This window comes from Meriones unguiculatus, chromosome 14, assembly GCF_030254825.1.
Source record: "Meriones unguiculatus strain TT.TT164.6M chromosome 14, Bangor_MerUng_6.1, whole genome shotgun sequence".
Lineage (NCBI taxonomy): Eukaryota > Metazoa > Chordata > Mammalia > Rodentia > Muridae > Meriones > Meriones unguiculatus.
Genome location: NC_083361.1, coordinates 38141772 through 38689266, shown reverse-complemented (window position 1 = coordinate 38689266; position 547495 = coordinate 38141772). Strand labels below are relative to the sequence as shown.

The 547495-nt window shown below is 46.5% G+C and overlaps 3 protein-coding genes and 1 pseudogene across 11 annotated transcripts; 2 read left to right on the top strand and 2 right to left on the bottom strand.

Moving 5' to 3' along the window:
• Window positions 1–11812: 11812 nt before the first annotated feature.
• On the bottom strand, window positions 11813–12101 carry LOC110551562 (thymidylate kinase-like; the record flags this gene model as incomplete). Its single annotated transcript, XM_060366213.1, is given in 3 exon segments — window positions 11813–11880; window positions 11883–11900; window positions 11903–12101. Coding segments are annotated over 3 exon segments (285 nt in total), but the record flags the coding sequence as incomplete, so codon positions are not given.
• On the top strand, window positions 12102–12600 carry LOC110551560 (thymidylate kinase-like; annotated as a pseudogene).
• Window positions 12601–116995: 104395 nt separating this feature from the next.
• Dbx1 (developing brain homeobox 1) lies at window positions 116996–120905 on the top strand. Its single transcript, XM_021642227.1, has 4 exons — window positions 116996–117362; window positions 117657–117758; window positions 119650–119852; window positions 120570–120905. The coding sequence occupies exons 1-4, from the start codon at window positions 116996–116998 to the stop codon at window positions 120903–120905; spliced, it is 1008 nt and encodes a 335-aa protein (XP_021497902.1).
• A 23217-nt stretch (window positions 120906–144122) lies between these two features.
• On the bottom strand, window positions 144123–492565 carry Nav2 (neuron navigator 2). Of its 9 annotated transcripts, none has more exons than XM_060367205.1 (39): window positions 491611–492484; window positions 380611–380728; window positions 371869–371921; window positions 347132–347204; window positions 338251–338521; window positions 334094–334162; window positions 327097–327263; window positions 292948–294046; window positions 289454–289566; window positions 285589–285697; window positions 283376–283765; window positions 258683–258805; window positions 213946–214084; window positions 205942–206233; window positions 203859–204561; window positions 200507–200965; window positions 199701–199766; window positions 198343–198387; window positions 195560–195720; window positions 193899–194087; window positions 188699–188751; window positions 187346–187369; window positions 187162–187236; window positions 181825–181908; window positions 181341–181452; window positions 179886–180031; window positions 177017–177189; window positions 170938–171091; window positions 169795–169957; window positions 168821–168921; window positions 166248–166343; window positions 163946–164114; window positions 159387–159622; window positions 156928–157082; window positions 156689–156760; window positions 155788–155984; window positions 155370–155488; window positions 149603–149806; window positions 144123–147417 (listed from the first exon to the last, which is right to left on the bottom strand). In XM_060367205.1, the coding sequence occupies exons 1-39, from the start codon at window positions 491866–491868 to the stop codon at window positions 147292–147294; spliced, it is 7356 nt and encodes a 2451-aa protein (XP_060223188.1). In that variant the 5' UTR covers window positions 491869–492484; the 3' UTR covers window positions 144123–147291. The 9 variants fall into 9 exon arrangements, with proteins under 9 accessions (XP_060223188.1, XP_060223189.1, XP_060223190.1 ...); XM_060367206.1 differs by having other exon boundaries at window positions 285589–285694; XM_060367207.1 differs by lacking the exon at window positions 198343–198387.
• Window positions 492566–547495: the final 54930 nt, after the last annotated feature.

Genomic DNA, 547495 nt, shown 5'->3' with positions numbered 1-547495 from the left:
GTCCTGGTTCACTCTAAAAGACAGCCAGCATGGGCACAGCAGTGCTCCTTTCCCACCAGCATCAGTGGTGGCTTAAAGGGTAACTCAAGGACAAGACCCTGAGAGCCTCTACCTACCCAACACCAGGCAAGCTCAAACATCAAAGGGCCACCATCTCTCCTACCATGGGTACAGTGTGGCCACTACTGGGGTCTCCCACACTCAGCAGGCTGATGACAGCTCCAAAGGGAAATTGCTATGATTCCCTTTTTGCTCTGATCAGTGATTTGGACACATCTTTCCTGAGTTGAGAAAGTTGAGTCATTTATCCCAACACTATAGATAGTACCAAATAAAGGGGTGGAATTTAGAGCAGAAGGAGATTTTAGGTGCTGCTTATAATTGCAGCAATGGGGAAGACTGACCCAGGGCCTTACTGCTCTGCATGCCCTGCTTCCATGCATTGCCTCCAGCCACCCTCTGAGATGCAATTCAGAGACAAGTCGTACCCACAGTCCCCATGGCAGGCCTCCACCTCAGTTGGTGGAAGCTAAGGTGGTACCCAGTGATCAGAGTAGGAAGATGATGTTGTGGCAGGACTGTTGCCAAGGGACAGGTCACAGACATAGAGGTTTCATTTAAATATCATGATCCCAGAGGTTGGCCCCTGGTCACCAGCAGGATTCTAGCAGGCTAGTAGCCCAGGTGGGATTTTAAGAGTTGGCACTAGCAGTGAGGCTCCAGGCTCACAAAAATCAACAGCTTGCAATTGATTGTTCTTATATGCCTCCTTGAGTCTCCAGAACTCAGACCACAAAAAAGAAAACCGCTAAAACAAAATGGCTTTCAGAGCAGTAATTCCCTCTAACCATGGAATGTCTGTGGAGGTCAAGAATAATAAGGTCTGTCTGTTTGCAACCCAAAAACCCCTGTAGGTGGGTCTCCAGAGTATGGGATACATGCCTAGGGCATGCACCACATAGCTGCCCAACCTCTGAGACTTTCTCCATGCACCACCCTGTTCACCCAAGAGTGAAACTGGAAGCAGAGCAGAAAATGAGACCAAATCTCCTTTGGACTCTGTGTTATCTTGGTGTTTCAATCGGCCCTACATCTTTCTCCTACCTAAGAAATACCCTTGCTTTGGCAAAATTCTTGCTTGCGTTGGTTAATAGTGTTCATTTGACATGCTCTAGGAGACAGACCTGTAGTCACGTCCAGGAGGGAGTTTCCAGATTATGCCAAGTGAGGTAGGAATATCCACCTGTGTGTGTGTGGTACCATGTCATGGGAGCTGGGGCCTAGACTGAATACAAAGGAAAAGGTGACCTGAGAGCCAGTGCACCTCCCTATTTCCTGACTGTGGATGCAATGTGACAGTCACCTCACCTTCCTGCCACCATGCCCGTCCTGCCATAATGGACTGTCCCCTCAGAGTGTGAGCTCAGATTGACCCTTCCTTCTTGCTGCTGCTCTTTCCAGCTGTTTTGTCAGAGCATCAAGAAGAAGAACTGACTGACACACCACTAACTGAAGTTTCCTTAGTATCTATTAAGATGATAGTTTACGCTACATTTCCCCAGCTCCTTCTGGCCTGGGGACTCAGGTACATCACTAACCATGGTGTACCTCATTTGAGAGGCCTTTATGACTCCCTGAGCCAATGATCTGAGTGCACGAGGCTTCTTTGTGGTTACCTCACTGCACTGTGATCACGAGACAGAGCCTCAACCACCTCCTTGTAGGTTTGCCTTGCATTACTGCTCTTGCCGTAGGCTGTTGTAGCTTTTTGATGAAGGCCTTGAGTTAACAAGCTCATTTCACACCTACAACTAAGACATCCCTTCTTCCTCTTCCCATTGCAAATGAAGGCAATTTCATCCCTATCACTCTAAGATCCCTGGTGTCCAAAAGCCCAGATACCAATTAGCCTCCATTGGAGATTAATAAACAATACAATAATGACAGATAAAAAGACTAATTCCTTGGCCAGGAGAATTGCTTTAATTAATTTAATCCTGGCTGAAAGATCAGCTGTGCCCAGGCCTGCTCACCAGCAGGGCCATTTGTCCCAGGCTGTCCTGGCTCCGAAAGCCAGGGTGTGCTTAGGAGCCCACACTTAGGCTACAATGAGAAGCAGATTGTACTGTCAGGCTTCATTAAAGGTGATCATTAGCATTCAGCTCTGAAGGCCCAGCACCAGCTCTCAGCCCTTCACTGATTCTTTTCTGGGGCATTGTGAAGTTTGGTTCAGCTGTGAGACATAAAAATTCTCACTGGACTCCCCGGAGGCAGAGGATGGCTACTGTTTGACGCCTGTCCTTCTGCAGCTTAAAGGACAGATCTCCAGGGAAGTGACAGTCCCAAGACTCTTATTTGAAAAACCAGCCATGTGCAGCTGCCTATCTTAGGGGTATTTTAAAGGAACGGAATTTTCCAGGACTCAGCCACTGCAATCACACACAGGGCTGCCTCGCTGCTCTTTCCTGTTCTAACCGTGCATGGGTAAAGCTGGCAAAAAGTGACAAACAGGACCGCGGTGGGAGAACCAGAGGCCCAGAAGAGGGACAAGAACTTCCCACATGATTTAAAGTAACAGTTTCCGTGGGCTTCGGGAATGCTTTCCAACTTTTTTTTTTAAATCTGTTTCTCTGTCTCTTTCTCTTCATCTCTCTCAGTCTCTTTCTGGGGAAATTTTAACTATTTTCTGTATGTTGAATAAGTTTTGTTTTTAGGTCATCTTGTGCAAGGAGGTGTTAAAGAAAAATTACCCATGACGAGAGCAACAGCCCTGCTTCTTGGGTTTACACAAGTGCTATGTTAATTGTTTTCTTTCTTTCTTTCTTTCTTTCTTTCTTTCTTTCTTTCTTTCTTTCTTTCTTTCTTTCTTTCTTTCTTTCTTTTTCAGAGACAGGGTTTCTCTGTGTAGCCCTGGCTGTCCTGGACTTGCTTTGTAGACCAGGCTGGCCTCAAACTCACAGAGACCTGCTTGCCTCTGCCTCCCAGGTGCCAAGATTAAAGGCTTTTGCTGCCACACCAAGCCTGCTATGTCAATTGTTAATTGCAGAGCTAAGTGCAATCAGAATATTTGGTCCATCATCAGCTCTCTATATGTAAAAGCTTCCTTACTTGACCAAAAGATGATTCTCTGAGATTATCATGTTAAAAAGGAAGCTGTCCTGTTAAGGGTCACGCAGCCCTCACAAGCCAAAACGCAATTCTAAGAGATGGATCTGGCATTGTCCTACTGCTGATTGGAATGGGGCTTTTTGCAGAATAAAGAGCTGGAGACTTGTCTAGGGTAGGTGGAGGAAGTCAGGTTAAGTTAGAGGCTAGCTGAGAGTTTGCCCGGCAAAAGGCCAACAACCTTAAACTGTATAAATCTCTCTGTGTCTTAATTAAACCTCAAGCAAGATCCGAGAAAGCCCTGAAATAAATAGCCTTATGGGAGTGCCTTCATAAGCCTCTTGCAAAATGTGGCTATTTCCTGAGAACCCTGGGATGATCTTGGCCAGAATCCATCATCCTGGCCAGTATTTAATGTAGGCTTGCTTCAAATTTGGGTTAAAAATTGTGGAACTGGTTTTTCACAATTTTCAGGATTAACAAAGTGAAAGACCCTTTCTCAAACAATAAGGTAACAGACACATAGACACACACACACACACACACAACTAATATCCCAATGCTACTGTGCAATCCACTTCCTGCATCTCTCTCAAGTCCCCTGATAAAAATGTATGAGTGTCAAATATCTGAAGAGGTTTACAGCACCTGGGACAATCTTTCTCTGCCACTGGTGTAAGAGCAAAGGCACTTGTTTGTTACTGAATGAAAAGGAGGACATGACTACTTCTAGGTATGGCTAAAGAGGTTTGTTTTGTTTTTGTTGTAGATATGAGGGAGAGAGTTCAGCCAGAGACAACTGGAGGAGCCCAGACTGAACATGGCCGGCAGATTAGACCTGGCCATAAGAGGAGAGAGACAGGAAAATGACAGGAGGAAGAGGAAAGAGGGCAAATGAAATGAGAGAAAAGTGGAGAACCAAGAGAATACTTGGCCAAAATGGCTGAGATTATGTAGAAAGAGAAGCTGGGAGAAGGGAAGCTGGAGGGTGGGGGCTGGTTTAGGGTACGGGGTTGGGGTGGGAAGTGCCAAGAGGAGCCAGGACTCAGTTACAGGTACTTTTGAAATTGAGAGCCTCACAGCCATTGTCCACCTTGATATGTTAAGTAGACTGGTCAGTTACTCACTTGCCCAGGGGTTCTTTGAGAACTAACAGTCACTGGCTGGTAGATGGTGGCCAGTAATTATCATTTGCCTGTGTCCAGAGGTGGATGGGCAGCTACTTCTCTTTCAAAGCTACCAATGGCTCCCTAAGTTTGTTGAGCCTGAACAGCAGCATAAGGCTCCTAGGCACCCACTACCCATCTCCATGCTCTAAGATTCTATCTCCACAGATGAGTGCTGTGGAAAACACGGAAGCCAGCCTGGGGATAGAGCCATTTCACAATGAAGGAAACCCAATAGGAATTTATAGAGACTCAGAAGCAGACCCTCATTTAGCTGTGCCTAAGGCTGAGTCACTAAAGGATTTAAAACAGAAACTATCTTTTTTTTGGGGGGGGGGGGGGTCTAAATAAGCCAAATTGAAATGGGTTTACATGATGTTTGCAATGGAAACCATGCATGATATTAAAAGGCCTCCACCTTGTGTCACGTGACTGGGTAAGTACACCCTCTCCATGAGGGGAGCTTGGTTTAGCTAGAGTTTCAGGTTGCAGACTTGCCCACCAGCTTCCCTCTGCTTCAGGCAAGCAAGACCCACAGAGGCAGCTCTTGCCATGGGGAACCCACCCTAGGTTACAGGAGACAGAGAGCTTTGCCCTTATTCTGCCTGGGGTCTTCCTCGGGAGGCTCTTCTGCAGGCTGGCTTCTCCTTGGTGTTCTATGTGGGTTTAGCAAGTGTAAACTAGCTGAGAGCCACAGGTGCCCAATGGGATTGTTCTAGAATGCCTTCATGTTTCAGTATTTCTTTTCTTCTCCAACTCTATTCTGAACTCAGAGATGAAGGATGTATCTTTTTTAAAAAGATGTATTGTTTTTATGCGTATAAGGCTGCTTGTATGTACACACATCACCTGTGTGCAGTGCTCGAAGAGGCCTGAAGAGTGCACAGTCCCCCTGGAGCTAGAGCACCACTGTGAGCCACCACAGGTGCTGGAAGTCAGACAGGGATCCTCTGGAAGAGCAACCAGTGCTCTTAACCACTGAGCTATCTCTTCAGCTGCCTGAGGTTTTGTTTGCTTTTGTTTTTGTTTTGAGAGAGTCTCAGGTAGCTCCGGCTGTCCTGGAACCACTCAGTAACTCAGGCTGGCTTTGCATTCCTGATCTTCCTGCCTTTCCGTCTCAAGCACTTGTTTTCCTGATGTGTGCCACCACGCCCAGCTCAAAGACTACATCCTGGCTCCCCCACATTTTTCTAAAAAGTGCTCAATTAATAACAAATGAAAACGATGTCAGGTGAACTGATAGATCATTTTTCACTATCAAAAGAAACCAGAGATTATAATGAGAAACACACACATTCACACAAACATTTTCTCACACATACTTTCTCACATACTCACATTTACTTGCACATGTGCTCAAATATGTATACAGATACACTTTCTCACATACAATATGTGCTTGTATATTCACATGTACACAAGTATAAACACACAAGCATGCATACATATCCATACATACACACTTTTTCTCAGAAACATACATACTTTGTCACACATGTGCATGAACACACATTCATACACATATGTTCACAGTTGTGCATGCACCTACAGTGCACACACATACATGCGTGCTCCCACACACACACACCCTTTATAGAAGCAGCTCTCTCTGAATTGCTTTCTTTGCACTTGAGACTCACAGCCCTCGAAGTTGCCATGTGTATGAAACCAAAAAGCAGCCAGTTGAAAAGCATGGGAGGATTTTCTTGGGCAATCGCAAGCCTCCATTGGAGGATCAAAGGAAGAATGTTATGGACAGTGCTTTGAACACCTGGCCAGAGTGCCACACAAATGGTGGGATCATTACCTTACCACACTCAAAACACAACAGTCTCTTCCCGAAACAGTTCCGTTCCAATGCAGAGGCTGTGGAAAGGTAAGCCTCGAGCTTCCCAGCTCTCCTTGGGCTCAGAATTCCACTATTCTGTGGTAGTTTTGCTGTCTCACTGTCTGTGTTTTATCGCCAGGACCTCACAAGACCTGCATTTGTCAGTAAACACTGTGCAGTGGGACTCGTTTCCAAACAGACCCAGCAGAGCAGAGCACATGCTTTGCTGGGGACATTTGCATTCATCATTGTGATAATTCATTCACGGCTCAACACATGAGCAAACTCCTCAAAGAAGTCTTTGTGCTATGCTTAAGATGAAGGGCACTTCTGTCCCATCAAGGCAAATTCTACTGAAAATCAGTTTCTTTGAGAGGCACACACAGTGAGTTCCCAATGCCGCCAGGCCGTCACTCTATATGCTAACCTAAGTTTTATGCAAACTGGTGAATATAGATACATTTATATATTTATATATAATTTATATATATTATTTATATGTATAAATAAATATGTATAAGGTCTTTTTACATGTGATAACCTCAGTAGGACCCACTTGCCATGCAGGGGCAAGGAGCTCAGTATGCCTCACAGCCTGGTAAGGAGGGTGAAGCAGGATGTTATGCCCTGTTCAGATGCTCGTGTTTTATAGCTCTTTATCTTGAGAGACTTGAAAGCACAAATGTGCTGCACCTAAGAGGTGGCCACGAAAACAAGCCTGAGGACTCCAAAGGGAAGTAACAGTCACCCCATCCTCATCACGGCTTGAAAGAATTCCCACCGCATTTTGTAGTATGGAGTTGCTTCACAAAAGCCTGTGAAGTAGGAATTTCACCTTCAGTTCACAAACCATAGAGCTGGAACTTAGAGGGAATGGTTAAGGAACCTTTCCTTTCTAAAGATTTTGTTTTTAATTTTAATTGTGTGTGTGTATGTGTGACATATATGCAGGTTCTAGCAGAGTCTGGAAAAAGGGGTGAAGTCTCCCAGATCTGGAGTTTCAGGTGGTTGTGAGCCTCCTGACATGGGTGCTGGGAATTATTTTGGATGCTTTAAGAGCATCCTAGTTAGTTCAAGCTGTCACTTTGACACAGCCTAATGTCACTGAAGGGAGCCTCAGCTGAGGGATTGTCTAGGTCAGATTGGCCTTTGCTCATCTCTGTGGAAGATTATCTTGACTATTAATTGATGTAGGAGGCCCCTTCCCATATTTGGCAGCACCAGTCCCTAGGCAGGAGGTCCTGGGTTGGGCATGAAAGCTAGCTGAGCACACCTTGCAAGCAAGTGAGAAAGACAGTGTGTAACAGTGTGGTTTCTGCTCCACGTTCCTGCCCTGACTTCACTCAGTGCTGGACTGTGACCTGCATGTGTAAGCCAAATATACCCTTCCTCCCTGTGTTACTTTAGGTCAGAGCATTTTATCCCAGAGACAGAATGAAACTAGAACAAGGATTCCTAGTAGGTGGGGAGCAAGAAAATGCTTCCTTCCCAGGGAATGCATCTCTCTAAAAGGAGAGCTGGAGGAACAGGAGAGAGGTAGGCAGATCTCTGTGAGTTCAAGGCTAGCCTGGCTGACATAACAAGTTTTAGGATACCAGGGCTACAGTAGAGAACCCATGTCAAAGAAAACAAACAAAAACAAAGGAGTGCAAGATGTCCTAGAGAAGAGGAACTGCTGTAAAGAGGAAACCTTGTTTTTAATTTTAAAAAGTATTCTTCTGAGAATATTTTTCCAATATTATAATTTTTTATTTATTTAGCCAGTAATGCATAAAGATACAAAATTGAACATAATACAGGGTTCCATATTGTTACATTGTGCAGGCAATCAACTGGCCTGCCTTTGAGGTCTTGACAGTGTCAGTACCAGCTTCCCATGACATCCTCTGGACCAGGTACTTAGTGGCGGGTCTGCCCCACCCCACCCCGCTCTCTTGTTCTTTCCCTCTCTCTGCCACCTCCTCCTCCTCCTCCTCCTCTTCCTCCTCCTCTTCCTCCTCCTCCTCCTCTTCTTCTTCTTCTTCTTCTTCTCTCTCTCTCTCTCTCTCCCTCCATCCAATAAACTCTTTCATATTATACCTGTTGTATATGCGTGGCACCATTTTTAAATACTAACATTTGGTGCTGGTGGCTCGGTGGGCAATCCCACAGTCTTCACTCTGGGACCCCATTCGTTTTCATGCCCGCATATAACAACGATTCTTTCATCTGCTGCTGCCTTTCACCACCTGCCCCTGCCTGCCCACCTGCTGCTGCTGTGGCTGCGCAGATCCGCAGATCCGTTGGCTTCCGCTTCCCGCTTTCCCGCTTTCCCGCTTCCCCGCTTCCCCGCTTTCCCGCTTTCCCGCTTTCCCGCTTTCCCGCTTCCCCGCTTCCCGAGGCTGCTCAGATGGGTGCGCCGCTGCTCCCAGTACAGGCTGGAGCTGACTTCACAGCGAAGGCGCTGGATAATCTCCCCCCCCCCCCCGCCCCCGCCCCAACCCCCGCGGGAGCTTTACCATTCTTGTTTCGGAGAAACACCAAGATGCTGTTTTATCACCTCCGCCAGGTCAAAGCCAACAAACCATGCCGCCTGCCGCAGCTGCCCTTAAGGTCTGTGTATTAACTCCGACCCTCCACTGTACTCTTCACGCGGAGCCGCCGGCTCCTGGCCGCCCACCTGTCCCCACCTACAAGCTCTACCTCCTCTCCCCGCTTCCGTAGCAGGTCTGCAGGGGTCTAAAAGCAAGCCAGTGCTCCCTCATTTCTTTTTCTACTTTCAAAAACAAACAACAACAACAAACCCTTAAGATTAACCTGTAAACGTTGGGATGACTACATGGTATGAAACAAAAAATTTAAATATCTTTAACTATGATTAACTCCGCTTATTTTATCTCCTTTTAGACTAAAAAGAGCAACAAGTCTCACTTTAAGTGGATTTTTAAATTCAAAATTATATTTTTACAACATGCTATATATATGATTCAACTCTGGCTCAAAATAATTTTTTTCAAAATAATTTTTATATGATGCTAAAATTTCAAGGTTATAAAAGTCTACTCAAAATATACTAATTTAAAATGTGTGTCTAACTGCCTATATCTTTATCAGTTCCTGAATTAATGAATGAATGCTGTGTTTCCTGCCATGAGCTGCCTGTAATCTGGATGCACCACTAGGCTTTGTGGCTAATAATATTTGGTACAGTAAATTCAAGCATAATTTTAAAACCATTTCATACTGTTCTACTGTATTTTTTGTTCTAAAATTTATAACCCATGCAATATGACAGGATCAGCAGGATTGCCAGTCTATGAACTGTATCTATGATTGAAATCTTTGCTCTGATACTAGTTCAAAAATTTATTTACAGTCATACTAAAAAAAATAACAAAAACAAAAACAAAAAAACAGGGGGCTGGAGAGATGGCTCAGCGGTTAAGAGCACTGGTTGCTCTTCCAGAGGACCCGGGTTCAATTCCTAGCACCCACATGGCAGCTCACAACTGTCTGTAATTCCAGGATCCAACATCCTCACACAGACATCCATGCAGACAAAACACTAATGTGCATAAAATAAAAATAAATTGTTAAAAAAAAAAACAAATGAATTAAATATTATCTAGTCTCTTGTTTTATGTTTTCAAGGTTAAGCCTAGGATGGTTGACTATACAATCAAAGTTTGTTTGACTGAGCTATACTTAATAGATCGTGATCCTGAAGCCTGTCAGAAAATCTGCAAAATAGTACATTTAAATGCTTAGTACAAAAAACTTAATGTGACAGAGACCACAGCTTTTAGCAGTGACCCCAAGGCCTCCAAGAAGATTTGGGCACAACAGATGACTCCACCTGGACATTGCGATACTGGGCAGGACTGTCCCAACTGGCCTGCTGGCCCTGCCTGAACTGTAGACAAACACGACACCTGGAGAGCTGACTGCCCCGATTTGCCTCGACAGAACAAGGTTAGTCATTTTCCCAAATTCCTCTTCCATGTGAAGGCCTCTCAGATTTGCTGAGTCCACCACCTGAAGACTGATGCCTCTGTGTGGTCCTAGAACTTGTGCTGATAAGAGCCACTGTCACCACAGGAGCCTAAAGGGAAGGCCGTCTGGATAATGGGTAAGCCTCTGTCATATTAATCAAGACATAGGCTGCTTGGGTTATACTTCCTGTGGTAATTTATCCTTCTCAGGTTTCTGATGGGTTTGAAGACCAGTTTAATAGAAACTAAGGCTTCTGCTACCCTCTCAAAAATATACAGTTGTGTAAGGTCTGAGCTTTTGATAAAATGTTTGAGGGGCTAAGATGTTTTAAAGTTGATTGATGCGAGTTATGAAGGTTGGAAGGTCTGAGATGATTTAAGATATCCTAAATAAATAAAAATGCTTCATTTTTCCTCCTGTTGCTATGCTACTGTTGTAGTGACTGTCCAGAGCTTTGACATTTATCACTGGAGCTCTGATTTAGTAATCTAACTCTGATTAAAAAAAAAAAAAAACCACAAAACATTACACTACACCATCTACTATCACAGTTCCAAGCTCAAGATTTTAAATCTTCTTCAGTTTGTTTTTAAGTATAAACCTAAAAGTTGTTTCTCATTGTGCTAGACTTTTACACATCCAGTCTTCTGGACAGAGAAAATAAGCCTCCCCTCCGTAATGTGTAATCATACTACAAGTTAAGACCAAGTGAGTAAGCTGCAGAAAATCCCCCGAGTCCACCTCCCAGGTCAGTTAGGCTCCAAATAAGTACTGCACCTATTGTCTGTTTCAAACGGTGGGATTCCTCCCCCAGTCCCTGCTTGTGGGACTCCTCTTTCGTGGCTACCCGATCGCTACGCCCGTATATCCAACACTGGTGGATTGGTGAGTTCCCTTCCATGGTTGGCATAAACGCTCCACTTTGTCCAAGAGACTACGTGGTATCTCTCCAGTTCATTGGGGAATGGAGGAACCCTCCAACCATAGCCTTCAAGGTTACAATTGGCCCTTCTCGCCGGCCCTCACACAGATGCCTTCCCTTGGATGAAAAGTCTTTTTCTTTTTACCTATATGGTCTCTCAGCTTTTCCTTCCCTCTCACATCAGAAAATACTAGGACTAGGTGAGGCTGTGTCCTTCGGGAGTCTTCCCTGTGGCCCCTGGCACTGCTCGTGGTGACCTGCTTTGCCAGCTTGTGTCCCGGAACCTCTGATTCTCCTGTACTTTGTGGGGACACCCCAAAGTCTGGCAGAACTGATTTACTTTTCTCTCTTCACCCATGGGAATCACATCTTCCACTGTACCCCCCAGGCTCTCCTCTGGAGTGTCTCCTGGATAGTTTCAGATTCATGCACCTAGCGCCCGATTTAAGGGCCTTTGAGTTTATATGCTTTTGCAATCTAATTTGGCCTCAGTATTCATTAGATGACAGATCCAAAACAAAAAGTTTTTAATTAGTATCAGTGATCGGATAAATGGAGGTTCCCTCAGGTAAATGGAGTTTCCCTATGTTCAAGCTTCTCTTCTTTCATCCAAGCCTTCCATCTTTGTTCACTCTCCCAAAAAGTTTCAAATGTACACTTAAAAGTAATGTACACCTAAAAGAAATTTTCTGTCACCTACTTTGTGTTCTGCCCAGTAGCCTGCCAGACCCGGGTGTTTCCTACATCCACAACAATGCTAAAGCAGCTACCACAGGTGCTCCAGTCTGACCTCGCAGACTGTGTCAAGATGGTCCTGTGTCAAGTTGAACCCTGGTTCAACGTCGCCTTAATTAATGGCACTTGTTCCCAGTGGTTTGCAGAAAAAGCAGGTGCACCGAGTGGTCTCTAGTTCCGTTTTCTTTTCTAAGTAGGAACTCAGAAGTTTGCCGATTTCTGTTGATCTTTCGGGAAAACGCAGCAGCTCAGCTCTGTAGGCCGAAGCGCACAGTGCAGACACCAGCCTGAGGCCCTGCGTGGTCTTGCCAGTAGGGTCCACGCCCTCCAGCAGGATGAGCGCCCCCGACGCGACGCCATTGAGACCGCCAGCATGCCCAGCTCCAGCAAACCTGTCAGGTTTCTGGCAATATTAGAGGCAGCAGAAAGCAAGAGCGCGAGGGTGCTCTCGCCACAACTCCTCTGGGAACAAGTGCCATTAATTAAGGCGAAGTTGAACCAGGGTGTGACCCTTGTTTTGGACAGATACGCCCTTTCTGGGGTTGCCTTCACTAGCGCCAAGGAGAATTTTTCTCTCGACTGGTGCAAACAACCAGATGTAGGCCTTCCCAAACCTGACCTGATCCTGTTCCTCCAGTTAAAATTGCTGGCTGCTGCTGCATGGGGAGAGTTTGGTCTTGAGCGCTATGAGACTGGGACTTTCCAGGAGCAGGTGCTGCTGTTTCCAGCAGTTCATGGGTGATAAAGACCTGAACTGGAAGGTGGTTGATGCTTCCAAAAGCATTGAGGATGTCCACGAAGAAATCCAAGCCCTCTCTGAGGACGGCATCCGCAATGCTGCACAGAGGCCACTGGAGGAGCTATGGAAATAAGTCAGCGCTCCCTTGCAGATACTATTTTCAGGTCCTTTAGGAGACTGGTGGAGGGCTCACATGTCAACACTATGCAGCAGGGGCTATTTCTTGGCAGGAGAGAGTTACCGGCCTTTAGTCTTAACCTGAGATTTTGGGGGTGTGAACAAGTCACACTGTGTCTCCCTCTACCCACTCCTTGGCTATAAAGGTGTTAATGTGTTATGGTCCATAATGAACTTTATTGGTAACTCATCCCTAAAAACATCAATTAGTTGAGACTCATATTTTTTACAGAAACTAATAAAAAAATTTACCTGAAAATGTAAAATAATAAAAAAAAAAGATGGTCCTGCACTTCTCCCTCTTTCCCTCCCAGCTGCAGATGTCCTCAGATTCTGGACAGCATCGAAACAGCCTGCTCTTCCTGGGCCTGGCCAGCATTTCAGCCTTTTGACCTCCCTACACCACCCTAGTGTCAGCAGGAAGTAGCCAGAAGACAATCTTCTCCTGTTACCCACTTATTATAAACAAAAGGCTGGGATGGCGTCCTTCAGGCCCAGGAAAAACAGCTCCAGACTCTCCCAGCATTCCTCAGGCCCTATCTGCTGCAGGGCATGTCCAGCAAACTCCACCCTCTACCCTGAACAATCCAGGGCAGGAACTCCCCCCTCCCACCCTGTAATCTGGACATTTTGGTGCTCTTACTTTCTCTCCACCCCACCCCACCCCTTTAACACCTTGCATGGCGACCCAGAGCTGCTTCCAATGAACCTACATTTATGTGCTTTAACTTGCCTTACAGGAGAAGCAGTCCAGCGTCCTCCTCCTCCCTTGCCACCCCTCCTTAGCTCCTCATTTTTTTCTTAATTAAACAAAAAAGGAGGAATGTTATATTGTGTAGGCAATCAACTGGCCTGCCCTTAGGGTTCTGACAACATCCTGTGTCAGTGCCAGGTACTCAGTGGCTGATCTGCCTCTCCCTCTCTCTCTCTCTTACTCTTGTTCTCTTGCTTTCTCCCCTCTCTCTGTCAGGGTGTCCCTTCCCTCCACCATGTCTCTCTCTCTCTCACTTTCTCTCTCCATCTCCAATCAAAAAACTCTTTCATGCTGCATCTGTTGTATATGTGTGGCATCACTTTTAAATACTAACACATATGTTACTTTGACATGTGTATATGCAGCATTATGCTTACGCTTTAAACCAGAATAAGCAAGTCCACCCCAGCCCCGGAAACATTTAGCATTTCTCTGCAGTGGTGTTTCTAAACTTTGTGAGGTGTAAAAATAACATAAACATTGAAAGACTGTAAGCAAGCATAAATGATATATAAGTTACAGAGGACAAGCTGGTTTTCTCGTTCTCTCTGCCTTGCACCGCATTTCTGCCTAACCAGCAAGGATTGCTTTTGTGTGGAGTTCTGCTGCACTGCTCTAACAATGATGTTTTTCTTAAAACACCCTGGAACTGTGATTTTTTTCTAATTGAGATGTGGCTACTATAACTATGTTAACAACCTTCACCTTTTATTGGCACAAGGGCACCTTGCTGATTAGCAAAATGTATACCAGAAAGGGATTTTTTTAAAAAATTGGTAATATAATTGGGCTTTCAATGGTGAAATTGTATTTCATTATACAGAGATCATCTAAATTATGTGGGCAAGGGAATGTTTGTGCATGTGTTAGGGTTATGGGGTATGTGCCTCTCTCTATACACACACACACACACACATACAGATACCTGGAGACTAGAGGAGGGTACCATGTGTGTGCTCTATCACTCTCCACTTTATTCACTTGAGGCAGGGTCTCTCACTATTGAGCTGGTATCAGCAGACCCAGTGATCCTCTTGTTTCTATCCTCACAACCCTGGAGTTACAGGTGCATGCATGTCCCCACATCAACTACTTAAACCCTTATAAAGAAAGTCCATTTTCTTGCACAAATAAGGTTCAAGACCTCCATAAAAAAGAATTCCAGGATGGGGTGGCAGAATCAAAGTACCTTTTCCATAATTCTAAATAAGATGAGTCAGAACAGCAAAGAAGAAACTAGCTCAAAGAGAGAAAGAGTAAGAAATCCAGAATGCAATTGTGCTGGATATTTTTGTGTCAACTTGACACAAGCTAAAGTCATCCCAGAGTAGAGAACCTCAGTGAAGAAAGTTTCCATAAAATCAGGCTGCTGGCAAGACTTTAGGACATTTTCTTAATTACTGATTGATGGGGGAGGGCCCAGCCCAGTGTGGGTGGTGTCATCCCTGGGCTGGTGGTCCTAGGTTCTATAAGAAAGCAGGCTGAGCAAGCCATAATGAGCAAACCAGCAATCAACAACCTCCACAGTCTTTGCATCAGCTCCTACCTCCAAGTTCCTGCCCTGTTTGAGTTCTTGTCCTGACTTCCTTCAATGATGAACAGTGATGTGAAATAATAAGCCAAATACCACTTTCCTTCCCTACTTGCTTTTGTTCATGTTTGTTTCATCACAGCAATAAAAACCCTAACTAAGATAAATTGGTACCAGAAATGGGGTATTGCAGTGACAGAGCAGACCATGTTGTTTTTGGAAGATGATTGTTGAAGGATTTTGAAACTTTGGGCTGAGAATCAGTGAGCTGTTCTGTAGGAGCTTGGAATATAAGAAAGATGAGGGCAGTGCAGATGATGGAGGCCTGGGTTATACAGTTTCAGAGGGAATTGAAGGCTCTACCACGCCCTGTGTGTGAAGAATCTGTGGTGCTTGGTCAGCTGGAGCTCAAGAATCAGCTGTAATTAACAAGAGACCAGAACTACTAAAGTATAAATCTTTACTTTGCTGAGAAAATGGTTGTTGGTCAGCTAGGAATGAAGAGTGAATCATGATTAAGAAGAGACTAGCATCAGTGAGGTGAAGTCTTCTGAGAAGTGTTTCCTCAGAGTCAGTACACAGAAGTTGTGTTCCAGAAGTGGCCAAGGTTGTACCTCATGCTGGCAGTGTAATAGTCACCCTTGTGGTACTGATTTTGAAGTCGTGAAAGGGTCATGGAGAGCAGATGAGTCTTGGCACTGTGTGGCAGGGCTCAAGTCCGTGAAGAGAGTCTAGAAGAGACTACTAGTGAAAATGGAGCTCCTTCGTAGCAAGGAACCACAGAAGTTTGGGAGAACCAAGTACCATGGGATAACCACCAAAAACAGCAGTAGAGCTGGAGCCTCAGTAATAAGCTGTATATGCTTCAGTGAGATGAGCCAGAGACTTGACCCAAGCTTTTAGAGAAGCCCAGAAGACCATGAGTGAATCCCAGATATTGGACATTGAGTCATTTATACTGTTGGAGTTTAGTTTTGCTTTTCTTTGATTATGACTGTGCCCTGGTTCTTCCTTTTTTAAGTAAAAATGTATTAACTTATTTTTGATGAGAAACATTATATTTTAAAGGGACTTTGGATTTGAAAAGAGACTGGATATTTTAAAGAGACTGAATTTTTTTAAGTGTTTGAATTTATTTATTTATTTATTTATTTATTTGTTTATTTTTTATGTATGTGAGTGCTCTATCTGCATTTACACCTGCATGCCAGGAGAGCACATCAGACCCCAGTGTAGATGGTTATGAGCCACCATGTGGTTGCTGGGAATTGAACTCAGGACCTCTGGAAGAGCAGTGTTTTTAACCGCTGAGCCATCTCTCCAGCCCGTGCTTGAATTTTTAAGGGCTATGAGACTTTTTAATTAATTCATTATTTCTTTTTATTTAATTATTTATTTAATTTTATGTATATTCATATGAAGGTGTTACCCTTGAAATTGGTGTTACAGTTTTCAGCTGCCATATGGGTGCTGGGAATTGAACCCAGGTCCTTTGGAGGAACAGACAGTGCTTTTAACCACTTGAGCCATCTGTTCAGCCATGGCTATGGGACTTTTTAAATTTGTAAAATGTTTAACACTATTTTGATATTAATGTGTGACCTTGGAGATGAGCAAAATAGGAAAGGTTGTGGCTTAACAGTGATGTTTGTGTGTCAGGTTGACAAGGGGTCAGTTGTGCTGGATATTTTTATGTCAACTCGACAATAAGCTAAAGTCAGCTGAGGAGGGAACCTCAATGGAAAAAAAAAGCCTCCGTAAGATCCGGTGCAGGCAAGCGTGTAGGGCATTTTCTTAATTAGTGATGCAGGAGGGCCTAGCCAACTGTGATGATACCACCCTGGGCTATAAGGAAGCAGGCTGAGCAAGCAAGTTAGCATCAATTCCCGTCTCCAGGTTCCAGGTTCCAGCCCTGTTTGAATTCCTGTCCTGACTTCCTTCAGGGATGATCAGTGAAGTGGACATGTAAGTCAAATAAACCCTTTCTTCCCCAGCTTGCCTTTGGTCACAGTGTTTCGTCACAGCAACAGAAACACTAAGACAGCAATGAAGAATGGATGGGAAGCTGAAAAGTGACTCAAAGGTTCAGAGTCAAGAACTAAGTAGCAGGGGACCCTAGAACCCAGTGGCCTTGGGGAGAGCAACATGCACCAGCACAAGTCAGCCAGGAGCACAGGTCTTCTCAATGACTGACGACAGACACACACACACACGTCATCCAGGAGCCAGGTTTTCAAGTTTTCCCAGTAGCAGTTGACAAGCAGACAGACCCACAAGTCAGCCAGAAACACTGGCTATCTATCTTCCCAGTGACAACAGATAGATACACAAGTCAGCTAGGAGCACAGGCCTTCCCAGTGACAACAGACACACAGAGAGAGAGACCCACAAGTCAGCCAGGAGCACAGGTCTTCCTGATGATGACAGACAGGCAGGCCCATACTTGAAATCCAGTGTGGGAACTTTTCTTGAAGGTGACTCCTCCTTCACAGACATCTTTACAGGAGAGGTTCACATTAGGCCTCCCTGTCTCCTAGGGTGCTATGACCAGGAACCATCTTGAGAAGGGTCCTCTGTCAGGAACTATGCACTCTGGGGACCAGAAGATACAGAACCATTACAACTCAAGCTCCCTGGGAGACACCCAGCTGTAGTGAGCTGACAGGGTAGGGGATAGAGGTGAGAGGCAGTCACAAGCCTGCTGAGAAATTAAACAGAAGGGCGCACAGACACATGATTGGCAGCTCTGCCCTCTATGCAAGAAGTGACACCAATCCCAGGGGGGTTATCATAGTGTGTGGGACACATGGGGAGATGTGAGCAAGTATTTACTCACCCAGGCACAGAACTAATGAATCTACTTTTGTCAAATATTATGTGTTGATATGGATTATTATATATTGATAGAAATTTAAGATTGATTTGTTACTACCTGGCTCAGTTTCGGAGTCCTGAGCTTCCTGCTGCCACCTGGCCTGGTACTGGTAGCCCAGCTAAAGGAGCAGTAACACTTATTGCAGAGAAAAATCTTTTCCCACACCTCTGCCTTGACTGGAGATCTTCTGGCATGGACCCCATTCTGCACTCACTCAGGATACTGTGCACTCACTCAGGATACTCATAATGCTAAGAACTTCAGCAGAGAAGCACTCACTTCCAGCCGGTGGCGCCTGGGAGAACCATACACTAGGTGTAGAAAGACGAAACACCAACATAATAAAGGCTACACATTAAACACAAGCAACATCATACTTAATGGAGAAACTAAAACATGTCTTTCAAAATCAGGAACCTGGCAATATTATTTAATATTCAATATAGTATGTGAAATTTTATCCAGAACAGTTGAGCAAGAGAAACAAAGAGAGAACAGGGGATAATGATGCTAAACTGTCCTTGTTTGCGGGTGATATGTGTCTATGCCCAGGAAATTGAAATGACCCATCATAAAACTTCTAGAATCTGTAATTAAACTCAGCAAAAAAAAATAGCAGGATGTAAAATCAGCATGAAATGAGTAGCTTTCCTATGCATCAACAATGAAGTTACTGAGAAAGAAATCAGGAAACAGGTCCCATTCATGATAGCCACAGGAAAAACTACCTGGAATAGAGCTACAGGGGCAGTAATCATCTCTACAACAAAACCACAGAGAAAGAAAAACATACTATGAAAAGAATCCAATATTTATGGATAAGGGAGGATAACATGTTATAATGTCTATAGTACTGAAAGCAAATGACAAATTCAGTGCAATTTGCATGAAAATGCATTCCTCACAGAATTTTTTAAAAAAGGCAAAAAATTCATATGTGAACACAAAACGGCTGTGCTGGCTAGTTGTATGTTAACTTGACATAAGCTAAAGTCATCTGAGAGGAGGGAACCTCAGTGAAGAAAATGCCTCCATAAAGTCAGGCTGTCCGGAAGCCTGTAGGGCATTTCCTCAATTACAGATTGATAGGGGAATGCCCAGTCCACTGTGAGTGGTGCCATCCCAGGCTGGTAATCTTACTTGCTATAAGAAAGCAGGCTGAGAAAGCCATGAGGAGCAAGCCAGTAAGCTGCACCTTTCCATGACCTCTGCATCCAGGTTCCTGCCCTGTTTGAATTCCTGTCCTGACTTCCTTCAATGATGGACAGTAATGAAATTAAGCTGATGTAAACCCTTTCCTTTCCAAGTTGCTTTTGTTCTTGAAGTTTTGTCACAGCAATAGTAACTCTAAGATAATACCCTAGAGGGGCTGGAGAGATGGCTCAGTGGTTAAAAGCACTGTCTGCTCTTCCAGAGATCTTGAGTTCAATTTCCAGCAACCACATGGTTGCTCATGAGAGACCAAAAAGATTAAAAATTAGCAGCTATTATTAATTAAGGCTTGAACTAGGTGGGTGGAGAAGTCCAGCCATGCCCCGAGGGGAAGAACCTGCCTTACTGCATTCTTTCCCCACCCACTAGAGACAACAGTTGCTAGGAAACTGGTCTATCCCCCTAGGGAGGGACACCAGATCATTAATGGTTTGAGGACCTTCCTATAGCCAATTAATTAAAAATGCAGCATTTTGACCAATAGATGCTTGCCAGGCAAGAATCGCCCCTGCCTTGGGCATGCTGGGAGGGACTAGAATCTTTAAATCACCCAACTAACCTGAGCACAGGGCTCTCAGCTCTCACCACTTCAGTGGTGGGGAGTGTGAGCCTGAGCTGCAGCTTGTAATTTGTAATAAAAAGATCCTTATGCAATGGACTTGGCTCCTGGTGGTGGTCTTTTGCGGTATCGCGATTCAGGCACAATACTCACAACCATCTATAGTGGAATCTGATGCCCTTTTCTGTCATACAAGCATTCAGGCAAATAAAGTGCTCATATGTATAAATAAATAAATCTTAAAAAAAAAAGATAATACCATAGATAGCTAAAGTCATCCTGAGCAGACAGAATGTTGCTGAAAGCATCACTGTATCTGACTTAAACTGTTCTACAGAGCCATACTGGCATAAAAACTGATATATAGTCCAACAAAATAGAATAGATGACCCTGGAGAAAAGTCAGTGCAATTATAGTTCATAGATTCTCAATAAGAAAGAAAATAAACCTGGGAAAAAAGGTAGCTTCTTGAATAAATAGTTCTGGGAAACTAGGATATCTACATGGAGACAATTACAACTATATCTGTATCATACAGTCTGTTTACAAATACAGTTACAGGGGCTGGAAATGTGGCTCAACTCACAGCACAGGCTGCACAGGAGCCAGGTTCAGTTCCCAGCACCCATACGGCAATCTATAAGTCCAGGTTCAGGGCAGCTGATTCCTCTGGCCTCTTTCAGCACTGCACACACTTGGTACACACAGACATTCATCTAGGCCAAACACTCACACAAATAAATAAAATTTAATTAGTCAGAGTGGAGTGACTCTGTAGAGACCTTTAAAAGCAACAATAATAGCTTACAGTGAGTCAAAGACCTTAATATAAGCCCTGAAAACTGGAAAAAAGAAGAGGGAAACATTCTTCAGGTACAAGTACAGACAAGAGACTGTACTTGTAGAACTAGATTTCAAATAGAACTTCCATAGCTCAGGAAGAATGAGGATTGAATTGGCAAAAAGGATTGCAGCAAGCAAATCAAACATATCTGCACAGCAAAGGAAGCAATCAGTAGAAGGAAGATACACCCCACAGTGACCAGTCATCCATCTGCCAGATTAACATCCCATTCCCCAAAAAAGGACTTCAAAAAACTCAAGGAAAAAAAAATAAGTGACTCAACCAATAAATGGACAAATGCTATGACAAACAGTTCTCAAAACAAAACACAAAGAAAACACAGTCATATTTTTTTTGTATGATAAAAAAAAGTGTTCAACCCCTTTAGCTATCAGAAGAATTAATCTCAAAACTACATTGCAGCTGGGTGTGGTAGCCCACACCCATGTCTGGAGGCTGATGCAGCCAGAGTTGTACAGAGAGACCCTGTCTCAAAACCTGCACTGAGAGATCCCATCTCACACCAATTGGAATTGCTATGAAAAAAACAAAACAGAAATATTTTCAGATATGTGGCAGTTGAGGGAGGGGCAGACATCATCGTTGGTGAAGTGTAAGTTAGGGCAACCACTTGGATGACAGCAGGGGGTCCTCAAAATCATGCCACCTCAAGATCCAGCTCCTGGGCTCGTACTCAAAGCAAATAAAGCCAGAAGCCACAAGGAACACGTCTATCTCTACATTTACTGCAGCACTAACTTCAGCAGCTATGCTGTCCAGTCAGCTTTGGTTTATGTCAACAGATGAAAGGATGAGGAGAATGCAGCTTGCCTGTGCTTTGAAATATTAGAAATAAAGAAGAGGCCAACTTATTTGCTGAAATCGGATAGAATTAGAATTTTTCATGCAAAGTCAGCCAGATGCACAGTGACCATATGCTTCCATTTGTATATGGAAGCTTGAGTGATAATAAAGATGTACACACCTATGAATTCTCAAAGAATTAAACAAATAATAGAGATCTGAAAGGAGGAGAACAGCTATTGAAGGGTGAGGGGAATTGGGGAATAAGGGAAGATGAGAGACGGTAGCTAGAAAGGTTGAACATGAACACAGCATGAATGCACATGAATGGAAATATCACCAGGAAGTTAGTAAGATGCAAAAAATATTCATTAATAATTACAATTATGTGGGGCTGGAGGGATGAGTTACTGGTTAACAGAACAGGCTGCTTTTTCAGAGGTCCCAGTTTCAAATTCCAGCACCAACAAGGTAGTTCACAACTGTCTGTAACTTTAGTTCCAAAGGATCTGACACTCTCACACAGACACACATGCAGGCAAACATCAATGCACATAACATTTTTTAAAAATCAATATTTTATGAAAAAAAAATGATTACAATTACATAATTTGTTAGAAAGGTGTTTCCTTATATTTAGTGACAACATCTCACCGTGTATCCTGAAAGGCCTGAAACTTACTAGGCTGGCTTCAGACTCACAGAGATCCTCCCGCTTCTGCCTACAAGTACTGAAATTAAAGTTATGCTCTACCACATCTAGGGAAATAATTTTTAAAAATGTTTAGAGGCCCTGTGAAGGTCAGGAGACTGCAGTCTGATCCTGGGGCGTGGGGTGCTTGTCTGCTTAGTTGGGGAGATGGATTAGTTGCTGGCCGTCTAACACAGGGTTGTTAGAAAATAAAGGTGTGTCACGCTGAAGTCGCTTCTGGTTTTCCATTTAATATATATGTCACGGTCCCTCTGGGATAGGAGATTGTACTAGATAACTTAGTCTGGGTGGAGGCTGAATAATGTTCTGTCTGGCAGATATCCTCATTTATTTCACTATTCACCACTACAAACGAGTACTTCCAGTTTTATTGTAATTGTTATTTGATGTGTATGGATGTTTTGCTTATATTTATGTCTGTGTGCTGTGTGAATGACTGGTGTCCACAGAGGCCAGAAGAGGATATCAAATCCCCTGGAACTGAGTGACAGATGGCTGTGGGCTGCCATGTGTGTGCAGGGATTCAAACCCAGGTCCTCTGGAGGAGTAGACAGTGCTCTTAATCACTGAGCCACCTCTCCAGCCCCTGTATTTCTGTTTCTACTGTTATTAATATTTGCATGTGGCTATGTCCAAAAGGCATCTGTTTCTTCCATCATGGCTTCTAAGTCTGCTGCTTTTTTAGGAATATCTCTTACAAGATTTTAATTTTTAATTAAATTAATTATTTTTTAGGGAGGCATGTGCATGCTACCGTGTATGGCTGGAGGTCAGAGAGCAGCTTTTGAAAACTAGTTCTCTTCTTTTATCATGTGAGTCCTGGGGATCAAACTCAAATTCTTAGCCTAGGCAGCAAGTATCTTTACCTAGATCCTGGATTTCAATTTTTATTCTTATATTTTAACTTACAATTGTAAATAATAATGGTGTTTATTAATATTATTTGTGGGTTTTGGTTTGCTTTGTTTGTTGAGGCAGCAGCATCTCACGCAGTATACTGATGCTTCTATGCTGGAACTCATCATGTAGCCCAGGCCACCTTGAACTCACTGAAACCCTTCTGCCTCAGCTTCCTGAGTTCTCAGACTATGGGTGTATGCCACAATGCATGGATATGCTTTAAATTTAAAATAGTAAAATATTTAATCTAATGTTTTTAATGTGTGTATATGTACATATGTGCCATGTGTGCATGGGTTCCTGCAGAGGCCAGAAGAGGGTGTCAAACCCCAGAAAGCTGGAGTTACCTGCAGTTATTAAGCTGACTGATGTAGGTCCTGAGTTTAAACATTGCTACTTGGCAGTCTTCTTTATATATATATATATATATATATATATATATATATATATATATATTGGTTGTTGCTGGCTAATTGAAAAAAATTTAAAAACCAAATTATTTACATTTAAAAGTTTCTTATTCAAATTAAAAAGCATACATATTCCACTTCTCTGAGTGATAAAACTGTCATGTTGCCTTCTGAATTTTATAATCGGCGTAGATAGAACACAAAGGATTGCATGAGCGAATCCACGGGAATCTGCTGCCAGTCACCTAACAAGACACTCATCCACCTTCGTTATGTTACCTTTAGCTGAGCTTTCTTTAGCTTCTGTTGTTTCCTTGTCTGTGAAAGTGGCCGCAGGCCTTTGCCATCTACTCCACTCCACCATAGATACTCAATATACGAGGCCACGTACAGATTATAAAACGCTACAATATCTGCTGTTCTCCATGTGTTTTAATACACAGGACATCTATTTCTTTAGGAACAGTTAAATGTGATACCATCCTACAAAATGCCTTTCTATTCCCCACTCAGAAGACAGGAGCACGCTATTAGACAATGAGTCCCATGTGTTGGACTGGACGTGTGGCAGATGTGGAGAACGCCTGCCTAGCTCGTACAAGGCACTGGATTTTATCCCCAGCACCATTTAAAAAAGTGTTTTCAAAGCTCCAGCCAGCTAATTGAGAGCAACTATAGAGAACAAATGGTACTGGAGGATAATGCAGGGGCAAAGCTGTCTCCCCAAATCCCCAGGTTAAACAGACATAAGCAGCCACTACAACAGGCCTTTCCAGGGAGGAGTCTAAGAGGATCACCCCCCAGGGAAGGCTGGATAAGGGTGAAAGGTTAACAGGCCAATCCCAGGACAAGGTGTCAGCCCAAATTAGGTATTTAGAACATTTGCTGAAGGACTTAGTCTGCAGACTTCTTTACTTCCAACAGCAGAAGCATTTAGCCAACAAGAAAGACTATTGTGAGGAGGAATTCAAAAAATCTAGTTGGGTCCTGTCTTCTCAAGGGAACCAAGAAGGTTAAAATCTTCCCCTGCTTTTAAGCAATTGCAGACACAAAATGCTAGAACTCATTTTGTAGTTCTGTTCTAGGATTGTCCGCTGACTTTCATTTGAAGTTGCTCTTCCGTGGACCAGCATGACTGAGAAGTATCCAGATGGCAGCTGGTCCTCTGCCATCTCACAATCCTAATATTACTTTTAACTTTATAGGGAAACAAGCTCTATGGTTCTCTAGGTTTGGGGAAAATGTAGAAGAGGGAGACAATTTTAGAGTCTCAAGAGAGAGAAAACAATGTAACAGGACACTTAGAGTAGTTTTCTTCCTTCATGTTACAAAGCACTAGTGCACCAAATGTTAGAAATGCTTTAGTCAAAGATGGAACTCTGTTACAATCATATCTCAGAGCAGACTGAAGGGAAACAAAAACATTTTTCAGCTTTAAATCATGGTGTATGTATGCATACATTGAGAGACCAAAAGATTAAAAATCAGCAGTTATTGTTAAAGTTTAAGGCCCCAACTAAGGCTAGCGGGGTGGAGAAGTCCAGGAATGCCCTGAGGGGAAGGACCACCTTACTGCATTCTTTCCCCATCCACTAGAGATACAGTTGCTAGTAAACTGGCCCATCCCCTTAGGGAGGGACACTAGATCATTAATGGTTTGGGGACCTTCCTATAGCCAATCAATTCAAAATGCAGCATTTTGACCAATAGATGCTTGCCAGGCAGGAATTGCCCCTGCCTTAGGCATGCTGGGAGGGACCAGAATCTTTAAATCACCCAACTAACCTGAGCACAGGGCTCTCAGCTCTCACCGCTTCGGTGGTGGGGGGTGTGAGCCCAAGCTGCACCTTGTAATGATTTATAATAAAAAGAACCTCATGTATTTACAGTCTAGTTATTCCTGGTCTTTTGGGGTTCGAGAACTGGGCAGAACAACATGTGTACGAGTACACATGCAAGTGCAGTGCTCACAGAGGCCAGAAGAGAGCAGCAGGTCCAACGGAGGTGGAGTTCCTGGGGTTGTGAGTGGGCTGCCTCATGTGGGTGCTGGGAACTGAATTGGGTCCTTTGCAAGAGCAGCAAGTGGTCTTATCCACTAAGGCATCTCTCCTGACCACCAAAGCCATTTTTAAAGGTATCTTTATAGGATACTCTGAAAACTTCCTTGTTGATTTTTTTTCTAGTGTCCAAATTCTTGTATGAGATTTCTGAATCCTCTGTGATGGCATTACTGAGATATGAAGGGCTACCTTAGGAAACCTATCAAATATGAGTTTATTTACTTTCCAATGATGGCCTAAACTCACAGTCACATTATCCTTAGCTCATATACTATCGAATTAAAAATACTATCAATATAGAACCAGATAAAAGGTAAGCCGGAGGGGGAAGTGGCAATTGCTTTGCACAAAAACACCAGAAGTTTTCTGATAGCAAGATAGCTTAATGGTAAACGGAAGCCAGAAGTGTGAATAATGTTGTATATAAAATTCCATAGAAACAGGGACAGGACTGGACTCTCATCCCTAGCTCCATGAAATCCTTCTTGTCTCAGACTTCTTGGGATCAAGGGTTTAAAAGGTATCTAGGGTTAGGGATATTACTGAGAGGTAAACTCTTGCCTAGCAAGAGTTCAGTGACTTGCCTTGAGTTCAGTACTGTGCTGGTTGATTTTATGTCAACTTGACACAAGCTAAAGTCATCCAAAAGAATGGAATCTCAACTGAGAAAATGCCCCCATGAGATCCAGAACATTTTCCTAATTAGTGATTGATTGAGGGAAGGACTCATGTCATTCCTGAGTTGGTAGTCTTGGATCTATAGAAAAGCAGGTTGAAAAAGCCATGATGAGCAAGACAGTAAGCAGCCTCCTTCCATGGCCTCTGTATCAGTTCCTGCCTCTAGGTTCCAGCCCTGTTTGAGTTCCTGTCTTGACTTCTTTCAGGGATTGACTATGATATGAAAGCATAAGCCAAATAAACCCTTTCCTCCCCAACTTGCTCTTGGTCATGGTGTTTCATCATAGCCCTAACTAGGACAAGTACCCAGCACTGTAACACACAAATGCATGCATGTGTACATGCATGTGTGAGGACACACACACACACACACACACACACACACACTGGCATTTTTATACTGGAACCAAGCCATGCCCATTGCTCCCAGAGTCCTGCCTCTATGCTTCTCCATTCAGGCAATGCCCCACCCCCCATCTCCAGGCTTCCTCCTTACTGGATTGTAAGCTCCCACTGAACTTGAGCAGACACTCTTTGACTTTGTTTCTTTTCCTCTAGCTCATCAGGAGAATAGAAGTTGCATCAAGTTCATCCAAGTGAAATAAGTAAGGAGAAGAAAGGAGGAAACCATAGAAGAAGCCCTCACAAGCCTTGAGTCACTGTCTTATCAAAAGGTAAGAGTAAAATAATGTATAGGCAACAATTACATTCATTTATTGCAAAGACTGAGACATCAAAGAAATAATAAAAAACTACGCCTGTAGGGCCGGCACACACACAAGTGCACGTGTGGACTATGGCACGTATATGGAGGTCAGATGGGAACCTGTGAGATTCCGTTCTCTACTGTCAACCTGTGAGTCCCAGGAATCAAACTCGGATCATTAGGTTTGGTGATACTGCACAGCACCATCTCGCCAGCCTCATGCCATCAACGCCTTCCAATGTGCCGACAATCTCCTGTGTTTCAGAGGTGCTCACAGCTCTGCTAAAACCTGCATTTCAGATAGACATGAGAACGGCCTCCCGATGAGGACCTTAAGCTCATCTTCTTCCTGAAGCGCTCTTATGTTTATACCCAGGAAGAGAGATTACTTGTGTGTGTGTGTGTGTACAACATTGGGGTGGGAAATCAAATAATCCAGCTGTCAGTCATAAACCATAAGACACTGCCAGTTGAATAAAATCCCTGCATTGGTCAGTCCTGTGTTCCCATAATGAAATGCCCAAGGCAGGCCATTTATAAAGAAGATGGTTTCTGGGGCTGCAGAGTCCTGAACAGACCTCTGATGACAAGGTTTAGCTTCTGGTGAGAATGCAAGGACAGTTGCCACTCTAGAGGCAGAACACAGGTGGACAGACAGGAGGCCAGAGAGGAGGGGAAGACCAAGCTCAGGCTCTGATTTCATCCTTTTTTCAAATTAAAATTATTTCTTATTTTATTATTATTTGTTATTATTGTTTATTGTTTATATTTTTATTATATTATTTCTCTTTTATCTCTAGCTGTGCCCCCTTTTCACTGACAATAGAAAGCTGTTATTTTCTTATGACATTAATTAACATTTACTAATTGTACAAATTAATTGGCTTCAAAGGCTCAGGTTCTGCGGCAACCGACAGCACCAGAACTTCAGGATGCAGCCTTTCCTTTCCAGGGCATTGCCCTCAGTGACTTCTTAAAGAAAACCCCCTGGCTCTCACATTGCCAAACTCAGAACTAAGCCTCCAACACATGAACCCTTGAGGGACAATCCACAGTCATGTCATTACAGGAAATTTTAAAACACATGAATTTGGAAGTCAAGACTGAGCAAAAGTAAGCCTAGCATGGCGGTTCACACCTATACTTTTAGCACTTAGAAGGCTGAGCGGGAGGGTCACCCCAAGTCTGAGGTTAGCCTGAGCTATGCAGAGTGAGCCCTCACCTCAAATCTATACACACATGCATATTTGTATATATTGTATACTGTATTTATTTTAATGCTTTCTGTGGGGCACATGACAGCACATACATGGGAGGCTGAGAACAACTCTGAGAATTGGTTCTTTCCTTCTACCTTTAGATGAGTCCTGGGGATTGAACTCAAGTCTCAGGTTTGTGTGATTAGGCGGAAGCACCTTTATCTCTTACTGGCTGTGTGTGTGTGTGTGCGTGTGTGTTTTCTCAGTTCCTCAAAGTGCCCTGGTGAAGAACATGAAGTTTACATTTGTAGTCACATGTTGCAGTTCTTGCCAGGTTCAGTTTAATATACCACTGCTATTGTATGTGCCCAGTACAAATGTCACTACCCCAAAGCACAAGTGAGCTAGCATCTTAGTACACAAGAGTCAAGATACACAAAGCACAGGAGAGTGACTCCACTGGACTATAAGAAACAGGTAGGAGAGGCACTGATATTAGAGAACTTGACCTTAGCTTCCCAGGGGTGTTTATGACGCAGTTGATAGCACATGGTTGTCTACCTTCCGGTGTGTGCCTCACCAAAACTGGCAGGTGTCTTCCGGTCAGTTGTTAAAGGGACCACGCTACAGCAGCATCGTTCTTTGTAAGCAGCCATCGTCTGCTGCACTGCCGCACAGGCACTTGACGAACACTTATTAAGCAGTGACTGATGCAGACTCTCCTTTGTGTCCCTACTATTTGACATTTTAACTCTGATTAAAACGGTTGTACTGATCTGAGTAAGTTTCCTCAGAAGTGTGAGAACATCTCTGGAGGTTACTTCTTGTGAAGTGAAGTGGCAATGGTGTGGAACAGTGTGACATTGATGCTTGGGTATCAGTCCGACACCTGAGTTCTAGTCTCTGGCTTGGCCACATGCGCAGGGGTCACTGCCTTCTCTGCTTTGGGCTTCGTTTGTTTGTTTGTTTGTTTGTTTGTTTGTTTGTTTGTTTGTTTGAGACAGGGATTCTTTGTGTAGCCTTGGCATCCAGAACTCGATTTCTAGACCAGGCTGCCCTTGAACTCACAACGATCTGCCTGCCTCTGCCTCCCTGAGTGCTGGGATTAAAGGCATGCACACCATGCCCGGCTCTGCTTAGGGCTTTAATAATTAGAGTGGGGAATATATTAGCTCTTCCTGCTGGAGAATTTGGATATTTGAACAGGTTAATACATGTCTATCAGTGGGGACAGCCAATGTTCATGAGTGCTTACCTGATTTCTTTTCTGCTCATGAGACATTTGTGAATGAATTCCTTATTTTCAAGCCTAAAACTAGCTATGTGAAGATAAATTAAGCCTGCAATTAAAATTTCAAGATGTGTAGACAGACATGCAACAGAAAATAGAAAACACAGAACCCTACTAGCAGGTAGCTGAAATGAGGATGACTCTATTTTCAAGAAGGTAAGATTAACAGATGAGAAAACAACATCTTTCAGAATGCAGTTTCAGGGGAAACTGAAGTCAGGACAATAATAATAATAATAATAATAATAATGGTAATAAAATTTTAAAATGCTTGCAGGATATCCATGTCACTCCTATATTCAATACCTACTTCCAAGGCTGTGTGAAACAGAATTGAAAGCCTGATATATTTGTTTTTGGTTGAAATTGTTTGGATCTTACCTTCCAACATCTTCACCTTTTAAATTTATTTTTTGGCAGGTATGTGAATGGTTGGTATACATATGTATCTGTATGTGTGTTCTTATGTGTATGTGTGTTCTATGTGTACATGCATGTGAGGGCCAGAGGCTGACTTTCTTGATAGTTTTCCACCTTCTATATTGAGGCAGGGTCTTTCACAACCAAAGGGTACCAGTTAGGCTGGTCTCGATAGCCAGCTTGCTCAAGGCCTCCTCTGTCTCCGCCTCCTGTGTGCTCGCATCTGCTCGGATCTGCTCCTTTCCCTTGGATAGCAAGCTCTTTTACCCACTGAACCACTTCTCTAAGCCCTCTTCCACCTTCAAACTACTAAGCTTTGCTTTGCAGTTGCCTTCATAGCCATGAAGGCGGGGAGAGGGGCGCGACTAACCACACCAATCTCCGCTGTCCTTTCCACCAGAACACTGTTCACAGAAACCCAAGGCACAGTTTTGGGGGTGCTGATCCTCTAGTTAGCTCTGGTTTAATTGATTTTTCAGTGTCACAACACACTTTATGATACCCTTGGGCCAGATATGCTTAAGATTCTGATCTTTGTGCTCTGCCCACAGTTTGGCTGTGGGTCTCAGCATCTGCTCCAACCCCCTGCTGGGTAGAATGTTTCAGAGGACACCTATGGTAGGCTTCTATCCTGTACCCTCTCTTCATCTGCTTCCAGTGTCTATTCTATTTGCTTTTCTGAATGAGGATTAAGCATCCTCCCTAGGGTCCTCCTTGTTATTTAGCTTCTTTAGGTCTGTGGATTATACTATGGTTATGCTGGATTATATAGGTAATATCTGGTTATAAGTGAGTAAATACCATGCATGTCTTTCTGGTTCTGGGATACCTCACTCAGGATGATCTTTTCTAGTTCCATCCATTTGCCTACAAATTTCATGGTTTCCTTGTTTTTAATAGCTGAGCTATTAAGTAGTATTCCATTGTATAAATGTACCACAATTTCTTTATCCATTCTTCAGTTGAGGGAAATCTAGGTTGTTTCCAGATTCTGGCTATTACAAATAAAGCTGCTATAAACTTATGGAAGAGTTGGGGGATATAAGGACCTGGAGGGGACAGGAGCTCTACAAGTAGACCAACAGAAACAACAAATCTGGGTATAGGGGGCCCTACAGATGGCACCAACCAAGGACCATGCATGGAGAGGACCTAAATCCTCTGCTCAGATGTAGCTGATAGGCTGCTCAGTCTCCACATGGGTTCCCCAGTAAAGAGAGAAGGTGCTGTCTCTGACATGGACTCTGTTGCCTGCCCTTTGATCATTTCACCCTGGTAGGGCAGCCTTGCCAGGCCACAGAAGAAAAGGATGCAGGTAGTCCTGAAGAGACTTGATAGGCTGGGGTCAATTGGTAGGGAAGGAGGTCTCCCCCTATCTGAGGACTGTGGGACGGTCAGGGGGTGGGGAGAGGGAGAGAGGGTGGAACTGGGGAGAGACAGAGAGGGCTGCAATTGGGATGTAAAGTGAATAAGTTATAAAAAAAAATTAAAAATAAAAAACAAAAAATAATTAACTTGCAAGGAAAAAAAAGCTTTTGATCTTTAAAACAAAGCTGTAAATGATTCTATCAAGTGAGCAGAATGTATTGCATAAAGTCCGCAAAGGTGTCTCTAACAGCAGCTCAACACAGGACTTACTCATATGTCTGCAACAAAATTCTCACATAGTATAAAACTGAGAGGTTCTATGTTGCCCCATGTCAGTCTAAACCTGGTTCCATTGCTGAATGGGTTATGAGGAAAACAGGGGCTAAAGTGATAGCTCGTTCAGTAAAGTACAATGCACACAAGAGAACCTGAGTTTCACCCTAGCATTCAGTATGGAATCCCAGTTCTCGAGAGACCTAAACAGGCAGTTTCCTTGGATGAGCTAGTCAGCCAGCATCGCCTAATCAGAGAGCTCTAGGTACAAATGACACTGTCTGAGAAACAAAAACAAAAACAAAAAAATAAGCCAAAGAAAAGAAGGTAGGTGGTGCCCGAGGAACAGTTCTTACGAACACACACACACACACACCACAGGAGCATCCAACCAATCACATACAAAAATGAAAAATTGGTTTTCTGAGTGTTAGAGATTTCAAAATTACTGAGGCCAGTGGATCTGTTGTCTACGCTTTTGTTTTGAGTGTGTGTTCCTGTGTTTGTGTGTATGTGCACTTGTGTGCATGTGTGCATAGGTGTGTTTGTCTCCCCTTCTGTAAGCTCTTACAAATGCTTCACCGCTGATCTGGGTTCAGCCCTCCCGGTAGCAAAACCCCACCCACTGCACATTCTCCCTGGTAGAGAATGTCAGGGAGAGTCAATGTGGTGGGAAAACATTTGCCTAAGGATACAGGAGAAAAAGAAAAAAGAAAAGAACTGAGGGCTCAGGGCAAGTCTCAGACAGGGCTTGCCTGGCGGATGCTGCAAGGGCAGCAGGAGGAGGGAGTTAACGTGGATCAAACGCCTCTGGCTGCTCCCAGCAGTTTCTCAGGCCCTTCCTCTGTGAGCAGCGATGAAAGCCCCTCCTGAGAGGCTGCTCTCGAGTGGCTGTGTATGCCTAAACACCCAATGTCCAGATTTATTAACCTCATATCTCTCAGCAAGGCACTCGTGTCGGACCTACCACAGGCCTAACGCGCTTGGCCCCCGGTGGGAGGGGCAATGGCTAGGCTAAGGGTGCGAGGCAGCATGAATAGGACAGAATCAGGCTGGCCTAATAACCCGTTTACTAACACCTGTATTAGTCCTCCATGGCTAGGGGGGAACTGCTGTCTGACAAGCCATAATCCCCTAAGCTGCTCATTTGCATATCCTTCGTTAGCTGATGAAAATTTGAAGACTGCGAGTCTGCAGCTGGTGGGCCCATTCCTTCACACTGCCGCCTGGGTGGCTTTGGGGATGAAGTCGTGGGTGGATGTGTGGTTTACATGTATGGAAGGGATTAAGGGTTTTACAATTTGTATGCGCTGATGTTGCCACCCTCTCTCCTCTACAGCCCAGTAATTGGATGGGAGGAGAAATGGCAGGCCTGTTTACTCACGAGCAGGGTACTAGAGATTCAATTTTGCCTCCTTTGGCTCATTCGCCTTTGTAAGTTGGGCTTGCTTTGTCTCCTCAGGCCCTGAGCACTTCGAAGGAGCACCAGTCTCACCAAGGCGATCAAGGCACAAAGGGATGCTGGTCATTGGGGCCCCCCGGAGGAGAAAAATACTGGAGACTCAAGTACTACTTGAAGGCAGCCCCATCCTGTCTCGACCAATCCTGGAATGGAGAACAGGAGATAATGAAAGTTATAAACACTTCTGGGGACTTTTTTGATTTTTTATTAGGCCTTCAAGTTTGGGATTAACAATCCCGAGGCATCAAACGCACCGCAGACCCCTTATCCGGGAAATGAATGGTTGAGACATTTCAGAGGCAACACAAAGCAATTTTTGTATCTGCTGGGTTTGCATAATATTAATAGACTGAAAAAAAATAACCCTAAGACAAAATCCACTTCCTGTGCTGTTTGTACAGCTGGAGATGGAGCCCCTTGAGGCCTTGCTGACGTTGGGGTGTGCCATTGTCTAGCCCTCACTCACCCTTGTGTTCCCACTACTGTCTTTAGCAAATCAGAACCGACTAATTCCAAAGCCTTTGAAGTCAAGCATTGTCCCCAAAATGTGTGATGCACACGGCCAGGGTGGTGCATATTCATCAGGGTGCCCATTTGCAGAGGGAATTGAGGGCTTCCACCACAGAATGGAGGGAAGTGGGCCTGAGCCCACCAGGGCTGCCAAACATACAGCAGGACTCTGCAGACTGGAGCTCTTAGCCGTTCTTCTAGTCAGCTCCAGAAAGGCCTATTTTATATATACCATGACAACATAATACAATAGATACATTTAAAATAATGAAAATGAAACAAACAAACAAAAAAACCATAACAAGAATTTGGGGTGAACTGCCATCTGGAATGATCTGGAGGTCTTGAAGGTGCTTTTTCTATTAAGTCTTGTCTTTCTAAGATGCATCTGTTTTCTTAAGGTTTTTCTCCTGCAGATATTCTGGGGTCCGAGGGTCTGCTTTTAAATCTTGGCTTTGCTAGTTTTTAGTTGGTGTGTCTTGGGAACTTTAACAAAGTCCTGCTTCTATTTCCTCATCTGCAAATGGAGAGAAGAATGACATCTTCCTCAGAAGAGGCAGAGCCTGGTCAGCGTGCTAACTGTTACTGTCACTAACTCATATCCTGACTCACCTACCTTGAGGTTAATATGTGCTCAGAGCTGAGGAACAAAAACAGCCAGGTAAGAAAGTTTTAACCTATTTATGTAAGCATCTTCCTGGGTACTTAAAAAAAATCTGTGTGTGTGTGTGTGTGTGTGTGTGTGTGTGAGAGAGAGAGAGAGAGAGATTTGTTTGTGCAGCACACATATGCCGTGGCACAGGTGTAGAGATAAGAGGGCAACATTAGGGAGTCAGTTCTCACCTTCCTCTGTGTTTTGGGGTATACACATCTTCTCTATCACCACTCTGTTCCTCCATCATATACTCCAGGTTAGCTGGCCCACAAGCTTCTGGGCTGTTGTCCTGTATCTCCCTCCCATCTCACTATATGAGCGCTGGGATTACAATTTCCCACTAGCATATCTGGATACTTACGTGAATTTCAGGGACCTGAACTGGGATAATCAGGCTTTTCCAATGAGTACTTACAGATTCATTAAAAGTTTTAAAGACACTTGTAGAGATGAGGTTTTTTTCCCCCTGGTTACAGGTAAACTAACGTGGATATGAAATGGCCTCCTTTACCAGAAAGCTCACGCCTTACTTAAAAAAAAAAAAAAAAAATGACCCTCAGTTGTCTAGTGACTTCACGATTTACTCTATGCTTGACAAATTCTCTGAGCTGCCTCAGAGCTGTGCCCTCCCTCAATGGAAAATGGTGGTGTGTGGACATTAGGCAAGAAGAGGTCACTCAGTCAGTTCGGAGAGGCTGGCTAGACTTATAGCTCTCAGCTCTTTCCTCTAGGCTTCTGTATCTAGGTATCCCATATTTGAGTAAGCATTTTATATCTAAGGAGAAAAAAAAAAGGACCCCAGAAATTGCATAGGAAGACTTGACCAAATGAAGCCCAAGATAGTGGCCCATGGCATATGCTACACTTTGTCCAAACTCTTACTGAATGATGAAATCATTCTAGATGGTGGAGTCCTATTAAGCAAGGCAACACTAATGAACCATAGTCTTCTCAAGACTAGAGTTATAGACCACACCATAGAGACCACACCACTGGTCTCTATCACTGACTCAGTCATTAATGGGCTCAATGATACAACACGTTGATCAAACACTAGGATGCCAGCTATGTCATATGTTCAGAAAAGCTAGGGGATCCCTACTTAATTGAGTATAATCAAAGCTCCCATCAAGATGACCCTGACACACATAGGGTGCTGTTCACACTGGAGGAGGCTCAATATGAGCAATCAGAAAGGGGGATCAGGTAAGACAGACTCCATTTTCCAGCTTCCCAGCTTTCCCAGCTAGGTTATGGTCACATGATTAAGCTTTGCTCAGTGAGACACAACTATGCTTCTTGGCCTTTCTTTATCCTCTCTCTCTATATATTTCTTTTTGAACAAAGTCAGGATGGCTAGATCTTACCAAACTTGATGGTCTTAAGGATGACTGACAACTAGAAAGAACCTAAAACTAGGAGGGGGGGGTTGCCCCAAATCAGTACAATAATTACCACCCACAGATATTTTGTGTGTGTATTTGTGTGATTTAAGATAATCAGCTGTGTTTATTTTTATTTTATATCCTTATTTATTTTTATCATGTGAATGTTTTGCCTGCATGCATATATGCTTACCACATGTGTGCCCGGTCCCTGTAGAGAGCGGAAGATGGCATCAGACCACCTCCAAAGAAGTAACCGGTGACTGTGAGCCACTGTACAGGTGCTGAAAATCGAACCTGAGTCTTCTGCAAGAGGAGCCAGTGCTCTTAACCACTGAGCCGTCTTTTCAGCTCCTAATTAATGATGTTTAAACTAACTTTATTTTGAGGTGGTTTTTTTTTTCTTTTTTTTGCTCATATAGAGCCAACCATAAATAATATAATTACTGTTGAAGTACTTATTCTGTTGTGGAAATTATCTTTTCAAATCTCTCTCTCTCTCTCTTTCTTTCTCTCTCTCAAGGTTTCATGTAGCCCAGGCTGTCCTTGGCCTTGCTCTATAGCAAACACAACACTGAAATACTAATCCTCCTGCCTCAAGTGCTAGGATTATGGGCATGTGCCATGACACCTGGTTAGGGCATTTTTCCTTCTTCTTTCTTTGTTTCTTTCTTTGTTTCTTTGTTTCTTTGTTTCTTTGTTTCTTTGTTTCTTTCTTTCTTTCTTTCTTTCTTTCTTTCTTTCTTTCTTTCTTTCCTTCTTTCTTTTTTTTTGAACTTTTTATTGATTCTTTGTGAATTTCACATCATGTACCACAATCCCACTCATCTCCCTGTCCCTTCATATCCACTCTCTGCCTTTGCAACCTCCCCAACAAAAGAAAGCAAACAACAAAGTTAATTAAAAAATAAAACAGACAAACACACAACAACAACAACATCTTGCTGTAGAAGCTGCAGAGTGTCATGTTGTGTCACAGTAGCCCCTCATGCCCAAGCAGCTTTACTTGAGAGTTCACTGCAAAGAGCCATTGGTCTGGTTTGACGCCTCTGACTTCGGCTGCACCATCAACACTGGATCCTCATTAGGATTCTTCTCAGAAATGCTGTTGTTGACATGTGTCATGCAGATCCTGCAGCTTTGGATCTGCAGGACCAGCCCCTTTACCTGTGCCAGCAGTTCATATATTGGGTAGGTATTGGGGGCAGGCCAACTCAAAGCCCTGAATCTGGGCCTGGGTAGAAGCTGAGTTTGTTGGCCCACCAGCTCTCCTGTGCCCACCCCACCAGGGCCAGCTCTCCTGCTTTGCCCAGGTGAGGGGCAGGGGCAAGGTCTGGCCAGCTTTCCCACTCTCACACCCTTGAAGCTGGCTCTCCCTTGACCATGCCACCAGCGCCAGGTCTGCTGTGCTGCCCAGGAAGGTGGCAGGGACCCACTCTCCCAAGTGCTGCAGCTGGGGAGGGAGAGCTTTCCCAGACCATCTCATGGCTGCTGAGGGGCGGGACCAGCTCCGGGCAGCCCTTGGACATGAGCATGGCCCCAGGTGGCAGCCCAGAGCTAGCGATATCAGCATGGACTTTGGTGGTAACATGGGCTGCACTGACACAGACCCCTGCTGCTACAGGTCCACCGACCCAGACATGGCCCTCAGCAGCAGCACAGGTAGGGAAATCACCATCAAACAATCAATTCCGTAGATGTGCTCATGTTCTGTCTACTTCAAAGTCCTAGAAAAAGTTACAGTAGACATCAGATTATAGTTCTGTGGAAGTGCTTTGTACCTTGCAGAGGTTCATCTGACTAGAACTCAGGCCCTGCCCCACATGGTCACACCCATTCTAAGGAAGTTTGCTCCTGCTCATCCCAGCCTCTCCTTCCATGTGCTTTATTTTCTAGCTCCATCCAACTAAACTTGCCATACATCTTTAACTTTCCTAGTGACAGCAGAGAAAAACTTCAGCAGTAAATGGGGACAAAGCTTCATGTGCACTTAGGAAAAGTCCCAAATATCTTGGGAAAATTATATTTTATCTGTGAAGATTAATGAGGGTTTTCATTGTCCTCTACTGTGTTTACATGGGTCAAATTTTGTGTTCATACTTAGATATCATGAGACTTCAATGACCTTTTAGATCCAAGTCTGGGAAAAAAAAGCCACAGTTGTCCTTTCTCTGTAGTTTTTTTTAAGGAATTATTTTTACTTTTTCTGTATATATGTGTATATAGGTATCTGTGTATAGACATGTGTGCATCTATATATGTGTTTGAATGTATGTATAGCACATGCGTGCATGTGCTTGTGCCTGAGGATGCTAAAAGAAAGCACTACTTCCCAAGAGGTAGAGTTATAAGATTCTATAAGCCACTGGCTGTAGATGCTGGGAACCAAACTCAGGTCCTCTGCAAGAACAGGATACACCCTTAAACATCTCTGAGCCATCTCTCTAGCTCCACCTCTGTGCTCTTCCATGGTACCTCTTCTATCACAAGTCTGAAAGAGAAGGAGAAGAAAAAGGAGGAGGAGAAGGAGGAAGAGGAGCAGCCACCAAAAGAAGTAATAGTAGTAGTGGTGATAGTCATCTTTTGTGGATATTTTCCTTTTACCCTCCTTAGTCATTTTACACTTGTCATACAGCCCTCCACTACTGCAGTGAAGACATGACAGAAAGCAGCAGAACAGCTGTTTCTTTCTCTAGTCTTTCATCTTTTTCAGGAGAATCGTGAAAAATTTGCACTAATACCACTTATAAAATTACGATGTTAAGCCTGCCACTATGCCTAAGAGGTTAGTTAGGATGGAGAAATAGATCTGTATCCAACAAATGAGTGCTGTTCATCTCATCAAGATGGGGGACGGGGCTGGAGAGTCATCCACCTTGGTTTTTAAAACAGAATTTCTCTTAAAAATTCTGGCCTGGAAAATTGTGGCCTGGAAACTCTCCACTGAAGCTCAGGTGGCTGCCTCCTCAGCACTGGGATCATAAGCACACTTCCACACACTGTGTGTATGTGTGTGCATGTGTGCATGTAGGGGAGTGGCTTGGTGGTTAGGAGTGCTTGCTGCTCTTGCAGAGGACCTGAGTGTCCTGAGTCATAAGTTCCTGTAACTCCAGCTGCTGAGGATCTGACAACCTCTTTCGGCATCCATGGGCTACCTACATGTACATCACACACACACACACACACACACACACACACACACACACAGTCTTTAAAAAGAGAGAGGTGTGGCTGGGGAGATGATAAAGTAAGTGGGTGCAAGCATGAAGACCTTAGTTCAGTCCCTGGAACTCAGAAGCCAGTGTGGAAGTGTGCTTATGATCCCAGTGCTGGGGAGGCAGAGACAAAGACCTCCAGGGAGTCACTGGCCAGCCAGCTGAGCTTCCCTGGAAAGTTTCCAAGGCACTGAGAAATTCTGTCTTAAAAACCAAGGGAGGTGACTCACTGGGAACAACAGCATATCTGAATGTACTCTCTCACTGCCACACATGTGCACACACATATGAACACTCCCATCTGCACACGTACACACACAGATGTGAACACGTAAACGCATGCAAACATTCACAAATGCACACACATGCACACACAAAAGCATACTCGGTACACACAAGCAAACAAATGCACACATGCATGAACAGCCATGAACACATGCGTATACGCACACAGGAACATGCACATGGAGGTAGATGGGCCTCAGAACTCACTCTGGTACAGCTGGATTTGGCCTGGAGTGATATGGTAGCATGTGAGTGCCTGAATGCTTACAGGCTCTTAACCACGTAGAAGGAGAAAGACAATCACCTTGAACTTGAGTTGGCTAAGCCTGGAAAATGCACAGTTGAGGTCCCAGAGTCTCCAAACGGCCGCTGCTGCTAAGCTCTGAGGCCCCTGGTTGTCAAATGCTTTGCCTCATGATTCCTCTGGCTCCATCAGCACTGTTTACTGCAAAGCAGGGCCCTTATCTTTATTGATCACTTAATTTATCTTTTCTTGACTTTCCTGGCACCGTCTGGTGCCGTGTGTCCGTCTGTTGAGGTTGTCATGACTGGTTTGCTCCTGAGATAATAGGGGCAGCAGGTGGTGTGACTAAGTCAACCCTGCGCAGAATGGGGACCCAGTCCCTGTCCCTGTCTCAACCTGCCAGCGTGTCTACACCCCCCCAGCTGTTCCACATTAAAGCAGTCAACTGTGACTTTACAGTCCAAGTTTTACACAACTGTTTTACAAACCGGGAAGGAGGTCTTTTGTCACAAATCCTTTGTCAGCAGGAGAATGGGGGGGGGGGGAAGAAAGCCATTTGCAAGACTTGGTGCATTTTAATGAATATGCAGATAGATGGACACACTGCGAAGGGGGTTGGGGTTGAGGTGGCTGTCTGGCAAGAAGAGGGAGGAGGCTAGTTCCTTGCTCTGGGGACAATTTATGAAGAGGAAGATGACTCTGTCAACACTAGTTTCTGCTTCAAACAGACCCTCTACTCCATGAAAGCCTTCATTCCTTTTTTAAAGCAAAAATTGGGGCAGCTAGTTAAAGCCCCACGTCCTGGGGTCAGTACTCTGGGAGTGGATGCCATATAAGTGTGGGAAATAGCAAGAAAATTATGCCTTTAGAACTCAAAGGCCATGTGCTTTTATGACTTAACACTTGTAATCTTGCATGAGAAGGAAACACAGATGAATGTGGGCTTCCACGCTAAGTAACGCTGAGAGAACATTACAATATATCCAATTTGTATTTCCTTGATATGGCAGTTAGCTCTATTAACTAGAAGCAAAGCCAGAATCTTTAAACAATTATCTCTCTCTTTTCTCTTCCCTGCAACCCCCAGACCCTCTCTCCCCAACCCTCAACCTCTACTCTTGGGACCTACAGTACAAGACAAGAGGAAAGTGCTGAAGCTTAACCTTGCAGGGATAGTGTAACTGAGTGGGATGCAAAGCTCCATCGTGTGTGAAATTCTAATCTGGTGTATAAGCACTGTGAGCCTTAATTGGTAAACTGTAGTTTACAGCTGCATCTATAAGTCACGTGATGGCAGAGGAGCAAGGAAAGGCAGTCCACTTTCCCTTCTCCATAGTCACACAGGCCCATGGAACGAAAATTACTTTCTTTAGACATTTACAAAGTCCTCCCCAGCCTCTCCTTGCCTCACCTCCTCCCTGAAGTGGCTGTCTGATTCTTGGGGCCACTTTTTTCTCCTGGGGGAGGTGGGTGTTAAAAGCTTCAGCTGTCAATGGGGCTGTTTATTTCTCCTTCTGGACAGCTGGTGGAGTGGTCTCCCTCAGCCCTCACCTCTTCACTCACATAGTGAGCGAACCTGAGTCAGAAACCCCGTCCTACCCTCCAAAGCAGAGATAATAAAAACAGGAGCTGCTAATGAAAATGTTTATCCATGTTGATCCAGAGAAGTAATGCAGACATTGTCACTCAGCACCTAGAAACCTGTTACTTATCAATCAACTTAGATGGGAAGACTGATGAAAGGAAGCAATCTCATATTTTATATTTAAAAAAGAAATCTTACACAGCAGAGGAAAGGGCGTGACATCATGCATTTCTGTTGGAGAACAAACAAGCATTCTCATTAACACCTAAGATTCTACCTTAATAAACTCAAATAAAACTAACACCAAAGGAAAGAAAATACTAATGCTAAGAACAATAAAATTCAAGATAAAAGTAAATAAATAATGGCTGAAATTAAGAGCTCGTTCTTGGAGGGGGAGGCAGGTGGATCTCTGAGAGTTTGAGGCCAGCCTGGTTTACAGCGTGAGTTCCAGGACAGCCACAGCTAGACAGAGAAACCCTGTCTCAAACAAACAAACAAACAAACAAACAAACACAGAGCTGATTCTTTGACAAGGTCAATAAAAGTTGATCAAGCAGATTAGAAAAAAGAGGAGAGGGCACAAGTCATCAACACTGGCAACAAGACTGAGGCCATGAGTATAGACCTACAGAGGTCAAAAGGACAAAGTTATGTGTAACTTATGCCAATGAACTTGATAACAGGTAGAAGGACAAATGAAAGACACAAATGACTTAAACAGAAATACAATCTAAATTGGTCTTAATTTTGTAAAATATTTCAACTGATTATTAGAAAATTTCCCACAAAGAAATTCATCCCCAGACAAATTTATTGGTGAATTTCACCATGCATTTAGTGAAAAAATAATATCTATTCCACATTAAACTCTACCAGACAATAGCTGGTGAAACATCTAAGTCATTTTATGAGGCCTGCATTACCTCAAAAGCAACTACAGAAAGGCATTGTAGGAAAAGAACAGCCCAACATTCCTTAAGGATGTAAGCATCTTAAACAAGAACTTACCAGATTGAATTCATAAATATATAAAAGGTAAGATGACATGATCAAGTATAGTACCAGGGAGGTAAAGCTAGTTATCTGAAAATTAATCAACCTCCTCAATGAAAAACTTCATTTGATAAAATCCAGCATATATGGATGATAATATTTCAGGAGGCCAAGCGCAGGAGAGGGTTCCTCTTAACCTCATGAAGGGCATCTATGCAAAACCCATACCACCATCTTACTTTAGTAAAAAATTGAATGCTTTTCCTTAAAGTCAAGACAGGAAGAATTACTCCCTGTTATGCTTATCTTGCACTGTAGTGAAGATCATAGACAATGCAATAAAGCAAGAAAAAGACTTTGTTTCAAAAACTAAAAACAAAAAGAAAACAACATCCTAACAAAAAATCTTATTCCAAGTACAAGTGAGGGACAAAATAAGTTTATCTGCATTATTATGCACTATGTACAACATTGCAGCCATTTGGGAAAATAGCTTGGTAGTGTCATATAAAGTTAAAATATTCATATTAGTAAATAATCTTCCACTTTCCTGCATACAAACATACTTCCAGTCAACATGTATGGAGGTACAGGACAGAAGGAACACCTGCTATGTTCCACAGTGAGGACTAGCGTTGACAAAAACTGATGCTATGTTACAAAATTGCCGACAGACAGAATTTCTAATATTTCCAACAGAAAGCAATCATAAATGTTTGAGGTAATAAGAGTCGACTGTACTCTCCTACTCTACACATTAAATACAAGTACCAAGGTACCGCCCACACCCGCAACTGTGCACAGTTCTCCTGCATCAATTAAAAACTTTCAATTAAATAAAAAAACATCATCTAGGGAAAAAGACATCATTTGAATAACAAATTTCCCCATAGTGAGTTCACCCTATAAAAAATAGTGTTCAAATGTACAATATTTAATTTACTGGATGCTTAATAATTACTTATAATTATAAATTCTTTGAGACAAACATGATAGGAAATTAGTTTTAGAAATGTGTAAATGTTCCTGCAACTATACAACTGCAATATTAAATCATTGAATCATTAAATCATTAAATCATTAAATCATTTAATCATTTAATTTATCATTTAATCATTTAATGATTAAATATAATGAAGTTGTATTATCTTTAATCTTTAAAATGGTCTTATGGAAGACTAATATCAATTGTAAAAATGTTGAAGTATAATAAGATACCATTTTAGAAAATTAAAAATTGCTAATGGAGACAAAAGAGTGGCTATGTATGAAGACTGCCATAGCAGTGGGGATGCTTTCTTTTATATCTGTACTATCTAAATTGCATTTCTGCCTGTGTTCTTGGGTGCAGAGTGACTCTGAGGGAAGTTATCTTCTTACCTCCTAGAGTCTGATGTCAATTACAGACATGGTATCTGCTGACTGTGTGACCAGATACCCGTCTCCAGAAGACCATGATGGACTACAGATCTATTCATCTCTAATGGATAAAACATTTATGCTAAAGGATGGTCCACTAATAACAATCTGATGACAGATAATGTTTGTCAAGTTGCTCAAGAAATAAAAATTAAAACCACAGTAATATCCAGTTCATATCTATCAAGAGGCTAAAAATATGTGATGTGATAATACTGCATATTGGCAAGAAACACTTGGGGATTGTATACAATTCTAATTTTGTTAGTAGTTAAGAATGTTGAAAATCCTTGGTACTTCAACAGAGATAGTTCTAGAAGTACTATAGGCCTGATTTTGAAGGGGGGGGATGGAAGGAGAGAGACACACATACACACACAGACAGAGAGTTCCCCTTGTAATGTGTTTGTTCCTCTTGCAATTTGCTAGGCCCATTGTTTATCCTGAAAGCTCATCTCTTTGAAAGCTTTCAATTCCAGAATCTCCACTGGGTCTGAGCTATAAAGACAGTTCCCAGCAAAGCTTCACTGTCAACTTCTAACTCTCAGCTTCTGACACTGAACGGAAATGGTATGACTGGGATACTAACTTCTTTTCACTTTTAAAATCCTAAGATTATTTTTGTCAAGGGTTTATTAAGCAGCAAACAATACTGAGGCTGTTGATAGGATCAGTGCCCCGAGGGATCTCTTTACCTGAGACCTTTCACTCATCCTAGACACTTGCATTTATCCAAGCAAACAGCTACAGACACCTACACTCACAAGAGCACACACATATCAGTCTGTAGAGAAGATGAGCCAGGCAGTGTCTTCATCCTTGGAGGGGTGCCTGTCAGGTGCTGGAGAGACAGCTTGAGGCTGAGATCACTGGCTGCACCTCCACCCTGGGTTAGCCAATGTCTGCTGACCACCACACAGCCAGAAAATGAACCATGTTTCGATGCAAACTGCTTTTTTCATTATTTACTTACATTTTTGTGTATTTGCTTATTTGGTTTGTTGATGTTTTAAGTTTGTATGGTGAACTTATTTCCAACTTATTTAGCATCTCTGCTAACTGGGAGAAACTAACATCTATAAAGAATTTCCTTCTTAAGTTTTTTTTTAAGAAAAGGCCCAACTTCACAGATGGACTCATGTGTTTGTGTTGATCATAAGTAGGGAGTGTATGGTTTATCATAGCTTCCTTTTTTATTTAAGCCAAGCACACTCATTGTGTCTGAGCCACAGTTCTTTAACCCTTCCTCGGAATGACCTCTGACTTCTTATTTCATCTCCAGCACCCAAAACTTTCTTTAAACATGCTCAGAACTCCTGGGCGGGGAGTGCTCATAGGACTTCAAAGCAAGCTGACTGCTAACAGCAGGTTAGGAAGTAGCCTTATTTCACCCTCCTCACCCTTTGGTGCTAATTCATTGAGCCACCTAGAGTTCTTCGAGATTAGACATATTTCTCCTAATGGAATATAGTGCAGCTCTTTTTATCCCTTATCTCCTAATAGAATAAAAAATATAGAAATAAGAATCGGTTTTCTGGAAAAGGTATCTTTTTTTTAACAAGTAGAAACAACAGATTTTGTAAACAAGTGGAGCCAAGTAGCATCTCACAGCTTTTCCAAAGGAGGGGTGGGTACAGACAATTGAAATTGGTTTCTAAGAACAGAAACTGAAAATAAGCAGCAGAATATCCGAATAATAAACATAATAAGCAACTTTATTTTAAAATAAAGAAGCAACATTTTGAAATACTAATCAAAATATGAGATTCAGCTTGCCCCTGAATAGTCTCATCGGGTTGATGGAATGTCAGAATCCCCACACCAGCATCAGCAGGGACACAGGGAAGAGGCCTCCATGTGCAGAGCCGGACAGCACATTTGCAGAGCTGGGCTTTTTCAAACACCTTTGCTTTAAAGTTCTCCAGTTGATGTTATTTATTGTGGTCAGATATTCAAAATAGTGGGGCCTCACCTCAGAGACCACGGCGTAAATTAGAGGGAAGGCACAAGAGAACTGAGTTTGGTGGTCCTGTCGGAGGCTCTGACGGACGTTTGTCTGCCTCACAAAAGCCTCTGTACAATTGGGTTCAATTTGTCACATTGACAGTGTGCTCTAAAGAGGCCCAGACTGGAGGGGCATAGTTGGTGCAGCTTGTCCCTCCTCATTTCTGACCAGAGGACAGAATTCACCTAAGATCAGTTAGTAATACCAACCAAGTACTCTGCCCAAAGCAGGCTGTCATTATGAATCTTGTTTTTCTCTTTTCCCCTCCCTCTCTGACATGGTTATAGGTCAGAGTCCCTGGAGTGAGAGAAACAACTCCTAGACACTGTTAGAGCCAAGCACAGGAGACCTTCAAGGACATAATAATTTCATCAACAGCTAGAAAGTCTTTAAAAATACCAACTAACATCTGCACAGTATTTATGTGTTTCTAGGAGGCAGAGCCCAGCCTTATCAGGTTAGCCCACAGTGCCCAGCTCTGTTTCTGTGATAATCTGTCCTTCGATACTACTGAAAGTTGATTGGAGACTTTGACATGGTACCTTAAACTCACTGTTCACTGCAGGTCTCAAAACCCAATTTGTAATCACACGGCCCCAGCAAGCACGCAGAGCCCCTGGTAAAGTCTTCAAACACCTGGTTTCTGTGTGCTGCTAAAAAGACTGGGGAAAACAAAAATTATTGTGTAGGCAACTTGTGGGGAGCATGGGCTCCATATAATTGTCTTAAGAGTAATTGAATGTGGCCTTTAACAACTCACAAATTATCCTCTGACAACTTGAAATAATAGGCCTTTTTGTTAAGGGGAGAAAGCTTGTGGAGACCAAAGGTTAAACAGGTCTTTTCATCATGATAAATCACTGGTTAATGAGGTCACTATTGTTGGGTATTATGACCATCCCCTTTAATGCCATTACCTCCTGGTTGTAAAGCTGACAATGCTAATGATGGGTATTCTTTGAACTTTTCTACAATATTGACTGGCTTCTCAGAGCAGATGTCCCCTGGAAGAAACTGCAATAGGGATCACAATTCTTAAGTCATGGAAAGAACCTCGGGCAAGCTTCTGGGATACAGAGGGTCTAGGCGCTGCCAGAGGGACAGGGAAAGGTGAGAAACTCGAGAGTACAAACTGCGCTGTGTGCAATCGGTTTGCTGAATGATATACTGTACAAATGACACCTAACAGCTCACCGACTCAGTCATCAGAAGGCAAGTGTTAACTGGAAGGAAGATTTTGTGCATCGGCAGACTTCACAAGAGTCCAGATAGATTTATTTTATCTTTACCAGACCCTTCTAAATTCCACTGATTATTAAGTGAGGGTCCTGAGTGGAACTACTGAGTTTCCAGGTTCTACAGGTGTTGGGGGCAAGGAGGCATTGACTCTACACCGGGCTCTCCCACGCTGCCGTTGGCACCAGGAAAAATTAACCAATCGCTGCTTCTGATTCCCCACTTACTGCTGGAGGTATTTCCTCCACACACACAATCATTCCACATAGTAGGTCATCTCTGCTTGATGACAGAACATATGTAAAACCAGAGAATTTTCACAGTGAGAAGAAGGATTTTAGAGACTACTAGGTACAGAGAAAGCACCCAGAGGGAGGCATTTCAGCGGCATCTGAAAGCGGATACTGAGTGGCCTGTAATAATGAGTAGCTAACTAATGTCCATTGCAGCTATGAAAAAGTCAGTGTAGCCCTGTCATGTAATCCCTCAAGAGTTAGGAGGCACATCATGACTTAAAGTGGAAAACATTTGTATGGCTTTACCCCATTAGTATTTGAAACATGGAGGAGATGGGGGTGCTGTGATCAGGATGTAAAGTGAATAAATAAATGAATTAATGGAAAAATATTTTTTTAATATTTGAAACACTGAGCTTTACCTCTGAAGCTTAGAACCAGTCTAGACTCATTCACAAACAAACATGCTTCCCCTCGGAGTGAGTAATCACTCCAGATGACACAGCGTGGAGTAGAGGACAGGGCATTCGTGAGAGTGAGAGGGGAGGACAAGACAACCGCCTGTGGTTAGCATGGCCATGTCTAAGGACACCTCCTGTGGCAGGAGCTGTGCTTTAGCCAAACTTGCTGGTAAGAGGAATTCAATGCACGCTTATTGAATTAGTTTAATAAACAAGTAGAAACGTAAGGTTTTTTAATGAAAACTTCAGATATGCATGATAAATTGATGGCTTAACCATTTCAGATGCTCTTTTCAAACCAAAGCTGGCACACTTTAAATATTCAGTTTATTTGTTCGTTTGTTTGTTTGTTTTTATAAACACTGTAGGCCAATCAAGTGGGAGAATTGGCTCACTTTGTTGGTTTATTTGTCTCACTTTGCTTTTTTTTTTTTTTTGTCTGTTTTACAGATTGAAGAGATGATGACACAAGGCAGGTAGCAAACTGACTAAGAAGGAGATTCTGATTTCAGAAGAAAAAAACTCTCCAAAGCAAAAGTTATAAAGTGAATTTGCTGAGAGTGCATTGATGCTGTATACACTTTTCTAGCAACAAGGTTTCCATCCTTGGGAAAAGAATCAAAATCTTCCCTTTATAGAACAAAAGATGGAAATAGTTAATCTCTCAAGAGCCTTGTCTATGCACCAGAGATCCTAAAACAGGGGCCAGGGGCCAGAAGCTCTCTGATATCTGGAATTTCCTATCAAAGCCCTAATAATTAGCTAATTTTCACTTTTTTTTTTTTTTTTTTTTTTTTTTAGAACACAACCCTGGACCCACAGGGAGGATTAGGCAAGTCTTAATTAGTGAGGCTTAATTTACAAAGCAGAGCTCAGGCCCTTTCAACATTCAGCTGAAGTCTGAAATAAATCAGGAGCCTGTTGGCTGTCCTGAACGGATGGGTCTCCAGTCTTGCATCCTGAGAGTCAGGAGTCAGCTCAGGTTTCATAACCTTGTCATGACAGTGAAGGACAGAGAGGTTAGAGACTGAACTGTTCCCCATGTCCACAGCTTAGAGCAGAATATACATATATACATAATGTATATACTACAGTGTGCTAAACATATAGTATAGTATCTATATAATATATTATACATATTATGGTGTGTGTGTGTGTGTGTGTGTGTGTTTACACTACAGCTCCAGGAGCTGGCAACTCACATGGGCTGTTGCGATGCCACCAAAACTGGCAACTGAATTGGACCATCAGCAAGCACACCGAAGGAGAGAACCAGTCCTTCCACATGTATGGGAGGCTGGTGGCACACTGGAGGACTGATGCTTACCAGAGTCCACCTGAGTGTTCTACTCTCTTAGAGGACTGGTATTCTAGATTTCACTTGTTGCGTTTTGGAGGTGTGGCCAATGCGAGAGCTCTTTGCTCCTTCTCTTTGGCCCAGATTCAGGAGACAATTCCCCTTCCCCTTCCTTCCACATGGACCGTCTTCTCAAAGACAGCCTGCAGCACATCTGCCCCCAGTGCTTCTCCCCGAAGAAGAGGGCTAGTGTGTCAGGCTAGCTCCTGTCCTGTCCCTGTCACTGACTCGTGCATCTGACACAGGCACAGCTCAGAATGTGAGCCGTGTTTCTCGGCTGAGGCAGCAGAGTGTTCAGGCTGTGCTCATTTAGTTCATTTATGACGCCTCCAATAAAAGAAGTCAAATTTGGAGGAAAAAAGGCAGTGGCTCCTCTCACATAGGTTGATTAGCATAAAATTGCTCTTTTGTCTCATCTGGGAAGCAGACAAAGAATGAGGCAGTGACTACTGGGTGAGAGATGGTTCTCTCTCCCTTCCCCCTCTGAGCTTAGCAGAGCTTAGGGAAATGGGATCAACCCTGGTCCAGCTGTGACTCTAAAAGGCTCTTCTGATCCTCTGGCCTAGACCTCTTTCCTCCCTGGGTGAAAGTATAAAACATGCTTGGAGAGCTGGTGGGGACAGAAGGCTCTGCCCATTGTTCAGAACTGAAAGTGAAGACCCCAGAAACTTCAGTCATTTATTCTATTTCTATTTATTGAATGGCTGCTATGTCTTGCTACTTTCTATGCTAACTACTGATTTCCCCAGACGCTTTTTGGTGTTTGGAAAAGAGATGAGAAACAAGAAAGAACTTGAAAAAAACATTTATTTTCCCCACAATGCTTACACTTGTGAGATCCAGGTACTTACACGTGACTCCAAAGTGCACAATTCTGGAATGCCTTAGTAGCTAAATCTAGATGGAAGGTAGGGTCACACTAAAGTATGCTTTATAAAACAACAGCAGCACATTCTTAAGGTTCTAGAGCTCATAGTACATGCTAATAATGGAAGTTATCTTGGCATGGCTAAGTCTCACAGGAAGTTTTGATAAACAACTCCTCCTGCCCTCCAGGAGACAGACTCATTTCCCATCAGTCTGAAGTGAGACTATATGGACACCAGAACCACAGGGGGCAAACAGACTCTAAATCCCGATCCCAGTACGTGCTATTTCCTCTCATTTTGGAAACCTTCCATTCCCGAGCTGTAAAGGGCAGGTGATAAAATCACTTTCCTTGCAGGATTAAATGGCATTGAGCACAGCACACAGGAGATGCTCAAAAGGCAGCGACTTCATGCTCTGTGTCATGACAGACAGCTCAGGCCAAGTTCAGTCTGTAAAACATGCCTGCCAGCTAGGCGGAGTAATATGGCTAGCCACACAGTGCAAGGGGCTAGCCATCTGATGCCACACATAGTAGCCCACTCTCCGCACAATAATTAAGCCTTCTAAAAGACCTGATTATAGGAATAGCTTGGTGATACAATGCTGCTTAGCATGCCTGAGGTACTAAGTGTAATCCTCACTACTACCATCAAACCAACCAACCAACCAACCCAAAACAGAACAAAACAAAACAAAAAACCAAAAAGGCCCCAATCCTCACCACAGTATTTCAACTGTCAGTTTAGTAAGCCCCACCCTCTGGAACTGCATGCAGAAGCAGAAAAGGCACAAGGCTACTTATGAGATGTGACTGAATCTCACGGGCATATGTGAGCTATTGTGTCAAAATCGAGGGCTCATAATCAGCTCTGATATGACCCAGTGCCTTCGTCACCTTCCCTCCGGCCCCCTCTGGGACCACCAGCTGTGGCCCGGCACAGCTGCACAGCTCCCCCAGTTTGCAGCATATTGACACAGCCATTTTCATGGTAGGCCTGTTGTAAATTTGCTGCTACATGCTGTGGCTGCCCCAAATTGCACGGTGTACGTAAATTTTTGTGTGTGTGGCGGGGCTGGCACGGGGTTGAGGGTGGATAGGGGCCTGAATGGAGCCTAGATGGGGCAACCCGCAGGAGATCTAACCCTGATAAATTGTTTGCTTGTTAGCAGTGGGGCTCAAGAGTGAGCCTGGGGCCTTCAGGCTCAGCAGGACAGACGTAGAAGGTGGACCCACGCCAATTACCAGCCATTGTGGGCCCACCCTGTGATTGACACCAATGTCTCCCCTCACACCATGGGTTCTTTTACTATACTGGACCCAACACAAGCCCCACTGTGCGGAAGACCATGGTGTTCTCAATTTCCTTTGCTGCTGGCAAAAATTAACCTAGGCCTCCGGCCTGTGGAAGACCCTCAGGCTTTATTTTACTACGCATTTTCCCTCATTTTTTTTTTCCAAGGATGAGTAACAAAAATGGAGGTTGCTAAGGCCAGTTGGGCAACAAATGAAGTAAAGGGACAAACATTATCTCTGGATGACTGACTTCAAAGTTAATGATCTCTCCCACTGAATGGTGCCCTCCGCAGCTCAATGAGGTCTCTGCCACCAGATAAAGAAGCGCCTCTTTAATCCTCTCCCATCGCTTTGTCCTTTTGTGGCAAAATGATCATTTCATCAGTTTCTGGTACTCTCAGCTCCAAGAGTTGTTTAGCCTGAGTGATTCAGAGCCGAAGAGACAGAGAAGGGTATTTCTCTCCTTCATTTTTCCTCAAGTGACGGCTGAATAACTATGCAAAAAAATTAAGGCATAATGACCCCACAACAGTGACAAAACCTAATTAGTCACGGAGGCCACTGGCTAATGAGCCGCAAAACCTGGCTCTTGAGTGTGTAATAACTGTATTTTTCTCCGTTTCTTCCCCTTTAGTCACAGCCTTGTGTGGCATTTCTAACTAACTAAAATGGCACCAGATGCAACAGGGTGCAGACATTTTAACTTGAATTAGGAAACCATATGTTCTGATAAGTCACGGTCTCTTCTTTCCCACAGGCTGGGTCCTCCATCTGTGAGGTGGCGCTGGTGGGGAGGGGAGGGCCGCCACAGGACCATCACCCCATGAAGAAGACCGGGTGCTGGGGTTGGGACTGGGGCCCATTGAGACAATCCAGATGCTCCCAGTCCAGCTGTGCCTTGGAGCACAGGGAGGTGTGGAGCTGAGGGAAGAGAAGGTGGTTGAGGCAGTGGGACTTCAGTGTGGAGACTCTGAGCTGTCCCAATGTTGCGTGGCCTAAGCCAGTTCTGAGCCTCACAAAAATCTTGCACCTTATCACATCCATGTTTGTGATGAAGCCACCAGGGATCAGTGCAGTTAGGAATTTGCCCATGACCACAACTGGAAACGTGACTCTATAACACAAGCCTCCCTCAGGATCACTAACGTAGTATTTCCTGTGCTTGAGATCGTGATGGTTCATCTTACCTTATTCTCGCAATAGGAACGCTTAAAAGGCAGGGTGCTTTCTCATCACGCTGCTTGGCATGGTTCCTCTCTGCAGCCTGACTCAGGAGGGCGGTTTCTTTCCAAAGAGGCCAGGTAAGATATCACTAACACAAGTATTAATTGCATCATCGAATGCGCGCTCCTTGTTCCACTTAGACACAGTGCCCTGGGTTCTGACCTTTGATCTGTGTTATAGTTACTTCCAGCCTTCACCTACACTTGGCTTCATGCAAGGGATTATGAAACACAAGACACTATGATCTCCATTCTCTGAGAGGCAGTAAGGTTCATCTGTCTTTTGTCAGGGTCCTGCTGGACTTGAACAAGGCCCTTGTCGAGTAGTTGAATCATACAAAGGAATCCCCCAGCATCCCATGTGGACTAGAAAGGACAGATTAACTATGGAGTACTGATGCAGGACAGCTCCTTCCTCGAGCAATCTCAGCATGGCAGGCATTAAAAAGAAAGCTTCGTGTCTAGTACCTACTGTCCTCCTGTGGTGGGATAAAGACACAAAAGCACAATGCAGAGCTCAAAAGCAGAGCTCTTGCTTAGCATGAACCTCTGTGCACAATCCTCCATATCACAAACAATGACAAAAGGCTAGGGAGATGGCTCAGTTGCTAAAGAGTTTGCTGTGCAAGCATATAGACCTGGGATTGACCCCCCCAAAAAATGTTAACAACAACAAAAGAAAAACAAAATGCAAAACAAGCAAACACACAAACAAACAAACCAAAACCCACCAGGCATGGTTGTCTACATGTAATCCCAATGCTGGGGGGGACAAAACCAGGCAGATCCCGCGGCTCACTGGCCAGCCAGCCCAGGAGAATAGGTGAACTTCACACTAAAGAGAGACCCTCTCTTAAAAATCAAAGCAGATGGCACCTGAGGCAAGACCCAAAGCCTGGACTGTGACCTGCACATGCACACATATAAACATGTATGTGTATATACAAGTATACATGTGTAAAGCACACAGAAGTATAACAAAAAGCAAAGTGGTTATACCATAGGGAAGGTTAGTACGCTATAAATCATCTCCTTCACTGTCTGATAGCTGGAGCACAGGAGCTCCTGGTTTCTGGGACTGTGGGATATGATAACAGCTTGCATTTGTTTGCTTGTTTGTTTTTGTTTTGTCTTGTTTCTTTGTTTTTTGTTTTTGTTTTTTTTTTAAGACAGGTTTCTCTGTGTAACCCTGGCTGTCCTGGAACTCACTCTGTAGACCAGGCTTGCCTCGAACTCATGAAGGTCAGCCAGCTGCTGCCCCACAAGTGCTGGGATTAAAGGCGTGCACCACCACTGCCCTGCGGACAACAGCTTGTTCATCCAAAACAGAATCGGCTGCAGAATTAGGGAGGCCAGGTGGGAAGTGAAGACATGGACTCTTTTCTTTAAAAAATGACTGAGAATATCAGGATGTGGACACAGAACACGCACTCCTTTCTCAGGCCCTGTGTGGTTGTAGAGGCTTGCCCACGAGGCCAGTCCTGCCAAGAGAGTCTACACATCGTCCTTAAGTGGAGCTACACCAGTCAACAGCACCTCTGTTTCTTCTGACTTCTCACTCACAACTGTCCACCGCTGACTCTTCCTCCTCTGTGATTCGAACGTCAGAGAGGCCGCTCCAAACCTCAGAAGTACTGAGCTGTGCACACACAATGCCATTTCTTCTGGACGTTTCCCCAAACTTTCATCTATTCTAGTCCTGGCAAGCTTGGCTGCTCTGATCATCGGCCTTTTCCTGCCCTCAAGCCAAGTCATTATCCTTTTTATATACTGCACTTTGTGCCCTTGTGAACCTGTTGAAAAATAGTGAAAGAGAGTTGAAAAGTACCACTGGCTCCTAAAAATAGTGCCGACTAGGAGGCAGAAAGGGGGAACTCCGGTTTTATTCAGTGCTAAAGATAACACCACCAGAATGATAGACTCCTCCGAATTGTTTGTCTCCACTGGCCATTGTCCCCCGGGCACTGAATGAGCCTCTTAGCAGCTCTTGAGGCCTGTCACAGGTAGGCACCCAATGGCGATAATTCCCAGCCTATGCTTGACTGCCCCTTAACAGACCCTAGCCCTGCTCTGAAAGGCCTCAGACTCTGCTGAATAAAATCCTCGCCTCCATCAACTTAGTCTCCCACTGAATTTTCCGGGGATGTGAGCAGCTTCCCAGCATAGTCAGAGGATGCTTCTGAATCACGCCCCTGTTTTGAGTCAGAGCCCAGTAGCCAGGCCTCCTTCCCAAGCAGGAAGGGATAACAGGCCATCCGCCCCCAAGAGGAAGCCCTGTGCATTCCTCTGTTCTGTTGCCTGATTTTCTCATATGGTGTTGGGTGCAGAAGATTTCTTTTCTAAAAGAAGAAAAACTATCCTCTCCTTGTTGCCTACACCCCATGCCTTTGGGTTTCAGAAAAAGAAAAAGGGTCCTATGGTCATAGAGAGTCTGGGCACATATGTGTCCAAAAAGTTCTATAAGAACATAGGCTGAGTTGTCCCAAGATGGGCGTGTATCCTCCTGTACCACTCACCAGCTTGTAAGAAATCACTTGTCTTTCTAAGCTAGTTTTCTCATCTATAAAACAGAGCTTGAGAGTGAGAAAGGGGAGGGCTGGGTCTAAGGGGGAATATGCCAAACGCAGAACATATACATGTATAGAAGCTTTACAAATTATGAAAAATGGAATAAAATAGGGCCTTTCTTCCACAAATCTTAGCATAGTTTATATACTCAGAATATGTGTATAAACAGCATACTTATGATATATGAAAAATTGTCACTCTAATGCATGTGTAGATAGCATGGTGGTTAATGGATTGCATCACTCCATAAGTCCCAAGGCCTTTCTGTTTGTTATTCTGACTTACCACATTCCTAGGTGCCTCGAAGGTTGGTGTTTCTTTCTGCACTTGACTGTCCTGCCATTCAGCTCTTTCTATAGTGGCTTGCCAGTGAAGGGGAAACATACGTCAATACACTCTGATTCCTTACCATGCCTCAGGCTGGCACTGTTTATAATACTGTCTCAGCCAAATATTGACGTAAAAATGCCTGGGAGTTCAAAGGACTGCTTTTCTTTGTTTGTTCTGTTTATTTTTTTATTTTGGTTTTTCAAGACAGGCTTTCTCTGTGTAGCCCTGGTTGTCCTGGAACTCACTATGTAGACCAGGCTGGCCTCAAATAGATATCCACCTGCCTCTGTTTCCTAAGCACTGCAATTAAAGGTATGCACCATCACTACCAGGCTCAAAGTATTGTTTTAAAACTTTGGATCAGTTCCACCCATGAGAACACTTGGGAAAGAAAGCATATGGGTCATTAATTATTGTTTTGGGAAATTCAGTGACTTTGAGGAATTTCTGTAGATGAGAACAGTCAACAATGTTACAGGAGGGCTCATCAAATGACTGCCCAAGCTGTAAGTAGGAGCACTAATGTGACCCAGGCCACAATTCACAGCTTGAGACAAGAAATGGTTCAAACATCCCATGACCTCAAGAAAGGAGAGTGTTGTGATCCAAAAGGAAGAGAAGTCTCATTGGTACAGATACAGATGACACGGGTGGGTGGCCTTTTAACACGTGCAGAGAGTCACCGAAATACTACCCCAAGCAGCAGTCCTTACAGGTTAGAAAGGCGAACTGGTCCAAGACAGCACAATCGGAAACTCATCCCAAGAATAACCCTGTCCTGCTCACGCTGTCAGCTGCCACATTCTACCCCATGTGATGAAAGTATCTGACTAGCAAAAAAAAAAAGACAGCTATCTCCTTCCGACTGCCCCCTCTTCTTCCCAAGGAATAGGGTTTCAGTTGGGTGTACAGGGATTTCACTAAGGTAACCAGGTTGACAGTAAGAAGTCCAGTCCCCAGCCATCCTCATGGAAAGGATTCAGCCACATGACTAAGTTCTGTCCCATAGGATGGACACAGAAGGATCATGGGATGAACAGGTTTCTAGAGCCATCTTCTCCTTTCTCTCCTCCTCCCACAAGTGATGTTGGGAACTTCACAAGAATAAAGGACACATCCTCATGACAGCAAAGCAGAACATCAGGAGCCCAGGGCTCCAGAAGAACAGCCTTGCCGGCTCAGGGTGGCTGGTTGCTGATTAGTTCTTTGCATGAAGCACGGCTTCTATGTCATACTGATCTTTTCACAGTATTATTTGGCATCCTCTGATTAGGTAAATCTAAACCTGACTGACTCAGCAATGAAGACAACATTAATTCTGAAACAGGTAGCACCAAGCCCATTAGTGCTGCCAGCTTGACAGAGTATAGAATCATCTGGGAGATGAGCCTCTGGGCATGGTGGTCAGAGTTCTATTGATTGTATTCATCGATGTGGGAAGACCCCTCTTAATTTTGGGAGGGACCATTGTTTGGTCAGGGCCTCTGGGACCGTATCAAATGGAGAAAACCAGCCAAGCTCTAGAAAGAATTTCTGACTCTCTGCTTCTTGACTGTGGATTCAATGTATTGGGCTCCCCCATGCTCTGGCTGCTGGAACCTCTCCATGATGAGCTCTCATTGGAAGTGTGAACCAACACAAGCTCTTCCTCCCTTAAGTTGTTTTCTCAGAGTATTTTATCACAGGAGAAGAAAGACAGGTACTTCCTTCCACCTGAGCGCTAGAAGCTGTGCACAGGTTACATCTGATACTGAGATCCCACGATACTAGGCCCCGCAATGCTAGAAGCATTAGTAAATTCTTTCTGCAAAGAATATGAAAAGGCAGAGAATTCCTCAAGTCTGTAAACATTCAGTTGTTCAAGGAAGAGGGGTTAAATGAAGAACAAGAAGGCATGAGGCTCTGAGAATCAAACAACATGGAGCATCTCTGAGAGAAATGGTTGGCTGATCTCTTAGAAACAAAACAAAACAAAACAAAAAACAATCTGCTTGGAGAGAAACCATTACACAGAAAAGCACTCTCTTGAGTAGCAAAGAGCAGTTAATGAACATTAGAATACAACAAGGGCCACTAACAGGACTGAGTACTGAGGAAACCAGGGGTGCCTCTGAGTACCTGCTTTGAACATTCCAAGTTTTATTTTGGATTTTGGCTTTCAACACAAATCTGGCCCTTTCTTTCCAGGCTTTGAGTTTCATGTGCATATTGAGCCTTCTTAGGAATGAGGTCCAGTGAGGTCACCTCAGTCTGCCTGGACCTCATCTCCATCCACTTGTACATAAAGCAGAAGTCCTTCTACTCCAAGAGAACATGTCACATTTTTTCCTGGCTCTAAGACAGCTCTTTAAACTGTATCTTTAACCACCTCTTTTTTTTTTTTTTTTTTTATCTCTTTTGTGTTTTCTGGGCAGGGTCTCATGTAGCTCAGGCTGAACTCAAGTTTTCAGTGTAACTGTGGATGACTTTGAATTCCTGACCCTCCTACCTCTACCTCCCAAATGCTCAGACTCAAACTGGATCACAACTATTGGTTTATATATATATATATATATATATATATATATATATATATATATATACACACACATGTGTGTGTGTATGATTGATTAGATTGAAGAAGTATTTATCTACTCCAAATTTCTACAAACTTTAGACATCACTGTTTAACCTATCATGTACTTTGCCAGCATTTGGCTGAGGGCACTCAGGGACTTTGCTATTTCAGTAGTCTGTTTCTTTACATAAGCTGTACTTCTTTGCATTTTTGTCACACTGGGCTATTGAATTCTATTCCCTACGATCTTTTCTCTGGGTCCCTCATCTGCACTAAGAAAGGCAGATAGGTCTATGAAGCAGCCTCACAGAGCATCTGCTAGAACCAAATTCACTTCCAAACCCTGGTAAGCACACTGCAGGCGTCTTTAGAGTCCCAGAGCCTTTAACACGGAAGCACACACAGCTCACTCTGAAGGAAAGGTGTAACATTTGAATTTCTCATCTTTAACTATGACACAATCATTGCAGTCATATCTATAAATGGAGCACAGTTTCAATAATGCCACCAGGAATCTCTGGCTAGAATTGTCTTATGTATTAAATGTAAGTATCTTCATATTATATTTAGTTCATGAAATAAGCTGAACATGTTTTCATCTTTTTTGTACTTCAAATACTTCAAAACATATTTTTCTGATCTCTCTTTGTCTCTCTCTGTCTCTGTCTTTGTCTTTCTGTCTCTCTCTCTCCTGCTTCCTCTGTCCCTCTCACTATCTCTATTTTTCTCTTTTTAGACAGGGTCTTTCCCAGACTGACCTCAAATGTCCTATGAAGCTGAGAGACAAATCAGAATCATCTGCTGTGAAGCAGCCCCATGTCCCCACACATAGGATTAAAATGAAAAGATATTTCCATAATATTTCCGTGGGGTTTTTTGTTTGGTTGGTTTTTGTTTGTTTGTTTGTTTGTTTGTTTGTTTCAAGATAGGGTTTCTCTGTGTAGCCTTGGCTGTCCTAGAATCCCTTTGTAGACCAGGCTGGTCTCTAACTCTTAGAGATCTGCCAGCCTCTGCTTCCTGGAGTGATGGGATTAAAGGCCTGAGCCACCACACCTGGCTCTGTGTTCTTAATGAAACCAAAATTCCAATATTCTCACTACTTCTCCCCTTTTTCTGTTTTAAGCCATCAATTGTGCTGCATTTATTGGAAAATTATGAACAGAGACATTTTCAGTGAAAAAAGCTTTTTTTTTACACCACTTTCTCTCTTGTAAGGAAGCCCTAGCAGTGAGTGGAGAGTTTGGATAAAGAACTGAGTCCCTTGCAGACTTCCAGCTAACCTCTAGCACTGGGGTGGTTTGAAAGAGATGTCCCCGTTTTCTTAGACATCTGGATACTTGGTCCCCATTGGGGAGGCTTGGGAAGTATAGCCTCACTGGAGGCAGTATACAACTGAGGGCAGACCCTGAAACTCAAAGCCACACCTTAGTCCCAGTGCGTCCTCAGCTTCCTGTTTGCTTTCAGCTTCCTGGTCCACTCACCGTGCTTGCTGGGACGGTGATGAACCTGCCAGAACCATAAGCCCAAATAAATCCTTCCTTCTAAAAGCTGCCTTGGTTGCAGTGTTTTATTCCAGGAACAGAAAAGTAACTAATACAGTGCCAGCTCGGTGGCCAACTGAACGTTCCATTTTGAAGTCTCCTGGCCAAAGTTAATCTAGTCTGGCTGATGCCATTTAAAGGATCAATGGAACTATATTAGCAAGCTGTGTCCTGAACCGTGAGGCATAGGCAAGAAATGTCATTCCTATTACTTGAAGCCATGGACTTTGGGGACTATGGTGCTTTGCATGAGGAATGACCTCCACAGGCTCATGAATTTGAACACTTGGTGCCCAATTTGTGGTGCTGTTTGTGAAGGTTATGGAACCTTTAGGAGGCAGAGTCCCTCCCCTGACTGTTGCCATCCCTTCCCGGTAGCTATGGACTCCTTCCCTCTGGAACTATAAGACAGAATAAACCCTTTCTCCCCTAATTTACCTTTTTTTTTTCCTCAGAGTAATTTATCACGAACAGAAAAATAACTGACACAAGGACTTCCTCCCTTGACACCAACACATGACTAGAGTGAGTCAATAACGGGGGGCTTTCTGAAGATGGGGCTCAGGATATGTCTAGATGGGAAAGCAGGGAATAAACAAATGAGAAAAAAAGACACCTTTCAGTTACTCACAGCGAGTCATTTTGGTATCCAGAAGATGACTACCAAAGAAAATGTGTGGAAAAGACAAGAGAGAAGGGAGGAAAACTTTGTTAACTTCTCAGTGCACCTCAGCAAAAGCTGTCTAGGGGGAGAGACATCAACACTAAGAGGAACTCAGTCTCCCTTGTGGGTCCTGCTGTTATCAGCCTTTCCCCAGAGGCTGGCACAATGCCAGGCACATAGTAGACGCTCAACAGATATTGTAACTTTAAAACCTGCATGTAAATCTAACGGTGTCCTGGTCAGACTCGGCTTGTAAAGAATACACACTCTAGCTGGGTGTGGTGGTGCACATCTTTAACTCCAGCCCTCAGGAAGCAGAGGCGGGCAGACCTTTTTGAGTTTGAGGCCAGCCTGGTCTACAGAGTGCATTCTAGGACAGCCAGGACTACACAGAGAAACCTTTTCTTATAGTAAGAAACACACACACACAAACTTTGTCAAAGTAATGCAAGTAAGCGTAAGACTTGTATGAAGATAAAGGGGAATTTTCCACTCACCCACTCTGAAATGTGTGGCAGAGTTTGGTGAGAAAAAACAATCCGTCCCCTACTGCTCCCTGGAGCCTTGGGGATCTCCCGTTCTGTCTCCTTTCTCCACGTCTAATCTCTTTCTCTTTACAGATCACTTCCTCTGTCGTGTCTTTGCTTCTTTCCCCTTAAGATCCAGTTTAATGAGGATTTTATTATTTTTGAAACAGGTCTCTCTCTGTACCCCCTAGCTGTCCTGAAACTCTCTATGTAGATTAGGCTGGCCTTGAATTTGCAGAGATCTGCTTGCCTCCCAAGCACTGGGATTAAAGGTGAGCACTACCTGCCAACAGCTCTAATGATGCACAGCAGCCAACTGCTCCCTCTGCCTGAATCTCTAAGTCCCATCTAGACTTCTTCTAGCTAAGCCTGGACTAGTATCCACACTAGTGTGAGCAGTCGTGGCCAGGCTAGGGCCATGCAACTTTCCAGGCTTTTTCTCCTAGTTGATGCATGAGAGCTTCCTATGATGGGCTAGTGCAGGGGGAAAAGATGTCAATGCTGAGACGGGGTTAGATAGACTCAGCAGTAAAGGGATGTACTGTATCCCAGTGAAGATGTGATTTATAGCCTTTGATCTTGCGAAAAATGCCTTCAGGCTACTAGATTCATAGTATTCGTTACTTTTCTAGTTGTTGAAATCAAATGCCTGGCAAGAAACAAGGGTGGAAGGATTTATTTTGGCTTACAGCCCTACAGGCCAGAGCCCAAAACGACAGGGGAGGCAGCAGGAGCAGGAGTCACACTGTGTCCAGAGTCAGGAAGCACAGACATGAGTCTAGTGCTCAGGTCATTTTCTCTTTATTCAGCTCTCATCCCCATCCTACAGAATGGCAGTACTCACATTAAGGGTGTGCCTTCCCTTTCAGCTAACCCTCTACGGAAACACCTTCCTAAACATAAATGGAGATGGTTTAATGGTTAAGTCCAGTCAGCATGACAATGATAATGAACCTTCACAGTTACCATCGCCATAGAAGCCCCACAGAAAGATGCTCCAAACATCTGTTTCAGGTCACAATTTCAAATGCAGGGAAACCTCGAGGAAGACCTGTCTGTCAGTCATGACCCATGCTGTCTAGGACTCCCTGCAATTTTAAGAACTCTATTCTCTGCTGCCCACACTTGCTCTCAGACCAAACAAGTAGGGTTCACAGACAGCTGGGGGTCCGGATCGGAGTCCCTCTCCAGTTGAGATACTCTAGGCCTGTGCTTTCTAGAGCTCTGCTCATTTAGCAACCAGCTCAAGAGTCATACAAGCAGTCCTGGCAATGGGCACAGGGATGAGGTCTTCAAGTGTGTCAGTGAGGTTTCCACTTTCGGATTCAGCAGTTTTCTAATTAGTGTGTCTTTAGGAACCCCAGAAGCCACAGGTCTAAATTTTTGCAAAATTATTTTTAACAAAAACCATATATTGTTGCTGTTGTTGTTATAATTATAATTATTATTATTATATCAATTTCCAAAGTGTTTTCTACCCTGCTATCTTGTCTGCAGGAGCCTCATCAGTCTGGGTTGAAGTTCAGAGCTGAAACAATATGAACTCCAGCTCTTGCCTCCAAATACTCCTTTTTAAATTCTTTTTTTTTTTTTTTTTTCAGTCTTTCAAGGTCCAGGCTGTTAGTCAACTGAGAGCAAGCCTGGGGTGATTGACAGTATCTGTCTGAGGCAATGAACTCCACTCCAGCGATGCCTTTATGCTGCTGTGTTGAGTTGTTCAAGTGTGACCCTCCCATCTGTTCCCACTAATCTGAAAGTCATTGAGACCCAGGTCCCCATTCATCCACCACGCAGCACGTTCTCCTGTTAACACCCATATGCAAAGCTGTACCCTGTCAGCAACCGGAGGTTTTTTTTTTAAAGTCTCACTTACAACATCTGTATAAACATTTACACAACAGAAAATCCACTTGTTCACTGTTAACTTTTTTCCTTAATGTTTCAGTATGAGGTCGTGCTAAAGACACATTTTCAAGTTTACCCTTCAGATTAAATTTTAAATGTCAGTAGCTGGGCTCTGATGTTCCAAAGGGGGGAAGCAGAAAAAGAATATTGTTTATGCATCTTAAAAATTCTTAAGCGCTCATGAAAGTTCTGTTTTCAGGGATTCTAGTAAAATTTAAAATATTTCCATACTTTCTCTGCAAGAAAGCACGGGAGGGAGTGACTAACTTAATCAGGTCTCCTAAGTAGGAATCTTGGAGCTCTAGGAATCTGTAGTTTTGAAAAGCATTCCCTAGACTTTAAATTAGCAGTTCTAATCCTGAAAAGCAGTTGGCTTCTGCTGTCCCTGGTTCCTTTATACCTTACAAAAGTGTTTTCTACTGCAAGCTTCAGCTTTATTTTGTGTGACTTAGATGGTTTCACCAAATAAGTGATTAGCCAAAGGTAACAAAAATTTAACTTAAAATACTACAGGACAAGTGTGAGTGATGTTATATCTGGATGCTTCTCTGTGGCATTTGGGAACTGAGACTAAAGTCCCTTCTGTCTTTGACAATCTCTGGGCACCTGAAACTAGTTCTATGAATCCAGAAAAGTCATCTTCAGGTTTGAACACCCAACCACAGGCCTGGAACTCCCAAGAGTGCACACTGCCTAGCTATTGAGATGAGCATTCCCAGGTCCAGAAGATCTTAGGATGCTGTTTGTGAAACTTTCCAAGAATCTAAACCCAACCTCAACTTTCAACAGTATTTTTATTACTCTACCAACAAAACACCGACATTATCCCATGAAGCTGTATTTATGGTTTGGGGTGGTTATTTTCACCATATTCACCCCTCTTTTTTCCCTTTCTCCCCTTCAGTTTTTGTCTTTAAGTCTCTTGGCATGATCAAAGAGTGTAAGAAATTTCTGGTGGGTTGGAATATGCCAGTCATTTCACCTTATTGAGCTTAGGCTTTATATGTAAGATAGAAATAACACACACTGGGGAACGAAAGTGATTGCCAAAGCCAAGGCTAAACTGTGATGTGTGAGGAAAATGTCACTATTTAACTATGAGTGTTACTCATGGACAGCCTCCATGTCACTTTCGTAAACAAAATACCTATCCACACATTTTGGACATCTACAGAGAAAAGGTGAGGTAACAACACACATGATATAGAAAATATTTAAAACTGGGCATAATATCTTCACTCCAACAAGATATCAGATCTATGGACTGTCTTGTACATTCAGCTGATCATGCAAACACTGTCTACAACAGCTCTTTCCAAAACCGTCCTCACGTCTTTATGCAGCCACCGTAGTGAAGCTGTGTTCATGCAAACACTGTCTACAACAGCTCTTTCCAAAACCGTCCTCACGTCTTTATGCAGCCACCGTAGTGAAGCTGTGTTCATGCAAACACTGTCTACAACAGCTCTTTCCAAAACCGTCCTCACGTCTTTATGCAGCCACCGTAGTGAAGCTGCCGTTCGAAAGGTTTTAGAAAAAATATTTTGTGACTTTGAAAATGTTCATATTCCATTGTAAAGATGACAGACTTATATTTAACTATTATTGTATGGGCTTGGGGGATAGCTTAGCTCCTAGAAGCTTGTCTAGTGTGCTTGAAACCCTGGGTTCAATACGAAGCACCGCATAAAGGGTAGTGATTACCTGAAATCCCAAACATCTGATGGAAGCAGAAAGATGGGGTGTTCAAGTTGTTCTCAGCTACGTGGAGAGTGGAAGGCCAACCTGGGCTACATCCTCGATGAGATCCTTGTTTGGATTTTGAAATTCAACCTGCTTCTGGGTTGCCTAGTAACCTATGATGTCATCATGTGTCACCCACCAGGTGGCTACACCTGGAAGGCATGGTTACCTTGCCCCTTAAAGGGACAACCCGACATGTGGTCTCTCTCTTGGACCTTTCTCTCTTGGCCCCTCTTGCTCCCCTTCTCTTGGCCCTCTCCCCTTTCTCTATCAGGGTACCCCCCCTCTTTCTTTCCCCCCCTCTTTTCCCCCCATCATGTCCTGCTCTCCCTTCTCTCGTTCTCTTTACCTCCAGCTAATAAACCTCTTTCATATAAAAGATCTATTGTGATCATCATGATTTAATTCGTCCTCTTACAATACTGACTCTATTTAAATAAGTAAATATTACTGTAAAGTCATGATAAAATATATTGCTTAAATATATTTCTATCAAGGAAAAAGATTGACTTGCTGAAGTATTTATTCACAGTGGTTGAGAGCTGCATTTTCACTTGTCTCTATATTCTAAATTTAAAAATATTTAATAGGTAGAAAAGCACTCTGTTAACTAAATCCCACAAGGGTTGCTAGTGGAGTGAAGAGAAGCAGGTAGAGCATTTTAACTCGACAAGGCTCTGCTCCTACCATACCTTCTACCCAGAAGCTGAGGTGTGATATACTGTTCTTGCCAAGCTAACCCCCAACCTGATGCCCCTTAACTGCTCAAGGAATAGATAAAATTGATCTTATCAGAGATCTGAGCCTCCTCACATCAATCATAAATCAAGAGAATGCCCAGAATATGTGCCTCCGGGCCAATCTGATGGAGGTAATTCCTCAACGGAGGCTCCTTCTTCACAGCTGACTCTAGTTTGTGTGAAGCTGATGAATACTGAGCAGCACAATGTGCCTTGTCCAGAGGTTCCAAACCATGAAGGCACTGTGCCTGTCAAATAGTCCATACCTGGGCCAGGTTTGGATTCCTTAGAAGCCAGCTAAGAGTCCTGCACAGAGGGATCCTTGAAAAGGCATGTGCCATGATTCCAGGAAAGAGTTATCTATTTTCCCATCAGTTGAAGCACTCAGCCCCTGGAAATAATTCTTCTTCCAGGAGGAACTTGGAATAAAATAAAAAATAAAATTCCAGGAGCTTGGGGGGAAAAAGGCTAAAGACCTCTGGGTATGACCATGGAGGCAAGCAGAGTGTCATTCTACACAGGATTATGCAAGCACTGAAAAAGAACACACCCAAGCCATCAAGACATTGTACATAAAGCTCAGCTTCTGATGTCCCCAGATCTCGGGGCCAACCTTTCCATGGCAGTGGTCCTAGTGGTCCTCATGGGGATAGTACCCACACTGCAATTCTGCAGAGAGTTTTAGGTGGCCAGGGAGGTGGTACCCCTGGAATCTAATGGGCAAGGGACACAGTCCAACAGCTCAGGCTGCTTGCTTTTTTTGCCCCATCAGCTATAGCTCCAGAGCTCTGGTTCTGATGATAGTAATGCAAGCTGCTAAAGCAGTCTGCATCTCTCAAACCCTCTGGGGGCTCACTACCATTTTCAAAATAAAAATGAGGATTCTTCTGATGGTTTGGATGCAAGATCATGTGACACTCAGACTACAGCCTGCGTCTCCAGCTGCATCTCAAGTCACCCTTCACCGTCTCTGACCTGGACTGGCTGGCTTCTTCCAGGCTTGCCACACTCACCACACCCCTATGGCTCTGTTCATCACTCTCCTCTCGCTTCCAGGGGATGCACAGCCTGTGGGTGCTTAGATTTTGACTGGGCAACTCTTTTCACCTGCATGATTCCCGGCAGCACCAGAGAATGCTACCTGAAGCCATCGGATTCCAGGCCATTTTTGCAGCAGTTATGAAAAATCAATGAGGGATTTTTTTTCTCTTAAGAAACTTATTCTTTGTCTGTGAGTGATTGCCTGCATGCATGTACAGTACATGTGTGCGGTTCCTGTGGAGGGCAGAAGAGGGGCATCCGATCCCTTGGAGTCATACATAGTTGTTAAGGGATCAAGTGGGTGCTAGGACCCAAACCCAGGTCCTCTGCAAAAGCAACCAGTGCTTTTAATCACTGAGCCATCTCTTCAGCTCCTAGTCAAGAAGATCTTGACTCAGAGAGTACATTATCTCTTCCCGGCCATAACTATAAGCTGTGTGTAAGGTTTTGTTCTCCATCAAGGGCTGCTGACCAGCACCTTTCTCCACTGAGTCACTGAGATGCTCCACTCACCTTGTTTACCAAGACAAGGTCTCACATTAGGATGTGGGTTTCACTTCTTAGGCCAAGCTGGCTGGCCAGCAAGCCCCAGAAATCCCTCTGTCTCTTCTTCCTCAGTGCTGGAATTACAAGCAAGTGCCCTGTCTTCCTTTTCTTACTTTTCATGTGTGTGCTGGGGGTGAGGGTCAAACTCAGTTCTCACACTTGTACCATGAGCAGTTTTACCAACTGCGCCCCCCCCACTCCCTGGCCTGGAAGAGCACTTCTAAAACCCATTTGCACACACCACGGTTAGGGGAACAAGGGGCCAAGCATCTCACTGTTGCCATTAGCACAGTTGCCTCTCCACAATCCACTTGCTGGTCACAACACTGGAGACTGCACCCTAGGTTTCCTGTCCATTTTCCAGGGTTGCCTCTACAAACGTGTTGAACATCCAAAAAGGAAATGCCAAATGTCACCTTCAAAATAAGAGTAGGGGATTTGCCAAAGACAACTTGATTAAAAGAAAGCTATTTTTTTTTTTTTTTGGCAGCCAGTTAGTGTGAAGAATACAGCAGTGAACTGTAGGGAAAGGCAGGTTTTTCCTGTCTTTTGTTATTGGCATTGACTCTGAAGGTCCTTAGTCCTTCACGGAAGCTTAAGGGGCTTAGATCAAGGGCAGATTTTGAAATTGAATTTATTCAGATTAGGCAAAACCTTCAGTGAGAGGATTTACTCCCCACAAGCTGTTGCCAAATTGGGGCTGCCTTGGCCAGGCCCCCTTTCCCGGGCCACAGTCATCTTGTTCCCACACCTCTGCCCACACTGGAGCCAGTGTGCTGGGACCCTCAGCCTTCGTAGCTTCCTCAGCCTAGGGCTCATATCTTACATTCCCCAGGATTTTTTTGGCAAGTATTCTCCAGGCTGTGGAGGTCCTACAAAGTGTTCAGAAAGATGATACTGCGGAGAAGAGCCCAAGATGCCTAGCCCCAAAACGCTTGGTCAGCATTTGTCAAGTCACATGGGATAAGCCCAGCAAGGAAGATGCTCTGCCATGATAGCTGAGAAGATGGGGCCTCAGGAGAGTTCAGAGTTGTAAGAAGTTGCTTGTTTGGAGATTTCCCTTCAACACCTCCTATCTCTGACTTACTAGACATTAAACTGTCCCCTGAATTGGAAGGAAATTGCGGTGCTTCTGCGAGGGTCTGAGTGGTAGAGGGAAGACCTGCAGAGATGTCCCTCCAAGTCACAGTAGGATATTTCCCAGCAGCTATTTCAAATGGGCGCTGTGAGTCTGAAAGATCTCAAGTCCAAGCCTTGCTCTTATGCCACAAAAACACCTTTCTCTTAGATAGTCTGGAGATGGTGTGTGGCTGCAGAGAGCACTTCAGCAGTTGCTCTTGCAGAGGATGGGGGTTCTGTTCCCAGCACCTGTGTCAGGTGCGGAATAAAGAGAGAAAGATGGAGGGAAGAGGAGGAAGAAAAGAAAGAAAAGCAGTTTTGTCTGTGGAAGTGCAAGGAGGCTGAGAACCCAACATGCAGATGACAACTGAGCATCGGGCTGGCTGCTGCTTCATCTCAGACACAGGGCGGCAGCCACTGGGCAACTCTGCTCATTTAGTGTTGCTCTTTGCACTGGGCCAGCTGTCTTGATATAGAAAGAACTACTGGCAAAATTCAATTTAAGTCGAAGCACTCATTGTACCCCTGAACCGAGAAACTGTACACACTGACTTGAAATTGTGAGGAAGAAAATAATCTCCACACATTCAAATCTCCCAGCAAGGAGGGCTCAGGTTTTGTTTTGATTTGTTTGTTTGTTTCATTTTTTTGTTTAGTTTTGCTTTTTTCAAAGGCTTTGATCTTAATTTTTAATCTATTTCAACAGAAATTATTCAAAATGTATCTTTTCAAAGCACATGCAAGAACACTTAATCGTTTCTTGGTGGCTGAGTCATAACGATGCCCATTGGTTTTCCTTCTGTGACATTCTGAGCCCTTCAAGGCTTGATAGGTTGTCCTGTGAGCTGGCCCAGATTTAAGCCTTTATCGTTTCTATGCCTGCTCTGTATGGATTTTCTGTCTCTCTCACAATCAAGCTGTCAGCCATCAAGACTTGCTATTCCCAGTGTCTCAAGACCTTCTCTTCATTTGCTGCCCATCTGCTGTTACTTCTAATCTGGTCTACGAGGGCATGCAGAGACCTCGGTTTGGTATTTGTAAAACAGCTCCTGCCTGGGCACTGAGGAACCCTCTATAATGAAATTAGTGTGCAGACATACAGACATACATTCAACTCATCCAAAGCCCAATGAAAGCTTCTCCTACCCTTGCTTTTAGATTGACAAATAAGGGGGTAAATGATACAGCACAGGTCTGTCAAAACTGACACGATTAGACATGGAGCATTCAAGCACCCTCTGCTGTTTACACATAGTAGTCTCTCTTTGGGAATGGGACTGGATCTCAAAGCAACAAAGGGGGTTCTGGGCCCTTGAGGTTGTTTCTTTTATTCTTTCTAATTTTTAATGCCACCCTCCAGTTCAAAACAGATGTTTTCCACAGTCACGTTAACCATGAGGAATGGGCATCCCAGAGGAAGGGTCTTGGGGATTCAGGTGGCTTCTTTCCCCAGTGTCTGCTGCCCTCCCCTCTGTCAATACCCTAATTTCTTCACTCATTGTCTGTGCTTCTACAACTGAAATGTGGGCTCGGTTTGTGCCTCAGCTGGTAAGGTGTTTGCCGAGCATGCACGAAACTTGGGGCTCCAGTACCAGGAGATGGCAAGCATCTGTGATCCTAGCAATCAGGAAGTAGAAGAAGGAGGACCAAAAGTTCAAGATTATTCTGGGCTATGTAGCAAGCTCATGGCCAACCTGGGCTACAATAGGATTTTTCCATTTCTGTCACAATATTCCAACCCCAAATTGTAAATTCTTTAAAACCATAAATAAATAAATAAATAAGGATATAAGGAAATTAGATAGATCAGTACTCTCCAAGCTTATGGAATGCTTAGCATTAGGGTCCAAAATAGTGCTGTGGGGGAGCTGTACAAGTGGAGAAAGCCAAGTGATTTGCAAAATTATACCACAAGGAGGGATTTTCCAATGCAAGCACCTGTTTCAGGGTGATTATCAATTATTCACAGCCTAACTACGACCCCGAAAAAGCTGACTTTCCTCCCTCCCCCACCCCCTGATCATTCATCACACAGAGACCCATTCCTCTTTTGGGTCAAATGAAAGGCCTCATACTACAGCTAATGAGGGTTACAGCCATCACGGCCAGTGAGATTTGAACGGTGCTTTACCAATTTTCAAACTGGGGATCTCACAATTTGACATCCCTGCTTGCCAGGGCTGTTCCCTGGGAAAGTCTTCACCAAGGACTGTCCTCAAAGATCCTGCAAAATGCTAACTTCAGAACTGAGCTTACAACCTGCCCTGAGTTCCCCCTTCCACTCCACCTCATTCCCCTCCCTGCTGTCTTTCTTTCCAGCTGTCAATTTTTAAAGCATGTTTTAATTGACCTTGGTTGAGCCCATCTGAAGCTGTTTGCAAAGGCCGGGGATCCTATGCTGCTCCGAAACCTTTTGGTGCCCACAGTGACCATGGCTGATTCTGGGGACATTTCCTTCCAGCTTCCTACCTAAAACTTTTTCCAAGGCTATTGTGAGTGAGAGAGGACAGGACTCCCGGCAAAGTCATCCCTCCTCGTAATGCATACTATTTTTAAATGGCCTTTCTGTGTTGGAGGTCTCCATCTTAAACAAATGCAAGGCAAATTTCCCCCGTGGGTATCCGAGGAGAGCTTGGGAAGAAACCATCCTTACCAAGGCTGTAAGCCCAGACACACACACACACACACACACACACACACACACACACACACTTGCTTGTTACCATATTTAAAGGCACGGTCACAAAGAAATAGTTTTCAATAGGGGAGTCCTAGTCTGCATTTCCAAGGAATCACATTTTGGGGAGAATTACAGAATAATTACACATATGCTTAGATCGCAAGCATTCAGCGAAGCGAACAGTATTTTGAGGATTTAAGATGTTGGTGTAGTGCTCGTCTCTAAGAAACCAGGATAATTCGGACATTCAAATGCAAAGCCGCACCATTTGGAGAGTGTAATGCGGTCTGTTCTGGCCCCTGTTACAAATTCGGAAGGCTCCCAGGCTGCAGACCTTAGAGGCGCTTAATACTTAAATCTGTTTCCAATGTAAAGCGCAGAACAAAAGTTTTGGGCATTAATGAAACGGATCCTAACTCAGGGTGAGGGCACGTTTCATTAACAGGTCACTTTAAGAGAGTAAAAAATAACGACAAGAGAGCTTTGCTGTGTCCAACTCAGTAGTGTCTTTCGATGAAATATCGTTTAACCAATAACACATTCAACATCCATTTTAATACTATTTGGGGTTTTCAAATCCGGCTTGCATTCATTTCATGCTTATGATACTGTCTATAACCAATTAGTATAAACAAAAGCCTTTTCTTGGTGTAAACACTTTATGCTTGTTTTAGTTTGGTAGTCAGGAAATGAGATATAGTAATTGCGAGTTATTGTAACTATCTTTAAAACAGTGACTTTAAAATGTGAAATATGTTGTTCGCTTCTAATCTCCACATTGGTTATTTCCTATGAATGTATTTTTGTAAAGCTTTAAAAGAACACATCAACCATTTGTACATCAAAATTACAACTTCCACAAATTTAACCCCCAAATTCAAAGACTTCCAATTGAATATTCTCATTTAAAGTCTTTCTATTTAAAGTTTTTTTTTTTTTAATTTGGGAATTTATCCCCCAATGTAAATAAATGTTATTTGTGGTTTTTGTACTTTTTTTTTTTTACAACTGTTTTCTAAGATTCCATAGTGAGAATTACAAAAACTGCTGCAATTGTGTCAGCTACCTCCAGGAGCCTAAGTGGCAGATTTGCAGTCGGTGTTCATGGTGTTTACACATTTGATTGGTTTTGTGCCTTGGATGTGTTCATTTGAGATGAGAATGTTTCCCAACAGGACCTCCGCAGCTAGCAGTGGCTTGCAAAGTACGGAGGCAGCAGAGATGAAAGGAGAAACGTATCCACAGTGAGGGGGGGGAAGGAGCTCTGAGCTGGCCATCTCACAATGTGAAAGGTTAATCATGAGATTTAGAATGTGATCTGGCTCTCAAAGGCAGCTCACATGATTGCAGACATTGAAAAGGAAGATGAGAACAGGAGCAAACTTCCAAGAAGCAGGCTTCACATGAGCTGTAAATTTAATGTGGAAAAAGCAAGAGTAAGCCCCGGATTCAGAGTGAAGGGTCAGGCAGGCAGAAACCAGGAACAGGCACGTTCGAAGAAAGGGGAACTTTTCACTTTTGAATACGGATTCCAACGAAATACTCCCCCAATGGTCCTTTAGATTACATTCCTTTCGCTTGTGGGGGCCACAGATATTTACTGGAAGCTTAGTTGTCAGGAAATTGTGGGAATACACAGACCCTACAGAAAGAGTCCCCGCTCTCTGGGCACAAAGCAGAAGGAGAAGAGAGCCTTGCAGTAAAGGGGATGGCATTGAAACTATGCCTTGAAGAGGGAGCAGGAAGGGGCCACGTGTAGGTGGGAGGGGACCTGAGGTCCCCCTGCAGAAGCAGCAAGCCTGCAAGCTGCCCAAGTCTCATCTGTCATGCACAGAGACAGCAGAAGGCTCAGCTGCTTTGAGACGACTGAGTTTGGCGGAATTCTTCTCTAGTGAGTGGGAAACTTTTCAAGAGCGACTTGAAGTTCTCTAAAGCAGTGATGCGGTAGGTGTGTGAGACAGCGAACCCAGCAACAGCGTGGAGCTGCCTAGAGGAGGAAGAAGAGAAGGCACATCTCCACAGGCAGAATGTGTTGGAAACAGCTCATGTTCTTAGACCACAGCATGTAGATTTCATGTGTACACAGCTCAATGCCATATTGGTCACTTATCGCTGGTCAGAAAAATAGAAGTGGTGCCACTGAGGATCACATAGCACATCAAGGGACAGTGAAAAACCTGGAGTAGATGGTATTTCGCAGATCTCTGGCTTTTCTGAAGATGCAGGGTCTTAGGGAGGGTCGTGTTCTGCAGAATGAGCAGGTAATGAGCATTCCCAAGGAAGTGTGGCAAGCCCTCAGAGCATGAGTGCAGATGAATAGAAGCATGGAACACAACACAACTGATTCACAAGACCACTTCCCTGTGCCCACAAGTGATGCCCAGGGCAAAAACTGCTTCCTCATTAATGATGGGGAAGAGAATGGGCCTCACCCTGTAACCAAACATTTTGACAGTTCCATAGTATTCAGTCATGGTATTAAGAGTTTGGGAGAAATAGTTCTAAAACCAATAATGGACAATCTGCCATATTTCTTTAGCATTTTATATTTTCTAAAGTGTTTAAAAAATATGGTATTATTTTATTTCCCCCAAATGATTCCATTATTTTAGCTTCACAGAAATGGTACACAAAGATCCTGGTAATTTGTATAACTTGTTTCAAGTCTCACATCCCTTGGTGGAGGGACTAGAATCCAGAACCCTGGTTACTCACTCCTCTTCCAATATATCAGCTAGTCCCTTCTTCCCAGAATCAATAAATTTTTAACAAGAGTCTATACTGTAGAGAGAATGCTTCAAGCCTGAGGGAAACCTCCCATCTTCCTGAGAGCAGTGTGTATTTGTTGCTCTTTTTGTTTTGCTTTGTTTTAGGTGATGAAGATTGAGTCCAGGGTCATGCATATGCGACACCAGCAAGCACTAAACTCTTTATTTTTGCGGGGGGACACAGCCTCACTATGCCTCAACTCTCTGGGATGTCATATCTTCAATTAGAAAATCCTAGGGGCCCATGGTACAAGCAACATAAAATGACCTTCACAGACGGTGTGACCAAACGCCCCAGTATGCTCCAAGACTTCTACGTTTTGTTTTTTGCTCCTATATGCATTGCCCTCTCTTGTTCTCAAAAACATTCGGATTTGGATAATAAATTATATGTGTATTCTGACAATATGCCACAGGGAGAAAGATTTCCCATCTTTTGAAATTAAAAACAAAAAAAGGAAAAGATAACTGGGGGTGGGGGGACTCACTCTCTAGCCCAGGCTGGCTTTGAACTTATGGCAATCCTCCTGTCTCAATCTCCTGTTGAAATTACAAGCATGGATCACCATGCCCAGCTGGAAATAGCCATTTTTTAAAAAAGATTTATTTATTTATTTATTTATTTATTATGTATATGGTGCTCTGCCTGCATGTATGCCTGCACACCAGAAGAGGGAATCAGATCTCATTACAGATGTTGTGAGCCACTGTGTAGTTGCTGGAAATTGAACTCAGGACCTCTGGAACAGAAGCCAGTGCTCTTAACCTCTGAAACATCTCCCCAGCCCCCCAGAAGTAGCCATTCTTAAGTCTGAAAAATATATAAAGAGACAAAAGGAGGGTAAAATGAACAGGTGAAAAGAACAATCAAGATACAAAGAAAGCAAAACACAAGACTGAAGAACAAATTCAACACACATTCACGAAAAATCACTCTGAGAAAACGAGGAAGAGGCAGCTTCTCCTGTCTTAGCAATGACAGCCCTGAGAGGTCTTTTGCCAATGAAGTACTTCATGAGGCAATGCACAAGGCAGGGAGACCTGCTCTCATGACTTTGCTTCACACAATTCAGGTTGTAGCAAGTGCAAGAAAAACAAACAGAAAAGGCGTAGCTTTAAAAGAAGAGAAACTCTCCCATCAGCAGATCATTACACACAGGAAAATTCTTGAGGAACTCACTATTGTAAAAAAAGAAAATAAAAGAAAAGCAAATTTAAGAAAATTCTGAGCAGGGTTCAGGTCTAATATACAAAACTGTCATTAAAACTGTCATTATAAAAATAACAGAGACCACTCACAAACCTAAATTTATAAAAATATAATCCATAGAAAGGTAGAAAGAAAGGAAGGAAGAAAGAAAGAATGAATGAAAGAAAGAAAGAAAGAAAGAGGGAGAGAAGGTGGGGAAGGCCAGAGACGGATCAACAGCATGCTGCCAATCCTGATATCATGAGTTCTGTCCCAGAACCTACAGAAAGACTGAAGGAGAGGAACATCTCCGCAATGCTGTCCTCTGACCTTCACACTGGGCCCATGACAAATGCCCATACACATGCACATATGCATATCAACAATCACAAAAAATAAGAATTTTAAAAATTAAAATATGGGCTGGGTATAATGGCCCACACCTTTAATCCCAGAACTTGGAAGGCAGAGGCAGAAGGATCTGTATGAGTTCAAAGCCAGCCTTAGTCTATATAGGTCAGCCAAGGCTATAGAGAGAAACCTTGTCTTAAAAAAAAAAAAAGCATAAAATAACATTAAATACATGAAGATAAATTTAACAAAGTAGGCTCAGGATCAGTACAGTAATTTAAAAAAAAAAAAACAACACAGAAAATAAAGAACCAAATGTGCATGTGTCTATATTACTAAAATGTCTACTGACCAGTAATCTGCAGATCCACAGCATTCCAAATGACAAAAACCAAAGCAGCCTTAAAAAGTGGAACTGAGGAGCCAATGCTCAAATTCGTATGAATGCAAAATCAAAAGCAAATCAAACAAGCAAACAAACAGAACCACCAAAGTGGTTGTGAAAAAGAACAACCAATGTGGGAGTTTTGAAACCTGATTTTAAGAACTCACAATCAAACAACAGTAACCAAGACAAAGTGGTGACATTGTAACAAGGACAGGTGACCAGAGAGTACATGTGTAACAGGCACACAGTTGGCTTCAGTATGTGGGGCACTGGCTCCAGGGTTCCCCACAGTGGCTGAAGTCTACAGATGCTCAAGGGCCTTATACCAATGACATAGTATTGGCATGTGACCTACACACAGCCTCACGTCATCCCCAGCTTGCTTACAAAACTACTGTAGCCAACCCGGCAACAGCTACGCAAGCACTGCTAAAATGTACAGTTTAGGAAACATATCCAAGATATACTTTTTTTTTTTCAAATTTTTTAGTATTCAGTTGGTTAAGCCCACAGAATCTGAGAATATAAGGAGCTGATTGTGTGTGTGTGTTTGTGTGTGTGTGTGCTTGCCTTGTGCAAGCATTCTAACACTCCCAGCCCACAAACACATCTTCAACATATGAGAGCACTAACAACACAGAAAAACTGGATTTACTCTAAATTAAAAATCAAAACAAAGCAACAAAAAAGTTACTCATCAAGTGATATTGTGAGTGCTAGAGAGATGGCTCAGTAGTTATGAGCACTGGCTCCTGTTGCAGAAGACCCTGGTTCACTTTCCAGCACCCACAAGGTGGCTCGCCATTCCAGGGCATCTGAAGGCTCTTCTGGCCTCTGTGGTCACCAGTCACAAATGCACACAAAACACTCAGACATATAAAATAAATAAATCTGAAGGGGGGAACTAATTTAAGTGTGGTACAGTGTACAGCTTTAGTCCCAGCACTTGGAAGGCAGAGGCAGACAAATCTATGTGTCTGAGGCCAGCCTGGTCTATACAGTGGGTTCCAAGACAGCCAGGGCTACATAATGTGATGCTATCTCAACAACAATAACAACAAAAAGAAAACTCAGAAAGACATACCCCATACTAGGAGAAACTATTCAAGCATACTACACACGTGACAGAAAAATTCATGCCCAAAATAATTATAAATGATACTCCTCAATAATAATAAATAGATACATAGCCCTATCTTAAATTGGTCAAAAGATTTAATTAAACAGCATTTTGACTCCAATAAACAGTTATCAGCCAATAGGCACATTAAGGCTGGTGAGCTTCATCGATTACCAGTGGAATGCGATGCAAACCAAGCCCAGCTGGGAAGTCCTGGTGGCTGGTCAGTGGAAAATCTCATGCACTGGGAGGTACGCACACTTTGGATAAAGATTTGAGAATATCTTATCAACCTGGATATATGCTCTACATGTAACACGACAATTCTGCTCTTAGATGTTCACTCAAAGGAAATGAAATTACATGTCTAGGAAATATCTTGTATATGAATGCTCACAGCAGCCTCTTATATAACAGCCTCTAATCAGAAACAACCTAAATGATGTTGTGGCCAGTACCAGTTCCATGTTTGTTGCTATGACAAAACATCCCCCCCCCAAAAAAAAAAAAAAAAAAAAAAAAAAACAAACTTAGGGAAGGAAAAAGTTTATCTAGCTTACACTAGCACTGAAAACCCAGCACTGAAAAGTCAAGTCAGGAACTCAAGTAGCTAGTCACAGCACAGCCACAATTAACAGCAGAGAAACAAAGGCACCCATGTTGCCTGCTTACTGCTCATCCAGCTTTCTCTAGCCCTGTACAGTCCAAGACCCCGCCCAGGAACGGTGCTGCCCACGATGAGCTGAGTCTTCCCATGTCAACCAACAATAGAGACGACTTCCCACAAACACTCCCACAGGCCAGCCTAATCTAAATAAATCATTTCTCACTGAAACTCTTTTCTCAGATGTGTTAGTTACTTTCCGTTGCAGTGATCAAGTACTGCAACCAAAGGCAACTTCAGTAAGAGAGTTTATTTTGACGTACAGTTCCAGAAGGGTGGTCCAAAGTGGCAAGGTAGGTGTGGCAGCAGGTGGCTGCAGCGGAGAGCTGAGAGGTTGTATCTTCTGCCACAAACATGACCAGGAAGCAAAAAGAGCAAACTGGAAGTGGGTAGAGGAAATGAACTTTCAAAGCCAGCCCCCAGGCATGTACTTCTCCAGGAGGCTGCACCGCCTCCCAAACAGCACCCCCAACTGGATACCAATTATCCAAAGACCTGTGTGTGGGGGAGACATTTTCATCCAAACCACTGAACCTACTAATTCAAGGTTGTGGCAAACTGACTTTTAAAATGAACCATCACACATCTGAGAAGGAACAAGGAAAGTGTGATATGTTCCTGTCATGAAGCATCTTCTACAGTAAAGAAGCAGAGATACATATCAAAAGTATTAGGGTGAAGAGTGTTAAGATTTTCTTACAAGTGCCAGGAGATGGTCGTCCATGCCTTTAATCCCAAAGGCAGAGGCAGGAGGATCTTGGAGTTCCAATCCAGCCTCGTCTACGAAGGGGGTCTAGGACTGCCAGGACTACAAAGAGAAAGTGTGTTTCAATAAAACAAACAAACAAACAAAAGATTTTCTTACAAAATGCCTCTGCACTGCAAAACCCATACCAGTGGCTGCAGAGATGGTTCTGTGCTTGTCACTGCTGACCCTGATCTCCAGCCTCAGGTGCCTCTATTTTAAATTATATTAAAACATTCATATTGTGAAGTTTATCATGTTAATAATTTTCTGCAAAAAGCTGAACTACACTAAGCAAACATCCATTTTTGTGTGGCCATCACCCTTTCCATGCCTAGAACTTTTTCATCAGCCCAGACTGCTTTGTACCCACTAAAACTATAACACTCTCACTTTCCATTGCCCACCATTAGTACCTCCTAATGCACAGAATTTTCTCAATGAATTTTAATATTCTAGTTACTTTCATATAACTGGCTTCGTAAAATAGTTTTTTTTTCTATGTGTCTGAATAATTTCATTTAGAGTAGTATCTCTAATTGGATATTCTGGACTGTGTTAGAGTGTAACTTATTTTCTTTCTCTTTTTGGTATTCATCTTTAAGCTTTATTTTTATTTGTGTGTATGTGTGTATGTTTGTGCGGATGTGTTAGCTCACTACAGTGCATATGTATAGGTTAGAGGACAATTTGCAGGAGCTGGTTCTCTCCCTCAACTGTGGAGATCCTGAGGATCAAAGGCAGGTCGCCAGGCTGGCGACAGTGGCCGAGTGCACTTACCTGCTGAGCCATCTTACTGTAGCCCTCACTCTTTTCTAAGGATGGCTAACATAATCATTTTTTGTGGGAAACTGAGACACAGTCAAGCAAGTTGTAACCAAATACCTAAGCACTTTGCCCCAAATCCTACAGAGAGTTGGAAATAATTCAAGAACTTTCCCACACAACATAGCTCCTTCAACACTTAGGGTTTGGTAACTCATAGTCACAAGCTTTAAGGGAACCTGTGTTTGTTTCATTGCAAAGCAATGTGAGGGTCTAGAAAACTTCTATTACAAACACTGCCCATGTCCCTGTTGATCCTATTCTGATTCTAGACAGTAAAGAAAATCTGTATTTCAAGCACTGGTGTTGTACTGGTGATATTGCAACAACTGTCTGTGGAGAGGATTGTGACCTCTTTGTGACCTGCAGGGACTGGGCAAGGGGCTGTGAGGGTGGGTAGATGCCCAGCACCGGCAAAGGAAAGCCTATGCGAAGAGGCATGTGTGAGCTGACGTGAGACACACCATATTTCTGATGAGCTTTTCACGCCTTCCTTGCCTTCAAGTGAAAACTGGAGCCATGAAATTCCTTTTTTGTTAATGTTCAGATATGGTAATGCCAAGCATTCATGACCGTAAGCATGGAGAATTGACAGGATTACAGTCTGTTCAGGGAAATAACATGGTGATGAGAGAAGGGACCTCTGCCTGTGTCCAGACCCTGGTGGCAGCTTTTTCTAACAGGTGAACATTTTCTTCTCTTGTTGCTGAAAACGCATCCCTTTGTGTGCCATGCCAAGTAGATGTCTACAGCGCAAGGTCAAAGGAAGGCAAGGAAGACACAAATAATTGAGATATTTTTAAGAATGTGTAAGTCACTGAGCACTTTGTTAGTATCATTTCATACATTTTCTTCTCTCCCAGGAGTGGCCAAACTGAAATCCTATTCTTCCACTTAACGAACAGAAGAATGGCATGTTTCCGTGGCGTGAAGATTGGAGATGGTCATGTGACAATCTTCAAGAAAATCAGAGCTTCAAAATCTAAGTAACATGAACCCAGGCATTTCTTGTGAATATTTGAACAGAATGAATCTATAGCTAACATCTATTTGACCTGACAGTAGAAGGGGAGACCATGATAGGAAGAAAGGTCCTAGTGGGACCATGGTTACTGTGGGTCAGCTGTGAGGAGCTGAGACTTAGAATGGGAACGAAAACAGATTTCACTTTTGTTCTATTGACTGAATTTGCCTGCACGATTATCCTTTCTGTAATAAAACCAAATAAGGCAGTAGCACAAACCCCCAGACAGAGAAAAGAAGCTTCGGGGTCCCATTCCATCTGTATCATCCCATTTCTATATCTCTTTGGCCTTGACCTCCAAAGTAATTTATCTTCTCCTCTCCCTTTTATTTATCACAATTTATTTTTTGAATTAATATTAACAGCACTTTAGACACAGTGAAAAAACCAACAGTAGAACTTCCCTTATCCAAATATTACTGAGTGACATTCAGTTGTATGGCTTAAGTCTTCACTGCAATATATCACTATTCACGATGAGACTATTCATATTCATATGATACTATGATACATATTCTCCGATACTATGATATATCGCTTTTTTTCAATAATTTTACTATTTGTGTTTTTTTTTTTTTGAACTTTTGAAGTCCCTTCCAAAGGGAGTGAAGGACAAGGCTGCATGGCTTTTATTGCTGCACACTTAATGACAGAAGAATAGACTCAGTCAGTATGAAACAGGACCACATTCTTGTGAAGGACTTTTAAAGTCTTGCATTTTGTTTTCCTTAGGCATGGACCTCCAGCATCAGTTAAGTTTGGTGGATGCTTCGAGCAAGTCTTTTGCTTCATTTATTTTGGATGCTAAGTAAGGAGATCCACCTCTGTCTGGATGGTTCAAAATCATAATTCTCTTGTGTGCTGTTCTAATCTTGGCCTTGCCAGCAGATGGGCTTACACCTAAAATAAGACTAGCTTCCCGCCTGCTCATTTTCTCTCAAATCCTCCTTTATAGTAGGCTGAAAAGCTGGGAGGGAGATGAAATCTTCCTTGCTGTTGCTGTGAGAACTTGTTCTAGAGGTTTCCAGATCTGAAATGCATAGCAACCTGCAAATGCAGCAGCGGCCACACCTAGTCCTACAGCTGTCAACCTTCTTCCCTGAGAGTTTCCGGGGGCTGCCTAGGCATGCTCCACACTGGCTTTTCATACTGGGTGTTTAGGATCTGAACTCAGGTCTTCATGTTAGCACAGCAAGTACTTTCCCAAATGAGCCTTCCACCGAGCCCTCAGCGTGGTCGATGTCAGCGAACCGCCTTTGGGCGGGGGGAGGCAGGTATTCAGCGTAGCGCAGCCCCTCTCTGGGGGCCATGCCACCACCGGTCTATTTTAGTATTTTTTAACATCAGCTATTCCTGTCTGGCAGGTGTAAATTTTTTTTCTGCCATTTTTTCCTGACTGTGAGAAGCAAGGTTGCTTCTTCCAACATTCCTAAGTGCAGTACTACTGCTGGCAGACTCCGATGTAGTGAATACAAAACTAGGCTTTCAGTGAGGTAAAGTCCGTAGCCAGGGCACATCATCCAAGAAAGAAAAACTACAGCTAGAACTGATCTTCTTCCCTCTCCTAGGTCCCAAGAAATGCATGCCCTTGGCCATTCTTGCAGGAACTAAATCCAAAGTCGGAGCCAGAACTTATTCTTCTCTTAGTACCGCAGGCTGTACTGTCAAGTTCCTGAGCTCCATTTGGCCATTAAAGCCCAAAAGGTTTCCAGCTTGTCAGCTCCGAAAGCACAGAAGTCAGTGCTCAGAAATCAGTATCTGTTTTGAGATGGGGTCTCACTCTGAAGCTCAAGTGGGCTTGCAACTCCCAGTCTTCCTGCCGCAGTCTTCCAAATACTGAGATGGGCATGTGCCATCATGCCTCCAATGTGTGTGTGTGTGTGTGTGTGTGTGTGTGTGTGTGTGTGTGTGTGCAGACAGGTGATATAGCACTTTATTAGCTCTGGAATCAAGAGACAAGCCTCTGGGTGGGTCTGTGAAGGCATTCCAGAAGGGATTTACTGAGGGGAAAAAGCCCTTCCCCTGCAGCGCCGTCTGGCACAGCCCATATATGGAGGTCTGCAGAGAAAGCAGTGCTGTTTGCTTGCATTTGCTGCTCACGGATGAGTTTATTTCCCGAGCTGCTGCCGCTGCCACTGCCATTCTTCACTGCCGTCAGAGCCCCGCCCTTTTAGGGTCCGTGAGTTGAAGATCAGCAACTCTCCAAGAGTCTCGTAGACCTTCAGCCCCAGATTGAGACTGCCAAGGCTTTGTGGTCTGGGCAGCTGCTGGGTTCTCACCTCTCCTGTGCTTCAACAGCCATCATTAGAAAACCCAGCCCCATGGTGTAAGCCACTGTAATAGGCCCCATTTTGTAATACCTATGTCATTCATTTTATTGCTTCTGTTCCTCTAGAGACCCTGGCATACATAATCATATATGTATGTGTGTGCATGTGCACATTACATATATGTGCCCTGCTGATCCGTTTTCTTAGAAGAGAAAGCCCCTAGTGGAAGGGTTTGGAGGCAGTGTGCTAAGTGTGCACAGGAATAGGCCAAGGTCTACACTCCATGGTGGAGAGGCAGAGCCTCACAGGAAGCAAATCCCAGGGTTAACAGTAGAGAGGCCCCAGACACTTCCTCTGGGCTGGTCATCTGTGCTCTGAGTCTTCTCCATGCACATTACTGCCTCTTTGCTGAGTAGACTGGTGCTGTAGTGATCACCTCACAGCAAAGAGAGAGGAAGCTAAAGACACCTTGGAGTCCTCCCTAGAGTCCTCCCAAGCTGCTGTTGAAGGAAAGAGTATGCATCTGTCCTGGCAACCCCACAGGGCTTTTCAAGTTCTGCAAAGTCTGCTTGCATCAGCATGACAGCTCAAGGCTAAACTGGTCCCTCACTGGGAGAGGAACCTGACAGGGCTTCAAGTGATTACTTTCAGTCTCCCTTCCTTATGCCATCAGGAATCTGTATCTTTGATTAAAAAAGAGAAAGCTGAGATCTGGAAAGGTCCCCAGAATCACTACCGGCAGCCTCACCGGATGGTGAGAACCTGGATGGCTGCAGAGAAACCCGCACAAGGCAGCCCAGCGACAAAGCTCTGAGGTAAAGTCAGTCCGGAGTATTCAAGGACTCCCACGACCTGTGAGGTCAGGAGACAGTGAGGGTGGGGGGAGGGGGTTGAGCATTTGCCAGTAACACCAGCTTCTCTCCAGCCTCTGGTTCAGTATTAGAGCCGAGAGTGGTGTGAACCATAATCCCAGCACTAGAAAGGTGGGGACAGGAGGAATTCCAGAGTCCTCTGCTGCCTCACTGGACTACGTGAGAGCCCCACACATACAGGCTTTTCTCTCGAGTTCTTGGCTCCTCCCAAAGCCTTCTAAGACACTTCCCTAGAGCTCAGACTCTGTCCTATGGCTTAATGGGCTCTCTGTGGTCTGGCCTTTAGCCTTCCTCCCCAAGCAAAATTTCCACATTTTCCATGGTATGCCATACTCCAGGCATACTGGCCTTCTCTCTGGTAGCTAGAGAAGAAAATATTCTAGCTAAAAAGTCAAGCCAGGGAGACAAATCAAGTGAGTTACCAGATGGAAATTCAGACTGTTTAGTGTTCAGGGGAACAGCTAAATTGGAGGTATAAGTTTAGGAATATATCAGAAAGCCCTGAGGCTAGATGAGCTCACCAAAGAAGTGAGCTTGGAAAGAGGATGGGGTGGAGGCATGATGCTAATGCAACTCTTATGGGAACAGAGATGCCAGTGGGTGTGGCCGGATCTTCAGTACAGGCTTACATCCAAACTTCACATTGTACAAGGACCTGAGGAGAGCAGCCAGTGGCACAGGAGGAAACTCTGGCAATCTGGGGCATTTAGAGGCCTCTGAGAAGCTGGCCGAAAATATGTTATGTTATCACAACTTATCTTCTAGAGTTTTGATTCACTGTGAACACAGACACTAAAGTGTTTTTTGTTTTTTAAAAAAGCACTCTTAATTTTGCTATCAAATGACCCAAGAAACACTTCCTTGGAGCATGGCCCCACCTTAAGGATGATCTGTGAGTACCCTTTCTAAACTTACCTTCTAGATGCAGCTGAAGGGATGGCTCAGCAGTTAAGAGGACTGGCTGCTCTTCCAGAAGACCCAGGTTTGGTTCCCAGCACCTACCCAGAGGCTCACAATCATTGCTCCAATCCCAGGGGATTTGATGCCCTCTGCTGACCTCCAAGGACACCAGGCATTCAAGTGACACACAGACATATGAGCCGGTAAAACCCCAGATACACAAAATGAAAACTATTTTTTTAATAATCATAGACACATTAAAAGAAAGAAAGGAGAGAAGGAAGAAGGAAAAGAGGGAAGAAAGGGAGGAAGAAAGGAGGAGGGAGGGAGGTACGGAGGGAGAGAGGGACAGAGAAAAGGGGTGTAAACCTCTAGAGATACGCTTCCCAGAGACCCTCAGTCTGAGCTTTACAGGGCTAGGGAGGATTGAGAATGTGGCAACTTGTCACTTAAACTTACTTTTTCTTGAGACTTTGTCCAAGGCAGCCCACCCAGCTTATCTTTGAGCCAATAAAATTAGGTTTTTTTGTTTGTTTGTTTGTTTTGTTTTGCTTCCTTTGTAAAAACTGTTACTAGCATCTCCAGCTGGAGGTGATTTTGCTGACACACTGAGGATTTATTTCAGCTCGCTGAGTGAGCCTGGCAGGGTGCCTGAGATACAGGCTGAGGTAACAGGGGATGCTCCAGTCTGGACTAGCAGAGAGCCTCCTAGCATCCCACTCTAACACTGCTCAGCCCATCTTACCCTACCAAAGCACCCGCCATGTTTGAGCCAGAGAACCACACCAGCCTGTGCTGAAGTGAGCTGGTCCCAGGCTGCCAGAAGTGTAGTCTTTCGCTGCTCTCGACCCAACTTCCTCCATGGTTTTGTTTTTCCGATTTTGTATTCAGGAAGTCTTCGTAAATTCCCGTAAGTGTTAAAAGCCCTCCCTGGCCATTGACTCAAAACCCGGACACTTTCTACCTCTCTTCTGCGTTGGCCACCTGATGCTTCCTTGGGGTTAATTAGAAAATCCTCACCAAGAGGTCACAGGCCAATATCAGCTGTCAAAATCCCACATTCCCCTCTTTCCCTTCTTTCAAGTGCAAAGCGACCTGTGTCTGGAGATGAGCGAGATGAAAGCGTCCACACCAGCACCAGCGCTGGGGGCTTTGACGCGACCCTATTCACCGCCCGCTGCCATGAATACCGCAAGATCCTAAACGAAAGTTTTAATCTCCCCACCGCATTCAGGCAGAAGAGAAAAGGGCTTCCTTTTAACAGTTTTCCCCCTTAAACCCTTTGTGACACAATGCTCCTGGAAAAAAAAAAAAAAAAAAAAAAAAAAAAAACGGAGAGACTTCACTCCGGCCGGGCCAGGGCTTTACGCCAAAGAAAGCAGGGCACCCCAAACGCTTTGCGCAGACTAAGAAGGGCAGGCGGGTATGAGGGCAGGCGCCAGGGCAGCGAGGGTGGTGGGCTGCGGGACCGGCCCAGGGCTCTGCGGTGCCGAGCTCTGGCCTCTTGACCCAGGAGTCTAAAAGCACCGGCATGTCATGCTGGGGCCCTGGCTGCTTGTCAAAAGTAGGGGCCTCTGGAGGCTAGCTGTAAAGATGGACGATGAGGGACTATTTCCCAGCGTGGGTGTGGATCTGAGAAGAATCGACCCTGCAGGCTCAGAGGTCCAATTAGGCGTTTGTACACTCAGACAAAAAGGAAAATGAACAATTACGGCACAGACACTTCCCTCTCCAAGGCTACCTACCCTTTCGTGAGAATGTTCCACCACAGGGGAATGCTCCGGAGTCCAGGCTTCAAGTTCTGTTTACTCCAGCTAGACCTGTCACTCTGCACCTGTAATCCCAGCAGTCAGAAGGCTGAGGCAGGAGAATCACCTCCTATGACTCCAGACAGGGCTACATAACAGACCTAGTCCCCAAATCACCAAAAATAGGGCTAGGGGTGGAATGGGAGTGGAAATTGTTTCCTTTATCGTTTTTTATGGACGGTTGGAGTTAGAATGACAGATACTCTGGCCCTATCGATGGCAAAGTTGTCTTTGACTTATCATTTAAAGAACTGGTGTGTGCTTGTGTGTGTGTTTGTCTGTATTTGTGTGAGTGACAGGGTGTGTGTGAGTTTGTGGGTGTGGTGTGAGTATGTGTTGTTCTGACCAGTTGGCAAACCCCAAAAGACCAGAAATAACTAGACTCTGCTGTAAATACATGAGGTTCTTTTTTTTTTTTTTTACAAATTACAAGCTGCAGCTGTGGCTCACACCCCCTCCCCCCCCCCCCCCCCCCCCCGCCACTGCCAAAGCGGTGAGAGCCTTGTGCTCAGGTAAGTTGGGTGATATAAAGATTCTGGTCCCTTCAGCATGCCCAAGGCAGGGGCAATTCCTGCTTGCAAGTATCTATTGGTCAAAATGCTACATTTTTAATTGATTGGCTATAGGAAGGTCCCCAGACCATTAATGACCTGGTGTCCCTCCCTAGAGGGATGGGCCAGTTTCCTAGCAACTGTATCTCTAGTGGATGGGGAAAGAATGCAGTAAGGTGGGTCCTTCCCCTCAGGGCATTCCTGGACTTCTCCACCCACCTACTTCAGGCCTTACATAATAGCTGCTAGTTTTTAATCTTTTGGTCTCTCAGGGTGTATACAGTTGTGTGTGGGTATATGTAGTGTGGGGGAATGTATACATTAGTGTGCTGGTGTTTTCCTAACATCCTTAGATGATGAATGCAGTAACTTCAGAGTATGTGGTCCTCATGGTAGGAACAGGCTTGGAGAATTCTGCAAAGGCCTCAAAGAATTCTGCAAAGTACCTGAGGAAGTGGTACAGAGAAGCCAGCAGGCAGGGGATGTCTTGCTGACCCTCGTTTTGTTTCCACCTTAAAGAAAAGTAATAATCCAAGTAGCATTTAAATTTTTCACCTGGATGTGTATCCAGTGACGTGCATTTTGAGGTTTTTGTCTATTTACTTGTTTTAAAGTGCCATCCACGTACCCCAGGCTAGTCTTTAGCTTGCTGTTCTCTTTTCTGAGGCTTTCAGTACTGATATTAAATACCCCACCAACAGGCAAATAGCATGATGTTTTATAATACAAATAAATCAGAATATATAGGCATTAAGAATCCTCTTTTCAAAAAAAAAAGATTCCTCCTTTCATTTGCCACATGCTGAATAAAGGGGTGGTTTTGTTTTTTCTTAAAAATAAAAATGCTTCTATTAGCTGGGTATGGTGTACGGACCTGTGGACCTGTACTCCTAGCACTCCTAGAGGCTGAGGCAGGAGGACTGAAGCTTTTGATCTTAGTTTGGTCTACATAAGAAGATTCTTTCTTGAAGCTTCTTCTTCTCCTCCTGCTCCTTCTTCTGACTTTTATGACAGAAATTTTTAAGCAACTTCTTTCACCAAACATACACACACACACTAGCAAAAAGCAAATTAACATATGAATAAAAATAATCCTGATAAGATTGTCTGCATTGTCTTGTTTTGTTTTTTATTTGCTTTGTTTGTTTGTTTTGTTTGTCTACACAGAGACAGACTTTCTCTGGATAGCCCTGGTTGACCTAGAACAGAGATTCACCTACCTCATCCTCCTGAGTGCTGGGATTAAAGTCATGTATCACCAACAACAACCTGCATTGGCCTTCTAACTACAAACACATCATTAAAAACCTCAAAGCTCTGGCTGGTAAAGCTGACCCAGTGAGCTGAAGCACCTGATGACCTGAGTTTAGCCCCTGGGACACACATGGTGGAAGTTTTTATCTGATCTGCACGTGCCCACCCTCCCCCAGATAAATACATGAAAAAATTCTCCACACAACTTTATTAAAATAAGCTTATGTCCTACCACATCTAATGTCCTATAATGTTCTTTCTCACTTTTGGTGGAGGTCAACTGGGAGTGGGAGTGTATCTTTAAAAGTTTTTCCAGGGCTGGAGAGATGACTCAGCCATCATAGGCTAGGCTCACAAGCAGAAAGAAAAGTTTTTCCAGATTTTTTTTTAAATTTTATGTGAATGAGTCTCTGTACTATGTGTGTGCTCCTGGTGCCTATGGAGGTTAGAAGAGGGCATCGCACCCCCTGGAGCTGGAGTCGCAGGTACTTGTGTGGATGCTGGGAACAGAATTCACTTAGCTGTAAAACGAATGGGTTTCATTGTTGTGTTTTCACCTGTGTCCATAAGGTACTTCGAGCATATTCACCCCATCACTTTTTCTTGTATCTCTTCTTTCAGGAGAGTCCTCCTCCTATTTCCATGTCCTAATTTTAATCCAGACCTCAAAAGACAAAAAGATTGATTTTTAAAGAATAGTTTTTCTCCTTATGGAAAAAAAAAAAAAGAAAAGAAAAGACAGACGTCATAAAACACCCATCATAGCTTTTGGAATTATGAAGGAAAAAGTAATTGAGAGATTACAAAAGTATATTAACCTGTCCATGCAATAACAGGACCAAACCTGCACCTTTGTGAAGGAAAATTAGAACAATACATTTAAATACCTGCATATTAGCTTCAGTAACTGCCCTTTATGTAAATAAATTCAGTGTAGCCTTTTGAGGAAATCATTCTCCTTTAAGTATAGTGCTTTCCCTAGAATTTTTAGAGAAGGGAATTTTTAAGAAAATTAATACCATTACTATCAATTCCCATGAGGCCTCAGTGGAAAAGGCAGAAGGTCATGATACAAATGTTTGTCTTTTAACATTAAAGCCTCCTTCAAAACTCAGCATTTTGTTAAATTAATTTCTGAATCTCCTTCACAGCCAGCATAGCATTTCTCACCAAAACATTTTCTTTCTTTTGTTTAAAGCCAAAGGAAGGGAGACCTGGCTCATGACACATGACGCCCGCCATCCTGTCCAATTCCTTTGCCCAGTGGAAATGGTGACCACTCGTTCGAGGTGCCCATCCCCTCGGTGGGAACATTGGCCACAGGAGCCACTGCTTCCAGACAAACCAAACTAAGCACCAAGCTTGAAAAGTTAGTAAGCCTCAGGCTTCAACTGAACCCTGAAATCTGTGAATGTTGTGCAGAACAATTCACACTACTGTCCCTAAAGCCTTTTGAAGCAAATAAACACAAAAGACCTAGAGGGGAAAAGATTTATCCCTCAATTTAAGCACACTAACAGTAACAGTTATTCCAGGTTTTGCCCAACTGTTTCACATTTTCAGTGAGTTGAACAAAGGGGCAAACATAGGTTGAGGATTAAATAGTGAACAGTGGTTCAGAGGGAGCTGACCCTGCCTGACCTCTGTGTCTCCTACCCCAGCTCCTTACTCAGCAACTTAGAAACAATTCTATCTACCTGCTTCATTGAAAGAATCTGGTTTCTTTTCCTCCTACATTTATTCAGTTAGTGTGTGTGTGTGTGTGTGTGTGTGTTTGTGTATGTGCATGTGTGCATGTGAAAGTCATAGGATAACTTGTAGGAGTTGATCCTCTCCGTCCACTGTGCAGTTCCTAGGGATTGAACTCAGGTCGTTGGGCTTGTTGACTAGTGCCATCTCACAGAGCCTTAGGCTTAGTGGCCAGAGCCATCTCACAGGCCTAAGGACCTAGTTTTTCTGTCATCATTTCCCAGGCCAGATCCCTCACATTCTCCATAGCTCACAGAGGGATGGCTCATCTGCTTCTCTGGTCATTGTCACTTTCTCCAGATCCCTCACATTCTCCATAGCTCACAGAGGGATGGCTCATCTGCTTCTCTGGTCATTGTCACTTTCTCAGTGGCAATGGGAGAGAATCCTCCAGTTCCCAGTTTAAAGAACAAATATAAGCAAATTTAGGGTACAGTTGCAACCACTTGCCAAGTAACCACTTTCTGAAAAACAAGAGAAAAAAGTTACTGTGACACAGGAGAAAACAGTATTCAACAGACACTCAGTTCCACAGACTGAGTTCAAGTGAAGAACAAGAGGAAGTGCCTCAGTAAAGCACTAGAAAAGAGAGTCTGGAAATGAATAGTCAGGGATTCTTCATAACTTCAGTTACTGCAGCTCCTCAGACCAGGAAAATGTCCGTGTTCTTGCTTGTAGGGCTTCTATGAAATGTGGGAAAGAAACACTTCAGTTTTTTGGGAAGGAGGGAGAGAAGATTGTGGGTAGGAAAGGGGATATTAGTTCTTCTTAGACAGGCCCATTATGCAGGTGATCATCATGAGAACTCTACAGCAGACATCCACTCACCTATTTTGATAGGTGAGCAAAAAGGAAGAGGTCTGACACTCTGATGGAAACACATCTCTGTGAGTTTGAAGCCTGGCAGTCCACAAAGAGAGGTCCAGGTCAGCCAGAACTCCAGGATGAGATCCTGTTTGAAAAAAAATGAAAAGAAAGGAAGAAAGAAAAAAAGCCATGTCACCTTATCCCATATCCTCAAAAGTGTCAGGCACATTTCAGATAATCACAGGAAGTGGTGTACGTAAGGGAAGTAATAAAAAGGCCTGTCTTCCTGTCATCTGTTACTGTGTCATTTATTTCACAGCCTGATACATGCGGATTAAGCATCTTTGACTACCCACCCTCTCTAGGGTTATCTGGTGCTAGGCAAGTCCCCAGGCCGAGATTCCAGCTTGGGAATCTGTCTGAGTTACACACACTGGAGCAGCTATGCTCTAGTTACATGAAGACCTCCAGGTGCAGAACAGGACATCTGGCCAAGAGGGGGGAAAGGACATTTGCCTATCGGTGAGCCAACAAGGGAATCCCAGCTCACTGGGAAATTGGGGCATATGGGCAAGACTCTGGAGCGGCAGGAGGAATCTCCAGCCAGCTGATAGCAAGGTGGGATACAATGGAAAGCAGAGTTGGTTGTCTGCAGAGTGAAGCAAAAACATCCATCTCCTCCTGTTAAGAAGTTGAAAACTACAATATAGAGAGAGCGAGAACTTGGATTATTTACTGTCCTCACGGGAAAATGTAGAAAACACAAACAAACAAAAGAAAATATAAAAAGCATTCCTGGTCCTATCTCGCATTTCATCCACATTTATAACACATCTGTGTAAGGGCATCTTGAACAGAAGCAAAACTCACTTTTAACTTTTTTTTTTTTTTTTTTTTGAGACAGGATTTCTCTGTGCAGCCCTGGCTATCTTGAAATTCACTCTGTAGGCCAGGCTGGCCTTGAACTCAGAAATCTGCCTGTCTCTGCCTCCCTGAGTGCTGGAATTAAAGGTGTACACTGCCACCACCCAGCCCTCACTTTGAATTTTTAAGCTGCTAATTCCTTACTTATTACATACATATTTTGCAATTACTTAAAGAACTCTTTGCAAACATTTTTTTATTTAATCTTATTTTATGTGCATTAGTGTGTAGGTGTCAGAACCCTTGGAACTGGCGTTACAGTTGTGAGCTGCCATGTGAGTGCTGGGAACTGAACTCAGATCCTTTGGAAGAGCAGTGCTCTTAACCACTGAGCCATCTTCCAGCCCAGCAAATGTTCTTGCTAATGGTATATGTATAGCATAATTTATTATTATTGTTTTGGGGCTTTTGTTGTTGCTTTCTTTTAGATAGTCTCTTACTATATAGCTCTGGCTCTGCTGGAACTCACTGTGCAGTCCAGGCTGGACTCAAGCTCACAGAGATCCACCTGTCTCTGCCTCCTGAGTGCTGGGATTCAAAGCGAACACTACCACAGCTGGCATCATAATTTATTAAACCAAGTCCCTATAGTCAGATATCTATTACCTCTATATCTATATTTTATATATAGATATCTATACAGTTAGATAAATCACCTGTGATTTATTCGTGTGTATATATTTATATATGTGTGTACATGTATATTTATAAATGTAGCATATGTATACTTATAAGTGTCTCTATTTCATCACTGTTTTTAGGTTCCTTTTGTTTAGAAAGGCTCTCAGTATGTATATCTGGCTAACTAAGAGCTCAGTATGTAGACTAGGATAGCCTCAAACTCACAGAGATCTGCCACCTAGGTGCTGGGATTAAGGTGTGCACCACTATACCAGACAATTTTTAGGTTCTTTAAAAATTTTTTTTAATTTTTAAAATTTTTTAGACTCTTAATACACAATTCCATATTTCTTTGAAGAAATCTTAATCTTATTTTATCACTTTCAGAACAGAAACCTTGTGTTTGTTTATCTCTTTGGAGGTACTAGGATTGAACACAGGGCATCATATTTTCTGAGCAAACACTCTATCACTGAGCTACACTAATAGGACTAAGTCTGACTCTGGAATTTTTTCTGAAAAAAGAATAATAATAATGCATTTCTTTTTCCTTGATCCTAATTATTTTCAACAATGTCAAGTTTCCTCAAAATTTAATTTTATGGGTTGTGAATATATGTAGCATTTATATGAATTTTCCCAAATCACAGCACAAATCAACAACACAATCAACATGGCAGTAAGGATTCTGTAACTTTCACCACTGCCGTTCTTTCAAACTTTGCTTATATGCTGCTACATCTTTATAATGAGAATTTAAGCAGTACCCACCCATAAAAATGTTTTCAAATTATACATATGGGTGTGTATGCACTTATGTGTGCAGGTATCAGATCCCCTGGAATTGGAGTTTGCAGATGGTTGTGAGCTGTCTGACACAGGCACTGGAAACCTATCCTGGGTCCTCTGTAACAGTAGTATACACTTACACTGTAACACTGAGCAGCCCCCCAGCTTCCCATCAAAAGGATTGCTTGTTTGTTTAATTTAAAATCACTCTGAATTGGAGAGAAAACAGCAATTGTCTAAATCCAATGCAGTGATATCTGAAATCACTCTCTGGGAACTAAAAACATCTATCTGTCTATCTTATCTATCTTATCTATCTATCTATCTATCTATCTATCTATCTATCTATCTATCTATCTATCTATCACACATACAACACACACACACATGCACACACACACACACAAATGTTTAAAACCTATTATCTATCACCTCTCTCACCTAACTATCTATCAATACCTATCAATATCTATCTATCTATCTATCTATCTATCTATCTATCTATCTATCTATCTATCATCTATCACCTATTCATCAATCATCTATCTTTCAATCTTCTATTTCTTATCTCTATAATATCTATCTTCAACCTATTGTCATCTCTATTATCTATCTGCCATTATCATCTACGTGCCGTGACTGTAATCTATCACATCTATCTTCTAGCTACTAAGGAAGAAAGACTCTTAACTTATCTACAATGCATTGCTTTTGTGCAAGTATGGCTTAGCTGGGAAAAGGATACACCAGGAGGAAGACAAGCAAGTAGCGTTTTAGAAAGGACTTCCAGATTCCTCTAGAGAAAAGGCCTGATTTGAATGTCATTAACATAGCTGGCCTTCTAGGTCTTCTAAAATGGCCTTTCATTTCCATGTGAATATTGAAATTGTTCTGCATGGGGAGGGTGACAGACCTCTTTGCCTACATCTCAGCTAATTTATATGCTCTCTAGTGGAGGTCATACCGATATGAGGCCCTGTCTCTGTCAGCTTTGTGGGTCCCTTAACCTGAGAACCCTGAAGCCCATTGCGAGCTATTCATACTTGGCAGATTGATTTCTTCAGTCATTTTGTCATAGTAACTGACAATTCACTGCCATCCAAGTGTATCTGGCGCACAATGCCTACATAAATACCACTGGCAATTCTGCGCATATCCCTTTGTAAAAATGGTAGGTTCACTTACTTCTGCCACTTGACTTTCTATAGCTATGTAGCAGAAGATCATTTCCACCAGAGCCAGACAGCTGACAGACCCAGTGGGACTTATTTCCAAGAAGCACAAAGTTCAGAACCCCCACGAGTGCAGAATGAGATGAATCAAAACTTCAAACAGGTTCATAGGCAAGAAGAGACCAGAGGGTAAGGGGAGCATGCAAACACCCCCAGGACAGCCAGGTGCAGCCCAAGTCCTAATGCCAGGTGCAGCCCAAGTTCTAATGCCATCCCAGAGAGTTTAGAGCCTGGAAATAAAAGACTGACTTCTCTAAGGCATAATAGTTACACAAGGGCAAAAGTCACTGGCTCCTCGTGATCACATCAGACAGTCTGAAAGGTTCACATGGCTCTGCAGCAACTCAACAGCACGTGGGGATCTCCTTCCAGTGCCAAAACTTCTAGTGGGCATGGCTTTCCTGGTGGCCCTGCAGCTGTTGGTGCAGCCAGCCTTGTGTGAACAGTCAGCCACAGCTGGTGAGGTATGGCAGAGGGGCACAGATGTCAGCAGTGGGCACTGCTGGATTTCCTACCTTGTGTTACCAGGTCACCTAACTCCTTCAATGTTCTCAACTCAGCATCACCGAGTGTAAATGAGGCTATGCAGATACCCATGTTATGGAGCAGTCTTGGGGTTGAATGAGGCAACACACTCATTCTTTCCCGAATGCCTTCTTATATATGCCATGTAATGGGAGTGGGAGATGAAAGGGTCTGTGTATTTGTTCCGGATGTGTCCAGTGATAAAGGAAAGAGTTCCTTCTATGCAAGATTCCCCTCTGTAGGTGAGCCTGGGAAAGATAGAATGGCCTTTCTGAAAAAACAGTTCTCGATTGCTGAAGGAAACAGCCTTCCGCAGACTGGGGGCATTTCAGGGTGGAAACAGTGCAGGTGAGGGCCAGAGAGGGAGATGAAGATGGTGTGCTCAGTGTTGCTGGAGCATCCTGTGGAAGAACACACAGAAGATGCTGATCAGTAGTAGGACCCAGTTGCCCAGAGCTATGTGATGGCAGTCTCAGAAGCCGGTGATACTCAAGCCCTGCCGCGTTGAGTATCTTCTGTGGCATGTACCAGGGCCAGCCCTTCTGTCAGCTTCTCTCACTCAGGCAAGGACTGAGCCAGTAAAACCAAGAACTCTTTCTCTAGTCCATGACAACCAAGGCTGATGTCAACCATGAGCCAATTTTCACACAGTTCTTTGTGATGAGACACAGTGGAACTATGCAGTTTCTGTGCAGGCAAGAGGGAACAGATGGTAGAGAAACCCTTTGAAACTGTCACAGGGCTGGGTTCCAGAGGCACGGGTGTTCCTCTGGCTTCTTTGTCCTCAGCACCTCTCTGTCTCTCAGTGTGTGAGAACCACCTCTACAGAGCCCGTGTGTGGCAGCCAAGAAGCTTGACAGATGGCTTCTCCTTGACAAAGTCAAGCACTATCCTTCTGGTCTCACAGAGTGCATCACTAGTACAGGTGACCAGCAGAGAGAGCCTGATCTTTGAGAGCTCTAAGTGGTTCCTAGGAGCACCACTTACTTCTGAGACCTGTGCAGAAGAGTTGGGGTATAAGGGGTATAAGGAAGATGAATTAAAGGGATGCAGCTGTTTGTCGCTTAGTACTCACCCACTCTGTGGCCTTGGGGAAATCAAGTGGCTTCTACAAGCTTCAGTGCTATCATTTGAAAAGTGAGTATTGACACCTTCCCTGGTTCCATGAGAGTGTATGATCAGCTGTCTACTGCGGTGTAACAGTTGTTCCAGAACATGGCCTTGAGGCCACAATAGCATTTACATTGCCCTGGAATCTGCAGTCCAGGGCAGAATCTGTACTCCCATGATACCTTACCCCAGTAGCACTTGGTATCAGTTGGGGCTGTTGAAAGGCTTGGTGTGGAAGGCTGGGTGTGGTGGTGCATGCATCTAATCCCAGCACTCAGGAGGCAAAGGCAGGCAGATCTATGTGAGTCCAAGGCTAGCCTGGCCTACATAGTGAGTTCCAGGCCAGCCAGGACTATGTAGTGAGACCGTCTCAAAAACAAGTAAAAAAATAAGAAAGAAAGGCAAACAGAATAATTTTGAATAGCTTATCCCTTAAACCTGCGGTCTGGCTTCAGGTGCTGGCTTTTGAGTGAGTGTCTCTGTGGTGACAGGATAAAGACAAGTGATCGCCTTGTATAAGCAGAGCACCAAGCTAAAGCTTAGTGTTCTCTTCAGGGATGGTGCTGGGGAGGCAGAGTCTCGCTATGCAGCCCAAGCTCGCCTTGAGCTCACAATCCCCCTGCATGACCTTCCCAAGGGCTAGATGGCCAGTATTGTCACCATGCCTGGGCCTATGCTTTGTGACTATAGGAGCTATGTGTAAGAATGCTATAGCATGAAAAGAAAGACCAACCAAAAACAGAATGTATGAAAGCATTGCAGTTAAGCTCGTCGCTTTGTATGCTAATTTAAAAACAAACAAACAAACAAGAAAGAAGGATAGAGCATAAGGCTGGTGGCACACCAAGGGAGGCTATTGTGATAGAAACAGAGGCAGGCTCCTTAGTTACCTATGGAGCCCAAAAAGAAGAAAGAGAAGGAGGAGGAGAAGGGGGAAAGAAAATAAAGAGGCAAGGGGAGGGAGAAAAAAGAAGAGAAGAAAGGGGAAGAGGGGGAGGTCATAAAACACCATTTTTGCCATCCTCCCCTTGGGTAGAGCTGTCACAAACATTACAGAGACTCAAGGGGGAGGGGCCAGAGGCCTGCAGCACCCTTCCGCAGGGGAGCGTCAGGTGATGTAGGCAGCAGAACGTGGGGTGGGATGGACACACACTGTAGCGCTGTCTTTGGAAAATACTGTCTGCTAGTCTGCACACACAGGAAGTGGCCTTGACAAAGAGAAAGCATCATGAGGCCTGCTGCTGACAGGAGGCCTCCACTGTTAAGTGCTGCTTTAAGGGCTCAGCACGCACTATTCTTATTAAGCAACTTTACCAAGTATGTATCAGTATCTAGTAAAGGCAGGCACCATGCAGGGCCTCCTCAACCAGAGCACCCATGCAGTAACCACGAGAGGCAGACTCATGGTGCTAAGCTTGGGGCATTTAAGCTTAAGTCTTAAATCTTCCTCCGTTCCCTAATAATCACATGCTCCTTTTTGTCAGGCACTATGCTCAAAGAGGGAAAACATAGTAAGCAAAAACGATATTTTTTAAAAACTTCTTTCCTTCCCTCTCTCATGCTCCTTTCTGGTTTCCTGACCTCTATCCAACCCTCACTCATACAAAAACACATAAAATCAGAAATGAGAAGCTGGCAACATGACCCAATAAGCAAAAGCTCTTGCTTCTAAGCCTGACAATCTGAACCCAATGCCTGGAATCCACATCACGGGAGAAGAGAACCGCCAAACTGGCCTCTGACCTCCACATGTGTATATGGGTCCACAGTCATCCCCACACCCACACAAAATAGAGATATGAAACTAAATATTTTTAAAATTAGAAGCTAGGGTCTGCTCATGAGAGAGAACGTGCGGTAGTCATCAGAAAGGATTTTCAAAGGTTGATTTTACTTTGTGGGTTTTTCTGGCTACATGTATGGGCACTATGTGCATGCCTGGTGCCTGCGGAGGCCAGAGGGCACCTGGAACTAGAGTTAGAAATGTCTGTGAGGCTCTCTGCGGGTGCTCTGCAAGAACAGCCAGGATTCTTAACCGCCATGCAGAGCCTTCTCTCCATTCCAAGACATTTTTTGGTTTTTTGTTTTTGTTTGTTTGTTTTTTAATGATGCCTGGAAGAAGGACTGAGAAAAGGGTTTAGAAACAGGAGAGAGCAGGGTGATAATGCCACATGCCTTTAATCAAGCACCCAGGAGACAGAATCAGTAGTGTCTCTGAGTACAAGGCCAGCCTGGACTACATAGTAAGTTCAAGGACAGCCAGGGCTACACAGAGAAATCCTGTCTTGAAAAACAAACAAACCAAAAAAAGAAAAGAGAAAAAAAGGAAGGAAAGAATGTCAGTCAAAGGCACTAATCTGTGCAAGGCCCTGTGGTGAAGGAGTGCGGGTATCGTGAGTATACAGAGGGAAGAGGAGCATGAAGATGCGGCTAGAGGCACAGATGACACAAAACCACGCAGAGTCCAGCTAGAAGCTCACCCCAGCCAGAAGCTGCAGGGGGAGGCCCTGACTGGGCCTGCGAGCCTCCACGTGGACTGTATCAACCCAGCTGGATCTTGCTGAGTTAAGAGTGCCATCTTCCCTTCCAAAGCACAGGTCTGCTGAGTCACATATTTCGACACTCAGTAGACAGACTCTTGTTTAGGCCCCATGATAAATCTCTGTGCAAAGTTAAAAATATGCAGCCTAGACAGGTAGGCAGGTACACACAGCCCGCTTCTCTGTCAACTTCCTGTTAGCAAAGTCAGAACAGCAGGGCCAGGGCACTGACCTAAAAATAGGAGGTGTGTGGAGCTGCGTGGGACCTGAATGTGAAGAGAAAGCAGACCGGTCCACCTACCACCATGGATGACTTTCTAGAAAGCTGCTTCTCTGATCAATTTATTAGCAATCAACAAGCACAAAGTAATCAGCCGAGGACTGCTCTGTTTGTGCCCCAGTAGCTGGCCTTGTTCTCCAAGACCTGCTCTTTGGGTTTTTGGGAGAAAGCTAGTCTGCGCACACAGGACTGGATTCTTTGCTAGCAGCTGTTTAGGGTCCAGGTATGGTGGGAGCTAACACTTATCCACTCATTCTTTAGTCAAAGATGGGTGACTGGGTTCTCACACACCCAGGGGGAAAAAAATGGTTCTTTGGAAATAGGCATTGCAGCCAGCAGCCAGACCTTTCTGAACATTCCCAACCTCTCAACAGAGATAGGAAGCTAAGTGGGTGGGGCCTAGTTAGTGCTTGGATGGGAGAGACAGGTACTGTCCCAAAGGTCTATCTTTCTCTGCCCTTCACAATGGACATTCAGAGCTTATTTATTGAGTCCTCACAGCTCAGAAGAGTTAAACCCAAACCCTACACATTCTTTCTCATGATTATTCACATCAACGGCAAAACCCAACTCAATGGGCAAAACCAGAAATTACTCCCCAAACCACGTGATTCTGCCTCAGGAAACTTTGGTGATAGGCAGCCATTTGACTTTCAACAAGACAATGACTGTTTCCACCTCACTGATGAGCCACAACTGGCATTCCACACTTAGGAGGAATATAATTTCGACACATTTCACCTAACATTTCTCATCTGTGACGAAGCCTAATGTGATGATTCCCACTAAGGAGCCCTCAACACAGCCCGGGAGATGAGAGAAGGCACTCAGGATGCTTATCCTTGAATAGTCCTCAGAAAACAGCCCTTTCTAATTCTCATCCTGGAGGGAGTCAAGTAAATCAAACGTTTAATTGATATCCAGTGAGCACATGTTGTTGGTACTTCTTCATAGCAGGAAGTTTTCACAATGGAAGTTGGAATTCATCATCCAGCCAATTAGAAAACGGGATCTCCCATGCTGTTGTTTTTAATGTATTACCATCAAGAACCTGGTACAAAGAGAAGCATTCTGAGCCAATAGGACCTCATTTGAGGACCTCTATGTTTTCTTACAGCAACACATAATGAGCGAAGAAGAGACACGAGAATTATGGGCTACAGAGATGACTCAGTCATTGCTCTTCTTGCAAAACACCCAAGTTCAGTTCCTAGCACGCATGTCAGCAGGCTCACAATCACCTGTAACTTCAGCTCCAAGGGAAGTGCAACACCCTCTTCTGGTGACTGCGGGCAACTGCAGTCACACGACACATCTAGACACACCTACACACACCTGCAGGCACATAATTAAAATTAAAATAGGGCTGCGGATGGCTGTTCTTTCAGAGCACCCAGGGTCTACTCCCAGCACCAACATGGTGGCTCCTATATGAAACGCCATTCTCCAGGGATCTGGTGCCCGTGCCCTCTTCTGGTGGCCATAGGCTCCAGGTACACACGATGCTCAGACATACATTCAGGCAAGAATGTCCAAACACATCAGATAGATATACAGATGAATAGATGATAGATAGATAGATAGATAGATAGATAGATAGATAGATAGATAGACAGATAGACAGATATTTTAAATTAAAACAAAGAAATCTTTAAAAAAAAAAAGTAATGAGAATGAGTATGAGGTACCAAAGAACACTTATAGAACAATGAAAACTTCATTACTGGGCAAAAGTCAGAACTCATCAAAGCAAGTTTCCCCAGCAGCATTTATAAATGTATTTAAATTTTATTTTCTGTTACTGAATGTTTCTCAGAAAAAATAACATATGAAAAATCTGAATGGAATTTGAAGTCAAACAGATGAAACTGAAAAAAAACTGAGGAAACTGAGGCACAGACAGACAAGTGCTGCACATTGTCCCTCATATATGGATCCAGTGTGAAGTTCCTATAAAACCTGAGAACTAGGAAAGAGCCACAGAAAGTTCAGTGGGGTAGGAGGTCATTTGAAAGCATTATTGGGAATGTTGAGGGTAAAGCAGTTTAAGCAGGGAACAGTTGAGAGAGTTAACAAAATGAAGAAAATATGGAAATACTGTATGGAAATTAACATCTTGTAATCAAATTAAAATACATAATTTGTATTTTTAAAGAGTTTGAAGGGATATAGCCCATATAGCTAACAAAAGCTGCTCTCAGAAGCCATGGATTATTAAAGAACTACCCCAGTACCAGGAGTGAGATATCTCCTTATGAGTTTTCAGTCAGGGGAGCACCAGAGGCCTCAAAAATACAAACTTTGCCATTCCTTTTGTGTGCTCCCCAGAGAGGATTAGAGCCTGATGCTGATGACAGATACCTCAGTGCCTTAAGAGATGGGGTAATAGAATTGTAGGTCAATGAAAGCACAAACTGTGTCTTATGTCTGAGAAAGGCACTGGTGAGGGATGGGGTGACAGGGATGGGGAGGAGAGAGAGAATGGAAGAGGAGAGTAATCAGAATGTATTATATGTACATACAAAATGGTCAAAAGCAAAATTTTTTGAACTTAAAAATTATTTTAAATTAAAGAAATTATAAAGTCTGAACCTCATGAATTTTAGCCATCTTCCATCCATTCTGCCTTTACGATGCCATTGCTTAAAACAAGACTCAGATCTGTTAGCACACCATCAACAAAATTCCTTCCCTGGCGAGATGTCAACAAGGTCTACCTCCTCCCCACATGCTTACTAAGATCCTAATAATAAACCAAATTGCTCTCCCATGCTCTTCCGTCCATACCTGGCTGTTGAGAGGAAAGCCAGTGAATTCACTGGGCTTACTTACAGAACACAGATGAGGGGTTATTGGCAGGAGCATGGCCCCAAACCAGTCACGCTGAAAGTCTTTATACAGCATTGAAGACTGTTTCTCCACAGCAGCATAGCCTCTTCCCCAGAATCATACTCTACCCCAGCAGTTCTCAACCTGTGAGTCACACTCCCTTTGGGAGTTGCATATCAGATATCCTGCATATCATATATTTACACTATGACTCAGAACAGTAGCAAAATTACAGTTGTGAAGTAGCAACAGAAATAATTTTATGGTTGGAGGTCACCACAACATGAGGAACTATATTAAAGCGTTGCGGTATTAGCAAATTTGAGAACTCTCTACCTTAGACCTCAAGCTGAATGCACTTAGGACAGAATTACATATCAATGGCTGGACAATGCGGTTAAGTACCAGGTGGGAGTCCAGTGACTTCTCAGCCCCTCCTGCTAGGAGAGGATGTCAGGAGTTCATAGGCCTGACAGTGATGGAGCACTCAACGGTGGGCACAGATGATCTGAGGGAGATGTCAGAGGTGTAGCCCACAGGCACCCTGTTGCATAGCAGCATAATCAGGCTGTACTCAGCACATACATAAGGACTAAGGGTATGGAGCCCCCGTTACACTCAAATAGAACCAGACCGTGCTCTGCAAGTTCTTATCAACTAAGGGTTCTGAGTCAAGCCAGGGCACAAACTGTTAGTATTTTGGAACACAACTTGCTTCTGGGATTACCTAGCAATTTATAATGTCATCATGTGTCGCCAGGTTGCCACACCTGGAAGGCGTGGTTACCTTGCCCCTTAAAGGGACAATCCCAACTAGTGGTTGCTCTCTCACTCCTCTTACTCTCTCACTTCTCTCTCTTCCCTTCTCTCTCTCTCTCTCTCTCTCTCTCTCTCTCTGTCGCTCTCGGCACCCTCTTTCTCTTTCTCTCTCTCTCCCCATCATGTCCTGTCCCCCCTTCCCTCCATACCCATCTAATAAACCTCTTGCATAGAAGATCAGTTGACCAGTCTCATTTTTTAAATATTAGATCTAACACAAACAGTGTGAGTTTTATAAACTAAACTACTTCATTTCTTGGCAGACTGGCAACAGACCTGAAATTCTCTTCACAGACACTCAGAAAATCAAGTGCCTCAGAATGGAAGCCATGCATTTTTTAAATTACTGTATTGCTTGAACCAAAAGGGGTGCCTCACTAAGGGATATTCTGCCCCTTCCTGAACTATGGGAGCCAAGAACTCAGGCCATGAACAACCTGGAGGAAAAAGTGTTGTCCAAGAGTTACACTGGAATGGACCAGCCTTTCTGGATCCAGAAAACAGCTCCGAGAGCTGCAGAGGGGCTTCACTTCTCTCACAACTCACACATTCTTTCAAATGATTTTAAACCTTTTATTGTTCAAATCCCAGCAGAAGAAAATAAAGAGTAACCACTCTGTGGAGTTGCCACTATTATGCAAATAAGACTAATCAAGCCATGCTGCTGTGAGAATTAGTTTATATTTGAATCCAGTGAGGCCTGGATGCTCGCTAACTGAACCTCGGGCCAAAGCCCTCAGCTAGGTAGCACCTCGCATTATTCCTTTGACGAGATGTGAACTGACATACATGCCATGGCTCCCTTTCAATCCGATTACCCCGTTACCCCACATCAATGCTACCCCAGCCATCAGACTCTGGCGTCCTTCCTTTCACAGGCTGCAGGAACAAGGGACAACCTCTGCTTGGTAACAAGCACCCACGCTGCCACCTCGTACCCCCACTCTTAACCCACCGTCCCTGCTCAATGGGCCCTATTCGACAAGGTATTTTATTTTGTTTGTAGAAATCAAGGGCTCAGAAACAGTGCAAAATCAAGCCTGGCTGGGGCTGCCCATTCAAAGCTGCCTTTCAAACGGTGACCAAGGGCCTCTGGCAGCAACGCCCCTGAGGTAGCCAACCTTTAACAGGCAGTTTGCCCTCCGCTTCAACTCCGTCCCTAACGTCTTAGGAACTCTTTTCAAACATACAAAAAAACAAATAGCAAAACAGGTTTCCCCAAGCTCACGTGACCTGAAGCTCCATTAGAATGAAACTATGTTTTAAGCCTTATTTTTGTGCTAAACTCATGTTGACAACCACTGAATTCTTTCCTTTGCTCTACATGAAGGTGGGGGTGGGGCTTTCAAAACTGCGAGTCCTGGAAGCTGGGGAAACAATCCTCCAGGTGTCCGGGCTGTGAGCAAACATTTTCCGAAGGCCCTCCCCTGGGACTTAGATTAGCAGGCCGCATGCGAGCAGCAGCCCTTAATGCTTCATGCTGTTTACACCGCATAACTAGTACAAAGTATCTTGAACGGAGCCAGAAAAATAAAATATGGACCCAGGAACTGCGTGAGGGAGAGAATGGAAATGAGGGAGAAAACAGCGCTGGCTTTGTTTTTCAAAAACAACACCACGTCAGTTTAGATTCGGATTTACTGAGGTAAGGGTCGGGAGTCATATATGAGCTCCTTTTGGGCTGCCTTCGCCAAAAGGTCAGCTTTGGAGTAAAGTGGGGAAGCCCCTGAGCCTCCTCCTTTGGAGTAAAGTGGGGAAGCCCCTGAGCCTCCTCCTTGCTCTGTCTGCCACCAAGCTCAGTGAACAGATAAGACCTGGTTGTGACTCCACACAGGCCTGAATGCCTTCTCCAGGCACATCCCCTGAAAGATCCTGAATTTGAGAAACATTGAAGCTTCTTTAGCTAAAGAATATTATATGCTAGCCACTTTTTTTTTCTTTTTTCTTTTTTCTTTTTTTGACAGGGTCTTTCTATATAGCTCTGGCTATTCTGGAACTCTCTATAGAGACCAGGCTGGCCTAGAACTCTCAGAGATCCACATGCCTCTGTCTTCCAAGTGCTAGGATTAAAGGTGTGTGCCGCCATGCCCAACCTGATACTAGCCACTTTTAAAAAGTGAGCTGGGCCTGGAGAGATGGCTCAGAGGTTAAAAGCACTGGCTGCCCTTCCAAAGGTCCTGAGTTCAATTCCCAGCAACCACATGGTGGATTGCAACCATCAGATAACGAGATCTGGTGCCCTCTTCTGGCATGCAGGCACAAATGCAGGCAGAGCATAACACTATACATTAAAAAAGAAGAACAAATGAGCTAAAATAAAATAAGTACTAGGAAATAAAACACATAACATTCCTCCCCCAACACACACACAAGGGAAGTTACCGGTTTGGCTAGTATCCTTTACATTTGTTGAATTTTTTAAATTAATTTTTAACATCTTTGACAATTTCATACAGGTATACAATGTATTGTGCAATGTACTATGATCATATCAGTCTCATTACCCTCCTTTATCTCCCTCTCACTCCTCCTGGCTCCTTCTTCCCAATGATGCCCCCATAGCTGTCATGTTTGTCTGTATGTGTGTGCAGGTCTTATGCAAGTATCCACAGGTGCTGTGTGTACATGGTTCCAAAGGCCATGTCAACAGTCATTAATTACAAGCACTTGTTTGTTTGTTTGTTTGTTTGTTTGAGACAGGTTCTCTCTATATAGCCCTGAGTGTCCTGGAATTCATTCTGTAAACCAGGCTGGCCTTGAACTCAAAAAGATCCACCTGCCTCTCCCTCCCAAGTGCTGGGATTAAAGGTATTTACCACAATGCCTGGCTTAATTGTCAGCACTTTTGACTAGTGAGCAGAGTCACTGCTTTCCCATTACTGGAAAGCAGACAAAGGCTTCTCCAACCAAGACACCACCTTTTTTTTTTCTTTCTTTCTTTTTCTTTCTGTTATCACAGAGTAATACGCAGTTAAGTATTTGGGGCTGGGATGTAGGTCAGGTAGCACACTTGCCTAACACACAGGAAGCTTGAGGTCCTGTTTGCAGCACTGTCTGATGCAGGTGTGGTGCCTTACACCTGGAACTCAACACTCAGCAGTTGGAGGCAGAAGGATCAAAGCATCAAGGTCATCTTTGGCCACACAGCAAGTTCAGGGACAGCCTGGGATACAGGAGACCCTGCCTAACAAGTTTAATAAATAAATTAAGCTGACCATTTAGAAATAGAAAAGGCCTCCAGCCGACAGCAGATTACCTTAGAAGGGAATTCCTGTTTCTGCGATGCTGGCCTTGGCGCCTTTGAACACCTCTCTAAAATTCAGTGCTTTCTGTCTTTCAGGTATAGACTGGCTCCCAAGGAGTATTGTTTACTGAAATTTTACCCGAAGACAAGCATGACTCTTCTTTTCTTCATTACATCTGTTCACCACTTCCTCCCTGAGCATTGGCTCATTGCTCTATGTGCTGTGATGACAGCCTCTCCTGGCATTGGGATGAGCCACTCATCTCAATCCCTTCAGTCTGTGGTTGGGCATCCACTGTGGTTTATTCTCTGCACTCTGAACAGTAAGGCACTGATCACCACACTGCAATAAAAAAAAAAGTCTCAATCTATAGATACAAACACAGTATTTAGGAAAACATTTGACAACATGCCCCTTTTTTTGGCACATCCATGTTAACCTCCTGCTCCAGGCTCATGAGGAAAAGGGAACAGAGAGAATGAGAGATCTGGAGGCTGTGAAATGATGTCATTTGAACATAGCAAGGCTGGCACCCACACAAATGCACAGCAGCTGTGGTTATCTGAGCAAGATCAAGCCAGTTAAAAATTCTAGCATGGGGTGGGAGAGGCTCCAGAAGTCCCACACCAAACAGATAAGGTACGGCAGTTGCTGGCTACTGGGGCAGAGAGAATCCTTTGGAGGGTGCTGTTAGTAGATGACCTATGCCCCAGTTGATTGGTGCTACATCCACAGGCATATGAGCAGCATGACTAGACTCAGTGGTTTAAAAATAATAAATAAATAAATAAAAATTTAAAGGACATGAGGTCCGAAGGGACATGTGATGGGGATGGATATGATCAAGACACATTGTGTGAAGGTATGAAATTTTCAAATAATTACAAAGACAAATTCTTTCTCTCCACCTCTTCCCTTCACCTGTAAGGGCCACAGGGATTTTCCCCTCCAACTTCAGCCCTTCAGTCCTGTCCTCAAAGGCAACATCTGGGAGACTGAATTCACTAGCCTACAGGGTGCTGCCTTCATCCCCCTCCTAATGCAGTCACCTTCTGCTGGTGGCCAAACTTCCCCGCTACTTCAAGTTATGCTGGCTCCCTAAACTCCAAGACTGACCTCTTGTCTTCACCATCTTGTTCCTGGAAGCTTCCCGGGTCACCTGCCAGTTCTCAGAACCAGAACTGTCCCAGAAGTGGAGTGTGCTCTCTTCTAGCACAATGGTTCTTAGGTTAGCATCAGGACCATGCTGAGGGTATTTTGTAGGTCTTCGTGATGGCATCATGGGGAACAAATGCTCTCATGCTGTTCACTGAAGCCCAGAATGTTGGTAGTCATCCTACACTACACCATAGCAAATACCCAATACCTATTTCTGTCAGAAGAGCAGGTGCTGCCGTTCAACCCTCCTGAGATGATGGTGGAGACGAGGTTGGGTAAGACCTACGCACTACAACATGTGCCCTAGATTCTGCGCGTGCTCAGCGAATGGTTTCGTCACTATCAGGAGACCCAGCATTCTATCATCTGAAATTTTGACTGTAAAAGCTCACTCTACCTTGTCCCGTTAGCTTAGGAGTGTATCGACTCTTAATCCCTGCAGGACTTCAAGGCATAAGAATTTCCCTTCCAAAAAAAAAAAAAAAAAAAAAAAAAAAGAATTTCCCTTCCGGATTTACTTGGGAAGGAAGCGTGCTTCGCCAATGTCCTTTTGCCTTCTGCTTTGGGTGTCATCATGTGAAGAAGTGATGGCTGGAGTTACGGTGGTCACATGACAGCATGCTGCAGAGCAAATGTGCTGAGCAGGGTGAACTTAAAAAAAACATCACAGCAAAGCAATAGAGATAGTCCAATACACACATACATCTTTCACAAATATTACCTGCAAATGGAGATGGGGGTTTGATGCTAGGACTATAACTGATCTATATGGAAATTGGTCAAGAAGTCTCCAAAAGACAGTCACCTGCTAGAGCTAGAGGGCCAAAGGGCAACAAGAGGAGACAGTGGGCATAAACTAAGGAGAGGTCAAGAATCACAGACATGAACAGGAGTCCTGTGAGAATAGGCTGAAACTCATATCAGTCCCTGGTGTTTCTGACTTCATTGTGAGGAATCATTTGCAAAAAGAAAGTCTTTCTTCACAGACCTAGCCATACACCTCTGGCCCAGGAGCCAAAAAGGCTGAGGAGGATGGAGAGCCAGCAGGCCCATTGCAACCTCCTGTCAACCAAGGGAGTCCACTGACCAAGCATAAGACAACTAACTATCTTTGACCCTTCAAGTGTTTCAGCCTCCTTGTGGCCCACCCTACTCTGAATGATGCAGAAAGCTGACACAATATAAAGCCCCGTAATTCGATATTTTGAGTTTGTGTGTTCTTTTCACACGTAGTAATGACACCTGCCTCATGAGGCTGTTTTAAAGATTATTGAAAACACTACCTGAATAATATTTAGTAACAGAAATCCAACGCAGTCACCACTGCTGTTGCTGGTTTAAATGTCCTTCACTGAGTCCTGGAAGGGAAATTAAAAATGGAGACATTCAGTTCTGGGACACAAGATGACTCAATGGCAAAACACTGCTGAACTAGCCTGACAGCCTGAGTTTGGTCCGTGTAACCCACTGCAGAAGAAGAAAGGCTCCTGAAAGTCGTCCTTCATACATGTATACTGTCACGCAATAATAAATAACTAAGCTGACAAAAGACAACTAGCTTCTCTGGAGACAGACTCCTTCTATGTGTCCAGACAGTGAGCCACTTTCCAAGTAATATATTTTTCAGGCTCTTTTGGAAAATGATTATAGTTATTTAGTGTGGGGGGTGTAGGTGTGTGTGTGTGTGCGCGCGCGCGTGCTGGAGCTTCTGCTTGCTATGACACATGTGTGGAGATCAGAGGACAATTTGCAGGAGTCAACTCTCTTATTCTACAGTGTGGGTTTTGAGATAAAGTTCAAGCTGTCAGACTTAGCAGCATGTCACCAGCCCTTCACAGTCTTTTTGAGTAAGTTTTTATTTTTGGTTTTGGTTTTTCCAGACAGGGTTTCTCTGTGTAGCCTTGGCTGTCATTTGTAGACAAAGCTAGCCTCAGACTCACAGAGATCTGCCTGCATCTCTGTGCCTCTGGAATGCTGGGATTAAAGGCGTGTGCCACCACCACTTGAGGAAGTGTTATAAGGCACAGTTTAGATGACACAGTTGGTGAAACTAAAGACTGCAAAGACTGAGGACTACACAGCTGAGCTTAGTTATGGGCACAGTACCATACAGATAACAAAAATACAGATAGATGACATGCCTGTACATAAATAATCTGACAGAAAGTGAGTGGAGAGAAGGTAGTGTTTCAGCTCTGGTTTGAAGGAAGAGAAGGTTTAACAGAAGAAAGAAAACAGAGGGAGAAGCAAATGTGAAGACAGTTTGGGAAGAGAGCACCTGGCCAGTTAGAGAAGCACTTGGGCTGGGCAGTACAGACGTGAAGAGAAAGCATAGTGCATGGCCAGCATTCCTATGCCACTCGAGCAGGAAGCTGCCAGGGCAAGATAGACCATCAGAAGCTTCTGATGTGTGAGTCCATGAGTAAATCAGAGCAATGAAGCACAGACTAGACTGCAATCCAAAGACAAATGAAGAGGAAGAACACCAAGAGTCACAAAGGTATTACCAAGGCATCTAAAAGGCCTGGGGGAAAGAGAGAGGTGGGGGGAGCAGGGTGTGGCTCCAACCCCTTTCCCAGTGAGGAGGGTATGCTGATGCCACAGCCTCATAGGGTGGTACTGCAGCACTTTGCCTCCTCATTGAATGGTTTGGGGGAGCAAGCACCCAAGAAAAGGCTACCCAACTAAGAAGACCCCCAAGTGAATCAGCACAGACATCCATCTCAATAAATTACAATTTAGAATGGAGGAATGTGAAAAGAAAAAAGAAAGCAACATGACTCCCCTACACAGCTGTTTAATAACTGAAGGCAAGAATTCAAAGGACTTGAAATATCAGACAAAAAAGCCTAACTTTTTAAGAAGATTAATGATGTTAGAGAGAATTAAAATAAACCAACGGATGAAATGAAGGAATTGATTCTAGGTATGGACAATCCGGGCACTGTGGGGTCTGCATGTAGTCTCAGCACTTGTGTTGCTGAGGCAGAAGAGATGAAATCTTGAGGTCAGCTCTGGCTCATTAGACCCTGTGTTAAAAGGTCTGAATCAGAAATGCTACAGCTTGTGAGAGAAATTCAGGAAAAGAGTGGATTCTAGAAAAACCCTGAGACCTGGGTTAACTGAACAGAAACTGAAGTTAAAACCCAACATTATTGATGTATAGATTTGAGGAAGGACTGCCAGAGATTAAAGACAGGGTTGAAGAATTGTTTTATTCAGATAGAAAGAAGAAAATCTTCAAGGCATCATGACCACAGCCTTCTGGGGAAGGCTAGGGAGCCAAACCAACAAATCTGTGATGTAGAAGTTTAGTTACAGAGAAAAGCATGGAAAACCCACTCAGTGAAAGAACAATGAGGGATTCCTCAATTCTGGAGAAAGGAGTATAGTGGTTGGTTTTTACTGTCAACTTGACCTAGAGACACCCGGGGAAGGGCAACCCTCACTTATGAAACTGCCTCAATAAAATTGGCCTATGGCCGTGTTTGAGAGAAATTGTCTTGTTTGATGATCGATGTGGTAGGGCTCAGCCCACTATGGGTGGCATCATCCACAGGCAGTTGGACCTATGCTGTATACAAGGTAGCAGACAACAAACCTATAAACAGCATTTCTCCTTGGCCCATGGTCTCTAGCCCAGTTCCTGCCTTGACTCTCTTCTATGATTGACTGTGACCTATAAGCTGAAACCAACATCCCCTCCCCCCAAGTTGGTATTGGTCATAACAGTTTATCACAACAGTAAAGTAAACTAGAATTGCATCCAAGTACTGAGGTATTTAGAACTTAAAATAGACATGACCACAAAATAACTTCACTGTTGCAGGATATTTGATCAGACCTTGACTTCCGGAATTGTGTACTAGAAAAGGCTGTTTCTACTTGTGGAGTGGCTCAGCCCTAGCACACACTTTTAACCTAAGGGCTTTCTGTTTATTGTAAACAAGTAATTGTGGTGTGGCTCAGCCCTAGCACACACCTTTAACCCAAGAGCTTTCTGTAATCAAAAGCTAAATAAAGTCAACTCTAGGTCAAGAGGCACAGCAAGCAATCAGTTGACAAGATGTGAATATAAGTAAACACAGGAAGGGGGGACATTGAGTTGAAGGGTATTGAAGACAGTGTGGAGAAGGAGAAAGGGCTTTCTCTTCTGGGATGTGAGTTGAATGATGGCAGCTGGTGCTCTCTCTGCCTCTCTGAGCTAGCAAGCTTACAAACCAGCATCTGGCTCCTGAGTCTCCATTGGTAAAATCAAACGTTTAGGATTTTCTTTCATTATAACAGCACCCTTCCATAGTGTGTGTGTGTGTGTGTGAGAGAGAGAGAGAGAGAGAGAGAGAGAGCGTGAGAGAGGTGGGGGGATGTGAGTGCAGGTGCCAGGAGGCCAGCGGAGTCATACCCACCTGAAACTGGAATTACAGGGGACTGTGAGCTGCCTGACATAGTCTTCTGGAAGAGCAATTAACTGCTTTTAGCTGCTGAGCCGCCTCTTCAGCCCATGTCTTATCATTAAAGAGCCCAGAGTATAGAACACAAAGAATGCCAAAGGCTGCAGGAGGCATGCTGTGTTACAGACAAAGGCAAACCTGTCAGAATAACTGTGGACCTGTGAGCAGAAATGTTAAAAGCCAGGATAACCTACTATATCCAGGAAAGCTGCCCTTTAAAATCAAAGGCAAAACAAAAACCCTCCATGATAAGCACCAAGTAAGATGGTCCATGAAGCCTAAGGACAGCACAGCAAAAGAACCTTAATGGCTTCTGCACACAAAAGAAGTTAAGTACACACATAAGCATGGGTGCTGAAGAAAGAATTCAGCTCAAGGAGGAAGGGGAGATAGGAAGTGGGAAGACCAATCATTGCTAACTCAGCAAACCTCTGAGATGAATGGGAAACTAGCTCACGTCTAATAATGGCAAACATTCGTGTATTATCTGTTCAACTAAAAGACCCAGATTGCCAGGATGCATCCTAGGATGAGATACAATAAGAAAAAGAGTGTTTACTGACTACACTTCTGTACCGTGATCTCCTCCCATGGGTACCTGCTAGAAAAACAATAATTAGAAAGCTAATTTTCATTACAATAATGAAGGACCAGTGGCCTTGCCTTTTATCCTCCCATGGGAGTCTGGACCAGACAATACTCAAAAATCAGTTTCACATTAGAAATGAGTTGAGTGTTAACTTCCTCAGCTTCTCCAACTAACTGGTCCTGATTCTGCAAAGACTTCTCTGCCTCCCAATCTTCTTATTTGTGTGTGTGTGTGGGAGGAGGTTGGTCACTTTTTTATGTTGTTGCCATTTTGTTTTGTTTTTGAAAATATTTTTTATATAATATATTTGGATCATGTTTTCCCTCCCCCAACTTCTTCCAGATCCCTCCATCTTCCTACCTAGCCAACTTTTAGCTTTTTTCTCTTTCAAAACAAAACAACAGGGGGTGGGGAGAATCAATAAACACATACACACACAAAAAAAAAACAAAAATCAAAACAAAGAAACAAAAGACCAATAGGACGAAAAGAATCCAAAATCAAAGCCAATTGAAACGAAAGTCCACAAAACCCCTTGAGTTCATTTTGTGTTGGACAGCTACTCCTGGCCATGGGGCTTGCCCTAAGTGTGGTTGATATACCCTGTGACACTCGACTGGAGAAAATAGATTTTCCTTTTATCAGCAGGTTTTGGTTACAAATAGCTTCTTGGTTTGGAGTGGGACTCCGTGTCCATGTCAACCGGAGACCCAGTCTGTCTAAACCAGTGCAGGTCTTCTGTGTGCTGCCACCAGTCTTTGTGTGTTCATATGTGCACCAATTCTGTCATGTCCGTTTCCCTGGCTTCATCTATCACTTCTGGCTCTTACAATCTTTCCACCTCCTCTTCCACACAGATCCCTGGACCTTGAGGGAAGCCGTTTGATGAAGACATCCCATTTAGGACTGGGTGCTCCAAAGTCTCTCATTTTCTGCACACTGTCCATTTGTCTCTATGTTAGTTTCAATCTACTGCAAGAACAAGCTTCTCAGATGAAAGCTGAGTTGGGCACTAATCTGTGGGTATAGCAATATGTTTTTATATTTTATTACTTTGTTCCTTTTGCAGACTAACAGTAATAAGTTTTCCCCTAGGCCCATGACCTATCTTGTTTGTTGGTTGTTTTTATTTGTTTGTTTGTTTTTAAAATAATGATTCATTCTGTAGTCCAAGCTGGACCCCAACTCTCAATCCTCCAGGCCCCAGTGTCTCTCCAGTACTGCTATTATGGATGTATGCAATCATGCCCATGGCTTCCTTCTATATTTTCCTTGTTGAACATAAAAGAAAAGGAGGGAGATAAGGAAAAAAGAATTGGTTTCAAAGACTCTCAGTTCAGAGACAAACACATTTTCCCTTGAGGGCTCTTAAATGTTGGACAAAACTAATTTTAAAAAATATTTTTAAAATGGTCTGTATGTTTATGGGAGGGTATGCCACGCATCTACAGGTAACTGGGAAGGCCAGAAGAAGGCATCAGATTACCCTGGAGTTACTGGGAGCCAACTGATGTGGGTGCTAGGAATAGAACTCTGGTCGTCTGGAAGAACAGCAAGCTCTCCTAACTGCTGAACCACTTCTTAAGTCCCCAGGATTGTTTTAACATTAAGATGGCAATTGCCCAAGAGGCAGGCCAGCATAGGCCTCACAACATGGAATATGGACTTCTTATATACAGAATGAACAACTTTCTTTCAGGAAGGGAGGGGGTGCTTTCCAGGATCTGCTCCAACACCCCAGTTCTCCAGGACATTCTCTGCTGGGATACAAAAAGGGCAGCTGGTCTGCACCCCTGAGTCCCGGGAGATCACAGAAGGCTGCACACATATCTGTCTCTCTCCTGTCAGTGGATAAACCAGCCATTTTGGTAAGCAAAGGCACCTTTCTTACCAGCCAACTTCGCCTTCACCCAAGCCTGGCTTAACAGAGAGGGTCAGAGACAGAAAATCAATAGGTTGCACTTGAGGTGAGAAAGGGGGAGGGAAGGGGGATGGGCGCCTTGGAGAGGATGAAGCTGCAGAATAATTAAGGCAACCAAGGCTGTGACAAGGGAGGTGTTTAGAGAAGAGATCTACCTTTCTTCCACTCGTGTCCAGCCAATGCCTCCTGCTGGAAGCAGGGCCTGCGAGTAGCTGCAACAGGGTTAAGGGTCAGGATGGAACCTGAGGGACAGCCTGTGCAACCCTTCCTCAATGGCCAGTCTGCCTGCTCCCGGTAGTTCTGGCTTCCCTCTTCCTGTGTGTGTGTGTGTGTGTATGTGTGTGTTCATTCTGAGATCAATGACAGCTGGGGCAAAGGCAGGAGTGTTTTCCCTTGCAGGAAGCTCAAAGCTAAAAGGTCTTTGAAAGAGCTCTATGAAGCAAACCTTTCATTTCACTCACAGGTCTGCTGAGGCCCAGGACAGGAGAACTTTCCTTAAAGACACTCCGTAAGTGAATTGGATACAAATGTGAGTTAAAAGACTAGAACTGGGCTGGCGAAATGGCTCAGAGGGTAAAGGTGCTTGCTGCCAAGCCAGACAACCTGAGTTCAATTCCCAGGACCTGCCTGGTGGGAGGGAACTAACTCCTGCCAGTTATCCGGTCTCTCTCTCTCTCTCTGTGTGTGTGTGTGTGTGTGTGTGTGTGTGTCTCACACTCACCTTTTTTTTTAATTTAAAGACTAGAAATGTGTAAGCAAGACTAAAGGAGAAGGGAGTTCATCTTCAAGACTAGAGAACTCGGCTAGAAACTCTGAAAGGGATTTCTCAGATCAGGCGGTTGGGGGCTGGTGGAAAGGCACTGAAGTCTGGACTCACCGAGGTTTAATTCTGACCATCTCCAGTGGGCTCTGAGGCACTCCCTAGCACTCTGGGGCTTTATATCCTTGGAGGGGAGGGTGCCCAGGGGGAACTACCGAGCCAGTTCCACTGCACTGGGCTGCCCTACAGAGAGTCTTTTTCTTTGAATTTAAAAAAAAAAAATTAAAAAGAAAAAGAAAAGAAAACACAGAAAACTCACAAAAAAAAAAAAAACAAAAAACCCAACACACAGTTAACCACCTGTCAGGGCTGAGGGTACAATAAGAGCCTTGGAAAAAGAGCTTTTCATGCATGCGTAATATATTTGTTCAGCTATTCACTTAATGAAGCCGATCGCTGTGATGGGAGACAATGGTCAAGTTAATCTATTTAGTAAAATGTTTTGAGACTTTCAGGCTACGAGAAGGAGGGGAGCCTTTGGCAACATTTTCATTTAAATAACACTCCTCTCTTAGTCTGCACAAGGGGGTTCAGGCAATCTATGTGAATATAATTTCTTATAAACGTGTCTTTAATGGGTTTAATTCACCCTTGCCAGCTGTTTTGGGAGCTATTTTGTAAGAGCAAAACAAACGTTGCAGGCCTGGAAAGCTAGTTAAAATTAGTTTCGGTCAGCGAGGCCAAGCTATATTTTCTAGAAACCATCTGCTTGATTGGCACAATAGAAGGATTTTCGAGGAAAAAGAGGGGAGAGAGTGTGAAAGGGGAGGGGCCCCCGCTAGAACCGGCTGGGCCCGCCAGTAGCTCCTTGGGCCTATTCTAAAGGTGAGCCCCTTAGAGTTGTCTTAATAGAGGCCCGGGCTGCGCTAAAGCTTCCTGGCTGCGCCCGGAGCACTCTTTCACTGCTCGTCCAGTCAGCACTCTCTTTTCACCGCCGGGACACGGAGAAGCCTCGAGGGGGTGCGAATCCCTGTCGCCTCCCACGCAGAGAACCGCCGGCCTCACCTAGTGCACTTTCTCCATGCTCCAGAGCGAAAGACCAAAGCCTGTGCGGTCTGCAGCTTGCCAAAGGCAGCCTTAGGGTCCTGCGACCCTGGTGCTGGCACCCGCCGGCTTTCCCGAGAGCTGGGAGGCTCCTCTCTAGGTGGCCCGCGCTTCCTCCGTCAGGGCACTCCCAGGTCAACCGTGCAGAGCCAGGAGGCCACAAAGGCACCTGGCTAGCAGAAAGGGACCCTCGGGACGCGTCCTAAAGACCTTCTCTGGCAGCTTTGAGGTCGCAGGCCCGGAGCTGGGGCTGGATCAGCACCAGTCGATGCCTGCAGAGAAGGGCCTGACCCCAACCCCCGTCCCCGCCCTTGTCTTCTTCCGTTTCGTTATCTTCTTTCGTTTTGAGACAGTGTTCCACTAAGCAACCTCGGCTAGCCCGAAACTTACTGCGTAGACTAGGCTGGTCTCGAAATCAGAGCTCCTCTTTTTTTGGGGGGTGGGGGTAGGGGAAAGATTAAAGGTGTGAAGTTTCTTGCCTGGAAAGAGAAACAGGCAGAAGTTCAAGTCGGGTTAAAGAATGGGAGTGATTTCTCCGGAATAAACTCGAATATAACGACGTTACAGTGAGTGTCAGGGCTCACAAAAACCTTCGCGCTCAGGTCAAACGGCATTAGTCACAGGACTTAGGCGCAGCCGCCAGCGCGTGGCCCTCGGTGGCCACCAGTTTGAAATCACTTTCAAGTGAGATCCGTTGCTGCAGGTTTCGCTTCCTTGGGGCTTGCTTTTGCCGTTTCAGTGGCTGCCAGCCTGGCCCCACCCTCAGTTTTTCCAGAGGAATTCCTAAGGGGTCCGCGTGGCTCAGCAAAGGGGGGACCTACCTGATAGTGAGTCAGGGCGGCCGCGTAAACTCAAGGTTCGGTGGCTTTGGGTTGTGGAGAAGCAGAACTGCCTGAGGCTACGGAGGCGAGCTAACCTGCCAGCTCAGAAAACCTCAGGTCCGCGGAAGAGACCGTGGGAAGCGGGACCTGGGAAGGGCCAGCGGCTCCCTGCTCCTTTCTCCCCCGCTAGAAAACTAACGATTTCTTCAGGTAGAGCCTGAACTCCGATCGTCCAAAGAGGTGGAAGGGCCTAATGGGTAGGAACTCTGGCACCTGTAGTCACAAAGACCCTCCAAAGAATTTCCAAGCGGCCCTTGTGTAGGTGTGGGTGGGGGTGGTAAGGACAGGAGCTGGAAGCAGGAAGGGAGGAAGGAGGAGATTGGAGTGGGAAACAGCGAATGAAGAAAAAGGGAGAAGGAGAAGAAGTTTTAGCTTATTATGCTGACAATTTTTTAAAAAGAGGAATTTTCGACATTTCTCCACAGGTCTGCCCCTCACGCGAACACGGCCCCGCAGTGCCATGTCTGTGTTTAAATGGCCACTCATTTGAGCTGGTCCTTTCTAGACAGCTATCCCTCTAGACACAGGAGCGGTCCTGGGTTAGAAGCTGCAGCTTCACCATCTCCAAGCATGAATTCACCCCAGAGTCTGGCCCTAAACAACTTTTTAATTTGAATCAAGGGAGAGCTTTAGCGTGCTCCGTCTCTGGTTTAATGTGATATAAATCGCAGATGCACTTTCATGAATGGTTAAAGCAGCGACATGGCGATCATCAACACAAAACGCCCTGAACAAAACCATCCAGAGAAATAGGCTGGTTAATAAGATTTTTGAGAGAGCTTTGTGTTAAAAAGCAAAAAGGAAAACCAGCTGAAAGTGACAGTTAGTTCATGGCTAATAGGATCAGGGCGGCCTGGCAGGGCTGCACACTTCTCTTTGGGGAGGGTTCGGTCTCACTAAAGAAATGAATGGGACATTTAACACATCTGTCATCTCGCCGAGCCAGAAACTGGGCAGCAGAGGCTCAGGGCCACTTCAGCCCGGACCCAGGAAAGCCGGGGGAGGCGCTCCAGGGTTCTGGCTGTAGACCCTAAACTCGGGAGACCTCTTTCCCCACCTCAACTTAGTTCTTCATAGTTTCCCCCTTGCAGGGAATCCGGAAGCTGCACGAGGAAGCGTGCACAAGTTAAGTGGCTTGCAATACCTGGAGCTCTGTCCCGACTTTCGAGGGCCCTGGCCAAACAGGGGCCTGGGTGGCTTGGACGCCCGAAAGCTCGGAACACTCCCTGCCGGGACCAAGCTGCCGGAGGAAGAGCGCTTTGAAGGGTCTGAGCCCTTCCCAGGTGGAACCCCGTCCAGCTTGGACTCTGGACTCCCCCAGGACCATCCCTGCACTCCGGCCAGAGTCACGAAGAATTTCTTTGAGACACACTCTCTCATTTTCTTCTCTTTTTCTCTCTCTCCTTGAGGAGTTCAAAGTGCTCGGTATTCTCCGGAAACACACACACACACACACACACACACACACACACACACACACCCCTCATCCTCCCAAACCCGAAGGCCTGTCCTCCGTCCGTAGCACGGAAGTTTCTGTTTCGGAGCGTCCCCGGGTCCCTGAGAGAGGGACTTCTAACCCTTTCCTAGCATCTGCTCTACGCTTCCCATTGAGTGAGAAATAGCTGGAGACCAGAGCCCAGCGTGTTTTCATGCTCAAGGGCTTGAAATTTTCCACACGGCTCCTCACACACAAGGGAGAGTTATTTTACCGATAGCCCGGAGATGTACTTCTATGAATATTTATTGATTTATTTTCTAGGCTCAGCAGGGGGCCGCAAATAAATTTAGTGCGTTCTTTAAATAATTCCTTTTCTATGAGGCAAGATGTCATCTGAAACTTTTAAATAGGCATTTAATTAGCCCGGGTGTTGCTTCAGAACAAAACCCCCCAGCGAGGGCTTTGGGGGCTCACTGTCTAGCGAGAGGCCGTCGGTGCGCGGGGTTGGCGCGCCGGCCTTTGTTGCCGCGCCATTGTGCAGCCCCTGCTTATGAAGACTAATCCAATCATAAATTGCGTCTCTGCACCAATCAGGGGGCCCGGAGCCTCCCGCGAATGAAGCTCGAGTGGAGAACTTTGTTGAACTTCATTGTCAGAGCTGTCAGTTTTCGAGGCGCCGGAGCGGGCGGGCCACTATAAAACCATCTCCGGCGCTGGGACGCCTCAGAAGACTCGCGGACGCCCAGGGGGGACGGTTCCCGGGACCCTGAGCCGAGGAGGGCACCGCGGGTGGGGCGGGAGCCTGGCGTTCGCCCTCCGGCTGCGGGAAAAGGCGCACCGGCCCGGCTCTGGCCATGATGTTTCCCGGCCTCCTCGCGCCCCCCGCGGGCTATCCCAGCCTCCTGAGGCCCACGCCCACCTTAACACTGCCCCAGTCCCTTCAGTCCGCGTTTTCCGGCCACTCGAGTTTCCTGGTGGAAGATCTGATCCGCATCAGCCGGCCCACAGCCTACTTGCCCCGCAGCGTGCCCGCTGCCGGCCTGTCACCCCCGAGGCGGGACGCCCCCACGGCCCTCGCCGACTCGGGGACCTCGAACCTGGGCTCCCCGGGGGCCGGGGGCCGGCGGGGCAGCTCTCCGCAGACCGCCCTCTCCCCTGCCGGCGAGCCCGCCTTCCTGAAGTTCGGGGTGAATGCCATCCTCGCATCCACGCCCAGAAGAGGTGAGTGACGCCGCGCCCTGCGCGCAGGTAGCCGCACGGGTCTCCGCGAGCGCGCCCCTCCGCGCCGTTAGCGCGCGCTTCCACGCAGGCTCTCCCGCCAACCGCCGGCTCGGAGGGCGCAGCTGAGGCGCCGAGGGTCGAGGGCGAGGAAGCCGCGGGCCTCGCCGCACCCTCCAGGCGAACTTGAGCCCCAGGACCCCGGAGCCGAGTTCACCAGGCCGTGCGCCCGGGGGGGGGGGGGAGCGGGCACGCGCCCGGGTCTCCCCCTCACCTCCCGGCCCCCCTCTCTCCTAGAAACTTCGCCGGCTTTGCTGCAGAGCCCTCCTCCCAAGACGTTCGCCTTCCCCTACTTCGACGGCTCCTTCCAACCCTTCCTCAGGTCCTCCTACTTCCCAGGTACGTTCCCCGCGCCCGCTCCCCGCGGCCCCTGCCCGACGCCGTGTCCTCCGTCCGCCCCGCGGGGTTACGCTCTGGTTCAGAGGTTGCAGGGCTACAACATTCACGAATCCGTCGCGCCAATTTGATACCCCATTTAGCACGAGCAGTGACGGCCTGACACCGCGCACCAACTCCCTGCTCTACAAATTAGCAGGGGTTGTCACGGTCCGCGCCGGAGGCGGCCCCCGCCCCGCGTCCCTGCGCGCCGCCGCTCCCCGCAGAGCCCGAGCACCCGCCACCGCCCGCCACAAAGGTCTCGGCAGCGTGACCAATCGGCAGCCCCTCCGGGCAGCCACACGCAGGCCGGCCTCGCCCCTCCGCCGCCAGGAAGCACCCACCAGCCGCGGCTAATTCCCCCTGACGCTCATCGGGGCTGCGGGTTTGGGTTTTTGTTTTGGTTTGGTTTTCACAAGACCGCCTGGGGTGCCCTCTTGGGTGGGATGCCTAGGTCGCCCGGGGGTGGGACGCCTCGATGCTCGGCCACCCCAGCCTTCCCTCGCCAGCCTCGGTTCCCAGCCCCGCCTCTTGCCCGTGGGCTCCGGCTGGCAGAAGCCAGCGCTGGGTGGTGGTCCACAGGCCAAGGCCCTCGAGGGTTCTCATCGTGGGAAAGTGCGAGTGTTCAAACGTTGGCTAGAAAACATTCTGCTACTACTTAGACGCCGCGGAGGGCAGGGGAGCCCTTAGCGCGGAGCCTGGGCCCCGTGTGTGTGTGTCGGGGGGGGGGGGGGGACCGGGCCGGCACTCCCAACGTCAGCAAAGGAAACTAGCTGAGGACTTTTTTTTAAAGGAGGAGAAGAAACTCCCCAGCACCGCCATTCAGGCTTTTGCCCACAATGGAATTTGCTCCTTTCTCCCGAGTTTCAATGGTCTAACAAAAACAACCCGAGCTTTAGAAATAGCTTTTCGTGTCCATTTAATGTGAAAGACTGGGGGCAGAGAAGCCTCGGCCGCCGCGGCTCGGCCGTGGTCGCGGCCCGCAGTTGTGTTTAGCTTGAGTGTAAATCTCTTTTGTCCGGGTAATATACGGCTCTCGCGGCCTGTCCATAGCCTTTTGCGGTTAGTTCATTACTACACAATTACCATTCACGCCTCGTTAGCGTCTCTGTTTCTTTTTGTTTTTCTTTTTCTCTCCCTTAAAGCGAAACTCTCCCTCCCTTTACAGCGCCAATTCCCAGTGGAACGCGGTCAATGTGCTAATTAGACGCCACTTTCCTTGCATTCAGGCCTCTTTTTTTTTTTTTTACGTTGTTGGGGAGGCAGAAAATCATATTTAAAAGAGAAACATGAAATGAATGACTGGATATTTTTAAAAGCCAAAGAGTTTTTTGGGTTTTTTTTTTTTTTTGTTTTTGTTTTTTGTTTGTTTTTTCTGTCCTCGAAACCAGCAAAGTGCCTTGTTTTAAAAGGCACAAACGTCACTGAGGCGATTGCAAGTCCGCGGGTCTTCAACGGAAAGCGGCGGTTCTGATTGGTCTCCGCGGGACTGTTTATTTCCATTTTTTTTTTCGTAATTTACTTTATTCTGTTGCTATTTAAGCTGCTTGCTTCTCCAAGACCATCGACTGCAAGAGGGGGGAAAGCAACAGGCAAATTTTGGACGCTGTTTTCGGGGTTTTTCCTAATCCGGGTTTGCGCGGTTGACAGAGAAAGTTGTTTGTGCAGAAAGCGCTTTTCACTCGGGCAGGTTGTAGGTTCTCAGTCTGTTCTCTACCGGGAGGGGAAAAAGGAGTACTTTAAAGAGTGAAGGGTCTGGAGAGGAAGGGTGGGAGAAGGCCGGGGAACTCGGCCCGGTCTGCGCGGACGCTCGCGCCCGCAGCCGCCCTCCTCAGCGCCTCCTCCCACCCCGCAGCGTCCTCCAGCGTCGTGCCCATCCCCGGGACCTTCTCCTGGCCGCTGGCCGCTCGCGGCAAGCCTCGACGGGGCATGCTGCGCAGAGCCGTGTTCTCCGACGTGCAGCGAAAGGCCCTGGAGAAGACCTTCCAGAAACAGAAGTACATCAGCAAGCCTGACCGCAAGAAGCTGGCCGCCAAGCTGGGCTTGAAGGACTCGCAGGTGCGCGCAGCCGCCACCGCCCACCCCCGCGCTCCACCCAAGCTCCTGCCGAGCCTGGCAAGAGGTCTCGGAAGCCGCTTCACGGCTGGGGCAGCTAGGGAAACCCAGGCCTGGCGAGGTAGAGCAGGCATGGCTGTCACGTTATTTGAGGCTCCCAGAGCAGCCTGCTTCCTCACCCCCATTTCCATCTTTCCAGGCCCACCTCCTGCCCAGCTGAGTCAGGAGCCGAAGGAGAGGATGGGTGGATAGACGCATGGATAGATAAATGGATGGATCGCTGTGTGCGCGCGCGGGTGGCTGTTTTTGCAAGGGTGGACACGTGCGTGGCTGGATGTACGCGTGAATGCGGGTGGGTGGATGGTTACGTGAATGGGTACATGGATACAGGAACTGGGTATGGGAATGGATGGGTGGGAGGATGGGTATTGGGGTGGGTGGATCCATGCATGAATGAGATCAGGCCTGGGTGAGCAGGTGAAGAGATGAAACAGGAGTAAAGAGGAACGAAAAGGCTGGTGTGGAGTAACTCCGGGAGAAATCACCTTGAGGGCAGGAAAGACAGCGCCCCCCTCCCATTCCGATGAGGACGGGGAGGGCGAGGAGAAGGAAATGACCATGCCCTAGGAGCCCTTCTGGACTGTTGCGTTGGGTCCTGAGGGCTGTGCCCCCCCTCTACCTGTGCGGACACTGACTAGCTTCCGGGTTTCTTCCTCACAGGTGAAAATCTGGTTCCAGAATCGACGTATGAAGTGGCGGAACTCCAAAGAGCGCGAGCTCCTGTCTAGTGGCGGCTGCCGAGAGCAGACCCTTCCCACAAAACTAAACCCTCACCCAGACCTCAGCGATGTAGGCCAGAAGGGCCACGGGGACGAGGAGGAAGACAGCCCCGGTCCCTGCCTGGCATTCCATGAGCCCCCCGACCCCCGACACCTGCTGGAAGGGCCACTGCCTGCCTCCCCGTCGCACTCCAGCAGCCCGGGGAAACCCTCGGACTTCTCTGATTCCGATGAAGATGAGGAGGCCGAGGAGGACGAGGAAATCACTGTGTCCTAGGAGCGCCTCCAGCGGCTCCCCGGCTGTTGCAATTTGAAAGTTGGAGAGGGAGCGCCCACTCCATGGCCACCTTTGGGCAGGGGTCTGGAAACTGCCTGTCTCACCATAGTTCCGCACCTACTCAGGGGTGCCTCTCCCTTCCTGATGTCCCAAAGAGACATTCCCTTCCTTCATGCTGCCACCTCCAAACAGCCCTTCCCACAGGAGTGTGGGTCTTGATTTCAGTCTTTTCCACGAGGGCCACATTGCACCTATTTATTGCAAACTATTTTGGACATGGTGTGTGGAGGAGGGGGGGTTTGAGGGGTGCCTCTAGCCCCACCACCTGGGCTTACTGCGAGCCAGGTCCTGTCAAATATTCCTGGATGGCCACCTTCCTGGGTGAGTCCCGTCCTGTCTTCTCCCCATGAGAGGAAAGAGCACAAGAAATTCCAAAAGAGAATTCCTCCCTTGTGTAAGGAGGAAAGCATCATTGAGCTTCTCATTTCTTGATGCTCCTTTGTGGGAAGAAGTGATTTCTTTCTGTAGAGAAGAGTGTGTCTCTATTTCTGTTCTATTCTGAAACATTTAAACTTCTCTACGACCATGTGACCATGAGTAGAGTACCCTGCTCTGTGTCTTGTTATTTTGCAGAGCTGCCCTGGGGTGTGGACCTGTCTGCCTCTCTGACAGTTTTCACCCAGCTCTGCTCTGTGCAGTTTTCACGAGCTGTGCTCTACAGTGTATGTATATTTTGTGTGGATATTTTATACTGAGGTTATTGTGAATGACCATAATGAAGGGCTGTCTACATCTCATTTTTTTTCCTGCAATGGTCTTTAAAGTTTAAAAGGTAGCTGTGTGACTTCATAATTTATAAGGAAATGCTTATTTTGTATTTTTACCGTGTACAGACTTTTTACATATGTATATATGTATCAAATTAACAAATGCCAAATAAAAAGTAGAATGGATTTGAAGGCTAAAGGGCATCGTTAATTCACAAAATGTGACAGCTGAAAGAAACAGGGTTGGGCTAGTGGAAACCCAGAAGGCAAACTATTACATCATAGCCATACACGTTGATTAACAAGTAACAGCTCCAGTAAGAGGGTACCAAGAAGTTGGGCTTGCAACTATCCCCATTCTCCAGCCTGATGTGACTGAAAGACATCAGTGCAGTGTGGTCTGGTGGCTCAGGCCTGCAGCGGTCTGCACAGTCCTCCTGAAAGGAGCAAGTTTTTCCAGTCCGCTGGAAGGCATGAGAACTAGTCCTGATCCTTCTGCAAACGGTCTGATTCCATCCGGAATGTCAGTCACAGTCAGAGCCTATGAACCCAGAGAGGGGTCCAGGCTCCGGGGGCTGCAAGCTTTTGGAAAGGACAGCCTGATGACCCTTCCCAGGAGCAATGCTTCGGAGCCATCACCTACGAGAAAAGAGCTCTGAGTCAGACCTCAGTGGGGCTTTTGTGTCCTGTGAGAGTCTGGTCTCTGTCCCACGCACCTCAGACCTACAGTTTTTTGTGAACTCCAAACTCAAACCCAATAGTCAGAGAAGTTGCCAAAGCTGCAGTGAGGCAGTTTTTATGGTAATTGAAATATGATCCCTGTTAACACAAACCTCCATGCTCACTTCTTCAGCTCTTGTTCCCAACCTTCTGACTAGGTTGGTTTATACATGGTCCTGAGAACTTGGAGAAAAGAAAAAATGTGCTTTTTAAATAATGGTGACTCTAATTCATGAAACCTCCCAGGTCTCCTCAACCTGTGGTCTACACAGGTTCTATACAAGTTTGTCTGGGAAAGAGATTCCTCCACTGTGGCCCACACGTGCAGAGTCGAGAGCCTGGCCAGGAATAGCTGACTTCTTCCTCCATGCCCCAGCCAGCTGTTCTGACTTAGGCCAGCTGTGAGAATGGTTTAGTGTTGGTGGCTGGAGTTTAAGCACACAGCAATACCACAAGCAGGGGTGCTAGCAGCCTAGGTGCCCATCAGCACAGGCATTGGTAAATAGGATGGTACATAGAGCAGTGGAATATTACACACCCTTTAAAAGGAAGGGAGTCCTGTCACCTGCTTCACGTGGATAAACCTGCATTGTGTGAAGTATGGACTTCAGAGCAGGGAAAACAAAGGCATTACCATTCAACCAGTCTGTACGTTCCAGTTTCACAAACCAAAATGTTTTAAAGCTCTTTTGTGCAGCAATGAGTATAATTGACACTACTTGAATGTATACCTAGATGTGGCTGATAAGGGGCTGTGGAGCTGGCTGAGTCAGCAAAGCACCTGTCTTACAAATACAAGACACTCAGTTTGGATCCCCATAATCCACATCAAAGACCAGCACTGGGGTGCATGCCTGTAATCCCAACTTGGAATGATGGAGACACTCAGACCCCTGAAGCTCATCAGACAGCCAGCTGAAACACACCCATAAGCCTCAGCATTAGTGACAGACTGTCTCAAAATAAATAAATAAATAAATAAATAAATAATAAAGGGGCCAGGTGGTGGTGGCACATATCTTTAATCCCAGCAGTCAGGAAACACTGCAGGCCAATCCCTGAATTCAAGGCCAGCCTGGTAAGTAAAAGTGAAGAAAGATTAAAGAAAAACAAGAGATATCATGACCGCAGGCCTGCACACACATGAGCTCACATGTATACCACACATATGAAAAAGAGAGAGAGAAAGTAAAAGATAGGATTAACATGAAGCCTGCCATAGTAGTATACACCTGTAATCCCAGCGTAGGAGGCTGAGGCAGGAGGATGGCCAAAGGTTGGGATCAGCCTAAGCTGCATAGTGAGTACAAAGCTAGCCAGGGCTATATAATGAGAGCATGTCTTAAAAATAAAGATTGCTAAAATGGCAACTATTATATACTTTTTGCCATAGTGATTTTTAAAATTTCAGAACGTAATTTGGAAGGCAGGCATGGTGGCACATACCTGTGGTGCCAGTTACTCCAGAGGTGGAGGCAGGAGGCTCAGAGTTCAAGGATAGTGTTGACTACATACCAAGTTTAAGGCTAGCCTGGGCTGTGTGAGGTTCTGTCTCAAAAAAAAAAAAAAAAAAAAAAAAGAAGTGACTTGGAAATTACTCACATATTAATGAAATGAAAACTTTGCAATATAAAGCTTCTGAGATGACTAGGTGGGTAAAGCCAAGCCAAACAACCTTGGGACCCACTCAATAAAGGGAGTGCAAATTGTCCTCTATATGCACAACAGGGTACACACACACACACACACACACACACACACACACACACACGCACTCACACACACACACACATACACGATATGTGCAAAAATTTAAATTCATCAATGTATTAGTCAGGGTCTACCTTCCCCTCCTCCTTAGGCCTGGGAGTTACAAGGCTTTGAAGCAAATGGAAGGATTAGTTAAGTCAGTAGAAAAAAACAGGGGCTACACAGGGCTCAGTGGTTCAGAGCACTTGCTGCTCTTGGAGAAGACCCAGATTTGATTCCCAGCACCCACGCGGCAGCTCACAGTGATGTGTAACTCTAGTCTTGGGGGATCCTAACCCTCTTCTCCCTCTGAAGGCACGCACAGGGTGCATGTGCAGGCAGACCTTTATACAGTAAATCACTCATAAACAAAGCTCTAAAACAAAGAAGATACTAATGACAAAAGGTCTCACTTTGTAATTCTAGCTTGCCTGAAACTTCCTCCTGCTTTGCCTCCCGAGTGCTGTGATTGCTGTTGCTTTGAGATAGTGCCTCACTTGGTAGCCCAGGCTGGCTTCCGTCCTCCTTCCTCAGCCTCCCTGTTCTTGGTTTACACCCGTGAGTCACCACACTCATATTCAAGCCAACTGTTTTCATGACAAGCACACATCCCCTTAGCGGCTGTCAGAGGACATCACACAGAGCCGCTGGAAAACTGCTGTGTAAATGGGGCAGGGTCTTGGGGACTAGAATCGTAGCCCTCCCCCCATCTCATTATGAAAGCTACTGAACAATTGTGAAAGGTGGGAGGAAACCATCAGGCCGAGTTCCTGCCAGCTCTGCAAAACCTTGCTGCGGCTGTCTGCCACACACATGCCTCCCCAGGGTCTCAGCCAGCCTCCCAGCTCCACCCATTCCCTTCAGCAATCCTGCCTCCACCCACCGCCCTCCTTCGGCCTTTTTATCAGCGCCTAAGCACAATCAACCCTACCCAGCCCTGAAAACGTCTTCTTTTTGCCTCTAGCCATTAGCTATGTCTCGCCCTGGTCAGGGTTCTTGGTTTTAGCCTTGACTCTTGGCCTCCCTTTTCCCAGGTGTCTCTTCTCAGCCCTCAATGCCTCTTTTCCTGTGAGCTATCAGATAGTGGTCTCCTTTTCTCTCCAGCTTCAGGCAAACCTGGATGTTAATGAGCCCCCATCTGCCCACTCAGAGATCATTTTCTTCAGATACAGACCTATATGGCCAACAGTTTCAGAACATTCACCGCGGGGAGTCCCCCAGATTTGCTGTCTTTGTCCACCTGACTGGATTTTGGAGTTGCTTCTGAGCCTGTCTGTGTGGGCGCTTCCAGAGAGAACTGATCCATGTTGAATGTAGGCAGCACCGCCCCATGTCTGGGACCCTGGATGAGTCAAAAGTTAAGGAGGAAGAAGCCGAGCACCTTTCTGCTATTTGATCTTTGAAGGTGTGAGCTAGCAGCCCCCTACAGCCACGTTTCCTCCGCCATAGTGGCCTAGTGTCCCCAGTTAGGCATCAAAATACACTTTCTTCCATCAAGTTGCTTCCTCTCGGGCTGTGAAGGATGCGAAATGCAATGCACACCTTCTAGTTGCCTGAAGTACTCAAACAAAGCAAAGAGAACTCTCCCTAACCCTACAGATGCCTTCTTCTCTCTTGCTCAAAAGTGAGAAATGTGAGTGCCACTCCTGACTCCTACCACCTGCTAAGTGCCCCACTGTCACCCGCCAACCTCCCCTAAGACCTGTCTGCATTTTTATCTATTGATTTCCTGTGCCTCCCAGTCTCACACTTCACAGCCACAGAGGAAAAGCCACCATTATTATTTTTGTTTAAGGAAGGTACTTTGGATACAACACAGTTGTCAGTATTTTGTATACATCATTTATTTGGATCCACAATGTAGCTACCTTTAATCCCATTTTAGAGATGAGAAATTTGGATTTGTAGATCAGCCTGTTATTCCATAGCTCACCCATCTCCCTTCCACTGAATAATGAGAGCAGCAAGAAAGACTTTGTAGAAGAATCGCTGAAGCATTCTGTTCTGAGCAATACAAGAAAGAGTGCATGCTTCTGGGTGCAAGTGAGATGGTGAGTAGATGCTTTCCCTCAAAGGCAGCAAATGGAAACAAGTAGGTCCCACCTACAACGTTTCTCAACGACTCTGCTCTGGACATCGATGGTGTCTTATCCAATCTTTGCAGGACAGCTGTGAGGATCAGAGTGCACGCCCACACCACACTGTAGTGTTAATGTCTCACCGGGCAGGCGCTGGTCACAAATGATGCTGAGCCACTTTGCCTCAAACCTCTACTGCCTCCTGGCATAGCAGAACCAGGCCTGCACAAGACTGACTGCCCCAGTCACCCCGAAGGTGAGATGGCTGCACATTCTCTTTCTTCTAAGGGTAAAGAAACTAGAAAGCACAACCCCCACTCTACCAGCCTCGGTCTTCACAGGGATGCCTTTGACACGTGTCTGTTCTCTCTTTAAAAAGTGCCTTCAGGGATCCAGCAAGATAGATCAGGAGGTAAAAGTGCTTGCCACCAAACCTCCTGAGCAAAGTTCCACCCCAGGATCCACGTGGTGGAAGGAGAGAACAGGCTCCTGCGAGCTGTCCTCTGACTCCATGTGTGCTTTGTGGTGCCTCACCCCATGAATGATGAAAACAACAACATTAAAAACAACAAAAAGCATCTTTGGTCCAAATGTGGAAAGTCAGTATTAAATATGGAAGTGGATTTCCTGGCAGGGACTGCGCTGGTTTTCAACCTTACAGTCTCCAGAAAGAAAAGGGCTTCCCTGAGTTTAAGCTGATGGTTTCATTTTAAACAGAGTGAGGGAAAGCAACTCCTTTGCTTTCTTGTTGTAGGACTCCATTTCAGCTGTGATTAGAGGGGATAATGTACAGCTAACCCTCTTCCCGTGTGAACAGTCAAGACTGCTCTATACTTCACCTGCTTTCCTACCAACCCCACAGGCACATTCAGCAGCGCACTCGGCAGAGGGGACCCCAGGAAGACAGAGCTGGGCTCTGATTGCTCTGAGAAAACTTCCATTTTCTACTTCTCCAAGGACCGCACCACCCATTCTCAAGCCAGAGGGATCTGATGGTGTCAGTCATGCTGAGGTTTGTATGCCATAAATAAATAAAAGTTATCAAACAAATTCATCCATCTATTTATTTATCAAATAAATAAATAGATGGATGAATAAGTGAATATAAACAAATAAACTCAAACCATGGTTACAGGAAAAATGAGCAAGAAACAGTCATTGCATCATAGGCCTCAGCAAGTTGGGTAACAGATTCTCATTTATCCTCCTTCTTTTAGACAGGGTTCCTCTTCATAACCCAGACTAACCTAGAATTCCCTGTCTAGTCAAGGCTGGCTTCAAACTCAATCCTTTTGCCTCAGCCTTTCCAGCGCTGAGACTGCAGGTGTGAGCGACCAAACCCCGTTAACTTGTGTTTAGAAGAGCAGGTCTCCTGCAAATGGGTAAGCAGAGTTTCTGTATGATTTCCTTGATTCAGTAGAAGATTAACCCCGTAGCATTTGGTAATAAAAAAAAAGCTTTTTATTGATTCCTTGTGAATTTCTATCATGTACCCCAATCCCACCCTTTTCTTTGTATCTGCCATCCAGCCTTGCAACCTCCTCCACAAAAAGAAACACACACACTCACAATCTCACAGTGGAAGCTATAGTGTGTCACACTTGTGACACACAGTATATCTGTCCCTATATCATTACTTGTTCTTTGCAATTAGTCACTGCTCTGGTTTGAGGCCTCTGGCTTTGGTTACTCTGTCAGTTCTGGGTCCACATCATGACTTTTCTCGGATATCCTATTGTTGCCCTGTATCATAGAGATCTGTAGCTTTGGATCTGTAGGACCAGCCCCATCATGTGCTCCAGCAGTTCATAGATGGGGTAGAGCCAGTTCAAAGCCCTGAATCTGGGCCTGGGTGATAGCTGAGCTGGTCAGACCACCAGCTCTCCGGCACCCACCCATCAGGCAAGCTCTCCAGCACTGCCCCAGCTAGCTCACCCGATGCTACAGCCAGCAAGAGGCAGAGCCAGGGCTCTGTTCTCATGCCCTCAGGCCGGCTCCACCGCCCCGATGCCATTAGGGCCAGCTGGCTCTACTGTGCTGCCTCATTGAGGTGGGTTGGGGAAAGTGGGAGGGGCTCTTCCAATTTCTGCAGCCAGTGAGGGGCAGTGCCAGGTCTGTGGAGCCTGCAACACAGTCCCAGGCACACCCAGACCAGCTACTTCCTCATGGCCTTTAGTGGTAACATGGGCTACTGACACGGACACAGACCCTGGCTGCTGCAGGGCCACAGACCAGGACATGGTCCTTAGCTGCAGCACAGGCCAGGACTCCACCGTTGCCTCAGGTGGCAGGGCAGGCCACTCACATCAGTGTTTGCTCCTTGCCATCCTCTCATCCCTCATCCTAGCTCTCCTTACAGTGTCCTAACAGTGCTTCTCTTTCTCTCCCATCTCTATATCACACATTTGCTCATTGCAGTGGCTCCCAGAGCAGATGGACCACATGGCAGGTGAGCCTCAGGTGGGTGTCTTCCACCTGCTCCCTCCACATCACATTTGGTCTTGTTTTTTAATTTCATAACCTCATGGGATAATCAGAGTAGACCTCAGTATCCATGCTCCAGACAGGTTCGTGTAGGTGGATGTAGCGCGGCCTGTGAGCAGTAGGAGGAAAGTCAACCAAGGACCTCTCACACTAAGCCCACAAGCCTTCTCAGTTTTGGATGAGAGATCCAGCCATCTTCTAACCTTTGCACAGTGGAAGCAGGAAAGACGGAAGAGCACACTCCTTTGTGAATGCATGCAGATATCCACTTCTGAGCCAGGAGCCTAGATGCTGCCGAGGGCTCTGTACAGAGCTGCAGGGAGAGTGGTGGGAGCCAGCACAGGAGGAGGAGAGAGAGGATTCTTGAGGGACTCTTGGCTGTTCTTCACTGTCTAATAGTCTGGTGTCAACCTTGCTGACAGGGAGCCAACAGCTCAGTGTGCAGGAGACAGAACAGCCATGCATATAAACAAATGATATTGAACAAGTGATTAATTTAAAAGTGGGAGAAGGGTTAAAAGGGAAATGCAGAGGCAGCAGGAAACCTCTTTAGGAAAGGGACATTTTAGTCAGTAACCACCTGTATTGCATTTGGCCATTAATATTTACTATTGATTTATCTTTTAGTAAAACTGCAGTTAATCCTAAACCTCCAAGCTCTCATAGTTCCTGCCATTCAGATTCACCCATTATACTTGCTTTCTGTGATATCTTAGGTCCGGTTTATTCCTCCCTGTCGTTCCAAGACCTCTCCTCCAGCTTCTGCTCTCCTTCTTCTTTCCTCTTCTTTCCCCTACTCCTTCCTCTCCTCCTGCTTCCTTCCTCTCCTCCCACTCTGAATCAGGATGTCTCACCCTATCCTCTCCATTGCTCAACATTGTGGCTGGTTGTTTTAATTGACAGTTTGGAGAACAAATGGTGGCATGTTTACATAAACTTGAGACAGGTGATGTTTAGAGTAAGCATCACAATGCAATGTCTGGATTGAAACCAGATAGTGGGGGAGAGAAATCAGCTTTTGAATGAACAAGGGTAAGGTGTATACATTCCAAAAGAACATTATACCAACACACCTGCAGAAGGCAGAGTGCACATGTCCTGACCATACTGCTTAATGCAGAACATGCAAACAGTTGGGAGATGCCAGGAAGGCACCAGGAGACAGGATGAGTGACAGCCAGGCTCCAAGGAGTCCAAGTCACAGACATGAGAAGAGCTTACAGTTTGTTCTGTGTAACAGGAAAGAGTTCCACGGCTTTCATGGTGACTATTTGCAGAGAATGCTGGATATGAACGACAGTTGATGCTGGTTAGAAATGATGGGGCTTGGACAAGGGTGTGGGGAGAAGTTGAGGCATTAAAAACTGAATCATCAGGTATCAAAATAATTGCAGGAGACAAAGGAGGGGAAAGGCTTCAGCAAAAAGCAAACAGAATTGGACATGAGCTTTCTGGTGGAAGAGCCTAAGGATGTACAGGCTTACTTAAGTAGATCCTGGGTCTGGGTCTGAGTGAAACGCTGATGTTGGCTGACACCTGCCCACCTCTGTTCTGTGTGAAGTATAGACATTTCAACGTCTTGCATCCTCGCAACCCCACCTTCACACTCCCTTGTCTGCTCCTCTAGGGACAAGATTGGGGCAGGAATCTTTTTTGTGCATGCTTGCCTGTTACTAAATCTGCACACACCTACAGGATATATGCTAACTTCATGGTGGCTTCAAGCACCATGGAATGCCTCAGGTCTCTTCATCTTCCTCAGTACCCAGCTCTGGCCTCATGGTCCTCGATGACTGCCCTCTTCCGGCCATTGCACAGTGGGAGCAGGAAGAACATACTCCTTTGCAAGTGCATGCAGACATCCACTTCTGAGCCAGGAGCTGGGATGCTCGGGGCTCTGCGCAGAGCTGCAGGGAGGGTGGTGGGAGGCAGCACAGAAGAAGAGTGAGGACATTGGAGGGACTCTTGGCTGCTCTTCACTGTCTGGTAGTCTGCAGTGCCCTTGGGAACAGAGCTGAGCAGACATGAGAGTGCTACATGCTCCCTCACAGGGCTATGACTTGTTTTCTTATCTACTTTTCAAATTATTTGCATATTATTCACATGGTTTTTAAAGACAGAGAAAAAAGACAGTAGAAAAGATGCCAACAGAAGGGAGAGGAGGGCATATTTGTTACTTGTCCCATTGCTGTAACAAAATGCCTGTAAAAAAGGGGGAAGGAAGGAAGGAAGGAAGGAAGGAAGGAAGGAAGGAAGAAAAGAAGGAGGGAAGGGGTTATTTTGGTTCGTGGTTTGAAAGGTAGGCCATCATGGCAGGAAAGGCAAGGAGAAGGATGAGGAGGAAGGGGAGAGAAGGAAGGAGAGGGGAAGAGGGAGGGGGAGGGGAAGAAGAGGACAAGGAGGAGAGGAGATGGGGAGGGAGTGGCAGCTAGTAGCTTTGTCTGCAGTCCCACAGAGACCAGTTGTAGGGCTCAGCTGACACTCTCTCCCTCTTCCTCTCTCTGGATCCAGTTCATTAATGGTACCACCCACATTCATAGCCCTCCCTCTTCTGTTATAACTCTGGAAACCTCTCACAGACATGCCCAGATTAGCCATCACATGGGGCACCAGGAGAGTCTGTCATGACAAAAGCAGAGAAGAGGTCATCTTAGGGAGCACAGCAAGGTCAACTCTCTTACAGTTTCTCAAATGGCCATGAAGATGAGAAGAGGAACAATTGGGCTAGACAGGAGGCTGGGAGGGGAAGATGGATTCCTCTCCTCACCCAGACCTCACAAACCTGGTGACTAACATGTCCAGTTACCAAACATGATATGTATTTCATTAAAGTTTTTCATGACATCGGAGGAGCCTTCAGGGATGAAGAGCCAAAGCCTCTGGGAAAGCTGCTGTGACAGTGAGCTATGATGAAGTAAGTGTGACTGAACCAAAAGGTCCATAGCTGCTCATAGACCAGGGACCCGCCCAGGTCTGGCTGTTCTCATTCTTCCAAACTCTCCTCTGACACAGCACTTTTCCCCTAGGTGTGGGAAGATATGGGCCTTCAGGAGAAGGGAGTGTGTTAGCCTATAGGCAGTTCCACTGGCCTGCTCTCAGGGACCTAGCAACTGCTTATGTCATCACTGGCTGCTCACACCTTCTTCTGCCCCTAGGTTGCACATACCTCTCTCAGCATCCCACCCCCACCCTCATGGCTCTCTTGCTGCCTTTCCTCCTTCCCCAGTTCCTCACTCCTCTCCCCTCCCCCAGCAAACCTCCTTTCTACCATATCTGTTGCATACGCAGCTCACCAGGGACACACCCTCACTGCATTCTATTTCATAACAGAGAGCCTGCCCTCTCTGTGCTTTATGGGGGAGATCTGGCTCTGGGAGAGAGCAGGAGAGGGTCAGGGGGCCCTGCCCTGAGGCTTTCCCTCAGAGCAAAGTGCTCTGCATGTAGGGGGATCCACTTGATGGTGTCCTACTGAGTCACAACAAATTTACTGGGGACCCCAAAAAGGCACTTTCTGCTTATAAGATACGGTATAAATTAGAAAAGAAACACCCCAGAAACGAACCTGCATACACAGGAAAATTGAGCTGAATGCTTGGTAAAGAGATGTCAGAGGAATGCAAAAAAAGTGCTCCTGTCAGAAAAGAGCACTATGATGGTCCCTAAATCTGAAGCTCCTGTCTCAGACCCACACTGTATGTGAAAATCTACTCTAAATACAACAAAATGTGAAACGTTTTAAAGTTAGCATATATCCTGTAGGTGTGTGCAGATTTAGTAACAGGCAAGCATGCACAAAAAAGATTCCTGCCCCAATCTTGTCCCTAGAGGAGCAGACAAGGGAGTGTGAAGGTGGGGTTGCGAGGATGCAAGACGTTGAAATGTAGCTGTGTACGAGGAAATAAAGATGTCAATTAAATCTTAACAACAAAGTTTACTCTATTATCCTTTGCAATATATATTAATATATTTAATTATATTTAGTACTAAAAAATTAATAGAAGACAAAGAATAAAAAATAAACTAATTCTTTCCTTTTAAAAAAAAAACTTCTGAGACAGGGTTTCTTTGTGTAGCTTTGGCTGTCCTGGAACTTACTCTGTAGCCCAGGCTGGCCTCAAATTTCAGAGATCCACCTGCCTCTGCCTCCCAATGCTGAGATTAAAGGTGTGGGCTCCGCTACCAGGCTCTTCCTTTATTTTTTAAAGGGTAAAGTATTCTACAGAATTGGATAGAGGCCTTCACTGTGGTTTGAGGGTGCAGCTTAGTTGGTAGAATGCTGGCCTGGCATACACAAAACCCTGGGTGTAAACCAGGTGTGATGGTGCCTGCTTGCGAACACAGGGGAGGGTGAAACAGGACGAGCTGGAACTCAGGTTATCTTAGGAGACACAGCAGCTCTGAGGCCTGCCCAGGGTAAATGAAAGTTTGGTTTTAACTGAGGCTAGAGAGATGGCTCAGAGGTTAAGAGCACTGACAGCTCTTCCAGAAGATCTGGGTTCAATTCCCAGCACCCACACAGTGGCTCATAAATATCTATAACTCTAGTTCCAGGGGAATCCGATACCCTCTTCTGGCCCCTCCAGGCACTGTACACATGTGGCATACAGACAGACGATGTACAGGAGGCCAAGTACTCCTTCACATATAATAAAACTGAAAAAATCATCTTGTTGTGTATTCAAGTGACATGGTTTATAAATGTCCTTGGGCTGTGTGCACTGAGTCTGTGCATGTGTGAGTGTGTGCTTAGACACTGCAGGTGAGAAAGTGACTTCACACGCGTGTGCACATGCGCACACTGGGTTGGGCTGCAAAATGTATTTCTTACTATTGGTTATAATAAGACAAACCTGAAGTCCAGTACAGACAAGTTTTTTGAGCAACCTGGCTTTGAGAAGAGCTGGGTGATGAAACTGACTGGAAGGCAGGTGCCAACCATGTGCCTGGCTTGGTTTTGCCTTTGGTAGATCTGAAGGCAAAGCTGGTGTAAGTAGACTAACAATACAGACTGGAACTGAGAGGATAAAGATGAGTGAGTAGATGGTACAGCGGGCATCCAGCAGGCGTCAATAAGGACTGGTCAGGAACACAGCTGTGTATGTATGTGCATGCTATCCATATGGGTGGGAGTGTAGAAAAAGACCTGAGACACACTCTCATTTCCTGCACTGCCACACAGAGTGGTTGCCACACAGGCAAACAGAACAAGAATAAAGACAGGAACGGTGTTTGGTAGGTGGTAAAACCTCAGGGGACATAGATCTTGGAGGGACTTGGGACAGACATAGATGGGGCCAAAGAGAAAGAGTATTGGAGGGTGTTGTGAGAATTCTTTCTCTGAGGATACATAAACACCTTCTCATGAAGACCCAGTGACAAACCAGAAATAGTTCAACCAGACAAAGTTGAGAACCAACGAGTTCATTGGGCTTACTCACAGAACATGGGTATGGTAAGTTGGTATGGGTATGGGTATGGCATGGGTAAGGGAGTTACTGACAAAAGTACGGTGATCCAAAAGCAGCCATGCTGGAAGGTCTTCACCCAGCCTGATTGCTTCCCCACAGCTGAATGGATCAAGTTTCCCAATTAAATTTCCTGAGCAGATGCATTCCAGCACATCCAGAGACATGAGGCCACACACACTTAGGGCAGAAGTGCATATCCATGGCTAGGAGGAGAAGTTGGAATCTCAGGTGGAGGTGTACTGTACCCCACCTGTGAGGAAACGCCAGCAACCGACAAGCTGACCAGGGCGGAGTCTTACAAGCAGGCACAGCTGATCTGAGGAAGATGGTGGCTGCTCTGCTGGAGGACCGCCCCCTACAACAGGGGAGAGGGGCTGCTTTGCAGAGTTCCCTGCAGGGAAGTGCAGTGAGAATTTTGGAATTTTGGTTTCTTTAAAACAAACAAACAAACATGGCAATATTATAAGACTATGTTTTTGTTTTAGTGTGGGGACGTGGGGCTGCTTCACAGCAGTGACTATGATTCACCTCATGCTCTAGCAGAGGTGTGGTTTTGCCATCTGCAGATAGTTTCTGCAACTTTTGAAGTTCTTGGGACTTCTCAGAGAATATATAAATGCTAGGGCATGGAGGAGGGGTTGGTTGTTGGTTGTTGCTTGCTTGTTGGTTGCTGTTGATTGTCGTTTGTTAAGTAGTTCTATGCAAAGAAGAAATAAGTAGAAATTAGATTTCCTGATGATGAAGATCAAACTTGCCCCAAGGAGTTCAATGGCCCTAATCAACAGGATGCAGTCTAATGATAACGTTGCCCCCTTTCCTCTCTATCCTTTTTTTTTTTTTTTAATCTCCTATCTAGTATTAGGGGATGAAAGGGAAGAAGAAAAGGGGTGGAGAAAGATGGAACAAAAAACAACCCCATAAAATAGCAAAATGCCAGCTACAGGGGAGAGAGAAAGGTAGTTCGGTAAAGGGCAACAAATGGAGATGGGCACAGAGCATTCCCAAGTGCGGACTGGGCCACGAAGCTGGGACCGTCTCTCTCAAGGCAGGGTTACAGGTAGAGATAGTGGTAACACTTAGCCAGCACTTGCCAACACTTAACTTCCTGCACTATGCCTCATAGCAGCCTTCTTTAACTTACATTTACAGGCAGAGAAACTGAGGCGCAAAGGGTTGGGAAACCTGCTACACAATTAGTAAGTGACAAAGCAGAGCTTTCAAACCAAGCAGTCCTTCTCCAGAGGCCACGGCAGCTCTTAGCCATTGTTCAGCTGTGCCATCTCTGACAGGCAATTGCCTGTGGGAGAGAGCAAATGCTAAGGAAAAAACCCTCCCACAGCTCCTTCTTCCTTCTGCTGGCCTCACATGCCTGCTGTTCAGTGGGAGTCTCTCCCCTAAGTCATTTGTTGCGTATCTACTCTGTGCAAGCTATGTTCCTATCAACTAGGGCACTGCATGTTCGAACACCTGCACTCGAAAGGGGAAGCAGGACTGAGTTAGTCCAACCTGGTTTTGACTTTTGCAGAGGAGGTGGCTTGTAAAGGCACTTGGCAATATGAGCTTGATCCCTGAAACCGAAGTGTCTTACTTAGGTTTCTATTGCTGTGATAAAGACCATGAATAAAAGCAACTTGGGAGAAAGGGAGCTACTGGGCTTACAGGTCACAGTCTATCACAAAGGGAATCAGGACAGGAACCTGGAGGCAGGAGCTGATGCAGAGGCCTTGGAGGGGTGCTGCTTACGGGCTTGCTCCTCATAGTTTTATTTCACTTGCTTTCTTACATGATCCAGGACCACCTCTCAGAGGTGGCTTTGCCCGCACTTGTCTCGGCCCTCCTACATAAATCATCAGTTAAAAAAATGCCCTACAGACTTGCCTGCCAACCAGTTTTATCAAGACCTTTCTTAGTTGAGGCACCCTCTTCCAAAATGACTCTGGCTTGTGTCAAGTTGACAAAAACATCTGACCGGTGCACCGTACAAAGACAGGAGAGAATAACTCCACAAAATTATCCTCTGACCTCTACACTCCTTCCCATACACATGTCATGCCCACACACAATAATAACAATAATAAATTAAAAGTCAACCTTCTTAATTTTGGACCAATTTTTAAGTTAAAACATCACCCAAAAGGCAAGTGTGACATGAGTTAAGATGTTGGTCAGTGTCTTCGCTCTGCCACTTATTGCTGCATGCACCTTGGCTAAGAGAATCATTTTGCATTCATCACTCTTTCTATGATTAAGAGGTGAACATTAGCACCACACATTCAAGAGAGATGAAGAAAAAGTCAGACTGTTTAATTGGCCTCAAATGACCCTGCCGTGCTTCTGTTTATCTGTGTGTCCATCCTTGGTGTTAATAACTGTTACAAGCCCCTTACCACCCACCCGACTCACCAGGAATCCCGGTGTGTACCCCTTGAGCCACCTCTCTTCTGAAGTCTTGCAACATCTTGCTGGTGAAGAGGAGTCTGCTTGCTTTCCTTCCCAGCTGTCTGCTTGCCCTGTTTTGTGGCATCATGGTTACCCTCCTGCCTACTGTTTCCAGATGTCTGGAGGGCCACCACTCATTTCTTGGCTCATAACTGCTCTGGGATCCTGGACTTCTCTTGCCTATAGAATCCTGGGCACCAGTAAAAGAGGGAATGTGGCCAGGACACATTTAGTTCCTATACCTCTATTCTTTACCTCACAGGCCCTGGATGTCATAGTGATTTGTACTCTCTGAAGCCCTTTTCAAAAGCCATCAGAAGAGACAATATCCACTAACAACATATATGGCCCCCAGCCCTCAGGAAATGTAGCTGTACTGGGTGGGCAAACCTTGCTAGCAATGGCTTACCTGGTATTTAAACAAACATGTATTAGTTTCTTGTGACTTCACTTGGAGCATGTGGCCCTTGGTGACCATGTGGCCCTGTAGCTCCAGTCATCAAGATGACATCACATGGTGGTATCCAAAGCAGGGGGCAAGAAGTACCACAGCAAAGGAGCAAAGGGAGCTTCTTTTCCCATGGAATCTGGAAGGGAAACGCTTCCCAGAATCCTCAGCAGATACCCACTAGGTCTCACTGGCTCCATACTGTGCCTGAACTGATAGGAGGTGTCAGAGTCAGCTCAGGCTGACTGTGGTCTGTTCTCTGCCTGAACCAAATTGTGATTCTGACAGAAGAGCGAGGCGGCTTCTGAGTAGGCAACCATCAGGGATTCACCACCCCCTGCATTTAACTTCAGTCATCTTCCCAGGTCCGGCCTTGCTTTTCCAGCCAACCCTGCTATCATACCTGATGTCTTTACCCACATATTACCCAGAAAGACTCCTGTTTGGACCACTCCTCTCATTTCCGCAGAGCAGGAGCTTCCTTCTTTATGCCCTGCTTCCTGCTTCACAAGACCATCCCACATGCTCGTTTCCAACAGGAAGGCCGGAAGAGCCGCCTGCAGCCTGGTCATTTTACTGCGCCGCAGAGATTAACCTGGGCCACGCTGCAGGCGAAGGGAGGCACACAGGAAGGGCTACTGTCACTGTGGTGACACTCCTGTTGAGCCACACGTGTGGGTCTGGGCGAGAAAGAACTCAGGCTGTGTGGTAGTGTGCGGCCACCCAGTTATGACAGAGCTTCGTGTGTAGACAGCTGTGCAGCGCTGTGTATGCTCAACATACCCCAGCCCAATAGACAGGAACACATAAGCAGGGCATCAGTGCCGTAGGCAGGGCCCAGTGCAGGTGGCAGCATTAAAGAGCTGCCCCACTCTCCCTACCCCCTACCCTGGGACTTCTTTCAACATTTGCCAGAGAGAAGGGAGAAGGAAGCTAACTCTGGGACCCAGTGTCAGGCTGCTATGGAATCAGGTACCTGCCAAGCTTCTCCACTGCTATGGCAACACAGGCAGGCCCAGGACTCACACAGGGATACAGAATAAGGGCCAGTCAAGGAGGCAGTGGGAGGCCAGTCATGAAAGGGTTCTCAGCTCAGGTGGCCAATGTCTCACTCTAACCTTCCTGAGCCCAAGGCTGGGCACGAGTTTCTGAGGTGTCTTGTCTAGAAACCACACCTTCAGCAATGACTCCACCATAAAGCATGTGGCCAGATGTGCATTCTAGCCTGGAAGGTCTTGATGACATTTTTATTTTATTTTTGAAACTAGCCTCAGGTAGCCCATGCTACACTGACTCACTATTTGACCAACAATGACCTTGAACTTCTGATCCTCCTGCCACTACTTCCTAAGTCCTGGGATTAGAGGTATGTGCCACAATGCCCTGTTTTATGGGTGCTGGGGATCAATCCAAGCTTCATGTAAGTTACATAAGCCCACACCCCCAGCCTCTCATCAACCTTTAGATCCAAAAAGATTGTTATCACAGCTAACTTTTGCAAGTGTCTCACCCTGCACATACTATTTGGCCCATTTATCCTGGTCAGACCTCTAAGACAGTCCTATTACTGTCACCTTCATCTTAATGGTGTGTGGTGTGCAGCTTCTGAAATGGGAAGTGACTTACCCATACTCCCACAGGTTTGGCACCAAGCCGATTTAAGCCCAGTGGCTGGCTGGAGATCCCAGGTTTTGTAAGTCACAGCCAGAACACACTGCCTTGCCTGGCTATAGTCATTAGCCTTGACTATGGCCTCTGTGGTCAACAGAAAAGAAGCCCAAAATGGCTCCCATTAGCTCTATGCTTCACATGGGGTACTGCCACCAGCAAATTTCAAGGTGTCTCCATGGTGATGTCTTGCTCAGGTGGAGGATCTTGGAGTCAGGTGGACTCCAAGTAGGATATTCTTTGACTAGGAGTCCAGAGGGAAGCACTGATCCCGTGGCCAGTGTCAGCAACTCAGTGTGAGCAAGTGAGAACCCCCCCCCCCATCTGTATTTCTGTTCCACCTTCAAGAAGAAGCCAAGAAGACAGATCAGGTCCAAGGTCACCATCAGAAGGGGTGGACTCCCACACAAAATAAAGCTAGAGAGAGATGGTGGGAGCTGCAGGGGGCACTTACTGAAGGCGACCGCTTCTCCCGACATTACTGAAGAGCTAGCCTGGGCTCCTGGAGCAGCCCTGTCTCTCAAGGACTCAGCCTGTGAGCAGGGGAGCTGGATACCAGCAACTCTGCAGCCTGTACATCTAATTGTATCCGCTGGTCCTCAGACCCAGAGGATCTTGTCCTGCCTCAGGATTAGCTGCTATAAATTTCTTCCCTTTCTAAACACCAGTCTCTCCTCTTAAGTGTGGTAATGCCTTTAGGCTCAACTTCTCAATTGCTAAGGGCTCACTTGCTAGGGCTGAGTGCTGAGGTGGCAGCTGTTCAGGTACAGTTTAACAATCGTGTCAGACTCTGCGCTTTGGGACCAGAGCACCCCAGGACAGATCCTTTCTCTAGTCCTGACCGAGGGCACCTTGCCAAGTCTTTTCATTACTCGTCCCTGAGGCCTCACCTTACTGCAGCCACAGAGGGTGGTGTGTGGCTTAAGGTGCCCAGCACCCACTAGTTCCTCTTTATACACCACTACATTCCCTGAGGTGGGGATGGGAGCATCGAGGAAGGGGAGACCCACGGACAGAGCCAGGGGAGAGAAAAAAGAAGAACGGGTCACCAACAGACTCACAGAGAGGAGAGACAAAGAGAAGAAGGACAGAAAAACTCAGAAGGGGAGGAAAAGAGAAGAGGGGAGGGAAAGAGGAGAGCGGTTGCTGATAGGATTAACTTTGTTTGGGCTTTGCTGCCCTCTGCTGGTCACTGGGAGGTAGTAGACAGGGTGGCCCTAATTGGCAACATTTGTTGTTGGTTTTTTTGTTTTGTGACAGGGTCTCTAAGCATCCCAAAGCTGTGCCGGAACTCACACTCTTCTCCCGAATACAGGTGTCTCTCCCAGAACATTCTAATTAATCTCTGGGCTGAGGGCTAAAATTCTGCCCTGCTTCCTAGGCCAGTGGTGACTGTCCAGAAATGATGGAGCCAGGGATGTCAGAGGGGGAGACTCTAAAGAGCAAGCAGTGCTGGAGCCCGCATACAAGCTTGTTCTCTGCCCTCTGCCCTCACCCTGCTTGGTAAGCTAAGCTTCAGGGAAGCCAGGACCAGCCTGCCAATCACAGCACGGTTATACCTGCTGCTGCCTTGTCACGGGCTTTCCAGCTCCTGTCTGGACCCCAGAGGCTATGCAGTGCAGCCCATTTCTGCCACCTTCAGGTCACACTCCCTCATACACACCTGGCTGCATCCTTTCTTTTTGGTGCCCAATTTGGCCCTTGGAGGCCACGAAGCTCTGTCCTGGGACACCTACAGAGACTATGTAGGCCAAGGAATCAGAGTTGTGGGGACAAGCAAGATTCAGGGAGGGTGTCGGGGTCTTTGAGGCTGTGGCACAAATGTGGCTGGTTGTGTCGTAATTGAAGGCAGGGATAGGGGGAGTTGAGTGGCATGAAGTGGTATAGCTCACACTTAACTTTGAACTTAACCAGAGGACTGCCCTGGACCTTCCTTCTGGAAGGGCCCACATGACTGCCCCTGCCACTATTGGGCTGTGGCGCCCGCAAAGTTCCATCACAGCTATCAACAGACACGGAGGCCAAGCACAGCCCGCGTTCCCGTCAGGCTGTTCCCAGCCCCTTTGTGCAGCAGCCCCACTACCTCGTGACTCTTTTCCAGTCTGCTGGTCTGCTGAAGTCAGCAGTTCCTGTGAGGTGGCAGCTGAGGCTTTAAGCTCAGGGTAGAAGCCTGCCACTGCCCCTCCTGCTTCCTCTACTGTGCCACACAGATTCTAGCTTCCATCACTGTGAATTTTGCAGAGCCTTGAGCAACCAGTGTCCCAGGTGGGTCCTGCGGTGGAGGAGGGATGTGTATGTTCCTTTCCTACTCGTCTGTCCCCCAACGACTAACGGCTGATGGCTGAAAACTGCCCAGAGCTGAAGCGCAGTCTGGAAGGTCTTTCCCAAGCTGGTGAGCACACTGAGCCTCTAAAAAGAACAGGCCAACTTCAAGCTTCTCAGTGGGAACCAGCAGCTGCCATTAGGTTCAAGCTTCAAGCTGGTCAAGCTGTATCTTTTCCTCCTCAGGTCCTATAGTCGCTGACATTATTCACAATCCCACACAGGAAGGGCAGTATGTGCTGGGTCTGAGCTTATCTGGTCTAGTCTTCTAGTTCTTCACACTATTCGCACGTTTGTTGTTGTTTGTTATGTTTTGTTGTTGTTTTTTCAAGACAGGTTTTCTCTGTGTAGCCCTGGCTGTCCTGAAACTTACTCTGTAAACCGGGCTGGCCTCAAACTCAGAGATCTACCTGCTTCTGCCTCCCAAGTGCTTAAAAATTCATTTCTAATATACAGTTAAGTTATTGAACACTGTTAGGCTACTCTGCACCTATAAGGTGGAGGTAATAATATAATCTATAATTTACATGTTATAATATGTATTTTATAATTATATTTATAATCATAGAAAATAATTATATTTTATACAGAATAGAATATATTGTATGTAATTATAATACTGATAATATGTATGCAGAGACTTTAAACCATCTCCTCTTTAAAGTTATCCAGCCTCTCATGTGCTTTGTGTGTGCCAACCAACCCCATTTCCCGGGACACCCCAGGAAGCAGCTCCTAGGTGACAGCACTTGGCACCCCCTGTCACAGGCTGCAGACCCCCCTAATCGCTTCTTGTCCCTCCGCCTCCTGCTTTTTAGACAAGCACTGAAGTTGCCCATTGTAAATACCTGGATTCTCTGTCTTCCTGGTCAGGCCATCATGCATTTTCATGTGTGGGGAATTTCAGATCCTCAGTACTGGAGCTGGCTGTGCTGTGGAGGATCAACCTCACTGTGATCCACAGGACTCTTTAAACCTTTGACTCTGTGGTTGCTGCTAAAGGTGAGTGCTAAGGCACCACCTCCTGATGCCTCTGTCTGCTGGTGATGTCCCTGGAATATGAGGCTCAGAGATCAGGCAAGGTTTGGAGCTGAACTTCCATTCTCTCACCTTGTAGCCATAGCATCTTGACAAATTTTCTCTGATTTTTTTTTATTTAATTCCAGGTTTAAAGTGGGAGGGAAAAAACTGTCTCGGGTTATTTTGAAGATTTTGTGGAACTTTGGAGAAAGCCTGTGACATTTTTAAGTTCTCGAGGCACCATGCAGTCTTTCTTGTGGTAAGCAGGGAGGTATGTGGGAACCAGCTCTCGTCTACTTAGAGTGTGGTCCACGGAGTCAAGCTCTAGCACCACCCAGGATCCAGCTAGAACAGATACTCTCAAAAGGACAAGACAGTTAAATGCTGGGGAAGGCGTGGAGTAAGAGCTCCGACAATGTCAATGGAAATGTATATAGTACAGCTCTAAGAGAACACGACAGGCTTCTCAAAGCCTTCAAACCGGGGCAGGAGACATGGCTCAGCCGCTAAGAGCACTTGCTGCCTCACCCCAGCTCCCTCCCCACCTTTTTTTTTTTTTTTTCCAAACAAGGTTTCTCTACAGTGCTCTGGCTGTCCTGGAACTCTCTATCTAGCCCAGGCGGGCCTTAAACTCAGAGATCAAGGCCTGCCTCTGCTTCCCAAGTGCTGGTATTAAAGGCATACACAACCACATTCAGCTGGCACACGCTGCCCTTGCAGAGGATCTCAGTGTGGGTCTCAGCACACACATGGTGGCTCACACTGGCTGTTACTCCAGTTTTAGGGGACCCAACATCCTTTTCTGGACTCCAATAGCACTGTGTGTATATGGTACAGATTATACATGCAGACAAACTCACCTGTATATAAAATAAACAAAAAAACATGAAAGCCAGACTAACTATAGGGTATAGAAATCCCACTATTGGGTTTATGTCCAAAGGAAACACAATCGGTCTCTCAAAGATATGTGCAGTTCATGTCACCTGACATTCTCAGTAGCTATGCTATGGAGTCAACTAAGATGCTAGCTGGTAGGTGAGTGCATGAGGAAAGTTTGTTTAGCCCATTAAATGCTATTCAGCCACTGGGGGAAAAATGGTGGGGTGGGTGGTGTATACCGCAGACACAAGAGGCACGCAAATCTCAGTAAGTTCAGGGCCAACCTGGGACGTCCAGCAAGTTCCAGCCCAGCCTGGTCTTTACAGTCTAACACAGAGAAGAGCTGGAACTTGTTATTCCTGCCTGCACTGATAGGACTGGAAGTTTTGAGCCGATTTGGGTAGATATCGTGTGGTCTTACACGCAGAAGCTCAGCAGCTGATTTTAACAGCAAAGACAGGAGTGATTAACAGAGGCTGGAGGCCACTGAAGAAGGGAGCCAGGGGGAAGCTGGCTGACAGGTGCTGAGTGAGCACTAGCACGACACAGTTGGTGAAAATGTGGACTTGCAGAGTCTGAGGGGAAGAGAAGGACTGTGATTTGGTCTCTGCACCCATGCCTGCAACAGCACACTGTGCCTGCCAAGAATGTACAATGGAAAACAGACTTGCAGCTGGGGCTCTAAGTGTTTGCATAGCACGTAGGAAGCCCTCGGCTCCACCCAGGCTCAGGCATGGTAGTACATGCAGGAATACTAGAAGTTCAGTGTTATCCCTGAATTTGAGACTAGCATGGGACACATAAAACTGTATCTGAAAAGAAAAAATCAAAAGGCAAAAATCCAAACAAACTCATTAAATTTTGAACAACAGCAAAGAGAAAGAGAATTTGGAGGGCCACAGTGGATTTGGGAAAGCAGCATTCCAGAAGGAGCACTGACTCTGACAGATGGCAGACTCATGGCTGCGTCCTTAACAAACTCCAGTGGGTGGCAGTGGCTTCCAAGAGAAATGGGCAGAGGTGGCTCCTGATGGCTTCCCAGCACAGGTGTCTCTGAAACAGGTTTGGGGCTCCTCAGGTTCACAGCCTTCGGGGGAAGAAATATGTCTTTGTGGCATAAACTTAACACAAGGCAGGTCTCACAGGAACACAGAGAAGGTAAACGGCCGATCTGAATAAATAAGCATTAACTTTATTGAATCATGAATAATTTAAGTCTGGTACAATCATCAGCTTTATTCTCTATGACATGGGGCAGATCTCCAGCGGATTGTTCTCAAACCCAAAAACCTCATGACAAATGAAAATTAAATAGGGAGGGAGGGGAGGGAAGAGGGCGGTGGAAACATACCGTACACAAAATACTCAATTCCTAGTTTTCTCTTTAAAAATGGCTAGAAAAAAGTCATCAAAATGCAGCAGTTTCATTGATTATTTACAATTTCTATTTTACAATGAAAAAAAAATGTACATCTTATAGAACATGTTTCATAACTGCTCGGCCCAAAACAAGCAGGTCAAAACAGCAAACCTCCCACTCAATATCCACAAAGTTGGATTGTTTTGCTTTTCAAATAGATTTGCCAAGGTCAAATTTGGGCACACAGAATCTTAAAGTCGAGCATAAACAATAAAATTGAAAATGTCCCCAAGGTCAGAGAAAGATATGGGCAAGCCTTGCCTTTCTTACACTCCCACCCCACCCCCAATCTTAAATTAAAAGGACTTCCCAACTCATTGTGGAATTCTTGGTCTCCTGGGAAGCAAACATTGGTTCCCACTGGTACCTTAGCATCAGTGTTGCATAGGATTACTTTCATTTCAAAATTAGCCTATCTATAGAAAAAGGCAAAATGGAAGCATTTCAGACAGAGCCCTAAGTGAGTCCAAAGTCACTTTGTCCAAGGCTGAGCAACAGGAAAGTAAAATCATGACCCAGTAGGAAATGCGCCTTTTAGACAGCCGGCTTCCCAGAGCTTCAGGAAGGCAGCTGAGCTAGGAGGCACTAAATCGCCGCTGGCCAGACAGGCGGCAGTAGGTACACAGGTTTCTGTTGTGAGCCTGGATATGGTAGGCGAGAAGTCTAGGCATGGCGAGTGGGGAGAGGGTGTCATTAAAGACAACAGTTCCAAATAATGTTGGCAGGGTGTACTCCGAGGGTGACTGAGAAAACTATGCGCAAGGAGGGACTTGATTTAACTAGCTCCCAAGTTCACAGTATGATAGTGTACGGTCATTGCTGGGAGATAGACTGAGAAGGGTAGGCTACCCTTCAGGGGCACTGGAAGGCTCAGGGTTTGGCTCTGGTCACAGGCTAGACATATGGTTTATAAGTTTTATTACAAACAAAACAACAGAAGAAGACACACTCACAGCCACACCGGAAGTGAAGGCTGAGTGTGGGATTACAGCAGGGGGTGGAAATGTTTCTCTTTACCAGTTAACAGGACACTTTCTTGTTCCTTTCAATGAGGGAGGGGGAAAAAAAAACAAAACAAACAAACAAAAAACAGTGCCATTCCAAGCAAAGTGAGCAGTTCTGGGTCAAGCTTATAAGGTATGAAAAAAAAAAATTTACTGAGACAAACATCCAAGAATAGAACAGCAAAAAAGTGAAATAAAAAAACCTGATCGTTACTGACACCCCCACTGGGGCTGGGAAAGACTATAAAACACAAAGAGCTCAAATGTCCGGACCCGGTAAGGAGACCACCAGTGTGCTGGAGCCAAGGCACACTAGGTTTCCCCTGGAGTACAGATTTGCAAAGTCGCATGGACTTACGGGGTTACCGTCCAGGGAGGTCGTTCGCTGGAGACTAACAGGAGCCTAAAGAAATGGATCTCTCTCTCTCTCTCTCTCTCTCTCTCTACCCACAATCATACACCCACACAGATGAGTCTTTCGGATGAGAAGTCGGCAACTTGTGTTCTCTCTATGAAAAGATGACTTATAGCCCTGTTCACTTCGATGGGGAAGACGCACACACAACCCCAGGCAGGCACAACACTCATGTAAATGGACACGGTCAGTACAAAACCAGTAAGGCATTGCATGGGGTCAGCACCGGACAGGTCAGGCGAGGCTCGTCAGGACGGAGGCAGGGCCAGAGTTCTGGGAAGGGCAGCTGCGCCTCCCTGCTAAGCTGTGTCACCTTGGTTCTGGGGAAAGTGCCAGGGTTTGCTGAGAGGACAGCAGCAACTCTTCCTGCAACTGGAGTCTGGGATGCCTGAGGTGATGAAGTGGGGTTCTCAGCCCTCAGAGATGGAAAAGCAAGGTCCGTGGCTCACCCACAGGAAGAGAACTGGTGCTCCTCTATCTATCTGCAAGGATACAGGTGCCCACAGCCCCAGAAGGAGGTGTCGAGGGCACAGAACACTGAAATCCAAGCTGAGGAGGGGCAAACTCAACTCTACTTAGCTCTTGCTTTCACCAGAGGATTAATTCTGGTCAAGGTGTGTGGCGGGGAGGGAGGAGGTAGTAGAGGAGAAGGGAACTTTCACAATCAACCAGGTAGAAAGGCAGACACAGGCAAGGGTTGATAGTTCTCCAAAGAACTACTTGCACAGTACACAGTGTTTGCGGACAGAAACCTGACCATGTGGACAGACGAAGGAAACAGGCGCTCTTTTCTGTGTTGCTAGTCCCATCCGCTCGCTCACACTCTCACCTCTTCACTTGCTCTCACGGATAACTGGGGCTGATGGGCTGAAGGGGAAGGGGTGTATTGGAATAGACAAAATACTTCTCGGGGAAGGAGAGCACCATGTGGAAAACAGAGACATATGATGCATCAGTGTCCCTGGGTGGCGTTCCAAGCAAGCACCCTCGTTAGCACCAATTCTTCTGTGGAGGGTGGGGTGGCATGGCTCTGGGGTGCTGGTGGCCAGACCCAAGCTGGTGGGTCTGTGCTGAGGGAAGCCCTGTTGTGTCTATTTCCTAGTTGGGTTTAGTCTTTTCTTTCTGGGGGGTAGCTTGAGGAGGCGCGCTGTTGGATTTCAGGGCACTGAGTGGAATCTTATTTTTAAAACTTTCATTCAATCTCTTTATATCTCAACGGCGAGGATCCTTTCCCATGAAGTATCTTCAGTGTCTCACGGAGGTCACGGCAACAAGGCAAACCGAGAAGGAGAGTAGAACAGAGGCTAGGACAGCTGTCACTGTGTGGGGAGGAGGCCCTGGGCTGCGCATGCAAGGGCAGAGCGCTAGGGCTGGGGTCTCCTATCCCTGTCACTCTGCTCTGGCTTCAAGGCTGTGGCAGCCAGGGCTGGCTCAGGAAGTCATCTTCAGAATGAAATGGAGGATGCAGGTGGGATGGAGCGAGGAGACGCGGGGGGCCTCGGTCACAGAGTGGACTCCAGTGAAGAGTCCAGGATGTCGTCATGATGGCTGTTGCTGTTGGAGTCGCTGTCGTAGCTCTGGGGGCTGGAGTAGTTGGCTGCTTCCTGCAACCGCATCAACATGTTCATCTGTGGAGATAGCGGAGGGTTGGGAATGCCTGTCAGTTCACAGGGAAGCCCACCCTGGCCTCTTTGGAGCTCCTGCCACCTGCTTCAAACTCACTCTGGGGCCACAGCTCTCAAGAAAGGCTGTGGACAAGAGCACAGAGCACAGGGTTCAAATTCTGGCTCCCCTGCTTACCTGTTGTACGAGCTTGCGAGGTTACTCAGTTCCTTCCTGTGGCAGTTCCTTACTGGTCAAACAGAAGTATGACTAGTTCCTGCCCATCACGCGGAGGTGTGGGCTGAGCTATGTGAGCCACACATAACATAACATAGCGTAGGAAGGCCCTACTACTGCCATCCTACAGCTGCTGCCTGTGGAACCCGGGAGGCTTTAACATCCGAGCCTCAGGGGCTTCAGCAACTGCCACGGGTTTAGGAAAGGGAAGAGCAGTTTGCCAGCAGCAAAGCCTCAGAGCAAACAGCCTGCAGGGGTCTGCACCATGTCAAATACCAAAGCACCCAAGCCTCCCATTCCCTATGCATGGACCAGACACAGCGCTTATCTTGGTAAGGAAGGGACAGGGTATGCTGACCACTCAAGAGCAGAGCAAGCTTCAGGAGTCTGAGCTGTTCTCTGTCACCTTTACCTCAAGGGAAAGAAGAGCCTTTGGTCCTAACCTCCCGTGACCTGCATATTCTATACTGACCACATTTTTGAGAACACATGAGGACAACAAAAAATATCTTTGATTTTGCTTATAACTATAGATTGTACTTTGTATTTTATACAGCAAGTTAGGAGAAAGAGCTAAGGAAAAGGCTAGCATAGCAGAGCATGGAACCAGCTGCCTTCTGAATGCTTTGCAGAATCTCTCCAGGGAACCAGGCAGAGCTAGAACCAAGGGAGACGTGAGGCTGTGATACAGATGTAGTGGCCGATCCTCGGCCACAGGGGTGCACACTCACTTACTGAACACCGCCAGTGCCCATAGGGTATGGTTCTGAGACAAAATCAGGTCAGGCCAGCTCTTGGGAAGGACTCATGCTCTTGTGGGAGGGACCAGAAGAGAGCTACTACAATAGAAATGTGTAGCACTAGGCACAAAGAGAGGCTCAGGAGATACTCCAAGCATCTGACTAGGTACAGGGGTGCTTGTACCAGCAGGAACCCCTTTGGGAGACTGGGTTTGTTCTGAAAGGTCACCTTCCAAGTTTGATCCAAATGCTTCACCCTGAAGGAAACCCAGGTCCTACTTTCATATAAGACATGACACAATGAGCTTGCTGACCTCGGTAAGACCTCCATGACCTTGACCTTGAGAAATGTCAGTTCCAGCGCTCCCTTCAGACCATGGGCAGGATAGCAGCACTGAATTATTTTAATCAGCTCCTATTCACAGCCTCAATAGTATGGCTGTGCCCAGGTGCCCTGCTGGCCTTTATTTAGTACCCTGGCTCACCACAAGGGCTAGAACAAGTTCATTTGGCTGTCTTCCAGCCCTCTGTCCTTCTTGAGAACACTCTCTCCCATTAGGTAATGCAAGCAATACTCTTTGCTGTACTTTGGCTGTAGCTGCCATATACGCTGGGGCAGGTTTCAGGTAAGTAAGTTGAGAGTCATTTACCTGCGGGGACTGGGGCACATTTGCTTCCTCATTCTATGGCTTTTTGATGAGTGAGATATACCTTGGCAGCATGACTATGCGTGTGCCTTGTAGAGTAGTATAGAAGAGACTGAGGCTTTGTCATTGCCACCCAAATGTCTGTCTGTCTTCCTTTTGTTTTCGGAAGTTCTTCTGTATCCTAGCAAAACTTGGCTCTGGCTTATCATTTCGACAACCTGGGTTGAGGCTGTCAGTCCTCTGCCTGCGTCTCCTGCTCTTAAACGCTCTCGTTGTCTGGCTTTGGTGCCAAGCCCTTAGCACACCCTCCTCTTCCCTTGCTCTCCTGGACAATATATGATAATGGTGGTTTGTCCTCTCAAATCAGAGGATAAACAGCGGGGCAGAGAACCTTCAAAGGGGGAGAGTGTAAGGACATTCAAAGGGGAGAGAAAAACCATCCAAGTTTTAACCTTAGAACAGAAAAACCTTAAGAGAGGTTAAAGGTCTTAATAAAAAAGTAACACCATGGAAGAAAGCACTGGAGAAAACCGTCGCTATTAGTGGATGAGACGAGCCTTCCCAGTCACTGAGTGCTGTCAACTCACCAGCGGGTCTCCTTCAGCATCACTGGGGGGCACCTGCTTGCTTGTCGACCCCTCCCGAGGCAGGGAGTAGCTATCGAACCCCACGTCCTCAGGCCGGAGCTGCAGAAGCGGAGGCCACTCATGCTGCTGTGGGCTGGCGGCCCATGGGTAGGTGTCCATTACCCACTTGGCGGGGTCCTCCCAGGGGGCACGCCTTCCATAGAGCTGTAAACAGGCAGAAAGGGCACAGTCTGGAGGCTGGCTGAGACCTTCTTACTGCCAGGTATTGTAGCTTGACAGAAACCTTCCTAAATCAGGATTATGGCTTGAGTAGCCTTCTGACTAGGGAAGTCATCCAAGATAAACAGCCTGGGGTGGTAGGCTCTGCAGTCTCATGGACGTGGGCTCACTCAGTCTGCTGCAAGCTCACTGTGCACAGCATTGGCCTCCTGGCACTGCTGGTTCAATTTGTTAAACTGCCTTTGCGGAGGGAAGCAACCGCAAGATGGGAAGCTCTGCCAGTTTCCACGGCAAATATTCCCACCAGGGCCGTTTCACACTTCCACCATGAGGCTGCTGAACGTCGGCTGGAAAAAGCCAGTCCCTGTTAACTTGTACAAGCCACCTCTAGAATCCCCCTGGGCAAGCCATACTCGGGCAATTCTACCCAGACTGAGTAGCAACATGACGAGGCAGGGGTCACTAATGGGCCTGGTGAAATGAACTTGTCTGTGTGTGTGCGTGTGTCCACATGTGTGCATAAGGAGGCCCGAGGTCAACGCAGGGAATCTTGCTCACTGCTTACACACACTAGTCATTGAGGCAGATGCTTAGCTGAGCCAGAGTTTATAATTCAGTTAGTCTACCTGCTAGCATTCTCCGACGGTCCCATTTCTGCACTCTGAGCATGGACCTACAAGTGGGACACCACATCCATTGGGAATTCACATGACTTCTGGGGATCTCAACTATGGTCCTCTTCCTTGCTGCTTGTATGACAAGCATTTGAACAGCTGAGCCATCGTCCCTGGCCCTGAACCCTCATTTTTCAAGCTTGTCTGACTCTCGGGGCTTCTGTGGGCATGCTGGTCCCTTTTAAAGAACGAGGAGAAGACGCTGTGCACAGGCAACTGAGTGACCAGGCCTTGTTGGTTCGGGAGTTTTCAGACTTGTCCAGGATAGTACCCATTTATTCCCCGAAGCGCAGACTCTAGCGTCACTTATTTATGTAAGGCCAGCACATCCTGCTTCAAAGTTTCTTTTCTCAAGCCTTGAGGCCTTGACCCTGAAACCATTTTAAGGACTGTTCCTGGCAGCTTTGTGAAACATACATATTCTTTAAAGGATGGAAACCTAGGCTGGGTCACTTCTCACAGTGGTGATCTGACCGCCATGCTGCTACGTCTAGTGTGGCAGTTTCCTTTTCAGGCCGTGCCTCACAGCATTCTGGGTGCCAGGTGCCGAATTGGGAAAGGTATGCTGCTCTAACAGAAGCATCAGCCCCGAGGTTCACAGACGGGGGCAGGGAAGGAGAAGAGCCTTCACAGATCAAGTCTGCTACTCACTGTCCACGGGCATTCAAGCAGACATGACAGGGCATGTTCACAGACAGGGCAGGGCAGGGCTGTCTGGGCTGTAAAAAGGTACTTCCACAGTAACCTCGGGGTATGTGGATGGAAAATTTCAGACCCCGCCTCCCAGCGTGTGTGCCTCTTCTACCCTCTTAGAAGGCTGCAGCAGAAAGAGAAAGGGTACTGAGATCAGAACATAACTGGGCCCAGCTCTAGCCCGATAGACCCACACCTTTCCAAAGTCACAGGGAGGGGCCAGGCTACTTAACTGGTGCCCTCTCTTACCAGATGGGAAACCAGAACCTAATGGCAGTGTTGATATGAAAGGTTGAAAGGCAGAGCTGGATTCAAACCCAGGACTCAGGCTTCCTTCTCTGGGCCTTCTCTTACCTCACCCATGAGACCACTTTGAACCAGCCTTGACTCAGCCAGACGTGGAGCCTGGAAGCAGATCTCAGAAGTACACCAGCCCAGCCTAGGTTCACCATTCTCAATGGTGGCTCCCCTCTCCCCGTGTCACCTGAGTTAATCTAGGTCTTACACGCTGATTTCTACCCTGGATGCCACCTGCCCTTCCCCACCTAAGACCATCTCTCTGTATTAGTGGCTTCCTCCTTCACTTGAGCCCAGCACCTTCTGTGACATCATTTTGTCAGACGCCAGCTCCCTGTCTCCCCACACCCCAGTCTAGCCTCTAGCCTAGTTTGCTGCTACAGCTCCCTTCGTCTGGGGCAATGGTAACCTTAGTCCTTGAATTCAGTCCAGCAGCCATCTTAAGCGATTCAGTGTGAGCAGGAAGGAATTGGGAAAGCGACAGGTGTGAGCCTGACTGTGGGTCAGGATTGAAAAGGGCACAGAAGCATCTGGGGACAGTTACAGCTGAGGAAGATAATTCAGAGCAGAAGTCTTTCACTCCCAGGCCTTCTGAAGGAACAAGACCACTTCTCTAAGGAGAGCCTCAAGGCTTTGGAAGCACTAAGGCTGTTGGCTACGCAAGTCCTCAGCACTCCTGAGGCCCAGCAGCTTGTCCACACTTGCTCTTCATCCTTAGTCCCTACACTTCTCTGAACCTTCTCTGGGTTTCCAGAAACCAGACCACTAAAGTCATCCCATAGGTCACACTTTTCCATTTATGGATGGGGAAAGCCAAAGCTAGCATAGGAGACTGCCCAGGGTGTCAGGGGACCTTGGCAACTGATGAAAGGTCTCTGCGTGTCCTTCCACTGCCACTGTCCCCTCCATCACCAGTCCACCTCAACAGCAGGTCTTCAGAATTGCTCCACTCTGCAGACAGCAGACACTTTGGCAAGTGTTTCTGATGACAAAGGGGAATAGGACTGCGGACTGAGTCATAAGGTAAGTGTACATAGGTACAGCAAACGTTAGCTGTAAGGACAGAAGACGTTTTTACAAGCCTTCCTACATTCCCCAGGACATGGTCAAGGCCAGGTGGCCATGAGTCAGTCCGACACAAGCAAAGGAAGTGCTGTACAGCTTCGGGCTCAGCTGCAGGCCCTGGAGGGACAGCTGGGCAGGCAGACATTCACCTTCCCCGGGGCAGGGGAGGAAAGCTGCTGTCTACTAGGTCGGTAAGAATCCTGGGTGATGGAACAACAGAAGCCAAGACACCAGAAACTAAGTTTTAGGCTGCTGTGAGACTTCTGACCCCATGGGAAGCACAGGGCTCCTAGATGTGCATGGCAGCACTACTAGTCACATTTAGGAAGAACTTCTGGGCATTTATTTACACATACACATGCACACATACACCTACATACACAGAGAAGACATACACACTCCAGAAAAGACACTACAGCCTGATCATGCAGAACTGCACAGTATCCACTAGGGGGCGATGCCATCTCCCCCAGGCAAGGATTGCTAGAGTTGGATGGTAAAAGCTGGCATCAGCAGAATGACTCGCCTGTTTTTTTCCCAGTCTCGCCATGGGAAGTTCTCTTCCTGACTCATGATATATGACATCCCGTTTAGAACCTATTCTTGGGTCTCCACCTCTTCTCGGCTCAAAGCCTTGGCCAAGGAAGAGCACACATGCTCTGAACGGCAGTATGGTCCCCTCATGGGCACTGTGGAAAGTGAGGTGAGGAGTGGGGCCCCCATACAGTACCTTTCACACACTGAGCTTGACCTCAGAGTAAGTCAAAGGGCAGAAGAGAACTGAAATGAGGCTTTTCGTTTTGTTTTGTTTTTTAACTAACATGTGAAATCACATGCAGAACTTGGCCATAAAATCTAGCTGAACGGGGCATAGTGGTACACACTTTCAATCTCAGCACTCAGGAGGCAAAGGCAGGCAGATCTCTATGAGTTAAAGGCCAGGCTGGTCTACACAGAAAGACTCTGTATCAAACAACAACAACAAAACAAACAAGCAAAAACACAGTGCCAAGTGTGGTTGCACATGTCTGTGATCCTTACACGCAGGAGTTTGAGGCAGGAAGATTAGGAATTCAAGGCCAGCCCGAGCTACATAGTGAAGTTCAAGGGCAGCTTGGGCTATATGAGCCACTGTTCTTAGCACTTCCTGGCTACCGACAGCAGTCTCCTTGTAAGTTATAGGGGACCTTGGGACAGCCAGTCACAGAGTAGCTGGAGCTACTCTGTAGCTGTCGCATGGTTCTGCGCTCCAGCACTCACTCGGTCACCATGGTCTGCTGAGGGACCTGGGTTAAGGTCCAAGCTTTGGCTGGCCTTGGTCTCCTTTCCTGTACTCACAGGGCTGCAGGGGTGTCAGGGCCCCTGGTGTGTTGCCTGGCAGATGGCAAGCCCTCCTGGTCCTCAAACTTTCATCTAAACTCTGGCAGGGAGAATATAGGAGTTCCTTATGAATCAGCAGCCTTTAGAGCCACTTCCTGTACTTGTTTACAAGAAAGAACTAGGAGATTTGGGATGGGGTGGCCCTCCGTGATCCTAACTCAGCTGTCTCCCTTCATTGCTTCTACGCTGAAGAAGCCATGATGGTACATCTGCTTGGCCCCTGCCACAGGCAGGCTGTTCAGCAGCCACTCTGAAGCCACTCCCATCTGGGGCACAAGAGAAGGACAGGAAATGTTCTTTGTGCAATGGCTCCTGGCCCAGATGGAAGTGCAGGTGTCCTCCCCAGCTATGCCTGAAGCCTCCCTTTCAGTTCAGCTCCAACTGGGAGGGGCCTTGGTACCACCAGACACTGGGGACCAAGGGACCATCTCAAGAATGCTGTGTCTTTTGGACACCTTGGAGGTCTTCCTAGCCTTTAACAGCTGAGCCATCTCTCCAGCCCACCTTGGAGATCTTTACTCAGCAGCCTCTCACTTCTCCCAAGTGACCCTGGTTATTCATTCTCTTTCCTTTATCAGAAGATCAACTTGGGACAAAGAGAACACAAGTGGAAGAACTCGGCAGGGTTGTGGGTGGGCATAGGGGCAGCAGGAGTTCCTCAGGATAAAACCATCCTGCAATGAGGTAACACACCCCTAGTAACTCCTAAGCTGAGTGCCAGCAGTGGACGCTCCAGACACTACTGGACAGGAGGGATGTGCAGCCAGAAGAGGCCCAGGGCCACCTGCAAGGTATCCTGAGCTCAGGTGGTCATATATTATCCTGGACTCAAGGCTTAAGCATCTGGGATGGAGTTTAGAAGGTAAAGATTCAAATTACAGATCCTTTGAGCTCCTGTGTTCTGCAGTGCCTCAGAAGGAAGCCAGGGTCTTGCCTGTGCTAGGTTAAGTACTCTGTAGCCTTGAACTCATGACCCACCTCTCTTACCTCCCAAGTGTAGGATTTTAGAAGTATACTATTCTACCTAGTTGAAAGATTAGTTTTTATGATCTTTGGGCTCAGTTTTCTCCTCTTGAAAAGTAATAATGATAAAACTCTGCCCAGATCTTAGGTCTAATCCATGACTTGAAGCACACTGAGAGAGATGTGCAAATTGTGCAGTGGTACCCACGCATCTAGCTTTGTTTCTTTTACGTTCCTGTGCCGAAGGCTTGATTGCCATCATTTTATTTAATACTTAAAACTTTGTGGCAGAATAATGCTGTTATCTCCCCTATCAATACAAGAGAGACAGTGAAAAGCTTTGCCTGGGGTCACACCACAGCAGAGCCAAGGCTTATATGACCAGCTGCTGTTTCCATCCTGTGCCATAACTGAAGACCACATGGGGTAGCATGGGCACTCAAGTCTGAGGAAATCAAAAGGAGCGTGCTTCTCACCTGGAGTCCTTCTCTGACAGCTTCCAGGAGGTAGGGGATGATGGAGTAGTTCCACAGGTCAGTGAACCACACTCTGGAACCATCCACGTCTATGGGACATGACAGGAAGAGCCGGGGACCTGGGGACCACAGGGAGACACATCACACTTGAAGTGGGGCAGGGTGGTGACAGGAGACTTCCTAGTCTAACTTCCCTCACTGAAGGGTTACTGGATTCTCTAAGCAGTGGTGGGGCTGTTGGCTTGAGGTGTTTCTCTGCCCTTCTTTACCTGGAAGGACAGCATGACATCTCTGTTGAGTGCTGTCCTGGCCAGTACTCAGGACAAACATAATCCGTGAGGAAGCAGGGTTCTTGGGAGACCACTACCCACTCCATCCGCCCAGCAGCTTGCCCCAGCCTGCCTGGCCTCCCACCTACCGATAGTGACGTCCGAGGAGCTGTGGGCCTCGAGGAAGCGGTTGAGGTGATGCCAGACCTTGGGGATCCAGTTGATGATTTTCACCAGCTCTGTATTTCGTACCCGCCCACTGATCTCCGTTTCCATGAGCTTCCTCCTCAGGAAGCGGCCAAGGAAACCCTTCACAGGCTCCGTGTGGTTGGCACAAAGCACCCACCTGGGGGAGTCAAGGAATGCCTTTCAACCACAAGGATGCCCAGCGAGCATGGCAAGCCTCAAAACCAATGTGTGTGGGAACAAAAGGTGAGCACATTCATTGAGGCTGAGGCCACACTTAGCATATTGGAGTGAGGCCTGCATGGTGGCTACTGAAAGTATGTCTGGGGCCCAGGCTAAAGAGATGAAGTCTACCCCCCAACTGGAGGCACAGGAAGGATTAGGGGCATGGTGCAGGGTGCTGAGTGATGGCAAGGCAAGCAGTATCACCATGCATGGAACTGGACCATCCTTAAAGGGGAGCCAGCCATTAGGGACTCACAGCAAGTAGAACTGGCAGGTCCACAGACCCTGCTAAGTGGGGACAATTTAAAAGTAGTGGCTGTTATTGCTCATGCAGCATGAGACAGGCACATATGGCCACGGCTACCTCCCTGACAGTGACCAGTGACTGACAGTCACAGAGACCAGGGTTCAGGCCTCTGTTCTGGCTAGTGTATGGCTCAGAAGTCTCCAGGTTCCCTGAGCCTCTGTTTCTTCCTTGTAAATGAAATTACGTAAGGCCACTGTGAGAACTGAACGAGCTGAGCCAGGGAACACAAAGCTGAGCACACAGCAGACGCTCTGAGAGGGCTGACCACCAGCCTTCTGTCTTTCTTTCTCTGTGCTCTTCCACCTTCCTGGATGAGGGGTGGGATAACTTACCTGAAGTTATGATGAAGCTGCAGATTGGGAGTGGAAGAGGTAGCCTGGTTCATTGTGCCGATGATGTAAGGGCTGCAGGGAGCACAATGCGAGAAGCCCCGAGTTAGGGGTGAGCTGGAGAGACAGGCCCACGGACAGCTGGCTACCTCCTGCTCTGCTATGTACTGAGTACAACACTGTCATGCTGGCCTGGTTCACTGGCATGCACCCTGCCCCTGGGGTCTAGAACCCGCCTTTACCATTTATGGTATTTGCAGTTAAGCAGTCCATTGAAGATCTCTCCCAGAGAGCTCACGTGGTGCAGGTTGTCCAGGATGATGACAAGTGGCATATCCACAGCGTTATTCTCACTGTTGCACTGGTCGGCCAGGTTGGACAGATACTGGCGCAGTTCCTATGGAGGCCAGCAGAATGAGCTTGGTGTGGGAAAAACCACATGCTCCAGGCCTTCTCTGACCAAGGCCAAGGCAGGAAAAAAGTCCCTCTGAAGTCGCACTATGGACACAACCTGAGAACCTAACAGTCATAGGGCATCAATGTGGTAGCCCAGGGATATTGTGGGCATGGGACAGGTAAGGCCTGCCTCCTGGCACTTATAAAATACGTTCTCGAGGCCTCCTTTTTTCCCCTGTGCATGTGCACACAGGCATATATATGTGTTTGCATGAATGTACCTGTGCGTGCAGGCCAGAGGGCGAACTTGGGTGTTGTTTCTCAGGTAGCATCCACCCTGTGTTTTGAGACACAGTCTCTCTCTCAAGCAGGACAGGCTGGCTACTGAACCCTGGGCATCAGCCTGTCTCTCCCTCTCCAGTGCTGGGATTATAATCAGTCCATTATACCCAGCTTTTTTTTTTCTCTCTCGCTCTCTCTAAAAGCATGGGTTCTGGGAATCAAATTCAGATCTTCTTTGCAAGTGCTTTACCTACTGAGCCATCATTTCAGCCTATAGGTCCAGATTCTAATTAAAACTCAACCACTTCTTTAGGAAGTTATCACTTCTTGCTATCACGCTAATTTCCCAGTAGGCTTTTGAAGGCGGGAGTCTCATCTTTCGCCATCTCCAAAGCTCCCTCTGAGAGCTAGCTCTGCAGAAGCCGCTGGGGCAGAAGAGGTCCCAGCCAAGTGCAAGTGCAGCTGCTGGGAAGTGCTCGAAATACCGGAGGGCATGCAGGGGCAGGTGAGTCTGTGCCCAGGGACTGTTAATGACCTGCTGCAACTGAACCTTGAAGGCTGTCTTAGCTGGAGACTGGAGCAGCACAACGTGCTTAGGGCCCAGGCTACACAGCAGAAAAAGATGGAAAGGATGGTGCAACAGAGGAGATGACTTTCCAGAGCCTCCTGAGGGGGTCCAATGATATCGGCCTCACACTGATGTGAGTGGCTGACACACACGGGGACTTAGGCACTGTGGTAACTCAGTGATGGATGAACTGTGGTTAGCTCCTTTTTCCCCCAGTTGAGGCCCAGAGCCAGGCAACCAGCCTGAGACCACCCCAGGGTAAGCACCAGACTGGGTTAGCCTGGGGTGCCTTAGAGGCTGGCCCAGCTGCTCAGTGGGCAACAGTTTCTCCACCTCTGCATACCTCTCCAGGCTTCCCTTTTGAGTCAAAATGTAGCCGGCTCATGAAAATGCTCAAGGTTTTCCTCATTCCCTCAGCCGCTGCTCAACACGACATCTCTCCTGCTTCCTTCTCATTTGGAACTCCCACCCACCTTACTCATGTCTGCAGCACATGGCTTAGAGTCTACACGGACACTCTGCTTGGGAAATGGGACCATCACAACTTGCCCGCCACTCACCATGTGAGCCTCCTTCCCTCAGAAGCTGTAGATAGAGAGAGGAGGGCTTTTCTCATCCCATCCCTACGTCAAAACCACAGGGGAGCTGGTAAACAGGGCCTACAACCATGGGAACAGATAACTGGGGCATGAGATTGGATTCTCTTAGGTGCCCAAGGTGACCTGAAAGTCAGGGGAGTGCTTTCCGATTCACCTTTGATTCTCTATGTCACACTGAACAGAGCTAGAAATGACAGGCTTTCACTGCATGATGGAGGATGAATGAATGAACGAATGGATGAATGAATGAACAAGTGAATGACATTTCAAAAACTCTTCCCAGTTCCCCAGTCAGGACGAGGTCAGACTCCATCTACAAGTACCCCGTGTTCACTGTGTGGGGTGAAGAAGCTGGCCACACACCGGACTCTGAGACCTCAACCAGCCCCAGGACCAACACTTAGAACAGCCTGAGCTGTGTCGGGAATGGGACAAATGTCCTTCAAGTTTCTGTTGTCAGTCCTTCAATATGGAGACAAAGACAACTAGTCCTTGAAGAGCTCTGTGAGGACAGTCTGCTGCTCTGGGACAGGATAACCAACCTTGATTGCTGTTACTGGTTGTATTGTTGCCTCATAAAAGGTTTTATTTGGGGAAAAATAATAACACCCAGTGGGCACATGATATGTTCTTGGTGAACTAGATATGTCTGGAGGAGCTAGCGGTACGGGTCCTAAGTGGACAGGGTTGACCTGCCCCAGATGCAGCTCCCAGATGAGAGGATCTGACTCATAGTGTTCCTTCAGCAGCCCCATTCTGAGATCCTCCCCTGGCTTTCCAGAATGGAGGGCTTAGAGTGCTGCTATCACACCATAAAAAGAGCCCGTGTGCAGCAGGCTCAGGATCACCTCCTCACCTTGCTGGACTTGTGGTCCACGTTAAAGGTGGCAATGACGCCGTCTGTCAACTCCCGTCCTTCCCGAAGGACCACGTACTCCGAGAGCCGGTTGGCCAGGTAGGTTTTCCCAGTGCCGCTGGGACCCGAGAGGATGATGCGCCGATGCTCTACGAGCAGGGAGACGTAGCGCTGCAGGATGGGCTTGGGGATCAGGGACTCAAACACCAGAGAGTCCAGGCTGTTTTCCGTGAGCCCTGGTGGGGAGAGATGGGGGTTCATGACATCATCTCTCTTCTTGGCAGTCCTAAGGCTCCTGTCCATCCAAGCACACTGGAGGCTGAGAGCGCAACACCGCTGCTGTGGGAAGCTACCCGCTTGGTCACTGACAACTCCAGTTTTTGGGTCCCCCAACTCTGGACTCTATCTGGCTGGTAGCATTTACTGGCCTTGGAGTGTCTATCCCAGTCCATGCCTGAGTCTTGTCCACCCATGTCTGCCATGAACCTAGGTTGCCTCTTCCCACTTCTTTCTCCTTCCCGCCAGGCACCAAGCTCGCCATACTTAGGTGTACCAGGAAGACCAAGCAGGAAGCTCGGTGAAACTTTGATATTAGAATGAAAACACAGACTGGCAGGCCTAGCCTGAAATGCTGCATGCTGAGACCTTTGATCAGCAGCAGTGTCAAATGAAAGCTTCTCTCTTCTATCTGGGACAACCTCGTTAGTCAGTGGTTGGTTTACAAGAATGGTCTCAGGGTCAGGGAGACGGCTCAGTCAGTAAAGGGCCTGCCTTAAAGACATGGGCACGCAAGCTTCAGCCTCAGAACCTACATAAAAATAGTGGGGCACGGCAGCAAGCACTGTAATTGCAGAGGCAGAGAGGTGGAGAATGGATCCCTGGGGTTCACTGGCCAACCAACCTAGCCTACTTGGCAAATCCCAAGCCAATGAGAGACCCTGTCTTAAAAATCAAGGCAGACAGTAATTCCAGTCAAAAACTCCCTTCAAGGAAACAGCCTGTATAAGTGGAGAAGTAAACAAGGAGGCGCTCCTTTGTCATGCAGTAGCGCCTTCCTTCTGCTCAGGGTAAAGACACCCCTACAGCACTTATGAGTTTGTGCCTAGCCCTCCCCTAACTAAGGTAGCCCCTATAAGCCTGTCATGGTCCTCGCAAAGGACCATGATAAAGATCGCCTACATGCCTCTCCAGGCGTAGAGCAGAGGGGCTCTTGTCTAAATTTAATAACAACCTCAACAGTAAGAACCATAGGGGACAATCAGTAAAACACTTTGCATACATGTAGCCATTTTCACATCCTGCCATAAAATTTTCAGAGGACTCACTTCAGAATATGCAAATTCATGGGCCAGCAAAATGGCTGAGCATGTTACTTGCCACCAAGACTGAGATCCTTAGTCCAATCCCTGGGACTCACTAGGTTGGGGGGGGGAAGTGAAAGAGAATCAATTCCTAAGAATTGTCCTCTGATCTCCACAGGCACTCTGTGCCATGTGCAAACCCCCAGCACGCATCATGCACACGCACCACTAAAATAAAAGAGTATGCGAAGTCACACCTTCTCCTGGTACCACAGGTGTGAACTGCTATACCAAATGGGACCCTTTTGGCAAAACCCAATGAGGTTTTAGTGCTCATCAGTGTAACATAAAATCCAAGCTGGTCCTTGTAAATGCTAAAACTGGCAGCCACTGGCCAGGCTCTATGGAGTACCACTCTCTTCTTCGGATGGGCTATCTTGTCTCTCATTCCACACAGATCAGCTTTACCCCTGGTGTTTGGAGAGTTTGCTGTGAAAGGAGGTGGTGACAGTGTGTGCTCCCCAGGATGCCATATACTTTGAGTGCCAGCTGTAAATGGCTCTCTTCCTTGGGGGTTCCTGCCACACAGTTCTTGCTTCTGCATGCCTGGTGCCTCATGCTGCTCCTTCTATGGCAGGATTCTTCTTGTCAGAGTTCATGCATCCTTTCATCTTCCAGGGGGCTGTGGGATTGTGACCTCCCCACGATTATAGACTATATCCCTTCAAGCCATAATCAGGACAAACTCTATCTTCATTTTGTCTTTACCAGGCATTTTATTACTGCAACTAACTCAGAAAATTAGTACTGAGAAGAGGAGCCACTGGTGTGATACTACTCAGCGCTCAGGCGGAAGTGCTTGTAGCTTCAGGATAGGCAAAGTCAAGAAAGCTGCAAGCAGAGATTAATGAGTCACCTTGGTGGGAATTTGGAAAACCAGAATGTGCAGAGAAATGTGGATAGTGAAAGAATGGCTCACGATGTCCATGGGTCGGGGAGGCGTGACTCCATCAGGAACAGGGCAAGAAGTCATTTTTGCTACATTCTGGTAAAGATTCTGGCTGCCTTCTGCCTGTCCTGAAAAGTTGGATTTAATAGTGAAGGACTATAGGGCATGGTGGCGCACACCTTTAATCCGGGCACTCAGGAGGCAGGCAGAAGTAGGCTCATCTCTGTGAGTTCTAGGCCAACCTGGTCTAATAGTGAGTTCCAGGCTAGTCAGAGCTACCAAGGCTACGTAGGAGGGTGGGGAATGGATTGTGGTGGTCTGAATAAAAATGACCCCAGAGGCCCATAAGGAGTCACACTAATAGTAGGTGTGGCCTTGTTGGAAGTGTGTCACTGGGAGGTTTCAGAAGCTCCAGCCAGGCTCATTGTCACTCTCAATTCCTGCTGCCTGCCAATCCAGATGTTGAACTCTTAGCTCCTTCTCCAGTATCATGTCTGCCTACATGTCATCATGCTCCCCTCCATGATGATAACAGACTAAACCTCTGAACTGTAATGCAGCCCCAATTAAATGCTGTCCTTTATAAGAGTTGCTATAGTCATGGTGTCTCTTCACAGCAATAACAACCCTAAATTCCTAGGACATGGACTACTCTGCTTGGTAGCGGGAATTTCAAGGCAGGAAAGCATGCAGGTTATGGCGTGTTACTGCTCACCACTCATATCGGGTCTATAGTAAAAAAAGAACAGCTGGGGTAGGAGGATAAGAAAATGCAGATTGTTGGAGTAAAGGGCCTAGGTAGCTGAAGTCAAGGTACATAAAGAAGAGGATCCTGTAAGTGGTAAAGAGAAACCTGCTTCACAGCAACACCATAGGAAAGGAACTGTAGAGGGCTGCCCTGCTTACAAACAACTGCCTGGAAAACAGACTGCACATTCAGACACCAAGAAACCATTATAACTGTGACTCAAAGAGTAAGGGTCCATCCCCAGCCGGCAGCAAAACTTGACAGCATTGTCTACTGTGTACTGGTTTTGCAGGCATGCAAGATTTAAGACTGAGGGGGGTCATGGAGTTTTTATTTCTGGCTCTAGAGAGCTGCTGAGGCTAGGCAATGTATGGCAAGGTCAGAATTTCTGCAAGGAGAATTCCCAAGAAGCCACTGCATGAAGCTATAAAGGGGAAGCTGAAGCTGCAGCACAGACCCCAGGACGTTGGAGAGACAAGAATCATGAACTATCCACCAAGGAAATCTTCATGTGTGGAGTGGAGTGGATTCAAGAGATAGAGACTACATGCTAGGCAAGAAAGCTGAAGGGGTAGGAAAGCTTGGATACCCAAGCCCTATGGAGCCCAGATGATTCCATTACCAGTCCAAGATACTTGATATGAGGCTGTAGGATGAGCTCTTTAATCTGCCAAGTTTCGGTCCTTCTTTGGTATAAACACTCCTTGCTAATAACCCCATGCCTCTGTTCCAGAATGGGAATGCTAATCCTGTGCTGTTTGTATTTGAAGCGTAAAACTTGTTTTTACTTTTTTACAGTAACCCACAATTTGCCTTACATATCAGTGAAACTCAAAACTTCTTAGAACTATTAAAAACTATGGGATTTTTTGAAATTACACTGAAAGCATTTCACATTATGAGATGACCCTGAGTCCACAGCAACAAGGAGTGGAAGGCTATAACACGTGGGGCTTGACACTCGGAGGACAAGGCTTCGGAAGCTCCAGGAGCCGGGTGCACAGGCAGGAGTGGTATCATCACGATGCTTGTGGCAACTTTCCTGTAGCCTACAGCACATCAGTTTCTCCATCTGTAGAATGGGCTCGTGCCCAAGGCTGGCTGGCAAGATCCTTGATTGCTTTGGTAAAGTGCCATTTTAACAGGGTTATGAAGGAGTTATTAGTCTCCCATCAACCCAGTCATAAGGCTAATGGGACCTTTTGATGTCTAATTTCAGCAATAAACTGAAGCAATTTCTTTCCTGATGGTGCAATTTGCCTAAGTAGTGGGTAAGGAAGAAGATGGAAACACACACACACACACACACCCTCACGCACAGTACAAACAGAACTACTTTGGCCACCAAAAGCTCCAGCTTCTACAAGTAGCTACTCTTTTTCTTTTTTTCTTCTGTTTTTTCGTTTTTTAAGACAGAGTTTCTCTGTGTAGAAACTATCATAGAACTTGCTCTGTAGACCAGGCTGGCTTTGAACTCAAAGATCTGCCTGCCTCTGCCTCTGCCTCCCAAGTGTTGGGATTAAAGGTGTGCGCCACTACTGCTCAGCTGGAAGCCACTTACCTTTGACAGTCACCAAGATGGTGGTGTTCTCTCCGACCAGATAGCCACAAGGGAGGAGCTCAGGGGTCTCTGAGGTGTTGCTGCGCTTGATTTCACCGATGCTGTAGCCGAGAACACTGTCTGAATTCAGTCCCAGTTGACTCACCGGGTCCACATGAATGATGTATTCCTGGAGAAAATAAAACACAGACCCCACTAGAGAGCTGACTAAAACCTGCTGGGCACTTCTGTTTTCACTGGGTGATTCGTGGGTACCCTCTTTTTCTCAGATGTCACCTGAGCTGAAATCAGGACATCGCATACTCTGGGAATAACACCTTAAATCCCAGGCCTCTTAAGATAAAGAGAGATTTACTTACCAAGTGGGGAAAAACAACAAAACCATGATTTTATCCCCTGCAAGACAGGGTTTTTCTGTGTAGCCTTGGCTATCCCGGACCTGCTTTGGACTAGGCTGGTCTCAAACTCACAGAAATCTGCCTGCCTCTGCCTTCCCGAGTGCTGGGATTACAGGCATGCACCACTGCACACAGCTCAGATGGTATCTCTTAAGCAGTGAGCCAAAAAGAAAACCCTCTTTCCATAAGTCGCTTATATGTGTATATGTGCACATGTATGCACAGCGCTCTCTCTTTCTCTCTCTCTGTGTGTGTGTGTGTGTGTGTGTGTGTGTGTGTGTGTGTGTACAGGACAGAGGATAACCTCTGGGGTCATTATACAGGCACCCTCTACCTTATTTTTTGAAACAAGGTCTCTCGCTGGCTTGGCGATTATCCAGTAAACAAGGCTGGCCATCCCAGAGCCCTTGGGATTTATCTTTCCTTGCCTCCTCAGTGCTGGGATTAAAAGCATACATCACTGTACCCAGCTTTTCCACATGGGTTCTAGGGATCAGACTCAGGTCCTCATGTTTATAAGGCAAGCCCTTTCCTGAATAAGCTATCGCCTTGGCCTTAGTTGCTTTCATCAGGTATCATAGCAAGGAAAAAACAAAAAACTAACTCAACAAACAGAAGGTCAGGGATTAGGTTGTAGGCTGAACGGTAATACAGAAAAGCTGACACCAGTTTTAGTAAGAGGCCCCCAGTGGTCTCACCCCTCATTTACTGTGCCCTAAGAGCTCACTTTGCTGCCTTTTTCATGTAAGTACACCCCAAATTTCTGAGTGTTGGCCAAGGAGGCAGAACTAGTCTGTCCTTACCCTTTCTGCCTGCTTTCCATGATGGGAATGTTCTATTAGGTCAAAAGAACTAAACTGGGACCAGGTATGAGAGCATATGCCTCTAATTCCAGCACTTGGGAGGCAGAGGCAGGTGGACCTCTGTAAGCTCCAGGTCAGCCTGCTCTACAGAGTAAGTTACAGCCCAACCAGGGCTGCATATAAGATCCTATCACACAAAACAAAAAGAAAAAGTTCTGTTTTGAGGATGGAGAGATGGTTCAATTGTTAAGGTCACTGGCTGCTCTTCTGGAGGATCCAGGTTCAGTTTCCAGCACCCACATGGCAGCTCATGAACATCTGTGGCTCTAGCTCCAGGGGATCTAATGCCTTTTTCTGGCCTCTGAGGACAGACAGCAGACATGGATGTAGGCAAAACACTCAGACACACAGAATAAATCATTCAAAAGGGAACAGAATTTCTCTCAAGTGAAGCCATTTGAACCACAAGCTAGAAGACGCAGCAACATGCTAGCTAGGTTGGGTTTGATGAGATGACAGAGCTGGGTCTGCTCTGCTTCTAAGCCTGTGGCACCAGGCTGGTGCCCTAGCCCAAGTCCTGCTTTATTCAGGAGATGTGGTTAAGCCTTAGGGTTAATGCTGTTGGTTTTTGGGACAGAAAAAAAAATCAAGAGCTTCTTTCAAATCACCTTGAGTTCCAAGGTTCACTTTGGTACTCCCTAGCCATTTCTGATATAGCAAATACCCAATCCAGTGGTGTGACCATGGCGGCATCCTTGACTGATGGGATGTTACTGTCAGAGATTGCAGGATTGGCATGGGCAGCTACTGAGCATATATGTGTAGTCCAAAGGGCTTCGGCACCAGGTCAGAGATGCTAATCATACTGAACAGAACACAACTCTTGGGACACCATTGTGAAATAATGTTTACTGGCTGGCCAGCCCTTGCCAAGGGCAGGTAAGAGAATGGCCAGTTACCAATCTGAACATTCCAGGGACAAGTCCTGGCAACCTAAGAATAAGGAGGAGTGAGGAGGTTAGGGAAATAGTCCAGTTCTGGAAACAAAGCTCTCTCCCCTCCCCCAGCCCGCTGCTGGGGCTTCCTTCTTGAGAGACTTACTTTGAACAGCCGTCTAACCACCCCGTCAAGCACGTCCCACTTTGTCTTGCCACTCACTCCGATGCAGCCAATAAGGAAGAGGTGTGGTCTGGAGTCCTAGGGTGGAGACACATGCAAGTGAGAAATAGCTGGCTCTTTTCTGGCCTGGTAGGGCAGAGGCCTAAGCATTCCAGTGCTTCCAAAGGAGAAAAACAAAAACAGAACAAAAACCATTCCTCTCCACACCAGGCATAGCTTTGCTGGCATGTAATAGCCTTAAGCCTTGTCTATGCTCTGGTAAAACTGCAAAGGGTGAGGGAGACTAAGATGGCCTCTCTGGTACCTGGATCCATCAGCTAAGTGCATGCCTTACACAGAGCATAAATTCCCACATCCTTGACTGCCTCCTCCCCCAGCTCCTGTGTGCCAGAGCCCCATTTTCAACTCTTGCTAAAGAACTACTCACCTTTTCCAGGAAGCTTCCATGATTCAAATGCCTGGCTCAGAGCTACACTGGACAGACTCAGACAACAATACCTTCTCAACTTATACATATCTACAGTCATCTGTTTCATGTTTTATTTAATGGAGCTCGTCATGTTAGAACCTCAGAGAGAATGTTTCTATCTTTTCCTTTCTTTTTATCTTTTTGAGAACCTCTTACCTCTGCTCCCAAGTACTGGGATTAAAGGCATGAGCCTGGCTTCTTCTATCTAAAAACAATATTTATTACTTTCTTTCCATTAAAACTTAAAACACATTCAATTCAGAAAATTAGTAAAAATCTGGGAAGACTGCCAACAACTTTTTTTTCCACTTCTTGTTCTTCTACACCCACAGGGGCTAACTGATCACATTAATGAAAAGGATGCCGAGAAAACATTCCATTCTGCTTGGTTTTTAATATCTCTGCATGCTTGTGAGGATGTAGTTGGGACAGGGATGGGTCTGGGTGGCAGGCTGAGGCACGCAGCAGTTAAAGGTCATCAGAGGGAAAAAGTAGCAGTCCGGCAGTGACAGGGCCTGATTCCACCATGTGCCTATAGTCTTGGGTTTCCTAGCTGCACAGTGGGCAAACCACCATGGTCAGTGACCTCCTGTGGCCTAGAACAACAGCATTAGGGGAAATGGCTTACAATCCTGGAAGAATGTCAGCAATGACATTGAGGATAATGGGAAGGACAATCAGTCATATGTACAGTTGGTCACCTGCCTGCTCTGTAAGAACACTGGGAGAAAGATTTTCAACCTGACAGGCCAATCCTCTGTTAGCTGGGTTCTTCTGGTTCCTTTCCAGCCAAACAGCTCTAAAACCCCTGGTAAGTCAGCTACACTTCGTTTTGATGGGCAGGTTGGTTCCCCAGCTGTCTGAAATTGTAACAACATGCTGGCTAGAAATACTATGAAATACAACTTTGAAAACTCAGGTGGAGGCTCCTGTTGCCTTTTCCCACTTTCATGGCCAAGGTCATCACCAAATAGGACTTACCCACTAAAATACAGCTCACCTTGCAGCCCCCACCTCTACTTCAGATAGTCTCTGGCAGGTAACCAGACAATACCAGAGGCACCGGCTTCTAGCATCAGTGACTCAGGATGCCCCCACTCAACCCACTCTGAGGCCCCTGTGACTCACTCAGCCCAGGGCCTCCTGTCTCCTAGCTTGGTGAATGCTATGTCTGTAGCATCTGATGAGACAGAAATGGGCCCCAAGCCAGCTAAGTCCAGTCAGCTTCCTCCTCTGCCTTACCAATAAAATGTGCATAGCTGCCTGGGACAGGGTTCAGAAAAACAGCAAATCCAGAAAAGCCATTTCAGGGAGTGCTAGTGTGGAAAGTACATGAGGCTCTTTTCAGTAAGCTTAATCGATTTTTTTTTTATACAAAGAAAATGAGGTGCACTTTGCTCCATTTACCTCAAAGACAGAAAGGCACAGGGAAGGACTGTAGGTATAAGGACTGTTGAGGATTATGGGTACAGGAGGGACGGCCAAGGATTGTGGGTATAAGGACTGCTAGGGATTGTGGGTATAGGAAGGACTGCTGAGGACCATGGGTATGATTGCCAAAAATTCTGAGTACAGGAGGGACGGTCAAGGATAGCAAGTATAAGAACTGCTAGGGACTGTGGGCACAAGAGGGACCGACAAGGATTGTGGGTGCAGGAATTACCACTCAGAGGTCTTACTTTGTGTTTTCAGAACATTATCATAAGTATTCTATTTTATCTTAATTTTTTTTTATTGTGTTGCTAGGCATGGAACTCAGGGCCTTGTATATCCTAGCAAACACTAGGCTCCTATGTTACATCCCCAAGCTCTCCTTATTAATCTCTTACAGTATCTAACTTATACATTAAACTCTATCTATCACGCATAGTCATGTATAGTATAATACAACGTATTGGGTCCAGAATACTCTACCATTTCAGCATCCCTCTGGATCTTACAATGTGACCCCTGTGAGTAAGGGAGACTATGATACCAAGAAAGGTGTTAGTACTTCCCATTGACTTAGGTTTCCAGTTAAGTTGCTAAGCTAGACCATCTCTACCTGGGGAAAGGACAGGTGAGCAGGGTGAGGGATCCGACTAACCTCCTTCCACTTCATTGCCTCCTGAAAGCTGACAACTATCTTAACATGCCTGCCTCCTTCCTTCCGAGCCGAGCATTCACCAGTGTCATCCAGCAACATGTCTGCGAATGGAAAACATCAACAGCCTTAGGCACATGGGGACAGCAAAGCTGCTTCCGGACACCTCTGCCGCCTGTGGGCCCAGCAGCAGGACGATCCAGGTGTCAGGGTGCAGGGGCGGTGGGGTGGGGACGGGACAGGGAAGGATGGATAATGAAATCACAGAAACCAATGGCAGGAGGACCAGGGAGCCAGCAGGCTGACAATGCATCTTGCCGGATGGAAGTGCGAGGGAGACTCAACCAAACAACAACAACAGTAGCATCATGGGTAAAAAATAAAAGCGTCAGCCTTGAAATGTTCACAAAGAAAACTCAAGGTGCATTCTGGGATGATGTGTCAGCCTGGAGTCTACCCCAACATCCAGAAGGCTGAAGGCTAGGAGACGAGGCCTCTGTAGGACCTGCTACCAAGGGGTACAGGAGCATTGGGCCTGCAGATCAACTTCTTAACATGGATTGAGCAGAACTCAGCATGGTGGGCGAGGAGAAACCCAAGCTCATGGCCTGAAAAATTCGGAGTGCTGGAGCAAAACATGGAATACTCTAATGGCTGGGCTCATGTTGGTAGCAGATGCACACCCAGACACACACACCCCAAGTGCACACACGCCTGCTACCTCTGTGGACCTGCTCTTCCTGGAGACTGGAGTGCCGGTTGCAGGCTTCCATTTGCCTGGTCCCATGAGTCACTCGCCGGCTGGTGGACCAGGACTTCCCGGAGACTCACAATCCACTCACCCAGACTTATAGACTCAGCTTGTCCCCGGCCTGTGAGCACTCAGTCAGGCTGGTGTACATGTCCTGTTCCTAGTCCCATGAGCCACTTACCCAGGCTGGTAGTCTTGACTGGCCCCCAGCCTGTTAGCCACTCACCTAGACTGGTGGACTCTGTGAGGTTCAGGCTGGGCTGTGAGAGCCCTAAAGACTGCCTTGGGGAAGCGGAGATGGACACCTGGGAAGGGGCCCGGCTGCAGCCACTGCCTTGAGATTCAGACTTCAGTCGGTCATTCTCCGCTTTCAGCTTCTCAATTTCACTCTGCAAAAAGTAAAGGAAGAAACTGACTTGATAGATGGATGTAAGGAATGGAACGTGCCTTTTCTGGGGGAAGAATCTGGAAGTTCCCTGCAGGAACTGGGTAGCTAGACTAACCAAAGTCAGGAATACCCTTCCCTGCCATTCAGGAAGCTGACAGGGCTGGTCCCCTCCTCACAGAGAACTCTTCTTTAGCAGGTATTTAGAAATTGCCTTTCCCAGGGTCTTCTGCTGAGTGGCCTGTGTAAAAAGGTCTTGCAACCAAGAAGGTTTGGTAACTCGAGGTGTGACCGATTTCTCAGCTCCAGGATTTCCAGCTTTTGCTTCGTGACTCTGAGAAGCACACAGTGTATTTCCTGAGCACACTAATTATGGTGTTTCCCACCTCCAGGAGCCTCTCAGAGATGGGTGTTCCAGGGAGTGCTCTTTGAGATGCTGCTCTCCAGGGAGGTCTCACTGAGTGCATTCCATAGGTGTCTTTCACTCTACAGTTGTTTACAAAGAGCCTAATGCATGAAGAGCCATGATACAAGATGCAGCTCACAAGACTAGAATGCCTTCACTCCACAGGAGGGGAATTGAAAGACCATTCTGTAGCCACCTTCAAAGGAAGCCACTGACTCTCCCAGCTGGAGAACATGGAAAGGTTTGGGATGAGGTCCATGCTGAGCTGAGGAGGATGGGTCCAGTTTGGATACACAGAGGATACTCAGGAGAAGGAATATCATGAAACAGACTGTTGGGACACAAAGCCAGCCACCACAGCTCTACGTGAGCAGTATGTGAAGAGTGGAGCTAGGGAAGGCAGAATAGGTTCAGTGAAAAGGGCAGGTAGAAGGAAGAGGCAGTGTGGAGTCACACAAGGTAAAAAGACTCTGAAGAGAAAGGCCAGGACAGTGTGGGGATCAGCGATGGGCAGCCCCCACCCCCATCCCCGGGCTGCTGCTCTGCAGCTTCTTGGAGCTCTCTTCATCATCACTTACTTGCATCCTGTTCATGGCCTCTCGGAGCTGGTCCAGCTGGTGGGCAGAGCTGAGTGCTTCCAGGCGGATGTCTGTCAGCTTCATCTCCTTGTCTCGCAGCTCATTTCGTAACTGCATGACTGTCTCCGCCTCACTGTCCATGCACTCAGAAATTCTAGGGAAAGAGGATGTTGCTGGCAAACATAGCTCTTTCATTTAGTCCCTTCAGAGAGTGGTCCACTCTGTGGTCCAACTGAGGTAAACCATCACTCACTGTTCAGCACTATCATAAATAACTAGCCTCTCCTCCAGCCATTCCTGCTTCCTCACAAGGACCACAGGCAAAGCATCCAGAAGACAGATTCTGTTACTCTGCCTAGGTAGAGCAGTGGTCAGCAGAAGGGCTCCGCTGTATCTTTTCCCAGCAAAGCACTAACAGTGGGTGAGTGAGAACTGGTAGACGGGAGCAATATCCTTTTTGGTTTGAGAACTTCCCAGGGCAGATAAGCCAGTCTCATGCCTCTTAGAAGGGAGGGAATAATCAAGATCAGAAACAGGGTTTCCCCTTTGGCCAAATGTGTGTGTGTGTGTGTGTGTGTGTGTGTGAGAGAGAGAGAGAGAGAGAGAGAGAGAGAGAGAGAGGATGAGTAGACAGTGTTGATCTGCTTTTTCATTTGATTATGAAAACTCTTGGACGTCTCTAGAAAAACCTGTTGTTAGTCCCTCATGCCCTGCCTACTTCTTACATTCATCCTAACCGTAAGAAGACATCAGATTTGGAGCACAAGATCCAAGAGAATGAGATGACACACAGCCAAAGCTGCATCTGTGGGCCATGACAGTGTGGCCAGCTGTCTCTCATCATAGCAAACTCTGGCTATTCAAGAGGAAGCAAGGCAGGGCTCCTTGCTGAGTTACAGGGGTTTTGTAGTTGCGTCAATATGAGGTGGAAGACCTTAAAAGCCATGGTAAGCTCTAGCCATTGGGAGAAACATTTCTAATAAAATATAGTTCTGTGATTTCTAAAGGATATTGGGTAATTAGGCATGATTTGGATTGAAGATGGCAGAGGAAAAAAATCCAAACCAAACCAACTAACTAACTAAACAAAAAAACACCTCAGAAAAACCAAAACTCCAAAACCATCCCTAAGCTCCCAAGTTTCAGAGCCAGAGCTGGCAGTTGCCTGAGGAGTGGTGGCCACAGCAGCACTCCTTAAAGCTCAGGTGCTGACTCACAGGCCACACAAAACCTACACACGTGTAATGGGTTGAGGGCCCAACCTCAGCTGCCAGCAGATGTTCAGAGAACTGTTCAAAGAGATGCAGAGGCTTGACGGAAAGTCGAGCACTCACGGACCGTTTAACTGACCTGATGTGAATTCTTTTTAAGTGACAAAGCCACTTTGTACTTTTTAAAAGTTTCTAACTAGCAAGCTGGGCAGGTGGTGCACACCTGGGATCCTAGGTAGCCAAGGCAGGAGGATCACCAGGCTGGTGCCTTCCCTGACAAGACTTGTTCTGCTGGTCTCCAGCTCCTAGACTGTCCTAACACTGAAGTGTTTGGTCACCCTTACCCACCCACAGCAAGTGTGCAGCAGTGTTTTCTGGAGGTACCTGAAGCACATTATTTCGCTACCATATATACTGCCATGATTCCGATTTTAAAGTGGGGAGAATGAGGCACAGAGCCATCATTGTACCCAAGGTCACACTATTTAAGCATGAAAACTTGGGATGAAATATGGAGGAAGTGGGTTGCTTAATTCCAGGCTTCTGGATTATACCCAGAAGGCAACCAAAGTAGGGTTTTCTACTTCAGAGACCACGAACTAAAGTGACCTGATGTTTTGTTTTGTTTTTCCCAGTCCCTAGCACATTATTCTATCATTTCCCTCTGTCTTTCCAGAAGTGGGATGGTGGCATACCCAATTTTAAATGCCTGGAGTGTGGGAAATGTGGCCTCCCCACAGCGGCCATTCCCTTCACCCACAGAAGAGGGATTTCTCCAAGCCGCACCCCTCTGCCTTTGGCTTCATCTTTGAACTCCCTTCTCAAATCAACATCTGCACATTTTTACAAACCTTTCCAGGTTGGGAATAAGTATTTGCCCTCAGCGCACCCTTTGGAAAACTATACCCAAAACAAATATCTCCAATGTCCACAGAGGTTGTGGAATGTAAGAAAAGGGCTGGGGAGCCAGGAGCTGGCCCTGCCCCATCCCTCTGGGGACAGTGGTTTGGAAGGCGTTGTCTTGCTCCTCTCTTGATAGATGCAGTAGCTTCGCTGCCTCTCGATGGGCCACCCAGTGGCATGTGGCTGGGTTTCTATTCCCTCTCTTATGTAGTTCTTCCCTTCGTTCCTGGGTTTCCTCCCATGCAACTAGACACTTTTTTTGTTGAACTTTGAAAGTCAGCACATCAAAGCTAGTCCTGGCCCTCTGCTCTCCACTGAACTGAGAGCTTCCATTTTTCCCAGGCGTACACCCATAGGAGCTCCAGATTGGCTGATACTAGCCTGAACATCTCCTGGGTGCCTCACACATCACTTGACTCGAGTGGAGGCTCAGATTGACACCAGCTGTGGTTTGAGTGTGCAATTTACCGGACAGGCTCTGTGCTTGACCCAGGTGGTTTCCACCGGGAGTTGCTGTCTGGGAAGGTTGTGAAACCTTTAGGAGTTAGAGCCTCATCAGAGGATGTAGGTCACTGGCAGTGGGCCTTGAAGCTGTATAGCTCAGCCAGTACAGCCTGTCCACTCTTTGCTTCCTCACTGGGGATACAGTGTGACCAGCCACCTCACGCTCCAGCTGTCACACATTGGCCACTGGGATGAACCTTTTCAAGCTACTCTAAGTTGCTTCTTGTCAGGTATCCAGACACAGCAGTAAGAAGAGTAACAACTACACTGCCCACCCCACCTGGGCCTCTCATCAGCCACTCAGCCATGGCAACAAACACCCGAGTGCCTCTAAACCAAGAGAACCCACCACCACGGGGCTGGGGTAGGGTGAGGGACAAGAACTAAACCTGAGGAAAATCACTATGTCGGGTGGACATGCACAGCAGTGAACAATAAAGAAGAGGGAGGGGTGGCTGGTGGTGTGTGTTACTCTACACAGCAGACATAGCCAGGCCTTACGTATAAGGTCACCCTGGTCAAAAACCTGAGGCGTAAATACCTAGAAGAGCCCACTGGGCAGGGGCCACAGCTGCAGCATAGGCCTCGAGGAGAGAGTGTGACTGAAGGGTTCAGAGGACAGAGCAGGTGAGGCACAGGAAATGCTGCTCCCTTTGTGAGCTTCCTTTTCTTCTGATGTCCCACATTGCTTTCTATAGAAATCCCATTCAGTTTATCTCCTCTTTCTGCTTAAAATTCCTCTGCACCTTGCCATCACACATGAAATCAGACGTGCTGACACTGCTTTTAGAGCTCTACATGCTACAGCCCACCGTCTCTCCAGCTTCAGCCCTCTGTTGTCCCTTGACCATCCTAAGGCAAGCAGACTACCCCTCCTCACATGCAGACGTAACAGTCCATTTCCATATTGGACTCCTGCACTGTTGATTTCTTGGGAAGGCAGCCTTGCTCAGTATGAGGTTGATCTGTGATCACCAAAACCTATTTCCTTCTTTGCCTGTTACCTAGCAAGGTGTTACAGCCTTGGGTTCCAGAAGTGGGCTTTGGTAGGAGTGGACAGGTGTCTCCTGTAGGCTCGGGCCACAAGACCCTCCCATAGGACCTGGCACACATGCCTGTCTCCTGGCCAGGCTGGACACAGCACTACTGAGCAGAGGTTCTTGCTCAGGCCAGCTGCTGAGAGGATGTTCTCATCGGGTCTAGGGTGAACCAGGAAGAAAGAGCTAAGAGAAGCTACTGAGCTTCAAAACCCGGTTTGTTACAGCAGCTCGTGTTTCTGACCAGAACTAAGCAGCACTCCTTCTGTTACAAAGCTCACTGGTGAGATGCCTCCCCTGACCACCCCATGTAAAGTGGCTGCATCCCACAGTCATTCTTAGAATTAACCTTGGGGACACACTGCCTGCATTTCCTGGGCTTCTCTGATTTCAGAATTTTCTACTTAGTGTCTGCTCATCCCACAGTAGATAGGATCAAGCCAAGAAGGGATTAGAAAAATCTGGAACATTGTTGTAACAGAACCAGGACTGGCTCCTGGTGTATGTGTAGGGGTGGGGGTGGGGACTTGGGAGTGAATAAACTGTATTGTTTCATGTGGGGATCTATATCACAGACCATGGTCCCCCTGTGAAGGGTATCAGGTAAATGAGGCCTTAGTTTCTGAGGAATGTCGGACTCAAAGGCCTGTTCTTACAGATCACTATACACATAATTCATTTCCATGAATTAAAAGCAGACAGTAGCAGTCCTCATTGTGAAGAGACAAGCTGGGATGTCTGGGTAGTGGGGCTCTCCTATTTTGAGGAATAGGGGAGAGGGGACGTGGAAGGGAGAGTGGAACTGGGAGAAGAGGAGGGAGGGGCCTATGACCAAGATATGAATTGAATTAATTAATTAAAAAAGAAAGAGAGATGGCAGTGGTTCCTTCTCCCTTGTCAGGCAACTGCTGAGTCAAGATGCTCTGGGATGGATGGTACAGACTTGTCCTGTCTTTGGAAGGCCCATGTATCATGTGAGAGGGGCTCACACCCTCACGTTCACCTGCTCTTCTGGTCAAGAGAATACAGGATGGTAAGGAACACAGCGGCCGGCCGGGCCAGCCAGGCCAGCAAGTCAGCTTTTCTGCTTCTTTCCCACCCCAGATCCTTTCCACTGGGCTCCTCCCAGAAAAGGAGAAAGAGACCACCACAGAGACCCTTTGTTTCACTAAGGGGTATTCAAAGGTGCAGATTAATTTATGTGCTGTCTTCTACATCCCGTCTTCCACATAGTCCATGTGCCCTCCTATCTGCATTTCCTGTAGCCAGTACTAAGTACCTGAGCAGAGCCAGGGAGACTTCACAAGCCACAGCCCTTGGGAGGATGCCAGATTAAACAGATTTAAGATCAGATGTGGCCTCCAAAGAATTAAAGATGGAAGACAGAGGCCCTTCAATGCACAGGGTCTAATTGACTCCCTCAAGAAGCCTATGGAGGAGATACACAGACCTCCACTGTAACCAACAGAGAAACCGAGGTATACAAATCTTCTCTCTGATCTCTCAGTGGCTGTTCTGGCTATGACCTTGGGTCCTCTCTTACACACTGTCTCTTCTTGCTGGTATCAACTGTCTTCGGCCATTGCTTTTATCAGGCTCTTCACTGGTGACCACAGACCTACTGTAAATGCCCTTGGGAGAGGCTCTCTACAGGAAGCCAACTGTGTCAGGTTCTGAGCTGACACTCATGTCCCCACAGGTCACCTGAGCTAACTCTGCTCTAGGCTCTATAAGTCTTGTGTTATTAGGTAAGACACAGGGCTCCCTCCCTACACTCAACTGGAGGGATGAAAGGATGGCATGAAGTGACAGTCACCAGGGAGAATGGTGACTCTCTATGTAACTAATAGTACCCCCATGTCTCAGCAAACCAGCTGTGCCTCCAAAGAGAGAGACGCTAAGTGTCACCTGTCTTGAACTCTCCAAGGGGTGGCTGTTGGGATGGATCCAAAAATCCTTTCACTTTTTGAGTTCTACCCTCAGGAAATACAACCAACACCAGATTTTAGTCAAAGAAGAAATGTGCAATCTAAGTACCTTACCCCACAGGAGCCAGAATTTTGATAAAACTTCCAGTGTTCACACAACCATCTCCCTTCATATCAAAATGTAGAGGCTCTGTTGCAGCGGTTTCTCTTGTTCGATCCTCAGTATGGGATAAGGCAACAATAGGCAGTATCCCAGATGATGTACAAAGAGAAGTTAAACAGCCTGCTGATGGGCAGCTGCTAATTCTGGACAATGGCACACCCTGATGAGACCTCAGGTTTCCATCTCTCACAGCCTCCCCAGTCTGACACATTAGACGAACATGCAAAGCCTATTAAAGCAAAGCCTGGGGAGCAGGGTCATACTGCACAACAGGGCTCACCAGATAGAGAGAGCTCTTGGGAGCCAAAGTTCTTGTCTGTTAGAGAGACTCACAGAGAGCTGGAGTGGGCGTTCCTCAGCAGCGGGGTAGAGCCTGTGGATCCGTTGTGTGGCAATTTTGGTGAGGAAGGCAATGAAGAATCTGTCATCTCCTCGATGTCTGAGTGTGAGGACGCTGACTTGGGGGACTTCTTCTTCCCGAAGGCTTGCTTGAAGGAGCTGCGCAACTGAATACACAAGATGGTCAGCCTGGGAGAAGTGAGGCCCGAGTAGAGGCATGCTTGCGAAAGAGCAATTAACTCAACCACATTTCCCCCGTTAACGGCAAAGGCACCCAGCAGCTCTGTGGGATCAGTGCATTCGGGGAAGGGAAGTTATCCGGCATTGACAGCTCAGGATGGGCCTGTGGGGGCATTCCATGCCTGCTCTTCATTCCAGAATAGATGCCAACAGCAAGACAGAGCCTGGCTCAGCGGGTGTGTGTGGGAAGATGAGGTTACACAGCAACAAAGCAGGATGCTTGAATGTGGGGACAGATGCGGATGAGGTTAGTCATGTCAATGGATGGGTTAGCTTGGTATCTGATATTAAACTTGGTCTCGCTTACCTCATTGACCTGCCAGAGAAAATGCAAGCGAAAACAGGGAAGGGGAAGGAAAAAAGACAATTTTTAACAGAGAAAGCTAGTGACAGGGAAAGCTTAGGACTTCTCAGATGCAACACGGCTTATAATAAGCACCACACAGAGGCTTCTGGTGGGATTGGGGCACTAGAACAGCATTGGTTGGGGTCAAGAGCATCTTCTTCCATTATGGAAGGAAAGGGTTCCCTACAACCAGAACTCTTCCAGCTTCTCTTCACATGCAACAGCTTCCTCCCTTTCCTATGTGTCTGGTCATTTCCTTGACTCATTTCAATCATCTCTTAAGTCTGCGCAGTAATGGGAATGCAGACCTTATTGCCTAAGCAATGGAGAACTGCTACCCGAGTGCCCCTTCAGTCTGAGAAGCTCTCTGCTGCATACACTTAGGGTCCCTACTCTGCTGCCACGAGGAACATAATCCAACAAGCACAGAACTTGGCCATCTCACTTGTTACTCAGGTATCCCATAGCTGTCTATGAAACTCATTAACCACCTTAGGAAAAACAAAACAAAATAGAAAAGGGGTAAGGCCATTCCCCAGCTCCTGAGGCAAACATGGAAATTCTGAAGAGAACATGAGAAACAAAATTCTCAAACGGCCATAACCATCATGTATTTTTGTATGATCCAAACAACAATAATCATATTTTGTCTCCAAAGTAGGTATTTTAGGAGTCATTTCCTTTTCCTGGGGCCTTTTTTTTCTTCTTCTGAAAATATATCCTAGGGATTTCCTTGCTTGTGAGTCACAGGACTTCCCCCAACAGGTGTGTTTTATGCCTGACAAGCTACTTGTCCAGCCTGGGGCAAACTTAGACCTTTGCCCTCTTGCTGTCTACTGACGCTGCTGTTTGCAGACAGATATCACAGACCCAGGTTCTGCCACACAAGCCAGGGAGCTAAGCCTCTAGTGAAGTGCCAGGTGAAAGAGAGTTACAAAGTTTAGACAGAATTAAGCTTTGCGGTAAAATGTCTATTATCTGTCCTTCCTGGCTTCATGAATAAATGAGAACTGTCTAAAAGCAACATAAAGACGTTTCAATTCTTGGCTAGAAAAAAAAAGCCAAGAATTTTATTTTTCCTTCCTTCAGTTTTTACTGTAATTACTGTGCACGAGGAGGGCAGCAGAAGTGTGGCACCATGCACAGGCAGATGGCAGAGGACAACTTTATGGAGTATGCTTTTTCTTTTGTTTATGTGGGTCCAAACTCATGCTGTCTTGCTTGCATGGCAAGTGTCTTAACCTAACGAGCCAGCTCACTGGCTCTGTGCTTTTCACAGATATTTCCCTCAACATTGTTTTGAGAATCTGCTCAGACTACATTTATCAACTGCATATTAGAGATGGTATCATGAGCTAATCTTCTCTACTTACAACAAACAAGTCGCAGAAACAAACAATCAAACAAACAAACAAACAAACAAAAAACCACCTATTGGTAATCTAAAGAAAAAAACTAACCAGAATAATAAGAGGATCACACAAAGATGGCTCGGCAGCTCCCCTCTACGGTGAGTTACCAGTGACCAGCATCATAAACCCTAACTCCTCTGTTGCTAACTAGACCTCGCCACCCATCCAAGATGATACAAGATGAGGAAAACATGTATGGCATGAGGGACATGATGCTACCATGAAACAGGACGTATCAGTGCCAACAATGAGGCTCTGTGAGCCTGGCCACTTCACATCTACCCAGGGTGTTCTTCCTAAGTATCTTACCTCCCTCACAGCCTTGAAGCTGTGACAGTAGTCATGAAACTAGGCAGAAGTGCTTATAACATTATGGTTAAAGATGAGATAACTATTGATACATGCTCAAAAAACTCCTTTGGAACTAAGAAGAAACTGAGTAGTTTTGCTAAAGGCTCCAGGAGGGGCAAACGGAGCATTTACATAGCAGGCGTGAGCCCCTGAGTTTCATCCCCAGACCAAGGACAAAACAGTAAATATGGATAAAAGACCCACTAAGCTCTAGAGTCTGTGGCCAACGCTGAGATGAGAAAGAAATGACATATACATGAAATGAAAGAAAGACAGGCACATCACACAGTCTCCTGAAGAGAAAAACCATAGGCGGGACTTGATCAATGCCACTGTTTTGCTGAGCACAGCATCCGTTTTGGTGAAAGGCTTACCCCAAAGCACTTCCTTGGGTCTACTCTCCAAGATTCTGTGGTTCTGAGGTTAGGAGTCAGCCTGGGTTTTTTTCTGGGAGCACCTATTCCGGGAGGGAGTGTGATCCAGGCCCTGGGAGAGTCTAGGGGAGCACACTCACCCAGTTTTTCCTCTTCTTTTTCTTTGAGTCGCTCTCTATGTTGCTGCCCACACTGGAGTGGCTGGTGGCGCTGTTGATACTGGAGACACTGTCAGAGGAGTGCTGCCTGCGGATGCGTAGGTCTGCAGCCTGGGTGCTGCCATTTCCTGGAGAGCAAGGCAAGGCATGTGGCCTGTGAGCCTTAGAATCCAATCTCATGTCCCCAAGAATGACCTGCTCTGACTCCAGAGCACTGAGGTATCACCCCCAGCCCAGCTGCTGCTCTTAAGAGCCTTGATGGATTATGGCCATGCCCTCCCTCCTTCACATGGGGTCTATCGCCCTGCACTTCACAAAAGGAATGACAGAAAGCCTGAGGGAAAATCCCCCAACACCAGCTCTCTAAGATTTGACAGAAGGAGAGATATGCTTCTAAACACAACGGTGTTCCCCTGTGGGATCCTTCACTCTCTTCTCTTTAGCTCCACTAGCAGTGGCACCCAGGCCTCAGGCATAGGGCTTCAGTGGTCTCCCCTAAACTGCACAGCGCATTCCGTCCCACCTGTCTTCTTTTGGTCATTTGGAAGCACCAAGCCCATGCCATCTCAGGCCCTCCATGATGTCTTCTCTTCGCCCTGCCTCCAGAGCTCTTTTCCATCCACTCTGTATGGCTAACTCTTTCTAACTCTTCCAACTTCACTTCTGTTTTGGAGGCCCAATATCCAAAAGAATACACATGCCAGAAATAACAAGAGACCAGAATCATGGTCGCAGCTACTTTCCTCCTATGGCCAGAAGTGTCTCTAATCCTGAAGAGAGCTTGCTGTGGAGCCAGAAGGTGTGAAGGTCCAGGCCCACTTCTTTTCCTAACCACCCTTTGACCTTGGAAAGCCACCATCACCCCTGAAGCCCTTGTGAACTTGTGAATCATCAGCACAGTAAACAAAGGGCCAGTAGGGTCCTCATAATATAACTGTGGAGAGAAAAAGTAAGTTTTGCAGTAGAGCTCATGGCATGGTGTTGAAAACACAGAGAATGCCTTCTCTAAGCACTAGGTACCCATACTGCACCAAGCATAGGTACCATTCAAACGGGTGTTGCTAGATGGAAATCAACTGCATGTCCACCAACTAAAGACACACAAAGCCCAACACTTTCCTAGGGCAATTAAAAGATGAAGCCATTCTACTTTCTCTCCCATATGTACATAAATGATCATGGAAGCATGAGAGAAGCCATAAAACACGATGATGCTTTTCCATAAGAAAGCTATTTCTTCTGCCTTTAAGATTTACAGAGGAGAGGATGCACGGCACTGGCCACCTCTACAGTGGTCAGAAGCAGGCAGATGAAGGGGCCTGCCTTCCGGGACCTACCCCTTGCATGTGCAGCCCGAGTCTCTTGCCCCCTAGCAGGAGGCTGCACCCTGCACTGTCAGAGAGGCTGCGGGGCAGCAGGCGGTCTGTCTCCCGTTACCTTTGCAGTTGAGCTCTGGTGTGTTTATCACTCCGTTAATGGCAGCCTGGGCAGCTGCATTCTGTTTCTTTAGCAGCTCAATGGTTTTTCTTAACTCATTCAGTTCTGAATCCTGAAGGTGAGAAAGACATAACAGGTACATCCTAGACCAGCTCCATAAAGAACAACTTTGGCCAGGACAGAGGAAGGCAGCGGCGAAGGAGTGTCACAGATCTGCCTCATTCGTGGACTAGATCTAAACTCAGTGTAAGGACATCAGGCAGGTCATAAAGGGAGTGGCCAAGACCACTAGATCCACAGGAGATGGCAGGTCCCACACTTGGCTGATCTAGGCCATATTTTACCCAACAGGTCTATTCTTGACATTCAAACCCTAGTTTTGAACGTCCCAAACTAGTCCAAGTCATGTTAAAATTTGCATTTTTATCCAAAATGAAAGAGAGAAAATGGCATCCCCAGCCCTACATCCCTCCACCTTACTTACCTTCTGCTCTGCAGTCATAGTTAAACTCTGCAGCCTGATGGTCATGTTTCCGAGACTCTGCTCAAAGGCTGCCACAAGGTGAGCCTGGAGGGAAAGATGAAGCCTCAGTGATGTCATCTTGCAAGGCCAGAGTACCTGAGGGGGACTGGGTTCTCAAAATAGGGACTTATTAAAGACTCTTTATGTGGCCTGTACAAGTTCAGCCTCCTCTTACCTCTCTGGGATCATTTACTAAAGCCTTGCCCTTGCTCAAATACTTCTTCCTCAAGCCCCTCTCTCTGCTGCCTGGCACCTTTCCCCTACCAACTCCTTGCCTAGCTAAGGTTTATGTCTCTGGGACTGGGGATGCTACCATTCTGGATCTGTTCTCCCACACTCACAAGCCCACTGTAGTTAACACACTCTGAGGTTGTCCTTGGAAAAACATGAGGTCTGTGACTGCCAGTTTCTGGTGGATTCCACAGTACAATGCAGTGGATCTGTGTTCACCCATCACCCAGCCCATAGCACAGGCTTATGGGAAGGAGCCTTGAAGAATGAACGGACAAAGTAGCTGGTTTATTTTCCTCGTTATAATCCTCATTAATAAAAAGCCACTGAAAGGCCCATCTGTTCCCTCAATGAAGAAGCCTACCCCAGATCCCCCAGGGAGACACTTTCCCCCAGGCTCCTGCACACTTTGATAGACTAAGACAGCAGATGCGACATTTTACACAGGGCTCAGAAAGTTTCAAAAGCGGCCAGCTATAATTAGAACAAGCAACCAATCTTCAGATGCTATAATATAACAATATAAAAGTATGTTTGTTGGGCTGTGTGGATAACACAGCTGTAAAGAGCTCTCCTTCCACCCTGTGGGTTTCGAGATCAGACTCAGGTCATCTGACAAAGCACGCCTGCCTGCCTCCCTGCACCCTCTGAGCCACCTTTCTGTCCTATGTCTATTTTTATTCTTGGTTCAGGTTTTCTTTTTAAAGATTTATTTATTTATTTTTATTTTATATGTATGAGTATTTTGCCTGCATGTATATAAGTGTACTATATACATGCAGGTGTCTGAGTGCCAGATCCCCCTGGAGCTCAAGTTACAGGTGTTTGTAAGTCACCATGTTGGTTCTGGGAACTGAACGCAGGTCCTTTACAGGAGCAGAGGGCTATTCTCAGCACCTATGTCAGGTGGTTCACAACCACCTGTAATTCCAGTTCCAGTATTTCTAATGCCCTTTCCTTGCCTCAGTGGGTGTCTGAATACACTGGATACACATCCATACAAATAAAACATAAAATGAATCTGTTTTGAAAACAAAACAATAGCTGGGCATAGTGGCACCTGTTTTTAACCCTAGCACTTGGAAGGCAGAGGCAGGCAGAGCTCTGAGTTCCAGGCCAACCAGGACTATGCAAAGTAACCATACCTCAAAAAAAAAAAAAAAATAGAGACATAGGTAGATAGATAGATGCACAGAACAACATACATTTTAGAATTAAGAAATGTGGTATTTCTTGGGAATTCTAGGGTCAAGGTTGAGAGGCAAGTGTGCCAACCCTATGCCTGTTTGTATGGGAGAATAATGCACACATGATATGTCTTTATTGATACATTCAACTGCTGGCTGAATGAGAAATCTGAAGACCCCATTAAAACTAAGGGGCTGGAAAGATGGCTCTGCAGTCAAGGGCACTTGCTAATCTTCTAGTGACCTGGGTTCACTGCTCTGTAGAGATGGGATGCAAAGGACCAGCAGAGGGGCTGGAGATGAATCCGGAAAGAGGTGAGCTGTGACTACACTGTGGAAACTCAGAGGAAGAGGTAATCAGTGGCCCCAGTTAAGGACAAATGCGGGATAGCAAGTGGACAGGGCTGTGGTGTGGATCTGGAGTTCAACCTCAGGAGGGAACCGCAGAGTGACTCAGCCTTACTTCACTAGACTTGATCGAGATAGGCTGGCTGGGGCTAAGACAGAAGCCGAGGACGCTAGGGCCATCTGCTGTCATGGAGCAGAGCCACGTCACAGCAACTTACATGGATGGTTTCTGCTTGATTACACTCTCTATGCATCTGAATGGAAAAATACCTCTGTACTTTAGTTTACCTTGAACACAGGGGAAAAATTTAATATTCATTCATTTCATTCATTCATTCATTCATCCGAGTCAGGGTCTCACATTGTTCCTCAGGCTGGCCTGGCAGTCACTATGTAGCATGAGCTGGTGGCAATCTTTCTGCCTCAGTTTCCCTCATAGAGGGATTATAGACATAGATCACCATACCCACTAAAGCCAGTCAGCTCAAGACAACACAGTAGGTGTAGCAAATGGGTCAAGACACAGTGTGCTGTCCTCACCCAGCAGAGGAAGGAATGAAGCCGGATGGCTTGCATTCATTTTCATTCCACATCCGGCCGTCACCCCCCAATCCCAGTGTGATCGCTTTTCAGTTCTGTGACCCCCCTCAAACACTGCTACTTACTCAAACTGTGAAAGTGTGTTTGCAAGCTCAGAAACCAACCACTTAGCTCTGAAAGGTCAGGGATCTAGTTCTGCTGGCAAGCGAAAGGGCTGCTTTTATGTCCTGAGCACAGCTATGAAAACACAGGGGAGGCTGGGCCGCGCAGGGCTGCACAACACACTCAACAGCCTTCCCGCCAAGCGCCATTCTCACATTCCCAGGGAAAACAAATGGAGAGCTATGAAAACACGAGCCTGGGCAGCTCCGAGGGGCTTGTCCTAGGAAAACAAACAAAGCCTGATCTCCGAGGAAGATGGCAGATAATAAAACACTAGCGGCTGAGGTGGAGTGTGGAGGGTGGTAAGACTAAATATTTATTTTAAAACAATGCTGGACTCAGCAGCTTTGGTGAGGTGCAACATGCTTTTAGAATAATATAAGGGGACTTACTCCAACCCTTCCACACAGAGGGTAGAACACCACAGGGCCAAAACCACAGGGCTCCCTGACAGATGAGGCTGACTGCGGGACCAACCCAAGGTCACTGATAAGCAAATCAACTTGTACTTGCTGATGAGTCAAGGGCAGCAACTGATTACTGTCATGAATTATGAGGCATTTCCTGGAGGCAGGGAATTGCTGTCCAGCTCCCTGCATTCAGTTCTGGACTCAAGTATATAGAGTCAGCCTTCCAATTAAAGGACCTATTCAGAATACCATTGTGAATTTCTGAATAGAAAGAATCTGCAGGTGGTGGCACAGGCCTTTAATCCCAACACTCAGGAGGCAGAGACAAGTGTATTCCTTTGAGTTTGAGGCCAGCCTCGTCTACAGAGTGAGTCCAGGACAGTCAAGGACACAGAGAAACCCTGTCTCAGGAAAAAAAAAAAAAAAAATCTAAGCCTGAGAATTCAGGGCTGAAATTATTTCTAATGATTTCTTAAATTTATTGTTTTAAAGTTTTTTTTGTTTGTTTTGTGTGTGTGTGTGTGTGTGTGTGTGTGTGTGTATGACATTTAAGTGTGGGTGCCTAAAGAGGCCAGAAGAGGGCATCAGATCTCTGGAGCTGGAGTTACAGGTGGTTGTGAGTCATTTGGCAGGGATGCAGGGACCCTAACTAGGGTTCTCTGGAAGAACAGCAAATGCTGTTAACTGCTGAGCCATCCCTCCAGTCCTCTAATGAAATTCTGATAGCAATACTGATAATGGGGAAGGCGAAGAAAAGATGGCAAAGCATACAATGGCCTGTTGTGTCGAAGTTTTGGGGAAATAAGAGTTTCTAGCAACGTACAAGAGCTTGGGAGACTGAGCAATGATGAAGGCGGTTACACTTCCTGGGCTTGTAATTAAGGGCACCTCATGCTTCGTGTGCAGATTTAAAAGAGCCACACTTTCTGGAGTCAGTCAGGCTCATGCAGGAATTAGCAGGGCAAAAACTCTAGGTAAATGACTACTCTGGATCCCTGACTCACTCTCCTGGTCAGAGGAGAAGAGCCTTTGAAGTGGCTTTCATTGTTAGCATGTAGTGGGTCATGCAGTGTGCTCCCCCGACAGGCTCTGGTACCCTGAGCTGTGCTGCTCCCCCGACAGGCTCTGGTACCCTGAGCTGTGCTGCTCTGACACTTGGCTGTGAACTCCGGAGCAGGAATTGTGCCCTTGGAGCACCTCCCCGAACCTCAGGCTTTGCCTTCTGAGCCTCAGTCTATCTGGGTCTCTGCAGTGGGGCTCTTCTGTGGGTTTCCCAGACAGGGTGGAAGCTCCTTGCCTCTCTGTCTACTCCATTTGGTCAGCCTCCACATTGACAGGGTTCTCCTAAAGGTCCCAAAGCCCCATCTAACAGCTCGGACACTCACCTGTCCCTAGCCCTGCCTCTACACTAATTTCTTCCATGCCTTCCTGCTCACTCCTGGCCACAGGTACTGACTGGGTAAGTCACCCACCGTTGCCCTTGGACCTTGCACTTATGGTTCACTTGGTTAGCATGGGGCACCCTTCTGCTACAGGACATCTCTCTGGTGTTAGCCCCTCCGGGAAATCCTTCCTGACTCCTCCCAACCAAGATGCAGCTTGGCACTCCTGTGTTTTCTCCTCATTATGGCAAGAGTGAGCATGTCCAAGGGAGATTGTCTGTTTTGCCTCCCTTCTGGTCCAGAGGTGGCAGTGACTCTGCTTGCTTTTCTGTTGGACTCACCGCTTGGGGTTGCTGGCACTAGAAACAGTGGTCGGACAGAAAGAAGGCTTGAAGTGCTGAGCACCGTGCATGATGTAATGATAGAGCACTAGCTGTTTATCATGATGCCAGAGACTCTGTCTTCTGCTCACCTACCTTGTGTTCCCACCTCCCTTGAGACCCAGTCCTCAGAAAGAGGAAGGGAAACAAATTATCACTTAAAGGGTTGCAAGCTTTGGTCACCTCACAACACAGGGAGACAGTGACCATCCGCCACACAGATGAGCAAAAGCCAGACTCAAAAGTTACAGAGCTTGTCCCAAGCCCCACTGCTAGCACCTGGGCTAAAGCCTATGTCCTTCTGAGCCCACAGAGTTACTTCCTGAGCATCCAGAGACCAAGAGGCTCAAGGCAGGGCTCAGAAGGCAGATGGCTATTTCCTGTCCCGGCTCCAGCTCCCGCTCTGTCCTGTCCTCAGTTCCTACTTTGTTTTATCCCATCTCCAGCAGGCGCTGTCACATCCTTGGCTCCTTCTTGTCTGGTACTATCATGGCTTCAACTAAGTGCTGTCCTCAGCTCCATCCCATCCATGGCTCCCACCCTGCTTCATCTTTGGCCCAGTCTCTTCTCCTGCGCCCACCCTGTTCTGTCCCTGGCTCCTACCGTGGGTGCATAGATGTGTACATGTATGAGTGTGTGCCCTGTGATCCACACTCACGTTTGCAGTCAGCTGGGTGGTCAGTGCAGACACCTTTTCCTGGGAGGCATCCAGCTCTCGTCGCAGCTTTCGAATCTACAGAAACAGGCACAGGGGAACCTGCTTGGGGAGTCCATTTCCAGACCGAGCAGCATGGAATCAACACTGGTGGTGAAAGGGAATCCAACCATAAACTGCTCCTTACCTCTGACTGGCATTTTTCTTCAGGCTGTGAATAAATCACAAAGGAAATTAGAACAATGCAGAGCAGCTGATAGGGAATGCTAAATTTGCAAACTCGGAAGAGTCTAGAGTATTTTTTAAAGAGCTATTTATTTTAATTTTATATGTATGAGTATTTGCCTGCATGTATGTTTGTGTGAATAGTGCCAGAAAAGGACACTGGATTTCCTGGAACTAGAGCTACATACAGGTGGTTGTGAGTCACCATGAGGGAACTGAACCTGGGTCCTCTGGAAGAGCAGCCAATGTTTTGTTTTGTTTTTAATATTCTTTTTATTTATTTAATCACTTCACAGCCCCATCCCCCCTTTCTTCCCAGTATCACCCTCATGACCCACTCCCCCCCATCCCTCCCTTTGTCTCAGAGAAGGGGAGCCGCCTAAGGGGAACTAATCCACCCTTAAAAATAAGGGTTTGTTGGTTTGGTTTGGTTTTTTGAGTCAGGGTTTCACTGTGCAGCCTTTGTCCTGGAACTCTCTCTCTGGACCAGGCTAGCCTTGAACTCACAGAGACCTGCCTGTATCTGCCTCCCAGGCTCCCAAGTGCTGGGATCAACTCTGTGTGCCGCCACCACCCAGCTGCAGCCAATGTTCTTAACCACAGCGCCATCTCTCCAGCCCCCTAGATTTATATTTATCATTTTAAGTCACATGCAGATGTGTGTGTCTGTATGTGGGTGTGTGCACATGAGTGCAGGTGCCCTTGGAGGCCAGCGGCCTGAGATCACCTGGAGCTGTACCACAGGAAGTTGAGAGCCACCTGACATGGGTGCTGGGAACCAAAGGTGAGGCCTCTGCAAGAGCAGCAAGTGCTCTTAACTGCCTACCCCACTCTCCAATCCCTGAAATCTAGAATTTTGATTGGCTTCTTTTCTGGTATAATTCTATAAAATGGACAATTAAATCCACCCATCAGAGAGGCCAAATATGAGAGCACAGTCCTCTAATGAATTAGGAAGGATGATATATGTTCTGAGTGTTTTGGTGATGAAGAGCCGCTGGCTTTCATGTGAAAATGTGGATGTAAGGTGGGGCTGTGCTCAGCTTTCATACATGGGGGCTAGGGATCAGAACTCAGACCCTCATGCCTGTGCAGCAAGCCCTTCACCCACTGAGCCCTCTCAAGCCCCAAGGGGGAATGTGACAACAGTTGTTTGTGAATTTCAAATCTTTTCCTCCATGGAGTTGATGATTTCATAATAGGAGCAATCTCTGCAGGCAGGATGCTTATAATTACTCTTGACACACTTGATCACAGAACGTGATCTTGTGTACTCACGTTCACTCACAGTCACTCAGCCTTGATTTGGACTCACCGTGGAGTAGATGGAGGATGTGCTTGAGACCAAGGACAGGGAGGATCCATGAACTGTGGGAAGGAAATAAACAGGTCAAAGGCGCAGCCGGCTGCCATGAAAGGGAAGCAAGGCCAGCATTTCAGGACTGGCCCAGCCTAGCTGTGACTGTCATCTCATCCCAATACTTGCTGGGATGAGCACAGGTCAGAGCCAGAATATGAAATGATCCATTAAGGAAGTATTTTTTTTTGTAGAAATACATTTTTCTTCACTAACAAAATAATATATGATTCCAGGATCATGCATTCACATTACCAAATGTTCTTATCACCTACAGCTCAAACGCAGGGCAACGTGGCTGTGGAGACTGTAACCACGCTCTCCAGAGGCAGCTTGTGCCTGCATCGGACTGTACCCACTCTCATCCAACACACTCTTCAGTGTTGTGACTGACCAAGGTGACGTATTTCATACCCCACTAGATGCTCATCCGGGAATATTTTAAATCTGAGAGTCTTTGGTCACAAAAATATCAGACAGCCTTGTAGTAGAGTTATTAGTTAAAATGACATTTCCGCTGAAGTATAGAACCTTGCCTTTGTACAATGCCTGCTAGCGATGGGAAGGGTGTCCTCTTTCTTTGTAACTACAGGTTCTGTCTCAGAACCACACTCATGCACTCTCAGCATTCCCTCCCATCGCCAGCTGGAACAGCTTTTTCACTCTCTGCTCTCACTCTGAAGTGGGCTCTTCTCCATGACTGAGCACTCATGGTACTCTTTCAAGGAACCTGATTCTTATTTTTTTCTCAGTGACCTCCTGGCAATGGGTCTGGAAGACAGAACTAGCCTGTGTCAAGACTGGCAAGTGTTTTAAGTGGGCACAGCTTTTCTGACCACAGGTTGAAAGCCTTATGTCCCCACACCTCACCAGGGTAGGAGCACAGCTGTGGCAGAGAAGGCTGGGGAACACCTCTCCACATGCACTGCTGAGCGCACCCCAGCAGTGCGCTCGGCTCCACTTAGCAGCTAGTAGAAGCCGCCTGCCGGCAAGATATCAAGCAAACAGTTCTGTCTGGCACTTGGGAACCTGCCCATGGCGTTTTTAATAAACCTTCCCTGACCTCCCACACTTCCCTTGCGTCTCTCTCACACATGTCTACCCTGCACTTCTTTCCCAGGCAAGCTCTACATGGTGCCTGCCTGCTGTGGCAGCTCTGCCAGTGCAGCTCCTTGTCCAGGGTGCTTCTAAATCCTCCCTGCCCGAATCCAGCCCGCCCCAGAGCTCCTTGTCTTCTCCCTAGCAGGTACCGACCTATGCCTCTGAGTCTGGGGCTCCACCAGAACTCACATCCACCCTCCCAGGTAACGCCAGGTTCTAGAGCTGCTCCCTGTGTTTCTACCAGGATGACTAACCTGACTCACACCCCATCAAAAGCAGTTTGAGGTGTTAATGGCCAGTAATGGCTTTCTGTGCTAACATGTCCACAGGTTCAGAACCCTGAGGCATTTCTGCATGACACAGACTGTAGTGGATGGAATACCTGGAGGCCTATTGGTGGAAGAGAGATGGGTAACATGTCACCACCTCCAGTCACACTTGCAGGGCCAGCTCAGAGGCCCGAGAACACAGGCCTGGGTTGCTGCTTTGTTGCCATGATTTCCATCTCAAACATATCAGATTCCTAGCAGCCAGGACCAGCGTAGGGACCCAAGCAGAGGAGTATGTCTGGCAAGCTTCAGGTAGAGGTCATTATGCTTCTCTTTAATTAATGCCCCTCACTTGGAAATCAGCAATGGCAAGGCTGTGACACATAGGAACAGCCTCTTTGCCTATCCAAGCCCACACAAATGTGAATATGGCTTGCCCGAACTGCTGGCTGACCTTCAAGATAAGAACTAAATAGCCAAACTTTGGGCAGAGTGCAGGCAATCTTAGGAAAGAAGGGGGAGATAGAAAGACCTGGAAGGGTATGGAGCTCCACAAGGAGAGCAACAGAAACAAAATATCTGGGCCTAGGGGTCATTTCTGAGACTGATACTCCAACCAAGGACCATTCATGGAGATAACCTGGATCCTCTGGATACTCATGGCAGCTCAGTCTCCAAATTGGCTCCCTAATAAGGGGAACAGGGACTGTCTCTGACATTAACTCAGTGGCTGGCTCTTTGATCACCTCCCCCTGACGGGGGGAACAGCTTGACCAAGCCACAGAGGAAGACTATGAAAGACAGTCCTGATGAGACCTGATAGGCCAGGGTCAGATGGAAGGGAAGGAGGTCCTCCCCTATTAGTGGACTAGGGAAGGGGCATGGGAGGAGAGAGGGAGGAAGGGAGAAAGGAAAGGAGGGTGGGACTGGGAGAGGTTGAAGGTGGGGCTACAGCTGGGATACAAAGTGAATAAATTGTAATAAATTAAAAAATTATATTAAAAAAAAAGATAAGAACCAAGCCTGGTTAGAAGGGCTTGAATGGATCCTCCTGGACCATGAGAGTTTAAACTCTAAAACTACTAAAGCATGAAGGTCCTTCTCACTCTACCTCCAGAATTCTACAGCTGGGCAGACAGAGAACATCCAAGTCTGAAACTCAAATGACACAGCTCGATTAAGGCTACACAGAAATTCAAGAGCTGCTGACTGGAAGTGTGCACATGACTCTGCTCAGTGACCTTCTTTGCTAAGTTCTGTACTTTACTTTTCAAAATCCTTTTGGTGGGCTGGAAAGATGGCTTAGTGGGTAAGGATGTTTGCTACTAAGCCTGACAAACTGAGTTCCCTCCCTAGGACCCACGTGGCAGAAGGAGTGAACCAGCTCCTAAAAGTTGTCCTCTGACTTCCACGTGTATAGCATGGCACAAGCAATAGGGAAATGTAATTTTAAAGATCAAAATATAAAAAGAACTTTTGGTGAGATCTGTAATGCTTTTCTAATCCTTTATGTAATGTTCCCATAGGCACAAAAGCCAGGACTGTGAGCCACTCACTATATGAGCGTGCCAAGAATTAGGCTCCAATCCCTCTAGAACGGCAGCACATGCTTTTAGACACTCCTAACCTCGGAGGCATCTCTCCAGCACCAACACCTATTTTAAAGACACCTCCAACATCTTTTAAGTGTACCTGTACCATCACTGACTTTGAGATTACATCGTGTCTATGGTAATGAAACTACTTGAAATACTTCAAAAGCACCTGATCTACATGGTTACAACTCCTATGGCCTCAAACATGGAAAGTGCTCATTAAACAGCACCATCTCCCAAGCACCTGTGCTAATTTTCCCTAAGCTTCAATCCTGCTTCACAACTTACAATAAACATTTCCAGGAGGTTCTGCCTGGCCAGGCATGAGGTCTGACCTTCCCTAGTTTCTCCCACAACATTGGGAACTTATCAATTCAAAATGGGGGTGGGGAGAAGAAAAACTACACTGAAAGGAATTAAAAACCACCAATTACTCAAGCCTTATGCTGTTTCTGTCACAGAACAGCCTTGCAAAGAATAAACCCAATCTGATGGCAAAGTTCCTAAAGACAAAGAGGCCACGTCTGCATGGTACAGTAACATCCTCCTCTCCCAGAGTTTTACTCCTGCCTTTGCACTTCAGTTCCATGTCATTGTGAATCATGTGACTATAAGAGTTGAGGTGATGCTTGTGGGTATGCCAGGCCTATTTGTCATTTGCCATCCCAGAGGACTGCCTAAGAGCTGGCTTAGAATGAATCTGCCATGGTGTGTAGCCTTAGTGGGGCCAGGTATACTTGTTAGGAAAGTTTTGGCACTATTTTGTGATTCCCTCAGGCATACATATGACAGATGATGAGAGCAGCACAGGCCACTCTTCACACGGGAGCTGTCCTCAGGGGCACGCTATGGGTGTTCTTGACCAGTGGCATGCCAGGAAGACAGCTTAAAACAGACTTTCTCCTCCACTGTCTTAGGGCTGGTATGTGCCCAACTCTGCTACTCAAAGCCGTCACAGCACCAATCCCCAGCTCTTAAATCCAAGAAAATGCCCCCAGTCACCCAGGCTCCTCTCCTTTTTAACCCTCCAGCCCAGCAGTTTCCATATATGGGAGCACAAGTTTGCTGTGCTCAGGGCTGCTGGGGACATAAATCTGAGAGAGAACCAAGATTAGGCAAGAAGCAACTACTTTTTAGCTTCGCTTAGAAAGAAAAAAGTATGTATCTTGTATTTCCTTCCTTATGATCTGAGATTTCAGAGTACACTGAGCCTATTCCCAGCTTTAACAGGGACTGGGAGCTATGGGATCATCTACAACTCATTCTACATCCTGTCCTACTATGAGCAAAATGGTTCCAGCAGAGACACAGTCCCATGGGGCTCTGCTTGCCCATGAAGCCTCGTTCTCAGCGTGGAGCTGTCAAGAAACCAATGCAGATGTTGTGCCCACTATAACACACACTAGCTGAGCTAACATATACATGTACTATCTAAGTTCTTAAACCTCCAGGAGCCAAATGCTATTATTACTTTATTTTTTACAGTGAAAAAGGAGACAAAAAGGTGAAGCATCTTGGCTGAGCTCTTACACCCAAAGAGAGGCAGAGCCGGCAGTGTTCATTCTTAGCTAGCCCACCTCCTCTCTCCATCTCTGCTTGCTAAGCCTCCCACAAGCCAGGAGTTTAGAGAATGGGGCTCCTGTAAGGCAATGTCTCGGGTGAAGGAGCAGAGGGTAAGAGAAATGAAGTGAGTTATGAAGGTAGCTGACAAAGCAACCCACAGAACTTTTCTTCCATAATTCTGATTAAAAAGAACAAAGCTATAAATGTCCATAGTTGGCAGCCTAACAAGGAAGAGGGTTAAAAACGGAGAATCTGGATCTCAAGACAAACTAGAAAATACTGGATGGGAACAGGGCTGCCCACCCCTGAAGCTGAAGGGCACTGAGAGATGAACTCAGTGCAGTTCTCTGCCAACAGAGTGAGCGAGTGGCTGGGCTTCAAGATGGAGATTTATGCCAAGAAGTCATGGCCCAAGGCCAGGAGAGAAAGGAGCTTCAGGCAAAACTCAGACAATGCTGAGGGTCGGCAACAGCAGCCTCCTCCATAAGCATCCTGAAAGGTTACCTGAGGGTCAGCTCTTCCTAGTGAGAACCCCTCAGCCCCACCCCAGAGGCAAGGGAAGAGTTGTAGTGACCATCAAGTATGCCATGCCAGGTGACCTAGTTGACTGTGACAGCCTTCATCCCTTACCTTCCTCAAAGCCATCCCGGAAGGAGCCAGATCGACTCATTGTTCTGCTCTTCTCATCAAGAGACATGGAGCTGTTCCGGAAGCGGCTGTCAGTGTAGGGGTCATACTGGCCATCAGCGTTGGACAGGCTGTGGGTCCTCAGCATTGTTGGGTTGGACAAGCTCATCTGGGTGACAGTGGTGGGACTCGCTGGAACCAGAGGAGCAGAATGAGATGCTGGACATCCATACCTCTGTTTGAATCCCAGACGAGTACCAGGGAGAGGCTGCTTATCACCAGCAGTGTGTGTGCCTGCCAACTTCACTCCCTTGTCTATTTCTAAAAGGTAGGCGCATCAGCATTTGAGCTACAGGCTTAGAGCTAAAAATACAGGAGGGAAGGTGGGTCAGTTCCAAAGCAAGGCTCAGGGCCTCACGTTCCAACTTGGCACGTTCAGGCAGGCCAGTGTCACCTTCCAGGCATGAGCTAATTACTCCCAGAGTTCATCTGAAACAATTCTCTGTAAAGCCAAAAGCCCAAAATAGTCCAAATAGGCTTTTGATCAGATAGGAGGCATTTGCGCATGACAAGAGCCTCTCGCTGCAAAGAGTTATGGCTGGGAAAGAACACTGCACACATAGGTTTCACAGCCTCAGATGGGAATCATCTCTCACAACAGCCAGAAAAGAGCATCAAAGCAACGAGGCGCGTTTCCCTGAGCTGAGCTGAGCCTTCTCATCAAAAGCCTTACCCATGTTAGCCATGCACACTGCATTCAGAGGCATACATTTAATAAAGAGAAGAATGACATGGCCACGATGACAAGACACACACATCAGCATTAGACAGAAGGGAAAGTCTACAACATTCAGAAAAGCCTGCTGTTCTAAACGTTGAGACCAAAAAAGGTTTTCCTTCCACTGCCCAGTCCTTAAACACGCACCTGACTCCCATCACCTTCAAGCCGCCTCTGCCGGGACCAGTACCCAGCTATCCTTCCAGTAAGGAGAGGCAGAATCTTTCATTGTTGCTGATTTGCTACAAAGCTCTTCTCTCCTACACTGTCTGTCAGTGTCTGTCTCTAACAGCGCATCCCTCAGCATTCCAGCAAGGAAAACAAACGCTTCCCTCCTCCCAGGGTGTCAGGCAACGCATTATGTCATTTTCAATGCAGCAACCATTTCCAAGAACACTTGTTCAATAAAGCGTATTTCCAGCTTGATAAAGCAATGGGGAGTAGGCTGGAAAACTATTTCAGAGGTCCAAGAAGCAGAATGTGCCCTGAGTAATGGGACGGTGTGCCCCTGCTACAATCTTAAGAAAACAGACTGTGTGGGTGCATCTAACCTTCAGATTTTAGGACAAGAGGCTGGCATCTACAGAGACCAGGCTCCATACAGTACAACTGAGTTACAAAACCTCTCACACTCACAAAACCTCTCAAAAACACAATGTTTTTAGTAAGTGTTGGCCTCATTTGTGGCCATCCTCAGTCACATGTGGCCCAGGGCCCACAGGTGACTGGAAGTACCCAGAACTCTCATTTCCTCTGGTTTCTTTCACTGCACTACCTGGGGCTGATCAGATATTGAGAAGGATATGGCCACATGCCTGTCTCAAAACACAAGATAACCTCTGCCCTGCGGAGTGGGTCAACACGACTCAAGGCAGTGGCTACTCACCAAGCTGGGAGAAGTTGAATCTTGTTCCAGAGGGAGAAGTGACACTAGAGCCAGAGGAGAAGGGGGAGTTGGCAGCGGTGTCCTGCAGGCCCCCAGCAGAGTGGGACCGCAACCATTCTTTGGCGTCTTCCTGGGTGCGAAGCTGGGAGGTGGGTGTATACCTGGAGACAGAAACCAGGCTGGAATGAACAGCACTTATGAAAACACATTCCCCACAGCTGATGAGGACTATGTAAAAAGAAAAACTATTTAAGATGGGAGGGGAAAAAAAAATCACTACACACCCTGAAACTTATGAAGTTTCTTAAAACTTCTTTTTTTTTTTTTTTTGCTACTTGGCTGCATCTGGGGAAAATTATAATTCCTTTCAGTTTTCAGGGAACACCTAAAGGGAGAAAGACTGGGAATGCTCAAAAGAGCTATCCCTGGGTGTGACTAGAACATGCTGGTTCATGACAGGGTCGCCTCAAAGCCCCCTCCTTGACAGGAAGAAGTAGGGTTGTTGTTAGAGCTTTGAGGAAGTTTTAATGAGCTAGCTGCTGGCATCTACAGGCTGCAGAACCAGTGATTGCTCATGAATCACTGCGTGTTGGTGGGTGGCATTTGCAGAGACCTGGGGTGCTGGTGTTTACAGTAGCTGCTGCAGTTTTTGTGAGGCAGGGTCTTGCTTAGGCCGGGCTGTTCATGAACTCGCAATGTAAAGACGATTTTCAACCTCTGATCCTCCTGCCTCTATCTTTCAGGCGATGGTATTACAGGCATGTCTAATCCTGCATACTTCATAAAATACCAGGGGGCGAGCTCAGGGTTTTCTGCATGGTACACAAGCTCTCTAGCCACTGAGCCACATCCCCAGACTCTGACCTGCTACAGTGTAGCACTAACAGGTTTAGAAAGGAAAAGAGCCCTACCCTGGTGTGTTAAGTGTGGGGAAATCTTCAAGATGTGTGGTCCACACCCTTGGGTATTTCCGAACAGAACTGGAAAGATTTATGGAGCATTTCTGATGCCTGAGGTACCTTTCCAGGCACCATCTCACCGAGACTCCAACTCACATAGTACTAAAATACAGTGACTCCTGCTACATACTCTGGAAGCTAGGGACCACAAAACTGAGATTCTAACCCGTGCTTGTCTGATTCCAAACTCCATTTCTTTTCTACTCTTCCCACAGGCAGCAACTGGAACTTCTGCAGTGCCCACATTGCCAGGGTACCCTCCAATTAGGTGTTGTAGAGTGGCTGCTGATCAGGAATCTGATACCTGATATGTGTGCAGTGAGGGAGCAAGCCAGACAGAAAACCAGTGTGAATGGGAACACGGTTTTCACTCTTGTTGATGGATACATACCCTTGTAAGGCACATCAAGTGCCCAGAAATAGTTGTCACATGACCCCATTCTGAGTGTTTAGACACCCAATTGTAAAAATCCAGGGCTACACAACTTTAATAGATCTCCTACAGACACATGCACAGCATTTCAGAATGTAACTACCTAGGAGCTGGCGTCCTCTTTGGGTAATACTGGGTTATAAACATATCTCACTTGGCAGAGTGCTTGCCCTGGGTTCAATACACAGCACAGCAAAAACCAGACATGTTTGCTGCATGCCTGCAATTCTAGCACTTGAGAAGTGGAAGCAGGAGGATCAAAGTTCAAAGGTCATCCTCAGCTACACAGTAAGTTCAAGGCCAGTCTGGGCTACATGAGACCCAGTCTCAAAACAAGGGTCCAGCTGACACACACGATGAAAGGCCACGATGCAGAACTCTCCTGGGAGGCATCAGCACGTGCCTTCTTGCATTGATACCCACCTCATGTTAATAACAGCTGAAATGGCTTTGGGTCTTAAGCGCTGTGGGTTATTAACTAGAGACACAAAAAGACGGCAACAAAACATTTCATTCCGAGTTCCTTTTCACGTGAAAGAACTTAAAGCTCAGTGCAGGGTGAAGCCAATGCTACAAACAACAAGGCTTTTAGAAAGCAGAACTGACAGAAGTCCACATGGAGCATGAGCACACTGAAGCACCCCGGGCTGGCAATGTGATGACATGAGTGGAGCAAAGGTGACTTAGAGCATCCTGTGCCATCAAGGTAAGCACCAACAAGCAGCCCAGGTCCAACTTACTATGGAAGTAAAGATGTTGTTTTCTGGTGGTCTTTTTTTTTTTTTTTAACTTTCCACCAAAACCCAATCATATGCATTCCTTAGACGGTACTGATAGCTGACCCAATCATTGATTAGGACATTAAGATAACACTTCAATGATAATTTATAGCCACAAAAGTATTTTTTAAGTCGATTATTATTATTATCATCATTTTCATTATTGTTATTTGGTGGTGCTTGGGATTAAACCCATAACCTTATGCATGGCAGGCAAATGCTCTACCATGGAGTCATATCTTCAGTCCAGAAGAGGCTAGAGTTCTAAAACCGAGGTGGCTAACAAAGCAGCATGCTATAAGTCATGTCTACCTTTGGGAGTGGCTATGTGTACAGACAGTCATGAAATACTCAGCATTTCTCCTAAGGTTACTGGTCGTGAGATGGCTCTGTCACATGAAGCTTCACAAAGCACAGACCCTGCTCAAGCAAGTAAGCCACATATGGAGAGGTGAGAATGAGACGGGTCTGTCATCCAAAATCCAGCTGTGATGGCCAAAGCAGGGACCCAAGCCGAGCCCAGCCCAGCCCAGCCCAGCAGCTATGAGAGAATGGCACAGCCAAGCTCCACGGCCACAACAGATGTCATGGGTACAAGGAGGGCACAGGTACCTGAGTCCTTTCTTAGGCAAAGTGTTCCTATCAAGGTGCGGGTCACTGTAGGAGAGTTAAAACAAAATCAAGAACTTGAGAGGAGCACAGAGAAGGCAGGAGAAGGAAAGCAAGGAGGATGGGGAAGGGCCCGAGGATCCCGAGAGACGACTCCCACCACTAGCCATGCATGCAGCACGTCCACACAGTTACAAAAGAAACCTGGTCCTGTCTGCACCCGCACCAGTGCGTACTTTACCCCATATATCACAAGGTGGCCTGAGTCGTGAACCCCAATTGGTCCTCCTTTTCCACAGGTTCAAAGCCAAGGCGGGGGCTGTGGCGCCTAGAAGCATGGCCTGTGCTGCCCTGTATCCCACCTGTGCACCTCCTCTGCTCCTCTCCTGCAACCCTACTGCCTCTGGCAAAGGTTTCAAGAAGGGGCAGAGACTCACTGCTCACTGGAGGGTTTCAAGAGGCAGCAGTCTGCATGTTTGGAATTCATGTGTGATGAAGTAAGTTCCAGGTCCCTCTCAATGTCTCCTTGTTTCTGCCCAGCAAGGGCGTTGCCAGGAGCTGAGCTCTAGGGCAAGAGCCTGGGCATGCTGGAACTTGCCGGCTGATAGAGTCAAGGCATTTGAATGTCTAAAGTGCAGGGGTTTAAAGGCTTGGTTTGTAAGCCTGACAGAAACAAAGTTTGTGCTGTGGATGGGGTGAAGGGGGTTTCCATTCATTTTCCCCCCTAAGCATGAAACAACATCTGCTTGTTATGTTTGGCCAAGCCACCACTCCTCCAGAAACTCAGGGTCAGCATCCATCTCTGAGGCCCACCCACAGCTGGGGGCAGACCCAGGCTTCTCTCGTTGTAAAGCCCCAGCTCTCCAGGCACCCTGTACCATTATTATTGCAGAATACAGACACACACAGCACGATACTCTGAACAACACAATGGGCCAGACTGCAGCAACCGCCTTCAAGGGAGAAGAGCCAGCTGGGAGGGGATGGAGTGCAGGCGAGAGACAGAGGTGAGGTCCGGGCTGCGCAGTGGGTGGCAAACAGTATCCAGAGGGGCAGGGAGGAAAAAGCAAGAAGGGAGGCAGGAACATGCCACGGACACCATGGGGGGATGCCAGTGAGAGTTCCTGCAGCCCCGGATGAGCGGCAGGGTTTGGGGTAGCCGCCCACTTGTCACCTTTCCCTGGGCTTTAGCAGTCAGTGGAGCAGACCCTCACTGGCATGCCTGGAGATCACAGGGTACACCAGGGCCACAGACACAAAGCAGGAGCCTCAGGCCAATTGCCTTGCACAGAACAACTGGCTTGACGACACACAGACAGGCAGAAGAACCCGGAGGCTCGGCAGGCCTACAGTGTCATTACCTGTCCTGTTTCCTGGGCAGAGTACTTCTGCAGAACTTAGGGCTAGCAGCAGGGGAAGAGAGGGGGCTAGAAGTTCAGGCAGGTGGAAAACAAGAGAAGGAACATTAGATGGGAGGAAGAGGAACTGTTATACACAATGATCAGAACACTTTTCTCTCGCCCAACGCAGACCCCAGCGTTGTTCCCACGTCCAGTTCCGAAACCAGACACAGCCCAAGAATGTAGCAGAATCAAAGCTCTGAGGATCCTTGCAGGTCCTCCATCTCTTATCACTGTGGCCAGCAGGGTACTTCTAGGACACCAAACCTCCCCAGCTGGTCTCAGGTCACCTGCTCTGCTTGCTCAGTTACATGGGAAGAAGAAAGAAGTAGTTGAAGTTGGCAAGCCGTCAGCAATGGAAGGGCTCCCAGTGCTGAATGTCACCTTAGACAGTAGCATAGATCTGTTCCGGTCTAGTAGCTCCAAGCACTGAGAACATCCACAAGGAAAAAAGAGACAGCAGGAAGCAGTCAAGATGAACTCTATCCTAAACTGCCTTCCACCAGCAAGGAACACTTATTATAAAGATCAAAACCAAGCTGGGCATGGTGGTGCACACCTTTAGTCCCAGTACTTAGGAGGCAGAGGCAAGTAAATCTCTGAGCTCAAGGCCAGCCTGGGCTAAAAGAGTTTTGAGAAAGAAAAAACAGGGGGAAAAAAGAAAGATCAAAAATGTCCCAGGCAAAGGCTAAGTAAGTAGCCTTTGGATCCCTAAGCTCCTGTCTGTTCCTAGGAAAGGAAATCTTCCTGGGGGCCACAGCACCAACCTTTCCGACAGTGTGGTCTTCACACTGCTGGTACGGACAAAAGGCATCAAAGAGTCTTCCTTAGTGGAGGCAACAGGACCAGGGGAGGAGTTGTGACTCAAGCCCCCGCCACTGCCGAGGGATATGTCAATAGACTCGCAGCTGGTGTGAAGGCTGCTAACAGACTGGAAGCCCAGGCCATCCTTGCTCACTGCCGACGAGCTGGTACCCCAGGTGAGGCTGTTGGAAGGGCCTGAGTGGGCTGAGCTGGGGCTGGATGCCAGAGGAGACTGGTTGAGGTCCACGTTCTTACTGTAGAGAGGACTGCTGCTCCCACTGCTCAGGACGCCACTGCCTGAGGGGGACTCTAGGTTACCTTGCTGGGTCATAGTGGCATGAGGGTTGGAGATGACCACTGCGCTTTTCATGGTTTCAGCTGTGGCGATGGGCACTTGCTTGGTAGGCTTCCCACCAAAGAGTCTGCGAAGAGACAAAGGGTTGTATGGAACAAATACCCGGGACCAAGGTGTGCAGAGCTACTGGAGAAGGCTGGGCAGAGGGGGCCATGAGACTCTTGGAAAGAGCAGTGGTCTCTCCTGTAGACACACTAGGGTCTCCCTAGAGAAAGGCTGGTGGTTAATGGGGCTGGATGCTGGTGTTCTCCAGAGATCTCTTTCTAGCTCTAGGCATGCCAGGGCTCAGCCTTAAGCCCAGGTGATAGGAAGGCTTTTCCACAGGCCTAGCCATATTCCTCCATGACCTTGCTACCCCTTTCTTTCTCCAAACAGAATAGCTAGAAGGTAGCCCCAACTCAGGAATCTTCTAGAAAGAAAAGAATGTCTTTTTTCTTTGACATCCGGTATGAAGCCTTGGGACTTGGTTTCCTTTATCTCTCTTTGATACAAAGAATCAAGACCGCGTGAGTCTACACTGGTGGGAGCCCGGGAGAAATATGGACACAGACATATGAGCAATAGAAGGCAGAGTGCCAGAGAGCTTGCGTGAGCCAACATTGTACACAGAAACATGCTGGGTCCACGAGACGTCAGAACAGGCACACCAGTACAAACTGTGTCTCTGAAACAGACACACAGAAACGCCATGCCATCTTCTGCTGTTCCTGTAAATGTGTCATTAGTTCAGGGAAGGCACAGGGGCCTTCTGTTGCATGCGCAAAGAGCTCTCTGGTGAAACCAGCTCCAAGGCAGAGGATGGACCACGTTCTAGAATTTAAGGGCCTAATCCCACCCCCAAAAGGTAGTGAGGGGAATAAGTAGTGCTGAAAACTAACAAGAGCACTACATGTTGTGACAGGCAGATTGCCCTTTGCCCTGCTGCCTCGAGTGATTTGAGCCTGACCTAGATCACCTAGAAACCATCCTTCAAATTTCAGTATCTGTAAGCCACAGCAGATGCATAACCCTCACTCAGTACCTAATGGCAGAATCAGGGAATGCATTGTCCTCCTCTGAAATCTAGGCACCAGTATGCTTGCATTCTCTCATCAGCAGTACCTCCCTATTACTGGGCAACTCATTTGGCGGCCAAGCTCTTTTCAAAGCCAAAATGGGAACCCTTTTGTCTGGCTTCCCCCACCCCCCTACAAATCAGCTCGCTCTGTTGTATGAATGTCTGAAATCATTTGAAGGGAGTTACCCTTCTCATTCCACTGAGGACTTCTCCTTGCCACACAAACAAATTCACAGCCAGGCCATGAGGGCAATTTAGGAAAAGTGTGCATGAGGAGCCCGTGTGTTTTTAAAGATTCCCGTGCACTTGCTTGAGGGTCTAATAAAATACCATTGTAGCCTCCACAGGAAATCTGAAGATTGCACTTTACTCTTCTACTCGAGGCAAATAACAGAGAAAAATTTTACTTACATGGTGGGGTGTTAAAGCAGCAAAGAACAGCCTAACAACGACCTTCGCCCTAAAAAGTAATGCTTACTGGAATCTTAGTGATCAAATCTAGACAGGGCACAGCGCACAGATCCTTTCCACCTCCATGTGGAATGCTTGTCTGGAGTCTTCAGACATCCCTATTCATCCTCAAATGTGGGTGCCGGGTCTCACTTCTATTTTCACACCCCTCAACCTTTCCATCTTGGGGCTTGTCACAGCCCAGAAGGCAATGTGAGAGCTACTCAACTGCCATTCAAAAATGGGCCACTGGCTGAGCATGGTCGGGGATGCCTTTAATCCCAGACCCTGGGGGCAGAGGCAGGTAGGTCTCTGTGAGTTTGAGGCCAGCCTGTTCTACATAGTGAGCTCCAGGACAGCTGGGACTATGTAGAGAGGCTCTTTGTCAAAAACAAAAAGGAAAGTGTCAGTGAATGATTTAAAAGTAGTCGTTAAAGGATGCCTTTCCACACTGAGAAATTCTATCAAGTGCAGAGATGTGGGGTCAAAGGGATGCTAGGAAGCTGATTTCTCTTTGTTAGGGATTATTCTGCTTTTAGATTATATAAAAGAAAAAGAAAGAGTGGGTCCAAAGAGATGGTTTAGTGTAAACGCCTTGCAGCCAAGCATGAGGACAGTTTAGGTACCCAGAACTCATGTGAAGGATGGACAGGGATGTGGTACCAACCTACAATCCCAGACTAGGAAGGCAGAGGCAGGGGATCTCAGGGGCAAGCCGATTAGCAGACTAGCCCAGTTCTGGGTTCAGCAAGAGACTTTGCCTCAGTAATCAAAGCGGACAGCAATCAAAGAAGACACTGACTTCAACTTCCGGCCTACATTGTGCATGCACACACATGCACTTGCCTACACACATGTGAACACATACATATATGCCACACACGTTTACATACGCAACAACATTTTTAAAAGCTAACATTTCAAATATTGTCCATGTGTTATAAAAGAGCAGGATGGTATAGAGATAAGAAAGCAAAATACCTCCTTTCCTGAGCTAAAATCTAGGTGTAAAAGTATGCCAGGACCTCAGCCTTACTGTCACTAACTTTCACTGGGTGCCTTCCAAAGCCAAGCACAGCTGCAAAGATGAACTTCAGAAGGAATGCTGGGGAAAGTACCATCAGCTCCAATGAACAGACGAGGAAACCGAGGCAGGGTTCAGAAAAAAAGACCCGAGAGCTAATTAAACTAAAGTCAGGGCTTGAATCTGGGAAGCATGATTCTACAACTTTCTGCTTCCCATCCTCGCACGGGAAAAATAACACACAGACTATTAAAATAACACATAGTCTAATGCAACAACCTGTGGGTGGGAGCTAGATGGCTTTGAACTCAGCTTTACGAGGAGCTGAAGAGCCACAGGTTGCTTTATATCAAAGCTGCAGTTTACTAGCCCAGGGTGCCAGGTCACGCGCTCTGGCCCTCCTTGGCTCCACGTGTTTCACTTGCTTACCTGCGGAGTGTGGGAGAGGCCACGTCTGCGTACTTGGTCCCTGGCTGCAGAGTGGCCTGAGCCGAGATGGACACCGGCTGTGTGGCTGGGTTCACTTTCACAGAGTTGCAGGAAGCCACGCTCTCACTGTCTGAAGAGATGCCTTTCTCCTTGTCCGTCTGATTGACGAGCCCTGGTAGCGAGCTGCCCAGGGATGTTTTGGAGGGCTCCCTCAGCTTGGGCACTGGCAGGCCTGCTGACTTGCTGCTCATGTTAGAGTCGATGCTGCTGGTGCTGCATCTATTCCCTGCCCCGTTCCGGCTACTGGACTTGCTGGGCCTCGGCAAGCTCCGATACTGTAAGTTCGTCCGGGAGCTGAGAGACAGATACCCGTCGTCCTGGTTTGGGGCTCCATCCATGCTTGTCTTTCGACCCGTGGGCCGACCGACAAGGGCAGATGATTTGGGGATTTTACCCAGGGTTGCAGACCTGCTGGTGACGGTGGCCCCACTGGCTGTAATCATGGCTAGCCCTGCAGCAGAACCACTCTGTTTCTTGAACCCAAAGCTGTTGGCATTGGCAGTGGGTGTCCGAGAGCTGCTGGGGAGGGTTTTTTTGGATTCATCCCCACTGCTGCGGCCAGCATCCGATGGGGAGCGCTTGACCTGGGAGGCTTTGGGTGAAAGCCTTCCCTTCTCAGACACCTTGGCATCGTCTGTTTTTCCTAAGATAGAAACCAATAAGGTCAGACCGGAAACATGAAGCTGCTGGCTAGTGTGCTTAGGATCTAGACCCCTCTAAAGACTGTGACTGCCCTGCTTCCAGAAGAAAAATAGCACCGGGGAGGTCAGGAGTACACAGCGATAACCTCATCTGCTGTTTAGGAAGTGTCACTGATTTTGCTCTTGACCAAGCAGTCTATGTCGACCCACAGCAGAGCAAAGCCTGGAAGCTACTGAAACATACACAGCACAAGAGACTCTGTCATAAACTGCCCTCCTCCTCCATGTCCATGACACGGACCCTGGCATTTCCAGGAGACAACATACAGCATTATCAATATGGCCTTGAGAACCTGGTACTAGAGTATGTTAAACTCACAGGTGTGTGGTGAAACTGAGTCCTGACCCAGTTGGTACACAGTGAAAACCACTGTGGAACCTCTGTCAGACTCACACACATATCACTCCTTAGAGCAAGCCATGGAAGTATACCTTAAGGAGGCTATAGTGGGGGCTGGGAGAGCTGGCTCGCCTTACAGGCAGGAGAGCCTGAGTCAGGCAAGCCAGGCACAGTAGCACGTGCTTGCAATCCCTGCACCCAGGAAGGCAGAGGCAGCAGATCTCTGTAAGTTCAAGGCCAGCCTGGTCTACAAAGCAAGTGCAGGCCAGCCAGGGCTACACAGAGAAACCCTGTCTCAAACAAAACAAAACAAAAAAGCAGATAGTTGTGGTGGTGTGCACTTATAATCCTAGTGCGGGGGAGGCAGGAGACAGGAGGACAGGGCAGGCTCACCAGCCAGCCCAGCCTACTTGGTGACCTCTAAGCCAGTGAGAGAAAAAGAAAAAGTAAAGCTGGGCACAGTGTTGCACTCCTTTAATCCCAGCACTTGGGAGGAGAGGCAGGAGGGTCTTTGTGAATTTGCGGTCAGCCTCATCTACGGAGTGAGTTCCAGAATAGCCAGAACTATACAGTGGGACCCTGCCCAAAAATAAATGAATAAATGAATAAATAAATAAATGGATTAGGTAGATGATAGATAGATAGATAGATAGATAGATAGATAGATAGATAGATAGATGATTGCTGGATAGATAGATGATAGCAAAAACAAGGAAGAAAAGGTGCTGGGGAGCTAATGATGGTATGAAGAACATACCTGAGATTATCTCTGGTATTCTTATGCATATCCACACAGTATGTACTGGCCTGCACACATTATTGGAGTGGACATATATCACACACACGCACATGCACACTCACACATGCACACAGCCATGCACTCACACCATAAAAATGGTGGCGGGCAAAACAACAGCCTGAAGAAGTTACTCGTAACATAAAGCCCCCACTAAAGTCATCATGATTTTGGCTTCTCACTCACCAGTTCCTGGGGTCTTCAGTGTGCCTGCTGGAGCTGATGCCTTTGTCCTTGGCATGGTGATGCCCACCTCTGTCGTCATGCCTCGCCGCCATGAGCCTGTCTGTGAGATGACGGGATTCTTCTTGCCAGACATGCTTTTGTCAGACTCATCTGACATGTCTGAAGGGTTCCGCCTCCACTTGGAGCCTGGCTCCATCTTTACACCACTGTCTGAGCCTCCATCTGATTTCTTGATGTCGTCACCAGACCACAGGGAATTCCTTTCCACCTGTGAGTGCTTCTCAGCGTCGGTCTGTGGACAGACACTTGCTGAATTAGAGCTCACCCATGCAGGTCATGCCAATACAGGGACTATTTAAGGCCTTTCAAAGCCTCAGACATCTGCTTACTTTGTGAGAAAGTCAGAGCACCCTCCACCTCCACTTTTCCCCCCTTCAAGAAAAGACTAATGGAGGAGGAAAACAGAGTAAAGAGGTCTGGAAGAGCAGGTCACAGGCCCCAGAAGGAGAGTGGGCAGACTGGAGGGGAAGGTGATAAGAAAGGGCCACCAACCTGCCACTTACAGACAGCCCTGACTGAACCCCCACCAGCACCAGCCTGTCCCCTTTCCCTTTGTTCAGTACCTTCCTGTCTTTCTACTAGCAGGGAGATCTCTGCATCTAGCTCAGCACAGCCTAGCACAGCCTAACACACCGGAGAGGGAGAGAAGAAGCATGTGAACTCCACTGATCTGATCTGTGAAACGTTCAACTGGCAACGGCAATAGTGCTTGCACCCGCCCAGCTTTGTTTCTGAGCTTTGGCTCCCCACGATGCTGCAGTCCTCAGACAAGTAAGATAATTAGGCAACTCTCTTCGGAAGAGCCTGACCTGCTAGCCATGAAGCTCAGGAAGAGATAGGAGTGTGCCGTTAATGAACTGCAGGGCTGAAGGACACAAAGGGGCCCTGAATGCTCGGGGGCCTCAGGCTGGGGGAGGGTACTGGAAGGAGAAGCTTTGTAAGAAAGCAAAGGGGAAGTCAGCAATGCTTTTGGGCTGGCCACTTTGAGAAACAGCCCCTCTATGAGCTGCCTGGAGGGGGCCATGCAGGCAGCCTGGGAAATGCATGTGAACTAGGTAAGACCTGGCTTGAGGCATGCTATACACAGAAGACAGATGCCTTCTTATAGAGGGCTGAGTGGACGGAAGCTTGGTGTAGACCAGAAGCCCCTGTTCAACCTCCTCTCTCCCCACCAACCCCTGGGCTCGCCCATGACTGCAACCCACTCACTACAGCCTCCTCTGGGTACTTGCCTTGCTCGGTCCTTCCTAAAACACACACCGAGCTACAGCTATGTACAAAGTACCAGAGATGGGACGTGGGAAGGACAACTAAAACACACTCAGCCATGTGAGGGGCGAAGCATGGTTTGTGAACAAAAGAATGCATAGCTACTACACAGTTCAGGCTATGACACACGTGATAAAACAATCTAGGCACAGACTGGCCAAAGCCAGTCAGGAGCCATGCAATATTACTGTCATCTTAATTTGAAAGATGAGCAGAAACTCAGTGACCTCAGCCTGGCTTTCTTCTTCTAGATCCTTTTGGCACTCACTGGACCAAAATGAACTCAATGCCCGCAGTTTGCCAGGCATCAAGTAGGGTCTTTTAGAGTCTGTAAGATTAGTCTCCGTCCTTCATGGAATTGACAGTCATCAAAAGAGGCAGCGATGGAATTCACAGACATAAGTAAATGCAGGACTGTGAGATGTGGTGGCCACCATAAGAAAAAGGGAAGTGCTCTTACAAGAGACATAGACATTGATTTCGATTATGATGGTGACGTGCGAAGTGTAGCCAGGTAGAAACTTCTAGAAGGGCCCTAAAGAATGAGACAAACTTACTATGAGGAACATGTAGAGAGGACCATGCCAGTGAGCAGAAACTGCATGTACAAAGGCCTCAGGCAGGAAGACGGGGCTCTGGAAGCAGCTATCTAACAGATATTTATCAGGTACCACCATGAGCCAGGGAAGCTCTCTGTACTGGGAACATTTCCCAGACTAGTCAGAGCCTCCACCTCATGGAACTTACATGGGAGCACATATATGTTCAGCATCTGAACATATATGAACATGTTCCAAGATGTACTGAGGCTGTAGCACCTTTTACTTACTTGACCATTCTGCATTGTTTGTTTTTCAGTGCCCGCAGACCTCTTTCCCACAGTCACACTGTAATGCAGTAAATAATAGTGGCACTAAAACCTAAAGCTTATTGTGCACTGCAATGCTCCAGGCACAAGCTAACTTTTTTTTTTTTTCTTAAATATGTGCACCAGGGACCTGTAAGATGGTTGAGAAGGTAAAGTTTAGCCTGAATTTAACCTCTGGAACCCAAGTAGGAGAGAGAGAGAGAGAAACAGAGACAGAATATAATTCGATTTTTCCTCAGCAAAAACTCACAAGGAAATAACAGAACACTGAGGCACTGAGTGAAAAAGAAACTCACCCAAGCTCACACAATGATGAAGGCATTATGGGGATTCTACGAGTCCAGTTGCCAAGCTTATAATTTAACCACTGTAGTACAGTGTAATCCTTGACTATAAGCTCAAAGAAGCCCCTACATGACTCAGGAGACCTACTAAAAACACCTACACCCAGGAGATTCTCCTTCTACACATAGTCTGGTTGTCTCAAGGCCAGGCCTAGAAAAGCCTTAGCCTGGTCCCTATGCCTGAGAACCTGGAACAGACAAAGCACACACGGCCCTAAGCTGGGACCATAGCTCAGTCTTCTCTTCTCTGCTACAACAGTCCTCCAGCTATCACACTAACTTGGTACAGGGTGAGAGCGCTTCCAACAGCCTTCTGCAGTGCTGGGTGTTTGCCTGGGACATCTTGACAGGTTTACAGTCACACGTCCTTAGCAAATCCTTCTGGAGCCATGTGTAACCGTTGGTGGTATCTCTTGGAAGTTAAAATGGAAGGAGTCTGTTTCTCTGTTCCCAGAGCTTACAATAGGAGGGCCAGTACGGAAGCACTGGCGGTCCTAACTCCTTTTGAAGCTTTTCTTACCAGCTCTTTCGGATGTCTCTTTGATCATCAACAGGCAAGTGGGAAAAGGGCAGATAAGCCAGAAAGGATCTTGGAATGGAGTTCAATGTTTTCAGAGAGGGCTATCTAGCCCAAAAGGGGAAGGACACTGGCTTTGGAGTCCAGTGGGTTTAAGTTCCAGCACTGGTTGCTGTCATTCACTGCTGTGTGAGATCCTGGGTTCCTTCCTATCTCCAAGACTGTGACAGTGGGTGTCAAACAGGTTGGGATTGAATGGAGTCTTGCAGAGAGCTGGCAGTGAACTTGAAGGGCAAGCATGGAGGAATGTCACAAACAGCGCACTCCTCGCCAAACTCCCCAGCTCTGAGAATCAGGCTGTGTCTTTAACATTCACCCCATCTGTGTCTTATAGTAGTAGATCAGGGTTTTAGCTGTTTGAGCCTCTGGACACTGAATTTCCTGCAGGCCTGGATACTGAGGGGGCTTTAAGTTGGAGCCCATAAAAATATAAAAAATTACAGCAATATCAACTGCCACTTGTGTCCCCAGACACTATGACCCTCAAATCTCAAAGGCTCATCCTTTAGAGAATGCATTGTCATTCATATTGTACACACTTTCCATGAAACCACAGTTTTAAAGAGAACTGGCCCAGAGTCAGAAGCTATGGCTCTCAGGGAGGTGGGGGTAGAGGCAGCCTGCCTATCTCCAGCTAAGTTGACCCCACCATCCTGATAGCCTGATGTCCAAAGGATGCTACGACACACAAGACAGCCATTACTTTGTTGCCTTTAGAGGAAAGTAAGTAGCTAAATAAACTGACAGAGAATCATATTTTTTTTTTTACCCCCTGTGAATTTTGTTTAAAAACAAAACAAAAGAACAACAAAAAGTCTTTAGGCATTGAAAATGAAAGAAAATCTTGGCATGGGCAGCTCACCACTCCCAGTACCTGTACTAGTGCTTTTTACAAAGTATGGAAGACTGAGCAGCCAAGGACTGAATGTGTAGATGAATGCACAGTGAGCATATGCGTGTTAAAACCTTATGCACCAACACAGTGCCTGGAGAACAAGATGCTGCAGAATGGAAGGCAGATTTCTCTGAAACCACAAGCAAAGCACATCAGTGTGCTGCCCTTGGGATTACCATAACAGATGCAAGAAGGGGACAGAGAAAAAGGTAGTCAAAGTGCAGAGAGAAAAGAGGGACCTCAGAGCCGCTTGCCAGCTCGGACTCTGAGAGAAGCAAGTTTAGAGTTGCCAGCTGCTGATAATACCCTAAGGCGCAGGTCTAGTGGTCATTATTTTGTGGATGTGAGGGCAAAGGCTCTAGAAGGCTGACTGGATATTTTCTTATTTACCCCCTGTGAATTTTGTTTAAAAACAAAATGACAAAAACTTTAGGCATTAAAAATGAAAGAAAATCTGGCATAGGCAGCTCACCTATGCCACCCAGGACATCCCAGGGTGAAAAATTCAACCCCAGAGTACTTGACTTCAGTGTCACCCTCCTCTCTGACACCACAGTTGGCACTTGGACTCACCAGCTCTCCTAGAGGTGGTCACGCAGAGGGCTCAGGTCCCTACTCAGAGGACTTTTTCTTACACGAGCCATGAACACAGGACTCAGGTTGCCCATAAACAGGCCATGAGCCTTGTGGGGCACCTTCAGTGTTCCTCAGTGTCTCAGAGGAAACAGAGTCCTTTGAAGGAAGTTTTATTCCTGGCGATTGCACCTTTTCCATCTGCCTCCTCCTCTTTCCATCGGTACACCGGATTGTTCCTTGTACTTTCCAGAAAAGAAATTCCCTTCTCCTCAGATGAGAGGCCGGGCAGGCAGTATTTCCTGTGGGAACACCAAGCCCTCTCTTGCCTTGTGTGTCCTGCCTGACGGGCTGTGCAGCCCACTGGCCCAGGGTAAAGCACTGTGTGACAAGAACCCTGATGAGCGCACCAAGGAAAGGGAGGGTGCAGGCACATCTTCCAGGCTCAATCCTCTCAGAGAGGGGTAATGGCCCTTAGCATTCCTGGCAGCCTGTGGGGGAGGAGGCACAAAGCTGCCAGAATGTAGAGTCAAATATTTTGAGATGCTCCCTGGACAGGAACAAAGAGAATGTCATGAAAAGTGCATTTAAAGCACCGTGACAATGGGCAACTCGGTACCGGCTGCTGTGACCAGCATTTCTGCTACACAGATCTACTTCAGCTCCTATTTTAATATATTTTAAACTTGGATAGAGTTGTAAAAGAACAAATAATAGGCCCAATGAATAGTGAACCCTCAAATCCCTTAAAATTACTTCTGATCATGATTAAGACATCTGTGTATTTGCCCTGAAATGTCACCCTGTGACATCTGTAAGAAGAAAGCAAAGGGCTGCTCAAAGAAAAAAGCCTTTGCCTGCAGAGTTCAAATGCATGTGTGAGAAAACCATCTTATTTGGCGTAAATGAGGTCTGCGGACTAACTTCAGGCTGCAGGAAGGAAGCAGACAGGAGGGTTTTCCATTTCAGCTTCCCAGCTCCCACTGCTCACCTGTGCGGACACCATATGGATATTTGGTATTCCTGTGGCTCCTAAGGCCTGCCTGCCCCAAGTGGCCACCCTCCTTGACTCCTCACCTCTATGTCTAAGGGCAGGCTAGAAGTTTGGTGGCTGTTGTTATCCTGAGTACAGAGTTGAGTATCAGGGAAAAGGAAGAAAAAGAAAAGGTGGTATTGACATTGAGTATCCAGTAAGTAGCAGAAGCCTGGGCTAGCTGAGTGTTCCTCACTTTGTCTAATCACCAATGAGTGATTAGTTTCAAGGAATATGCCTTACAGTATGTTTTCAAAATATAACTATTTTAGGTGTAATGTGCATACAAGGAGTAGTGTGTGTGAGAGATTTTGAAACAAGGTTTCGTATATCATATAGCCCAGGCTGACCTGAAACTCACTACGTAGCCAAGGCTGATGATTCTCCTGCCTTCATCACCTAAGTGCTGAGATTACAAACATCCCATTTGTGTGGTTCTAGGAATCCAACCCGGGGCTTTGTGTGCACTGGGAAGCAGTCTACCATTTGATGTACATCCTGTAGATGCAAAGTTGCTTTTTTTAAGTTTTATTTTTAGTGTTTGTGCGCACACGTGCGTGCATGTAAGTGCTTATGCCTACAGAGTCTAGAAGAGGGTGCAGTTAGAGTTACAAGCAGTGTGAGTCACCCAAGGTTAGTCCTGGGAACTGAACTTGGGTCCTCGGCAAGAGCCACACATGCTCCTCTGACCCATCTCTGCAAGCCTCATAAATATGATATTCAGCACAGAGTAAAAAGAAACTGAGGAGGAAGAGGCTGCGGGAGGGTGGGAGAGGAGAGAGAGCACAGTGCTGGTGCTTAGGCAGTAATCCTGGACTTTCAGCAGTTCACCTGGAACATCAGCCCTCGGTAGAGGGAGGGACCAAAGGGTAACCCATGTCAGAACTGCCACAGCTCACCTTGTGCTGGCCGAAAGCCACAGGGACGATAACATATTTTGCCTGCAGAAAAGTAGGCTTACAGAAGCCAGTCCAGGCTCTAAGGAATACAGTGAGGGCCAAAAATGTTGACTATGTAAGAACTGAGCTGTGAGGAGAGAAGGGAGGAGCCTATGACTGAAATGTAAATTGAATTACTTAAAAAAGAAAAAAAAAAGAACTGAGCTGTGTTTGAAATGCAAAAACCTGAGTGATACAGCTGGCTGGTGGCTGCTGCTACACACACTGAGTCAAGGAGCTTGCTCCGGCAGTGAAACAGCTCCTCACCCCTGGGAGCCAAGGATACAATTTTTAAAAATCAGAGCTCAGTGTGGGGGTGCTAACACAGCATCTCAATACTTCTGAGATAGAGACAGGAGGACACTGGGCCAACCTGGATCACATCAAAACCAAAACCAAGCCAAACAAAAACCAACCCACCCCCCAACTCCTCCCCCCAAAATCCAAAACAAAGAAAAGGGGGTAGGGATATAAGGCCATGGGTACAAAGGCTTCCTAGCATGACCACTACTGCATAAAGCAACGTTTGAGGGATAACACCTGTCACCCCAGCACTCAGGACGGGTAAACCTGTCTCAGAAAAAAAGAGGAGAAGGGGGCAGAATGATAGTTATAATAGTAAGAATTGATGTAGGCCAAGTAACATACCATAGCAAGGATGTGACCCACAGAAGCCACAGGTAGACAGTTCCCAACTGACTTCCCAGTATAATCTTCTTGTTTTGTTTGTTTTGTTTTGGATTTTTGGAGACAGAGATTTTCTGTGTAGCCTTGGCTGTCCTGGACTCACTTTGTGGACCAGGCTGGCCTGGAACTCACAGAGATCTGCCTGCCTCTGCCTCCCCAAGTATGTGGATTACAGGCGTGCACCACTGTGCCTGGCTATGTTTTTAACCTTCGTTCCCCTCCCTAGAGACCAGACCTGCGCTCACAGGCAGCAATGGCTCATGTGGCAAGGAGGATCCATACCAGGGAAACCAACAGCCCTTTGTTACCTTAAATTTTAAAAAGGTACGCGCTCGTGCAAGGTGCACTGGTGTGTGTGGACAAGTGTGAGCACGCATGTGGAGGCCAGAGGACACCCTCGAATGCCCGTTCCTCAAGTGTGGCCTGCCACTGTTTTTGACAGTCTCTCATAACCCTAGCTGTGGAGGCTAGGCTGGCTGCTCAGTGAGCCCCAAGGATCCACCTGTGTCTGCATCTCAGCACTGAGAGTGCAGAAGCCCACTGCCACACCCAGATTTTTTAAATGTGGTTTCTGAGTATTGAACAGGATTTCATGCTTGCATTTTATAAACTGAGTTCTCTTTAGGACCCCTGCTTGTTTATGTAAATATGGACTGAAACTGAGGTCCAGGAAGAGAATGGGGTCTCCTTCCACCAAAACAGTGAGAGTGCAAGGTTTCTTTGCCCATCTGTACTGCCCACTGCCTGTCTTGTTCCTTACCTGCACATCCAGGTTTCTTCGGGAGGAGGCAGGCGTGTTGGCATAGGAGCTGATAGATGAGCTGGTATTGATGTCATCCGTGCTGAGGTTGTCTATGGTGTCGCTGATGCCACTGCTGACGGAGCTGCTGTCATCCCAGCTGCCAAGACAAAAACATCCTGAGAAACAGAGCCTCCCAAACTCCTAGTCCAACCTGACGACACAGGCAAATAGAAAGGTCTCCCGTAGGACCCAGTTGTGAGAGCAGCTGAGTGAAGGAACTGGTCCCCACTTCTCCAGAGTGGGTGGGTTCAGAAGCAGAGGCCACACAGCTTCCTCGTCATGCCCGCCGCTTCCACCTTCCCCTTGATCTAGGAAGCCTGCTGAGATAATTACTCCTCCCCAGGGCCAGCAGCAGGGCAACACTGGCAGGGCAGAATGCAACGCAGTCCCTTGTGGGAGGAGGGGGAGCAAAGCAGGAAAGCTGCTATGTGAGTTCCCTGGAAGAGTCTCCAGAACAAATGTCTGAGGAAGGAAGAGTGAAAGCGTCGTCGCCAGAGACTAAGCCCATCCTATCACTTGCTCTGCCTTCATAATATCCCACGGGATATCAAAGCATATCTCTCCCTTCCCAAGCTTCAGATATGTAGAGGTCAACCCCTTCCTGCTTAAGACCAGTCTCCTGGCAATGATCCTCCAGCCTTGAGCCCCTGTCATTTTCTGGCACCTCCCACAGCATCACTTTTAAGCCAGCTCCGTAGAGTCTGTTGGCCCGTGGCTGATGGTACTTTGGGCTCTGCTTGGGACTCTGCACATGGGCCAGCTCATCCCTATTCTGTGGCTTCCTCTCAACTCCCCCTCCCACCCTAGCCTTAGTGACTTTCACCAGGTCTAGTCACTCCTTTCTGACGTCTCTAGCTGCCACTCCTCCCCTTCTCTGCCCTCCCCCACGTGTGTCTCTCCCCAATCCTATCTTGCAGCCCTATCTTCAATGTGCACTTGGCTCTGACCACATGGGTTTCTGCCCCTTCTAAGCCAGGACTGTTTACTTCAGGCTTTCATCGGTTGTATCTGCCTCCTTATCTGTTAGGCCTCAGTGGACGTGTCACCTCTTCAGAACGGCCATCCATTACCTCTATCAAGCCATCATGTTCTATTACCCCAATATGATATATTTTTCTTAATTCTGGGATGGCAGGCATACAGCAAGTGCTTACGCTCGAGATCACACAAGGCAGGAAGGACCAGACTGATGCTCAATCAATGACCTAGACATGTTACTGTACCATGTGGCCTTCCAAGATGACTATTGCTGAAAACCTTGCAGAAGGGTGGCAGAAAACCTTCATGGTGTTGGGTGGCTGAAATTTAACACACACACACATACACACACACAGTGCCTGCAACTAAAAAGTTGTAGGACAATGGGTGTGGTGGTGCACGGCTTTGATCCCAATACTCGGGAGGCAGAAGCAGACGGATCTCTCAGTTTGAGGCCAGCCTGGTCTACAAAGTGAGTTCCAGGACAGCCAGGACTACACAGAAAAACCCTGTCTTGGAAAAAAAAAAAAAAAAAGCCAGATTGTGTATTTACTGCAGAACAGGGAGACAGAATTTGAGCAAGAAACCCTAGGGCCAATGCCACAGAAGGATCCACTTCCCCTTGGGAATGGAATGGTCATTCTCAGTGGGATTTGCCCCTGCCTGCATTCTACCCTTAAATCTGACAAACGAGCCTACTGGAGATGACAGAGCCTACTGGAGATGACAAGAGTCGGAAGAATGTGATTTTTAAAGCTTAGAAAGAACAGTAAGTCAGAGTGTGAGTACACAAAGTTTAGAAAGCCCCGTGAGCACCAGTCTTAGGCGACTATGGAACTGAGAAAACACACGGCACATGTGAGCATATTACAAAACAGCCTGTGACCTCACAGCTTTAAAACATGTATTCATGCCTGGCTGCTAGTAAAAGCTTTTAATCCCAGTACTTGGGAGGCAGAGACAGGCAGATATCTGAGTTCAAGGCCAGCCTGGTCTACTGAATGAGTTCTAAGACATCCAGAGCTACAGAGAAAAACCTTGTCTCAAGGTGTGTGTGTGTGTATGTGTGTGTGTGTGTGTGTGTGTGTATATATATATATATATATATCTGTGTGTGTGCGCACACTTATTTATTATTTCCGTGAGGTGTATGAATGTTTTGCTTGCATGTACATCTATGTCGCATGTATGTGCCTGGTGCCCACAAAGGGCGGAAGAGGGCCCTGATCCCTTGGAACTGGACTCACAGGACACCATGTGAGCCACCATGTGTGTGCTAGAAATCAAACCCAGGGCCCTCTGGGAAATCTCTCAAGCCCCAACTTCATTTTAAATCATAAAAGATTGAGATGAAATATTTAAAATCTAGAGTAAGATTACAAAAGAATTGAGGGCTGTAGGGGTGGTCCAACAGTTTAAAACACTGGCCATTCTTATAAAGAATCAGAGTTCAGTCTCCAGTACCCATATGGTAGCTCACAACTATCTGTAAGGACAGATCTGGGGGACACTTGGCCTCCCTGGGCACTGCATATGCACAGTATACTTACATACGTTCGGGCAAAATAGCCATACACATAAAGAAAAAAAATAAGAAATGTTAACAATAATATGTTATTATTGTTATATAAATAATATAACAATATAAATAAATAAACAATCTATTTGCTATAAAGAATGAAATGCTTAAAAGACTTCACTTATTCCAGTGCTATCTGTCTTGCTGAAAATGTGAAGATCTTATGGAAATAAGGTATATTCAATTTATAAACACACTTTCAAATGTTTAGGGAGATTGAATTATTCAAGTGTGCAAATAGATCATTTAGGTAAATCTGACCAGCCACACCTAAACTAACATGGTACCGACCAGCAAGTAGAAGTTACATTTTTGTAAAAATGTTTTAAAAATTTATTTTTATTTCATGTGCACGAATGTTTTACCTGAAAGTATATACATATACCACCTGTGTGCCTGGTACCAGTAGAGGCCAGAAGAGGGTGTACTGAACCCTCTGGGACTGGAGTTACAGGTGCCCTAGAGCCACTGTGCCGACGTTGAGAACACAAACCCAGATCCTCAGCAAAAACTGCCAGTGCTCAGAACCACTGAGCTATCACTCTAATCCTGAACTAATCTGAATTTACACAGAAATACTTGAATTAGCTATCAGACTTGAAAGGAAATGCAGGATTAAACACCAAAGCTTCAGTTTATTTAATATTCAAATGCATTAACTCTTAGAGACTGTTTGCAGGGCACAGATTCTCTTTTGATGATAACATATTTCCATCAAGGCAGATGAGGCGACTCCGTTGACTGAGTGCTTGCCTGGCTTGTACAAAGCTCCGGGCTTGATCCCCAGTGTTGTAAAAACAGGGCCTGGGGCACACACCAATAATCCTAGCACTCAGGACATGGAGGCAGGAGGACCAGAAGTTCAAGACTACTCCATACCTACCAAACCCAAGACAATCCTGGAATACCTGGTTGTTCATATAAACAAACAAACCCTAGACATCTCCTCCTAGCTTCTCCGAGGCTCTTCCTGTGTTCCCCTTTGCTTGGCATTTCAAGGCTTTCAAAGCAGCATTTTCAAAGACAGTCTCCCAGCTACTTCTGGAGGTGGGGTTTCCATAACTTGGCCTGCTCCCCTACTTTAAAGATAATCACCTACTTTCAGCGAATGAGTGGGTAGGATTCCATAAAATAGACATATATGTTTTTTTAAACTCAGGGTCTCATGTGGCTCAGGTTGGCCTAGAAAAGCTGAGAAGACCCTGAACTCTTGATGTTCCTTCTGCCTCCCAAATGCTGAGATCAAAGGCATGTGCTACCTCACCTAAATTGCCAAACACTTTAAGAACTTCAAACTGAGCATTTTTGAACCCTAAATCAATAGCCTTCATTTATTCATCTGTTGGGCCGGCCAGCCCCCAGCTGCCAGGTACTGTGTGAGGTGTGGGGTCAAACAGGATTCAGAGTGACTTCTGAAATCTGCCTAGCCAATGTTTGGGACCAGTTCGAACAATCTGGAATATAAATGTAATGCAAATTAGGGGGTTGGTGGAGGGCATTAAAGACATGGCACACTCAGGCCCTGTTCCAAGCCCAGGTCCACGGACGCTTTGCTTGCTGCTCTCTCGTGCCAGTATGAACAGGGTAGAGCCCAGGCTTCTTTGTGCTTCCCTAGACCCATGTGCTGGGAGGGTTCAGATGAGGCCTTTCTCCTCCAGGCTCTGGGCTCCTTCTGCAAGAGCTGACACTAAGGCCCAGAAGGTTCCTTTCAGACTAAATCTGTAGGAGGCTTAGCTCGGAGGAAAGCTAGGACAAGACAAATCAGTACACTGCTGTCCACACTGGGCCTCCTTGTCCACTCAGCAACACTGATAATCAGACCACTGTTCTAATGTCCATCCTCTTCCTTGCTCACTTCACCACTCAGATTAGTTTGCTGTGGTTTGTGTATGTGCATTTTGTATATGTGGTGTGCCCATGTGTATACATGTCTGCTGGTGTGCATGATTGTTTGTACATGTGCTATGCAGGCCAGAGGTCTGTGTCATGTTGAGAGTCTTCAGTCACTCTGGACACATGTACTGAGGCAGTATTTCTCATATGAACTTGGAGCTACATGATTCCTCTAGTCTAGACAACTTACTTGGGGGATTCCCTGTCTCTGCCCTGCCCCTGGGATAGCTGAGAATCTAAACTCCAGCTATCACACTTGATGGGAAGAGTGTTTTTCCCACTGAGTTATTTAAGCCTCTTGAGAAATAAGTACAAAGTTTTGCACATATGGTATCTTTTTTTTAGCTTAAAAAAAATTGTGTGTGTATATGTGTGTTTTGTCTGCAAGTATGTCTGTGCATCACTTGTGTGTGTCTGGTATCCAGCATGTCTCCTGAAACTAGAGTTAAATATGGCTATGCGCCTGCATGTGGGTAATGGGAATAGAACTCAGGTCCTCTGGAAGAGCAGCCAGTGCTCCTAACCACTGAGCCACCTCTCCAGCCCAACGACAGGTGTCTTTTTTTAAACAGAGGTATGTTCTCTCATCATCCCCCGTAAGTCACATGCCCACTGCCCCACACGGTCATGCACTCAAAGTCTGCAAACCCACTATAGACTCTTTACAGTCACCTCATCTACATCAGACCACACTCCACCCACACTGAAAGGGGATAGGCTCCTGCCTGGTACCTATGGTCACCAGGGACGCTGTCTATTGGACACACCAGGCATTGATTAGGCCAATGACATTTTTCCCTCTCAGTTTCTCCAAATGCTTAGGACCCAGAACTTCCCCAGAAGATATGATTCAACTGCATTCCAGTTCATCAGGAAGAAAGCTCACAATGCTGACAAGTCTCAAATCCTCCCTCTGCCAATCAGCAACCTTACCACCAAACCTCTACCTGGCAAGCAGGGACTCGGGAGGAGAGACCTCGGGGCAGCCAGCACCCAGCAATTTCCCTGGAACCAAGGTTCTTAGGCCCACTCACTCCTCCGCCATCCCTGGAGGAAATGCATATGGGAAAGAATAATCCCAAACTTCACTAGAAAAATCCACACCCTAGAGATCCAGTTTCAGCGTCTTGGAGCTGCTGACATCACTGAGCTGGGAATTCAAAGGCTGCCCGGTTGCTTTAAGCACACTTTTAGCAGCCCAGCTAAGGGTTGGCTGCATGAAAATCGCAGGTGACAGGGTTGTAAATTACTTCAGCTTTGCACACTTCCGGCTTTGCCCCAGTGTTGTGGGAGTGAGCATCCCAGGGGCAGGAGAAGGCAAGTTTGAGCTGCGGGTGGGGTGGGGGTGGGGAAGCTGAAAGCAACACAACCAGCCAGGATCTTGAATTAATGTGGTAACATATTTACAACTTCGCCTCTCACTCAAAATAGACTGGCAAGGTTAGAGGGACAAGCACTCAGGGAGGAAGATGGAGAAGGAGGGAGAGAGGGATCATTATACTTTTCAAATAGACTCCTTGAGAAATAATGCTATTTACTCAAGAGAAAGACGAGCTAAATGACATTGTAAAAATAAGTCGCACAGTAGAGCCAGAAGAGGCAGGATCCCCCACCCCAGGCCTCCCTGCCCTTTTTAGTGCAGTTAACTAAACTCCCTGCAGTCAACACCAACTGTATCAGACCTTACCTGCTAGGCCTTCCAGTTCAGCTGAGCAGTCCCAGTGGAGCCCACTCTGCCACTGCCGGGCCCCCAACCCCCGCCTCAACCAGACAGCTGCATTCAGTTGGAAAAAAAAAAAAAGCCCAGACCGGTGGAACTTGTTTTCTGGCTATTGTTCAAAGCAATTGTTCCCTGAAACCCCAGGGCCTGATTGGAATGAGGTCCTTCCTTGGGTATGGATGAGTGAGCAAGGCCAGCGTTAGGCTTACCAGAAAAATGCCAGGAAAAGAAAGGGAAAGGTTGGCTACCTGCATTTCCCACCAAACAGGTATGTTAACTATTTCTCCTCCAGCAGACTGGCTCCGCATCTCCAGCACCAACTGCTCCAGGATTCCATTTTGGGAAGCCTTCAAAAGCCTTTCTAGAACTCCACAGACCTTTCATAAGGACCAGGGAGACAATGATAGAAAATCCTGCTTTTATTGATATGGAAAGTCCTGCTGATATTCCCAATATACTATTTCTTTTAATTCTTATAGTTCTATGATCAAAACAATAAATAGCATTAACAACTTTCTAGGTATTGTGCCTGGCTACTATTTAATACATTTTCTCCCAGTTACTACGAGATTGATATAAGTAATAATAATCACTCAAAGATAGCTAAACAGGCTTGGAAAAAATAGGCCAAAGGTCACAGAAGCTGGACTCTGTAAAGTGGAGTGAAGAGTGTCCATTACAAGTATAAAAACTGTGACGTGTGTGTATGTGTATGACGAGTGTGTGTGGTCACCCTGGAGGCTCTGCAGGCCACAGAGCCAGTGGAGGACAGGGTCTCTTTGTAGTTCACCAGTGTTAGTGTGTACACCAGGCTATCCCAAGAGCTACTGGGGGTTTTCCTCTCTCTACCTCTCGGTGCACTGTAATCCCGGAGTCTTGAGATCAGACTTACCTGCTACGTGTGCTCAGTTTGATACAGTTTTGGGAATTCAATCTCGGGTCTTCACACTGGTGTTGAAGGTGCTTTACCAGCTTCATGCTCTCTCTCAAGCACTCACTCACTCACTCACTTCGCAGATTTTAAGACACACCTACTCAGCATACTAGAAGGTCTCAGAAAATTTCCACACTGCAGAAGACACAGCTACTTGAATTTAAAAATGTAAGTGGGGTATGTATATAGCTCAGAAACAACAGGAGGACCTGGGAGCCCCAGCACTGGGAGAGAAAAAACAAACAACACCAAAGAAATAACAAAAACCCACAAGCCAGCCAGCCACCTTTCTCTGGGACCAGCGTATGCTGTTTGAGTTCTTGTACAAAAAAGTGACCCAGAAATTTAATTTGAACTTTGCAAGGGCAGAGTTTAAATCCCAAACTCAGCAAGTTTAGCCTGACCTAGACGTGGGCAAGGTTGCCAGTAAACTCAAGTGGCACACAGAGGCTGCGCCAGCTCTGCAGATGCCAATTACCTTGTTAGAGCACCCTCATTTCTGGGAGACTTGGGTCTCCCGTGTGGTATTGTGCTAATGACACCCGGGTAGGTTCTCACAAACCTTTTGTGGGAACAAAAGGGTTTGATGTGTATGCATGGTTCTCCAGGCACATCAGAGAGCACCAACCCAAAGCAGCTGCAGCCCAGGTTGCATGGAACCTGCAAGATACGGGAGGGAGGCGCCATCGACATTGTGAAACAGGCAGCAAGACGGGGGAGGGGAGAGGAAGGCATATTATTCCTTGCTATCATCAGTGGACAAGGTCCCAAGGGGGAAGCACTTCTATGGACGGTGCCAGGTGCAAGCCCAATCGTTAGGGATGAAGAGAGGGAAACAGAAACCCCACCAAGAGGGCTTAGAGGGGATTTAGCTGGGATGAGAATGCTCCAGGCTTGGGTTTCATCCCACAGCACCTTTGTCCCATTTTGGTAACCCACTCCTGGACAAGTAGGTGGTCCCTCTGAGGAAGCGTGAAATTCTCCCTCTGGCTTCAGGGGCTGGGTATGGTTGGAAGCCCCAGGGCTTTGGTCTGGATGGCTCAGACCCTCATTGTTATAACAGGCACCAGAGTGTCTGCTGACCTCAGCTACACAAAGCCTTCTCTCCTCCCAGGCTCCTTCATGCTCAGCTTGGGCCATTGCCAGTGGCTAGCCAGCTTGGGCCAAGGTTCTCAACAAACCCATCCTCATTTTCAATTTCCCAGAAGGTATGTTTTCCCTAAACATCCAGATTCAGCCACTGCAGCTAATGAGAACAACAGTGACCACTCACTGACTAGGGAGAAGAGTTTTAGCAACAGCTTCCAGGCATCAGTGTCCTATAGATATCACCCCTTCGTCCTATCAAGTACAAACTGCTAAGGCCCCCTTTTCAAAGATGAGGAAGGGGAGCTCACAGAAACCAAACGGGCTTCTTAAGGTGCCAGCTCAGTGTCATCGCAACTCTGATTCCAAAGAAGAGAGAAGCCAGGAAATCAGAACTTCCACCTGCTCTCCAAACCATGGCCACCATGGTATCACAAGTCATTTGAAAAGATCTCAAAGAAAATGGGGTGGGAGTTTGGGAGACAAATCTCAGACAGGGCAACCCCTTGGTTACCTTAAGTCTGAAGGTAGGGGTTCTCAACATCTTCATAAGCTCTACTCAGCCCTGACCTCTACTTTCCAATGCATCTCAAGGCCATAGAAAGCTATAGAAAGCTGAATACAGAAGATGCGTGTTGCTCAGGGCACCAGGCAGAGAGGCAAAAGTGGCGGTCCCCACTCTGTTGTCAAGAGCTTTCCTTTGAAGTCCCGCCTGCTGGAGTAAAAGGCTAGATAAGGAAAGAGGTCAAAATACTACCCGTGGACAGGCATGGCAGTGCATGCCGTTAATCCCAGCATTTAGGAGGTAGAGGCAGGTGCATCTACAAAGTGAGCTCCAGGAAAGCTAAGGCTAGCCAGCTACTTAGAGAGACCCTGTCTGGAAAGGGAAAAGGAAGGAAAGAAGGAGAGAAGGAAAAGAAACTAGCCCTCAAAGCTGAAAAGATGGCTCAGAGATTAAGAGCACCTGTTGGTATTGCAGAGGACCCTAGTTCAGTTCCCAAAACCTAGATGGGGGCTCACAGCCACCTGCATCTCCAGGTCCAGGGTATCCAATGCTCTCCGAGGCAAGTATATGGTATACATTCATGCAGGCAAAACATTCATACACATAAAATCAATAAACACGAAGAAAAAAAATCACCTACCACTAAAAATCAGCTTTGCAATTGAAGAGAAGGAAGCAAGGTGGTAGGTAATGAAGCACCCAGCCACACATGCAGGCAACTACTGCCAAGAGCCTGGGGCATCATTAACATGCAAGCCAGGCATCTTCCCCCTTTAAGACTCATTCAGCTGCCTGGAAGGAGGGCCCAGCAGCTCGTGGCCAGCTCCAAGGTCATCGGCCTTCCCAGATGGACCAGTAGTTAGAATCCCAGCTTCGTGCACTCTCGGCAGCCACACAAACCAGGAGCCTCGGGGAGTCAGAACTCCCAGCAGCTAGGTCCTACTGCAAAGCAAGGGTGTTTCCTAACCCTGAAACAAGCAGGTTCTCAGTCAGGTTGCCAAGCACCGTGCCCTGGTGAATCCCTGACTAGAGGCAACACCCTTTGCCCAGCAGCCACTCTCTCATTAGCTGTGTGATCTTGAATGACTGACTGAACTTCTCTGAGTTCCCACTGACTCATTTCAAAATCATAATATATATATATATATATATGTATGTATGTATTAAAGTTGTAATACTGAAGTTGCTCATGCCATCTCTCCTCAGAATTAATTTCCAGAAGGGTTAAAAAAAAAAAAGAAAAAGAAAAGACATACTCGGTGATTCTCAGTATTAGTAAACACAACCTCAGCCCTCATCTGGCTCTTCAGATTCTAAACAAAACCTCCATACAAGTCACTTTAATCAAGCCACCAGCAGCCCTTTGGCGGGCCACTCCAGCTCAGTAGGCTCCCCTTCCCCCAAGCAACCAAAAAGACCTGGAATGAAGGCTTGAGACAGCTGGGTGAGCAACACCCAGTTTTTCAGGCTTGGCAGCCTACTTTGATAAGAGGGACTGGAGCACTGGGGATGAAATGTCTAGGCGTGTCAAATGCTTTTGGGAAATGTCCCAGCCACCTCTAAGCCATCAAGGTTAAAAGAGGAGGAGGTGGGGAGGCGAGATTTGTACACACAGACACACAGACACACACACACACACACACACACACACACACACACACCCTAAAGTGATTTTGGCAGCTGCCCCATTGCCTGCTCTGTTGGCTTTTCAATACTAGCCAAGGAGCCACAAGCATCACATGCCCTCCACCCCTAGTCCCAGGAACTCTGAGAAATCGTCCTACCTTATAAGGTTCTTAGGCCAGAGCATGGCACTACATTATGGTCCCTGGAGAATGGTGGACAAAGAAGCCGAGTGACTCTCATGGGGCCACAGTCCCTGCAGCCTGCCGTCCCGCCCACGCAGGCCAGGCAATCACAGCACCCTGCGAATCTGCTACTGAGGGGCTAGTGAGGACAGTGTCACCATTCCCCAGCCCTGGAGGGAAATCTGATCCGCCAACAAAATTAACCTTTAAAGTGCTGAGGGAGGCGGAGGTCAGGGCTCAGTGCTGGTATCAAGTCAGCTGTGAGAAGTTTCAGCAGAGCGAATCAAACAGCAAACTCAGAAATGCTACCGTAAAGCACCAAATAGAAGGTCCTGTACATGTCCCAGAGGTAGCTAGTACAGCTCCTACATCTACTACACTAAAAATACCAGAGGCCTTTCAGCAACAACTGCGTGGAATTCGATCCTAACAACTCTTTGCTCAGTCTGTGAATATGTGACTTCAAAGAATTTCATAAAAATGATAAGCCAGAGAAAGAGAAAGAAGATGTTACCTGTTTGCACAGTTAACAAGGGCAGACATTCTTTCTAGGGATGCTGGTGTTAACGGGGTACCAGAATAGGCGTTAATTCCTCATAAATGTTTTAAAAGAAAATTAATCTGTACATGCTACATCAAGCTTTATGGTAAAGTGCCGACCAGAGAGGGTTAGGTCTGGGATGGGAAGTAGTTGAGCCCAGCTAATCTCTGTTAAAAAAAACAAAAAACAAAAAACAAACCTGTGACCCAGCACTCAGAAGGCAAGATAGAAACAGATGCCAGATGTCCCACTTCTGGGAATATAAAACTAAAGTTATGTGATGGCCACAGGCTTTTATGCCCAGAAAAAGAGTGAAGATGACCCCAACCTCTACTTGTTTTCCCCAAATCCTACAGTTTGGCTCAGAGCAGCCTTGGCAGACTTTCCCTGAGCAAGGCTCCCCCGCTGGCAGTCATGCTGCCCCAGTAGCTGGTTGGGGAGTGTGTGTACAGGGGGCAGGGTGGAGGAATGGGCTCCTGGTGGGGAGAGGAAAGGAAGCAATAACCTGAGCATGTCAGGTATCGGTGGGGTCTTGCGTTTGCTCAGCAAACAGAGGCTCTTAAAAGGGGATGGAGACCCTTCTGGCCCCTACCCACCTAAGAGGGAATAAAATTTGTTTCAAAGAGGAAAGGAGAGGGCAGAGCTGGGAGTGTTTCCCAGGTGAATAAAAAGGCAACGAGTCTAGGAGCTGAGATTGCAATCTTGAAGGAGTCCCAGCCAGGGAGGTTACTCATTCCTGTCTCAGCCCTCAGGGCGCTCCTCCACCCGAGGCTCACAACAGACAACGGGAGTGACGGAGTGAGGAGGCAACGGTGGGGGTTGAGTGGAGGGTAAGTTCGACTAGCCCAAGTTTCCTGAAACCAAAGTCAGGGGACACAAGCCCTGACGACCATCTTTTCTGTCATCAGAAAATCAGTAATTTTTCTGTACAATCTGTATGAGGGTCTGAACTGATGCATACAAAGAAATGTAAACACACACACATACATACATACATACATCTTGCAGTTGCTGTTTGCTTTAAGCAACAGAATGGGTTAAAAAACAAAAATAAAAAAACTAACTAGCCATGGAGATAAAACTAGAGCTGCCTATGCATTCATTTACTCATCTACTCACCCAGCTAATACATACTCACAGAGGTGTGCAGCCTGCACTGCTCCTAAGTGCAAGAACACAGCAGTTAACAGAAAAGACAAAAAGCTTCCCTGAAGGGAGCTTATCTTTTAGTAGAAACTATGAAGTTTCACCCAAGAGCTACAAAATAAAATGGCAACAAAGGTAAACTATACAGTTGGTTAGTTAGAAAAAAAAAAAAAATATATATATATATATATATATATATATATACACATACTGCAAAGCACAGGATGTGATATGGTAGGAAGGTGTCTGACACTTTACACAAGGTATCCGAGCAAGCCCTGCAGAAGAGTTGGGTTCTACCACAAAGCTGAACGCTGTGTGGGAGCTGGCTGTGTGAATACCTGACTGCAAGAGCCTTCCAAGTATAGAGCCAAGTCCAAAAGTACAGGGTTCAACAGAGTGAGCAGGGAACCAAAGGAAGCAGAGGAGTCGGTCAGGCCAGAGGGCCAAGGTCCAAGGAGGTAAGAGCCCACAAGCCCCAGGAGGCAGCTTGGGCTTGACAGTACCGAGTAAGAACAGAGAGGGTTATTAAGTGATGGTTCTCCTTTTGAAAAAGTGTCAAACTCTTGTATGACAGGAATAACTTGTATCATGTACAAGGCAAATATATAAAAACAAGTGACTGAAGGGGACTTTGGTTTCCCTCCTGTGGTCAATCTCTTCAAAATACAAAAGACTGAATTCCTTGCAGCAGATGAAAATCTGGTATGACTAAGAAAGACCCAGACACGAGCTGGAGAGATGGCTCAGTGGTTCAGAGCATTGGCTGCTCTTGCAGAGGACCCCAATTTGATTCCTGGCACCTGCATAGTGGCTTACAACTGTTTAACTCTAGTTTCAGGCGATCCAATGACCTCGTCTGGCCTCCATGGGTACAAAGTACACAAGCATACATGGAGGCAAAACACCAATACACATAAAACAAAATAAATTCTTTAAAAACTTAAAGAGAATTATCCAGACAACAGGAGAAGGGAAACAACAACAATCACACACACACAAAAATCTTATCAAAACAATGAAGGAAAGTCATTCAACTCTGAGACAGTTGGCAATTCTGCTTCTCTGCTGGGAAGTGTCATTTCTCAGCCTGACTTAAAAACTGGCCAACTTCTAATGAACTTGTAGAAATCACAACAGTTTCGCCCATAATAGCTATATTATCAAATATCAAGGTTCCAAGGTTTCTGTCATTTTTTAAAAGCAAAAGAAGTTAATTAAACTCTAGCCAGATATCAGAAAGTAGAACAAAACTTCATTTTGGGAATACAATCACAAGACTGGAAGCTAAGGAAATGGACTTAATGTGTGCATATGTGTATCACATACATGCAAGTCCCTACAGAGTTCAAAAGGGGGCACTAGACCCCTAAAGCTGGAGCTACAGATAAGTGCAAGCCAGCCTGATGTGGGAAGTGAACCCAGGTCCCCTGCAAAAGCAGTTAGCCACCGATGCAGCCCCAAGGCTGGACCCTTCTTTCCAATGAGTATTGTGCTTAAGACATTGCAGGGTGAAAGCACAGCTTCTTTCCTGCACAGTCCACCTCCCACTGAGAAATGGGCCACCTCTCTCTTCAAATACAAAGGATCTTCAGGCTGGGCATGCAGCAGTTTAGTCTGTGGAATGTTCACTTAGCACACAAGCTTTGGGTTTGATGCTCAACCCACATGCTTCTGTAAAGCCAACAGGCAGTGGGTAGAGGCAGGAGGGTTAATGACTCAAGGCCATCTTCAGCTACTAAATGAGTTTGAGGCCAACCCAATGCTAACAAGATTCTTTTTATCTCAAAAAGCAAAAAACAAAAGTGCAAAACCAAATTCTCCAACCCCAATGTTCTTCCTTGATTGTCGAGAGCCACAGAACTGATATCCCACCATCTGACTGTGGGACCCACAACTCCTCTGAGAACATCGCCTTTCCTCCCTAAGTACAACTGTGGCTTTTTACACCAATGGCCACTTCTCCATCCTTACCACACCTGAGTCTCCAGCAGTAGGTGGCACCTACTCCTCCCTTCTTAGGTTCTCAGGTGGTGTTGTCCTCCACACTGGGCCTCTCTAAGTCGCTCTCCTCCTGGTCTGCTTCTGTTCTCTACCATCTTTTCCTGTGAGCTCATGCAGGGCTCCAAACACTAGATGTAGCCAGTAACTCCAGCCTGGGCCCTCTGGGCACTGAGCACATGTGAAATTGAATTCTTCTACCAAGCTAATGCTTCCAGTTTCCAGCATGTCTGCATTGTACCATGAGAGCCTTGGCCATTTCAGTGTGTGACTTGACTATTTGTTAGCTTTCCCAATTCTGTCTTCCTACTTCTTGCCAAATCTTGTTGACGATATCCCCAAGAACATTGTTATGGGAGACGTAAACAAAAATTTGCCTCCTCCTTTCAGGGTTACAATTAAAAAAAAAAAAAAAGTATGATTTCACCAAAGTCCAGAGAGTTTTTCAAAAAATTCTTTCCATTGGTATTCTGCCTCTAAGTATGTCTGTGTGAGGGTGTCAAACCCTCTGGAACTGGAATTATAGACAGTTGTAAACTGCCATGTAGATGCTGAGATTTGAACCAGGGTCCTTTGGAAGAATAGCCAGTGCTCTTAACTGCTAAGCCATCTCTCCAGCTCCCAAGCTAGAGAGCAAGGAAGGGATTATTCACAGGAGTGTGGGTGAGTTCAAAGCGGCCACACCATGGGAAAGTCTCGCTCCAGCATGGACGATAACTTCCCCATAGCTTCGTAGGTAGGAATACCCACATCACATAACTTCCATGGGGTATACACGCTGCCACCCACACCATGAAAATCACATGCAGTTTGTCAGGATTGCACGAGGAACAGAAGGGGAGTAGTCCAGAATCTCAGATGATGGTGCAAGGACCTTTCCTGGCTTCTCCTTCATCACCAGCCAATAAGCCTAAGCTTGCGGGCCTCTTGTGAGAATCCTCTAGCTGTTTTGCTCAGAGGACAGAGCTCTACAGTGAACACTGAACCTGTGCACTGCTCAGCCTTTCTAATAAGAAGAGCCTTATCCAAGCCTGAAGCCTTTGCCCCATCTACAGGCTGAGTCCTCTAGACAGAGTGACAGTGACCTTGCTCAGGTATATATACAGCAGATCCCATCGTTCCCACATAAAACTTCCCATGCCTTCCCAAGGAACTGAGTGCCAAGTCCAAATCTCCTGCCCTGCCTGGATCTCAATGTGCTCTGTCTCCTGCCCATGTCACCTGTGGCTCTGCCTTCCCCTCTGGCATGGCTGTGCTCTCCCACTGAAGCCTGCCTTTCGCTGTCATTTCTGGAGAAAGCCTCCATTCGCTCTTGACCCAGTTGCTCTTCCTCCATGACCTTCTTCAGGGACTTTTATGCTGCATTTCAGTAAGCTTCTTTTCCCACCTTTTCCTTTTTCATTCTTCTTCTCCTCCTACAGCCTAGCAGTGCTGCTGTGGCCCTGGCAAACAGAGGAAGGAAACCTCTCTGCAGCCTCATGGAGGCTGTGAAGTGTATGCCCAAAGCCTTTAGCTCCAAGATTCTTTATAGTTACTTGGTCACAGACCCACCTGAAAGTAGGGCAGATACTCAAGCTATATCCTATAAGAAGTAAGATGCTAACAAGATTCTTTTTTTTTTTTTTTAGAAGGTTGGAGGAACCTTTTCAGACAAGGTCTATTTATATAATCCTGGCTGGCTGGAACTTGCTGTGAATACCAGGCTGGCTTCAGGCTTCACACTTGTGCCAATCCTCCTGCCTCTGCCTTCTCAGTGCTGGTGTCATAGGTATTTACACAACAATTGTCAGAGACTTACTGGCCCCTGAAACCTGGCCGGAAGCCCATATTGGGTGCAGCTGCTTGTCAAGGCCTCATTTCAAGTTCTGGCCTTTGGTTTCTTTATCTGAAGCACCAGGCTTCTAGTCAGTCTGTCGCTTTTTATAGCTTGTTAGTAACAGAAGAAAAGAGACCGAAGACAGGAAGAAGAAATGCAGGAATGCCAGGAGGAAGGATGAAGAATGCAGAGAAGAGATAAATGGGCCAATGCATGACTTTGCCTGGTGTGGGAATAAACCAAATGTAGCCTGGGGCAGCCGGTGGAAGACTGATGTCTGTTCTGGAATCCCAATGCTTGGGAGGCTGAGATTGACAGACTGCCCCAAATTCAAGTCCAGCCTGGAATACATAGCAAATTCTAAGCTGGGCTGAGCTACTCTGTGAGACAACAATAAAACAAACCAGAAAACAAAAGGCAAGCTGAGCATGGTGGCTCACACATAAGACAGGAGGACAGAAAATTCCAGGCTCACCTGCACAACACTGTGAGTGTGAGGAGAGCCTAGGCTACACAAAGACCCTGCCTCAAAACAACAGCAACAATAGAAATAAAATCCAGCTCCCAAACAACAGAATAAAGCACCCTGGAGCCAGTGGCACGGCTCAGGAGGTAGGGCAATTTGTTGCTAAGTCTGACAACTTGAATCCAGTTCCTGACCCACGAAGCTGGAGAAGAGACTGCCCGACTCCTCCACGTTGCCCTCTGACCTCCACATCTGAGGTATGACGGCCACACACACACAGACACACACACACATACATACACACACACACACACACACACACACACACACACACACACACAACGTGCCTAAACGTAATTTGAAAAAAATTTAAAAGCTTCATATAGGAAAAAGTTTTCATATAAGAAAAATTATTCTTACTGATAACAATTAAAACATGTGAAATAGTTCTTCGGGGCTGAAGAAATAGTTCAGTGGTGGTTAAAAGCACTGTCTGCTCTTCCAAAGGACTTAAATTGATTCCTAGCACCCACAGAGTGACTCATAACCTCCTGTAACTCCAGTTACAGAGGACCTAAGATATTCTTCTGGCCTCCATGGACATGGTACACATATATACATGCAGACAAAACAGTCATCCACATAAAATAAATAAATCCCAAAACAACCAAAAACGATTTGTCAGACTGCCTCCCTCTAACTCCCAGAACTGTTCTGGCATGCATCATAAGCCCTATGTTATAGAAAAGGAAGCTAGGACTGGAGAACTCAGTCACATGACCCTAAGTACACTAAGCACGCCTGCTATGTTACAGGACAGAACCCCTCCAGGTCACTACGGCAACAGATAATATATTTAGGGGGTCAGGTCATTAGCAGGATCATTCTGAACCCTCTGTTGCTTCAATACTTGTGGGCTTGGTCCCAGTGAGATACATTCTCTTCCCAAACTCTCGGCCGTTCTGGTGCCTACTTGATTTCCAGTGACTGTTCACTTTAACATATTGGTTGGGTGTTGGTTCCTTTAGGACACACATTGTGGTGAAACCAGTGACATGCAAGTGTACATATTCAAAGTCTCCCTCCACAGAGCTTCGTGTCTTTTATGTGTGGGCTGACATATATTTCATTGCAAACTGTCATGTAAGTGTATTCTAGAAGGGAGATCTCAGTCCAAGCCATGCAAGCCACTGTGGCTAATAGCAGTAGCCATGCAAATTCCCAAGCTGAGGTCTCCAAGGTGGCAACTGAGGAAATTAGTTCAGGAAGCCTTTTAGGAAGCATTTGGAGCTAGGCCTTCCCTCACCTTTCGTCTTGATCTTTGCACTCACACTATGAAAAATTAAGATTTCACGAGAACAGCATTGGCTACAGGATTTGTATTTATGTACTTAAGATACTGGGTGTACAGAGAATTCTGAGTGTCAGAATACATGTTTTTGGTTTGTTTGTTTTTTTTTTATTACACTTTATTCATTTTGTATCCCCCCCCATAAGCCCCTCCCTCCTCCCCTCCTGACCCCACCCTCCCTCCCCTTTCTGCATGCATTCCACTCCCCAAGTCCACTGATAGGGGAGGTTCTCCTCTCCTTTCTGATCTTAGTCTATCAGTTCACATCAAAAGTGGCTGCATTGTCCTCTACTGTGGCCTGGTAAGGCTGCTCCCACCACAAGGGGAGGTGATCAAAGAGCAGGCCAATCAGATTATGTCAGAGGCAGTCCCTCTTCCCATTACTATGTAACCCACTTGGACACTGAACTGCCATGGGCTACATCTGTGCACGGGTTCTAGGTTATCTTCATGAATAGTCCTTGGTTGGAGTATGAGTCTCTGGGAAGTTCCCTGTGTTCAAATTTCCTTGTTCTGTTGCTCTCCTTGTGGAGACCCTGTCCTCTCCAGCTCTTACTATTTCCCACTTCTTACATAAAATTCCATTCACTCTGCCCAACAGTTGGCCATCAGGCTCAGCATCTGCTTTGATAGTCTGCAGGGCAGAGGCTTTCAGAGACCCTCTGTGGTAGGTTCCTAGTTTGTTTCCTGTTTTCTTCTTCTGGCTTTCAGAAGCCCTCTGTAGAAGGTTCGTAGGTTGTTTCCTGTTTTCTTCTTCTTCTGATGTCCATCCTCTTTGCCTTTCAGGATGGGGATTGACTGTTTTAGTTAGGGTCCTCTCTCTTGCTTAGTTTCTTTAGATGCACAGATTTTTAGTGGGTTTGTCCTATGTTGTATGTCTATATGAGTGAGTATATACCGTGTGTGTCTTTTTGCTTTTGGGACAACTCACTCAGAATGATCCTTTCCAGGTCCCACCATTTACCTGCAAATTTCATGATTTCCTTATTTTTCATTGCTGAGTAATACTCCATTGTATAGATGTACCACAGTTTCTGCATCCACAGAATACATGTTTTGCAGCTAAAATATGATGTATTAGTTTAGTCACAGCATTCTGAAGACAAGAGGTGGAGGGAGCGGCAGGAAGATTTCTGGGAGTTAGAAGTCACCTGGTCTACATAGCAAGTTCCAGGCCACACATTATAGGCCAGTCAGGGCTACAGAGTGAGGCTGACTCAAGAAAGAGAGAAGTAGGAAATGGGCAATGGGGCTGGGGCCCACTTGGCAATGAGCTTGCCTGGCATGCAGGAACCCTGGATATGATCCCTAGCTCTGCATAGTCCTGTATAACTGTAGTCTCAGCATTTGGGATTTGGGGGCAGGAGGATCATAGTTCAAGATCATACTCAGTTACACAGAGAACTTCAGGCCACATGAGACCCTGACTCAGAAAACAAATCAAATCAATCAACCAACCAATCAATTAATCGAGACAACAGGTACTATTAGAAGTGACCCTTCAGCATTTTCTAATGACGCTACAGCTTCCTATGCATCTGTGAGCATGCCCACTGCAGGAAGTGATAACTAGGAAGAAGGGCCATCAGGCTGGTGTGAGGTGGCATGGTGGCTAACGGTGCTTGCCACCAAGCCTGTTAACCTCTCATAAGTGCACATACACAAATAAATAAGATAAAAACAAAATTAAGAAGACATAGAACCAGGAACAACAAACACTAAGGGCGCGGGCTGGGGAAATGGCGGAGCAGTTAAGAGCACTGGCTCTCTTCTAAAGGGCCTGGTTTTGACTAACAGCACCCACACGGCAGCTAACAACCATCTGTAACTCCAGTTCTAGGGGCTCCAACACACTCTTCTGGCTTACTCAGGCACTAGGCACACATATGGTTCACATATATCATGTTCGTAAAATATCTGATCACTTGGGCCAGCCCCAAGCAGGCGGTGACCTAAACAGCAGTCTGGAGACTCAGGTTTCCCCAGCACTGGTTCAGAGTCAGGGGGCTCTCACACGTTGGAGGTACCCTACAGAACAAAAGAGAGGACAGGGGGACAAGGGCTAGGAATAAAGCTTTCATCCTAGCCTGTCAACATGCTGACTGTCCAAGTCAGCTTCTGATCATGGCTCTGAAATCACTTGCCCACAGTCCTCTGAGGCTCCTCCAGGCATGGTGGGGCCTGGATCTTCTGCCGAAATCCTTCTCAGAAGAAATTAATTTCTCTGAGAAAAGGAATCTCAAGCCATCTGTCCTCTGCTGGGGATGGGACCCAAACTGATGGCCAACTTTCTAAGTGCCAGGTAATACATTCAATACTGTCAGTATCCAACTGCACAGAGCCTTCCACAACCATGAGGTAAGATGCTCTTTATGGAGAAAATTTGCTCCTGCCTTAACCTTGGCATTTTGTTATTTCCCTTCCAAGTTTATAGGAAACCATAAAATTGGTTCACAAAACCTTCTACAATCTCTAAACCACAATCTTGTCCAGTTCAAAAGGAGGAGGAGGTGGGAAGAAAGGTCTGGCTGAGAGCCCAATTCATTCCACTTATTTGTCTATCAGGAAGGAAGGGCATCTGAAAAGTTCCAGACTGGTTAAGAATTAAACTACACTTCACCATTAGTCTCCAAGAGAAAACCTGTTTTGAATAGGGGAAGAGCGGGAAACAGGATTCCAGCATGCAACAAAAGCTCAACAATTTTTCTCTTGCATTGAATACCCAAACTGTGGGGCTTGGCGCATGCCTTTAACCCCAGCACTCAGGAGGCAAAGGCAAGTGATCTCTGTGAGTTTGAGGGCAGCCTGGTCTATAGAGTGATTTCTAGGATAGTTTTCTATATGTAGAGAGAACCTGTCCAACAAAACCATACACACGCATGCAGGGCGCGGGGAATCAAAGCAAAGGTCATCTGAACTGTATGCACCAAGGACATTAGATCTGGGCACCAGACTGAAACATGATCTTATCCTTACCTAAGAAGATATCATCCCCAACTTGGATATTACATGCGAAAACTCAGAACACAGGGCGTGGGAGAAATGGCTCAGTGGTTAAGAGCACTTGTATTCCTTGCAGAGGACCCAGGTTCAATTCCTAGCACCCCACATGGCGACTGACAACTACCTGTAACTCCAGTTCTAGGTGACCCAAAGCCATCTCTTGACTTCCGTGAGTACCAGGTATGCACAAGGCAGATTCATACATGCTGGCAAAATAAACATACTCACAAAGACTTAAGAAGAAAAAAGAAACTGGGACTTTCAAAGTTCTCAATTATTGGGTGTCTGTCATGGCTCTCCTTTGCTAATTTTTATTGCCTTATTTAAGCCATCTGACTGTACCTGCACGGAAGACATTAACTCCACCCCACCCTCAGCTTATATGAAGACAGCCCAGGAAGTGTGTTGGTTAACTTGCCCAAGGCCAAGTTGGGATGGCGGGGATCTAGGCTGACCAGCCTTAATCACTCCTGAATTTTTGCCTTGACTTTGCACTTAGTACATGAGTCAAGGATGACTCATCATGCCCTTCTCTGGTGGGGCAAGACATTAAGTTGAATACATGGCTCCCTTCCTCCTTCTCTCCTTGTCTAGAAGACCAGGTGACTCCTTGAGTGGGTGATGTCAAGGCAGATTCTCATTCTGTATCTGAGTTAGGTTTAGAAAGATAAAAACTGTCATTCAATTTAGAGAAAAATACAAAACAGTTAACACTGAGCACTCAGCTGTGACAGCCCACTGGACTGACAGAGAGGCTGTTCTTTTCCAAACTTCTCCCAAACATGGGGGCAGGGACAATGGAGAGTGTCAATAGTTCAGGGCAGCCCTGTCACGAACAGAACATACTGGAGGCTATGTCCTCAGGACATCACAGCACCCGTGTCAGAAGTATAAGGAAAATATAGAATGCAGGCTTTATAGACAGCACACACTAGTGTGCATACATCTAGTTCAAACAATGGCCTTTGCGTTGTTGTTTAAGAACAATAGGGCTGAAACACCCAGAATGCCCCCGAGTTGGAAACAGTTAATCAAAGGGTAGCTCCTCACTGAATGGAGAACTGTGTGTTGATTAAAAATGACACTGAAGAAGTCTGTTAAAATATACATTGTGGGGGCTGGGGAGATGGCTCAGTGGCTAAATGCGCTGTCTGCTGTTCCAAAAGACCAGGGTTCACTTCCCAGCACCCACATGGCAGTCACAACTGTCTATAATGTGAATATCAAGGGATCTGACACATTCACACTAAATGCAATTAAAATAATAAATAAATAATTTAAAAAATATACATTGTAGTATCTGGTGACAAAATGAGTTATAAAACACCTCTGATTTGCTCTGGGTTTATAAATAAGCAGTTGAGAGCAAGGACTGTGGAGCCACACTCCCCAGGTTCGAGCCCCAGCTCTGCCACAGTTAGCTGTCTGACTCTCCCAAGCCCACTCAGGCTGCTGCATCTCAGCAGCATCAACTGAACCATGAGGTATGGAGACATCTTACTCCTAGAGATGAAATAAAAGCCATGCATGTGAAGAGTTTAGACTGTGCAAGACTCACAGCGCATGCTGGAAAAATGACTAAAGCCCTTGAGAGGTGGAAGCAAGAGAATCGGAAGTTCAAGACCATCCTCAGCTATGTAGGGAGCTCCAGACCAGCCTAGAGACTAGGCTAGTGATCCTGTCACAGGAACAATAAAAAGAAATGCCTACGCTTTTGAAAATAAAATGCACGAACAGAGAGAATGTGGGAGGCACTGGAACACTTCTGAAGCAGGCAGAATCGACCTTTTTCTTCCCAAGCCCTACTGCTTGCCCTACTGTTTCCCATGTTTCTAAATAAAACATATATTTTTGTTTTTAGCAAAGAAGGAAACCACATGTCTCCAAAATTTGTTTTTCAAAAAGGCTACAGGGGACTCAGCAAGTGAAGGAGCTTGCTGCCAAGTTTGATGGCCTGAAACCCACAAGGTGGAAGGAGACTACCAACTCCCACAGGTTGTCCTCTGACCTTCACTCGTACGGCACTGTCATATGTGTGTGCTCCTCTGTCCCAACTGAAATAATTAAGGAAATGATAGCTGGCATTCCCCTTCCCCCTAAAAAAAAAAGATGTTAATCATAGCAGATATTTAAAAACTGGAACAAGTGTGTGGGATTTCCTGGTCTGTGCTAGTTTGAACCTAGTACTTTAGTGAAGATTCCCAGGCAGGATGAGTGCAGAGATGGGAGAGCTTGATTTCTTTCGAAGCAATCCACTTAGTTTGAAATGTCAGGAAGTTTAGCGGATTAAGGGTATTACAGTCGCTATTCATAAAGGTGTTTTGTTAGAACTTCCAAATAGCAAGCTGGTGAAATAAGCCTCACACAGCCTTAAATGAAAGCTTGTTGCAGTACTTAACATTTCCCAGAGAAGGAAAAAGACCTCCAGGTATTAATTTACCTAGAGCAGCTGCCTGGGAGATACTGTAATGGATCCATTTAGCCAGGGCTATACAGCAGGTCACCAGTCGCAGAACTCAGCAGCCTGGACCCAGAGCCCCTGGTGGAGTGGGGGACTGCAATTAGCAGTTATGAGAGGTGGGTCTGCATTCTGACAGGAGCCACGGTTGCATACCTGATCCAAGAGCATTTTTTTTTAAAGCTGCTAAGATCCAGGAAGCACACCGTACATTTGACTTTTAAAATTCACTGACTTAAATAAAAGGAGCCTGGCACTCCTTCCAAGCACACCTTGGGAAGGGAAGGCCCTGAGACTGACTCTGACTGAGCCCAGGCTTTCACCGCAGGCCCTGTGCCTCTTTGGCCCATGAACCTAAGCATTCCTGTGTTACAACTCCATCTACAAAGCTAGACAGGCTTATCAGAGGTCCTGTTGTGCTTTCAATGTGAAATGTTCACCGAAAGCTTATGTGTTTGAATGGCCGCCGTTTCCCAGCTGGTGGTGCTATTTATATAGGGGAGGTGGTGTTAGAAAGCAGAACTTTACTGGAAGAAGTAGGTTACTTGGGGGGTGGGAGGGGCAAGAACTTTATAGCCCTACTTCCTGTCCTCCCAGATGTGAGCAAGCAGCCTTCCGCTCCTGCAGCCACAGTCACAAACAAATCCCACTACTTAGGAACAGCCTGTCTCCAGGCCTTCATCCTCTATCTTGAGTGACAGCATCCCTTCAAGCAGAGAGCCACAGTAAGTCCTTCTTCATGTTGCTTCCTGCCAGGTATCTGGTCACAGTGACAAGAAAGTCACCAATACAGGTTCTAAGTCAAATATCTGCAAGATAAATCGTGTGTCTTCCCACTGCTCCTTCCAAAATCATAAGAGCTTTAACAGAAAAGATGTCTTCCCAGTTAGCAGAGCAGGGAACAGTCTTTCCCAGTGGCAAAAGGGAGGAGCACAGACAAGACAACTGAGGCTCCCCAGGCAAGTGGTGGTATATGACCTGCACCTGAGCTGCTGTCTATTCCCAGGTGACCAGGATGTGATGGTGAATAAGAAAGTTCCTGCCCTCAAGATGATGAGTGACAAGCAAGGAACATGGAAGATGACACTTTTTGGTGTTTCCATGAAGACAAGTTCATCAAGGGCCCAGGAGGGACACATGGCCTGGTCTTTGGTGATGAGTTGTCAGGGAAGGCTTTGTGGAGAAGATGACATTTAATGTGAGTCCCCAAGAGGTGAAGTAAGGGAGGAGAGGACCTGCAAAGGCTGAGGTGAGACAGGGTTTTGAGGGTGACCTGTAGGGTAGTGTGGTGGGGTAGGGAGACAAGGAAGCAGGCCTCATGGGAGGAGGCCCAGCTGCTGAATTTGCACCTCAAGCACTGTGAAGGAGTTCACAGGCACACCCTGCTTCTGGAAAAATCCCTGGCTACCAGGAAAGCTAGCCCAACTCTGTTTTCTACCTCAGAAACCAGAGCTTACCAAGTAGTTGCCTTCCTGAATTAGTACTCAATTGTCAAATCTCAAATTGGGCAGAGTGTTGGTTTGGAGGCCCTTTGGCTAAATTCCCAGTGTGTGCTCAGGAAGAGAGAGAGGAAGTGCCTTGCCTTGGGTCACACAGTGTAGTGGTACATTCAGGGCTAGAAACTCAGACTGTCTGTCAATCCTTAGATATGGTTATAGCTTCGTCTCTGTTTCTTTCCCTCACAGATCATGAATTCCAAATTTCCATCATAAAGGCAGAGAGGATCTAGGGACATCTGTGCTACCATATGGGGATGTATAGTCTCTTGTACCAGTGAACAATGTGGGAAAGAATGGAAAAGACCATTGGACAGGATAGGCATGATAAGATGGGAAAGCAGCTAGTACAATCTTACCAATTAAAAAAGAAAAATGTATACAGGCCAGCGAGACTGTTCAGTGAGTGAGTAAGGGTGCTTGCCACCAAGCCTGATGACCTGAGTGGGCTCTGTCAGACCCACATGGTGGAACACGAGAACTAACTTTTGCATGCTCTCTTCTGATCTCCACAAGTATGCGCGCACACACACACACACACACACACACACACACTGTCACACACTTAAAAAAAAAGCTGCTGACCTAGCACTTGGTAGGCAGAGGCAGATAGATCTCTGAGTTCAAGATAAGCCTGGAACAAAGCGAGTTCCAGGACAGTCGGGGCTAAATGGAGAAACCCTGCCTCAAAAAACCAACCAACCAACCAACCAACCAACCAACCAAAACAAAACAAAACTAAACTAAACAGCAGTAAGGAAATGTATCCTTTTAATTCAATTAAGTCTCTTTAAGGAAATAGAAATGCTCCCAGCAGTATCCTATTGAAAGATATTTATGACATGCCAAAAAAGTCGAACATGTGCAGGCACACACACCATTCTGTACAAACAGTTTATCTAGCAAAATAACCAGAGGACAGAAAAGAGATCTGAGAACTTGAGTTTTCAACTGCCAAGTGGATCAAAGACATAGGAAGCAGAGAAAACAGCACACGTGACTAAATTTCGTCTTCTCCCATACAACTTCCCTGAGCGCCAAAGTCTGCAGGCTGCTGCCTGGACCCAGCCTTTGTATCTCAGGAAACCTTCGGCTCTCCTCACTTCCGGTCAGACCAAGAGGGGTCGTGAGTGGGTGGTGTTTCTGTGTGTGTCCCTATAGCTCTGCCAGCTGCCATGGGCTGGGGAAGCTGTAGGAAGCTTCCAGACCTCAAGAAGTAGTAGAGTAGAAACAGGGAAACAGAAAAAGAGAAAAACCCCAGAGGCAGAAGACCACCACTGGCACACACCCTCTGGGGTGGCTGCAGCTTAAAGGGCACAGGCTAAGTGTTCTGGAACACTGGGGTTCTGTTCCCCCTCCACTCCACAGCTACCAACTGCACAGCACTGCATGAACAGGAATGGATAATCTTCACTGTCAACTTGACTGAATTGAGAATCACTATGAAACACACCTCTGGGTGTGTCCATAGGAGTTATCTGAGGAGGTTTAATTGAGAAGGGAAGCGGGATCCTGAATATTAGCAACTGTTGCCAAGGGCTGCAGTCCTACACTGAACGAAAAAAGAGAAAGCCAGCTCAGCACTAACCCTCAGCCAGCCCACCCCCTTCTTGACTGTGGATATAATATGACCCCATGGTGGACTATATCCTTTGAACCAAAGTAAATTCTCCTTAAGGTGCTTTTGGCATATTCATGTGAAAAGTCAGTAATACAAGGGTAAAGTGTCATAGCATTCTCCTCCCGTCTGAAAATATTCTTCCGAGCCCTAAACAGCACCATAGTACAGCAGGACAATGGTGACAAGCTAGAGGAAGGAGTTCGTAAAAGCTGGTTCCCTATGTCAGCACAGCAGCTGCTTTCCCTAGGTGGTGGCTGTGTCTCACTCCACTGTACTATTGCAGTTCACATACCAGGCGAGGTCTAGGTCTATGATGAGCCTACTCTGCCTTTCAAAAAAGACCTAAATTTTTAAAGCACTGGCTTTGTCACCCAGCCAACCTGTCACACCAGTCTTCTGGTGCCTTGGGTGCAAGCTACTGGCTAAATTTCTAATTTGACATTTCTCTGTAAGGAAGAACAGGTCGGCTTCTTTGGTGAAAAGAACACAGCCCAGCCAGTCACCGCAGACAGATGGAGCTGTGCCTGGGGAAGCCAGAAACTGCTCAAAGATTCTCCTGTGCCTCCAGCACAAGTCCTGACCCCACACCCTGAGCACAAGGATGAGACACCACATTCCTTAAGGACCCCGTTCTTCTGTTTCTGTAACAGTCTGTAAACTGACTCTTTATCACCGCTTTCTGAGCCAGGAGAGGAAATGCCACTGGAGACCAGGGGTTCTGATTGCAGCTCTACCTCCAACTGCACACACATTGTTTAATCTCTTTGAACAATGGCCCCTCACCTTTAAAATTAGTTGTTTGATGGGGGATAAAGTTGCAGTAGGGTACCTTGCTCACAGTGTGTGTACTCCCCAGGCTCTGCTGGCTAGTTTTATGTCAACTTGACACAAGCTGAAGTTATCTCAAAGGTGGGTGTCTAAATAGAGAAAATGACTTCATAAGAACCAGCTGTAGGACATTTTCTTAGTGACTGATGGGGGAGGGCCCAGCCACTGCAGGTAGTGCCATGCTGGGGATGGTGATCCTGGGTTCTATAAGAAAGCAAGCTGAGCAAGCCACGATGAGCAACCCAGTGAGCAGACACTCTCCCCATGGCCTCTGCCTCAGCTCTATCTCCAAGTCCCTGCCTGCTAGAGCACCTGTCCTCCTTTCATGGTCAACTATGATGTGGAAGCATTAGCCAAATAAACTCTTCCCTCTCCAACCTGCTTTTGGTCATGGCATTTCATCATAGTAATAGCAATACTAACTAATGCACAGGCATTAGATGCTTCAACCAGTATCGTCACCACAATGGCAGCTATTGATATTACTATGCTGCCACAGCTCCTCAGCTCCTTAACTTCAGGCTCCATTTAATTCTGTTTGTTTGTTTTTTGAGACAGGGTTTCTCTGTGTAGTTTTAGCTGTCCTGGAACTCACTTTCTAGACGAGGCTGGCCTTGATTTACAGAGATCCCCCTGCCTGTGCCTCTGTGGTAGGTAGGCCTAAAGGCATGCCCTACTATAGCTGACACCATAGCCCTGCTCCATTTAATTAACAAGAAAACTAAAGGTCATATTGACTCTGCAGGAGTTTGGCAAGATCAAAGAATGGTCAGGACTCAGAGCAACTGCTCTGGACTGAATGAGTTCACTGACCAGGTATCAACCGGCTGTTATCTCTCAGGTTTTGTGTTTAAGATGTTAAGACAGGGGCTCAGCAGTTAAGAGCACTGTCTGCTCGTCCAAAGGTCATGAGTTCAATTCCTGGAGACCACATGATGGCTCACAACCATCTATAATGTGAACGGATTCCCTCTTCTGGCAGATGTAAATGCAGATAGAACACTCATATACATAAAATAAAGAAATCTTAAAAAAAAAATGTTAAGACAGGCAGAGGACATCTTTGCTCCCAGCAAGCTTGTAGTTTAGTGAAAATAAATCAAGAGCTTCCACCTCTGCTGCCTGGGAGCTGAAACTTCATTCCTAGTGGTAACTGCCCTGTGCTGGGAAAGTCACAGGAAAACCAGCCCCACTGGGACCACAGTGCACTGAGTCACGTGATCTCTATGTGGCTGAGTAGAGATATCAGGAGAACCCACGCTTTTCCTTTTTTATTTCGGTATTTATTTAGTATGTATGTGCATGGGCATGCATGTATACAGAGCACACAAGCACGGAGGTACACATGCACCAATTCTGAAGGGGAGAGCTTGGTAGCAAGTGTCGGCTCTATTTTCTTCACCTAGAGTTTTGAGATAGGGTGTCTCACTGAACCTGGAGCTCACAGGTTCAGCTAGCCTGGCTGAGCAAACCTAGACAGGATGCTCCTCCTGTCTCTGACTCCGCAGGCTGGGACTGCAGGCCTGTAAGCTGGGCCCGGCTTTTTTATGGGAGGTCTGAACTTGGGACGCCATGCCTGTGAAGCATACCACTTAACCGACGGAGCCACCACTCCTTTGCTTTTAAGTGTGCTGCCTTGTTCAAAGGCTTACATCAAATGAAGCATTAGGGAAATGAAAGGCATGAGGAGAACCACCTCATGGGAACTTATGGGGACAACCAGTCGGAGCCTTTCTTGGAAGAAAGTGCTGTAAGAATGTGCAGTGACCCGGCCGGAAGGGACATCCGACTGTTGGTGTTAGAGCCTCTGGCTTCGTGCTTTCCCAGCACTAGGTGGCCCTTCCCTACGTGCAAGCATAACTCCACTGTGCCCGGAGTCCAGACCCGTGGCACGGCCAGGCTCCTGTGGCACGGCCAGGCTCCTGGGGTGTGTGGCTAGCTCCATGACCCCAGGGGACTCAAGGCAGCAGGGAAAGTAGAGGCCAGAGAAGGTATGGCTTACACTGGGATGCTCAGCCCTAAAACTCAGGATTCCTCCCAGGCCATCTCAACTTGGGCAGGCTATCCTTCTAGCTATTCATATCTGTCTGGAAACACACAAAAGAAACAGAACGCCTCATGTCTGAAGACAGAGGCGACTTTGGTCAGGAGAGTAGCAACTGCCACTGGAACTGGGGAATCCTGGGTCAGCCTCTGTTGAGGTCTTTGGAGTTTAAGGAGGCCCAGAAATTGGACCCAGTTTCTCCCGGGGTCCCAGGGTTCACCAATAAGGAAGGAGATTCTTAATCCTGACTTTCCATGAGTCCTCTATGCTCTCTAGTAGCCACGATTAACACTATGCCAAACAGTAACAAGAACATCTCAATCTAATGAGTGAATGGCTAACGGAGCATTGTTGGGCAGCTGGCAACAGGAGGGCCTCTGCTCTTACCCTGGGCTGTCAGGAGGCAGAGGGAAGTGGGCAGACCAGAGCCAGAGCCTCAGTGTCACTGAGCCATCTCTCCAGCCCTGGCCAGCTCTACTTCTTACAACTGTTCTGTGTGTCACTCCAGACTCGTAACTTAGGGGTTGAGCTCAGTTCTTCTTTCAGAACTGGGTATGCAGAACGGTGTGGATTTCACTTGAATCCAGCCCACCAATTACCAGCTGTAGTTCCTGGTCTGTTAACACCTGACTCACAGCACAGATGGGAGGGAGGGGCTGTTTTTCTGCACCCTGTCCAACCTCAGGATCCATCCCCCACCTCCACACCCAACCCCATCCCCACTCAATTGGAGGATGTGTTGCTTAGCATAGAAAGCATCTCTCCAGCCTGGTTTCCTCCCAGTTGCTAGGAGAGCCATGCCCTTTTGGCTTTGTGGGCCACTTCCTTTGAGAGCCGGGTCACTTACTGTTTGTCTAGTGTTTAATCATTAGGAGGTGGAGGTTCTAATACAGGGGCCCCAGGCCATCTGCAAATAAGTCAGCTATTTGCCTGTGTCTCTCAAGGTCTGTTTTTAGAAGGCTTCTCGGCAGAGACACAGGGCTGACCTCTGACATAGTGGGTTCCCAGATACTGGGGGAAGGGGGTTTTATTCTCCAAGGCCATAGGGGTGAAGTATGAATAGAACTTCTCTCCTGCGAGATAAACTATTGGGCATTCAAGGTGGGAGTGCCTCTTTCCAGAGTAGAACTCCCATTCCAGGCACTTGCCTTCCCCACTCAACTGGAACTGCTTCCCCTCACCCCCCCTTGTTTTCCAAGGTCTGACCCAGCTTTTGCAGGAACACTGCCATCACCCTGTCCTGCCACTTATAGCCAGGCCCTTCCTTTGGCAGCTCCAGACCTGCTCTTTGCCCCAAACAGAGAGTATTGGTATCCCAGAAGACAGCTCCAGCCTCGATTTCCCCATATCCCCAGCACAGTACCTTAAATGCAAGGTGATCCCAAGTATTTGCCAGTCCTGACAGAGTGTGTCTATAGACTGAATAGTTTATGTGGAAGTCTAACCCCCAATGTGGAAGTTTTGCAGGTAGCAGCTGTGTTTGGGAAGTGAAGGCAGAGCCCTCATAAGTGGGATTAGCAGCCTTTTAAAGGGCCCTAGAACACTCTCTTGTACTGTTTCTATTACAGATGATGGAAGGAGGAGGGCCCTTGCCAGAACCTCTCATGCTGGCTCCTGCCTGTGCCTTCTGGCTTATGGACCTGTGACAGCAAATGTCTGGTGTTCCCACGTCTATGGTGGCATGCATAGCTTAGGACAGGTGGCAAGCCACGTCCCTATGTCATCTCAGACAACCTGCCATGTGTCAGAGCCTGCATTATTAGGTCCTGGGAATCCAATGACAAGTAAAATAGCTTTGGTCCTTAAGCCTTGCATTACAAAAGTAGAAAGCAATTCAAAATTAGGTTAGAAGTTAAAATAAAGGACAGCACAGACTCCTTTGTGTGCATCAAGGGAGAGAACTGATGACAGGACTCTGAACTATACATGCTAGCCTGGCCCAGAGCAAGCCCAAGCAAGAGGAGGTGAGTGCTATGACAGGATTGCAGCGGCCTGCAAAGCTGTCAGAGGCATACACAGCCTGAGAAGCACTTGGTACCTCAAGTTGAGAAGTGGAGATGAGACCAGAGAGGGGGCAGGGCCAGGCCAGCCAGTGCTTTATCCAATCTGTGACAAAGGCTTTTTAATGCTTCATCTGAGCATCACAGATTGTGCTAGAGTAACATCTGAATAACGGGGCTGGCATACAGGACAGTGGCTGACACTAAGGGCAGCCAAGGAACAACAGCAGAGGTGCCAGCTGTCAGGTGCCAGCTCCCTGAAGGGACTCCAACCCCAACACAGGAAGGAAGCTGACCTTGGGTATACCAGAGAGGCCAACCATTAGCATGACAAGTGCTTCTTGTTCAGGGAGGCCTCCCTCCCAGATTCCTGTAGGGGAAATTCAAGGCAGCTCTGCCCACAGGCGCTCCTCAGTTTGCAAGCTCTTCTTACCACCCTTTTATTCCAGATCATTAAGACTCCAGCCCTCTGGAGGCTTCCCAGGGGCCTCTGTTTAAAATGAGAAGCAACTACATTTAATTGCTTCAGCCAGACACCATGCCCCCCTCCCCCAATCCCTCCCAGAGCAGCTTCATCCTCAGCTTGTCTTGAAATATAATCAGCGCCTGTTTGGAGGCCCTCCTCAAATTATGGTTCTGATCTTTTGCTCCAAAGAGAGCTGGAATTATAGCTTGGCACGGAGAGAAGTTCAAGTCTACAGGGTCATAAACCCTTTCATGTTCTGTTTCGAGACCTCCGCTGGGGATTTTAGCAGGTTTGCACCTCTGATGTTGCCTGGGGATGGGGTGGGGGGAAGTTTGAACAGACCTCCTGGCAGGCTGTGTGCCTCAGCTTTTGCTAGTTACCCACTGGGGGTCCTGGGCCTTCTAGTTTCTCCTTCCATCACACACCAGACTTTGGCAAGGACAGAAGCAGCAGGCAGGCAAGAGCTGAGTGGACTCCTCCAGAGAGAATCACAAGTAAAGGGACATGGCTACAAGGCAGGGCCCATTTTATAACCTGGCTTTTCTGAGGCACACACTTTGTCCTCTTATTTTCATCTCTGAAGTCAGCATTCTAACTTACTGCCAAATGGCACAGCCTGCCTTGCATTCTTTTTGTTTGTTTCAAGATTTATTTACTTATTTGTTTATTTATTTAAAGAGTGCTCTATCTGCTTGTATACTTGTATGCCAGGGGAGGGCATCAGATCCCAGAATGGATAGTTGTGAGGCACCATGTGGTTGCTGGGAATTGAATTTAGGACCTCTGGAAGAGCAGACAGTGCTCTTAGTTGCTCAGCTATCTCTCCAGCCCTGCTGCCATGCATTCTAATCTGTCATGGCAGCCCTGCTGCCATGCATTCTAATGGCAATGACTACCAGGCTCTCTAATCCATCACCCAGTGACAGCGGCTGCCAGGGTTTCTAATCCCTTATTATCAAATGGTACTGGCTGATACCATGACTGCTCCTAGGCATGGTGTAGGATAAAGTTTATTATAGACATGTGAGAGCATAGCCAGAGGCAGACACACCTGGGAGAGTTCATGATCATGAACCTGAACCCCATGGAGGGTGGGGTAAGGAAGAGAAGAGAAGAAAGAGGGAAGAGGGGAACCAGGTGCAGCAGCCGGGAGGCCAAAGGTACAAAAAGAGCAGGTAACCAAATGCCTAGATTATATAGGGAAGGCTGTCTGGGGGAAGAGCAGCTTAGGCCCTGGGCTGGAGAGTTCAGGGTATAGAAGGTGGGGTATGCCAGCCATACCCTGTAACAGGCAGGGACTGAGGGATGCTGGGAGAATCTGGAGGCCAGGTTCGATATGTTAAATAGGCACCGCAGCCACTTGTCCTGGGTTTGAAAATAACCTATCCGTAAATGGCACTGTCTATTAAAGATGGAGGGCACTAACTTTGTACGGCATGGTCTCCCAAAACCTTTTCAGCTGCCCAGTGAGGAAAACACAGGATAGCTAACTCTCCTGGCCCCTCCCATGCAGCTGGAGGCCTGAGGTATGTTTGGAGGACTACAATGTCTTCTGGGTGGAGAATACTCAATTTGAAGTCTAGAGTAGGACAGGGGTCACTGGTTGAAACAATTTTTCTAAAAATGGTAGTAAGCTCTGTGTGTGGCCATTCAATGTCCCAGGAGGGAGCTCCTGAACTCCCTGAAGGTAGGGTAAGGTCCTGCGGGAGGAGTGCACACAGACCAAGTGCCGTGCACCCCATGCTTTCCCACTGCCATTGGACTGCTTCTCAGCTCGGATGTCCTGTCCTATCCTGAGTCAAAGTGCAGCCTTGCTTGTTTCACTGTCTCGTTCTAGAGGGTTGGTGCCTGCATCATGCCGTGGTCAAGTATTTTGCACAGCAGTCATATATCACAGTGCCTGTGCTCTTGGGTGGTTTGAGCATGTGAACATTTGGTCTCCTGATGCTGGTTCGATTTGTGGAGGCCTAGAAAGTTCAGGCCTTGTTTAAGGAAGTCTGTCGCTAGGGCTGGCCTGCACATGGTGGTGCAGGCCTTTACCCCAGCACTCAGGAGGCAGAGGATCTCTGAACGTTTGAGGTCAGCCTAGTCTACAAAGTGAGTTCAGGGCTACAGAGAGAAACCCTATATCGAAAAAAAAAAAAAAGGAATGTCATTGGAGCTTGGCTCTGAGAGTCTAAAGACCCTGTGCCAACCTCCAGTTCACTGTCTCCGATTTGTGATTGCTGTTTAAAATAGGAGCCTTCAGTGTCTTCTTCCGCCATGACTGCTTCTTGCTGCCCTGCCTCCTTACCACGATGGACTCTTATCCCCAAAAAATGCAAATAAACTCATTCTTCTGTAAGATGCTTGTTGGCATGTGTTTTATCATAGCAACTAATACACACTCAGTCATCAGTCATCCACCCGTTCATTCACTCCCTCAGTCTTCTCGGTCCAAGTAAAAGGCGCACGCCCTCTTAACGGGCCCATAAGCAGGATTCACCTGGTTTTGTTTACTGATGCTTACACTAGTGGGTAAGACAAAATACATGAAAACAATGGGGTGTGGCCAGGCATGGTGGGATTGTAACATTAGCACTTGCAAGGTGGGGGGGGGGAGTGAGGTAGGAGAGTGTTTAGTTCCTGGCCAGCCTGAGCCACACTTGAGACCTTGTCTCAAAGTTAGAACAAGCAGAACAAAGGGCGTGGAACAATCAGACACACGTGGGCCACGGCTCCTGGATGGAGATCAGAGGACAGCCTCACGTGTTCTGTCTGACCTTCCCTTTCTCCCCGATTTGAGACAGGATGTCTTGAATGATCCTGCATGCGCCAATCTGTGCAGGTATGTGAAAAGCTTCCAGGATTCCCCTTTCCCGGCACTGGGATTTCAGACTGCACTACTGTGCCTAGATTTATTGAGTTCTGGATATCTGGTCCTCACACCTGGGCAACAGCTACTCTACCCATTCACCAAAGCATCTCCCAGCCCATCCAAAAGATCCTTGTTTTTAATTTAGTGTATGATGTATGTGTGTAGGGGTGTGTGCTGGCTAGTTTTATGTCAATTTGGCACAGACTAGAGTCATCAGAGAGGAGGGAGCCCTGACTGAGAAAATGCATCCATAAGATCAGGCTGTAGGCAAGCCTCTAAGGCATTTTCTTAATTGTTGTTGACTGGTGCCCAGTCCATTGTGGGTAGCACCACCCCAGGGCTGGTGGTTCTGGATTCTAGAAGAAAGCAGGCTAAGCAACCCATAAGGAGCAAGCCAGTAAGCAGAACTCCTCCACGGCCTCTGTATCAACTCCCTCCTACAGGTTCCAGCCCTGTCTGAGTTCCTGACTTCCTTCAGTGATGAACAGTGATGTAGAAGCACAAGCCAAACAAACCTTTCTTCCTCAAGTTGCTTTGGTCATGGTGTTTTTCCACAGCAACCCTAACTAAGACAGGGTGCAGACACTTCCCAGCCTATGTGTATGGAAGTCAGAGAACAACTCTGAGGAGGTGTTTCTTTTTGTTGTTGTTGTTTGGTTTGGTTTTTCTCCCACTTTTATACGGGTGCCATGAATCAAACTCAGGTGGTCTATCTTACACGGCAAGCACTTTTAGCCACTGAGCCATCTTACTGACCCTGAAAGAATCTTTAAAATGACCATTGCCAGAAAAGCAAAACAAGCAAACTTCCAGTCACTTGTTAGGATAACAGCATGAAGCATGTAGTCACAGTAGGACCACAGTGACTGCACGGTCACTCCAGCATGTGGTGTCATGGCTTGAGTATGAACTTCTTACAGACAAGGACTGTATCCTGCTCATCTTTAGACTCCAAGGGCCTGGTGCATAGTAGGTGCTCAGTAAATGTTAAGCCAGCAGCTTTTCTATGTTGTCTTACTGTTGACATGCAACTGATAGACAGTATGGGGCATCTACTGTATTCCTCATCTGCCTGAGGACTTTCCTCCTCACAGAGAATCCACAAAGCTCCTGGAGGCCATGTGGTCACACTGGAACAAATACACAGGAAATGTGGCAATGCATTGGATGTTGCAGGCTTGGTTCTATGATGGAAGGTAAGGTGGTAGAAAGTCCAGGGTGTTACCCTCTATGCCATGAGACAGTGGAAGTCACTGTATGTTTTCTATTCTTCTGGTACACATATTGGTCCTGTACTTCCCTTCAAATGGAGTCAAAGGACCTCGTCTGATCAACATGCTCATTCCTGGGCAGAGACTAAAAGACAAGTGGCTCACCAACACTTGTCATCGCCTCGTGATGGGAATTAGCAACTCTCAGTTGGAACAACAGTCCCGCTGGCACTCTGGTTCCCAGTAAGAGCAGTGAACAGCATAACCTCCTACGGTGGCTGGATGATAAGGGTGAGAGGTCTTGGAGTCTCTTGTTACACAGCGCGACCTACTCTACCCTAACTGAAACCAGGGACTTCCAGGAACACTGGATTCAGTCACACACAGTTATTTTTCTACTGTGGGACGCACACTCTGATTGGGTTTCCAGGCCTAGGCTTTGTGTTCCCTGAGGATTAAGCAGAGAGGAAGTTTCCCAATTTTTGCCTTTTCTCTTGGGCCCCTCATTCTAGCTTTCACACTGTTAGACATCATTCTATCTCAACTTTAAGTGTTCAAGTTATCTTTTAAACATTATTTTACATGTATGACCATTTGTCTACATGTATGTTTGTGCAGTATGATCATGCCCACTGCCACTGGAGGCCAGAAATAGGCAACAGATCCCCCAGAACTGGATTAAGATGATGGTTAGGTACCATGTGGGTGCTGGAGCTGAAGGCCCTTTGTTAGAGCAGCCAGTTCTTTTAACTTTGGAGTCACTTCTCCATCTCTCACGCAACTTATCTTTCAACAACTGTTGGAAGCACACCGCTTACAAAAAAAGCGTCTTTTGGAGCCATGGCTATGTTCTCCAGCCCCCACTCAGCTGTGTCAGGGAGTGGAGCATCTCATGGGCCTGCTGCACCTTTGCCCTTTCTTTCTATGTGGGAACACGGCCGGTGAGAAGCAGTGCTCCACGCTTGGCAGACTGTGGGTTCCCAGCCCTTTACAACCCTCTGGAGAATTCCTCTGCGGCTTAAGGTGCAGATGGTTTGCTTCCTGTCATCACCACCCCCTGTTCAACCCAGGTGGCCTCTGCCCACAGAAGCGGCCTCTTGCTTAAAAAGGAAGCCAGGGGCAGGGGCAGACTGGGGCCCTCCAGGAAGACCAGTGCAGTAATTATCACCCTGTTACAACGGAAATAGAGATTTGCCTCCAAGGCCCCTTTTATGGGCTTTGAAACAGTGACTTTCACTTGCTCCCACTTTGTTTCTGGATGCACACAGGGAAGGGAAAGGGGTGGAGCATGGGAAGGATCAGGAGGGAGCACGAGGAAGAGTGCAGACTGGCTTCTGTGCTGAAAGCCTCTGTCTGTAGAGAATGGGTATGGGCTTTGTGTGCAGGATGCAAAGTAAAAAATGTTCTTGGACATAGTGGGCGTCACTGGGAGTGATAAAGCCCCTTGAACCTCAAAAGAGAAGCAGGAAGAATGAGATGAAGAGGTGGGGTGAGGTTGAAGAAGAGGGATTGGGAGGAGGGATGAAGAAGAGAGGAAGAGAATTTCCATGTTCTAGGTAGAGAATGTCCTATTAAAGCTTGGATATAAAATTGGCTCCCACAAGGCTCCACACAAGCAACAGGCTTGGAGAGGTAACTGACACACAGGCACAACATTTGCTTCATTGATGGATTCACCCTCTGATAGGACCACACCAAACAGGTTGTTATGGGGAAGGGTTTGACTGGGCCACTGGATGCTTGCTCTTGAAGGCATAGTCTCTCCCCGGCTGCCTCCTGCCTCTCTGCTTCCCACCAGCCATGAGGTGAACAGCTCTTTCAACTGGGCTCCCTGGTTAGTTTCCAGACCAGTCAGGGCTACACGGCAATACTGTCTCAGAAAACTAAAATAAAATGACAGGCAGGTATGGTGGCGCACACCTGTAATCCCAGCCCTCAGAGAGGCAGATGCAGGTGGATCTCTATAATTTCAGGACCAGCCTGGTCTACAATGCAAGTCCAGGGCAGCCAAAGATACACACACACCAAAAACCATAAACAAACAAACAAACGAATGACTAAAATTACTAGTACAGGAACAATGTAGTTGTTAGCCAAGACTGAGAAAGATAAGTTTTTGGATGACTTCAGAATTGTAGCGGACTGGTAGCTCTGCATTTCCAATGTCACTGAAAAGATGCATCTTCAGATTTTGAAATTAACTCTTCCTCTAACCAAGACCACAAAACTACAGTCAGAATTCTCAGTGTCCCTATTCTGAACCTGCGCGGAGGCTGAGGACTAAGTGGTGGATGAAGGTGCTGCTGGGTGCAGAAAAGTTGCATCATTCTGCGTGCGTCCGCAGCCTGGCAGGGTTAGGGTTTTTGTGCTCTGGGGGACAGACTTAGGCTTGGTTTTGCAGGCTGCTTTTTAGCAGGCTGCACAGTTACAACCTTTCAACTTGGGACTCGTCACTACAATGGCCTCCCAATTCAAGTGGAAATAGGGCTGGCTTTGAAGGCCAGGGTCAGGGGCCAAGTGCAGGCTGCACAGTCTACTTATGTCCTGTGTCTGTTTTTAAAAGCAATCTCAAAGCTTTACTGACACAGGTACCATCTGGAGAGTGAAAAGACACCCACAACGTGAAGGTGGAAACAACAACAGCCACCCTCTCCTTTCTGCTTGGTCTCCTAGCCTGACCTAAAGTATACGCTGAATCCAACTCCTGTCCTATTGACACAATATGACGTGGAAGTGTCAGCAAGGAAAAGCATCTATCTAATGGCCCTTAGCCTTTTGCCTGCTAATCCTAAGGACTGTCAAGATCCCTGAATACTGAAGCCCTTTGCAGTGTCTAAGAAAGGGACTCACAAGTGCCAACTTCTAGGATGCTTTCTGCTTATAAAGCAAGTTGCTAGAATCCAAGAATTTCTGACGAGTTCAGAAGACACAAGGTTACATGCGGAAACCATTCATGTCCTTACATAAGCCTCCAGCAGAAGGTGTGGCCTAGATTAAGGATGTGTCTCAAGATCTGGATCGTGTGTGTGTGTGTGTGTGTGTGTGTGTGTGTGTGTGTGTGAGAGAGAGAGAGAGAGAGAGAGAGAGAGAGATCCCATCTCAAGATCTGGATTAAACAGAGTGTGTGTCATCCCACCTCATGATTTGGATCAAAAGCTTGTTGTCTTCCCGCCTCAAGATCTGGATCACAGGGGCTGGGGAGATGGCTCAGTGGTTAAGAGCGCTGGCCGCTCTAACAGAGGTCCTGAGTTCAATTCCCAGCAACCACATGGTGCCTCTCAACCAGCTATAATGACATCTGGTGCCCTCCTCTCATGTGCAGGCAAACATGCAGGCAGAATACTATATACATAATAAATAAACAAACAAATAAATAAATAAAAAAAAAACAGATCCGGGTCACAGGTGTGCCCTCCATTTCTAGATTGTAGTTCATTTCAGATATAGTCAAGTTGATAACAGAGAATCACAGTATCCCATCTATCTATCTGTCTATCTATCTATCTCTCTGTTGATTTATCATCTGCCATGCCTATTATGTATCATATCTCTTTCTCCCAACTTGGTGTTCATATTGTATAGCTAAAACCATACTATTTTAACACTCCTAGAAGTTCTCTTGGCACAGTCTCCAGTTGGTTTCTGTTTTCCCTTAGAAAATCCATTTTGGATTTCTCTGTGACCAAGTTTTGCCCATCATTGACCTTTGTATAGCTAGCTTTGTATCCAGGTTCTTTTACACTCCATGTTGCTTCTGAGACTTGATGGCCTTTCGTGCATTTTATTTATTTATTCTTGTTGAAGTTTGGGGTTATTCTCTTAAATGATTATGTCCTGATTTGTTTATCACTCTCTATGGGCTCCTTCTAGTCTGATCTTTTATGGATAGTGCTACCATGATCACCCCTTTTGGGGGTTGTTTTTGGTGATGGTATTGGGAATTACATTTAGTGACTCAAGTGTCCCAGAGAAGCACTATACTCCTGAGTCACAGGTCTAGCCTTTGTTGTTGTTGTGTTGTTTTGTTTCTTGAGACAGGGTTTCTCTGTGTATCAGTTGCTGTCTTGGACTCACTTTATAGAACAGGCTGGCCTTGAACTCACAAAGATCCACTTTCCTGTGCCTCCTTAAGTGCTGGTATTACAGGCTTGTGCCACCACACCTGGCTGATAGGCCTAGTCTTGACACCAGCATCTTCATATGTTCAGCAGCTTCCTTGACTTAAAAACTCTGTCCTCAGGACCCAGGAGATTGAAGCAGGGGGGGAAGAAGTTCAAGGTCATCCTCACCAACAGTAAATATGAGGCTGGCCTGGACTGCATACCGAGACCCCGCCTCAAAACAAAACAAAACAAACAAAACCTAAAATAAACAAAACTAAAACCAAAATCAAAGGCAAATGCACTCATGACCAGTACTCACTCATGTAGCTTGAGCCCGAAAAGCATTTCTGGGCCTGTGGCTGTGGCTCTGTTGGTAAACCATTTAGCTGACAGCTAGCCTCTCCGCCCTGCATGCCACACCTCCTTCTCTGCAAGTGCCCTTCATTCAGTTATCGGGGTCTATTATGTGTAACGTGCCACCTCCATCTGTCCACTCGATCCTCCCTCCACAACTGGCTGGCTCTTCTTTGCTGGATGTAGTCACTGATCTCTATCAAGAAGGGACTGGGATCCAGGGTGACATCCCTAAAGTGACAGAAGATCAAGGGGACTGGCATTTTGAATTTATCATCTTCGTCTATTATTTCTCAGAACTGGCTGATGACATAAAACTCAAACTGACGAAGTTTCTTTCTCCCAGGCCTCTGAAGACACATATTGCTGTTGGTGATTCTTAATGACCTTAATGATACACCAGGCCATGCTGCAAATAGTCTGGGGTCTCAGCATCATGTTCCAGCTCTCAGGGCCAGCTGTGGTCCTCAGCTGGAGGGCCTATGTTAGTGCCTTTCCTAAGCCCAGGATGTTCTGCCCTTTGTGCTCCCCCTTTCCCTGGCTGAGAACTAGACAGGGCTAATGTCTCAACAATTCCCATTTCCTTAGTACATCTCTTGTGGTCTACTGCTTATGTGTGAAACCATAAGCAAGGACTCCGAGTTCTTTTATATAAGACTTCCTGGAAATTATCTTAGTTCTTAGACATTTGTTTTTCAGGTTGTAAGGGAAGGATTCCAATTGCTTTAAGTTGCTTAAACAACACATTTCAATCACAGGGGAAGAAGAATCATACCCAGTTTGCATATTCACCATCTGTGGTGCGCTCCCTTGATATTTCATAGTCACTGTCTCACGCCTACACAGTTCTTAGCATAAACAATGTTTGTAAAATCATGGGTTTGATGTGCTAGCTCTAAGTTCCAATAAGCAGTAAAATTAAAATATAAATATTGAAAATAATAGTTCCCTATTAATTACTATGATTTCACATACTACAGGCAGCCCCTGCTTTGTGAAGCACTCACCTAGCTGAAATAGAGCAACAGAACAAATGGCTTCCATCTTTCCAATCTGACCCCCCAAATCTGGAAGAAGCAGAGAGAGGCTCAGCTGTTATCCATGATTCCATTAGCCCTCCAATGAGGCACTGGGTAAAGAGATATTCTGAGACTAAACATCTACGAAGGACTGGAGCACTAGCTCAGTCAGGAAAAAGCTTGCCTTCCTTGCAACTGTCAAGACCTGAGTTTGCTCCTTGTAAGTTGTGTTATATACACAGGGAGGTGGAAACAGGATACCTGGGGTTTGCAGTTCACCAGTTTAGCCCACTTGCCAATGAGAAATCCAATCTCAAAAAATAAAATAAAGCAGAGATTGGACAGGTGTCTCCGAGGTTAGGAGCATTTCCCGTGAAATCATGAGGACGGGAGTTTGGATCTGAACACTTACCTAACAAGTAGTGTTCCTGTAAACACCTACAATACTGGCTTCTAAGGAAGCAAAGACAGGAAGAGCTTTGGGGCTTGCCAGCTTGCTGTGTAGCTGCGGACACTAGAGGCCCAGGTCCAGGGAGAGACCCTGTCCCAAAAACACAGGTGGAGTGCTAGAGGCAGATACCTGACACCCTCTACTGGCCCAAGGCCCAATACCTGGGCCTCCTCGTGTACACACACATGCATGTGTATCCACACACATATGTGCACCCACACAGATATGCACAAACACACATAGATAAATAAAAGCACAGTTATTTCCACTTAGCCATCAGAGTAGCATCACCATGGTCTAGTGACTATATCTATGGAGGTTAAAGAAATTTAGCACATTCCACAAGAACACAAATACATCCCTGCTAGCAAATAAAACAGGAAGACAATTGTATCATTAGTCAGTCTATTATTTTCTCTTTCTCCTCCTCTTCCTCCTCTTCCTCCTCCTCCTCCTCTTCTTCTTTTTAAAGAAGCCCCTTGAGTTCTTTCTTAAAATCTTGCCTGGCTATCTCTTTAGTCCTTGATCATACCAGACCAATCAGGCCTGGAGAGGACCAGGTACACTGCTGTTCATTTGGAGTAGAAACAAGGCATTGGAACAAATGGCTTCTTCCATCTTTCCAATCCTAACCCCCAAATCTTGAAAAAGCAGCGAGAGACTCAGCTGTTATCCATGATAATTCGATTAGCCCGCCAATGAAGCATTAGATAAATGGTCATCCCAGAGGCTTCGGCTACAAGCGAAGCCTGACCTTGTAAGGTCTGAAAACAGGCATACTAACCAACTATAACAGGATGAAAACAAGCAGAGTAATTTGACAAATTAATTACAGCACCAGTAAGAGTGTTGCAGATACTGAATATTTTCTCCCTGTGGTGTTCACTATAAAGATTTGCAGGGTTTAAGCTTTAAAAAGTGAAGCTCTCAGGGTCTGAGAGATGGTTCTTAAGCGTCAAAGAGCACTGGCTGCTCTCCTAGAGTATCATGGTTTGATTTCCAGCATCCTCATGGCAGCTCCCAACCTCCTATCAATCCACTCCCAGGGAATCTGATACCCTCTCCTGGCCTCTGCAGGTACTACATGCACATACTAGCCAGCCCAAAACCCACATACAAAAAAGCTAAAAATAAAAAGTACAGCTCTCAGAGGTTTCTGTAGTTAAGCTCTGTCCTGTCCTCCCTCACCTCCCCCTCCCACTTTGTGTTTTTGTTTTGATACACAGTCCCTCTAAACAGCCCTGGCTGTCCTAGAACTCACTATGTAGTCTAGGTTGGCCTTTAATTCACTGAGATCTGCCTCCAATGTGTCGGGAGTGAAGTGTGTGCCACCATCCAGCTAGTTTTCTGTCTGTTTGAATGCAGTGCTGCGGAGCAAACCCAGGGCTCTGTGCAAGCTAGGTAAGTACTCACTCTAACAACTAAGCTGTATCTTAGTCCTTGTATGGATTTTTTTCAAACCAATAATTTTATTCTTTTCCCCAATGTAAATGGCCATACTGAACACGGGGGACTCAAAGGAGGACATGATAACACGGGGACAGATCCTGCGGTCTTGACAATGAATCAGCAATTCTCCCACCCACGTTTTCTACTCTCATCCCAAAAAAGTGCCACTGTTGGGCAATATTTCAGTATTTATTTCTTTACAAAATTGTCCTGCTTCTCTGAAGCAAGCCATGTATGTACATGTATATGTACATACATATACATATACATGTACATACATGCATATGTATGTCAGTGTCTATGTGTATGATGTGTGTGCTGGTGCCCACAGAAGCTAGAAAAGGGTGCCAGATCCCCCAGAGACTAGAGTTATAGGGGTTTGTCAGCTGCCCACTGTGGGTTCCCAGAACCAAACTCCTCCGGAAGAATAACAAATGCTGTAACCACTGGGTCATCTTTCCAACCCCTCATCTGCTGGAGAACAGCAGGAAGGTAATCCTACCTTGCAACATGGCTTTCCAAAACCCAAGTTGTTTTGTAAAAATACAAAACAACTTCAAATTACTCACTCACATCTAAATTCCTTGTTACATCTCATCAGCCTAGATGCAGAAGGAGGTCAAGTACGCCAGAACATCCTTCAACAGTGAGATAGCTAAAGAGTACCTGACTCTACACTGACAGCCAGTGTGATAGCACACCAGAGTTGGTAAATCACACAGTCCTGACCCCTCCTTTCATAGCTAGCTCAAGGTCAGGGAACTGGTTTATGTTAGAGTCAGGGCTAGAAACCTGGAGGCCAAACACTTATTCCTCATGGTAGGGTGGGATACAGGTTCTTTTTGTCTTTGACAGTGGTGGTGACAAAGCTTGACAGACCCCTATTAATGGAGCACTTCACTGTGTGTCAGCTGAATTTATACCCCTTGCTTCACCACCTAGCTCCAGGCAGCAGGGGGCTTTGGCAAAACCTACTCAGGTATAGCCTGAACTCCACCCTGCACACAGACCTTCTGGTTATCTCAAGGTGCAATACCTGGAAAGCTGAGTAATGAGAGAGGAAGTGAGCAGGTCCCTGGGGCCTACTGGCTGAGAGGTGCTGAGTAACAGTTAAAAAAAAACAAAACAAACAAACAAACAAAAAAAACAGCAGCAAAACCACCCAAGCCTCAACTCTGCTCTTGCTATTGGAAGTGCCATCCCAGAGTTAAGGATGTAGCTCAGTGGCAGAGAGCTGCACTGACATGCATGTGGCCCTGGGTTCTACTCCCCAAACCATCACCAAATACATATATACATAGACACATGCCTTATACAGGCAAGACTTGGGAAACACAGCAGCCCTCTCCTACTTTTGTGCCAGTTCAGAAAAGGAATCACCTCAGGGATGACCTGCTTTTCCTCAGGGTGGAGAGCACACCCAGCCACTCTCTCAATATCATGACCAGCATTCCTCAGGCCACTCTCAAATAGCGTTCACACGTGGCTAAATCCAGGCGCAGCGTGCCTACCTGTCAGCATCTCCAAGGCCCAAGGAGGTATTTCGTTGTAGGGTCTCTCGCACCACAGCCATCCCATCAGGAAGCCTGTTTAGGCGGCGAGTATAGAGGCCAAGCCCACCATCCGTCATATACCTTTGAAGGAAGAGGACAGTAGACATATATGGTCAGAAGCAGCTGAACATAGTCTTGTCATTTTATGCATGGATACCGTGTGCTCTTAATGGGGAAAAGAGATTCTCTGAGGCTCTGTCACTACAGTCCGAAGAAAAACTCAGCTGCTAATTCAGTCTAGGATCTTGTGGGGTGGGGAGAATGCACTCGAAGCTTAATGAATCCAAACTCATGGGAATCTATGAAGCAGAAGGGAGCTGCTGAATAAAATCGGCTATCAGATGTATTCACGACATGCTCCTGAATGTCAGCAATTATGCAAGCAGGTGTCCCCTCGATGACATGTAAATAGAACTGACAAGTCCTTAGCACATTGTGGGCAAAACAACTGTGAGGGGGAGAAAGCAGACAAGCTTCGCGGGAGGAAGCAGGAAAAGATGGAGGGTGGACAAAGGCTACACAAGAGGCAGGCATCGCAGCTGCAGCAGTGTGAAAGTATGGACAGTGTCCAGTTCCACCTTCCACACTCATGTCTTCAGGTTTCCTACAAGTCTCTGTGAGCAACACTCACTGGCTCTTGGAGATGTGCCAAGGCTGCCTTCTGCTCGACTCAGTACGCTCTAGGAGGCAGAACCCAGAGCTTTCTGTATCGCTGGCTTAAAGTCTACCAAGCAGAGTCCCTGCCAGCACAGCCACTAGCCAGAGGTGGTTCAAGCACAAAGAATCTGTGCCTCGTGCTGCCCTGGCCCCTCCCATAACCGCTATAGGGACTGGGTAGCTGGTCCTCCTCATTTTCAAAGGAGAGTGGGTAGCAGCGCCAGACTTAGGCAGAGCCGAGCAATGAACCTGATCGCTTTCATCCTGCATGGCCCCGTTATATCATTGGCTGGGCTTCTGAAAAAGCAAGACTTCCGTATTTCAATTCTAACAACATAGAGCTCACACACACACACACACACACACACACACACACACACACTACATACATACACATTCACATACTACATACATACACACCTACACTACATACACACACTCTATATACACACACTACATGCACATACACAAATGTACATATTTATGCACGAGTGCACACAGACACACCCAAATCTGTTCATCTAGTCAATCAAACCAAGTGTTTGTGGTTGTGCCAACAAGGCAGAACGGAATGAACTTATGAACTTTTCACCCAGCAGTATAATTAAAAAAAAAGGGCAATCTGTGAAAACCTACTGAATTGTACACTTTTAAATGGTGTGCATTATGGTACATGAATTATATATTAATGAAAACTAAAATAAAAAAACAATCACAGCCATTCTTAAAAAATCATTTGCATAACTGCCTTTTAATGTTTTTCTCCCAGGAGATAATGCACTTCTTTTATTTACTTTGTTCAAATCCACATGCCGAATTCATCCCATTTCTACATGTATATTCAGTATTTTTTTGCTTGAATAAGTGAACACACAAAGGAGTGAAGCACAGATACCCACAGAGGGTTTAGCAAACACATACACACTCACTGTGATCGCGCTGATCACAGGGGTTTCTCCTCCAGCTTAAGCAAACTTGACACGTAAGACACAAAGCAAGGCAAACTGAATGTCTATCTGTCATCGCACCCAGGATCCATTCATCTGTCCAGCTGTCTGTCTAGCAAAGACAGAAAGCCAGGGTACAGCAGTGTGGGTGACTGGTATCCACCTAGTAAAAGAAGGGAAACACTTCCACTCCACTCAAAGGCACAGCCTCCACCGAAGGCTGCTGGTCAACATTTAGAAAATGTCCTTGCGAAGAGATGTAAGGGAGCTCTTCAAAGCACAATCTCATGTGCCATTAACCAGGGCAGTTAATCTTAGCAAAGCCGCCCTGCCACTTAGAAAAACACATTTTTTTTTTCAACTGGGGAGATCTTGTCAAAGGACAAACAATCTAATTTTAGCAGCACTCATTCCCTGCTGGATTTTTATTGCTGGTGAAACAATACATACGGTTGGGCAATTACACGCACCTGGGCAAGTAGACCACAACCCTTTCCCCAGCTTTCTGCTGAGGAAAGAGCCGCTCTGGCGATCATGCCTGAGGTAGGACAGAGAGACTACAGCCTCTGATCTACACTCCCACCCACCCACACAAATACCACACACACAATATGAAGAGAAGCATTTTATATTATTTTTATATTATTATTGTGTATGTAGGTATATGATGTTTGTGTATGTGTGTGCGATGTGTGTGGGAGGTCAGAGGACTACTTTATGGAGCACTTCATGCAGCAAGTACCTTTATTCACAGGGCCAGTGCTGTTTGCATATATTTTTAGTTTCTGCCTCAGCAAACCAATCCCACATGAACACCTGGCTCTCTGAAGATACAGTCTTCGGAGTCTCCATCTGAAACCCTGCTCAAGGCTCAGAGATATCAACAGACTCAAGCTCCTACGGCTTGCAAACATGGGAGAATGTCATGTCATCTTTTCTAGCTCTATCTGAGGCTCACATGGGCTAGGGACACGAAATGACTTGCCCAAGGTTACAAGCTAAAGAGACAGCTGACCTGGGCTGAGTCCCAGAGCCCCAGCACCACACCTTTCTTCTCCTTGGGGACACAAACAATTATCACTGTGATCCAGTGAGGAGCTGTGACACCTTTGTATCTTCACCATGGGTTCCTGCCTACACCACAGGCTACTGAACAATACTCACATTGCCCTCCTGAATTCTGTAGTGACAGTGGTTGAGGGTCTTTGCTTCCAGCTTTCAAAGACACCCAGATCAGGACCTTCTCATAATTAATACAATGTTCTTATCATCTACTCCAACTGTCTACATCAGAGGAGAGTGATTATATGATTTCCTGGACACAATTATAAACACTAGCCTCTGTGTTAGCCTGGGCTAGAGGGGTGAAAGACAAGCTGAAACTCACAGTTATTGGGAATTAGGCAAATAATTCTTCACTCCAAACTGAAGGGTGTAACATGAAGATTTGAGGGGCTGGGGTGAGGTGGGGCAGCCACAAGTGTCAGACTGGGCATAAGTTGGTCCTGCAGATGATGGGGGTAGGGTGGTTGCTAATAAGAAGAAAGTCTATGGAGGCGCATGGAATCACAGCACAAAGGCAGGGAAAACATAAGAGGGAAGTCAGGGAAAGGAAGGAGAACAGTGAACTGCATGGGGATGGAGGCAAAGTACTGGGATGCAAGATGGGGCTGAGACCTGAATGCTAATGGAGAGACAGGAAAGTACCAAACAGGTAACAGGCCCCACCTCAGTTTCAAGAGTTATTTATTTATAGTTTTCAACTTTCTATTTATTTTATGTGCATGGGTATGTTGTGTTCATGTATAGCTGTGCATCATGTATATGCCAGATGTCCAGGAAGGTCACAAGATGGTGCTGGGTCCTCTGGGGCTGGAGTTACAGATGGCTGTGAGACACCACGAGGGTGCTGGGAATCAAATGTGGATCTTCTGAAGAGCAGGCAGTGCTCTAAACTGCAGAACTATCTCCCCAGCATCCGATTCATTCATTTTTAAATTATGTCTATGCAAATATATCTGTGTGTTTGTATGTGTGTGTGTGTGCAGGTACCTGAGGAAGCTAGAAGACCCCATGAGCTGGCATCAAAGGAGGCAGTGAACCTCCTGATGTGGGTGCCAGCACACACACCTGTGCACTCTCCTGTCCCCTATACACCAAATGCTGGTTTTGGTGATCATTTTTTCACCTATATATTCTTCCACAGACTTTTCTGAAACACCAGTTTTCATGCTGGCTGAACTACTTTGACTTTCAGGGAATAAAACTTGCAGGCTAGACCTCGTGATCCCTGTAATGCCAAAATGTTGCAAATGCCATGTGCCAGCTATAAGAAGCCTCTTTTCTTTCTTTCTTTCTTTCTTTCTTTCTTTCTTTCTTTCTTTCTTTCTTTCTTTCTTTCTTTCTTTCTTTCTCTCTCTGTCTCTCTCTGTCTCTCTCTGTCTCTCTCTCTCTCTCTCTCTCTTTCTTTCTTGGAGGTAGGGTTTCTCCGTGTAGCATTAGCTGTCCTGGAACTTCCTCTATAGAGCAGGCTGGTTTCAAACTCACCTTTGCCTCCTGAGTACTGGGATTGATTAAAGATGTACACCAATACCACCTGGCTACAAACAAGCTCTTAAACTGACACTCACTGTGGAAAAAGCTTTGGAATTCCACAGCATCTATTGGAACAAACATGCTAGACACAGAGTCCAAGGTTGGTAAGGAGAGCCTTTCTTTTCTTTTAATACAGTGATGTAACACCATAGAGTCTAGTGAAACCAGTTGAGTGATTGACCCTCAGGGAAGGGATATGTCCTTTCCAGTTCAACCTAGTCTGGCTCAGCACCACAAGCTCAGTGTCCCTCACCTAGAAAGCAGTCACCTTTGTGGAGCAGGAAGGGGTAAAAGGGGACCAGGAAGGAATCAAACAGGTATGGACTCACTCTAGCGGACAGCATTTACAGCAGAGCACGCTGGTAAAAGGAAAGACTTCTCAGCTGCAAGAAATGAAAGCACAAACAGGAGGAGGGAAATCACATCAGGCCTGGTGATTACTTCTCTTCAAAGACCTATCAGCTTGTCTGAAAGCTTCTGATCAGTTTAAGTTTAGCAGTGAACATAGGCAAATGGGCTAAAACAGTTATAGCATAGGTGAGATCCCTTGCCAACATCAATATAAATACACGAGCAGGTATAAACAGATCTGGTGTTGCATAGATCTGGGAGCAGGGACTGAGCTGCTGGACAGCCCTGACGTTCCACATTTAAGCAGCCAAACAACACGTGCTTTCAAGGCCCTCTCCTGTGTTACAGCCCAGTGTGACATTGATTCTCTGAGTTTATTAGGGTGTAAATTGAGTTTCTGGAAGAACCTGTAAAAGGATCCTTTTAGCTTAGGGCCTCTTAGAAGTTAAATGGATAAACCTCCCTCTGGGTCACAGAAGGACAAGCTGAATGCTAGCCTAGCTGAGCTGCCTAATCCCTTTGAAGACGCCGATCTTTACCAAAGGTCTTTACCAAAGGCAGGCAGCTGCTGTGTCTGACTTAAGATGAAGCATCTGAAATGCAAAATTAAGGTCACAAAAAAACGAGGCCAATTTTTTTTAGTGCTGATTATAAAATGGTGGCACTCAAATTCAAGCAAATACTTAACATTTTGCTCTCAGAAACCTTCTGCCCTAGATTTTTTAGTAAAGCGTGCTGACGTGGTATGACATGTCACTCAGTACACCTTGCCATCCTCTCAGTGGTCCTCCTACCCTCCTCATAGCTTATTCTTACTTATTTTTAAATGAAATAAAAGGGATTTCTAGTCAAAGATACAAATGCATTGCTTCCCATTGACGAGCCCCCCAGACTGACGTGAAAAAAACCAAGGGCAGTGTCCGGAGAAAATACAAGGTCAGAGGGCCTTGCTCAGGTTTCCCTGTGGTGACAGGACTGGAATTGTGAATGACCCCACCTAAGTAACACAGCTCTACCCACGTGCACATGCAAGCGCAGAGGCAGGGAGGACCCCGCCTCAAACTCACAGAGATCCACCTGCCCCTGCCTCCGAGTGCTAGGACTGTAAATGCTACACCACTCGGCTACAATAAACCTCTTGTACTAAAACTGGCAATCACTCGTTCATTCCGCACCTTTATAGGCAATCTCTCAACACACGTTCACACTCTCCTCAGCTATCTGGGGAACCCTCCTGGGGCTGAGGGATAGGCGACACATTTCCTACCTTTCTACACTGCTTTCCTCTGTCCTTGGAGGCTGCTGGCTCTTCAGGACCTCACCAGGCTTCCAACATTTCTCTTTCCGGGAAGATGTGGGAGTTCTCCTTACATCTGTAGCTTCCTCCTCTCTTTTTTGCTGAACCCTGGAACAGCCACCTGTAGCTACCTCATGCCACCTCAGCTCTGAGCAGGGGGCACATAACCCTGGCCACGAGCTGTTCACTGGGGAGGTTCTCAGGTCAAAGGACTCTAGCTCCTTCCCCGGCTTCTCTGCACTTCACACCCATCTCAGTCCTGGCAAGGATGCAGGGTAGAGAGGCCCAGCTTGGTTCTCTGGATATAGAGAAGCAGGCAAGCAGGGTGGCCCCAGCATGAGTGAACCCAGGTCTGCAGCCTGCTCTGGTTGGCCCTTGTCAACAGAGCCTGGCCCTCCAGGGAGCACTCCAAAGAGGTTGCCAAGCTAATCAAATGAAGCCTCAACAGGCCTCAGGAGCAAAACAGCAGGGGGAAATCCAGGCTTGGGGTTGAGGAACAATCACAGAGTCTCAGCAACACCCTCGCCAACCCCCAAACAGGTGTCACAGAATTAACTCATGTCTGTTGGTAAAACCAGGTAAGGAAGAGCACAAGGTGGATACAAGGCACAGTTGAGATGTGGGGGTTGCAACAGATTAAAGTCCTTACAAGAGGCTAGCCAGCTCAGCACCCGCTGTCAGTTGCCCAGGTGGCTCAAATCGGACCTTACACTTTGGCTAGCTCCCCCATGGTGTTAGTGATTTCTGCCCAGCACAGCCTGGCCCGCACCCCCAACAGACATCAAAACACAGTTCCTCTATTCATCTCTTTCTTGGCATGCTTTTGTTGTTTGTTTATTTTTAGGCAGGGTCTCACTCTGTAGCCCAGGGTGGCTCCAAACTTGAGATCCTCCTGCCGACATTTCCCTCCTGGGTTCTAGGCTGTGTACCACTACATGAGACATCACATCCTTTGGATTATTATGGCTTTTTGTGTGTGTGTGTATGGGGGGTGTATTTTATAACATATGCAATATTTTAGTTAACGCTACACATAAAATATTTTTTAAAAAAGATTTATTTATCTATGTAGTTTATGTGTACAAGCATTCTATTTGTATGCATGCCTGCATGACAGAAGATGGCATCAGGTCACACTATGGACGGTTGTGAGCTACCATCTGATTGCAAGGAGTTGAACTCGGGAATTCTAGAAGTGCTCTTAACACTCAGTGCTCCTAACTGCTGAGCTGTCTCTCTGCCCCACACATAAAATTTAAGAAACAAATTGAACCAAGAGTAGTTTTGAAGCCACTACCTAACGTGGAGATTCCTGAAGTCAGATCTCTTTGAAACCCAGTAGAAGCCACGACCAGTTTTTGCACATTTGTATTCATTTGCATTGGCTCTAAGGCCTCCAGGGCTTCATGCCAAAAGGGGTCCAGCACAACTGGCTGTTGAGTGGCTAACAGCTCTGTAATGGCATCCCTGCTGTGAGACTCTCCTTTGCTTGCAGTGGGGACTCAGCAGTGGCACCTGGCAGCACTGTCATTCACCTGCTCCCTTGATTTCAGCACCCAGATGACTCCACTTCCTCACTGCACTATCTTATTTTTGCCATGCTTCTGGCAGAGTGATGGATCCAAGTGGGGAGATGTCCTGGAACTCGTGGCTGGCCTCAAACTCAGTGATCCACCTGCCTCTGCCGAGTGCTGGGATTACAGGTGTGGGCCACCACTGACCACTGCCTGCAAAAGGTGCTCTGTATTTTAAAGCCTATGCAACCCTAATTTTCAGAGAGCCTAGTTTAGCTTACCCAAGGATCTCCACATACAGACAAAAATGATATTAAGAATTTTAATTTGGGGGTGGGAAAAAGAGATGGCTCAATAGATAAGACTTTCTATTATACAAACATGAGGACCTGAGTTCAGATTTCCAGCACTGGTATAAAAGCAGGGAGTGGGGTTGTGGAATCGGTAACTCCAGTACTGGGGGTGGCAGGTGGAGTAGGGCAGGTCAGCAGCACTCACTGGCCAGCCAGCCTAAGTGAATCAGTGAGTTCCAGGTCCAGTGAGAGAGCCTGTTTTCAAAACTGAAGTGGCCATGTGTGGTGGTGGACGCCTTTAATCCAACACAGGAGAGGCAGAGGCAGATGGATCTCTGTGAAGCTACAGGCTTCACAGCTTGATCGAGATAGAAAGTACCCAATCAAAGCTACACAGTGAGACCCTGTGTCTTAGGGTTTCTGTTGCTGTGAAAAAATACCATGACCAAAAGTAAGTTGGGGAGGAAAGAGTTTCTTTGGCTCACACTTCCACATTGCTGTTCATCATTGAGGGAAGTCAGGACAGAACTCAGACGGGGCAGGGACCCGGAGGCAGGAGCTGGTGCCAGGGCCATGGCGGGTGCTGCTTACTGACTCCCCCTGGCTTGCTCAGCCCGCTTTGTTATAAAACTCAGGACCTCCTACCCACAGGTAGCAGTACCTACAACAGTTTGGGCCCTCCCCCATCAATCACTATTTAAGAAAATGACTTAAAGCTGGATTCTTATGATGGCATCTTCTTAACTGAGGTTCTCTCCTATCAGATAACTCTAGTTTGTGTGTCAAATTAACATTAAGACTAGCACACCCTGTCTCATTAAAAAAAAAAGAAAAGAAAGAAAGGTGGATAGTGTTAGGATTTTGGAACCAAACCTGCTTCTGGGTTGCCTAGTAACCTATGATGTCATCATGTGTCACCCCACACCTGGAAGGCATGGTTACCTTGCCCCTTAAAAGGATCAGCTGGCCATGTGGTCCCTCTCTTGGTCCTTTCTCTCTTGGTCTCTCTTGCTCCCGTCCTCTTCTCTCTTGGCCTCTTGGCCTTCTCCTCTTTCTCTATCGGGGAGCCCCCCTCTCTTTCCCCTCGCTCTCTCTTTCTCCCCATAATGTCCTGCTCTACCTCTTTTTATATCCAGCTAATAAACCTCTTTCATATAGAAGATCTGTTGCATGCCTAATCATCATTATTTAATTTGTCCCATAACATTTTTTTTCAGATAGCAACAAAGGAATATAGCTAGCTCTATCAACCTCTGGCTCTATACATATATGCACACATCCACTAGCACAAAATTAAATTTAAATATATATGCACATACACATATATGTGTATATATATACATATATGTATATATGGTATATATGCCATAAACAATACAAAGGAAAGATTATTATTATTAGTGTGTGTGTGTGTGTGTGTATAGGCCAGAAGACAACTTTGTGAAGTTGGTTCTCCTATTTTGCCTTTAAAAATATCTGAATGTGTGTGGCTGCTCTACACTTCTGAGTGTGTGAGCATCACATGTGTGCCTGGCCAGAAGAGAGCACTGGATCCCTGGAAGTGGAGTTAGGGATGGTTATGAGCTGCCATGTGGATGCTGGAAGCTGAACATTTGCTCTTAACCATTGACCATGGTCCCAGCCTCTCTCCTCCTCACACCCATGGGTTTAGGGATTGAATTCATGCTTACATGACAAGCGCCTTTACCCAACAAGCCATTTCTCTGGCCCAAGAGTTTTAATTTTTGAAAAGCTAATGAAATACATCCTTAAATGGATGGAGAGCCAAGAAGTATAACCAGAATGTCCTTAGCACCTCCTATTTAAACAAATGGGCATGTGTAAAATTCTCATCATGATCCATGATAGCTCCTGTTTAAAATGGGAACTATCACACATTCTTCTGAAGAAATCTTGCCCTCTTTGGAATAAGGGCGGGCAGCCCCTCTCCCTCCCTGCCCTGCTCATCATTTCATCATGACTGAATTCTCTCTATTGCGGCTCAACTGCTAGTGTGGGTTGCAGCAAGTATTTCTAGCACCAACAGGAAGCTTTCTGTCCACCAGAGAAAGATGAGACGAATCCTAACACTCAGGAGACTGCTCTCTAGACAAAGCCTCTTTAAGCTCTCTCGGCATGAAAAATACTGAGAAGAGACACACTGATATCCAGGAAGTCTCACAACTCAGATGTGCCTGAATCACCAGGAAGTCAGAGAAAAATACCCATTCCAGGGCCATCACTTCTTGACTGTAGGCTGTCCCTAGCAGGGTTCAAACAAAATTATTTTTTTGAAATAAACTTTGATTTTCAGAGCATTTTAAGGTTCATGAGAAAGTTATACAACAAGTATTGAGTTTCCTAGCTCCTCCCTCCTTCAAAGTCTGATCTGTATTAATAGTTCATGCTATTGCAGCAATGGTTGCCACTGACAAGCCCATTTCATTGACAGATAACTGATACCTGTCTTCACAGGAGCTCTTCTGTGTTTATAGCAAGAGTCATGTACACAGGGGCAAGAGGGAAGGCTCAATGGTTAAAGGCACTGGCTGTTACTCCAGAGGACCTGGGTTCAATTCTCAGTACCAATATGGTGGCTCACAACTGTCCCTAACTCCAGTTCCAGGCGACCCAACATCTTCTTCTGGCCTCTGTAGGTCAGGCACAGACACATATACAGACAAAATATCAATACCCATAAATTAAAAAATAAGAAGAGTCACATGTCCTTCAGACTAGTATCATGGAATATAATCCAACACCTTAAAAAAAGGCCTTGGACTCCTTCTGGTTAGTTTCCCCAAACCTGCAATTAAAACTCAAGGCACACTGGTAACTCTGCCCTGGGAAGAACCTGTCGGAAATGCCACCTTAAATCCTGAAATCAGCAAGATGGGCCTCGGTTTCCCTAAGATTTAGTTGCCATGATGTTAAAGAGTGATGTGATAAGTGAAAGCATAAATATTCAGTAACTGGTCCTGGCCTCCTCGGTAACCAGAGGCAATGTCTACCCATGTTAATAGGATCTAGACTAAAGCTGATCCAGCTGGGTCCTCAACCTCAGGTCAGGGCTTGGGAGAGATAGTTTCAGAGCCCCGAGTTCCTTCTGAAATATCAGTTAACTAGTGGTCTAGACAGTGTGATTTCCAGACGCTGGAACAGTCTGTTGGAGATCCATAATGGCTGGTGAAGTCATGGCGGAGGAGGGTTAGCGATGATGAACTCAGAGTGCAGGGGACAAACATGTGGTTGCCATAGGAATACCATGACCAGTCTTTGCACTGTCAGAAGTATCATTCCTGGGCTGGAGAGGTGGCTCAGTGAGTGAAGTACCTGCTGCACATGCCCGAGGGCCTGAGTTCAGACCCCAACAATCCATACAAAAGCTGGACTTCGAAGGGTGAGCATCTGCTATCCAACTATGGAAAGTGGAAGGCAGAGACAGGAGCATCTCCAGATGCTTGTGGGCTGGCTAGCTGGGTAGCACAACAACCAAGGGACCCTGTCTCAGATCAGGTAGCAAAGTGAGGCCACCCAAAGGCCGTCCTCTGACCTCTATATGTACATGCAGAGTCCTCTCCCCTAAGCACACACTAATATGTGCTGGTTAAGCTTCTGGGATAGCCACACCTGTCATTCCAAAGTTTCTGATCTGCTCCCCAATGCCCAAAGTGTCACAAGACACAAGTTCTCTTTACATTACAGACAGAAGTACGTATGTTGGCTTGAAGAATTCTATGTTCTCTCCTGAAGATGACTAGTCTTCAGGGGTGAGATCAGACACCCAGTGTCTCTTGCTCTTCTGGCTTCAGCACACAGGCCAGGGAAACCGCCTCTGCCTCTATGACACCAGAAAGAAAATGTCTGGTGCTGTGCTTAAGCTTCACACAAATTTTACTTTGTCTTTATCAAAATTGCAGCTGAAATAAATGCCACAGTGTCCTGAGAACAGGCAGTAAGGGGTGAATGAATTGAAACTGAGATACTTCTCTTCTGCACATTGAATCCTAAGGTAAAAAAGACCAGATTGCTGATAGTCCCTGGGAGAAGGCAGGCATACAAAAAGGGCCTGCTACAGGAGGGCTACATGTAGCCATTCATTCTCGAAATGGCTCATGTTTAAGGCTGTTGCATTTTTTTCAACAATAACTCCAGGTAGCTGCTGTTGTGAGTTAAGTGCCAGTCTGCATTCTGGGAACACAAGGTCCTTGACTGCTTGCACTGGGGCTCAACAAAGGTAAAAGCAGGGACTAGAGGAGGGACCCTCAAGAGGCATCCTGAAAGTATTGGCAGGGAACCCTTAGGTTGGGATGAAGAAGTTAGTACACACACACACTGACACAATAATAAAAAAGTTTAGGCATATATTACAGAGTCTGCAAAGAAAGCTCAGCAGTCAAGAGCACTTGCAAAGGATCTGGGTTCTGTTCCCGGTACCACAGAAGCTGGGCATGGTAGTACAATCATAGCACTCAGAAGGATGTTCCCTTTTTGGGGGTGCTGTTCCTTTTGCCAGGATGATTGTCATAGTTGTGTCCTCAGATGCAACAGACCTAACACAGACCTGTATGTGGACATATCTCTTCCTATATAGCAAAGCAGCTGCTGGAGCTATGTGAGTGGAGGTTTGAAGCCAGGAGTTACTCAGACCAGGTGACCAAGCACACGGGCAAACCAGACAGCTCCTTTGACAGACTGTAGCCAATAGCGGTGAAGACCAACACCAGCAGCTCCAGTGCTCTGCTGGAAGATAGACTCCAGAGGAGAAATGAGGCTAACAGTGGCTTCTAAAACACACAGTTTGCCTCCAATCAACACACTGAGGGCTATAGCTGCAACAGCTATGAAACATAAACTAAGGGATGAGACCTCTGATTTTTTTTTCACTCTTTTAATTTGCTCTAATATGTTTACTGCCACAAACAAAAGCTACGAATAGATAAACTGAAGGCACCATTCAAACATGGCTGGAGGCAAAGCTGAATTCCGTAAGTCACACAGTTAGAAAGTATTTGATGTAAGCTTTACTACCCTTTCAACCTCTGCATTTACTATACACAGAGGTATAACGGCTGTGTGTGGGCAGTAAGCCTACAGCAGTAAGCCTACAGAGGGTCTCAGTGTTCATAGTCCATCATGCCTCGAGCCCTTTATCCTGGGGCTTGGGTTGTATTCAGATGGCAGAGAGCTTGCTTAGCATGGGGAGGCACCACACAAGCTGGGGCGTTACTGGCTTACACCTGTAATCTTACCCCTTTACTAAGGAGGTAGCAGCATGAGGATGAGAAGTCCAAGGTCATTCTCCATTACATGGCGAGTTTTTGGCCACTTGGGCTGCATGAGAGCCTCTCTCAAAATGAACAAACAAAAATCTCCAATTTCCTTATGGTCAAATCAGCCGCCAGGGGTCTCTCTGCATCCTCACTGTGGCCTGACCTATGAAGTCCTGTCTTTCCAGAAGGCAACACCCAGTTCTGTCCCCTTTACTATGGAGCTACAGTGACTCCTATGGGAAGGGGGCACCCTGCATTCACAGCTGGGAGAGCTTCCTTTGAAGGACCTCCCTCTCCCAGACAGTCTCCCAGATACAGAGTTCCAGGCGTGAAGACACTCAGGATGAGGAGTCCTATGTTTCGGTCCTCTGCAAATAGCCCCACCCACAACCTAACAGCTCTGATTTCCAGCACATTCTTCTGCACTTTCACTACAGGTCACCTTAGTGTTTTAGGCAATGAAAAACCACGCCAAAATTCCATCTGTGGCCAGCTTGAGCTTGGTTCTTTGGAACCTAGTACTCACTGAATGCTTTCTATACAATACATATGTAGTTTTTATAAATGTAGATGCTATGCTCCAGGCTTGGAGCCTTGTGCCATCATTTCATCTTCCAAACAAACCCAGGTGTTGTTTTAAACTCCTTTATGACCTGGCACTAAGAACAAAAGAGACTCTGACACTATTCAACCAGCAAACACTCAACTCCCTCCCTTACTCATTATTCTGCTAGCAATCTAAGCACGGGCAGGCTTTGGAGAATGCTAAACACTAGACACGTCCAGCAGGCAGCGACACCAGAAGAGGCAGGGCTGGGGTCTCAATGGCTGAGTGTTCAAGCCTGTAGCCCTTACTGGCTGTGTGATATGGGACACACCACTTCTCTTGTGCCCAGTTTTCAGGTCTCTAAGATGGGAATAACGACACACTGTGTGATGCTGTCGGTGCCTTGTCTTCCCAGGGCCTTCAGCACAGGCTGTTCCTCAGGGACCACCCACACCTACCTGGCTCATGGGTATACCCTTAAAGAAAACGGACTACTCTTCCCCCAGAAGCCATTAACTGTCAGTAGTTCATCAGCTAGGGGTACAGGCTCATGAGCCTTCTTCCTTCTCCATGCTGAAGTGGTTACTAGCTTAATCTTGAATAGGACTTATGTAGGAAACCACAGCTGATATGAGTTCATGCATGTAGCTGTCCTTTCAAGTCTAGAACACACTGGTTTGCCTGGGTCTCCTCAACCTCTGTCTCTTACACTCTTTCTTTATCTTCTGTGATGGCCCCTGAGCTTTGGGGAGGGGTTGTGATATAGATGTTCCGTTTGTGTCTGAGCATTCTGCATATATTTATTTATTCTCTGCAGTCTGGCCAGTTGACTATTGTCTACGAGTAACGTTCTTAACAGCCCAGTGCTCCTAGCCCCATCCTTCTGAATATCCCTAGATGGCTCGCTCCTCATTCCCAGGGGCTTCACATTCTTCCTTCCATGTCTTGCCTTACAATCTTCCTCCTCAAGTGAGAAGCCTGGCAAAGACCTGGAAGCACAGGGTTTGAGTGGAGCCTCAGAGAATGCTTGGTTCTAGCTATTGCTGCCCATGTGACTCAGCCAAGTGACTCGCCCCTTCTAAGCTTCAGTTTCTCCAAAGGTAAACAGGGAGCTGGGTGGTGGTGGTGCCTGCCTTTAATGCCAGCACTAGGAGGCAGAGGCTGGAGGACCTCTGAGTTTGAGGCCAGCCTGGCCTACAGAGTGAGTTCTAGGACAGCAAGGCTTACACAGAGAAACCCGGTCTTGAAACAAACCAAAACCCCCAAACAACAATAACAAAATGGTAAATAGGGAATGAAATTGGCCTGCATCTTAAATAACTGTTTGGGCAGCTGAAGAGGTAAGACAGTCCCTGTATATTGCTAGAATACCCTAGAGCCCTCCCAACCTGCAGATCGGAGGCAACCAGACATACTAGACATGTGTGCAGGTCTTCCTCTTTCTCCACAGAACCAGCACCTCATCTGTTCTTCCCAGTTTCTGACTACTTGAGTTGACTTCACCCTTTAAACCTGCCTGCTCAAATATATGGAATTCCTAATTGCAAAAGAGACGGCCAGCTCGTTACAGACACTCCTCTGGTAAGAGAGAGCCAGACTCCAACATGCAGCAAGGATAACTACAGCCCTCGGTTTCCCATCTCCAAATCAAGAAGGAGATGAGGCCATGACTTACAGCTACGAAGACCTCTCCTTAGGCATAGTGTATCATTTCATGTGTGAGTCTCAGAAGGCATCAGCCACCAGAGGTGTCCAGGCCAATGTGTCTGTTGGCCACAAGCTCAGGAGTTAAGATGAAGAAACAAAGCCGCTGCTTCTCATGAGACTTTCTCGAACACAGGGGACTGGGGAACGGCTGCAATGACTCCTCGGAATCACAGATTCTCTCAAGTATGGTCCTACTCCCTATAGAATCCTCTAGCTTTGAATTCCTGCCACTTTGTCTGGGACACAGGTGAACTATCTCCTGTCTCAGACAATTCATTTTCATGACCCCACATGAGGCCTATGACAGACTGGGAGTGCTGATTGTACATGTTAACTTGGTTAGGCCATGAGACCTAGCTATTCAGTCAAACCCTAGTCTAGAAGCTGTGATGAAATTCTCTCTTTAATGAGACTCACACTTAACTCAGGAGTCTCTGGACATTCATTGTGGATTATGAACCGATATCTAGGTAAACTTCATCTAAGCAGTTGCAGACTTGAAAACAGACAGATCCCGAGGGGAGAATCATGGATAGCCCCAGGACTTGAGCCCTGGACTGCCTTTGGAGGCTTTGGACTTGCATGTCTCCATCACAGCATGGCTATTTCCCTAAGATCAACTAACGTCCTCCAGTACCTGTTGGTTCTGTCTGGTCATTGTGCTAAGAAGCAGCATGGCCTCATCATAGAGAACGTTCTAAGAAGGATAAAGGACTCAGACACATGGAAAACAGAGGCTTAGAAAATGAAGCAGTTTCCCTAGCAATGGCTGAGAGGTCCTCTGACTCCCACTGAGAAGTGTCTGCTGCACAGCATGATGGGAGGTTGTTCAGAAGGAAACTTCAGCTTCTTATCTTGATCGGAGCCTAGGCACACGTAGCCTCTGTTCTGAGTCTTTCAGTATGGGCTTACTGTCTCAGGGCCAAGACACTCCCAACTCCATCCAGATGCTTTTCTTCATATTCATCTCCACTTCAATTTGGTATTCTCCAACCTTGTCACCATAAATCTGTCAAGGCCATTCTAGCTGTTGGCCAGGCCAGAGCAACTGGGAAAGGATTTGCAATGCCAGCGGCTCACATTTAAAATAAAAGCTAAAATGGGCTGGGTTTTCTACAAGAGAGCAGCACAAAGGCTTAACAAGAAACACGGGGGAGCTAAACAACCCCCTTAGTTCAATATGTGTTCATTTGCAAAGCATGGGGCAGAGGAAAGGGCTCTGAAGACCGATGCTCCCCTCTACAGGGTGGGGGAGGATACGGGAAGACACCAAGGACCCAGTGGAACACTAGCTCACAAACAGCGAAAGGGGAAGCCGTCTTTTCATGTCTTCTGGGGGCTTCTGTGACTTTAAGAACAACATCATACAAAATCTTAACTTTGGAGTTGGAGTTACCACAAAAAAGGGCAAAATAAACATTTGCCCCCATTTTTGAGAACACATCCAAAGCTACAGGGTTGGATATATTCCCTGCATGTGGAAATGCTCCCTTTGAGTGTGAGTTCACGGGTTGCAGGTTTACACTAGACGGTAGCTTCAAAGATCCAATTTTAGTACAAAAAGGATTATCAAATGATCCGCCTTGAAAACAAATTCACATCCCGGGGCTTGGACTGAGGTACTTCCTAAACACCTGCCAACTGAAATCTACTAAATGGCAGAGTGTCTGCAGTGCTGATGAGTGGGTCCCATGTGCAATTCCTCTTGGCAAATCCTGGAGGCCTAGCTGAATCACACCAGGCACGGAGGAGCACTTGTTGAGGCTGTCAGATGCCCGAGATGGGAAGGCAATGTTTGCCCGAGAAAATAGCTGACAGTGTAGGCCATGAGGAGGGCCAGGGAGAAGAGCCTCGAGAGGTGCTGATCAGTCACCAAGGTTTTCTGACACAGCACAGTGGTTGTCAGTAGAGCATTTAATGCTCATATTTAACCATGTATCTACTGGGTAGGTTCCCACCTTAGCCCTGACTCATTCTCAGGAGAGGCCCCCCTAGCTTCCGGCATCTGAAGTCTGGAGATGAGCTGGGATGAAGGGATAGAATCTGAGGACTTCTCTAAACCAGGCTGACCTAGGCAGTATGCACACATTTCAATGTTTTTGGGTCTTGGTACCTTATCACCAGAGCCACAGAGACTTAGGAGGATCTACAGGGTCCCTGGTACTCAGCCACCCTCTGCCTGTGTCATTCCATTCTGCTGTCACTGGTACTCCAAGCAACATTATCCTCAGATGAGGATCACTGTTTTCCCACAGAGTCAAGAGGCCACAGAGGTGCTGCACTGTTTCTAGACTTCTCCTAGAGGCCCCACCCATGGGCTCTCCATGCTAACAGGAACTACTGACACCTGCCACACCAGAAAGTCTCCTTCACTGTGCCCTGGCAGGAGCTTAGGAAGCCAGCAGATCATCACTCGGTTTAAACAGCTTCTTTTTCTTTTAATGTGGAGGTACTAACTAGCCAGAAGGCTGCACAGTCAGAGCAAAGGGCTCACTATAGAGGCGGGAGAGTGGGGTGGAGAATGGGACCTAGCTCATCTTGCATAAAGCCTTGTAAGAATTAAAGAAACCCAGTTGTCCGAGAGGAGGCTGAAAAACCTACTCCAGACCCAATCCATCCGCTGAAGGAGGCACAGATGACGCTAATGAGACAGGTGGTGCCTGAAGATGTACACAGAACTACACGTGATGGAACATTCTAGGGAAAGCCTGTACAGATGACCAAAAGGCCCACAATGTGACATAAAGGCTCATTCCTTTGTGTATTAGGGGCACTGGAACTACTGCATCCTCTCTTAAAAGTGTATAATTTCCTAGCAACCCCTTCTGTTTCTCCTGCAACTGTGTGATGAACCTAGAACTCCCAGCAGGTACCCAAACCCTAATATCGCTATGACACAACAAATATACTTTGGTCACTGACCCTCATTATTAGCAAGAGCCCCAGACTCTCATAATGTCCTGGGTGGTATAAGCCCCTCTCCACCATACCTGCGTCTGTGTGCAGAGCTGACTGTTTGTGGATGGGGGCTGGTTGCCAGAGGAACCAATTATGTGATTAGTGGGTTGGAACTCTCGGCCCCACTGTCCCAGGGGAAAGGGGCTGGAGACTAGCTTACCCACCAGTGGCCTTATCTAAGCAGTCATGGCCACATAGGGTAATTCCCATCAAGCTCCTTCACTACAGGGTCAGAGAGCCCCAAGGCTGGTAAGCATGCAGGGCAGAGGTGCCAGGAGAGAGGCCTCCTCTCTTTCCATGATGGTCAGTCTTCCTAATGACTCCAAGACCTGTGGCTGGTTGGCAGAAGGACCTTCTTGAGCTTTGTAGAATCCTACAAACGGGATCCTTTCCAAATCAAGAGATTCTGCCACACCTTCTTGGAAACTACCTGAAGCAGGGCCTTTCAGGACAGTGTCCCCACAAGTCATTTGTCTTGTAAGGTTCCAAGGAATAGTATACACAGGCTTCCTCTCCTATCAGTTTGCCTGCAGCTACAGCCTGGCAAGTCTCTTGGGGCTAGTCCTAAAAAATACAGTAGTGAGAAGAGACTTTCAAGCTCTGAAAGAGACCTGGTTCCCCCTGCTGGCTGCCTGGTGAGAGACATCTGACCAACAGCCCTGTGACAGTCAATGAGGAAGGACAAGTGCTCTGGCCCACTGAGAAAATGGCCTGGTGTACACTGTACTATTTTTTTTTCTTGCTGTCAGGGATAGCACAAGATAAGCTAAGAAGCCAGAACAGGTAGCTGGGTCTTCAGGCTCAAAGAGGCTTTGACTTCAGACATACACTCATGTAAGAGAATGGGGCTGATCTGTTTTTGTTTTAGTTTTTTCCTTTGTTTTAAAGATTTATTTATTATTTATACGGTAGTCTGCCTGCATTTGTGCCTGCATGCCAGAAGAGGGCACCAGGCCTCATTATAGATGTTTGTGAGCTACCATGTGGTTGCTGGGAATTGAACTTAGGACTTTTGGAAGAACAGCCAGTGCTCTTAACCTCGCACTCATCTCTCCAGCCCCCTTTGTCTTCTGAAGCACTCATTCATTTATGAACTGTTTACTGTGGAACTGCCATTGTGTCAACCAATAAAGGTGTATGAGCATTCAAGACAGATTTGACCTTACTCTTCAGAGCATGGTTTTGTTCAGGTATGGTTTTGTTCCCCTCTATAACCTCCCTTCTATGTGTGGGTATGTGAATACATATCACAGCCACTCAGTAACAGGCACATGCAGAGTAACTCTAAGGTAGCACTACCATGGCTAGCACTGACACTTCCAGTCTCAGATAACCTGAGAGAACAAGAAGAGACCTTGCCCTAACAGAGGAGGGGAAGTCAAGATATTGCTCATGTAGGCGATGCCCAGAAGCAGAAACATCCTGTATAGACGGATGTCACCGCTGAAGACCAGACTGCTGGAAGCATTGCTTTCTCTCCCATGCTGGAAGAACAACCTCTTTGCCCTCAGTACCACCACCTCAACATGACGGTGCCACTCAAAAGCAGTGGGGCCACACCAACATACCCACTGGCCACTAGATGACTCCACAGGCCAAGCTGGCTTCCTCTAGGTGTTCAGTGACCAGGACCACTGAATGATGGGGACAAATTTTCACAAGCCCAAGGTGCTGCCACAGTGGCCACCGTAAACAGTCATAAAACATTAAATGCCTACTATGTGCTCATCTCTGCACTTAGGAAAGTGATAGGTACTATCCTCCCCCTAGACACTTCTATGGAGAAAACACACAGGCTCATTTATGCTTTTGTTTCCATGCATATCTGTACTTGAACACCCCTGACTCTTTGTCAGGTGCCAAGCACTAGTTTTCAATATTATCTCTATCTCTAATTTTCTATATTATGAATTTGTTCCAGTTCATTTGGTAGAACAGGGATTGAATTTCTGGTCTCATTGTTCTTAGTCCATGCTATGGGACACCAGCCATTCCTCAAACATTTACATGAGAAAGGCTTACCTGATTGTTCAGGGATGAGACAGGGCCAACAGAACCACAGAGCAGACCTCTGCTAGCGGACATGTGTACGGGGTGGTGTTCTTCAGCACAGCCAGACAGGCTGGCTGGGGAAAGGAGCTACAAGGAGAGGTGCCATGTGCCAAGCACAGAGCACTGCAGACACAGGACTCAGCTTTTGTCAATGGCACATGTGGCCCAAACAGAGGCAGGGAAGTGCAGACTGTGTGAGGGGCCATAGCTGGATAAGTCACGGAGTTAGAGGGGTAAACCACTGAGTTTTCTATGTTCAGTTCAGAGCCATTTTTAAAGGCTACAGAAGACACTAAAGGTTCTTAGAGCAGGAGCTTTTGAGGTTAAGTTTAAATGGCTGTTTTGTTTTGTGTTTCCAGGAAGGGATGTATATTTACACTTCAGAAGATTATACAACCCAGTGCTGCCTTTGAAAAAGAAAAAAAAAATCCTTCAAAACATATGGATGCTAAGTCTGCCCTTATAATTTTATTCTGTGCCACAAGGCACTCTGAAGTTTTAGAATCTGAGCACAGCACTGACTCAATATTTGCTAAGAGACTCCTTCATCTGTCACTTTAATTTATTTTCTATTATGGCAAATGCCCGATTTATCAGATAGAAGAAGCAATGGGAGTGTAATAAACACACAGAGAGACAAATGCTGTGCCCACACAACTCTTAACTAGACTCCACAATGATGTGGTGATGTCAGGTTCAGGTGCACACACACACAGAGCATGAGCTATGCATGAAAAGCAGCTTCTACACCAAGCCAGGATCCAGCATCATTTAAAACATAGCCACAGGTTTTCAGGAACCAGACCTTACTTCCATAGCACATTTCCATATACATTTGCTGTCAACTTTTTTCAAACATCTTCCTAAACGAGCTTCTAACCTGAGGAAAATTTCCCAGACAACAAGGCTGAGGATGTGCTTCCCCGAAGCCAAAGGAACAGCTGGATACCAGCTTGTCAATGCATTGCTTCCAAATACCCGGATGTTGCAGGCTCACAGGATATCTAGATCCTAGTGGAAATGTTGTGTCTTTGTTAGATAAGCATCTGTAACAGGATACAACCTCAGAGAGAGGTCTAACTAGAAGACTAAAATGTGCATCTGGTAACTGCAGAGTTTAGGGAATTTAGATGGCATGCTTGACATCACAGAAGAGCTGGGCGGGGCTTAAACCTTTGATGGAGTTTCTCTTCCTTTCTATCTGTCCACTCTATCTGTTGCCTCAAAAATAACTTAGTGCGCCGGCTCTGGAGAGCAGAAAAAGCAGCCAGTCCTGATACTCACAACTGTGTCAGTTTGTGTAAAGAAAAAGAAGCAGGTTAGACAGACATTAAGTGGCTTGCCCTGTACTGGGCATGTAAAGTCGATCTGCTAACTTGTCCTCACAGCAAAACCCTGTATGTGTTTTCAAAGATGGAGGCAGGCTTAGGAAGTGTTCTATTCTAGGATGTTTCCAGTAGAAAGAGCATTAAACCTAGGCTGCCTTTTCTCGTTTGAAAATTCCTACAGTAGAAAGCAAAATGAAAGAAAGGACAGAAGTCTTGGGTTCCAAACACAGGGGTGTGCTTACTCGTCTGCACTCCCTCTAAGCCCCATCTCACAGGCAGAAAGTATGAGCTTCTCAAAGCCAGTGCAATCATTTGCACCTTTCAGACAGCCAAGGAAACTAGGGCTTCTCCCTAGAACATGTCTCCACCTTGTGGACACTGCTAACACTCTATCTAACTCAATCCACTACCCAGCAATACCAAGAAAGTAGCTTTTTGTCACAGGATACAGACATCTCAGAGGAACCAGGATGTGGGCTCATATATCAAGATGACCAACTCGAGGTCATCTGTGCTGGGCCCCCAAATCACCTAAACAATAGTAAAAGATTAAATTGTGTGCTCTTCAGCTTTATTATAGTATATATGACTGTGTTCAGTGTTGATGAAAAGCTAGAGACACACAGTGATGCCGACTTGGCCAGACTATGCCAAACTGTTTATCAGGGCATTGGCATTTTCAGCCATTCTGGATGGGAGAAATTTGTTAAGTAAGAAATCAGTAGCTCTTGGTTTAGAAGATTTTACCACCTAAAATGGTCCCAACTTCAGCACAAAATCCAAACACCTCTGTGACTATGCTTTAAATTTTTCTATTAAAAGTTTTTCATGTTCAATATCTTCCTGCATGTGTGTGTATGTGTGAGAGAGGGACAGAGAGAGGCAGAGAGAGAGAGAGAGAGAGAGAGAGAGAATACATAGCTGTGCAAATGACAGTGTCAGGTGTCTGCTCTGTCATTCTCTGAGTGACACTCTCTTACTGAGCCCCGAGGTAGGATGGTAGATACCAAGGCTCTGTGAGGCTCTTTCCTTTTACTCCCCCACAGCACCAAGTTAAGCTCACAAAGCCATGACCAGTTTTTTTTTATTTTAATTTAATTTAATTTTTTATGTTGGTGCTGGGATTTGAACTCAGGTCCTCCAGCAATTACCCTAACCCACTCAACCACCTCTCCAGATCTACACCTATGCCTGTTTGTAGTTGTGGTTGGAGAGATGGCTCAGTGGTTAAAGGCACTGGCTGCTCTCCAAGGACTTAAGTTTGCTTCTCAGCATCCTTTGTGGATGGCTCACAACCACCTGTAATAGGGGGTCCAAGGTCCTTTTCTGACCTTTGCAGGCACCAGGAATACACATTGTACATAGATGTATATATGCAGACAAAAGACTCGCACAAAGTAACAATAATAAAAAGAAGAGCAGTCGTACTATTTCAGCACAGCAACAGGGTGATGGCAAGATGGTGTAGCGCCAGTAGAGCACACTGGTGTGTCACCAGTCAGGTTAAAGTAGGCTCTGGAACTGCCTTCCCTGGGCCCAGCCTACCCCTCCCTCCCTCCCTCCCTCCCTCTCTCTCTCTCTCTCTCTTGGTTTTATGAGACAAGAGTTTCTCTGTGTAGTCCTGGAACTCACTTTGTAGACTAGGCTGGCCCTGAACTCACAGACATATGCCTGCCTCAGCCTCCAAAGGACTGGGATTAAAGGCATGCACCATCACCACCCAGCTTTTTTGTTTTAATCATATCTTTTTAATTATATGTCTGAGTGTGTAAGCAAGTGGAAGCACCCACAGAGGTTGAGGAGATGGATCCTTTGGAGGTGGAGTTACAGGTGGTTGTAAGCTGCCTAACATGGGTACTGGGAATTGAACTTGGGTCCTTAGGAAGAATTGTGCATGCTCTTAACTGGTGACTGTCTCTGTAGCCCTGGGCTCTGTCTCTAAACAGGTACATAACCACTTGTAAGTTATCTTGCCTCCCATTCTAATTCCAGCCAAGGACTATGACATCATTTACCTTTAAGGATTCTGTAATATGAATCGAGGTAACACATGTAAGTACCAGTTCAGTATGTGGCACCCAGTGGGGGCTGTAGCCATTACCAGCATCACAGAAACACCACCAGTTCTCCATCTCATGTCTACAAGGAACATGCATGCTTGTTAGCTCTGACTTTTCTTACTGTAAGTTTCATTGCCAGAACATTAAGGGTGAAAATGGCCTTAGAAAACTTTAGAGCAAGTCATCTGAATCGATGAAGTCTCAGGGAGGCAAAATAAAGAGATGTAAGTGACATTTACAGCATACCTCAAAGGGAAGCCACATATAAAATACCTTCCCCACTCCATCCCCCCTCGTATACCGGGTAGGCACTCCGCTGCTTACGAAAGGGCCTCACATGCATCATTCACAGAAGAACAACAGAGGAGGGAGCTTCAGTCTCTCTCTTTATCCATTCACCCACGTGTTCAGCCATTCAGAGGTATCCATAGGCTCTGAGGCACACTGCACTAGGAACTCAAGAGAGCACAGGAGGAGGGGGAGGGAAGACATATTATACCAACTCATCCTTAGGGCATCTTTAAACAGTGGTAAGCTTTGAAAAGAGCCTACTATGGGGTACAGATGTGGTGAGGACACTAGACAAGACACTCTTTCAAATGGAATGGGCAGTGGGAGGAAGCCCCGCAGGGACAAAGGAGACAGAATGCAAGCCCAGAAACAGTGTTAAGATGGTGAGCTAGAAAGAGGTCATGGAAATGGAGGAGGGAGGGAGGAAGTGCAGCAGAGGAGAGCAAGGTGGGAAGGTGAGGGGAAATGCATGAGCCCTGAAAGGAAGGAAACAGCCAGGTCACAGAAGCCCAGGGAGGCTGGGTTGCTAGTCAGGCAGTTATCCAGAGCACAGCTGGCGTAAGGGACCCAGGCAGCAGAAATGCTTACATAGTGAAATTTTGTCGGTCCCCAGCTGAGTCTGTCTACTTGCTCTATTTGAATCACAGCCCAGCAGTGTTCCCCATGACACCATGGAGCCTCTGGCAGTTGCAGATGAGGCAGCTAGCACCAGCTCTAGTGACCCCTTAGCACAGCATGCAAAAGAGATGGAGAGGCCAGACCTTCTCATTTGTTCACTTACCCGCTTGTGATATCATCAGTCCGGATGTTCTTGCTCAGGACGTCCCCATCACTCATGTAGCCAGGGGCATCCATGCTGATGCCTTCCAGGTCTACTTCATCGCCTGCCTTGTCCGAGACATCCACGTGGCAGATGCTGCTGCCCCTAGAGGCCAGTTGCCTTCTCAGAGGGGCAGAGTACACATAGCGGCCTGCTTCAGCACTGATGAAGCGGCTGGCGCTGGCTCGAGGTGGGTACCCATTGCCCATTGAAGGGGCGTCTCCTGCCTGGAGCCGGGGGCTGGACTGGCCGAGTCTCCAAGAGAGAGGAGTGGGCCTGCCTGTCAGGCTGAGGATGCTGCGGCCACTGATCTCTGTGGTGACGTTGGTGTCAAACGTAGTTTCTAGTGTACTGAAAATATAAAACCATTGGGGTTAGTCCCCAATGTGCTCTGCAGGCTAAATAGTTTTCAAATGTTCAGCACTAAAAAAAAAAAAAACAAAAAAAAAAAAAAAACAAAAAACAAACAAACAAAAAAAAAACCTCAAAACAAACAAACAAACAAAAAACACGTCTCATTTACAAAGCAGGATAAAACAGCAGGTACCAAGTACCACCTGGTGTAGTTCCTTTATTAAGAAGCAGAAAAAGAAATGAGGCATTTACCTACACCTTCTGAAAATCCCACTGGGGATGTTCTCGGTTAAAATGCCATGTAAGATACTCTTCACTGACTCTTTGACTAAACGCAAGCTGCAAAGCCTCATTCTGCTAGAAAACTGGAATCTTCTTTCCATTTCAGGAAAGGAAAGAGAAAATGCTGAGCTCGTGAAGAAGGACAAAGGACCCTCTGACCCACTTGTTCCAGAATGCTCTGTCACCATTTCTTTAAAGGTTGGCTCCAGCAGCCTGCCCTGGTGCTCCTAATACCACATTTCACATCCCCTCTCCTTCCCTCCCTCCCTAACATTCTAGGGTAAATGTTGGTAATGAGGTGCAAAGAGGAATGGTAGAATCACGCTTACTCATGAAGTTACAGGACCCAACATCAGGATCCAAGTCCTTCAAACACCTGAAGGGTTAGGAAGGCACTTCCTGCCACAGTCGGGGGCCCATGGTGTTTTCATCCCATCCCTTATGCCCAACCCTTGTACCCTTAAGTTTTCCTGAAGACAGAACCCACAATGGCTAACTAACCCTGATCTGCCAAGACTCACAGTGGTGGGTTTGACAGTTAGTACTGATTGTCAGCCTGACAGGATCAAGAATCACCTAGGAGAGAACCCTCTGGGCACGTCTGTGAGGGAGATTCTAGAGTGGGTGACATGAGGTGGGAGGACCTTCGCTGAATGTGGGTGGCATTAACTCCATGAGCTGCTGGCTGAATACAAAGCGGACGGCAAGTGGAGCACCAGCCCTCATCTGTCTCTGCTTCCGGACTGTGGTCAGATGCCTCAGCTCCCCACCATATGGATTATATCCCCTCAACTAAAAACCAAAGCAAACTTCTCTTTTCCTAAAGTCACTTAGGTTGCAGCAAGAGTAACTGATGCAGCAGGGGAAGCCCTGCATTTCCTCCTTTTATACATTTACCAAAGAAACTGAAACCAGAGAAGCAACAGAGAACCCTTGGGAGCCCAGTGGGGTAGCTGGGACTCTTTGATTTTCAAAGCCAAAAACAAACTGTGAGACCTCATTCTGCCAAAATCACAGAGGAGTGCCAGCACTGCATCCTCAATGGTCTGCACGAGCAATGAAAACAAGCAGAGATCCCTTCCAACAAAACCACAGTTTAAGCAGAGTGAAGTTATAAACACGTTTCCTCATCTTTCATACATGGGCATGACTAACACAGTCGGTGTTGTGTATCAGAAGACCTGGTAGGAATTCAAGTTACTCAGTTTGTCACACGGGTCAAACACAGTTCACCTGTTCCTTCCAACGGCCTGCTGTAGTTTTGAAAAATGCAAGTAAAATAAAGTTTAAATGGAGCCGGGGCAGTTTCCTCTGGGCAGTGAACTTAGAAACCTTCTGCTTTGAGCTGTCTACGTCAATCTTTATTCACTTCTGTATGTTGTCTAGAATTCTTATAAATTCTAACACACTTGGGGACAAGGTTATTTATTTCACTCTCAACCAAACCACCCTGCGGATGGCACAGTGAGCAGGAGAGAAGCAGAGTTAGAGTGAACTACCGGCAAGCTCTTTCAGGAGGAAAGCCACCTCTACCATACCTGTGCGTAACCTGAGTTCCCCGCAAACTGGACATGGTCTCTTCTAAATTCTGCCGTAGGTCTGCAATGTTCTTTACTGTCCGCAGCCGCCGAGCCTCGGGGTCTTCTGCTGGAGAAGCAAGGGTTAAGATCAGTCTAACTCCACTAGACCATGAGGTTCTTAAGAACAGCAACCAGGTCTGACCTATGTGCAGCTTCTGGATGGCTGGGAGACTACGTGGACGGATGGGTAGATGGATGGATGGACGCATAGATGGAAACCTGCATGCCCATCTGTTTGTCTGACTGTGCATAGATGGATAGATCCATACATGATATACAGATGCGTGGATATACACACATGCATGCACGTGTGTGCATACACACGCAAACATATACAAATGAATGTATGTATGTACAGATACCTGTAAGTCTTTCTGTTTTTCTGTATGCATAGATAGATAGGCAGAAACATGCATGCATGGATAGGTGGATATACATCAATTCTTGTAGGTCAGTTAGTCAGTCTGTCTGTCTTTTAATTTGCACAAATGAATGGATGTCCAAATAAAGGGGTTAAATCCAAAGAGATTTTTCTGCAGGTTTCCTCTGAAGATATGTAGGCCAGAGATGACCATGCCTCCAGGACCACTTTCTGCCCATAGGAAAATACGAATGTCCCTTTGTTTCTCTGGGTTATACATGTACCTTACAAAACCACCTGTGTTTGTGCGTCACTGATAATCTACAGCAGAAGGCTTGCCTCCGCCTTGCTTCCAGCGTGTGCTGTTAACTAGCAGCTGTATGGTCTGTGGTGAAGAAGTTGGTCTTCCTCACTTTCTAATTCCAGACCTCTTAAATGAGCATGGCCATAGTACCAGTCTCCAAAGAGAGTTGTGGGGAACACATGGGCTATCGTTTTCAGCACTCTTTGCAGAATGCCTTTCACAAGCCTTGACACATGCCAGCAAGAGCCACTGAGGAGCAGAAGAGCTGTAGGGCAAGGTGCAACCTGCATTCCTACATCTGAGTAGAACTCACACCGATCCCAATGTCATAAGAAATGCATCACAGACAGGCTAAGAAGCTGTGTGCCTCTCGAGACGGCCTTGCTTTCAGTTCTTTAGCTACATTTTTTTCATTTGGTCTTACAGGAAGATGAGGAAAGGCGAAATAACTATAGTAAAGATTTAAGAAATGAAAGTATGTTCAGGAGAGATGGCTAAGCGGTTAAAAACATTTTGCTGCTCTTTCAGAGGACCTGCGTTTGATTCCTAGCACCCTCATGGTAGCTTACAACCACTCACAACTCCAGTTCAAGGAGAATTGACTCCCTCTTCTGGCCTCTGCAGGCATTCATATGGTATACAGACATACATGCAGGCAAAAACATTCATTACACATAAAGAAACCTGAAAGAGAAAAAAAAATAAGTATTTCCCTCCTTGTAGCAACTTCAAGGAGAGCTTAGATCAGAGACTCACAAGGATCTTTAAATGCCTGCAACTCTTTTCAAGGAAGAAACTCTACCTTAAAAGAAATCTCCGTGTAGCAGAATAGAACACGTGACAGGACCAAGCAGGATTTACCTTATGCACTGAGTAGAACTCCCAACCACTATTTTTAATGGAACAACTGTCATCTAAGAAATGCCATAAAATTAAGCTTTCCCCCTGAGATAGGTACCAGGCTCCTTGGCCTGGCAGTGGGAGTGACGGGAGTGCAGGGGTAAAGAAACGATATCCATGTGGTTATTTTAAAAGAAATTTACTAAAGCAAAATGTCTACTCTGAAGGTGTAGCTGTTTTCGGTTTTCTACTTCTTTTAATCCAATGAAATTTGGGAAACATTTTCCTCTTATCTGAACTGTGCTCAAACTTGAATTTACCTCCAAAGTGTTTAAAGAACATACACACATACACACATACACACATACATACATACATACATACATGTTTATATGTGTGTGTATGAGACTTTGAACTCCTGATCCTTCTGCCTTTATCTCCCCAGTGCTGGTATTACAGGTGTGTGCCACAAGGTTTATGTGGTGCACGAGATCGAATCTAGGGCTTCATGAATGGTAGACTGGATTCTATCCGCAGACCCAGAGTGAAGGTCTATGTGTCTGTCCTACCTTCTCTAAGAGCCTTAGGGGAATGCGACTGCATCATCCCCATGGGCTGCCAACCTCTTTCATTGCAGGTTAGCAGCATTTATTCGACAGAAGACTGATGCTAATGCACCAATGCTCTGCATCACTCTGGGCGCAGCAGTGAGGCAGAGATTTTATTTAGCTCATCTCATCATAAAATCTTGCCTTAGAAAGAGGGGTGGTGGGTTGGAGAGATGGCTCAGTGCTTAAGAGCACTGATCGTTCTTCCAAAAAAACTTGGGCTCAATTCCCAGCACCCACATGGCAGCTTACAACTATCTGTAACTTCAAGATCTGACACCCTCACACAAATATACATGCAGGCAAAGCATTGATGCACATCAAATAAAAATAAATAAATTATATTAAAATAGTGTTTAAAAATTTTTTAAAAATTAAAGTAGGAGTGGGAGTAAGGCCAGAAAAATGTCTTAACAGCAAAAAGCACTGGCTGTTCTTCCGGAGGACATGGGCCCACATGGCAGCTCATACCACCTGTAACTCCAGTTCCAGGGGATCCAGTTCTCTCTTCTGGACTCCACAGGCACTAGGCACACACGTGGTTAATGTACATATGTACATATACATTAAAACTATATTTTTTAAAAAGATTCATAGTTCATAGTTAGGTTGGTGGGGGAGCTCACAGGTAGAACACACCCAAAGTGAATTCTAACTTCTGATTTTCTTCATCACCTCAATCGTGTTACACTGTGGGTGGGATGGAGAATCAGTGAATAAAGTGCTTGTTGTACAAGTATAACGACCAGAGCTCGGATCCCACAGACTCACAGAAAAACCAAGTCTATCATCCCAGCACTTGAGAGGCAGAGGCTGGGGATCCCTGGGACAAGCTGGCTAAGCTAGACAAGCTGGAATCAAGCAGTGAGCACTGAGTTCGGTGGGAGACACTGTCTCAATAAATAATATGGGGAATGATCGTGGGAGGAGCCTGGTATCAACTTCAGGCCTCCACATACGTGTGTTCACCTGCACACACACTTGTGACCACATTCATGCACTCCACATATGAACACACACAAGGACTGCAATGGTACAACATCAACATTGGGTCCCTGGAACTAGAGTCATGGATGGTTGTGAGCCACCAGTGGGTCCTGGGAATCGAACCCAGGACCTCTGTGAAAGCAGCAAGTGCTGGTAACTGCTGAGCCATCACTCTAGTCCTACATGTCATGATCTCTTTGGTTAATGGCAAAAAAATGAAAATATGTTTTTAATTTGGGCTTTCATAAAACTGAAAACAAATCCACTATTTTAGATTTTTTTTTTTTTGGTCAAAAAGCAACTTCATATGAAGGGCAAGCAGCATGACTCAAAGTTAAGCACTAAGCCTGGTGAGGTGGCACACGCTTTTATGTGGTGCACACTTTTAGGTGCAGCACTCAGGAGGCAGAGGCAGGCAGAACTTCGTGAGTTCAAGACCAAGGGAGTCTAGGACAGAGAAACCCTGTCTAGAAAAAAAAAGTTAAGCACTAAAGTAGTCCTGGGTCCAAATATGGTATGCACTTACAAGTAAGAGATTTAGTAACAGTTCTGGGAAGGAATGAAAAGGTTGTGAGTGAGAAAAGGGAGAAAGAGAAGAAATAAACAACGGAAGAGAGCATTTTTGCCTCTGCTTGGCTTCTGCATTGCTGTGGAAGCCTACCTAGCAGGTGCTTCACGAGGTCCTCCTCACCAGCCACCACACAGTCCAGGGCCCATACTTACCCGTGAGCTCCTCCAGAGCAGGCTGCCCACTCTTGGTGAAGTGGCTGGGTTCCAGGCTCACGCCTGCTGAGCTGGACTCGGCAGTGACATTCCCTTCGGTGTCCGTCTGGGACCTTTACATACAAATCAGAGCAAACACAATCATCAAGAGTGGCAACCATCACATCTGAGCCACTGGCAATGGCCTGCTAAGGCTGTGGAATAGAACTGGCCAGAAGATTGAGTCTAAATAATTCAACAGCCACGCGTGGGGAACTCAACTGAACTCGGAAAGATGAAGTATTCAAAGCCCAAAAGGAGCCATTTCTCAAGGAGAGTCCAACCAGACACATGTACACACAGTATTTATTGGGTGGTTTGGACATTCAAATTTATATCAAAAAGCAATGGGTAGGTAACCTCAGCACCAGCAAGCAAAGCATAAAGAAGACTCCGCTGACAATCCCTTTCCCCCCAAATGCTCTGAACAGTATGAGGAGGTCAGGAGTAGGTGCCAAGCAGCTGTGTCTGCCCTCCAGCTTTCTGATTCACAGCTCAGATCCTCTGACATGAAAGATCTCATTGACTGTGATTTCAACACATGACTGAAATGTGCACTTTCCCAACCCTTCCTTCACGCCCTTTTGTAGTAAGAATTTTGGTGTCTTTAAAAACACAGTTGTGTTATGTGAACATGTTTTTGTTATAATCCCAGGTGTGGGATACAGGGCTGCTTCAGATTGTCCACAGCCATTACCTACGATTGCCTCATGCTCTGGCAGGGTGTGATTCTGCCAGCTGAAGATAATTTAATTCTGGGGGGGGGGGGAACCTCTAGAGAGGGTATAAAAAGACCAGTGCTTGAAGAAAGGAGACAGGGCTGTTCCTCCTGCTGGTTCCTCCTCCTGCTGTTGTTAGTTTATCAAGTGGTGGAGAGAAAAGAGACAAGAAGTTGAAGATTTCCTGCTGAGAGGAAGACTGGACTTCAAGGAACTCAACATACCTATCCAGCAAGAAGTAGTCTAAAAAGACCTCAGTGACCCCTCTCCCCACTAACCTTCTGTCTCTCCTGCATGGGCCTTGTGCATGCATTGCATGTATTCTAGCACCTTCTAGTATAGAGCAATAGCCCCACCCAATAAGAATGTGCCAAAAATATAGATGTACTGTGGGAGATAAGCTGGTAACTTCAAACCACTCACTGCTGTTTTTTCTTTTTCTCTCCAGCTGAAGCCATCTACTCCTCGTTCCCACAGCTACCCCTTTTAAAGGTCTATCCTTAGCCCAGTGTTCTTGTTTACCGCACAGCCAGAGTCTGAAGCTTTGTCAGGACTTACAAATGCCCTAAAACACCTCTAGCTCAAATATTATAAATGAAAGTCAGAGCTGGAGAGATGGCTCAGAGATTAAGTGCCCTGGCTGTTCTTCCAGAGGTCATGAGTTCAATTCCCAGCAACCACATGGTATCTCACAACCATTATAATGAGATCTGGTGTCCTCTTCTCGTGTGCAGGTGTACATGCAGACCACTGCATACATAATAAATAAATCTTTAAAAAGAAGTCAGGCAGGTATACAACTAGACTATAAATGTACTGCTAAAGGTTTACATAGTATTTTTTAAATTAAATTTTCTCTCTCTCTCAATGGGGGTCTCTCTACATGGTTCTGACTGTACTAGAACTCACTCTGTAGACCAGGCTGACCTTGAACTCAAAGATCTGCCCACCTCTACTCCTGAGTGTTGGAATCAAAGATATGCAAATTACCCAAGTACTTAAAATTTGTGAGACTTTGGGGCTGTAGAGAGAGCTCAGCAATTAAGAATGCATACTTCAGCTGGGATACAAAGTGAATAAAGTGTAATTAATATAAAAAAATTAAAATTAAAAAAGAACGCATACTTCTCTTGCTGAGGCCCCAAGTTTAATATCCAGCACCCACAAGTGGCTCATGATTACCTGTAACCCCAGATCCAGGGGCTCTGATGCCTCTGGCCTTCACAGACACCTACATTCACATGCACATCTTCACCCATGTACACATAATTAAAATTAATAAAAATAACTTTGTAATTTGGGTGATTCCATACAAGAAACCACGTGAATTTCTGCCTTCATCCAGTGGAAGGAAGGAGAGGAGGGAGGAAAGGAGAAAGGAAGAAAGGAAGGAAGGAGGGATGGAAAGATGGATAGGTTGGTGGGTGGCTAGATGGCTGGCTGGCTGGCTGGCTGGCTGCGTCTGGGAATGCTGAGCTCAGTCTCGTGGGGCGCCACCTGCTGGGGCTGAGCAGCGGCGGTGCCCTCTAGAGGGGCACTTGATCACTGCAGCCCTGTACTGCACCTGCGGGTCATTCCACACAATGCAACAAACCCTGGCTGAAGCAGCTGGGCTTAGACTTGAGACTACTGAATGTTGTCAACTACAGTTCTTTCACTGTACATGCAAAGATTTCTGCTTTAAAGATGTTTTTATATTTATTTTACATTTATGACATGTATGAGTGTTTTGCCTGCGTGTATGTATGTGCAACATATGCACAGCACTCACAGAGACCATAAGAAGGTATCAAATCTGAACTAGAGTTACAGATAGTTGTGAGCCGCCATGTAGAGTTCCTGGGGACCAAACCCAGGTACTCTACAAGAGCAGCCAGTGCTTTTAGCCATCTCTGCAGCACTGAGAATCCTAAACAGAGAGAGTAAGACAATATGATCCCGGTAGTTAGACAGACTCAGGTTTTTTTTGTTTTGTTTTGATTTTTCTTTTTTGAGACAAGATTTCTCTGTGTAGCCTGGCTATCCTGGAACTTGCTCTGTTTCTGAGATGGGAATGGGACAGCAGACTTTATCCTAGTATATTTCTTGTTCTATAATGGACTTTGTCAATCTTTTGTTGTTGTTTGAGACAGGTTTTTTTTTGTTGTTGTTGTTTTGTTTTTTGTAGCCCTGGCTGTCCTGGAACTCACTGTGTAGCTCAGGCGGGCCTTGAACCTGGAGATTCACTTGCCTCTGTGTCCCAAGGGCTGGGAATAAAGGTGTGCACCACTACTGCCCTTGTCAATCTTTTCTCTTCCTCATTCATGCCTTCCTAGAAAGCCCCAGCAGGTAATACGGACTGTGAGACCCCTCAAATCCCAGGCCAATGCTACCATAAGAAAGCTTACATAGCAGAGCGATCTTCAGTAAACTTAGTATAGGTTATAGTTCATTTTGGAGTGTAGGTTACAGTTCATTTTGGGTGACACTAAAGTGGCCACCTTGCATATTCAGGCCCACATGCACCTAGTGCTTCTGAAATGCCCTGACCCCCACACATCTGGTGAAGCCTTCTTATCCTGGAGCCAGCCTGAAATGTCCCCTACCTTGGCACTGTCTTGCTATAGTGATTGCCCACTTGAGTGCCCTGGGATGGAGCTGTGCATTATTTTGGCTGTCGGCTTACACGTTTCTGGACCCTGCACTAGCAGAGCCAGCAGCTGGGCTCTTTCCCCAGGGATAGCAGGGGCTGCCTACCTGTACAGAAAAGGTGCAACCGTGGCTGTGTTGGGATGGCTGTATTGCTGCTGAGGCTGAGGTAGCTGAACACTGACGGTATTGCTTCCAGTGGTCTGGGTGGTCCCGGTGGAGCCACTGACAGTTTGGCTGCTAATGCTGTGGTTCAGAGTGGTCCCTCCAGGGCCTTTTCCCTCCGAGGATGCCAGGCTGGAGGAGGAGCTGGAGTGTCTGCTGTCTAGCTGGGACTTCTGGGGAGGAAGCCCTGAGCTCAGCTTTGCTCGGCTCCTCTCTCCTTCCTTGGGAGGTACAGGGGCACTTGGGGACTTCCCAGGCGTGTTCTTCATTCCTGGTTTTGGTATGCCGCTGTGTGATGGAGCTGTGGCCTCCTTCTTGATGCTGTTGAGCTTGCCCCCTTTGGGGATAAAGCTGGCGATCTTAGAGGACTTTTTTGGCATCTCAGTCACAGCCACCCCACTGAGTTCTTCTTTGGGGTCTTCCTTGAGGTCAGGCCTATCAATCATGGAGACTCTCTTGGTGAGTTCCTTGCCCTTCTCTTTTTCCTTTTCTTTCTCCCGCTGTTGTTTCTCCTTCTCTTTCTCATTGCCCTTTGGGGAGCTCTTCTTGTTGGTGAGTGCCCTGCTGAAAGTCCGCTGTGCAATGCCCTTGAGTGCAATCTTGGGGCTGCTGGATGCAGGGCCTGCAGTTGAAAGTGCCCTGTTAGCAGCCTCCAACTCTTCGCTCTCTTCAAAGCTGGGCAGGATCTCTAACCGCTCACAGCTGGTGTCCCGGGATGCTGAGGCCTCCCCTGCCTTAGAGCCCCCCTTACTGTTGAAAAGTTTGAGCTTTTCCAACATGGATTTCTGATTGTTGGGAGCAGGCTTCATGGCTTCAGGTGTGGGCTTGGGGGCTTCAGGCCCAGCGGGTTTGACAGAGAGCATGGATGACGTGGCACTATGCTTCACACTGAGTGACTTGCTGCGCCAGGGCTTAGAGGTCATGCTGGGCTGGGGGATGGCTGAGGAGGAGCAGTTAACAGGGATGGAAGGGTTGTTCTCCAAGGAAGCAGGGACATTTTCGCTCATTCCGGGATGGGAGGAGGCCGAGCTTGCCAATGGCTCTGAAGAGACAGAAAGGGAAAAGGACCTGAATCATACCTACTGAGCTGCTCTGAAGATGCAGGAAGGTCAACCGTGGCTACCCAGGCAGTCATTCCCCTCTCGTATGCCCTGAGATTCCATTCCTGGAGGTGTGGATTATCTGTGGTTAAAATTTAAACCCAGTTCATCCTCTTGTCCTCCATCATGCGCTGTTCACATGGCACCTCCCCCAGCCCCACCACATCTTGGTTGTGTCTGCTCTGTAAACACATGCCAATCTTAACAGTAACATGCAGAGCTCAACTGAAAATGTAAATAATCTACCGAAAAGGAGAGAATCCTTTCCCATCACTACCACCTACCACTCCTGTGGTGTATGAGGGTGTAGGAAAGAAATGATTTGAATTATTTAACCCAGATTTCCACTTATGCACAACAATCAGGAAATACCCTGATTGTTTTAGGAGATAACTTATCATAGATATTAAAATAAAGCAAACCAAAATAAAAAATGAGAAACCAGTAATTTTAAATAAAAAATGTATCACTCAAAAAGAAGTGGCTACTTCCTATCAAAACTTGTAAGATTTTTCTATGCTGGCTCTTTTCTTTCTTTTTTTTTCCTGATCTGGTTTCTCTGTGTAGCCCTGGCTATTCAGGAACTCACCCTGTAGACCAGGCTGGCCTTGAACTCAGAGATCTGCCTGCCTCTGCCTCCTGAGTGCTGGGACTAATAGCATGAACCACCATGCCCAGTCTAAAGAATTTCACTTTGTCCCATCCTGTTTGGAAAAACAGGTGAGGAGATATGTAGTTGCCTTCTCTGCATTCACATGGGAATTGATAGTGGAGAGGAATGAGGAGTTCTTTCCTGTGAACACTTAAAACCCACACATCTCCAGGTGAGTGTGAACCACCAACCTTTTGGTTAACAGCCGAGTGCACTGACCAGTTTGTCGATGGAGACATTATGCTGGCACGTTCAAAGGCTTACCAACAAGAGAGGCTTTAAAGACCCTTTTTACTCAAGACCACACTCTGAGCACCAACCCCCACCCCCAACACACACACAAGGCAAGAAAACACGGGTTATCTGAAAGTCAAGGCTTCCCCTTTGGCACTCAATGCATGTTTCCTTGCCCACAGTCTGTTCTCAGAAACCCATGAAGATATTTCCAGACAAGTGCCAGGACCATTCTGAGAAGTGTGGGTGCTCCTATAACTGTTCTGTTACTCACCACGGTGGCCCAGCACCAGGGAACCCCCAAACTGCAGCCCCTTCTTCAGATGGAACAACCATGATCCATCAGTGGCTCCAAGTGCCAGTAGCTGCTAGAGAAAGTGGCCAGAAGACAGAGAAAACAGCCTCTGCTGAGCACTACCCCCCCCCAAGCCCAACCCCATCAGCCCCTTAAGAGAACACTGTTTGCAAAGTCACAGTGACAGGACTTACCTAGCAGCAGCTACTTTCTCCCACAAGGATTCTCTAGGAGAAATTCTGCAAGCAGAGAGGCTGCCCTTCCAATTGTCACAAGTGTTTTCGGTTAAACTGCTCATGTTTCTAATTAACTTTTGTCATCCGCAACTACTCCTGTGCCCAGAAGCCTGGCAGGATTAACGGCTGCTTCCTCGGCGCTCTTTCCTTCCCCCACCTCCCCTTCCTAATACCTATGCTCTGCTGCCTTCCAGCAACAGAGTAAACTGTACATAGAGCGGCTTTTGATGATTTAAAAGTCAACGGCTGCTAAGGCTGGGTCAAGGCAGCCCTGTGTGGGGCGCAAGCTGGGAGCTGGGCAGTGAGGGAGCTGGCTGAGTCCGCCCGCAGCTGCATGGGGAAGCCACAGCTCTGGGTGATCCAAAGCAGACCTCCCAATGTTTTAAAACACATCCATCTTCCTGACTTACTGGGGAATTTGGATTTGGAGGGGAGGGTACTGCACAACTCCTCTACCAAAACTCACGGGTGTTGCTGGATCTTTTCCTGGGCAGAACCATAAACTGGCTTACAAACTAGACGAGTAGACCTACCTACACCCCCAACCTGTCAGAGGGTCTGCTTGGCTTGACACTCTCCCCCACTGGCCACCGACCCCAGATCTGCAGGTACACCACTCAACATACTGTTAATGATGTTCCTGCTCCCCTTTTGCAAGAGAGGAAACTAAGGCCAGGCAGGGCTGCTTGTGACCATGTTCTTTCAGCTAAAATGGAATGGCTGGGATTTGAACCCAGGTCTCCTGATACAGTACTTTCAGGGACAGCACAGTAATGACCCTTACTTATTTGTTCAGTTTTGGTTATCATTAAAGGCACATTCTCATACATCCCAGGCTAGGCTTAAACTTGCTCTACAGCTGAGGATGACCTCCTGCCTCTACCTTCCCAGTTTACCTTTGGTTTATGTGGGGCTGGGAAGTGAACCTAGAGCCTTGTGCAAGCTAGGAAAACTCTACCATTTGAACTCCATCTTCAGCCCACCACCTCCTTCTAAAGAGAGCACATAAACATTAGTCTCCAATGCTCAGAGTATTTTTCAGATACTGCCTTTCCTTCTGCTCTACTGTAGATGATGGTGATATCCATAATGGGCGAGCCACACCCCTCAGCAGGAAACAGCTGGACCACAGAAGAAGTCTCTTCTGCTAAAGAAAGTTTTCAAGCCAGAAGCCACTTTTCCTAGTAAAATTGCCTTTTCCTTTACCTGGGATCTTATCAGAAGCTAAATGAAACATAGTCATCAATCCACCCACCCACTCACCCTTCCACCCCATCCACCCACTCACCCTTCCACCCCACCCACCCACTCACCCTTCCACCCCACCCACCCTCCACCGTGCACTCAACATGTTCATATGAACATTCACTTATTTATCAGCAGGTCACACACATCAAATGCTGTTCCAGACACTTGGACACATCCACAACAAAACAAGGTTCTCTGCTTTTATGAACTTTACATTTAAGAAAAAAGAAACAGAAAATAATTCATTGATACATCATTTGTAGGAAAATAAGTGCTAAGGAAAACTAAGCCTGATTTGTAAGAAGGAGGACGATATGCAGGGCACGGAAGTCCGTGAGTTTGAGGCCATCTTTGTCTACACAGTGAGTTCCAGGGTTACAGGGTGAGACCCTGTTTTTTTAAGTAAAAGGAAAGAGGACAAACTATTTCTACTGTTTCTGAGTAACACTCACATTAAAATCCCTGTGAGCCTTTAAGAAGCCTCATGGGGTCAAGCCATGGCCATTTTTGTTCCACAGAGAACCACAGGCTTAGTCTTCACCCCCCAAATGCTAAGCCCTTTCACTGTTCCGTGTGGTAATGCATAGAGTATTTCTTTCTTTTCAATATTCTCCCTCAACAGTTTCTCAGATGGTGTTTACTAGTGGAGAAAGCTGTCTGGGGCAAGGAATTGTCAACCTTGTTAATTCAGAAATGCTGGTGTCCTGGGAAAAGAAGCCTGGTGTTGGGAGGGAGAGGTGGGCTCTCTAAATGAAGAGAGCTACTCTAATAACTAACAGCTCTTGCTTTTTTTCTCATGTATATGAGCCTTCCCCTTCCTTACAGCAAAGGAATGTAAGTTGGGGGAGGGGAAGGGCAAGAGGAGCAGGAGGAAAGCATACAGGAATGTTCTGGGCATCCTATCCCTACAGTGCCACACGGACCACTGTTGGGAAGGGAGTTGCTTTTCACAGCCCACAAATGAGTATTTTTATCCTTTTAAAGGTATATTGCAACTAGCCCATTTTAATGAACCATTTCGTGTTTATTATATGTACATATAAATTTCAAGTTGACTTAAAAACATGACATAGAGAACCGCAAGTGGTCCACAGAGTTTGTGAAAGTCATACAGGTTTGTGAGCAATGCAGGTTGAAGAAACACTATTAAACCCAAAATACTTATTTTTATATTAAACCTATTCCTATTCCCAAGTCAAACTGGCTTCAAAAGTCATCTGAAATGGCTACTTTTGGCACTCAATCTACCAATGTCTTTGAAGGGCATGGAGTATGTTGCTGACAATGGCTTGGTCAGCAATATGATCTAGTATTGATGAGCAAAATTGAGTTTAAAATAAGCACATCATAATTCATTCAGCAACTTGTAGCCATGTGTCTGCATATAAAGATGAACAGCACTGAGACACTCTTAAAAGCTACTCTCTCACCCCAGGTCCCGCCTCTGAGAAAAAGGTATCAGACGGGTCTGATGCTCTTTGGGTGGATGACACCTAAATGAACATCAGTACAAAGTCCCAATTTATTTCTAATATCAGAGATCAGACCTCTACTCTTGCCTGATGCGTCTAAAACAAAAATGGGGAACTGTAGAGAGCTGCGTAATGCCGCGCCTTAAAGATGGCGCTGGTTTCCACCTTCCACCTTCCCGATGGTGAGTGCTCTCTGTCACGAACAACTCCACATTTGGCTAAGGCTGAGGATCTGGCTTGCTTCCATGTATGTGGACCTATCTGCATTGCCCACGTGGCATGCTGGGGTTGGCTACCCAGAGGCTATTTAAGCTGTGGGCTGGCTTTCCCCAGGGTCAGATGATTGTTCAAGGTTCCTGAATAAACTGCATTGAAAAAAAAAAGCTACTCTCTCTGTGTCTCTCTCTCTCTGTGTATGTGTGTGCAAGTGTGTCCTAGCATGTGCATGTAACAAGCATGCTTTTAAACAACTTTCTGGAGTTGGTTTTTTCCTTATACCATTTGGGTCATGGGTCTTAGGGACACAAGCGTACAGCGAGCACCTTCACCTTCTCATCCATCCCATCCCATCCCCCAAGACATATTCTTAATGTGTAAAATAAGCTCTGATATAATTTACTCTAGTGTAGTTTTTAAAATGCTAATGGCAAGGATGATAGAGTAGCTCAGTGTATAAGGAGCTTGCCTTCCAGCACCCAGAGCCTACTTAAAACTCCCAAATGGGCCAGGCATGCAGGTGCCTATAATCCCAGCACTCAGGGAGGCAGAGGCAGAGGCAGGCATATCTCTGTGAGTTCGAGGCCAGCCTGGTCTACAAAGCAAGTCTTGGACAGCCAAGGGTATACAGAGAAACCCTGTTTTAAAAAACAAGAACAAACCAAAACAAAACATCTCTCAGTGCTAGGGAGGTAGAGACCATTGGATCCCTGGGGCTCTGGGCTGCTGTCCTGGTCTATTTGGTGAGCTCCAGGTCAGTGACAGATAATGCTTCAGTGGACAGTGGTACCTAAGCAACCACACCCAAGGTTGTCTTCTGTTCTTCACATGTACTCGCACATATCTGTACACACAGGTACATACAATATGATGGCAGAGGCCCTGATGGATCTTACCAACCCACTCATGGCTCCCCAGTGCCAGTCTAGGCACCTCAGTTCTAAAAGACCAATTTCCAAAGTCTATTCATCACCAACTGACAAACTAGCACATCAAGAGAAAGTCTCCTTCAAAACACCGCGATGCCTTTGAAGAAAAGGAAAACCTTTGGTTTTCTTTGGCAAGCAGCCTCAGCCTTCTCGGAGAGAAACCCAAGGGCTCTAAATGGAAACACTGTGTGATGCAGATCCTCAGTACCTTTTCCTTTCCTCTTCAGCGAAGGCGAGTTGTAGCCTAGGTCTCTACTGTGTCCCGGTTAGGTCAGAGACCAGCCGTTGGTGGTCTGCTCCTGAAGCCAATGGGCACAAAGACAGAGTGTGTTCCAGGCTGGGTGACCCCAGCTCCTGTCATTGCTACTGTGACTTGAAACCTGCCTGATGGAGGTTTCCTGCCAAAATCTTCTCCAAAGCCGTTGGGGAATGGATCTGATAACTGGGCCTGGGAAAATGTTTGCAATTTCCTATAATTTGTCAAGGTGTCAATCTTGAACATTCAGATTTCTGAGGATAATTGAAACCAGTTGAGTTATGTTAAGTGTATGTTTTCAGAACAGCTTGGGTTGGTGTCATTATAACCCTCTAAGCCGCTATACCAGAGGGGCACATAGATGTGGCTCTGTTCCTCAGTAGTTCTGTAGGACTCTGGAGCTCGCTGAAGGAGTCTTCTCTACATTGTTAGCGCAAACATTTACTGCTTCTCCTATCATCACCACCACTACCACCACCATCATCATCAAATTTGGTTTCTTAAAAGCCAGGCCTTATGACATCGAGACTGAACTTAAACTCATTTTGCTGCTGAGAATGGCCCGTAACTTCTGATCTTCTTGTCGTCCCCACCCTTCCCTTCCCCCCAATGTTGGGATGACAGTGAGCACCAACACCATCTGGCTTCAGTGTCTAATATGAAGGCCGAGACTTGAACATAGTCTTTTTGCTGGCTGCTACTTGGTGAGCATCCTTGAAAAAAGGAGGAAAACGGGACACAAAAAAAGCCATGAAGGTTGGGTAGCAGCATGGGTTGGGGTGTAAAGGAGCCTGCTTTGGACATGCACATGCTCACATTTTCAAAGGCTCCTAGAGGGTCTCAGCTAGGATAAAGACTCTGCTCTACAAAGCTCAAATTCTGTTAAGTTGCTTTGTAATGCACAGCCTTCCAAAATTCCAATTACTTTTTTTATTTTGCTGTGATGCAAAAGGTAAGCTTTTCTGCCTTCTATAAAGCATTTCCAGCACCTCTGCCCCAGCTAATGATGTAGATACATTCCTAAAACCCTACCCACTCCCCAAGGTTTATACAGCCCTTGCCCCCTCCCCCAAAAGAGAGCTGTTTCAGTGAAAACTGTGTCTGGAAAAGGCTGCTTTTCCCGCACTCACACTGACTGAGGTCCTGATTGCACCCACGAGCCCTGGTAAGCTTCACCCCCCAGTGCAGTCCAGTGCACAAGGAGCCTGGATACCCTGAGGGGAGAAGCAGACCTGGGGCTGCACTCAGGGTCTGGGAAAACTATGTTGTGTTCTTTTTAATATGTGACAAGGTAATCGTTTCTCTTCGTTGGCTTGTTTTTGGAGAAAACCCAGCAATGAGGTCATTTGGGTTTTTTTTTTCTGGTAGCTAAAAAAAAAAATTACACACACATACACACATATGAGAAAATAGGGGCTACAGCTGGGATACAAAGTGAATAAATTGTAATAAAAAATTTTAAATGCTGACAAAAAATAAAAAGTTTTTTTGTTAACGTATAGGCATAAAAAAAAGAGAGAGAAAGAAATTAAGAAAGCATCATTTCATTTCCAGAGCTGTGCTTGCCACCTCTTTTCTGAGTGGGTTCACAGGAGGCATCTTTCAAATCCTACTATTGCCGCAAAGAACTGGGAAGCCAAATAATGAAGTCAGGCTTATGTTCCACTGTTACTTTAAAAACAGAATAAACTCTTCAAACCTCCATTTGTCTGTCTCTCCATCTTGGTTTTTGACCTTCCTCATATCCTGTACATCAAAAGATTTGCTGTATATGGAAATTTAAATCCTTCCAATTATATGGATGAAGAGGAGAGACCTGGTGTTTAACTGTGGCATTTAAAGGAAGATATCCCTCCCTATAACAACCCTCCTTTCCCTGTGTTCAGACAAAGTCTTGGTTAGCTCAGGCTAGCCTCAAACATTCTATGAGGTCAAGAATGAGCCTGAATTTCTCATCCTCTTGCCTTCACTTCCAGAATGCTAGATTTCAGGTACATGCCACATGCATGGTTTCTGTGGCACTGGGTACTGAAGCCAGGGTCTCATCTATGATAGGTAAATGTTCTACCGACTGTTATCTCCAATCCAGGAAGGTACCATTAAAAATGAAAGGCAGCTGTTTGCTTATCATTCGAAGCCACAGTACCCTGGAAATAATCCCCTCCCTTTCTCTATTCAACCTACTTGTTCAAAATCCCAAGGAGAAAACTTCTGCTTTAATTGCTCAAGCCATTTCTCTATCCTGTACCATATATGGCCACAAGAAAGTACAAAATTGGCTGTGGAAAAACGGCTCCTTTTGCTTCCAAGGCTGGATGAGATTTCACAGAGAGACGAGAAGCACTTTACGGGGGACAACCCCACTCCTCAGATCACTGTCCACAGCCAGCAGCTCTTTGGCAGAGTGGACTGTTGTAAATGCAGCCTTCTACCACAGGCAGGCAAGGATCTTCACAAAATCTCCTCTCTCTAGCACACCAGCCTTTTGTGCTTTGTCCTGGCAAAAAGGGAGGCTTCCCACAGAAGGAGCCTCCCATCCAGTACTAAACTAAGATAGATGCTTCCCTAGAAGCCAGGCACCAGGCAGGAACAAGGAGTTCCTAGTCAGGGAGGTTTGGAAAATATAGGGCTGAATAGCGGTCAAACAGATCTCTTGTCTACAAGACTCCTCAGAGCCTGTCTGGCACTGGGACTATCCAAAAAAAAAGTGGATTTAAAAAGGTGGATTTCTGCACAAGCCCTGATTTTATGAGATAGTTTAAGAAAAGGTTTATAATGTTAAAGAGTGACTAATAGGTGTGTGTGTGGGGGTAGGGGCCCAAGTGGGAATATACAACTCAGATTTGAAAGGAATCTGCCCACCAGGTAATAGACACTCACAGTGGGAGCCAGGCAAGGACAGCAGGTGGAGGGCCCTGCTTCCATCCAGGAAGTCCTGTGGCTTGTCACAAACCCCCACAGAAACCAAGACAGCACCAACTTAGGAGTAGCATTCAGGACAGAAGCCCACTACAAGATGCAGACCACATTAGAACAACGAAAGCAAACTCTCGGAATTCTTAGAAAAGTCCTCTCGAGAAAGTCAAGTTGCTTTCTCGCTTTCTCTCTCTCTCTCTCTCTCTCTCTCTCTCTCTCTCTCTCTCTCAAGAGGACCTGAGCCTCGAGGAAATAATGATTTCTCCAGCATCTTGCACTCAGGAAACTTGTTGAACATGAAATCCCAAACAGAGCATCTGGGGAAAGGCCCATGAAGCTGCATCTAAGCAGCTCCCAAGTGGCTTAGCACACACTGAAGTTCAGTGGCCCAAGTCTATGCTGAGCAGCTCTTCAAAGACCAGGAGTTGAATGAGGAAGACCCTAAACCTCTGCCAAGGAAGAGTGGCCAAGCTGAGCTATTCAGCTTGGAGGAGACACTTTAGGAGAAAGCAAAGGAAAAGAACTACTATCCTCAAGGTTGCCCACCTACCCCCTGGTTTCTGCCTAGTGACACTGGGCCAACAAGGTAAAAAAAAAAACCTTTCAGAGCAGGCCTACAACACAGAGTCGAGGACCCACTATATTACTAGGCACACGGAACATGCCTAGGATCAGCCAAGGGTGTCAAGGTTGGGTGTGCCTGCAGCTCCCATGGAAGAGGAGATCAATCGACCTAATTTTATATCTCTATTCCATGTCTCCATTAGCTCTCTCAAATATGAGTTTATTTGACAAAAGGTTTCCATGCTGCACACACATATATTAATATATATTATTAATAACACTAGATATTGAAAAGGGAAATAGCCAACATTTATGGAGAATTTTCTTCTGTTGGCCTTTTTATTATTTGTATTATAAAGTTATTGTGGCAGATAATAATTGTCCCATTCTTCCAGTAGGGACACTGAGGCTTAGGGAGTGAGTAAAGGACCTAAGGTCAAATAGCTCAGGAGTTAGTAACTTGACTGCCAAGACCACACACTTCAGCACTTTCTACTCACCTCGACTTGAGGTAAGACATAAGCCTGAGTTTGGACTAGTGAGATGGCTCAGTAAAGGCACTTGCAGCCAAGCTTTTGGCCTATTTTTGATCCCTAGAATCCACAAGGTGGAAAGAGAAAACCAGTTTTTACAAGTAGTCCTCTGACCTACACATGGCCACAAGCACATACATAAGTATATGTTTGAAAAAAAAATCAAAGATACAAGTTTCAGAGAGTACAGCATCATCTGCTAACCTTCAAGGCCTTCTCTCAGGAAAGCGAGTTTCCCCCTCCAGGAGGTTCATTTTAAAAATGAGAATGTCAAACGCTTTAGTAATAATTTAAGTATGGTTTTTGTTCTTTAGAATTTAGGATTCTGGCAAGATGCAATCTCTCTGCTGTTATTTTTTTTCCTGTCATTCAAACTCACAAGCAAACCAAAGAACTAGCTTATTGTATTCCTCAGGGGGTATCATGCAGAAAGCAAATGCTGAATTGGACCATTATTCATTATCTGTGATCACGTTAGGCCAAATGTGCAGGAGCCAAAGAAAAAAGACAGTCATTTATCCTCATTCTGCCAAGTATGCAGACACTTGGTATCGGGTAGATCAAATCATTTCAGGGCTTCATGGATGTCACTGATCCACACAGCACTGCCAGACTTCTGAGACTTTCTCCTGACAGTTGTCTTCTTAATGGAAAAACAGAGTTCCTTTTTGGAAAAAAAAAAATCTGTGGTGGTAGAACAACACTCCCCCCCACTTGAGTCAGCTTGACTCACAGGGTCAGGAAGCGTCTCCTCAGGTGTCTGTTCGGCTTTTACTGCGGACCTGGCCAGGACACGCTGGCAGCAGAATGGGTATTTGCAGTGGAGTATTCACTTAGTGATTCTCTGTAAGTCCGAGGTGTCTTTTGCAAATCAGATAATCGCAGCAAGGTGCACAGAAAGCCAAGAGTCATCGTATTCTACACTAAGGTACTGAGGCCACACAACACTTTGCAGGTGGGCTTACGTCTGGCTTACCAGCTTTGTAGTGACCTTGAGTAACTTTGCCTGGTGAGGCTCTGGCTCATTCATAAGTAAAACCAAAACCCTGATGACTACCATTTGAGTCTCCAATATTGCATTGAGTCTTTAAATAATTTCGCTTCACAAATTCATTTGAAATCATGAGTTCTCAACTGGGAAGATAGCGGAGTCAGCACAGTCCTTGATCTACAGGCAGAGATAAGCCAGATTTCATACCCAGGCATGGTGTTTGCACCTGTAATCCCAGTGCTGGGAAGATGAGCACAGGAGCTCCCTAGGGTTCACTGCAAGTCAGCCTAGATGAATTGGTGAGTTCCAGGCCAGGAAGAGACTGTGCCTCAAAATGAACAATGAGAACTACTTGAGGAATAAAACTGGAGATTGATCTCTGGCCTCTGATCCCTGACCTCCACACACATGCACACACCAATAAAAGAATAAAAAGTAAAACTCATTGTTTCATACAAGTACCTTATGACCTGCGTTGGTTGCAGCTCAGATGTTAGCACCTTGCCCTAAGTCCTAGCTGGTATGAGGCTGAGTAAGATTTGCAACACTGAAGTCTGTGCTCTTCTGAGTAGACTTTCCTCAGCAGGAACAGTGAGCATGGCTCTTCCTTTCCCACAGGGAGCAACACGGTGCTGCAGAATGCAAACACTTCTGTATACACATGCACGCGCGTGCGCGCACGCGCACACACACACACACACACACACACACACACACACACACACCTTCACCCTCCACTAATGTCAAGATTTCTTAACATTGGCAGGGTGGAGCTACACCACATTTCATTGTCATTGCTGTCTGTCATAAGCTGAGCAAGACCAGGAGGCCTCCTAGAAGCTCTCTCTGATCTCCAGGGCTGACTGCAGATGCCTGGCAAGCTTCTCTTCATCCTCCTCTCAGCCAGCACCCATGTGCTTTGGCCACCTTACCAGGCTTGCTGGAGGTGGCTCAGTTAGTGCTCGCACTGCCTGGTGTGATGACTCAGTCACTCCTGGCAACCGCTGGTCCGTTTTGGTGAGAATCTCGAGGCCTCTCTCCACGAACGAGGGTGGACAAAGATGCAAAGAGCTTCCAGCTACAGTGTAGAAAACTGTAGGTCCACTCTCAGACCAGGCTGTCACGTTTCATACTTACACATGACTGAGCTTCTTCCATATGTTATGGAGGGTCTTTGCCAGCCCAATGATGAATTCTGGATGCTGAGCAACCAGGGATATGACTGCTGCTCCAAGCCATTTGGCTGTTTCCTCTTGGAATCCTCAGACAACCACAAGCATGGCATTTGTTCCTGCCTCCACCCTGACCCATCCCGTGCCTGTATTTTTTCCTTTCTCAGTCTTCTTTTGTTCCAGGGGCTGAGGCTAGAATAATGACTCTACAGTTTAAACCTTCAGCAGGCTCACCTCTTAGCCAGTGACCGACATGGAGACTCAGGAGGTGGAACCTGGTCAAAGGGAGTGGGTGGCTGGGGGTTGTATCTTTTCCCGCTGTCTGCCGGCTCCTAAAAGACACTGCGCCCTCTCCACCTTGCTGCTCTGCCTCTCAGAGGTCCAAGGACAGCACTGGCAAAGGACTGAGACTTCTGCAACCAATGTCTCCAGTCACTCTCCATTCCTTCTCACCTCAGGCATCCTGACAGCGGCAGAACGCTGGTGTGATCTAACACAGTCTGGGAATGAGTGAGGGCAAAAAAAAAATCATTTAAGTTATCAATGATAACTTTCTGTCTCCTTCATGGGGCTTTATTCTGTGTAATGCAGTACAAAAAATAGTGTCCAGGCCCCCACATCTAGTGATTAAAATCAAACACACGAGAACAAAATCGACAGATTCTGTACTTAATCAGGGTAAAAAGCTGGTCAGCCAAATGTATTCATGACACTAATCACAAGCAGGGATTCCAGGGGTCTCTCTGTTCCTTCCAAACATAATGAAAAATGGGACATGTTACTCAAGTGGAATGTTCTTCCCTCAGCACCCAGCACGAGCACACGCCTTTCATTCAATTGCACGGACTGAATTTATTTCCACAATGAAGAAACCTTACAATGTGAACTCCCAGTCCCCACTGGGGGAAAAAAAGCATGTAGACTTGGCTCTTTCATACTTTCTTAACTGTGCCTCAGTAGCCAGGAAGGAGAAGAAGGTTTCAAATAATATCAAACTGACCCTTGACTCAGCCAATCCTTGTTGTCAGTCCCCTAGTTCCAGGGAAGTGGCTGAACTTTCTTTGCCTAAAGTCAGGTTTTTGACTGGAGATGTAAATGAGTGACAGAGACCATTCATTTTATCCTTTCATCCTCCCAACCTGGGAATTAAAAGAGAAGATGAAGGTGGAAAAGATGCCTGGCATTAGCCCCACACCAGGGGCAGTCTGGCCTGACCATGCCACCCTCTTCCTGCAGAGGGCACTGTGGAGCAGTTTTTCTTTTGTTTGTTTTTGTTTTTTACACAATAGTAAAGCAGAGAGGTTGATCTTTTTGGTTTCAAATAACTGGAGAATAAGACAGTAGGGGAAATGCAAACCCAGATTTGCCCAATGTGGAGGTGACATAGCTCAGCCTCATCATCATTTGTAAAAATCAACAGATCTATGGGACAAAGCTGTGGAGTGCGGGGGCACGAGATGAGAAGATGGCAGGAGCATTTCTGGAAAGAGGGTGAAGTGATGAGGTGGGCAGCCACCCATACTAGCAGAATTCCTTGACAGGCCACATGGGCCAGCTGCTGAGACCCCAGGGAATGGCCACCGCATGGCAGAAGGAGAGAAGACACAGGTGTGCCATGTAAAGCACAGTTGTAGATGAAAGGCGTTCCTGGGAGCAGAACTCTAGGAGATCGGCTTCTGGGGTCAGGGTGGTGGGCTGCCACAGGCAACCTCCGTAGTTCAGGATGAGGACGCAGCCTACAGGATCCCTCAGGACCGCTCTGTCAGTTCTCCAGAGCTCAGGCAGGTCCTGCCAGACATCTAGGTGTCTTGGTGCCAGTCCAGGGCAGCTGCTGCTTCCACACTGGGATTCCTACTCAGGGCTTAGCTACCCCCACCCCACAGCACCAACAGCACTCTTATCTACTCTCCTAGTGATGCTCATGGCTGATGCATACTCTTACCCTCTCCCATCCTCTGCTCATCATAGATCAGTGCCAATTTGTAACAAACTATAGAAATGATCCCTGAAAGCACAGTCTATAGTACCTTCTTACAGAGGTAGCCCACTCCTCTGGAGGTCAGTAAGTCAAATCAGGCCCACGGTCTGCTTCTATAAATAAGATACAACCGTGCTTACTCAGCAACGGGCTTCTATAAGAAAAAGTGCCATTGCAGTGTGTGGTGGCATACGCCTGTAATGGCAGCACTCGAGAGGCTCGGGAGGCAGATCTCTGTGAGTTCGAGACCAATCTGGTTTACAAATAGGGCTTGGTTAAATGGAGAAACCCTGTCTGGGAAAAAGAAAAAGTGCCAGAATGTGGTGGGAAGCGGTGGGCTGCTGAGATGTTCCCGACTGGGGAGGGGTCCCCACCCCCGCTTTTTTAAATCAACAGGAAATAGGGCAGGCAGAAAATTGAAGCCTTTCTATGTTCTTAATAAAGCCCCCAAACACACACACAAAAAAAACACAATGTACCAGGCAATGCCTCCCTTCATTGAAAACAAGATCCAATTAGGCATCCTAAATACTTTTCAAGTGATTTCTGGCCTGGATATGTTACATAAAACAGGGCCCCGTGATTCAAACCTGCTGTCAATACAGAGGTGGGGAAAGAAAAATGCCAGCTATTCTGCAGCTGTCCGGCCAGAATCCTGGAGGAGCTGCTCTCTTGACAGCCCCACGCACAGAAAGAAGCCTGGTTCCCAGAGTGGGAGCTAAACCAAATAAACCTGGCAGGGATCCGCTTAGGAGGAGAGTCTTCAAACAGCAGCAGGAATGCATGGGCTCCCTTGGACAACTCAGATTACACAGCCTGCCCTGCCTTTAGTAAAACTGCACCGAGGGTCTGTTGAATCTAGTTTTTCTCTGGATTGCCAGTAAGTTTCCCTCTCATGGAAGTAAGTCTGTGGCGGAATGTGCCGGGTGAGCAAATTGTATGAAGTGTGGGCCCTTGTGGGGTGTTTGGTTGGACACAGAAGAGACTAGGAGCAGTGTGGGTCCCTAGGACATTTGGAATGTATTTTATGCTTTTATTAGTATGTTTTAATTATACACCATAATTAGTTTCACTGTGAAATTTCTATATATGTATAGAATACTATACATACATACACATGTGTGTGTCTGTTTGTGTATGTGTGGTATATACTCATGTAGAGTGCTAGGAAATGCTTTAATGTAGACCAGGTGATGACATCTAGTGCTGTAATCACTCTGTCTTAATCTCTTAAAATAGGGAGTCTCATTGTACCAGGAGCTGGGCTGACCCCAGCAAGTCCCAGCAGTACTGTCTGTGCCTCCCACAACACTGGGGTTTCTGCTGTATGTGTGACCATGCCAGCTTTTTTTTTTTTAACTGGATGTTGGGGATTCAAACTCAGGTCCTCATGCTTGTGTGCAAAGGCTCTTACCCAGCACCACCTCCCCAGACACTATATAAATATATCTTGTTAACACTCACCCTCCACACTGTATGTTGTTCCCTCCTAGTGGGCTTTTTTTCTCCTACTCTTATGCCTTTTTATATTTATCCCAGGGTTGGCAAAGACATCCTGCATGCCCACAAAAACATGCTCCCAAGGGTGTGTGTTGTGTGTGTGCGTGTTTGTGTATGATCTTCAGTTACACTAAAGAGGTGTTTTCATGATAACGGTCCATTGAAATATACTCATTTATATATCCACTGGTGGATACATTCATTTATTTAAAGCATGTCTGCTCCAGGGTCAGAAGAGCCCAGGCTACTGAAGTGAAGAGGGGGTGTCAGGCATTCTCGTACTACATTTAAGTCTCTCTCTTTCAGTCATTAAATGTTTTAGTAATGAGCAGCACAGATTTTAAAGTCCAAGTGTATTTAAGTGGAATGTTAATATTTGCTCAAAGCTGTGGGTGTTTGGAAGCAGTCAGTCTTTTTCAAGCTATTCAGAAGCACACGATGATTAGCCCTCCCCATCTCCCCCCACCCCTGCAACACTTATTTTGCAAGAGAAGAGGCAGAAACATCCCTAAGAGTTCAGTTGTAAGTGCCAGGGTTTTTGTTGTTGTTGTTGTTGTTTTGTGTGTGTGTGTGTGTTTCAGAAACACTGGCCCAAAGCTCTTTTTACTCCTGACAGTGTGCTGATCTTTACTTAATGGAAGAGAACAGAGGAACTATCAAAATCCCACATTATAACATGAGCCCCTAAAGAAGCCAATTAACTTTTCATCTGCTCCAGAGTGGCCAAGTGATGCCCCCCCCCCCCCGCCATCAGAATCACTTTAGTGGCCCTGGAGCTCTGTTCAGGACAGCTGTGTTTTGATGGGAGTCATGGGGACTCCTTGGGATCTGGCCAGCCCAGGACAACATGACCACTGAGCCAACAAGTTCTTACCTACACTGGAGCAGGAAGCACCGTCCCTCTGGCAGAGGCAGCTAGTGTCTCCACCTTGGCTGAACTACATCTCACTGTGAGGGCCACCATGTCACCCACTCTCCGTGACACAGTTGGAAGTAAATAAAGGCATTCCTCACGGGGCTCCCTAGTCCCTAACTGTGTGCTCACTGGAGCAGAGATACCCTGCTCCGAGCAGAATGCTGTCCTCATGCTCCAAGCACAGCGCCAAGCACACACTGTCCCTTGAGCTTCACACACACTGCTGGACACCTATTGTCCCCTGTGCTCCAAGCACAGCACTGGGCACACACTGGCAAGTCAGGGGCCTTACAACCAAAAGAGTTGGTTGCAGCTGCTTTCAGCTTACAAATCTTTCCTGAGTCTTTACCTTGTCTTTAAAAAAAATCAAGATTAAAAAAAAATTATGTTGGCAAAACGAAGTCATGAAAACCACAGATAGGGATTGCATGTTACTTCATGATGGAGTATGTAATGGGCGAAAGGATGACAATGATACAATGAACTCAGCTGATGGTGTGCTTGGGCTGGGATGTAGCATGTGCAAGGACCTGGATTTGACCCTTACTACCACACACACACATAACAAAAAAAAGTGCCCCCCTCAAACCTCTAAACAAGAGAAGTCTGCTCCTTTCAGAGTTGGCATTTGGCTTCTAAACTAACAGTGATCGGAAAAAAAGCAGTCATGGGGTGGCACACCTGTAACCAACCTTTGGGCAGCTGAACCAGGAAGATTAAAGTTCCAAGCTCAAAGGCTGCATGAACGTGGCTCCCCTCCCTTAGGCTCTGTCCCCGCTGTTCTTCCTTTGAATGTCTGGCTGGATTGCGGGGTCATCACCCAACATCTGTTTTCTTACCAGCTGCCTCTCCATCAATGTACATACTCCCCGACACAATATATGGCTTTCTTCAACTAATAAGTCTTGTCAAAACTGGTTAATGATGTCTCATTAGTTAAGAGCAGGGGCGACTCCTCCTGAGGACTTGGGTTTTATTCTCAGCACTCATATGGTGGCTCAGAGCTGTACGGGACTCCAGTCCCAGGGTATCCAGTGCCCTCTTCTGTCTTCTACAGCCACCAGGCATGCATGTGGTATACAGATAAACATGCAGGCAAAACACCCATGTGCTATACACACAATACACACACTCTCTCTTGCATGTACACACACACACACACACACACACACAACAAAAACAAAATCAAAACCAAACCAAAACAAAAAAAAAAAAAAACTGGCTTCCAAGCATGGAAAGCCTTGTTTAAATCTCAATTCTGGGCCTTGCAGTCATATAATTAGGCAGGTCTTTCAACCACTCTGAGCCTGAGTTTCTATCTTTAAAGCAGAGGATATAACAGGTGCTTGCTGGTATTGAAAGGAGGGGCTCAGTGAGCATACACATGCAAAGGGCCAAAAAGATCTTCTCTGGGTACTTAAGAGGGGCCTCAGCAATGAGGGCAGCCAGTCTTAACATGACAGCAGCCCTCTGTGTCCAGCCCACCACCTTGAAAGCAGGACTCCAAATTATTTATGTACTGTTGATACACATGGGTAGGCTTTGTGACAGTGGGGAGGCAGGGAGAGGGAAGAGGAAAACGAAGAGGAAGAAAGGGAGGAGGAAGGGAAAGATGAGTAAGAAAAGAAGGAAAAGGAAGAGAGGGATGGGGAGAGGAAGAGGGGAAAAGAAGGCAGAGAAGAAACAGAGAAGAAAAAAGAGAGAAATGAAATAGAAAAAGAAGAGGAAGGGGGCAGGAGGAAGAGGCATGGGAGGAGAATTGCTTCCTTGAAGTGACCATTTTGCATTCTTCTCTGTTCAAAAAGAAGTGAGAGAAGAAAATAACCAGCTCAAAGCTATTCTTAATGAAATGTGCTTTCCAAGAGAAAACCCACAGGACCCTCGACCACAAACCACAGAAAACCATGTGCTGTTCAACAGCCAGGAACCTCCCGATGACCCCAGAAGTTTTGCTGCCTGAGGACAGAGAGCTCAGCTCCCCTGATTGCCGAAGGCTTAGGCTTTGTGCTCATGCCTGGGCCAGTTCTCAGTGCTGTGGATTCTGACGGAATGTCAGCTGCCTGCTCAGAGTTACATTTATCGCTGGCACCATCTGTGACTGGAAACGGGATGGACTCCTACTCTGGAAATCATCTAATGAGCTGAGGCTCTACCCTCAGCTACTCCATATTGTATAAAACAATGGTTTCTTAGGCTATGTCTAGGAGTCTAGGGAACTCCATTTTACAAGTATCTTTTGCCTCCATTTTGAGGGATAAGGATGACTACAGGCCCTGGGGGCACCCAGAACCTGAGCCATTTATCAGGTACCATTCATCCAGCACAGACTGACAGACCAATAAATGATGTATATATAGGAATAGCAAGGAAGCCACCCTGTAATATTATTGGGGTGAATTGAGACTATAAAGGAACATGACCATACTAAGATCATAAAAGTGAAACCAGGCACCAAAACTTACTAGGCAAGCCAGGCCAAGGACAGGGTAGAACTCCCTCATCTGAACCCCATAAAATGGTGGACATCTAACACTATGGTAGCAAGGATCCATACCAACATATCATCTGATACAGAGTGTACATCAAGGACCAACCAGCAAAAGACTTCTCAACTGTCCCTAGAGCTTTGGCTTGACAGCTGCTGATGGGGGCAACTAGCGTCCCTGCCATCCACCTGTTGGCCAGTCTGGACCCAAACCTAACCTGTGTTTCTTGCTCCTCAACAGTTTCCTGCACCTAATTCCACCTTTGCACATCACAACTGAAATCTGCAGCTTCATTCTCAAATCTGGCTCCAGCAGGTCTATCTGCAGCTTCCTCTGCTTATTATTCTATTGCAACAGACTCTTTCCCAACCCACCTCAGAAACTGAGGCATCTTTAACTTGAATTTATTCTGTAGTCCACATGTATGCATACAGTTATAAAGAGATATTTACGATGTGCTGTGCGTGGTAGGAGTTATTATTAGTCGCTAAGATTAGAATAAAAGAGCTGGCCAAGGTAGGCACAGTGACACATGCCTGTAGTCCCAGCTCTTTGGGAGACAGAGGCAGGTGGATCTTTGTGAGTTCAAGGCCAGCCTGGTCTACAAAGTGAGTCCAAGACAGCCAAGGCTACCCAGAGAAAACCTGTCTCAAACAAACAAACCCCAAACCAAAAAACAAAACAAAACAAAAAACTGGCCAGGTCAGCAGATAGACAGGAGTATATGAGAAATGGCTGTCACTGAAACCACTAAGCGATATAAATGTATGGTTATTTGATACGTTCGTGCCCATTGATGTTTCTTGTGTAGTACACTCATAACACCATGTCTTCAAAATGGGGTTAAAGTTACATAGATACAGGGAAGGAAGATCAAAAAGTCTTTGCCATCCTTGAAGCCGAAGCAGCCCTCTATCATGGAGAAAGTGAGGCCTAGCACAGGGGAGGTGCCTGAACACCAACCCCCAGAGGGAAGGAGAACTGGGGTCAGCATGCCTGCTTTGCTACAGAGAGAACAAGAAGCTGTTCTTAAACCACACTATGAGGTGGAACTCACCACCATAACAAAACACACACATCTAAGGGGCATGTTCAGAAGTTTTTGGCGAACACAGTGCCACAAGCTCATTTTCAGACATCTTTCATCAAAGAACAAAGAAAGTCCATGGCCCTGTGAGAACACTCCCATTCCCTGACCCAGCCTCAGCAACGCCATGTTCTGCCTCTAGAGATTTGCCTCTTTTGGACATTTCATACGACGTGTAACTAAAAAGCCATTTTAAAATTGTCGTCTTTGTGTTTATTCATTCACACTGCATTCAGTGCACAGTTACTGAACATTTCCTCAGCACAAGATGATGCAAGATGCTGGAGCTTCTAACGCTGAGCATGGGGTGTCATCAACAAAGTTCACCCTTGAGAACTACGCAGAGAAGTTTTAAACCCCCTCCCGAATTGTACATTTACGATTTTGGTTGGCCTCATTCATTAGCTATCATGGGCTGCAGGTTGGATCCAGTTGCTAATGAAGTAACTGTCTAGCTAGAATGCCAAGTTGCAAGTGTGACATTTGATGGAATAAGAAGCCTTATTTATTTATACTTATGTGTATGAATGTTTTGCCTACACACATATATGTGCATGCACCATGTGTGTGCCTGGTGCCACTGAAGTCAGAAGAGGATTTTTGATCCCCTGGACTGGAGTTATGGATGGTTTTGAGCCACCATGTGGGTGCTGGGAACCAAACTCAGATTCTCTCTAGGGGCACCAAGGGCCCCTAACTACTGAGCCAAATCTCTAGGTCCATTAAAAGCCATTTTAGTGACAGACTTCAGAGACACACTTTTTAACTGCTCACCAAGGTATTAACTGGAGATGTACTGGTCAACGATGGGGCCGCCAGCCATACATGGTCACTGAAGAAAGTTAAAATCAGCACATTAGGAATTTATACGGTAGTTGCCAGCAAGTCTGATGACTTGAGTTCCATTCCTGGGACCTGCATGGTGGAAGGAGGAAACTGACCCCTGCAAGTTGTCCCCTGATCTCTGCATGAGTGCTGTCACGTATATACATCCTGACCCTCACATATACTCCACACCTACACAGAAATGAATGTAACTATTGAAAACTCAGCTTCTCAGGGCTGGAGCACGGCTCAGTGGGAAAGAGTGCTTCCTATACAAGCATTAGGATCAACCTCCCAGCTCTCCTGTAAAAAGTCTGGCATGGCTACACCTGCACCTGCAATCCCAGCACTGGGATAGGGGAGACAGGGACATGAGGGTCCATGGGATTTGCTGGCTGCCAGCCTAACTCTAGATTCAGAGAAAAGCTGTCTTAAGAGCATATGGCAGAGGAAGATAGAGCAGGACAGCCGACCTTCCTCCATCCTCCACACATACGCACACCCCACACAATCAGCTTCTTGTAACACCCAATTTCAGCTGGTGGCAACTACGTCAGACTATGTGCATTTCTGCCAAAAGTTCTGCTTGGCAGGGCTAGCAGAGGGCACAGAGGCCTCTGCAGATTCCAGACATGGGCTATCAGAAAACACTGTTTCTCCGGGTAACAGTGTTCTTGCTGGTACCAGGAAGTCACCCACGCAGAAAGAGAGTGTGCACAAGGAAGGGTTCAAGACTAGGAGCAAGGGGTGAGCTGTGAGTCTCAGTGCTCCCAGTGTCTGGAGTGATCCCCCGGCCCCACCACAGGCTCCAAAAGCTCTCTGCTTAGCTAAGCCTTCCAAAAGGCAAGTGTGCCAAAGTGCCTGGAGAGACTTCAAGGAAGCAGCCTCCACCTTGGTTGTTTGATGATTTGTGGCGGGTTTCATGCCAGAAGGTGATCTGAGGGGCTCTCTAATGAGAGTGAACAGTTCTGATCAGAGGGCAGCAAGCGGTGGCCATTTCTATTGTCAAGACAGAGCCAACTCCTGCTGACCAGCACCCCAAGGCCAAAACCTCTCACAGAGAGCAGGGCTCAAGTTGTACCCACCCTTTTCATGCATAGGCTAATCAGTTCATCTCTGGTGTCTCTATCCCACCCAAAGACACTTTGGTCACCAGTTCCCAAGAACAACACAGACGGTTTCTCCAAATTGTGGATCTGGACATTTTAGGACAGTCAGAGTACCCACACTTTGGGGTGGTGAGAAGAGTCACAGAAAAAAATTACACTTGGAGAAAGATCTCCTGCTAATGAAAGACCCATTTGTTCTAATGCGCTGCAGAAAATTATCACCTGTAACCTTTCTTAGTGAAGTCCCTCTTCCTTAAAACCTCACAGAAGGCTCTATACTCCTTACGCATCTACTTAACTATTTGATGGTGGGGGGTGGTGGGGGGTAGGGGGGAAGGGCGACTGACTGACAAAGAACCGAACCCCCATCTTCCCATGCTTGCTTTTCTCAACCATCTCAGATTTCCCCTCCACGGCAAGCCATCACTGGGACATTTCAACAATCAATAAGTTGCATTTCTAAGATTCCACGAGAGAAAGCTAACCCTGTTGATATTTACCAAGTGATGGTAAGTGTTCATTTGCTAGGAATGTCCTCTGGGGACAGGTCATTCTGGTTCTAGCTCCCTAGAACCTATTTTGCTTTTAAAGATTTTTAAAAATTAAATGTATAGTTATGTTCATGGAGATACAGGTTCCTGTGGAGGCCGGAGGCATCCACCGCGGGAGATGGAATCTCAGGCAGTTGTGAACTACCTGCCGTGAGTGCTAGGACTTGAACCTTGGTCTCCTGGAAGGGCAGCATGAGCTCTTGACTGCTAAGCCATGTCTAGCCCTGAGGCTCCTGGTTTTAAAAATATCCTCTATTCTGGTTTTCTCAGGATTGCTGAGGAAAAGCAAGGAACGTCTGTGACGTCTTCAGATTTTAGGCCATAGTCAGAAAGATAGGAATCAAAGTCTGGGATTTTCAGCTTAGCTGCTGTGGTCTTATTGCCTCCTTTGATCCTTTTTTGACTCGTGTGCATTTAATTTCACTGATTGAGCAATGTTCTATTGCACAGGGTTGGTTCTCTTCTGTCCATTGCAAGGACTTGAAGTTCAGAGTGTTTAATGATCCAAAGTCATGCAGAGATGCTAGGACCAATCCCTATGGGAGTCCTGAAACCAAGATGAACATTTAAATAACACCTGCCAGTTGGTGTGCAAGAGAAAGGAGGGATGTGAGGAATATGGAGATAAAGAATCATGGCTGAAGAGTGGGCTTAAGCAGAACTGCACCAATCTGCAGAGTACTGCTTTCAGTGTAGGCCAGTGTGTCTTCTCACTAGCTGCCTGCTTCTGTCACTCAGAAACCTATGAGCTTCGGGAAACTGAGGATGGTTTGACCCCTCAGTTCTGCATGTCTCCCACAGTTGTTGGAAGTCCCACATTAGGAGCTGAGTGCAGTCTGATCACCATCTTGACAAGGGAAATCAGTGTCTACTTACTATGTCTGACTTATATTGTGTTAGAAGGATTAGGAGAACAGCTCTCTGTCTCCATTCTCTGTGTCACATACCCTCTTCAGTACGACTATGAAGCTATTTCCTACCCTCATAAATATGGGCAGGAAAGCAAGAAGACAAGCCATGGTGTTCCTTTAAGAGACTAGGTCTCAGTGGGTCTTATACACCTTAACCCTTTATCCTAGAACTTATCTAAACACCATGAAAACAGTCAGAAAGAATCATGCCCAAGAAGGGTCATCTTGGCTGTTGCTGTTCTCACTGACCCCAGGCACATTCACATGCCTGGGACTCCTCAGTAGAAATATCTGGTCAACCTGCAAGCTTGTGGGAAACAGCACACAGCTATTATTGGAAAGTATTACTTTTCAGGGCTGGGACACAGGGGAAGCCACAGTGTGTTTCACCAAGCTCAGCTTAACAGTCTAGAGGAAAGCTAGCTCCCACCGTCTCCTCTCTAACTTCCTGTTCCTGAGGCTGTGAAGATGCTCTGTGAGAAGGAAACACACTTCTGCTGGAGGATTGAGGTGAAGTGTCTTAGATTTGACTAAGGGATTACAGGGGTGACATGGCCTGGCATGGGGTAACATGGATGAAAATCCTTGTCCTGGTATACACATCTTGTTTGGACAAGTCACACTGCCCAGACCGATTCTGATCTTGAACCAGATGGATTTAACATGATACAAAGCCATCCTGGCCCCTGAGAAAGTCTGTGCCCGAGACCAGCCTGTCTAACACATGAAGGACAGGACAGAATAAAGGCATCTCCAGTGCTCAGAAATCTTCAAAGCAGAGACTGGTTTCTTCCCTATAAGGACTAAAATGACTTGCTCTCTGCAGGCTGGGATTTGCTTGATAAATGATGCCCCCTACAGTAAGTATGTGAAATGGGCATTTGAGTGCTGAACCTAGGCTATCTGGCATTAGAAAAGGACAGAAAAACAAATCCACATGTTAGGGGCTCATGCATATAATCTCAACAAGTAGCCATGATTTCTTTTTTCTCTGTGACAATGTTCGTCTCTAAAGCCATGATGATGGCTGCAGAGCAAGCACTTAGCCAGTTCACAACTTATCTGAATTTATGAGAGAAATCATCCCAATTGGAATGGGGGAAACTCCTCAATGCAAATGTCACTGGGAGAAGTTTTGCACATAGGAGCTTTTCTTTTCTTTCTTTCTTTCTTTCTTTCTTTCTTTCTTTCTTTCTTTCTTTCTTTCTTTCTTTCTTTCCTCCCTTCCTTCCTTCCTCCCTCCCTCCCTCCTTCCCCTCCTCCCTCCTTCCTTCCTTGTAATAGAAACAATGTCTAGAGTGTAAGTGGCACCATTAAGGCTACAACATATTTTGGGGATGGATGGGTGCCTTCTCAGGAGATGGGGCCTAAGGAAAGGTCATGAACTATGGGTGATACCTGTGACATTATCCAAATGACAAAAGTATTTCCTGCACAAATCATACAGACTCTACCCTGAGATAATAGCTCACAGGTTTACAAACATCATCGAGGATGTCTGCTGAAACCTAACACAGGGCAGCCAGAACAGGGCTTACCTGGCCTGCCAGAACACCAGTAGGGGCCAGAGAACTCCCCCAAAAAGATTCATCCGTCCAACTGGGAGAAGACAGATATGAAAGTCCTTTATTTATTTCTTAATATGGAGCCAAAAATTGTTTTCTGTAACTTTTGTTGTGTATGTGTGTGTATAAGATCAAACCCAGGGTCTTAGGAATACTAGGCAAGCAGTCCACCACTGAGCTGCCTTCAAAGCCATTCCTGTGACGCTTTAGTTTTATTTCCTATGGATAGAGAGAAGGAAACACCAGCGTAGGGCATAGATCTTCACTTCAGCAGGAGAACTGGCTTGCTTTTTTCCATTAGCCCATGTTCTAAAACTTCTTAGCTCCTAACCATTGTGTGAGAAAATGAGTAAACACAGCAAAGAGGACCCTGCAAACCTTGCTGCTCTCATCCTGATGAAGGTCCCCAGTCCAGAAACACACAGTTGTTTGTGGCATCTAAATTTTTGTAGAGAAGTAATTATCACATCATTCTTTAATTTTTTTTAATTGTCTCTCACACTAGGAGGGCAGGGCTGGCACCCCTCCTTCACGCTTTAATATCAGTGACTGGGCTGATACTCAATCCTGAAAAGACTTGGACAAATGACCTTAGACACATCCCAGGATATGAATGGTAGGATGGGTGCCTGTGTGATCAAGAGTAGACTGATTTGCCTCATTTGGTATTAGTCACTCAGTAAAAACAAATAAATCTGGCATAACTTTCTTAGAGTAAAAACATACTAGTGTTTTCAAAGATCTCCTTCATTAGGGTTAATCCTGCTCCTAAGGGGGAGTGAGTGACAGCCTCAAGGAGGAGGGGCTTAGCTCAGGCCCTCAGTCAGTTCCTTATCACTATACACAGAGTTCTCCATCCAGGCCACTGGGATCTTACTGAACATACTTAGACATTCTTTGGTCTATAATCACTCTCCCAAGTGGAGGAAAGAAAGGAGGAAAGCCATACCTGGATGGGATCGTATAGACAACTTGCAAGTCTTTACATTTCTAACAGGGTTCCTTAACTCGATGGTTAAGAGCACTGGCTGCTCTTGCAGAGCACACAGGTTTGATTCTCAGCACCCATAAAGGAGCTCACAACCATCTCTAATTCATTTCCAAGGGATCTGATGCCCTCTTCTAGTCTCTGCAAGCACCAAGGAATAAAAGTGGTACACAGATTTACTACATGCAGGCAAAAATACCCATAGATATAAGGCAAAAAAAAAAAAAAAGATTTAATAAAAGGTAAAATCAAGAAAAAAAATTGTTAGGCAAAGAGATGAGGCGTAAGACAGGACTCAGCCAGGAGAGGGCAGCAGAGGCACACTGTCTTGGGCTACCCAGTTGTCAAGATGGTTGTGGGATTTTTGTTTTTGTTTTCCCTCCAAAGCCTTGCTTTTCCCACACTGAGTCACTATAGGCTGAGGATCTTGCAATCCAGTTTTCAGTTGCAAAAAATGTTAGGATTCTCCAATGACAGCAAAGGCAACAGGCTCAGGGCACAGAGAGACTTGCTTCACCTCAGGAGAATTAGGCAGGCCATGGCTCTGATGCTCAAGCCTGCATTACCATCCACAAAGCTCAGAGCCTCCCAACTGCAAAATAGGCATTGGCACTGCTGAAGAACCTGACAGGAGCTCCTCAGACACCATGCTGTGAACCACGTCCTTTGTGCCTTGGTGCTGACCGTTGTGTGGCACGGCCACATTTGCATATGGGCTTACCACCGAAGAGGCTACTGTAACCAGGAGACAGGCATTCTTGCTGTGACCCCTGAAGTACAGCATCTAGAGAGCCTGGATCCCTCCCACACCAGCTGCACATTGGTATTCTAAGGAAGGGCTTACACAGTGAGGGTGTAAACCGGAGCAGGGAAATGGCATCTTGTCTGATAGGTTGGTTTCAGCCCCAGGAAGTCGATCAAGTGCATTCCTGAGAAGCTCATCATGAAGTACTGGCTATGGCTGAACCAGAGGGCCACCGCTCAGTTGCTCTTCTTCCCTGTGACTACTCTTCCTTGTCACACTGGCATTGTGAAGATGAGCCTTACATGCTCATGTAAAGGTTCATTCCATTTACCCCAAAATAAAATTTACCTTTAAATGCAGATGAATACTGTCAAAAACATAACTTAGCAGAAATATGTTTTTAAGGACTATTTAAATAAATGGAATAGGCCCGGTGCTGCAGATCAAACTGCGTAAGCCTGAGTAACAGCACTCACAGATGCCTACGCCTGATGAAGCTTACGATGAAACTGAACTCACGTGCATGTGGCTGCTTTCTGACTGAGAAACAGGAGGAGGCACACTGGAATCATCACATGCAGATCAGACGCACAGCATTCCCAGTGCAGGCTAGATCTCCAGCCCAAGTAAGGGATCAAAACCCATCCCCTTATTCTCTATGAGCCCAGCCAGAACAAGAAAAAATGAAAACATAAAATATAATAACAACTTGAAGACTTGCAAGGTAAAAACCACAAGACCAAAGCTGGCTTTGAAGTCCTTGGCAATCATGACATCTAGCTATCTAAAGTGCTGGCTCTGAAAATGAATTTAAATATAGTTATGACAAAGTGGATATGAGATTTGCCTGGTTCCCCATTTTTGAGCTCCTGCTACATGCCAGGTTTGAGTTAGGGTCTCACTACCTATCTCCCTCCCTTAACAATAAGTCATCAAACAGTTGCTAAGAGGCACACAGCACTTAGAAAATGGTGTTTCTTGTGATGTGTATCTAAGAAGATGAGAATAAGGAGAGCAAGGGCTTTCCACCTTTATGTTAAATATAAACTTGAATGCCTGTATCAGAAGGGCAATGTTTACGAAGTCCAGCATCTATATTTGCATAGTCACCTTGAAAAGCGGACAGACTGACAGTCCATGATCATACCTTGAGACACAAGCCTTCTCTCACAGTAATCTAGATGTGTTCATGCATATGTGGGTGTACTTGTGCATATGTGCATGTGTGTGAATATGTGTGTTTGTACATATGTTTATGTGTATGTAGTGTGTGTGTGTGCATGTGTATGCACATAACAAAAAAAAAAGAAAGGAGACTATAAAGGGGAGGGAGAAGAAGAAGAGAAGTTAATGGGATGTAGTATGGCAGGTAAAGCTGGGGGACATGGTAGAGGGGAAAGCAGTGGGGTAGTTGAATAAAAATTAGTACACAGGGGCTGGAGAGGTAGCGCAGAAGTTAAGAGCACTGACGGCTTTACAGAGGACCCGGGGTGTATTTCCAGTATCCACAGAGGCTTATAACCCTCTGTAATTACAGTCCTAGGAGACCCAACTCCCTCTCCTGGCTTCCTTGGCACTGCATGTGGCGTATAGGCATACATGCAGGCGGAACACCCACACACACAAAATAAAAATAACATTAAAAAAATTAGTGCACTGATGTACATGTATGAAAATGTTACAATGAAGCCCATTTCTTTTACGTTTTCATTTTACTATTTTAATTATGTGTATATGGGTGTCTGTGTCTGTGTGGGTATATACACATGTGAGTGTGAATTCATGTGAAGTCTAGAAGGTGCTGGATCCCTTGGAGCTGGAGTTACAGGCAATTCTGAGCTGCCTCACGTGGGTGCTAGAAACTGAACTTGGGTTCTAAAAGAACACCGGCACTCATAAGCATTAATGAGCCATCCTTCCAGCCCCCACCTGCTTCTAAAAATTCAGTAACCAAAACATTCAACTTAATTCTCACACATAAAGAGTATGAGACAAGTCAGTGGCGAGCAACCTCTGTTTCTAAGGATGATTCATGGGAGGTGAACTTGTAGAGCCCTTTACTACAAAATGCAAACTGAATAATCTGGTCCTATGGGGAAATATTCCATATTGTTACAACTCAGGCTATCTACTGTATTTAACAAAAGAGCCATTGAAAAATTATGCATTTGAGAAGTAGTGACAAAGGCTGCCCTTCGCCAGTTGGTGACTCCATGTATCCCACAGGCCACAGCTGCCCAGCACTGACGTCATGGAAGGTTTGGTCTCTATGTTCAGTCTCCTTCCTTACTCTTTCTCCCTCATTCTGACATTGTCCAGGGCTCCCAAGCCAAAGCATAATTAAAAAATAATAATTGGGTTGAGGAGATGGCTTGGTGGGTAAAGCGCTCACTGTGCCAGCATGAGGACGCCAAAACCCAGCTAAAGCCAGAGGCAGTAGCATGGGCCCATAATCCTAGTGTCCCAGCAGTGAGATGGTAGGTAGAGAGACAGAAAAATCCCTGGAAGCTTGTTGGCCGGCTTGCAAGGAGCAAGAGACCCTATCTCGAACAAGAAGGGAGGGGAGGGACAACCTGAGGTTGTCCTCTTACCTCCAGATGAATGCTATGATTGGTATGTGTGCACATGCACACACATTCATACGGTGGGGGAGGGAGGGGATGGAGAGGGAGAGAGAGAGAGAGAGAGAGAGAACCAATAATCTAGAGTTTTGAATTTGCCAAGGCTACCTAGCCTAGATCATGGACCAGTCAATCACTGTGACAGCCACCCATGTGGACTCTGTTCTCACTGGAATCATGTGGACACCTTTCATGGACTACATCAGCACAGACAATTCTGGAGTGGTGAGCCTCCGTGTGTATGGGGGACTTTCTATCTATTCAGTTAGACCCTCTCCATAAATTGTTGAGGACCAAAGAAAAGCTATGGTGTGAGGTCAAGCCATATGAAGAAACCTGTGGCAAGACCCACAGCCACCCTGTCCTAATGGTGAAAGGCAACTGGTAACAGGTAGTACTCTGGGTTTCTAGTGCCAGCTAATTGACAATGTCAGCTAACTCCAGCTCTGAGGAAATGGTAGCAGACCCTTCACTCAAATGTCTACCACCGATGGAGAGGTGACTGGGACAAAGAATTTGGATTGGGCTAGGAAAAAAACAAAACCAAACAAAACACAAGCAGAACACTATGCATGTAACTTCCTGAGGGTCTGCTGGTACCTCTTCACTGAGCAACAAGCTGAGTCTCTGAGAAGTGGGGAGACTTGCTGTTTCGAGAGCTGCAGCTCTGACACAGTGGTTGTGGGCCAGTCCTGATGGAGTCCTGGGCATACCCAGATGGCTGGTGCCTGCTTTAGCAAAACCCACCCCAGTGGAGAAGCATTTTGGGGATTTTGCCGGCACCTACAATGGCTGTGTGCATCCCTCTGAGTCCAGAGACACCAGGATGGCCTGCAATAGTCTTTAAAGGTGATCTGGAGTAGATACCCTGGTGATAGCTAACTATAGGCAGCTTATACCCCTAGCCAGAATTCAAGTTCGGTTGTCAAGACAGTATTTGCCTTGCCTTTAGCTGGAGGCCAAAATTTTTCCAGACACCTGTAGTCTGACCTCTGAGATGCATGGCTTCTCAGCTGGCCATCTTTTCCTCTTCCAGGGCCCTGTGAGGACACTGAGTATGGAAGCCTGCTCTGGTCTATCCACATATAGAGTTCTGTCCCCAGACAACTTTCTAGAGCATACTTTAAGTGCAACAGTGGTCCCTGGCGCATACTTAAGCTCGTCTTCTAAGACCTCCCTCTCCCCCATGATGGACTGCAGCCATAGACCACAGTAACTTTTCAGATGCTTCCCAGAAATGACACTTGTCCTCTGCTCTCTCTGGCAGAGGATATCCTCTTTCTCTTCTGATCAAAGCTCCAGAATGACCAATGAGCCCTCCCTATCACTGTGGCCTTCATGGACAGGTCCATTACAGATCTCAAGTTTAATGCAAAAGCAAACTAGCAGATCCGTTCTCAGATCAACAACCAGAGCAACACTAGGGAAAATATTTTAGAGCAACCAGTCCTTCCTGAGTGCCTGTCCTAGCACCAGGGGAAAGCAATGCAGATGGAATCACTCACATTCCCCTCCGAAGCAGGCTTGGTTATGTCTGCTTTGTGCTCAAGACTCAAGCACCTCTGCTACAGAACACATGGGAACCTCTCCTCTCTATATGCCTCCGCGAAGCAACATCTTAGTCCCTGACTTCCCACAACAAGCCTGATGCTAGTCCCGTCCCAGTCTATGTTCATGGTCACAAGCAAACGAAAGAGGGGTCATCATATTCTCTCCTCTGCAGGACTTAGATTACCAGATTCATTCCATCTAGACTCGTGATGTCACGTCAGAGTGCTGGTGCAACGCCCAACATGGGTAAATATTCTACAGTCCTGTCTCCTAATCACTGACTCAGAGCTGTCACCATTCTTAATCAATCAACCCAGTGCAAGTCAGACATGACAAAATGCTAGAGGACATCTAACCGTGTCTCCCGACAAGAAGAGCAGAGCAAAGGGGTGATGCAGCTGACAAGAGACCAGAGGAGGAGACCCCTTCCCCGCCCCCCGGAAGCAGAGTGGTCCTCACATTAGAGGTCCAATGACAAGGACAGCTGAGCAACTCATGTACTTCACAGCTCTTCAGAGACCTCACAGGCAGAGGAGAAAGGGAGGCTGCAAGTTTTAGTCTCAAACCCAACTAAAAAAAGAGTTCTGTTGATAGTCACATCAATATTGATGATGTAGGTCAGATTTACCTAGTGGCTTTATTAGTTCAGCATGTTAAAATAGTTTTCCTTGTTCCAAAATACATGCCCCTCCCTGTCTCTGCATTGGTGGCAAGTTTTCGAACCTTTTTTTTTTTTTTACATCCTTTTCAAAGTGGGATTAAATGAGGCTGTGACACAGGGGGAACTAAAAAGAAAATAGCTTTTCCTTACTGAGGTAAAACCCAAAGCATTCCTATATGTATGTGCTGTATTTATATGACTGCACTGTGAAAGTTCTGGAAGGGTATTACAGTTTTGGTTTATACTGGTGCTTGTTAAGAAATATAAAAGAGCTTTTTAAAATGTGTGTTCTTGTACCATTTTGCAAACAGATGTGATTTTTCTATTCCAAGCACAAATTTATGAGTTTTTTCAATTGTTTTACTTATGTGTATGTTTGTATGTCTGTCTGTATGTGGGTGTGTGTATGTAAGTACAAGTGAAGAGGCCAGAAGAGAGAGTCAGATGCCTGGGAGCTAGAGTTACAGGTGATTATGTGCTGCCCAACTTGTGTGCTAGGACTGGATCCTCTGCAAAAACAGCATCCACTGCTCCAACTCCTTCAAGCACAATTTTATAAAGAATACCACTTAGGCCTGGTGAAGTAAAGAGAAGAAGACGTGAGGGGTGTAGCTCAGTGATACATTTGTCTAGCCTGACAAGGCTCTGGGTTTGATTCCAAGCACCACAAAAGTGAAACAAACAGGCTAAAAAACTATATAGGTTAAACAAAAACCTTGATTTTGGGTGATACAGAAACCAAGAGAGAAACAATATACCCTGAATAAGACTTTAGTACTGGTTTCACAGTTCCTGGTGCCTTGGTTGAAAAATCTGTCAGCCTCATAAAAATAAAAATATCTCCCCTACTCTGAAGGGGATGTAATCATTAGTCAGCTCTCAAGGGAATCAGGCTCCATGGAATCAGGCTCCATGGCTCAAGGGTCTCTGGTTTGGGGAGTAGATAGGATGGAGCTAAATTCACGTACAATATGAGGGCTGCCCAGGCTTCTGAGCAACTTCAGGGACCGAGGGGCAGCATGCTTGTATCTCAAGAGAATGGCGTGACACGGTCAGTGTATGCTCCAGGGTACCTCCATGTCACCACAGGAAATGCTTCTGAGATACCTGGGTTCTACCCTCTCTGCTTGCTGGGCGCAGAGGCAGGGCTTCTCTTCAATTGAAGACTGATGTAACCCACCTTAGTTTCCTGAACAAGCAAAGGTTTGCTTTACTACCTTCCATGGAGGTCTTCCACAGGGCCACTCACCTTGTTTTTTCCTCCATCCTAAAAGCTCAGACAGTCAAATACCATTATAACACCACAACCCAGTGCTTCACAACCAAGTGCTTCCCTTTAGCTGAGCCACATCCCTGACTTTTTCACAGGTAAAAGCTCCCATATTCCTAATGCTTTCTCATCTTTCTGATGGGTCCCAAGGCATGCCCCAAGAAACCTGTCTTTCTCCCAAACCCTTCTACTGCGAAGCATATACTCTATGAAAATTTAACCTCAAATTTCAAATGCCATTTTGTTTCTAATCTGTAGCCAAGTGTCTCACTGGCCATGACCAAATAAATGCCTTTCTCTGGCTGGCTAGCTGCCTGGCTGTGAATCAACAGTGCTTCCCCACTGTGTTAACGCCACTGATAACAATCTTCTTGCTAAGCATGTGTGTGTTTGTACCACAGTTCTCCATCCTGTTTGCCAGCTTGGTCTTGACTCCACCCAAACTCACCCAAAAGAACCAGACATGTCTGCTATGAAGACAAACTGACGGAGGACTCCGGAGACAATGACTCACCTTTTTCGTGGTTACTTGGTGGTGGGGGTGGGGGTGGAGAGGCGGCAGGTTTGGACTTGTCATAGTTGTTAAAGCTCTGGCTCCGTCGGTTGCTGGCGGCAGCTGACCCTCCACGAGTTTTGGCCTCGCTGCCTGCAGCGGCCACTCTTGCGGTGGGACCTGGAAGTCTAAAATGTAGAAGCCAAAGAGTAAGGCAGTCAGTCTTAGAAGCACAGCAGTGTCCCAGAAAGGACTGCAACCATGCAGGAGATCAACAACAAGAAACCCAACAAACTCAGGCACTGGGTCTGTGGAGAAGGACAGTCAAAAAAACTGGTGGAATACAGCAAACACTAAGGCTCATAATGGCCCCTGTAAACCCCAATGGCAAAATGGGAATGCAATTCCTTTGAGTAAGAAGAAAATTTGAAGGAAAATCCCTAAGAATAAAGTTGCTGATGAGAAATATAAAACCCATCCTCCTTATCCTCTGAGACAGGTGTTCTTACTTTTCAAGATGAGCAAACCACAACATCCCTGATTCCATCCAGCACAGAGCATAATGGCTTAACCCTGAATTCTATTTCCCATGTGCACTGTGTTGGAAATAGTGTTTGCCATAAGCCAGGGGTGTAGGCATTAAGGCAAGGATTTAGTTTATAACGGTAAGAAAGCAAAGTGCTACCACTCAAACCCACCACATCTGCAGTACAAACCTGAGGCCTGGCTGCCAGCGCTCGTCTGGCTAGACACTTTCCTTCAACACCTGACAACCTGTCTCTGTGGCATCCCTTTGAGGCTGAGACTCAGCTTCTCTCTACAGTCAACCTATAAAGTCATGAGACTATCTGTAAAAACAGCAGGATTCAGTTAGTCTAAAGACAAATACACACTTTCCCTTTAAATAAAACCTCGTTTTGGGTGGTTCTGAAAGTAAAGCTGCCAGATTTCTTTGTAGTGTGTCTAAAGATGTCAAGGAGTATTCCCTGGAGAGGGAAGGGGAAGGACCCCTCAAATCAGAATTTTGGTTCTGGGACTTACTAAGCAGGCTGTTTCCAATAATTAAAGTTGAAAGATGAATACATGATGACATATTTAGTTGTATCTTTCAGTCAAAACCCACTGAGCTGTGTTTAAAAGCAACTGGAGTCTCTGCTGACCAGCACTAGACCCAATGATAAGCCTGAATTTTCAACTCATAAAGCTTTCAGCCTTCTCTTTCCATGTGATTCGGCAAGCACCAAAGAAGCCTAGTGTCTGGAAGCATTTTAGATGTAAGCAGCAAATGCTTTAAACTTTTTCTTGTTGGCTCAGCAAGAAAGATGGTTGCAGAGCGCACAGAGAACATGAGCTGGTGTGAGAGGACTGTAAAACTGATCCAGTTAAAAAGCTGGCAGGATCCGGACTAGGAGCTGGGAGAGGTGCAGGGGGTGGCTGTTCCCTAGCCAGCCACAGCTGAGTCCTGAAGGCATTGCTTCCTGCTGTGCGAGGAGCATTCACCCTCTGTGATTTTGCCACCTCTGCTTTCACTCCCACAAAGACAGAACTGGTGCAAATCCCCAGCAGTTCCAGCATCAGGAGGGGGGTGGGGGTCAGCACAACTGTTCAAGGAGATCCAGCGATGGGACCTTAGTGTCACTTGGATCTGCTTCTGCTGCAGTGTCCTGAAAATCCTCCATGTTCAGTGACGTGACTTCACATCCACTGCCAGAACAGGCACACACAGCGGCTCTTAGGTTGGCTGCAGATGTCTTTATCCCCACATATAGGACTGGCTGGAGGAAGGTTACAGACTTGTTCCAAGATAATGTCACAGCGGAGGTTTTTTGTAATGCAGGCTTCCACAGGGGGGTGAAAAGAGCAGGGAAGCACAAAGCGGAAAAGTGGACAAGACAAAATCCTTTCAGAGTGCCTAGAGAGGCTCCACTGTGCTTACCCAGGGCTGGACCACAGGAGACCTTTAGGACAGCACAGAAGCCAGCCATGTAAGCACAGGATAGGTTTGCTCTGGGGGGCAGTGTGGTGTAATGGACAGAAAGCAAGCTTTCCCACCCACAGCATTCTGAGCCAGCCTCACATCTGACATTCATCTTCCCCATCTATAACTTTGGAATAATAGCTAACCAATGGATGGCTGTACATTTGAAATGGGACTCAATACCTAGTTTGTTGCAATTACTTGCTACCGCTGAGTTCCCCTCTCATCCTCCCTGCTTGGCACTGATTTGTAAGGAGCTGGACATCATCATAAAGGAAGCACACTATGGTACAAAAAAAGAATCAGATGAAGGAAGTAGATGGACCTAAGCACTTGAGAAGAGACGGGACAAAAACCAGTATCTGCAATCAGTATTTTCAAAGAGGCAAGATAGCTGTTGTCAAACAGGGCTCTTTTTCTTGTTAAAGAACATTACATAAGAGAAACCATTTTGTCTGTGATGGAGAACTTCACTTGGTAGCCTCACATTAGTGAAATAATCTTCATTTGGGACTGAGAAGGACAGTTCCGGATTCCTCATCGTAGCCATGGCTCAATGTTCCTCTGATGCTTGAAATGATTGCTCTGAAGTCCAACCATCTGAAGACTCTAGCAAAAGCCACATTTACTGCTAGTTTTATGTCAACTTGATACAGCCTACAGTCATTTGAGAGATGGGAGCCTCAAATGATAAAGTGGCTCATAAGATTAGCGTGCAGGTAAGTCTGTAGGGCATTTTCTTAATTAGCAATTGATGGGGAAGGGTTCCAGTACATTGTGGGTGACCCAACTTTTAGGCTGGTAGTCCTGAGTTCTCTAAGAAAGCAGGCTGAGCAAGCCACAATGAACAAGCCAGTAAGCAGCACCCCTCCATTGTTTTTGCATCAGCTCCTGCTTCCAGGCCCCTGCTCTGTTTGAGTTCCTGTCCTGACTTCCTCCAATGATGTGAAAGCATAAGCCAAATAAACCCTTCCCTCCTCAACTTGCTTTTGGTTATGGTGTTATCCACAACAATAGTAACACTAACAAAGACACCATGTCATATACAAAGACCAGAGATGAATGTACATTAAGTAAGAAAAAAGAACTCAATTATGAGGCAACCACGGCATACCTTGGAATAGTGTATCAATGTACAACTGAATTAGTTCAAAGTAAGTTTCTTTCTTTCTTTTACTTTTTAAAATAAATTTCAGTATAAAATTGTAAGTGCAGGATTTCAAAGTCAAAGGCACTCATAGTGTCCCAGGTAGGGTGATCACCAGAGGGCACTCTGCTTGGCTGCAGAAGTAGCACTAGTCTGCATAGTCCTCCCCAGATCCGAGGAGCCGGCTGATCCCAGCTTGCATCTAGGTGACGTGTGTGTGGATGCAAAGAGGCAATTCGTAGAAAGGAAATGATGAGTTTCAAGGTCAGAGATGGTCTAAAGAGAGCCCAGAGCAAGATCCAGATCTGGCATGTAGAAGGGGAATGTGGATATAGGCTTAGAAGGGAAAGCACGCTGCACACGGTGAGAGCGTGCAGAAAGTTCAGAGGTGAAGCCACACATGGTGGCTCTAGATTCTAAATACTTAGAAGGAAGGCATTTTTGACCTACAGAGTATGTTCAAGGCAAGTCAAAACAACTCAGTGAGATCTAAAAAGGTCTAAGGATCTGGCTCAGTGGCAGGATGTGTCTGCCTCGTATGCAATGCAGACCACAGCATAACTAGACACGGTGGCTCACACCTATCACCTACACTGATGAGACTGAGACAGGAACACTACCCTCATTCAATGCCATTCTGGGCTACAAAACAAGACCCTGTCTCAGAGACAAAGAGCACTAAAAGAGGGTGGAGGAAAGAGCTGGAGTGCGATAGTTCTTCAGGGATAGAGTGGAGGGAACCAGCCAGGGGAAGTGAACAAGACCAGAGGAGGGAAGATCTGTGGTCATGCTAGGAGCTTGGACTGTGTCCTAGCCCTCAGGACTGAAGCATTAATTAAGACAGAGCTGGAGCTAAAAATAAGAGTATGTCTTCTTTCCCAGTGACACAAACCCATGGCCTCACGCAGGCTTGGGGCCTCTGGCTAAACATCCTGCAGTTCATTACTGTTAACATCCTTGTGTATCACGGGAACTTGGATCAACCCCAGCCTGGAAGCATGTGCTGTCAGTCACATCAGAATCTGCCTTGCTGTAGCGCTGTGTCTGACCCATAGAAACAGCTGCGGGTGGCATGGCAGATGCTGCCCACCACACAGCCTCACTGAAGCAAGGCAGCAAGAGGCAGGCAGGCAGATTTGCCCTGTGCCACTCACAGCACCAAAAGGCCCCAAGAAGCTCTGCAGGTAGAACCTCACTACTGATGATCATTCCATATCCAGCTTCAAATCGACAGGAGGCACAGATGGGTTTCTCCAAGCATATGTGGTACTTTGAAAAAAATTAAATGTAAGGGAGGTGCTCTGAGAAGGCAGAAGACAAGTCTTGGTTCTTTGAGAGCCATGGTAATTTCTCCAAAGTGTGCAGAACACCAAGCAGGGGACTGAACTCATTCCTGGCATGGAACCTACAACCGAGGCCCCATGCCTCTGCTCCACGCACTGTACGTGCTGATGGGAAGAGAGCAGCTCTTCTCTCCCAAACCACTTCAAAGGCTGGGAGTAGAGGGGTGTCCCTCCCAGGAAGCATGGCAGCTTGTGTGCACATGCTGGGGTGGGGAGCCCAGGATCAGAGATGCTTTCTTGCCAGACAAGATGATTAAATGCTAAATCTCTCATTTCCAGGGCATCTGCTTTTCGGCAGCTAGGCCGAGGCCTGGCTCTCGCACTAATCTGATTCCACTCCCTAAGACAGAATCCACTCTGCCTGTTTGCCTTACCTGGCCTCGCTCAACGTAGAAGCCAGTATCTCCATGGATCTTCAACTCAGTGGGTACTAGTGATATTCCAGAGCTGCTGGGGAATCCCCAGGACACAGTATGTGAAACAAAAGTAGACACAAACACACACTCCTAAAGATAAGATCATTTATCAAGTCATGCTAAGTGGTGGCTACACCTTCATGGCACCATGCCTTTCTGCCTCCTGTAGGCAGAACATGGTGAACTGACTGTGTGGGGATGCCAGAAATGCATGAGGGCTGCATTCAAGGGTAAGGCTTCTTTCTCACTTTGCTGAAGATCTATGGTGATGCCAGAAATGCATGAGGTCCGCATTCAAGGATAAGGCTTCTCACTCTGCTGAAGATCTCTGGTGTCTACCAAGGTACTTGGTTCTGGCAGGAATACAATCAGTGTTTACACTGCACCAAAAGAGTTGTGGTTCTAGGGGCAGGTGGTCTACTCGTCCAGAAGGTGCAGGTGTCTCTTCTGTCAACTTACTCAACTAGAGTAAGTGCTGCTGTACTTAATGATGCTTCATCAGCCTCAGTCCTGATCAGGATGATGCTTGGGGGTAGGATCCAGAAGAGGGGAGCCCAGGAGTATGAGTCTATTCCTTTGCTGGCCTCAACACAGAGAAAGAACACTCAAAAGACACACTGACAATGGATGTGACGACTCTAAAGGAAGCCAGACCTTAGCTGAGAGTGAAGCTAGGAGCTCTGTTCCTTGTACAGGCTCAGGGTGGGGTAGCTGCTCCCTCGCCTTCAGTTCCTCACTCCTGCTGCCTCCTTTCAGGCATGTGCTTCTGCTAGACAGTTTCCCAGCCAGCTCCTGTCCTCTTATCTCTTGGGGCATGGCACTGGGTCTTGTGGGAAAGACACAGGTTCCTCCAGGCTCCCTCCTTCTTTTCATGTGTATACACATTCGCATGGGGTTCGGAGTCAGTGGGATCATTGTACCAGAGCAGGGGCATCCGCTCCTGCTGCGGCCTCCCCTCCTTCACCAGGGAAAGCAGCCAACATGTGCATGCTGAGCACCGAGGCACGGCGCTCTGCAGCTTCTCCCTCACCACTCAGGTTGCTCCCAGGCTGGGTGTTGCTCCGTACAAGTTTTTCAGAAAAAGAAATTGATTACAAAAGGTTACTAGAGCCTAGTGGAGGGGACAGCTGGTGACTGTATATGGATGAAACGAAGGGCCAGTTTTTCCTCACCTTCAAGAGGCAGCTCCTTGGGAAGAAGGGGCAGATGGCCCAGTGCAGCTTCTCTCAGGGCCACAGGGCAGAGGAAAGGAAAAGGCAGGGACAGTGGCTGAAGCAGTAGGTTTGAATAACTACACAACAGCGGAATGTAAAAGAAGAAAATGGTGGCACGGCCTAAGGGTTCTGGTGAAAACATCTTGGGTTCTTTCCTATCTTCTGTGTAGCCTGGGGGCAATGATCACACTTGTGAAATTTTAGTTTCGCTGTCTGTAAAATGGGGCTATGAACATGATCTACCTCCTTGCCTTATGGATGCTGTAAGGATGAAATAAGACTGTAGATGTTACAGTGTAACGGGGGTTTCCCCGCACCAGATGCAGGCATCCATCTCAGGGCTCTGGGAAGGATGCTTGCAGACTATTGTATTTCCCCCTCAGGAAACTGAGGCAACCTTCCTGTGGTATGCAGGAGAATCCAAAAACAATGACAAGACAAGACAGCCTTCTGTTCTGAATTCACATTTCAGATCTCAGCTCACAAGGAAAACTACCCCAATTAGTAACTGAGCAACAATGACCATAGCCAAAGCACGGCACACAGAAAGGAGATGCAGATTAGGGCTGGGATGAAGCAGGAAGCAAGTACATTCATCATAAAATCGCCATATAACTACCTGGAAACTCACCTCTTCCTTTGAGCAGGATTCTTGTGGTGAGGTGAAATCAGCACGCGAAAAACATCCAGTCTGAGCCAGCCACACACAAAGTTTCTCACGCACTCATACATACAACTCACATCCAAGGCCACTCTCAGAACTCCCCAAGCTAAATCATTAGCCAAAGCATATTTGGGTTTGGGTAACTGGAGCCATGGAGCAGGGAGGGGAATCAAAGGGGAACTCAGCCAGCCAGGAGGCAACGGGAAGAGTGGGCTGGGTATACACCATGCTTTGCAGGACACAGAGGACTGCTAACCTAGAGATCTTTTTCTGACCCAGAGTGAAGCAGATGATTTTGCTTTGAGATGAGTCCTTGGATGATGCACTGCAGGGCAGGAAGGAAGAGAGTAGAACAGATGAGTGAAGAGAGACACGTTAGACATGGCAAGAGAAAGTCCCTGGGCTTGTCCTCTACACATTTCTTCCCACTAAACACATGGTGCCCTCCAGGTTTATCCTCAGTGATTCGACATATTCACAATGTGAAAAAATTACAACCAAGATTACCTAAAACCTAGACTTGTGATCTCAGCTGCTCAGGAGGCTGAGGCAGGAGGATAGGAGGTGCCCTTTGTTACTTCTCTATTGCTCTAAAGATACTCTACCACAGATGGCATGTTCAAGATTTGCCTGGCTACAGCATGAGTTCAGGGTAAGCCCTGGCAACTTAGTGAGACCTTGTTTTAAAACAAGAAGTAAGTAAAAAGAAAGCTGGAGCTATGGTTCAGTCACTGGGCACTTGTCTAACATGCGCAAGGCCGAAGTTTAATCCCAAAGACTGTAAAACAAAAGATTTGCCTCAGGACTTTTATGTTGTGATGCCTCCCCGGCCATAACGTACTAAGTATCTTTTCTGCCTTTGATTGGCTACAGGCTTTCTTTATACTTTGTTTGGGTTGATCTTCGGCAACAGGGTCTCACAATGTAGCTCAGGCTGTTCTGAGAGTCGCTTTCACTTTACGGTTTGGGCTAGCCTAGAATTTGTGGCAATCCTCTTGTCTCAGCTTCTCCTTCCGGTCTCTGTACCTCTCTAATGCACTCAATGCTTGAAGTAGGAGGCATCTATAATTCCTGAAGCAATGCTCTGCAAAGTACTGATGTGCATATTTCACAGGTTTGTTCACTGGGGTATAAAGGCAAATGCCCCATAAATGTGCACATATGAAAACTCTTGGACTGAGCTGATAATCAATTTATAGTTATTTGTGCCATTTATCTTTCTAATGCCTTTTTAGAGGAAAGTTAGAGCACTAGGGACAGCAAGCTCTCTATCAAAGAGCTGTCTCCTAGCCTGACACAGTTATCATTCTGACATCCATTTTTCTTGTACTACATTAACAGAAAAACCTGGTTAAGAAGTGCCGTTCTCAGGAAGTGAAGGGAGAGAGATGAGAATAGTGAGGAAAAATGAAATTGAGCCATTTTCGGCTGTTTCTTAAATAACAGAATATGGATTGCATTTAGTGTAGACAGAAATGGAAAGATATGAAAGGTTTAGAAAATATGCTCCTTCCGGAGATTCTATACTGTAGGAAACTTCACGTCGTGAACTATGGGTCAAGTGCCCAGTCACGATGCAGACTGTAAGGTGGTGAGGCTCTCCATGTTGTCTGACATCTTTACGCCAGTGTCCCACATGTCCTTAGGTGATCTAGGCGAGCTTCCCAGGAAGCTGGCGAATTTTGGTGCTTGCCATACTGAAGCATGTTGAACCTAGAGGTCTTCTTAGTGGGTTTGTCTGCCTCTCAAAGAGTTCTAGCAAAATACCACAGTACCTGGCATCCTACCACACCAGGACCCAACACCAATAACCAAGGGTCCAAATGGTTACCCTTTGGGGCTTTGGCTACCACAGCTAGACGTGGGTCTATAACACAGTGCCAGCCAGACGGTGATGTGATTTTATCATCCTTAAGTTCATAGCTGGCGTGTTAGTGTGAGATGTCATATGTCCAGGCAAGTAAAAGTGGAGAGCAACAGTGCACAGAATAAGATGAGATCACTCATGTGCACAAGTGATCAAGGCTGGTGGGACAGAGGAGTGAATGAGGATATAATCACACAAACCCTATTCCATGGTACCCTGTGTGGGGTATCATGACATTATAAGAAGGTAAGAAGCCTTCTGCAGTTGGAGTAAATGAATTTTAAAAAAATGTTCATGAGCGTGGCTGTTCTTGAAGTAATGTCCTTTAACAGCAGGTTAGTTTTCTTACAACCTAAACATAGAGGCTTTACTACTGAGGCTTCCTCTTCTTCCCCCACTCTACATAGTCAATCTGGTTGTTGGCCCTTCGATTCAACTTTTATCACATCCTTCAGAGTCTATCTCCATCTGCCTCAGGCCATCTTGTTCCAAGTCACTCACATTACTTACAGTGCGAGGACATCCTTCACCACAGGCCTTCATTTCATTCTTGTTCCCCCACAAGCTCATTCATTGGAGAGTTTTTAAAAATGTAAATCTGACTGAACCCTGAGCCTCCTGTAGCTTCCTGGCGCCTCAGCACAGCGTCCATGCTCGTTCCATTCAGCCTGACTTTGGTGTCACATCAACACACAACTGTCCCCCATTTGGAAGGTAAGCAGCTGCCTTCTTAGCTTGCAGGCAACCTTCCAGTTCCTTTCCTTCCATGCCAAGCTTGCTCCTACCAGAGCCTCCACATTGGAGATCTTTGACAGATCTCTACAGTTGAGGTTTGCATGGTTCATTTATTTTCATTCATGTGCCTTCACTAGGTGCCATGCCCTCAGAAAGGCCTTCTCATTGACCCAACCTAAATCATCAACCCTGAATCCTATAATCTTCCTGGGGACATACTGCCTCTCCCCGCTTCCTCCCTGTTCATAGGCTTGTTGTACAGCCTCCGCCAGGAACGTGTACAGAGCAGCTATCACGGCTAGCATTCATCTTTGACTCACAGATGACTAACAGCAGCTGGCACATAGAAGGCTTTGCATTAACCAGATAAAAGAATGGAAACCGGCAGATTCAGGGCTCCTAGCAGACATGCAACAACAATCATAACAACTTAACTATGACACTCTCTCCACTTTCCTCTACAGAAACTTTTGTCTGCACTATAATTCCAGTGAGCATCTCAGGGAAAGGATCTGTGAACAAATCCCTTGGGGCTACCAGCCAGCCTCTAACCAGGGGACTGTTCCCAGTCAGTCATCCCTCCAAGGAAAGAGCGCAGTGCTGACTGCTTGGTGTCTCTCTCGCTCTCTCATCACTAGTTCATGCAACTCTATTTCACAAATTTCCATAGTGCAAGTTGGATAATTAGATAATTAATTAAGGGGCCTCATTTACATTAGACTGGTAACTCCTGGCTTTAACACCCCGCCAGGTGGGAAACTGTACTTTTCATGGGGGAAACACAGCTGTGATTGGAAGGTGGGGTCAAGCAGCTCAGGGCTTGGGTTCGTGGCTAGCATGTGTTAAAGGGTCCAAAGAGTTCGAGAAAGCCTTCTGTACTGGTACTCTGGGGCATGGTGTGTTTCAGCACACAGTCAATGAAATCAAGCAACCAATCAGATCAGTGGCACTAGCTTTTACAGCTAACAACTGATGGCTGAGAAGAAGGCAGATGGAATGGGCATTTCTACAGGACTTTCTCCTAAGTCAAAAGCATTCCAGCTCCTAATCCACCAGTCTTCCCACCCCCATCCTTAAAGCAAATGACTTGTGGGAAATCTTTTATAGAATGGCTTAGGAATTTGCATGTCTGTTCCCACTGAAGAAGCACAGGCTATAAATTCCACTTTCCTTCATTCTGTGGCCAGTGTGAGTGGCAGGCACGGGTCTCTCTGGAAACAGTGGCAAAATCCCAGCTCCTATCCTGTAGGCAGGGGAGGTTCCTGCTCAGCATGAGCCTCCTCCACTAAGCTTGAGGCACATGGCTCCCACTGTCTAGGGTCAACAGAATCCAGTCACATCCATGGTCACTGCTCCCAAGAGTAGACTGCCCGCCCCCTTGGGAAAGCAGCTGACTCCTATTGCCATTTGCCAGTTTTCTTAGGCATTGCCTCTACTTCTCTTGTGACAAAGGAGGGTCATGTGTCAGCACATAACTTTTGCATGCACTAAGGAAGATGACCTTTGCATCTGAGTGAACACCTGGCTTGTAGGTCAACACCAAAGGGATCTGGAGTCCATTTTTGCAGTGATTTAGGCCATGGGAGTACTCTTACAAGCCAGCTATGCCAGGAGCAGGTAATCGCACTGGCTGCTGACCATTCTGACCTGTACCAGCACACATCTCCACTGGGTATAGAGGAGTCTTGTATCTATCTCGAGGCCATGCTGGTTCCTCACAGATGAGAATAGATCGCGCAGTCTACCCTACTCAGCTATGGTGAAGGGTGCCTGGGGATCAGTAGCACCATCTGTCCCCAAGAGGAGCCCACCTGGACTGCATTTCTGCTTGTGTTTTTGCTTGCTGATGCGAAGCTGGCTGGAGGGGCTGGCACGGAGCTTGGGGAGTGGCCAGCCCCTGTTGCTGAGGAATGCCAGCCTGACAGTGGGAAGGCGTCCCGGCCACCTGAGGCCCAGCAGGTGGAAGAGGTGATGAGGAGAGGTGCTGCTTCGGTGGCTGCTGCTGCTGCTGCTGCTGCTGCTTGTATCGGGAGAGGCTGAAGAAGAGGCCTAGAATGGCCTTGAGGTTCCCATTCCTGATCTCTGCAAGACAATAGAGAGGGTCTTGTCACTAGGGGCATAAATATGGGAAACAGTAAACCTTGTCCAATTGATGGCATGGTTGAAGTTGCCATGAAATTTAAATGTTTTTTGGAAAACCTAATTTTGTGTGTAACATGCCCTCTCAGTCTAAACTGAAAATGACTTGGCATAGTCAATCTGCTTGCTGTTTTTGAAACTAAAACTTAAGTTCCTTGCTTAATATGTATGAAAGCTTTTAGAACAAGTGTGCAAGAATGTCTTTGCAAAATTTAAATAAAATAGAGATTCTGTCAGCCTTTCTTTTCCACACTCAATGGACTTCTCCACCCCACACGTGTTCAGCTCCTAGAGGTCCGTTACAGTCACCCCTAAACCGCGGAGAAATTATGGGGTTGTAGTAGATGTCCCAGGTGAGTCAGAACCGGCTGGCTGGCTGGCAAGGGCCAGGAGGAACTTCTCAGTCAGAATACCATTGAAAGAATGAGCGTCCTCCTCAAGACTGAGCCGGTGATCTGGGCAAAGCTGTGGGCCCTGGATTTCTCTCTGGTACTGGCAGAGACACTATGGTCTTGGTCAGTCTGCCAAGTTCACATTCTGAGCCTCAAGCCACACTAGACAAGCCAAACGGCCACCACTGAATCCAAATCCTTTCTTTCCTCTACCCAGTCATCTTCCTTTTAAACTCATGGCTCCGCCTCTCTTGTCCCTTGAATCCATAACTCTAATTCAGGTTTCGAGTGAGGGGTGAGAGCATAAGAAGCAGCTTTTATCAGGACTCCCACGGAATACTTCCTATATTAAAATAAATTTGAACAGAGTGGGAAGGATTTTAAATTCCAGACAGCACTTTTCAGATATTAAAATGCATTTGCCCCAAGGCATGTATAAAGAGCTGTGGCAAGGAATAAAATATTTATTCCATACAGAAGCTGAGCATCTATCCTTTTATGGAGCATTTTAAACAACAGCTGCCAACGGCAAGAGGCTACCCTGACCCCAAGGGGGTATAGTAGGGCCACCGAAGAAGAGGAACAGAGGAACGTCAGAGAAGAAAACCCAGGGAGGTGATATTCTCCATACCCGCCCCCATCCCACCTGCTGTCCTGCTGAGTAAGGGAGCTACAAAACCAAAGCCAAGCTTTAGGGGCCTTGTGAGAGGGTGGGAGTCAGTGGCCTATAGGGGGAGCGCAGGTCTCTAGCTGAGAAAACCTGCCCAGGAAGGCACAAGACTTTCCTCCAAAGTCCAATGCAGAGAAGAATGTGTGAAGGAAAGTAATGTATGCCTCCAGGACAAGCCGTGTTCCCTGCAAAGAAGGAAGGGTAGCCAGCCAGGGCTTCGGACCTGTGTGCAATTGTCTCCCCAAAGTTAGACCAGTACAAAGCATTTGCTTTGCTGAAGCATTCCTTTCCCCAGGCTGTGAGGCCACACTTCGGAAGCCAGCAGGCTAGAAGGCTGACTGCAGCAGCACAGAATTTACCAAGTCTACACCTCCAGACTCAGCTTGCACTCTACCACTCTCCTGCTGTGCGAGTCACCTCCTCTCTCCGGGCAATGACACTTCCATAGCCAGCCCCAACACACAAAGCTGTATTTACAGAGCAAATGAGAGCAAGCATCTCTGCCAAGACTCACAGTGCATACTCAATGATGCTCTCTATCACTCTTGTGCTATAGGAAGACCACAGCCCCAGAACCCCAAAGAAAATGGCCATACAGCTCCAGCTCCATGTGGTAGCCATGATCCTTCTCAGTGATGACTTTCCCAAAGTTACTGTGCAAACTATGGTTTATTTATTAAAGGGTTATTTTATGCATATGAGTATCTTGTGTGCATAAATGTGTGTACACTGTATTTTATATATGTTATTTTATGCATATGAGTATCTTATGCGCATAAATGTGTGTAACTGTATTTTTTACATGTGTTTTCATGTTGTAAGACTCAAAGCCTCTGTGTCTTTTGCCCGCAGAAGAGGGTGTTGGATTCCTGGAAACTAGTTACTGGGAACTGAAGCCAGGTCCTTGTAAGAGCAGACAATGCTTTTAAGCACTGGAACATCTCTGTAGTCCCTAGACTATAATTACTTTTAAACTGCACTTTGCTTTGTGTGCACAAGGAGGAGGGGGATGCCATGGCATACCTGTGGAAGTCAGAGAGACAGCTTGTTGAAGTCAATGTTCTCCTCCCATCATGTGGGCCCTGGGGACTGAACTCAGGTGGTCAGGCTCGGCAGATGCCTGTACCTACAAAGCCATCTATCCAGTCCCAAACCACGCTATTGATACATAGGGCTCTTAATGACACACAGTGACAAGTGAAAGTCAAGGCTGACCTGGTCCAATGCCCAGCCATTGCTTATGAACTACTGCTTGGTACACAGCTCCACAGAAAGTGCCAGAGGTGAGGGCACATTCCCGAGCTCTGCTGTGTAGCTCCAGCTGCCTTCTTCTCCAGCCCAAGGAAACCAAAGGAGCTGCATCCTGTCCCCAGATGTCCTTTTAAGTACTCAGGCATCACATATTGTGAGGCTGGGGCAGGGAGGGCGGCTCATTCAGCAACTTCAGTTATGGGGAAACTGAAGCTAACAGTGAAAGACAACACATCAGGGGTCGTCAATTGGACAGAGACCCCAGTAAGAGATGAAACTCTCTTTGTTTCATCTCTGAATGTACGGACATTCAGGTGAACACCTGTGAAGGAACAAGGGGGAAACGCCAATGTCCCACAAAACATGGATTCACTGGAGAGATAACAGCTGTTCGTGGAGATGAAGTTTATGTAAAATCTATTTTTGTGCCTTTTCCAGTTATTGGGATGGTGGGTGGTTTATAATTAGGAAGCTTTATGACTGACTAGTGTGCACCTCCAAGCTAGACACAAGTGCATTGTTTTTGTCATCCTAACACCCTGGATGGGGGTGGGTATTGTCACTCCTGTTACTTATGGGGACTGGAAACTCAGAAAGAAACTCTCCAAGGTGGGACTTGAATCCAGGGTTTTTTTTATCTCCTAGCTCAAGGGATAGTTTTCCTAACACTGTGTGACTTGGCTTGCTTGCATACCCATCATATGTGGTGAATTTAAAAACAGACCAGATAATGTTTTATTTATTGAGGTAGCTGCTGGGCATATAGTATTTATTCTTTAGTCTCCTGGTGTGTCTAACATTCCTTAATACATTTTAAAAAATAAACCACACAAGAAAAACAGAGGACGACAAACAAGAAAAACCAAAAAGCCCCAGAATGTCCAGGGGCTCAGCACCTGCCTGACATAGCAGTGGGCATGTCCATATCAGTATCCAAAACCTGTCAGCCCACCCAGTGGGTGCAGCTGTCAGTGCTGGGCGTGTCTGCTCTCTCTCTATGGCCCTAGACTGTGCATCAGCCACTTGCTGCTCATGACTATCTGCTTCCCTTTCCCCTAAAGTGTCTCTACATGTCAGAGGTCATGGTACTACTCTAGCAAACACACTTTTTCTTGGAACTTTTCTTATAAAGATCATGAAAACTCCTAAGCCAACCATGGGGGACTGAATCTCTGCAGTCTATCCCTTAGAGACTTCATGCTCTTGTAAGACTCAAGGCGGAGGAGCCTCCAGTTCCTTCTACCACCACTGAGGACATCTCAATGTACCTTGCCATGGGACTGAGAAACTGAGTCTTCAGTACCACCTCACCGTGTATTCTAAGTCCATAAAACACATGCCCTCCAACCTGCAGCTGCCTTAGCTCCCTGTGGGGCTTTCCACCCAAGGGCAGCCTGACAGGGAATCTGAGGGCCATGCAAAGAAAATCATCACAAAAAATACTAATAGTGGACCAAGTTCAACAGTGGCTTTCTTTCTTCTTCTTCTTCTTCAAATAAACTGAAGTATTACACACCTAGTACCTATACATAAAATTAAGTATACCATCCAATGATTTTTAGTGGGTTTAATCAGTTCTCATAGTGGAACATTTTCTATTAATGCAATTTCTTGCACTAAAGGCAATCAGTCCCAAAAGTCCAGGTGGCCATGAATCTGCTGCCTCTTCAGATTTGCCTTTCCTAGACACTGTATGTAAATCACATAATCTGTAAGCTTTTATATTGGCTTCTTTTACTAAGCATATTTTTTAAGCTTTCTTTTTATAGCACTAAGGATTGAATCTAAGACCTCACACACACTAGGCAAGCCTTCCATCTTTGGGCTATATCACCGGTCCTTAGTATAAGTTTTGTTCAACCATGTTAGAGCACGCATGGGCTTTACAGTGCTGCATAGTACATCACTATATGGACATACCATAGATCGCTTGTTTGTTCCTCAGCTGATAAACTGTGAAGTTTTGTTTTCATATCGCAAAGAACTCAAAAAAGTTGAAAGCTCTGAAAGCCACATGGTCTATCCTATGGGTGGTCTGTAACAGACAGAATCCCAAATAGCTAGATTTGTATTCTGCCCACATTTCTAAATGGTATTTGTCTGGTGAGCCAGCTCCACAGAGGAAACCTAGAAACAAAAGCCCTAAACCCACAAGAATGTTGACTCTTCCCAAGGCTTTGGGAGGGAGCTTCATTCTGCATGTGATCAGCCAAGGTCACCTAGACTGCTACAGGTTAAAAACAGGAACACTCAGATTGAAGTGCCTGGCCCAGGGAGACTCTGGCTGGTGAGATACTTGCTTTCTCTTCTTGGGCCATCCTCCTTTGTGGAATAATAAATGTCACAGACCATTCAGTTCTGGTGATGTTCACTACTGTCAGGACACATCCCTTCTTTGGTTTCTGCCTGATCCCTTTGTTCCCAATGCAGAAAAGTACTAATTTATTTTAGATATAAGATAAACCTGCAGAGATAATATAAATAATGACAGGTACGATGGATACATGAAAGGTTGGGTTGTTTTTTGTTTTGTTTTAGTTTTTAGAGACAAGGTCTCACGTAGCTCAGTCTGGCTTTGGTCTCAGTATATAACCAAAGATGAGCTTAAACTTGTGATACTCCTGGCTCTACACCCCAAAGCTGGGCTTAGAAGTAGCACCTTCACACTTGGTTGTATGCGGTGTGAAACAAACCTGCCCCAGAGAGGGGAGGCTGCAGGTGGCAACTGTGAAACTCCTATCCAACTCCGGCCAGCCCTGTGGGTCTGTGGCACTGCTCCTGCTGATGAGCTGCCTGCATAACTGCCTTGGACCACCCAACCACCCACCCCACTTGGGTTGCCCTGTGTCCCGCCAACGGCACTATCTATGGGGAAGTTGGGACAAGAGCACAAAAGCAGAGCCCATGGGGACCCTTGTGCAGAGGGATAGAAACTGCCACTCAGTGCCAAACCCTGCTGATGTGAGGACAGTAAATGGACACACTCCACCTGTTCTCTGCACCCAAAGGTCTAGAGAGACTTCCTAGTCTCCCACCCAAGAAGAAAGGAGGAGCAAGTTGTCAGCTGATTTCACTTCAAAAGCGCACACTCCTTCCTCCTTCGGGAGTCACCTACAAGAGTTGCCTGGACTGCTGAGTCCAGGGCCTCCCACTTGCCTCCACTCATGCTCACAGTCACCTGTAGTGACAGAAAAATCATCACAGCGCTTAAAAAATAATGTTGTCTTAATGCCTTTTGTTCTCCTTTTGAAGCCAATTGACTGCCCCAGGCTCCTCCTCCTCAGAAGCAGCAGCTGGAAAGCCCCACAGATAAACCTCCGCCCTTTCCCAGTGATTACAGCTGGCTCTGGAACAGGCGGGCTATGTGCACCTGTCCTGAGGTGCTGTAATAGTGCAAGCCTGTCCCAACCTGCCTTTAGAGAGCCACACAGAGTCTTTGTTCCAGGTCCAGACGGCGGGTGCCCAGGGGCAGTGGCTACAGCGACAGGCCACAGAGATGCTGCTGGTCTGGGGGGGTGGGGGCTGGCCCATGCCTCCTGCACTCTTGGTGCCCTTGAAGTTCGGCCCCATCTTTTTGCTTTTGGAGATGTGCCAGAATCTGCCAGTTTAAGCCTGCCCTGCCCTGGGGTGATATTCAAAATCTGCCCTGCCCACAGTCCTTCCAGACTCCACCTGTCATATCTGACAACCTGTTCTGGGGGGAGGGGTTCCTGAGAATACCTGGGCTTTGTTCTTCCAGGCCCCGCATCTGTCCGTCCTTGTGGTAGAGAAGCAGGGGTCAAGTATGAGGTATACTCCATTGAGGGCTAGGCACACGGGGTACTTTTTGGGTACCCAGGTCTACAAGTTGATTATGACTAATAAGAGTGTGCTTGTTGGAAGTACAGGACTCAGTGCAAGTAAAAAACAAACAAACAAACAAACCAGACACCCTTCTTGGACAGCCTGGAGGCCTTTCCAGAGATAGGGCTGTGTCTCTAGCTTTTCCAAGGTGAATACACACTTACTAGAGATGTCACTCATAATCTGTGTGTGAGTGTGTGTGGGTGTGTGTCCAAATGCACTGTGTAGGAGCCTGTAGAGGCCACCCTCTGATGTCTTCCTCCATCACTCTCCACTTGGGTTTTTTTTTTTTTTTTCAATGCAGTTTATTCAGAAACCTTGAACAATCCTCGGACCCTGGGGAAAGCCAGCCCACAGCTTAAATAGCCTCTGGGTAGCCAACCCAGGCGTGCCACGTGGGCAATGCAGATAGGTCCACATACATGGAAGCAAGCCAGATCCTCAGCCTTAGCCAAATTCCACTTGGGTTTTTGAGACAGAGCCTCTCATCACTGAACCCGAAGCTTACCAATTGGCTAATTATCTGGTCACTGAGTCCCAGGGATCCTCCTGTCACCAACAATTTTCCTCAACTTCAAGTACTAGGTTTTATAGGCAAGGCATGAGATGCCATGACCAGCTTTTTATATGGGTTCTGTGGGCTCCAGCTCAGGTCTTCATGCTCACACAAAAAGCAATTTATCTATTGAGCCATCTCCCCAGCCCCACTCATTATAGCTTCCAGCCAGTGAACCACGAGTTCCATAAACTCCAGCTTCAGCAGTGAAAACTGGAGCCAATGCAGATAGGCCCACCAGAGCACAATTGGCATTTGTTCAGTAGATACTTACTGGGCAGACACCTATGCCTTAGGGGAGAGAGAAGAAGGGCAGATGGCAGAACAAATGAAGCACAAAGGCAGACAACAGACAGCTGGTAAGTGGCCAGGGTTCACCTCCAGGCCTCAGGGAGGAAGGCAAGACCATACAGTCAACATCTCCTTGCTGGAGAGCACAACTCTAGAAGGCCCTGCAGGTGCTGTACGGGAAGACAGGGGCCTGAGCCATGCCAGACACTAAGAGGCACATGTTCTGCCACCTACTGGTCAACTCAGGAATAACACAGGCAGACATCTGCACACTGAATTTGCGTCTACCACTGAACGTAGATCCCTGCAATGTACACAAAGACCACCAAGACGAGGCCCACAGTCTAGGCTGGACAATTTTCTAAGGATCCTTCTGTAAGTCCTGATATTAAGGTTGGCCAAGCTACTCCAGAGACTCATGGAATGGGATGACCAGGCCTGCCCAACGCCAGGCTTGCTAAAAGAAGAATTACAACCCCTTTCTGACACATTCCACACAGAGGCACACTATTCCCAGAAGCCATGTAGGCTACCCACCTCCAACATGGTGAAGACAATGGTTCAGAAGATCCAAGCTTTCACCTCTTAGCAAAGACAAGGCCTATGGCCACGTAGAGCCATGAGGTTTGCAAACTTACCTGCTCTATTTGTGGACTCCGGCCTCACTGTTCCCCTCAGCCCCACCCCAGCTTCCAGGGGCAACGTTTCCCTTCATCTTTTCAGAGCACACTCCTGCTATGCTAGGAGGAGCAGTTGGAACGACTCAACTGCTCTTGACCTGTTCCGGGAAAACTGGAGGCAGGTGCAGCCCTACGAGGTTGGGAAAATGCCTGGCCTATGGCAGCTTCAGAGCTGGCAGCTGCCTGTGTTTGCAAACAGGGGGTGGAGAAAGGAAGGAGAGAGAGCAAAAGAGCAAGAGAGAGGGAGTAAGAGAGTAAAGAGAGGGAGAGAAGATTCCAGATGGGGTAGTGCCTGAGGAGGTAGATAACTCTGGTCATCAGGCTCCAAACCATTACCCCATCTAACAACAAACCACTAGCAGACACTGTTGGCGCTAATTAGGCACCAAATACAAGTTAATTAAAAGCTAATCAGGAGGTTAAAAGGTGGTGCTGTGTTCACAAACCTCACTCTCTCTGTCTTCAAGAGCAAGGTAAGGTGCCACCACTAGGGAAAGACTAATCGGTCCCCCTGGGCGCTGGTGGTTGAACTTGGTTCTGTGGTTGAACGTTCTTTCCCACAGATAATGGCTGGTTGATATCCTGCTGCACTACAGGACCAGGAATCAGTGCTGTTCAAGCAGGCACTTCTCCAACTGGAGCAACGTCCTCTTTCTCTCAGTCTCTCTCCCCCACACCCTCTGTGGCATGCAGACATGGCATGCACATCAGGCTGCATTCTTAGAGTGATCTGTGAGCTGTCAGAAAGCTAGCATCCTCAACTCTGCCTGAAAGGGTGCCCAACCAGGACACCCCTGGTCTTCACTGCAGCAATTAATTGTTAGGTAACAGGTAGGCATTCCTAATGATGAAAAGTGGGCTCTGACTCACCTTCTGCAGACAGCCCCTGGGTGTTGATTCCCTTAGCTGCCAGGAAATTCAAGCAGGCATCTATGTTTTCAATCTAGAGGGGGAAAACACAGATACATTTAACATCCATTCAGCTTTCTCTTGACACACTCACAAGGAACCAACAGCAAGCAGAGTGCACTCAAAACGACCAGTGAGACAGATGGAGCAAGGTTAGGACTCTCAAAGCGCTGTCTGTACACGCACAGGAAGCTGTTACTTAATATCCCAACCGCTCGGTGCCAGAAGTCGAGGCCTTGGATCGCTCACAGATGCCAAAAATAACCAGGGTGGAATGGGATCGCTCATCTTGATCAATGTCACTGCAGTGTGATCCTCAAACTGGAGCAGTTGCCATTTACACAGAGGTGGGGATGAAACTGATAGACCCACCCAGTCTCCAGCTGCTATGAGAAATTTCCAGTCACTAAGGATGGAGGCAGCCAAATGTCCAATTGGTGAGTGGCAGTTTCATCGGGAATCGGTGTTTACCCACAAAATTCTCAGTCTGGCAGGCATTGTAGGTGACCACAGAGGCCCATGACCTCTGGAACATCGTTGTCCTTTGTCCTCTCAGTAGCAAGGATAGAGCCACCAGCCAGAGTCTGGGGGGCTGTCCATGTTTGCTAGTGTTGACACCAAAGCCAAGGGCAAATCGATGTCAGGCCTTGAACAAAAAGCAATTAGGTTGTTCCCAAAGGTCTGATTTGACTTCAGCTGTCAGGCCTAATTACTTTTTGTTTTAAAGGAGAATATTCTGGCTTGATGAATGTCTCTGATGACCAAAAGTAAAAGAAACCACTTTTGACTGGGTACAGCAATCTTTGGACTTCATAGCATTTGAACTACACATAAACAGTTTCACTTCCATCCACAACTAATTTCTGCAATGGGATTTCCCAGACGCCTTCAGTATCTGTATGCACTCAAACCAGTACTTACTCCGCAGAGTTTATTCTAAACTAACAAAGGACTGTCTTTCTCAATGAACATACTGCCTTCTCCTCATTCTCAGGCAATGTCTTGATACCTTCCATAGCTACAGCCTGTGAGAAGCGTTTTATCTGAATAGCTCTAATCTGAGCGTGGCCTGGCTCTGTGTCAGTTTTCATGAAGTTTGTGGCCAGTCTGCTTACCAACTGCATTTTCCTTCTGTTAGTATTTTGGAACACAACCTGCTTCTGGGTTACCCAGCAACCTATGATGATCTCATCATGTGTCGCCAGCCAGCCAGGTGGCCACACCTGGAAGGCATGGTTATTGTGCCCCCTTAAAGGGCTGATACCGACACGTGGTCCCTCTCTTACTCGATCTCTTACTTTCCCCCTCGATTCTCTCTCTCTCTCTCTCTCTCTCTCTCTCTCTCTCTCTCTCTGCGCCCCATCCCCCTTTTTCCTCTTTCTCCCCACCATGTCCTGGTACCCCTTTACTCCATACCCTCCTAATAAATCTCTCACAGAGAATATTGGTTGCCTCCTGCTTCTTCTTTTTAATTAGTAACACCTTCTCCACCCAGTCTGTAGCTCTGCCTCTGTCTCCTGAAGTCTTGATTCCAGGAGTGTATTATAACAAGTTCCATGCTTTTATCATGGTCTCAAAAGGATGCTGGCTCTCACAGTGATTTAACAATTATTTAAATAATTACTTAAATAATGATTAAATAGTTAATTTAATAATAATGAGAGCCACTTCACTACCTCATTAAATAGGCCATGGAACACTGGCTAAAACTGTGCCATCTGAGAAGAGCCCACACTGTCCCCAGCTGGAAGTGCTCTCTCCAGGCACATTTTTTAAAATCCCAGGTTCCCTCTCCTTCCAAGCATCTAGCCCACCTTGAAGGCCCTCACTAGGCACATTGCTGCTGTATAGTCATGAGACTACTAGGCCCTAGCATCTTGGAGGGGAGAGGGAAATTGGGCTGCATATGTTCTGGCACATTGTGTGTGTGGGTAATCTGCTCCCATATAAGTATAAGAATTACATTTCTAAATACTGTTTTTATCCTATTAAAAATCCACTTGTAAGAGAAAATATTAGTCATAAGAGAAAATATTGTTTGTGATGGTTTGTTTCTGCTCTTTGTACAGCTAAACATTTAATGGAAAGTTGTGGATCCACAAAGAGGCACTGTTGCATACACAAACATACAAGTATATGCAATGTGTGTGTGTCTGTACACACATATTTATTTAAAGAGAGACTCTCACTATGTTGCCCAGGATAAACTCGAATCCATCAAGCAAGCCTCCTGCCTCAGTCTTTGGATTAGCTGGTACCACAGGTATGCATAACCATTTCCAGTCCAAGCCATTATCACTTTGAAACAACAATAAAAGCATGACATTCATTCCTGCAATCCAAGCACTTGGAGGGTGAGTAGAGGCAGGAGAATTGAAAGTTGAAAGCCAGTCTGTTTTCCCGTTTTCATAAGACAAACAGGAACCAGAGAGATGGCACAGTGGTTCAGAGCACTTGCTGCTCTTCCAGAGGACCTGGATTCAGGTCTCAGCACCCACATGGCATATTGCAATTCTCAGCAACTCTAGTTCCAAGAGATCTGGTGCCCTCTTCTGGTTTTTATAGATAGAAGAAACACATGTGGTAGCATGCATACATGCAGGCCAATAAACATACATATAAAATAAAATAAATCTTAAAAACCAAACAAAATATTGTACACCCACACTCTTCCATGACTATCCTTTTCTATAACCCATGCTACCTCTTTAATAGAGCATCTTTATCTTGCATATGGCCGACAAGAGAAACTTAGCTCATTATATTTTCAGGGGAAAAGAAAAAAAAAAGCTTTCACTGAATTTTTGTCAATGCAAAAATTGAAAGTGATACAGTTAATATTTACCCTAGAAAGGGTCATGTAACAAGGCTACATACTTTGGTACTAGAATAGCAATTTAAATGTTCAGGAAAGAAATAGAAAGAGAGAGATTTAAGAAATGCATTCTACAAAACTGTATTTCTACAGCACTCTCTTTTCAAGGATCAGGGAACACAGTTATCCATCACATGTATAGAACATTAGTGCACACAGCATCATGTGTGTGAGGCACATGGCAGGCTCTTCTTGCAAAGCTACTCATATTACATTCCAATTCAGCCATCTGCTAGGATTCCTTTTAGCATTCAGTTCTGAGAAGGATGAATAAGTATAATCATAATAAGGCATACTTTATCCTTAGTTAATTTTTTTTGAAGTTCTACCATTCTCATAGAATTTCAACATTCCTTCCCTGGGTGGGGAGAAAGTGTGGAAGAGAAGACTGCTGTATGGGTAACATCTTAAGCCGCCCTGATGCGGGTGGAGGGAGGGGTGTCAACAGCTATCTAGTAGGTAGAGGTCAATGACAGTCCTACTATGTTTCTGCACATAGTAGGAGGATAATCCTTACTCTCTGTCTCTCCAGTCAGAACAGCAACAGTGCAAAGGCTGAGAATCCTCATTCTGTCAGTCAGCTTGGCTGTGCAGGTGTCAGCCCCTGGGCTCCTCCATTCTTTGGATGCTATTGGTTTTAGTGAGGGCTCCAAGGTGGGGGAAGTGAGCAAGAACGGTAGGGCCAGGCTTCTGAACAAGATCACCTAGGTCAGTGAAGGGCTGGGGACTGCACCCAGGAGGCCCTCCTGTTTAGCTCAGAGGCCTGCCACCACATACTCTTTGAGGTCCAAAGAGCCATTCCACACCTACCCGGGTTCCCCCTGAAACCTGAAGACATGAATCACGAGAAACATCTTAGGTGAATAGGAAGTCTTAGGGCACCAAGAAAGCACAAGGGACAACACCCAGAAGGCTGAATTGCACTCCCAGAAAATGTTAAATGAAAACAAAAAACTGGGCCACCATTCAAGGGTCGTGCACAAGCCCAGAAGTACCTTGAAACTGTTCCCAATGTCCCGAACTCTGCACAGGAGAAGTTAAAAAATAATCCCTCAAGTCACAAATCCATTCTTTAATCATGTTCTTCTGGGGCTAGAAATCACTCCTGACAGGGGGGCTGGGACCCTCACTCTTTTCATCTGCACCCCAGGAATACAGTGAGGCTGGAGAGCAGGAAGGGGTCAGGCCTGGCTTCCAACCGCTGCCTTCATTTGGAATGAGATCAGAAGCAAGGCCTGCTGCTTTGATCCTGGTCCTCTCGTGATTACAATTTACCTTAAGGTTTTCCTCCAAATATAGCACAGGTGAGCAATCTAGCTCTGAGGCTGTTGAAACTCAAGCCACCCCCCCCCCCCACACACACACCAACAGTACCCCAGTGCTCGTCAGAGCTCAAAGATGATGCCCTTGTGCTATCTCTAAAGAGGCTCCTGGCTCATGTGTGATCCAGACACCCAGTGTAAGCTGAGGATCCCATTAACACTGGGAGGAAGAGAGAGGGAAAAGAGACTCTTAACAAGAAAAGTATGTAAATATGACCAGAGCTGTTCATTAGTACAGTGCAGCCAATATAAACCACTTTCCAAAATTAGCTACGAGAAAACAAATCTGTGTGAAGTCTGACATTCCAGTATTGCCTAAGGAGGCCAGGAATGGGTGAGGAGGATTTTGTCATTGTTGCCATAGACGTGGGTCTATGTGGACCAATGGAAGCCCAGCACAGGGGCCACTATGTGGCCTAGAGGTCTGGAAACAGAAGGTGACTATCTGAAGGATGGGGCAGGAAAAAGGAACAGATGAAGGCCTGGATGCCCTTCCCCAGAATCTTGTTGTATGGAGCCAAATGTAGCAAAGCCTTCACTGAGAAGCACTTTCTCACTGTCGGCCATCATCTCCAACTGAATAGGTTCTCTACAGCAATCTGTACTTCAGGTCTGCATGGCAACTGCCACAAATGTGTGTGTGTGTGTGTGTGTGTGTGTGTGTGAGAGAGAGAGAGAGAGAGAGAGAGAGAGTGTGTTTTTGTCTCAGTACTCAGAAGTCCATCCTGTAGGGCAGAATGGCCTTTAATTCCAGTATTTAAGAGGCAGAAGCAGGGGCATATCTGTGAGTTCAAGACCAGCTTGGTCTATAGAGCAAATTCCAAGACTGCCAGGAATGAGAACTAAACAAAAAAGCTCGTATTTGAGTTGTGATCAAGGTTTGACTGGGTCTCATGCTAACAAATGAGCAAACCTCAGAGGAAGTACTGTTGCCTATCCCTTTCATAGCTTACACAGCGATCAAATACCATCTGTTGTGGTAGTTGCCGTGGCAACATCTTTCTCTGAATACCAGCATAGCAAATGAAGATGCTGAATGCAAGTGAAGACAGTCTCTCATGGAGCTTGGCGCCCCTGGCAGGATGGGGCCCTGGCCATATCAAGTCCACATACGCTTCTCACTGTGTCCCTTAGTGCTGTCCTCTCTGGAAGAGAGCAAAGAGCTAATGCACCAAAGCCAAGCCAGGTCATGCCCATGCTTTTTTTTTTTTTTTTTTTTTTTTTTTTAAATCACAAGATGCCTAGACCCTAGGCAAGGCTAGATTTCAACATGCAAGTTCTGTCACTGGAAAAGCAGTGTGACTTCTAAAATCAGCTCAAATGATTTGCTTGTGTGTGTGTGTGTGTGTGTGTGTGTGTGTGAGAGAGAGAGAGAGAGAGAGAGAGAGAGAGAGAGAGAAAGAGAGAGCTTTATTTCTGATGGTGCTACTTGCCATCAAAAAATAGCCACCATTGGTCAGTCACGATGGCTCAGCACTAGGTAAAAGTGCCTCAGCCATCAAATCCCAGTGACTTAAGTTCAGCTCTGGATCCCACAGTGGAAGGAAGGCCGTCCTCCCCACACACGCTATGGCATATGTATACCTGCACTCACACGTATACAGTCATTTATTCATGTGGCCCTGCAAGGGCTGCCTACATAGTGGGTATTTAATACTTGCTGTGAAAGAATGAAGGGGAAAGTGTGTTAAACCCTGAGGAAGGGACAGGGGTGGGGAAGGAAGGAAGGTGTATACTCACATACCTAAAGTAAAATAAAACAATAGGCATTTACTTATTCACTCACTCGTATGTACTGAGAAGTTACCGGGTGGTGGGCAATGTACTGGCAATAGGTACACAACAGTGAAAGAAACATACATGACATCTGACCTTGTGGGGCCTATACATGCAATGCAGGTGAACAGACATTCAGTAGTGCACATGTGAGGACATTTGCTGTATCACAAGCTGTCGCAGTAGTAACAGAAAAGTAGAGGATGTGGCAACACGCATACTGGAAGAAGTTCTAGCCACGCGCAAGTTTAGCAAATATTTCCAAAGGAAGAAGCAGCATGTCAGGCTACAGACAGGGAAGCCTCATCAGCTTTGTTTATTAATGTGGCCCTGAGAGGAATCACTACATAGCATGTACTTAATACTGGCTGATTGAAAGAATGAAGGGAAAAGTGTGTGAAGGCCTAAGGAAGAGGCAGAGGTTGGGAGGAGGGAAGGCAGGACCTTTCCATCCTTTGGGGAAGAAGCCTTGTCAGGACTACATCCTGCCCCATCACCAAGGCAACTGCAGCCACATCCTTCCCAGCAAGCCTGCAGATGGGCTATTCTGTGTTGGGCATGGCTCCAGCCACAGCCTCCACATGAGGCTCTAGGGATTATGGCCTAGAAATGGGATCAGAAGGCACAGAAATAGCCTTCAACATCTGATCCCATGTACAAGGAATGTTTCCTATCTAATGGTTACATGCTTCTCTGATAACCTGTCTCCATTTCTGTAGGAGCAGAGGAAGCTCCAAGTGAATGAATGAGCATGGTCAACATGGAAATGACCATGCTGAGGAACTCAAGGCCTCAGACCCATGGGAAACTGGGAAAGCCATTTCTCATATGGGTCAGGTTCAGAAAGGCAAAGCCTTGCTCTGTCTAAGCCCAAGAGCCAAAGCAAGACTGATCAATGTGCACAAATGGCAGCCGCAGCTTTCCCTGCCTGGATGTTTATATCCTGAGACTGCTCAACCCCTCCCTTATGTGCTGAACATAGTAAACAGTTTGCTGCTACTTGATCAGCATGCACACGGCCCTCCAGACCCCTGTTTTCCCACACACGCATGCATTTGGGAAACACATTTTCTCACTAGTCAGGGTTCCCAAGGGCTCCAGACACTAAGACAAAGTATATCTATGCCTGCTTACAAAAGTAAGATAAATGAATACAAGAAGAATATCAACTCAACAAACAAACACAAAAAACAAACTACACTTAGGGGACATGCCTTCCTATGTCCCAGTCACCTGGGAGCTGCCTTTCCTGTACATGCTAAGGGGACCTGCCAGGCGCCTACTCTGCTGGCCTTGCTTTTGTCTCCCCCCACCTCTGTCAGTGCCACCCCAGGAAAGCTCACATAGAGTTTTTATTTCAGAAGGAGACTTTAGAAAGGAGAGGTCATGTGTCCATTGTCCATCTTTTTCTAGACAGGAAAATAGAGGGAGCATCTGGGCCTGACCTTCTGCAGATCACCCAGCTGCTGCTTTCCTGGCTGGCTTGTCAGTTACTTTTAGGGATGGTTAATGGGTACAAAGTCATGACCAGATGGGAGAGATGAGTTCTAGCCTTCTATCACAAAGAATGTCGACAAGAATAAATACTATTGTACAATCAGAATAGCTAGACATGAGAACAGGAATACTGTCCCTCAAATTCATGTTCAAAATGATGGATAGTTCCTATACAAGACAATCAATGCGGCCTATGCAAATGCTGAAACACCAAGCTGTACTCAAAGATGTTCAATTGTTTGTCACAAACTTAAAAGTAAGTTACTAGTCCCGTTTGTTGTTGTTATTTTATTTTCTTCCTAAAGATTCTTTTTTTAACTGATTAACAGTGTGTGCGCGCGTACACACGTGTTTGTGCCTGGGCATGTGTACCACAGCCTACACGTGGAGGTCAGGAGATTTTTTTAGAGCCAGTTTTCTCCCTCCGCCTTTACATGCGTGTTAGGGATCAAATTCAGATCCCCAGAAAGCACAGAAAGCATCTTTATTCACTGAGCTATGGCACCAGCCCTATTTTTGTTTGTTTGTTTATTTGAGACAAGGTCTCACTCTATTGTCCAGGCTGGCCTCAAACTCACTAATTTTATTTTCCCTAGTGTTGAATTATAGGAATAAACCAACATGCTCAGTCAATTTATTAACGTAAAAAAAGTCAACTTAACCTCTACACTGAGGCCCTAGCCACTGTCATCAGATTTCAAAGCTGCTTTAGAGCTAGAGAGACTTTATCAAAGTGGGCTTGAAACTGGAAAGCCTGGGAAAGTGGAAATCAGGCTGGTGTGGCTCATTGCTCCTTGTCTGCCTGTGTCTCTCCCTGCTCTGTTGCCTTGCCCGGCTCTTTCCTGTGATTTGGCAACTGTATCTAGCGTACCATTTACAATATTTATAACTTTAGCTTTCCAAGATGCTGTCAAGAATTCCTTAAGGGCGGGGAGACTTCATAGGAGTTTCTCTGATATTTCAGCAAATGGGGAAGTCCATATGGATACAAAAAAAATTCTAGAAGGTAAAAAACTGAAACCAAGCATCTCAAATTCCTCCGGTGACTATCTTTTTCCATTATTTCTCCAACCGCCCAGACTATTTCATTTTCCTAGGGTTTTCCAGCTTTCCAAATTTCCTCTGGAACAAATCAAGCCTGACAAAGGTGCTAAAGCCAGCCTTCACCCTCGAGACTTCCAAGCAGATCCCCTCAGCTGAGCTCTGCTCCCTTTCACTGATGGTAGCATTGTAAGCAGAGGCAAGGCACTAGTGATGAGGACTGTCACACATTCTGACAAAAACTCTGTGCTCTTCCTTCCTCCTGCTCCAAGTAATTCCCTGTTCTTCTTTGCTTTTCTGTTTCTGTGACTAAACACTGACCAAGGGCAAGTCGGGGAGGAAAGTATTTGGCTTACAGGTTAACACTCCATCATGAAGGGACATTAATGCAGGAGCCCAAAGCAAGAAACTGAAGCAGACTACAAGCTTCATTCAGACTGCATGGAGTGATGCTTCAGGGCTTGCTTGCTCCCTCTGGCTTGCTCAGCTCCCTTTCTTATTCACCCCAGTCCAGCTGCCAAGAGATAGCACTGCCCAGAGTGGGCTGGGCCCTCCTGCCATCAGTTAGCAGTTAAAAAAAAATGCCTCACAGACAGGACCACAAGCCAGGATGGGCTGTCCAACTTTTAAGTTGAGGTTCCCTTTCTCCCAGGTGACTCTAGGTTTGTGTCACGTTGACAGCTGAAGCTAATTATAATATACACACTCTGAAAAGTCAAGAACTCCAAGTGAGAAACAAAGACAAACTGAAAACTGACAAGGGCCAAGGGGTGATACTGGAGTGCCTCACACAGGCTCTGGGTTGCCAGAGGCTAGAGGGTGAAGAAATAGAGAGGTGTCTGTCAGGCACACAATCTTTCAGCTATTAAGACAAGCAAGTAAGTCCCTAGGGTTCAAAGGCACAGCAGGAGTGGTGATAGACAGATGTGCCAATTAAGTCAATGCTGGGAATCATATGTAATGTGAATGACTACTATAGTTTAGATCTGAAATGTTACTGAAATGTGCTAAACATTTCCAACTTCACATCTCCAACTGGGTGCTATTGGCAGATGGAACAGATTTGATACAGGGCCTAGTGGGTGGTCTGGTCATTGGGGCATGCTTTTTAGGGGCCAGGTACACACTGCCTTTCCCTGTGTCTTTTCATTTTCTGGTAGCCTTGAAGCGAGGAGAGCTTTGCTCCACCGTGTAATCCCTGCCATGATGCGCTGCCTGCTGTAGACCCAGAAGCAAAAGCATATATCAAATGTGCAGTGAAACCTCCAAACCAGAGTACCCAAACAAAACTTTTCTCCTTGTAAGCTGATCATCTCAGGAATTTGTTACAGTAATGGAAAACCTAACTCTGTAAAGGAAATTTACATTAAAAATTAGATAGTATTTTGAAGAAACTTTTGGCTTTATTCAGAGAGAAGGAACAAACCCAAACAGTAATTTCAACCAGAAAATCATGACTTCCACTTCTCCAAACACGAGGAAGCACGCGAGGGTAGACACTTACGGAAGTAACCAGAACCCAGAGGTTTCACATAGTACTTGAAAAACACTAGCTAAATACCTGCTTTCTTGGAGGCCCTACCCTAGATGCAGACAGCACAGCGACAGATAAAACAATACTGTCCTTCCCTCAAGGAACAGCCAGCCTACTGGGCATGTGCTGGCTTCAAGTAAACAACCACTCTGTGCACTTGCAGGCATAGCAGCATTAAGAGCCAACTTACATACTTAAAACTGCCCAGGGCCTCATTCTCCCAGGCTTCTTGAATTTTTGCATGTTTATAATCCTACACCTCAGCCCATCACAAAGCAGAACAACAATGCCAAACAGGGCCACATCATAATGTTATCCCCAAAGCTGTTTGCACGTATAGCTGAGGGGTTAGATTTGAATTATACACCATCACTGATCACTAATACTTAGTTGGGAATTTTGCAAGTGACATCTAAGATACCTCATATCAGGAAACTAGGTTTGACCAGTACGTCTAAACTCTACAATATGAGTAAGGCCACATGCCAGTCAGTCAGAAACTATGGGAACAAAAATAATTCAAATAGTATTAATAACTGAAATAGTTCTTAACGCTGCTTACTGGAGACCAGGAATGTCAGAAATACTTCATGGTCTCTGAGTGAGGAAAGTACACTGGACATGGAAGAAGCCCCTTGAAGTTCCCTAGGCTACATGATCTCCAGTGCACCTGTGCGGAAACAGTGACAGTGCTTGGCTTCTTGTAGAATGCTAATCTCTGTTACTATTTATATCTTTGTGCAAACATTCAGTTCAACCAAATGAAACCACTTATTGTTAAAAAAAATTCCTGTCTGCTAAAAAAGCAAAACATGAATATTGACCATTTCCTGTGTTGTAACCCTTTCTCAGTGTACTAAGAAGACAGGGCCCATATGCCCCCCCATCTAGGATTAACTGCTGGGTGACCACTCTATACCAACTCATAAACAGAGCAAATCAGAACCAATTCCCCAAAAGTCCTTCTCAAAGGTGTCTCATAAGAACAGTTACACACAACATATGGAGACAAAGATCAAGGAATAGGGAGATGGCTCAGTTGCTGAAGGTTTTGCATGAAGCATGAAGACCTGAGCTCAATCCCAGAAACCAGAAAAGGGCCAGACACTGTGGTATGTATGCCCTTGAGATCTCAGCACGAGCGAGGTGGAGGCAAGGGGACCCCTGGGGCTTTGCTGGTCAGCCAGCTGTATAATCCAAAGGAAACTCCAGTTCCCTAAACCCCAAAGGCAGTCCAAATACCCGTAAGTGAGTTCAGTCTGGACTAGATTTCTGGTGGTTAGATAAAAGCCAGCAATCCAAACTGTGCTGAAATCCCAGCACTCAGGGTGGTAGAGGAAGGAAGATCTCTGTGAGGTAGAGGCCAGCCTGCCTACAAAGCAAGTTCAGAACAGCTATGGCTATACAGAGAAACCCTGTCTCGGGGCACAGGTGGTGGGGGAGGACAGCATTCCTCAGGTTCTTCTCTACCAAAAGGAGCTGTTCCCTTTACGTCAGACAGAAGGGACATATTGCTACCTGTGACGCCTATTAGAATATCAAAGTCACCAGGCAGTAGTGGTACATGAATTTTAATCCCATCACTAGGGAGGCAGAGGCAGGTCGATTTGTATGAGTTTGAGACCAGCCTGATCTATAGTTCTAGGACAGCCAATGCTACACATTGAAATCCTGTCCTGAGAAAACAAAAACTACAGCTAATGCTGGCTTCCAGTATACCTCAGTATCACATTTCAAAGTCCATGCTAGCATCCTAGCCCTTCTTGTCTCCTCCCTTACCCTAAACTCCCTCAGCTCACAAGCTTTTCTCCTCATAGTCACTCACCCTTTATAGTCCTGCTATTCTCATTGTGTCGTCGTCATTGTCCCCCCCACCCCTCCCCCACATACTTATTCACTGTGTATTCTCTACTCTCTATCTCCTGCTTTTCCCCCATCTCTGACAGACAGCCCTGGCCATATCCAGTCTGCTGGTCAAGTTCGGTCTACTTTTTTTTTCTTTGCTCTGACCTTTTCCAGATGCCTCTGACTGTTCTCATATATCTATGATAAAAACCTTCCCTTAACCATACATTGGAACAGTAATGTCCTCACTTTATACACCAGTCTAGACTACTTGGCAAATTATAGGCATTTAAGAGAGACACTGTGTAAGAAAACAAGGTGGGAAGCACCAGAGGAACAACACCCAAGATGGTCTTCTGGCCTCCACATGCAAACATACACATACATGTACACACACACACACACCACATACAAAAACACACACACTCACTCTCAGGTTCAGGGTTAGAGATGAAGAGGCTTTTGCTTTGCTTTTGCAATCACTCTCTTAAAAATAACGGGGTGGAAGAAGGCTTTCCTCCAAGGTCTCTCTCATCACAGACTTCAATCAAAGGTAAGCCTGATAATCTTGCAGCATGGGTGGAAATGAGGCTCTTTGACTTTGAGATTCCTCCAGGAGGAGGTAACACAGAGATGAGATTTCAGTTGGGCTGTGCCACACAATTCACAATTCACACAACCATCATGGGAAACCCTCTCATCTGAGAAAATCACTCAGGAGAAAGGTGTCAATTCACTCCAAGCATGTAGTTAATGGAATCATCACTACAAGAAAAAGTTAATGGCGGGCCGAGAATTGAAGCATTTGAAATGGTCAGAACTACCAAGCAGTAATCACGATTACTGGCCGTTCACTGTCTCATGTCCATCTTTGGGCATGGTAGACAATCCTGCTGTTGCCTTCCAGATGGGGAGACAGACACTGAGTGTGTGCCTTCCTAAAGTGCGGTTATTAGGCAGAAGTGTTTTGTAAACTGTACTTCCCTGTGCAAACACAGGGTACTAACAATCAAACAGCAAGTTCTCTGAGCTGAGCACTGAGCACTCCACAGGGTCATTTCCCAGTCTGTGTCTTCAGTAATGTGAGAAGGCAAATGCCAGGAGGGTGCCTTCTATCCAGGCCAAATCCAACCTGTACTCTGAAAGGACACTTCACAGAGGAAGGTGGCTTCCTTCTAGAAGGTTCTCAAGTTCATTCACAGTGTTTTCACCCTTCAGAAGCCAGTTTAAATCCCTGAAAAACATACATAAGCTCTTGTAGAGGTCTGAATGAGAAATTTCCTCCATAGGCTCACGTACCGGAACACGTGATCCCTGTTAGTGTACAACAATTCAGCTTTCCTGCCTTCAGGGTTCTAGCAACATCTTAGGTCATTACTTGCCACCAGATGTGTTCAGGGATAAAAGGGCCTGCCTGACTCCCTAGCTCTCTCAGTCTCTCTCTGTTCCAACTTCCCTCTGGGCCCACATTTTCTTTCTCTGTCCTTCTCTGCCCTCATGGCTCTGTCCTAATCTGTCTGTCTGCCTGTCTACATGTCCAATCATATGCCTCTATCTCTCCTCCTGAAGGCCCTAACACCTCTCCCTTTCCCCTCTTCCAAATAAACTTTCTTATAACAGATATAGTGTGTGGCCTAATCAATTATCATAACAGTTCCCAGTTAGAACCTTTAGGAGATGGAGCTTTGCTATAGAAAGTATGTCATTGGGGTGGGCTTTGAGGTTTTATAGCTTAGGCCCATTTCCTGTTCTTTCCCCACCCTCCTTTCTGTGTGAGGATGAAATGTAATCTCAAGCCCTGCTGCCATGGCTTTCCCACCACGAAGAGGGACTCTCTGGAACTACAAAGCAAAACAAACCCTTTTCTCCCATAGCTGCTCTTGATCAGGGTAATTTATCACAGCAAAAGGAAATAAACTCATACAAATCAATATGCTTCCCAAACAAAAATCTTTCAAACTACCACAGGGCCAAGCCCAGGGTTCCCTGAGAAGTTCACAATGCTTGCAAAGATATGAGTCTGGGGGTGTCAAAATATGTGCAGGGCCTCCCCTGAGATAAACAATCAATGAAGAAACAGAAGAGGCTGGGGACAAGAGGACATGAAAAGTCAACATTGTAGCTCGGTTGCAGAACATCAGCTTGCATGGATATGACTGGGTTTGATCTCTAATAGTGCAAGAAAAAAAAAAGATAGGTAGAGATGGTGATTGTTACCCATCTAATCCACATCTGCCCAGAGGGAGTATCTGCTGCTCAGTTTTAGCCAATTTTTGCCATAAAGAGCTACCTCATTGTTGCCAGATTGGATATCATCCTTCCAAAGCATTGACTCAATTTTTACCATTCTCATTTAACTGAGAACGTCAGGTGGTTTGTTTGTTTCACGTTCTTCCACCCCTGCACTTGAGACTTGCAGGCCGCCACCCTCCACTTCTGCTCAAGTGCGCACAAGGGCTCACAGTTCTCGTGCACACGCATAGCCTGCGCGTGCCTTCAAGTACAAACAGGCACCCCTCGCTAAGTCCTATTTCATGGGGATATAAAAAGAAAAAAAGGATTTTAAAACCACACATACAAAAAGCAGTCCTTTGATGCTAGGCCGAACGTGAGAACTCCGTGAGGACATGTGCGGGGAGGTGGGCCCGAGCACAAGGCCCAGATGGCGTTTATACAAACCACAATCCAAATGGTTATAAATCATCACTGGGGTTTCTCGTTCAGCTCAGGAAGGTCTGAGGCACGCTGCACACCCACCCCACCCCCGTGCCATCCACCTGGCAGATACCAAGCGCCTCAGCTTCACTGAGCACCAGGTTACCAGCTACCACTGCCAACACCCAGGCCCGGCATAGGTGTGAGAATACCCCCCATAGATTGCCACGGAGCATTTACCAAGCACCAGGGACAAGACTTCTTTCTGCAAAGCTACTCATGCCTGGTGGGGGATACAGTGAGCCGAGAGATGAAAACATTCTGTTTATATTATACAGCCTTGCTCTTTATCACACAGCACATGGGGCAGTGACACGGCTGGGCAGGTAAAGGTGACGGCTGCCATCTCTGGAAACCCTGACCTGAGTTCGGTCCCTAGAATCTACACAGTGGAGGGAAAGAACTACATTCTGAACACTTGTCCTTGGCTCCATGCATGCATATAGACAAGTGTATGCACACACACACAAGCACACAAATAAATAAACATGAGGAGAAAAGGAAAAGCAAATAGCATGCAAAATATGGTAAGTCTCTTGTAAAATTTGCTTAAATGTCAAGGGAATTAAGGGACAAACATGCATTAGGACCCTAGAACATATCCACAGGCCAATGAAAGGTCCTAGAGACCAAGGAACTAGGTGTGGTAAGGAGGTCACTTCCATGGGACCACAGCCAGAGAAAGATGCCATCAGCTCAGACTATGCGACATTCTTAAAGACTGTCCAAAAGAGCCCCAGAATAGGCACTATGCTAAACTTCAGCAGACCTTTTGGAAACTCTATCAGCTTAAAACATTTGAACACTCTGATAAACAGATACTGTGCTTAAAAGCATATTTGAGCAGGTACATCCCCAGAGAGGATTTCCTCTTTTCTTTCTTCTTAAAATATTTTTTGAGACAGTCTTGCTACTTAGTCTAGCCTTGGACTCATAGCAATCCTCCTGCCTCAGCCTCCTGAGGTACTGAGGTACTCTACGGAGGCTTTCCTCTTGACTCTTAAGGAATGTTGAGCAAGTGTGTTGTGAGACTGGCAGTCTGAGCATCTCACGGGAGATTGTAAAGGTTGTCAACTCCCAACTCCTACCAAACTCCTGGGGTTAAATGCTGTAGGGTAAGGCCTAGAACCTTCCATTTAGCACGTTCCTCATGCCCAGTGAAGTTTGAGAAGCCTTGCTTAAAGGCTTTGACATACCCAAATAACTTGCTACTTCGGTGCCTTTTCATCCACCTTCATAACTGTGATGTGGGCTAGCAGTGGTGGTATATGTTATATGGCTATGATGCCAGGACAGCTTGTGGGTTCCAGACCAGCCTGGCTACATGGTGAAAACTTGTCTTAAAAAATTAAAAAAAAAAAAACTAAACTAAATGAAACTGTAGAACTGTAAGAGAAAACACAAAATGGGAGAATTCTTGGCTTAGAATGACTAGAACAATCTTCGAGCATTTTAAAGCATTACTAAACGCTGATGTGAGCCTTGCCTCTGCTTCTCAGAAGTCCACAACTGTCAGATCATTCAGAGCTTAGTTCTTGCATAGGAGAAACATGAGATAAATATGTCTAACCTGGCTAGCCCAATGCCAGGAGCTAGGCGAAGAGATGGAAAACAGGCTACTGGCACAACAGAGCTTTGGCGTTATTTATTAACACATAAAATATTATCAGTCTCTCATAAAAATGGCTTAAACATCACGTCAATTACAAGACAAACATATGTGTGTTGGGGGCCATGACCCACACCTGAGTTTACACTTGCAGAAGAACTGTGTCTGTCAGTATCAGCTCTGGAGGCTCAGGTGAAATGGCACAGTCCATGGCTGCTCAGAGTCTGGGGTGTCTGTGATGCAGGGTGGGAGAGGAGAGGAATGTGCCAGAAATGGACTGTGACTGCTCTATAGGCCTCGTACCTGCACATGCTTGGTGTGTGCAGGCATGGAAAGCTTCTTCCTCATAGATGCAAACAGTGGGAGCACCTCCCAGGTGATCAGGGACCTCACAGAATTTCCCTTCTGATCTGGTAAGCCACTGTACTTGAATCCTAACGTGTGTTTAGCTTCCCGATGCTCCTATTGCCACAAGCCTAACAGCTTGAACAACCGTTAACTTAGGTGGGTCAGAAGTCCTATGTAAATAAGCCTCAGAGAGCTAAATTCACGCTGCCTCTACAGCAGGCTCTGTTTCCCTAGGACCCCTGAATTCCGTGGCTCATGCCCTTCCCTCGGTCTCCAAAGCTGTCAGGATAGTATCCATCAGGCTCTATTATTTCCCACCCCTTAAAGGGTACCTTGCCCACCCTATGCAGATAACCATGCCGCGTATTAATCCTTAGCTTGCAAAACAGCATGTACACCTGTCATAGGGATGAGGATGCCACACAGATGGGATCCTTGCTCAACCTTACTTCACCAGGTACCTACTTTCTGAGCATGAGAAAACTCCTGTTGCACAAATCAACAGAGAGGGAGTGCATGGGTCACATGCAATGAGAATTGCCGTCTGCTGTACACTAGATATGAGCCTCTTACATTAACTCCTCTCTTCCCTCACTGCCTGCCTAGGGACAGCTCCCCTTATCTCCCTTTTACAAGACAGAAGCTGCCTTAGCTAGATCTGGGCTCTGCTAGTTCACACATCCAGCAGGGCTGCCCCATTCCAGCCTATTCCAGTCTTTCTTCACCTTGACTCTCTTTCCCACCCTGAGCTTCTGCTTATGCCTTAGTAAGGGATGGAAGGACACTGTAGTTCCCTCCATCTGTGTCAATTCTCCTCTTCGATCACTGTCATTCACAGGAATATGTAAGAAGGAAGGGATTGTTGTAGAGCCGGGCTTCCAGCATGCGAGCCTCGGGGTGCCACTCGTCAGACCTGGGTCACTTAGGACAAGTTACTCAACTGCTGTCTGCCTCACCTCAATTTCCTTCATTATAGAGTATAATGGTCCAGTCTGCCTCCACAGGATATACAGAAGACAAGCCATTTAATTCAAAGCACATACAGCAGTGTTCAGCACACAGTGCGCACAAGCCGTGTCTCCTGTACGATACTGTATGAAAACAGTTGAAGAACACTAGGAACTACAGCTCTGAGGAAGGAGTGAAGAGAGGAAAGGAAGGGAAGGATGTTGCTTATCATGAACCTCAGCCCTGCAGAACCTAGCATCCAGATTCCTTATTAAACTTAATGGAATGAACAAAACACACCCCTTATCCTGAGAGCTGGCAGGAGACTAAAATGAACCACAGCTTCTGAAGCACTCAGAATGGTGGCTTGTCATCCTTTTCATCTCCATATTAATCTCTGGTAGCATCCAATGGGGATGCCTCAGCATGTATACTTAACAAGAAAAGAACTCAAACTGAAAATGAGGTACAGGTCCTGACAAGTGGTATTTCCTATTCAAGTCTTCTAGATCAATTTAGAAAGCATTAAGAGAAGAAAAGAAATGTCTAGAACATTATTAAAATTCTCTGAACACCCCAAAACAGCTTGCATGCCAACTGCTGCCTAGCTGAAGGTGATGAAATAGGAATAACACACTGCAGAGCTGCTACCACAAACACACCTGTGCCAGCTCTTTGCTTTTTCTTCTGGACACATACTGACCCACCTGTTGTGTGCCAGTCCTCTCACTGACAGCGGCTTAGCCTGCTCAGGGGAGAGATGCATATCTCTTATAAGGATGACTCTGGGCAAACACACACACACACACACACACACACACACACAAAACCGACACTGAATTATGTCAGCTTTTCTGGAAACAACTGACCTGAGCATTAAAGGTCATTCTGCCCAGGAGGGGACATGGAGAAGGTCACCCTCGGAGACCAGAAATATATATCAAGGAACAAACTCCGGACTCACCCATCCTTCCTCATCCACCTTGCGGTGTCCAGTAGCAGGGCTAAGGGGACAGTAACTGGATCCTGAGGGCCTTCTAGCTTATTTTTGAGAGTGCAGAAGAGGAATGGAATTCAGTTCCCAGCACCCAAGTCAGGCAGCTCACAGCTACCTGTAACTCTAGCTCTATGGAATTTGACACTTCTGGACTCTTTGGGCACCTGTACTCACTCACCCATAGACCCCCACACAGACACATACACACATAAATACAAGTGAACCTTAATAAAGACAGAGATGGAGACTGCTACCACCTTTAAAATGAACCAGCCAAACCCAACCAGGATGGTGGAATGGGCATTGGGTAGGAAACTATGGGTGCTTCCTGCTGCCCTTGGTTCTGGCTTCCTATTTGCTATAAACTCTGGGTGGCCTCTGAGCTTTCTCTCATTCCTTCTGGGTTCTGGGGCATGTGTGTGCCCTAAGGGCCACATAAAAATAGACCTGGGAGCCTTGTGCAGAGGCAACTCAGCTGCCCAAGGATCTCAGACACTCCCAAGGCATGCAGCCGGCTTGCTGGCAGCTGCTGGGAGGGCTCCAGGTCACTGTGCCTGGAGACTTGATCTGGTCGCAGATGTCCCTCTCCTGGCCCAGGAGGCTCTGTAGAGAATGGGGCTGAAAGACCTGGCGCCCAGAAGCATCTCAACTGGGGGCCACCTGCCCATGGCAACATGTGAGTTCTTGGTGTTAGGTCACCTTAGGCCTTTCCCAGAAACATTCATACTCCTCCCTCCCTGCTAACTTCTAGCTAAGCCTGACTGCTCTTATCTCCAAGGTCAATAAACATGGAGAATGAGGACTGGTGAGGAGGAAGGCGCTATTTTTTTTTTATTGTGTCCCTTCTCCATCATGTCAGTGAAGACCCCAACTCCTCCTCCTCCTAGGCAAATAACCTGTCCCCAAATCCTCAGTTTCCTTATGCAAATATAAATTAAAATTATCCCTCTATCTTAAAGCAGTGGTGATGGGATTTCACATCACCAAGGAGACAAGGGCATCTCTGTGTGTGAGCTTCCACAGTGGTTTAAATGAGGTTGGAAGTCTCACCCTGGTATGAATGGTAACTTTACCTGAGCTGGAGTTGCAGACTGAATAAAAGGGGATAGTGAGTTGAATACCAGTATTCATCAACCTTTGCTCCCTAAATTCAGAAACATGACCTGCTGCCTTGAGCTCTTCCCTTTATGCCTACTCTACCACAATGGACTGTACCCTCAAACTGTGAGCTGGATAAGCTTCCCTTCATAGCTGCTTTGTCAGGTATTTGTCACAGCAATGAGAAAGGCAACTGATACAACAATGTCGAGATTTGCATACAACTACGTGGGCTCCTGGCACATAGGACCAGTGAGGGAAATCTGACGCTTGATCCATGAGGCCTTTTTCTCCCTCAATGTTCCAGAGAAGGAAGTGAAAAGCTAAAACTAAATGCACTGTCAGGGCCACACTGTGAAGGAGGGACTGGGCGAGTGTTGACCAATGGACGAGGCTGGACACTCTTCTGGATGTGTTTCTATGACAACTTGTCTACTTTGACTCATCATTTGAAGAATTAACCATACTGAGTGGTACCCATGCCCGTGACACCTGCTGCCCTGGCCTGGTGTTGCATTGCTCCTTCCTTGGTTCCCAGGTGCTGGCCTTGGGAAAGGCTGGCCTGGGTAGGCCTTCCTTCGCAAAGCAGCAATTCAGGTCTTATCACTTGTGAAGGTTCTTCCCATAAAACTTGGAGAAGTTTCCAAGTCCTGCCATCCTTTTGTCTGTACTTTAGTGCAGACTCTGTCCTGGGAACCTGGGCATTGGCACTTTCCACAGGGCAGTGTCAGGAACAAGGGTATGCACTGAGAAGGGGGAGGAGTGTTGGGTTAGCCTCAGGTCTCTGGAGCCCCAAAAGGATACTGGGCCAACCTCTGGAATGCAGAATCTACTAAGCTGTATGCAAAATTCCGGGTAGCTATCACTTGAGAAGGGGAAAATCGGCATTTTCCCTCCAATTTCCCAAGTGCTCTACATCCTTAAAGACATGTATTGCTAAATGATGGCACCAGTGTCATCACTGTGGGAACTGCCAAGGAGGCCAGGAGAAGGAGGGAGCAAGCTCACCTGCTGGCTGCAAGGAGGTGATCTAAGGGCCCTTACCCAGCACTCTAAAAGCACCTGGAGCAAACCCTGTCCACTTCAGTGTATCTACCATTTTAATTATTATCAACGATCAGTATTTTCATTGTGCGGTTAGTACATACACAAACATACACATACACATAAGACTTTATGAGCTGTGTGCTCTCATCATTCCCACTTCATAGGACAGGAAACTGGAGGCTTCAAAGATTAATCAATCAGTTCCAGGCTGCAGAACAGCAGGAAGGAGCTGAACCTTGCCTGGTTTGTAACCCAGGCAGCCCTCGGTCTGGGCATTCCATGGAAAAAGCTTCCCAGAGAACAACAGAAGGGCCAGTGGGCAGCTGGAATAGAGAGAGGCCTAGTGGGAAAGAACAGCAGGCATAAGTCCCCTTTCTAAAAGGGTCAGCTCCATGCCTCCCCCAAAGAAGGACAGAAAGTCCTTAAAAGTTGCTTAAAATAATGATTAGAGGAGAAAACCATCGCCTGCCACTGGCTAGTCCAAAGCTCTACTGGGAGAAGAAACCCTGAGGTCTCACGGGGCTTTGAATTCTAGGCGAGGAATGACCCAGTGGCTGCTTAGCACCCTCTGGCTGAGATCCAAGCAATGTTTTTCCTTCTCAAACTAACACTTAACTCTGCTGAACAAATCATTTGAAAGCCAAAGAAATGCCCTTTGGTTGCTATGGCAACACCACACAGACAAAACATTTTGACTAGCTTTGACGCACACACAAACTTAGTTAAGGGTCAATGAGATCTGTTTGGTAGTGGGCTAGGAGATGGGGGTGGGGTGGGGAATGACATTTCTAGAGCCCTATGTCCAAGGATTTGGCCCTTAAAAGACTCAAAGTCAGACTGAAATAGGCTGACAGACTCCATGAAAACAAGCTGAAGTCAGGCTTGCTCTGGATACCTGAAGCCCTCACTTTCTCAATGCTGTCAAGCCTTGTTTTCTAAAGAGCTGGGCACTGGGGGGTCATGGATGCTGAAGGATGACCATCGGGCTGGACTTCTGGGGATAGTACTGAACAGCCTGGCACCCAGGCTTCTACCTGCAAAGGGCAGTGACACAGCAGGCACAGCAAATCAAAAAGGACTGAGTATCTACGTAAAGAAGGGCTTACAGGCAAACACCATCGGACACATGTTAATGCTGATATGAGAAAATCAACGACTCCTTCCAGATGGGTCGAGTTTGCAGTTCCTAGACCCCATGGCTGAACTCCCATCAAAGTTGACGGCCCTGGGTCTTTTCCTTCAGAAAACTTTACTCTGGGACTGACCTGAGATGCAACAATCTAGAGGTAGAAAAAAAAAAAAAAAGCAGGTGTATCCCGGGTCTAAACAGTCCTCAGCGAGGTCTGCCATACCTGGGGCTCTTCCAGGCCCCACCTTTCATCATGGGAACAAAAGGACAGACACTGCAAGGCAAGCCAGAAGAGGCTCACGCTGCAGCCTTCCAAGATTCATGCCTCAGAAATTATTGCCCTGAGGTGGAGATGGGCTATGGAGTCCCAATGTTCTAAGTGGTCTCTTGCCCACTCATCTGACTGCCCTGTGGGAAGAAACCACATCTTACTGCTTGCTGTTCACCTGGCCCAGCTCAGGGTTCGGCCAGCCCCAGAAGACATTCTGCCACTGTTTGCTGACTGACAGGCCACTAGGATGCAATGCCATGTCTCTTGTGTCCCGTGTCACTATCCCTGAATTCTAAACCATTTTCCAAAGCCCATTCTCACTTTTCCATGCCTTAAAAGGTAAGTAGGATTCAAAATGGGATCTAGGTGTGGTTAGAGAAGAAACTAGAGTTCCTTGCCAGCCTGTGGGCTGGGCACTGGAAGTAGAGGAAAGGCTGCCCTCTCTTCTAGGCTTGTTTCTCTTGCAAAGCCCACTGACCAGCTTATGAGTTAGCTCCCTGCTTGGAACAATCGCTTTTTTCAGTTCCACTTCTAATGGCTCCTGGAATATATTCTTTTTACATATTTTGGGAGAACTGCTCACCCTCCCTGTAGAATACATTTTGCAAGTTCTCATCTCACTGTGTGTCATCTTCCTTCCACCAAAACAATGCTTTCCTTTAAACAGCAAAGTGCCATCATTGATCACCCTACAGAATGCCCTAACAGAGAAATTAAATTACTGGAAACCTAGAGATGGTGGCTGGCATACTCTCAAATTACAATTGACAGGAGTACAGACATTTTAACTCTGTGAATGCTTACACACACATCCATGCACACATGCATGCACACACATCATCAAAGCAACATATCACTTCCTACATGACCTGGTAGCTCTGCTTCATGCATTTGTCACTGCTTTATGGTACTGTAAAGAACAATATAGCTGTTGTACACACCACCATCCTCCTCATTTCCAACAGAATGGAATGGTTATCATAGACATTCCTAATTTTCCTAGACTCACATTGGTTTTGCTGAGCCCTTCTCTGCTAAGGTTTGCCATAAGACAATCTGCCTGCCCACCCCAGACTGGAACCAATTATCACAGGCAATTATAGGATTTTATATTGCTGTTCTAAAAAAGAAAAAAGAAAGAGCCACATTGCCTTCCTCCTCAGTGCTGATACAGCTGGGCTGTGGGGAAGCCACAGGATTGCCTTGCTGTTGCGATAGCATTTATAACAAACACATTTGCAGATAAAAATAAATTTGTGCAGAAGAGCCTGAGATGGTGATATTTCACAACCTTAAAAGTAGACTTTAATGACAAGCAGCATCTCCAACAAACAGTGCAGAACATACATTTGTACCAAATAAAATAAAAGGCTGCCTACCTTCCAATGTCAGCTCTATATACATGACAACAGGCTAGGACAAATGCACTCATATCTGCCCTAGAGGGAAGGAATGCCTCTCCTTCATATGAAGATTGCCCTGTGTATATAAAATGCTTGCACTAAAATTAAGTCTTCTGTTGTCCAAAATTTTTCAATTATTAATACACTAGACAGCTGCAGTAGCACTAGTAAAAATAGCCAAGACTTCCCAAGAGCCAGAGCAGTTCTCAGAGTCCTGTCTGGGGGATTTCGTACAGAAGGAGTGGTTAGTCTGTGGATCAAACAAGAAGAGACAATGCCTCCAGGGGGCTCGCCAAAGAGAAGAAACTTTCTTTACAATGTAAAGTGGAAAATGACACTCCAACACACACAAACACACACACACGCCATACAAAACACCTTTCTTTATAAAAGAATAGGTTTATGCATTTTAAAAAGTTGTCTAATAAGACTGCCTCTGTCCAACTTTTTAGGATACAAACAAGTCAGAACATTAAAGAGAGTTCGAAAGATGCCAGACACTCTGGAATCCATAACACCTGTCAAATAGCCAGGAGTGGGGTTAGGATGAAAAATATTTTATTCCCTTCTTTAGATTTTTGGAATCCATGTCCAGGTATTTGGACATCTTATCGGACCCTGACAGCATGCCTTCTCTCAGTGAAGCATTAAACGCTCTCGCATCACACGCCCTATTCTCCCAACACAATGATCGATGTGAATTCAAGGACTAGGCAGTGTGAGGAAAAAACAGACCTACATATTAGTTTGTGTATTTTTAAAGCTTAAATGCATCCTGCTGGCATGGCTATCACTTATCAAGGTTGCTGAAGCCACCAGTTGTCTTCTTACCACCACAGTACCAACTTCATGTCCCTGGCCCCTTTACAGGCCAGACCATACATTTCACCCTGACCAGCAAGATCCCATCATCCCATGTAAGCCTCTGCACCCCGCACACACAGAAGTGAGCACAGATCCTTGAGTCACAGAGTGTCCATGTTCAATGCATGCATGTGCCCATTCTGTAGGATTCACTTTCAACACAGAGGTTATTTCATCTTCCCATCCTGACAATCTATACAGACATCATAGCCATTTCTTAATGAAGGCCAGCAAATGTGTCAGAAAGCTACTTGGGGACAGCTTTTGGTGCATTCACCCCAAGGAGCAGCTTCTGGTATGAGTGTTTTTCAAGCTGCTCAGGTCTTTCAGAGACGCGGCCTGCTAACCTCACACAAACACTACCCACGGACCCACTTACCATTTGTGATCTATTCTTTGGACAGCCATTGATGTCTTCAATCTTGTCATTCGCTGTAAAAGGAAACACAAGTTAGCAAAACTAGTAACAGAGAGACAGTTTCACGACTAATTGGCAGAACACTTGAGTCCAGCCAAGCCCTTGGAGGCACGCTGGGGTCCGTGTGACTAGGGCTGTGTGTGAAATGCTGAGCAGCATCTAGCAATCTTCAGAACTTACTCATCAAGCTGCCATCCTCCAGGGACAGCTGGGGCAAGGTCATCGTCACTTCAAGTAGAGACAACTGCACTGACACTCATCTTGCCATGACGGGACATCGTGGCAATGTCTGACCTGGGATACAGTGAGCTGGGATTTCACTGCAGGCTACAAAGACACAAATTTAACTGCAGTCTCTCCACAAAGATGGGGTGGTTCTGAGGTGATTGTCCCACTTCTGACTCAGCAGGTGGGGACAGAAGACAAGGAAAGCTGCTCACAACAGCTGTGACCAGAAGTACTAGTATTGTCTTTGGCTGTCCTGACTTCATGAATTGGAGGCAAGTAATGAAATGGGCAGATTGAGGCCTCAAAACACCTTGACCAAAAACCATATAGCAAAGCCAAATAGACCAGGGTGCATGCATGCCTGAAGTTCACGTGGCCCCTCACTACTGTGAAAAGTGAAAGAGAGGGGGTGCGTTGAATGAGTAGGAATCAAGAGGAGGGAAGGTCCAACTTTGGTGAGGCTACCACGTAGAAGCAAGAATTCCTAGGAAACTACAAGCAGGGTATCTGTGGAGAGGAGACCAGTAGAAGCAGCAGGGGAAGGCTACTATTGCTGACTGTTTGCCTCAGATCTAGAGTTCCTCAGATATTTGCTCAACCTCCCCAGGCCGTAAATTCCTCCTCTATGTAAGGAAGCTGGTGTCACCTGCTTCAAGAGGAGAGATGACAGGATATGGGTAAAATAGCACAGTGACCGGAACCCAGTGTTTCATGTATCATTAGTTTCTTGCGATAGTCTTGATCTTGATGACTCCATGTGGTATAGGCTCACAAACTCAGCTAGAGCTCCATATTTAGGACTAAGTCCCTATCCCTCATCCCTAAGCCTCCCATGTCCCGGGAGGGCAGTGGACACTGGGGTCTCTGCTCTCCAGCATTGTGTGCAGGCCTGGCCAGATTGTACTGATCTCACATGGAACATCCCCTGTTTTGTTTCCCCAGCCCAACCTTTGAGAGCCGGGAAGACATGTTAAGGTTTTATCTCACATTGTCTCAGAGCTCAAAAACTGTTGGCAAAATCTAATTCCTTCCCTACTCCCTCAAATTTCTCATCAGACCGTTATGACTATGATGGCTCTAACTTCTACAGAGAGGAAAGACATTAAAATCCATCTAAAATGGATAAAGGCGTCAGAGTGCTCAGGTCTTCAGGGAGTTCAGATTCCTGGCCCTCTATCAGCTCAGATTATGCTGATGCTTTCTCTTCTGCTCTGTCTTAAGAGAGAATCTCAGAAATGGAAAGCAAGCTAGAGGCACAAGCTAGCCTGGTCAATACAGATTTGCTTGATTCATGGATGCTAAAATGATTATATGAGCAGATTTCCACCAGGAGAATCCTGATCTTCAGAGACGAAGCTGAGGACTTCCAACCTAATGAGGACTCTGCTTAATGTCAGGATTAGAGAAAGGAGTTTTCGGAAACCTTAAAACCAAACGAATGTCAAGAAAATAAGATTAACAGTACCCAGTTGTCTGGGGAATACAGCTCAATGGTCGAGGACCTGCCTAGTGTGCACAAGGCCCTGGATTCATTCACTAGTGAAGGGAAGGGAGAGAGGAAAGGACAGCTCAACGAGCGGAAGGACATTTGTTCTTTAGTTCGTGAGAAAATACAAATATCTGAAACAGATTTCTGTCATACAAACCCCATAACACAGAGACTTCCACCTGCCTTGTTTCCTAGCATAGCACCAGAGCCAGGGCAGTGCCTAGCATAGTAGCCATTCAATAAATATTTGTCAGATGGAATGAAGAAATGAGTATTCAGAACATCTCAAGGAAGTAAAGTTTTGCTGTGGATTTTGAGGCAGCTGTCCTTTTGCTAGTTAATACAGACAGACGTACTGAAGACAGGAAAATAACTGAATACTCCCAACAGATGGCATTCCTTCACACATGGGAAGCTATGGCAAGCACAGAGGCAGACTGCGGACTTTCGTATGGTAGGGTTAGTATGTGGTCCTGGCGAATCAATGGCAAAGCTATCTTCGCCACATGTTTGCAACAGCCTGGGTTGTGAATCATGGTACTGACAGATGTATCCCTGATCAGTGTCCACATCTCTGGGTTCTGGTCCAGGCCCATTTTGCTGGCTCCTCATCACAGAGCAGGATGGGTAGCTAGGATGCTCAAGGATCAATTGTGGAGTGTTAAGGATCCTACTAAATGGAAATGAAAGAGTTTGGTCTAATGAGTCCTCTAATTCTTGCTGGCAGTCTGTCACATAAATGCACTCACGCCATCTGTGAACTCAAACATCACAGCTCCTATGACCTAATATTGCCATTCACAATAGTGAAAATAAACCCACAGGGTGTAGCCTACTTATCAGCATTCAGAGAGTCCACACAAAGACCTAAGTCGATGGCTAATCCAAACTCAAATTCTTAAAAAAGCAAGGTTAAGTCTCGGGCCACCTAGTTTCTATTTTTATATAATTTAAGTACTTCTTTATTTAAATCCCCAGATGTTTCTATGGTTGTCATAACTACTGAGAGTGCTGGAAACAGCAGTAGTTCTGTTGGACCTTAAGCACATTAACTTAGAGCAGGGGGTCTCTGGTGGAGCTTCAAATCAGATAATCCAAGAAGCTCTCATTTGTCCACAGAATGATCGGCCATGATTAAACTGACACCTCTAAGAACCTATGATAATTTATCTATACCAGCATATTCAAGACATTTTTTGTTTTGTTTTGTTTCGTTTTTGTTTTTCGAGACAAGGTTTCTCTGTGTGTAGCCTTGGATGTTCTGGACTTGCTTTGTAGACCAGGCTGGTCTCGAACTCACAGAGATCCATCTGCTTCTTGCCCCTCCCACCACCCATCTAAGTTGAGTTTCATTTTCTCTCTCCCCCCCTCCCAGCCTCATTGTCTCTACATAGGAACACATTTAAAAAAAAATCTTACTTTATTGTTATTATTTTTGACAGAGTCTTATGATATTACTCAGGTGGTCTTGAACTCCTGGGCTGAGTCAATCTCCACACCTTAGCCTACCAAGTAGCTGGTACTCCATAGGCATGTTCAGGCACCTGGTTTGAATCATTTTAGAGTAAGCAATATAGATCACATCCTGAGCCCCTTGTACTTCGATATGCATTTCCAAAGGACACGGATATCATCTTCCATGGTATAATTACAAAACTCAGAAAATTTAGTGTTGATCCAATGCCAGTACTCCAATTTTGTCAACTGACTAAAATATGTCTGAGAGAGCATTTTATCCCCCTCAGAGGCTTCAGGCAGAGACCACACAGCCCACTTCTTGTCGCGCCTCCTCAGTCTCCTCCAACCTGGCATCAGTTCTTGCTTTGTCTTTCAAGGCGCTGATGTTTTGGGGAAACACAGGCCAGTTTTGTTTTGATTATTTATTTTTTTTAACAGAATGCTCCACAGTTCGGGTCTGTCTGTGATTTCTTGTGATTAGTTTCATGCCCTCCACCTCAAACTAGAACATAACAGAAGTGAGGCTGTGTTTCTCTCAGGGTACCATCTCAGAAGCACAAGGCTCCCGTCTACCCCTTACCAGGGCTGGGATTCGGATCATGTGGCCATATGGGCTGGTAACCCCCTCCATAGCAACCAGGGTTCATCTTGCATGCATCTTCTGTTTGCATGCTCCATACAAGATAAAATCTAGGTGCTGTGAAAAAGAGTGATCCTAGCCCCGTCCTCACCATGCCTTCTCTAGAGTCAGTCCGCACTGAGGACTTCATGAAAATGCAGCACTGTTTATAGCAGTAAATTCTCCTGTATAGTCCAGGTTTTCCCCTGCTGCTGTGCTTATTTTTAAATTTCCTACTTACTATCAGTATAATCCCTATTTGCATCCATTGTTATAATCCACTAATATCATCAGTTCAAACCAACACCCCAGATTTCACTGTTCTTTGCAGCTCTAGTGACCAGAACTGGTCCTTTAAGAAACAGTTAGGGAGAGATTCTGCTCAATGAAAGATGGACTACCATGTGAATCACTTATCTCCACAGTCACTGAATCCACAGGCAGAAATTTAATTTCCAGTGTGGTTATGTGTGGAAGTAGGGCCAAGGTGGGGTGACTTAGCTACGAGGACAAAGCCTTCAGGAATGGAATAGAGAGATTCTTTTAAAAGAGGCACCGGAGAGACTTGTCCCCACTGCCACGCTTTCCACCACAACACAATTCTCCCCCTGGTCTTCTCAGCTTTCCCTGAACCTCGCCACATGCCAGCCCCAGGCAAAATTGTGGGTTGCCAGACAGAATAAACTCAGACTCGGACCTATGGAGGACAAAGCCCAAGATGACTGGAGGGAGAATAACAGAGGCCCCTCTATCTGTGGCTGGGCAGCCAGGAGAGGTACCAGAAAGAACTGGACTCCAGAGTGTGACCAGGAACATACCAGACTGAGAGTAGCCACTGGAGTCCAGCACATTAAGAGTGCAGCCAGTAGCATTCTAATTCTGGGAAACTCCTGTGTGTGTGTACATATGCACACACTGATGTCACACACAAATGCACTCTATGTTTTCTCATAGTGAGCATATAAAGGGGGAATGCTAACTTCAGAATTCAAGAGGAGGAATACTGGCTGGTCCACACTAAAATCAGAAGGTTTTGCTGCCCTCAGCAGAGCTACCACTGGCTTCCAGTGGTGCGGTTTACATTTGAGATGCTAGCCTATGATGGCACACTTCTAATCCTAGCACTCTGGGAGGCAGAGGGAGAGGCATCTCTGCGAGTTTCAGGCCAGCTAGTGCTACACAGTAAGACCCGATACCAACAAACAAAACAAGGAAAGTTCCCCCATACACTTGTGTGTTTGAACGCTTGGTCGCCAGCAGGTAATTTGTTGGGCAAGCTTGTAGAACCCTTAGGAGGAGGAACCCTGTTAGAGGAAGTGGGTAGTGGAGGAGAAAGACTTGAGCTTTATACTCCAGGACCACTTTCTGCTTTCTTTTTTCTTCCCAAGTATGGATGTAGTGTGAGCACCCAGCCTTCTGCCCGACACCATACCTTCCTTGACATGATGGACTGTGCCTCTCCACAACTGTAAGCCAAAAGAACCTCTGTCTCCTTTCAGTCAGCCTTTGTCAAGTGCTTTATCATAGCAAAAAGAAAGACACGGAGACTCTAAGCGTCCCAAGAGTTGCTGACCCTGGAGGAGGAGTGCTGCCTTCCCAGTTCCCATCTTCTGGATCTCTGTGCATGCATGGAGCACAGACGTGGACCCAGGCATGCAACAGTCAGGGCAACAGCAGTGAGCCAGCACCTGACTGTCCCTGGAAGCCCCCACCAGAGCTACCCTCCTCTGGAGCCTGAGGTGCCCTAAGGATGAGCATCTTTCATCTGACAGTCTGAAATCCAAACTGCTCCAAAATCCAGAACTTTTCGAGCATCAGCCTGATGCTGCATGTAGAAAGCCCCACACAATTAGCCTTTTGTTTCACATACAAAATTATCTAAAACATGGAATAAAGTTACCTTCAGGCTGTGTACACAAAGTGCCTGCGAAACATCAAATTTCTTGCTTAGACTTAAAAACATTCCCAACATATCATATTGGTATGGAAATATATCAGAGCCCCCAAATCTGAAATCCAAAACACATTGGAGAACAAGCATTTGAGAAGCTATCAGTACTAACCTGAGCCTCTGCAACTACAGATCAGCAGCTAAGTTCCAAATGAGCCATTCATCTGAACAGACTCAGGGAAGCATCCTACGCTCCCAAGCAATGATAGAACTGATCTCTCATCTTCATGGCAATGCACAGCAAACTGACAGTATACAACATACCTTGAGCCTCTTCTGCGTCTGTGTTAGACATGATTAATCAGCTCTGACACACAACATCATCTTCCTTTGCCTACTGCTCTAGACAGCTGCTACTGAGTGCTATCCTGGAGCACATCAATTTCACAAATTTCTTATTTGATCTCTAACTTGCAGTTCATGAAAGACCCATAAAGAAAAGAAGGATAGCTGACCCACTTTCAAGTCGGATAAACAGTTGGTGAGATCACTCAGTCAATAAAGTACCTTCTGCGCAAACCTGAGAACCTGAGTTTAGATTCTCAAAACCCACATAAAAAGCCAGGCACAGTGCATGCCTATAACCCCAGCACTGGAGAGGCAGAGACAGGTGGATCCCTGAGGCCCACTGCTGCCAGGCTAACTGAATTAATGACCCGTCTCAACAAATAGAGATGGAGTGTGCAGGAGAGAGGGTTCTGTGCTTAAGAGTACTTGCCACTCTTGCAGAAGACCGAGTTTGGTTCCCGGTGCCCATTTCAGCGGGCTTACAACTGCTTGTAGCTTTGGTGTCCTCTTCTGGCCTCAGTGCCTATGTGTAAATATGCAAATGCAGATGCACACACATACGTGCACATGTACACACACATGTACACCCACCCCGTGTATACTATGCTAACAAGTATATACACCAAAAACAACGCGCATGTGCACACACACACAAAGAAATAGAGAGCGAGCAGAGTGAGGTCCCACAGCTGTGAGGTGTGGAGCAATGCCGAGAAAGAGCCCTTAGTGTACCATTTTCCATTTTCTCTCTTGCTGGCATCTGAAACCTGAGAGGGCTCCCAGAAGAATCGCACAGCACCACCCCTAAACATGCTTAGGAGACTCAGTGCCAGCCACAAGCCTGATGACAAGACCTCAAACCCGAGATCAGATACAGCTCACAACTTCAACAGAGCTGCCGACAAGGCGGTACCACAGCCCCCAAGGCTGTGAGCCCAATCCAGCCACCTCTCCATCCCCAAGGAGACACTGAGGTGCACTGGGGTGCTCAATAAATGGTCATGGAGCTAAAGTGATAGCAGTGGTTGCACCAGCTAAGAAGTCTCACACAGGGCCCTCAGCCTCACCCAGCCTCCATTTCCTCACTGGCAAAATGCAAAATCTGTTATGTACTTCCTAGGGGCTGAGGAATCTAAATGAGAAAAGCTTCTTAAAGACTATGGTATATGCAATAATGGAGAGCAAGAGGAAGAGGAGGGATTGGAAGAAAAGCAGGCAACATAGGTCAGGTGTCCTCCTGTGGTGCAGGCAGTGGCATCCACGCCTAGTAAATCCTCTCCAGGAGTGTGGGCAGCACCTGTAACTCCAACATTATGCAAGAGAATCCATCCCACTGGGACAGTTGCTCCAGAGACCTGCTCCCTGTTAGCACTGAAGGACCAAGATTTGGACACAGCGAGAAGCTAGCAGAGCAGCTGCTAGGAAGTGAGGGTGATCTTTAGCCAGTAGCCAGCAAGAAGCCAGACCCAGAGTCCCCTTGTCACTAACTCAAAAAGTTAGCAAACCCCTTTCCAGCGAGTCCCTATGTAAGGATGTGGCCCTGAACATACTGTGATCACAGCCTGACTTAGGTGCTGTCTGGAAGCTGTGAGACAGTAATGACATCTTTTAAATGGCTGCCTTTGTGCCCACTGGCTGTAACAGCAAGAGAAAAGCAGTCCAGGGAGGGAAGAAGAAAAGAGAAACCAATCTCAAAATTTAATGCTAAGGTAGAGGGGGACTTTCATTCTCTGTCAGGGACATTCCACACTCTCAGCCTAGGCCCACTGCCTGTGTTTCTACAGATCTCCCCGAAGAACTTCAGCACAGCTTAATCTCTGAAATCCAATTACTTCTCACAGCTGAAGGGAAAGCGGGTTTGCACAGTAGCCAGAGCGAGAGCCCCATCCTTCCCTTGTGCCTTCTACTCTGGCACTAGTGGGCTGCTGCATCTGACAAGGGTGACCATCAGCCCAATAATGCTCACTAACAACCTCCACAGCGCTGACTCTCACGCAGTGTCATGGCCAGCACCTACCCACTGCTACACCTGCCCCTCTCAGCTCAGGTCTAAGGCATGAACATTCCACTGCTCAAACTCAGAGACCGCCAACCATCTCCAGAGCCTTTGATTTCTGAGTCCCAATTAGAGTTGACAGGATTAAACAGCCCTGTATTTTTCTTTTCCTTTTTGAAGTATGCCCAAAGTTTTCCAACAGGAGGCAAGAAACAGGTAGAGTGCCTCTTTCAAAGCCCCAGTTTCCTCTTCTGGCCCTAGGTATTCTTTTCTATGAGATGGTCAAGGAAATTCTGCTGTGATTTTTCTTCTTTTGAGAGCACAAGTTGGCCTCAAGCTTACTATGTAGCCAAGAATGGCCTTGCATGTCTGATCCTGCCTCCATCTTCTGGGTCACCATACTGGCATACTGACATGTATTGCCATACTGGGTTTATACAGTTCTGGGGATGGAACCTGGGCTTGCACCATAGTAAAGCATTCTACCAACTGAGCTACACCCACAGCCCTGCTGTGTTTAACAGAAACAGTTTTAATGCTGGGCTCCATACAATCAGAATCAAAAGAAAACCAAGGGAATGGTCAATATGTGGGACAGAGACATCAGGGTTCTGGACCTTTCTGGGCTGGCTTTGCTGTAACCAACTAGCTCTCAAAGGGAAATACAAACTTACCTACAACCTGGATGATCTGGGCCAGGAGCACGCCATCGGTCACATCTTGCTGGAGGTCCTTGATGAGGCGCTTGTGGCCGGATTTGGCAAGGTAATGATTGGCCCAATCTGTGTAGATCTACAAAAAAAAAAAAAACATACAGGCAACTTCAGAAATCTGGGCAGATCCCACCGCAGGGTCAGATGCAACTGCTGGGACCCATATTTAGGTGCCACAGTCACTGTCCTGCTGGCACTGGCAAGCTGGTGAACTCCAGAGCTGCCAGAGCCATTAGCATTCAGTGCATTGTGCTGGCGAGGCATTCAGCTAGCTGTAACGGTCCTGTCTATTGAGAAAGCTGTGTCAGGGCCTAGAGAAAAGCTAAAGAGAGCGTCCAAACATGCAGAGACCTGAATAGGCCAGGGACAAGGAGCTAACAGTTTGTTCCAGACGGCTTTGAGACCCTGCAGCTCTAAACACAAGTGGGGCCTCTCCTACCCCCTTCCATCTTTTTCACTTTGTGAAGAAAACATATGGGGAGGTTACCAATGGGCATCATTGGATGGGCCATTTCAGGGCAAAGAGGGGTATTGAGTGAGCAGAGTTCTCAGGGGCCTGGCTCCCTTGTAAAGCAGCCAAGAGGGAAACACAGGGTCCTGCCATCACACACTTATAAGTGGAGCTAACTATGGCCTCGTTATTATTGAAGATTTAACCAAGCTGATTAAAAGCTAGCCACCATTTTCACTGTCGAGATTCTAACAAATAAAACCCAGTCTATTCCAATACCTGTTATGCGACCTCTTTCCCTAGAGAGACAATTGTCAAACCTTAAAAAGGACTAGCTACAAAAAGATGATTGTACCAAGGTTGAACTTGGGGAAACAATTGAATTTATTTCTTACTTAGAGAGCACTGGTGACCTCAAAGCTGCCTTAATTCTGACAAGGCTCATCCCAGAATGATGACCATTTGCCCATAGCTACAAAGATGGCATCTCTCCTTCAATTAACCTCTGCAGACTATGTACGTTAGCACTTCCCTTGGCCTAGAGGGGCACAGACAAACCGTGGTGGAATTATAATTTATTGTTTATTTTTATTTTATGTACATTGGTGTTCTGCTTGAATGTATGTCTGTATGTCTGTGTGAGGGTGTCAGATGCCCTGGAACTGGAGTTACAGACAGCTGTGAGCTGCCATGTGGATGCTGAGAATTGAACCCCGGTCCTCTGGAAGAACAGCCAGTGCTCTTAATAACTGGGCAACCTCTCCAGCCCCCCGTGGTGGAATTATATATAACTGGCCAAGGAGTATATAAAGGGGAGGGACTGAAATCTCAGGTAAGGGTCCAAAGATCCTCTCTACCCACCCCTCCGGATGAAGCTGGTCTTGTGGGTCTCTTGATCTGAAGAGAAGGGTGGTTACTATGCTCAGGGGACCACTCTATAACATCTTTAAGTGCATCAGTGTGCACAGCAGCCCAGAGGGTAGAGGCTAGGTGATCCGTAGAAGAGCAGATTCCCTGGGGAGCTCATCACACCTGCTCTTCTACCTCACAGACTCATCACTGAAAGCCAGAAAAGGCCCCTGAACATTTTCCTATTGATTTATTTCTGAGTTTATATGAAAATGTGGGGTGAGGATGGACACACAGGCTCTTACAGATCCCTAACTTTCTCAATGACATGAATGACTGCTCAAAAGAAAGGCCAAAATGCCCTCAACTGGTCAGAAACAACAGGTTTATATACAAATTTTCTGCTGCCTTCTCCCTCCACCAGTGGCCCTGCCCAAGAATTCACAAAGGTCAAAGGGCAGAAGACTGTCAACTGACCTTGGCCTCTGCCCTCCATCTTTTCCCTGAGGGAGTCTTACTTTGTTGGGCGCTGCTCTTAAGGCGTTTGGGGAAAATTGGGGTATAGCCTTTGTGGCTAGGCAGCATCTCCAGCTGCTCAACCCCAGGGAAGTGAGACCCTCATCTCCAGAAGCAACAAGACTGCACTTTCTGGTTGTGAGGTGAAAGAAGCCATTTCTTCTTCTACCCTTCACTAGACACTAACTTATGCAGACCCTCATGCAGACCAGAGGCTCATGGAAATCTTTTTAACAGCTTGTGTACTAGCTCTTACATCGTGTTAGACTCCTCCCCAGACTGCCAAGTTATCCAAGATCAGAGAGCTGGTAAAGGAAGAGAATTTTCACTTTCACTTTCTTTTTGTTGTTGTTTTGTTTTTAGTTATGTCTTGAGTAGCTAAGGCTGGACTTGAACTGTCTACATAGCCAAGGATGACCTTGAATTTCTGATCTTGGTGCTTCCACTAGCTCAGTGATGAGATGCCAAGTGTGCACCAGCATTCATGGTGTTATATAGTTCTGGGACACAAACCCAGAGCTTCACACATGCTAGGCAAGCACTCTACCAATTCAGCTACATCCTCAAGTGCATCTTTAATTCATATCATTCAATTCAATATGATCAGAAGAAGCTAAGGGAGCAAATACCATAGTGGCAGTTAAGATGGGCAAACTGGCTGGGCATGGTGGCACACTCCTTGGGAGGCAAAGGCAGGCAGATCTTTGTGAGTTCCAGGACAGCCAGGGCTATACACAGAGAAACCTCCTCCAACAAGGCCACACCTCTCACTCCTTCTCAAAACTAGTTTTACAAACTAGAGGACAAGCATTCAAACCTATGAGCCTCTGGGGGCCATTCTCATTCAAACCACCACACTCAGCTTCATGATCCATAAAATGTGACTCTATCAACTATATTATAAGGTGGTACTGGCAAGTTGTGGCCTGAACTAATGCCAGCTGGGCACCTGTTTCTGTTGGTAAAGTTCATTGGACACAGCCACATCCTTTTGTGGTCTCTGGCTGCTTCCATGACACTAAAGCAATGCTGAGCAGTTGTGACAGAATCTTTGGCACACAAAACCTCAAGTATTTGATTCTGATTCTTCCCCTGAAAGAGTTTGCCAGTCCGTGCTTCAAAGAGCAAATGAGATGACAGGCCTGCACCAAACAGGCACTTGACAGCAATCACTACGATCCACACCAGGAAAACTCATTAGCTCTCCCGTCTCAACTGAGCTGCTGCTTGCCCCACTTGGGGGCTCTCCGGCTCAACTCCAGTGCCTGCCTGTCCATGAAATCACTCTTAGATTCCTGATCCAACCCTCAAGTTCCAACCAACAGATGTGGGCAACCACCATATCTGGCCCATCTCTTGGCACATGGCAGAAAGCCATTATGTGCCTGCTGGGTCAAGCTGAATGGAATGAAAAAGAGTAGGTCTTGAGAAGTTGATTTCCCATGAAAACTAAGGATATGGGCTCTTCATGAGTCTTCAAACCAGATTTGTTTTTAATTAATTAAAAAGTGGAAGGGCTGAAGAGATGACTCAGAGATTAAAAGCACTGGCTGCCCCTCCAGAGGAAGGGAGGCACTTAATCCTCAGCACCCTCATTGTGACTTCCTAGTATCTACTACTCAACTCCAGTTCTCGGGAATCCAACCCCCTCTTCTAGCCTCTGTAGGCACCACATGCAAATAGTGCATATCTATACCTGCAGGCAAAACACCTGTTAAAAAATTGTTTTTTTAAAGACGAGAGAGTGGGAATAATGGTTATGCTTGGCTGTCAACCTGACTGCATCTGGAATTAATTAAAGCCCAAGTGGCTGGGTACACCTATGAGGGATTTTTCTTGATGGAATCATTTTCTTGATTTAAGGAAGCCCCACCCCAAATCCAGATGTTTTGAAGAGAGGATTTTTTGATCTAGGTCACACCTCCTGGTGGCAGTCTACATAAAGGACAAGGGGGAGGGAAGTACTTGATCTTTGCCTGCTTGCCCTCACTCTCAATGCAAATTCGGCCCTTTGCTGGCAATTGAGCCTATTTTTTTTTTTTTTTTTTAATTCCAGCATATATGGAAGACCAGCTGAGAGATCCAGCCTTGTGGACTGAACAACTACTGGGTTCTTGGACCTTCCACTGGGTGACAGTCATTGTTGAAATAGTCGGACCATATCCTGTAAGCCACTCATTCATTCATTCATTCATTCATTCTATCAGTTCTGTTTCTCTAGAGAACCCTGACTAATGCAGCAGGAAAATTAATTATCCCACTCGAGTGTAATCATCAGGACCATCTAACACGGATCCTCGATAATTTGGAATTTCCCTTCCTCTCCCATTCTCAGCTCCTGACTTTGGAAGATATGAACCACACAAAACCACTCAGATTTATTTTTAAAGTCAGCTGCCACAGGTCATGCTAAGTGTGGCCATAAACTCAGTCCTATTTCCTTCACTTCATCATTGGTCAGTCACAAGTTAACACGGCCTTCCAAGGGACACTGTGCTGGCTAGTTTCTATGTCAACTTGATGCAGCTGGAGTCATCTGAGAGGAGGAAACTCCATTTGAAAAATGCATCTACAGGATCTGGCTCTCCACAAGCAAGCTTGCAGAGCTTTTATTTTTCTTTTAACTTAGTAATTGATGGGGAGGGGGTGCTAGTCCATTGGTGATGGGATCACCATGGGCTGGTGGTCCTGGGTTCTATAAGAAATCAGGTTGACCAAGCCTTGGAGAACAAGCCAGGAAGCAGCATTCCTCCATGGCTTCTGCATCAGTTCCTGCCTCCAGGTTTCTGGATTTGTTTGAGTTCCTGCCCTGACTTCCTTCAATGATGAACAGTGGTACAGAAGAGTAAGCAAAATAAACCCTTTCCTCCCCAAATTGCTTTGGGTCACAGTGTTTCTTTATGTCAGCAGAGATCCTAACTACTCATGAGAGACCTACTCCCTGGGTTCAGCAACTCTGCAACTTGTAGTTTAAAGTGTATTTGGAAGTTTTCAAGCCAGGGTAGGAGCCTGAGGCTTTGAGTAGCTAAAAGCATGTCTCCAAGGTTCTCATTCCACCAAATTGTGGGGACTTGGAGGTCACTGCTGCTTTTGCAGATGCACAATGATCCTTGTTTGGCCTCAAGAAGGGGCCTGTGAAAGTTAAATAACACAATTTTAGTGGGAAAGAAAGAACAAAACTACCATCTCCAGTTGGAGTTCAAGTCACCAAACCAGTCCAGGGTAAAAAGGTCTAGGATAGTTTCATACTAGTGCGGAAGCAGGGGTTTCTAACTGTGATTTTTCCCCAACTCCCCTACCCAAAGCCTCCGTGCTACACAGGTGATAGTCTTAGAGAAGTTGATGTCAAAGAAAATAGGACAAGACTGGAGAAGGAGAGGAGGAAGGCCCTGGCAGTATTCCAGAGTGCCAAGTTCCCTTGCTTCTCATTCTACACCAGTCTTTGTCATTGGAGTTGAATCCCAAAGGGGAGATTTTTGACTATCAGTAGAAGTAAAGGACCTGATTACCAGATGATGCTGGCACTGTGCTGAACCAAGGGGATAATAATGTCTCCAAGTCTCGACCGTAATTATCAAGGCCATTCTGTAATGAGGAATCCCACAGAAAAAATTGCACCAGTGGAGCTAGAATGAAGGCATAGAGAGCAGGCTAGAAATACAGGCTGAAATACATCAGACAGAAGGCAGGGTTCCAAGAGAGCCGTTCCTGGAGAACTACAGTAAGAGGTGCTGTCTCTGCAGGAGATACTAACACAGAGGCTGGTGATTAGAGCAAAACTGTCATTGGCATCTGCAGCTTCTTCCCATGTGTTTGCTGTGAAGGAGATGCTACCGTCTGGCTTCGAGTCAAGACTCTGGTCATGCCATCAAGATAACATCCTTCCTTTGCCTGAGCACTGTTGAGTCAAATGTCCTCGCTCTGATTACCCAGTGCTACAAAAACAGTACTGTACCAGCAGATGAGCAGATGGGGTGGGGTTTGTTTTGTTTTGTTTTTAGCACGATAACAAGGTCAGTGCTTCCTCAATGGATGCCAGTTTGAAGGAAATGAAAAGGCACATTTGTTACCCAGGATAAGAGTGACACGCTCATTGTTGCATCACCAGCCAGAGAGACAGGCTGAGCATGGAAAAGCAAAATCTTCTGTTTGAGGCTGCACAGCACAGTGTGGCTGGTTCAGAACAGCATGAACCTCCGTTGTTCATTAGAGTCCACTTCAGCCCAGGGTCCTTAGAGCACTCCAGTGCCCAACTGGACAGCAGGGTCCCTGCTGAATTTCCATCTTAGGCACTCTAGCCTCCCAAGGGCTACCTTCATAGCCTCATGTGGACCAGGCTGGGCCACGCCTAGTCTTCCCGGTCATCGATCCCGATCCCTTGGTGGATCAAGTATGTGATCAGCTAACAGTGTCGGTGTCAGGCACAACTTATTAAACACAAAGCTATGAACACTGAGTTTTAAAGGAAATGGCACTTCTGGTGGCGGAAAGAAGCCACTCTTTCAAAGCCTCGTATTTTTAGCTATTCAACTGGCAATCTTTCCAAACATATTACACTGAGAACTGTAACAAGAGCCTGCTTTTGATTGCCACAACTTCCCCATCTCTTGGCTGTGCAGGCACATCACGCTGAACTGAACACAAGGCTGTTGTGGGGTACTTAAGGACCTCCTCAGACCCTCTATGTCAAACAGACTCTCCTTAAAAGAATAACAGCCTTTGGACGGTAAGACAATTTCAGGCTAGCCTGGGCTACATAGTGGCCTATCTCAAAAATGAACAAGAATTGTTCAGTGTATTGACATGATTTGGCCTCAAGGAAAACACAGGTAGAGAGACCCTGTGGCTTTTTGTGTTGACTTCAAGTGAGAAAGTGGCTCCTTTTTGTTGAGGGGGCACCACCAGAAAGCTGGGCTGCAGGAACACTGAGATGTGACTGGGTTCTCTGTATGCCCCTACCTGAGCACCCCACTTCCTGCTAGGGTACACTTTGAATAGAGCCATCAGGTAGCATGGGCATGGATCCCTGACTGGACTCAGAAGAAGGAAGCAGGTATAGGGGCCACCTACTCTTTCCCTCCCTTTTTTCAAGCTGCTTTTTGTCTGATGGTTGCACAGATGGGAAAAACTACTAGTATAGAAGTCAAAGATTTCCCCAGCGTGGCAGAGAGTGGACAGCATTTGCCAGTAGTGGCTGACATATGTAAGGGCATTACGCTGTTTGTGAGGGGCTTACACCGAATCCACGAGCTGCAGAAGGTCACGTGTCATAGCAGTGTGGGAAAAGCATGAGAAGGGCTGGCTGAACAATAGCCATCACAGTGCCGCCCATCCATGGGAAAGGGGCTGGACACTTGTCACTGGGTAGGTACCGACAGACCTACCCTCACAGGGGTGCTGACACTTTCCCATGTCACAAAGGAATAAAGCAAACATAATTTCACAACAGTATTAGAACAAGAATCAATATGCCAATATAACACAGGCCACCTTTGCAGGGCTGTTCTCAGGGGTAAAGTCCCTTCCTGTTCTTCCAGTCTGCAGCCAGGCTGGCCTGGGACCCTGAACAGAGAATGCTGGGGTTGAGCCTGGGAACAGCCCCAGAGGCACACAATGGTGACATTGTATGTTGGGGACAAGCTCCACGTGGGTGTGCACACCAACTCTAGAAGTTTTGAAACCCTGCCTTTGGAAAGAAAGAAATACCAGGCTGCTAAAGGTGCTGGGAGGGACAAAGGATGAACACATAGGTGTCTGCTACCTTTACACCCAGTTAATCCACGGGTAATACCCAGGCTCATCCTCCCTACACTCTGCTCTTCCACAGCATGAGATGCTCTGGACCACACTCACCAGAACTCAAAGCACTCCCCCACTCCTGAACACTGCCATGGATGTGCTAGGGGCAGGCATTGCTCCACAAGGCCTGCTTTTGAGCCAGCCAAGTTATGACTGTTGTCTCATCTGCAACCTTCCCCACTGCAGTAGAAGCAGTAGACAAGAAGTCTTCCTAGCACTTCCTGGTACACAGCAGGAGCTCACTTAATTGATGCTGAATAAGTAACTGCCCACATGTATCATCTTGGTAGTCAAACTTCATCAGCTGGACTGGGATCACCCTGAAAACACAGCTTTGGGCATGTCTGTGAGTTTTCAGAGTGGTTGAGATGAAGACACAAGAGCATTCAGAATATGGACAGCATTATTCTACAGGCTGGGGTCCTGGACCGAATAATAAAGAGAACGTGAGCTGAGCACAGGAATCAATGACTCTCCGCTTCCTGTATGTGGATACAATGTATCCAGCTGCCTCCTGCTCCTGCCCCAGTGAACTGTACCCTCAAACTTGAACACAAATACATGCTTTCTCCCTGCAGCTGTTTCTGTCAGGCAGTTTGTCACAGCAATGAGAAAAGGAACCAATATAAAACCTGAAACAAAGCCAACAGGCTCTGCAGGCTCACGTTCACTTCCCGTCTCACACGGTCAACACCAAGCAAAGATCTGCTTGACCCAGGAAGGTCAAGGGTGGACTGAGTCAATGGGCCTCCCTGGAAGGGCAAAAAAGGCCACTTCCGAATAAAATCAGGTCCCTCATCAACCTGAGGATGCAGGTCTGAACAACACAGTGCAGTGGCTCGAGAGTCAGTGTCAGCACCAACAGAATGTTTGTTCCTTCCTCCACGATCCCCGTCATGCTATCACGTGGTCATCTTTCCCAGTGATGCTGCTCCTTGCACCTGAAGGCCTGTTCTCCTGCTTCAGGGTCCCATTTTGGAATAATTCTGACAGGTAATCTCAGGTCAGCCCCTTCCCAGGAGGCTGCAGTTTAAGTTATTTATTTATTTATGTATGTATGTTTGTTTGTTTGTTTAAATTAGGTTGACTTATTTTATGTGCAAGAATGTTTCACCTGCATGAGTGTATGTGCAGCACAGGTCTTTGCGCCTGGTTGGAAGAATGCATTAGATCCTCTGGAGCTGGATGGTTCTAAGTCATCACGTGAACCTGGGTCCTCTGGGTCCTCTGCAAATGCTCTTAACCACTGAGCCGCCCTTCAGCCCCTCCATCTACAAAATTATATCATACATTTTTAAACAGAGAGGATTCTGAGGCTTTGTGACCTTAGGTGAACCATGACCCTGAGAGCCTTGGCTTCCCCCGTCCATATAGTGGGATAACAGTCTTAATTGCACACAGCAAGGGTGGTAAGGTGCCTAACTCGGAGGGAGCCAGGACCCTTAACTACTATTTCCTCTCTTGCATTGCCATCTCCACTGTTCCCCTACCTGGGTGCCTCAGCAGGTGTTCTCAGCTGGAACGCGCTCCTCACCCACGCACGGGGAAACACTCACATTTACAGACCAATCCTGCCGGCTTTTCTTTCTCTAGCATCCCAGCATATCCTGTAAACAAGCCTCTGTGGGTCCGGGTGAAGCCTCCTCTACTCCCCCTCCCCCATACCTATGAATGCATACTCCATAGAGTATAACCCTGTTCTGGTCAGTCTCTGGAAAACCATCAGCAGGCCACTTTCAACTCCTATCCCAGAATTATTTACTCCATCCACATGGCCAGCAGTCAGGAGCCTTACCTTACCACAGAAAAAGGAAACCTGTATCTGAATACTAGCAGAAGCCATAGGCAAGCTCGTAGTGAGTTACGGGAGGTGGGGGTAGGGTGCGGGGAACCGTTGTTCAGAGGTGGTACAAGTGTATCAGACATGAAGGAGATGGGGATGGAGTGAACGGGTGAGATCCATGACTGTTGTCCTTCACTTGCCAGATCTTAAAGCCCATGAAAACAAAAGAATTTTATGTACCTAAAGCCAGTCACAGAACAGGAACCCACAGCACGCTGAGAGGCATTCTTCCTGCCTGTAGGACCCACCTGGTCACTGATGTCAAAAACACAGTTTAAAGATAAAAACCTACCAGAGCAAGCAGGGAGGTGAGTAAACATTTTTCTGAGCACTTTGGGAGCTGGTTAACTTAAGACATTATGCTAAAATAGTGAATGCCCATGATTAAATTACACATTTAAAGCAACAAATACTCAGAACTCATATTTTCCTAATTGCTTCACTACAGCTTACTGTTTCTCATGCTCCTGGGGTAAAAAACAGTTGTTGCTCTCCTGGCTGGGTGGGAGGAATCACCCCAAGGGGGCACAAAAGCTGCCTGCCAGGTGTTTCCCTGGAAAAGCCAATTGTGGGCTATCTTGGCGGGAACACAGGTAAGACCGGAAAAGAAGGATGAATTATTGTTTTTCCTCCCCACCCCTACCCCAAGGGGGAGATTTGTTTTGTAGCTGGAAGGGCATGAATATGTAAACGCAAAGGAGTAAAGCCTACCAAAAAAGCTTTGCATTAGAATTCAGGGAGGCAGGTGGGATTTGCGGCCTGCCAGCAAAATAGAATGGCAGTGTGGGTGGGAAAAATGGAAGGTACCCAACCAATCTACTCTTTCCTAGAAAATCTTCCACAAAATGTGTGTATCTTCCCCGGGTTTTCTAGGGCCAGCACAAGGATTCGGAATGCCAAGTTCTGCTCCCCAGTGCGTAAAGGGACAGTGAAGAGCAAGCCCAAGCCGTGGTTAGGTAATTTCTGGTTCAGACTCGTGCTTGTGGCCCACAGGGTGTGCGGTGAGCTCACGACAGCCCTCTGCAGCCCCACTGTACCTGGTGAAGGGAGAAATCCCTCCCGGCGGGTGTACCGCAAGTCTTAGTCTTGGCACTGGCCTCCTTTGCTCTCCACTCCACACTGTCACACACAGAGGCATGCCAACAGGCTGGCTCAGGTGCCCCTCACCCCCTCCACTGGCCTTGGCTCTCTCCTTGCCTGTCTTGGGTGACCAAAACTCACCTGACCCTCGTTCCTTTCCATCGGGTCCGGGGAGGCTCAGAGCTCTGTTTCAGGGAGTGAGTCACTCCAGCCTTTACATTCCTAGCTCAGTCTGGGCTTTAGCATCGGGAGGGTGGATGTCAGGGTGGGTGTATCTGTGCGATCGATCTTGCAAGCCTGCCAGAAGTGGGTTTTGTCTTGTAAAAGAGGTGTTTTGTTGCTGTTTAACCTTTTTTAAATTATTTTTTGTTATCTACGTGCATGGATGTTTTTGTTTGAATGTGTGCTTGCAGTGTGTGTGGGTGTGTGTACATGCACACGCTTGGAGCCTGTGGAGACTAAGAGTGGCATCCCATCCCCTGGGGTTTGAGCTACCATGTGGGTGCTGGGGAATGAAACCCAGGTCCTCTGGAAGAGTAGCCAGTGCTATTATTTGCTGAGCCAATTCTCCAAACCCATAACTTTTTAAGGGCCACACAAACACCAGTCAGGTGTACAGGGCTGATTAAAATTTCCAAACCATGTTTTCTACCCAAAAAGCCCAAGTAAGGAAGCACTGATGCCAACAGCTTGCTTGAACACAGCTTGCAAGTCCAGAGGGCCTCCCCTCCCGCCCCCCCCGACAGGGCCAAGGCAAGTCAGTGGGTCCTCCCATGGCTTTACCCAGAAAAAAGTGGGAGCTAGACTGCTCAGAGCCCGGGAATATGACATGTGTGCGTGCACATGCATTATATGTATACACACAAATTCGTATCATTTTACTCAAGTGCTGTATCAATCATTACTAGCAAGTCATGAGGCACTGACTTTGAAATGATCAGGTACAGATATTGCAACCTCAAAGCATTTGGCTGGGTGAGCAGGCATTGTATGATGAGGTTGTTCTGAAATCCACAAACTCTCAGTCGTGTGTGAGTGACACGCAGGGAATTCTGCATGTGGAGTGTGAAGTAGTCTTGGCTTCAGCCTCTGTGTACACTCAGGCCAGGTGAGTTCCACAGACTTTCCCAACTCCTCCTCCTCCATGAGGCACCGGCACCCACAGCACTGGAAGTCAACACCCAAGAGTGGCTCTTGGCAGGCATTTAGTCAAGGACTGGGATGCCTGCTCAGGAAGACACTGCCACACCCCAGCAGGTCTGACACTGTCTGAAGGGGACAGAGCACCGAATGTCACTAGTCACAGGCTGTCACTTGTGTTGCCGGTGGGAAAGTTGTATGGAAGCCACCTAAAAAGCTCTGGACTCGGGGTAGTTCCCAGCAGTGGCTGGCACTGCCCTACCCTAGGAACACATTCCACTCTCTTTCCCGGCATGGGAGCCTCATTCCTTTCTCAGCAACTCCACAGCTGAGAGACTTGGCTTCTGTAGAAGTGACCAAGTGACCATTGTGCCTTGTGCTCTGGGTCCTTTTTCAGCCCAGACATCAGAGGTGCCAGGCCTGCTAGGCCATTCCAGGTTGCTGTGTTTTCATGATAGGTTTTACCAAGAAGACTACCAGAGAGCAGTGCTGTTCCCCTACTGAGTAGACAATGTGGCCCTGGACAACACAAAAGGACAGTTTGCACAAGCATACTATTTATTCTAGCATCCTAGAAAGAAGCTCTGCTGGAGTCATCTCAGGAAGAATAATGGAGTCCTCACAACAAAGCTGTGTCTGCCTCCCATCTACAGGACTCTCACACCTAACCCTAGCCATGTTGGATGACAGGGTGGGAGCCTGTGTGCATCCCACTGTATAGATAAGGCCAATGGCGCCCAGCCGGACACAGATCAGCATCAGCACCACATTCTAAGTCTTCTAGTTTGGTCCACACACAATCACATTTCAAGGGAGTTACAGAAGTCTGATAGCCAAGATGGAGAGAACTTTTCTAGAAGAAATTTACCGAAGTATGCAGTTCCTATGACGGGGGAAGAGGGGATTAACTCTTGTGCCTATCCAGGTCCAGCAGGGATGGAAACCCCCACCCAAGTACACTGGTGTGCTTGTCAAGGCTCAAATCACATTAATAGCCTCCTTTTGGTGAAACCTATTTTTAACATCCTACCTCAAAAGAAATCCAGTCCACAGGGCAAGGACTCCGGAGCTCGGAAGTTAATAAATACATCTGCAGGACAACCCTGCTTACTTCTGTGACTACATAGTGTTAGACATCTAAAGTCAAAGAGACGCATGTCCAGTGTCCTGGAAACCAGCACATCCAGACAATGAAGGCAACAGGAAGATGGAAAAGGGTTGGTAAGATGCCTCAGCCAGTAAAGGCACTTGCAGTGCAAGTCTGGAGATGCAAGTTCAATTCCTAAAACACTCAAAAGCAGAAAGAAATACTGACTTCCTAGCATTTTTCTCTGAGAAGATTCAGAGACTTCTGTCCCAAGCCTTTGTCAAAGCTATCTTTATGCCGGGGTTTTCTCTTACATCATTTATATTCCTACCACACAGTGTCTGCTCACCAGGCAGATGCTGTAGGGGTTAAACATTTGACAGGGCACCATTTTAAAGCCAGTTATACACAGTAATGAAGCACACAAGAGTATCACTCTTTCCCAAATAAGACTTGCCACCTTATGATGCTAATGTTGCCTCAGAAGTGGGGCTAGAGGCTTGATCTGGAGGGGGAAGGTAAGCCTGGGGAGGGTTGCATTACATCATTTCTCATACCATATCAAAGTGACCATTCTCATTGTTAAATCACACCACCATGCTACCAGTGTCCACGATTGCTACTGGCCATGGGTCACATGAACCATCTGAATGCTGAGGAGATGCTGAAGAAGAAAAGTGCATCTTGCCTCTTTGCTCCATGAACGCAAGCTCCCAAGTGGTTTTTCCACAAAGGGGAAGCTGGGTTGTCCTGGCAAGGGACAGGAGAGCCATAGGACACTTCATGAAATATGCCATGGTCACAGCTGGGTGGGTGTGGGGTAGCACCCACCATTCTCAGCACAGGCAGAGCCAGTGATTCTCTGAATTCAAGGCCAACCCAGTCTACAGAATGAGTTCCAGGACAGCCAGGGCTACACAAAAAACCTTTCTCAGAGAGAGAAAGGGAGGGGTCAGGGAAGGAAGAAGAGGAAAAGGAGGAAGAGAAACATGACAGGGTTGCCAGAGTCTTAACAGGTAGGAACTTCTAGGTTTCCCCTCAAATCCTTCCCACAACTGAAGCCCTCTGGACTACCTCCTGATACCTCCAAGCCTTGACACAAGCCCATTTTTCTCCCCATTGCACCTACTGAGTCCCCATCAAGAAGCCAGATGGAAATGGCCACATCTGCTGCCATGGTGACCCTGCTCATCTGGCCTCTGGCTTCCCCTCAATGTGTGCAACTGTATTTTCTCGGGCCATCAATAACTTCCAGACAGACCCTTCTCCATCTGCTTTAAAAATACACCACCCAGCCCTCCTGTACCAGGACATGCTACAGAAAGCAACAGGGAGACGGTAGAGGAGCCATCTCTCAGAGAACTAACAGCCTTACACACCATAGTCAGTAAGTTGGAACCATCTCTAAACAAAAGCCGGATTCAAACAAGATTTACCAGCTCTCCCCAGAGACCCTGCCAATGGCCCTCACTCGCTCACCACTTTATAATGGTCACAGGAATCACGACTTTGGTCCCGAGCAGGGACCCAAACGTTGATGCTTATAGGCATAACTGGACCCCTGCTGGCAGGCTCTAACGTGATCCTCAGCGGTCAGCAGCCGGTGCCCTCTCTAGGGGTGTTTATTTCAAAGCAGTGTGGAGGCGTGTGAAGCCTCAGAGGTTAATTTTAGCTGTGGTCAGATTTCCTTACACAGGCCACGTCCTGAACAGCCACAGCTAATGTTGCTCCAACACATGGGGCAGACTCCTGGCCCCCTGCCTGGCTTCTTGCTGCTGCGATTCCTTCACCTCCACTGCTCCACCAGATTCTCTTCACCCTCTGAAATAATCCAGCTCTCTGTGCTTACAGTCTCATGACACATTCAGGGGAAATACATCACGGTTTCTTTGGCTGCACCAAGCAAATGAACCTAGGGAGTAGCTCCCCCTTGGCCTGTGCCTGGCAAGGATTACCTACTGTTGAAGCTTGGGCAGAGCAAACTTCACCAAAGTCTACAGGCTTCCAGCTTCTGTACTGAGGTTTCCGAGTCCTCCCAAGTCCTACAGTGCCTCCACAACTCTCATCTCTTGCCTAACACTCTGTTTCCTGTACTTACATTTCATTGCTTTCTACTGCCCATAGGTAAAAGCATCTCTACACTTCAGTCATGGAAAGAATGAGAGTTCGTTCACCTTGGCTCAGCTTTTACAAGGATTTTGAAAAAGCTATGGGGACCTTAGCATGGATGCTGGTCCCAAGTTAGCAACGGACAAATGCAGGCTTCAGGGGTAGAGTCGGCAGAAGCAGATCTTTCACCTCTCATATCCTGCTGAACTGTAAGACAGAGGCATGGCAGCTTACTCACCTGGTCTGTGCTGAGTAGGATCCTAGTCTGCTTGAAATGGTTTTGTTTCAATGTAGACAAGAAATAGAAAAATTACACAATCTACAGTGGCCTCTTGTGACCCCCAAACATCTGCTTAATAAATAATTATTATAATAATAATCACTAGTGTATACCTTTTAATTAGTGAATAATGTTTCAGATGGGCACAGAGGCCATGTGTAGAACTTACACTCAGTACAGCACAATGTAGTCTTTGCCTGCCTTAACCCTCCCTGTTACTCTTCAGGGCATCTTTAGGCCCCTTCTGCGTAGACTCAAGTTCTCTTGTGTTACAGGATTGACAATGAGTGAGAAAGTGCTTTCCTGTAGTGTTACTGGTACAAGAGTGATAAAAGGGCGGCGAACAAATACACAAACTAGTATCAGAGAATCAGCACTATGAGGGAAATGCTAGAGAGAGTCCAAGGTGATGAGTAGAGGGATGGCTTGGTAGGACAAATTCAGGGGCCAAAGAGATGGCTCAGACATTAAAGGCAAGTATTGCTTTTGCAGAAGACCTGGGTTTAGTTCCCAACACAGAGCTCACAGCTGCCTAAAACTCCAGATCCAGGTGACTCACAGCTGCCCTCTGGCCTCTGCAGGTACCTGCATCACATGCTACATGGAAACGCATGCAGATACATGCACACATACACACAAAGCAAAAATAAATACATGCAAAAAATATATAGAGGGCTCAAGAGATGGCTCAGTGGTCAAGAGCATAGCCTGGCTACAAACAGGTGGTTCTTATGCATTACTGTTTGGGAACAGCTAAACTGTGAGAAAAGCATTCTAGATAGAGAATTCCACAAAAGACACAACTCTGCAATCCCTGGCCACTAGCCCAGGACCTAGTACACACTAGGAATTCAATGCATTTTCTTGCCTGTCTGCCAGGCTGCAAGCTCCAGTCCTTAGAGACCAGATAAAAATCACCAAAAGATAACAATCATGAAAATATGATATTAATAAAACTTCGGCATGGACACCAAAAAAGGATGAGAGAATGATGTCATTTAGAATTCCAGGTGGCCAGAGGAAAGCCTTCTTTAGAATCAGAAGCTGCCAGCCACTAGCACAGACTCTTCCCAATCTAATAAGACTTGGCATCACGAAGTTGTCAATTAGATTCCCTGTAAAAGGCTAAATGTGGTGGCCTTCTGCTTCCTAGTCCTGAAACCCAGTAAGAAAGGCATTAGTGTGTGGCAGCTGGGATAATCATTTAATTAATCTTTTCCACTCATGGAAGCAATCTTCCTTGCCCTAACACAGTGACTTGTAAATCAGCATCGCCTTCACTGAGATCACAAAAGGCAGAACAAACAATTCCCCCTGCCCCCCAGACCAGATTGGAGCCAATTTCCTGGTGGGGCCTGAGTGACACTTTAAATGGATGCTGCCATTTCTGGCCCCTGGCCCCTGCCAGAGCCACCCACAAGGCTCTATCTCATGGCAAAGAACAGCAAGAGAGAAGCTCTCTACAGAAGGACCACTAAAACACAAAGGATGTGGGTTCTGAGTCCTGACAGACTTGATTCAAAGTGTCAGGATGAATGACATTTTGCAAGCAATTAAAAAAAATTTTTGGTGTGTAGGAAGGATTAGAAAAATCATGTATTTTCTTCTCCTTTTCCTCTTTATTGTTATGTGTAGATCCACAAATTCATTTAACAAATATTTATTTATTTATTGGATGCTTACTTTGCACCTTCACTGGGGATAGAATGATATGCAAAAGTGACATGGGACTTGTTCTCAGGGAGTGACAGATAGTAAACAAATTCAGGGGTACGGTTAAGCTTCATGGGGATTATCATCACAGAAGACAGCACACAGAGGTGGATGCTAGGAGGGCCTGTGAAGTAGTGGATTAGAGTTGGAGACCATAGAAACTATAAAATCAGTTTCTAACCTAAACCATAGTAGAGTTTGCTAGTAAGAACTGCACAATGTGTCACTATAAATTAATGCTTTGTAATACAGATATTTACAGAAATGCCTTTACACAGAGAAGCAGACAAGCACACAACCTTCCTCGTCTGTCATATCAAAGGATCTAAGCACAGTGACATCTGAACAACCAAGCAACCAGACTTTAGTTTCTAATGCCATGCTCCAAGAGAGGGAACCAGAACTCCTTGCAGAAATGGATGATTTCCTGAACTGGGACAAGATATTTTCATATAAGGCTAGAGTTTGTTCTAATCCCCAGAAGTAACACCGTATCTCCCTTTGTCATGTCAAAGGGGTTAGAAGCCAGATGATCAAGTTCACAGGGTTAGAACCAGCCCAGCTCAGCACACTTTGTTAAAAGAAGAAAGCAGCATTAGATTATAAATTACAGCAAGAAACAAATAGTCCTGGGCTCATACTGATAACTGAAGTGGGTAAGGTTAAACAAATAAATAAGATCAGAAAAACATCTCATTCCAAATGAATGGAAATCAACATTTTCTATCAAGGATGAATGTGGGCTACACAGAAGATGACATGAGAAAAAAGAAAAATAGGTCCTTCTGTGGAAAATATGCAGACATTACCTACCCAGGCACTCCAGGCACAAAGTCAGGTTGACAGAATGTCCCCCACTCTGTGAGGAAAAAGGCACTCTAATGGAGGTTTTCCTCCCCCAAACCCATGACCATCATCTAAGTATGAGAAAATCCAGCATATCCTAGTTTACTGCTGGGAATGGAGGCAGGAGATGATGCAGTGATTCTCAACCTGTGGATCACAACCACTTTTTGAAGGGGTTGAAAGACCCATTCACAAGGGTTGCCTAAGGTCATCAGAAAACACAGATATTTACATTCTGATTCATAACAGTAGCAACATTACAGTTAGGAAGTAGCAACAAAAATAATCTTTTTGTTGGGGGTCAGCATAACTTGAGGAACTGCCTTAAAGGGTCACAGCATTAGGACGATTGGAAACCACTGCTCTACAGAATATATGGTAGGGTTGGTGGTAAAAGCCTCCAAATCCAGCATTCACTCCAAAGATGGAGGCAACAGGATCGGGAGTCCAAGGTCAGCCTGGGCAATGTGAGATTTTTTATCTAAATATCAAACAAAAAAATTTTTTTAAATACCATAATATTCTTGGGAACTATCAAGGTTATCAAAATATAACAAACAAATAAACAAACAAAATTCTAAGAAATTGGCAAAGTCTAAAGGTTCTTAAGAAGACCTAGGAATTAAATTTAACATGGCACCTCAGGGGCACCTGAGTAAACAAAGGGCACTGAATAAGAACCAAAAAAGTCTGAAGAAGTTGATTACGTCAGTCAGTTCATTGATAGTGTAAAGTGAATTGCACTATTAACTTGCAAGATCTACAACAATGTTTTACAACCTTTGTATACAGGTAAATCTATTATTTTAAATTAGTTTATTTTTAACTGTATTTGTATGTGTGTGTGTGTCTGTGTGTGTGGTGTGGTAATATGCACATGTGAGTATAGGTTCTTGTGGAGACCAGAAGAGGGTGTCAAAGCTGAAGTTATAGGTGTTTGTGGGCCTATATATCCTGATACGGATACTGGGAACCAGACTCAGGTCCCGTCCCCAAATCTAGTCTTGAATTAAAAGTTCATTTAGCTCTACATGGTAGTCCATGCCTTGATTTCTACCACTCAAAGAGGCTAAAGCAGGAGGACTGACCCAAATTCAAAGTCCAGCCTGGTTCCCAAATTCAAAGTCCAGCCTGGTTCCCAAATTCAAAGTCTAGCCTGGTTCCCAAATTCAAAGTCTAGCCTGGTTCCCAAATTCAAAGTCTAGCCTGGTTTCCAAAGTGAGTTCCAGGCAGTCAGGGCTACAAAGTGATACTATATCTCAAAAGAACAACAACAATGATAAAATAGCAACAAAAAAAGCTAAAACTGTTCTTAAATTGTAACCAGGCATGGTGGTGAATGCCAGTAATCCCAGAATTCAGGAGGCTAAGAACTACAATGAGTTGAGATCTGAGCTATATATAGCAAGACTCTGTCTCAAACAAAACAAAACAAAACAACAGCATAAAGCGTTATTTAAGGGGAAAAAAATCTTCAAAATTTCATATTGGCTATGATGTACAGTCCGGTTTCAAACCCAATTCTTCATTGGCAAGAATAGCAAAGGGATTTAGCTGTTTGAAGCAGGGTGCTAGCTGGGTGTTTGATTTGAGATCACAGGGCTTCAGAATATCCTCATGGTAGTATATACACAAACATACAATGTGCATGAGTCTATGTATACAGGTTTACACCGCCTGTCATTATGTTCTAGAGACTCCGCCCACGGGGCTGAATTTCCCAGCATGCTCATTAGTAACTGTTCAGTTAAGATAAAAGGAACGGACAAAAAAAAAGAGCCATTCAGAATTCCAGGTTGTACTTTGATCCTTTCAAAAGGGCCATGAAAGAACTGTTTGTGCCCAAAGAATAAGTATGGGGAATCTCCCAGTTAACAACCCTGAGCCTGCAATTCCAAAGATCTCATTTGTTCTTAGAATCTGCATTTAGTCCTTTCTCCTCTGTAAAAGACAGGAATCAAGATGCTATTAGTTCCCTCTCATACACCAGGTCATAACTTGATAGGAGACATTGGAACAAAAATGTGAACTGCCAGACACCAGAACCTAAGGATGTTTGTGTTGCAAACGAGTTCACTGAAACGAGTGAACTTTGTAACAGTCCATCGTCTAAAGATTTTAAAGATTCCCCCACAAAGATCTCCCCCTCTCCAGCCATATAAAGGCTGTATGCAGATATACATATATTCTTTCTACAGCTGTAAGCAGGAAACAAGCCAATTTTATCAGCGATAGGAGACAGTACTTTATTCTGGGCTATGCTGATTCTTAACCGGCAATTAGAAAACAATTATTTTTTTTTAAGTTCCTGCTGTATCTTTGTTTTCCATTAAGGTGGGGACTCTTTCTACAAATTGGTTTTGCCAAAGATAACAAAATCACATCTCTTTTCTTTTGTATAAACAAAAGAAAGGATAATAAAGTGGCAAATTAATTTCCCCTGCATGATAAAACTAATGAAATCATCTCATGTGGGCCATCTGCTTCATGGATGCAAACTGAACCACACTTTCAACTGCCCAGTAAGTTGCTTAACTCAGTTAGCCCTTATTGCTCTGCTCTGTTCTCAAAGGGAATATCTCTCTGGTCTCTTTGGCTTCCAGACAAGGAAGTTGCTCAGCCAGAGGAAGTGACACGTGGGATGGCGATGCCGCCCTTCTCCGGCTGGCTTTCCACCAGTGAATAAAGTCTTCAGGAGGGTAGCTACTTTAGTAGCTAGACTTGTAGCAGAACTGAACTGCATGACAGGTACTATGGAGCACCTCCTAAATGTACCCACTGAGCCCAATGTACGCATTTGCCATGTTTAGCCTCCCAATTGTAGAGCTAGTTTCTGTTTCGCTTGCAAGGATTCTAAGGTTGAGGCAGGTGAAAGCATTTGCCAAAGGACTTCTATGCCACCACCACACTGTCTGGCTTGGCAGCCATCGGTCACTATGAATGAAACTGAGCATCCCAGAGTCGGTGTGTCAGAGTGTTGGCTTAAACTTGAGGCACCTATACAGCTTGTATCAGTGACCAAACTGTGGAACAAAAGGGCAAACTTCAGCATTCTAGAAACACAGGAGGGAGGATTCCACAGTTTTTTCCTGTCTTCACAGAGGGATGACAGGCATAGAAAGAGGAAGGAGTGTGGAAAGGGCCTTATCACTTAGAACGCTGGGTTGCTCTCACACTCTCTGCCCACCCACTCAAACTAGGGGTCACTGACAGCCGAGAGGAATGTCCACTCATTCAGAGATGCTGTGTGCTAGGGGCTGACCCTTGTGCTGAGAGATTGTGGCATGGCTGATGGCTTCAGGAATGTTGCCAGGATACTCTGACAGCATACAACTGGCTGACACCCTCACAGTGGGGTGGGGGGAAAGCAGCTCCTTGGAGAGAGTGCTAGCTGCTGCAGTACATCAGGGAAAAAGAGCTGGCTTCCAATAGAGCAGAAAACCAGCTCTAGTGAGCATAACTCAAGACACACTTTTCCACTCTCTGAAGTCCCCATGAGGATAGGAGAGAGCTTACTGCCCCCACCTTCCAGCTATAGGTAGGTTCTGATCCCAATTCCAGGGAAGGAAATTCTAGCCAATGGAGTGTCTCTGAATGAAGAGGGCTGCTGGAGCCTTCATCCCACAGCAGGCACAGCCTGTGGGCTTGTATGCCAGCCCCATGCTACCTTTGGGATTTCCTGGTCCCCATTCTCTTTCCCCTTGCACATCAGATGCCTGGGACCAAGCTAGAAAGTGTGAGATAATTGGTAGAGTTTAGATGACCAACCATCTGTGTTTTCTTTCTAAAGTCCCCCTAGAGGATGCTGACTGGAGGGGACAGGGGAAAAGGCCTCATTGTTAGCTAGAAATCTCATCCTGCATAGAGATATTGGCTAATTATCTCTGAAAGAAGAAAAGAGGCTCATTTCAGTGGCACCCAAACCATTTGCCCCATGAATCTTATTCTCTCCACCTCCCTAGTCCTAGAATTGAAAGTGCTGTTACCAACTAAGCTATTGTCCTGGCCTTTGTGTTTTCTTTTTTTTCTTTCTTTTTTTCTAGACAGGATCTCATGTAACCCAGGCTCGCCTCAAATTTACTATAGAGCCAAGGATGACCTTGATCCTCCTGTCTACTTTCAGAATGCTGGGATTACAGATGAGCACCACCACATCTGGTTAGGTGGTACTGAAAATTAAATGAAGGTCTTTACAATAGTAGGCAAGCAGTCTACAACTAAGATATAGTGTCAACCCCATTTGTTTTTTTAAAAAACAAAACAAAAATGTTATAGAGTGAATGAGGCAGTGTGCTTCAAGTGTGTCTTAAGAAAGATGCTCCATTCAGTTTTTGCCCCTTTCCCTCTCCTACTCCCTTTAACTTCTCTTTCTTTCTTTTAGACAAGGTCTAACGATGTTTCCCAGGCTGGTCTGTAGTGTGCCCTGTAACCCAGGCTAGACTCCATTCCTTGATCCTTTAGCCTTAAACTACCAAGTACTGAGATCTGCCACCACATATTATTTAAGTATTGTTTTTCTTACCCTGTGAAGTATCAGCATACTGAATCAACATGAGAAATAAGACAATAAAATATTTCTGCTCCCTTCCCAGGAAAAGAAAAACCTCCCTTTTGAAATAAGAGAATTTATTCGAGGCCAACCTGGTCTACAGAGCAAATTCCAGGACAGCCAAAGCTACACAGTGAAATCCTGTCTCAAAAAAAAGTAATTAAAATAAAATAATAGAATTGAAATTCAGAGATGTGATATAGCCAAGGTCCAAGAGTAAAAAGGAAACAAGGCAGATCTTATACTAGGTTCTCACCTGCACACTTTCCTCTTTCTTGGAGGCAACATGAAGGGGAGAGACGAAGAGGTTCTCTCTCTCTAGCCTCAGGCCTGATCATGTTGCACATTTTAAGTTGAAGAAGTGCAGGTACCAGAGATAAAAGGGATGCAAAGATAGAGGAAGTGACTGGTGCAGGACTATTTTCTTCTTAGACTATCAATGTCAAGGCCACTAAAAACCATTTTGACTTATGATAAAATACATCACACAGAAGAGGAATATTTTGTAGTTGAAAAGTCCCCTGGAAGGACTCAGTCATGTAGAAAACGCATTCAGCTATATGAACACAAAGAATGTTGCCTGGCACTTTATTATTTTTTTTGTTCAATTCATTATTTAATTATTTATTAATTAACTATAATAAAATATCATTTATTTATATATTTATTTATTTATGAATATGGAAAGGACATTCTGAAGCTGGAACAGCATGCCTCCTAACACAGATTTGACATGTATGAGCTATTAAAAATTGTATGTTCCATCAATGAATTAATACCAAGTGACTAAACTGTCATCAGACTAAATAAATAAATAAAAACCTCCGAGGTAACATTCCTGGTCCAGACAGCAGACATGCATGGTTTCACGGAAATTATTTGTGCTTTGATTCCTGACAGAACTCGGGCTGACTTCTGCCTCTGTTACTTGACTGGGTGACTCTGGGCAAAGGGGCTAACCTTTTGACCCTGTGTTCCCATGTGTGAGGTGCAGCTATGCATCTTCTTGTTCAGAGGGCTGTCAGAGGACTGGGGGCACACTGAGCGAAATTCAAGCAGCTAGATTACACAGCTACCCAAGACCTAGTGAGGAACTGAGATAAACATGGCAGATAATTCAAATAAATGGAAAGAGACAGCCAGATAAGACAAGGAGGCTCCCAGCACATGAAACTTTAATGCCAGCGACAATTCAGGGTTGACTCTGGTCAATAGGAACCATAAATAGCTGTTGCCTAATGGCTATGTCCTCCTGAAAATGGGTTACTCGTCTGAGTCCATCTCCCAGAGGACAGCTGCAAATGCCATCAATACTGGCACTAGGCAACAGCCTTATTTATAGCCAAGGGACAGATTCCAAAGATAGAAGAGGCCATGGAGGCTGAACCCCCATCTCCACGCTCCCATATTTCTAGAGCATGGAGTGGTGTGGCTGAAAAGTCAGCCTTAAAGGATTGACTAAGACCATGGAAGGATGGTGCATGAAAACCGGAAATAATGGAAAGGGAGAGGTTTAAAAAGCACCATGAGCAGAGTAAATAAATGTGAGTGGAACAACATATATCGGGTTTTCTGGAGTCAGCTGCCAGCCCTCACCAAGACTGCCCTGAACTTCAAAAATTGAAAGACCCCACTGAATATTTAGGCAGATTCCGGAGAAGTTCAGAAAGCCTCCTCTGGGCCACACCTGCCACGGAAGCATTTCTGCATACCTGCACAACAGAGTCCCAATGTCTTGACTTGTTCAAGGCCTGCAACATAAGCAAGTGCCCAGACCTCTTCCTGCTCCTCCCCTCCTCATTAGCTCAGCGAGGCTCCTGGGATTACTCATGGAGAACAGCCTCTTCCAACCCCTTGGCATTAACTTCTATGGCTGTAATACACAGGCCTCACAAGTTGGGAGTCATCTGAGATTCTCAAAGAAACCTGGATTCAAACCTTCTCCCACCAAACAAACAAACAAACAAACAAACAAAAAACCTTATTTTTTTTTTCATCAAATCAGCTGTATTTCTCTGCTCCTATTGTACCTGTTAAGGTCTCTGAGGACAAGATCCACAGTCACTATTTCTATTAGTTTTATAGAAATTGACTACTCAGGTAACAAACAATAAGCTGGCTGGCTGGCTGGCTGGCTGGGTAGATGGATGGATGGATGGATGGATAGATGGACTGAAGGACAAATGGAAGCATGAATAGATTTTGATGAATCATAAAGAAACCACCCACGGGAATAATTATCCACTCTGCCATGTGCCACTCAACCCAGCCAATAAGTGGACTGTCCTGGCAACCACAAAACTGAGATTTATATTGAACCCTTCCTGAACAGCAGGTCTGATCCCTAATAACTGTCCTTCTTAGGAGAAAATCAGCCTAAACAAAACCATCCTTTGTTGATGATTAACCAAGAATTAGGTTGTCTTGTAGAGGACTGGCAAACATGGCTGCCATTGCACCATGGTGAGCAAGAGAGATGGCTTCCTGAGTACCAATGAAAGACTCCAAGAGTCTAACTGGACATATGTTTGGGAGAGCACAATAAAAATGAGTACTTTTCCCAGATTGTCATCTTTGGTGAAGTTTTAAAAACTAGATGAATACATACTATAGGTCTTCAGCCAGGGTAAGCTACAGATCAGAGGAGACATAAAGGAAGCAACCCTCCCCCAACTGCGTGAAGCCTGCCTCCTCCCACACTGACCCATACACACACTTGAACTTAGAAAGTGTCAGGCCACAGAGGAAGAGGGTGAAGGCAGTGCAGTCCTGATGAGACTTCATAGGCTGGAGTCAGATGGTAGGGGAGGAGGGCTCTGCCTTTGTGAGTAGGAGGGGAGGGGGATGGGTGGGAAGGAGGGGGGTGAGACTGGGAGGAGATGAGAGAGGAGGCTACCAGAACGTAAAGTGAATACACTATAAAAAACAAATTTAAATAATAACAAAGTGACTAGTGTAAGTCACTAGGCCAACTAGCCGTGGACCACATTATATCTGCCACCTCAGCTTTCATCTTTTTATTTTTTTAATGTACACTGGTGTTTTGACTGCATGTATGTCTGTTTGAGGATGTCAGATCCCCTGGAACAGGAGTTACAGACAGTTGTAAGCTGCCATGTGGGTGCTGGGAGTTGAACCCAGGTCCTTTGGAAGAGCAGTTAGTGCTCTCAACCACTGAGCCGTCTCTCCAGCCCTTCATCATGGTGCACCCCCATGCTTCCCTAGACAAGGCCCATGTTTATTTGGCCATTTCCCAATCCTTTAAGCCACAGATTGGGTAAGGCACAGGAAACACACCAAACCAGTCAGGCTGCTGTTAGTTTTCTTTTGGCTCCTTTGGGCTTGCAGGTAAAACTCGTTCTGTTGGACAGAGGGTTTTTCCACTACCAAGTAGGACAGTGGTGGGTCTTCTCAGCCCATGTGTCATCCTCCACTTGTAGGGGAGTGGCCTCTTACGTGTCTGGCAACTCCCCGCACACACCAGGACTCTGTTCTATTACCACGTTTCCTCGGGGAAACTTCACAATACCCTAGGAGGAAAGGATCGCTGTCCCATTTCATAGGAAGGACACTGGCACCCAGGAGACATAAGTGACTTCTAAACATAACCCACACAAGAAGACCCACAACTGTACGTACAGTCGCCATGAAGCTTTGCTTCCACCAACGCAGCAGAGGGCCTGGAAGGATGAAGAGCTTCACATCGACCAGCTTCCTTGTGGCTTCTTACCTTGTCCTAGATAGAGCAGGCCCACAAACCTCTGCTATGGAATGGGTGCTCTCAGCTAATGGGGGAGCTGGCACCGACCAGAGGAGGCAGTCCTTGCCCACACTTCCAAGGCCAGTCCTACACTCCCTGCAATCAGAGACTGCATCTGGGTTGGCAGATGCCTGGCGAATCTGTTGTGTAGTTTTGATATATGACACCAGTGTGATATGCTCACCTGGGAATATTTGGGTGCCAAGAATGAGCAGGAGGGAAAGCACTGCAGAAGGATCGACCTTGGCAATTTCCTACCACAGGAACCCCCTGGAGGAGCTTTAATGAAGTCTTGCAAGAGCCGAGATGTGTCTGCATTGCTGGAGGATGTAGCGCCCAGTCTGCAACATGCAAAGGTCTGCAGGAGGGTGTGGTGAGCCTCGCGAGCAATGGGCCTTCTCCGTGATCTAAAGGGCTGCTTAGGGCAGACAAGAAGCCACTGTCATGTCTGTCTGTGCTCTCCGGCTAGGGTTAATGGACTCTTGGGTTGAGGGAATTTTCTATTTGTTCCTGAGGCTTTTCTTGAAGCCTGGTTTACGCGGAACAACAAAGATCCTGCCAACGGCCTGTGCCCAGTAACTGTGCCTGTTTCCCAGAATGAGCAAACACTGACACCCTGCTCCTCGCCAACACTACAACGATAAGGTCTAACTGCCTTAGTGGGTTTTCTGAATTCATCATTCAGAAGAAGCCAAGACGAACACCATCTTATTAAAAAGATGTGACAACAGGAGGCCAGTCCACAGACCACAGAATCAGAAAGTCTTGAAGTGTAGAAGGGGCTTCCTAAGCCTTCAGTGGCTAATGCTGTCATTTCTTGTCATAGAATTCTAAGTCTGACCTCTGTGCCAAGTTCTCCCAAACACGGAGGCATGAAGAACCGATGTAGGCCATAAGCTGCCAGATACTTCTCCTGGAAAGCTTTCTTCTTTTGACTTGACTTTGGATCCTAGCACACGGGGGAGAAACCCAGCGGTGAATACTCTCAGGCTTCAGATAGTGACAGCTGCCCCTGTCATCTTTGTCTCACGGAAGCATTTCAGATACCTATGAAGACCCCTCTTCCTCCACCACCCTCTGCTCTTCCAGAGAGTGATGCTGGATAAGGCTAAAGGTAGCTTTGTTTTATTTATTGAGACAGAGTCCTGCTAGATAGCCCACGTTGGTGCTGAACTTTTCAATCCTTTTGTCTCTGCTTCCAAAGTGTTAGGATTTCAGGTATGTACCCCATGCCTGACTCTGATGGCAACTGCTAAGTTAAATTCAAGGACCGCAGATTGAATCAAAATTACCTCTCTGCCTCCAAAAGATGGGTATAAGCCAGCTCCCCCACATTCTCCTATAGTGGTCTCCAAGGTAGTCAGCCTGCCTCATGACACATGGGGCTACTGAGGAGCCCCAAACTACCTCACAAAACAAAGTCAGAGATCCTGGCAAACTCTGCCTGGAAAGAGAAAAGCCTTAGAGAGGCTGGGAAAAGCAAAGGAGGAGGGAGGCCATGAAGACAAAGCTTTTGACACTTGGCAGTAGGGGAGGAGTGCAAGACCAAAGGGGAGAGGCCCAAGCATGGCAGCATCATGCTCAGCCCCACATAGCAAAGGATTCGTAGGTGACCCACTGGGAGTAGAGGGGAAGTGCCAGCCTGCTGGTTCCAGCCAAGAGACAGGCTACACGGTCACAGGCTGCCTCCGTGCCCACTCTCCACCCTGAGATGCAGCTTACTGTTGCCAAACTGGTTGGGCTAAGTCACAGACAGTAGAAAGGACCTGTCTGGCTGCCATATCCCTGATCAAAGCTGACTCATTTCAAAGGCAAACTGTCAGCAGAGAAGGAGATTGTGATCAGACAGAAAAAATAAACTATCAGGTTACCTCTGGGGTTAAAAAACAGAACCTACCTATAAACAAAGTCATCTTTTGTGCTCTGAAATGTTCCATCCTAACAGCCCATGAGGAAAATTATCAGGCATTAATTAAAGTACACACTTGAATCCTGAGGTAAGGCCCTAATGCTCATTTGTCTCACATTGTCTCCTGTGGGGAAACTTTCTGACGCTGCGAGCTTAAGAAAACACCTAAGACTAAACCAGACTCAGGTCGCAGCTGTTCAGAAAGTCCCACTTTGTTCTATAGTTGCTCATGATGCAATCATGGCATGGTGAGATCACAAAGTGGTTCTAGGAGACAGAGACACACACGAACACAAAGACATAGACACACACACACACACACAGAAACAGATATATACATACACACAAATACAAAGACATAGATGTATATTCAGAAATGCATACAAATACATGCATACATAGACACACACAGAAACACACAGAAAAACACATTCAGACACAGAAACAGACATATGCACACAGATAATATTCAGACACACACATAGACACTCAAAAATGAAGTTATAGATACATTTTCAGAAACATACACAGACAGACACATACCCATGCACACACAAGAACATGCACCCATGCAAGCACACCTCTTCTCCTTCCCTCTTTCTTTTGAAAGACACAGCATGGCAAAGCTATCAGCTACACTTTCGTTAAGCTCACATTTCAGGACAAGTTGGTTTCAGATCCGAATTCTCGGAGTGAAACAATTTGGTTGAGAGTAGATTTTCTGGACAGGTCTCCAGGCATCTCCCTAGCAATGGGAAGAACTGATCCACATGATGTGTTAGAGACAATGGCAGTCATTCCTGCTTCTCAAACTCTGGACACTTGAGAACTCAATGGGGCCTGTAGATGTGCACAGGGCCCGGCAACCATGCCTGGGGGCCAGCTGGGGCCAGGCTGTGGCTCACTTCTCTGGGAGCTGAAATGTCCAGGGGACCAACCACACTCAAGGCTGGTCAGAAGTAGTTCCAGTCAGATTCTCTGCCTTGAACTGCCAGTGGGAGGGACAGCATCCTACGAGAAGAACTGTCAGCCCTCAGCTGGTGAGAGAATGGAAGGTTGGTGAGGAGGGTGGGTAGGGTGGCTTAGAGAAACACTGAAGCCATCACGAATGTAAAGCTGCCTCCACTTAGAGTCAGGGGCTCCCTAGGGCTCCAACAAGCTGCAAGAGACTTCGTCCTATCCTACTTTGAGGCCCTGGGCTGAAACCAGGGTGGCTAAAACACTGCTTCTACCAAGTCAGCTTGTGAGAATAAGTGTTCCTGCCACTGAAAGCCACTTGAGTCCACTCCAAAAAAAAAAAAAAAAAAAAGTCTTTTAGGACTCTGATATCCTCCACTAATGTATGTGAAGTAAAAAGCAGGGAGACCAAGAAAGGAAGGCAAGGGATTCAGATAGCCAGTTACTCCAGACATGGTCACTGCTCCCAATATTCGATGCCACTTGATGTGTGAAGTTTGTAGACAGTCTGCAGGAAAAGCTGTCAGAGGCAGGTGACAAGCTTTCTGAAGCTCCAAAAACAACTCAGATGTTCCTAAAGCAATACTCTCTCCCCGTGCCCATCTGCTAGGTGTCCTGGGCAGGTGGAAGCCAGCTCCCAAGTTTACCAGACTCATCTACCAGAGCAACTAGTGCCAACCACAGGCTATGTGTCCACAGGAAGACACACTGGATGTTTCTGTCTGCTCACTGTGGTAAGCAGTGGGGAGATAGACTGTAGAATTAACTCAGTGAAGGTCTATGCCCTCCTATGGTCCCCTTGCTCTCCCGACCTTCCCAAACGCTGTAGATGACCTATGAGACCATAGGTCTCCCATTGGTGACCTGGAGTCCCCCGGGTTCACTAAAGTGAAGCTAACAGGGTCTCCAGGAATTCTCACAGACATAAGAAGGCTGATAACTAACCAAGAAGGAGAGTGATGGGCACACCTGTCACAGGACCATTCTCCAGGAGCTGCTAATAAGGTTTCATGCCAGCCCCACATAATCTCTCACAATGCGGTCCTACTGGACACAAAATCCTTTCCTGCCTTCCCAAGTGGAATGAGCAGGATGAGTGCTAGAGGGATTAGAAGGGCACAGTCAGGAGAGTCCCAGCAACCTAGAGCTCGAGTTCTGAGGGGTCTGTGGTTTTTGTTGTTGTTTTGGTTTGGTTTTTTGTTTGTTTGTTTGTTTGTTTTTGCCTCCAAGAATCTATAAATTAAACAAGACAGAGTCGGACATGCCTGATATCCATAGGCTTCGATTGTCAGCTAAACAGACTGACAAGTGTCCTCCACCATTTGCTTGCAGCTTTGGGCAGGCTGCCCTATGGGAACCTCAATTTTTCTCTTCCTGTAAAGGGGTATGTCAAGGGAGGTATGAGGTGACTAAACAAAGCAAATGTTGTTTCTGAACCCCCAATTCCCAACTTGGGCTCCCACAGTACTAACATCAAAGAGCCACTTGGACTCCCTTCCGGTGGCTCCTCTCCAATAACCCGAGTACCTTTTCTGGTTGGCTATGCTTAGGCCTGTCTCACCGCCTCTGAACATCTTTTCAAAGCCATTTTCCCACAGCAGAGGAGACTAGGGGTGACAGTTTCAGCCCAGATTTATGGAACCCCACAATCAGAAGATTAAAATTCCAAGTGTCATCTGGATAAGATGAGCCAGATGCTTGAAGTCTTGCAAAAGCCTCTAGCCCTGCCCGGGTGGAGGTATCAGGGTGGCCAAGGGGTTCTGGGCAAGGTCTGCAGGCTGAGAAAGGAGCATACTCTATTATAGAAGAGATGTGTTGATAAGGCCGATTTAGCAGGTCCAAAGCATCTGTTAACAGAACCATCGACTGGCGATGCTGTGGAGCTGTATTCACTTCAGAGAAATTGTGACCCTGCTCAGCTCAGGGAACCATCTCCAAGTGTGGGAAGAAATGCATTTGTCAATGTTGGCAATGTCAGCAGGGGGAGGACAGGACCAGGAACATCATGGCATGTAGGCCTCGGAGCTAACTCATTAGAAGGAAGGTCACTCTAGCTGACTTCAGCTGCCCTGACACATGCTCAGAGCCAAAAGAGGAGGTGACAGATATTTCTAGAACTCCCAGTACACAAATCTCCACCAGGATGCTTTGCTCTACTGTCTTCACCTATGAAACACTGATTAAGGGTTACTGTAATCTCTGTTCCTCAGAGGGGAGACAGGTGCTTAGGGACACCAAGTAATCCATCCATCTGAGTTATAGCAGCACCAATATGGCAGGTTAGGGTACCAAATGAAGCAGCTATTTCTGAATTCAAGGATTGTGGCCAAGGACTGGCTTTCTTCCACTAGAAACATCAGCTCCTGGTATCTGTTTACACTGGGGCTGACCTATTCCCACTCGCCACCAAGACCAGAGTAGATTAGCTAGAACGGTAGACTATTGCACTCAGGAGGCTGAGGCAGGAAGTTCACAAGTTCAAGGCCAGCCCTGGGGCACAGTGTGCTTGAGATCAGCTTTGGCTACATGAAACAGAAAGTGCGGAACAAGAGGAAGGGAGAATGGCAGAGGAGGAGGGGAAGAAGAGAGTGGCAAGAAAGTAGCAGAAGAGGAGGAAGAAGAGGAAAGAAAGGGGGGAGAAAACACAGGAGAGAGAGGAAGGGAGGGAAGGAGGTCTTGAGGATCAGATTGCCCAGATCACTATCAAGGCATTAAAAGAAAAAGTTAGAATGAATGTTGCTGTGTGAAAGACGACCCTTGGCCATAGTTAAGGATCCAAACTATTGTTGAGTGAAGGCAACAAGCTTTTCAGAAGGAGCTGCTTCACTGGTCAAACTGAAATCCTAACAGTATTGTGAAAATGGCCATCCTGCCAAAAGCAATCTACAGATTCAACACAATTCCCATCAAAATACCAACTCAATTCTTTACAGACCTTGAAAAAAAGATTCTCAGCTTCATATGGAGAAACAAAAAACCCAGAATCTCCAAAACAATCCTGTACAACAACAGATCATCTGGAGGTATCTCCATCCCCAATCTCAAGCTGTACTACAGAGCAATAGTAATAAAAACTGCATGGTATTGGCATAGAAACAGAAAGGAGGATCAATGGAACCGAACAGAAGACCCAGAAATAAACCGACACACCTATGAATACTTGATTTTTGACAAAGAAGCCAAAACCATTCAATGGAAAAAAGACAGCATCTTCAACAAATGGTGCTGGTCCAACTGGATGTCTACATGCAGAAAAATGAAAATTGATCCATATTTAGCACCCTGCACAAAACTAAAGTCCAAGTGGATCAAAGACCTCAACATAAAACCAGATACTCTAAATCTGTTAGAAAAAAAAGTGAGGAACAGCCTACAACTCATTGGCACAGGAGACAACTTCCTGAACACAATACCAACAGCACAGGCTCTAAGAGCAACAATCAATAAATAGGACCTCATGAAACTGAAAAGCTTCTGTAAAGCAAAGGACACCGTCATCAAAACGACTGCCTACAGATTGGGAAAGAATCTTCACTAACCCTTTATCTGACAGAGGACTAATATCCAGTATATATAAAGAACTAAAGAAGCTGAAAAGCAACAAACCAAGTAATCCAATTAAAAAATGGGGAACAGAGCTAAACAGAGAATTCTCTGTAGAGGAATACTAAATGGCAGAGAAACACTTAAAGAAATGCTCAACCTCATTAGCCATCAGGGAAATGCAAATCAAAACGACCCTGAGATTTCACCTCACACCCATTAGAATGGCCAAGAAGAAAAACTCAAGTGACAACACATGCTGGAGAGGTTGTGGAGAAAGGGGAACCCTCCTCCACTGCTGGTGGGAATGTAAACTGGTACAACCACTTTGGAAATCTATCTGGCGCTTTCTCAGACAATTAGGAATAGTGCTTCCTCAAGACCCAGCTATACCACTGCTAGGTATATACCCAAACTTTGCTCAAGTACACAAAAGGGATACTTGCTCAACCATGTTTATAGCAGCTTTATTTGTAATAGCCAGAACCTGGAAACAACCCAGATGTCCATCAATGGAGGAATGGATACAGAAATTGTGGTATTTTTACACAATGGAATACTACTCAGCAATCAAAAAGGAGGAAATAATGAAATTTGCAGGCAAATGGTAGGATCTAGAAAAGATCATTCTGAGTGAAATATCCCAGAAGGAGAAAGACAAACACGGTATATACTCGCTTATATAGACCAATACAATATGATAAACATAATGAAATCTATACACATAAAAAAGATAATCAAGAGAGCGGACATGGGTTAAGATGATCAATCCTCATTTAGAAAGACAGATGGGATGTGCATTGAACATATGACAGGAGTCTACTGAAGGCATCTGAAAGACTCTAACTAGCAGTGTTTTCAAAGCAGATACAAAGACTCATAACCAAACCTTCGGCAGAGTACAGGGAATCATATGAAAGAAGGGGAGTTAGTATGATGGGAAAAGGATAGGAGCTCACAAGGACCAAATACATCTGGGCACAGGGTCTTTTCTGAGACTGACATTCAACCAAGGACCATGTATGGATATAACCTAGAACCTCCGCTCAGATGTAGCCTGTGGCAGCTCAGTAACCAATTGGTTTCCCAAAGTGAGGGGAACAAGGACTATTTCTAACAGGAACTCAATGACTGGCTCTTTGGCCTCCTCACCCCCCAAGGGAGGAGCAGTCCTGTTAGGCCACAGAGGAGGACTTTGCAGCCAGTCCTGAAGATACCTGATAAAACAGGATCAGATGAATGGGGCGGAGGTCCCTCCCATCAGTGGACTTGGAAAGGGGCAGAGTGGAGATGAGGGAGGGAGGGTGGGAGTAGGAAGGAATGAGGGAGTGGGATACAGCTGGGATAAAGAGTTAATAAAATGTAACTGATAAGAAAAAAATAAAATAAAAAAAAAAAAAGAAATCCTAACAGTCTCTAAGACTCAGGCTTTGTCAGGGGAGGAGTTCATGCTCTTTGTAATGTCACTGAAGAAAAAGGAGGGGGCAGAGCCTATTTATTGGTCTTGCCCCCTCCAGCTCTGTCTCTGGCCTTTTTCACGTGATAACTAAACCCACATCCTCCGCTACACTCACCTGCACACCTCCCTCATATCCTCTCCCGCTCCCCATCCTCCAGGGACCCTCTCTATCATATGAGGAAGTCCAGAATTCTCAGCCTTGCACGTGTTACCTGGCTTCAGCTCAGCCCCCCTCCTCCTTTCTGCCCAGGCAGTGGCAGTGTTGCTTTGGGGATGTGCATGCTGGCTCCAGGCTCAGCCCTTCCGGTGTTCAGTATCAAGGTTCAGCTACCTAACATTAGAGTGGCCTTACAAGAGTTGCTTAAGCTTTGTGAGGCTAAACTACCACACATCAAGCAAGAAAAGTGAGATTACAGGCAGAGTGACTAGAAAAGAGCTGAGAACAAAGGACACTGGGGCTTTTCAAGCCCGCAGGCCAGCAGGGCTAGCATGGTAAACTAGCCTGACTTTCTCCACTATAACTCTCCCTACTATATCCTTTACCATAGCTGACGGAGTTCTTCAAGGCGCAGGCCAAGCCCATCTTGCACTTTCCTTCCTTGACATGGATGGTACCATGCACATAGCATCTGCACTCACCTGGTTCTCTGCCTCATCACCTCGTAGTATTATGGTCTATTTATACTCTATCCATTTTGGCCTCCTCCTTGGTTTGGTTTCAACTCCTTCTGTTTATTGTAGAAACCAGAAAGCCCAGATCCCCTTGCATTTCTGGGAGGCAGGAAAGAAATTGAGATCATTTCCCTTGTTGGAAGAACAGAAGTTGGGCAGGTATGATTGGACTCTTGCTCAAAAGGTTAAAACAGCAGAGGGCTGGAAAGGAAAGTCTAACTATGGGAAGACCTGAGATCTATTCATTCAGGGATTCTGTGAGTGTCCAGCTCTTTGTAACATGGCCCTTTGCTAGTTTAACCTGCTCCTAGTTTCCAGAGTAACCTCAACTGATAAATTCTCCAGTTGCTCTTCAGTTCCTTAAGCTCACACCACCTCATCTGAGTGTGCAGTTCAGTGCTCAGCCCTGCTCTTAGGAGCTCCGCACTACATGAAGACATTGGGAATACAGACTTATTTCCATCCTTGAAGCCAGCTGAACCCAAGTGGGCACCTTCTCATAGGGTCCCTCACCAGCACCACAGTCTGAGGAACGAACAGAGGAGAGCATGGCCCAGCCTTGCCCAGTGCCAAGGAGGGCTGCAGGACATATAAAGTCTTATGCTAGAAAAAGAAGTAATTGAAGTAATTGCCCACATTTGTCCCAGGGAAGACAAAGCAATCCTGTCCTGGAGGTGACCTTCATTGTTCTTGGGAATCAGTTTTTTTTTTTTCCCTAGAGTCTAAATGCCCCACTAAAATGTCCTCACCATTACAATAACCTCCCCTTAGCTTTTTTTTTTTTTTTCTCTCTGGTCACTGATGGCTCAGTGAGTGGGCAGAGGTATAGTTAAGGATATAATGCATTCTGAGCATACATAAGGCCATGAGTTTGGTCCTTAACAAAGAAAAAAATTAAATTAGCTTTCTCATCTCTGTCTCAGGAAATACGACAAGTAAGCTACCAGTGGGTGAGCTTTCTATAGGACTGTATGCAAATAGTCATCTAAAGATCTGTTTCATTATTATTTTTTAGTGTATGGATATACGCACATGAGTACAGTGCCATAGAAGGCCGAAAGAGGATATCAGATCCTCCTGAGCTACAGTTACAGGCTGCCTGACTGGGAATTGAACTTGGATCTCTTTGAGAACAGTATGAGTTATCTCTTCCATCCCAGGCATTTTCTTTTAATAGCTATATATTTATTTGTATGATTATCTTCCACTAAGGCCACTTTTGCACAAGTAGTTAAAAATAAACAGTGTCCTCTTACATAAAGTTATTCTCATTAAGTAGTCAATGTGAAGAAAAACAGTAAGTAAGTAAGTGATACAAGTGAAAGATGAGTTGGGCAAAAACTGCAAATTTCACAGAAGAAGGACTATATTTTGGTGACAGGGCATTAAGTCAAATGTTACAAACATATTTACTGGAGAATTTCAAATATCTAATCCACTTGACTTATCAAAACAGCATGAGATATCTCTGAGAATGTTCACAATTCATCTGAAATAACTCATTGTCCCGTTCTGTGAGCTTGTGGGAATAATTTTGTTTTACAGGGAAATTGCCAGCCAGAGCCAGGCACTGCAGGAGCCTGGCACAGGCTGCAGCACAGGGCAGGGTGCCTATGTGCCAGGTGTGTTTGGCTGGGGATAGGAACCAGTGTGGTACCTACTTTACAGGACACTAAGTAGGGCAGAAAGGTGCAATCCTGGCTTTTAAGTTAAATCATTGACTTCAAGGATCACCTTATTTAAAATTCTCTCTGAATTCAGTTTTCAACATGTAGGATCTTGGCGTTTATCCTAATTTGCACTGTCAACTTGACACAGCCTACAACTACCTGAAAAGAATCTCAATTGAGTAATTTCATCAGATTAGTCTATCTTTGGGGAACTGTGAGGATTACTAACTCAGGAAGGACTAGCCTACTGTGTGCAGCCCCATCCCAAAGGAGGTGGTCCTGGCTATAAAAAAATGCTAGCTGCTGTAAGCTTGTGAGGGAGGGAGAGCGCAAACTAGCAAGTCCCATTTCTCCATCATCTCTGCCTCAGCTGCCTGCTTTGACCTTTCTCGATGTTGGACAGGGAGCTGGAAGTGTAAGCCAAATGAGTCCTTTCCTCCCCTAAGTTGCTTATAGTCAGAGTGTTTTTATCACAGCAACAAAATGAAATCAGGTCAGAGTTACAGGAAAGGAAAGTTTAATAACTAAGTATTCAAATAAATGAGTGTTAAGTGGGAAAGGAGGAAGCTTTAAGGCTGGCAAACTAAGAAATCACTGGGTACAAATGAACAATTATGGAAGAAAAAGGTGGCTGGCATTTTCTCTGTAGCCATCCCATAAACATGCACATTGATCCTAAGGGGAGGGAGGATGAGCATTGAGAGCAAGAAAGTATAGCTCACTGCTCATGGGGCAAATCCCTGGTAGACTTGCCACGGTCAGTTTTAGCAAGATGTCACAAAAAACATTCTAGAACATATTCTGATAAAGGAACTGTCTTCTGGGGAAATGATTGCTATATCCATCGCTGGTAACAGCAGCAATATAGGCTCACAGTGTTCTAGAGGATGGGGTCCTGCCTTCTTTGGCAGGCAAATGACTTGCGTTCTTCTCCAGAAGTTCTTAGGAGGTTAAAAAAAAAAATCAGAAATGTAGCCATAAACTAGGTTACACAAAAATTGAAAGAGACATCATTACAAAATATAGCAACTACAGCAACAACATCTTCTCCTAGCATGCCATCCATCCATCCCCTCTGGGCACTGTGCTACTGTTGACTTAGGAGGTGGGAAGGAAGGTTCCTTATGACACTAAGCACAGGACCTTGCCTGAGGCTATTCATTCATCTGTCACATGTTTATTAGATCCATCCTTTGACTAGATGTTGTTCTGGGTAGCACCAATTCCTTGAAAACCCAATAGGCATGTCTCAAAGGCAGGATGGGACCAATGACAAATAAGCAAACACAGAAAAGAAGCCATCCTGTGGGTGGTGTGCTGTGTGGAGCTCAGACTGAAGAGGGCGCTGTGGCAACAATGAGGGATAACATGACGGGGGAGGACTGCATGAAAAGATGGTGGTAGGTGCTGAACCCTGGCTCCAGGGATTAAGCTCACTGGGTCCCCAAGGGAATGAAGATTGACAAACAGAGACACAAAGAAGTTGAGCTAGGTTTTCAGGTAGAGAAGGCACAGCACCCTGGCAGCTCAGCGTGTTTATTATGTACTGTTGAACAGAGAGGTGGAGTTACTGCGTACAGCTGCCCAGGGAGGCAGGTCATTACAGACAGGTAGAGATGGTGTTACTATACACAGCTGACCGAGCAGGCAGGTTCTGTAGGGGAGCATTCTTCAGGCCATGTCTAGAGTTTCTACTGCTGTGAAGAGACACCATGAGAGAGACAACCCTTATAAAGAAAACATTTAATTGGGGATGGCTTATATTTTCAAAGGTTTAATTCATTATCATCATGGCAGAAGCATGGCAACACGCAGGCAGACATGGTGCTGGAGAAGAAGCTGAGAGTTCTACATTTTGACCCTCAAACAGCAGTAGGAGACTGTGTGCCACACTGTGAGCATCAGAGAGCTCAAAGCCCCCCTCCACAGTGACACACTTCCTCCAACAAGGCCACATCTCGTAACAGTGCCACTCCCTATGGGCCAAGCATTCAAACACATGAGTCTATGGGGGCTGGGGAGTGCTGGTACCTCAGGGAACAGACACCCTGAGCAAGGGAAAAGCTACAGTGGACATTCTCTGTAAAAACTATCAATATTCAGTTTCAGAACAGAGTAAAGTGTGGTCCATTGGTCCTTTCACTCGGTTGGTCCCCACAGTGAGCTTTCTAGCAAAGGGCAATGGTCCAGTCAGGCCCACAGGCAGGAAAGGAACCAAGATCGTGCAAGAAAAGAAAGTAGTCCCAGGTGCTGTGGATGAGAAAACAAGGGTTGTGCCAAAGATGATAGGAGTCAAGCAGAGAAGAGATGACATGAGGACCTTCCAGGCTACCACTTCCAGCGTGGGGGTGGATGAATTTTATTCTACACATAGTGGGCAGTCACGGAGAAGCTTAAATACTGAGCAACACGATGTGATTTCTGTTCTTAGTAGGTCTACCTGAGAGATGGGGAGGAAGCAGGCAGTCCAGGCCACAGGAACAGTCCAGGAACAAGAGGCTGGGGGATGGTTACAGAGAGGGAAAGAAGACAAGAGAGCCTTTGAAGGGGACAAATATCCGGGGGGAGAATTAAAGCTTCCTGATTGAGTTTATTCTATTGCAACTTTGCTGGAATTTCAGCTGATTTGATTGACTTTCTAAATTTAATCATCATAAAATGGGGGAACTGCTTAGATACACATCCAAAAGCTCTAATCCCCAAACAGACAACAAAAGACATCTTCAGATTTAATGCTTGCACGCAGACAAATGCAGTGCACCCTCTCCAATGGACTGAGCTGCGCAGTGCTCCCTGGCTACCACTGGTTCCCTCCATTCCTCACAACTCCAACTCTCAAAATTCTTACTCCGCACTTTCAAATCCTCCTCAGAAGAAGCCAAATGTAACTTCTAAGGAAGAATGTTCTACGGCATTATGCTTCAGTGAGCCCAGAAGGCATGTCCAGATAGCAGTATCCAGGGACCCTATCAATCAATGTAGCCGGAAGTCTCAAATACGGCAGAAAGGCTGTTCAAAAAAGAGATATAAAACAGAGATGCATGCCAGTGAGGGCTGCCCAGCAGACTCCCTTACTGCTGGGAAACTTCCAGACAAGGTCTTAGCCTTCTGCCTCAATAAACAGCAGAGGTCATTAGGCCCAGCTACGCTCTCCTGCAAGCCTGATGTGAAAATGGTGTCCAGCTAGAACATGGCTTTACAGTGGGTCCAAAAGTCTCCCTTGCTGCAGCCTAGGGAACAGCCAGGCATTAGGAGCCAAGATTCTAGTCTAGTCTGGCTGAGGGCGAGAGTAGGGGGCCACACACCAACTGCTGACACTCATGCCCTCTCGAAGTGGGGGCTTTGGCTTCTGGAATTTTGTGGGGAAAGGGAAAGGCCAAGAAACTTTAGAAGATATCCCTGGCATATAGCTTGAGGCCTGTGACCTGGCCTGGGTATATATGTTTGGTAAGATATGCAGGGATGGTCCCCATTAAGCCTCTGAATACATTTACTCTTTGCCTGTTGCTGAGTAAGCGCTCTGGCACCTTCCTTCTAGAGACCCAGTGCTGTGCCCAGAGATGGAGGAAGGAGGAGGACATTTGCAAAGCATCCCCAGGGGCTGGGCAACAACCAGTGAGCACTTCTGTTTGATGTTTGTCATGTCTCCCTACTGCAGTATCATTGGATGGGGATAGTGCCCATCTCTATACAGTGGGGGACAGGAGTGAAGCTCGGAGCATGTGACCAGTGACAACAATGCTGAGGTTTGGAGGAGTCAGTTCCAAGGAGAACCTACACTTCTCCCACAGCAATTCTTGCTGCAACTCTCTCCTTACACCAGGCTCTCTCCAGGGACACCTGCCATCTGGATCCTCACAGCCCTGGCTACTAACCAACAACTTGCCTACCTCAAGCTCTTAGCCAGCATACTGAAGACAGTGAAGATGTTGTCCCAAGTTCTACTCTTGGAAAAGGAGAGACCCAAGCAGCTCTGTGGTTCTGAGCCGGGTCAAAGCTGTGCTAGCTGACTCCTCTACAACACCCTCATGCACTGGGATGAAAGAGGTGCACATACCTGGATCTTCTAAACAGGCAGATTCCTCAAGCACATGCTCTGTATTTGGGTCAGCTACAATACTAGACTAGAGAAGAGATACCCAAGGCTTAGAGATGCAAAATCACTTTCTCAGTGTCTCAGAGCCGAAGAGCAGCAGCTGGGACTCATGAGCTAGCTGGTGCTGTGACAGGTACTGTCGTTAAGTCCTCCCCACACTAACTTATATCCCAAAATTGGGACCATGATTATCCCCAACACAGATGAAAAAAATTGAGGTCCAGATGGTCGCACAAGTGAGCAGCTATGCTGGACAGAGGCTGAGGAAAGCAGGCTCCATCAGCCTTGTTCTGTTTCTTAGATTACCTTGTACCCCAAGCCCTGGTTGTGCTCACTGGACTATTATGCTTCTGTGACAGAAAACTGGGTCCTGAGGCACCTGAGATAACTGTGTGTGAATAAAAACTGCACTGGGCTGAAGTCAGGGACACTGGTCTCTGACCTTAAGAATTGGTTTGGACTGGAAATCTGCATTGAAAATGTACAGCCCTAACCATATATGGCTCTCTGAACTAGGTGTCCTCTTTCCCAGGGAAGACCATGAAGGCCTTAATAATGTGGGCTGAGGCTGCTGACAGGCTCTTCCCAGAGCCAGCCATGACCCTTCTGTGGCCGGGCACATGAGAGCTGTACACAATGAGTGGTGCAGCCCAGGAGATCCTGGGCAATTTACCAGGCCCTTGGTTTTTCTCTTTTGGCAGAGAGAAGGAAGTTAGTTGCCTTCATGGGTTGCTTTGAGGTCATAAAAATGGTCATAAAGCATTTTCCCAGATTCAAAGTCCAGGTTTGCAAAATGCTGTTGAACTCAGCCATGAGAAGGGTAATCAGAGAAGTGGGGGCTTTGCAAGATTCCCAGAAAGTAGTCTGAGAATGTAAAGAATCTTCATGACTTCTCCATGCTTCATGCAGCAGAGGCTCTGCTCCAGGGAGGGGCAGAGAGGCCCCAGTGCTACTGCAGGACAAGTAGCAATGTTCAGGACAGCACCACGATGCTTAGCCCGGCCCTAGGCTGTCCTGTCCAACAAGTTGTTCATCTCACCACCGGACAGTCCATATGCAGAGGGTAGGAAGTTGTTCTGCTTGACTCATTTCTAAGATGGGACCCAGATTTGCTTCTTATATCAACTTGCATGATTCTTCCTCCCTTTTATTCTATGTGCTTTGACTGGATTCAAGTTGTGTTTATCTGATAGTCACAAAGGGCCACATAGTGAGCCATTTTGTGTCACCTAGCTATCCATTGTTGCTTTATTTGATTGTTTTTGAGAAAGAGTCTTGTGTATTCTGGGCTGGCCTTAAACTTGCTGTGTTTTGGAGGATGACCTTGAACTTCAGATTCTCCTGCCTCTCCTTCTTGGGTGCCGGGATTACAGGCATGCACCATCATATCCCATTTTATGAATAGGATGGAACCCAGGGCTTTGTAGATTGCTAACTTACCAACTTCCATACAGTTATCAATTACAGTGAGGCCTGCAAAACACATCCATGCCTTCCACTTGGGGCTGGGGGCGGGGTAGGGTTGGGGTGGGAAAGCAGGTCAATCCTCCCTATACTGAAGTTTTGAGAAGGTCAAGGAAAGGACCTTGGGATTTCTTTTTTTCTTTTCTTTTCCTTTTTTGAGACAGTGTTTCTTTGTGTAGCCCTGGCTGTAGAACAGGCTGGCCTTGAAGTCACAGAAATCTACCTACCTCTGTTCCCAACTGCTGGGATTAAAGGTATGGACCACCATATCCAGCTGACTTTGGGATTTCAAGGGTTTAAAATCCTTTAAAGTATTTATTTTTAATAATTAAGCATGCATGAAATATTACATGAAAATGGGCTGTCTATCACTCAACAATGAGTTCTTGGGCATCTTGTCTTTGGAAGGCAGTATGCTTATAGTCCTGAGAAAGCCAAAAAAGAAAACTGGCCTCATGAGCTGACTTGATGGGAGGCTGATCTCATTAGTCAGCTCTTCAGCAGCTGTAAACCAGAAGAGGAATGAAGAGATCAGTTCTTCACTAAGTAACATGTAGTTTTGAGCACTGATCTTAGGCCTGCTGTTGAGGATACCTTTGAAAGCTGTCAAGAAGGATTCTAGCCCTTGAGGAGACCAGCCCCACTTAAGAATTAAGACAGGTGTGAAGAAGGGAAAAGCAGACAGGGACTGAGATTCTGAAAACAGTACCCATGTGATGGAGCAGAGTTGATCTCTGGGAAGGAGTGCCATCCAGATGGCCAAGAGCCATGCAGAAGAGCCTGCTGGGGCCTAGGGAATGTCTGGGAAACTGCCAGCATGGTTAAGAGCTTAGTGAGTCCAAGAAGAAGGGGGTGTGGTCATGTCTGTGAATGGCAGGAGGAGACGCAGGTGAGAGAGGTAGGAGCAGGGCAGATTCTGCAGGACTTTTAAGCCATGGTGAAGACATTATTCTCTATGCAAAGAGCGACTACAGAAATGTACTTAAATCAGGAGGGTAAAACAGTGCCGTTTCTGATTGGATGCTACTCTGGGGCTGTCTAGCAAATGGACTAGAAGGAGTGTTGGCTGATAAAGGTGTCCATTGTCAGAGACCGTTACAAAGGGTTTAGGTCTCTCAGAAGTTTCTGTTCTGGCAATAAGGTGAGAAGGAATTGAAACAGCATTCAAGCTCTGATTGAAGCAGCTGGTAAAAGTTAATTTTTTTGCAGCAATTCTCAACCAGGGATAAATCTGACACAAGGTCACATCTAGATACTTTTGGACACTTCTTGTTTTTATTTTTTATTTTTGTTTTGAGACAGTAGCCCTAGTTACTCTTGAACTCCCAATCTTTATGCCGTCACCTCCCAAAGGCTGAGATGACAGAATCGCCACTAAACACATCACAAAAGGCAGATGCTAAGGGCACTACTGGGCACCCGGTAACCGCTGGGACAGCCTTCAGGACTTGTCTGTCAAGCAGATGTCAATCAGGACACAGGCTGAGAAACCCTGGCTTGCAAGAGTAGAAAGAGCAAAAGTGGGGGACTGTAAGGGGGGTTCCTTAGTACTACATCTGGAACATATTACCCTTGAAATATTCATGCTACATTATCGTTGGCACCACACTGCTTGGAATGGAGCAAGTGAATGCCAGGGCTGGCAGGCAGGCCCTTTAAGGAGAGTAGCCAGTCCTCTTACCCCAAGTCAGGAAGACCTAGGGCACATGAGTTGCCCGCCTGCTAGCTGTACTAAGAAACATTTCATAAGATTACAGAAATGTGTGCCTTTATACTTAACACTCACCCCACCTGCGACTTTCCCTTTCTGCATTCCGCCTACCTCTAGTAGCCTGCTTTCAAGTCCTAGCTCTGGGAGGTTTTCTAAAGGTTCTGCCACCCCCACCTCCCACCTCTCACCCCCAGCCTGCAAACAAGTCTGAATTTCTAGAACTTTCTTTTGAAATAATAAATTGTTTTAATTATAGATTTGTGTGGTGGGGGTCTGCACATGCATATAGAACCTATGGGGGCCAGAGGACGGCACCAAACTCCCACAGAGCTGAAGTTTCAGGTGGTTGTGGGCCACCTGACGTCGGTGCTGGGAACTGAACTTGAGTCCTTTGCAAGAGGCATAAGTGCTCTTAACCACTGAGCCACTCCCGTAACTCTCTTAACTATACCATCTACTGAACACTACTGCTGACCCCCCCCCATGAGAAAAGCACTCAGCTAATCTTACAGTGTTCCCACCAGAGACTCTGGAGTCCAGACAACTTGTCATTTGGCCAAGATCATAAGGATCTGGACCAAATTATTCTGTTGCTAATGTCAGTGCACCACAGAGGAGACTCCCTGGAATCTCCAGCCTCAGCCTCAGCAGCAGCCTCTGGGGTTTTCTGAGGAGCCACTCATCCATCTGGCATGCTGATCACACACACACTGTGGCTCCCAATTCCTGCTGGGTAACGTGTCGAAGTATGTTCCCTCTGCTAAGTCGGCTTGCCCCAGCTCCTCTGTGGAAAGCTTGCCAGCAAGCAACCATGTTGGAAAGAAATGGAACTTTCCCCTTTGCCCTCTCTCCCAAGTTCCCACTTGGGTTCCCAAGAAAATGAGTCTACTCATTTATCTGGCTTTTTTTTTTCTTCAAGTCACTCTTCCCACAAGAGGAGGTGTGCCTAATCTGTCCTGGTGGCAAGGGTCAACGCAGTGTGCCCTCTGTGCCTTGAAGGTTCCTAATCTGCAATTCAAACAACAGATAAAACATAAAAAAACAAAAACAAAAACAAAAAAACAACAAAAAAAACCCTGCATTACTGCAGAACATGTCCAAACCTAAACAATGTGTGTAATAACTAATTACATGCCATTTCTGCTGTATTAAGTTCTATGAGCAATGCAGTGATGATTCATAGAATACAGGAAGGTGTGTGTAGGTCATATGAAAACTCATCATTTTACATTGGGCATCACAGGTTGTATTATCAGCAGGATTCTGGGTACCAATTCTACATGGATACAAAAGGAAAGGTATGTTTAAAGCCAGGCATGAGGATCCACAAAGTTCCTTTTACTCTCAGGAGAGACCTCTCTGGCCATCTTCCTCCTCCCTCCAAGTCTCTTAGAGTCAGGGGATGTCTCATCCCTGTGGTCACCATCAGGGAAGGTAAGAAAGCAGCTTACCTTTGGACTCAGTCAGATTCTTTACAATTGATCATCTCTCCTGGAGCCAGGGAGGTAAAAGCCAGGTTGTGAAGGCCATGGGTTTTGGTCCCCAGGACAAAAGGAGCAATGAGGGCACAGGCATTGCTTACGCTGATTCACATTCCCCTTGTACCATTTGGACCACAGTGTAAATATTCAACAGAACTTTAGAAATGCTACGAATAACTTCCAACGTGGTACTGCCAAAACCAATCCATCATGTCCAGCTGGCTACTCTCCGCTGCAACTCCCTCTTGCCTTACAGATCTCTCAGGACTGCAGTACACATTTCCCAGGCTAAAAGCCTCAGGATTCTTCAGCCTCTCCTTGCCTCTGCTCTGGCTGTCCACTGACAACCAGCTGGCAAGCCTTGCCTCTAAGTCCACAGAGAGACATGCTTACCAACAACATGCCTTTTCTGCAATTCTAGCCTTCAGCTTACGCACACTAGAGAAGCTCTCCACAGCACAAATGCTGGGAAAGGCATCTTCATCACCTTTCTATTGCCTGGGCCAAACACAGAATCTGGTTCATGCAAAACATTTAATTTCCAGAACAACTAGAAAGCCATCACTCCAATGGAGTCTGATACTGTGGAAATTCAAGGAGGATCATCAGCATGGCTGCCACTTATCTTTCAAATGTGACCCCGAGTATCAGAACTCAGATGAATTAACTCCACATCCACTGAACTGAGACCTAGAATCCATTGGCTCCCACCTGGGAACGCACAGTAAAACCCAGAAGTAATAGCCCCAGCCCTAGTCCAGGACCACATTCTCAGAGGAGGGTAGGTGTGGTAAGTAGCATGCAGGAGTATATGAGGTGGCAGCCAAATGACAGGGGCAAGGTAGATGTCTACATTCTCCCTCTTCCCCAGACACAGCGTGTCTGGGTTCACCCAGGAGCTATGCCAGAGATTCCTGGAACTGCTCCCAAACTTCCAGTACATGCCTTGTCACTGCAGAATCCCACAAACACTTAACCAGTGTTGATCGTGGAATGGACTTCTGCTGGGCTGAGGCCCAGCTGCAGCCAGCACCATGAGGCTTAGAGCCACAGGAGACTCAGGTCTTTCCACTAGCTACCCCATGGATTCACTTGTTTTCATTATGCTTGTAATGAGAAACCCTGGATTGCATGTGATCACTCTGTGCTGCTGAAAAAAAAATGGCAACTAAGCATTGGGCATGTGGCAGGTGCTAGGTGGCTTCTAGAGAACAAAAGGATGGAGCCTCTGTGGCTGTCATGGGCACTGATGAAAAGGGCTTGGTGATTGGATCCAGATCTCAACCCAGGACCACGTTCTCCAAGTAAGGTAAATATTGGTACTTCTATGAATATACACGTGCTCAGAAGAGTGCAGAGGACCAGTCAAAAGCAAGGCAAGTAAGGTGACATTCTTATCCTCAACCACTCCCATGTAGACCAAGTCAATAGGACTTGACAATTTAATTTTTATTTCAGTTTACTTTATGTATTTGGGTATTTTTCTTGTATGTGTGTTTGTGCTACATGAATACCAGGTGCATCCAATCCCCTAGAACTGGAGTTACAGATGGCTATGTGCCTCTATGTGGGTGCTGGGAATCAAACCTGTGTCGTCTGGAAGCTCTAAGACTTTGCAGTTTAAACGTCATGGAATGGAACCATAGACAGTCTTTGTCAAGTGCCTTGTAGGAGTTTAAGTCCATCACATATGGATCTTCACATGCCTATAATGTACAACGCTTCCGGACATAAGGGACAGTGGCAGGATCTACACTTTGACTCCTCATGTTCACTCTTCCCTCTCATGGACCAGCCTGCTGTCCACAAAGGCCCACAAAGCAGCACCCTTTTTCCCAGGCATAAGGTGGCTGCCCAGTTATCCTTTACAGAGAGGGAAACATCTTGCAAAGGATAAAAGCACAGGGAACACGTCGCTCCAACTCAGAAAGCATAACTTAAAGCAGGCCTGTTTGCCGAGTTTCCCTGGGTCAGAAAACTATACATTCAATGATGGGCCCCGTAGTCCAAGATCAGTCTGGAATAATACCCATCCAGAGAGGCAGAGCTGAGAACTGCCATGTCTATAGCTCCCCACGCTCCCACTGCAGTGGCCAGGATAGACATTACTTGGTAGAGAGAACATCTACTACCACAGTTCGCATTTTTTTAAAAAAGATGCAATAAAATCAGTTGGTTTAATTTCCAAACATGAACTCATTGCTATCTCAGGAAATATCACTTTACTTTTCAGATTAAATGTTATCCTAAGTCCAGAAGGCATTCAACATTGAGAAAGTAATGTACTTTAGCTGGCTTCTCCAGACTCAAATTTCACCTAAACAAGTTTTATACAAAGATTAGCCAAGAACTGGGTAACGGGATACCACAGGGTTACGTCATCTGCGGCCCATTTCCAAAGAAACACGGCTTTTCCAGGCACAATTCTATGTGCTGGCTCTTCTCCCTGTGCCTCCGTTACAGAGGCTCTCCGAGTGAGTAATGGCAGGTGTGTGGAGAGTGGCCATAAACAAGAGGCCTGAGGCTGGTCCCCCTCTTAAGGGCACGGCTGGGGCTCCTTGTTGCAGGGGCGGTAATGACATTCCAGGATTCTCAGCCCTGGCCTCCACCATCCTTTCTGCCTCTGGCTGCTTAGCTCAAAGTCACCCTACTGGAGTATGAGTCTGGCATTTGATTCTTACTGTCCACAAGATCATATGGGGAAAACATTTGACAGATCAAGAAAGGGCAGCTCCTGAGTCTACTAAAAATTTGCAACCCAAACGATAAATAACCTGCCTTGCATTATCCTTGGTACCTTTGCAAACTTAGAGGAGACAGTTCCTCACCTCAGCTTGATGACTTTACAACTCAGGCTCTGGTTTGAGTCTTCGCTGGTACCATTTAACTCGCACACCCTCCCCATGATGATAGAGAAGATGAGGAAGGCAAGGTGCAGAAGTTAAATGACTTGTCCAAGGTCACACTGAAGGTAGCAGGAATCAGGGTTTGATTTGACTGTGTATTAGCTTCCCATTTACTGTAACAAAACACTTGAGTTTAAACCAACTTAGAAATAAGAAAGGTTTACCTCCATATACTGTTTTGAAGGTTTCAGTTCATGGCTTGCCTCACTGCCTTGGAGCCTAATTTGGTAGCCCATGGTGAAGTAAGCTGCTTTAACTCTATTGCAACCAGCAATGGAATAAAGAGAAGGTCAGGCCAGTGCTTCAGTACACTCCCTGGGCAGTTTGCTCCTATAGTATGAATTGGAGTGGCAGGGGGGTTCTTTGAAGAATGGAGACTTGATGTGGGCTTTGGAAAATCAATCCGTTGGGCTGGTGAGATAGCTCAGCAGTAGGAGGTCATGTTTGTTTCTTTGTTTGTTTGTCCCATACTATCCCATCTGCCCACCTACCCCAAGTCTGACTACCTAAGTTCAACACCTGAACCCATATAGATAAAAGCCAGATGTGGCAGCACCCATATATAAGCCCAGCACTCATTAGGGGAGATAGGAAATGGAAGAACTGCCTAGAGTATGACGATCAGCCAAGACAAGGGGCCCTGCCTCAACAAGTAGGAGAGGACCCATGCTCCAAAGCTGTCCTCTCAATGCACGTCTACTTGCCCACACCAATATACATCACATATACACAGAAACAATACCAGTGACTTTGTTAGAAGAGACAATAAGCAAGTATACAGACAGGCTTGAAAAATGTCTGAGTATAGAAAAGCTCAGCTGGCTACGCCCGCTGGAATGAGCGGCTCCTGCCTGGAAGCAGTGCAGAGCAACAGAGGCAGCTAAAGGCTAACCACACAGAAGGCCTCGAGTGCCCTGGACAGGCAGAGCTTCTTCTCCCAACGAGCTCAGCTGCACCAAAGACTTCTGAGGGGTGGGAGGTAGTGGCACCATTGTCTACCAGTCTGGAGTGGTGCCACCTCATGGGGTGACAATGCCATCTTTGTCCCACCCCAAGGTGTTATGGCAGGATGGAGTTGGCAGTTTCAGTAGCAAGGACAAGCCTCTCCTAGCTCCCAGCTGTTTCAAGTATCTCCAACACTACTTGTCTTGTTACCCTGTTTAAGCAGACCTGCATTACCTTATCTTAACCCTTGCTCCGCAGCATCCTGGGTAGCTGGCTGGGCGCTCCGACTGTCTCAGTGCCTCTCAGCCTGTAACTCTTATCACATCACAGCCAGCATATCTGTAGTGACATGTAAATCAGAAGAACAACCCTTGGGAAGAGCCCTGGGCCCATGGCTGGCTGTGATGACAGCAGCCTACATGTCCTAGATAGATTAGAGACCCTAAAGAAAAGCTTAGTTGGACACATGTCTTCTGGGTGGGTGGCATTATATGATAGAGGTTAGAAATAGAAACTGAAAAATGTTTTGTACTAACTCCATACAAAAACAATTATGTCGGTAACGTAAGCACAGCTGGGTCACCAGAGGAACTAATTACAAATCTCTATGCCTCTGTTAACACAAAAATGCAGGAAAATGTGTAACCTCCCCAAATGTCATCCAAAGAAGTTGCTTGCTAATTTCAGTCACTTTCTTCTCCTTCGATATTCCAGGCTTTACTTCCCCAGTAATTAACCAAAGCTGGACCTTCTGCACACACGATGGTTTTGATTCTGAAAAGAATACCAAGGCTTATTACTCACAGCAGAGATTCGCATGGAAGCATTCCTGTCTACCCCAACCTGGCTTCTTGAAGAAAGGGTGGAATTTCTTGCCCTTGAGCATTAAAGGACTAACATAAAACAGACAGAGTTCAGTAGCCAGCAGAGAGAAAAGTCTATGCCACTTACAATTAGTGGAAAGCAGAGAAAAACCTTGCCGTGCCCAAGAGCAGAAATAACTGATATTTCCCAGAGAAAGGTGGGAGTAACTTCCAGTGAGTTCCAGTGAGCCTCCTACTCTGAAAAATGTAGCTGGTGAAATGAGGTTCAGGTAGACATGAGAAAGAGCTGCCTGATACAAGGGAGGTGTCATGGCAGTGATCATTTCACTGTGCATACATATGTCAAAACCATTACCTCCAACACCTTAGATATTAATTTTCTCTTACTTGGCAATTAGAGATCAATCTGGGAAAAGCAGGCATCAAAGAGGCACTCATATGTTTGTGTATGTGGGGTATGTATATGGGCAGACGTGCCCACGCATACACAGGTGTGTGGAGGCCAGAGGTCAACTTGCGTGTCTTCCTCTATCACTCTCCACCTCGTTTCTTTAGACACAGTCTCTCACTGAACCTGGAGCTTGCTACTTCAGCTAGACTAGCTGGCTGTTCAGCAAGCCTCTGGGATTTGGCTATCTCCACCTTCCCAGGGGTGTGGTTTCAGGCACACACCACCACACTCATCTTTTTATATGAATGCTAGGAATCTAAACTCGGGTGGTGGTACTGACCCATGGCCCAGACACACCGGTGTTTTGAACACAGCCCCTGCAGGGCCGTATCAGGCTCTGTAGTACTGTTGCTTCCTAAATCTGAGTAGGACAACTATAGAAAGAACCCCACACACAGAGCCCCACAGCCCCTGACCCTGTCTAATTTTTTTTATTAATTAGGGCAGGTTGCGTGTGTGTGGGGAGGCAAACTAACCAGGGCCTCTAGGGAAAGGTCAAAGGTCAGCAGCACTTTCAGCACCCATTATTTTTTATTATTCTCCATTCAGAGCTACTTTCTCCATCATTCTGAGGAAGGGAGGGTCCTGTAAGGTTTTCTTCCAGGATTACTCTCCCACCCTGTCTTTCCTCTGCACCTTGTTCACAGCATCCCCCAGCGTAAAGGACAATAGGCCAGGGAAGCTCACAAAGAGAAACAGTGCAGAGGGCACCGCTCAGGTCACATGCTCTTGCAGCCCTATCTGTGCCTCAGCCCCACCGGTCTCTAAGAACCATACCAGTCTCTGAACCAACACTGTGATGGCCATTGTCCCCAGAAAACCAGAGATGAGATGCTCAACTCTGAGCCTTCTTTTCCTCATCTGGACGAGCAGGGGCTATTATCAAATAGCTTTTAGTTCACAAGTTGTAGGAAGATGAAATAGAATCTATGTCATCTGCAAACGAAATTCTCTATACACACCAGCTGTACAGGTCATTTTAGCAATTCTTATCTCTTCCTGACCACAATTGTATGGTGACTGTAAAATTTGAGATATGAGGAAAACTGGATAAAAGAGTCCTGAGTGATACTTCTCCAACTTGGCACTGCTGCCGTCAGGGGCACGGCTCCCTTCTCTGTGCACAGGGACATGTACACTCTGCTGGATCACCTCCTAATGAGAAGGGTAGCCTTTTACCTCCCCCCAACTAAAGACGTGACCCTGAGGGGAAAACCTGCTACATCATCTTCTAATTTTCACAGCAGTCCAGGGAGATGCTCTGTCTGGTCCCTAGGCACAGGCTAGGGAGCCCAAGGTCTAAAAGTCACATGACCAGAGCAGACTGCAGGTGTCCTCCCAGGACCTGGGCTCTATGCTAGCACAACTGCAAGTGGGGGAAGGGCACTTCTCTCACTATCATTTCTCCCATTACTCTGTCAGGTGGACTAACTTCTTTCGATACCAACTTCTCCAGCAATCGCCTCCTTGTCTCTCCATGCCCTACCTTACACCAAAGAATCTAAGAGAAGGGAGCTGATGGGTGACAAGGTTGCCAGAGCCGCCCACATCATGCCTCTGGCTGTGCCTACACTTATCCACTCCCAGCAGGAGCGTCAGGCCTGAGCAGTCATCCCTCTCACTTTCTTTCATTCTTCATCTACCAGTCACTGCCTTCTCTCCTAGGTGGGCAGGTGCATTTCTGACATTCCCCTGCAAGAGATAACACACAGAAATCCAAACTTTGCATCTAATGACTCTTGGCCTTTTTTTTTTTTAATCCAATTAGCTTTAAAATAAAACACGACTTCTGCTCCACTATTCAACTAGACCAGTGAATTCTCAAGCTGTGGGTTAACTAACTTCATGTTTATTGAACTGCATCAATGATAAAAGTTTGGGCGCCCACCTCTGCCCCCAGGCCCCATTGTGGGCTGTTATTCACACACAATTGACTTCTAAGATGTTCTCAGGGAACTCCCTCCTGCTGAGCAGGGCCAGTAATGATTCAAAGATAAGAAAGGTTTTCTTTCCCCAAACCCATCACTAAGCAATCACCCAGCAGCACAGGCAAAGTGGGATCTAGACCCATGTCTCATTTACCATTGAAGAAAATAACAAGAAAATTGGCAGTACCCACTTAATCTACACCAGTGTTTCAGATGCTGGGCTGGGTCCTGTTCTTAGACTACCCCGTATCATCTTTGTACAAGGATAGAGAACTGCAAAACTCTTATTTCACAGAGAAGGAAAAGGGTCAGATTTAGTAAACAGCAAGGTTAGAATTGAAACCAGGAGTCAGCTGAGAGCAAAGGCCCTCAGCAGGGCAGCCTCTGTGTCCACTGAGGTCAGGTCTCTAGCAGAGCAAGTTCACAGCAGCTGGCTGGTCTCCTGATATCCAGCAATGTAACCCCTTCTATGAGATTTGCAATGTAACCCCTTCTATGAGAGGGTTGAGGCTTATTTGGGGGATGCATAATGCTCTCTGAATGACAAGACCCAGTCACACATTTTCTTGCCTGGACTCTGGAGACTGTAGGGTATCCAGGACTTTGCCTTGTGCATGCTAGCAGGTTGTCTGAGCTCCTCCACCCTTCCTCTATCTGGTTGGAAAAGGGGTACAGCCATCTTGGGTGGTCCTTACAGTCCATTTGAAAAGTGAAACACATTTAAAGACCCAGATAGACCCAATAAAGGCTGACCCCTGACCCATGCAGAAGAAAGCTTTCTCCATAGACTAAAGAGACAGCAAGGATGTTCCAGTTCTGGCCTCAGGCACCTGCCACCAGGCCCCAGATGTATCCACAGTTTCCCTGCCTGGCCCAGAAACTGTTCTCTTCATAAAAGCTTTAGGCCTGGCCACCTTTGCCATTTAGGCTGCAAAGCAGAGTGGCATCTCGGACATGACTTGGTGAAGAAGCAAGGAGAATATGGCTCTCCCACAGCAGGGCTGGGAGAGGGTTCCAGGAAAGGATTAGGGAGCTACAATCATGACTTGGAGCAGCAAAGGCGCGTAATGTCTGCTAATGTTACAGCACCTTAAACCAAGCTGTAAAGTAGCAGCTTAAGTTTCCGAAGGCCAATCATAACACATGCAGTGTGAACAGTAAGGTGCACTTTTCTAACAAATACTTCATGGTGTGAAGACCCCGGCTCGGTGTCTATTATTTTGCATTTTTATTTTAAATAGCATCACTAATGAGATCATCCCAATAAGTAAGAATTTCAGCTCATCCATCCAATTCTTTATTGAACTCTTATTCATCAAAACTCAGCACCAGATCTGTGAAGTTAGAACCTTTGACCCTTGCATGCTGAGGACACTGACGAGACTACAGCACTCTCTGACTTCAGTGGGGAGGATTACAATCCCTGCCAGCCAAAACCATCTGATTAAAAAAAAAAAAAATCACAGAGCCAAAGCCAGGAGAAGAGCCTTTGGATCACATTTCCTGCTTGGGATGGGAAAACAATTCAGCCTTCCTGGAGAAGCAAGGAAAGCATTGCTGGCCTCACCTCTCCCCAGAGGGAACCGGCAGTTACTAAGGAAAACGGAGGGAAAAAGTACCTGAAGCCTGGAGGCTTCTTGCAAGCTGGAAAAGGAACTACCACACTGTGAGAGGATATAGGAAGAGGGACTGCACATTTCCACCCCCTACCCCAAATGAGCAAGACCATGAGGGAGCAGTACCCACGTGCACCCTAAAGAACTACAATACAATGTTGGGCAGGGGTCCAGGAGGCAGACCAAGTCTGACCCAGTACCTGCCTGGAGAATACAGCTCTGCACCAAGATGACCCTGGAGGTACAACTGCACAAGCCTCAGGGATTCAAGGGATTCACACACACACACACACACACACACACACACACACACACACACGCTGAAATCTACCTTCAAAACAAAAAGAGAAAATACCAACTGCGGATCGGGGATTTTCCACTTCAGCAACAACTCAGGCTGTCAGGGAAGAGACCACAGTGGAAGCTTGTGAATCTGCGGTGTGCCCTTACCAGCTTCATGGTGGAATTATTCTGTTCCCAGCGCCACAGCATCATGCTCATCTTACTTCAGGGTGAGGAGGGTAGGGGAAGAGGAAGGGAAGAAGAAAAAAGAAGCCGAAGCACCTGCCGGTGAAGTCCTTGGTCTGGCCCCGGCTCCAGGTTGTCCACTGTCCTGCAGCCCCTTGGGGCATCCCTGACTGGCCACAGAGGTCAATTCGTGCAGTCCCCCGAGGGAACTCAAGGCGAGAGCGGAGAGCAGTCTTGCAATCACACTTCTTTAAGTGCCGTGCTCCCTCAGCGCAATCCAATAACTCCCCTGTGCCCTAGCGAGCAGACACTGGGGCCCCTGGGGCTCTGCGTGGTGGAGGGGGTGGGGGCACTGGCCAGTGTCGAACGGCCCGGTGCAAGGGGAACCGGAGAGCAGCCAGCGCAGCGGGGAGGTCCTTAACTCCTGAGAAGAGGGCGAGGGTAGGCGGGACAGCCTTGGGCAGAAGGGAGGGCTGTGAACCCGAGAGGGGGGCTGTGGCTCCCAGGACCATTCTGGCTCTCCGCCAGGACACCAGCTCGCATCTTCCCCCAACACGTGCTCAGCTCCTTCTCACTTTCTGCATCAAACTCACCCCAATTGTCCCGTGGTAGTCACTGGTACCGAGAGACAGCTGGATTCTGAACTACGGCTGTAGGACAGACGCAGGCACTCCGGAAGACCAGCGGGCGCGCACAAACACCCCGGCCCATACCCCTGGAGGTTATTTATTTCCTGCTACGTAAAGGATGGAGCTTGGATGTTTTCAAACACACCTGGCAGCTGTAGGAGAAAGGGCCTCCGCAAATCCTGGTAGGGGAGGAGGGGACAGGCGAGGACACCGCTTTGGATACTTTGTTTCCTCCTCAGTCTCCTCCACCTGCTGCACCCTGTGTCGTGCTTTTCTTTCTCACAGACTTCCGGGACTGGGCAGCGGCACTGTCCACTCATCCAAATGTGGCTCTCCAGGGGTTCTCAGAAACTTTGTCCTTCCTCAGAAGGCTCATGGCTTATTCAGAGCACCTCCACCCCCTCACCCCCCCATGACCCTGAGCACCCAGACATCAAGTCAAGTGTCTGGCTTGAGCAGCAGTAATAGAGTGCAGGATAGCAAAGCTGTCTCCCAGAACTGACAGAGCCGGGCCAGAATTCTTTAAATTATACTTATTAAATATTATTTCATGTTATTATATGTTCTTTTCAGCCGACCAAACTTCAGAATGAGAAGAAGTGAGAAGACTGTTCTGATCTTTTTCTTTTTTTTAGTTTTATTGTACTCAGGCCACTACTGCTCAGTCATGGCTGCAGAACAGATTTGAAAGCTAAAAACCTCCCTACCACCACCCACCGCCAAATCAGAATGCTTGAGGGTTTTTTTTAATTAATTTATTTATTATGTATACAGTGTTCTGCCTGAATGTACACCTGCATGCCAGAAGAGATCTCATTGTAGAGAGTTGTAGGCTGCCATGTGGTTGCTGGGAATTGAACTCAGGACCTCTGGAAGGGCAGTCAGTGCTCTTAACCTCTGAGCCATCTCTCCAGCCCCTGGCCCGATATTTTGAACAATGATCTTTAAAGCAGACCAAATCGATGAAAAAGGCTATCTATAACCTCTACCCTTCAGGATTTGATTGCTCTCATTGTTAAAAACAAAAGAAGCTTTAATAACACGGTTTTCTTTGGCTTCTCTACGATTTCCCCTTCCACCCTCCATGCCAGACCCTCCATGCCGGACCTTCCATGGTCCACCGATAATTGCCTTTGTTGTGCTGTCAGCATATCAAGGTCCTCCCCACCTCCCATCTGACAATTTCTCTCCTTGGTGCCCAGGCTCACCTGTGGTCTCACCTCTAAGGTCACCTCCTCTGAAGAGTTTTTGACTCTTTAAATGCAGCAACTCTCTCCTCCCCTCAAGCTCCTCTATCTCATCAGTGTCATTGCGTCACCGTTAGGCTCGATGCTAACTCTGTTAGCTTAATATTTTTCCTACTTTGTCCCGCTACACAAGTCCCAACCCAAACTATTTCATTCTCCTCTAGTGTCTGCCCTACTCCTTGCACTTGCCCCAGTATGTGGCCTGGAGTGGAAGTGACACAGGTCTCTGCAGCTCAAGGGTAGGGGTATAACCTAGAGGGGGCCAGCACAGCACACATGCCATTTGGAAATGCATGTTTTGTATTAAAATAGACATATAGTCAGAAGCCAAATCTTAAAATATCTTTATTTTCCAGAACTAAAGCTTAACAAAAATCTTATTGGCCAGGACAGCAAAACAGAGGCTGTCTAGTGCATCTTATATTTTAATCCAGGGGCCCACATTGCGGGGAGGAAGACTGGAAATCAAGGCTTCTTTATAGATGCCACCTGCCCAGGGGCCCATGCATTCTATAGGGAAGCTGCTATAGGCCCATCACACTTCCTAATACAGTTGCAACAACAACAGTGGTACTTCTCCAGGAAGTCGCTGCAGAGATGGTCAGAGATGGAAAACACCACTCACAATCCAAAAAGGAAGGAGAATGGCAGGCTCTCTAAGTGTGCCTGCCCAGTTTCAATAAAGGGACTCAAGGGACGACTTGTCCTACCATGCTCATGTATGAAGACAGATGTGCTAGCCCTTTCAGCCTTGAGCCTCGATAGTGCAGTGCTTCCCCAGCGTTGTGTGGGGTACTGAGAAGCAGGAAGAGGCCCCTCTGCTGTGTGACTGCCTGGTAGGAAAGAAGGCAGACAGCAGACAGCTAGGTAAAGCCTGTCACCTGTGAGCGCTTCTCAATCCACGCATACCTTTCTTCCACAAGAAAAATGAGAAGCATCTCGAGTGGGGGGGCACCCATACTAGAGGGTACAGGGATGAAGTGGCATGGCAGGGTGGAGCAGTCAGAACGAAGGCCACTGAATGGCGTAAGTTAGGAGTTATCAGTTGGCTGAGGCCAACTAGGTTCCTGCAAAGGAGGGGTGTTATCTATCTTTAACTCATAAAATAAGAGCAGTGCGTCTAAATAAATTCCTGTTTAGGGAAGATCTTTGTGATGAGGGGACAGATTTGAAATGGTAGAGGGAGAAGACATTTGAAATGATGAGGGGACAAGGCACGAGTACATGAACAGCAGATGTGTGCAGCTGAGACCAGCTGTTTACTATGAGGCAAAGGTGGCTCCTAAGGGTGGCAGCTGTTTACCCAGCAGGTGTCAAGTCTCTGAAGATATGCCGAGACACACCTTGCCTTGGGGAGTGTTTCGGCATCTACCAAACTGCCTCTACAACACTGTCCTCTTCCTCTCATTTCCCTAGTCTCCAGCCGTGGCCTCTGGGGAAGATTAGCCTGTGTGGACCACATGGGACAGTGCGCTACCTCCTCCCAGCTGGTGGCCTCTCTTCCAGTCCTGGCCTTCTGCCCCATCCCCTGGGCCTGTCAAACTCAGTGCTGGCCTTTAGGGGCTGTGACACTGCTCCCCGCCAGCTCAGCCTCCTCAGAGCCTGAATCTGCTTTCCCTGTGTTGTGTTCTAGATTGTCCATCTCGATATCAAAAGGGCCTGCTGCACATCACTCAGTGCTCACAGATTATCTCCCATTCACTCCAAATTTGCCCATCTACCCATCTTTTCTAGTGATGAACTCTGGAGGGAGTCAGGGCTTGGGGCTCCTGATCCTCAAAGCAGAGAGAAGAGGGACAAGACCGGGAGTGAAACAGTTGGTGGCCTGGCACACCGAAAGATGCCACTGTTGCCTCCTTAGGAGAGAGATTCCCAACCATGGAGTCGCTCCCTTCTCCCCCACCACGAAGTAGCAAACCTTCCTTCTACTGCCAAAACGAAATTCCGAGCCTGATAAACTAATTTGCGTCCAGCTGTTAATAGTTTAATGTGTTTCCCAGAGGCCACACTTCTCCCACTCCTTCAGCCAGGCTAGTGACTGATGGGGGAAAAGTGCAGACAGGGTAGGGGTGGCTGGGAGAGCCTCTTCAAGCGGTTTCAAATACGTGTTTTTCACATGGTCTAGAGTGGCCACAAGACACAGAATCAGTATGCTCATCCAAGCAGAAGGAGGAAACAAGCTTGGTGCATGATGTGGGAAACAGGTTGCTGGACTACGCACCCTCTGCCAGTGGACATCCTGGACACCTGTGGCTGCTGAGTGTGACACGGGGCACCTCTGGGGACCCAGCACAGCAGTGCTAAGAAGCGTTTTGTAGATACAGTTCAGAGAGGCAATGACTGACTCTCCTCCCTCAACTTGTAAGTTCCTTATAACTGAGTGTTATGCGGGCCGGTCTGCCCAGCATCCTGTACCTACGTGACTACCATATTACAGTCAGGAAATGAAGTGCCCTCCTGGAGACAGTGAAGGTGAGCTGTGTGCAGGCATTGCCACAGTGGCTTAAAGAATCCCCCCAGCCTGCCCATGTGAAGAATGGTCAAGATCTTGAATGAAAGGGATGGACCTGAGTGTGGTGCCTCACACCTGTAATCCTAACACTCAAAACGCTCATGCAAGACACTTACCAGAGGTAGAAGCCAGCCAGAGCTACATGGTGACTTTCACCCAAGCCTGAGTGAGACTGTGTCTTAAGAGAGGGGAAGGGGGATCCAAGGAAGAAAATGTATAACAATGAAAATAAAAGCCTATGGAAGTATACAACATGACAGCTTGTCAGCTCCAGAACTAGAGTCATACTGAAGGAAAGTACCAATCCTTCCTGAAGAGGGACTCTTATCTGCAGCCTGAGCACAAGCAGGGCCGAGAGCACAGTAGGTACTTTCCCTCCACCAGGCTTTGAGGGACACAAGTAGCATTTCAGAAGGTCAGTCTGGGGGCATGGGGACTGCTGAGGTTGTAGGCCTGTGAGGGTTTGAGAGCAAGCTTTAAGGCTTTCCGGAGAGCAGACAGTGCCACACTGACAGGCCAACAAATCAATGACACCTCCTTAGAAAGCCTCCAGCACAGGGGTGGAACGCCACCACCTAGTGCTTTCCTTAGCGGAGCTGGTGGCGTCACTTCCAGCTCACCACACAATCCAGACCCTTTTCCTGCCAGTGGTGGAAGGTTAGGGCAGCGGCAGAGAAGTTCTAGGTGGACAGTGTTTCCCACACCCTCTGGTAGCCTGAACTACTTTCTCTGCCGAACCAGGCTGTGTGTTCTCGTTTATCCATGAAAGTGCTCAGGCTGGCCCTCAGCCTGGAAGATGGCATCAGGGCAGCCCGGCAAGATACTTTCAAATCCTCCACCCCTCAGGAGGTCTGCAGCCTCACTGTGTGCTGTGCATCCAGAACCCAGGTGTTGGGGTTCCATAGTGTAGTGGTTATCATGTCTGCTTTACACGCAGAAGGTCCTGGGTTTGTGCTCTAGTGGAACCATAGTTCCACGGCAAACTTGTTTTGTAAAAGTAAATACCCTAGATTGAAAACAGAACCAGGCATTTATTTCCTTTCCTAGTGGCTAGAAGGCACTGTGTCTTATGTCTCTAAGGATCTCAAAACACTTCTGTGCACACAAGAGCCTGAGGATGAAGGAATGAGTGACTGAAGACTTGCTCGAAAGCTCCGGTTAGGGGCTTTGGCTTATTTGAGGCCAACAAATGCCCTCAGAACAGGCAGCATGCTTCCCAGCCAATCTGAGAGTTGCCAGGTACCCCTGGTATTTATTTGCTCAATTCAGCACCTCAGGCCTCCAGGCTCCTCCACTATGCTCCTCCCCCAATCACCTCAAAGAGGCAGATAAGGTTTGAAATTGTGCAATCTCTGGGTGACCTCTGACCCCACTTTGAAGGGCCAGGCCTGTATGGCCAGGTCTTCATCCCCCACTGGCCAGGAGTGAAACTTCTAGCTCTGACCTAGCTAAAGGTCAGGGTGAAGACCTTTGGAAAGTGGCTTAAGGACTTCGTTTAGCTTTCTTTGTCCACTCAAGTGGGCCAGAGGTTCATGTGAGGTCAAAGGAAACTGCTTGAAGCAAAAGCGAAGAGCCCTGACATGACAGCTCAGGCCCAGAATCCTGGGCAGCCAGCACTGGCTGAAGCATGCCAGGTTACCCGTTTACAACTGCCATTAGCCCCAGCTTGGTAGGTATTGAATGATTTTCAGAAGAGCTTCCTGGGACAGAGTTGCTGTCTGGAAGTCCCCTGGCATGTACTGAGTTGCAGGGCAGTTTTCTGTGGCTGTGGTTTAATGGGGGAGAGGATGGGTGCAGGAGCAATTGTTGATTTGGTATTCACTGTAGGATCTACCCTTTCATTCTTGGCCAGTTCTGCTCCTGAAGGATTGAGGTTGGAGGTTTAAGAACAACATCTCTCCCAGAGGGATGCTTGTGATCCACAGTTCCTGGGAACTGCTGGGGGACAAGTCCAGCCAGTCACACCTTGGCTGCAGGAATGCAGTAAGTTCTCACCCAAAGGGTTTGTCACTGAGCAGCTGAGCTAACAGTGGAAAGGAATTAAAAACTGCTGCATGGATAAAGCAGTCGGTAAACTAATTACATTTTTTCCTGGCACCCTTTCCTTCCAGGAGATAGACATACACCGATATGCACGTACACACACACACACACACATACACATGCATAGTCATGCACACACACGTGGGCACTCACACATACATAGATACACATGCAGCCATGCACGTACAACAGTGTGTACAACCTGCTCTTGGCGTTTCTTCCTCCCCCAGCCCAGGGGAGGGTGCTGCTCACAGGGAGCTGGCGCTGAGGTCTGGGCCTCAGGGCGAAAGCTAAGGGTAAACAGGAAGAAAGAAACATGGGCCCAGATAGTGTGTGTTTGTGTTTGTATGTGTGTGTGTGTGTGTATGTGTGTGTGTCTGTACACTCACTTGCTGTTTGGAAGTCAACAGATGACCACCCTGGAAATCCCAGAACTGAGGCTAAGGACATCTCTCAGTACAGCTACTGCCTGCCTTTGGCCTCCACATCGGCCAGCGTTGGCCTGGGCTTTCCCGGGCCGTCCTCAATTCCTACATCAGAGCTGGAGACTAGCTCTCCTTAGTCAACTCAGCCCTCCCAGCAGTTTCCTCCTGGTCATGTTCCAATGAACTTGAACACCAAGAACTCACCACAACCCGGTTTCATGCTTGCCAAAGTCCTGTCAGATCAGCTACCCTGGAAACTATTCTTTATCGTTTTTTAAAAATGTTTCTATGTGTGCATGGTATGTATATATGTGTATATGTACAGGCATGCATGAGCCACAGCAGTATATGGAGGTCAGAGGGCAACCTTGGGGGTTGGTTAGAGGCCTCCCACCTTGCTTTAGATAGGGTCTCTTGTTTGTTGCTGGGTTTGACTGTGAGTTTCTGGGAAGTCTCCTGTCCCCACCTGTCATCTTGCCACAGGAATGCTGGCTACAGACACATGATATTGAGAATGAAAAATTACATTTTACAGGCTGAGTGTGGTGGTGCATGCCTTTAACCCTAGCACTTAGGAGGCAGTGGCCAGCCTTGTCTACATAAAAAGTTCCATGCTAGTCAGGGCTGAATATTCAGACCCCATCTTAACAAAAAAAAATTACAGGGAGGGAAAGCAGCTACTGAAAGTTAATCAAGGACCAACAAGATGGCTCTGGGGGTAAATGCACTTGCTGCCACATATACAGTAAATCCATAAATAAACAAACTTCTTAATTTTGAAAAAATAAGTTGAGGGCTGAAGAGATGGCCCAGTGGTTAAGAGCACTGGCTGCTTTTTCAGAGGACCTGAGTTCAGATCCCAGCACCCACAGGGTGGCTCCAATTTCAGAGGATCTGATGCTGTCTTCTGTTCTCCACAGGGACCAGGCACATATGTGATCCACTTATACACAGGCCAATAGTCACACATATAAAATAAAAATAAATAAATCTTTAAAAAAAGTAACTTGAGCAGTTTCTCAGAGTCACACAGCTACAAAGAGAGCTCCCTTGGGTTCCCACTCCATCTGGCGGCAGGACCTTCCTCTTAGCTCCTGAAGTGCCGACTCTTCAGTACACAGCACTGTCACCATGTGAACGGAGAATCAATATACACACAACATGCAACACAGATGTGGTCAGCTGCAGGCTTTAGGGCAGGTAAGACCCACTGCCCTGTCTGGTGGCTTTACTGCCATTGTCTTTAATGATTGACACTAAGAGTGAAATTCCCATCATGCCCAGGCCTTTGCAATACCACCTACCCTAGGCAGTGTTTTAAACAGCTCCGTGGCTTGGGACAAGTCCCCAGTCTCCCTGTGGCTCAGTCTCTTCTGCCACAGGGCCATTCTTATCTCTCAGGGTGCTCTAAAAGGCAGGGAAAGCCCATGTGACAAGCATCTTAGAAGTCATGAACTCCTAACACTAGTGCCTTAAAGGTGGTTGAAGGGAAAAGCTTAGCCGGTTCAACAGCTTACCATTTGTCCTAACTGTGCAGGACTTCAAGGGGCCCTTACCTGAGAATGAGGGTTCTGGGTCTCCAAGAAAGAAATGGAGAATGGGGTCAGTAGCCATCTTATCTATGGATGCATTCCTATCACCTTGCAACCCCTCCCAAGGAAGTGCCTGAAATTATAGAGAGCAGCAAACCCCACACATGCTACATTTTCCCTATAAGATATGTTGATGATAAAGTTAAATTTATACATGGCCACAGTAAGAAAAGAACAGCCAGTGGACAATAATAGAAGAGAGGAATTCTAATACACTTAAGTAAAAGCCCTCTTATTTGAACATGTGACCTTTTTCTTTCTTTCTCAAAACGTAGACTTTTTCATGGAATGCTTTTAGGTCATAGTTGATGGTGGTAACTGACTTGGTTTTCCACACAGGGTCTTGCTATGGAGCCCAGACTGATGTGGTAACTTACTATGTAGGCAATCCTGCCTTAGATTCATGAATGCTGGAATCACAGACAGGACCACCAGACGCAGAGGATGGTGGACAACTGAACCTGCAGAAGGCGGGTCTGTGGGAAAGGCAGGACCACCATGCTTTTAAAAATTATTTGACCTCAGGACTCTGGGATAGGGAGATTCTTAAGGTGCCTCTCTAGAAAATTCATCTCAGGACACACTTCCAGAGGGCAGAACCTGGCATTTATTTTCCCAGAAAGCGCCCCATTTCAAAGCAACCACCAGATGCCATCTGCAGTCACCCTTCATTTTCCTGTTATAGTTTGAGTCTGCAGCAGACATCAGCCTGTGCTTTGACTATTATGTGTTTTAATTCAGGGCCCACAGAATGCAAAGTGGGGAAAGAGGCCATGGAACTCCATCAGAACCATGACAACAGACCTTTGATGACTTCCTTTCCCCCAGTCTTTATATCCTACACACAATCTGGTTTGTATCTTCAGGATTCTACAGAGTCACAACAAATGCCAGTCACTCAGAATGTGTGGCCAGCGCTGACATAAAAGCAAGACTTGAAGGATGGCTCTCCAGATGACGACTTCTTCCCTCCTAGCAAGGGGAGAATTGGGAGTGAAAGACGAACAGGTCTCACACATAGGCACAATTGGAAAAAGTGGGTCTCTCAGCTCAGACCCCACATGTATGAAAGATGGCCTGGGTGTCTAAAATTCTCCATACCTCATCCTGACAGAAAGAACTGCTAGAATGTCTCTGTGTGTTCTTAGGTGATCTAAGGGTTTTTTGTTTGTTTGTTTGTTTTGTTTTTTTAATAAATCACCATCCTCAATCTCCATCATGACTGTTTGAAAGCAGTACTCAGCTTTTGAATGTACCACCATTGGAAGAGTGGCAGGGTTAAGGAAACTGACGATCTACACATAGCTCATCAATACAGTCAGAGTTTCAATACAGCTCTATGTGACTCTAACCTTGAGTCTACAGTAAGGTACCTAGCTGCACATTGTCCTCAAAGTTCTTTCTTCCATCTTGTGGAGGCCACACAGAGCTAACCTGCCTCAGGACAGCCAGGTGCACCACAGGTTTACCACAGCAACATTTCCAAACAGGACCTCAAACAGCAGCACTAATACCAGTCTTTTATCACTAATGAGAATTCCTAGACACCATAATTCTATACCTGATGAATGAGAAACCTGCTGGGCCTCAGCAATTTGTTTTAACAAGCCTAGCAATTGATTTTAGTACCTCTCCATCCTGGGGCTGGGGAGATGGCTCAGGTTAAGAACACTTGCTGCTTTTGCAGAGGACCTGAGTTTGGTTCCCAGCACCCCCATGGGATGGTTCAAAACCTCAACACTGGCTATAAAACTCTCTGTCTCTCTTTTTCTGTCTCTCTCTCTCTCCATCATTTCTAAGGCAGGCACTTCAAAGCAGGGACATTGAGGGACTAAGAAAACCAGCTGTAGAATGAGCTATCTGACTCTTCATTGACCAGTGTCCCCAGTAACCAGCAAGGCAGAAGTTGCTAAGATCAGGGAGGGGAGGTAGGAACTAGCAGTCATTCCAGGAGGCCTGAGAGTCTCAGAATTAGAAAATCTAAGGCTTTTTCCAGATGAGGGCCAAGACAGAATGAGCAGAATAACCTAAGGTCCCACATGGAAATCATGAGACAAAGTTCCACAGTCCCTGCCTGGCCTCGAACATGTGTGGTACTATTCCCACTGTGGTCCAATGCAATAGCTCATTTCTGTACCCTTTACACAACCATGGATGCTCAGAGCACAGTAGTATGTACAGCCCTTCCTGGCTGGTCCCTTATCTCAGCAAAGACCCTGCTGAGAAGGGCTCCTTGCTATCCCCTCACCTATACCCCAATACTCTTTGCCCTTCTGGATGCAATTCCATCTGTTATTCCTTTCTCCACCCTGTGGTGCCCAATAGAATTGGACTGAATCAGGACAGCTCTCAGATACTTGAGGACAGTGGCCATGCATCCTGAGTCTTCTCTTGTCAGGATAACAGGTATGCATTTTCTAATAATTCCTTTTTACCTCTTCCTATGTGTGTACTTTGCCATCTCAGTCCACTTCCTGAGGCTTCTCTAAGCCAATGCCCTGAAGCCCTCATCTGCCAATTTTCTGTTGGCCAAGCTCACCAAATTACACTTAATTCAAGTGGAGTAAAGGGCATGAAATTTAAGGAGGTGAAGAGCCCTTTCCTGTGGAAGAGCCAGGGAAAGGAAGCCCTACCTCCCAGGTTTTCATCCCTTCCTCTTTAGAGGCAGAACACGGGAAACACAGCCTGCCCTTCAGAGGTGCCTCCCAGCATCTGCTTTCTCAAGGAAATACTCTCCAGATTCACCTCACATGCCTTTAGGGAGGCCTGTGCTAGATGTGGAAGCTCCAGCCATGCATGCCTGCCCGCTGTGATGTGGTGAGAAAGCCATTTCCTAGCGTCTTCTCAGTTCCCAGAACTGGGGGAATGAGGGTGGGGGCAGGAGGTCACTGAACCAGCTGTATCCCTTAGCTTGGATTTGGTGAACATCAGTCAGGTTCTCTGCCATTGGCTGGGACTGAATCTGTCTACAGGGAAGTATAGAAATATGTCTGCTCCCCCACTCCCAGACAGATGGGCTATTATCTTTCAGAGGAAGCCCTGGGGCTGGGCTAGGAGCCTGTAGATCTAGGTTGGAGGCCTTTGAGTGCTGTGGAGCATAGGGTAAGCTCTTCAGCAAGGCTGTGGTCTGCAGCCTCACTTGAGGATTCTTCAATGCCTCTCTTGTGGCTACTAAAGGGCACACAAGCATACACTGAAAAGGGAGGTAGAGTCTGGCATGTATGTGGTTGTCTATTGTTGCTATCTGAAGCTCTGCTTTATACAACTCAATAAGAGATCGAGTCATATGTGGCTCAAGTGTCTTAGGCCTTGCATGGTCATTATTCTCTCATTTGATACTAGTAAGTCAGGAAAATGAAGGTATCAAGATTTTCCATGAAATTGTGTACATGAAAACTTCAAAGAGCAGGAAGGCCAGCTAACTGGCCTGGGATCACAGGGAAGAGCTGGGATTAGATGCAAGACCATAACTGCCTGTCTTGAGCTCTTGGGCTCATGTTCTATTTCCTCTCATATCATGTAGTTGTCTCTTAATGTTAGAGCTAGATGCATTCTGTAGGACCCTAAACAGTAGACAACTCTTTTTTTATGCTTTTATCCTGAGTGCTTTCCAAGGAAGAGATGTCTGTGCCGTTGCATGACCTGACTTGGCTCTGATGCCAAGGTTGGTCCAGTCCCTGCCTGGGGTATGAGCCAGCATAGACTCTGGCTTTCTGCCTTATTCCTTGTGCCCCCGTTGTTCAGCCAAGATTCTTCCTTTCATCTAGAGCTAGTGCAGCAGCAAGTAGGGTACCAAGTATTCCTGGATACACAACCATCTTCTGCAGGCATCCTTGCCATTTCCCAGGAAGGGCTTATCTAAGCCTATTTCTCCAAGGGCTTCTGAGCCATAAGAAGGCAGTGTGGGGAGAGGGTGTTTCCCCCCTGTTCCAGATTTATCCCTCAAGAGGCCCCTAGAAGGAGATTCCCCAGGATTCGTGCCTGGAGTTAGGAGGCTTCCTGAAGGAGCTTCTAGAATGACCAGCTTTTTCCAACATGACCCACCTAGGCCTGGGAAGCACCATCGTTCTAGTCTTCCAGCTTAGCTTTGCAGCTGGTTGGCTATGCAGTCCAGGAAACACTGCTGCTTATCTCCACACTTCTCTGGCTCCAGAAACAGCAAGCCCGCCTCTTCCAGAGATGCTGGAACTGGCTCCCTAAAAGACTTATCAGCTAAGATGTTCCAGTGACATCAGCTTTCTCAGAGCTGGACAGATCCTCTCACTTCAAAGCCTGACTTGTTCCCTGGGGCCCTTTCCCCCAGCGTGCTGTGCACACCTGGACAAATCTTTAGGCGGAAGAGCCATCAAGCACAGATCTCACCATCTGCAGTGTTGAAGATATCCAAGGAGAGCCTTTAGAAAAGAGGCATTGTGGGGGCTGAGATCAACTTGCTGCCTGGCAGGATCCTGCTAACTGGATTCATGTAGCCAACAAGCATCTCTTCAATGACCATTGAGTGCCAGGGACTGTTTTGGGTGCTAGGGAAGGACAGTGGCAAAGGAGGCAAAAGCAGCACCTGTCCTCTATAAGTTGAAGTTCCAGGGCTACTAAGGGCAGAGTGGCACACAGATGAAGGTATGGGAAGTCCTAAGAGGGCAAGCTAGCCAAATAGGGTTAGTGTACCAGTGTGAGTATGGGGCACTCAAGGGGGGCTGCCCAAAGAGGACACCTGCAAGCAGAGACTTGAACACAGCAGCCAGAAAGTCACAGGGAGACCTGAGGGAAGAGGGGTCCAGGCAGCAGAGATGGCTAGTACACAGGCTCTAAAAAGAAGGGGTCAAAGTGCCCAATGACAGAAGGCAGGGTAAGCCAGGAAGAGGGCTAAAGAGAAAGGAAGAGGTTATCTTTAAGGAGCAAGGGTCAGCTAAGTGACCTGGGCAAGATGTAGCCCTCAGAGTGGTTTTATTAACCTATGAGCTAAGAACTGTTTTTAAAGTTTTTAAAAGTTTAGGAGGAAGACATAGAGGTAGAAAAGATGGAGGTGACCATATGCCAAATTCTTGCTGAGCCCACCGAACCTAGCACGCCTACTATCTGGCCTTTGACTGAGAAAGCATGCCTATCAACTTAAGATACAGCTAAAGGGCAGTAAACTGTAGTGCGTATAGGAAGTACTGGAGGGTTCTGGGTAAGATGGTGGCACGTCCCTACACGCACCTGTCAATACTCTGGCTCCACCACGGAGAAAGGGTTATTGTGGTCTTGAGTAGGTGATGTCAGGGAGCGACGCCTCTGAGGGGAGCAGGGGAAGTAATGCAGTCTGGAGTGATGGCAGTGGGAAGCAGGACTGACACTCAGACATGTTAGCAGCTGAACAGGGGTGTGAGGAAGAGAGCAGGGCACTTTGACCTGAATGGCCAGGCACAGGTTTGGTGTTGTTTGCTGAGGTGCAGATAACTAAGGGAGAAGGAAGTTGTTGTCAGGCTTCAGGGATCAGGAGAGCTGCTTGGGAGGTGGTTAGTCAGTTTGAGATAAGGACTATACATCAAAGCAGAGACACTTAGACACACACACACAGTGTGCACATAGAAAACATAAAGAACAATGGCGTCTTGGGCACTACCTGAGAAAAAGGGGAGGGAATGTGCTGAAGACCGACTCTTACACGGGAAGCATTTCATCTTGATTCTCTAACTAGCCACGGGACAAAGCTTTCCGTTTGTTTCTTCCATTTGGATGATAAGGAACAGGCCTTAAAGGTTGAGCTGTTTCCTCCACTGAGTACTGAGTCTGGGTGGCAAAGTTGGTGTTCAGGTTTCTCTCCTTTGTATCTGACCTGCATCACACACGTCTTCTTAAAATGTGCCCTTCGGACAAACTGCAATTTCCCAATCTCCTGGAAGTATTTCCCAGAAGCAGCAAAACAATACTTGTTTCTTACGTCTGAATTTACTAAAGTCAAATAAACACATTTGTTATAATAATTTTCTCTAGATGCAGCACCAAACCAATGACCTATGTGGCAGGGGGAATCAATTAATAATAAAAGAGGTGGCATTCGTTAAAGCAGCATACAAGAATTACACGCTTATGACTGCACTACATGTACCAAGCAATGGCCATGTCTGTTTCGTTCTATTCCACAGAGAGCAAGCTGAGCTGCCTCACTCCTGAGTCACGGAATCCAGGCTTTAATCCAGGTGTGACAGATCCCAGAAGAGAATTCCAACTCAGTGCATTTTATGTCAGCGTATAGATAAAGCTGGAAGACTAAATGGTACTCAGCAAAAATGTATGTGTGCATGCATGCGTGTGTGCGTTTGTGCATGTGTGTGTGTGTGTGTGTGTGTGTGTGTGTGTGTGTGTATCATAGCATATATACAAAGGTCAGAGGACAACTTTGTAGAATCAGTTCTTTTCATCCAACTTTGCATGGTGTGTGGTGGCTGAAATAAGAAATGTTCCCTGTAGTCTCAGGCATCTGAGCACTTGTCCCTAGTTGGTGGCACTGTTTTGGGGAGGTTTAGGAGACGTGGCCATGCTGAAGGAAGTATGTCACTGGGGAAGGCTTTGCGAGTACATGGCCTTGCTCTACTTGCGGTTTATTCCTTCTACTTTGCCATTAAAGATGAGCGCTCTCAGGTCCCTGCACCTGCCACATGCCTACCACGCCCTACCTTCTCATGATATATCTTATCCTTCCGGTGCCATATGTCAAACTCACTGTTCTTTAAGTTGCCTTGGGTCACATGTTTTATCACAGCATCAGAACACTGACTAATACACTCAGGTTCCAGAGACTGAACTCAGATCATCAGGCTTGCACAGCAAGCGTCTTTACCCACTGAGGTATCTCTATTTAAGTATTTCTTTAGTGAATAAAGTCTATGGCTAGGGAGATGATGGTTAAGAGTACTTACAGCAGAAGCTTGAGGACCTGAGCTTGAATCCCCAGAACCTACATAAAAAGCTGGGTACAGCATGTACCTGAAATCTCAGTGCTGTGAGGGGTGGGGGGCAGAGATAGGAGGATCTGTGGAGCTTGCTGGCCAGTTCCAGATTCAGTGAGTCTTAAAGGAATAAGAAAGTGAGTGATGTCCTCCTTCGGTCTCCACATGTTCACACTTGTGATACACACACACAAATAATAGCTAGCTAGATGGTTGATAGATGATAGATAGATAGATAGATAAACAGATAGATAATAAAAATAAAGCAAAACTAAAGAACCAGAAAAACTGAGATGGAAGCTAAGGAGAAAAAGACAGAATAAAGCAAACTAGCCAGGAGCAATTCATCTGTTCTTGTAGATGATGAATATTGACTGACCAGACCCCTGAAGGAGTAGAAGTAAGCTCACAGGCTGAGAGATCGAGCCTGTGATGCATGCTCTAGCGTAGATATTACATGTGGATGCAGAGTGTGGGAGATGCTCAGAGCACCCTATGCAATCCTACAGACTGCCTCATTTTGCTTGACTAACACCCTGTCCTGAAGATGAAGAACTTGTGTGGTATGTGATTCCAGCATGCTACTTCTGTTTTATTCATTGGACCTGGTATCCATAAATTTGAATGCCCCTGTCTCTTTCAGACAGCTTCTTTCAGTCAACTTCCCATCACACCCATGGAGTAGATTTTTAACTGGAGGATCTGGCCCTCCATCTATCTGATGGTGAGGAGAATTCTATGTACACAGTGGGCAGCTAAAGAAAGGGAAATGTGCATTGTTCTGTTGAATCTCCAAATGGATATATGATCTCAAGAAACTAAAAGTTATGCTGCCAGACACCTGCCAGTAAGCCCAACAGCCTGAGATTCATCCTCAGGACCCACATGGTGGAAAGAAAGAACCAACTTCTCAAATTGTCCTCAGACCTCTATATGCATACCATGCCATGCTGTGCCCTGCCATGAATTTCTTCCCCCATCCATAAACAAGTTCTGCAATATTTGGATAGACCCTGGTGCTCTTTTTTCCTTAGCAGCTGTCCTGGAGCAGAAATCACCAAATTCAAGCCTTGCTTTCAGCAACTGTACAAGGACCGTACCGAGGTGTTGCAGGCAAAGCATAGACTAGAACTCGACCCGTTCACTTATGCATGGACCCAGGGAGGATGTTCCAGGTTCCTGACTGCCGAGAGAGGCATGGTCCCTCACCACGCTTTGCGTGCACCCCCTCATTTGGCTGTTATGTGAGCCACTATCCCTGCCTCCACTTTGTAGGTCTACCCCATTTCCCTGTGTACATAAGGTCTTCCTATCAGCCTAAGAAAACAGCAGTGTTCTGATGGTGGGAGGCAGGACATGCTTCCTTGGCAGGTTGTTCATCTGCCAGGATTCCTGCTTGCTACGCATGTTCTTGTGCTTCAGATATCAATCACCATCTTGATAGGTGGAGACTGGAAGGGAAAATACAAATGGTCTCCTATTACTGTTTCAAGTTCAAGTGAGACGTTTAAGAGCCAAAGTCTTTGTCAGCATTCTTTTCTTCCTTGCTACAACACAGAGATCAAGCGTCCACTGCGCTGGATATGCTTTCACTGCGCTGGATACGCTTTCACAACATCTGCACTGAGAACAACATAAGGGACATGATGCATTCCTGCCATAATCCGCAGCTTATGGACAAATGCAGGAAGAAATCATCACAAGTATACAAGCGTTCTGTGCTAATGGGAACATGTCACCAAAAGGCCAAATGCAGTTATCCTGGTGCAGAGGATGGTGACAGCTATTTAGCAGACAGTAAGAATAAAGGAGACTAGATAAGAGCCACTAAGGCTGTGCAAAGGCTGGGAGGCTAAAGTCAGTAAAGTATATCAGAGAAATGTGAGTGAGCCTGAGATAGCAGAGTATGAAAAGTAGAGCTAAAGGTCGTAGTAAGCAGGCAGGAAGCTGGGACCTGCTGGGGAAGGCTCCCCATGGCATCACAGAAATCTGGGTCTTAACCTGAGAGGATTGGGGAATCATGGGACAGTATCGAAGAGGTGTATGAAGGTGCCTGTGAGTATGCATGAGAGAGAGAGAAATGATAAATTTGAGACTACTTATTCATTTATGTTTGTATATACTTGTACATATTTTAATTTATTTATTCTATTTTCATGTATATGCATGTTTGCCTATGTGTGTATATGTAGCACATGTGTACCTGGTGCCCTCAGGTCAGAAGAAGGCGTTGGATCCCTTGGAAATGGAGCTGCAGATGGTTATGAATCACTACATGGATACTCAGGAACTCCCCAGTCCTCTGCAAGAGCAGCTGGTGCTCTTAGCTGCAGAACTATGACTCTATCCCATACAGGTATATGTTTTTAACTGTTCTAGGGCTTTGAAAAGCACTTTACTATTAGCATATCTATCCAGTTTTTGTTTCAAAACAGTCTTACTACATTTCTCAGGCTAGTCTGGAACTGACTACAGAGCCCACATAAGCCACAAATTCGTGATCCTCCTGCCTCTACCTCCCAGGTATTAGGATTATAGGAGAGCACGACTCTGTCTGATTCAAAGTTTTAGAGGATTATTATGGGGCTAGAGAGATAGCTCAGCAGTTTAGAGTACTTTGCACTCTTGTTGAAGGTCCCCATTCAATTCCAAGCACTCACAAGGTTCATGGCCATCTGTAACTCCTGGGGATCCCATAACCTCCTCTGACCTCCTCAGACACCAGGCACACACACATGGAACACACACACACACACACACACACACACACACACACACACACACACACACTATATGGAGACAAAACATTTATACATATTAAAATAATTTTTTTAAAGAACATTCTGACCACAGTATGAGACGACCCAAGATAGCAAGAGTCTGCAGACGTGAGAGGAATGCAGTATAGAGGCATCTGTGTAGTGGGCATACATATTCTGGTCTGGACCAGGCTGCAGGTAATTAGGGGAAGATAAATGGGGTCACTTGGAAGCCAGTGTGATACTGAACTATAGAGTAGGATGATGGTTGGGGTGGAGGTAGCAAGCGGAATGACGTCTGTACTCATCCTCAAAGCACACCTAAGTGGCCCCACCTGCTCCTTAAGGAGATAGCTATCTGAAGAGAACACCATAGGTAGGGTGACAGCAGATGAGGTATGGAGCAGCCATGAGCTCTAGTGCCCGAGGCCTCTCTGATACTGATTTTGTGTCCATTGGAGCAGGCTGACATGACTGAGGGCTGCTGTGTTGGCTGCTCCAGAGCACAGATGAGACTCCTGCACAGGGAAGGCTCTCAGGATTAATACTTCCTTCGCAAACTCGTCATCTGAAGTTACCCCAACCCCCTTGAGTGCTTCACTCTACTTTTCCCATGGCACCTGACACTTGTTGGCAGGAAGTCATTCATTCTTCCGTGAATGTATTTCCCCTCCCTAAGAATAACTCCCAAGAAGGCTTGCCATTGTTTGTGTAATACATAGTAGGCACTCAGTAAATAAAGACAAACGAGTGAATCACTCCTGAAGACCAAATGCCTCCTGCTGCTCCCTCCTAGGGCTATGTGGGTACCCACACCAGCCTTGACCCTAGACTTAGCAATTGAGCAGGGGAGGGGGGACTCTGGTTGGGTTTCAGCAGCCCCTCTGGCTTATTCTGACTGCAGCTCACAAGGGGCTCAGGTAAGCTACAGGTTCCCAAGGAACAGTAAGTGTTTCCATGCCCTCTCTGCCAAGCAGAACCAGCTGCATGAGCATAATTCCAACTCCAAACCTTGGCGTGTACAGCAAACCGGAAGGGACCCCTAAGGTAGTGCTTGTCCACGCCCATGACACGGAGTGCTCCCAAGCAAATACTGCTTGCACCGCAGATTCCTTGTTATTTTTGCTCCCTGGTTTTCCCTATAGGTCTCAGGGCCAAAGTCAACTATGCCTGTGGTTCATTGCTGGTTCTTTTTAACCTGGGCTGTAAGATGGGGTTTGGGCCTCCTGGCTCAGTTCCAGGTTCTCCCCCTTACTCCAACTTCATTTCAAAAAGGCATGGATTTCAAAGCACACAGTCAGGGAGAGCATTCTTGAGGGGAAATAACAGGCCAACTGAAAGCCCCAGTCAGGCCTGGAAGAGCCCACCAATGGGATAGAAGAAGACACAGCTCCCAGTAAAACGGTCAGCCTCCACAGTACTGTTGCTGTATGTAGGCTTTCCTTTTCCTTCCTAGGCCTGTGGTCTCCCCCCAAATAGAAGGGAAGTGATAATTGTCATCTGCAACTCACTCACTAAACTCTGATGCCACAGCAGTGGAGAAGACATCATCACACCCCACAGCTTGGCTGGGAGTGGTGATGGGCCTGGGACAAACGACCATCCTAAAAACCCACCGACTCACACAGAACACTTCTCTGTGGCTGCCTCGGGAGGAACAGTGCTAAAGCCACATTCTGGCAGGGACTCACACTGGCAGGCCCACATGCCGGCGCAGCCAGGGTTCCTGACATGAGGAAAAGGAAGACAAAAGCATGTGGGAATTCTCACTTCACAGGGAATGGAGAGGAATAAACAAACAGGAAAGAGGCAAACAACAACAATGCTTGGGACTGAAACAAGATGAGCTTGGAGGGTGTTGTGGAGGACATGCTCTCTGCCCCAGCACTGTCACATCATTCCTCACCTGGACCGAGCCCAGGAGTGACGGCGTCATCTACTGTGTGCTGAGTGCCTTCTCTACTCCTTATTGTATACCGTTCATGAGGAGGGCGCCGCTCTTACCTGTTTCAAAGATTCAGAAATGCCCAGGCGCTGGTCCAAGAAATAGAGCAAGTAGCTCCTAGCAGGGGGCAGGTCACACCTATAACACAGAGTCTTCTCTAACACCCTTCAACACAAAGTCTGTTTTCATAAGTCAGGAAAGACTTGTTTGGGGTGGGAGAGATAGCTCCACATGAGTGGCACTATGCAGAGTACAGGAATTCAGTTCCCAGCAACCATGTCAGGTGACTCACAACCTCCAGCTCCAGGGGCTCTGTCGCCCTCCTCTGGCCTCAGGGGCACCCTTGCATACACACGTAAATAGTAACAGCATGCCATGCTCCCACTGCCCAGCCAGCATTCAGTGCACAGGCTCTGACTTCTCACTCAGCCTTTCTCGCCCCACAGTGTGGCAAGGGTCAGCTGGTGACAGTGGAATGGGCTTCAAGCCCACACTGCTCTGTTGCCTCCTTCTCCCCTGGCCCGACCTACCCTCCTCACTGCTCAGCTCCTGTGCACCCCCACTCCCATGCTCCTCAGAGGCACAGCCTGTCCCCTTCTTGAGTAAACATCTCTTTTCTTACACTCTGCTGCCTCCTCTGCTCAGGGACATCCCCAGCCACTCGGGACATTCTCTGAACCATTATGAGAAGTAATTTTGTCTGTGGATCCCTTCAGATTTCTCTGGCACCAAGCCACTCCAGTGTGCACTGAGAGAGGTGGGGCAGACTTGGGGCTGAGCTCGGGGATCTCAAGCCTGAATCTGACCTTTGCACTTAAGCAGCCATCTGGGCTTCAGCAAACATCTGACTTGCCTGCCTGCAGGGCAGAGATAACTATAGTGTTCATTTCTCGTTTAAATTGTGCGTGTGTGTGTGTGTGTGTGTGTGTGTGCGTGTGTGTGTCTGTGTGTGTTTGAAAGAGAGAAACATGTGCATGCACGCAGAGCACATGAATGCAGTGCCCACAGAGGCCAGAAGAAGGCATCCTCTTGTAGGTGCTAGGAACCCTCTGCCAGAGCAGTACTTGCTCTTACCTCCTCCTAGTACTAATTGCTATTGTGCAGATTACGTAAGAGCATCCACGAACAACAACTCCTATTGTTGATCTGAATGTAGTACTCATTTCCCTTTTAAAGAGTTGTGTGTGTGTTTACTTCGCCACTCCTGCTTCCACAGAGCACCACGTAAGAGGCTATGTACTTTCCCATACCTCCTTGAAACTTTATCTCATGCTTTTTAAAAAAATATGTAAATCCCCTTGGTTTGTGTTCCTGAAACCATATGATAGGATTTATTCTACTTTAGAAAGGTCCAGTAACTAATATCACACAGCTAGCGGGAGGGCAGCAGAGCCGACACTTAATTCAGGTGTCAAACTCTCTTGTCTTCATCACGGTTTGTCTGCTGCCTCCTTCAACCCAAATCAGAATGCATCAACCCAGCCAGGGCCAATCAGGAGAACCCGTGCTGCTTGAGCTTTCCTCCTGAAAATTAATGGAAGTCCCAGGTCTCTTCACATCAACGGAGGCCAACTGTGCCTCAACTAAACTTGCTTCCTCGCAGGCCTCCAGCAGGTTTGGCAAGTTTACACAGGTAGAGGGAGCCTGGGGTTTCACCACTGAGAGCAAACACAAGGTCCCAGTGAGCTTTCAGTTTTAGAAAGTGTCTAAGTGCCCAGCAGTCGGTCGGTTGGTCGGTCTGGAGCTGGGAGGTAATGGTGCTGAAGAGTCATCAGACACTTTTGTACCTGCATTGGGCTGTTGTGGGACACTGCCCCAGCACCTGGCTCTCCCCCAAAGACAGCAGACAGGGCCTTGTCCCATAGCTGAAAGCGTTCACAGAAAGGTTTGCACAGGTGGACCAGCTAGCCCTGCACAGAACCAACTCAGAAAAGGCACTCTGAATGAGAAGAAAGCAGATGCAAAAGGTACATGTGGGAATAAGCCTGCATTCGCACCCCAGAGATGGGGCATTCTGATTCCAACCCATTTGGTGTTTTGAGCTCTCAGCAGCTTTATTATGACTGGCACATCAGCCCTGAATAGTTTCACGCTGCATACTCATCAGCCCAGGGCAGGCAGAGGGGAAAGGCTGCCAGTCTCAGAAAGTGTTCTGCTAGGAGGCCTGCCCCGTCTCCTTACATAATGAAGTGACAAGGCCAGGAGGGCCCTGTCGAGAGAGAAAGAACATGGAAACAGTCCCACAGAGGATCTTGTAAGGATCTTATATATGGGCCTCCTGCCCCTTCCTCAAAAATGTCATGATTGCTTTTGCCTTCAGAATAGATTCTTAGCATGGTCCTTCTATGTGCCTCACACACTGATCCCATGTAGGGATGAGTGCTTCTCCCACACCTGTGTCCTCCCGGAGCTCAAATATGACCTGGTCTGAAAATAAGGTCTTTGTAGATGTGGTTGGTTAAAACGAGTTCTTCCTGGATTTGGGTAGATTATGAATTAAATAGAACAAAGGTTCTTGGGTAGGTCTTAAACACGAGGTCCTTGAAGCATTGAACACACGCCTTGGGCTGTGTGGAGCTTCCTGGGAGCTCTCCATAGCCAGCAGGTGGGACTAACTAACACCCCTCCCACACCACATTTCCTACCACCTTCCTTCTAACACACAGACACACTCAGAGCTGGAGCAGCTGAGATGTGCCAACCCATCACGGCTTTGTGAAGGAGGCTTGCGGAGGCTGGCACAAAGAAACACCTTTGCTGGCCTTGCAGTGAGAGGGGCGGAGAGATCACCCATGAGTTTTGGTGAGAAATCTCCTCATGGAAACAGACAATCATTTTCTCACTGTGCCTTTGCAATACCAGGCTGATGGTGGTCGGTCCCTTCATCTCCACAGAGGGACAGTAATGCACCATGGGATTGCACCGCATGGCTTTACCGGACCTGTCTGGGCTCCAGTGTAGAGGATGCAGGTGTTGACTCCACAGCAGAGAGTCTGCACTAACTGGAGCTAATGACCACGAGAGCAATAGCAGAGTGAAACTTCGTGCCAGCAGCTCCAGTCACAGTGGGTCTGTGGCAGTCCCAGCTGGAAATGGCATTTGCTTCCAGCTGTCAGGGGTGAGCGCAGTAAAGGACAGCCCAGTCTAGCCGTTAAATCTTTCCAGCTTCTCAAAGCAACTATGCTAAAAAGTATTTCATAGCAGGAAATGATGTCCTTGAGAAGTAAAGACTTCTGAAATATAGCTTACAAAAATGCATAACTGTCAATTAGTAAGGGGGAAAAAACCCACAGTCAAGGGAGAGTGAGCAAATTATTCACAATTGTTACCTCAGAAGTAGGATGACAGGAGATTTAATTATCCTTTTCTCTTGTCTCTACTACCCTTTTTCTGCAATAAATATGTCAGATTTTGCAACAAAAGAAGAGGGTTGAAAACTATAGGTTGTATGTTTGATTATATATTTACTGGCAGGCATGACCGAGGAAGGGTACTCACCATCATTTCTGTGGCCCTCCAGGCTCTTAGCTGGGGTCTGCTGCCCCCATTCCCACTGCTTGCTGACACTGGGGAACTTCCACATTCATTTTCCTAAAGGACACACTGATCAGCTCCAGACACTCTCTTAATAAGCACTTTAAATGGTGCAGACACACCTGCCTCCCAAGATGGGCTGTGTCATTAGTTCTTGGGGTGAGAGGCTCCTTTTTAAAATGTTAGATCAGTTCTTTTTGATTGTCAGATGTGGCTGTGGCCAACAGATACATGGTTTTGGGACTTGAGAAATTCCAAGGGGTCAGAAACACCCTTTGCCTCCCAGATGAATGTCTGAGCCAGCAGTCTGCACCTAAGTCGGCACTAGAGAGGGCACAGGGAGCAGCTTTCCACCTGGCTCCTGTTTAATGCCTACCTCTTCTGCATGCTGTACACAGGTCCAGGCCTCACGGTCACTTCATGATAGAAAAGGACAAAGGGCAAACATTCATGTGCTGTCACGGTAAACTGAAGGACACGAATAGAGACTACTGGGTACTAATTTGGATGGGCCGACCAAGGAAGAACAGGCACCAGGCAGTAAGAGGCAAGTTCTGCCTCTGTGGGAGGCACTTAGGCCGCTGGAAACAACACTGACCTTGAGTTAGGAATGTGCTCAAAAAAAACGACATAACCACCTAGGTAGATGCAGAGAGGTGAGGTCTGAAAACTGTGAGGGTGATCATTTCCATAGCAGGTATGGTGCCTGGTTCCGAGTGCCAGTCTGTCACTACCTCCAGCCCAGGAGCAACAACCCACTGAAACCTTGGTCTGTTGACCAGCACAGGCCAGAAGGTTAAGAGCTCATTTTTTGAAGCCAGACCCCCTTGTGAGTCCCTGATAGTGAGTCAGCTAAGTTGCACAGAGTCCAGGGGCATGCTTGCAAACTGGGTTCTTCTGGAGAAGAGGGATGGAGAGAAGTCCTGCACGATAGCACCTGCCAGTTTCTTAGGTGTAAATCCCAGCAAAATCACAGAACATGGAGTTGAGGTCACAAGCCAACGTGGGCTCTCAGGATCTGGAACTAGTCATCACAGTGCCAGCTCAATTCCTCCTCTGAGTTTAATTTCATCTCACAGGATACCTGGTGAGACTCAGATGAGCTATACATACCCGCATTAGCATGGTGTGTAGTGTGTGGCTAGTGTCCCTACGCTGTAGATCTCACTGGATAGGGCATCAGGTGTACCTGGCTGGCTCTTGTATATAGAATCATTCTCTAATAAGAGAAAGCCAAGGGTCTAGGAGGAGGCTAGAGCCCTATCCTGACTCTTCTCTACCTTCCCGTGTAACTTCAGACAAGTTGCTTTCCTTCTCTGGGCCTCAGTTACTTTCTTTGAAGTTAAGCGTAGACCCTCTTGATGGGTCATTCTGAAACTTTCTGCTATGAGGAATGTTCTAGAAGCAGCATCAAGAGTGGTTGGGAATGCCAAGATAGTGTGCAAGTGGGTGGAGTTGCCTAGAAATCATCTATTTAAAAGGCAAGCTGACAGAGATGGCCAGTATGTCGGAGGAAGGGACAGCAAATTTCCTGGCAAAGGTGGCGGGGTGTGGGGACACCACCGGGGTAGGGGAGGGATGCACAGGGTGAGATGAGGAAAATTTGTCCATTCGAGACTGCTCGGGATTATGTTTCTTGGAGAATGTCTTTAGTAGACATTTTAGAAAGGAAGGCTACCCTGCCAAGCCTGCACATGAAGAGAGAACAGAACTGAGAAAGGAAACACCGATAAACAGTTAGATGAGGTGAGCATTCCATAAGCAAGGAAAGGGAAGTGAAGGCAGAAATGGTCAAGAGGGGAACAAGGAGGCTGGAGAGGTGGCTCAGCAGTTACAAGTGCTTGCTGCTCTTGCGAAGGACCAGTTTGATTCCCAGCACCTATGCCAGCTATCTCCATGTGAGTAATACACAAGCACCTATAACTACAGCTTCAGCAGGTCCAGCACCCTCTTAACTCTGCAGGTACCTGCACATATGTGTGCATGCATACACACCCTTACACATACATTTTTAAAAGGCGAGTGGAACCAGGAACTCCTGGGAGAGAGAAGACAAAAACTGGGTTAGCCAGAAGAGTTCTGCTTAAGCCTATCATGAGGTGAATGGTTCGGATAATACCACACCAAATAAAGTAAGTTTTGAAAAGAATCCTCTCGGTCTAGGACAATCCCCATCCAACACAGGAAAGGACAAAAGAGAAATCAAGTCAGGCCCAACTTGATGGGGCTGAAATGTGACTTCACAAAACTGAAATCTCTGTGCTTCCCACATCGTTAGACCCTCCCCCTGCCTTTGAAGCATGAGGGATCCTCATTTTTAAGAGTCCAGACCAAAGCATCAGCTGCCCTTGGGATCATGAGGCCTTCAGCAGGCCAAGCCCATGACCCAGCTCCCTCAAGTCCCAGACAGAAGGAGGCCAGCCCACAGATGACAAATGGGGCTAGAAGACTGAATGGGCTTTTTGCCCTGGCCTTGAATTCTTCTCTGGGGGAAACATACGAATATGGAGCCTGCATGATCCTAGAAATGTCTCTTAGCACCCTTCTCGGCTTTGAACTGGGAGCTCCTTTCCAGGGAGTGGCTTTTTTAAGCAGCCCGAGAGCTCACGGATCTGTTAAATCCCAACAGGCACATAACTTAGCCCAACTCCCATCATGGTAATCTTTGCTCCAACATTTTTAGGTCAGATATTGTCCTCATAAGGAGCTTAATTCTCACGCCTTGCTGTGCCGACGGAGGGGGAGTGAGCTGATTGCATTCGGCTCTGAGCTCAGTGCTGACAGGTGAGCTTAATTACTGCCTGCCTCCAAACTCTTGATCATCCAGTTCAAGCCCCATCGTAAAATGATAGCATTTGATTCGAACTGGGAACCAAGTCACAGCAGCTGGCTTAGCTAGCGACTTCAAGTGGTGAGGACAGAGCAGAAAGGGGACGCCCCCACCTGCTTCTCACACCTTGGTCTTCCCAGCTCCATGCATTGTATGTTCCGAGCCTGGGAAGCCAAGTCTTGCTAAGGCTGTGCTTATAGAAGAATATAACAGTGCATATAAAAGAATATCAACAATAGCCCTGAACACATTAAAAAACAAACTGAGAAATGGATCTATGACTGCCAAATGCAGTCTTATCCACTACTAAAAAAAAGAGCCTTCTTGAAATTAGTTAAGCAGCTTAAATAACCTGTGGGTGGAAACAGTGTGAGAAGCCTTTTGCCTGGCCAGGAAGGATGCTCACTCACTGAGACACTCCATATCTGCACCTGATTCCACCAGTTACAGACATGTAGATGAGTCCAGTCCTTGGCCATCTCTACCCACACGTGTCCTTGACCAAGGTCATATCCATCATGTGCTTCAGCACCATGCTCTGTAAGCTGTTCTTATTCTCTTTCACAGTTTACGCCTCCTTAATGGCATGCTAAGTCCTGAAACACTGCCGGCAGAAATGATGCTCAGCCACTTCCTGAGTTTGAATGTTCCAGTTTACACAGTTCTCCACAAACCACCAACACTGTATCTACACAAGTGCCCAGGTATGTATCAATGGATAGAGCTCTATCCAAGACAAAGACACCCACCCTGAAAGGTCACAGAGTAGAAGTTATAGAGGGAGGACTCAACCCTAGCGCAAGCTGCCCATACAGTCTTCCCACAGAACCTGGAAGAGGGGAGCACAAGCTAGCACACCCCACGAGGGCTGTACTCAATGCTCTCATGCTCAGGTTTCCTGGGCTGCACTCCACCTCCCTGCCACCCCTGAACAGTGAGTGGGGGACCCTGACAGCTCAGACATGTCTTCCAGGCCCTCCCAGGTCTTCACTTGACAGGAAGGCTGTTCCAAGTGGGGTCAGCGACAGGCTAGGGAGTAGCACTGAGCCTTTCCTGGAAGAAAACGAACTTCTTGGGGTAGCAGTGAATGAACAATCTAGCCCAACTCCATCTGATTTGTAGTTTTCAAAAACCAATTCTCTGCCTAGAGATACCCAGCGAAGAAAGGATGAGGCTGAGAGTGGGTGAAGCTCACTTGCCTTACAAGGGCAGCTGGGACATTGGCTGCTAAGCCCCCAGGCTCAGCTCTTGTTCTAGGTCACTCTACTCCTGCTGTCTGAGGAACAGGCTTCATTTCAGTCAGCCTTTTCTGACTGTCCTCTGCTCTCCTGTGTGCGGGCCATCACTAGTCCTAGAAGGTGACACAGTATGACCTCACCCAACTGACTCAGCGTCACTGAGCCTCTGGTGTCTCATCTATCAGCTGGATGTAATTATATCCTACCCCCAAAATGACTACTGGGAGGTAAACTAACCAGAGATGAAAAGGCGCTGGGGATGTATTAAGCATTCAGTAAAACACAAACAAACACAGTTATCACATCTGTTTTTAAAAGAAATAAGGGTCAAGGTTAGGAGGATGACACAGCCCATGAAGTCCTTGCTGTGTGAGCATGCGGACCTGAGTTTGGATCCACAGCCAGGCAGCTTCCTCCTGCGTAATCCCAGCATGAGGGAAATTCTCTGGGGGTTGCTGGCCAGGCAGCTTAGCCATACGAGTGAACGCCGGGTTCAGTGAGAGGCCTCGTTAGAAGACGCCATTCAGCACCAATCTCTGCCTCTGCTGTGTGCACAGCACAGGCCTGCACACGCTCGTGTGCACCAGTACAGCGCCTTAGCTCTCAGGAACGTAATCCTCCGGCTCGCAGGAACCTGGACATGGATTTGGAAGCATCCTCAAAAGTGGGAGTGGCTGAACATGGGGAACAGGCAAAAAGATGTAAAAAGGAGCCAGATTCCCACGAAGGAAGCAGCAGAGTTAGAAGAACCAGACTGCAGAACTCAGAGAACACACAAAGTAGAAGGAAATGGAGCCATGCGTACCTCCTACCCTGACCCTACACGGCCTGAGAGGTTAACCGCCGGTGAACCTGCTCCATAAATAAAAAGTGCAGTGAAGTAACTGATGCCCGGCTACAGAATCCTGAATTTCTAATCATGCTCGACGTCTATCAAAACAAGATTCCAAGCATTATGTGACAATCAATTTCACTCCACTGAAAAAAACCACACATAAAAATTGAAGTCATTTGCGTGGGTTAGATGCGGTAGCCATGGCTGCCACTGGCTTCCATATGCCACCCAAATCTGTTGACAACTGTGCACTGTCAGATGGTGGCACTGTGCACGCACTGTCTTCTAAGAAGCCACTCACTGGGCAGGATAAGCAGGAGCAAAGATGTATTATCACATCTTGCTGAGTCTGGCTAGCAGGGACGGCCATGGCAGGCTGGCAAAGGGCACTGGACTGTATTTGACCCTGTGTCTGTCATACTAGCTGTGCTCTCCATCCAGTGTCTTATTTCCTAATCTGTAAGACGGGCACAATGTTGTAAGTAGGTCCTGCTGGTAAGGACTGTAAGGTCCTGCAGTTGCTTGCTATGACGACTGTGAACTCGGAGCCTGCATGAAGGATGTCCTCACCTCTGTCTAAGCTCCCTATGTTTCTAGTGCAAAAGCCTGGGGGAGGGCACAGGACAACAGGTGGGAGGGTGGGGGCAGGACCACCCTGGGGTTGGAAGTCAACTTCCCTACAAGTCACAACACACACACAATGCTTAGAGCCTATGAGAAGGACTGGGGAAACCCTGTAAATCCAGGTTTGAAACCAGAAGAAAAGGTGAACGCAATCCATCCTGGATATTCATGTCTGCCCCCCTGTCTGCATGTGAGTATGCATAGGAATGCATGAGTGTGGGGTTGCGCTAGTGTGTGGAGGCCAGGGGTCAACATCAGGTGTCTTCCTCAGCGGCATCTGCAGTCTCCTACCAGAGCTTGGAGCTTCTGGGATCTGCCTATCTCAGCTCTCACCTGCTCCCCGGCCCAGTGCTGGGGCATAAGGCTGAGCTACAGTTGCCTCCAACTTTATGTGAGTGCTGGGGATCTAATCAAATGGGAAAAGCGCACACTTAGGACAACAACCCTTTCAGAGGCACCATCTTACAGTTCTGCATTACAACTACAAAGATAGTGAGCACAATACTCAGGATGCCACAAAACCAAAACATCAGGGGACTGAATATGGCAGGCTTGGTGCTACACCTAAAAGATAGGTACCTGCAGTTCTGTGAAGATGCCTGAGAGATAGATCAGTTGGTAGAATGCTTGCCTGTCATGAACAAGCCCCCTCCCCACAACTGCCTAAACCGGGTGTGTAACATGCTGTAGTCTCAGCACTCAGAAGTGGGGGCAGGAGGATCAGAAGTTCAAAGTCATCCTCTGGCAGCTGGGAGACATTAGACAGAGGGGGGGCGGCTAAGAGATCACTTCACCTCACAGGCAGAATGGGACGCCCTCCATTCCACCTAGGAGGAGTTGACTTGTTTGTTGTTTGCTTGTGCGAGGCTATTGCTGAACAGTAGGAAGGAGGAAAAAAAATGAAAGTTTCTGTTCATTTTTATACCCATGTGATAACTCTTCTAAAGTAAGCTGTCTGAGGGATAGAGAGATGGCTCAGTAGTTAAGAGCCTTGCAGTCTTGCAGAGGGCCTGGGTTTGGTTCCCAGCACCCAAATCAGGCAGCTTACAACTTCCTGTAATTCCAGTTCCAGAGAATCTGATACCTTCTTCTGACCTTAGCAGGCACCTGAGCACACATGATGAAGATGCATGTACTCAGAACATTCACATACAAATAAATTAGGTAACGAGTAAAAATAAAACAAACCATTTGGAAATGTTAGCTCTCAAATCTTCTGATACTATCAGGGAAAATGTGGCTTTAGTAGGTCTGAGTTCTATCCCTTCGCCTTCTGCTCTAACTCACTGTGTCCAAACAGACCCAGTGTGAGTGTGTCAGAAGGAAATAGCCTTCAAGTGTTTATATTTAGTCCAGGGAAATGGAAGGAGCTAATATCCAGCTCCAGGAGGGGCCTCTCATTTCCCCTCCTCAGTAAAGGCCTGGGATTCACCTCCATCAGGTCCTTCCCTTCCAGGTCTCTTACTGAAAAGCCTTTCACTACCAAGACAACATGAAGACAGGCCCTGGAGGCAGGAAGTTGGGGTTAAAACCAAACCCACAGGCTGAGTGTCTGACCCTCTGTGTGACTCAGTAACTTCATCTGTGATGTGATTTACCAGGTTCCCCTTCCAGGGCCGTTCTTTCCAGTAGTGAGCTGATCTTTGTGAATACCTTCAGACCGGCTTCCAGTAGGTACACAGCAAAGCCAACATCACCTACAGCCAGTGGCTGGGCAGGAGACGTTCCTGGCAAGCCTTCCTGTGGTCAGCATCTGTGATCTGAGCTCAGCATCAGGCCCTGAGGATGAGGTGACCTAGCTTGCCTGAAGCCTACTCTAGCTGGTGACTCTCTCGGCTCCTGGAGCTGGACCAGTCTGGACAGCTGCTACAGCAGTGTGGCAAGAGGCCACTGGGATAAGTGCCCACTTCTACAAGCTGTCCCTTTGTTCACCAGCAAAGCTGACACTGCATGCCCAGGTCCCTATACAGTGGTATTCCTGGGCCTGCAGAGGCTGCTGGGGCGGGGCATGTCTCATCACTTGTTTGGAGCCAGAATTTGGTCCTTCAAAGGAACCCTCATGCAATCCCTAGAAAGAATGGTTGTAGGCACAGCACAGTCTCTATCCTTAGTGAACAAGTTGCAGGGATTGAAGAGAGAGAGACAGAGAGTAATGCTGAGTGCCTGGCTTTCCTGAAGACACACTGGGCAGCAGAGGGAGGAGCCATTCCCATTCCTGTGCCTGCTCCCTTGCTGGGCATGGGTGATGGGGTCCTCCAGACCTGACCCTGACTCTCACTGTCAGAAGCACTGACCTCATTTACACCAGTAGCTACTATAGGCCTCATCCCCCACACCATAGAGCTTGCACAGCCCCTCCCAGGTGCCTCACATGGAGGCTTTATGCAGAGGTCTTCTACTGTCTAATATTGAAAACTGGGTGGGGATGTTGAAGCAAGAGCACAAGACGACTCTGCTCAAGGCATTTTTCCTGATGAACCTCGTTTTCTCCTCTGGTCTCATCATTCCCCAACCCAGTACTGAGGATGGACCGATGGCTTCACATGTGCTATGAAAGTGCCCTACTTCTGAGCTACAACCCTAGCCCTCTGATCTCAGTGTTGCCCTTTAACGGTGAGACAGTCTAATGGGATTTTCAATTCCCAGCATACTGAAATCCAAGCTCTATGGATTTAAGATGCATGTGTTTCTGGAACAGCCCACCAGGTGGCGACAGCAGCCACAGCATTCCAGGATTGCTGCCAAAGGCACCTGGAGGGTGATCCTGTTGCCTTCCTATCCAGTTCTGCATTCAGACATGCTTGCTGATGCATCTCTTCTCTCTTTTTAGAGACAGGGTCTCACTATAGTCCAAACTGTCTTGGTACTTGCTATGTAGCCCAGGATAGCCTTCAGTTCCTGCCTGTCCCCCTGAGTGTGAGGAGGTCCCACAGGTCCGACTCAGAACTACAGCTTCTAGGCTAGGCGTGCACTGCTCAGGACACAGGCAGGACCAGCTAGCTTCTAGACAGCTTTCCTGTCTCGGGCAGCAATACCAAAAACATCTGTTCTTGTTACCTAGAGATGGGTAGGGCTGCTGGCAGGCCAGGCTGGGGAAGAGGGGACCATCTGCATCAGTGACCTCCCTGGGACGCACCAGGCAGAGTGAGGAGCCATGAGCTTCTGGCTGCCAGGTCACATGGGGCAATGGGTGTCCTAGAAGCCCTTGTGGACAGCCTCAGCCACATCCTGGTTGCCAAAGAGGTTGCCAAGGTTACTGATGGAGGAAGACACCATTTCTGTATTTGAGTTCCAAACTGCAGTTTTCAGAAAACTTTCACCTGGGTTAGTGTACAAAGGGTAAAGGACATGTGTGGGGGATAAGTGGCAGAGAAATGAACTAGGAAGTAAAGGTGTCAAAGGTCACCAGGAAAGGATTCATTCCAGGAGTCAGTCTAAGCCCTAGCCTTTTGCTTCAGCCTTTCCCTAAAGCCTGTCATTAGCTCCCTAAGCAGTGCAGCACAGGGGCCTCATCATGGCTTCTAAAGCAGCAATGGGGGTCTGCATGAGTGCCCTCAAAGTTGTTTCCTAGCTATGTGAGCTTGAGCACCTAACTCTTTCAACGTTCTCCCATCATTTAGGTGTGAATAAATGGAGAGGGCCAAGCCACCACCCTTCTTCCGATAGCTACCTCCCTAGGAGGTGACCCAGGGGACAGAATCTACTAAGCTAGCAAGCTCCCACAGTGGCCCAGGGCTTTGGCAGACAGCCAGTGGGACTCAGGGAAGCCTAGCAGAGATTTTCACCATCCAAGTAGTAGAAGAGCTTTCCTATCATCCCTGCTGCCATTAAAAGCTCTTCAGAGAACGGCCCTAGGCTGGTGTGTCTGTGAGACTTCCAAGAAAGGCTGAGCTCTCTCCTCACAGGCTCCCTTGTTGGTTGCCCTAGCAAACCAAACTGCTCCCTCTATCAACTGCATCTTCTGAGTCTAAGGACCCAGGTTTGGGGAAATCTATGTTAGCCGTGGATGCTGCTTCCTCTCTTCGAAGCTGTCCCCCAAGTTCCCAGTTAGGAAGAGCTGTCATCCGCTTCTGTTCTCCATATTTCCCGGGAAGTGGAGCAGATGGGAGTTATCTTTCATCTCCCACATCTGTTGCCCATATTTAAGATCCACATCTAAAAAACACTGAAAATCCATCCCAGACAAGGCTGGCACGATCCGGGTAGGTCCTTCGACTAGTGCTGAGGCCTCTGCCTGGGCTGGGCAGTGCTACAGAGCACAAAAAGCCTACCTCCAGTGGAGAGCGGAGGGACACTGAGACTAGGGGCATCTTCCCAGAGCAGCAGTGGTTCCTCCCCGGAAGAGCTCTCTCCCTCACGAAGAAGCTTCAAGATACACAGTTCTGTGTTCAAAGTACCAAAAATTTTATTTTAGCCTCCTGACCTATGAAGTTGTATATTATATATCCCTACCCACTCAAAACCATGAGTACAGCAAAAACCCAAATGCCCATAGAATTATCTAAATTGCTCTTTGGCTGCTGGGGCAGTGCCTGCGGTGGGCAGCTCTTCCTTGAATGTCATAGGGCTGCTGGCTCCACCGTCAGCCATGGCTTGAACTGTCAAAGTGCTAACTTATCTTGGTCCTTCCAATCAGCTACTTAGGATCTGGTCTGGTTTCAGAAATCAGATGAGAATTAGCTAATCGGCCTCATTCATGGTGCCAATATGCCAATCAGGCTTTTTGCTAAGCACTTCCCATGTTTGATTTTACTGCAACCTCTTCAGTATAAGCGGATCATTCTTTTTTTTTTTTTTGGATCATTCTTAAGACAAGGAAAAGACTCTGCGTGAGGGCCTTACACAGAGGAGCGGAAGAGGAAGCAGGAGGGCTCTTGAATCGAGTTCTTCTTACCCCAAAGCCTTCCATCATTTAGTCTTACCACTTTCTACTGTGGTTCACAGCTTGGGGTTTTCTTCTTGCCTTGCCCTCCTCACCACACTGACTAAGCCATGAATATATCCTGACAGCAAAAGACAGGCTGGAGACAAGCAGCATCAAGACCAACATTTGAAAGAGGCCCAGTTGACAGAATATACCAGATGCTGTTTTCTACCTGGACTTCATACAACAAACAGAAGATGCTCAAGAAAAGCCCTGGATGTACAAAGGTAAGAGAGGTGGTTGCTATATACACCATGTGTGCTCATGAGGCACATGGCTCAGTGCTTTGGAACACATGCTTTCCCCTCACTTCTATATCCATGTGTCCTTCGTCCAATTCACTGCCATAGGACACAAGAGCCAGGCACCCAGTGGATTCCAGGCTCAGGGAAGAGAAAGAAAACTTCAAGGAAGGCATGTGAAAGCCTGACTTAAAGGACAAAAGAGAAAATGGAAGAAAGAGAGTGTGAGGGAGAAAAAGCAAGAAGGAGTGAGGAGGAGTGAGGGAGACAGAGAGACAAGACAGAGAAAGAGAGAGAGAATATTAAATATTAAACTCCTCTGGGCACTGGGTGAGTGCAGGAGTGGGTGACACAGGGAAGCAAAGGTCACACTGTTATAGGTGCAGAGGTGAGTCCTGGGCACTGGCTTTCTAAAGGTCCACGAGCTTTTCCTAATTACTCCTGTTTTTATTCCAGATGGAAAAGGCAGGCTGACAAAATGATCATGAGTGTAGACTCCTGGCCCAATTTCCAGCTGTGTACGGCTGGGGCCTCTGTACAGTTAGCTCTGGGGCCTCACGTCCATCACACCCAGGGCGTCTCAGTTATTCTGTTCATAAAGTGGATCTTATAGTGGCTGCCATTTCCCCATCCACTTATTACAAGACTATGGAGTCTCCGTCCACACCAAGCATCCCACAAAGAGCAGTGCAAAGCTTAGAAATGTAATTCCAAGTCAGTTGAGGTGTCTGCTCAGCCCATGCTCAGTACGGGTGTTGTGCCTCAGGAGTTCCAGGCCTGATGCCTGATATTCTCTGTGAAGAGCCAGACTCCAGCTCTGGGGTCACCAGGTTCACCAGGATTCAGTCTGTGGCACATGCTGGTGAGGAGTTAAGCTTACAGGTAAGCAGAGCCAAGGCCAAGGGGTTCCCCACCCCTATCCTACAGGCAGCCCAACTCTGCTGTGTTTGGCAGGAAGCTATTTTAGTCTCGGCACCAGCGGATGCTGCATGCATTAGCATGATCACAGCTTTCTCTGATTACTGCAAGGGATTTTTATTTTTAAAAGCCTGTTTCATGAAGAGAAGCCCGGCCTAGTGTGTGTCCAGAGCTGGTGGGTACAGGAGGATGGGCTCCAGTCAGGGCTATGTGTGGACAGCAGGCTTGGGACTGTCACTACTCCCAGTGGACCCTCCTGCTCCCTCCTGGGCTTCCATGGCCCTTCAGTTTTACAAGGAAGCACCCCTGTTTCAGAAGGTGTCTCATGGAGAGCTGGTGGCCTCCCAGGTGATGGGGGCCAGGCTGGCACTGCTCTGCATTGAACAGATGGCTGCATGTGACACCCAGGTGGGTATTTCATTTCCTTCCTCCCTACAATGTCAGCCTCCAACTGCCATTTGTTCCTCTCTCCCTGCAGGTTATTTTTACCATGGGACGGGAGAAAAAAAAGTGATGCTATTTCTTCACATTTTCCCCTGAAACAGTCACACCAGCTCCTGAGCAAAACCTCTTGACAGATGGCTCTGGTCCTTGGGGCTCAGAGAAGCAGCAACACTCCCGAATTGCCAGCAAGCTATTGAAATGTATGCAAGAGGGATGGCTGAAACCCCTTTCTTCAAAATGGTTCAGAGCTCAAGTCCAGACTCTGTTGAGCTACATCACGCTAAGAAAATGACTCAGTCTCACCGTGTCCCACTTCTTCTCATATAAGACACAGTTAAGAATGGGTGCATTCGGGGAGAGGGCTACAAGGATTAAGACTAGTGACCCTAGAGCAGAGGTTCTCAGCCTGTGTGTTGCGACCCATCTGAGGGTCGCGTATCAGACATTTGCATTACGATTCATAACAGCAGCAAAATTACACTTAGTAAGGAGCAATGAAAATAATGTTATGGTTGCGGGTCACCACAACGTGAGGAACTGCATTAAAGGGTTGCAGCATTAGAGGAGTTGAGAACCCCGGCTCTAGAGTCTGGCACAGTCTCTTTACTGCCTGATGCAGTTGTCTGGGGGGTGGAGTTCTATACGGCGTGTCGGAAGATGATAGGAAGAGGGCTGGGTCTACAGCCCACCTGACCACATCACCACCTGTGTCTCTCCTGGGAGAAGCAAGGAACTTCAGCAGGAGCCCAGGATCAGCTCACAGCTAGCCTGTAGCCAGCAATGCTGTGCTCCTAGGCCCCAAGTGTAGCCTCAAAGCCACAGAGAAGCCTTGGTGTCTAGAAGTAGAGTAGAGCAGAGTAACAACAGTGTATATTTAGTGAGCACCTACTATGTGCCAGGTCCTGGGTAAAGCATGCAACAGGCCCCCCATTTCCTCCTCCCACCGCCACAGTGAAGGTGCTGTTGTTCTGCTTTGTAAGTAAGGAGATCACAGAGCAGCAATGAACCGGGCCTGTCCCACTTTCATGTGACTCTGAGGCCAGGACCCAACTCTGGCTTGACCAGCTGGAGAACTCATGTGCTCAGTGATAACAGGCTACTGAGGTGGGGTGCCAGGGCTGACGGTTGCTCTACCTCCACTGACATAGCCATCTGTGGCACATCTGGCCAGGACAGTGAATTCTAGGCACGACTGGTATAAGGTGGTAAACCTTTCTTGCCCCACCCATGCCCTTTGGGTTACTTACACTGCACCTTCATTAGCCAAACTTCTAACAGTTAAAATGCCATGTAAGCTCTCAAAGGGAGCGCACCTTAATCCATGGTTGGTATAGATGCCAGGCAGCTGCACATCAGACTGAGTGTGAATAAGAGAAGGGAAAAGGGCCACAAGAAGAGAACACAGGAGTGTTTGGGAAACAGGACACTCTAACGAAAGGGATTGACAGGTAATGTCCTTTTTAAAGCTAGCCTATTCAATGTTCCCTCACCTTAGCTATCACCCCAGTCCGAAGCCAATGACCTCCTTCAAACTGAGGCATATGGCTGAAGTTAGTTTATTCTTTTTCCTTTCAAACAGCTTATTTCTGTTTTACCAGAGGCATGCAGGAAACCTCCCAGCTTGAGTTCACCAGGTCCCCATAGTCACTGCATAGTCACTGCATAGAGAGTGCAGGATATCACTCTCATCAATGATCAAGGAGCTTGAGCAAACAGCTCATTCATTTGGAGTCATTACAGCTTTTCACATTCCTTCATTTTCCTCTTGCTTTGGCCCCCAATTCCAGTCCTCATTTCTTCCAGAATTCTCCAGGGAGGCCCCGGTGACAGCACTTAAGCTACAAAGTGCCGATTAAGTGCCCTGTTTCTAAGCATGCCAGCCCCATCAGTGGCTCAAGTCCACTTGCCTCTAGGCCTACCCCTATGCCAGGCCAGTCTCATCCCACATGCTCTTTGTGTTGACCTGAGAGAGAAGAATGCTATGTGAATCATAGCGGATTAACTAGAGGCAGAGCACCAGCTAAGGGTTAGTGTGGAGGCCATGGGGTAGGGGTGAAACTCAAGCATTTGTGGCACCTATACTTCCCTCTCTCCCCCATCACCCTACCCCCTAACACACTCTACTTAGAATTTTACAGCTGGTAACGTGCTCACACCTATGACTGTTCTTGGAACTTCACGCTGGTGCCTGTAGATAAGGAATGGGAATGCTGTTTCTGTTTTACACAAGAGGACCATTGAGACTAAGAAATGGTCTTTTTCCAGGGACACACAGCTAGTCTGCTCAGTGACAGGGACTTGAGTTACAAGCCAGATCTCCTGACTCTCAAACCTTTATTCTAGTACTCTGGGTAGAGAAGGAGTCCCTCAAATCATCCTCTCACCTCACCCCATCCTACCCCACCCCACCCCACCCCACCCCTACAGGTGTATAGTGTGGAAGCTTGTAAGTGCTCTTGCTCATGTTAGGGCCTTGGGAGCCCTCAAATGGCTCAGCCATAGTGATGTACTCAGAGACCAGCACAGAGAACTACAGTCCCTTCTCACAGTGGATGACGTCACTGTAGGGAGGTGACAAGGCCACAGCTGCCTCTCAGCCAGTGCCCACTAAGCCAGACTCTGGCCTCAGTAAGCTTCCTCCTCATGTCCATCTCTCTCTGTGGCAGCATCCTTCATGACTTACTCGGTGTAACTGTCAGATTTCACAGATAAGAACAAGGGGTGTCCAGGGGAATCGAATTTCTGATAAACATTTTTTAGTGTATGTCCAATGGGACACCAAATAAACCCAGACCTCTGTCTAGTCTTTGCCACTTATCAATACTTGCTACCTACATAAACATAATTTTTAAATTATTTCATTTCAATTCAAATTTACCCAGGTGCCTTGTACTTCACCTGACCAATCCACCTGTGGGTGTTCCAAGTTTTGTTTTTGTTTTTTTGGGGGGTAGGGGGAGAAACGGACATTACTTTTTCCACAGGGCTAGAAAGGCTGCCCCTGAGAACCAAGGGGGCATGGGATATATCCACAGTCCCTGAGGGCTTTTGTGCCAGACAAAGCCCAGGAAGGGGTGAGAGCGCAGCAGGGAGAGGGGCTGATACTCCAGCTGGTATACTGGGTTCACCATGCCTCCCTGGCATGGGGAAGAGCTCAAGCTGCCCAGCTGTTATCCATTAACCAGAGCTGGCATTTTGAAGCACGTCAGAGGCGCTGGCATCCCGCCCTGGAAGTCGGTGTCTGGCCTCTGAGCCAGCACTGCCTGCCCAGCCCAGGCCCTCTCACCTCTGTGGGCCAGGGCACCCAACAAGCCCATTGTCGTCCTGCCTCGCTACCTCAATGGAGCCATTCAGAGGCCTTGAAACAAGCCCCTCTGGAGGGCACTTCCTCCTCCTCCTCAAGCATGCCCTTGGCCAAAGCCTTCTCCTGTGTGGGTGTGGGGTCTGGCGCTGGTGACAGCTGCTGGCAGCCAGTGCAACATTACTGAAGGGTGGATTGTTGACAGGGGGCACAGATATACCCTGGGATTCCAGGCACTCTTCCCACACTGTGCCCCCACCACATTCAGGGCAGCTGTGGATGGGGACACGAGGTTCCTATTAAAGTCACCGTGGACAGTGAATTGAAGGAGCTGGGTAGAAAAGTGTGAGAGCAGCTTTTGCCAGATCTTAGCTGTGTCAGGGAGGATGGTCATCTTACGTTTCTGGGCTTCTATTTCTTCACAGACCCATCTGTCAAGTCAAAGAGTGTGGAGTCCAAGCCAGAGGGTGGTGGTGCATGCTTTTGATCTTTTGAGTACTAGAGTACTAGGAGGCAGAGACAGGTGAATCTCTACAAGCTCAAGGCCAGCCTGGCCTACAGAGCTATTCCAGAACAGCCAAGGCTGTACAAAGAAACCCTGTCTCAAAAAAAAAAAAAAAAAGTGGAGTCTAGCACCCAGCACATAGTAGGTCTGATTAACTGTTCCCTCCCTTTCTATCATTTCTTCCTCTAGCTATTACTGACCTACAGAAGACACCAGAAAATCGACTCCCTTTAAGCAGCGATCTTGGTTTGGTTTCATTAAGGAGGCACACAGGCCCCAACAGACCCGAGATATCACCTGAGGCCCTCAGTAAGGACCATTGGTATTCACACAGAACCCCATGTCTCATCCAAGGCTTTCTTGTTCCTAGCTAGCACTGTGGTCCCAAGGGGATCAGGTCCCCTCCCCAGATGATCCCCAGTCCCTGACTGAGCAGAAGGAAAAGCTAGAGCTGTCAAGCTGATCCTTCAACAGTGGCCATGAGTTTCAGGAAGTACTCCCCAGTGGCTGACATCCCACTGAGATAAACTACCTGGCAATCCTGGATGCAGGGAGAAGAGTCCTGGCTTCTTGTTTGCCAGTGCCCTGCACCATATTGAAGTCTACAGTATTGTCTGCTCAGGATTTTCTGGGTATACAACCTCAACCTCACACCTTGAGTTTAGATCATCTGCCTGTTCACTGGGTTATAGTTGTCTAAAACTCAACTTTGGAGGCTAGGAATATAGTATAACTATTTGGTATGAAGCACTGGGTTCATCTGTAAACACACACACACACACACACACACACACACACACACAGAAACACTACACATTTTGTGACCTCATCCTAGACTTGAAAATTCAGTTTGCATATTTACCAGATCCCCATGCAATATCGAAGAGCACTGATTTAAAGGAAGACATGCATTTTCCCTAGCTCTCTCTTGCCCCAAAGGATCTTTCTTCATGCTCACTCTCTTTCCTGTTAATAACTATCTGAGAACTAATTAATTGGTTTCCTTATTGCCAAGTCACACTAATGTAATTAAGCCCTGACATTGCATTTCTTGATTGTGTCTGTCACAGGTCTCTCTCGCCAATTATGTCCATATTTCCAGGCTAGCAGGAGACACATCAGGATTTGCTCATCACTAGGCACCCTCTATGAGGCCAGTGTACATGAGAGTGGTCATTGCTATCTGGCTACAGAACCAAGAAGATGTGGTGGCAGTGTGGTGGCTGTGGCCACTGTTATCTTGTCTATAAGACAGGAGGAGGTGGAGGCAGGTTTGGGGGCTGGGTCTCACTGTTGTCCTGTCTACATAGCCATGAAGATGGGGAGCAGGTTTAAACACTCACCTAGAGACACTTGACTATAAGCAGGCAGATCTGAAATTCAGACTGTGGTTGGGATGATTGTGAACACTTGCTCTTCTCCTCACTCCTCTTTAGAGCCTGTCTCAAATTCAATTACACACCCCCAAGAGCTCCAGAATCCCCTGCAAAGTCCTAAGAAACACAGATGCAGAGCATCGATTTTCTCTGCAAGGGAGATGTCTGAACAACCCTACAAGCTGCTAGGCAAGGACCACTGGGCCCGAGTCCAGGCCATGAAGCTATGAACATGGGGGTTCAAGAAAAGAATGGGTGGTTCTTGATCCAAAGAACAAAGACTTTCAACCTCTTACACTGTGGAGCTCTCTGTGGGCAAAATGAAAACAATTTTTAACCTTTGCTTTTGAGGATCATCTGGACACTCACACACATGCTGCACACACAAACACAAACAAATGTATCCAAAACATATGCACACATGTGCATTCATAAATACATGCATGTACAAACATACATTCATTGGATACACACATGCACACACAAACACTCACACCAAACAGCCTAATTCTGGAGTTTGGCTAATATGTTCTGTATTTTACCAATACTCAAATCAATACCCAACCTCATCCTAGCTGAAAGAAAGCAGACATATTAACATTTGTACAACGCTTGCTCATGGGGAGGTCTCTGTGGGCCCTCCAATCAGTGGTTTCTTTCCTGTGCTATTCTGGCCACTGATCTGAAGGAAGACATGCATTTTCCCTAGCTCTCTCTTGCTCCCACAGGAGCTTTCTACATGCTCACTCTTTCTTTCCTGTTAATAACTATCTGAGAACTAATTAATTGGTTTCCTTATCGCCTCCATCACAGCCACCCTCCACAAAACGGTCTGTTTGAGTTGGGCTGCATATTGAGGAACCTGCCTGCCCCACCTTTGTTGAGAGAGGAAGCAGTCACAGCCATCCGAGCTAAGGGCAGAGATACATCTCCATCCAGAGATGGATGTCTGCACTGACCCAGACATTTTTCCCAGAAGATGCTGTCTTCACTGACTCAGGCCCCACTGGCAGAGAGAGAGAGAGAGGTTGAGGTCTTTCATGCTGGCTCCCTTCTTCAGTTACCATGTGATTTCTAGCCTCTGGGCATGGTGGGCAAACATTAGCTGCATGCCAATGCACAGGAATAAGCAACATCAAAGGCATACATGAGGCAGAGTGGCTCTAATTCTGGAAAGCTCTCTTCTGAGACTTTCTCCTGGCATTGCCTTGTCCCTTCTTCCTATCCCCAATCCCATCACAAGGGCAAGGAATTCAGGGTAGGTCTGTCTGCACTTCCAGAAAGGGTAACAGTGTTAACTGCAGAAGGCAACGTTTTCTAGAACTTCTGGCAGAGTAGAGAGAGAAGCACTGTTCTCAGGCCATGTGTCATCTGAGGTGGTTTCAAATTGCAGGTTCAGGAATTGCTGGGATGAGACCTAAGGTTCTCCATTTCCAGAAGATTCTCAGGTGAAGTCCTTGTTGCTGATCTAAGAAAATGCTTTTATTCAGTAGGAAGTGAAAAAAAGTGGTCACAAGAAAGGTGATCTAAAGTAAAAACAGAGTAAGTGTCTGTAGGCAAAGTACCTCTCACTTTTACACTCCATCTCAAGGTCAGCTTGACCCACAGATAAAACTCCATGATCTGAGCAGCGATGGCCTTCATCAGCCTGGCCTCATCTACTCTTTTTGACCCTCTAAGGAACAACATCTCCATCCCCTCAGCACCTTAAGGGATGCTCTCTGGGCTTCCAGGCAGGGTCTCGAGAAAAGTGCAGGGCTAGCCATGACTGGGAGTTGGTGTGATGTGCTGGTTCAAGCTTGGCTTGAAGCCTTGCACCAGCCCTGTGCTTCCTTCAAGAAACAGTATGTGCTAGTCTTTGTCTGAGCTACAGAGGACACTGCTGTGACCAAGACGGGCAGAGCCCCCATAGAGCTGATGGTATAATAGAGAAAGACACATACTAAGCAAGTCTTTAACATGGGATTGAAAATCTGTTCTAGCTCTTGAGAACAAGAGCAAGAGCAAGGTGAGGAGTGGTCTAGGGAAGGATGATCGATGCTTCTATTTTATATAGAGTGGTCCAAAAAGAATCCTCTGACCATGTGACACCTGAGTAGATAGTGGAGGTGAATAAATGAGCCTTGTCAATATGGGGGGAGGTCCTAAGCAAAATGAACAGCAAGTGTAGAGACCATGGGGCTCTGTTTCTTTGTCCTTACAAGAAAGCGGCAAAAAAGCAGGGTCATGTGATTCAGCTTTCAGAGTTTTCAAGGCAGGGATAGGGGAAAGGACAGGAGACAAATGTTCATCTCATCATCACAGCTCCAACATTTTTTAAAAAGGATTTTACTTTAAAAATTTAGTTATGCAAATACATGTGTGCATATATGAATGCCATCCCCAAGAAGGCAGGAGAGGTCGTCAGGTCCCCCACAGCTTGAGCTACAGTTGGTCATGAACCTCCTGATGTGGGTGCTGGGAACCAAACAGGTGAATTCTCTTAACCACTCAACCACCTTTCTAGCCTCCTTTTTTTATTTTAATTAAAAAAAAAAGTCTCCTATGCTTCTCTTTCCAACTGTTTGGAGGAGAAATTCACTAGTTGTTTTTTAAGAAATAAAAATAATCTTTTTCTGTTAAGGAAGAGATATTTTAAAACCACTGAATGGCTTGTTCCTACCCTGGCTTTTTATTGATACGTCTGCTCTCCTTCCAGTTCTAAAATAAGATTCTTGTCTGCACTGTGTCGATCCAAAGGCAACACACCACGGAGTGGACCGGGCAGAGCCAGGCTGGGGTCACAGGGAAGTCAGTAGTCCTGGAGAACACACTGCTCTAACCCTGCCAGCATGCCCTCACCCACGGCAGTCCTGCCAGCATGCCCTCACCCACAGCAGTCCTGCCAGCATGCCCTCACCCATGGCTGGCTTCCTCACAGCCCAGGTGACTGGAAGCTCTCAGAAGCAGCAGTGGAATGTGGTGAGGGTTGGACCTTGCAAATGACAAAGTTCGGAGTGAGTTCCAGTTCCCTGGAACGGAAAACCAGCAGCTTCCTGTTACAGAGTGTGCCCATGGTCTGTGCCTGATACATGGGTGTGGGTGAGCTATACACTTCTAATCTACATCTGCCCCAAACACAACAAAGCAGACATGTTTTCAGTCAGGTAAACATTTTTAGGGACAAAGTCAAATTTATATTGATTTCTGTTCTTCTAGCTAGAAGGAAAAAGGAGTTCAAACCAGTATAAAGCAGAGACTTGAAAGGGGAAAGCCAACAAATCCATCCACCAAGTCCTGGAGATTGCCAGGACATTTCTAGGTTAGTTTTTTTTTTCTGGGGCTAAAGTGCTTGGAGTGGTCCTGTGTTACCTCACAAGGCAAGCCTCAGCTTTGGTTTCTTGGATGGCCATAGCAGGCTTTGCCCCCTCTCTATGTTATATCTTTTTTCCCACCCTCAACCAGACTCAGGATCAGTCTTTGCGAAGGGCAGACTGGCTAGTGATGCAGGTTCTTGAGTTGCTGGGTGAACTTGCAACCAGGCTCTTCCATTCAGGAAGTGTGTGACCTTGAGCACTTTGTTTATAGTCTTCTTGCCTCTCTTCAACTGTCAACTGGAGATCATCATAGAAGTACCCAGATCAGAGGCACATCTTCTGTATAGGAAAATGGGAAAAGCCATAACAAAGGCCGGAAGAACAACCCAGCACAAAGTGACCGCTCTGGAAAGACCAGTTTCTTTATATCTCCTCACCCCCCTGAGACACAATTACAGACCTGAAGAGCTTCCCCCCCCCCCCCGCCCCATAGCCCACTGAAATGCCATGTTTTTCCTTTGGAAAATGGTCTGCAGCTGACTACTTATTCAATGTCCAGATGCCCAAGACGCCACCAGCACAAGACACATTAGATGCATGGTAAATAGAAGGGGAGGCAGGAGGGTATTCAGCTTGGAGATGGGGCCAGTCTAAGAGGTTGGGAATGAAGAGCATGAAACAGCGTCAAAGCATTCTAGTGCCAGCTTTATGTGGACGTGGCCAGATTGCTGGCTGATCCTGAACCACATAAACAAGAACGCATGGAAGGATGGTGTTAGGGCTGAACCGGGGATCTCAGTGGTTGGCGTCAGCCAGTTGTCATCCTGCTTTTCTGATGCTGTGAGCCAAATGCAAAGGCATCCTACTATGAAGAAATTACTATTCCTTTAAAGAACTTGGTAGTAGAAATGCTACAGATTGATTCTGGTTGGTCGCACCATCAGGCCCTTCTAAGGTGGGAGGCCTGGGATCCAGTTTGCACTTTGGCCCTTGGAGCTGTACCTCCTAGGACAAAGCTTTCTCCATCTAGACCAAGGAACTGGAAATAGATGGCCTCTGCTGGTTCAGATGCCCCATGTTGCCAGGTTTCACAGGCGTAGATCATGAGGGACGCACCCATCTGAAGTCAGGCTGCTTCTTTGCAGTCTGGTTTGTCACCTAAATGCTGTCTTTGCCTCTGGGCTCGCCTTCCTTGGCCTCCAGTTAGCTAACCACCAAAATCCATGTAGTGGAAGGCTTGAGTGCTCTGGGATGTTGGCAGCCTACACATTTTGACGCAAACAAGCTTATCCTCCCAGGTCTGAAAAGAATCAGAGCAAATCTGCATGAAATGAGGACTGTGCGCAGAGCAGCAGCCAGCAGCACAAGGAGGGAGGACAGGAGGGGGGACTGCCAGCTGTGAGGCACATGGGTCCCACTGGCCACAGCACATGGAGCAGCCCACTGAAGAACAACACAGCGGTGGGGAAAGAGATGGTAGCCACACTGTAGAGGAGGTGGGCAAGACCACACAGGACCCCTTATCCTATAGTCACAGAGCCTCTGGTGACAGGCTCGACCTGGCAGCACCTGACAGGCCCCATAAGAGATAAGACAGAACATGGAGGACTGCCAAGGCTAGCAAAGCAAGGAACAGGCTCTGGGGAGAGGATACCTCAGTGTGGGTCCCAGGCCTCTTCTAGCAAATAACTATATAGTGAGCAGCACAGATTTAAAATCAGACAAGGCTGAGTTTTAGTCCTATTACTATATCTACCACCCGAGAGCCCTGCAACAATCCCCAAACACTGTAAGGGTTACTTTCTGACTCATTTCTCCTTCTTGGTCAACTGGAATCAGTACCACCACTTTTGAGAGTCAGGGTGGAATTAGAGAAGATTTTTACCATGACTAAGAAACAGGTTGTACCTCTCGGAGGCTCATGGGTTCGACACTCAGTATCCAGGCAGTAGCACTGGAAGGTGGTGGGACTCCTAAGGGGCAAAGCCCTCAGGTCACGGGGGTGTACCTTCCGAGGAAGCATTGGTCTCTTGGAGTCAGTTCCTATGAGAGACAGATGATGTGAAAGCCTGAGCCAGACCCTTGGCCCCTCTCTGGCTTCCTGTTTGGGAATGCCACTCAATATTTGTTTCTCAATGCTCTGCCATGAAGTGGCACAGCCATTGGAGGAGGGAAGCTTGAAAGAGCCTGCAACAGGTTGTTTGGAATCTTAACTTTCAAAGTCATAGACTGTATGTAAATCTTCTCCATGAACAGCCTGCTTCATGTATTGTTTTTGTTTTTTTTTTTTTTTTTGTTTTTTTTTTTTTGCAAAGTGGACCAAACAGTCTGGAAAGGGAACATAAATCATTGGTGTGACTTTCATTTCTGGAAGTTTTGTCCTATCCATGGATTTTCTCAATCTTCCCCTTTTCCTGAACAGTCAACATATATCCACACTCTTCTCAGGTCTTTCACCCTAGGTGGGGCAGAAGAAGTTGCCTGTGCCACCATTACTGTACACTGATAAGGCTTCTTCTCAAGAGTAGCCCAGTGGCTGTGCATCATGAGTGGGTGTGTGGGGAAAATGTCTCCATCTCCACTTGGTCACGCAGACGATGTGCCGTAGCTTTGACCTCACCAGCATGCAAGTACCCTACACTCAGTCACCCCTGTCATGTGACTGTCTCAGCTCACATGCACAATGCATATGCTTTTGTCACAGCTTTGTGAACACAGTCACATGTGTTAGTCATCCTGTTACTGTAACAAACGCCCACAATACCTTAATAAGAGAAAAGATTTATTTTGAGTCACAGTCTGATTCCATGGCCTGTTGCTCTTAGGCCCGTGGCAGCATGGAGTGGAGCAGAAGTGCCAACCTCACAGCTAGAGAACAAAAGAGAAAAAGGAGAAGAGGTTGGGACCTGACTATCTTCTGTTTCAGCAAGGACCCGGAGATGTCCCTAATCTACACACCATCCAGATCATTGAAGCAGAAGGCTTCCTGGAGCTGGCGACACTAAGACTGAATGTAAATGGATGACACCTAGGAGGACCAGGCAGCCAAAAGAGCCTCAAAAGAAGGGAGAAAAAGATGGTGAGAGCAAAAGCAGCCAGCCTCTTTCATTTAAGTAACAAAAACACAAACCAGCTTCACCAGGGTCAGTGAGATGCCTCTGCAGGTAAAGGGCTTTGCTGTGTAAACCTGATGACCTGAGTTTCATCCCAGAGCCCACAGGGTAGATGAGAGCATCATTTCTGAAAAGCTGTCCTCTGACCTCCACCTATGTGCCATGGCATGCATATACCCTTCCCAACACAAACAAGAATAAAATAAACAAGTAAATAAGCAGATTTTAAAAATTCTTTCACATGGGCCAGCTTAGAATCATGTAATATTTTTGTAAAAGACAGCTAAGTGAAAATTAGATCTTGGGAGTCTTATAAAGCATTCAGAACCTTTCTTACTTTTCAAGGAATGAAGCTGAGGCAGTCACACGGCACCAGAAAGGAGAGGGAGCATGTAAGCCAGGTGAAGCACAGGTGGTCAGGCCATTGTACACACCCATTCAGTCTCCTCCTCGTCATCTGACCTCACAGGTGCGTGTCCACATCAAGGCCACGGAGGACAGGCGGCATTCAGCCAGGGCTTGGCTTTGTTTCCCAAAATCTAACTTAGAAAATTATCAAATCTACTGGAAAAATCAAAAGAACTGCACATCCACATTAGCTTTCTTTTCTCTCACACACCGAAGTATCCAAGAATGTTGCTAACATCAGGGCACTTTGCTTCTAAGTATTTAACTCATACCTCCCAGGGAAAGGACATGTTCTCATATAACTTCAAAGCCATGGCACTGACAGGACATCATTCCATTCCACATTCAAGCACCTCTGTTGTCTCCAGAAGGTTCTGTGTAACCTCTGCCCACCCGGAACCAGCCAAGGAGCTCTGAGTGGATTTGTTTGTCATAGTTCCTTGGTCAACTTTCTCCTTTTAGCCTTACTTATCTACTTATTTATTTATTTTGGTTCTTTATGACATTGACAGTCTAAGAAATACCACAGGGCTACTGTCATTAAGAATAATCTGAAGAAGTGTAGAGAGATGGCTCAGTGGTTAAGAGAGCTGGCTGATCTTGAAGAGGACTCAGGTTTAGTGCCCAACACCCACCTGGCAGCTTATAACCATCCATACCTCCAGTTCCAGGAGATTTGGCACCCTCTTCTGGCTTCTGCAGGAATTGCATGCACATGGTACACATTGATGAAAGCCAAACATCCATACACATAAAGTAAAAATGAATACATCTTTATTATTATCATCATCATAATTATTTTAAAAGACTGAGTTGAACTGGGCATGATGACACACACCTGTAATCTCAGCACTTAGAAAGCAGGGGCAGGAGGATCTTGGGTATGAGGCCCACTTGGGCTATTTAACAAAACAAACAAACAAACAAACAAACCAAAACCTACTCCATAATGAGAACTAACTTGATTGCTTCCTCATGCAGGCATATTCAATCAAATCCTCTGTTTACCCTTTTTTTTTGCCTCACACCTGCCCTGACAGTTCTTACCATGGGCCACCCTGAAGGACCCTGTGGCCTCAGAGGACATGGGAATCTATACATCCAGAAAAACTTAACTGATGTTGTTAATCAACAAACTTTTGTTTAATATTGAAGGGATATTTTCAGATTCTGGGGGAGGGAAGGAGGAGTAAAATTATGCATTGTCTTGGTCAGTGTTTTATTGCTGTGAAGAAACACCAGGACCACAGCAACTCTTATAAAGGACAGCATTTAACTGGGGCTGGCTTACGGTCTCAGAGCTTAGTCCATTATCATCATGGCCGGAAGCATGGTGGCATGCAGGCAGACATGGTGCTGTAGAAGTAGCTGGGAGTTCTACATCTGGATTAGTAGGCAGCAAGAAGAGATAGTGGCACTGGGCCCAGTTTGAGCTTCTGAAAACTCAGAGACTGCCCCCAGTGACACACTTCCTCCAACAAACCTCCATGTACTCCGACAAGGCCACACCTCCAATAATGCCATTTCCTTTGTGCCTAAGGGGGCCATTTTTATTCAGACCACCCACCACATGTACCAGGACAAAGGAAATTGTACAGGATCCTGCTGTGATTCGACCTTAGCAGTGCATTTTGAGATTTTACCCCCTCCCAAAGTACGTAAACTTGCTGTTTAAGAACCTTAACTTTGGAGGTTAAAAACATGTGAATTCAAATGTTTAGTATGCTATTTACCAGCTCCGTAACTTGATGTAGAAACTAAACCTTTCTGAACTCTGAAAAAACTGCTAAAATTAGTGCCTTATCCATCAGTATCACCTCTGTTGATCGACAGTGAGTCTTCAAAAAAGGGCAGGTAGAGCAAGAAACTTCCTCTCCATGTGCTAAGCAAGGGAACCAGAACTGGAAGCTTGGAAAGGCAAGGTGACTCATGGAGGGTCAGCAGCAGGGTTCAACAAACTAACTAAAAAGAACCAAAGCTCCTGGCTCCCGGAGTGGCCGTTCTTCTCTGGAAGCAGCTGTGGGGTTAAACACAATGACACAGGTCTAGGCTGGAATACAGCAATCAGGACAGTCTAGAGGTGGGGTTCATCAGGATCAATGATTGCTGTAGTTTTCTTAGTCCAGGGGTGGGTGGCATTTGGGGGTATATGGTCATGTATTTTTGTGCACATGGAAATCAACACCTGTGCAGAGGCCACGGGTACATGTTGGTGTGTTTCCTCCAATGCTCTCCATCTTAGCTGTTGAGATAGGGTCTCTTACTGACCCTGGAGCTTGCTGATTTGCCTGAAACTCTCTGGTCGGCAAGCTCCTACTCCCAACCCTCAACCCCCACTCCAATAGCCCCTGTGTCTGGGTTCTGAGAATTAAATTCAGTCTTCATGGTTTCATAGCCAGTACTTTACTCCCTGAGCCATCTCCTCAGCCCTGTTCTAATTATCCATATTCTGTCACACTGTCATGAGGAGTTGATTTCCCAAACCCAAACAGAATCCTGTAGAGGAGGAGTCATGTAATTTCTTACTTTCTCTTTCCTACCAGCAATATAGGAACAGAATGTCATAGAATAACTCCAAATTTGCAGCTACCTCATATGGTCTATACCTGATAGTATTGAGAGTTCACTTGGAAGGAGGGACAGACCAGTCTGAAGCCATGGGGTCTTTGTCTAAAAAACACAAGAGAGAGTTTGTTTGCCTTGGGAAAGGGTCACTAAGTCATGAATCATTCTAGGGTTTTATATGGGTGACTCAGGTCCCCTGTGAAAACATCCCGGTCACTTGCCATTGTCTGAGCATAAATGAAAACACAAAAGCCTAACCAAGTTTTTTTCTCTAAATCACATGGCCCATTATGCCCAAGATGTTCTATGAACACACTGTCCATCCCCTCAAACAATATAACCACAAAACAGAGTAGCCATTGAAAACTGGTCCTGTGGGTATTGGTATAACACCACTGGGCAGCTGGCCATCAGGCCCTGGGGCACCTTACTGACCAAACTGGTCATAAGGCTTAAACTCCCACTACATTTGTAGCAGCTGTGAGAGAGGCTTCCTTCTGTCCCCAGAACCATAAGCAGCCAACAGGAAGCCTCGGTACTGGGCCTGTGATGTGCTGAGCTCTGACCTGAGCTGGGCCAGCAGGGTGAGCAGCTGTATCCCACCATCCCAAACAATGTTAACTAAGAGGGACATACAAAGGAAGCCTTCTGCCAGTTTAGTTTGGAGCAGAACCTTCAGCTGGGTTACCATTTTAGGGATGGTGTGCCTGTGACTAAAATGTGGAAGTTTCAGTGAACAACTTTGAAAGTAATTTCTTCAGACAATATTGTTCTGAGTTTACTCATGTTCCCAAGTCAGTGAACCAAAGCACCACTGTGCACACGGGCCTTCAGTGTACAAGCCACCTTCCATCCCTGTGGTCAGCTCTGCACTTGGGAAGCAGGGAGATGGAACACAAGCTCAGGGCAAGGCAGACATGAGCCATACTCTGATGCTGTCAAATAGGCGGCTCCTTGTCTGATACAGGCCAGACTCTGTACATGGCATCCTACCTGTGATGTCTCATTGGATCCTCCCAGCCTACTATAAGCAGCTCCATTTCTGTTTCATAGGCAGAAAAAAATAAGCATGTGGTTTATCAATAACAAGCAATTTGCCCAAAGCCTGGATTTGGATCCAGATCTGTCTGCCAATGAAGCCCGAGTTACTACACAGAGCTGTTTCCAACTGATATTCTGTCTTGACCCAAGCTTATTCACACAAAACACACCAACCATTTCACATTTGAACCATTTCACATTTGCCCAGTTTCTTCTGTCTCATATTAAATGATAAAGGCATAAGGAATGCTGCAGATGACCTGTCTGGGAGCAAATGTTCTGTAAATGACCCTTTCTGAGAGGCAAGGCTGAATTAAGAAATGAGAATTTCTGACCTTCAGCCAAAATATTTCTGGATAGTTTGACTTCACAGACCAGCTTCAGGAGAGTGACATGGGTCTAAATAAGATGCCCCTCATGAGGCTGCAGCCCTCACATCTTGTAAGTAAATAAAAATGGGCAGGGAGGCAGTGCTTCAAATCTTGGTCAAGGAGAAAGTGTGAAAAGCAGGACGGAAACCTAGCCATTATCAAAGCTAAAATTTGGGCTGTAACTCCCCCCACCTCCTCTTTGATGTATGTGTGTGATTACATGTGCTCGGTACTTGAAGCTTTTCCATGTGTATAGAGCTGTGTGTGTGTGTGTATAGATGCAGGCGTATTTACACTAAGATGTATACACACTGAATGATAGCCCAAGTAAGCCCCTGATTCTACCTTTAAAGTGTCTCTGGAGAATTAACCCCGGGGAGGGTAATGATATGTGAACTGTAAACATTCTTGCATGTTGGCAGATAGCCACAATACGAGTTCCCCTCCAAGAGCTGAGAAAGAGGAGAAAGAGAATAACACGATGGCAGAAACACACTGATCAAATCCGTAATCAACTCTGATGACGGAGCAAGGATTCTAATCAACACCCAGTGGGGGAAAGCTGCAACAGGTTGTAAGCTTCGGGCTGTGCTCATCCCAGGGGCCTCACCCACGCTTTCCTTTTTAACATCTAAAATGCTCTCACTCGATTTCAATCATTTCTAATTTTTTTTTTTTTAAAGAAATAAGTTGCAGGCTGAACACTAGCTCCTAAAAACAGGAAACATCAAAGTATTACGTGAATCATCCCTCCCCCTGCAACTGCTTCTTAAAAATTAGGCTAACCTCATTCTCAGAGAGCCCAAGAGTGCTCCTTTACCTGAAGGTTGGCCAGAGACTTGTACACTAATACAGAGCGTGGATCTAAAATGATGATTTACACATGGTCATAGTTCATAACATGTGAGAGACCAGGACAGATATTATCCTTTCTTGGGGAGGTGCAGATGGCCCAGGAGCATAAAGGGGCTCAGAAGGACCTGACTGAGGCACAGCATGTTCTGCTGCAGGTTAAGAAACCAAGGTCCATTCATGGAGATAACCTAGTACCCCTGCTCAGATGTAGCCCAGGGCAGCTCAGTATCCAGGTGGGTTCCCTAGTAAAGGGAACAGGGTCTGTCTCTGACATGAACTCAGTGGCTGGTTCCTTGATCACCTCCCCCTGATGGGGGGAGCAGCCTGACCAGGCCACAGAGGAGGACAATGCAGCCGGTGCTGATGAGACCTGATAAGCTAGGATCAGATGGAAGGGGAGGAGGACCTCCCCTAGTGGACTTGGAGAGGGGAATGGGAGGAGATAAAGGAGGGAGGGTAGGATTGGGAAGGAATGAGAGAGGGGCTACAGTTGGGATACAAAGTGAATAAACTGTAATTAATATAAAAATAAAAATTTAATTAGAAAAAAGAATGAACTGCAGGCCTGGAGGGGCCTGCAGGAAAGGAGTTGAAGGTTGACGGTGGGGCTGCCACTGACAGCTACTGGTTTGCAAGTCTTTGGTGTTGGGGAGATCATGCATGAGGTGCAGAAGATGAGAGAAAACTCACTGAGTAAATGGAATTGCTGCATAAGAAAATAGGAATTCAGCCTTGAATCCCAGCATTCCGAAGGCAGAGGCAGGTAGATCTCTGAGAGTTCAAGGCCGGCCTTGTATACATAGTGAGGTTGAGATCATTCATGTATCAAAAAAAAAAAAAAAAAAAAAAAGAAAAAAGAAAAAAGAAAAAAAACCAAGAATGCTTTGCCCACTAACTACCACATCAAACATTCTGAAGCCCAAGCTAATAACAGTCACTGCTGTTGCTTCCCAAGAATAAGTTACGAGCCAGGTCCTGTAGAAGACACCATCTCCCCAGTTTCTCACCATTGGCCTGAACGCAGTTACTCTCCAACAGAAGGCCAGCGTGAGCATCCACTGCCAAGCCTCTGCTCTTTCCCACGCCCTGACCTAAAATGGAAAACACCCATCCTAGAGCATGCACAAAGGAGAATCCACTTGGGCTGCACCACTCAGGGCAGTTTAACCTCCTCCCTTTCGTTCATATTTTCCTCCTCTCTCCTCCCCATTCTGCATTCCTGTCCATTCCTGGGGGCCAGCCCATCTCGTGCCTCCCCTCTCAGTACCTCCCTGTTTTTTTTCTGACCCTTGAGATACTAGCATCTTGATTCCTCAGCCCCAGGACATCCTTAGCTCTCCCAGTGCTGCCCTCTGCTGGACACACAAGTCATTCTAACTGGGGTATATCTTGCCCAACACCCAGACCACCATGTCTTATTTGTCCTCAGCTCTGCCACAGCATGAGAGACAGTGAGAGAGAGTGAGCGTGACAATGGCGCAGCACCTGACTGGACTGCTGTTCTGCCACACTGGACACCATGGAGCAGTGGGGATGTCTGTGGTCTGATTAAGTGGCCAGCAGCTGCTGCAGATCTCCCTGTCCGGTTAAGGGGTTTCCGTTCTAACGCTTCCAACTCTGATGCTCACAAGGCCGCTAAGTCTTGATTTCTTCATGGGTAAAATGGGGATAATTACACTCATTTCATCGGACTGTTAAAAGAATAAAAGAGAGGTTTTTTGTTTGTTTGTTTGTTTTTCAGAACACCCAGAACAATTCCTGGCACCTAGAAAGTACAGGGCAAGGGTGCCTTCTTTACTTTCTTGCTATCTTGGGACCTGGTCAAATGTACCACACCTATTCTAAGTGTTTCTGTGGAGACCGGTGAGATCCTGTGAAAAAAGTCAGGCACTCCACAGGTCACTTCACATCCTCCCACAGAACCAGGTTCTGTGCCAGGAAGAGCCAGAGGCTTGCAAACACCTGTGAACAGACTGATACCTTCCTAGAGCCCTGCCTTTTCTCACTTAAGGAATACTGAGTTTTTCTCAATACTCACAATTCCTGTGCCCATTTCTACAGGTGGAAACACTGAGGCTCAGGGGAGGAGTTAGTGGACTAGGCCACTCAGCTAGCATATGTCAGACACAGGCCCCACTGATAACCAATGCTTTAAAACCTATGCTGTTAATCACAACCCAGCCAGTCTCCTACCAAAAACCCCCAAGTGAAAGAGAGGCAATGACTCCAAGATATCATTTGCCAAGGAGTTCATCACTTCCTGAGTGTCTTCTAATGATAAACATTAAGTTTGGGACCAGGAAATTACCAGGTGCCAAGTCAGCCACGGTCCTCAAGCCATAGTCGAGGGACTTTTCTAGAAGGTGGCTGTGCACTGTCTGTCACCGTGGGGACACACTGTTCAAAGAAGGTGAAATTCTTTTGACAAAGCCCTTTGGATGTCAGGGTGGGGCTATATATGCCTGTTACAGAGAGGAGCCCCTAGGAGATCAAGGGGCTGGCAAGGAGGAGACAGCTGGGAAACCAGAACTGTCCATTGGAAGGTGGCCAGTTTCCTGAGCCATCGATCCAAACCACCCTCAGGATGCAGAGGGCCCATGGAGAGAAGAGAGGTGGAATGTGGTATGGTGGGGACAGTAAGGACAGAAAGGAACCAGCACCTCCAGGGAACAGGGCCAGGTTAGCCCCTCGTGGAGAAGTACAAGAGTAATTTCTTTTTTAGTGGAGAGAGTGGTGAATCACCTTCTCAGAGCCTGCCCACTGCAATCCTCTGCCAATGTTTGTTAACTGAAGGGTCAAATGGGCAATAGCAGGCAGTAGCCTGGCTGTGAATGAGCCCAGCGTCTGCCTTCCCGTTCATTCCTAGGGTCCTCCTCATCAGGCTCGAGGGCATGTGTCACATTCTCAGTCACTGTTCCAAAATACCACCCACTCCACTCCCACAGATACAGGAGGAGCCCTGGTGCTCACCCTCATTTCAGAGCCCTCTGGACAAGTCCTGTAGCTAGAAGAAAAAGAGCAGAGCACACAGCCGAGCAGAGCCAGGGCCCAGGAGCGCTGGAGGAAATCTTGCCTTCCTCCCACACACCATCAGTCAGAGCTGTCAGCTTCCAAAAATGTTTAGCAAGTGCAGCATCAAGAGGGACATGCTGATGGGCCGGGTGTGGGAGCCTGTATGGGGAGGGCCTTCTCTGGCTCCAAGTTCCAACAGTCTGTCTCCAACCAGCTTCTAGTTCCAGTTCCTCCGTCAGAAAGGCTAGGAATGTGTTGAACGTTAGCCTCTGATCAGAGAAAGCTACAGAGAAGTAGGTGCCCAAAAGGTCACCTGGTCTGTTGCCACTTCTCCCATAGCAACCCCGGACTGCCTCCACCTCTGGCTTCCCACCTCTTCTCTCCTGACTGGGACAGTCACATCAGTCAGGTCGGCCTGTCCCTAAAAGTCCCCGCTGACTGGCAGCCAAGAAAATACAGCATGCCCCTGCTCCCTCCTGCCAGAAGAGGGGGAAGGCAGCAGGGAAGGCAAGAGTCCAAGAGGAACTGATTGGCCCGTAAGGATTTCCTTAAAAGAGATTGCACGTCCAAGGCCTGTCACCCAGCCCAGCAGGGGGATGCCTGCTCTGCCCAGAAAGGTAGAAGTCACCATTTCTCTTCCAGCCATTCTCTCACTCACCTCCCGAATCACCAGAGCCACCAACATTGGCAGCATAGACTACCCAGGAAGGAGGGGCTTAGCTTGGGCAGCCATTCTGAGACAGCCAAGCCACCCCTATGGCAACAGCAAGTCCAGTCACTAGGAGTCTCCAGCAGCTAGCAGTCTGCTGCACCTGGCCACAGTCCCTACTCCCTAAAGATGGGGCAGAAACTGGCCATCTTCAAGCGAGGAGGAGGGCAGGTTCAGGGCAACCACCCAGTATCCCTTGTCCCGGATCTCATAGCCGGGCCAGGTGGTACCCAATCCAAGGAGGCCCCAGGCCATTCCTTCTCTAGGTTACAATCCGAGGCGCTGATACAGACACACATCACAGCAACAGATACCGTCTCCTTGGGGCCACGACCTCAGCATGCAGGCTCTAACATTTTCAGTGTCAGCGTGTGCTTTTTGGAAGCACTGCTACTACACCTGCTCCAACCCCGAAGAAGCTGCGGGCTGCCCGCACTCCTCAGCGTAGCAGAGCTCTAGGGCCACACCCACTGACCAGTGCATCCTTCCAACCTGCCAGTTTAAGGGCTATGACTCCTCTCCCCAACCATGTTATAGTAGCCGCACCCCTCCCCCAGGAAGGATCATCCACCACTCCCACCCCCAACAGTGCCCCGGCACACGGCACTGCTCACCTGGGTATCGAATCCGTTCTCCAGGGAGCTGCTCTTCCGCAACGGGAACTCCTCTCCCGTCGGCTCTTGTAGCCCCTGAGATTTCAGGGGGATCTGGCTAGTGTAGGCGGTCTTGCTCACCTCCACTTTGCTTCCCAATTTAAGGTAGCAGGGCTGAGGACCATTCCGGGCCGGGGGCACGTGCAGGATGGGTGCGGCGCTGTGCACGGGTTTGGGCAGTCCCGACTTCATTTTGGAGGCTACCAGGATGGCCGGCATCTTCTCCCGGGGCTTCGGCTTTCCCAGCACGTCCCTGGCAGCGGCGGCGGAGGCGACCGCTAAAGGCAGCGCGGGCAGCCGAGCAGGCGCCGGGCCTCGGCCCGCGAGGCGCCCACCAACAGTGGAGGAAAAAACAAAAATCAAAATCCCCGGGTCGGGGAACAGGGAGAATCCTGAGAGTGCGCCTTCAGGATGGCGGGCTAGTCGCTGCCCTCAGCAGGTCGGTCCCACCTGCGCGAATGTCGCAGCGGGCGGCCTGCTCAGAAGCTCTGGGCTCTCGGGGACGGCTGCCTCTGGCAATTCTTCTCCTGAAAAACCGTAGCGCGGACGCCCATATTAACTTGTCATTGCGTCTCCGAAGTGAGAAGGCTCCTTAGGAAAAGACACAGGCTAAGGGGACGCACCCGGGAGGCTGCGGGAGCGAATCGCGGAGCAAAAGAGCAGAGGATGGGGAAACGGAGGAAACCCAGGACGTCTCAGCCGCGAGGCGGCTGTCACCGTGCAAACACGCTGCAGTGCCACCCGCGTCTAAGCGGACGCGCGGCGACCTCCGCAGACAGGTTTGCTGGGCGTGACAGCCGATCACCGCTGTTCACAAGCCCCTCGAACACGAAGCACCTGAGCGCCTGTGGCTCTGCCCATGCTCCGTGCGCTGGAGCGCAGCGCGGCGGTGGCGACGGGGCGCGGGTACCGGGACGCTCAGCTGGCCGGGATGGCTGCGCTGTGCTAAGCTGAGCTCCCGGGAAGGCAGCGCGGGCTGCAGGGCTGGAGGGCTGGACGCAGGGGAGGACCGGCTGCGGCGCGCGCTGACAGCCCGGGCCGTTCCCGCGCGTCCATTGGTTCACGGCGGACCAATCCGCGCTCGCGACTCGCACTGCAAGGGGGCGTGGCCTCAACTCCAGGGGCCGCCGCCGAAACTCTGGGGCCGGGCTTGGCCGCAAGTACAAAGCGAACTGGTGGCCGCTCTGCGGCATGGCCCCAGCGCGCGCCTCCCCGCGGGCCGCCATCCCCGCGTCCCCTGAGCCGCTTTTTGAAAACGCCTTTTCGTTGCAGATTCCCGCCTCCCCCTTACCCCCCTCCCGACTCCAGGCAAGACTCGGGAAATCGGTTTCTCTTTTTCAAATCACTTGGGTCATCTCAACGGTTTGCAGGTTCGGGCGGCACGCCCCAGCCTCCCAGCATCTCCACCGAGACTGACAGGGCCGGTCTCCTTGTCCCCTGCCTGAAGGACACTCCAGCCATTTCTCCTTTCCGGGCGGGCCCAAGGGCCTCCCAACAGCTTCCTCTGCGACATTCAAAGGTTGCACGTTGCACTTAAGTATTTGAAGTATTTATAGGCTGATACAATGGCCGGGAAAGCTTCGCGCCCCAAGACAGCTCCTCCTTGCCACCTACCACAGACTGTAATTAGAGCGGCTTGGTGACCCGGGCAGGCTGAGGCCAAACCTGTCCTAGTTTCATGGTTTCATGCAGGCCTGCCTGCCTTTCAGGCGCAGCATAGCTCAGAGCTCGCAGGTTCCTCCGTTTGGAATCGCTGGAGGATTCCTTCCTTTCTGACGCAGTCTGAGGGTTGAAGGGAAAATAGATGGGCCAGACAGGCAGCCTCGGGGCTGATCTTTTGGAAGTCCTATCCTGGAGAACAATTTGGATTTGAATTGGGAAGCTTCTCCACCTTTAAAGATGGTCTAAAACTGAGAGTGTCTTATGCAGTCAAGTGGAGTTTAGAGTACATTTTCCTGAAAGCACTGCCTCCTTTAAACGAGACAGTGTTTGGCAGTGTAGGGGGCTAGAAAAGGCTGCGTCTTTGTTTTTAATGTAGCAGTATCCCAACTGTCATCTCAATAAGCCATTTCTCTGTGTCCAGAATACAAATTGTAACTTTATTCCTAGCCTATAGCCTGAGCTACAACATCCATAGGGTTGATTTACAATCATCTTAATGCTATTGACTGCAGCACTCTCACACCGGGCAAAACTCTAATGTGGCCAGGAATGGTGGTGCAAGCCTGTAATTTCGGGTACTACTGGAGGCTGAGGAAGGAGGATCCCAGGTTGGGGCAATTTAATGAGACTCTGTATCCAAATAAAAGCAAAACAGGGTTGGAGATGGTACCTTAGTAGTGGTGTACAGCTTGCTTGGTGACTTCAGTGCAAACAAGCACCCTAATCCTTGACCAGGAGGTACTTACTGGGAGGGAGTAAGAAACCCTCCTGATGGAACTAATGCCATGTTAGAGGAGAGAGGGTGAAGAGGGACAATTGCCTTCTGGTAATGAAATCAGTTCAGCCCCTCTGAATCCACAGAAACAGTCCTTCACAAGAATTTGACCATAGCTACAGCCTGATCTCAGACCTCCAGCCTCTAGGCCTAGGAGAAATAGAGATTTGTGTTTAAAAACCATCCTATCTATAGCATTTTGCTATAGTAGCTTAAACTAAAGCCCCAGAACAAAGTAAAAGTTCAGTTTTAACACAGCCTCTGGAGCATTGAAAGGAGAGATGGTACTCTCTGCTACCATGTCTTTCACCCATCCTCTTTGCAGAGACTTCCTACCCTAGCTAGGGGGAGATGCACATGGCCTGTTTTAGCTCCTGGTCCTCTCTGAAATCAAATCACAGTGGTCGCTGACACAGTGTGCCCTGCCCTTGCCCACCTGTATGACCTGTATGCTAGTGTCTTGACTCAATGTGTTTATTGTTTCATGCAGTCTCTTCTAAAGGAACAAATGTTTTGAAGAGCCATATGTGATTTCCTGAGATTCTGTTAGAGGCAAGCAGAATGCTACGGACTGAAAAGCTACCCAAAATGTTACTGAACAAATGAATGGTAAGGTTGCCTTTTAGTAGGAATGCACCAAGTGGAAAAGGGCCGTGCTACATTCCACCTGCAGCTCTGGTTCTCACAGATGCATCAAGAGTGGTAGAAAGACAGTGCCATGGTTAGCTGTTGTGTGGAGCTATAAAATGGCTGCTTGATTCTAGCCTGTTTGGAATCCATGAAATGGCGGATGCAGGTCTCTTTGAGACCTCCCTTACAGAATACTAACTATCCCAGTGAGCTAAACTGGTTAGCCAGTGACTGGTAAGAGAATCCACAGCGATCTCTTTTGCTGCCCTTGGATCCTAAGACAGGAGCTCAGCCAATATCTGCTGATATATCCAGTGATGGGCCAGCATGAGCTAAAGATCCAGGATTCCAACCTAAGACAGGCATGGTTTCCTTGGGATGACAGCCTTAAAAATATAAAAAAGGGGGACCTGTGTGGAGCCATAAAATGGCTGCCTGATTCTAGCATGCTTGGAATCCATGAAGTACAACGTGCTTAGCATGACATGATGATTTTTATCCCTGGACCACAGGTGTTCTTTGTTCTTTAGATGTGTGTTCAACCATTTAGATTTGGCAGGTATGGCATGAGAACTTGCTCCCATTTACCTGAGAACTTTCCTCCTGCTTTGAGAATATCCTGCTTTGTAGCTTTCACTGAAATTAGTTTCTGAAACTAGTTCCTCCCCCTGAATTGTCCATTCTTACCCCTTATAAGCTGTAACCTAAAGATCATTAAACGAGACTTGATCAGAATACTGTCTTGTCTCCATTCTTCACGTCTCTTCTTCTACCCCATTTTTAGCCCCTCTCTTAGGGTCTCATTTGACTGACCTGTGGGACCGGTCAAGTTGTTAAGGATTGTGGAACTATTCCCAAATATCCTCAGGGCTCAGATGCAGCGAGTATCCAAAGTCTGGTCCAAAGAGCAGCACAGAAAACCTATAACTTTGTTTGACACACTCTACACTACCCCATCCTACTGAATGAAAACTCCCAGAGGGTAAGACATGTGGGGCAGGCAATCTGAAATTTAACAAATGCTTACCCAGGGAATTTTGATGCACACTAAAGCTGAGAATTCTAGCCAAATGAATGTGCATTCAATGCACTTCCGAGGCCTCCTAAGCCTTCATATGCATAAGAACCACAAATTCCAATTCAGCAAGTCTCCAAGAAGCTAAAATCCTGTCTTCCAAATAAACTCCCAGGTGATGAATGCCCCCGCTGGGAGTCTGCAGATCCACACTGTAACCTGTAGTGTTGGGCCACTGTCAGCAAAGGCGGAACAGCTCAAGGCACAGCTAAAGCTGAGTGGCTCTCAGTTCTGCAAACATTCTCAGGGTGCAGCCAACTAACAGGAAACAGGTGCTCCATCCATTGGGATAGCATGCCATAGGCACAGAAATGGAAGTGGCAATGTGTATTTGCCATTAAAAAGTTCCCAGTTAAAACTGCCACCAAATTATTGTACAAAAATAAAAAACAGTACATTCTTTGCTTTGAATTAAAAGCACCTGTAGGCTAAGGGGGTCCCTCAGTAAGTAAAACACCCCGCAAGCACAAGGACCTAAATTCCCCTCCTTAAAACAAGTGTGGGTGTTTTCTGACCTTTGTTGCCCACACAGAAACATCTGCACACGCTTGTGCAGCTGCACACTCCAAGCTGCTCCTGGAACTATACCAGATCCTCCTTTGATTAACACAGGCACACTATCTACCTTAACTGTGGGCTAGTCATGGGACTGAAGTCTGATGAGGTTTTAGATTTCTAGACCGAAGAGGTGCACATCCTCCTATAAGCTTCAAAATGCCTTTCTCCTTATTGCTTTAATAATTTTAGTTGCTCTTTTCTGCACAGTTTCATCTCCCTTTTTCCTTTCCTTCATTTTTTTTTCTACTTAAAGTAAAATCTTTATTACCCAAACTAGACAAGGGAGAAAAATAGTAAATGGGAGGCAAAATGAGATAGTTGCACCATTTGCTATTGAAATCAGATTGTGGCCCATTTACAAAAATATTCTGTAAGTATAATGTTTCCATGTGGATACCATATTAACATAAAAAAGTAACTTTAAATCAATGTAGTTAGTAAGCCCTTTAGTTAGTAAGTAACTACTGACAATGAGTCAGTAATTCAGAGAACAACAAGCTGTTCTAGGAAGAACATTTCATGATTTTAAAGAACATTTGTCCATTTTCATTACATGAAGTATGGACAAAGATGCAAAACCGAAACAGGCCCTGTTTTAAACCCAGCATTGACAACACTTATTTCTTTGTCTTCTGACTTCTAAACTTTCAAAATCACCCAATAGGCCAGCTTGAAACTTACCACCAAAGCTCTCAGGACCACTAGAGTTTGGATGTCCCCTGGGGCCAAGAGCTATCCTCCAATCAGGAAGCAGCAGCTGTAGCCCTCCCTCTATGATCCTCAACATCAGCCACTGTTAGCTAAGTGGGGACCAGGCTTCAGTGCTGACCTGTAAGTGACCAGCCCCATCAACCCATCCTTCATGTATTACAGACCCCATCTGTCTGACCTCCCAAGAAGACAGTCCTGTAAAGAGCCAAAAACATCTTAAACTCCAGCCTGTCAGGGAAAAAATGCAAAAGAATCAGCTGCCTCAGTTACGGAGGAGAAAGAAAATGATTCAGTGCTTTAAAGGGCTATACAAAGCGATATATTTCCTGAGTCTATTTGGAGTTTCTTAAAAAAGAAAAAGAGCACAACAGTTTATTTGGGAAAGTGTGCTTGTCTTAGTTCCCTAAGGCATAATAAAGTGTCAGTTTAGGGCGCATGCCCCAGGGCTGGTACAAATGCTCACTCTCAGTAGGAGCCGAATTGTAGAAAGCCAGACCTTGAGAAACACTGTCTATCTACAGCTAGTACTGTCCTCCGAACAGAATAACCAACATCTCTGTAAGACCAGCTGTATCTGCTTGCAAAAGATCATCACAGCTGGCTTTGTTAACTCTCGACAGTCTCTCATTGAAGAGTGGGGTGGGGACGGTCATTGGAACTTCACCTGAGCATCCGGCATCCCAGCCAGACATGGTCTCAGGACCCTGGGGAGGTGGTAGAGTATGATCTGGGAAACACTTAGGGAAGAGGCACCATCTGCACAACCACATACCAGGTGTAGATGTTCCAGTCGTGGTTGCTTTAAGGTCTTGATTCTCCTGCCCACAACCACTCACCCATGTTCCCTATGTAAGACTGATAAACTCACTGGTTCCCTAGGCTGGCATTTGGTGGAACTGGACCCTTTTAACCTTAGGACAGTATATAAAGAGGGTGTAGAAGTAGAAGGGTACAGACATTGCTTAGTCACCTCGTCACCCTCCCTGCCACACACCAGCAGAGAATTCTTGCAATATCCATTCCCCCTAACCCAGGGACTTCTAATCTCATGTATCCTTCCAGCAAGGGGTCTGCTTGTGAATAAGTGCACGCCACAGTTTCTCTGGGTTGATTTTGAGAGCTGTAGACTGAGATTCCCCTGCTGTTGGCATTGTATGGACATGAGCTCACAGGCTCCTGAGGCAATGGCCCCAACTAAAAGCCAAACATCTAGCAAACCATTGCTTGATAAGTGGCTCATCAACTCAGAGATTAAACTTCTTAACACTGTGTCCTAGATTCTGGGTATATGATGGGAAGTGAATGAGACTAAGACCTCCTCTTAGTCCAGGAGGATGCTAGGGCTGCTGTCCTTCTGCCTGAGGACCACTTTCTCACAAGTAAAGAGCTGGGAGAGCTGCCTGTCAATCTAGTAGGGAAGAAAAAAAAAACAAAAAAGAGCTAAATAGATAAGTTACAAAATAACATAGCCAGTGCTCCAATAGAAGCTGTGCAAAGCCAACCATGATGAGCCAGGCACAGGGGGTTGGTAATGGGGTTATCTGCGATGCCCAATAATTTTCTAACACTGATAATAAAAAGAGTAACACTTTTTTTTTGTTTCTATATTAAGAGAGCTTGGTTTCTCTGCTGTCTTGCCAGAAGGTGTTTGTTTTGCTTGTATCTTGCTTTATTCTACAGAGGATTTCTCCAAAGCCCACATTCAATGAAACAGTGGCTAAAAGCAAATAAGAATTAGTATAATCTCCACAGAAAACATGTCTTACTGAAAACAGACTGTAGCTGGGACCAGTGATGCATGCCTGTAACCCCAGCACTTGGGGAGGGAGAGGCCAGGCAGAGCTCTGTGGATTTGAGGCCAGCCTGGTCTACAAAGTGAGCCCAGGACAGCCAAGGCTACACAGTGAAACCTTGTCTTGAAAATCGAAGAAGAAGAAGAAGAAGAAGAAGAAGAAGAAGAAGAAGAAGAAGAAGAAGAAGAAGAAGAAGTAACCCATAGACTCTGACTACTTTTGCCTCCTATAGGAGGGGAAAGACTGTATATATAAGTCAAAATAGTACGAACAAAAACCACATATCACTTGCTCCCTAATGCTGGCACTGGTGAACCATGAGAGTCCGAGATGTCACTTTTTCTGGATCCAGACTGCTCAAGAGCAAGCATCTGGGTACATGGCCTTAGTGACTACTGAGTGTCTTGTCATCTGGAAAGTGGCTTGCTGTCTGAAGAGTGGCCCCGAATGCAGGAGTCGAATGTCTTTTATCTGACAATTCATGTGAGGGGCCTTTGGGGATGGAGCAAGCCAGAGCAAAGTGCAGACTCCTGATCACAGTGGCAAAAAGTATTACCCTGTATTCTGTCATTGTGGCAAATACTTGAGATAAGGAGAGATTTGTTCCAGCTCATGCTTTTGAATGTTTCTGTCAGTGGTACCTTGGCCCTGTTGCTTTGGATTTAGGGTAGACAGAATCGTAGAGGGCCAAGACTGGCCATAGAAGTCAAGAAGCAATGACAAAGAGGAGGCTAAGGTCCCACATTCCTCAGTGACCTGACTCCCTTCCAGCAGGGCCCCACCTTTGAAAGTCTGTGCCCTTTCAGTAGTGACACAGGCTGGAGATGAAACCTGTAACTCATATCCTTGTCCCACACCACAAAGTGAAGCCCTGTGCTGAGTTGACACTCTGAGTGAAAATATTTTTTCTTCAGTCAAGGAGAACTATAACCCATATATATGTAAATGCCATAAGGAAAGCTATTATTTTTGTAAGCTAATTTAAAATGAATTAAGGAGAACTATAAACAAAGATCCATATGTGGAATCTGGGTTTGTTTAGGAGAAGGATGTGAACGGAGGAAAAGAAACAGAACCAAGAAAAGCCTAGTTCTGATGAGAACAGGAACTCAGAAGCAGGGATGCCCAGGAGATGAAGCTGGGCTTTTCCCCCATCCTCCTGGTCTCCACTCTTGAGTTGTGAATCCCATAGTCAAGTTTCCAGGTTGGCTTAGGGCAGGGTTATCACGGGGATCTGCCTTTTGACAAGGGCTGGGATGAGGAATGAGTGGCGACTGGATGAAAGCACAATGAGGTAACGTAGACAAAAGGAGACTGGCTCTTCTGACCCACTCATTTGGCAGTGGTTGAGGCTGCACTCAAAGGAGAATGGACATTCCACATTTTAAAGTCAGGGTCTCTGCCCTCAGGAAGCAAAGATGAAAACGAAAGAATCTGATTGGTCCAGGTCTAGGTTGGTTCTACCTACAAACTTTTTGCTGCTTTTTAAGTTTTAATTTCCCATCTGCTTTTTTACAGTCACTCTTACAGATAAGGAAAAAAAAAAAACAAAAAACAAACATAATCAGTTGAGAGGCCTCGTTAATTCAGTTTCAAACTGCTTTTATAGTGTTCTTGTTTGGTTGGTTTTTGTTTTCTTATTTTGTTCTTCTTTTTCTTGTTTTGTTACCTTGTTTTGTTGACATATGGTCTCATGTAGCCCAGGTTGGCTTTGAACTTGCCATGTAGTTAAGGATGATCTTGAACTTCTTATTTTCATCACTCCATCTCCAAGGTATAGGATAACAGGAATGCATGATCATGACCAATTTTCATGTACTATTGTAGATCAAAGCCAGGGCTTTATGCATACTAGGCAAGCACTCTACCAACTGAATTACAACCCTGGTCCTCTAACAAATTGTTCCTCTTTACATTACCCATTCTTCCCACACATCAGTATCCACAACCAGACTGGCTCCATCAGTGAATCTGTGAACCTGTTCTTCCTCTATGCCGGGGACCAGGGTAGGAACTGTATACATGTTATCTCTGTTTCTCCCAGCATCTCTGTGGGATAAATGGTTATTTTCATTTGTAGAAGAGGGAACAAGCCCAGAAAGGGTCTAGCATCTTGCCACAGCTAGCTAAGTGGGTTGAAATCATCCTGAGTAGTTGAACTATGAACACCAGGCAGTAAACCAGCTAAAAAGAGATAACCATAGGACAGCAACAGTAAAAGCAAGACTGCAACTCCCTGCTACTAAAGTGTGTCCCCATGGCACCCTGCAGCTGAAAAATTAGCCTAGAAGTCCAAGTAACTGCCTAGGTTGTAAAGGGCAGAGGCCTTATTATTTTTAAATTTTATTTAATTTTATGTATCTGGGTGTTTTTGCTTACGTGTACACCTATGTACTGCATGTGTGGAAGCCAGAAGAGGTTGATTCATTAAAATTTATGAGCCCCTGTGTAGCTGCTGGGAATAGAACTTGAGTCTGCTGGAAGAGCAGACAGTGCTCATAACTGCTGAGCTATCTCTCCCAGCCCAAGGGCAGAGGTCTTAAAGGTAAGATAAGAAACGAGCACCAGTCAAGGGGGGCCTCTGAGAGATGCTCAGTCTCTGAGATAGAGCTTCTGGCTGCTGTTCAGTAGGGGGTAAACATAGCTTGGACTGGGTTCTTTAAACATGAAGCCTCATAGCTACTGGGATAGTGTTAAAGGAATAGGCCCTATGTCCTTCCAACATGCCTAGCATACTGAATCTGGGTGTCTACATTTTAAACACACCCTCAAGTGATTTAGGATCAGCTTGTACTTGCTCTCAATATAAAACATTGACCATTCATTTTAGTCCTACTAGGAGGTAAGCAACAACAAACAAAACCCCCAAACCAAAGCTGTAAGGTACCACTGTGCTCCAAGGAAGACAGACGCTCTGTAGTGTAGCCCAGGCAGTGGCATGATGATAAGGTCTCCCTGGTGTAGACAAACTGGGAAGGGCTCCTGTAAATGTGGCTGATAAATCAGGGACGTAGCTCAAGGGCTCAGTGCTTTCTAACATGCACAAGGTCCTGGGTTCAGTTCCCAACACCACCAAAGACAAAACAAGAAAATGAAGACTGCACTGGTGTAGAATACAAGTGTGAGCAAAGTGTACTTGATGGGCTCTAGAATCATCTTGGGGATAAATCTCTAGGCATATCTGCCAAGGGGTCTCTAGACTAGATTAGTGGGGTAGAAGGACCCACCCTAAATGTGGGCTGCACCATTGCAGGGGCTGAAGCCCCAGACTGCCTAAGAAGTAGGAAGTGGAGCTGTGCACCAGCATCTCCCTCATGCCCCATCTCTCTCCCCTTCCTGACTTCAGATGCAGTGTACCCAGCTGCCATACTCTTTTGTTCCTCTGCCTTCCCTGGCATGATGGACTGTGCCCCTTTGAACTATGAGTCAAAATATACTCTTCCCTTAAAGCTGCTTTTTGTCAGGCATTTGGTCACAGTAATGAGAAAAGTAACTAGTGCAAAACATGAATGAAAATGTCACTGTGAAATCCATCATTTTGTGCAACTAATACATGCTATTAAAAAAGAGAAAGATACTACAAAAGCTTTATTCTTGTGGCATTCTACAGTGGGGGTGGTGGTACTGAAGCAATAGCTAGATAATTTTAATTAGTGTTAAAAGCCAATCTGGAGAAAGCCCCAGGGTTTCTTCCACTTCCTGATGAAATTTGATTCTACAGAGAAGACACTCAGCCAGAAGTAACCCGTGCAACCAAGCGCAGCCACTGTGGCACCGTGCAGCCTGTGTTGCTAGGTCCTCTGTGCTCACGAGGTCCCCAGGCTCCACGCCTCCTCCACAACCTTGTCCACACTTCCTGTCTGGTTACTGCTGTCCTGGAAGCCTGTGGGCCTAACCTTTGACTGTACCCCAGGCAGGGTCTTGGCCAGCATTGCAGCTCATGGTCAGGGGAGGCTCCTGGCCAACGTGTGGCCTCCAGGGATTGAAGAGGGAGCTCAGGCAACAGGACTCTGAGTGACTTGGTAAGTTAACTCTTGAGGGAAATCCATGCTGACAGAGGGACTGCTGGTGAAAAATACAGAACAAAACAAAACAAAAACGAACGAACAAAACCTCTGCAGATTTTTTTAAAACCAGTCTAGAACTTTAAAATGCACTTTGAAATTTTGATTCCCTCCTTTATTTAAAATCCTAAAGTCTTTCTTTTATTATTCATGTTCTATTAGCTTACTTAGTATGCAAAGTAGTTTCCGGAAGTACCTAGGTACGCCTAAATTGCCTGGTTGCATATGTGGAAATAATTATGTTTATAAAGAGAAGGGAAAGGAAGGGAAGACTCATGCGAAACCATTATAAAGAGGTTACTTCTAAGACATGAGTTAAAGGTCTGTTATTTACTGTTCATATCATTCTTTCAAAGGCTCTGAATTATGGGGTGAATTTAAGTACTCCCTGGTGGGATTATCTGTGTTTTTCAAATATATTTGTTCAAAATTTTCATTTATCTAAGGAACACTCAGCACAGCCTATCCTACCATTGCGACAGTGTTGGCCTTGGTGGTGCATAGTGTATACACAGCGGGCTTTGATTCATCTCTGCTTTCTCCCTTTTCCGGGAGCCGCTTTCCCAACCCCAACCTGCCAAACCAACAAAACACTCTGGCAGTTGTCTATGTAACAAGCTCACTGATAGGGTCTCCACAAGACACAGAGAGACTTATCTAGAGGCCTTGCCTGAAAGTGGCTTTCTTTTTTATTTCTTTCTCCTTCCCTTTATCATCCTCCTCCTTTTCCTTCTTCTCCTCTTCTCCTTGTTCTTCCTCCTCATCCTTATTTGAAACAAAGTCTCACTCTATAGTTCATAGTGTCCTCAAACTCCCAGCCTTCCTACCACAGTTTCCCCAGATGGTTCATACAGGCACCATCAACCCTGTGCCCTAACTGAATCAATCATTCTTCTCAGAAGTTCCAGAGTTACTCTTGAATACCAAAGCACTAGAAATAATTGTAGTCCCTTTAGAAATAATTGCATAAGGCATCAAGCATGCTGGGCACAGGAGAAAGAGAGAGAGAGAGACAGCAAGGATGGTGAGCCCAGAATGCCTGAGATAAAGGCATGTACCATTGCCTTTGGCCAAGCTCCAGGCTGGTCTAAAACATGTCAACAAAACAGAGACACCCATGAGGATCTTTGCACTGCAAGATCGACTCAAGCTGTGTGAAGATTCAAGATCACAAACAGCTGCGTTGATTTCCGCTCACTTTCCAAATGTAAGACAAATAAAATCCTGGAGCTTGATGGAGGAAAAAGAACAAATATACAAGGATTGTCTTTTACATTTTGGCTTAGAAAGCCATTGCTTTACCAACCAGGATGAGCAAGATAGTATTAAATTGACCCCCACCCACCCACCCAAACACTCTGGTAGTCTTTTTAGAGCTCTGCGTGGCACAAGAATGTTAGAAGTTCACAGATGAATTGGTGGAGTTTTCTCCCTCAGGCAGCAAGCCCCACCAATTCGCCTTCAAAGACCATTTTTGCAAGCCGGAAATGGTGAATGGGCTCTTACAATCTCCTGCCTGTCAGATTTTATCCTCAAATACTGAGAAAAGGAATTCGAGAGGCAGCATCCCGCTTGTAAGGATGCTGGCCAGAGAGGCACTTCCTGATGAACAATCAAAGAGGCTCCAAGTATCCCTTTTCATGGCCCTTTCAACTTTTGCCTTACCTTGGGTCCTTTGTCCTCTACTTTTGGTCCTGTCTGGATCTTCCCCCACAGGAACCTGAGAACCTCCTTACAACCACCCCTTCTTTCTGAGTGAAGAAAGGAGACACAAAGGTTGGCATCACCTCTCACTGCTTGATCAAGGTCACCTCACTTCTATGATTCTCCATTTCTTCATCAATAAAATAGGGATGAATGCAATTGTTCCATGGAGAATTTTAGATTAAGAGATGACAGCCAGGGATGAACCTAGAAACTTATGGAGTTATCAGTTTAAATAATAATTTAGTGCTAGCAATGTAGGCAACATGCTAGGCAATGCAATAAAATAGGCATTCTTTTATTTGTTTTAGATTTATTTATTTTATGTGAGTGAATGTTTTGCTTGCATAGAAACAAGCAAATGTACCGTGTGCTTGCCTAGTGCTTAAGGAAGCCAGATGACATCAAGTGCCCTGGAACTGGAATTACGGATGGTTGTAAGCTGCCATGGGGATCCTAGGAATCGAATCTAGGTCTTCTACAAGAGCAGCAAATAAGCCCACAAAGCCTCATTTCCAGCAGGGACTTCTTTTCTCAGGGAGTTTAAAACAGACAGAAATTCTGCAAACACATTAGTGACTGCGTAACCACTAATCAAGGGAAATGCTGTATTAGCAGATCAAGACCTTAGACCCCTTCAGAGTGTGGAAGCAGCTGCAACCTCTACACAGCAATGACAAATGGGGTAAGATCTGAAAGGCAGAAGACAGGCAGAAAAGACCCTTTCCTTTCCGCCTGCCAGTTTGATGAGGGTGGGAGAGAGGTTTGCACAGGAAAGGGAAGAGAGTTGGTCCCCAGCCCTACAGCCCTATCTCTTACCTGTGGGGTTGGGGACAATGTCATTTAGGGGAGTGAAAGGAGTCCCACAGGTGTGCACAGATGTTCAACTGGTGGAGTGACCTCTGCTAGGGATGCATGCTGATTAGTTTTTTTTTCTTTTTTTTTAAATTTTTTATTTAACTTTTATTAATTACACTTTATTCCTTTTGTATCCCCCATAAGCCTCTCCCTCCTCCCCTCCCAGCCCCACCCTCCCCCCCTTTCTGCATGCATGCCTCTCCCCAAGTCCACTGATAGGGGAGGTCCTCCTCTCCTTCTTTCTGATCTTTTTTTTTTTTTGTTCTTCTCAATGCAGTTTATTCAGGAACCTTGAACAATCTTCTGACCCTGGGGAAAGCCAGCCCACAGCTTAAAATAGCCTCTGTGTAGCCAACCCCAGCGTGCCTCGTCAGCTTGACCCAACCTACAGTCATGGGGGAGGGGCAATTGTAGAGTCCCTAGTTTAGATTGGCCTGTAGGGACACAGTATTGATAGCTAATTGTCCTTGTTGGGCCCAGCCCTCTGCAGGCAGTACTATCTGTGCAGGTCATCCTAGACTAAATAAAAAGCAAGCAGAAGGAGCAAGGAAGCAAGCCAGGAAGGCAGCTCTCCTCCGTGGCTTTTGCTTCAGGTGCTTGCTCTGCGTGCCTGTCCTGGTTTCTCTCAGTAATGGACTTTTATTTAACCTGGAAGTCTAAGAGGAAATAGGCCCTTTCCTCCTCAAGTTGCTTTTGGTTAGTGTTTTATCACAGCAACAGAAAGCACCCTAGGTTGAGATGTGATGGCTCTGAACCACACTATGTCATTTATGCTCACACGGTGTCATCAGTGAGATGTACTTCCTTGGGTGTATAGAGAAAATTAAACAGGGCCATCCCCAAAGGAGGGTTTTACCCCATGAGTTTTGTTATACAAGTTTGAGCACTGCCACTAAGACAGTGTGACCTTGGACATGTTAGTAATGAGGTTGATAGCAGCATCCCCACTCTGAGGTTTGCTACCATCACAATCATCATATTCCCAGGTACATCGTCTTCAAGCCCAGCTCTTTCCTTTCCTTATCAGTATGTTCTGAGTGTATGGAAATTTACATGGACACTAAGTTGAATGTCTAGGGCCAATTGATGAAACGATTTCTTTTTTTGAGACAAGCTGGAACTCACTTTGGTATCTCAGGATGGCTTCAAACTTGTGGTGATCCTCCTGCCTTGGGCTGCCAAGGGCTGGGAGTACAGGTGTGAGCTTCTGCACTCAGTTTCAGGCCCTGGACCTGGGGATCCCAGCTCTCTGAGGGGTGCCCTCTCACATGTATCCCAGAACTTAGATAACCAGAATGATCCAGGCAGGGAAAGGAGGCTAGAGTGACGGTGAAGGACCCTCTTTATAAACATTCTCCCGGTAGACGCATCTACAAGTCAGACAGAATACTGAAAATACTCCACCTCCCTCCTTGTTGCCTCAGATGCATCTGCCTACTTCTCTCTGGTCTCCTGCCAAACTCCACTGATAAAAGGGTATGTGGTCAGGGGATCAATTCAAGGTGCGGCACCTATTCTGCCAGGGTGTCAAATTTTGGTATCCCCTTCCCTACCAACCGATGTTATAGGCCCAAATGCCTGAGGTGGACAGCAACCTTCTTGGAAAAAAGGAATTGTTTCCACCTTTGCCTCTTTTTCTGTTGTTTTCCTGATGCTTCCAGGATTGAAAACCAAATCACCAGAACCCATGCACTGCAAACCACTAGAAGTGGCAGGGTTTGGGAGAGAGGAAGCAGTTATAATCAAGGTCTTCATCTCATTTAATTTCTTCAAGCAATGTTTGGTAATGGTACCCCCACACAGTGAATAAACAGAAGCACTGTGGCTAAAGAGATCATTTGCTGAGAGCACACTGTTAGGGGAAGAAGGACTGGGATCCAAAGCCTCAGTTGTCTGATTCCAAAGTCTAGGTTTCTTTCTGATGCTGCATTAGATACCCACAACCTGAAGCTAAGCACCAAGCTGTGCTGCCTATTTTCTGAAGACTGAGCAAATTGCTGCCCTTGTCAACACGGGCATTGAGGGTCAGAGGGGAGTCTCAGAGCATGTGCCCAATAAGACACCTTTGCTCAGGCTGTCCTTCAGCCAATGGCAAGAAGGACCCAAATGACCTAGGAAGAAAGACAGTATTTCTGCCTTCTTCATGGGCCAGGCAGCCAAGGTGCAGGCTGCCTTATGGAAAGAGACTCTAGGACATCTGGAATCTTCTGTGTTCTCCTGCCCCTTCCTCCCACCCCCACCCCCAGTGTGCTTATGCATGCACACATGCACACTGTCCTCATGCAGCTTGCAGCTGTTGGGAAAGCATGCCAACTGAGGTGTTGAAATCTACAGAGAGCCAGGGCTTGGCACCTGGGGAGTGCTTTTCAGCACTGGGGAATGACAGCTTACTCATGCACACAACCCTTTCCAGAAAGGTCATGCTTGTGTCATTGCTTGCAGAGAGAGGAAATTACAGCAAAGGCCAAGGGTGGTCAAGGCCAATCTGGCAGTGAACTTGTCACCCCTGTGGGTGTCGGGAGCCACAGAACTGGTAGAGAATGCTACTCTTCAAATTCCAGGTAACCTGGAAAAGCCAATGAAGGCCCTTTCAGGCCTCAGTTTTCTCACCTGTTTAAAAAAAAATGGGGTTGAGCCAGGCATGGCAATGTTTACCTTTAATTCTAGCACTTGAACTTGAGAGGCAGAGGCAGGCAGATCTCTGTGCATTTGAAGCCAGACTGGTCTACATAGTGAGTTCCAGGACAGCCAGGGCTATGTAGGGAGACCCCATCTCAAAAAACTAAAAGCAATAATAAAAGGGAGGGGTTGGGCTGAGAACAGAGCTCTGTTGGCAAAGTTCTCACTATGCAATCATAACGACATAAATTGGATTCCCAGAACCCATGTAAGAGGCCTAGGCATGGTGGTGCTTGCATTGTAATTCCAGAAGTGGGCATGTGGAAACTGGTGGATTCTTGGGGCTCACTAGCTAGCCAGCATAGCCTAATTGATAAGCTCCAGGCCAGTGGGAGACTCTGTTTAAAACAAAACAAAACAAAACAAAACAAAACAAAACACATTTATGGCAGACACCAGAGGAACACTTGGGGCTCCTATTGACCTCCACCTCACTGCCCCCCCCACACATAAAGGACGTCAACAGTTCTCAACCTGGGTGGCCATAGAATATTCTTTTATTTTATTTTATTTTATTTTATTTTTATCAGTTACATTTTACTAACTCTGTAGGTCATAGAATATTCTAATGACAGTGAACCAGGAATAGTATCAGGCCCTGGTCACTAAGGTCCTTAAACACATTCTAGATGCCTGTGAATACCATTCTCAGTTCCCCACAATCGGAGACAGGGTCTCACAATGTAGCGCTGGCTCTCCTGGAACTCACTATGTAAACCAGGCTGTCCCTGAGTGCATAGAGATTTACCCGCCTCTGCCTTCTGAGTGTTGGAATTAAAGCATTCACCATGCCTGCACATCTTTTCTTTTTTGCTTTTTAAAAACCCTGTCTCGAAAAGACAAAAACCACAAACAGAAAACAAAAACAAAAATACCAAGCCTGCAAAGCAGGAATAGCTATCTCATGCCATATGTGAGAAAAGAACTCAGGTTGTTGCTCACAATCACCTAGTAAGTGAAAGAGCTAAGATTTGAACCCTAGCTCACAATTATACTGTTACATATATTCTATATCGTACCTATACTATATCACACTATAAGTTATACTATATATCAATACTATGACACATAGCCACTGCCTTTGAGGCGATTGTTAGCTTTGCTGTGACCACCCTGCTGGGGCTTACACTGTGCTGTGCTGTGGTTTGCTGAGTTGTTGAAGATTTTGGTGGCCTGGTAGACAAGAATGGGTACAGATGAGCAGGAGGACAAGGAAGCTTCTGGAGGAGGGCACAGAGCCCGCTGCTTCATGGCTGACCCTGAAGTTGCCCCACACATGCTGAGTTTATGGAAAAGGGAACTGGGGACCTTTGCATTTCTCCCTGCCAGGCAATGAGGAGCTCCTGTCAGACATCATTGACATCACCAAGTGCTTGCGCAGCGTCTCCTGCTGAAGACGCTGACCTACTTTTTGTTGTATAGAAATGTATCCCTAGGAAACATTTTCTCCCTCTAGTTGTCGCAGGTAAGAGCTGCCCTACCTCTCTACTGGATAAATCTGTTCTTCAGTTCTGGGACTTCACAGCTCTTCTTCCCTGCTTTTGCCCCCTCTCCAGCTTCCTCTCTTTGGTCTCCTTTGCTGCCTACTTCAGCCATTTCTATATGTACCACTCCTTTCTCATGCCTGCAGAGGGAAGAGGCAGCACAGGTCACAGGTACTCCTGGTTCTCTTCTACTTCTGCAATATAGGGTAACCTTGGGCAAATGATGCAACCAGTCTGTACCTCAGTTTCCTCTTCACTGAAACTGGTACAATATAGCTTTCCACAGATACCTACGGATACCTGTACAGCTACAGCTTATAGGGCTGTAAGAGTTTTACAGAAGAAGATGTGTGAGGTCAAAGATATGTCCAACTGTGGCCTGTGGGCCCATGGCTCACAGGATAGCTACAAATGCAGCTATTTGTATATCACAATGCCATGTCACAGTGCCAGAGGTTAAGGTAACCCCGTCAGGGGTACTTGTCTTCTGTGAAGCCAGGGATAAGAACCTCTGACTTCACACAGACTCTATAAGAGGCACTTGGGTTCCTAGTGCTTAGGTAATACAATACCTGGAACAAATTCAGTATCCTGGAAAAACCTTTTGAAGGAGTGTACAGTTCCAGTTATTCATAAGGTTAAGGGGTGAGCAATTCCCTTCCTCAAAGCTAGTCAAATTCTCCTGAAATCCACCAACCGTGCTGGCCATGAGATCCTTCCGAGAGAATAAAGCAGACAACTTATAGTGACTCCCGAACAAACTACGTGAGACATGTCACACACAGATGAGAAAGGAGTTCCACTCAGGGATCAGATTGGGGTAACTCAGCATTTGGATGTCTGGGTTTCTCAGTGTTGTGCTTGTCCAAGTACAGAGCTCCTGCCAGGTCCAGACTTACTGAAGGAGAGACACTTCCTGAAGTCTGGCAGCACGTTCCAGATGGAAACACATCTACCCACACTGCTGGGACAAAAATGGCTCCTCCTGCTCCTCCTTCATGTTCTCCTTCTGTGACTGATGTTCAGTTAGTCTGCTAAAAACTAGGACGCTATTTGTATTTGTGGGAGAAAGGCGGAACAGGCCCTGCCCTGGCCTTTCAGAGTCATACAGTGTTTTGCCTTTTCTCTCAGCTGGGCTTTCTAGAAGCCCTATACAAGGAAGGATTTGCATAAAGAACGTAAGGGGTTCAATGAAGAGGGCAGAGTGCTAGCTTTGCATTAGTTACAATCAGTGGGAAATAAAGTGGAGCATCCAGTGTTTTCTGAAATAACTCAGAGGGTAACTGTTTAAGATACATGTTAATACAGTAAAAAATGGCCATCTTACCAAAAGCAATCTACAGATATAACACAATTCTTTTGTTGTTGTTTGTTTTTGAGATAGGGTTTCTCTGTACAGCTCTGGCTGTCCTGAACTCACTCTCTAGACTAGGTTGCCTTGAACTCAGAGCACTGCCTGCCTCTGCCTTCCAAGTGCTAGGACTAAAAGCATGTGCTTTTAATCCATCATCTGGATCCAATACAATTCTTTTACAGACCTTAAGAAAACACAATACTCAGCTTTATATGGAAAAACAAAAAATCTAGGACAGCTAGGACAATCCTAAACAATAAAAGAACTTCCAGTGGTGTCATCATCCCTGATTTCAAGCTGATCCACAGAGCTGTAGTAATAAAAACCACATGATATTAGCATGAAAGTAGATAGGTTGACCAATGAAATAAAACCAAAGACACAGATATACATTTACACGTTTATGGACACCTGATTTCTTTTTATAAAGAAGCCAAAATTATACAACGGAAAAAAAGGAAAGCATCTTCAACAAATGGTGTTGGTCTAACTGCATGTGGACATGTAGGAGAATGCAAATAGATCCATATCTATCACCCTGCACAAAACTCAAGTCCAAGTGGATCAAAGACCTCATCATAAAACCAGACACACTGAACCTGACAGAAGAGAAAGTGGGGAAGAGCCTTGAATGCATTGGCACAGGTGTTCCTGAACCAACAGCACAGGCTCTAAGATCAATAATCAATAAATGGAACCTCATGAAACTGAAAAGTTTCAATAAGGCAAATGACACTGACAAAAGAACAAAACAACAGCCTGCAGATTGGGAAAAGGTCTTCACCAACCCTATGTCTGACAGAAGGCTCAAAATATATAAAAAACTCAAGAAACTAGACATCAAAAAACCAAATAATCCAATTAAAATTGAGATACATATCCAAACAGAATTCTTAACAGAGGAATCTCAAATGTCTGATAAATAAAGAAATGTTCTTAGCCACCAGGAAATGCAAATCAAAATGACTCTGAGATTCTGTCTTAAACCTGTCAGAGTGGCTAAAATGCCTAAAATAAAATACTCAAGTGACAGCTCATGCTGGCTAGGATGTGGAGCAAGTGAAACACCCTTCTATTGCTGGTGGGAGTGCAAATTTGTACAGCCACTTTAGAAATCAATATGGCTGTTTCTTGGAAAATTGGGAATGGATCTGCTTCAAGACCCAGTTATACCACTCCTGGCCATATACCCAAAGGACACTCAATCAAAGAACACTTGCTCAACTATGTTCATAGTGGCTTTCTTCATAGTAGCCAGAAACTGAAAACAACCTACATGTCCCTCAACAAAGAATAGATAAAGAAATGTGGTATTTACACAATGGAGTAATACTCAGCTGTTAAAAACAATGACATTCTGAAATTTCCAGTCAAATGGATAAATCTACAAAAAAAAAAATCATCCCGAGTGAGGTAACCTAGACCCAGAAAGACAAGCATGGTATGTACTCACTTAAAGTAGAGATTATGTGTAAAGTAAAAGACAATCATGTTAACAGTCCACAGACTCAGAGAGGCTAAGTAAAAAGGAGGGCTGTGTGTGTGAGGATGCAAGGATCTCCCTGGGGAGGAGAAATAGAATATATTTCACTGGTGGACTGGGTTTGTTTGGGGTTGGGAACAGGAGGAAGCAGGTATTTGTGTGGGAGAAAATACTGTAGTTGGGTTATTTCAGGGGTGAGGTAAAAATCTAGTGCAATGGAAACTCTGTGCAATCTATAAAAGTAACCCTAGTAAAGACGCCTAGTAATGGAGGACACAGAACCTGAGCTGTCCATCTTCTATAACCAGGCAAGGCCTCAAGGAGAGGGATTGCAACACCAATCCAGCCACAAAGCCTTGGACCTACACGTGTCCTGCCTGCTGAGTGTTCTGGGGCTCTGCAGAGCCTAGCACAATCATCGTCAGAGAGACCAGAGAAACTTCACCTAGCAACTGATGGACGCAGATGCAGAGTCCCACAGCCAAACATTAGGTAGAGCTTGGGGAGTCCTCAGAGAAGGGTGAGGAAGGATCTGAGGAACTAAAAGTGTCAAGGGATACCACAAGAACATGGCCGGCAGAAACAACTGAGCAGAACTCATGGGAGCTCACAAAGATCAGGGAGCCTCTAGGGATCTGACCCAGGTCTTCTGCATATGTGTAATGGCTGAGTAGCTTGTGTTCTTGTGGAACACCTAACAGTGAGAGTTGGGATGTCACTGACTCTTTTGCCTACTTAGGAAGCCCTTTTCCTCCTACTGGGTTGCCGCATCCAAAAAGCCTTGATGTGATACTATGTGCCTGGTCTCACTGTAGTTTGTTATGCCATGTTGGTTGATGCCGCTGGGAGGCCTGCTCTTTTCTGAGGGGAGGCGGGAAGGGAGGTATGCAGATCTGGGGGAGAGCGGTGGGGTTGGGGAGAGACTGCAGGGAGAGGGAGGGGTAATTGCACTCATGATATAACATGAGAGCAATAATGATGATGATGATGACAAAACACACATGCTAATAAAGGGGACATTTCTCCATCTTATTCTCTTTACCTACAAGCCTAGCACAACCAGATTATATTAAAATGCACAAACTGGCCAGGCGTTAAGGAATTGGTGTGGCAGGAAGAAATGCCAGGAGGGCCAGTGTCCAGGGAAAAGCTAGAAGAAGCACTTCTGAAATGTCCACTGAACAGGTGCCTCTACCTGGCTTTTAGTCTTTGCAGTCAGAGAGTCACAGTCCCTGTTTACAGATGGGAAGACTGAGGTATAGAGAAGCAGGCATGTTCATTAGAAAGGGGCTGAACCCATTTGTAAATTCTGACTACAGACTCCAAGGTTTAGCCTTTTTGATTCGTTTTATCTTGGGCCAAAGAGCTCTGGTTCAGACCTCCAGGAAGGTCATTTTGGGGTGCTAAGGAAGAACAGGTAAGGTGGTAGCTGAGGTGCTGGGGTGTCATACGTGGCTGGGTGGACATACTCCTGGAGTCAGGCCAAGAGCAACAATTTCTTTTAGGCTATGACATTGTATAGTGATTGAGGCTGGGATCCTGGAGCCAGCAATTAGGCTGCAGGGACAGTGTGGGGACATGTGAAGAGATCCCATGAAAAGGCCCCTTTGTGATCCAGAGAGCTAAGTTGATAGAGTCTCTGCTCATGTGGAATAGACTTCAACAGAAGACTGGCTGTCATCCACTGGGCTGCATCAGTTCTGCTGTCTTCATGAGCCAGGTCAGTCTAAGGTAAGGCAGATCCTGGCACCACCAGATTGACTACATGACTAAGGACACTGGAAATGACCTTGGGAGATCCACATAGGAGGCGGCTAAGAGTGATGGGGTTCACTTACTATTTGTGATCAAAGCTGCATTATTTTTATTCTACTTTTATTGAAGACTCAAAGCCCGGGGACTCTGGCTCACTTGATGTATAAGACGGTGACTGGACTGATACCCACTGAGTCTTGAAGATGCTCTGCCCAGAGACCCATGGAACCATCTTCAAGTGGTTCCCAATCCCCAGCATACTCCACACCAACCTGCTCTAAAGCCCACTTTTAGTTCTGGACTGGAGCAGCCTGAGGCCCAGGATGGAATACTGGGAGAAAAAAGTGCCCTGGCTGTGTGATGGAACAAACTCTGAAGAGTAACTTAAACTCTGGAACTCATGGAGGGATGAGGTGAGGAACCAAAACCACATCCATTTTTGGCTTAATTCCTGGCCTATCCCGCCCATCCTCCCTTGTTTGTTTTTCTCAAGAGTTTTATCCAACCACAGTCTTCATCTTGGCCTTTATAGCTGGGGAATCCACCACAGACGTTTCTCTGTGGACAGAGGTGAAGTGACTTCCCTGCTGTGATGTGTAACGTGTGGCACACAAGGGCGGTGACTGGTGATAGTAGCCACTTATTTGTAGATGAAGCCAGAAGAGATTGCCAATAATGACTACTCTCGACTCTAAAAATGCTATTTTCCCAGTGACATGTTACAGTACTTGTAACATTCTCTCACCAGCTACTGTGGGAAAAACAAAACCCCAAGCCCTCAAGCAAAGACCCTGGCTTGCTGTGTGAGGCTCCCAACCCGGAATTTTTCTTCTCTCCTCCCCTCCCCCTGAGAAAAAGTGTTGGCCTCTAACGTTGTCCTAGTAGCTGGTGTTTTATTGCCTGGCCCTGGGTGGGACGGTAGCACTTGTTATTATTTAAGCAGAAAACTGTGCAAAATTGGGCCCCAACTAAAACAGAAGAGAGGGCAGAGGTGAGGGTGGGAAGCAAGCAATCCATGTTGTCAAGTGGAAAAGGTCAGCTCCTAAATAGGAAAAACACACTGTCAGCAACCCCAGAGCCCCCTGGGGACAATGTTTTGTAAATATATTTGTGTTTTATTTTCCCCCAAAGATGACTCTGTGGCCTCTTAACGCCCGCTGCCGTGAACCCTCCCTTTGAAGGCTGTGGAGTATTTATGGCTCATTTTAGTTCTAAGCACCGGGTGGATGAAAAGTGTGTGTTGGTGTGGCCAGTGGCATAAAAGGGGCCTGGAACTCTGTTGTTTATATTTCCTCTGCCTATCATTGCTCCAGTGACATGGCAATCCATCCCCATATCTCCCAAACACACCACCCATTCCTTTCCCATCACAAGGGGATCCCGGAGAGGGGAAGAGTCATGAGCAGAGCTCTGTGGAAACCCAGGGCTCTAGCAGAGGCAGGTTGGTAGCAGATAAGCAAACAGCAACAACAAAAAATGAACTGGAAATTATGGGAGCATTTGGGTAACAAATTGGGGAAGTTCCAGCCATCAGAAGATGGGAATACTGCACCTGGAGCCTGTTTGTCCTGTGGTGTCAGGTGTCAGCCCCTCAGGTACACTGCAGCCCACGGAACACCAGCCACCTGCAGACGTTTATGTGCTGCTGCTCTTTTATTACCCATCCCTGTCCGCTCCCCATCTGACCCTAATACACACACACATACGCACACACTCTTAGTCTCCATAAAAACAAGGACTTTCTGCTCCTGCATTCCTGGGGGGCAGATGCTCAATACACACCTGTTGACTAAATGGAAAGATGTGTTCTTAGCCAATAAGATAAGCAAAAATACTATGGTGGTGCTCCTAGGGCACTGGAGGAGAGCGGGGAATCATAAGGAACTTTCTGGAATGGAGGAGTGTGACCCAAATTTAGGAGGCTTTGCTCCAGCAGAGTGAAACAAAGAGGAGCTTTTGCTCAACCAGCAAATACCATTCGTGGAGCATCCCCATGGATGTGGCTGTTTTGTCTACAGGCCACAGTATAGCCCAGTTTTCCAGATCTTCATGTGTCTGGCTTTAAGCAGCAACACACATGAGACTTCTCAGACAAGAGCTAGCAACACTCAGTATATAGCTCTGAAAAGCCGAATGACCTGTCCTAGACACAGACAGAAGAGCCTTCGAAGTCACATGCAAGTCACAGGTCAGGGAAGATGAATGTGGGCTCGGTTCTGGCACAGACCCTTGGGCTCTTGGCTGCTGTGGGGATTTCCTCCTGTAGTTGGCTTGTGTAGCCAGAGTTGTGGGGAGTAGATTCCATTGATGTCTCTCCAGCAGAAGAGCTATCCCCGAAGTCACAGAGGGTCCACACATGTCATACTGGCACCTGGCCATGGAACCACAGCCTGTGTCTTTCATGGTCATGGCTGGCTATACACAAAACTCTTCCAAACATGTGACCAAACAAGGGCAGGGTATGAGCTTCCACATGGAAGGCATTTTCAACCCTGTTCTTATGTTGAACATGGGGCAGGTATGACCCCAGACACTGAGTGTGGGTATGTAGGCCTCTTAGTACCGAGCGCGGGGCCTCAACTACTCCTGGCCTGTGGCTATGTCAGTCTGGCTGCATACATCACAAGGGTGTTGGGGTAGGCTATTTAGGAATACCAATGTGAGAAAAATGTCAAGAAAACAGTCATATTTGGCTGGTATAGAGGGCCAGGGAGCTACTCTGAGATGACCTAGAACCTGACGGTAGGCACCGGCCATACGTAGGGATTGAGGATGGGAGCCCTGTCATTCTAGACAGAGACGTGCTCCGGGTATAAAAACACCACATTCCAAAGATCTCAGTCTCGGGGTGGCAGGGGTAGGGGTGTGGCATGATATGGTGGGCTGGGGTTTTCCACTTGCATTGATAATTTTCATGTTGATTGTATATTGAAATGGGCATAATTTTGATAGTATGGGTTAAATGGAATATGTTACTGATACGAAGTCCATCTGTATTTCTCTTCTTTGTTTCATTAATATTGTCCCCTCGGTATATGACCTATCTAGTCTCAGGTTCCTGGTCATTTTAGCAGTGTCACCTTTGGGTTTCATTTCATGGAGTGGGCTTTAAATTCAATCAACGAGTAGTTGGTTATTTCTATAACAGCTGTGCCACTATCGTACCATTTGTTTGACTTCATTTCCTTTGGCTATAGATATATGATCAATACACACTATCACCATATATGAAAATATACTAGTGAAGCCATTTATCTGTACACTTAATACGTGTTAATACAATCAGATACCCAAAAACCCTATATGAAGAAGAAAGAGAATGTCTGATATTGCCTAGAGTGCCCATTCTCTAGTTTGCCTGGGTTCTCAGGCCCCAGAGTAAAAGCTGGTTTGAACCATGCTATGGCAGCAGACTGTATTTGAAAGTGAGGATTTGGTTTGGATTAACTGTATTTTGAAAAAAAATTTTTTTTGTGGCCCAATTTTAAGTCATTGGGGCCAGTTCTCTGCAAGTGAAAAATGGGACCTAGAGTTCCTAGAGGGTCTTCTTGTATCAGCTGGTACAAATGAAACAGTTCCTTTACCAAGGTGTCCAAAGAGAGTCAACATTCTAGGGAGAGTGTTATCTTGCTTTCAGCTTGATTTTTGCTTTGCTCTCATTCAGAGTTGTTACCTACAGCAGGCAACCAGTGTCTATGTCCTCATCATCACTGTCTCCTTTGGGCCTTGTGAACTTTAACATACTAAGAATTTCCTATGTGTTGGACTGACTTTGAGTCCTTTACACATATATTCTCATGCTATCTTCAACAATTGGTGCTGGTCTAACTCGATGTCTACATGTAGAAAAATGCAAAAAGATCCATACTTGTTTCCCTGTACGAAACTAATGTCCAAGTGGATCAAAGACCTCAACCTAAAATCAGACACACTAAACCAGTCAGAAGAAAAAGTGGGGAAAAGCCTTGAACTCATTGGCACAGGAGACAACTTCTTGAACAGAACACCAACAGCACAGGCTCTAAGATCAGCAATCAATAAATGGGACCTCATGAATCTGAAAAGCTTCTCTAAAGCAAAGGACACTGTCATCAGAATAAAACAACAGCCTACAGACTGGAAAAGGATCTTCACCAACCCTATATCTGACAGAGGGCTAATATCCAGAATATATAAAGAACTCAAGAAGTTAAACGGCAATCAAATAATCCAATTAAAAGTGGGGAACAGAAGTGAACAGAATTCTTAAAAGAGCAATATCAAATGAAACACTTAAAGAAATGTTCAACATCCTTAGTCATCAGGAAAATGCAAATCAAAACGACCCTGAGATTTCACCTTACACTCATCAGAATGGCTAAGATAAAAAACTCAAGTGACAACACATGCTGGAGAGGAGGTGAAGAAAGGGAAACCCTCCTCCATTGTTGGTGGGAATGTAAACTTGTACAACCACTTTGGGAATCATTCTGGTGCTTTCTCAGAAAATTAGGAATAGTACTACCTCAAGATCTAGCTATACAATTTCTAGGCATATATCCAAAAGATGCTCAAGTGTACAATATGACATTTCTCAATCATGTTCATAGCAGCCTTATTTGTAATAGCCAGAAGCTAGAAACAACCCAGATGTTCCTCAGTTGAGGAATGGATACAGAAATTGTGGTACATTTAAACAATGGAATACTACTCAGCAATTAAAAACAAGGAAATCATGAAATTTTCAGGCAAATGGTGAGATCTAGAAAAGATAATCATGAATGAGGTATCCCAGAGGCAGAAAGACACACATGGTATATAATCACTTATAAGTGGGTATTAGGCAGACAATATAGGATAAAAATACTAAAATCTGTAAATCCAAAGAAGTTACGCAATAAGGAGGACCCTGGGTAAGATACTCAATCCTCATTCAGAAAGGCAAATGGGATAGACATTGGAAGAAGGAGAAAACAGGGAACAGGAGAGGAACCTACCACAGAGGACCTCTGAAAGACTCTACGCAGCAGGGCATCAAAGCAAATGCTAAGACTCATAGCCAAACTTTGGGCAGAAAGCAAGGAATCTTATGAAAGAACGGGGGAGGCGGGTACAGAAGCTCCACAAGGAGAGCAACAGAACCAAAAAATCTGGGCCCAGGGCATCTTTTCTGAGAGTGATACTCTAACCAAGGACCATGTATGAAGATAACCTAGAATCCCTGTGAAGATGTAGCCCATGGCAGCTCAGTCTCCAAGTGGGTTCTCTAGTAAGGGGAATATGGGCTGTCTCTTACATGAACTCAGTGGCTGGCTCTTTGATCACCTCCCCCTGGGGTTGGGGGCAGCCTTACCAGGTCACAGAAGAAGACAATGCAGCCAGTCCTGATGAGACCTGATAGAGTAGGTTCAGATGGAAGGGGAGGAGGACCTCCCCTATTAGTGGGACTGCGGGAGGGGCATGGGAGGAGAAGAGGGAGGGAGGGTGTGATTGGGAGGGGTAAAGGGAGGGGGCTACTTCTGGGATACAAAGTGAATAAATTGTAATAAATAAAAATAAATAAAAATCTCATGCTAATGCTTACCTGACTCTGAGAAATAGTGCTCATGATAATTTTTTAAAGATTTATTAGTTTTAATTATGTGCAGGTGTGTATGCCTGAATATAGGTATATATGTGCCTTTGAAGGCCAGAGGTATCAGATCCCCTGAAGCTACAGTTATAAACTACCTGATGCCATGGAACTCAGGCCATGTAGAAGAATGGCAGTTTTCTTAGCTCCTGCACCAGCTCTCCAGTTCCACAATAAACTTTTTTATGTATCAATAAACTAAAGCACAGAGAGATTTTGTTAAGCCTGTCAAGGTCACATTGATAATAAATGGTCCATGCCCAGAGTCCTTGGATTTTAGTCATGCAGTCAGGCATAACTGGCCAGATGGACAACCCAAGAAGGTAAAATAGCAAATATGCACAGTCTTAAAGTAGACACCAGAAAATCAAGTCAATATACAAGGTTATTCTTGTAGCATTTGTTGTACTCTGCTATGACAGACATGAGCATGCATCTGGCTGCCAGGACAACCTTGCCGTTCTAATTCAGCGTCCTTAAGCTGAAAGTCGAGGAGAAAGATATCTTGTCTGTGTACTACAGTGACATCAGTACCCCTCCACTGATCCACAGGGCTCCCCCTGTTCCCTTACTTCTTTGTCCTAAACTTACCTTATTCCTGGTCCCTGGCAGTAGTTCCAGCTCCTGACAGTGTCCTTGTACTTAGACTCCCAAACTGACTTCGAGGTGCCAACGCCTGACTATAACTTGCATAATTTTCATAGACTTCACATTTCTGGTAGAGGTTGGCTATATCTCTGTCCTGGAATTGACTCATAGCCTTTATGCACAGCAAGTTTGTCTTCAACAGGACCTAGAATGGAACTCTGAGAAGAGCCACACTAGACTCTCCCTTCTCTAAGGTCCCAGGTCCTTGAAAACGAGTCCTCCTGCTCGGGAGTGTGCCTATAAGGCTGCCTCTTCTTACCCTTGAAAGCCACCTAGTGTGCATAGCTGTTCATCCAAACTGAGCTCTTTGGATGGTGGGATGTGATACTGTTAATGACTATGCCTGGATGAAGCGCTATTCTGGGTCTGTGGAGGCTGGCTCTGGAGTAGCCTGGCACCACTGTGTGCTACAGTATGGCAGGTGAGCCTCAATCCCTCGGTTTCACTCAGATGTGTCCACAGAGGCTCTTAAGAACAGAAGAGAGCTGTCACCCTTAGTGACTGGTGCACAGTGTTGAGGGACACCAGCATTTCCACATAGCAAACGTGGCTTTGAAATGCAGTGGTGCATTCCTATAATCCCAGCACTCAGGGAGGTGATGTCTGTGAGCTCAAGGATAGCCTGGTCTACAAATGGAGTCTAGGAAAGCCAAGACTACACAGAAACCTTGTCTCAAAAAAATGTGGATGACACATAAATTTTGCCATCAATTATAAAATTTTGCTATTTTAGTTTACTCATCCTTTTTTTTTTCAGTTTTTAAGCTGAAAATGATGCCCAGGAAGATGCTTGTCATATGCTTTTCACCTTGATGATCATTCCATCTGGCAGCCGGGGGTGGGGGGTGGGGAGTGAACACTTACCATGTCTGAGGGGTTCACTACAATCCGCAAGAACTGGCTCTGGGTCTGAACCTGCTCTTGAGTTTTCCTTCACCTGAGCTTTCTTCTCTGACTCACCTTGACTCTCAGGAAGTTTAACCGTGGTACAAAAATGCAAGATGTTGAATGGGCCTGTTTCTCACATGGTAGACCTTGAGCTTCACAGCAGCCCAATTACAGGGAGACCCTTCCCCAAATGGGAGGCCCTCTTACAGTTCTTGTGCCCCCTTCCAGCCCATTTAGTGATCTCTGTAGGAAGTGGAAGGCAGGTCATATGGGGGCAGACTTGGTGCGCAGGAGCAGACCTGAGGTAGAGGCTTGTTTTCTCAGTAAGATATGACCTAGCCAGAGGGGACGAAACCCTCATCCCCCGAACCCCCAGGGTGACCTTAGGCTTCCTTGGCAAGGTTCCGCATCTCTCACGACACACAGATGCTCGTGTTCAGTCATACGCACGCACAATGACAGTCTGCAGCGAGACCTCCGAGCTGCTCTTTCCTTACTCTGGGCCTGTACAAGTTTGCTGTGTCTGAGGGCTTAGCACAGCTCATGCTGAATTCCCTCCCCCTCTACCCACTCCTTCAGACTTCCAATTTCCCTGGAGATGAAAAGATAATTTGAAAATTAACTTCTTCCAGTCTTTCTTCATGGCCCCAGGGACTCTTCTCAGATGAAAACTCACAGTTCCTGGGTGGTAATGATGGGGAGGGTGGGGACTGGGGGCTCAGGTAGTGCTCACGTCTGGATCAGGGCGGTAGCTACCCGGCCTGCTCACTTGAGATGATTCGGAATCGTGTATTCTTCTCTGTAATGCATCAGTGGGAACTGAACTGTGAAAACAAGCCTGAACCCCCAGTTGCAGCTCCTCCAGATGTTCTCTGGCTTCTAAGGGTTTATGCAGCTCAGAGCTGCTGTATGGGGCCTGGGGTGGGGGGCTGGGGTGCGTATGGCGGTAAGTGGGTGTGGGAGTGTGTGGGGGTTGCTGGGAGCTTTTACTATGGCAGGGAAACTGCAGCGAAAGCCCTACAAGCTCTGTGCTTTGCAAGAACATGTTGGACCCCGACCTACCTCTTCTCAGACTCTAGACAGATTTGTGCTCCTGAGTAATGGGGTCAGGAGATCCTGTGAGAGGAGGTGGAGAACTCTGCAGCTGGAGGCAGATAGACAAACCTGTGTTCAGACCCAGGCTCTGTCTCTTTCTAGCCATGCGACCTTGGGAAAGTTACATAAACTTTCTAATATTCAGTTTCCCCATCTGCAAAATGGGGCTAATAACAGTGCCTGCTTTGTATGAATGCTGTGGGAATCACCTGTGTTGAATATATAGGTTTTAGCCCAGGGCCTTCCAAAAAATACAAGTACCCATTAAAAATGAATGTTGTAATTGAGCACCACCCCCTCATTTTATGTGAGGTAGCTTAGACCAGAGAAGGAGTATCTTGCTGAAGTTTACAGAGCCAGCATCCAGATAGCTTGGTGCCTTAGAATTATGGTTCTTCTCTGGAGCTTGCTTTTCTCCCACTGGGTATTCGAGGCTTTCATCATCTAGGGAAAGCGGCTTCCATTGTCCAGTGGGTGACTTTTAGAGAGGGAGCTGGAGTGAATGTAGCGTTGCTGACAAGCCTTGTATGCAAGCTGGCAAGCTCTGGAGGGATGACCACCAGGCCCCAGGCCCAAGCATGCCTCACGCTGGGGCTACAAGGAGGCTGAGACTCATTCAGCCAATGCAGACTGCCTCCATTGTGTGCAGGTTCTGGGTGACATGTGAGCAGGGCCTGCCCCCCTCCGGAGCTCACAACCTGGACAGGGTCAGGAGGGATCATGTTGAAAGATGACTATGAGAGATAGGCTAGACAAAGGGGAAGCAAAGGTTGCATCTCACAGAAGAACCTGGGAGAACAAGTAAGTGATATTGACCTCGGGGGTAGTGATGAAACTGAGCAGGAAGCACTTCAAGCAAGAGACAGTATGGTCTCATGTAAAGAGGCTGGGGGTAGTTCAAGAGACTGGAGAACAGGAAGAGGCAGCGTTGCTGGTACACAGAAAGCAAGGTGAGGTAGGTTAGATAGGCACGGGAGAAAAGAGACCATATGGCAGCTGGAAGCCGATGCCACCACAGAGCTGTGCTGCCATCCTGTGACTACTCAAACAGAAATAAGACAAGCCCACTGCGACCAGCTCAGCCCTCTGAGACAACCCACTGGCTCTCCTTTGTTTCATTAGAATGGCTTTTCCACGTCACTTGCCTTCAGAACTGACATTCTCATCATGCATCTGACAACATGAAACTCTCAAGCCTCATAAGACACAAATGAGGAGTAAACCCAATTCCAGGAAAATCTTAACCTGTTCCTAGATTCCCCCAATTTTTCATGCCTTGTGAAATAACCTTGTGAAGTAACTTGTGAATAAAATTCACTTCCATTAAAAATGGTCAGTAAGGGTACCCCGAATCTGCCAACAGTATGACTCTAGAGTGTGTGGCTCTATCCCAGTTGCTCACTGAGAATTAAGTCCTTCTTCCGATAGTGGGAAGAATCTAGATACACTAGGTAGAGAGGTCTCAGTTTGATGTCTCTGTCCCTGAGACTTCCACAGGTTTCACCATCACGAATTCAGGAAGCCAACAGGACAGCTGGGACCAGTCTTAGAACACTTCATGTCATTCTACAGGGATGATGAGCCTGTACAGGGTTGAAGACTGGGCGACAAAACAAAGAAGCTTTCCTTCTAGAAAATTCTGGGACCTGAGTGTCACCCCTCCGAAAGCCACTTAGTGTACGGTGTAGTAGGCTCCTAAGCCTTGCATGTTCCCAGGACCGGAGGAGCAGGGCCTGTATATCTGAAGGAATGCATTTTCATCTTCCAGATCAGAACACTGAGGATGTAAGAGAAAGAGAGGCTTGGCCAATGCCACCAGAGGCAGAGAGGTCTGGTCTCCAAGACGCCAGGCTGCGCATGCCCTTGTACCCTGTGCTGCATGACCGTCTCGCCAGCTTGTGGAACAGCCTTTCCACCCTGGCTGGGCTGCTGGGCTCTCAGCAGGTCTGTGTAAGATGGGGGGACTCAGGACCCTCATGGGAATGTTCTCCTCTCATCTGCTTGTCCTTTCACCTCTTTCCTGGCATTAACCTGGGGCGTGCTGGCCTTGCCTCCCTGCCTGGATCACCCTGCCGTTCGGTTCAAGGAGCTCAAGGAAGGCTGTGGCCACAGTCCAGATTCTAGCAGGGGCTGCCTGGACCTGTCTATCCCCACTCCCCTTCTGGGGTCTGGAATTCCCTAGGCTTGCTCAGCTGGTCCCAAATTAGAGTTGACCTTACCAGTGAAGGTGACTTTAAGGAAGGCAGAGCCCTGCCGAGGAGAAGTGTATCTATGTATCAGCTGAGGCCTCTAGGATGAAGATGCTACAGATGTTCTGACGGCAGACGCAGGATGGTCATTGGGCCTAACGCTTTCAGTGGGGGTCATGACGAGGTCACCATTTGGATCTTTTTTACACTCCACCCCTCCCCCTCAATAACTCCAGAAATAACCTGCACAGATCCGGAGTCTGGCCTGAGTCTGTGCTCTGAGGGAGTGGCAGCCCAGGACGGAAAGGGGTACCCTAGGCTGCAGTGACACAGCTTTTGTTGCTGTATCACCCAGGAGCCCTTGGGCCATAAGGTCATTTATTTTGGAGCATGAAGTAGGGCTGCTTCCTTGAAGGGAATAGATGTCTCCATTGCTGGCTGTCTTGGAAAGGTTCTGAAGTGTGGCAAGCATCAGGACGGGATGGGAGAGAAATGTCCCCCTCATCATGTACTACTGTGAGGAGTTATCATGACATTCAGTGGGCCAAGGTGCTGAGCTGCCCTAGGTCTTGTGGAAGCCACTTGGTGTCCTCAGTTTCACTGTTCTTTGTGGCCAGTGTAGGTGCTGGAAGGCAGCAAGGACAATGACAAGTGGGATGGAGATAGTGCCCAGGCACTCACAGATACAGGAGCCATGCCTATGAAGCTGCTCCATTCCCAGCAGCTGTGACACCTGTGCAGCAGAGTGTAAGTCAAGGCCCTGGGAATCCCCAGAAATGATGGAGGACATTTTTACAAAGTTAATGTCCAGTAGTTGGAATGGAAAGGAAATCTACATTCTATCCTTTGGATCAATATTTTCTACATCGGGAAATTGATGGGGCGGGGAGGAAAAGACTCTGAGTCAGGTGGGGAGAAAGCCATCTCTGCCTTTCCTAGTTGGATGGCTGAGGGTCCGACAGTCCTAGCCTCTGCTCCACATAATAGCGTAAGTTCAAGGGCAGGTTCCATCATTAACAGAGAAGGGAGAAAGAGAAGGCTTCTCAGCTAGAATCTCAACATCACAGCATGGAATGGGAAAGACTGGCCTTTATTCTGATCAAACAGTCGGCTCTACTTTTGACATTAAAGTAATGTCATGTAATGTAATGAACACGGACAAATTTTTTTCCTCTTGTATGTGGATTCTGAACCATATGATTCAGCAACTGTATAGGAACAGTGGCTGTGTTGTAGCTCATAGTATAAATGATCTGGGTTAAGGCTACAGGGGAGGCACTGAGGTTATATGGGAGTGTTCTGCTATTTTGCACATGATACTGCAGCAGCTGTAGAATTTCATAATTTGGAGGGTTTGAGCCAACCCCATTGATACTGAAGACTCACTACCATATTTTAAATTAAGTTCAGAGACAAACAGAATATATATGACATCTCTCTGTATCGCCATACTTTTCCTAGAAGAATGATATCACCATCAGTCTACTTCATAGAGGAAAGGCCTGTGTTCAGGGATGCTGTCAGTGGTTTCTAAGTTTTGTTCTGTCTCATGTAGCCTAGGTTGGCCTCAGACTTTCTATGCGGCTGAGGATGACCTGATACTTCTATCTTTGCCTCCCAGATGCTATGATTCAGGTGTGTGCTGCCACGCCCCAACTAAGGTATTTAATGTTTGAGTAGTATAAATGAGTAAAAAACAAAAACAAAAAACCAAAAACCTAAGAGAATATACAGGTCCCTAATTTGTATCCAATTTCTCTAAGTAAAAACTTTAAATTTTTTAAAATATTGCATCTAAGATGGCCATGGTAGCACATACATGTCTTTAATCCCAGCACTTGGGAAGCAGAGGCAGATGAGTTTCTCTGAGTTCTACGCCATCCTGGTCTACATAGTGAGACCCTGTCTCAAACTAACCAACTGAATAAATAATTACAGCTACAATCACCATCATATTCTTAGGATACTTTCATATCAAATATAGAGCCGACTGTTTGATCAGAAAAAAGGCCAGTCTTTTCCATTCAATGCTGTGATGTTGAGATTCTAGCCCAAAAGCCTTCTTTTTCTCCCTTCTCTGTTAATGGATGGAACCTTCCCTTGAACTTATGTTATTAGGTGGAGCAGAGGCTAGGATCCTTGGCCATCCAACTAGGAAAGGCAGAGATGGCTTTCCCCCCACCTGACTCATGGTCTAGCCCTTTGGGATGTCCTGCATGGCTGTTCCACTGGGGCCACAGCAGGAGAGACCCCCAGAGCCACCACAATGTTCTGTAGATACTCTGGGAGCATCAGGGCCTTGCTCGATTGTCTTTGAAGATTTGGCCAAGAGATTTGCCAGCATATCAGCACAGGAAGCTGGCTGAGCTTAGGACTGTTATGGTCCATAAATAGTCAGCCCTAGCTGGAGTTGGGGTACCACAGGTGATTGACAGATTAACCTAACTCCTCATTCCATCTGGTTGACTATTGGTAAACCAGCACTTCTCTGAAAGAGCTCAGTTCTTATCTTCTCAGTGGGGACAAAAAACAAATTATATAAGACAATGAATGCATGAGCAGTTTAACCTGGTACTCAGCTGTGGCAAATTCAGGGAAGCAACTGTTATTAGCATATTTTCACCAACAACTCTTTCCTCCTAGTCCCCTTTCTCCCTTACAAGATTCCCAACACTCAGTCTAGATGAGTGGGCCTGCTCTGAGCTATGTGTGATGCTGTGGTTCTGCCAGTAGTCAATAAGGCCAGGTCTATCCCCCAGCATGCTCCTTGTGAGATGAGCTATCAGGATCACTCACATGCACACAAGCTATCCCAGCAATCCAGACCATCAGGAAGGGACATGCCCTCATGTGCAAGCACCTGTCGGACCCCTGACACAGACTGCTCCCACAGAAGACACAGTTGGCGAACCTGCTGATCTCTGCAGAAACATTTCCCAGAGCCCAAACTCTGGTATTATGGAGGTTGGACAGAAGATTTGAGAATGGAGCCCACTGGCATGAAGGAGCAAGGGCTTTATCACAACGTGGTTATCCCATTGTTAGTTCCAGTTAGAGACTGGTAGCAGGGCAGGGCAGAAGGTTGAAGCAGGCCAGAAGCCATGGATACAAAACAATTAAGCCAATGAGCTTCCAGGAGGCCAAGTCAGTCCATCCAGTTCCCACCATTGCACACACAGTGGTGGAACCACATTGGACCTGAAGATTCTTGGGTTCACATGTCAGCTCCACTACTCACACTGAGTGTGTGGAACAACAGAACTGAATAACTGCTGCGAAAATTCAGCTGGACACGAATGACGCTTGAGTTCCTAGCCTGGTACCATGGTTCCTAGCCATGGAACATCCCAAAAGAACCTTGTCTCCGTGTATGACACTACCCCATGTGTTCATGTCCTGGCTCTATTTTTCACTAGGAAGTTAGCTAACTGCTATGAGTCACACTAACTTTAATGCATTTAATAATTTAATGTAACGTGCTTTGCATGGTACCTGGCTCATAGTAAGTGCTCAATAAACGTTGGAAGTTGCTGATGGAACTAAGTTTTTAGCAACACTCCCAACATGTGGCTTTGAGAAGTCTACCATTGCCTTTTTGGGGTGACAGGTGGATGGGGGGCCTGGGACGCACATTTTGGATCTAATGAGCCGCACTTATTTGTATTTATTAATTCCCTGAACTGGAAAGCTGCCCTAGCCAGTTGCTTCATAGATGCAACGATTATCTGAAGTAGACATTATTACCCCCATTTTATAGAAGAAAAATTGAAATTCAGAGAGGTGAGGTGAGCAGCCAAGGGAACAAATCAGCGAGAAAACCCGACAGGATTCTAACTCAGGGCAGCTTTGTTCCCTTCAGGCCAGGGGGGCTCTGTGGCTCTCTCCTGTGTAAAGGCTGTGGGGAGGCTGTCTGGCAGTTCACTAGCATTTCTTTAGCTCTGTTAGCCTGTCTAGGACAGTTGATCTTCAAAAAATAAAAAAAAACTGAAAGCTGGGGGAAATATACAAAAAAAGCTCAAAACAATAAAGAGTGATTCAGAGTGAGTCCTCCCTTGGCGGTTACGGGAAATGGAGAGGTGACAGCTTAGTCATTGTGGAATGGCCCAGTCGTTACTCATGGGCAGCAGCAGGTCACAATGCTCGGGACAGAAGCCAGCAGAGCTTCTGGTGCCAAGAAGGCAGGAAGAGGCTCCAGCAAGGAGGGGGAAGAGGGAGAGGGAGGGGAGACAAGGAGCTGAGCAGGAGCCATTCTGGAAGAGGTTCAGGCCTGCAGAACATCTAAGCTCCCCAGACCCTCTCCACATTCCCCCATTCTCCAGACTAACTTCTTTCTGCTTCCAGACCCAGCCAAGTGGGAAGACCTTCCTGCCCCTTCCTGACAGGAATGTCATGCCCTTATTCCAGGGGACCCTTCCGGCTCCACATTGTCTCAGCCCCTGGTGGGGAGAGATCTCTGGCCTCTCACTCTGTTGTCCCATTCTTCAGGTAAGTGTGTGTAGCTCGCTGTATGTGCTATGCACTATGCTCCATGTGAAAAGCACCAGTCCTTGCAAAGCTCAAAGAAGGCTCTGTGTCATGGGCGAAGCACAGGTGTTGAGAACATTTGAAATAGAAGGGCTGTGCCACAGGTAGTACAGGGCACTGAAACAACCAGACGGATGCCCTGGGGCACCTGACGTTTCAGTTGAGCTTTAAAACACTTTTTTTTTAAATTTACTTTTGAGAGGGCTGAAGATATGACTCAGTGATTAAGAGCAAGCACTCTTGCAGAAAACCTAAGTTTATTTTCCAGCACCCATATCAGATGGCTCACAGCCACCAGTAACTGTGGGATCCAATGCTTCCTTCTGAACTTCATGGACATCTGCACTCATACACATCATATTTATGTACACACACACACAGAATTTTTAAAGATCTTCAAACATGTTATGACTATTTTGTTTTACATACAGCAGTTCATTATAGACTCTTTCCATGTCAGTCAACACTAGCCCACACAATGCACAGGCTACTTTATAGTTGGCTTCCTATTGGCGGAGGGAGGACTGGTTCACTGCGTACACACACCAGTGCTCTAGACTACGTCAGGCACCTCTCCACAGGCCCGCTTTGCATCTTAGGCAAATGAGACGTGCTTCCCTGGGCATCTGGGCCTTGCATTTCAGCTCTAATCTTAGTGTTTTAATCTGGAACAGGATGCTCATTGATCTGTCACACATCCCAGCCAGGCTTCCTGCTCCACCACTGCCAATTTCCTTCATGGACCATGAGTGGTCCTGCAGCCACTGCCTTCTGTCTGTATGACAGCTTCTCACATACAGACTCCGTGTCTCTTTTTGTCTCTCCTTCATTTCTGTCCATCTCAGACCCACGCACAGCTCCACAGTGACCAGGACACAAGAGAACTCAGTGCACATTGATGGAGGATGAAGGAGAAAAGCCTTAGGCTCATAACTTAGCCCTCTTAGGTGGGTGGGATGCCCTCTTTCATGCAGGTTCTGTGCCAAGACCTGGGGAACAGACTCAAGAGTGGGCCTGCCTGAGGTCAGACCCACTGTCAACATGTGTTATGCGCTATGGTTTGGATTCTAGTCTCCCAGAGACCTCTGAGGTATAGCTTGGTCCTACATTGGTGCCTCTGAGATGTGGGAACTTGAAGAGGCTGGGTCTCAGGGCAGCTGTGGTCATGGGGGCTGAGCCCCTGAAGAGTTTGTGGGACCTTCATCTTTTCTCCTCTTCTTTTGCTTCTCTGCCACATTAGCTGCTTTTCTCATTGCTGTGAGCAAACACCTGAAAAGGAGCAACTTAAGGGAGGGAGGCTTTATCTTGGTTCATAGTTCAAAGGGAGACAGACCATCGTGGTGGGGAGACAGTGGCCAGACAGTGCTCAGGAAGCGGGCTGGGTGAAAGAACTACAAGACCATCCCCAAGGGACCTACCTCCTTCAGCAAGTGTCTACCTACTGAAGATTCTCTAGCCTCCTGAATGGAGCCATAACTGAGAAACAAGCATGAAACACAAGAGCCTATGGGGGAACTTTTCACATTCGAAGCACAACAGAACACGAGGGAAACAGCCTGCTCTATCATGTGCCTTCCCAAGCCTGTGATACAATTTCCAAGGCCTCAAAGCAAAGGACCAATTAACCACAGAATAACATCTGAAAAACCAAGAGTCAAATAACCTCCTTATATCAGCTATCTTAGGTCTTTGCAGTGGAAAGTTGGTGAACACACTAGGCTTGAAGCGGTCCTTAGCCTTTTTAAGCTATAACTTCTTACACCCCAAATTAGACTGCTAACCGCACCCAGATCACCAGGCTATCACAAAGGTCCAGCCCTCCATTCAACAACCTTGTAACAGAAGAGGTGCACAATCATGCATGCAAGCCATCGTTTCTCTTCCAGTCACCTTCTCGTCCTGTGTTTTCTCTAAAGATGAGCTGGGGCTCCCGACTTCCCTCAGAAGAAAGCTTCCTTTGCTGCCTTTTCTCCTTCCCATTACCAATGCAGAGATTCCCTGATGAAGGTTCTCTAGTCAGGCCCCAGCCTGACTGTGCAGACTGAGTCTCCTCTCAGAGAGGAAGGATGCTGGGGGCGTTGTCAGCAGTTTTCATGCCTTTGGAAAAACTTCAGAGGTTAGACCAAGGGTCAGAAACCTTTTCTATAAAGAGCCTCATAGTGAATATTTTGGGCTTTGTAGGTCACATGCTTTCTGCCGCAGCCACTCAGGTCTGCTGTCACAGTGAGAAGGCAGCTATACATAATGTGCAAAGGAGTGGTCATGGCTCGGATCTGCTAGAGCTTTAGTTACAAAACATAGCCAGCCAGGTTTGGCGCGACATAAGGCCTCTCTACACCTCATTTTCCTTCTTTGTGAAATAAAGCACTGCATTTATCACTGGTCACTGGCCATGGGTGGGGCGGCCCCTTCATTTGCACTAGGGATCATTTCACAAACTTAGGTATAACAATCCTGGGCACATTTTGCCTTTCCCAACCATGGCCCTGCTCCCTATAGCCTCAGATCTCTACAACCAGTCCATCTGGGCTGGGCCAGTATTTAGTCATGCCTTTGGATGCCCTGGCTGAATGACTCCCCTGAGAGTCACACGCAGTCAGATCCACAGGAACCAGCTTTGCTTAGACCAGGCCCTGATCTGAATCAGAATGCAGCATGTTTCTGAGGCCAGTGTGGATGGGAAGGTTGCCATTGCCCAGGGCCAGCTGGCCACCCTCTGTGGCTGGCATCCTTCAGTCAGAGGCATCGCCCTGTTCTAGTGCTGCTGACAAGCACACACGCGCTTACAAACACATAATCACAGGGCACTCTGTGGCCTTTGCCTCCTAGAAAACGTCTTCAAGATCTAAAGAGATTCAGGAAGCTCTTTGGGTCCAACAGAATGCTGCTTTCTTTTATCTCCATAAAAAGAGGCCAGCTTCTTGGGAATGACCACAGCGAGACTTCCTTAGAAGATGAGTCGAGTCGCCAGTGGGAGGCCACAGCAACTCTGTGGCCTGACCACAGAAGGACATGCCTGGACAACTCAGGCAATTCTGCCGGGCAATGCTTCCACCCCATGGAGCTTGTGACGTTCCAATATTCCCCAGGGTATTGGGACAACAAAGGCTGTGTCCTAGAGCCATTGTACAACAGGGGAAGGCCGGAAACCAAACTACAGGAAGCTGGTTGTTATGGTTTCCTTCAGTGCAGTGCCCTAGAAATTGCTTTCTAAATTTTGTTAAGAAAAAAAAATTTTCTGTTTTATTTCTCTTACTCTGCCAGAAGAGAAAGGGGAAAGACACTTATTTGAATGTGTGCTATAACCTGGGCACCCAGCTAGACTTAGCTCCTCACAGTAAAGTTGTAGGCTTTGATGGTACCATCTCCCATTAGCAAAGGAGAGTATTGAAGCAAAGAAGTGCTAAGATATCTGTCTGTAGAAACATAGCTAAGGCAGAAGAGCCAATTTTGACCCAAGATGGCTGCAATTCACTGTCTCTTCTTTCCCAGCCAGGAAGTCCTGAGCCATAGAGTTCCCATTGTTCCTGTTGTGGAAAGGGAGTGGGCTGGAGGAAGAGCAAGGGATGTAGGTAGCCCAGACCACCAATGAGTGAGGCCTCTGGTGATTTCTGGGGTGCTGGAGTGAGAGGGCCTAAGAATCAGGACAACCTTCTCCCATGCACTGTGAAACATCTGTTTTTATACTGGTGAAGAGGGTTCAATAGGCATGGCTACCTAGTAAGGTTATATGATGGCTACCAAATAAGGTTATAAAAAGGTCAAATATATGGCACCGCACCCAGGAAAGGCAGACAAGCTCTGCACACCTCACTCCCAGAAGTCTCTAGCTGTCATCTTATGTTCGCTTTCTGAGCCTTCCCCACCCTTGTTGGAAGAGATGAGGCTGGCTCAGGGAAAGACACTGGAAATGAGATCACCCTCATTACATTATTGTGAAAAGTAACTTGTAAATTGTGAATTGTGCAGATACCAGTTACACCAAAGAAGCCTTGGACATCAGTGGCCTAACCCAGTGCAGGGAGGGCCGATGTACCCCTAGGGCTCCAGGAATGGCCATATAGGTGGTCCATCCTCCAACTCATTTGTTGTGCATGATAGTCCTGAATGTTGGGAATAGGTTAAAAAATTCCTGCCACCCATTGCTCAGTTGGAGCAGTGATGCATTTTCTTCTATCCCATAGGTGATTACTGAACACCAAATCTATGCCACTTTCTATGACAGGAGGAAAGTATAATGCCTCCTGCCTTCCAGACCAGACTAGAAAGATAAAGAACCCTCACATGCACAAGCCACTCACAGAGTGATGCCTCAAACTGCAGGTGTATGCCGTGGATGAAGTGTGCGCACACGTGCATGTCTAAGTGTGCAGTGTGCACTAGGAAGAGTCTTTGAGAGAGGTACTCATAGAAAGGCCTAACAGGCAGCCAGCACTTTACCAAGTGAGAAATGGTATGAGAACAGATCAGGAAGAAAATATATATAAAGACAGCATTTCTGAGAACTGTAATCGGTGATATGTGCCCACGGCAAGGTGTCACGGCATGGCAGCGGACGATAAGAGAGTGCATGAACGGGAGAGCTGTGACACTCTGCTAAGGTTCTGAGAGGAAGTACCCACTGTGCCACACTGTGCTGCATGGCCTGAAGGCGTGGAGAGGCCCTGTGGGCTTCGGAAGAGCTGCTGTTCTCTCTAGGCTCTCACTGCCCTGGGGGTACCTGCACAGCTCTGGCAGCGTTTCTTACTTCACCCTCACAAACATTCCCCATAAGGCGGTTCCACTGTTCCCTGCTTTGCACATGTAGAAACAGAGGCTCACAAAGTCTTCTTCCAGCCCTATCCCAGGCAGCTGGTTCTTGCCCTCATAGGCATAAGAGTTGGAAGAGGGGCCCAGGCATGGTGGTGCATGGCTATAATCTCAGCACTTAGGAGACAAAGGCAGGTGGATCTCTGTGAATTTGAGACTAGCTTGGTCTACAAAGCAAGATCAGAACAGCCAGGTCTATACAGAGAAACCCTGTCTCAAAAAAAAAAAAAAAAAAAAAAAAAACAACAACAAAAACAAGATGAAGAAGAAGAACAAGAATGAGAAAGAAGAGAGGAAGTGGAAGTTGGGAGTTGGGACAGGGAACTCCGGAGAAAAGGCTGCTCTGGATGACATCACTCACCAAAACTTTCAGCTGGCCCTGCATGTCTACAGAGAGTCCTTTCCTGGCTAGAGCTTGCCTTGTTTGGAGGAGTTAAGCCTAGTCCAGGCAAAGTTGAAGAAAAGAGCTTGAGGAATTTACTTTCTCTACATCGGGGGACTGTAGCCTTTCACTGACAAAAACTGCTGTTTCTGGCTGCTGAGGTGGCCTTGCCCCCTGAGGCTGCTATCTTCCAGAGCCCATCATCGTGTTCCTCTCATGCAGAAAGCACCCCCAATAGAAATGAACCCAGCATTTCAGCACAACCACATTAGGCCAGAACTCAAGTGTTCCTGATGCAGAGGTGACAAGAGGGTGGGGTAGCAGAACAGAGGTAAAGGACAAGCCTGATGCTCAGCTCCATGATCCTTCCCCATCCTGGGGAAGTTGCTTGGCTGTATGGCCAGGCCTAATGCCCAGAACTGCCTCCCAAGCACCCCTGCACTGCTGTTACTTTACTAGCCCGAACACCATAAAAGGCTGTCTAGCTTGGAGGAGGTGCCTGGCTCCAAGCAACAGCAAACTGAAGTGTCAGGAAAAAAAAAAAAAAAAAAAAACCAGGGAAGAAGGGACAAGGAAGGAGGGCAAATTCAAATTCATATCCTGGGTGTGTTTTGTTCCTAACAGCCTTTGGCCACCCAAGCCTTCCAGGATCCTGGGACACTGCCCATCCTGGTCCCTCACAACCACTGTCATGCTCAGGTTTAATTCCTCATAAAGAGATTATTTTAGTCCCAGGAGGAAAAATATGCAAGCCAAAGATTTTGGAGTACATGTTGTTTGATGGGGAGATGGCTTAATCAGTGAAGTGAGCCCCAAGAAAGCATGAGGACCTGAGTTCAGAGCCATCTTTTGTCATGTGAGTATGATAATGAGGTTCACTTCTAGGATGGACAGAACCATTTAAAGTCTGTGTATAGCTCTATGTATGTAACACTGTGCTACTTTATGTGGGGTTCCTTAAAGCTTACACCTGTCTTCTAACACCCCCAACCCCAGGTAGGGGAAAAAGAAGGTTGTAAGGGAAGGAGGATGTAGCCCTCTTTACTTCTTCCTGCTGGGTTAGGGTGGTAAGATTCTTTTGGAGGCAATACCAATATCTGTTGTCAGGAAATACAGAAGTCCAAGTAACCAGCAAGCCAGCAAGCCAGCAAGCCAGCAAGCCAGCAAGCCAGCAAGCCAGCAAGAGCCGCAAGCAGGCCTGCTCTGCCTCCTCCAAGCTTCTACACATTCTTCTTCTGGGCTATCATATTTATACCCTTCAAAGTCCTCAGAATTCAACTAATCCCAGGTGGCAACGAGCCCCCTCTCAGAGCCCACAGAAGGCAAATAGCCTGCTGTCATGGGCAATCTGAATCAGTCCCATATCCCACACCTGGGTTTAAAACAAAAACATGTTTACTTCCACAACACCGTGCCTGCCATAAGTAAGTGGTCAGTAAGCAGGAATGTGTAGCTCTAGCGATAAGGCACAGTGCAAATGGAGACTCTAATGCCACTGCTACAGAGTGCCTTCTGGCAAAGTCCCTCTGTGATGGTGGTGTTCTTTATTCTTTCCTTCCATAGCCTCTACCACTTACAGAGCCACATCCACTATTTCTATATTTCTTGCTTGCTTTCTTCTTCTTTTTTCTTTTTATTTTAGACAGGTTTTCTCTGTGTATTAGTGATGTTCTGGAGCTCACTCTGTAGACCAGGGTGGCCTGGAACTCAGAGATCTGCCTGTCTCTGCCTCCCGAGTGCTAGGATTAAAGGTGTGTACCACCACTGCCACCCAACTCCACTCACTGTTTCATGCAGCTCTTGGCTACACTTCTGTCTGATTTCTCTTTCCATGTATTAAGCATGTTGTGTGCATGAGATCTCATATTATATTTGAAGAAAGTCCAGGATACACACATGAGTGTTCTGCTCTGTGGGAAGCTATCTGTCCCTCTGTGTTCCCCGGGTTTGGAAATAGTGCAAGCTTTCATCTGGAAGCTTCATGATCCCTGGCCCCCTCTGTTCCTGGACAGCAGGCACTATGTGACTCCAGCCCATCCTGAATCCTAGCTGGCTGACATGGGAAGTAGCTCTCAGTTTCTCCCTAGATCCCTCCCCACAATCTCATTCTGTCCCCACTTCAAGCCTTTGGCAACTCCCCTCAGCAAAGCTTTCCTATTTTTCATGCTTTGTACCAAGCAGGTGAAGGAGAACCTCACTGGTCGTTACCACTTGCTGGTCACTTGCCAAGTGTCCATGACCTCCTGAAAACACCTTATAGAGCAGGTCCTATCATTACAGCTTCTTTAGGAAGAAAATTAACATGTGGGGAAGTAGAATAACATGCTCCACCAAGACCAGGAGGCGGCAGAGCCAGCATTAGAACAAAGGTGAAGGCAAATGTGCCAGCTGTGACATTTGGACCAACCACCGCAGATGCTGAAGTAGACCTGGTGACTGCTGGGAGCTGGAGATAGCTTGTTTTTGTTTGTTTGTTTTTGTATTTTTTTTCCATCAGAACAAGTTGCTAAGGTAATCATCCAACAAGCTGAAATGCTGATGTGTGCTCAGAGACTCAGGAATCTTAGTCCCTCTCCAGTTGGCCCACTGGTTTGGGGCATGTAGTAAGTCAGCATGTCATGGAGGGAGAGTGTGCTAGTCCAAAAGCACTCATGTAATGGTCAGGGAGCACAAGTGAAGGAGGACAGAGGGCTGGGATGCCTCCAGTGACCCAGAGACCTCTCTCCCTAGGCCTCCCTCTTAAAGGCATCTCCACCTTCTGACAGCACCATCCTTAACACTTAGACCTTTGGAGGACATGTAGGGCCCAGACTACAGCATGGCTGTGCTCAGATGGAAGCCTTCCATGTGGCCTTATGAGGATAAAATATAGAGGTGGAACGAAATGACACAAATTGCAAATATTTCTTAAGCCCTGACTTGAGATCTGACCCCAGGCAGGGGCCTGGCAGGGTGCTCGTAACGTGGTTATTGAGCACTATGTGCCAGGTACCGAGCTCCGTACCCTGCACCCAGAGCTCCCTCCTTGTCCTCACTTGTTAGCCCCACTGCTGGTTCTAGTTCTTTCTCGTCCATGCCTCATTCCAAACTGCCCAGATGCAGCTCCAAGATCAGTCCCAGCAAGCCTGCTCTTCCACTGTGCTCCCCACCAGTCACAGTGGCCTGGTGGGAGTGTGTGCCTCTGGTCTGGGCATTCTTTACAGACATGGAACCTCACTCAGTTTCAGTTACATGAAGACAGAGCTAAGCGGGCATTGAGAGCTTCTGCGCTAGGAATAAGCTGTTTGTGTTCCATGATCAAGTCCAGTCTGCATTTTCATGGCCTCTGAGCTAAAAAATTTTACCTTGTGAAAGGGTCATAAACAAACACTATGAACATGTAAATATGCAATGGAAGTAGCCCATGGCCTTCAGGAGCCTGAAATGTTGCAATCCGGCCCTTTGTGAAGAGACTAAGGGAGCCATTGAGGCTTAGGGCCTGAGGCTAATGCCAACAAGGCTCATTAGCTCAGGAGGAAGACATCTGAGTGATAGGGAGCAGGGAAAAGGTCACAACCACCTATGGCTTAAGCACAGGACTCAGGGAGTTTATGGTAGGAGCTTCTTCCCAAAGACAAACAATATTTCCAAAGCCATCCTACAGAAAGGTGACCCCAACAGAGGGGCAGGACCTGAAAGCTCAATGATATGAGGGGCGCTGTAAGAAGATGTCATTATCTGATAAGTCACACCACACAAGATGGAAGGATGCACATGCCAAATGCGCCAGGACCACCGTGTATAAGGATTTGGAAAGCATCAACCAACCATTAGTGCAACACAAACAAGAGAACCCAAACAGATCGGGTTCCAGGACACAAAGGAGAGAGACACAGTCAACAGCACAAATGACCAATATCCTTTTGAAGGACTGGCTCACCACAGCTTCAAAAGAATCTCAGCCCAAACCCCATCTCACTATTTTGGGGTGCCCATGTTGTAGGAGAGGTATCTGAATAGCCATCTTTAGAGAACCCGGAGGCCCCAGCATTCCGGTACAGCACAGACTTTCAGGAGAGGGGGTCCTGGCAAAGGCCTGGCCTCCCTGGGAGAAAAGATCTAGAGAGGCCTTTGAGACTTTTCCCTGAGCTATGTTAGCATTCCAAGGAAGCCGTGGAACCACAGTGTGGCTGGAAACTGCTTAGGCTGCTGGAAGGCAGGGTGTCATTATTTATCCACACAAAGTGCTCTCTGGTTATATCTTTATTAACAGTTTCCTGTGGGCTCAGCCGTGCCCACAAGCCATGGCCTCACCTCGTTGGCCACTCCTGCTTCCTCTGTGGCTGAGCTACAGCTTCAAAGGTTGAGCCTTTCTGTGGTTGCTGAGAACCAGGTAATTAGCACCTGCCTCATCCCTCCCTCACCTGCCCAGTGAGTCAGAAATGCTGGGTCAGCAGGACCTGCTGGCCTGCCTCCAAGGAGCTTCAGACATTCTTGGGGACAGGCTTGTAGGCAGCTGCAGGTGGAGAGCTGCAGCATTGCTGTCCATTTCTGGCATGTGACGGAAGTGCAGGCACTGTGCCCTCTCTCCACTGCTCCCTGTGCAGGCACCACAAAGGTAGGCACAACAACCATGCCTGCACTCAGGGATACGTAGTCAGTACTACACGAAGTCTACTCTCTTCCACGTGCACCACCTCACAGAATCACCCCAGACTCTGTGAGAGTGGGCTAGTCTTTCACCTGCACACTGCTGACATTAAGACTGAGGCCCGGAGGGAGAGGTGACTTCCCTGAGGCCCCATAGCTAGGCTGCAGCAGAGAAGGGAGAAATGAATGAGTGAAGGGAGGAAAGAATGAGGAAGAAATGGGCCTCAGGAATAGGGAATAATTAATGTAAGTGGAGTTGAGATTGAGGGAGGGCCGTAAGGTGTGCTCCACTCTATACCTGGTGAGGGGCAGGCAGTGGAAGACATCTTATATAGGGAAATGGTCTTTGCTCACGAATTACTTTTGCTAAGAAGGAAAGCACAGGGTCTTTTGCGAAGCTGGCAGCACCTTTTCTTTTTGTAGCTGATGTACCACTAAGGTTTTCCACATCTCTGACTAACAGATGTGCCAGTCACTTGTCCATCATCTGTCTGCTAGTCTTTCATTTCACAAGCATCCTAAGTGGATGGACAAAAGATTGAAGTTCAGGACAACTTCCTAGTTGTCCCCTGAAGGCATGTCACATAGAGGGAATGACTCCTATAGGGTTAACCATGAAAGTACAGCCAGTGCCATGCATCCTGCCTCCATAGAGGCCTTTTTAAGATCCCATGAAAAGGGTGGGGAGCCAACAGGGTCACCTCTGGCTTCATGAGCAGATGATGGGGGAGAGCCAAGATGTTGAGTGGCCAAGCTTGGTCACTGGGACAAAGTGGCTTCACCTCCCTCTTCAACTTCAAAACAGGATGAGTCAAGGGCCCAAAAGAGGATGGACAGGAAGATGGATAGCAACTGATCTACAAACACATCTCAGATCACCACGGCAGGTCCCAGGTTGCTCTCCAAAGCCACTGATAGAAATGTTTCCTAAGAAATAGACAGATTTTATGTTATATCACAAAAATATTCTCTTACATACTAAAAACTTTGATTTTGCTGTCATCCCCTTTAATAGAGCTGTTTTGCCAATGTTGTCTCTTTGGCCTCACAGGAGAAGAAAAGATGCTAGGACTCCAGGCTTGGTAACTGCAGCGCTTTGGCTGAGGCTCACTCCAGGTGAATCTAAGAGCTACAAGGAGGGAGTCTTTGAGTCTCCTTCTTGGAGACTAAAAATTCAAATGAAGGACTTAAGTTACATTGAAATTTCTGTTGGCTTCTGAACTGTTTTGAATCAGAAACTGTCCGAAGCCCATGGACCACGCTTCACCAGCCCATGCTTTAAGCTAGTAGCAAGGCAAAGAAATCTCAAACATGTACACTTGTGGATACTTGCTGAGTCAGTTCTCCTTTTCCCCCAGAGGTTAAGCATTAGCTTGCTAGTTTATCATCCATCCGTTGCCCAACAAGTTTCCAATAAGGGTCTATTGTGTTCTAGGCCCAGTGCCAGGAGGGAGCCAGTCCTTCTAGTCCCTGAACTCTATAGCCCTCCTCATCTGCTCTTTCTCCATCTCCTGGTACCCACAGGAGGCCGTTCTTTCTGGTATCCTCATGCCTACAGACCCTGTCACCTGTTATATGTACGCATGGTCAAATGTCACTGTCTATCTTCCTGGCGTGAATCAAGTATCGCAACGTTAAGGGGCACATCTGCTTGAGTTTTCTGTGGGGAGTACAGAAAGCCCAGCACAAGCTCTGGCTCACAGCATGTGGCAGTGAATAACTTCAGCTTGGTCTTGCTGAATTGGCCAAAGAGCAGAAACAAGCCTTCCAGTAAAGGACTAGTTCTGAGCACCTGGCTGTGGCAAGGTGGACCTCCCCTTTCTGCCTGTGGGGCTGGCATCTTCATGAGAGTTAGTGACAATGTGAACAAGCAGGGGGTCTGAGTGTTTATGGGGGAGGGGAGTTGCAGTGGGAGGGAAAGAGGGAGGGAGGCTGGGGAATGGTTTCTAAATTCACTAGAATCAGCAGATTTTCCCACTGGTTATATGTAAAAATAACCTGCAGCATGATGTAAAAATACTAGTGTTGGCCTCAGCCCTCCCCATACCCCTCCTCAGCAAATTCTGATTGTGCTGGAGTGAGGCCCAAGCATCATCATGTTGAAGCTGTTCGGCTGGCCACAATCAAAGGTCAGGTGCGGGCTCAGTAGATGAAAGTGCAGGTGGAGGGAAGGGCTGTGGGGTAGGTAAGCAGCAGTATCTCAGCATGCATAAGGTTTCTCAGTATCATCTAGATTATAAAACAAAAACAAAAAGCAAACAGTCAGGGTGGAAGGCCATTATCTCAGCTCAGCCACCAACACCCATAGAATCTGTTATGATACCTCGCACTGTATAATCTTACTGGAGCCTACTCAGCTCCACCTGCACTGGAGGCCATTCCCTCCATTCTCTGTGGATTATGGCAGGAAAGTGATGGATTATCTCCAGTGCACACAAAGTTTGCTGGGGGAGGGGGCTAAGCAGAGTGTCCATGATGGCCCCAGAAAACATGGCTGTCGACAACAAATGCTAAATGTGACCTTGCTCCATGGTTCTCAGTATTGGTGGATGTGTGCCAGGCCTCCATGCTGTGTGCTGTGTAAAGCATTAGAAGCTCGAGGACAGTAGAGGGAGGGAGGATGGAGGATGTGATTTTAAGGTCAAAAGTTAACTGCTCTTGTGCCAGCTGAACCTGCACAGCTACTTAACCTCTTAGAAACACAGTTTGACTTTATTCAAAGAAGACATTGCTCAAGCAAGTAGGGGACTTGAGCCTTACAGAGTAGAGAGGCTCTGGGATGAAGGTTCTCAAGGTGAGGACTAGATAGTGAGGAGGATGCCAGGGATGCTTCATTCTTTGAAATGTTGTGATTCCTAACCCTGGTGTGAGATCATCTTCAATTATGCTTGTAAAGAATAATAAGTACTTACTCATTTCTGAGAGTTTGATTTAAAGAGTTATTTGTAAAATAAGAACACTTAGTCAAATATTTACCTATTAAATTGATCCAATCATACATTTTTACTCTTCAGAGAGATGATGACAAATCTAAGGATGGGGGAAGTTCTTGTGCTGGTCCTTGAATCTTTATCTTATGAATCGGGAATCAAGGCGGCAATGACAGTGATGAGCAGCTCAATCCTCTCAGGACTTTCCCAGGCGTGGTACTGAATGCCAGCGACACCCCCTTCAGCTGAAGATTAATGCCCACACTTTGCAGGAGAGCCCAGGCTTTCCTGGGTTGAATTTCCTAAAGGGTTGGAGCGGGAGAGGAGCAGGGTTGCTGTGACGAGTGAGTGAGGAGGGATGTCAGGCACGCACCCCCTCAGGGCCATCTGCTTCTCAGCACGGCTGCCTGGGAAACAGCATCAGCTCTGAGATCCGGGAGGAATGCTAGAAACGGGGAGTGGGGGTGGGAAGAAGAGGGTCCCAGAGAGCCAGAGGAGCAGAGCTATCGTCCTCTGAATGGATGTGACCTGCCTCTGTGTGCTCATTTAATCTGGCCTGGTTTCCACCAATGCACCCTTTTGTTCAGCCTTGCAGGTCTGTGGGCTAACCTTCCATGACCAACTCCCATAGCAAATGTAGCCAGGTGGTAAGCTCCTGGCATCCCTAGTACCACAGATACTAGGTCTGAATGCTAGTTCTGGCATTTACTAGCTGTGTGCTTTGAGTATACTCCTTGATTTCTCTGAGTTCTAGGTTTTTCTTCTCTGGGGTGGTTCTGTAAAGTAATTATTCTGAGTATAGAATGTGAGGGTGGCTACAAATTGCAAGCACATATTATATTTTGTTCAAGACCTCCGCCCCGCTTCTTTTTTCTGGCAAGCAGACCTGATGCTCCACAGTAGGCCCCTGGGAACCTCACGCTTTTAGAATGTGGCAAATGGTCCAGATTCAGGGAGGATGAGGCCCCCAAATTGGGTGGTACCTACTGTTTATTTTCTGTGGCAAGTCAGAATCCTGTTACCAGCTCCCTTTGGGTATCCCTGGAAGCTTTATAGCTGGCAGAGTGACTCGTCAAAGAGGTAGGACAATGTGTTGTTCTGGGATATATGCTTCTCTGGCAGGGCCTGTTGTCATCATTTTGGCTTGGAAAGTGACTTTCCCATAAATGGCTCTGAGTTAAGCTGTGACCTCTCCATGAATGTGCAATGGACCAGTCATAACCAAGTCAAGATAGGAGCCATAATGATTGGCAGCTCACAGCACAGCAAAATAGGCAGTCCCACAAAACTCCTGAAACTTGTGGGTCTTCAGTTTTGGGGTCCCTGATGGTTCCCCCATGCCCACCTATGGGATTTATATCCATGCCATGAGGCTTACTTCTTTCATTCAAAAGAACCCTCTGCCCTCAAAGCCTAGTCTACGAGCAGTGGAAGGCCAGCAAAGGGAAATGGTTCTAGTTTTAGGTTCCTTACCAAGTTCTGGTCTCCTCCAGTGACTGAGATTTGGTTTTGCCCCTGACTTCAAGGGTGGGTGGGCCTTCTATATGTAAAGTTAAGAGAACCCTGGAAAAGGAGTGGAGGCAGCATTTTGTACAGAAGACCAGGTGGGTGGGAAGCAGCTTCATGGGGCTCTGCACTGTTGACTCTGGACCAGTCTGCTTCAGCAAAAGGAGTGCTGCCATTAATTAGTAATGTCTGCCTTGGGGTTTGGGAGTGGGGAGTGGCAGCCACATGCCACACAGCTGTCATCTCCACCCTCTATCAGAAAATGTGAATTAGAGTATGAGTCTATGTGCCTCACATCAAAAGAGTGCAAATATTCCTGTATGGAAGGGCTTTTTGTTCTGCTGAGCATTTTCATGATGCCCAAGATGGAAGAGGAAGTAGCAGATAAATGGTCGAGTTGTTATGAATAAGGAGGGGTAAAAATAGGAGCTTCCATGCTCATCTGACAGAGAAGGATAAGAAATATAGAAGCAGGTAATGGTGGTTCCCAGCTCATGGGAGACTGAGACAGAAGGTTCACCACAAGGACAACCCAGGCTTTACAGTGACTTCCAAGACAGTCTAGGCTACAGAGCGAGACTGTATCTCGAAGGAAAGGGGAAGGGGGTTGGGAGCATTCCACAAATGTTACTTTTGTTATATTCTTTTAGAGACCACTGTCCACACTTGACCCTCACTTCTCAACATATTATGGACTCTGGGACATGAAACATTCAAGGGTCTTCTCCCAGAGCACACAGTTAATTGGGAGACAAGGCTTGCACTACAACCTAGGTCTTTTTATTTTGTCTTCCAACTTCTATTTTACCTCTAAGTCTTATTTGCAAAAGCCCTTTGACACATGAAAATACAGGATAAAGGGAAGACAGTTATACCTTTACTGTCATGGAATTTTCTTGCTTTGAACCATCTTATCAAACCTAGACTAAAAGAGGAATCACAACAATGATGATGATAACAATTAAAACAGCAGCAAAACAGTTGCCATTGCTACCTGAGTCAATGAGTAAAACATTGTGTGCCCATAGAAAAGATGTTTTTAGCTTTAATGAAGAAGGACAGTCTGACATATGCTACAATATGGATGAACCTCAAAGACATGATGCAAAGTGGAATAAGCCAGACCTGAAGGGAGAAACCATATTTGACTCCCTACGGGCACCTAAAGCAGTCAGAGTACAAAGACGTAGGTAGAAGTGTGTTATCAGAGGATGGGGTGGAGACATGGCAAAGCGTTTAGTGGATACAGTCTCAGTTCCGGAAATGCAGGCGTTCCGGAGATGGACAGTTGATGGCACTACACAACAACATGAATGTAACTAACACCAGTGAACAATTAGCCCCCAAACGGTAAGATGGAAAATGTTATGTTGTATGGATTTTACCACAACTAAAAGATCGTCACTATACAAGACTGACATGTTTCTCCAATGTTAAGAACATTTGCATGAGACAGCAAGATGGCTTAATGGGTAAAGGTGCTTGCCACCAGTCCTGGCAACCTGAGTTCAGTGCCTGAAACCCAGGAGGAGAAAAGAACCTGATCCTAGAGTTGACTTCTGACCTCCACATGTGTACCTCAGTACCTGCAAACACACACACACATACACGCACACACACACACACACACACACTACAGACACCTCCCCTATTACCATTATTCCTTTAGTTAGAAGGACAACTCCTCCATGTTCTATTGGCCACTCTCATGCTCCAGGGAACTCTTAACAGAGTAACACATGCAGGACACTCAGCAACTGTATTCAAGATTGTGATGGTTAATAATGACTGTCAACCTGACAGGGTCTAGAGTCACCTAGGAGACAAGTTTCTGGGTGTGTCTGTGAGCAATTATCTAGATTAAGAGAGACGGGAAGATCCATGGGCTAGAGTGGTCCAGGACTGAACACAGAGGGAATTGTGTACCGGCATTCATGGCTTCCTGCTTCCTGACTGAACATGTAGTCTGACCAGCCCGCCTGCCACTCCTGCCTCCATGCCTTCCCCACCATGGGGGGTTGTATACCCTCAAACTATAAGCTAGAACAAACCTCAAATTGGTTCTTGTCAAGAATTTTGTAGCAGGGATGAGAAAAATAACCAATACAAACAGTCTAAGTTTACAGTAGAAAGCAGCTTAGCCTTTCACCTCTGTAATTAATTTTGTGTCAGCTTCTAGGTGGTGGGTCCTGGAGCCAGAAGACAAGGAGTTGAGGCGGAAGCTGGAGGACACTGAATTAGAGCTGGCTTCTGTTAACATCTGCAGCCCTATCTCCTTCTCGCCCCTCATCCTTACCTTCCCCAGCTCCCAGTGCCCCACAGGCCTCCAATCTCCCATGACTTTATGACACTGTGGGGTACTGCTGTCCCTTCATGCTGACTCGCTCCCTCCTGGACGCCACCTCTCATTGCCACCTGGTGTTTGGGAGTCTGTGATTCACAAAGCCCAGCCTAGGAAGCAGTGGGTGATAGTGGTGATTCATCTCTAGCCATTCCAGTAAAAAGAGCAGACAGCACAGGTGGTCAGGCCCTGCCTTCAGGGAAGGCCAGTCCTGCCGGGTAGCCCTGGGATGCTGGGAGTCCCGGACCTGGTGAGGTCAGCGCAAAGCCAGCCTGTTTCCTCTGCTGGCCCTGGGGCTTGTGTGGCCGCCTCTGTGCTGCCCAACCTGGTATTTGCTGTAGCTCGGAACCTGTGTTTACTTTGAACAGCTTTGCCTGCCAAGTTCATGCTGGGGAAGGGAATGCAAACACTTTGAAAGAAGGATCCTCCCCAGGGTCCTGCTCTGCAGAACATTTTCTTTCCAAACAAGGGCCATTGGGCTTGAAAGTCTTTGCCTTTTAATGGTGGGGTGTAAACCTACCAATAGACTCCTGTTAACAGCACACGCTTCCTCTGTATAATACCTACTATACTCAGATGTGACTCTAAACACTTTACACAGAGTCCCTTGTGAAAACCCCACAAACAACCCTATGAATGCATTATGATCTCCTTTTTAATGGTGGGGAAACTGAGGCCTTCAAGGACTGAGTCACTTGCTCACGGCTAGAGTGGTAGTATATAAAGGAACAGGGTCTGAACTAAAGAAATATAGTTTGGGCCTTTCTCTTGTCTCCAACATCTCATATCCTAGCTAGCAACTACCTCATCCTTGTCATGTCCACCTTCTCTCTCTTGAAGGCCCTAATTCTATATATCCATCAGCTTACTCCAGCATTTCTACTTCCTACATCCATCTCCAGTGGGCCTTGGTACAGCCCAGGTTACTATTATTTTTCATTCTTACCTGAGCCATGGACATGCCCTAACCACTCTTGTTCCAACCTGCTTTCCCTCCACAAGCCAAAATCACCTTTGCTATCAGAAGTGAGAGCACTCAGCCACCCACCATGCTGTAAACTCCCAGGGCTTTCCCACCACAGCTATTCCCCTCTCATAGCTAGCTGGGCCTCACATCTTCTGGCCATGGCCCCTGTTCTATTTCTCCCTTGACTACTGCACACTTTGCTCTAGCCTCCAGCACCTGCTCTCTTTCTTGCCAGCACCTTGTCTTTACACACATTCTTCCCTCAGGGAGAAACTTGCTTCCTTCTTAGAGAGCTCTGGCTTAAACACTCAGCTCTGAAGCTGGTTCTTGTGGTATGTGGCTGTAATTTCAGCTCTCGGGAGGCTGAGGCAGGGGGGTCTTGAGTTTGAGGCCAGCCTGGGTTGCACAGTGAGTTCTACACTATGTTAGGCTACATAGTAAGACCCTGTCTCAGAAGCAAAACAACCCAGGTCTACTACTAGTCACAGACACTTTCTCTGATGCATCGTGCCATTTGATGCTCCTATATCCTCCACAGCATCATAGTTTGAGATTGTGTGTGATCACATACATATACATATATATATACACACATTAATATACATATATACCTTTATATATACATACACATACATTTATATACATCTATATACATATACACACATACATAGAGATATATATGTACATTTATACACAATATATACACATTTATATACTACACATACACACACATATGGAAGCA

Coding starts and splice junctions, on each gene's coding strand:
- Dbx1 (XM_021642227.1), top strand. CDS start 116,996: ATGATGTTTCCCGGCCTCCTCGCGCCCCCCGCGGGCTATCCCAGCCTC. Junction 117,363..117,656: donor CGCATCCACGCCCAGAAGAG/GTGAGTGACGCC, acceptor CCTCTCTCCTAG/AAACTTCGCCGGCTTTGCTG. Junction 117,759..119,649: donor CAGGTCCTCCTACTTCCCAG/GTACGTTCCCCG, acceptor CCCACCCCGCAG/CGTCCTCCAGCGTCGTGCCC.
- Nav2 (XM_060367205.1), bottom strand. CDS start 491,868: ATGCCGGCCATCCTGGTAGCCTCCAAAATGAAGTCGGGACTGCCCAAA. Junction 204,562..205,941: donor ACTGAAGACCCCAGGAACTG/GTGAGTGAGAAG, acceptor TTTCTATCTTAG/GAAAAACAGACGATGCCAAG. Junction 195,721..198,342: donor TTGCCTAAGAAAGGACTCAG/GTACCTGTGCCC, acceptor TTCTGTCTCCAG/GTATACACCCACCTCCCAGC.